Below are 540,289 nucleotides of genomic sequence, written 5' to 3'. Positions count from 1 at the left end.
AATAAATTGTTATTTTATACTCGTGGACTCTTTTTTTACCTGGTTTATAAAGCGGAATCTTCAAAATTATCGTGGTCCTAGTTGGTTGTCGTGGCATGCCGCATACGCTGGCGCCGCGCGCACTCTACTCGGCAACCTCATACCCTTCCGCGGACACACGAACACACTTTTATATAGATGATGATGATAGTGATAAGCCTTTATTAACAATCTTATTCCGTACATTTTATGTTTTCATGGTAGGTATATTTTACATTAAATAATTTTAAATATTTGTAAGTGATTTCATTTTAAACCCCAGTTTGATTGTCTCGCTTTGCAGCATAGGCCTCACCGAGCGTTTCCCGCAGAGATCTATCTCTTGATGTTCATATCCAAGTCAACTATGTAGATGCTACTGTATAATAATTTACCTTGTACGTGTGGTTTCTTTTTCGCCTGATTTATAAAGTAGAACCTTCAAAGGTTATGCCTAGGAACTCAATTTTAAATGCAGTCACTTAGCGTGTTAGTATGGCGATTTCCCGCGGCTCGTCAAGAGTTGACGCCACATGTTTCTGAATCACGCTATCGAAGTTTTCTCAACGTCTACAAATGGTCCGAATTTAAACTATCGAAGCACGGCCTCCTATTAACACCTAGCCTGGCGGGAGATCTCCCTTTTCCAAATTAAGATAAATATTACAATTGGTGTTTTTCTATACTCTATGCAAAGTTTTTATTTCTTGACCTTTAATATTCAAACACAGCATGGTCTAAAAGACAAAATTTACCGAATTTAACGATATTCAGCCTCAGTGAGAGTTACATAATTGCGATCGAAATTAATGCGTTATGCACGTATTAATTTAATAATTACTTACTTTAACAGATAAAGGAAAACATCATGAGGAAACCTGCACACTTAAGAGATTTAAAAATACTCTAGAATAAATAATATACCTCATAGGTATGCGAAGTCTACCGATACACACTTTGACAGCGCGGTGAACTATCCTTCTCATTCTGAGAGGAGACCTGTGCCCAGCAGTGGAACAGTAATGGGTTGACGACGCAACAAAAATGTAGCGGAAATATGTACAAAATGACATTTAGTTTTAGTTTTGTATCATATTTTTTATTGGCAGTTCAAACCACGCCCATTAGGGTGTCCCGTTCTTGTATGAAAAAAATTTTCGCCGCATCCTTAATACTGGCTCTGAGAAGAAACGCACCACCACCGTTCACCACAAATCACAAGTCCTTAAAAAGCTTTCTATTAATATATTGATGTGATAATACTTTCATAGCTGTATCATATGTGTAGAAACAAAATTATTTCTTTACTTATTTGTTAACCTCTACATCTGCTTTCATTAAAGAATATTCATATAAATATATGTTAAGAACTAAACCTTAAACAATAATAATCATAGTTCTTCAACGAGCCACCAGAGATGCGACATGTATAATATGTACCTACAGGCGAACTTCATCCTCAGGATCGACTTAAAATTTTGCAAACTATAACGTACCTATGCCATATCAAATGAAAGGTCTTGTTGCAACGATCTCAAGGTGCTAGGTACTTGACGTTTTTTTTCGCCGACCTTGACCACGTATTTCTTTTAGAGCCCCATCACAACAACCCTATGGGAATTACTCAGTATATGGTATATTGGTAGGTTATATAAGTAAGTTTAGTACTTGAGTGTATCTGCCTTCAGCTTCATACACGTCGCATATCTAAACGATACATGACAGCTATAAGGACGAATGACTAATTTCTATTAAACTACTTCAATTCATAAGTAAAGAGACGTAAGTGCCATATTCACTTAAAACTAACACAAACATATATCTTTTGTTGTTTGTAACGCGTAATCGTTTTCGTTTTGTGGTCTCGATTGAGTTTATTTTAGTGCTATACTAGTAATCATAGGTGATTGGTGTATGTTTTATGCAAACAATAAAATTACAATGTGTAATTTATTTATTTTTCAAGAATTCAACAAGTTGTGTTGGTCATAACGGTGTTTTTCTGTAGTTTAAGTGAAACCGGTTGGTATGAATCCCTACTTACCTATGTTATTTACAAATACATCTTTTACTATATATATCATATATATGATTGGATAATGACACCTGTAAATACGTAGTGAGTGCTTAGAAAGATGTTTACATAACTTAGATAAATTCCATAACATACCTCACTTTGTAATAGTTCTGCGTATGTTGAGACGTTTTAGATTTCGCAGTAAAATGCAGTCCAATATCACTGGATAAGAATACCTTTGAAATAAATATGAAAAGCTTTCAGGCGTGTAGATTTTCTGACGATTTCTTACTTCAGATTTACAAAATTTAAGCCAAATATGTATGACTGCCGGCTTACTTACTCGTACATATTGTTAGAAATATATTCAAATTATTTTATAATAATAATAATAATAATATTTATAATAATAAGTGCTAATTTATATAGTCTTGGCTGTGTGCGTTACACGCTTGTATGCATTAGCATAAAAAAAGAAAAAGATCGCTCTTGGCGGGAGACTTATATTTTGCGCGGGAATAATAGAAGTTGTAATTTGGTCCAAGAAATAGTTTTATGTATTAATATGAAGTTCCATGTTAGACCCGCAGGACACAACAACTTCATATAAAACCCCTGTTTAATATGAAGTGGGTTACTGATGTTCCACTTTCCATCAGGTGGACTACATGCCCGTTTGCTACTGCATATAAGTGTAGTTACTGCATCTAACTGTATAAAAATACCTATAAACATTTTTGGGTGAACGTATCATGGTGTTTTGTTCAGTTATCAGTGAGAGGTCGTAAACTTTACATCTTGAACGATAAAATTGGCGTTTATCCGTGACACTGGCGATAAGATTATACAACGAAGTTTATCTTACCGAAAACAACACATTTGTGCCTCTGTTGTAATTAAAGCAAGTTTAGATATTAAATAAGAAATAATCAGAGGTTCTAAATATAAGGTAATATAAATTTTGATTATTTAGATAAGTAGATAAATCTGTAATAAAGTAATTACACAGTAATGTATTCATGTACTTAATATCAAAAAGCTGAAATAATTGTATTGTATCGATTGGATTTGACAATTTGTTTCAAAGCGACAGGGCACTTATTGAGAAAGTTTTAGGCTACAATTTATAAAAATCTTCGTCTAAAAATCTAATAGCTCGGATTTTTTTATGTGGGTAGGTTATGAAAATAGAAGTGAGCTGACTGAGAGTAATTGTTCCATGGAGTAAAAACAGTGGCAGAGTGAGAAAAGAATTGTGGATGAGGAAATTTTATTGAAGCTAATACAAATACAGTAAGTTTATCATTTTCTATTTAATTTTCAGTAATAATAAGCCAAAATGGCGGAGCACAATACCATGACAAGAAAAGTTATTAACTCGCCGGAGTCGTGCGTGGACGACAACTTGCGCGGGCTGGTGGCGCTGTTCCCGAAGCTCCGGCTGCATCCCAAACACCGGGTGGTCACTGTCAGGACTAAGGTACATATCACCCTATTTAATTCCCATGTTTAGATTAAGAAAATTAACAATTGGACCAAGTTATTGAACGCTTTTAGAGTTTTAGAGGGTATATGTTGGTTTTATTAATATTGAATTGTTATATAAATTTCTTTCTTTTTCGTCGACCGATTCTGTAGGTATCATTGCCACACATCTATTTCTACGTAATAGTAGAAGCGTTAAGGGCCACTCTGTTATGGTTTTAAGGGTGAAGTATGGAAGAAACACTTTTACGGCACATTCGACTTAATTTTGTGAAAATTACAGATTCTTCTTCACAAATGTTTTCTTTGAGTCTATGCCTAGTATCGCCTTTCCTTGCAGGGTGACTCAGGAAGAGTTGCTGTCCTTGGCGGTGGCGGTTCTGGACATGAGCCATTTGCAGCAGGTAAATTATTTTAGTAATTTAATCATCGAGTACTAACCGTTATTTTAGAGTAAACACTCAATAAACGATGTTATGCATCGAAGAAGTGGGTCTGGGGGGTTACTACCATCTCTTAAAACAATATTATTTTAATCATACATTGAAATTTTGTACCACGACTTCGTTTAAGTAAGATTGTTTTTATAACATTACAATAAGCAGTTTTGTATTGTCGGTCGAAATTATTCATTCTTTTTTTGCAGGAAATTTAACTTTTTAAGCATAATATGACAATTTCAGTTGGTTTTATACAATGGATAAGCGAAAAATGAATTCGGGTTTACGTTTGTTCAACTGCGTATGACGGAATATTTTACTGTTCTAAAGAGTTCGTGGTATGAAACAAAATAATGTTGATGCAAAATTGAAATAAATGTTTCCTGAACTATGATGGTTTTTAAAAGATGGTGGTAGGCCCCCTGTTTCACCTTTAACTATTGGTCTGTGTATTGGACTGTGGTGCCGCAGTGCACGTTGGAGTTCTGAATATTTGGTTATAATTTCAGGGTTAACTGGGGCTGGTATGCTGGACGGTGCTGTTGCTGGTGGAATATTTGCATCACCACCAACTGGCCATGTGCTGTACGCAATAGCGCAACTGTTTAAACATCATTCAGGTATTTTATTATATAATACTACCTGAACGGGCAAACGTTGTGTTGCCATATAAACAAAAAAATGTTAAGGGTGAACAACCCTTATCACTTAGGGGTATGGAAAATAGATAGTAGCCGATTCCCAGACCTACTGAATATGCATATAAAATTTGGTTAAAATCGGTAAAGCCGAGGAGGAGTACGGTAACTAACATTGTGACACCAGAATTTTATATATAAGATGGAAGTAACAAACGAACATACAGTCCGCCTCATGGTAAGAGGCTACTGCCGTCCTTGGTCACCTACAAACAACTTTCAATAAAATTAGAGTCCTGCATGAAAAATGATTTTTTTTTATTTAAGCACTCAGCAACTAAAAAATAACAGTATGTCGGATATATGTGGACACGAAGTTGACCCTTAAATCTTGGATTCCCTTAGGATTTTGATAATTTATACACATATTTAGTCATTTTTAGGTGGTGTTCTGGTAATCATGGGAAATTACACTGGCGATAGACTAAATTTTGGAAAAGCTATTGAGAAAGCGAAGATTACTGGCATCAAGGTACTCTAGTCTTCCTACACATAAATTATTAATTGGGTGTAAAATGTCGATATTTTTATTGTTGGTGCTTTCAGGTAGAAGGAATAATTGTTGGTGAAGATGTCGCATCGAGTAAAAACAAGACTGGCGGTAGAGGCATGTGTGGAGAAGTCATCCTGTACAAAGTATGTGATTGATAAAATATCATGTTAGTGTGCATTTATTCTGGCTTGCTTATTTTACTAACTAGATGATAATTTAGTGTTATAGTGCATTATGTGTAGTGTATCCGAATAAGACTTTATTAAGAATGGTGATATTTATTTGTTTATTTAAACTTTATTGTAAACCTATTGGTTACAAAGGGCGATCTAAATGCCTAGTGGCATTCTCCACCAGTCAACCCTTGTTGATAAATGTTGTGGTGGGTGTTACGTTAAAATAAATGAGAAAACAAATGCATAAAAAATACAAATGTATATACGAAAAATATATACAAATATAAATAACTAATAATATATAAATAGCTAAATATATACATAAACAAATTCGTTACACGTTACGTCGTTACGTTACGATATACGTTATAGTAAAATGGGTGTACCTAAAAGTATTGTTTAAATCTAAAATATTGTATTTCTAGATGACTGCAGCGATGTCCCTAAGAGGTTACGATTTGTTGACGATCCGTGACATGGCAATCGACGCCAGTAAATACATGGCAACTCTTGGAGTTTGTCTGAGCGCATGTTCTTTACCAGGTACTGTAGCTATTTATTTCTTAAAGTCGTGAAAGTATCCTAATATAAATCACGTGACACTGCCCATAAACGGTAACCTATGAACGTAGTCAAATGATTTCCACGAAATATTGTGCGTGTGTGAATGAACGAGATAGGTGGTGCTGTTGTAAATATTCAACTTTTTGTAGTAGGATCACGTTCCTGCTAACTTGTACCTATGCTCATATATTACAAATATTTCAGGCCAACCGCCCCTTTTTGAAATAGCTCCAGATGAAATGGAGCTTGGCGCTGGTGTACATGGTGAAGCGGGTATTGAAAAATTAAAAATAGGAACCGCTAAGGAAACTGTTAAACTCATACTCGATAGGGTATGTATATAGAAAATAGCATGAACAAGAAATACCTGTATTTAGTAAAAGCTTATAATAATTAAAAATGTTATTATGATATTTTATATTTTAACTTGCAGATAGTAGAACATCTTAAATTGGAAGCGGGTAACAGGGTTATTGCAGCTATTAATAATTTGGGTAGCACATCCATTCTCGAAATTAATATCATAAGTGGAGAAATAAAGGAATATTTAGGTAAGTAACAGTTGCTATGAGGATGTACCTATTACCTAAGTAATAGGTATAGGTGTAATGTTATCTTAGAACATTTGTTTAGCAAGGTGTTCTGTTAAAATGATCTTTTATTTAAAATAGTTCTTAAATCTTATTCACCACTTTCTTATTTATACAGAATCCAAGGGTATCCACTTAGAAAGGATATACGCAGGCCACTTGAAAGCATCGCTTGAGATGCACGGGTTCCAGATCTGTCTATTACACTTGAACAGCCAATACGGCGACCTCTGGCTAGATTTTCTAGATGACCCTACAGACTGTCCAGGTTGGGCTGGCAGTAATTTGTCTATTCGCTCAAAAGATGATGAAAGCCATGAAGATGACGAAACTGTTCTACACACTGATGGGAGAAAGGTAAAGAATATAAATTTATAATGACGGAGAAGCGTTATAATTCAGTAGTTCGTTTAACCGAAGATACGTGCAGATACTGCAGTTGATTATTTATTTGTATTTAATATGATACTCGTAGTACCTGTTATCGGACCGGATAATAAAACTGAATAAGTCGATCGCATAGTCACCTAGTATACATTATATCTTTAGGTAACATAATTCTTTAATAATTAAGTAATTTCATAATTCCGTGATCCAATTTAATTTGTGTGGAAGATATTATTAAGAGTATAATATGGTTTTATATTTAAGGCAATATCAGGCCCAAAGTTATCTGCAAAAGAACAAGATATTTTGCGAATGAGTCTGAAGAGCGCAGCCGAGGACTTGATTAAGAACGAAGAACTGTTAAACAGGTTAGATTCAGGTTGTGGAGACGGCGATTGTGGAATTACACTTAAAAACTTTGGCCACGGTAAGCGAACATAAATCACTGCTTCTTTTAATGAAAATATTACTTTTTTATTCAATTACATACTTAAGAGTTCGCGCTAAACTTCTAGTCCGCTCTGAATAAAGAAACGAGTCGCGTCGCAACAACAAATTGCAGATATTAGCGGGACGAAGACAGCGCGGGACCCCCCGGCACCCTCCGCTGCCCGCTCTCGCTCACTGAGATATAGCTGCGTTAGTGTGACCTTACTGTTGCTATGGACTATATGCTTGTAGTTGTGTTCGATCACATTGATTCTCTGAATACACCTGCGCGCAACATCTTCAGAGCGGACTAGAAGTTCTGCGCGGAATTCATCTACACTGACTTTTGCTTAAACAAAAATTGATGTTATTTATCATTTGTTTGTAGCTATTCTATCATACATACAGACTGCGTCATTGGAGTATCCGTCAAATGTTTTATGGGAATTATCGGAAATGGCGGAAACCGACATGGGAGGGACCTCGGGTGGCATATACAGCTTAGGCTTATCAGCAGCCTCACAATCTCTTGCTGGGTAACGAATTAAAGTTATATTGTATCTTCTAATTTTAGTAGAAGAAAGATAATTAAATGGCGGAGACCAACATGACTGAAAGAATGAACAAAGATCTGAAGCGTTTACATAAGCTTTTATTGTATAGTCCATTTGTTGATTATTTAGATTATTTTAAATAAAAAATGAACTCGTTTATTGTATTAGATGATAAGCTTAAACATATTTAATAAGAAATACATATAAAAAGAGCTGTGTTCTGGTTTGAAGGGTGTCGTAAGAAAGACATATTTTTAGAGGCATTCAAGCTTAGTCATCAGGGGTAACGGCACGTCTGTGGCCGACCTCATCTACTACTCCTCTATTTGGAAAAAATAAAATGCTTAATATATGAGATATGTTGTCGGCCATCTTTGAAAGTTGACGAATAATATTTAATTACTTTTTAGTGCTTCAGTAAACAGCCGGGAGACTTGGCTGTCAGCGTGGGAGAGTGCAATGAGCGCTATCACCAAATACGGTGGCGCTGAGCCCGGAGACAGAACCATGGTAAGGATCCATTCAATCTATAGAAGTAAATAAATATACTATTACTATTAGCTAAATATATCTAATAATATTAGCTAAATTCGGCCACGAAATAAAATAAGTTTAAAACTCAAGTAAATTTTAACTAGTAGGTACTTGTTGAGTGTTACATTTATCTTGGCAAGAGACGTGTTTTACAACAATTGGCTTTATACATAGAATCACCATAAAAAGTATCCAAATATTTTAAATCCAAAGCTTAAGTTCAGCGAAATTCTGTCCTTTTTATGAATTGTATTCAATCATAGATTAGTAAAGATTACTCACTCCTAACAAGAAAATGTAACCAGTTTTGACAATTGAAATTATCACTGTCATCTATTTTCGTGTTTGAAAAATATTAAAAAAATGTAGTATTTAGAGCATTTACAAATGAAACGATATTTCTCCGCACTTTTTCTTCGATTTCGTATTTTTGCACCACTGAATTGCGCAAGTCGGCATTGTTCCGCGTAAATTACACCATGACAGCCATTAAATGGCTGACACATTTGTCAGCCGTTTAAGCCATTTAATGGCTTTTTTCAATTACAAGGCGGTGAGATATCTATCTATGATTTCTACAACAGAGTAGTGTCCTACACACTTATAATATAGAATGTAACGTTATTGAGCATAATCAATATAATATTTTTGTATAGGATATTTATTGATACAATGTAACTGTTTTATTTTAGTTAGATACACTTCATTCGGCGGCAGTGGTTTTCAAAGACAACTTGAAGAGCGATTTCAAGATTGCCTTGGAAAAAACTGCCGAGGCAGCAGAAGCTGGATGTGCAGCCACTGCTAATATGATTGCCAGGTACGCTCAACAAAAAAAATAAATATTAGAATTTTTGGAACCTATAAATAGTTTCACAATAGGTTCATAATACGTTATTTTAACATAAGGCTACTTGTAATCATGTTATATAATTTTTTTTTGTCATGTATTTATTATGCGATCTTGTATCTTTTTTGCGGATTCATTCACACGTGATATCTTACTTGCACTCCTTATTTGTAAGGGTATCATTTATGTATTATTTGAGTGCATTTTTTGTGACAACTGCCAATGAAAAGCGGCGAATGTTTTGTTAGTAATTTACGAGTATCTAAGTTTTTATCATCATCAACCTATCATTGTCCCACTGCTGAGCAGGGGTTTCCTTTCAAATGAGAAGGATCAGGCCATATTAGTATATTAATAGATATTTATGTCTATATTAGAAATTAATTATCACTTGTTTAAACGGTGCAGGAAAACATCGTGAGGAAACCTGCACACCTGCGAGATTTATAAAAAAAAATCTCAAAGGTATGTGAAGTCTACCAATAAACGCACTTGTCCAGCACGGTGGACTATGGCCTAATCCTTCTCATTATGAGAGGAGACCCGTGCCCAGCAGTGGGACAGTAACGGGTTGATGATGATGATGATGAATGTTTTCGCAGGGCGGGTCGCGCGTCGTACGTGTCGCGCGCGCACGTGCGCGGCGAGGACGCGGGCGCGCGCGCCGCCGCCGCCTGGCTGACAGCTGTACTCGCCTACGTTGCATTACACTATTAGAGACCGCGCCAAACTTCTAGTTCGCTCTAAATATAGAAATGAGTCGCGTCGCAATAGCAAATTGTAGATATCAGCGGGACGAAGACAGTGCGGCACTCTCCGCTACCCGCTCTCGCCCGCGAGTACATAGCGCAGTTAGTGTGCCCTTACTGTGACTACGAAGTATATGGTTGTTGTGTTCTACCGCATTGGCTCTCTGACTACACCTGCGCGCAACAACTTCAGAGCGGACTAGAAGTTTGGCGTTATGTAGGTGGTATGCTAAAACACTTTTCTGAGGCGTACCAGCTTAGCCCTCAGTAACGACGCACCTGTTGCCGACCACAAGTGGGAATCTAATTTAATCTGGAGTTGACTGTAGATTTTTACGGGCGGCAGAAGCCACTTACGATCGGATGGACTACATGCACGTCTCTTACTTCTATATTACAAAAAAGTCAAAGCTTGTTAACCAAAAGTAGCACTTTTCTATAAGGACTAAGCTGGAACGCTCGTTACGATCAGAACGGTAGTAATACTTCCTTATTATAAAGAAGATATTAACACAATTCAAGAACAGAATTCTGACATTTTGAAATTGTTTACCGAACTCAAAATAGATTTATAATTCTAAATCAAGTAACAGTTGCGCTGCTGCCCTTGACAACTGTCTCAAAGAGAGACGCTCAGATGATTTAAAAAGTTTACCTTTCAAATTTGGATCATTCTAGAGTTTAGTTATTTTAGTCCAACGGCTATGAATGGGAAGCACAAAAACACAACATTTAACAATATCATTTTAATTAAAAATAACAATTGTTCTAAAACTATATGCAGATGTATAAAGATCTATATAACACAATAATTTAACCTCGGGATACTATAACAGTGTTGAAGTTACATGTTAAGCTGGAAGCATTGTGATTATTAACATTATATTAACATTTATTGTACCGAGATTATCCGGGCGCCTAAAAACTTATGACATTATTAAATAAAATAAATAGAAAAAAGTTTGTATTTTTGTAAAAAAATTGTAAATCCAGTGAACTCTTCTTCAAACATTATCAGCTCATATGAGCACGTCAGACAAATAGAATAATCCTTGATGACTTTGTTGGTATTTTATAATTGTACTAATGAACTTAGTGTTGCATCCATACTCTTGGCACTTGCCGCAAAATTCAAGCCTCTACCACATACAAACCAACATGTGGACACATTGCATGTGCTTGCGGCAAATTCCTTTTGATTTTCTAAAAAGTGACATTATTAAATCTACAAGCGCTACACAAATCAAGTCAAACGATTTATCCACAGGTTTAAATTTGTAACGGTTTGTCGACACTCGGCAAGCGCATGTTTGCATACAAATTTAAATATCCTATTATTTAAAAATTACGCTTAATATTTTGTTGACATAATTATTAGTCTATAATAGTTGGCATAATTATTCGACGCTGTGATCTTTACGTCTATCTACTTTTTAACTATCATTGGTAGTTTTTCTCTATTAATATAATTTCTTACATCAATCTTAACCAATTTTTGCCTACAAATGTTCGAAATATAATCTTATTCCGTACAAATTTTAACGTTCATAGTTAAAAATGGCTAAAGTTCGATTATTAGCAAAAAAGTGTTAGTTTAATGCAATACTAAGTTGCATAATTAAGCAGATAGAAGTAGATATCACGCGATCGGATCTCGGGTTATAGTTTTAACTTAAAATTTTACTTATTTCAGTCGATGGATAATTTATACCTAAATTACAATATTTGCTATCTGAGGTTGCCTTCTGTGGATAATTGGTTGACAATTGACTCATAAGACTTATTTAACAAATTTATATTGGTTATATTATATTGTTATTACGACTGTAGTATTCTATTTGTGATAAAAAAGTAGGGAATTTATTATTTAGGGGAAAAAATATTGTCACTGGAAAGGCTAAGAAGGCTAAAGCCCCTTTGCGTGTTCGGCTTTTGGCATTTCCGAATTTACGAATTCGTAGACTTCACACACCTTTGAGAACATTTTATATATATTATATTATATTTAAAAGATCTTTCAGTCGGTAAAGTTTTGCGTGCTGCAATTACGTTTAAGCAAGTTTTAATTATTCTGAGATTCAATCATATGATACAATTGAAAGGCCGAGTTTTACAACTGGGCTATCACCACATTATTTATTGAAGAAAGTTAGAGTTTCTTTCTTCAACAATCCACAGAAGGAGCGTTGTGGTGCATTTATATCAACAGACATGTTACGTATCAGACACGGTACGTGGCAAAACCATATCATATCCTTCCGTACAATGTGTATGAACGTCTGTATATTATATAACGTCTATATATTTATAAGGACCCCAAGTGGGGGTACCACTTGTGAGATGTCGTGAGAACCTCACGTGAGAGTTTTCAACATGTGTGTTTTAAAAACAAAATAAATAACTGGGCTAATATTTATATTTATTAAAAGTTAAGCAACACATATTTTCACGAAACATGCTTTATTTCATTATGCACTATTTTTATGCAATTTTGCTTTGTTTCTTTTGAAAAATAATTACGTGATATTTACCGAATCCATAAAAGTGTCGCTAACCCTAACCCTAACGATAAAGCAGACGTGCTACCTGATGGAAAGTAGTCAACATCGCCTATGAACATTTGCAACACCAGAGGAGTCGCCAATGCATCGCCGGCTTTAAAGGGGAGCTCTTTTTGCACCTTTTTTGAAGAGCTCCATGTCATAGCGCTCCGGGAATACCTCGGGAGGATAACCTTCTCGTATTTAATGGCCGCCCCCTAACTTCTGTGCCGCAAATGCGCAGAGACGAGCCATGCCTTGCAAAATACGGTTTTATCCGAAAAATATGATTTTGTCTAACACGACACGTTCAATGTCTGAAGATATAAATGGGATCTTATTCTAAATATCCATTATCTAATATTGCATTTGTTTTGTTGTAAAAAATGTTCGTATAGGCACGTGTGAACAGTAAACAATATTATTAAAAACGCTAATAAATCAACAACTAATAGTATGAATATAACAATAAAATTGTGTGAACAATTATTTATATTTTTACTCCGAATTTTCAAACTACTAACTTAGCTTCGAAATTTAAAAAAATGTGCTAAATTATGCAATATTATTTTTAAATAATTGCGTACATCTAATTAAAATTAAAATGACGATCAAATTTTTAATAAAAATTTTTAGTGATTTTCTAGCGATTTAAGAAATCACATAAAGTTTTACCCCTTCTCTTTATTTCTGCTTTACTATAATGTTCTAAAGTTGTGTTCTGGTTTGAAGTGTGTGGTAAGGGAAATATACTTTTGTTATGCATTCCAACTTAGTCACCCATACCGGCATATCCCAGCCGCACGCTACGATTCCCAGTGTCGTGGTTGTCATAGACACACACTATTACAAGTTACAAACACCCAGACAGAACAAAAGTTTAAATTTTTCATACATATGTTTGACCGCGAATCGAACCTGGAACTCTACGCTTGTGAGATCAGTTTGTTGAGTCAAGAAAGGAAAGTAAAAACTTGTGATTAGTCCCAAATATTGTCCAATGTAAACACTAACAGTGTTGCGTCCCGAGATGTGTCTTAACACATTATTGTTCTATCTTGTGGTCGTTGCTAGAAATCCCATTCCGTCGTCTTCTCTATTTCCATTTCCGCTAACTTCTCTTGTAAAAGGAACGCCGACATGTCATCTGAAATTATGAATATAAAAAATATAAAAAAGAAATTGTAAAAAAATTGCGTGTCTCGACTCTCGACACATGTATGTATGAAGTTATGCTTCTCTTTGCTTAAGAAAATAATAATTAAAATAATGCATTTTTATCACATGCACTTTCATGTTTTATTAAAAATTGATGCTTGATCTGATGCTTCATCTGCTTTATCCTACTAATAAATAACTTTATCACCTTTGAAACTTTGTCTTTTACACTAAATAATTTGGTTGGATACTAAAAAGTTATCACGATAAGCGTGACTTGCCCGGAGATATATTAAAACACGTGAATGGCAAACATAGCAAACATGTGAACGACAGGTGCTATTAGTTGAAGGTATATAATTTCGAGTTCCAAGGGTAGGAATATCATATTTTGTTTAACCCGGGTATAACCGCAGGCACCGTTAGTAATAATAAGTATAAACAAATACTATTTTTTTGCTAAGCAAATTCTCTTACTTGGGTCAGGCTTAATGGGTTTCACACGTCCTATCAGGCTAGGCAAGAAGTCGCTCTTCCTGATCTGCTTGAAGAACGGGTGGTTCAGCAGCTGTGTGGCTGTGGGCCGCTTCTCTGGGTCCCTGAAAAGTCACCAACATCTTTAACCATAGGAGTAGATACTTTTGTTGCAGGGTCGTCCGAAAGCAGTTAAATAGACTTAGAACAGGATTTGGACTAAATAGACTAAGAACTTTGGTTTACAAAATAGGTTTTTCTGTTTGAAGATTTTTTCTTATTTTTGCTTATGCTAAGCGGGGAGTGGAGGAGTCATGCAAGACATAGGATGCATCCGCAAATGTAAGACCAGCTGTGCTGAGTAGTAGCTTTTATCTCAATCATAATGAGACCATTGCGTGCTGTTTTACCCCAATTATGCAGAGCCTTTATGAAACATATTTGCCTCATGGGGGGACCAGTACAAGAGGGATTCACCCCTATACGGGGGTATCGGGGGAGCTGTACAGGGTAGGGGCAACACCCCAGCGGGGGATTCTGGTTAAGAGAAGCACAAGTCGCCCGCGCTGTCGCCTACTCTGCTGTCCGTGTTGTGACGCCTGAGGACACGGGGACACAGGGGGGTGTTACCGCTGCAGCGCCAGCTCGCTGACGTGGTGGAAGGCGTCGGACAGGCGGCGCGCGGCGTGTTGTGACGCCTGAGGACACGGGGACACAGGGGGGTGTTACCGCTGCAGCGCCAGCTCGCTGACGTGGTGGAAGGCGTCGGACAGGCGGCGCGCGGCGTGTTGTGACGCCTGAGGACACGGGGACACAGGGGGGTGTTACCGCTGCAGCGCCAGCTCGCTGACGTGGTGGAAGGCGTCGGACAGGCGGCGCGCGGCGTGTTGTGACGCCTGAGGACACGGGGACACAGGGGGGTGTTACCGCTGCAGCGCCAGCTCGCTGACGTGGTGGAAGGCGTCGGACAGGCGGCGCGCGGCGTGTTGTGACGCCTGAGGACACGGGGACACAGGGGGGTGTTACCGCTGCAGCGCCAGCTCGCTGACGTGGTGGAAGGCGTCGGACAGGCGGCGCGCGGCGTGTTGTGACGCCTGAGGACACGGGGACACAGGGGGGTGTTACCGCTGCAGCGCCAGCTCGCTGACGTGGTGGAAGGCGTCGGACAGGCGGCGCGCGGCGTGTTGTGACGCCTGAGGACACGGGGACACAGGGGGGTGTTACCGCTGCAGCGCCAGCTCGCTGACGTGGTGGAAGGCGTCGGACAGGCGGCGCGCGGCGTGTTGTGACGCCTGAGGACACGGGGACACAGGGGGGTGTTACCGCTGCAGCGCCAGCTCGCTGACGTGGTGGAAGGCGTCGGACAGGCGGCGCGCGGCGTGTTGTGACGCCTGAGGACACGGGGACACAGGGGGGTGTTACCGCTGCAGCGCCAGCTCGCTGACGTGGTGGAAGGCGTCGGACAGGCGGCGCGCGGCGTGTTGTGACGCCTGAGGACACGGGGACACAGGGGGGTGTTACCGCTGCAGCGCCAGCTCGCTGACGTGGTGGAAGGCGTCGGACAGGCGGCGCGCGGCGTGTTGTGACGCCTGAGGACACGGGGACACAGGGGGGTGTTACCGCTGCAGCGCCAGCTCGCTGACGTGGTGGAAGGCGTCGGACAGGCGGCGCGCGGCGTAGGCGTGCCGCAGCCGGGACACCGCGTCCGCGCTGTCGCCCACGCCGCTGTCCGTGTTGTACATGCCTGGAGACAAACGGACATCAACACCCAGCTTTAGCAATAAAAATATATACAGGGTGAATTTTTCAAACGGGTCAACGGGCTTTAACGGCCCTTTAGGGACAAAACCCAAACTATAAGGATTAATTAACGAAAAGTACTGAAAGGAGTTACGAGGCCGATTTCGATAAAAACTAAAACTGCATCATTAGTTTTTTAAAATATCTTCTGCCTTCAACGAGAATCGAACGAGTTCATTTTGAAAAAAAAAAAAAACACCCTCTATATTATTCCACTACGATCCTCAGCGATAATACGTAACATATGACTTACGTATAATACTTAAGGACACTACATAAGGTATGACCATGACATACGGTTTAGTATGAGAAAGTAATCGTTTGGCAAATAAGCTCCCGCCATTTTTAGGATTTATTTTTTAATATCTGCACGCCCCAAATCCGCCCCTTAAAAAGAGTATTAGCTCTAGCACTACTCACTCTTCATCTCGGCGTCATCACTGGGCTCCGGCGGCGGGAATGACGAGCAGTCGAGCAGCTGCGGGCGAGCTCCGCGCACCTTCTCCGTGAACATGAGCGTGGAGGCGACCTCCGCGAACGGCACCGCGCCGTTGCCCAGCTCGCAACACAACACGCCCACAGAGTACATGTCTGAGTGCTCGTCGTAGCCTTTTAGGTTCTGTAACACATTATATGCACTTACATGTAGTTAAAGTTTCAAAGTGGTAGAACCTTTTGTGGTCGCCCTGGAGGTACAGCAATGCTATTTACTGTTGTGTAGTGCTTTAAAAGGTGTGGTAAGGAGATGTGGTAAAGATTCTTATCTGAGGCATTCTGACTTTGCCCTGATAGTAACACATTTGTGGCCTCCTCGAAGCATTTTATCCAGTGTTGATTACAGATCAGAATGAGCCACAGTAGCCACTGTAGATGGAGTGTCTGCTTGTTTGCTACTTCTATATAATAAAAAAAATACTTTGCAGAAATTCATGTTACAAAGTTAGGATAAAAAGTACTATGCAACATTTTCCAACTAATATAATTATCAGTACTTAACGCCTGAGACAGTCCACATCGTCATCAAGCTTCATACCCCCATCGTTACAACACTACTCACCTGCTCCAAGAGTTCAGGGCTCAGCCACATCAAGTTAGCGTTATCGTGGTCGGGTGGTGGCAAACTGTGGAGCTGCTTCTGTCTGCGGCCGCGCACCATCATGCTGGCGGCGCTGCGGAGCCCCGACAAACGAACGTTGCCTTGCGTGTCGAGAAGAACATGACTCGCGCGGATACTCCTGAAAACATACATAAATAAATAAATGCTTTCTACACTCAAAGCCCCAAGCTAGGCTTCCCGTAGCGTATTGTGGGTGCCATGAATGAACAAAGACGAATACACAAACACCCAGACCCAAAACAGATCTTCATCATTCAGATATCTATCTGGCTGTGGATCGAACCCTTAACCATTTGCGCGTCAGACCAGTATGGTTACCTCTCAACCAAACACATGATTTTTTAAACATCAACTATTTTAAATTTTGAGAAATTGATAATCCAAATGTGAACTGTAGTGATGAATAAATAAGATTAATATAAAAGATATAAAAAAAAATGTTTTCATGCAGTTGCAAAAGTTCGTTTTACATAATGTTGATTCCTTTCTATTAAATTCTGAAAGTAGATATTTTACTGTTATTTCGATTTTATTTTATTAAGACTTTTTATCAGTAACCACAAAATCTAATTTAATCCATTTAAATGCCCACTTTATTAAATTATCAATTAAATTAATAAATTTTATTTATGTAAAGAATATTCATTGTACATAAATCAACTACAATTTAAATTTAAATAGAATGATCAATGCTAATCCTGTTAGTGCATGGTTAATTTTATCTTGTGTATCTCCACAACAATGATTTCCAAGGTGACATGATCTCATAAGTGATAAATAACCACCATAGTATTATTGTCATGGTGTTCCATGAGTGTTTTGTATTATATTGTCTGTACAAAGTAAATATATTGTCTGTACAATACAGCAATATGCATTGAATACAAGTTATCGAGTTTTAAAAAAATGTGAATTGATATTAAAATCAATTGGTCTTGTCGTGACTAAAACATGAATTGTGTAAATGTGTATGAAATGAAAATCCATTTTTGGACCCACTGTTCATAATATGGGCAAAAGAATGAATCTCACTAGCAAATTACAATCACTTATGCTCACTACATCATGCTGTAAGAGTGAGCAATGCTGGTATATGAGTTCCATACACATTTTCTTCATCATCATCTCATAAATGTCCCACTGCTGGGCACAGGTCTCCTCTCAGAATGAGAAGGAATAGACATAGCCCACAGCGCTGACCAAGTGCGTATTGATACTTCAAACACCTTAATAACCTCTTTTTTTTTAAAGATTGATCCTCAGGTATGCAGGTAAACTCATGATGTTTTCCTTCACTGTTTAAGCAAGTGATTATTATTTTTTAATATACTCATAATTAAAAAAAATCAGAGGTGCATGCCCGGGATTTCCACCCTGGACCCCTCGATGATTTACTATGTTTCTTAACCACTAGGCTATCACTGCTTTTGGAGAGTTGAAATTCATTAGGTTTGCAACAAACCTGCAAAGTGTTACCTAGTCCCGAAATACATTTCCCAGCCTAACCTTTTAAACAACCTACCTGTGAATATAAAACTGTTTATGTAAATACTGCAGCCCGAGCAACACATCACGAAGGATGAGTGCACAGGCGAGCTCTGGCAGGCCTTCCTGGAAGTATCTGTCCAGGATGTCTCTGCAGGAGCCCAGGTTCATGAGGGGAGACACCACATACAACTCCGGGCCATGCACAAATGATGTTAAGTAGGACAAGATGTTTGGATGCTGCAGCTCTTTTCTTGTCAGGATGTCTTGCTGAAATAGAAATATAGGATAAAATATTCATTTATTGTTTACAAAATTTGCCCCTAGCATTATAGGATACCCTAATAAGTTAGATAGATACATTTGCTATCATTGTATCATATTGTCTCTATCTTGTATTTATATTTAATTTTATAGGTTTAAAGTTATGATAGGCTTTGGGAACTCATTTAATATGCCACTGAATAAATACATGAATTTATTGATGTCACATGATGTGTCCAAACTAAATTCTCAAGGATTATAAAATATCTGTGACTGAAACTTCAGTATCATAAAAAGCAATAACTGTTTTATTAGTTACTTACATAACTAAATAATAACAGGTTTTCATGTATTTTATAATTATATTTTGCATTTCAAATTATAAGAAAAAATACTCCAAAATGATTTAATCAGTGAGTATTAAAAAAAATGCTATTGATGAAATTGAAGGAGCAAAAAAACTATATTACCTGAATCAAGCTGGCCTTCTCTTTGCTCTTATCAACAAAATACCTTTTGATAGCCACATTCTGATTACTGGGCTTATAGAGAGCAGAGTACACGACCGCGACGCCTCCGCAGCACTCCGCTATGATCGAAGTCAATTGGTAATCGTTTATATCTGGGTTAAACATTGCGCCTTTAACTAAACAACAAACTTAATTTTTCAACTCAATTCCCTGTATTATCTAACGATCAAACGCTAATAAACATAGTTTCACTATATTAAAGCCATTTACTATTCTAAAAATAGCCACAATTAAATTGGACTAAACAAATATCAACAAAATAGATTGAATGTTTTTATTTGTACTACACTTGGTCATTTGACTCAATTGACAGACAATCGTGTTCGGATACGTTGAGCAGCAATAACTAAATGTCATTATTTCAGTGCATTATAAAAGGCTTTTGTAAAGAAAATAAAAGAAATAATATTATAACAGTACTCGTAGTAACTAACGGCCTTTGTAACTAAGTTACATCTTTTATTTCATTTATCTTAAATCTCACGCGCCCTTTTTATACTATGATAAATGACGGTAAGATCAAAGCCAATGTGTCAATTTGTTGTCTGTCAATTTTGGGCCTAGAAAAATGTCGTTAGAATTATTGAATTTGTTGTATACTGTTAAAACTGTGAAATATTGTATAGAATTTAAACTGCCGGTTTCGGAATTGACATGATGAATTCAAAATACATGGTAAGCAACGCATCCATAATATATCTTTACTATTTTATTTATGAACTGTAGGGACCACTAGGTAATTTTAAAAAAATATGATTTTAAACATTAAATTTAGAACACCGATTAGTAATTATTGATATTTTAAAAAATAACAGTAATTATGCAATAACGGCCAGCACTTGTAATGTACAAAAATATATTAAGTACTGAAACTGAAACAATTATTTGTCTTTCACTTAGCATGTAACATCTGCCAACAGATGGCACTACACTTGCATATAATTTTTTAAGCAAAGGCAGTTTATCTAGCATTCGTTCAGTAGAATGTTTTATTCATGTTTTATTCAGGATTTTCATTATCTTTTCGTTTTAATATATAATTTCCCTGTACCCTGTGCCGTGGAAGCGGCACGGGATTATGTGGGATTCTTTTCGCACTAAATCCCCTCCCGGTGGCCGTCCACGGCGCTGCGTAAAGAACTCCGGGATCTCCAGAGGAACGCAACCGGAGTCCTCTTAGCGCGTTGCCACATCGGGCTCCGCCCAGGTGAGCGTGACGCTCGCCACACCGTCTGTTGTGCACAACGATATGCGACCACACATACCGCCGTCCTTCCTGGGGTCGCTGTCCGGGCGGTTCGACCTCCCACTCTTGCCACCCGTAACCCCGGTAGCCCCTTTTAGTCGCCTTTTACGACAGGAAGGGGATACCGTAGCCCTATTCTGGTCCCGGAACTACATGGACCAGAACTGGCTACCTACACGTCTCCAAATATTTGGGAAACTTAAGGCGGGCGCCAGCTCGTCAAGGTCCAGTCAGTTGCTTTACTCAGTGGTTACTATCCCAGTTTGTCAGAGAGCTCCGGTTTCGATTCCTGTTCAGGCAGACAATACGTGTTATCGATGTATTAATTCCTCGCTCTCGGTGATAGTGTACTTCACAGTATACCTAAAAGTTAATTACACCTCAAACTTTGTTTGGCCCCTGTAATAATGACAATCGACAAGACAAAAATATCCATTCTGCTTATTTATTTTGTTTTATTCGCGGTTTTACTTAGTTTCTCTTATTAGGCACGTAAATAGGTACGTAGTATTTCGTATTCCTATTATAACTGTATGTATGTAGGAACATTACTAATTCCTCAGTCAGTGGAAAGTGTAAGTGACCGAGTGTAAGCACGACACTGATCAACGTCATCGATGACGTCTTTATCGTGACGTAAAGAGCGTCGTTCATTAATATTATTTCAACGCGAAGATAAATTAGTAAAACGATTATCTTGTCGTCAACCCATTACGGTCCCTCTGCTGGGCATGGGTCTATTCTCAGAGTGAGAGAGGTTTAGGGCATAACTCACTGGTCAAGTGCGAATTGGTAGACTTCACACATCCTTGAGATTTTTTAAATAACTTTTATACGCGTAAATATCTTATGTCTTCTTTCGCCGTTTAGCAAGTGATAATTATCTTATAATACGCAAATAACTTTGCAAAATCAGAGGTTCGTGCCTGGAATTCGAACTTCAGACCTTCCTATTGGGAGGCCTAGTTTGTAACTAATTATGTTAATACTTCTTAGGTTTTTAATTTTGTACTGTTTTCATTAAATATTATGTGACATTTTACGTCATAAAATATTTGCGTGTATGCGCCGTTCTCCATTTCAGTAGTAGGGGTTTTTACCTATGAGGCGGCTATTTTAGCACGTGTGATATAAGTCATATAAGCTAAATGTTAAACCTGTCCTATCTGCAATTAGTCGCATCGCCTATGAAGGCGTAATGACCCCTTATTATAGGTGAACTGCAAGCTCATTAAAATTTGATAATTCAATCTTCTATTTAGATCACCATACGGCTTACATTAGATACATATAATTTGACATACCTACATGCATCGTTTTTACGAGTTCTTCGGTCCGTGTTTGTTGTGATACTATCGTTAAGCGGTAGGGTTGAACTATTTCGTTTTCTTTAATCGGTGTTTATCAACAACAAATATTGTTTGACTCATATTATTACTTTGAAGGTGGTAGAAACCTTTGTGGTTTGACGACGGCGGCACCACCGCCACAGCTATTTCTGCCTCATAATAGCAGTGTTAAACGAAACGCCGCTTTGTTCTGGTTTGAAGGGTGTGGTAAGGGAGACATACTTTTCCGAGGCGTTCCAGGTTAGTCCTCAGGCGTAGCGGCGCATCTGTGGCCAACCGCAGGTAGGAATATATTTTCCTGTCTGTTTGTGCATGGGCAGCATTAGCCACTTACCATCAGGACTTCATGATGTCGTGCTACTCTTATAGTATAAAAAAATATATATGTTTGCATGGTCAGATGGTGACACACTTAGGTATAGGAGCGAAGAGTCTATGTTAGAGCCAACAACTCGTTGGCGATTCTTCTGTGTTTACTGTTTTCCACTACCTTTACTTCCTTATATTTGTGTTTTAGTTTCATATAACGGTTTACCTTTAAAATGCTCAGTTAGAATAATAACTGAACTAGACTAGGCTCTAAACATTTATGAGACTATTAACTTTAAGTCAGCCATAAGTCAAATACTTTAAGACATTTATGGAGATATCTGATGTATGTATACTAGATCTTTATTACTGGACTACCTATATAGTTCACCTATAGAGTTATCAATCTTCTTTTATTTCTAAATTAGTGTATCAAACCATTTCACATTATGGTAAATAGAATTTAAAGATTTATTTCGAAGCAAAAACAGTTTTACAAATGATATTGTCCTAAACAGCGGCAATAGTATATAGACATTTGTTAGACCTATGGGTATTACATAAAAGTAACAGGAGTATTACTGAAATCAATCATAAATGCGATGTTATTGCTGGATCGGATGGAATATCTCTATATAGTGCATGTAAGATAATAGAAAAATACCACTTATTTTCAATAAAAAAAATTTTTTATTGTTTCAGAATGTACACAACGCAGAATGGTTTATTTCGAAAATCCCCACCGACAAATCCCTACCGGTGGGGCGAAAAAGATGAAGGTAGGATATTTATATTTTTTAAACTTCCATAAACTCCAAATTGCAATTCAAATATCTTTATTACATACGCTGTCCTTTTGAAGCCCACCTGAATTAACTTATTGATAGTCAGATAAACCCCGAAGTAACTTGGCGTTTCGATAGGTAAACTTCAGTCTTTGAAACTTAGTTTTCCAACTGAAGTCGTGACGTCGGTGATTAGTCGCTTCGAGCATTCGACATTGCCAAAAAAAGGCAGCTGAGCCAAAATTTTGCCAATCTCCGCTTGGAATGCAAAAATTTCCAATCCACTCAATAAAAAGCGGTAATTCCTATATATACACGCGGCGACCGCATCTCGCATACGCTTTATACGATGTACTCACGGCTATATAAAACCGGGGAGAGAGCCAAGTTCTAAAATTAAAGGTGGCCGAAAGCAGCCGAACTCGTCCGAATCCGCCCGCCCTCCTCAGTCCATCGTCAACTGCCGTCGACATTCCCAAAACCATCGCAACCGAACGCGCGGTACCGAAACCGTTCACTTGGAAAACACGTATACGGCGTATCAAAAACACAAATCTCACACCATATTTGGAACGCGCCCGTGAAAATTCAAGTGAATCCCAAATTTTTTTTTATCGTGGCAAAGTGACAGTGAGTGGTGGATTTTCGAGTTTTCCGTGATACCGGTAAAGTATTTCGATTTTTCATTCAAAAGTTTGCCGCTTTTTTATCTGTCCCCCACTCTATGATTAGCCGCCTGACGAACCGCCGATTAAACTTCGATTTAGCACGTGCTTGCTGGAACCGCTGCGAGTGTAGAGTTTCAATATGTCTGCCTGTTCCAGAATGAATCAGACGGTTCAGTTCGTCATACCCTCATTTTGTTTTATTTATGTGGGATTATTTTCATATCATAACACGCAGCCGGCGTTTTTCTAACCTCAATCTCTAACCTATCTATTTCTGCTATTAGCGTTTGTTTCCAAGAAGTTCTGTGACTAACGATGGCTGTGTTGGTGAATGTGATATCTGTAACAGACACAAGTATGGCTTGCTTTAGTTTCTTCCGCATTGCGCCGCGACTCGGCATCTCTGGCTCGTCGCTGAGTCTAGACGCAACGGAAGCTGCTTGTATCGATTTTGAAACTTTATTTCCAACGCTTTTTGGGTAATGTTGGCGTGCGATTGTGTAACTACCCTCGCACGGACTAATAACGTCGGCTCATGCCGTGTAAACATTGCGCAAGCTCGAGTCTCAGGCTAGTTTTGAGTTGCCACTTCCTTCGCGATTGGCCTGAAATTGCTGTTTGAAAACTTCATACAACTAATATTAGGTCACTTAAACATAGGAAGACGTGGGCGCTTAGTAATTATAGACCAAACATTAGGCGTTCGTAGACATCCACATGAAACAATTTGTCAAGCTCCTAGATAGAGAATTTCGAACACAGAGTTTTATTTTTTTTACAAAACCTCTGAGTGTGGGTTTCTGAGCTTTTGTATTCAAACAACTATATTTTATTACATGCGTATGAATAGATGCAATATTGCGACAAATTATATTCTGAAGAATTTTTGACGAGTTTTCAAAGTTTAGTTTTCAAGTTATGTCATATTATTTTTTACAATTTTTTTTTTTTTTTTTTTTTTTATATTTGAACCTGACGATAAAGCAGACGTGCTACCTGATGGAAAGTAGTCAACGTCGCCTATGGACATTTGCAACACCAGAGGAGTCGCCAATGCATCGCCGGCTTTGAAGGAGAGCTCTTTTTGCACCTTTTTTGAAGAGCCCCATGTCATAGCGCTCCGGGAATACCTCAGAAGGAAGTTCATTCCACATTTTCAATAATTAATATCAAGAATTGAATATCAAGAATTGAAAAATAATTAAGTACGAAAATAATTTATCATTGGAATAAACTATCAGTACTTTATTTTTAAGGTTTTAAACACGGGAGAATAACATTAATGTACATTGTATGTATGATATTTTTGTTTTAGTTTCTACTGTAAAATCAAAATGCAACAGTGAAAACATTTTATATTTTAAAAATATTTAAAAGCAACGAAACAATGAATTATTAAAATAATTATGTCACAAAAGCAAATCAAAACCTTATCAAAATAAAAAAAAAACTAACTCTAGAAGTAAAAACGCCTATAGTATCATAAAAAGACACACTACAATTTAGTCATCCTGTTACATTTAGTTGTAGCAACAGTGTAATTTCACCAATCCCTTTAGTCGGCCGGAAACCCAGACTTATTGCAGGTTACCTCTCGCGCTTGGTAGACATTACTGACACTTAAATAAAGCTTTTAACTTTCTCTTCTACACAATACTGCTATAGACTATATATAGGACCATAATCAGAGTCAGTATTACCTGGCAGTTGTAACTTGGAACTGTTCATCAGGCATGTAGAATTGTTGACTTAGATTAGATGAAATTGCGATCATGCTGGTCGTCTTGTGGTATCATCCCATAACTGTCTCACGGCTGGACACGGTCTCAGAATATAAATTTGAAGGTGGTAGAACCCTTTTTGGTTCAACGCCGATTGATATATAGGTGTGTCGGCACCGCCACTCCTATTTCTGCGTAATAACAGTAGTGTAACGCTGCTGTGTTCTGGTTTAAAGGATGTGGTAAGGGAGACATACTTTTTCGAAGCGTTCCGGCTTATTCCTCAGATAGGAATAACTAATCCTATCTGGGGTTGATTAAAGATGTTCATGGGCAGCAGTAGCCACTTACCATCAGGCGGACTGCATGCTCGTCTGCTACTCCTATATTATAAAACTTAAACCCTTATTGGGTTTAAGTCATAGTCCACCACGAATTGGTGACCTTCACACACCTTTTTAAAAAAAATATTTCTAAAGAACTCAGGTCATTGAAAAAAAAACATTGTGAGGAAATCGTGTTTTTTTCTTCTTCACTGTTTAATCAAATGTTAAGCCAAATTTCTAGTCACTAGGCTATCATTGCTGTCTCTGTAGTTCCGGGACTAGAATAGGGCTACGGTATCCCCTACATGATAAGAGGCGACTAAAAGGGTGCTTCCGGGGTTGGGGGCGGCAGGAGTGGGAGCTCGAACCGTCCAGTAAGCTACCCCGGGAAGCGCCGAGGACGGCCACCGGGGGGTTTTAGTGCGGTTAAAAGTTTTTGTTTTAGTTAGTTTTTAGTCTTTTGAAGGTTTCCCCCTTGAAAAGAAAAGAAAGAATAAAAAGAGGCTATCACTCCTGTACACGTGAAAATCTAGATCTCTAATCTAGAAAATCTAGAAGTCTTAAAACACACATTATATAACAGATCGTGCCATAAATGTGGGCTATGGGGTATTTAAAATAATGGTAACATTGTATTGTAAGTTAATATACATGTGGATACAAATATCGTTATCTTTGACCGCATTTCCACCGTCGGTAAGGCACCCTATCATTAAGCACTATCAAGTGGGTCGGGCTTACTTGTTTCTGTCCATTGCCTTTCCTTTATATTGTTTGTACTCGTAACATTTTACTTGTTGTGGTATGTTTAAAATGGTTTGAAATTTGATAAATATTTATTCAAAAAAGTATTAGGTATACTACATTTGTTGCAGTTCGTTATTAAAAGATTTTATCTTGAATAATCGTTATGTGATTGCCTCGGGAATGTAAACGAATTTGATGTTTTTATCCTCCGAACCTGAGATGTGGTAAAAAATTTCAGACTCTAGCTCATGTAGAAGGTGTTAAATTGATTACAAAATTCCGTCAGAGCAGAAAATACGAGCATGCAGTCCACCTGATGGTAAGTGGCTGCTGCAGGCATGGACATCTGTAATCAACTCCAGATAGGATTAGATATTCCTACCTGAGGTCGGCCACAGATGTGCCCCTACCCCTGAGGACTAAGCTGGAACGCCTCGGTCTCCCTTACCACATCCTTCAAAACGGAACACAACAGCGCCTAACACTGCTGTTAATAGGTAGAAATAGGTGTGGCGGTGGTGCCGCCGGAGTCGAACTACAAAGGGTTCTACCACCTTCTAAAATTAAAGAATCTAAGATTACAGATGGCCATAGCAGTAGCTACTCACCATCTGGTGTACTGCGTATCCTTTTCCTGCTTAAATTTCATTAAGGTATGGAAAATGAGTTAGCCCATTAAAATGGAATGTTTAACACAGTTGAGGCGGTGGCCGAGGTGGGCGACGGTGCCCACTGCCCACGCTACACATTCTGGAACTGTCGCTGTTTGTCCAAGATTCGCATGTTTAACCTGTAAACTGCCAGTTGGTGTAAATGTGTCTTCGCTTGGTTTTCATTTCGACAGGCTTGTAAATTGATATTCCTAGTTTCATGGTTATCGTTATTCAGTTTACAGCATTTTAGATTATTCGAACTGTACTTTTGATTTACTTGGATTATGTAGTGCCTACTTTGGGTACTACTATTATCTATCTTGGTACTACTATTGTCTATCTTCTGCACTATCTTTATTATTATCTTTTTTCCTGACTCTTTCTATATTAATGTAAGATCTGGCTTAAGGTCTTTCTTAAATATCTTAGAAGTTCGCTAAGCTCACACGCCTATTCCTATACAACTAGCGTGGGGAAACTGTGTTCACCTAGTTCTTTATCAATACATAAAAGTTTTGTAACAAAGTTAAAAATTTAGGATGACATTTTGAAATGCAAAACTGTGGGTTGCTTGTTACAGGTGTGACAACAATGCTTGCATTTCTCGACCTCGAAAATAACCTGAACAAAAAAGTCAATAAAATTAAGTTAACGTTATTTAAATTAAATTCATGTTCATTGTTTCACTGTTGTAGATTCTGATAGTGCACGTGAGAAGGTTAAACATCCCGCTACACACCTCCAAATTTGTTTATACCTATAAATAGTATACATAGATCTTACCACAGAAGTCGAACAAAGTACACTTTACTTGCGTGGAGTACGATACAACATAAACATGACTGTTTGTCGGGTAATCGATGCAGTTACATCAAAGCAGCTATTAATGGACACAAACATACCTTGCGTTCCTTGAACAGCGGAGAAGTTCAAGAGGCGAGGTGTAACATGCTATGCATTCGGTACACTCGCTTTAAACACAGATTATACTTTGATTATAATTTGCGGCGGAAGAATCCACCGAGAAATGGGGGCATTGTTTGTATGAGCAAGGATATGAGACTGGTATATAGAGACTTTATTGGGACAAATTGCTTTCTATTGAAAGTTAATAGTTTCAAAATGCGTTTTGAAAGTAAGTGGAAGAGAGGGCCAAATAACCTAATTACTGGTCTGGAAGATAGGACCAAGATTTAACATGCATTTTGAAAGTAAATGGAAATGAGGGGCAAATAATCTAATTACTGGTCTGGAAGATAGCACCAGGCAAGCTATGATCACCTCAAGGAAAGTTAAAATCTTTATGCTATACACTAAATATACTTAATATTAAGGTGATGAAATTTTAAACACCATAAGTGTTATGGAGTGATGGGGTAACATCTATCTTGTATCTTAAACTGGTGGTGTTAATTGTAACGAACGCGATTAGCGGTGATAGATAAAATACGATACCTAAGAACGCATAGTAGTCATTATGAAGATATACGTTGGTATTGGTAGCAAGTATTTGATAGCAATGTAATATATAAAGCGGTCTAGAATAGGTGCGGACAAGCTCGTAACCTTTGTCCACTCTTTGTTAATGGTACAACGCGTCGATTGAGAGCTTCTCATCAATCATTCCGTTGTAATTACTTAAAACGAGCGTTGGATAATGAAACGGGGACAGTAGCCAAAGTCGAATGAATCTACCAACTCACTAAAAAACCGGCAACACCTAATCGAGACAAAGATGAATTGATGATGTCAACGCTCAACGAGCTTACCGAACATCACCGAATTTTCGTATATCAGACGATATCGTCGTCTGCAAGACATTACGGGGGCGCTACACATTTGTTACTTGTACATGTAGATGCGTTTGTATTATAATTTGGCGATCGGCCAGTCGGCTAACTGAAACTTGTGAACCACGGTTCCGGTTAAAAAACTGTCTAGACCTTCGACGGTCGACGTCAATAACGTATTTTTAGAGAATAATCGACTCTTGTTTGATTTACGACGGCTCCGGTGAGGGATGTTAAGACATGAACCAAAAATGTTTGATACGCTTCCGTCAAGAAAGAGATCGTGGTTATGTTTTTCACTATAATCGATAATATAATCAGATCTTATACTAAAGTTTAGATTAGTTGATGAAAGATTTGTAATGCGCACGCGCTATTTATATATATTTTTTCTGAAAACAAAATTATATTCGTTTGGATTACGATGATCAAATACAGCAACGACTTTCATTTTAAACTAAATTGTTTTAGTTGAATTGGAAATTTCAATACGTGTTGAAACAACATCACATGAAACGTTTAGACGAGTGTGTTGTGACGATGAAATATTAAACAAACCTCGTGCTCTAATTTTTTCAAAGTAAAATTGTCTAAGAATAAATATTACATTTGAACGCCCTTGGCCAAGGCGTTCGGAAGGTTGGCTCGGACCATTGACTAGCGCATGCGCCGGATTGACCACTGACATCACGCATCGCTAGTCGCCGAGCCAAGAGTTCTTTGAAAGCTTGCCCGGCATCCCCCATGTAGTCAAATGTTTACTATGTCTTCTGATTCCTCACTCCAAACCTGGTATGCAGAATTAAGGCTTCTAATTCAGGTTTAGCCAGTAAGGGGTTTTTGCTGTAAAAATTTTTTTTATTGTTTTTTAAATTTCTACGAGTACTTTCCTCTAGAACTCTAGTAACTTATGCACGCTTCCTTCCTTTCGTAGGACACTCCAAGTGATTCCCAATGTTATCAGTTATCATTGATGACCATTCCTTAAACATGTGCGAGGGTTGGCGGATGGTTTGAAAACTTCCGACACAGTTTGGCCACTAACGCCTGCATTATATTATATTCCTCAATTGTCATTTTTTTGGTTTTTTAAAGCAACACCATCTTTGTTTACAAATTAAAAACAATATTTATCTGATGATCATAAAAATCTTTCACATAATCCTGTTTTCTAGCATTATCAGTATTAAGATCCGTGTAGAAATCGAGATAAATGTTTCAAGCCTGGAGTCAATGCTCTGTTCTATTATTGGCGGCCAATGCTGCAGTATCGTTGACGTTGCAATGATACAATCGATATAATTAGCCTCAAAAATAATTCCAGATAGAATCGGAGTGCGGATGATGAATAGCTAATTCCAAATTGTTTTATTTGACACGCCATTATATTCAGCGAATTACGCGATGCGTGGGATTTCCATCGGTTAGTTGTTTATTTACCTATCAAACTAGGTCTATTGGAATTTAATTTTAAATTCGAATAGACCTAGTTATTAGATTTGATTATATTCATACGAATCTTCCAGAACGTTTAAGTCAAAATACTTTAGAGCTGAAATCTTCATGAGTTTTGAGTCTTTTGCTAAAATTTCATCGTCGGCAGCTTCGTAGATATTAAAAACTTAGAAATGTAAAACCGATCAATCATTTGTCAGTAAGTTCATAAAACCCAGTCATTAGGCAAAATACGACCTACTTTATCCAGGATCTTTAATCTCTAGCTAATTACGACTGGAGCGCGTTAAAATACAATATTTAATAAAAAATGTAATGGTTTTTCAATTACACATGTTATTTCCAATATTTATGATTACAGGAAGAGTAAACCGTTATATAATTCGGTTTTTGTTAATTGTTATGCATTGTACTGAGTGGTATTGTTATGATTGTTTATACGTAACCTCACCGGACGCCAGGGGAGCGCCCACGTAAATTTGAACGCTAACATCTGTTACGCCACACCTGTCCGTTAATATAACTGGCTGATGGTCTACCCCGTTAAAATCACTCATTCTAATCTGTCTGTCAGACATGCAAATTGTTTTGAAAGTCCTACCGAAACAGATCAATCATGAAGATATCCGCTATGTCGCAGCCTGAAGAGTTAGATTTGATGGTGTCTCTAAAACTTTTTGGTTAACGGATTATTCTGGTTCCAAGGTATTAGAAATGAATGACTACTTGCTTAAACATTGAAGGAACACATCGTGACGAAACCTGCACAGCCTTGGGAGAATTTATAAAAAAATCTCAAAGGTATTTGAAATCGCGCGGCGAACTAGGGCCTAATCCTCCCCATTATGAGAAGAGACCCGAGCCCAGCAGTGGGACAGTAATGGATTGGTAATGATACAAAAATACTTCCAGATATTAAAGTATGGAAAAAAAACAAGTTTCTCTCAAATCTTTCTCACACAGCTAACCTTTCTTTATAAATAGTAGAGATCGTTGGATTAAGCCGCTCCATTGAATTTCTAATCTCATTTTAGTTTGTTATCATTCGCGTCACCTGTCGGTTCTCCATCATATACGTACCAACTAGGGTTGTTGCGAATATCAGCATCAGCATCAGCATCAGCTGATTATCAGCTGTTGTTTTAATATCAGCATCAGCATCAGCATCCGCAACAAAAAATGCTGATTTTTAATGCTGATATTCAAGTCGTAACATGTTCGTTAAAGGCGGGGCCGAGCGTAATTCACGTGGGCTTTCAGCCAATCACAGACGGTTTACAAACACAAGTTGGCACTTGTTCCCTCATTCGATTGTTTTGTCAACATAACTTATTCAGACGTAATTGACAACCGATCGTAGTGCAAACAAAATAACATATAAGTAATTCATTCATAATGCCTCCAGCATTTAAAAATGCAATATGGCAATATTTTTCCTTAGTAACCAACGATACCGCACAATGCAATATTTGTAAAAAGAATTATTCCCGTAAGGGACGCACAAATACTTCGTTGAAAAATCATCTAAAGTGTAAGCATCCCGACGAGTATAGCTTATTTTTAAGTACTGAGATTGAAAACCAGGAAACTGCCACTAAACTCGAAGAAGGTAGGTAGAATCTTTTTTTGTTTTCATTGTTAGGTATGTATGTATGTAATGAGTGTATGTATTTACAAGGTGACCCTTACGCACAAAATGTATGTTTTTACAAGGTGACCCTTACGCACAAAAACTACTGCAATAAATTGTGACCGACACGACAACTGACAACTTCACGTTTGTTAATCGCGATAAAACGATTTGATAATTTAAAAAAAAATTGAATTGTTACATCATAAGTTAAAACTTTTCATTGAAAGTTGGGAGCAATTAAATACCTACTTTTCTTGGAATTTTGTCAGTTGTCGGTCAATAACAGAAGTCTTATGGTGCGGCTACACCTTGCTCCTGGCGCTGCTCCCCGTGGTGCCGCGATTATTTTCGTTGTTGCCCCTGACAGGGCTGACACTTATTTTGAAGAAATAGTGTTTCTTACAAAAAGAACTTTAGGAAAAAATATAGTAACCTTAATTTTACTATTAGTACATACATCTTTCTGATAACTTTTTTTATAATATACGCTAAGAATACATATTTTATAATTCTCTAATTATTTTACTATTGTATACACTATCTGAATTATTGATGTTACTGTAGTATCTTTGGTACGAAATGATTTATGGTATAATTATTTATATACATACATATAGTACAATTAACTAAAATACAACACTATATATTTTCGAACCAGTCGTAACCTTAAAAATGTAACAAAATTCGGTAAAAGACGACAGGACGAGCGACATGACGAGAGACTGGCCAAACGACGTCTTTTCACACAATTTCGAGGGAAGTATCCCTCAACACTCGACGAGGTTAAGGGCGAAAAAACAAGTTGAATATCGATCCATAAAGAATTCTTTTTTTTTAATTAATTGCCAATAATTAAGTAAAAAAAAAAATAAATCCAAGACTTTTTAGCCAACGCACTCGCGATATATTTTTAACTAGCTTTTGCCCGCGGCTTCGCCCGCGTTTCAAAGAAAATAATATAACATACTAGCATACATAAAACTGTTCAACTTTGCTAAAGATCATCGCTTGATCAAATGCATAGTTTACATAAATTCAATCCTTACTAATATCGATTAAAATAATCGATGTTTTGGGTCCAAAAGATCGATTCTCCGATTAATCGATCTTAGATCGCCATCCCTAGTTCCCGTGGGATTTCCGGGATAAAAACTATCCTATGTCCTTTCTCGGGTCTCAGACTGTCTTTGTACAAAATGTCATTGAAATCGGTTTAGTTGTTTAGACGTGAAGAAGAGACAACCAGACTGACAGACAGACAGAGTTACTTTCGGATTTATAATATTAGTAAGGATGTACGTAATTGGATTAAACATAACTATTAAACAGATGGGTGAAGGTCATTCTTAGCGTATGTCTTCTATAACAGCAAGTAGGTACATTATTTACTTTTACACAATTTTAGGTTTCGTTAAAGTATTTTATGTTTTATTTTTAGATAAAATACCAACACCTATTCAACAAGCAACAAAGCAATTATCTTTGGAACAAGCATTCCGAGCCGATAAACAATATGACAATAATAACCCTAAGAGTGTAATGATTGACAAATTAATCGGTGAGATGATTGCTGTTCAGGATTTATCATTTAATTTCGTCGAAGGTGTTGGCTTTAGAAGACTCATGTCAGCGATTATGCCAAAATATAATTTAAGGGGTCGTAGTTTTTTCACCAATTACGTATGTAATGATTTATACGAGAAAGTTGCTGATGAAGTTAAAAAAATGATAAAAGAATTTAAATACATGACTTTTACATCCGACATTTGGACAGATCCGAGCTCAAATGTGTCTTTATTAAGTTTAACGTGTCACGGGATTAATGAAAATTTTGAACGCAAATCTATAATACTGAAATGTTCAACATTCGAAGAGCGCCACACAGGAGATATTATTGCCCAAAAATATGAGTGCATGTTAGCAGAATGGGGTATAGAAAGAGATCAAGTACATTGTATTATCAGAGATGAAGGGTCAAATATGAAAAGAGCTATGGCAATATCGCAATTTCTAGATATAGATTGCACGGCACATAAACTACAATTATGTGTTAAAAATGGTTTAAAATCGCATCAAAGTATCATAGACGTGAAACAGAAAATAAAAAAAATTGCAATGCATTTTAATCACTCAACAATAGCACAGAAAGAATTGAATGCGATTCAAGAACGTCTCAATCAACCTAAATTATCTGTTTTTCAAGACTGTGTCACAAGGTGGAACAGTACTTTTTATATGATGGAGAGATTCATAAAGAATAAGGATTCATTAAGTTTATACAGTAATAGCCATGATATACCAGCCATTACACCCGAAGAGTGGAAAATAATTCAAATTTGCGTAGATGTGTTGGGGCCATTTGAGGAAAGCACCCGAGAATTAAGCAATTCCAACGCTTTGATTTCTTCAGTTATTCCACTCATTCAGGTATTGACAAGGAAACTTGACGATCTGTTAATTAAAACCGATAACTTTGAGGTGGCAACAAATCTCATTGCGGCTTTAAAAACAAATATTGTTTCTAAATTTGGTGACATAAATGACAATTTCTTATTCACTATTTCTACCTTTTTGGATCCACGTTATAAAACTAAATTTTTTAACGAATTTTTACAAGAACATGTTGAATCTGAAATACTAAAGCTTTGTTATTCATGCCAAACATTTTCACCATCCCCCAAGAGGCCAAAAACTGCAATTTCAATGGAAACAGGAGGCGAAGAACAGGCCTCAACAAGCAGTGCTTGTAGACTAACTCTGCAAAATGAACTTGCAATAATGCTAGATTCGAGCGATGACGACGAAAATCCTGGCAGCGGCGACTCTTCAGAAATGTATTCAACACTGAAAATCATACTCAAACAATATATTAAAGAAAAAAAAATTGCTGTCTCACAAAATCCACTTGACTGGTGGAGAAGTCATGGTAGAACTACCTATAAAGAATTATCTACTTTGGCTCAAAGATTTCTGGCATCTCCCCCAGCAAGTGTGTGTAGTGAACAACTATTTAGCAGTGCCGGAATTATTTATAGGCCTTCTCGAAACAGACTCCAAGCTGAAAAGGCCTCTCAGCTATTATTTTTAAAATATAATTTACCCTTGCTAAACTTCCAGTATTAATAATATGTAATATTTTTTTTTCAGCCCCCAATAAATATATTCTTTTTTATTACCGATTTCAAAAACGGAGGAGGTTTCTCAATTCGACCGTATACATGTTTTTTTTGTTTATGTTTGTTATAACTTCGTCGTTTATGAAACGAGTTTGATTTTTTTTGTTGAAAAGAAGGTATTTCGAAGCGCCGACTTCAGAAATATGTACCAAACCAACATTTATTTCAATATTTTTTTACTTTGTAGTAAAAAAATATAGAAGTCGGTTGTATTTTTTTGTTATTCTTTTAATAAATATTACGTGATTATTTTCTTTATATAAAAAACAAAACCTAAAAATTGGTAATTATTTAATATAAATAACAAACAAACACATGTGTCATATTCTATGTAAGTAATTATGCATATAGGTATTATCATAAAGGCATGTTTTTCTAACAAAAATATAACAATTATGAATATAACATGTGTTTTATTCAAAATAGTACATTTACCATATTTTGATAATAATATAATAGTAAGCTTTGCTTTAAATATGTTTAACTTTAAATATCAGCATCAGCATCAGCATCAGCTGATTTTCTTCTGAAAGAATCAGCATCAGCATCAGCATCAGCTGATATAGGAAAAACCTGCATCAGCAACATCCCTGGTACCAACGACCGTGGCAGCTTTTCAAGCTTAGAGCTTTCTGACAATTGTATTACATAACCTCCTTATTCTATCGTCGTCATCTTCGAAATTCTCGAAGCTATAGAGTTTTCTGCTATGAAGTACTGTGATGGCATTACTTAAGAGAGATGTTTAAACTAATGATCAGGAGTATTAACGTCACATACGACTTCAGATATGATAATAGAAAAATACACGTAAAAGTTTTTACATGCTTTTTCCCCACATGTGAGAACTATAATCTTTGACCGAATAATTCGCTATACTAATAATATGAAAATGTTGATAACAATTACTGTTGCATTTATAACATTATTATGAATAGTAGATGACTTAATGTCTATTTACATCTGTTAAAAAAGTTTTCCTAGTAAATTCTCCAAAACATGGTACGAAAGAAAGTTTTGGTGCGAAGCATCCTCTATTGGGACAGTTGCTATAATTTTTCTATTTTGGCACCAATCCAGGGGGATAGGTGCAAGTCCCGGTTGTAATTTTTCGGTAGACGTGTATTCGTCTGGCGGGCGGCCATTTTGTCGTGATCTAAAAGGGTCGTTGACTACATCCGTACTTGTAATTCCATTGTATGTACGTTAACTCATCCCTATTTCCCTTTGTGGTATGCGCAGCTTCTAAATATGGCAAGATATGCCACGGTACGGTTTTCTTGGAGATGAGCCTAATGGCACTGGTGGAATGTGTAGGTATAGGATTGGAATGGCCCATTAAGTAATCCTCCAAAATATAAAAACTTTATTTACGAGGCAATAAAAGAAAGTGAAAGTTGAAAAAATACCATCTACCTTATACATCATTTATTTCATAATGGAAATGCTTTATTTCGTGGAAACAATTCCAAAACAACTTCTGCCCTTCGTCTTCCAGCTTATGCTTTATGTAATTTATGAATTGCTTCTAAAAATGTAGTATGTATCTCTACTAAGATGAAGACCCGGCAAGAAATTGAGCAGGTTAATCTTTATATTAGTAAAATACTATGACTACACTTGTCGAAGGCCTCACGGATGGTCCCAATGCTGGTTGAACACTTCCCTATACTTTCTTTTATTAATTCTCATTGAAACTTCGTGGCTATAGTCCAGGACTGTCCTAGTTATAAGGGGAGATTCGTCGTCCAAAGTGCAACATTAAAAAGGACAGGAGACATTTAACACCCATTAACAAGAAAATGAGATGTTCGCTGAAGCATTTCATTCAATTGGTCGTTTATGTTTAGTGTTAATCTCGTCGTAAACGACTAACTCAATCGTTTCAACAGGCCCTAATTCGACCATAACTGTAAAAATATGTCAGATGTCAGATTTCCTTTGGCAAGTGTCCAGAATAATTTGGTTAACAGTTACGCCTTTCAAAATATCCCGCGGTGCACCCGTGCAACCGGAGCAAGGTTAGTCCTACATTATGTAGGTCTCCTGTAAATAAATACGTTAATGTTTTATTTATTCCACCCCTGCTGACTGCACCTGTTTTTTATTTTATGACTATGTATGCTTTAAAGTAGAAGAAGACTGTAGAGAAGAAAAGGTGCATGAAATTCCATACGTACTATAGGAATTATTCGTATCTCTTCATATCTGCCACACTTATAATATTTCACGATGTTGATGTTCTAATAAATAAAATGATTTTTTCAAATTTTATATTCAAATTTAATGTATATTTTACAAATAACTAATTTATAAGGTATAAGGTAGCATAGATAATTTCCAAATAGGGCGTAGTTCATTTATGTGAAGGTGGTAGAGCCCTTTGTGGTTCGACTCCGGCGGCACCACCGCCACACCTATTTCTACCTAATAACAGCAGTGTTAGGCACTGCTGTGTTCCGGTTTGAAGGGTGTAGTAAGGGAGACATACTTTTTCGATGCGTTCCAGCTTAGTCCTCAGGGTAGCGGCGCATCTGTGGCCGACCTCAGGTAGGCATATCTAATCCTATTTGTTGTTGATTACAGATGTCCATGGGCGGCAGTAGCCACTTACCATCAGGTGGACTGCATGCTCGTCTGCTACTATTATATTATAAGAAAATAAAAAAAAATGTATATTGCATGCGCAATAGATGCCATGTTTTGTTGTAACAAAAGTCCCTTGAACCCGTATCTTCTCTAATATAACCTGCTGGCTATCAATAAGCGATGCATTTAATAGACAATTTGAAGCTAATAAACATAGGGCATCTGCTTTCTGTTACTAATGGTGCTATTTCGTTTCTAAATCTGGGCCGTAACCCTTTTCGGTAGGGACTACCGAAAATAGATGGTAGCTGGCACGCGATGGGCTCACGGAATCCATGTTCTAACCGATATATGACTCTTGCTAAGGCAAATAAAAAGGCATCTTCATTTATGACAACGAAGTTGGTTTGTACATGCTGTTATCGTTCTTCGGAATCGTGAGCCCAAAGTATTTTAACTTTAAAACCGAATAAAGTATTTATTAATTACACTTTGTTTTAAGTCAAATTCAAATAGTGATATTATTTTTTTTTTGTTGCAGCGATGCAGATTAAGGCGTGACACACCGGGTTGACTCGAATCAATCCGCGAGATGTCGCAGCCGCCGCCGGGACGCGGCCGAGCGCGTCCTCCAGGTCCCCCATCCCCTCTCCATTACAGACCTCCGTCACCATGGGCTCCGAGCCCACCTCCTCTCATATCTGGGCCGAGGCACTCCACAGCCATCGTGTCTCCGCCTCCAGTCCAGCCATCACCAAAACCGTTCCGTCCATTGCATTCACCACACTTAAGGCAGCATTCGCCATCACCAAGTTCTCATTTTTCGATCTCTCCCTATCCGATGTCTCCGACCCTCGGTCAGAGTCCCGAATACTTTTATTCGAACCCATATGAAGGGGTACGCGAGTACGATTACGCTGGTGTGCCGTTGGAGCCGCCGCCTCCTCCACGACCTATGATATACGAAGAAGATGAAGAAAGAGGACCGTCTACTGCTGAAATCATCGCCAATCAGTCGCAAGAAGGCTACGTTGATGAAAAGCTTGCGGAGTATCAAGCGACGATTCAGCTTTTACAAGGTGAGTGAAACGAAAACAAATTCCCGTTGAGTAAGGTTAGATAATCAGTAATGTTTAGAATAAGCGAACAAGAATTGTTTTTACTCAAAGCATGTTTGGAACAAATATATGTTAGTTGCCAGAGACAAAAATAGCGTGTTTTAAATCACTTAACTCTCTTTTTCGCGTTAGCTCTAGCCAATTGAAAAGACAAAAGCAACGCTGTTTTATAGCATTTCAAACATGTGACACATTTCATTGTCTACTATTTGTACGATTATGAACCCACCTACGCGAGAGACAGATTTCATAGCAATATCTACCTTTACACCTATTCGCGCTTCAAATCAATGCTTGTACGAAAATTTATCGTCGGAGTGTGATAACCCATTCAAGGTGTCCTTATAAATTGCAATGTCTATAATCAGTCTCACTTAGTTGAAACTGTTAACAAATAACATAAACTTATATAGGCAGCTAACACTGAAAAAAATTGTGGATTGTGTTGAGTTCTTAAAGACAGTAACAATAACAATTATTTTGAATGTAAACATAACGTTTTCGAATTTAATTCATCTGGCTGTGCCAACGCCAGTACTTAGCCAAATCGATTCGTTTCCACGCTCTCAAGTGCTCATTACTACGTTTATTGCTTCACGGGTACCACTATTTATTTCGTTGTTACCACAGAATTGTTCAACGTGATTTATTTCCAAATGATCTTGAACTCTTACCTTAGCGAATTGTGCTTAGGGCAGAGTAGGACTCGGGCTCACAATTAGTCCAGTAAACTTTTTGATAGTATTTTCTTCAGACTTTTGGAATACTTCACTAAAAACTTTTTTTTTTCAATAAACATTGAAGAAAGGGTAAACTGCGTGTATAATATTTGAAGAAATATAAGCTGATCGATTTTAATTACTCATTAGTATTATTAAATTGTCTCACTTCAGTCCTTTTCATCCTCTCCATAATAAATTGATGGAATATTTCATTTTAACCTATCGTAACATTTCTAAGTAAATTATCTGTTGGACCGTACCCGCTGATGATCGCCATCAGTCGTCCAACATAACATTTTCGACGTGTAACATCGAAACAGTTTTAATTTCGCCGCGGTAAATATAGGCCCAAGGTTATAGTCGAATTTCGCCTTCCGCGCGCCGAAAATTAGTCCTAGATTTGTGTCTTTTGTAATAATCGCTCTGATGACCTAATTCCATGACCATTGTAGAGCTAAATTTGTTAATCTGGTCTAAATTACAAAACAGGCCTAAGAAAAATTTTATCTTTTATTTATTATTATTTTTTTAATGAGAAACGTGTAAATTTTCTAGGACAAATCTTTTATCAAAATGAATGAAATGATGAAGTTTGTAATGCATTTTTTCTGTTCAGTCAAAAAATATTTAGACGATCGGAGATCGATATCGAATAGGCGTATTTATTTGTGTGCACTTTTTATGCCACGCACAAATCAGTTTATCGGCTTGGTGCGCGGCCAAGAACGCTAATTTTGCGGGCGTCTTCTGGGGACACCGCGTCAATCAGACGGCAGATCAAACTGCGCGTCTGTGCGTCAATCATGCAGCTGTACTGCACGTTTCGGGGAAAGTGTGACAGCGTCCTAATTACACTTGTCTGTTTGCTTGGAAACAACTTTTCTGAATATTTTAGCTAAATTCCTCGTGCCTTTCTCTCTGTTACTCTTACTCTTATAAGTCTACTGTTGGAAGTAGTTATTTTCTTATTGATACCGTATGTCTGGTATATCTTTTCCTGATTATCATGTTTTGTACAACTTTTCCGACTGTACTTCATGTCACTATGAGATTAAAAAATAGGTAATATAAAACAGATCATTTAAAAATACGTAATTAAAACACATTTTTAAACAATTGTGTGATAACTCTTTTTGAGCCATAATTAGGATATCTCTTCTCTAAAATACATAATCACGATAGGTCGGCGTTTTTCTTCTTTCCACTACTAGCCATTTGTATCCTATTTTGATGTTCACTTACTAATAACGGTTAGAAATTCAAGAAAAATCTTAATGAAATCATATTAATATTAAACGTTGAACAGCGACGTATTTACAGGCCTCAATGTGTTTCTTTGTTTCCGTGCAAATGTTTCCGAACCATCCCGAAAAAGTGTTCTTGAAACATAAATTAGGACGTTCATATAGGCACTTCGAATGAGTGGCTCCAAAATAAACAACGCTTAATGTATCGGATGTTCGCGTAACATTGAGCAGCTGAGATTACGTGCCGCGTGCTTGACCGGGTTCGTCATGGGATGATGGCTTCTGGTCTATATCGATCGGAATTGAATCCATCAAATTTCGTTTTTTTTACAGTTAGGCCTAGCTATAAGGGAGAGGAGACACCTGATGGGAAGTAGTCGCTATCGCCTGCTGACGTTTGCACCATCAGGGGGCGTTAATCGTGCATCGGAGCGTACCGTAGCTTTAGAGATGCCGCAGTATACAGTTAATTCCATATCTCGTACCTGTCAATTTCTTTTATACCTACTTCTAATATTTTTCCAAGCCAAATTATCTAGTATTTTACCTCCGCTTTCATGAACTATCTTCATGATAAGCTGACCTTTGTACTTACTAGACCCTTGTCTAATAATTGTTTTAAACGTTGTGAATATCGAAAAAAAAACATTTTTTACGTGAAAATAAGTAAGTACTTTAGTAATGAGCAACATCCGTTTACTATTTTTCCATTCGCTAAAAACAAGTTGTAGAAGTGCAGAATCCGTTTCTCCTCAAAACATTCGAATGTCAAGTACTCTGAGTAATCGGTATCAAAATAAACAATGCTCTGTGCGGGATGCTAACACTGAACCGATGAGATCATCCACCTTGTGCCAGATTCAACTCGGACTTCCTGTGGCCAAATTTCGTTCCGTTGCATAATTGCAAACATTGCCAACCTCGTTACTCGGGCCTCTTAGCGTTCGAGCGCTGAGTTAAACAGAATGGCGACTCTTGTTGCTGATTATTGTTAAAATTAATTAGTAATTTCTGTACGCAATTTCTGTAAGCAGGAACTGGACAAGCGGAAAAGGAAGAGTTAGTAAACATTCTCGTATATTTTTCATGAGATATGTCTACGAGTAGGAACGTTAAATATTTTCAGGATAAAATAAATCATGTTATCACAAAATTGTCTGAAAATTCTATTAAAATTGGGTCAGATTTTCTATTGAAACATAGACAGGAAAGTTATATAAATATTTTTTGTGTAGTGATTTAAGGTAACTTAATCTAAAAATATATTGGCTTCTGGACAGAAATCGAAAAGTTTTACCTCCGACAGTTATCCATTGAAAACTAGCGGAACTTATGGAACGCATGGGGCGTTAGAAGTACATACTTAATATGAATTTTTGCTGGTCACTCTAACGTCACTCTAACTTCCGATCGCGTTTGACTAAGTTTGTAGATTATTTAAAAGCTACAAAAGTTTCGGGTCTACGCAATGGGTCGTGTGGTATATGTTATATGGTAACCCTATTCTTATGAACAGTTTTACGATTATGTGTAACATTTTGCTGATTACGGCTATAAAATGAAAATTTTAATATCCCATGTAAAGTACTGTATAAAATATTGCAATTACCGCTAACGAGCTTCTGTGCGGTGATCTGCCGGCTCTCACATCTGTTTTCTTGATTTTACTGAGGAATCTTATATATTTATTTATTGCACCACTTTGTAAAAATCAAAGATGTCACCTGGCGCGAACTGAATGCATAATAGCATTCTCAATCTGTCATTTCTGGACGGATGTTGCGGATTAGTGGTAGGTGACTAAACTTAATTTTAGCTAATAATATTTAAACTAAAAATTTTTTTCGATCGTAAAGCACTCTCTGATGCTTCGCATCATGAGTCGTGCAATTATTTACATTTTTTGTAAGGAAATGATTTTCTTTTCGCACACGAGAATTGATATTAAATTTTTAATTTTTTTAAATGCATATTGGCATACTTAATACTCGTAGCTGAACGTGTTATTTAAACATTTGTCTTTTATAAGATTTAGTTAAGGAATATGGAATATGGCTCATGGTAATAGATTACTGCTGCCCAAGGACATTGGTCACCATACTCACCATCTCCATCTAAAACGGGGGTTTTACCTGGATCCTGTCACAGATATTTTACTGACTGCTGAAGTTGCGATATGAAAGTCAGTCGTAATTATTCTTTTAACAATTTCTCCAATGAGTCTTAGTCACGGGTGTTTTAGTGTGTGTACGTGGCAAGGTGAACATTTTTGCAAAGGGATCGTCTAACGCACGGTAGGTCGCGGATGACAAACGACATCTGCACGCGGTCACGCGGCCGGCGCCGGCGTCGTCCCCACCGCCTGGCTACCGGCCAGTTGAACTTTAGCGTCGAAATATCCCAAGCCTGACAGAGTGATTTCCATTCAGATATCTTCATTACTTATTGTATGATTGGAATGTCGTATAAGGTTTTTAAATGTATGATTTGTCTATTTTATTAATAATGTATGCTTATATCTCGTTCTGAGAGATCCTTATATAGCAGTGGCGATATGAAGTTGATGGTGATGGCACTGTTTTATTTATTAACCAAGTCTTAATAAAACAGATGCGTATTTCCCATCGCTTTATATTGAGTAGGTGTCACCATCTTTTTTGCCAAACGATGGCACTACATATTTTCTGTAAAGCTTTTTAGACTAAAGAAACTTAAATATATCGAAAAATATTGTAAGCTATCGAACCCGATACTTACCCGATTTATTTATTTTTTAAGACTTCGTAAGATTTCGGCCTTTTTAAGATCATCTGAGACCCGGCTATAATAAAATATTCAGTGGATGTCGTCGTCTGTACGTGTAATTGTATTTGAGAAGACCTACTTGAATAAATTATTCTACAGACCTTCCGCAAAGGACGAGGATATTCCTTTTAAAAATTACTATGTTCCGCTTTGTTGTATGTTTATTTGTTTAATTGAGTGATTTTATATATTACTTTATTTAATCATGTGATAGATTTTGCCTATGAAGTAAGTACCTTATCAGTGGCATCATAATACAATTTTAATTAGGAACATGTCACAATGATTTAGACCATTAACGTTTTTGGCTTTAACTTCGGCCTCCAATTAGATGATTCTAGCGGCGTTCTATCTCGCCAATTCTTCTAATCCATCATCAATATTAATACTCCACCGCTCGATCTTATCCAAATATATCTGACACAGCTGATTCGGGCTCTCGCGTCACACGCCCCCATGTATTACTGACGTCATTTGCTGGTAATAAACGTCTTTAACGCCGACTGCGTGGAGAAAACTTTATCTGTATGCCTAGAATGATATTAGTAACGGCATTTGGCGCAAGAGATTATGCTAGAGAAAATTGGTTTCTTAGAAGTCAGGTTAATGGTTTAACGTTATTGGAATTTGGCAACAGGTTATTTGTCTGTTTCGTCATCAGCAAACCTATACTTGTTTCATCATCAACCCATTACTACCCCAATGCTGGGCACGGGTGCTCCTCTCAGAATGACAAGGATTATGCCATAGTCCACCGCGCTGGGCAAGTGCGAATATACTTGTTTACAAAAAGATAATTCCAATCAAATCAAATCTTTTTTATTGTAAGATTTCGTTTTGATTAAGCTCTCTAAGTTTCTCTAATGTCTACTTTGCTCATATATTATATCTTTTGTATGTAGTTGTATACCGCGGATGCTGACCCAGTTGGGACCCTTTTAAAATGTTCTTTTCATAATTTGGCAACGTATAAGAGTCTATCCTTCACATAAATAACGATATCAGTTGAGTTCACTAGTTGGGCTGACATATTTATGTGTGAGCTTAGTTGTTACCTCTTAGACTATTTGTCTATGTAAGCAGTAATATTTATTTTCAAGTCGTATAACAAATCGTATTCATTTGTGATTGTGTAACTTCATTATTTATGCTAAACGATAAATCGTATTTGAATATTGATATTCTTGTACAAAATATCAAGAGTACCATCAAAATATAATTAAACCTTGGCCGCCTTTATTGCGTTATTTTAAACTGATCACTTCGTCATGTAACATGGATTGTAATAAATCAAAGTTAATAAGTTCGTAGCTGATATAAGTTCAATTATAATTTCAAATTAATTCCAAAAAGTAAATTTGAAATTTTGCGAAAATATTTTTCTGTGTTATAAAAAGAGAACTTATCTTTGTTTTTATTTTTTTTAAGTCGTGTAGACCTTGAACCTAGGCGTTCATATTACGTGATGCCAAGACCGAGTGGAACGCCATTCTGCCTATATCCACTTGATCTTAACGCATGTAATTGAGATTACACCCCGAGGGGCTAAAGTAAAATTACCATGCGTATATTATAAACACTTCGTAGGTTTAACACGTTTTTGCTTTTTATATTAAACACATGTGAATTAAGCATGTACTCTACGTAAATGAAATGCTACGTAAAATATTTCAATAAAAAATGCTTGTGATGCAATTGTGCTTAAGATAAAGACCTTGTTATGAAAATAGGTGCTTTATAATCAGACATTGCATGCAGTAGTACTCGTAAGTTAAATAATCAATCAACAATTGACTAGTTCCTAACAGATATTCGCTTAGAAAATATATAAATAAAATCGGTTCTAACATCACCCCTTGCGGAACGTTGTACATATGTTTATAATTTACTTTGAACAGGAATACGTCTGGATACATAAAGAGTGAACGGACTACAATATATAAGAGCTTCATACGAGTGAAACCATGTTCTAGTGTCAGTTCGTCAAATTGTAAATCAAAAACTATGAGCACTTAATCCAAACGTAAATGATGGTTCGTTTTTGCGATATATCAAAATTATTATGTGGCCGTAGGCGTTTTGTTTATTGGTCCAGAGAATTATTTCTCTTGTGAGCGCCCCATAAATGTTGGGTCGTGATGATATTGTCCAGATTCCTTTGAATGTGTAATGTGATTGCAACAAAACCTGTTATTTCAGATCATTTTGTAATACTTTAAGACAAAAGATAAAGTCGCAGCTTTTCATGAACATTGTAGGATAAAAATATTACTTTATAAATATTTGAAACTTGTAAACAGTAACAATAATAGCTCTTATAAATAATGACTATAATATTAACTGTTATATTAGAATATTAGACGGTGTTTGACATGAAATTTATCAAGATTTCCTTTTTTTTTGGTTAATATATAGAAGTGAGAATAATGCTTGACAACAAAATGATATGATTTATAAAATATTCTCATAAATAGATATATGAACCATTAAAGTTACAATATCATAAGTTGAAATTAAAAACATTTCACTCCTTTTAAATGTATTTTATGGTACTTAAAGATAACATGAAATGTAATGTTTACTTCTTAAAAATATTTAATAAAATATTTTGAATCAATTCCAAGTAACATATAACATGCGCTCCAACAAATAAGGTGTTGAAAAAACATATGTAAATTAAAGGCAATGTGTGACCACAAATTTGCAATGCAGCATCACTGCGTGCGAAGATTTTTCAGTCGATTTTACGGCCAAAAACAATGTTAATAACGATATAAATTGCCATTAAGAGTGACGCTCACAATCCATGCTGCACACGGGCATATGAAAGTTTTAAATAAAGATGAGTGAATTCTAAATATAATGATGTTAATATAGAAATGTATCGGCCGTTCGGAACGCGTACGTGGGCTAGTCGACGATTATTTTTGTGTGCACTGCCATAGGACAAGTGTGGTCTGTGAATTTTGACTATGATTCCTATAAAAGACGACTCGTAGAAAACTTGGTAAAGAGTTTTATATGAGTACAAAATATTTCAATTAGGGAGCCGTTTTTCCTTAGTGCGATAAATTTGAATTTCTGAAATAGATAAACACCGTGATTTATTAGCGGTATATATTATAACCGTTCCATCAATTCGTAGAAGGCTGCTGCTGACTGCTGAAAGTAGCCCTTAGGAAATGGACCATCTTATAACAGCACATCAGCAATAAACCGGACAAAATTTATGATTTCCCTAGACTTTTTGTATAATTTAAATATGTATTTCGCCATCGTTATTTACGTTAATTGTATTAATAATTTGATAGATCAAAACAGATGTCGCTATACTCGCCAAACTAATGTTCGTCATCTTAAGATGACAATTAAATTTGAAATTATTAATACGGTGATATGCGACAGCGTTATTATTGCGATTGTCGCTCGCATATTCAATTGTGCTTCATTAGTGTTTGATACATTGTTTGATATATTATTTAACTCTACATATTTATATCTAAGTGGAGTATTGTGTGGCTTTATAAATCTATCTTCGGCTACTTTAAATGTAGATAAATAATTAACAATTCGTGCTTAAAAATGTTTTTAAAAAAGCATTTTTAAAAGCTGGTGAAACCGCTGGGCATTGTGTTTAATAATACTTGTTTATTTGACAAGTTGTCAAACACTTTCCTAATTTCACCCCATTATAGGACAAGGTATAACACGGTTTTTCTGTAAGTGTTCATAAAGGAAATGGTGTCAATATTAAATCGTGTCAAAATGTGAAATGCGGAAGATGTTATTCATCCATCATCACTTGACTGCTAAAATGCCTGTCTGGTGTCCCTGAATTCTAAGAAAATCCAACCTATTGACAGTTTACATTTCAAAAATATGTCACCATAATATTGTTTGCACTTTAAGCTTATGTTGCTTTGTTATGATTTGATATCATCACAAAATTCACATAAAATAATGAAATTGTTTATAGTCTAAAATTTACAAAGGTAAACTAATATTTAATTGGAAAATCTCTTATGCTACGTTTCCAGTTTCCTGTCATTACAAATTCTTGATTAATTTTGCTGAAGAGTTATTTCACTAGCTAGGTTACTTATTTTTACTGAATTAAAAGGTATGCTCAGGTTTATCAATTAAACTTCGATATCCAACAAATTACGTTTTATTTATCCTTTTTACACAAATCCGAACAAGAATAAATCACTACTCGTCTCATTTCAATCTACCAATCTAACTGACTTTTATAATTGTCAATACTAAGTATTGCCATATTAATATCATATTATTTGAATTTAGTTTTATAAAATTAAATGAAGTAACATTATATAAACACATAAAATTATTATATCTCAAAATAATATTGTCATGCTAAAATACATCAGATCAGTATGGTATTAAGTAATATTAAAACTATAATGTTATCGTATCCTTACAGCTCGGCCATCCTCATAAGGGTGGGCCCTCACACCTAGTTATAATTTATATTCAATTAGTTCTACTCTATTGATCTTATCATAATTTACAACGTTCAGTTTCTATTTAAATAGTCACAGATAGTTCTAATTCACAAGTCTCATACTAAATTCTAGTTCACAAGTGTCATCAAATAGCATAGTCAAACTTATCAGTTCACATAAAACACAAAGTCTGTCATGATCTGCGAACATCTGTACCATATCGTGTACTGCCCGCTCATAACCTTTGCGTTTTAAAATCACGATCATGTCCATTTAGTCAATTGTGTGATCTGCAATCATCTGCGTTTTATTCGCTGATTGCTCACAATCCTAAATAATTAAAGTTACGATCTGCAATCATCTGCGTTACAATCACTGTTTGCTCATAGCCCTAAATTATCAATATTTAAAGCTATGATCTGCAATCATTTGTATTAGAAACGCTGATTGCTCATAACAATAATTATCAAAATGTATAGTCTGTCACGATCTGTGTCATCTGTGCAATCAGCACTGACACTCGTAACCTATACACATCTTCAATTAAATTATCTAAAATCTATTATTTTCATCTATAATATATAGACCTATCTCATTTACTACACAATAATTCATGACTTACAAAATTAAACATTTATTCACATATTCTGTTTAAATCTATATAGTCACTTTTTTATCTTGTATTTAATATGTATATTTATTGATCTAAGTTCATAATTAATTATTATTCTCATCACTTGCATCATTTACATCGCTGTCGTTTTCACTATCCAATCCTTTAAAAATTAACCACGGCTGTATTTTGTCTACACTAACAATATTCTCATACCTTTTGTTTCCTTTCCTACTAATAGGAGTATCTTCCACTAAAAATCTATCGTTTGGTAATATTTTGACAATTTTGTACGGTCCATGAAATTTAGGCATAAGTTTTTTAGATTTTCCTACCCTATCCTTGTCAAACAACGTTCTTTCAATCCTTACAAGGTCGCCTTCATTATACTTTGTTGGGGATTTTCTACGCCTATCAAACCGATCTTTCGCAGAAACCTGTTCCTTCATAATTTTAGCTAATGATTCGTTTCTTAAATCTACTAATTCTTTTCCACTAACCCTATCTACTGTTTCATTGATTACATCGTTTAATATATTCGCTGATGTACTCGTAATATTATACCCAAATAAAAGTTCTGAAGGGCTTTTACCAGTAGTTTTGTTTATTGTAGTATTTATTCCTAATTGTATTTCGCCTACATAATCATCCCAAGTATTATCGTTCTTATCATGACATCTAGTACCTAAAGCATCTGATATTGTCCTATTAAATCGCTCCACTTGCCCGTTCGCTCGCGGTGTGGCTACGGCATTTAAGATATGTTTTATATTAGTATTTTTAACAAAAAATTTAAACATTGCACTTGTAAAACATGAGCCTCTATCTGTGATTAAGCGTGAAGGTGCCCCAAAAAAACTAAAATGCTCCTTAAATATACGGATAGCGGTTGAACTCTTTGTATCCTTAACAGGGGTTATATTAATAAATTTAGTAAAGGCATCTATAATGACTAATAAGTAAATATTACCTCACCGTGAACGAACGAAAGGGCCCAAATGATCGGCGTGCAACGTATGAAAAGGAATATTTGGTTTCGGTACAGGATGCATTAAACCCTCTTTAGGCCCTCCCGGCGTTTTGTGAAATGCACATTGCAGACAGGCAGAAACATACTTTTTTGTGAAACGACGCATTTTAGGAAACCAAAATGTGTCCCTCAGTCTTTTATACGTTTTCTCATAGCCGAAATGACCCACTTCATCATGGTTCATCCGTAGTAATTGCCACCTAACAGATTTGGGAACAACCCAACGCAGTCCATCATCAACTTGCCTATATACGTAATTTCCCTTTAATTGGTAATTTTTACATACATCAATTACATTTTTAGAATTTTTGTCTGATAGAATTTCTCGTATTTTCCTAACGTCATCATCGCTGTTTTGTACAGTCGCGATCCAATCTTGTATATCTATTGTTAAAATATCAATTACGTGGGTCTCATCATCGAGGGTCATCTCGGTGACAGGAGCACGGCTGAGAGCATCGACGTGAGACATTCTTGTACCTGGTCTGTACTCTATCTCACAGTCGTACTCCTGAAACTGCATCCACCATCGTCCTATCCTAGGAACTAGATCTCTTTTTATCATTGTAGTCCGCAACGCATTACAGTCTGTTATTATCTTAAATTTTATGCCTAACAAATAAACTCGAAATCTATTTAGCGATGCAACAACCGCCAAGGTTTCTAGATCAAATGAGTGAAATTTTTGTTCATCTGCTGTCGTTTTTCGACTGTAATAAGCCACGGGCTTCATAAATCCCTCTTTGTCACGTTGCATAAGTATGCCTGCAATGCCATATTTTGAGGCATCCGTATGCAACTCAGTTTCTAATTTGGAGTCATATAAGGCAAGAATAGGTCGTTCGATCAATTTAGTTTTCAAAGTTTCAAACGCCTTCGTATGTTCATCAGTCCATTTCCACGTGAAATGCTTCTTTAAAAGGTCTGTTAGTGGTCGTGTTATTAATGAAAAATCCTTTACAAATCGTCTAAAAAAGCTAGTTAATCCAATGAACCGTCTAACATCGTGAACATTTTTAGGTACAGGAAAGTCCGACACGGCTGCTACTTTTCGAGAACCAGGACGGATACCCGAACCACTGACTTCAAAGCCAAGAAAATCAATTTTCTTAAAAAAGAAAAAACATTTCTGTAATTTAAGAGTTAGCCCTGCATCTCGAAAAATGCTCAATACTTCACCTAATCTAGTTAAACCCTCACTAAATGTACGCGCAGGGATCAATATGTCATCCATAAAAACTAATGCGTAGCTAACTTTAGACAAAATATTATTCATTGTCCTTTGGAAGACTGATGGCGCATTTGCCAGACCAAAGGGCATTCTTTTAAACTGATATTGGCCATCAGGTGTAACAAATGCGGTTTTATCCTGAGACCCTTCATCCATGGGTATCTGGTAGTAACCAGAAGCTAAGTCTAGACTGATGAATAATGAATTACCAGCCAGGCGGTCTAACTGGTCATCAATTAATGGCAAGGGAAAATGCTCCTTTTTAGTTTTTCTATTAAGAGCGCGAAAGTCAATACAAAGACGTTTATCACCAGTCTTTTTTTTCACCAATAAAACCGGACTTGCATAAGCTGAACTAGACTCACAAATTATATCTGCGTCGAGCATTTCCTTTACCATTGATTTGACTTGTTCCCTTTCTGGATATGGTAACCTATAAGGTCTATAAACAACTGGGTTATTATCAGTTAGTTCAATTTTCATTTTATCGACATTTGTAAAACCTAAATCCGTCATATTATGTGAAAAACACTCGTTGTAGCGCTGTAATAAATCTTTTAATTGCCGTACTTCACTACTAGATAAGTTTTCATCATATTTTAATATTTCAACAATCTTAGAATCATTAAAATCTAATATATTAACATCAACGCTTTCATCTGTACGTAACGCACGTGTCACTAAGTACCCTTGGTCAAATTTCAACACCTCAGTAAATGATATGTTTTGCATTAATAATGCACCTATCCCGTTTTGAATACTATATTCACCCGGCATCAAGTAGTATTCTTTACCAGATGACCCTCGCAAAGAACCATTAACATACACTGTACCCGAAAAGTCCTTGACATCAGTGCAGATTTTAACTACCGACGTAATACCAGGTAAGATATTTATACTCTCGCAGAGTATAAGCTTTAATTTTAGTGGCAAAGACCGTCCAAATATTAATTCATCATCAGTTTTAGTAATAGTAATACCAGGTTTTTCCGTAAAACTATGACCAATCAAAATTGCATACTTTACTACACTATCTTCGACGATATAGGCATCGACCATTTCTGATATACCCTGTATTTCAATCTTAATAGTAACTTTTCCAATAGGCAATACAAAATTAGATCCTATGCCCCGCATTGTGGGCATATGTCCAACGGACCATCGTAATCCTAACTTTTCGGCTACACTACGACGTAACAAAGTGCATTGGCTGCCTAAATCAACGTAGCCTTGCAGAGGCTGGTCATTAAGATTCAATTTTATGAGATATTTATCATTACTGGTATCACGGCTCACGTCTAAGGCCAGAACTGCCTTATCTTTATCAGCGGGTAATTTGGACTTTTGGTCATTAGGTAATTTTGAACAATTAGTTGATATATGGCCTAGTTTATTGCATATAGTACATCTTAAAATCTTTTTAGTACATTTAAAACTGTAATGACCGGTCTCATTGCAATTGAAGCAAGTTATTGGTTTCATATTATCATTATTTGATTGTATTAATTTTGAAATATTTTGATTATTATTATAGTTAATATTTGAATTAAATCTCTTATCAGAATTAACCTTTTTATCAGAATCGCGCAGCTGTTGTTTAATGGATTGAAAATATTTTAATACTTGTTCGGGTTCTTCACATTTCGCAGCTTTGGCTCCTAATCTTAAACTACGATCCTCTATGCCATACAATAAACAATCTACTGCACGTTTACCTTGAATTTCGCATCGATTTAATAAATTAATTTTATCATAATAGTACAACTCTAATGACTCATTATATTTAACCTTTTTAGATAACATTTCCGTTAAAAGTTCTGCATAGTCATCATTCGAAGGAAAAGATTCAATTAATTTAATTTTCCATTCGGACCATGTAAACGACATCGATGGCAAAGCTTGATACCATGCACGGGCTACACCGCATAGTTTAGGAAGTGCGTAATGAATCATTTGATCATCACCCCATTTATACAGTCGACCACATTCCTCAACTTTGCTAATCCATGTGTTAATAGTCTGCCCTTTGTTCATGGGATCAAACTCTGGTATTACATTACCTAACATAGGGAACTTATTCCCTTCTGGGCGGTTATTAACAAATGTTTTTATTAATTCTGTTAATAATAATTGAGTATTGTCACTTTTAGAATTAGAACGTCTCCCGTGTCTCGCTCGACTTCTCGTTCCATGACGTCGCCTCTGGTGGGCCTCGACAACCTCTCCTGCACTCGACTCGCCTTCGCTGCTACGACTGCTAGTGCTCTTCCTTCGTCGATCTGTTCTTTTTCTTTTCCGGTTCGGTTCAGGGGTAAGTTCACGACGCGGAGTCGCTGACATTAGGGTGTCGCGCCTTCGATCACTTACATTCCGATTTTCTTCTCGCGTATCAGAGTTCTTACGATGTTCACACCTATTACGCGTTTTAGAACGCGTTTCGCGTCGATGTTGTGATTTACGCGACGACTTTTTGCGTTTACGACTAGTATGTTCCGTGTCACTGTTCATTTTGATCACTCACAAAGTTCAAACGAAATTCACTCAAAAGTCTTTGTACAGGATGCTATTTCCGCGAAAATAACATGTGGGCTTTACTAATCCCGCTTCTGAGCTAAAAGGTATGCTCAGGTTTATCAATTAAACTTCGATATCCAACAAATTACGTTTTATTTATCCTTTTTACACAAATCCGAACAAGAATAAATCACTACTCGTCTCATTTCAATCTACCAATCTAACTGACTTTTATAATTGTCAATACTAAGTATTGCCATATTAATATCATATTATTTGAATTTAGTTTTATAAAATTAAATGAAGTAACATTATATAAACACATAAAATTATTATATCTCAAAATAATATTGTCATGCTAAAATACATCAGATCAGTATGGTATTAAGTAATATTAAAACTATAATGTTATCGTATCCTTACAGAATGGACATCTTTTTTTCACACCTTTAAATATATTTAGTACCCACCTTCTTGACTCATTCCTATACAATATGTCAGAAGTTATTTTTATATAAAGCCCTTTCAAAATATTTCTTTCTTCCATTCTTACTGTCTGGGTCATTGTTCGTTGTTCATGAAGCTGTGTTAATATGGGAAGAATGCGAACTTGCGTAAATTTGACAAGTTTACCGGCCAGTTCAGCGATCGCGTCACTCATCACCTCTCTGCTTCCTCTATCCGCTCGAATTAGAACTGTCTCCAAGAATAGGGACATTGACCTCTTCTTTGACGGTATCTTTGCTGTCTCGTTCACCGTTTATTTAATTATTAGTACTATTTTTATTTTTCTTGCATCAATAATTAGCCAGTAAATTCTCAAGATTTCGAAAATATTTAAATTATAATAATCCCCACCTTCTTGTTTTGTTTAGATGCAGGGGTCCGTTATTAACCATAAATAGCATAAATATAACTATGGCTTGGGAATAAATAAATAAAATAGTAACAGAAGTCTTTTGAAGAATTCAGTCCATTTAATCTAAACACTTTTTCCTCTTGGTCGAGTAGGAAGTAATAACAAAAACTATACAATGTACGATAAGACTTACGAATAAAACAATATAATTATGAACCTACATAATTAACAAACCAACAAAAGTATGCAATCTTTCTCGTAATACTCGTACAAGTATGTTATTGGAGAATAAACTTTTTAATTTTAATTTTGTAACTTTGAATATTCTTATATACAATACTGTTTTAATATTACAAGTGTTTTGTTCGAAAATGAGTGTTGTAATTTACAATATTCCTCGCATTTTAAAAAACAATTTTCATTATTATTTACAGCATTTCCTATTGTCTGGTCTCTAGAAAATGCAATTGCAGACATCGCCGCCGTAAATATGCGAGTGACATCACGCTATTCAATATCACGGTCGACTACATCGTAAAAGGACAAACGTGCCCCAACAGCCCAGACCTTTATTTTATTATCTATGCCAGTTCACAGATAATAAATTGCTTATGTTAAAGGTTTGTGACAACCTTTGTGATCGTTTCATCGATTCAAATTCGCTTTTGAAGAAACTTACGAGTCCTTTAGCAGTTACTGTCGATATTGTTTATAAAAGATCTTTTTATTTTCAGATTAAATTTACTTAAATATTGTAATTGTATTTAAAATAATACGAAAATGATATTTGTTGGTAGTCTTATACATACATGTCCTTTGTCAAACACAGTCTTGCAACTATAAGGAAAACCAACTTACTCTTTAACAACAGTGATATTTGATAACTGTGCTTGCCTATGATTTGTTTTCTAAGAACATTAAAATTAGTTCTCTAGCATCTCAATCGGTATCGAAATAACCACGTACATCGTATCAAATATCAGTTCAGCTTAGAAACATTAGCATGTTGTTATGTTAATCACAATAATATTTCCTCTGGCAACTCGTGACGTGGGCTCGCCCCGCGAGCACGTTCCGCGAATTTATTGCACTGGGGGAACTAATGGGAAACTTTCTAGATGCTTTTAGTCAAACGGTCGTGGCAGACTATTTACATATGTAGTGCAAATAGTACATGTAGGTAGAGCATTATCATTTCAATATACTATAGTTTGACTATTGGGGCACGAGTCTCTTAGAATGAATAGAGTTTTAGCCCACCAGGGTCAAGTTTGATAGACTTCACATACCTTCAAGAACTCTCAGACGTGTCACGATGTGATGATGCCGTTAAAACATGTTATAAATATTTTTACATGCACATAACTTCGAAAAATTAAAAGTGTGTAACCTTAGTCAAGAGGCAAATTATGGCGGTAGTCCAATTACGAAATCGACGGATAATAATAGTAATAATTCTTAGTAAAATTAAATTGAAATCTAACAATGTAGTTATTTTGCACGTCTGCGCGAAGATTAATCAATAGTTATTAATAGCATATTCATTGTTCGTGACTATCAATGCATATTAATTGCATATCAATCGTTTAAATGATTGTTCTAAGTGAATATCTAAGATCTCTTGAAGTCTTTAGGAATCTTCAGTACGATAATATCTTTCACACCCTTACGAATTCAATCTCCTCTCGTTTATCGGACGCGTTTGCTGTTTTCTCAGGCTCCTTATGTACGTATTTCTCTCTGAGTATTCCCATTTGATCATCTTCTATCTTTCTTTGTTTCAACTCTCCGTCGACGATGGCAAATCTTTTGTTAAGACTCCGCACTTTTTGTTGCAATTGCTTTATTCGTGATAGTTGTTTCTTTATAATTTCGTCTCTCCCCCGCAACATGCACTTTAGTTCTTGTTCTTTCGAGTTAAATTTCGGTCTTGTTATTTCAATACCATCTGTATTGGCGTATGGATCTGTTTTAATAATAACGACATCAGCATTCCTTGATGTCGTTAGTGAGCTCTCTGTTTCCGAATCTGATGATTGCTCTTCTTTGACTTTTGGTTCATTCTGGAATTAAATAGTATTATACTTTCAATTCGAGTCAATATGAATATTCCTAGAGGTCCTGCATTCCCGCTCGCGACTCAGTATCTACATGAAATGCAAATAAATCGCTTACAGAATTTTCAATATTATTGTGTCTATTGTATTTAAAAGAAAACCCAAAAAACAAAATTAAAAGATTTGATATACGAAGGTAATTAAGAAAAAAATGTATTTACCTGAGCGTAAAATTTTACAAAATGTAGAGTAGGTACAGCACTTTCGCTGAGGTACCTGTATCCACTTTTCTTCATAATAAATAATTTAGGATCGAAATGCTTGGAGCATATCGTGCTCCGCTTCGTCGGCATCCAGTTTGTCCTGCCGGTCGCATCGATCCACTTCTCCTTTACATGAGGGTTGTGGGGAAACCTAGAAAAGAAAATTGGAATTTATCGGTTTTTGGACATTTGGTAATCACCATCACGACAGTTTTTAGAAATCGCCACACGCCTTTCGTCCAATTCGTATGAACAAAAGTTTTCGTCGGTAAGCAGCAAGAACAATTTAGTCTCTTTTAAGTCTATTACATACTTTATAGTACCATGTTCAATCGTAGTAAGGTGGTTGGTAGTATTATGCTCAATTTGTGATAGTGATGTTGATGTGTTTAGTTATTCGATACGAGATGGCGCCACATATATGCATGACGCTTCGTGTTATTCGTTTTGTAAGCATTCTTCATGCTGAAGCTCGCACTTTTATCAGAGCGTGACTCCCTACCAGGTATTGTCGCCTGATAGGAATGAGGGTAAACATTAAGTATATAGGTTTCTTGTGAAAATATTGAACGCCTTTATTTTTAATTGTATGATGTTACGTATAATCATTTTATACATTATATTTTTTAATGTTCTGTAAAAATAGGTACTTTTACCCCAAAATTACATATACATATATATGTTATTAACTGACCCGGCAAACGTTGTTTTGCCATATAAATAAAAAACATGTTAAGGGTGAACAATCCTTATCATTTAGGGGTATGAAAAATAGCTAGTAGCCGATTCTCAGACCTACTGAATATGCATATAAAATTTGGTGAAAATCGGTAAAACCGTTTCGGAGGTGTACGGTAACTAACATTGTGACACGAGAATCTTATATATGAGATATAGTTTCGTCAATATGAAAATTCTTCCTTAAAGTGTGTACGCGTAATCCGCCGCGTGCAAATCGAACCACTAGATTCAACAAATTATTATTATATATTATTTTTATTTCCCTCTATGTTGTTGTTATTGCTATTATTTTGAAAAACGTACTAGTAATAATAAGTTAATGTTATGAATAACAATGAATAAATAACAACGTATTATCATTAAAACATTTTCTGTATAACAAAAGTCAGGACAAACGTTTAGCGGCCAGTCTAGTCATCCCAGTTAGCTAACATGCACTAGATCGCCGTTGCCTAGGGCTCCGCACAAAGGCCGCTCGGGTTACACTGGCCAGTCCGACCGGTTCCGACGCCGCCCTGAGCCGGTAACGACAAACGCATTGTAAAGGTGCATTTGATGATGTGACTTTAATTTTGAGGTGATATATAATCTATGTTTTGACCACTTTGAAACTAAAAAGTCCAGAAGCTAAACTCTTGTTGTGCTGACAGTTATTTCTTCGATGTGACTCTATGTATACACATTTATATTTTTGCAACACAAGGCTATGTATCGGTAACTTTAAAGGGAGAAAAAATATCAATCATATTACGCAATAACAAATATGTATACGCTCGTATAAACGTAAACAGGTATGCGTTGTAGATACTGTGTTGTAGTTTGAAGGGTTTAGTAATTTAGTTAGACAGATGTGTTACACTTCAATAACAGCAAAATGTGACGCTCTTCAAGGAAGACGCCAATCCGTTTCGGATTTGATAACACGTAAATTAGTAATTTAGTTGTTTGTTATTTTTACCATAGTGTGGCGTCTAGGGTGAACAACCAAATTATCGCACTGTGTACAAACTCTTATACAAGACGTCCTCTGCGTAGGCGTCTTTAATGTACGAGTAGGTAGGGCCTGCAATAAATTTGCCTATAGCATCCAGCTTTTGAAGTCAAACTCTAGAATTTACGCTCTATAATTTCCTGCTGTACATACGTAAACCTTTTATTACGGGAAAGGGAAATTAATAATTCCTTACAGTCTTAGAGTGGCACTCGGAAGCATGTATTTATTTCATGTTCATGTCAATTAATACATATTAAATTTATCGCTATGATACTAAGAAATAATTGTGAATTGGGTGAATATGGTCTGAAGTTTTTGTTCAATCAATCGAATATTCTGCCATCAAGTGGCTTACAAATATTAATTATAATAATTTTATTTATTTAATATTTGGGGTAATATCAAAGCTGAAGTAAAGCCAAATTATCACAACTATAGGTATAAATCTATAATTATATAGCATCCTTTAAAAAAATCAATATCTACATTTACAAACATGGTTTATACTGTTTGCCAATTTTAGGAAATATGGCAAATTAGTCTAAAATTTCAATCGTACGGCTCACCCCATCGCAAATATTAGGCCCACCAACAAACCATATTTTATGATATACGGTAATACATGTAGAGGCATTTTCTACGGGAGTCGTTTAGGCTCAATCATATTCTTATTGCTCCCAATGTTCGTGTTTGAGGTATTTCACCCTTGCGTGTCTTCAAGTTACGCGGAAGGATGAAAAAATGTGGAGTATCGACCTCATTTAGGTTGATTTATGAGCAAATTAATGATTCGATATTTTTATAGTATCGACTGCTTATAATCTGATAGCGTTGAAAAGTTACGCAAGGCATAATAATAAATAACAAAATAACTTCTAATGACGTCTCTTATGTACTTCTAATTTAATGTAATGCCTTATTCCTGTAATAGGTATATAACATCGCAGTAGTCCGAGTTAAATCAGTTTCAGTAATTGTGAATTTAACCCATATTGCAGAAAGTAAACAGATAAGTGATTTTCGTCTTAGAAGTCTGTTTTGTTTCTTTGGTTGATAACAATGTAGGCAATCAGTAAAATATTTATATGGATGTTTTTTTATCATTTACGTTAATATTTTTCTACATAATTTTCCTCCCGACGCGTCATCTAAACGATTAAATTATAATATTTATGTTTTATGTCTGGGATTTTGCAAACTTATACATATATTTAAACAAACACAGTATGTATGTCCAATTGTTTCGAAAACCATACACAATCCTTTAACAGACAACTTTCAAAACAATCCCATGAACGTTTTCGCGTCGCTTAGAAAGTCGTAACATCCAACGCGTGCAGCGCCCCCGGCAGTTTGCGGCGGTAAAAAACATATTTGCATTATACAAAGTACGCACATTTTTACATGCAAGAGTATATGGGAGTTTGGTTTTAGCTCGTTAAATGGAGGAAAGTACTGTTATATGATGGAAGATTACTTACAATACCTACCATAATAAATCATTAATAACTATTTTATATTTAAGAGCACGACAAAGCCTTGTTTTTAATGAATTGATTGATAACGTTTATTACATAGAAGAGAAAAGCAAGTAGAAGTGGTAAGTACGAGCGAATGTATCGGAACCGTTGTCCCCAAACTCACACTTGCGTTTTTCTTGTTACATATGACACTACTAAAGTAAATATCATTTTATTGGTCGTTTATAGTTAACTCGAAACTATGTATTCTAAAATATACAGAATGAATATGTAAAAACAACTTAGGCGCAAATAATATTAAGGTTTATTTTGCTACAACATTTAAAAGCATTTAAGTCATTTAGTATTTGAAAAGTTAGTTCCGCTACTTGACCATAGATGGCAGTGATTGGGCTTAATGCAATTATAGCCCTAAGCACATTAAACTTACGGACGAAACTTGCGTAATATTTCTCCTACTGGAATAGAGCAGTGACAAAAGATCGATACTCATCAATCTAATGTGAATAATAAATCTATGGGATAGGATTAAAATTAAACAAGGTTTAATTATTAAGAACTGTAATAAAAATAACAGGTATTGTACAACAATGGTAGGTTACGTGTCAAGATCGTACGTTTCGTGAGTAGAAGTCGTAAAAATCAATACACGAAATTAAAATGTTTTCAAAAGCATATCCATTTTTAGGGATCTGTGCCCAAAGGGTAAAAACGGAACCCTATTACTAAGCCAGCTGTGTTAAACGTTACTGTGTTCTGGTTTGAAGGGTGTGGCAAGGGAGATATATATTTCCGAGGCATTTCAGCTTAGTCCTCAACTCCTCAGGGGTAGCGGCGCATCTGTGGCCGAACTCAGGTAGCTAATCCTATCTGGGATTGATTACAGATATCTACGGGCGGCAGGAACCACTTAACATCAGGTGGACTATATTATAAAAAAGCTGGTATTTAATTCGGCTTACTTTAAAATCTACCATGTAAGCACCGAAAATACTTACTTTATCTAAATACTTGTATATTTTTAATGTTGGAAATACTTTAGACTTTACGTATCGATGCCCTTTTTCCGATATTAAAAAATCATCTTCTAGAAAATGCTGTGAGCATATAACGCTCCATTTTGTTGGAAACCAACTAATTCTGCCCGTGGCGTTTATCCATTTCTCCTTACTAGTAGCATCTTAAGGAATCCTAAAATTGTTTTAATGAAGGTTACTGACCCATAAACCCAAGTAATCGAAAAAAATATATATGTGTCGATACCTCGGTACTGCGGTGATACGCAAATTACTATATTATTTTATATCTAAAAAACATTTTCTTGAAATCTTAGAACAAAGTACGTAATATAAACATAAATATATATACATATAAATTACATAAAGTTAAAAACATACATACATGTATATATGTATATTTTATAAATGATACAGACATACATATATTATATATATATATAGATAGATAAACATAATTGTTTATTTACATAACAATAATAATTTAAAACAACCATCGTGTTTGGTATCATCCTGTGTTTCATTACATTCAGGTACAAATGAGTCGACCCTCGCCCATCGAACCGGTTTTTTGCTGTTTGAGTTAAACTCGTAAACAATAATTGTGATGAGAAGCTATTGCTACTAACGTGAATATTAACTGCGGATTTATATCTGGATGTACATCCATCCATCATTTATATAATTGATTGTGATTTATAGTGGATTTACATCCATCCATCGATAATTTATTTTAGCAACAGTTCTAGGGTTACCCAGTATCCAAGACTAACCTACATAGGGTTTATATGGATATCTTTCAATTGTAAACCAATGTATATTTTTATGGTATTAAATAAATAAATAAATAAATTTAATATATAGATATATTCTGCCGATATATAGATATATGTATATCGATAAAAAATATATATTCACCTCATCACTAATTGAGTAGCGTGGAATTTTCTAGACATTTTGGTATAGTGGAATCAATTCAAAATGAACTTTATTACAAAGCTGTGAGGTAGATTTTAGCGTAACTCTGTGTGAAATTATTGATGAATTTGATATATCAAGATTTTTGAAAAAGTTAAATAAATTTGTACACACCGATGGTACGAAATACCTCCATTTTGAAGATTCTTCCGTCTGCTATCACTTTTACACTCTAAAATCGCACAATATGGCATATTTATAGAATTTGACAAGCGTGTGTCTCAGACTGATGTTGAAACACGATTATACTCGATTGAACGCAAGTGAGAGTAACACTGCCTAGTAGTGGAAACCGCGCCGCGCCTACTTTGCACTACCACTTGATTTTTCTGTACCATGGTTTATTATCATAGGATAGCTTTAAGTTTAAGGTCATAATTTGGATAGGCCTTATCCGTAAATTTATTTACTAAATCACATTGGAGTAGCTTGGTGAAGTATTCCAGCCCTTTTCCAGTTTAATAGACTTATCTACCTTAAACAATAAACTTTCAATGGAATAATGAATTAGTCTTGATACTTACAAGTGAAAATTTGTATAGGTAGTAAATTAAAATCTCGAAAAATGCTCAACTTGTAATTTTACTCCCTTTATAGGTGCATAAATGTAAAACTACACATTTATAGTGCACTTTCCTTTCGTGATTGTAATGAAATAAATAGTATTTTTTTTAGAATTTAGCATAAATTATACGACATATTAGATAAGTTATCGTATGTAATATTCTTTGTATACTTAATACTTAGTCACTAAAACGATGTATGTAGAGTACAAAATACTTTACGATATGCAGAGAGAGAACTTGGCAAAAGCTCCGGTCATTGACCTTGCGAACGTTAAGCTTGGGTGCGACTTCGCTACGACGAATTTTGTTAGGTTTTATTTGTAAGTATAGTATAGTATTTTTATTTGTAAGTAGAGAGTAACAAGATAATTTAACTTGTGATATAATAATGTTAAATAAAATAAAAAAGTGTGTGTGTGTCAGCTACGACGCACGATTGGAGTTTACTCCTTACGAATGATAATTATGATATATATCGAATAGAAAAAAGGGTAGGTAAATGAACGCATCTGCTAAAATGATAAGAGAAACAAACATATATCTGTAATTATTCGGATTATTTATATTACTTCAATAATGCGTATTACATAAAGTATGTTACAAAATAATATAAAATAGCGCCATCTAGTGGCAAGTTTTATAAATTGTAAGTTTGCAAGTTTATCAATCTATGTATTTTGGTTCCAAATATTATAATGGTAACTTAATATAATTGTTTATATTAAAGTAAATTTTAATGTAATATAATTATTTATATTTAAAACAATGTTAAACGTTTTATAACTTAAAACTTAATAATTATAATTTCTTTGCCATCTATAAAATATCCTTGTTGCAATTTACGGATGAAATTTATATGAGACTCAATAAACATGTTATTATATGTAATTTGGAGTGTTCCTGAATGTTTTATAATTCTAGAATTCATTTAAAACGTATTGCTAATTTTATATAACTTATTTTGAACATAATTCTGTAATAAATATTAAATAATACTGTTTTGATTTTTCCCGTTTATCGTTGATAGATGGTGCTGATCAATAATGCATCCATTTTTATAAGTTAAATTAATATATCAGTAACTTACAAAAGCCTCTTTATGTTAAAAACTTATTTTGCTAATATTATATCTTATTCAATTGCTTACTGATTTTATATGTTACTCTTCTTTAAAAACGTTCATAAAAGATTGTTTATCATATTATGGCGCCAATGTTCATATTTTTCACAGTGTTTATAAATTATCAAACCTATAACTTAATTTATGCAAAAATGTAAACAAATTAGTTAATGACGTTTTAATGTTTTATATATTGCTAATTATATTTATTGTTATAATTACTTTCATATGGGATTTGAACTTACTGTATTTTAAATTAATAAAAGCACTCTTGATTCATATTTTGGTTACCGTTACGCCTCAACTTTTCGTGTTACACTTGATTTTACTCCTCATAAAATTTCCGTACCGGGCCTTATAACTCAAATCGTTTCTTAAGGAGTAAACTCCAAAAATACATTTGTTATCTTATTTATAAAATTCTCGTGTCACAATGTTAGTTACCGTACTCCTCCGAAACGGCTTTACCGATTTTCACCAAATTTTATATGCATGTTCAGTATGTCTTAGAATCGGCTACTATCTATTTTTAATACCCCTAAGTGATAAGGGTAGTTCACCCTTAACATTTTTTTATTTATATGGCAACACAATATTTTCCGGGTCAGCTAGTATAAAAATTATAATCGATATTTCTGACTTTTCTTTCAAATTAAACTATTTCGATATAAAATTATTACACTTCAATACCATTTTCGTATCTTGTCAGTTTATAAAAAAAAAATAACAAAACTTTCCTCTTTGGTTTGAAAAATTTTAAACTCTAAATAATGAAAACATAAAACATGCATATTCATATATTTTCCTCACATAAATTAATGGAATGTCGACGACTATAACAAACGTAACGAAATATATTGAAACCTGCTTGTCACTACAAAACGCAAGAGAACAAAATATTAAAATACCCTTTCTACGCATTTTTCTTTAGATATGTGCAGAATTTATATTTATCACGATTCACGACAATAATAATAAAAAACACTAATGAGTCACCGCAAAATTCGACTTAAAAAGGACGTACCTAACCAACGTGACGTAATCTCAATTGCAAATAGCTTAGTTAAACGCTTGGTATTACGTTTCACATTTGCATCTATTAGTTTAGTAAATCATTGTTATGATTATATGATTGTCGTAGAAGAAAATATTTTTTGTAAGTGATCACCGCCGCCAAGAATATCTTTGAGCAACTCTTACTGAATACGGTATCTACTTGAAGTCGTTCATAGATGCGTTGCCTGTCTACGGCTAAAATGGTAGCCTCATATGAGTCGGTCGGCATTCACACAAAATTAGATATGGCAGTGGTATGTCCTTAGTCAAGTCATTGTTCTACCTCTTACGGGGACTTAAAAAAGTAATAATACTTTTTACAAAATTTTATTAATAACTTTCTTGGTGGAGCGATCGTCACGCCGGTCTACCGCGTAGGGGGTTCGATCCCTGGCCAAAGACATATCGATTCTACGAATTTAAATTTCTATTTTAGGGCTGGGTGATTCTATATTCGTTGTTGTGTGAATTTAGTAGACATTATTTAGTTATTTAATTTATTGTTATATTGTATGTCAATAGGTGTTTGTGTACATCACAGACCGGTACCCTTACCATGAGTTTGTACGTTTTGACAAATATGACCGTTTTGGTATTTGTTTACGTATTTGCCCATACAAATTCCAATCAACGCCCCTAACGGATTTTATCAGAACCATAGTGTCAGTCATGTAACATTAAATGTCTAAATTGACAAAATGGCGCTTTATGTTTTGTCTCGCTTTTTTGCGAACATGTGAGGGAGACGTCGTCACTTGAGCACTTACGTTTACTCAGTCTATTAAAGCAAACGGAACACAATAATGGATTGAGTAAATATAACGTAAATTGTGGGATGATTTGAAAACTCATGTTACGGGTATCCACTGTATTTGTTTTTTAGATACAGTACCCTTACCATAAGTTTTCAAAACATCAGACAATTTTACGTTACGTTTACTCAATCCATTATTCTGTTCCGTTTGCTTAGTAGACTGAGTAAACGTAACAATAAGTAATTGCTCAAGTATGTTAGTCTGCCTCACTTGTTCGCAAAAAAAAAGAGACAAAACATAAAATGCCATTTTGTCAATTTAGACATTTAATGTTACGTTACTGACACTATAGTTCCGATACAATCCGCTAGGTGCGCTGATTGGAAATTGTATGGGCAATACGTAAACAAATACCAAAACAGTCATGTTTGTCAAAACGTAAAAACTCATGGTAAGGGTCTGTGGTGTTCATTTGAATTCGCATTTATGGGTGTATTTGAATCGAATAAAGAACAACGTAAAAAGTGACACAAGGAAAGCAATACGAAACCGAACGCACGCGATTACGGCCGAACATTCCCGATTATTTTCGCTCTATTTATTAGCTTGGGATGTCATCTAAAACGTAACATATTTTATACAATATTGGATAAATATGATAAATACTACGTACCTATGATACGATATGCCGCACTTGGCGATAGTTTGTGTGCGGCTGTTACTTTTGCAGTTCAAAATGGCGCAGTTGGGCATCGTTGGTATTGATTTATACGTGTACGCTCCGTTGTCACTCGTCCCGTGGTCGGAACGCGACTGGCGGCGGTTGTGTCAGGTTGTGCGCGGATTAACAAGTTAGCGGCGACGCACAAGTACGTACTTATGGACTCTTGGTATTTTTTTGCTTATTTTTATGTTATACTTCTTTTGGGCGCTTGGGAATAGATATGATAGTATAAAATATAAAGTATTTTTAAAACTTAAATTGATACTATTGAAGTGCGTTTCTAAACTATGACAAGATTTGCAGATTTTTTAAGGTGTAGATATGATGCGAAACGATACGTTATGTTACGATAGGACACGATAATGCGAAAACCGTGTCGTGATGTGACGGCAACCTTTTGGTTGGTTTTGGTTTGGTTCAACTTCAAAAAAGGAGGAGGTTTCTCAATTTGACGGTATATATGTTTTTATTTGTATGAATGTCCTCAAGATATTTGATTGTGGTCGTTGCCCCATTCAGGCCACTAGCTAGTATTTATGTTTAGTAATACTTGTGTGGAGGCAGAGTGTCTTGTTAGACTTTTTAACTTTACCTCAGTGTATATAACGCACCTCTGGTAAAAGTAAAATTATGAAAATCTGTTACATGTATACTTACATATAAATGAGGCCGATGTAAGCTTATTAAAAAAGCGCCTGATTAATGCATTTAGCACGGAAACGTCGGTGTGGGTGGCTCGCTCGAGTGACTTGACTCGGGGTTGAAATGGGTCACGTTGACTACGGTGATTAGGACACTTTGAGACCCAGGGACAGTCCATTTGAGATCAACAGCATTATATGTCACACGGTGTTTGATGCATGCTGGCGCACAGTTCACACAGCATTATCTTGCACGTTTTCTAGATCAAATTTTAAGAAATAAACATTAGCACATACATTGTACATAGCAATGTTTGTACTGAAAAAACATATACGTTGATCGACCACACACATTTTTTTCAACGGGCGATCCTGTGAAAAGACGCTTTTGGTAAAGAGTTTAAATTACATATATGTAACACTACATACATACATAATTATTGCGACATACAACTTGTAACTGGGTAGTCTACTTTTTCACTACACTGTAATGCTAATTATTTCATAGATTGCCTCTTATAAGAGACGAAGGGTTTAATAAACACATTCCGACAAGAATCAACAATTTGTTTTTGGACAAGATGATGTTATTATCTCAAAACAATGGGGTTATCTGATTGCCCTTCATATGTGGCAACTCATTGGTCGCCGACCCATGTAATGTCCCCGCTCACCTTTGTGTGACTTAATAGCCACTCTCGGCACGACATATGCTAAAGGCAAATACATTTTATATTTCAAAAGTTCCTATAGGTATTTTCTTCTTAAGTTGTTTCGTTATCTATGCGTCATGTAGCTAGTGTGATGACTTCCCGCAACTTGTCAAGATGGCGCCACATGCTGGTTAATTAAGAGGTTGTAGAACCTTTTGTGTTTCGACTCCGGCGGCACCACCGCCACACCTATTTCTGCCTAATAACAGCAGCGCTGCTGTGTTCCGTTTTAAAGGGTGTGGTAAGGGAGACATACTTTTCCGAGGCAATCCAGCTTAGTCCTCAGGGGTAGCGGCGCATCTGTGGCCGACCTCAGGTAGGAATATCTAATTTTATCTGGGGTTGATTACAGATGTCCATGGGCGGCAGTAGCTACTTACCATCAGGTGGACTGCATGCTCGTCTGCTACTCCTATATTATAAAAAAAAACATGTTTCTGAATCACGCTATCGATGTTTTCTCAACGTCTTGTACATGATCATTGTAGATGCTTCGAAGTGAGACTGTGTAAGCATGTTTGCTCCGCAAGCATGATTGTCTAGTCTGGCGTAACGGCCCGTCTTTGCCAATGATTGCATGGCAATACAAATATTACTTACTTACTTTTCTGAACTTTACTTATTTTAAACAATTAATCTACTCTAACAAAATCAACCAGGTTGTGACTAAAAATATGCTTTATTTGAAGTTCGTATATAAGTAGTGGATTTTATTATAAATAGCGCACTAATGTAGTCATTACGTACATATTCTTGGTAGTATGTATTTTAAGTTATTATTGGGTCATTGCACATGAACAAAGCAGCATTATTTCACATCCCAGTCAATTATCCCAATCATATATCATACTCCATCTGTACTCCAAAAAAATATTTATACATATCGACCAATTCAAACAAAACGGTAAGGGCGCGGCCACATACAGCTGTTTAAGTAAATAAGTACCCATTAAGTATTAAATTTACACCCGAACGCTTTCGGTGTAAATTAAAATTAGATAATAATATATTTTTTGAATTTGCCTTAGCAACATAGTCGTTTTTACTTTTGCTGGGTAATCTCATTTTTATATCTAATTAAATATCACATTTGTGTGAAGAAAACTACATTGTTGATGTTTCATGTGGCACATACCTGTACAAGTGGAATACACAAGACAATTTTGTAAAAAATATTGTATTTACCACTTTTTATGCCAGTTACTCATAAATTATATTTTAATTGATATCATTTTATGGAATAGCAGCGAAATGTATTATTTCAGGTAAATGCTTTAAAATACATTTGACTCAGTTCTAATATATTTCAATAACTAGAAAATGTATTTTGCAAAATAGCAAACACGCATATATGGAATGTTATGAGGTCATTACCAAGCAACATATAGAAGCTTGTCCCATGTATCTTAAGATTTTTTAATTTCCACTCAAGCTAAAGCTCTTGAAGGAGGTAGAACCCTGTGTGGTTCGACTCCGCCGGGACCACCGCCACAGCGTTTTTTGCCTCATAACAGCAGTGTTAAGCGCTGCTGTGTCCTGGTTTAAAGGGTGTGGGAGATTAAGTGGTATGGGACAGATAGTTTTTCGAGGCGTTCCAACCTTAGTCCTCAGGGGTAGCGGCGCATCTGTGGCCGGCTCAGGTAGGAATATCTAATCCTATCTGGGATTGTGTACAAATGTCCATGGGCGGCTGTAGCCACCCCCTTACCATCAGTCCACTGCATGCTCATCTGCTACTCCTATATTATAAAAAAGGAGCTCAAACTAATGTTAGATGTGTTGCTAGCCCTGAACACTAAGCTAGAATGTCTGTAGAAAGAAGCTGAGTTTGTTATGCAGTAAATGAGATCCGCGCTCTAGACTAATAGGACATTTTTTTTCAAATATTAATAAGACAAGTGGTTTTTACTTATAATCAAAACCTGTTTTAATAACAACATTATTTATAAATTAATTCATAAAAGGAATAACTTTGTTGAGTTCGGTTCCGTATAAGCAGAAACAGTGTATAAATATTGATAGTTACGCCTTTTATGTTGATGTCATTCCTTGCGCTTATCGGCTCTCGACCGATAAGGCAATGTATGAATGTTGATCGTTCGTGTAATTGTAATATTTATAGTACCTTTGTACACTATTTATAAGAGCTAGGCGCTTGTTAAATGTTGTTTACATTTAGGTGTTTTAGTTGTTACTATTAAATTAATACATAACTTGTTGGATGTAACTGTAGGTGTATTTTTGCTTCATACACATAATTGTGGTTTATATATTAAGTTATAATTTGAAAGAGAGAGAGGAACAAAGTATGATGTGGATCAACTTAAAGGTATTGAATATTGATATCTACGGGCTACGCTGAAAGCTGCAGACTAACGCTATATACGATTGATTTTTTATCAATTAGGCAAAATTACTCTTTTGTAGCTTAGCCTTTTCATATTTGCACGATTTACTTAAAGCAGAATATTTTCTAACCACTATCAAAATAAGTTACGCAGATTTTAAGTAGATAAAAAATATATTTTTTTTTGTAGTAGTTAGTTCTGTAGTACCGAGTTACATAAAAGTGTACAAGTACTATACAAATTATTCTTTATTGAGTTGAGCATAAGGCTTTATAGAATGGGTAATACTTTTCCTTTCCGACGTTAAAAAACAGTAAGTTCCCTGTGACATACTTTTATTTATAGAACAAAGAACTCAAATAAGTATCGTACGATCTTTAACATGGGCTGTAAGAAAAGTGCTTATGCACTTTTATTAACATTAAATCATAAGCACATACTAATGATAAGATTGCCTAATGAATGATCGGTTGTATGATAAATTGCAATTGCATTCCGGTGATTACGATTTATGATACACTTGGCCACGTGCATATTTATATCGAGAGATATAGTTCTATAAATATCAGTTTTGTTTACTTTATTATACAATTGGATTTCTTTAATGGAACTATTTATTCAACGATAGCGAATTAGCGACACTAATTTCATAATTATGTTTATTTTATGCAGATTATGAATCATATTAATAGACACTACTGACAGTATATCCATCATGTGAGTAATTGGAGATATTTCTGAAGATCTGTACTGTAAAACTCCAATTTGGCCATTAGCGATAGCTATATCATGTCTATATAGTGTTGAATAAATTTAAGTATAAATAAAGCCGCCAATGGCTACTTAACATCAAATAAACTAAATGTGACTTCGGGATAAACCCTTAGAAACAAATTTAATTTAAAACAACAAAGAATACTCTTAAGTTAGTTAAAAACAAAAAAACCAAAAATTATTCTTTGTTAACGAATAACGATGGATTTGGTGACTTATAATGTTAAGATGGTAAAGCTTTTTTTTTTACTAGAAATACATGTAGGTAATTGTTAATGCGATTTAGTTTATTTTTTGTGGGTCTGGTTATATGTATTCGATTAATACTTATATAACATACCATAAAAGTATTAATGACCTTTAACATTTAAGGTAATAAATTCAATACAATTAAATCCGTAAAATGTGGCAGTGCGTCAATTCCTAAGCCATACTTCAACTTTCTAGCCGTCAGGCGTCAGGCAGGACGACTGACAGAACAATAACAAATGGTTAGTCTGACTGACTGGGTCAGATTCGGAACGTTGCGATTCCGGTACATAAATTAGACGGCGAGCTTTTAGTATGAGCTTACCGTTAGGCTTTCGTAAGATAAGCTTAATGTAGGCCGTAAAAATCAATTATTTTTACTATCGGTAGGTTTTAACTTTTAAAGCTTTCGTAGCAGTCAAATTACCCTTTTTTATAATGTAGGAGTAGCAGACGAGCATGCAGTTCACCTGATGGTAAGTGGCTACTGCCGCCCGTGGACATCTGTAATCAACCCCAAATACTACTGTTATGAGGCAGAAATAAGTGTGGCGGTGGTGCCGCCAGAGTCGAACTACAAAAGGATATATCACCTTCTGACACCTGCTACTAATAACATTAACAAAATGTATATTCATTGGTCACACACTAGTGTTATAGGGACTTTCTACTATAAATAAATAGTAGAAAGGGCATTTAAATTAGGTTACTAGGCTACACCGTTTTGTATATTACCAATGATGATTAGGATAATTATTAAATACATAACTGAACTAAGCTATTTTGAATAGTTAAATTAAATCCACGAGAGGTGCAGGTACAGATAAAAAGCAAGTTTGCTTAGTCAACGATTTGCTATGCGACGAAACAATCAATTTCATAATGACAATAATCTCAGATAATATATATGAACACTTGATTACGAAGATGTTATCGCATTTTGGTCGTAAAACTTAGTGAGGAGTGATAAAAATATGTTACAAGATATTATATAAATAAGTCACCAATTATACGTTGAGTAATATTTTGAGCTGTTATACATGGTTTTTATGTCCTTAGATTAATAATCATAATTATTATTACCTTATATAGGCATTTTAAAGGTGGTAGAACCCCTTGTGGTTCGACTCCGGCGGCACCACCGCCACACCTATTTCTGCTTAATAACATCAGTGTTAAGCGCTGCTGTGTTCCGTTTTGAAGGGTGTGGTAAGGGAGACATACTTTTCCGTGGCATTCCAGCTTAGTCCTCAGGGGTAGCAGCGCATCTGTGGCCGACCTCAGGTAGGTATGTCTAATCCTATCTGGGGTTGATTACAGATGTCCATGGGCGGCAGTAGCCACTTACCATCAGGTGGACTGCATGCTCGTCTGCTACTCCTATATTATAAAAAAAAAAAAAATCCTACTCGTATGTACCTACGGGTAGACTGCAATTACTTTACCCTAGTTTTACATAAAGTTAATAGATTGATAAGCCATTGGAATATTGGGTGTAGTCATAGGGTGCAGCAAGCGAACTTTCAAGGTTTTGGTTTCCAAAAAATAAGGTCAAAATTGTAAACCTTCCCTCGTTTACTTTAGTCATTGGATACATACCATGTTTTTACGAAAAAAGAAAACATTTTAGGTATTAGAATCCAAGGGAGGCTACATGTTTTCTTTTTTGTGTGCCACTAGTGGACACGGAGCTCTCCACACAACACAAGATCTGTATCTTCTATGCCGCAGTGAGAATTGGTTGCATTCCTTAAAGTAATATCCTAAAAACGTAGGAATAGATATTTCAAATAATTCAAACTCCAAGACTCAGCTATGCAGTTGCATTCATCCGATCTCTCCGCGAGCAGATTCTCGAGCGTCGCGAAACAGGTTGTCCGGTTGACCTGCAAAATGTAACAGGTTGCATTGTGCCCGGGCGCGCGGTGTGACCAGCTCGTACGATGGTGCGCTGCCACGCTTCAGGGGAATTCAATGCGATGTACTTGTAATGAATCTATCATTAGATATTGAATATGATGTTGGGATGGATATTATGCTGAGTTTTGTTATTGAGATTTGATATTTTGGTTGTTAAATGTTACTTTTCTGTCGGGGTTAGGTGGTGCTGAAACGGAATTGTACTGTAAAATGTTTTATTTTTAGATTTTGCGAGGTTAAAGCTAATAAAAGTTCTTTTTTAATTCTCTTTTACATTGAAAGGATGATACTTCAAATCAAGAAGGGCCGAGGAAAGTTATTCATGACCTAAAGACTTTTTGAACTTGCCGTAAGTAGATTTGTCAACGCTACGAGGTTTTAATTACCGGGATGCGCAAAAGTGCGGGCAGTGGAGTAACTTGAAAGTTTGAAACAAGTGAAAAAGCTTGGTGTGCCGTCGTCTGGGCGACGTCTAGTCGCACGTGGGGAGCGCGCATGCCCCTCGCGGACCTCGCAGCCTCGCGGAACCTCCTCGCGCAGTATCGAGCGAGCCTCCGCACGGGGAGGTCATGTCGCTATGTCGGACGGCCGCGACACACCGTCGCAGAGCGGGCTCCGCGACCGCGTCAGCTTCTTCGAGAAAGTATGGACCGGCCGCAGGAGCGCGGACCACGTCGACGCCAGCACAGACGTCGACGACATAGAGCGCCGGATCGAGCAGCGCAAGCGGCGACCGGAGTCGCCCAAGATCGAAGTTAAACTCAAACACACCAGGGACACCCAGTCCCCGACGAAAAGCTATGAAGCCACGTTCCCCAATTTGAAACTGAGGCACGTGGAACCCTCGGAGGAGACGGAGAGGATCGAGCGGCAGGTCGAAGAGGGCGATCTCGCCGCCGGCGTCCGCTTCGTCAAGTTCGAGCGGGTGACCGTGAAAAAGACAGTTTCCGAATCCCAGGAGCGGCCGGACTCGCCGCAAACGGAGTGGTATTCGGAGTACAAGCACCAGACATTGCACACTGCGCCCAGGAAGGACTACATGCGCAGCAAATCTGAATATGACTCTCACATCGCCGAAATACGAGGTAATTGGTTTATCTTACGATTTATCTATTACCTGTTTTGAATTATGTCACATGTTTCACGCAATGTTTTGAACTTTAGACAGATTGTAAACATATCGACGGCGTAGTAAACAAAATAAATACAGTGTATGTACAGGAAATTTGCATATGTTATAAACTTTATTTAAACTAGCGTTTTAGCACTTGGACTTATTTGAATTTACCGGTTTTCGGGAAAACTTTCTTGCATCGGATTGATTTTGCAATTACCTACGAGTACTGTAGGTTGCCGGCTTATGTTTTTAAAGTTCGTACATTTAGTATTTCAGTATGAGCACATTTAAGCAGCGCTCAATCTCATTCCATTCAATGTAACCGCGAAAACCTACGAAAAGCTATTTTCTACGGCTTCTCTGTTAGACGATGTTGGAAAGTATCAACCACGTATTAGTGCCTTATTACCCTCATTACACTAACTTGTTTTAGGTACATTTGTGTCGTATCATCACGAGACTTCGATGCTTAATGCAAATTATATTATTACTTAGTGCTATTAAGTTTTTTCTTTCATATAAAATAGTAAAAAATATACTTTGCGTTATCTTGTCCTCACATCACAGGAAATCTTTTCCTCGCATAATTGTTACTTATTATTATCGAAGATGGTAGAATCCTTGGTGGTTTGACTCTAGATGCAGCACCGCCACACTAATAACGTCAATTAGTTGTAAAGCACTGCTCTGTTCCGCTTTCAATTGTGTATTAAGGGAAATACATGTCCGAGGCGTTGCAACTTAGTCCTCGGGGGTAGCACATCATGACAAACCCCAGGAAGAAATGTTGTCTTATCCGTCAAATCCTTTACATGTAGATTACAGATGCCCATGGGCGGCGGTAGCCAATTACCATCAGCCGACAGTGTGCTAGTTACTTCAATATTATAAAAAAAAAACTGTTATATTAAATTGACTTATACCTACTTTTCAGATACGTTTAAATAAATATTAAATGTCTATTCATGTATTCATGTACTTTACTAGATAAAGTGACATGATTGATTTATATTGATATACATGCTAAAATATTACCAACCTTGCATATTTTATTCCAAACACCGCATTCGGTCTTAAACCACCAAAAATGCCGTCATTGGTAAAATATGTAGAGGCAGTCAACATTAGCATAAAAAATAAATATATTGACGTAATGGTCGTATTCGGTGGCCTAGTGATGGTCAATTACGTTAAAAACCCGTAACACATTAAATAGATAGACCACGAAGTTATAATTTAACGCCGTGAAATTAAAGTGCGTTTAGAAATGTAATTACAGATAGATAAACATTTCCCTTATTTGCTTAATCTTTACCTTTACATATTTTCCCTTCTTCTCTACCTTATACAATGTTTTACAGAGGATATAAGATGTGTTTACGTTTTTGATAATTATAGGATTTTTTCGTCATTATAGTCATCATCAACCATTTCCTGGTCAACGGGTGAATAAATCTTCTGATTGAATGTTAAGGTTTTTAAAGCTACCATCCTACCCAATATATTAAGGTAGGCTTTACAGTTTTTTGAGATTAAATATATGTAGAGAACTGTAGTTTCCCTCGCAATATGTACCTATTTCACCGTTAAAGCAAATGAGCATAAATTTCTATTATAACCTGAACTCAGAATTACGTGACCCATTATCCGTATACTATGGGTCGAAATTCATTCCCTAAGCAAATTTACGCTTTCAACTTTTAATTGGTCCATTGGCAATAACATCACACTTAATATAATCGTATAGTCCGCGCCAAACTGCTAGTCCGCTCTGAAGTTGTTGCGAGCAGGTGTAGTCATACAATTTGCTATGGCGATGCGATTCATTTCTATATTCAGAGCGGCCCAGCAGTTTTACGCGGACTATACCTAACTGAACATTGTGAATGATAAATGACTTCTCTTTTAATTACAGTAATTATTACCATTTATGTTAACTAGTCGTTAGTTTTAGCATAGCAATTAGTGTGCATCCTTGGCAATCAAATATAATGTGTGTAATCAATGCAATAAACTGCAGTTCAATTAGTTCTATAAAGACTGCATTAGAGCAATAATAGTGTTTTATAAGTGGCGTGCATCATTTATTTATCAACACGAATCAAGGTACTGCCTATCCGCTCGTTTCCGGATAAATATGCAGTTTAAAAATCTAAAATCAAGTTTTGATACTTGTATGTATTGTGTTTGGGCGTTTGGGAATGATGCAGTTATAACAGAATAAAAATTATCGGAAATCGAAATAGATCCGGCAGGTTTTGGTGTGACTGTTAATTTACTTGACAAGGTTTACTTATTTTCCTAAATATATTAGCTAGTGGTATGATAAATGAGTGGAGTGGACTTAATCTTTAAAGTTTCAAAGGTCCTAGAACTTTTGAATTTCATCTGCGGCGGCACGGATCGCGGTAACCTCTGCTTATACCCTACAATAAAAATGTAGAGTTGCTACTCGTATATTAGATTTAAGGCTGATTCATTGTATTTTAATTTCATAGTGTTTTTTTCCCCTTACGTATGGTGCTTGAAAGGATAAAAATAAAGAATCATTCCTGATTTTGTGTTATGGAAAGCCGTATCTGAAAAAGCGAAAGTATTTAAGATTGGGTAGCTTTGTGTCTCGTTATAAAACTATCTTATCTCTCCTTAAATACGTAAGCCACTTTGTCTATCGCATTTCGTTTGTCTTCAAAAAAACTAAGTTTGACTAATGGACCACCTCCGTTTGACTCATTATGTTTTTTGTTATGCGTTATCGTGTACTTTATAGTGCGGTGGAACCAATGTCCGTCTTTTGGTTAGTCATTGGTATGTTCTTAGGTTCGATAAGAATGGGTAAATGTCTACTGTATTTTGGTTTACGAAAAAATAATGCATGTAGGATTTCTTTAGGGCGTAATAGTGAGAGGAACATAGTTCCTCTAGTGCACATAGGTGCATGTGAATTTATATATGAGGCAAGCAATTAAGTCTTCAGGAGTAGCAACAGGTAGGACTGAAGAATCTGAGGTTGACTATATGTTGTGGTCATGTTAGCTGGTCACGGATGGATGGATGAGCGGCAGTGACGACTTACCATCAGATGAGGGGCCGTTCAAGTATTACGTAACGCAATTTTTGAAGATTTTTGACCCCCCCTCCCCCCCTTGTAACGCACCGTAACGTTTTTCTATACCCCCCCCCCCTCTCTAAACGTTACGTAACACTCAAGTGTCCATTTTTACCCTAAACTCGCTAAATAGTTATGTTATGATTTTTATCCTTGGACGTGTTCAGCCGAACTAGGTCTCCCGAGTATTCTAAGTTAGTTTAAGTATAGTTAAAGCATACATACTGCTATACTGTACTATACTTAGTCTAACTCAGAATACTCAGGACTTAGTTCGGCTGAACCCACTCATTCAAGGGATTCCCCGTAAAACTTAAATGAAAAGGGTTGCCAATTTAGGAGTTTTAATTCTCTATTTTTTTATTAAAAAATGTTACGTAACGTGTATTAAGAAAGACCCCCTCCCGCCCCTGTAACGCATCGTAACGTTTTACAAGACCCCCCCTCCCCCCCAAATTGCGTTACGTAATACTTGAACGCCCCCTGACCTGCATGTTCGTTTAAATTGCTGTTATATAAAAATGTGTTGACATATTGTAACCTTTACTATTTGAAAACAAACAAATCTTAACTGGGTTATTATGTTTTATTTACGTACCTACATGAATGTGCATAAAATGAAATTATTGTGCAATTATTTTATATATGCTTTTATACTTATAAACCTAAGTAAATATGTGATAGTATCTACCATCTTCAAGTTAGTGAATCTTGAAACAACAACGCAAGCGCATTGCTGCATTTCGGGGTCGCTATCAGCTCGAAGATAGCGCGTTATGTAAACTGGTTACGGTTCAACGTTGATAGCTAATATTTTGCAAAAATTTCGCAGAGATAAACCACGCACGGGACTGTGGGCTCACACTTCACCTCCACGTACCGACGTGAGGCTCGAAATCCCTTGAAATGTTAAGAAGGGATGTCGGAAATGTAAAAAATATCGATAATCGGTAAATTTTTCAAAATGGTAGGCGGTTTTATTATAATGATGTATTTAGTTTAACCTAACTCAATGATACGAATAGGTTTTATATACAATATATTTTTTTTTTTTACTATACATTATTTAAATTTACGAAGCATTCCTTTGAAGGTAATTACAAAAATTTCAAAATATCGTCGTACAGCTGCAGTAGGTACTGCGAGAATAAATATATCGTTTTGTATACAATTTTCGATATTGGATATTCTGTATCGATATATTGATATGTCGGATCAAAATCTATCGGCCAAAATAAATCTATACATCGAATTAAAAATATCGATATTTTTTCAACATGCCTAACGTTAAGTCAGGTCGGATTTTTATCTTATCACACGCCAGGGTTAGCGCAATTATAAATATTTGTGAATGTGATGTTATTACCTCACCGCTAATTATAAATTGACATTGTGTGACCATTTTTATGGTGATGCATAGCGAAATAGGGTGATAAAGGTAAACGGGTCCGTAGAAAGATTTTATCTGTTCTAACCTTAATTAAATAGAATGTTTGTTGGCTAGTTTTATTATAAAAAATAGTCCAATGTAAAATTGTGAATAGTTAGCTTGTTATGTAGAACGTAATAAGTATCGCTATGAAGTTATTTGAGAACTGTGAATGGAAATTATCTGATATGATATGATCTGATAGTAATTTTAAATGATAAGTATTAATGCAAAAAATTGTACAATCATTCGTTGCACTACCGTCACACATACTTCTTCCTTAGAACTTATCACTTAAGTGTTGTATGTTCCAACTTACTTCTCCGGTTAAATTCCAATATTATTTAGTACTTTATAGGATGTTAGACTAATATAATATTACCGTCGAATTGAGACATTATAAAACGCGTACTAACGATACTATTATTTACATTACACTTAAACCTTATTTAGGGTTGATTGCAAGTATCCATGACCGACGTATGATTTAGCATCAGACTGTGACAGACTAAAAAAATATATACTTTATTTAGGTATTTCTAATTTAAAGAGTAAATATAGATATTGTATTGACATTTATTAATAAAACTGGGTTGATTTATCAGCAAACAATGAAACGCTTAATCATGAATATGTAAGTACGTAATAATGTATTTTTGTAGAGTGATCTAATATTTCTCATATTCGTTTTTTATTTATGGAAATTAATCTATGCTTGTTCTTGTACCTAATTTTATTCTATTGAGGCATAATAAAGTCGTCACTCTTTGCATGGCATGGAATAATGCTTTTCATAAAAGTGTTTTCTACACTAATATTATAAAGAGGAAATCTTTGTTTGTTTGGTTGGTTGTAATGAATAGGCTCAAAAACTACTGGACCGATTTTAAAAATTCTTTCACCATTCGAAAGCTACATTATCTACTAAATATATTTGATAAATAGATTTTGAGGACGTACAAAGTTTGCGGGGTCAGCTAGTAAAATATATATTGCGTCGCTTCTTTTCCATAGTGTAACCTTCCGAGGTGCTTATAGGTGCATGACTTAAAAAATTGGCCATTTTGATTATTTTCTAACATCTATCTAACGGCACTTGGGTATTTGAGACGAATATAATGACACCTTAACTGTCGAAATTCGTCCAGCCGTTTGTTAGATCCGAGGGTATAAAGAAAGACAATCATACAAGATACGCGCGAAAAACAACCCTACCTTGACAGTCGGGTAAAAAAATACTTTAAAATAAATGGCACCTGATTTTAAATTTGGATTTTGTCAAATTCTGTTTTCACAAAATTGTAGATCGTTCGAAAAACAAAACAATAATATCGAAAAAAAAACTATACTCATTAATTTACCTATTTCCAAACGCCTACATTATCGCCTGCGTTGTAAATCTTTGTTGAAATGAAACGGTGTCGTCATTAATTAGAACATATTGTATTTTTCGATGCGTGGGTTTTAATGCATCTTTGTATGTAAGCGTTAATTTCGTATCATTAATAATGAAGCAAAAGATAGAAATATTACGCAACGATTGTCGGTATCTCAGCGTCTCCTAGTTTTTTCTAGAAACGTAATTTATATTAATTAAGATTTTTTAACTTTTCAGTTTTACACATGAACTCTACATTTTCGATCTTTTAATTTGTCAGTTATATTCAGTTTTTTTTTATCGTGGTTATAATTATAATAGAAATTGTTGAGTGAAAATCACTTAAAAAAATCCTCAGCGGCCAGATCGCATAAAAAATGTTTTAATATTTTGATATTTTTGATATATTGCTAATCAGGTATCGAGTTATGTACAAATATATATCTGTATATATAATTTATAACTATGCATATATTAATTAAGCCGCAGTAATTTAAATAACCAAATAGCTAATGAAAAAATGTTATCGATTTAGAAACATGAAAAAGTAAGACTTTTTTATTAAAGATGTCTCTGTCAGTAAGTGCTCTGTACACTATAATATGAAATCGGGCATGAATGTGACGACAGTATTAATACTATGATTTCATCGGCATGAAGTAGCCGTGTAGTTGTGCCGCGATACTACGATCATTTGAATATTAATGATCTAAAGCACTCTTCTAAATTAAAAGTTACTCTGTCGTCAATCCCTCTGTGCATTATAATATGAATACGGACATGAATGTGACGACAATACTATGATCTATGATCTACTATGATCTCATCGACATAAACCAGTGTTAGAGTTACTTATGTCGTTATACGACGTTCAATTGAATATTAATTATCTAAAACACTTTTTTAAATGAAAAATTACTCTGTTGGTAAGTGCTCTGTGCACTATTATATGGAATCGAACTCGAATGTGACGACAATATAATTACTACAATCTCATCGACATAAAGTAGTCGTAGAGTTATGTCGTTGTACTACGTTCAATTGAATATTAATTATCTAAAACACTTTTCTAAATTAAAAATTACTCTGTCGTCAATTGCTCTGTGCATTAATATACGAAATCGGACCTGAATGTGACGACAACATAATTACTATGATCTCATCGACATAAAGTAGTCGTAGAGTTATATCGTTATACTACGTTCATTTGAATATTAATTATTAATTTTATAACCCAATGTATAATAATAATACTATTAAATTTAGCACTCGAATAAGAGTAGTTATTATGTTGTTTACGATTTTAATGCATTGCTATACTTAAGGAAATTTATTCTATTATTATTTTATGTCAGAATTGAGTGTACCAATCTAAGGCAGGTGTTATACTCAAGTAACTGAAAATAATTTATGTGCATACTCACTGTCAAGGCACGGATTAGAGCTGCTCAAGGTAAAATAATATTTACTGATAGATATAGTTTATCAAAAAATAAGACGGTTACTAAGAAAAAAATACCTATATATGTATACCAAACATTAGTATGCCTAAGCCTCGTATTAACTTCACAACGAAAATATGACGCTGTGATGACATAGGTACCTATATCCAAAGTGTCCATACCAAACCGGCCTGTTATTTGCGATGCCTATAAAATCAATGTCTAAATAAACAATGATTAGTTTCTCATAAAGCGCCAGAAAAAGTACGAATTCAGTTTTTTTTTTCTTAAAGACGCTTTCTACACTCACAGTCCCACACTAGGATTCCCTGTGTCGTGGATGCTAAGGCCACACAAAGACAAATACACTAACACCCAGATCCAAAAAGAGAAACCTAAATTAATCATTTAAATATCTGTTTGGCCGGGGACCGAACCCGGGACCCCCTGCGCGTCAGACTGGTATGGTGACCGCTCTCCCACGCGAGTCGTCAAAAATATACGCGACGAATAGATAACCTCTCTTTGGGAAGTCGGTTAAAAAGAATTGCAAAAATGACCTCTGATCGTAGCTTATCTGTTAAGTTCGAGCGGGCACCCTGTGACGACGTAATGGACACAATTAGTATGATGTCATCGCGGCGGCAGATTTGTAATGTCTGTCCGTTGAAATGTTGTGGCAGTTTAGCGACATGAACGATTAACTGACCGTTGATTAATATTAATAAAGAATAAATTTTATTTCATCGCGAAGATGATGAGTAGTAGTAAATTCTTTGAACTGGAAAACCTTTTATTTAGTTTTATTTAGTAAGACCTTACATTATTTTTCGTTATCATTTCCTGTTTTGGAAATCTTGCGGGCTACGGGCATGGGCCTACGTCATTATTTTGGACCCCCGCTCCCTTGATAAAGCTCTCCATTTGCTCTAACAACTTGTTGTTAGAACAAATGGAGAAATTTTACTTTCGGAAAATTTTGAAATAGGTAAAAGTGGGCAATGTTGCTCGTAATAATTCCAACAAGGATAGGATAGGTTTTAGGTCGACTATAAAATGTATAGCTTAACTTGAGGACTAAGTTGGAACGCTTTCATTAGCTTGACCTGTATGCTTGTATGTACGGAATCATAGAACTCGATTTTTACCCACTTTGAACGGTCCGATTAATTTAAAACTTTGAAGAATTATCAAGAACCGGTGACAATATACGATTTTAATAATTTTATCCCGTCCATCAGAATCGTTAGAAGTAACGATTTTCCTTATGCAATTTAAGCGTGGGTTTTAGTTTTAAAACTACAATTATTATTATTAATTATTATTCTACAAACTATTTAATTCAATGTTTAAAAAACTACGTTGAGTAAGTACAGTTTAAACTGACTATAATATGAACTAAGCTAACTTGTAAATACTATCTCCTTCTCCCTCATTTACTTAGTAAAGTTCAGAATTGTTATATCTATCTAGGAAGGAAGTTTCTTAATAGAATATTCATTGACATTATGGTATGTAGCCGGCGATCCTTAAGCACCTTGCACACAAACCGCAAGCTCGGCCAATGCTAATGACTGGCGAACGTGGTAATGACATTGGACGTGTGTCCTCCCCGCTACCACGATTTGTTTTATATTTAGCTCTGGTATTTATTTTATTAAATTGTAATTTATAGTAGAAATAGTGAGATGCGAATAAGAATACTGATCTTATTGACATACGGTATTCTTATATAGGTAGTGCGTAGTGCCCTTTCCGGGACTCTGTTTCTTGTTAAATGTCATCATTTCGCGAATAAACATGTAAATTTTTTTTTTTTGAATAATACTTAATTAATAAAAATAATCTTAACGAATGAGAGAGATAATGAGAGAAAATGGAAATAGTCATGTTTCATTTTAAATGATTATTTTAAACGCAACCCTATTTTAAAATAAATCGTCAATTTAAAATAGGTAAGTATTTAATCATCAACCAAGTATTGTAATTAAAGCACGATATATTGTATTAAACGTAATTTTGAAAACCACAGAGATTTGTAATGGAATTTGTCATTACTGTGTTACTGGGTTACATTGTGACGATGGAACCAAAATATCCTGGTTCATAACGTATAATGATAATGCATACACAAACCGCAGGATGGTAATGACTCACGTAGTCATGTAGTATGGTAGTGTGGTAATGGCATTGGATCGTATGTCCTTTATTATTCTACAGGTTATTTATACACATTGTCATGTGTGGATTGAGTGATTGAATATGTGATATATAAAATTTGTATTATATTTTACAAGTATTACAGAATTTATAAGTGAACAACGTGAATAATTGTCAAATGTCATTCAATGGTCATCTTTAATCAACTCCGGATAGAGTAAGAATCTATCTGGGGTCGACATAGATGCGTTGCTAAACCTAATCTTTGAGGAATAGTCTCTAACGCCTCTTATAAATATCTCTTCCTTACCATACCTTTCAAACTCAATTATAGCAACCCTTAACACTCCTGTTGTACTAAGGGTTCTACCAATTTGTTTCATCTGATTCAGTTTACACAAATTACAATCAAGCATTAGTCCTCTACTTTATGACCTATCTCGTATACAGACTTGTTTATTTGCATTAGATGTGCCAACTTAGATTTCCTTTATGACTAAACAGAACTATTTTTAGTCTGGTAAAGATTATATAGGGAATTTATAATATCAAGTTAACTGCGTAGGGAGTAACTTTCTATTTCTGCTACAAAAATGAAAAAAATTCAGAGTTTACTACTTTTCCCAGTAATTTTGTTGTTCGACTCATTCACACATTGTACTCATTGTGATGACGGCATTTTGACGTCATCGTGGAAAGAGGGGTTGAACTTGTAAACGGGGTGTGATGTTCATTTTCAATATAATTCATGGGCGTCGATAATTAGCACTTATTATAACTTATGATATCTTTAACATCGAAAGGAGAAAACTTTAATCCATTCTTACATCTTACAAGCCGGAATTTAGTCTGATTAATCCCAAGTGTCGTGCATAATTTATGTAATGGACTCGTTAAGCCCAGTTAGAATGCAGTGTACTTAATCAAGTCCGTTGCCCTAAGTGGCTCTCTTAATCCTGAGGTCAGACGCTAAGGCGTCGTACTGTTAGAAGGTTGATCGTCGTGCAAATATAAGCGACGATACCACGTGAGCGATCACTACGCTAATAAGTCATAATCGCGAGAATAAGTCATGGTTGAGCGAATAAGCCATAGGCGTGAATAAGCGATAATCGCGCCTGTAAGTCAAAGTTGTGGAAATAAGCTATCGTTGCGCCCATAAGCTAAAGTCGCGAATATATGAAATCATTGGGCCGGTAAGCAAAAGTCATCATAGTACAAATAATTAAAAGCCGCTCATATAAGTGATAATTACGCCATAAGTCGAGAGTAGTGGGACTTAGCGATCACAGTGCCCATAAGCCATAGTCGCGTATATAAAGTCATTTAGCCGGTAAGCCAAAGCGATCATTATATAAAGTCAAAGACACTGATACAAACAATCATTACATCTGTAAGTTAGACAGCAAAGCTTAGTTCTACGAAGTAGCAACACATTCGTGACTGACCTCACGTAGGATTCCAATTCTATTTGGAGTTGATTACAGATGCCCATAAGCGTTAGTGACTGCTTGCCGTCAAGTGGATTGCACATTTGCTGCAAATAAAATCAACACTTTTATTACTAAGTTAGTAGTGCCCGCGGCTTCGCTCGCGTTTTAAAAAAGTAAAATGACATACTCAGACTCAAAATTCTTCGTGGGCTCATGTACAACAACTTTGCTAAAGATCATTACATTATCAAATGCATAGTTTACGATTTTTTAACGAACATACAGACAAACATTCATTTTTTATATATAGATAAATAAACATAAAATCATTTCAATGTCTAGTACTCCAGTATAGCCTGACCCAAACGACACTTGAGGCCATATGAAAACAAATTGATTCACGTCAAGACCACGCTGATATATTCATGCATCTTGACCCACTGTCTGGCTTTTTGTCGCTGTTTGTGTAACTTTTTTTAATTATAATATAAGAGTAGCAGACGAGCATGCAGTCCCCCATATGGTAAATGGCTAGTGCTGCCCATGCACATCTGTGATCTTCCCTAGATAAGATTAGATTCTTACCTGAGGTCGGCCACAGATGCGCCGCTACCCCTGAGGACTAAGTTGGAACGCCTCGAAAAAGTATGTCTCCCTTACCACACAAAGTTCTACCACCTTTAATTACTAAATAAATTTAAATGAAAACATTTCAATGTCCAGTACTCGAGTAGAGCCCGATTCAAATGGCACTTGAGGCCGTTTGAAAACAAATTGATTCACGTCAAGATCGCGTTGATATTTATTCATGCATTCTTGACCCACTGTCTGGCTTTCTGGCTTTTTGTCGCTGTGCGTGTTACTTATCGTAAACATTTAATTACAATGTGGATGTCACAAGCCGTTCCTTATTTATCATATCTGATAGATCGATTAACCTTTATCTATCTACATTAATAAAGGAATGTAATGTACGTTATTTTTTTCATATTACTCTTATTTTAAGGTCTTTATAATTATTTTGTTCATTACTGAGTATAAAAATCTTTTTTATTAAATTGTTCAATTGTTTGGGCTTCTGGGATTTTTACTTGTAGAGAAAAAGTTTAAAGAGATAATATGGATGAAATTCAAAAAATTCCCTCTTTGGTTCATCAATGTAGGTAGAGGGAAATAATTTAATTTACAGCGCACAACATCAATTAATTGGAGTGACTAACATTACTTGAGAATTGAGATGAATAGATCTTTCCTAGTTTTTTTTAAAGTAGACTCTTAACCAACGTTATAATTTTTTTATTTTAGATGTAAGTACACTGAAGTAACTGTTTTCGATCATTGGGGACTACGCTATTCTTATGAGCTCCGAAAACGAGATAAGAGTCCTTTGACCGAGTTAACTTTATAAAACCAATCAATCTAATTAAAGATTCTATTCATTTTCATTGACTATGATCAAGTAGTCGAATAATTCTACGAAGTGGCAAGGTAACGTGTGAAGATGATGTCATTCGCTCCCATTAGGTCGTGAGCAGCTGATTTGTAACCGTTTATCGCGGTGGGTCAAGAGCGAGCTGATATTCGGATGAGAATAACTGCACAAACATAGTATAATGTATATGTGGAGAATGTGTACATAAGTGAACAATAATGCTTTCTACACACAGCCTTACACTAGGAATTTTCCTGTGTCGTAGGTTTCATGGAGACGTACCGAGTCGAATAGGCGAACGCAGAACCAAACACAGAACGGAAATTAAGATTCAACTTTTGGATAACTTTCTGAATGGGAATCAAACCCCGAACGACCACTGTTTAGACCAGTATGCTGACCACTTCACCACGCGGGTCGTCAATGATTATACGTAAATCTCTCTTTGATTATGCTTTACCCTTTCTATATAAGAAACCTCTTAAGGATTTACTGTGTTATGGGTGTTACAAAGAGTACATAAATACCCAGAGCATATTAGCAGAGAAATATTCATAATTTGAAATATACCGTGTCTATACAATGCTTGCTTGGCTCCTGAAAATTCAGGCTTCTAGCTTCATATGCAACGAAGTTACAGGGGGTCAAAATGGGCCGAATTGCTTCGAGAAAAGAATGGTACGGCCGTGCCGCTTTTTTTGGCTCGACTTGGCGGAGGCACTGCCGTGCCTCTAAATATACATGATTGTCTAACTAGGGTCAAACTTGGATACCTCTGCTTGTTAAATTAATTTGGTGACTGATGTCCACGCGGGTCAGCTGACTATCTCAATTGAATGTATACTAAGGAATTATTATAACGATTGTCATCTTTAAAGTAGTAGAAGATATTGTTGTTATCAGTTCCTGATATAGTATTTACAGTAACAATGTGTTTCATTTACATAATTATTTTGTTGCCGCAACAAAGGAACAAAATACTTTCAGATTAGCACAGATGAGATTGAATTGTATGGTTCTGCATAAAAATGTAATAACTTTTCAACAAATAACCAAAGTTGTTTGAGAAAAAGAGATAAATGAAATATTTTAATTGCACCGCCTGTAACAAACTATTACACGACGTGCCTTATCTCCATTTCTCTGGAGAGCAATAAAGTTATAAAATACAGCTCAATACAAGTTACACGGGGAACGTGCTTCGAACCTCCGGCATTATATTATAACCCTCGATAAAATATACGGTCGTCTACTTACTGCCGAGGCAGTCGGCATACCGCGTACCATGAAGTCATCGAAAGAAATATTGATGAATACGTAAATTGCGTTCTGGTTGGAACTTTTCCTTCCAACAAAGTTTTCCGTATAAATGTGACTATTTTAACCGTAAAACATGTTACAATACGTGTAAATAGTTTAAAATGTAAATAGTTTAATGAATATACGTGTAAATAGTTTTCTCTCGGCTATTGTATAGAAGGTTATATCTAATATTAAGTAGAAATTATAACACCGAAATAAATCCAACTGTCTAGGAACTCTTAAAAGGAAAGTACTCGTAATGTAGTCTATGTTACTCCTAAAATTTATACGAATCTAACGACACTTCTTATGTTAAAATATGTCAAGCCGTTTGGGCTGTAAGGTGTGCCAAAGAATGAGACGTACCTATATACAAACAATCTGCCGTCCGATAAAATAAATTTATTAATAGTCACTAACGTGAAATTGATATTGATATATTATTGAATTACGCTTCCACCGATAGAGTTCTGTTGTAGATGAACAAGCAGCAAGAGACTAATTAAGTTATTGTAAATTAAAGTTCAACAGAGATTCCTAAGCAACTATCAAATAAAACAACAAAGTATGTTAAGTTTTAAGGTGTCTGTCAAGGTAGCTTAACTTTTTCGAGGCTCCTCAAGAGTAGTAACGCATCTGATAATAAAACAAATAATAATAAACGCTTTCTACACTCACAGACCCACCATGCCATGCCACCATTGCCATGGACACACATAGACAAATACACAAACACTCAGACCCAGAAACGGAAATCTAAATTCATCATTTAGATATCTGTCTGGCCGGGGATCGAATCGAAGATCGGGACCATTTGCGCGTCAGACCGGTATGGTGGCCGCTCCGCCACGCGGGTCGTCATCTATCAAATCTTTCAAGAACCCTATTCTTTACGACCGGTAAAAAAAATCCATGGGCGGCAATGACCACTTAGCACCTACTGCATGCTCGTTTGTAACTCCAAATAAAAAAAGTTTGGAAAATCCAAAAGTGCACGACTCATAATGCTCATTTAATTATGAAATATAAAAAAAAAAAAACAAAAGTCGTTCAAAATTAATTGCCGAAAAAACAGCTGTAGTAGGAAGAAGGTACTGCACAAGCGCCCCTGGTGGAATAAATGTACATAATATCTATAGATAATATCTATAGAACGAAAACTACAAGACTGTATTTGTAGTTTTCGTTTTTTATTAATTGCAATTAAACGACACTGAATTAATTAATCATTCGCATTCAGTGACCTACAATCGTCGATTAGAATTAAAAAAAAAAATAACTCAAATGATGAATTTTTTCACAAGTTACAGTGTTTTCAGGTTTCACACATGACGGACAGGAATTTTTTTTGACCTATTTTGGTGTTTTTTTCCAATTCTATTGCAGTAAATCAATTTTTAAAAAGTATGGAATTAATCTCCATTAAATTATCTCGACAATAGTATGCAAAATATCTTGATTCCGTGAACTATCAAGGCTAAAATAATAATAATAGCCGCCAAAATGAAGCGAAAAAAATTTTTCGATCGTAAAGCACTCTCTGATGCTTCGCATCATGAGTCGTGCAATAACAAATTGTTGTGGTGTTTTAAATCGCATTTGATATCGTAAATCACACGGTACCACGCTACTATCTTTCATTGACAATTTAGTGGTTTGTGGAGTGCTAAAGTTGTTTTATTTGTATGAATGCTTAGCTGTTGCCTCGTGATGTAAACTTCAATCGGTATTGTTTATTTTATGTATTGTGCCATTCATGCTTACGTATGTAATAAAGAAGACAACTTGAAAGGTCAATCATCAATGCAATATATTATTTCTCTTTTTTTATAAAATAGATTAATAATGGTGGTAATGGCTCTTTGGTGACGAGTCCGGACACAGAGTCTCTTCGCTTACCTCAGAATTTCTCTTTAGGCATCTTTAAGATTCGAGTTGCCTAAAAGAAATCGCTTCTAAGCCATAGCGACACCTATTGTTCCCATTTTCTTTGTAATTATCGCGTTCTTTATTTACTTTAGGTTTTGCAAATATTAAAGAGTCTGTTTATTTACATAAACATATTTAATGTATATGTATGTATCTTTGATTATAATCTAAAAAGTCTAAATTTGGTTATATTTTTCAACTAATTTGTACCCATTATATTCAACATTGAACTGTGTTACACGTGTAAGCAATTTGCTCTTACATGAAAAATGGACCGTTTTTGTCGGTCATTTAATGGATTGTACGCACCAGCCATCGAATGGCGTTAAATGGCTCCATGTCCTTGACCTTGACGTTTCGCATGGTCGGCATTGCGAAACGTCTGGATATATTTAGTATATATAATTATCTGGCCACACATTCATATAATAATAGGCAGTAGCGACCAAGTCAGGTCATTTTTGATTTATCTAATAGTACGATCACTTTAGTAGAAGTTTTGGTTGAGTGAGATATTAAGACCAAATAATTGGTACCATGTATCGAGAAACGCACACTTTAAGTTAAAGTTTTTGTAGTAAGTAAAGGGGGATAAAAACCTGTTATTTCCATAGAAGAGTTACTTGCATTGAACATCGGTGTCGCAGTAATATTCGATCTCGTTGTTAAAGTAAGCGTTTCTTGAACGGAAGTGAGTATTTACGAGTACTTTATGGATACATCTTTAGTGTGGTGTACAGGATTTTTTTCCAAGAACATCATTATATGTTTTTCGCCTCGAGTCAGTCTCTAGAATAACAGCATACCTTTCCTTCGCTACGTGTGTAGCTAATGGAGAACTCTACCACCTTTAATATGACAACATGAGAGTATCAGAGAATTTGTTTAATTCTCCTAAATACTCATTATATATTTTACGTCACATTTAAATTATTACTTTACTTATTCTTGTAAAAACGATCAAAACATAAGTGGCCAATTACCATATTCATAAACGATCGGACGCCGGTGTCCAGGTGACCTTGATGGTTGCATTGCATAACTTACCGGCATCACCAATTGTGGGTTTGGCAAAATAAATATGTCCTCTCTCTTTCACGCACATGGTGTTATCTCTGTTCCACTTATACTGTGTAGACTTTTCGACAATCAAGAGTTTATTTTATGGTAATGGGCTATTGTGAACTTTGTTTTCTGTTTTGAGGCGAATTGAGAATAAGATACGAGCAGGTTTCTTTTGAAAGACGTAAACAAAAAAAAACACTAAACTTTAACCCACTGTTCCAATTTAATAAAAATGTTGGATTTGTATCAACAAATCCAACATTTTTATTAAATTATTCAAGTAGGTAGAAAATAGTTCGAATACCGAAGAACTGCCGCCCCAATGACAGCACCACTTTGTATGGTTTGGTAACGCAAGTATACTATACAGGCGTTTTAACATAGTTTTCAATGGTAGCAAGGCATCTGTGGCCAATTTCAGGAAGGAAGCAAAATTTTTTGGGGTTGATTTTGGACGTCGATGGGCAGAAGCCACCATCAGGCGGGCTGCATGCGTTTACTACTATTTTAAAAAGGTGGACTGTAAGCTCGTTGGGTACTTTTATATGTTAAGGTGGTTTTTATTTCCGACACGTGCCGTCTCTGTCTAGACGAGTGACCTTGAAAAGCGCATTTAGCATGAAACCGGTTAGTTTTGGTATTCGGCAAACATTTGTAAACACTTGACATTTCGCACTACACTTGATTGCATAAAAACTTTACGATGTCCAGGGAATGTATTATTATTTTTCTGTTTGTTATTTTTTTGTCGGTTGAGTGACAACTGACAACTGTTTGTGTTTTTTTTATTTAAGCCTTACGATAAAGCAAACGTGCTACGTGATGGAAATTAGTCAACGTCGCCTATGGACATTTGCAATACCAGAAGGGTTGCCAATGCATCGCCTTTGTACTTAACATGGTTAAATAGAGTGTAACACCACCGTCATACCTATCTTTGTACTCAGGTACAAAGATAGGTATGACGGTAGATAGGTATTACCCCTACAGTCAGCTGTAGGGGTAATTTTTTCGAAGTTCTTTCTTTTATAATATAGGAATCCTATATGTATGACTGTATGTATCATTCTTTGGCATGCCTTTCAGCCCAAACGTGGGAAGCAATATTGGTATATTGCTGATTAAAAGCAGTAGAGCATTGTGGACGTATTTTGGTCCAGCTATATAAAAAGTCAGACATTAAACCAATTTTGGCCAGTAAAACTAATTTGCATGATTGAATCCAAACTGGTTTTCGAGGAAGATAGCAATGGTATCCAAAACCGGTCTGACGAAGACTCATGTTATTGTTGTCACAAAATTGCCATTGTTGCTTTTTTACAGTCTATGCTGTCACTGATATTGATATATTTTATAAGAATACGTATCAATTTTTTTCCATATTGAATTTTGTAAAAACCCGAAATATCACAATTCACAGTAAAAAATAATATTTTGCATCTAGTCATATCCAATATTTTTTTCGTCTGAATGCATATTGACAATGTTGGCAGTCCAGTGGCGCCATCTGCTTCAAGCCCATTTAAATGCTAACAACGCCATCTATTGGTACATCATAGTGTTACAAATTGTATCTCAATATAATATTCAAGCAGAAAATGTGTACGGTCTCTTAAATCTATTACATTTTTTAAGTTTGCGTCAGGCTGATAATTATTTGAGATAAATATGAACATGACAGATGCTGCGATATGACAAATTAGTCTTAATGTCAACATTGATTGTCGCCACAGATAATAAATATGGAGTATTATTAGCCAGAAAAATGTTGTTTATCAACGGTGTGCATTATTTGAGGATTTTTTTGCATAATTAAAGCTTTATATTTGCGTGCACCACTACCACACCTATTTCTGCCTAAAAATCAGTGTTAAAGCTACAGAATTGTATTTGTTTTTTGGATTGGAAGGGTGTGGTAAGATGGACATACTTTTTCATTCCATTCTCAGGGATTCAGGTAAATAGTATCTAATCCTATCTGGGGTTAATTATAGATGTTCATGGGCGGCAGTAGTCAATTGGACTGCATGATTATCTGCTATCCCTATATTATAAAAAAGTCAAGCAGGCAGAGATGTTTCGAATAAATAACAAAGGAAAAGATGCTGCATGAACCACGAGTTTCACGCAATAAAAAATAAAACTTAGCATACCACTAGGTCATAAATTGTACACACACACAAACACACACACACCGCACATGTTCTCCATATAGAGCTCGCTCGGTCACAACTTTGATTCGATTAGTGAAAGTAGATTCTAGTGTTTTGGAGTAGAGTGTACTTTGGATTGTGGATGCTGTAATCTGGTTTACAATCCAGACGAGCGGAGGAATTTAAATAAGGTACAAAAGGGCGAGCTTATGCTACAGGCATGGGTTGTTGCGAACGCGTCGGTGGTAATGACTCATGGGCGCTATGGGATTGTGTAGGTAAATGTAGATAGTTCTGTACCCTGGTTTTATATTAACAGCAGTGATATCCTAGTTGTTTAAAATTGTGCTTCTCAATCTGGTGGATCCGAGAATCGAATCCCAAGCATGCACCGAAGCACACTTCAACTTACTCGTACATGTAAACTTAATTTGCGTGGTGGAATTGATATAAGGGTGAAGAAAATAACACGAGGAAATGTAACTGCCAGTTACTTCTTTAACTGTAGAATAATTATTAAACAGAAAAGTCAGACTGCTTAATATATCGGCAATGTCATTCCCTTACTTTAGACGAGTGTATTTAGACATTTTAGACATTTCTTATGTTAAAATCCGTCTAGACGCAAACAGACCAAGGGCGTGCAAAATATTGACATATACTCGTATGTATGTGACATACGCTCGAAAACACACTTCGAAAACTTTCCACAATCGGGGTAAAACCACGTTCTTATTAGAGTGTGAATACTATCAAACTCTGAGACCAGTATCCAACAGTGGGGTATAAGTTATGTTATCTTCTAGAAATTGCAAAAATCAAACACTTTTACTCAGTACTATGCTAATACGTGTAAAGCTAATAAAAATACCACTGCATACTCGGTCGCGAAAACCGGCTTCATTAACGGATAAGATATAGGCACTTTGTTTAATGGTTTCCAACGAAGGTTTCGATGTCGATAAGTTGCAGTTTATTTGAGCTCTTGTAAAAAGGGTGTGACTTTACCGAAAACGTTTCACAAGTTGGGTTATATGTTTTTTACTGATTGTCGTACATATTTTTGCTATAAATCTGCATTGGGGAAATTTTTATTACAGTTTATTACATTTTTGTTGTAAAACTACAGAAGATTACAGCTACTCGTATTAAACTACTAAAATGTATTATTTCTACTGTATATATTAGATATACGGTCTTTATTAATAAATAATTCTCTCGAATGTTTTACCTGCCAAACTTCGAAATTGACAATCATTTTTTTTCTTTTCAATTTTTAAGGGAATTTAATCCGGAACTCCTCAGCAAAGTATTACTGAAACAAAGACTGATGACTCTACACCTACCCTTCTTACTGTGTGGTGGAGCCCTAGCTAGATATCACCACTACATCTCTGCAAAATGTCAGCGAAGTAGATAAGCCTTATTTACTCTAATCGGAGATTCTGTCTAGCTAGTCTGTCCACAAATCTCAGACTGAATTGACATTTGCTTATCTTAAACTTAGAAATACACGCTATACTAATTTCTAGTTTTCATACTGACTGGTATAAATACGATTGCATGGATTTTATGGTAAATTTCCTTACCAAAAAAAAATAAGACGAATTGATAATCCATTTCCTTTGGAAAGTCTGATAAAATAGTAAAAGGAATCATAATATTTACTTGAGTATAATTTCAACACTATGTAGATATCGACTATTATTATAATAAAAATAAAAATAAAAAAAATATATAATCGTGATTATGATTCACAATTTTTATAAATTCCCCTTGGAACTTTGCTAGAGAATCCGAGAGCTTCCTCATAATATGTTGCACATTCGTGCCCAATAGTGGGACATATAAACGGGCATATTTTGAAAATAAGGCAGACAAGTTGTTGCTATAGTAAATCGTCATAATTGTTTACTCATATTACGCGCACCACTATTAGATAGTGAAAACATTCCTCGCGCGTCGCTCACACCGCAAACATGCTTAACTCGTGTTATTTTGTCCGAATTCGGACAAACTATGCTAATTCGTTACGTAAGCACGAGCAACATGACCTCACCGTTGAGTTGTAATGGCCGAAAATAGCTGTTGTTGCCGCGTTTGATTCGTTTCGCGTTCAAATGCACTTCGCATGTTATATGTGGTACTAGACTGTGGTCGAAGTCAGAGGTTCTCAAACTTCGTCGTTTACTGTTCACTTTGAGGAATATTATCAAGTGACAAAAATTTCGAGAATTTTAGACATGCTAATCAAAAAGGTCATGATAATAATAACGACATTATAAATTGAAACATAAGTCAGCAATGGCCACTAAAATATTTTTTTTTTTTATAATATGAGAGTAGCAGACGAGCATGCAGTCCACCTGATGGTAAGTGGCTACTGCCGCCCATGGACATCTTTAATGAACCCCAGATAGGATTAGATATTCCTACCTGAGCCACAGATGCGCCGCTACCCCTGAGGACTAAGCTGGAACGCCTCGGAAAAGTCTGTCTCCCTTACCACACCCTTCAAACCGGAACACAGCAGCGCCTAACACTGTTATTAGGTAGAAATAGGTGTGTTAGGCCACTAAAATATTTAAAATTTAACCTTGTAGACCTGCAATTCCTAAAACAGCATATTTTGGAGCGAGAAATAATTTATGTATAAGTATCGTATCCTATACCTAATCTATTTTTGCCTCTTGCTCGAAAACCCTTTTCCGCCATTTCAAATTTTAGCCTATACAGATAGACATTAATTATATTTAAAAAAGTTTTTAAAATATTGTTATTTTTCTAATCAGTAATTAGTTTACTATTTATAAACGGATACGCTGTACAACAAACTAATGACATAAATCTTAAATACATACGTGTGTTACAACAATGAAAGTAAAAAAATAATAAAGGCAATCGTATACCATTGTGAATTTAAACGTGCCGGAGAAACGTGGGTGTTTATTAACTGTAAAGGCTAAAGTTTGGGCGCGGCGGGCGCATTGTATGAAATGTGTGTATGTATGTATGAGCGTGTGTGGTCGGTTTGTGCGATTGAAATTCACTGGCCCCTCTCATTATTGCGAGCAATGTAGCTTTGTCTCGCCGACATACATTTTAAGATGTGTCTTATTTGTCTTATACACACACTTTTAAAGGTAGTAGAACCCTTTATGGTTCCACTCCGGCGGCACCACCGCCACACCTATTTCTACCTCAAAACAGCAGTGTTAAGTGCTGCTGTGTTCTGGTTTGAAGGGTGTGGTAAGGGAGACATACTTATGCCAGGTGTTCCAGTTTAGTCCTAAGGGGTAGCGGCGCATCTGTGGCCGGCCTCAGGTAGGAATATCTAATCCTATCTGAGGTTGATTACAGATGTCCATGGGCGGCAGTAGCCACTTACCATCAGATGGACTGCTTGCTCGTCTGCTACTCCTATATTATAAAATAAAACACTCATGACTTGCATGGGGCGTTCTAACTTAGTCCTCAGGAGTAGCAACGAATCTCCGGCCTATCTAAGATCGGACTCCAATCCTATCAGGGGTTGGTTACAGATGTCCATGATGGCAGTGATCACTTACCATTATGTGGAATGCATGCTCTTTTTACCCGACTGCTAAGGAAGGGTTATGTTTTTCGCGCGTATCTTGTATGTTTGTCTTTCTTTATTTGATCCGATCTAACAAACGGCTGGATGAATTTCAACAGTTAAGGTGTCATTATATTTGTCTCAATGACCCGAGTGTCCTTAGATAGGTGTTAGAAAAAGAAAAACAAAATGGCGGATTTTTGGCGCGAAATAGTAACACATTTAAAAAAAAAGTTAACCGAACCTATCGAGTAGGGTATCAAATGAAAGGAAATTAAACGGAGATTATAAAAACATATTTGTATATACATAAAACAGCAAGGGGACTGACTGACTGACTAACTAAATTACTTTAAAATTTTTCAGATATCAACGTACAGCCTAAACCAAGGACCTTACAGTCCTGTAATTTTGCACACAGGTTCTCTATATAGCGTTAATAAGTACTAAGAAAGGCCTTTTGGAAATTCTACCCTTAAGAGGGTAAAATAGGGGAAAACAGTTTTTTTGAAATCCTTTAATTTTGAAGCAACTACTATAAAATTTTGTATTTAGCTTTCTGAATAGGAACAAGGACGCACTAATTTATCCTCCTCCGAAAAATCAACCCCATAGAGGGTAAAATAAGTGTTAAAAGTTCATTTGAACAATCTTAAATTTTGAAGCAAACACTATGAAATTTTGTATCAGGCTTTTTGAATAAAAATAATTAAATTCGACCTCTAACGAGGTAAAATAATAGCCGAAACTTTGATTTACTGAAGTTATATAATTTATAGACCGTAAATGGTGGATTTTTTCGCGAAATAGTAACATGTTTTAAAAAAAGTTAACCAAACCTATCGAGTAGGGTGTCAAAATAAAGGAATTTAAGAGGAGATTACACATACATTACATAATTTATCTTATATATAAAATTCTCGTGTTCGTTACCGTACTCCTCCGAAACGGCTTCACCGATTATCACCAAATTTTATATACATATTCAGTATGTTTGAGAATCGGCCACTATCTATTTTTTTTTACCCCTAAGTGATAAGAGTTGTTCACCCTTAACATTTTATTATTTATATGGCAACACAACGTTTGCCGGGTCAGCTAGTACATATACATTCGTATATACACATCGGGATGACTGTCTGACTAAATGAGTGAGTTGCTGTGCCAGAGATCAACGCAAAGGGAAACCGCTGAACTTAAGCGTGTTGGAATTTTACACATAGGTTCTTTACATAGCGTAAATGAGCACTACGAGGATAAAATAGGATAATATTGTTTGAACATTTTTTGTTTTTGAAGCAGACACCTACTTTGAAACTTTGTATTTGGTTTTCTGGATAAAAATAATGAAATGCCTATTTCACTGCTTTTGGAAATTCTATTTCAGCCTTTTTGGTGCAGTCGGGTTTTTGATTTTTTTAATTAATTACTTGTCTCATTTGTAATTTCTAAATTAGACCAAAACCAAAAACATATAGACAACAATATTCATATTTCCCAATAAAGTATTTTAAAACATTTACAAAACTAAAAGGTACTATATTGACATTAATAATAACCATATTGTCCCTGCGTCACGTCATATTGTCCTCGTTACACGCTGCAGTTTCCCACGAGATATCCAGCGAGATATGCCGAGTTATTGTAATCGCGACATCTCGTTCGCCTTACACCACATCTAGTTATATGTTTATTTAATAACGTTTAATATACATATATTTATATCAAATATAACCCAAACCCTAAAAAATATCGACACCAATATTTATATTGCCCATTAAAGTATTTTTGAAACACTTACAAAAGTAAAAGGAACTATATTGTCATTAATAATAACCATATTGTCCCTGCGTCACGTCATATTGTCCTCGTTACACGCTGCAGTTTCCCACGAGATATCCAGCGAGATATGCCGAGTTATTCTAATCGCGACATCTCGTTCGCCTTACACCATATCTATTTATAGGCTTATTTAATAACGTAATGGTGTAGGAACCAGTTGAGCGAGAACTTAATGGGGTCTTATTGACAATTAAATGTATCGCGGGGACAATTCTGAAGGTATAAATTGATATAATGTTCTTGACGTTTCTGTGCAATTTTCTGTCGTACGAAAGATATCGTTAGTCATATAGACAAGGCTCCAAACATTGAGACTAAAAATTGATTTCTAAGCTCATCATTTAGATGTATGCTTAACTTAGGATTCAACCTGGATCCCTTCGCACGTCCGTGTCCAAACGCGGCACGCAGGTCTCCGACTTAAATTTTATGTGTATGCAATTATTAAATAATGATCTGATATATACAAATTAAAAAAAACTATTTTGGTAATATTATGTATGTTAGCAAATGTATTGTTGCGATTGAGTTTATTTCTCTTGGTTAAATTATTTTTAACAGATAAATTAATGAATTAAGAACTCTACATCGTTGTTTTATTTTAAAATCCTCAATCAAATTTAATCAATATATTTTATTTAGAGTAAATTCTTTAAATTTTGAACCTAACTAACTAGTTACTCGTTTTCATGCAACCACGTCCGCTTGCATAAAACCCATATCATCTGCAATAAAAACTCCACAGTGTAGCAGTTATCGGTCAGTAGGGCAGACAGCAGACGAACTGTTAAGTGGAGATAATGAGGCGGTGTTACTCACGGGTCACGGGTTATAGAGTCAGGGTGAAAGATGTGTGTTAGGTACATTGATATTAAGAGGAAATGGCACAATTACGAAAGAAATGAGAACTAAATTTTAAGAGGATAATTTTATTTGTTATAATTATCACCGTAATTGACAATTTATATCAACTGAAAATTGTATTTCAATCAATTGTATTTTTCAACAACAATCTGATGGAAGATGATGCATACGCAGAGGGTTCCATGTTCGATTCACGGCCAAATAAACATATAAATGATTGATTAAATCGTTGTTGTGTATGTTCACTATTAAAAATAAACATCAATTGTCCCATTGCCAAAGAAAAGCATCCTTTCGTGCGGCGAGCTGTAACTACACAACAAAATTCAGGCGACATTAATTCAAATAATCACGTATAATGAATATTCATTATTAGCGTAAAATATTGGGCAATATGGGGTCTATGTAAAAGCTTAAAACTTTACTCCTGAAAACATTAATAAAAATGTAACAACTAAAAACTCTACTTTGGAAATCAATTTTTGTAACTAAGTAAAATTATTAAAAAGTAAGATTTGTAAGCTTTGCTTTAATTGCATTTAAGTTTAATTGCAAGTTATCATGAAGTAACATTTAGCTTCATATTGGAGCTATAATGTTGATATTCAATTAATATCGTTTGTTGAATCGCCTTCAACTGCAAGTGAGCACGCGATCATTACAGATTGATTTTGTTGTTTTTTGCTTCTACCGACTGCAGTGGTTATAGCTTTGTGGGTTGAATTATGAACTGTCATCAATTCCGGAAGTATGAGGTTCAAATCCCGGTTAGGCAACTCTGATTTTTCTTATTTATTTGCGTATGACAGTTCATTTTTGGTTAAGAAAAACCACTAACGTGAAATATAAATATGTCTTGTCAATTAGGTATCCATTAAATTTTCGAAGTGTGAAGTTTGTCACTTGGCACTTGACTTACGTGGTTGACTATACAATGAACACTTTTTTATCTAGATATAACCTTGGAATGCCACAATTAAAATTAGTAGAATTTTACATACGTTTATTTTCATTTACATAGGTTCAGTTGGAATTTTCTCTGTTTTTGGAAATCGTCAGAAAACACTACTTGAAACAGTAAAGTTTAAAAGGTATGCTCATGTAACTTTGTTGTACCAAGAATGCTGTTTTTCTCTGTTCTTCTAAGCTCTTCTTCGCGCCTCTTATAAAAAGCAATGAAACTAATTCTATAATAGACCACCAATTCGTCTACGTTATACATATTTATTATTACTTATTTAAACACCATCAATAGCCAATTTTTAACATTCTAAATACATAAGTAAAACCTTAGTTTCCAATTAAAGGCAAAGCCTTAGTGCAGCGCGACACGCGACAACCGCCGTGTCCGGACAGTATGTCCCGATTAGCAGATTGGACCGACTTTCTCAATTAATGTTATTGTTTATAAATAAATTGCGCTCGTGTTTATCTGTTGTGGGATTTCAATAGGTTTTAGTATTCAGACAAATAGTTCTTAATTGCACGTTTGAGTTATTGTTTGAAAATGGAAATTTTAAAATGAAAAGAGTCTTTAATTTCATTATAGTATAGGTTCATGTAGTTTTTGTGTTAAGGAAAATAGGTTGGAGTGCTTGAAAAGCATCTATCAAGTTGCCCCAATGCGGATTGGTAGAGGAGGGACGAGGTTAGTGCCCAACCGGTGTCTGAACCGTCAGCCTAAAAGGCCCAATATGGATTCCTATGTTATTAACCAAACCTATATTTACGTCTTAACAGTCTGAGAAACAGGAAAGCGTGCGTCAAATTTAGCCACTAACGGTCACCCATCCATCTGCTGACCGCGCCTGACGTTGCTTAACTTTGTAGATCGTTTAAGATTAATAATCCACACCTTAAGCGAAGTAATGATTTGTTTTTGCGCGCGCGCATGATCTAAGCCTTGGCCTTGGCACGTATCTACATATAAGTTCACCAACATTGTGCCAACAACACACACTCGGCGAAAGTGGCTGACAACATTATCTCTGTTATCTGTGTAAATAATTACTGTTATCTTGTAGTCATATCATTGGCTATATTAAAAGTAGAAATGTAACGTCTGTCTGCTTATAATTATTTGCATTATGCTTATTAGTTTCATGAGGTTAGTTTAGTCAAAAGTTTGAATTTTATATTGAAAACTGGTAGCACTTACTAAGTTACTCTAAAGTCCAAATACTTCTAGCACTAGAGAAGGCAAAAGGTTTTAGGAAGGCGGAAAGTTGGAAAAAAAATTCACACGTTCTTCACTAATTCATTAAGTTTTTGTGCAAATTGGATGAGGTATGATGATGATTGTTGATTAATATAACCTACAAGTCTCTCGCAACTGGTCGATAAGCATCAAATCTCTACGACAGAAACAAAATTTATATGTATAATTGTATATACTTAGCGGATTAAGGGGTTGGGGGGTAAAAGGGGCGGTCCGCCCCGGGCCCTCTACCTTGGGGGCCCCCAAACACATTTTTGCTAAATAATTTAAAATGTACGTGAAATGCTGTAATTTGTGTTTGTGTGATTAGTCAGCGGAAAAAAAGGTCACCGAATCACAGGCGAATAAGTCTGTGTAATTTTGTAACACATTTGTAATTTTGAAAAATTAAATGAACTTTTTACACTCGGATCCTCCATTCAACTTTCCGCTCTGGGCCTCCGACAATGTTAGTCCGCCACTGTATATATTTAGGTATGATATGCTACCCGCGGGAACCCGGGTTGAGTTGCTAGTATTTATATAAATTATAAACGCCGTGTCGTATAAGTGCCGTGAGAACATAATGACAAATATTGTAATTTTAATGAGATTCTAGTCTTAAATATGTACGATGTCCTGTTTGATTTGAAATGTAAATAATCCAAGATTTCGTGTTATAATCTGATTTTAAAGTATTTCTTTTTCTCCTATTCGAATGGATTGTATTAAGGATACAGGGCCGGATTTAGAGGTCTAGAGGCCTTGGGGCAACAAAGGAGTGGAGGCCCCCCGGCCCCAAATTATTTTCCGAATAAAATGATCAATTTTTTCAGTTGAGTTTTTCAATAAATATTTTATTGTGAAACGCAGCTAAGATTCTTCTAGTATTAATGTTTGTACAAAGTACTGTAGATAAAGGTATAGCAGCGAAAAAAATATCAAAGGAAAAGATATATGTTTTTTTACTAGTGTTTACTAGTCGAAATTTAAAAAAAAATCCGACGTCTCCATTGTGGGGGCCCCTCTTTTGTGGAGGCCCCGAGGCTGCCGCCCCTGTTGCCCTCCCTTAAATCCGGCCCTGCGTGGATAAGCTCCAAGTAATTTATGTGCGATTATATTTGACCTCCAGACTGTGAGAACTGCGCCGTAGACCACTTAACATTCAATTATGTATTAATTTAATTTAATAATAACGAAAATGTAAATATTTAGTATTAATTTTCGATTTAACTGCATATGAAAGTCTCCCATGGTCTGGTTGGTGAACATATAAGTTGGAAGGTGGTAGAACCCTCTGTGTTTCGACTCCGGCGGCACCACCGCCATATCTATTTTTGACTAACAGCAGTGTTAAGCGCCGCTGTGTTCTAATTTGAAGGTTGTGATAAGGGAGAAATACTTTTCCGAGACGTTTCAACATAGTTCTCAGTGGTAGTCAACACACCTGTGGCCAACTTTAGGTAGGAATCTAATCTTTTGAGGTTGATCATAGAAGACCATGGCGGCAGTAGCCACTTACCATTAGGTGGACTGCATGCTCGTTCCCTATTTCTATATTATAAAATAAATAAACGTTCGATTGAACTGCATGTAAGGCTTTGCGATATTGTGGTGGCTAAACACACAAGTACATTATACAACTTAGTGCGCGTTGGTGCGTGTAAATATCTATTCAATTATGCCTGTGGTCGCCTTAATCAAATGAGACGTGTAATCATGAAAATATTCCTCAAGAAATATGCTAGAGATACGCTTTAAATGACTATTAAAATAACTGAATTTAAATGACTCAAATCAAGGATTTTTTAAAGGAAAATTAGCAGCAAAGACAATTCTTCATTTTTTACAAAGTTTCGAGAGGGGAATTTAAAGGTATGTATATCTACGTTTTGAAGTGAAATAAAATCCCCACAGGGCTTTTTATTTCATGGTCACAGAATCTTCTAGGACTTGCGTCACATTAAATTAATATGCCTATGCATATGCCTAATAGGTCAAATATCAGAGGTCCCATATTAATCTTCTTCGTCACTTTGACATGTGTCCTAGCGAGAATCGAACCCAAATCAACATGACCATGATGAAGAACAATGGTCCCTATGCCGAGCGGGTCGTAAGTAGTAGTAAGTATGACATTATATGCAAATGTTTACATGTAGATTATAGGTATCGTAAAGTTTGTCTGTGTGCATTGATTTGTGCTAAATCTATCCTTGTTCGAGCATTCAAGATCTTGGTCACGGTTGTTTTCGAGTAGAATAACATAGATAACATATTATGACTGTATATACTGTATATACAAATCAGCATTCGCCACCGAAACCGCATCAGTACCCGTACAATCAGTTTTTACGTTTTGACAAATATGACTGTTTTGGTATTTGTTTACGTATTCGCCTATACAATTTCAAATCAGCGTCTCTAGCGGATTATATCAAAACATGGAAATTGTATAAGCCAGTACGTATACAAACACCAAAACAGTCATAGTTGTCAAAACGTAAAAACTCATGATAAGGGTACAGAATCCGTCTTTCTCTGGTCATAAAACTCTCCGTTGTGGGTCTCCACTCTGCAGTATCCACTTGGGTCCTACTTTAAGAAATATTGCTTCTTATATTACTTTAGACTTAGCTTATTGACTTCCTTTAATATTGTTACATCGCAGTTTATAAGTCACAATAGTGTACAGAGTTACTCGTAATTTGTATCGTAAGGTCGTGGGTTATCTTCTGTTTTCGCGGGGAATTTGCGAATTATTTTTGGTATTCGCGGAAAATTTGTACATTTTTTTTGGAAATACCAAAGACTTGTTGGAATCTTTTTTTTTATAATATAGGAGTAGCAGACGTGCATGCAGTCCACCTGATGGTAAGTGGCTACTGCCGCCCATGGACATCTGTAATCAACCCCAGATGGGATTAAATATTCCTGAGGTCGGCCACAGATGCGCTGCTACCCCTAAACACTAAGCTGGAACGCCTCCGAAAAGTCTGTCTCCCTTACCACACTCTTCAAACCGGAACACAGCAGCGCCTAACACTGCTGTTATTAGGTAGAAATAGGTGTGGCGGTGGTGCCGCCGGAGTCGAACCGCAAAGGGTTCTACCACCTTTAAAATATATTTATATATTTTATAAATATATATAGGTTATAGTGAAATGAGTTAGTTAAAGCGACGTGTTAATTTCAGAGATTTCAATGAGCGTTTCGTCGAAAGCGGGCGTTCTAACGAACTTGTTTACGACTCACGACCTTGGCATCAATTGCCTTATGTCATTCGCGGCGTCACTCCACCCGAAATTACTATGGGTGCGATGTTTTGCAAGTTAACTTCTTTCACTTTGGATATCGTAAATTATTATAACCTTTTTATTTTGGTTTTCGTGATCACAAATAAGTGTTTCCCTTTCTCAGTTGTTCTCTTAAGACAAAGATTGTTGATGTCACTTCACAAGAAATTACTATTATAGAGAATTTTTATTTTCAAGTTGAGACTTGACTTCAGTTTCAAGTCTCTTCACACCGTATTCATTTTTTTATCCGAATTGATTTTGAGCTGTGCTTGTAATTTGCTGGATTTGTTTTTTTGTTGGCACTGTAATCTTGCTTATTTTTTTATTAATGTATGTTGAAGTTATAATCCGACCTGAAATTGTATTATCAAGTTATTTAGCTAACATCGAAACGTTTCCCTGCTGTTGGAGTGTTGGTAACTCGTAAATTGCTCACTTCGAGGAAATCTTTCACTTGAAAGCGATCTATTTTAGCACCGCAACAAAAGAAACATTCTCGCCACCTGTAACCGCCATGCACCTGATTGCAACTCGTTTACTTGCTGTACTCGCCAGCGACGTCTTGTGGTATCAGCTTACCGTAACCTTGTATAAGACGACTTCGCCGACCTTAACAGAACGGATAGTGTTACAAAGACGCATTACGTTTGTCGTTTATTTCGGCTGATTGAAAGCTGTGATTTGGGTCACTCGTGAAACGAAATCGCCGGATCGATTTTCGTGTAAGACGTTTTTTTCGTGTTTCATGAGATATAATACGGGCATGTGTGATATTTTGCGCAATTTCGCAATCACTCGAAACGGACAGTTGTGGAGTTGCTAATGCAAAAATGACATGTGCTTTAGCAGTGAAAGTTACTTAATAGTTTTAATTAATTCATTTTATAATGTATTCGTTATTATGTATCACTTGTAATGTTTTTGTCAAAATGGGGCTAGTGTTGTCTACGCTTCCGGTTTTATTTGCCAACATAAACTGGCCACTTTGTATTCACTTAACTTTACATATTTGCATAAATACGATTTAATTGAACATTTCCTCTAAAGATAAAATCAAATAAAATATAATTGCAATTGATATTTTGATACCTAGTTCCTGTTTATCGTATGTATGTAGATCTATAAATGTTTCTACATATTCGCTGTATTTGCGTAGTAAAGATATGTATGCTACGCGATCATGCTCTACATAGTCGTAGCCTGTTGAATTTGTGATAGTTACACTTCATAATGTGCTTTACCGCCTGTATAGCCTCATTCAACTATCAGTAGAAGATCCCAATATAAGACGACCTTCACCGAGCTGCTTAATGTATGAAACGTTTTTTATATCAAATTAAATATGTCAAAAAGTATATTGCAAATGGGTTGACTAAAAAATTTCAGTCCGAATATGTTTTTTTTCCAGAATATGTTGTATACATCAGACCAGTAAAATGTTTAATATTTTTTTTTAGTTGTAAAAGAATCATATTCTGGACTGAATTTTTAGACAACCAAGGTCGTCTTATATCGGGATCTTAGACCATATCAAGAGTTGAGTTAACATTACCCTTGTCAAGGTGTATCGAAGGACGGTGTAACTGTTTAACAAAAGTAACACTAATTCGTCACATTAGATTAAGATTGATTACTAATGCAATAAGAAAGCAAGCCTTGAAACGCACGAGAAATTCGTTCTGATTTTAATTAATCTTCTCATTCTAAGAGTGGAACCGCATCCAGCAATGGGGTATTAATGGGTTGATGATGAAATGTAGTATCATTGCTTTTCAGTGTTTCTAAAGGATCCCTCTATCTAAAGATTCCCACAGACACTCTTTCCTATTACGGTACGGTTATTTGTAAAGATGGTAGAACCTTTTGTTGTTCGACTCTGACGGCACCACCGCCACTTTTATTTCTGCCTAATAACAACAGTGTTAAGCGCTGCTGTGTTCTGCTTTGACGGGTGTGGTACGGGAGACGTACTTTTCCGAGGTATTCCAGCTTAGACTTCGGGGGTAGGAATATCTAATCCTCTTTTGGGATGATTACAGATGTCCATGGGCGGCAGTACCGCGCCACTTACCATCAGGTAAAAATGTTTGCTCGTCTGTTACTCGTACACCTATGTTATAAAAAAAAAAACCTATAAATTGTGTGTAACATTGATGGCGCCGGTGACGGTGTTGTTGATTATTTTATGGCGATAGTAAAGTATGTACATCCTGGTGTGTTACGCTCACAATGGATCGGCATTGGCTCGACCACCTCACATTACGTCATGCTTACACTGTGAGTGATGGAAAATATTGAGATTTATCCGTAAACTGATTTAACAACTTGTTGTATAACCTTCTTGTTGTTATAAAGTTTATTAATAACAACAATCTGTCGAATGACTTGTCTACCAAAGTTTGAATTTGGCAAATTTGAGAACATTGAATTTTTGAAGGTGGTAGAACCCTTTGTGGTTCGACTCCGGCGGCACCACCGCCACACCTATTTCTACCTAATAACAGCAGTGGTAGGCGCTGCTGTGTTCCGGTTTGAAGAGTGTGGTAAGGGAGACAGACTTTTCCGAGGCGTTCTAGCTTAGTCCTCAGGGGTAGCGGCGCATCTGTGGCCGACCTCAGGTAGGAATATCTAATCCTATCTGACGTTGATTACAGATGTCCATGGGCGGCAGTAGCCACTTACAATCAGGTGGATTGCATGCTCGTCTGCTACTCTTATATTATAAAAAAAAAAAAAATTGAGAACATTGAGTAGATTGATAAATAACATGTTTTTTTTCTTCAGCATTCTTGATTTCTAGTACTTCTCTGGTGTCTTATGTCGTAATGTGACATTATACACCTAAAAAGTCTTATCAATTTGATGATATTATTTATTGATCACTGATTTCCAGTGCGATTTTTAATAGAAACTCTTCGCCACATAAATATACGTGCTTCAGTTTTGGACGACTTAGGTACGTTGTATTTATTGCATTATTAATAACTTCGTATTGTTTTCAACTATTTACTGTGTCTTGTAGTTCGTATATAAAGCTGAGGTTTATTTCCTTGGAAACGGCATTGTATTTTGGGCTAGTTTTAAATTATTTATATCCTGTAGCGTTACAACAATGTATGACATTGGCTCGGCGACGCCTGTTTACGTCATGACCACAACGTCAGGTCTTGTGTTGTGAATAAATTTAAATGGGTTATATACACATATATATGTTAGTATACTTGATTTATAAAAATGAGATATTTATAGATGTTACTTTAGACGCTTTTCGAAGATTAATTAGCGTTATTTATCCAAGCTTCAACATTAAGCGCAGATAGAAATACTTGCTATGAATCAGTCTGTAGGAAAAATATGTGTATTGGAACTGTTGGTTGTAGTAATGAGCTACCTATTTACCTGTTCCCAATTGAGGTCATGTTTCAATCCGGTAATAGGTTAAGGAAAAATTAATAATTTGTAAGCGTCGACGTAGTTTATACAAAGTCATTTATTTTCTCTATCCCTGCCAATATAGCACTCCTGAATTGATTTGTTAAGAAATGCTGTAAAGAGCTGTTAAGTTTGGACGACATCTTGGCTGTATTTGTGACTAACTTCTCATTAAGGTTGAATACTACCTCTAAACATTTGTATGAAAGTACTATGTATATTTACGTGAAGCGTTTGGACATAGTGCTTATGGGGATCAACGCATCTGTGATTTACGTCAACGGAACCCCTTTCTTCTATCATCAGTCACAATCAGATACAATATCTATAGCTGCTTTAGCTGCTGCTCCTCCCATTTCTAAAGATTGTTCAAAAACGTAATGCTTGTATTACTTTTAACCTTATGCTAGTGTTACTATTCTTAGTTTCAACGCGATCTTCGAAGTAAAATGTTGTTTACCCGTCATATCGCTGATGTTATGCAGACCGTTAATGAGCCAATTCCGACGCGGAGTGACAATTGCATTAACACGCGGTGACATAACTGCTAAATGCAAGTATTGTTTCGTGGAAAAATATATGAAATCACCGCTCGTACGGTCACGTGGGAGAGTGCACTTTTGGATGTTGTTTGATTTTTCGCTGAAATCATACGCTGGCTTTAGATTTTGGATGGCAAAACAAATGGTGTTGTTTCGTTTGTGTGTCGTAGTTGTTGTCCTCAGGAATAGATAGATAGATAGATAGATAGATAGATTATTTATTTCAAGAACTTAAGCAACAACAACAAATTATAACACACAATAAACAATGAAATCCAAAAATACACATATGGAAACACAAACTTAAATTATGAACTTATTGACTAAATTTTCTTAAGAAATAAAAATTACACAATATATAAAAAAAAAAACTGAAAATAATAAAGTAAATTAAAAAATAAAAACAAACAAAATACATAATCGAGTGTTGCAGCTAAAGTCTGTGAAAAAGGTTCCGGAGCTCAGAAAAAAACCGAGATTGGATCTCGGCAACTGATTTTCAGCCCGGACCGTATGCGAACGTTGCTCGGAAGGCTGTGCAGTATACATCGTGCCAAGTGTTGTAAACGGGAGAAAAAAAGAAAAAAATCTTCTACCCTTTTTTTTTTATTAATTTTATATTAACCTACTATAAACATTGTGATGCTCAATAAGTGCCGTTTTGTGTTACAAAAGTGAACTAATATTAAGAAAATTACGATTACGAGTAAGAACGAGTATGTTAAACGAAAAGTTAGTATATCTTTTATCTAAGTTCTATTAGAGTAAAGCAAGAGTAATAGCAGATTTGTGTCAGATATCAGATAGGAATCGAATATTATGCGAGGTTTATTACAGGTATTTGTGAGCGGTAGTTGTGATTACTCGTTACTGCTACATGTATATTATAGAAAAAATAAATAATGGGAGTAGGGTAAATTGCCTCGTCCTCCTTTCAAACTGTTATAAATTAGTCCACCGAATCGGAAGGGTCTACAACCTTTAATGATACTAAGTAGGTTGCATTTTCCTTCGTGACGTCTGTTACACAAAAATAAACACGAAAATTTAACTTTCAATAAATCTAAATTTAACTGGAGTAAATAAAGTTTACGGTAAATTAACTTGGCCCAAAATGGCGGCGGCAGTTGGACACAATGGGGTGCTTTCGCGCGCTTTTCTAACCCGATGTTTAGATAAAACAGTTTGTTTAACTGAAACTTTTAACACGCGAACTGTTTCATTATTAGACCTGTAACAGGGCTGGGCAATATTACGTTTGTATATTTAATGATTCAATTAAATTTATAGGTACTATTACTAGCTGACCCGGCAAACGTTGTGTTGCCATATAAAAAAAAAAACATTATGGGTGAACAACCCTCATCACTTAGGGGTATGAAAAAAAGATAGTAGCCGATTCTCAGACCTCCTGAATATGCCTATAAAATTTGGTGAAAATCGGTAAAGCCGTTTCGGAGAACGGTAACTAACACTGTGACACGAGAATTTTATATATAAGATAATTATATTGCTTGTCTTTGTTCGACGACCTCACAAAAACTGCGGCACTAATTTTAATTCAATTCAAGTTTTTATGTTTGAAAGCTTTTAATCAGAATAACAAACTCGTATTAGTTAGGTAGGTATATCTCGCTACAATATCTGAAGGTGAGATGCTAAGAGATAAGATGAGATGAAACTCAAGAAAGATAGAGTAAAATGACTTCCCTTTTATGTTATTTTGTGTTAGGGAGTAAGTTTTGATGGTATCTATAAAGTAAATGTTATTACTTATTCTGCTTACATTAACTAATAACTTAATTGAGTATAATTAATTTTATAATAACACACACCTAAGCAATTGAGGCCTATTTTCAAACAAGTCAATACTTTTTATACCATCTGTAACTTTCAAATTTACATTGATCATGATCGCGTAGCATTTACAGGAAAATCGTTCCTGAAACATAACAGGGTTAGTAACCCTAAGCTCCTGAAAGATCGGCCGTTGCCCGTCCCAGTCGGTACCAGCTGCGTGCCGCCGGGAGTTGCACGGGCACGCACATCGTGCCTGCGGGAACCTTAATAAGGGAGGGTGGAGTTTGCTTTCCGGGATCGTAAAAGTTGAAAGAATTTGTTTAGCGTTTCAGATTACTTTGCTGAAGATAAAAATGCTGTTTGTTTAATATGTATACGTTTCGATTGCGTGGGTCTGTATCGTAGTGTGTTATGGATATTTCTTACAGTATGTTTCAAATTGTGACAAAAAAAAAGAAAAGCCGTAGATATATTGCTATCCTTCATGACTGAATTGGAATATCTTGTGTAATTGTTAGAAGCGCTGTTGTATTATAGATTGAAGTATCATAATGTGACATGAGATCCGAGGCGTTAAACTTAGTCCTTAGTGGTAGCAAGGCATTTTCGACAAAAATCCTATTTGAGATTGACTACATATACATGCCTATAGTCAGCTGACTGCATGATGGTTATTACTTGAACTTTAAGGTGGTAGAACCCTTTGTGGTTCGACTCCGGCGGCACGACCGTCACAACTATTTCTGCATCACAACAGCAGTGTTAAGCGCTTAAAAAAAGGCGTTTAAAAAATCTGTGGCCGACCTCAGGTAGGAATATCTAATCCTATTTGGGGTTGATTACAGATGTCCGAGGGCGGCAGTGGCCACTTACCATCGGGTGGACTGCATGCTCGCCTGCTACTAAATAGAATAGATTAAAGCTTTCAGAGCTTTTAGTGGTGTTTATTTCGGATGTGAGGCAGATGTGTGCACCGTGCAGTCTCAGGACAACGCACTTGGCACGCACCTTGGTGAATCATGCGATAGAAGAGCCGATAGCTTGAATAAACCAGGCCGTGAACCACCCGTAGGTCGAGGATTGTGTTTGTGGAAAACTGTTTATTTTTATATTGAAATAACCATAATTTTGAAGGTGGTAGAACCCTTTGTGGGTCGACTCCGGCGGCACCACCGCCACACCTATTTCTACCTCATAGCAGTAGCGTTAATGTGATAGCAGCGCATCCGTGGCCGACCTTAGGTGGGAATATCTAATCGTATCTGGGGTTGATTACAGATGTCCGATGTCCATACAGATGAGCGGAAGTAGCCACTTACCATCAGGTCGACATGTTCATCTGCTACTCCTATATTATAAAAAAGCAAATTAGCATGCAGGTCATGTGTTCATGTCGTCTAAGGACATTTCATGTCGTCTATGGACATATGTAACTAATTCAAAATAGAACGCCGGTTCTAATGGAAGTCGATCACAGATGCCTTGCTACTCTAGAGGACTAAGGTTGTTAACTTTCATCATATTTCCAAGATCTCGTTAAAGTTTAGGTTCAGAATGTCTTATACTTATGGTATACGCTTATCTAATTCCACTTCGCAGAAACTTCACGAATTTTGTAGGTTCGTTCCATTCTTCACAATTGTAATTCGTAAAAGCTAACTTCTGTTACTATTTAACTCATTGTAATTGAATTTAGTGGATATTGTAGGTTTCGGCTTAAAAGACAGGATAAAAAAAAACCCTATAATAATATGCGGCGTGCACTTTGTTCTGAAATATATTATAGGTTTATGATAAATATCTTGATAACGTTCAAAATCAATTTTGGTAACGTAGATACTGTTCAATACAGTAAGTATGCTCGGAGGTTGAAAATAAATGTGTTTAGAAAAACCAAAAATACTCGTCGCTTTGAAGTCGTTTAAAAATAGCAGTAGTTAGTGGTTATTAGTGGAAACATTGCTCTTTGTGTTATGCGAACTTGGTCGAGATAACTGTTTTATGAGAATTATGGAACCACTGCATTTGACTCAAAAAAAACCAGCCAAAGTTATAATTATCAGGAGATCGATTGGACCTGAAGTTGATCATAGATATATTTATACCCACCAAGGATAATTTACCGTAATATAAACTAGAACACAACAGCACTATGCTGCTGCTATAAGGCAGAAATTTGTTGTGTGTGTTATGTAGATGTTTTTCATATGAATGTATCTTTTAAGTTATCCCTTGTGTTATATTTTAGATCTCAAAAAAGTCTTCTAACAGGTACGCGTCATCTCATGTTTATTTTTAAAGGATGCCCCACAAAATTTCGTTTTTTTTGCGGTATGCAGATTATGGATATTTTGGACAACGTTTTTATTTTTATGTTTTGACTTGAGCCTTTACACGTGACATCGCGTAAAATTATCACACATTGAGGACACAGTTGCTAACTAAAATTAAATAATTTATTATAAAATAAGAATTAATTGTATACAAACGATATCCAGGTCAATATGGTCAATTATGTGTAAATAATAAATATTAACCAATGTGTTTGTTTGTTTCAGATGAACAGGAAAGAGTACAAAAGAAAACATTCGTCAATTGGATCAATTCACACTTGTCGAAGGTAAATATTGTTGGAGATGTCAAGTATTTGCTAAAGATTATTTAAATATCTATTGGATACAATATCATCATCATCATCAAACCATTATTGTCCCACTGCTGGACACAGGTCTCCTCTCATAATGAGAATGATTAGGCCGTAGTGCCAAGTGCGTATTGGTAGACATCACATACTTTCTGAGTTTTTTTTTTATAAATCTCTCATACCTTTTGAGTTTTTTTTTATAAATCTCACAGTTATGCAGGTTTCCTCACAATATTTTCATTCGCCGTTTAAGCAAGTGATAATTAATTTGTAATACGCACATAATTTTGAAAAATCAGAGGTGCGTGCCTGAATTTGAACCTCGTACGGTCGTACCTCTCGATCAAGACGCCGAGTTTCTTAACCATTAGGCTATCACGGCTATGACTAGTATAAAAATCCATATTCTCTTATTCAGTTTATCAATTTGGCATATTCTTGTGTGCTACTTATTTATTAGGCCCACGCATGTTATATGGGAAAAAGGAAAAATCACCTACTCACTCTAACGACTCTCACCTGCCTTCCACTGCACATGTCGTAATACATTCTACAAATCTGCATTGTAATATGAAAACAAGGAAACATCAATCATCGCGATATGTCGAGGGGAACATTTTAAAAAGCGTACGACATGGTATCCTACGGTGTATATTTACATAATACTTACTTGTTGTATGTTGTAATAAAATATTTTTTTTAGTTTACAAACCTTTTTAATAATATAAATTCCCTATTTGTTTAATTATTTTTTCAGTTTTAGTTTAATATATATATATATATATAGTATAATATATAGTTTATATATATAGTATAATATTTATATATATTCAGGGCGCATTTCCTGTCGCGCGTGTGTACGCCAGCACGCGTATCCCTTCCGCACACATGAATTAACTCGCTGCAGTACCCTTAACATGAGTCTGCAAAATTATCCACAATTTTACGTTACGTTTACTCAATCCAATATTCTGTTCCGTTTCCTTCAGTAGACTGGGTAAAGTAAACAATAAGTAAGTGCTCAAGTCTTTTTGTCTGCCTCACATGTTCGCAAAAAAGAGACATATAACATAAAGCGCCATTTTGTAAATTTAGACATTTAATGTTACGTTACTGACACTATAGTTCTGATACAATCCGCTAGGGGCGCTGATTGGAAATTGTATGGGCAAATACTTAAACAAATACCAAAACAGTTTGTCAAAACGTAAAAACTCATGGTAAAGGTACAGTTTCACGATCCGTTTGCGTGCGCGTGTGCGTATGTAACGATAGTATGCAAGCTGCATGCGTGTGAGAGGGGAGGGGGTGGGGGCGCGTGCAGGCGTAAACACGCGCGATAGGAAAAGCGTCTTAAGTCTGGTACGTCGATCGAGAACGTAACTTCTATAATCTGCTTGCGATATAGGTATTGCTAAAATACACTCAATAAGTCCTAACGCGAGAAAACAAGTAAACCTTCAAAAAACCTAATTAATGACAAACTTAGGTAATACAGCAGTGGAATAGAACCCGCATTGCCCTTTCACTGCTCTTTCCACATCCTAATTTAGGCATTGCCTTATCTGAAAGCAGTGAAAGTGGAATGATCAGGTTGCTTTGCTGAACGGAGTCGTTGAACTCACAACACGTACAGGATATGTTCTAAAATTGAAAGCTAGTTAGGCTGAATTTCTTGTTACTACACGCCTAAGCTGGGAGATTACTGGTATGAATTTCGGCCTATCCCATTTTAATGCTAGAGTTCAAATCATAGAATATTCGACGTTATGTGCATATTAAAGTAATATTTTTAAAGGGTGCGTGAATGCAATTGCATTGCATGTAACACATGCAATGCAATTGCATTCACGCACATTCATAACACAGGTGCATTATATATTATGTAACACAGATAATTATCTACTGATTATGTCAAAGTACACTGTAGTAGCCAAGTACCATAGTGTAGTTTGACATCATCATTCCCAGCAGTGGGACATAGGAAGAGTTGCAGTTTTCCTGTATAGTCAAATATATATTGATAAGCAGTTCTATCTTCAGTTAGCAGTATCGAAATCGATTGAGATTAACCCGTGCCTCTAGGCAAATAGCTTCGTCCATTTTTTACTATAGATTTGAAGTTTACTAAAGTTTTGTTTGTTTCAGCGTATACCTCCCATGCGAATAGATGACCTCATCTATGACCTGCGAGATGGCACGAAATTATTGGCGCTGCTTGAAGTGCTGTCCGGCGAGAAATTGGTGAGAACCTTTCCTTATTTCGTGTTATCTACTATGCCACGCAATTTTTTAAAGTTTTTAATGAAACCTACATGGAATATTTAGTAGTACATATGATGGATAAAAATAAGCTGTCACTGCCACATCCTTGTATTTCTGCCATATAACGCTGCTGTAGATACGAGACGTTCCAGCTTGGTCTTCAAGATTGGCAACGCAACAAAATGCTTTCCTCAGCTAGGAATTTGGGGTTATCTTCTAATGTTCATGGGCAATGATAGTGACTACATACCTACACTTGTTCCCATCAGACAAAGCACTATTTTCATGTTAAGAATGAGTAGATACCTAAACACAGCAATTGTTGAAAAGTTTCAGAACAAATTAATTCCAAATATCTGTTTCCCCAGCCGATGGAGCGCGGCCGCGTGCTCCGGCGCCCGCACTTCCTCTCGAACGCGAACACGGCGCTCCGCTTCCTGGCCGGCAAGCGCATCAAGCTGGTGAACATCAACGCGGCGGACCTGGTGGACGGCCGCCCCGCCGTCGTGCTCGGCCTCATATGGACCATCATTCTCTACTTCCAGGTATTTGGCGGGCTCTTTGAATTGGGAGGTATAGTGTAGGTTTGTTGAGGTTAGATAAATATAGGCAGTGCAGGAAGTTAGTTACGTGGGTTGAATACCAATTTTGCTTAAAAACGTCGCCATGATGGCCAGGGGACAAATTTTGTTTAAAGTTGTCATTTAAAGTGGAGACGCGGGTAAAGAGGCAAAAAGGACACCCTCACCTCCCCAAAAAGCCAATCTACTGAGTACTGACTTGCTAGCAATAATAATTGTATTGATTGATGGAACGGTCATTCTGGTGATGGAGTCTCTTAAAAATTATCAAACCTACTAACGACTCTTCAGATCGAGAAAAGATTAATGTTTGTTAGACAGTACAGTGAAAGTAAAAGTTTGTAGGTTTAACTAATTATTAAAAGCCGAGATTAATTCATTAATACTAATCACGAGTTAACGCTTAATCACCGGTCGCAAAGAAAACAAATCGCTGTGTGCATCTCGCTGTATCTGATCTGAAATCTATATCTGAAGCCGCGTCATTGTGCAGTCAGCTCGCTTCCAACACAACCAATGCAACCTTTTTGAGTCATGCACTTGTACTACTCAGACAAAAAAGGTACACTACGCTGCACGAACAAAAAGTCTAAACGCTTTTTTCCGATTTACCGCACATGCGTGATTATATTATTTTGCATTTGCATATAGTATCGACATGCGTAAACAAACAAAGCAAATCATGCCGATTGCGTTCTATACTTACACAGAATTTCGCATGAGTTTTGTACGAATTGGATCGTTTAAAAATATGCGTCATTAACGACTTAACTGCACACTTAACTTCGTAATTAAAATTATACTACAATTTAATATTCGCATCTATTATCCTAATAGTTATCGCGAGATTTCCGTAAAAATTGTAAAAAAAATATTCGTATTCCATTCATAAAGTGTAGGTGCTATAGCATTCAGTCTTCAATCAGAGGATTCGCGAGGCGTCGTCTTTCGTTTTTGGTCTGAGTCGGACTATAAGTCAATGTGGACAAAGGCCCAGATTATTTCGCGTCGTGACTCTCGCTCTCCGTGCAATTACAGAATTAGAGAGCTAGGATATCGTTTACAACAGTTTAACTGCACTTTCTCCGCAACGGATTGTTACCTATCCACCCACATGCACGTAAATCGAATTTGTTCTTGAAGTTTCACTGAGGTTGTAAAAGCAGTGGTTCGGAACGATAATTGGAATATGTTTCGGAGTTTTGGAAGTCATTTTATCTTTTTTTTTGGAAATTATTTTCCGAGCACCGAGCACAGCCGCAATATTACAGCGTTTTTGGTTCAAAAATGCGCATGCTTAAAATTTGAAAATGTCAGTAAAAGAGAGTTGTTATTTGCAAAACAAAAGACGGATACTCCGCCTCCACACGCAGAGGCGCTCTTAGACCTATGAATCTTGGCAGAATAAAGGTCAGAAAATCTTAAGATTACTTGGGCCTATTGCCTGACATCGATATAATTGCTATATCCTGTGCGAAAATGCATCCAGTGATATAAGCTGTAATTCTTAGAATTTTACTACATAGTAAACTACTACTACGGAGTAAAAGAGTATAGAATAAAAAACTTACAGGAGTTTACAAAACTACAACATTTGATTTTTGTCAATTTATTGAGTTATTTTAATGTTGGTAAAGTTCCATATTTAATTATACCGTAGTATACAAATATTCGTTTTAATTATTAAGTAATTTATTTTTTGGGGAATGAATAAATATATCAATAAATTAATACAAAAGTGGTCATTTTGGCACCGTATTTTTTTTTTTGCAAAAATATAAAATTGCTATATAAAAATCTTGTGTACTTTATATAAATAAGTGACATTACTACCACTTTGAACTGTATTTGGTAATACATATTTGATAATACACGTTAATTAATTCACAGTAGACTTTCACAATACTTTAAAATTATCATCTCAATTTCACCTTTCGTTTTTTATACGATCAATTACATTGATACTAGACGCAATTTATAACTAGAGTTTAGTGAAAGTTACATCGATATGTTTACAGTATTTTTAGTTAATTAATATGATCACTTTTAGAATTATCTAATCAAATACTGAACATGTAACACATTTAAAGGAAGAATTTTGAAGGTGGTAGAAACCTTTGTGGTTCGACTCCGGCGGCACCATCGCCACGCCTATTTCTGACACATAACAGCAGTGTTAAGCGCTGCTGTGTTCAGGTTTGAAGGGCGTGGTAAGGGAGATATACTTTTCCGAGGCGTTCCGGCTCAGTCCTCAGGGGTAGCGGCGCATCTGTGGCCGACCTCAGGTAGGAGTATCTAATCCTATCTGGGATTGATTACGGATGTCCATGAGTGCCAGTAGCCACTTACCATCAGGTGGAGTGCATGCTAGTCTGCTACTCTTGTACGTATAAACAACAACGTAATTTACGTAATAAATAAATATTTCAAACATTTTAGAGATATTTTAGCGCAGACGTGGCAAAACGTTATTTACACAACAATTTCATATCTTAAAACCGGTTACACTTTCTTGTTAGGAGTGATTAATCTATTTATTTTACTCATCTGAGCCGCAGGCGTGTATGAATCCGCTGCAATGTCCTTGCGTCTCGCGTGCCTATTTCTTACATAACGGGAACAATATCTAAGAAAGACACCTTTTTTATGAGGTCGTCTTTATATTTCCTTGTTTTTTAAAAATTGTGCTTATTTCAACGGTTCACTATGTAACTGGAGAATTTTTAATAATTTTGTTTTGTTGTAATTTACTAAATATTACAAAATTTTAGTATCAATGCGTCACTTTAATTTAAAAGACAACTTAAAAGGCAACATATATTATGTAACGACGACTGCATACGATAAGAACTGGTTATAATTATACGCTTTAATACAGTGCTTTTCATGGTTTATTAACTTTGAAATTTTGAATTATTTAATTGTTATTATCGTTGACGAAAACAGCAGCAAGACATCTTTTAATTAGTGTAAGGATGGAATATTTAATTTCGTACTTTATACTCGTAATTAGCTTACAATTAATTCTATATCTTGGTATATAGGGATCTTATTGTTAGCAGTCGTTAATCCTTGTCGAAGATCTTACGTAGTTAGAATCTATCCAAAAGGAGTGGGTCGCTAACCCGTACGTGCTCGGCGTATCGAGGAGTACGCTTCAGGCTTCTATCAATTATGAAGAGACATGTCCCAACAATTAAATAGCAATAAAGTGTTGTAACTACTTGAATAATATGGCGTAGTGTGACTCAGACGCCCAAAAGTTGTGACAATATACCGGCAGTGACAAAGTTAAAGTCACATGTAGAATAAATTAATAGCTTAGATAAGAATAACATGCATTTTACCGACTTCGAAAACGAGGTGGTTCTATTCGGCTGTATGTATTTTTTGTTTATTTAAACTCTATCGTGGTTATCATTTCCTCCCTATTAACCTGCACATGTACGTAGTTTCATATTTAACCCTAATTATTTTTTATTATCAGGTAGTTTGAATGTATTTAGTTGTAATAACTCGTATTTAACACTGTAATGAATGATTGGCCATTTAAAATGAGGGAACTATATAATCTCTTGTGTCTGCTGTTTTACCTATTTATGTTACTATGATCCAGTTAACAATCTTCAAAAGAATACCTAAAATTTTGGAACGAGTTTAAACTCACAGAAAACTATTAAAAATATAAGACACGTTCGAATATGTTTTGTCGCAGCGTCTAAAGAGTTACAAAATATTATAGATAACTAGAAATGTGTGACAATTTTATGAATACTGCTTTTAAAATCTGTAATAGGTACATATTGAAAATAACATACCTGTTATGTTTCGTTCAATATAAAAAATATAATATTTTGATATTGTTTACAAAACTATGTATTTAATTTTTGGGCATAGTTTTCGGCTAAAACATTTAATATTAATATTGTTATATTATTTATTTGACTCTGCTAATCTCCTGAAGGTTATTAACTGGATTAAACACTATTCTACCCATTTATTCTTCACGAATCTGTTTTCCTTCGACTCGTATGTATGTGAATGTCACTCCCATTTGCATTCAAACCCGAGCTGTTCTCATTTTAATTGGCTTCAATATATTTTGTTTGCGCAAGCTTCGCTCAGTGTATTGGACCCACAGGACAGGCGGGCACAGGTGGGTTTACTAGTGTGCTTCTCAATACATAGCTGCTACATTATCAAAGCCTTCATAATTATGGGCCATATTATATTTTAACACCCGTTACTAATCACTATTTTTTCAATCTTAATCTTACTCTTTTTATACTTATCTTTACCAATTGGCAATTAGCAACTTTACCAATTTTTGCCTATCAAAATTTTTACAATTTGTTTGCCCAATAATTATCCAAAGGAGAATGCCCATTCTTGGTACTGATTTTTCTCATGCGTCAAAATGAAAGTAATATTCAAATTATTTTTTTATTTTTTTACATAATATGTCGATCAGAATAGTTTCTTTAAACAGGGGATTCCATTTAAGATAAAATAAGACGAAATGTTGATTGTTGTTCTTAAAAATTAAAATGGCGGAATTTTATACTCGGAATTCAATAAGATCTATGAGTGTTTTGATAAATGATTTTTCTCATGCATCAAAATGAAAGTAATATTAAAATTATTTTTTGATTTTTTTACATAGCTTGTCGATCAGAATAGTTTCTTTGAACAAGGGGGTTCCATTTAAGATAAAATAAGACGAAATGTTGATTGTTGTTCTTAAAAATTAAAATGGCGGTATTTTATACTCGGAATTCATTATTTTAGGTTTTTAGGATTATTTTAGGTTTTTTTACCTACTACCTTTAAAAGTAAATGGAATATTTTAGTCGAACTACATTATAGATACTTACTATCAGTTAAAACCGACCATCAATCTATCGTCGGATATTTTCGATTTTGAGGTTATGTAACATTTCGGTGAATAACTTCAGAACCCGGGTGCTGATCTAAAAAATAATTATTGGTGGTAGTATTTGGTTAATTGTATATCGTTTACAACAAGTTTCAATTTGATGCAACTCTGGACGGCGGTCCATACTTTCATGGGCATTGTCCTTTCTTTGGTCGGCAAAGATGGGTGAAGAATGATCATTATGATGATTATTACTTACGGACATAAAACAATAGGTATTAATAAAAACTTGTATTAACTTTCAAATGTGTTCTAAATAAATGGCATACGGCTATTATAAGTAGTCACTGCCGCCCAAAGATATCAGTAACAAATCCTAAATAGCCACAAGTATTGTATACAGTACTTATACCTCGCAATCTCTAAAATTAAAGATTTCTTAGTCTTTTAGAGAGTTTAAATCCTAAAAGTAAAAAAATACAAATGCCTAACATTATACTACATTATGTTTTGCTAGTTAATAAAATACTTAGTTCTTTGCATGAAAATTAACTTACATCCTCTTTATGTTTATTTCGCATTTACCTATTTAATATGTCTACATCTTTCCTTAAAAGGGCAATATGAAAATGTATGTCTGAACAATTAGAAGGGCCCTTATGTTTAACTGGGTGTTAATAAACTCTGCCAAAGGGTTGGGTGAACACGTACGGCAATAAAGAGGTTTTCATGTTTGGCATAATGCACTTGCCTGCCGTAGGGGTGGGGTGCGGAGTGGATTCAAGTTAGGGCTTTAAGGGTTGGTATGTTATCTGGCACATCTCTGTAGTGAGTCACTTTTGAGTGGATTTTAGAAATAAAGCCGTAGTAAGTTATGTTGAGTTATGTCGTAGATATTCGTTAAACACGTAGTGTAACTTAATCGTAATTACACGAGTACACTTTTTTTGTTGTAAATGTTTACGCTAGGAAACGTAAATAATATAAAATGTAACTAAAAATATTTTGGTGGTAAAATGGTACATATTTTGTGTCGCATAATTGTGATTTTAAATGGAGAATTACATGAACTAAATACCATTAAGAATAAATATTTACATAAGGTTGATTCACGTCGCTGGTTGTCGCTAGGCTCCTATCCTTCAATGGGCTGACAAACTTATTGCAGAGTCGAGTAGAAACGTCAATATTCTGTACAAAATATTGGGTGACTTGTAGATAAATATTTTAATTACTTTCTCCTTATAACCATTGCTCAATAACACAGCACCATTTTGTATGGCTATTGGGCTTTAATTCAAACTGTGTATGAGTAAATGTAACATGAGGAGTTCTAGGCCCTCAGAAACATCTGTGATCGACCTCAGATAGCATTTCTATTTAAGTTTATTTTTAACATAAAAATAGTAAATATTAAATGACAATAATAACAAGTAATTAAAAGTATAAAACCTAATTAATTACAATATGACATCATTACGAATAACAATAATGATGTTATGTTAGTTAACATAATTTCACAATTTTGACAATAATTGTCAATTTTGTAATTGTAATTTATGGAATAAATAGGCTTATTTGAATCTTTTATATACATCCAGCGACAATAGTCAATTCTAATAGTGACAATGTGAACATCCACGTAAAAAATATGTCAATTTGACCATTTCCCATCAGATCGAGGAGAACAGCCGAGCGCTGGAGTACCTGGGCGGGTCGCGGTGCGCGTCGGTGATGTCGCAGGAGTCCGGCACGGCCACGCCCACGCACCGCACAGAGGACAGGTGGAAGCAGGGCGCCAAGAAGACCTTGCTGCAGTGGGTCGCGAACGCGCTGCCCAAGTGAGTTTAGTATAAAACTCAGGATCAGGGTTTTGTGTGTGGTTCGATTTGGATGTGAAAGTGTGAAATTGAAACTTCCCTATTTTTAGACGGGTTTTAATGATAAATACTTGAAATTCGACAGAAATGGGAATGTTGCTGGGTTTGGGTTAAAAGACAATGATAAGAGAAAAATATAACGAGGTAAAAGGATGATAGGCAATAATTGTGAAAAAGGTGTGGAGTGCTTTTCAAAAACTGATAAATCCACCACGCTTTTTTCACATTTATTCTATTTACTGTTCCTTAATTGATTCCAAGATTGAAAATTATTTTCTACTTTTTAGTTAATTTTATCATAAAAGCGTGTTTTTTAGTTTTTTGAACTATATTTATTTTAATTTTTTGGTCACTTATTGTCAGTTTCACTGTAGTTCCGTCCGTTTACATCTTCTATTATATAAAATTATTTAATGATATTTACATAAGTGGAATAAAGTTATAAAAATAGGATTTTCAAGGAGCTAATTGAGTGTACAATGTCTCAAATGTATAAAATTACACCTATATTTTGTTAACAAATAGACTTATTAGAATTTGACAAAGAAAGAAATATGAGAAGGAGATTGTTACAATATACCCACCAAATATGTCATCGCACGTGTCACAAACAATAATCTCAGTGTAATGTACTGTCATTGTTCAATTACCACGTATTACGATTTCTTTGTAATCGATCGGACAATAGGGTTGCATTTTTGATTCTAAAAAAATAATACGTATATTAGTGCATGCAATTAGTGCATTCTTTAGTCAGGTATTTGATTTACACTTTAGTTAGAATCGATCGAGGTACGAAGAAATTTGTGTTTCATTCGAAAATTGTATTTCGCTGGAATTTTGAAGGTGGTAGAATTCTTTGTGGTTCGACTCCGGGAACACCATCACCACATCTATTTTTGCCTAATAACATCAGTATAAAGCGCTGCTCTATTCTATTTTGAAGGCTATTGTGGTAAGGTAAAAGCACTTAACCATTATCCAACAATTTGAGCATTTACCTCGATTAGGAAATCAAAAATAATTATGTACTTAACAAATTTCTTTGTTCATGATTGTATCTTTATACCAAGAAACAAGTGGATTATGTATAATTGTAAAAGCACTAATTGTACACAATAAACAGAGCATGATAAAAAACGGCGTATTGTTTTCGCCAACAGGGATTCAAACATCCAAGTGACAGACTTCGGTCCGTCCTGGCGCGACGGCATCGCGTTCCTCGCGATCATAGACGCGATCAAGGCGAACCTGATCAACCTGGCGGAGATGCGCCGCAAGACCAACCGGCAGCGGCTCGAGCACGCGTTCGACGTCGCGGAGACCGAGCTCGGCATCGCGCGCCTGCTCGACGCTGAGGATGTGGATGTTGATAAACCGGACGAGAGGTCCATCATGACGTACGTGGCGCAGTTCCTCCACAAGTATCCTGAGCCGAAGGTTAGTTGTGTGTCTGAATGTTTACTACAGTATTTCTTAAAAGATGGAGGGATAGGAATTTGATAAAGGCCTTTGTTATACCTTACTAGCTGAATAAAATTGGCGGCAGCTATAAAATATTTTGTTCTCAAAGTTGTCCATAACATTTCATCGTTGATTTTCTCCTGGTGTTTATAAATATGATTTTTGAGAACATGTGATTTGTGTAGATTTTTTAAATTTTAATTGCGTTTAAATACAAAATGATGTTTAAGTTAATTGTATTTCTTAAAAGTATTACTTAATTGTATATATTACGATTTATTTTTCTATATTTTACGTAATATTTAACGAGTTATGTATTTACAACAGACTACAGGCCCCGACGCGGTAGCGGCGGTACAAGAAGAATACGAGACGCTCCGCATGTGGCTGACGGAGCGCGTGACGGTCGTGCAGCGGCAGTACGACTCCCGCACGTTGTCGCGCAACTACGACGACTACGTGCGCGCCGAGCGGGACCGCCTCGCCAGGGAACCCATCTACCAGAAGCTGGAGAAGCTCATGTACACCCAGAGCCTCGTCGCCATCGCCCCCAAGTCCTGGCGCGAGCTCGTCGCGCTCTGGGTCGAGCTCGAGAGACTGCACAGACGATGGCTCTGGCTTCTCGACTCCGACCTCCCCGGCGACTTCCGAGACGTCGGCGAGTGGCTCGCCCGCGCCGAGTACCTCCTGTACTTTGACGAAATACCGACGACCCTCGACGAGCGAACCGCTGCGATTATCAGCGAGAAGCTAGAGGAGCACACCTCGTTCTTCGCCGACCTTCCCGACGTCGTCGACAGGTTCGAGGCGGCGCTCCGCTCCCCGGAAGCCTCCAGGATCCCGGCCGAGAGGCTCCAGGACATGAAGAAGAGGTTGCAGACGGTCAGTCGCCGAGCTCCTCAGAGGAAAGCCAGGTTAAAGTACTTGGAGCACAAGTGTTGTATAGTAGCGTTTACCGAACTGACGAAAGCGAAGCTAGCCGCCTGGACCGGCAAGTACGGCCGGGTGGACCACGTGCGTGCCTTATTAGATGATTACGATAATTTTGTTACGAAGAACAAGATTTTCCAGGAATTCGAGAGAGCGTATGTTGATATTAAGCAAGTAGCCGAAGAATATAAGCGAGTGTGTGAAGTAGATAGGACCGAAGCGAGAGATATCGATGCCTTTTTGAGAGATGTCTCGGAGACTTGGAGACGGGTGGCCTCCGACGTGAGGTGTGCTAGGAGTGTATTGGAAGAAGTTATAGCTCATTGGGAAAGGTGGACGATTTTATCCGAAGAATTCACTACATGGTTAGACAAGGCCCAGCACATGCTGAGGGTTTCTGAAGATGAAAGCTTGGAATTTTTCCAAGACTTAACAGTTTGGAAGGAGAAGCATCAACGTCTGGGTGACGCAGCTGGGTTCCTGGCAGCGACGTGCTCAGACGACATAAGCCCGGAAATTAAGAGAAAATACATTGAAATTACTGAAAGATGGGAACGAGTTTGGGAAGAAGCCGAACGGTGAGTGTATTTTATATTCATTGAAGTACTCTATCCTAATCATGCAAACTTTCATTTGTAGAATCACTTCTGTACTAGTCAATATTGTTGTTTCTCGCAGGCGCAAATGAGTTCTGCATTCTCTTTAATTTCCGTATCAATTGCAACTCGTTTTCTTCAGTTTGTATGTGGATTTGAACCTTATAAAATTCTTCATGTACCATTTTTCCAAATTCTTTTAAAGTTCTGAAACCCGCATGTAACTATAAAGCTAGTAAAAGATATATTTTAATGGGCCCCGTATTCTTTCTTTTCCATTCCAGTTACGTCCGCGGCGGCGACGCGATCCGCCACCGTCGCGAGCTGGCCAATGGCATCCAAACCCTGGACGCCTGGCTCGCTGGCGCAGAGGAGCTCCTGGCGCGGCAGCCGCGCGCCAATACCGCGGATATCCAGGCGTACATCGACCAGCTGTTGCAGCTCAACTCCGAGATCGAGCAGCACGAGGAGCTCTTCAAGTCTATTAGCAGGTTTGTTTGTTGGTGACTTTTTGTTCAATCGGGAATCAATACTGAAGAACTAATAAATAAAGACTGAAGACTTGAAAGTAAAGACCTATATGATCTTTACGTTAGTACGAATATATAAGGAACATTACGTTGATGTTTATACGAATTTTCTATAGATTGTAGGGGGTTTTTCAAGGAATTGTATTTGGACCATGTTTTCGAATAATATTTTTTTATTTTTGGTTACAGTAATTATACGAGGGTAGCTTAATTTGTATTTCTTAAAAAATATTATACGAGACGTTTGGTCGGGTTTAAAGAGTAGACTCTGATTACTCTGATCTTAAATATTTTGAACATAATTATGTTTCAAATATTTAACATCCTAAAAAACCTTGTGGTTATTAATTATGGTCATTTTCCTGTTAATAGCATATAAGTCACGCTACTGCGATGGAATATGTTGCTTCGTCACAATATTCTTAGATGCTGCTTCTTTCTTCATACTTCATACATCATATTGCTTTCCTTCCTTGAAAATGCTCTCTTTATTCATTATTTTTTTTTTTTCATTCACTCATTCATTCTTTTTCTTTCAACTATTAATTTATCGTAACGTATTCTTCACAGGACGTTCCAAACAGCAATAGCGGAGCTGCCCCGCGAGGAAGTGGAGACTCGCATGTCGCAGCTGAAGCGGCAGAAGGAGGGCTTGGTGCGCGTGCGCGCCAGTGTGCCCGCGCAGCTGCACCGCCACCGCCAGCTGCTGGTGCAGCACGAGTCGCTGGAGGCGGGGCAGCGGGAGCTGGACGCCTGGCTGCGACGCGCCGAGGAGGAGCTGGCCGCTCCGCCTGATACGAGGCGGTGAGTGCTCCTTTACGTTTGTTGGTGCAACGCGGTATGTTACGGTGGGACGCGGATTAGTAGGCACTGACTTATGGTAAGACACAAGGGAAGAGTAGTGTCTGTGGAAGCACACTTGAATGATTCGGAAGGAGGGGCGGGCTGATGCGAATAAAACACATGAAAATGCTAAATTTACTATTCTTTTCATAAATACTCACAGTCATGTTTATTATTGTCTATGTTAAAATTAAATGTGTTAAAGATAAATTGATAATGTTGAAAATAAACACCGCAACAATTAATTTAGGCTTCTGTTTAAATCTTAAATCCTTTTCGTGTAAAATTATCACTTCTCATCACTCATATTTAAAATCTTTTGTTCTCCTCAGGGAGGTGATAGAGGAGCGTTACGAGTGCCACCGCACTTTCTTTTCCCGGACTACATACTACCGCTCGATGCTGGAGAGCAAGAACAAGGTGTTCCAGAACATCGTGCGCGCGGCCGACACGGACCGCAGCGCGGACGTGTCGGAACAGGTCGCTCTCATGCGCGACCTTAACGAGAGGTGAGGCCTGTTCACACACGTCGCGTACTGCCGCTCCATGCTGGAGAGCGAGAACAAGGTGTTCTATCGCACATCGCGCTAAGTGGGCGTGGCTTTGACTTATGGATGTAGATGTAGGCGCGGCTCTGGCTTACGAACGTTGAGAAAGGAGGAGCTTTAGTTTAAGAGCTTGTGTACATTCAATAATGTGGACGTACTTAGTTATTTTTGATATTAATGAATTTAGCATTTTAATTAGATCTTATTTTTTATTTTAAAATCCTTGTTGTTATTTTTATCTTAATTTTAAGAAATCTAATTAACCTAACAGAATAATGGAATTCTTGGATTTTAATATTAAAAAATAATGCAATATTTTAGGCTTACGTTTAAAAAAATCTTATTCCATTTCAAGAATATGTGAATTTATTTTGTTTTTAAAAATATGAAATGTCGTAACTATCCAGCCAACTAGCATTTTATGACTACTTTTCATTTAACACATCCCTATAACTACTCAACCAGATTCGCCCACGTGTCGTCGGAAGCGACCCGCCGCGAAGCCGAGCTACAGCGTCTGGTCCGCGCGTGGGAGGACTTCGAGAGCAAGAGGCGCGTCGTGGAGGAGTGGGCGGCGCGCGCGGAGGCGCTGCTCGCGGACAGTCGGGTTGATACCAAGCAGGCGGTGGACTTCCACAAGCGGTTCTTCCAGGGTGCGGATGAACGCGCCGTGTCGGAGATGGTGCGCTCGGGGCGGGAGCTTGTTGAGGTAAAGTGAACAATAAGTATGTATAGGTATTTGTATGTGCAATATCCATTGTGGATATTGTCATTTTAAAGTTATAAAAATCTTCGTTATAGAAAATTGTTGTTGTGGTGGATATTGTAACAAATAATGAGACAGTGAAAATTAAGGGATGGTTTATTCATTGATTTTTGAGATTTTTACTTTAGTAAATACACATAATCCACACATAAGTTTCAAAATGTTATTATAGTATAAATTTATATTTAATATGTACTGCAAAAATTACATTCCTTTCCCCTTCTCCATAAGTTAGAATATGTGAATTAGGCTGAATCATTTAAGCTCCTCGCTTACGAAAGCTTTATAAAGTTAACAAATTGGTTTGGTTTTTAATTTTCCTTTCCTCTTCTACCTCTAAAAATGTGTAATCCAATTTTATTTTTATTAATAAATATATGATCTGTATCACATCTTTACTACTACTTCCATTTGAGTTACATCTTTATTATCCATCCCGCAGCTGGTATCCCCCGCTGAACGCCCCGAGGTGGTCCGCGCAGCAGAGGAGCTGCAGCGGCGCTGGCGAGCGCTCCTCGACCGCGCTCCCCCGCACCTCATGCGGCTGGAGTTTAGGCTGGACGAGGCCGTCTTCCACCACTGCATCAAGGATATCGAGAAGGAGATCGTGTATGAAGAGCAGGTGCGTGGGCTGGAATAAAATGTGAAGTGGAATAGAGATTTTAATTTTAGCACTGTTATATAAATTACTACTATATTTTGACCTACAATTATATATTGATTTTTACCTATAATGTTTGAAGTAGTCAGTCTAATTTCGTTTCTAAACATACTCAAACAGATGAATTCATATTCAATTTATTTAAATTCAATTTATTTAAAAAAAGTCTTTACAAGAATATAGTACATCTCACCCTGTAAAAATCGTCATAAGTAAAATTTTTCTTTTATTTTAGACATAAAATATATAATAAATGTTGTTTATATTTTCTTATCCTACAAATAAAATCATATGAGATTATAAAATAGTAATAATTTTAAAATTACGCCTTCGTAATTAAGTTTTTAACTTCAATACCCAGGCGTACAATCAGAGCGACGACGCGGACGGCATCCTGATCCGCAACGAGGAGTACTTCCGCAACCAGGGCAAGGTGATGCAGGTGGAGCAGTGCCTGCAGAACCTGAGCAAGATCGCCACCAGCTACACGCACCAGACCAGCGACACCGTCCTCGAGGAGTCGCTGCGCAAGTGCGAGCAGCAGTGGGAGGGCACCGTGAAGCGGGTGGAACACTTCAGGCAGCAACTACAGAGAATCCCCGCGAAGTGGGATGCGTATAGAGCCCGCTTTGCAGAGATGGAACGCTGGATGGATCATGTGGATAAGACCATGGATAGCATCGTGCGTGAGGTCGATTCGGCTGAAGCGTTCGAGAGAGAGAAGACGATATTCCAGGTAAGTGAGATATTACAAAATTATTATTTCCACGAAATATTTTTATACTATTTGTAAGATTTGTCTTGATTTGAAATTGGTCGTTAATGTTGTTCTATTTTAATGCTTGCCTCGGACACAGCTAAGAGAACTGATGGTAAATATTTATTCAAAGGATATTTATTTAGCAGTTGATTTTTTGGTTGAGTTATATGTTTTATGTTTTTGTTTCTAAAAATAATCGAAACAAAATTTATTACAAGGCGTATTTATAAAAAAATATTTTTTTGATATGTAATACAATCAAAATCATTATTATAATTCTAGAACATCTGTCGAGAAGCCGATAAGAAGCGCGAGGATATGAAGTGGCTCGTTCAAACTTTAGATATGCTCTCCAACCATTGCTCGGACACAGAGGCCCAGGAAGAACAAGTGAAGCTAGAAAACCTCATCGCTAGGTACAAGAACCTAATCCCCACTATCGAGATCACTATGATAAAGACAGAAACTTACACGCGGTGCTACACGTACCGACGTGAGGTTCATGAGGTTATTTGCATCTTAGAAAGCGCTAAACAACAGGCTAAGGTCGAGCCTGAACCGCAGTCCCTGCAACACGTAGAGCAGCTGGTGCTCGAGCAACAGGCGGCCGTGCAGAAACTCGACCGCCACCGACCGTCAGTCATGTCCATGCTTCAACGAGGCAAGGAACTCATACGAGATGCCAATGCTCCCGCCTTCGTCCGTGAGGACGTAAGGAACCTAGAATCCGGCTGGACTACCGCCTACGACTCCAACACTGAACGACTACACAAGCTCCGTGACACACAAAAGGTCTGGTCCAATTACGAATATCAGAAAGAAGAGTTACTCTCAAATATTGACAAGTTTGAAAGCTACGTCGCTCACCCAGGCTTGGAGCTTGGTGTCACTAACATCAGTCGTGAACTCCAAGAAACAAAGGCAATTAACGCGGAACTGGAGAAGGCTAAAGCGGAAAGATTGCCACAGTTACAACAAGCGTACGAAGAACTGCAATTACTTACAGCGAACAAGCCTAAACCAGTTATTGTGAAGGATTTGGAGACGATAGAACGCAAGCTTGGCAGAGTCCAAGATGAAGTGCAGAGTAAGGTCGAACATTTAGAGAAGTTCAACGAGGAATGGATAAAGATTGAACACAAGTTGGAACATGTTCGGGAATGGATTAAAAAAGAAAGTCCTGCTCTGATATCTCAGATTCAATCCGAGAATATTACACCAGAAGAGCGTGTTGAAAAATCACAAGTATTACAGAAAGTTATAAACGAGAAGTTAGAAATTATTCGCGGTGTAGCGGATCAAGGCAGTAAATTAGCTGTTGAGCATCGCGTGCATGATGCCAACAGACTCAAAGGAGAAGTCGCTTTGTTGGAGAAAATGATGGCAGATCTTAAACGGTCAACAGAGCACCAAACTAAAGTAGTCGAACACGATTTGGCTAGCTGGCAGAAGTACCAAAAGGGAGTTGCTGAGATAAAACCTTGGATTGAGGAAGCGGAGATTAAATTAGGCAACATGCCGAAGCCCACAACATTGCCCGAAGCGCAACAGTTACAACAACAATCTAGAGCTCTGATCGCCGACTGTGATAAGCAGCTGATGAATTTGCAAATTTTGTCTAGCGTTAGTCACCAGTTATCTGGTAAAACCAGTGCACCTGATGAGGTCGATGCCATTCATTCCAGATGGGCTATAGTCCATGACTTGGCTGATCAATGGAACAATAAATTGGACAAACTCGTTACCAATTGGGACAATTTCGAACGCGAAGCAGAGAAACTGGAATCTTGGATAGAAAACGGCGAGAAATTACTAACCAGCAGAGTCATTAATGTTGATACTCCACAAGTTGAAAAGTTAGATAGGGAACTAAATAAACTTAAATCATTCGGAAACGAAATTTCACAACAACAGGCGAAGATTATCAGCTTGTCTCAGACCTGTGACAACATCTGTCATAGCATACAGCCTGAAGGTGCTGCCTTATTGAAGAACAAAGTGTCTGATATTAAACAGAGGACTAATGCATTAGCTGAAACGGTTAGGACAAGAGTCAACGAGCTGTCTGATAAAATTATTGTTAAACAAGAGTTCCTGACAAAGTTACACAACTTTGACAACTGGATTACAGATTTTAGAAGGAAAACAGAAAGTTACGATCAAATTGCTGCTGACAAAGTAGAACCAACGCTGCAGTCTATGCATGTACTACTTCAAGAGCACGCAGAAAAAGCTCCAGAGTTCACAGAAATCTACAATGAAGTTAAGAATATGACTCTCGCTTCACACCCGGATGAGACTCGATCCCTGAGTGATACATATTCCAATATCGCTGAACATTACCAGATTATTGAATCGAATATACAACAGAACAAGAGTATACTACAAAAATGGTCTGACCTCCTTAATTGGTACGAAGACAACAAACAACAACTTGGTCATGTTCAGTATCAAATTGAGGGACCAAAATTAACTCCTGAAAGCTATGAAGTTCTAAGGCAGGAACTCGTTAACATTATTACTAAAATACCCGAGTGGAAGAGTAATGTTGTTCTCCTCGACGGTCCATCTCGAGTAAAAGTGACTGATTCGAACACTGGCAGAATGATATCACCGCTGAGCTTAGTGAAGGAAATCGAAATGAAAGCAGACACGTTATTGAATCAAGTAATTACCAAGAGAGATTTAGTACAGAAAGTTGGTGCTAGGTGGGACAAGTTCAATATCCAACACAAAGCACTGGGTGAAGTATTACATACAGTCCAGTCTGCGTTAAATGATATGTCGCAGAAACCAGTCCCATTAACTGAGGATATCATACAAGAAATGACTGAAAAGTTAGATAGTTTAGATGCAGATCTGAAGGAAAAACAGACAGTCAGAAAGGAATTGAGAGAAGAAGGTTTACATTTGATGCGAGAGGATCAGGCGAATATGGGAACGATACAGAATGCCCTTTCAGCAGCGGACAACAGCTGGGACCAAGTCGTTAATTGCGTTCGTGACACAAAGAACAAGTATATTCTGCTTTCATCTACTTTACAGGAACTAAAGAACTTCTCTGTCGCCTTTGATAGAGAAATGAACAGAGCCGAACAACTATATAATGAATGCAAGGATGCTCCCAATGATTACGTTCAAACAGCACAAGCATTGGATAAAGCCAAGAAAAGTTACGAAATTCTCAAACGATCTAAAGGATTGCTAGACCAGATGGACGTTATCAAGCAGTCTGTTTTAAAACAAGCTTCAACTCTGGGCGGTTTTGACACTACTCCCCTAGAAGAATCCTTTTTGAACTCGCAGACACACTGGGAAAGAGTTAATGATGCCATAATAAAGAGAATTCAAGACTTGGAACAACAACTCATTGTATGGCGACAGATAGATGATACCAAAAATCAAGTAATTACATGGTTGAGTGAGACAGGACAAAACTTGGCAAATGCTTGTGACAACTTGGAAATCAGGTTTGGTCAAAACCATCTTACGAAATATAAGGAGGAATTGCCCTTATACCTAGGTCTGAGAAATAGCATAAAGGCCAAGTGTGAACAAATTACAAACTTAAATAAAAACATTCCGGCGGGACAGGTCACTTCCATCATTGACTACCTGGACGGCGAGTTCCAAGCTTTAAAATCATTGGCAGATAATTTAGATAGTGCCGTATCATCTTTAGAAAGCAAAGAAAACAAACTTAAGGACAGCATTAAACGTCTTTCAGACAATGTCAGCAAGATACGAGATGACATAATAAAATGTGACGACATGTCCGGTGATAACGCTAAAATTTTAGACCGGCTCAAGAAATGTCAGTTATGTAAAACGGAATTACAGAACTTAAGTGATGAGATTGATAATCTTACTCAAAATGTATCGGAGATGAACGCAAACTATCCAGGTTTCTATGAATCGCTTGTACCAAAAGAGTTAAGTACATTACAGAAGAGGTTTGAAAGCGTGTTAATTCATGCAAACAAAACTGAGACTACACTTTTAACATTCTTACAAAAGCTGTTTACCGACAAGTTAAGTATGTTCAATAGAAATCTAAAAATGTTAGATGACAAGACGAGATGGTGCGTCCCTGATGTGACAAGTGATAAGTATAACTTGGAAGTCAAGTGTGCTGCCCTTGCAGATGTTGAAAGCGGTATTGCGGATTGTAAAAAGAAAGTTGTTGAATTAAAGGAAGCTTGTGAAATTCTCCGAGCCGTCGCTGAGCCCGCCTGTGCCCAGGAAGCAGCAGTACAAACGGAAAAAGCTCAAAAGAATTTGGAAGTACTAACAGCAAACTATGAAGAAATCAAAAATAGATTGCAAGATAACATCAAAGCTTGGCAAGATTACGAAATTTTACTCGAAAATGTTTCTGAGTGGCTAAAAGATAAAGAAAACAAAGTAAGGCAAGAAGCAGTAAGCCTTCATGACTTAAAAGAAATCGACCGCAAAATATCTGAAGTTGACAATCTAAACAAAGAGATAAAAGAGTATAATGGTGAAATCAACAAACTTACAGAAATCGGAGACAACATCTTGTCCCGTAATCCTGACTCACGTGTATTACAGTACATAAACCATTTAGTCACTAGATACCAAACTGTCGAGAAGTTTATGGATAGTCATCTTAAGAGGCTTAAAGAATTGAAGGACAATAAAGGAAAATATGAAAAAGCAATTGGAGAATTTAAAAATTGGTTACAAGATGCAAACGCTAGGATTGCTGACTTAGCGGCGATGAGCAAACATGCCAAACCTACTGCTGCTGATTTGGAACAAGTAAAACGACTAAACGAAAACAAAGAATTGGGCCAGCGACTATTAAATAATGCCGTTGAATCAGGAGAAGCCCTGTTCAGTGGTATTACTCCTGAGGGACGCGAACAAATAAGAAATGAACTACGAACCTTACGTGACTACTTCGAAAATTCAGTTGACTCTCTGAATAATGTGATTAAAGATATTGAAACAACTATTAATAAGAGATCTTCATTTGATGATACATTCAACCAGGTACAAAAATGGATCACGGATAAAGAAAAGGAACTCGGTGACTTCAAATTATGTCCCACTCTGCCAGAAAAGAAAGCTCAACTTCATGCAAACAAAATCTTACACCAGGAAGTTGAATTACATCAGTCTATGCTTTCCCAATTAACTGAAAAGATCAAATTAATGCCAGATGAAGAGGCTGAAAAGAGCCTTTCTAAAATTATTGAAAGGCATACAAACATGGCTAAAGAACTCCAGAGAAGAACTACTGCATGCGAAGCTCACGTAGCTGATCATGAAAAGTATGTGCAAATGTTTGAAGAGACTCGTGATCGTCTTAACCGCATCGTAGCCGAAAACAGCATGTTAAACTATGGAGTTGTGACACAAAAAGACGACGTTGATTCTAAGATAAGTGCGATTGAAAAAGTAATATCTAAAACAAAAGATGTAGACAAGACTCTTGGCAATTTGAAAACACAATTACATACAGTTTTGGAGACAACTAGCTCTAACGGACATCCAGTACTCATTAGTGAATTCGAACAACTAAAAGGAACTTGGGAGCAATTTGCAACACAATGTGAAGAGAATGATAAGAAATTAAAGGAAATGTTGAAGCAGTGGAATGAAAGCCAGAAAACATTAGATGAACTTGAGGAATGGTTCAAAGTAAAGGAAAATCAATTAAGAGATCAAAGTCTTAAGAATAATCTCGAAGCTAAAGTAGCTCATTTACAAAAAGTAAAAGAAATTCAAAGTGAATTGGCATCAAGGAACGCCGAGTTTACTGCTCTAGGTGACACGAAACAAAACGTTGCCAGTGAGTCTGAACTTACATCTAAAACATCCAAGTTGGCAACAAGGTACCATACATTGAATAACCTTGTTAACGAAATCATATCCAAGTATGAAGTGTTTGTTTCCGAGCATCAAGCCTTTGAAAACGAGTATAATGAGATGGAAAGTTGGCTGATGAACATGCTAGGTGAACTGCAAGATTTGAACGAAATTGTCGGTGACTACGCCGTCTTACAAGAAAAACAAAACAAGGCTAAAGAATTATACGAAATACGGAATAAGAAAACACCTGCCTTTGAAGAATTTTTGAGTTTGGGTGAAAAACTATACGCACACACTAGTCCAGATGGCAGAGAAGTTATTCGTCAGAAAATCCGTAAAATAAGAACATTATGGGATAGTTTCGGTGACAGTTTCCAGGAAACCGTCAACAAGTTAGATCAGTGCCTATTGCAATTCTCTGATTTCTCTCTAGCTCAAGAACAATTGACAAAGTGGCTTAAAGATGTTGAAAGAGCCATGCAACGTCATACGGAGCTAAAGGCCTCTTTGGAAGAGAAAAAGGCCCAGTTGCAAAATCATAAAATAATGCACCAAGAGATAATGACACATCAACAGCTAGTTGAGTCAGTTTGCGATAAAGCACAACAGTTGGTCGATCAAACTCACGACGCATCACTAAATGTATATTTGCAATCTATAAAGCAATTATTCCAGAATATAGTAACGAAATCTCAAAATCTGCAAGACAATTTGGAAGACTGTGTCAAACGACATGAGGACCTTGTTCGTCTCATCCAGCAATACAAAGAATGGCTGGGATCACAATCTGAGAAACTTTTGGATATAGAAAACGCGACTGGAGAGAAACCAGAGATCATAAGAAAATTGCAATCAGCGGTTGCAATGAAAGACATTGAAAAAGTAGGTTCGAGTAAACTGGACGAAATCCGTGCAATTTTTGCAGTCGTTAGCAAAAGCACTTCGGAAGCTGGTAACACAGCTATTAAAGCCGAAATTGACAACTTGCATGATCAGTTACGTAATTCTGTAGAGAGTATCGGAACGTCTGAGCAAAAACTCAAGCACACATTAGAAATCTGGAATAAATTTGATTCTTCCATTGAATCCATATCTGAGTGGCTAAAGGACATGGAGTCAAAATGCCGTGATCAGGCGCTATGCTCCAGTTTGCAAGAAAAAGAAGCACAATTGCAGCGATATGTCAACCTTCGCAATAGCATTCATGCAAAAGAAAAGGAAATGGACGCTTTCGTCGATGAGTCACATAATCTTATTCAACTAAGTGGCGTAGAGAGACTAAAACCTCTCGTTACTCAGGTTAGCAGTCGTTACCAACAACTACATCTGATTTCTAAAGATATCGTCAACCATTGGTCAGAGTTGGTCGCTGATCACAAAAAATACGTCCAACTTCGAAACGAGTTTGACTCGTGGTTAAAACCATTAGAAGAACAGCTATCTCAAATGATAACTAAAGAAGATAAACTCAGTATTGAGAGTAAGGGTAACAAACTTCAAGTATTTTTATTGGAAAGGGACAATGGCGAGCATAAGATTGGTATTTTAACAACAGCAGGAGACAAAGTTCTACCTGAAACATCTGCTAATGGAAGAGAAAATATCCGTGCAGAAATTAGAGCTCTTAGAGAAAGGTGGGATAAACTCAATGATAGTATCTTACAACAGCAAAAAGAATACGAATCTCAGACGCTTCAATGGTCAAGCTACCAAGATGTTCTCCAACAAACCCTGTCATGGCTTGATGAGAAAGAGAAAATTGTGGAGACGGAAGACAAAGCGACGCTCAATTCAGCTCAAGAGATAAAATCTAAACTTTTGAAGAACAAGACATTATTGCAGGAAATATGCTCACATAAAAGAGTAATTGAAACAGTCACGGAAAAAGCAAAAAGCGTGGCTGCTAGTATTCATTCCGGTAAGGGAGAGAGTGATGAAATGACATCTACCATTCAGTCAGTGTGGGACAGATATAACGCTCTCACTAATAGGTTATCGGGTATTATAGATAAACATGAAAGCACCTTCGAAATCTACCAACAGTTTGCCGACCAACAAAAATCTCTGCAGGATTACCAGAAACACTTGTGGGATCGTCTCCATCTGCTCTCGGACTTTACTGGCAATAAAGCTGCCTTACAGAGTAAACTCGTAAAGATACAGGAGCTATTGGACGCCATTCCAACTGGAAATAACAAATTAAAGATATTGTCGGATCTCATTGATAACAGTGGGTCGAAATTATCGCCTAGAGGAAAAGAGGGCATGTCGCGAGAATTGGGACTACTGAGAGCAGACTTGGAAAAATTCACTGCCACCGTACACGATGTGAAACGTGGTATTGAAGATAAAATTCAGCAATGGAACGAGTTCGACAGTGCCAGTGACCGGCTGCAACATTGGTTGACTGACACCGAAATGAGCCTGAAGACTTACACACCTAAAGCCACATTGGAAGAAAAGGTGGATCAACTCAACAAATACCAGGTACGTAGCCATTTATTTATTTTGATATACAGTTATTTATGCCGCTGGCAATTATTTAATGTTAATGCATTTTAAACAGGAGTTAACTAAAGCGATTGATAATCATGAAAACGATTTGACTGCAGTCAAAACTTTGGGCGAAGCGTTGGATCAAGTAAGATTCTAAAAGAAAAATATACTACTATCCCGGCACTGTAGGGCGTAGTCTAATTTTCAGTAGAGGATCTAATTTCACGAAATTAATTTAATTACTTATTAGGAAAATCTAACAAAAGGAACATGATGCTATTGGCATTTATGATGTTACTAGTACTGTACTATGATAATTTTATTATTTAATTTAAATATTTTACTAATTACTCAGATGCATCGGGTGCGGCATTCTATAATTCTTATTTGTATTTGTAATATTTAATAAAATAAATCGTAACTACCTATCTAAGGGACGATACTAATAGTAGTTGTCGTAGTTTAGCTTAAACTGAATAATATAGTATGATTTGTCTAGTTATCGAGTACTAATACTAACCAAATGTTAAATTTTTTGCAGGCAATCTTGGCTAATTTGAAAAAGACAGAAAATGATGTTGATAAACTGACTGATGAGTTCAGTGATCTTATCGAAAATTGCAATGATACGAGAATTACTATGAATTTGCAACAAATGACATCTCGATTCCAATCTGTACATTCGACTGCCAAAGAACTAGTAAAGAAATGTCAACAGGCTGTAAATGACCACAACGCTTATCAAGAAAAATACAATCAATGCACAGATTGGATTAAGACTGCCCAACACAAGTTTGACGAATGTCAGAAGAACTTATCAAACACTCCTGAAGGAATTAATGCTAAACGGGAAAGTCTTAACGATCTGCTCACTCAAAGACGAAACGCTACTCTGCTTGTCAACAATACCTTTGAATTGGGAGAGAAGTTATATCCATCTACGTCTCCTGAAGGAAAGGAGTTAATCGAACAACAATTACAAGACATACAGCAGGCTCTTGATAATTTATATGACAACATTACTAAAGCTGAGAGAGATTTGGATTCAGAGCTTAATAAATGGTCATCCTTTGAAGACAACTTGAAGACTGTTCAGCAATGGTTAACTTTGGCTGAGAAAAACCTTCCTAAAGAAATTCAGTTAAAAGCAACTCTTGATGAGAAACGTAATCAATTAAACGTTTATAGAAATTACCTACAGGATGCGATCGCCCATCAACAAGACATATCTGATCTAGAGGTTCGGTCACAAACCTTACCTGATGTCAATAAGGATATCGCTAAAGAAATTAGTCAGTTAAAACAAAGGCACGATACTATCCTATCACGAGCCAAATCATTTGTGGAGCAGTACGAAGCTATCGTCAATAACCATCAACAATACAGCAAAGCAGTTATGGACTTACAGGAATGGGTCGAGGCAACCCACAATACTGCCCAGCTTTGGGGTGATGTAAATCTAGAAAGGGTGGCTTTGAGTAGCAACTGTGAGAAGTTGAAATCGTTACAAGTCAATCTGCCTGAAGAAAAGAACCGCATTGACAAAATACGATCATTAGGTGAAAAAGTTCTACCCGGTACAATAAGTAGCGGACAAGCCAATATTAGGAACCAAATCGATGCCTCTCATCAAGAATGGGAAGGGTTAGTTTCGTTTATCAACAAAACGATTGAATCTTTAGAAAACAAAATTCAACAGTGGAACGAATATGAGAACATGAAAGATCAGTGTTTGGCGTGGATTAGAAATACTGATACACAGATTCACGCAGTTGATTTGAAAGCCACCCTGCCGGAAAAACAGGAACAGTTCAACAAGTTCCAAGAGTTGCAAGGTGAAGTACGTGCCAAGGAACTGGAAATTGACAATATCACAGAAAAGGCTCAGTCACTTTACACAGGTGTTCTGGGACCCCGTGGATCTCAAATATCAGATTTGACTGTAAAATATCAGGCATTATCCCAGAAGGTAAAAGACTTAACGAACAGGTGGCAGCAATATGTTAAAACTCACCAAGAATTCGCCAGCAATGTTACTGAATGTTCTCAATGGATTGAAGAATTGCGTGATAAATTGGACTTCTGTGCAGATTTGAGTTCATGCTCGCAGGACGACTTAGAGACAAAATTAGTACTGATACAGAACTTATTGCTCACTAAAGATGAAGGATTTACCAAAGTGCAATCCCTGGTAGAGTTGGCTCAGAACGTGATGGCTAACACCGCGCCCACAGGGCATGAAGCTATTAACAACTCTTTGGTAGCTTTGCAAGAACAATGGTCTGCATTGTTGTCCAGGATGATCGAAACAAAGAACATGTTAGATGACTCAGTAACTAAATGGGCAGGATTCTTAGAACAAATACAGTTAATAGAGAAGAGTAACACCTGGCTAGAAAATATGCTGGCTGAATTAACACCATATGAAACATCTATGTCTGATAAGCGCGCTCAGCTAGAAAAGCTTAAAGAGGTAGAGGAGAAAGCACGTTGTGACAGAATTGATGTCGATACTTTGAAATCTAAAGCAGCTGAAATGCTTGCAAGTGGTCAACAAAATCAAGTAGCTTCCAAAGCGCAAGAAACTCTTAACAAGTTTGATTCGCTTTACGATAAAATTAAAAAGTTGTTGGCGGATAGGGAAGAACAATACAAGGACCACAGATTATACAAAGAAGCGCACGATGAATTGATTCAATGGCTAAGCCGAGCTAGAGAAAAGGTCCCGTCACTAAAATCTAAGCCATTAAGTGATAAACTGGCAATAGAAAACTCTGTTGCACCACTTGATGCCCTCATCAATAAGCAAGCTCAAGGTGAACTGTTATTAGAACATCTTCAGCATACAGGAGAAGTCGTGCTTGCTAGCACTTCGCCCGAAGGACAAACCATAATTAAGAATGAGATGAAAGCCTTAAAAGAAAGCTTTGACGACCTCTTTAATGAGATCAAACAACAAAAGAGCCAACTGGAAGACACTGTTAATCAATGGCGTGAATATAAAGATGAATACGAAAGGTTGTCGGACTGGCTACAACAGAAAGAAATCCTTATTAAGAATCACAAGTTGGCTTTACTTGGAACCGCGAAGGAGAAGGGTGCTCAAGTAAATGAAGTGAAAGAAATTGTTGATCAATTAAAGAAGGGCAAGGCAGACTTAGATAGTTTTAATGCTTCAGCTTCAGGCCTTCTTTCTTCACACCTCGATACGTACGTCAATAATCAGTTAAGACATCTTAATTCAAGATATCAAGTTTTAGTTAACATGGCAAATGATGTTCTTAAGAAGGTTGAGACCAACTATGAACAACACCAGACCTACGATGATAATTACGTCAAAACCAAGAAATGGATTGATGATGCTTGGGAAATTACCCGAAGCGGTAGCGACACAGGTAGCAGCAAGGAAAGCAGTAAGGAAGCTTTGCAAAAACGTTTGGAACAAATAGAAGATCTGTTAAAACGACGCGAAGAAGGCCAGAATCTAGTTCACGCCACTGTTAACAGTGGAGAAAAGGTATTGAGGAACACAAGGTCGGATGGAAAGGATAAGATTAATACAGAATTGAAAGAATTGCAAAACGAGTGGGATCGTCTAGTCAAGAAGATGACTACAGCAAAGGTGCATCTTGAAACTGCACTACTCCAATGGGCAGACTACAGTTCTAGTTACTCGCAGCTACAGCAATGGATCTCTGACAGAGAAGCAAAACTACAAGAAGTGTGTGAGCAGAAGGTCGCCAAGTCTAAGAAGGGCCAGGACCGTCACGCCGGTCTCACTGGTCTGAGCCTCGGCGAACGTAAAGCCACACTCCGTCAAACAAACAATATTGTGCAAGATATCGTTTCGTTTGAACCCATGATTCAGTCTGTTACTTCTAAGGCTTCGGAACTTATGCAACAAGCTCCGGCGTCTGAAATTACAAGCAAATATGAAACGCTTTCCAAACAGGCCAAAGATTTGTATGAAAAACAGAAGGAAACAGTAGAACAACACCAGGCATTCATCGATGCTGGTTCAGATTTTGTCCAATGGATAAGAGCTGCTAAGGAAAAGTTAGGGAAGTGCTCGGATGCGACTGGAGATAAGGAGTCACTGAGCAGCAAAATATCTCAACTAAAGGTTCTAGAAAGCGAACTGCCGGAAGGTCAAAAGAAATTGCAGAAGGCTCTAGAACAGGGCGAAATCGCCTGTGGCTTAGCGGATGAAGAAGATAGAGAGGATATTGAAGAAGAAGTGGCTCTTATGCAAGAGGAATATGATACCTACGTGTAAGTATTGTTTTCTTTTTAACCACTCGTTGCATTATATTCGTAATCAATAGTTTATTTAAATGCATGTAATAAATTTACAGAGAGCAATTGAACAACACGAAAGCACTGATAGAAGGAGGTATTGTGAAATGGACAGAATATGAAGAGCAATATAAGGATGCCTTGGATTGGTTGTCGAAGACTGAGAAACTAGTTCAATCTTTCAACAAGCTGCAAAATAACTTAGAACAAAAGAAAGTTGTTCTTGAAGAGTTCCAGGTTCGTATGAATATTGTATTATTATTTTAGAACGTTTATTTTAGCCGCATGTAAAAAGCCTGAGGACGATCTTGATTCTTCTGGGTAGCAACCTATTTATGCCCGTCTTCATGTAACTTAACCTTAACCTTAATGTGACCCATTAAGGGTCACCCATTCTATTTATAATGTCAATTTAATTTCAAAATAGTGACGTTTCTAGCCCTCTCTGAACCCTAGGCGTTAGACTGTACTCAAAATTCGCACACATAACTCGGCGTGATTCTACCTTATTAAAAAATAAGTACCCGTCGAAAACTTAATACTAATTTATGATTGTCACCCACCAGGGCCACCTGCAGACGCTGTTCGACTGGCAGGCGGAGCTGGACAAGCTGAACGTGCGCGCGCAGACGCTGCTGGAGACGTGCGCCGACACGCGCGTGTCCAACGGCATCACGCAGCTCACCACCAAGTACAACGCGCTGCTCTCGCTCGCCAAGGAGGTCATGAAGCGCCTGGAGCTGCATTACCAGGTTTGTCCACTTTATTGTTGTCATTGGCATAATAAACGGCATTATTGCTATCATTGACATCATCGACGTCAACATCATCATCAACGCTTTCATCGTAATTATCGCCATCGTTATCATCGTCAATAATATAATCATAATCATCAAATTTATCGTCGTCATTATCTTCGTTATCATTATAATGATTAGTAGTAACCCTTTTTAGTTCTACTATTTGACTTGAAGTACCCTATAATTTTTAACTATTTGACTAAACTTTGTTTTAACCTGAAGGATGAGGTTATTTTAGATAGCTACATTTAACAATCTAAGTGAGAGCTCCAGTTTAATTGCAAATTATTGGCCGTCATACATATTGTTAATATTTTAGTAAGGTAATCTTTTCATATTTTAACATCCAAATTTTATATATCAGGAACACCAACAACACAATGCCCTGTACGGAGAATGCCAGGACTGGCTCGACAGGACGCGCGAGAAGTTGAACCAGTGCGCGGAAATACCGAACAACTTGCAGGAGGTGAACGCCAAACTCAACACGGTGAAACTCCTCCGCCAGTCGTTGGAACAAGGACAAAACAAGCTGAGGTATCTTCTCGAACTGAAGGAGAAGGTGATCATGAACACCGAGCAAGCCGGTGCCGCTAAGATACAAGAGGATACCGATAATCTGAAACAAGAATTCGATAAGCTAATAGCTGATCTGCAAGACGTGAGGAATAAGCTTACGAACAGAGCTGCGCAGTTTGATGATATATCAAAGGTAAGCATTTTAATAACATGTTATAAATTATAAACAAAAAGACAAGTAGTAAAATGTCATTGATTTTAAGAATGTACAGCATTACAATTTTACTGAAAAATGAATAGTAGGTTATACTTTTTTGTATTAATTGACTAATGATAATATAATTAAATTTTGCAGACTTTTGCAATATTATTAACAAAAGATTGTTGTATAATAATATGCTTAATATCATTTAAATGCGGTATAGATGAATTGTTTTGTTTAGAATTATTTGTTACGAGAGATTTGGCTTCATATAATAATATGGATAACCCATGTATAATACTATTTTATTTTGTTAAAGATTCACAAACTACTCGTGGAATGGCTAGACGATATCGACCAGAAGATCCAATCAGACGACTCACTCCTCAACGACCTGTCGGAGAAGAAGGCCAAGCTGGAGAAGTTCAAGACCTTCAACAGGGACATCGACTCCCACAAGGACCTCGTGAACAAGCTGAACGAGAAGCTGCAAGAGGACGCCTCGTTGAAGTCCAAGGAAATTGAAGATACACTGAAGCGTTACGATGACATCAGGAAGACAGTCAGCGAGATGATTACTGTGAGTGGTTTAGATACACATTAAGAAATGATTGGTGTAAGGACTTGTTGTAGACAATTACAAAATAAGAGGCGTAAAAACGAAGAAATAAAATTATGTATTTCAATTAATTTGATTTTCAGTAAATTATCTTTTATTAGTAATTTCTCTTACTGCAAAATATCTTTATAAACGTACCATTAAAGCAGTTATTATTTTCTGTGACTTGTGTATGACGAAATTGATAATAATATTATTTTCAGAAACTGGAGGACTATGTCAACTCGCACATCCAATACAAGGAATCGTACGACAGCTTCTACGATTGGATCCGAAACTGCAAGATCGAGATCCAACAGTGCTCCGATTCGCATGGCGAGAAGGAGGAAGTCCAGAAGAAACTGAAGAGCGTTAACAAGATCATCTCCTCGCTACCCAAAGGCGAAGCGCTACTCAAAAAGGCGATTAAACTTAGCGAAGCTGTGCTGCAGACAACTGGAAACGAAGGCAAAGACAGCATCAACCAAGAGATCAAACAACTGAAAATCGAGTGGGAGAACTTGCAGCAGATCTGCAAGGACACGAAGAAACTGCTCGAGAAGTGCCTTTCGGCGTGGTCCGACTTCCTGGAGACGTCGGAGAAGATGAGCAAGTGGGTAAAGGAGTTCGACGGGAAGCTGAACGCTGTACAAAAAGTCGACAAGATTACGCCAGAGTACTTGGATAAGTGTCGCGTAAGTATGATTAATAAATCGATTAAATTGTCTCCCCAAAACACCTTTTATGTAATTATTGCGATCAATGAACTTCAATGATGTAATAATTTGTATAATATTTCTGTTACAGGACCTATTAGCACAAGCGTTGGCTAACAAGCACGTTTTGGAAGAACTGAATGATAGATGCGAAAATCTTATGGAGCTCAGCGCGTGCGCGTGGGTTCGTGATAAGACTGTAAACTTGCAGACTGAATACACGTCTCTCTTGACAAAGATCCAGGGTCTGGTATCCAATGGCGAAAAGAACTTGTCAGACCACACAGAGTTCATCAAAGCCAAAGAAGAACTACAGCAATGGTTGGAAACCGCCCACGGCACCGTACAAGATTCTATCGGTGTTGGTGACATCGATACCACTAAAGACAAACTGGAAACAATTAAGCTGGTTAGCAACCGCATGACTGAAGGACATCACTTGCTGGTCGTTTTGCAGGAAGCCTTCAAAAAGGCTCTCAATAACACACCTCCTGAGGAACAAGATGGTCTGCGTAATGACGTGAAAGTATTGCAGGAGAGCTGGGATCAATTGAAGATCGATCTTAACTCCATAACTGCTCAGCTCAAGGCTGCTATTGGCAAATGGGAGGACTTTGATGACTCGAAGAACAAAATGAACCAATGGATCAAGGATACTGAACAAAATCTCGACAAAGTCCCGCCGACTGGTGGTGAATTAGGTGAAATGAAAACTCTCCTTGAAAAATACAAGCATATTGAAGACGAAATTGACAACAAACGCCCGGAATTGGACAGACTGAAGGGCGAAGCCGCCGAACTAAGCTCTTGGGCTCGTAAACCTGCTGTCAGAGACTCGGTAATAGAAATCGAGAGAAAATGCAACGCGTTGAGAGCGAAATGCGCCGCGAAGAAGGCGGAATTAGAATCCGAGATCAAAGACTACAACCAGTACCACCAATCGCTTCAGGACACCGAGAAGTGGCTGTTGCAAATATCCTTCCAACTTATGGCACACAACTCGCTGTACATAGCCAATCGCGAACAAACCGAGGAGCAACTCGCTCAGCACGCAGTTCTGTTAGACGATATCCAGAAGTATAGATCGACGCTCGACGATTTGGAAGCCAAGGGTAGAGCGCAGATTGAACGCTACGAAGCCACAACGCCATCTATCCGCGACACTGTCGGCAAGCAGCTGAAGAACGTGAACGACAGTCACAAGAGCTTGCTGGCCACCGCTCTGCAGATCGAGCGCCGCTTGCGTGAAGGGTTGGCGAAGTTCAAGGAGTACGAGGATACGCTGGAAAGCATTCTGAACAATCTGGACGAGTGCGAACCGGCTATTACAGAGCTGGATGTACCGGTGGACGGATTGTCCCATGGTCGCGACTTACTTGATAAAGCTAGGGTAAGTTATGTTATATATTTTTTATTATTTTGAACACTCTTCTCTATATATTATAAGCTGCTCTTTTTTGAACTTCGGACAGCTGTTGAGCATTTGTTTTAGTTAATTTGGTTCAATACATAATATTTTGAGGATTTTAAAACAATTTGCATATTTTATTTTATTATCTAAGATAGACTAGTATTATCTAAGATAGCCAATTAAAGCAGAAATATTTATATAAAGCATTACAATTTAGTTGTCAGGGTTAGCAATGCTTGTGACTGACCTTAGATAAAGCCGTACAGGTTAATTAAAGACGTCTATCTCTTACTAAACGCGATTTGCTAAAAAAATATTTCAAAAATAAAACAGTTATTTTATTATTGATATAATGTATATTTAGCTTATTTATGTTACGTAGTGTCGTTATTAATATTTTTAAATACATTTTATTATTGGTGTGAACAATTAAACTTGTTTATGTTACGTGGTGTCATTTTTACATTTCTATAAACTTAAGCAAGAAGCTAACTAAATGTTTCCACGCAGGCTCTGCACAACCGCCTGCAAACGGAGAAGTCCCGCCTGTCAGCAGCAGTGGCAGCGTGTTCAGCGGCCGCGGCGTCGGTGTCCCGGCCGTCGTCGCCCGCCGACAGCGCGCCGCTGCCGGTGCCGCCGCGCGAGCTGCACGTGCGCGCGAGATTAGAAGACCTCATAGATCAGGTACTGGCTGCATCCGCTAACGTGCTCGACTCGCACGCGATCGTTAGTATAGGACAGTGAGCGGGGAGGGAGGAGGACCTTCAGGGTTTTGAGAGGAACGAGGTCCTCCGATTGAGGGTCCTCCTTTCTCCTAAATCACGGGAGATAGGAGATGATAAGATAGGACTTAGATTAATGAAATACGTAAGATGGGTAATAGATAGAAATATAAATTGATGTAGGATTAAGGAAGGTAGAAGGAGGAAGAGGTCACGAAGACACTTTGAAGCAATTGGGACAGGACATTATCGAACAGTAAGGCTTTGACTGTGTTTTTGAGGTTAGAAAGAGAATAGAAGATTGATAGAGGGTAGACTTTATAGATGAAGTTAGATAAAGTTAGAAAAATAACGAAATGAATCGTGAGCAATATTGATAAACCTCAACTTGATCAAGCGAACACGATCAAAAATAAAGAATAGTAAAGAAGTAATGTAGAATTCGGCTAGATAGATTAATTAGTTTTTGTTGATTTTTTATTGTTGTTGCGTTGTAAGTTTTAATTTATCATCTGGTTGTTATTTAAAATATCTAGTTCGTTGAGGGGGTTGTGATTTTAATGTAATAATTTGTATAAATCAATGATTTCTTAACACAACGATACGAAATGTTTAAAAATTAACTTTTGGAGATGATATGTATTACACAAAGTAGGTTTTAGAAAGCTAGTTATGTTTATTGTTACATTTTAATTTTTATAGATAATAGAATAATAGTGAAAAAAAGATTAGATTATACAATAATACTATATAAATAAGATAAGTGAATCGGTGATATAATGAATTAGGGCTATTTAGGTATTTCTATATTTTAAGAAGTTAATTTTAAGATTTAGTGAATGTACTAATATTAAGTGTTGTTTTTTTTTGCATTTTAATCGAATTTTAAGTTTGCCAGGTCCGAAAAAGAACAGAACCAACGAGTCTTTGTATAATCTGTGACGGTTGTATAATCTGTAACGTATGATTTAAAATAATGTGTAGTTGACGGTGGTAGGTAGTTTAGTGTAGTTAGTTCAAATGAGTTTTGTACAGGCTTTTCGTTGGCAATGTATTTTTTGCACCTGGTATCACTGGTATAGGCGGGCATACATTTATATTGTGAGGTCATGTCGTTACAATCAATAGTTTTGGCTTTTTGGTATTCGCGAAAAAAGGCGTTATTTTTTTTTTTTAGTTTTTTCCACAGTGTGATGTGTTGCCAGCCTGTGTATTGAATTAAGACGATTGTTAAACGATTAAAAAATAAGGCAAATGACGCTTATTCAGTTACAGTTGTACAAATTTGAAAATTGATTCATCAATCTTTGGAAAAAATGACAAATCGTCTTGATTCATTGTAAATACACTGTTTAATTAAGTGATGTGTGATATTTATTTGCACTGTTTTACTGTGTATTGTGTGATTCACGTGTGTGATATGTTTGCACCGTGTATGGACGAATAAACCAAATAGACTCCGAATACATGATATATTTTTAGTATACATCATTTTTCGTATCAGTCAAATAGATCTGATGTAAAACTGCAAGATATAAGTTTTCTGGTCCAACACGACTTATATAAATCTCATGTTCAATTATCATATGTGCGAATCTTTAGAGATTTGAATTAGATTTTTTATCCGTATCATGAATTAGGAGTTGATTTGGTTAGTTCGTCCATAGTACGGCGTTTTGCCTTTCCCTACACAATGCTACACACACAAAAATAGTACACTAGTCATTATTCATCCATTCAAAACATGCATAAAGGTTTGGGTATAGGTATCCCGCGAATCTATGTGTCAGGTGATTGTGTAAATACGATGGCTGATCACCTTCACGATGTATAGTCATTGTATTTGCCGAATAACTGTCCAGTCATTATTTTTTAATTATGTATTTCGATTTTCGGATTGAATTTACAAACTTTCGAAAAATTATCGTAGAGCCCCGTTCACAATTAATAACATAGATATTTAAACCCAATTCTCTTATGTTATATGATTTTAGTAAATTTGATCACATGTAGGTTAATTAACAATTCTAGTCAATTTTAGTCTGATTAAATCCGTCCACATAAATAATTTACTTGGTATCGTATATTACTTATTCTACGTATAAATTATTATAATTATCGCGTTTGATATGACTATTTACCATATTTATTTAGTGAAACTTTCATTTATTTCGATTTTGAAATATTATTCACTAATTTCAATTTAATACTTCCTTTGAATTTTTATAAACGCAAAATTAGTATTGTATTTTATTATTAGTTGATAATTATAATTAATACGTATGTACTCAATTGGATACAGTTTAATGTCTCATTAAATATGTCGTTTGATATAAAAACAACTCTTCTCAATCCATTTCAAAAACTTTGCATTTCATTTATATGTATATAAAAAATGTTTCAAATGAGACAAAAAGTCCACATTTACCATTAAAACACGCACACGCACAACCCCCCACCCCCACTGACCCCCCGCACGCCACTAACCGCCCTGGGCGCAGCGCGCGGTGCCGGCGCTGGGCGCGGCGCCCGCCCGCCGCGTCGACGACCTCATCCGCGCGCTCGAGCGACCCGAGTTCGCGGGCAAGCTAGCCAAGCTCGAAAACAAGGTAAGGCTTCGCATGGTTTGATGTGGCTCCACACTAAAATTAGCTTATTCTGTACATATGTTAAGAAATACGAGATAGATGAAGCACTTGGCACTTATAGCGAAAGTAGCTGTTCGACATAAGTGCAGTGTAATAACAGTGAAATTCAAATAAAAGAAGCTGTAGACACTATGAGTAAAAATAATAATGCAACAAAGTTAAACACAGATGAAGCACCTTGTACTTGATTTCACGCAATAAGTAGTAGAATCTTGTTCTTAAATTAGTCATCATTGATTCATCTGTATATAAAAAATAGAGGTACAAGGAGATAAAGAGTTGCATTAGACTTTACATAATTCTAAGCCTATAATCCAAACACTTCATAGGTTCAAAGCCACCTAGAAACCCTGGGAGACGCTGTACACGGCATGGAAGAGGCTATGAAACAAGTGCTGGAGATCCAGGAATGGATAGCGGTGCATAACGCACTGGCCAAAGACTGGCTGTCCAACCCGTCCAAGTTGAGGCCTGAGGCCGCCAAGCAGGACATGGCCGCCATGAGCGATGCGCTCGTGTCGCTTAGCGAAAAGAGGAACAGGATTCTATCAGAGATTCCAACGGAAGGTATGTATAAAGTTGCGAGATATATATTTTGTTGAATTATTGCTTACACCTTAAGACAAAGAAATCATAGTGTACTTTACTACTTAATATTAAGCGTTAATTATAGAAAGTAATAAAACTGTGGGTAATAAGTAAATCTATGGATAAATATATCCTATTCTTCTACACTTTGAAAATACCTTTGTAAAATTTCACGTAAATAAGCCTACCATATAATTCGAGTGATTACGAAATTGTAATAATGCCTTTTTGTTACCTTAGGTCTTGAGGACGAAATCAATCTAGAAGAAGAGCTCGACAACCTGGAGCAAGCCATCCTCAAAGCCATGGAGAGGGAGAAAGGCAACCAGGCTATCATCGACGACTTCCGCCACAAGTGCCAAGAGATCCACGACTGGTTCGACTCCGTACTCAAGAAGATGTGCCTCGCCGATAAGGGATCCGGTCTGCCGTGCCCACAAAAACTGAACGCTCTGAAGGAACTGTCGTCAGAATTCGGTCAGGCTGGCAAGGATAAGGTGGACAGCATTAAGGCGGTCGGCACTAAAGTCATCAATATCGTCAGCAACTTGGAGTCTCAGCAAGTAGAAGAACAAGTAAGTATGAGTATATTTAAGTATTTGCGATGTAAAGTATATGCATTTTATAAAGACTTTAAATTAATTATAGTAATAACACAATTTAGTTGTATAACCTTAAATTAAAAGCGTTCAGTAAACGTAATAAGAAAGACCATGTATTTATTGTTTAAGCATATTCTGTAATACGTTTTATTATTTCAGATGAAGTCCGTAGAAAGAAGATACAACGACATCGCTAAACGCATCCAACGTAAACTACAAATGCTCGAGATTACCTACAAGGCTATTGACGGCACTAAGAGCGAGGTGGCTGCTCAAAACCAATGGCTGCAAAAGGAGATCGACAACATGATGCATCCAGAACCTCTCGGCTACGATAGCAAGTCTGTCAAAGAAAGGCAAAAGAAGGCCGCCAACTTACTGAAAGAAACAGATGGTAAGAAAACGGTCATTGACTCACTCGAGAAGAAGGTAAGCAATATCCAAGCTGAGCTTGAGCCATCTGAACAGATGCAATTAGAATCAGAGCTGTCGGAATTGTCATCCAAACAAAAACAGCTCGCTTCCCTCGTCAAGCAGGAAATCGAAAGATTAGGTGGCTGTACCGAAGTTAGGAAGAAGTTAGAGAATGATATAGAAAAAGCTAAGAACTGGCTCAAAGCTAAAGTCGCTGAGATTAAGAAACTCGGAGGTCCGGTGCCTCTTGAAGTAGCTAAGGTAGAAAAGGAAATTGCTATCCACAAGAAACATCAGACCGAGCTCTCAGACTTTAATAACGATACCCTTGCTGAGGTTATGCGCCAAGGTAATGCTGTCTCTAAAGATTGCTCAAGTGAAAACCGTGCTAAGTTACAAGCTATTTTGGACGATCTAAATAAAACTTATTCAGCTGCAAAGGTAGACATTGATGATAAACTTGCAGCTCTAAATAAACTTTTACAAGGAAGAAACGAATTTGAGGCCGATGTTGCTAAAATCCAGAGCTGGCTCAATGAGGCTGAGGTAGCGGCTACGCCTGAACTCCGTACCACAAGTCTTCAACTTCTGGAAGAACAACTAGTGAAATTCGAAAAACTTAGCAAAGAAGCTGAAGATGTCGAAAAGAATATTAATAAAATCAAAGATAAATCAAAGGACATCATGGGCTCATTGTCTGATTCCAACAAATTGCAACTCAAGGAACAAGTGAATATACTCTCTGATAGATTCGCCAGAATAAACGCTATTATTAATGATAAGAAGAATATCCTTTTGAAACACATTAAGGAATATAAGGATGCTGCAGCGAAGATCGCTGCTGCCCTTGAGTTCCTGAATGAAATCCAAAATAAACTGAAGGCCCTTAATAAACCTATTGGAAGCAAAGTTGAAGATGTCCAACCAATAATCCAAGCTTACGAATCCATTCTAGCCGATTTGAAGAAGAACAAAGCAATGCTTAATGAACTGCAAGGTGGCAACTTGCACGATTTGCAAGATATTCTTTCCAAACAAGACGACTTGATGAGTACGATAGAAGATCAAATTTCGAAACTCAAACAGCTGTTATTATTGCGTGAACAATTCTTCGCACTGGTGAAAGAAATAGAAGAATTCATCTCCAAGTACACAGATTTGACATCAGAGATTGAGAAATCCAACGACTCGCTAGAAGACAAGATCAAACGCTACGATGATATCATTGTTAAGATTCAAGGTTGCGAGGCTCTGCTTGCAACAGCTACTGACAAGGGACAACAAATTGCCGCGGAAGGCACTGTTATTGACCGCAACAACATAACCGAATTGCTTCAATCACTAAAACAACAACTATTGACATTAAGAAGAACAGTAGAGTCGAAACGTCAAGAGCATGAAAGAGCAGCCGCTGAACATAAGAAACTTGCAGCCGATCTGTCTGAAATCCTCCAATGGCTGCACGATAACGAAGCTGCCGTCCATTCGCGTCCACTCCTCAACAGAGATGTCGCTAGCGTTGATAAGAAACTTATTGAACACGCAACACTTGCAAAAAACGTTCAAACTTACTTGAACAAGTTAACTAAGATCACTGACATTATAAAGAGCGACGATGGTGTCCCGGGCACATTATTGGAAATGGTTTCCGAAGCAAATTCGCTGAAGTCGTCCCTGCCAGCAGAGCTCGCGAACAGGGAGAAACATCTGCAAGACAACAAGAAGTACCGCCAGCAATACTTGCAAATGGTCGAGAAGCTGAACATCTGGGTCAACGAGGCCGGCATCAGGCTCGGCATGGGCAAGAACGGCACAGATTTCGAGAACATTGAGGCCGATTTGGAAGAACACAAGTCATTCTTCAACACATCAGAGCCAGAAATGAAAGATTTGGTCGGTAAGAGGATGCAAGATATAGTCGACAAAATCTGGCCGTCCCTCACCGCTTCGGAACAAGAGGAACTTTCAAAGGACCACCAGAAACATAACCAACTCCTGAAGAACACTCTCAACTCGGCGAAGTCTCGTCAAGCTCAATTGGAACAAGACCTGGAGATCTGGAAGGACTTCTGCCAGCTGGTGGAAAAGATTAAGGCGATCTTGGACAAGAACGACATCCCAGATGAGCCGGTGACCTCAATCGACGCGCTGAGACTGCACCTGGAGAAACTCAACCACGCCAAGAATGATTTAGAGGTGAGTCATTTTTTTATTATAATACTTACATTTAGTTACGTTGTTTTTAATGACGCGGTAATATAAACTCGGATTCGTACGTGAAATTGGAAAAATAATGATAAATAAAATAATGAGTCAATCAATGATTTTTCTACAAATTGTTAATTTACTAAGTCCTCAGAAAACGCTTAAATACCGTTTAGTCTCTTTAGTTTAGTTTAGTTTCTCTCGTGTTGAATGTTCCAAGGAAATATTATCAGTTTAAAGCAGGTAAGCATATATTTCTATTATTGTTTTATTATAATTATGTTTTATGTCACTTTTATTCTACTTATATTTATTGAAACGTTTAACAGTTTCGCGTACACTACGACAAAATTTAGAAGAAATTGTTTCGCCTAATATACAAATAATAAACATAGATAGATAAACAGAATACTTAATTGCAAACTTCCGTACATCTTAACAATAATATACAATGACAATAACATAATATGTATCACTTAGAAGGATATCCTCAGATGAGAAATGGCACAAGAATAGATTTGAAATGGAAAAGGAAATTCATTTATGAGACGCGCGAGGGAAGTGTAATTCAATATGAAACGCATTGTGTTTGCATCCGTCGTACCATCTCGTGGCGTAGGCAGAAACTCGATTTGTCTCGTAACGCAATCTCCTCTTATTACCCTGCAGATGCTGTTATATAATCAAATACACATATTAGACGGTGATTACCTAGTTATATGTTTTAGCCGGTTAAGCTGGAGGTCGTCAGTTTGAATCACAGACGAGCGCCTCTGTTTTTTCATAGTTATGTGCGTGTAAGAAATTAATTATCATTTGCTTTAACGTTAAAGGAAAATCATCGAGCGACCACGTCCGATTTTCTTTAAAAAAATATCATTATCACCCTGTCACTTTCCCATTGCTGGGCACGGGTCTCCTCTCAGCATGAGAAGAATTAGGCCATAGTCCACCGCGCTGGCCAAGTGGGTACTGATAGACTTCACATACCTTTGAAAACTTTTTTTTAAGATTACTCAGGTATGCAGATTTCCTCACCATGTTTTCCTTCACCGTTTAAGCAAGTGATAATTAACTTTTAATAGGCAAATAACTTTAGATGTACGGGCCTGGGATATGAACCTCAAACCCCTCGATCAAGAGACCGAGTATCTTAACCACTGGGCTATAACTCCTTGAAAAAAAATATATATATAAAAAAAATATCGAAATTGATAAATCTGCACTATGCCAGCGTAACCTATACATATGAATATATATATAATTCTTGATTGATCTATCAAAAGTTGAGATCAAAGACACTTTTCAACCAAAAATCGAACTTGGTATCTATATAATTCGCTTTCAGTCCATTATGGAATGTTAGTTTGTCATTGGGTCTAGAATATTCAAGGTTGTGCTAGTTAACAGGTAATACTCATTTGGCCGTGAAATTCTAGCAGGTTAACGGCCTCACCGTTTGTTTAGATTCCACATTATTGCTTCCAAAGTACTTTTATACTACATACCTTTTCATTCAGTTATTTTACAGACGTAATTATCTTACAGTACAAATATTTTTTTCCTGTTCCGTTCTTAATACTGAATTTATCAAAATGTTGCCTACCAAGGGTGGACTGATTTCACAATTTCTAGTGTGGAAAAATTATCGAATGTCCATAATAATAGGTATATAATCATTACATAGATTGATTATAGATAGACAAAAATACAGTAGACCTGCAAAATGTTATAACCTTATGTTTTAGTCGGAACAATATCTATGTCCTGTATTTTTGTATTTGCTATTCGAAGATATTCTACAAAAATCAAATGGGTAAAAATTCAGTAATATTAATTTAACGAACTCATTGTATTTCGCTCTTTACGTCTCACGCTTACTACAAACTTATTTAATTACAGATAACGTAGTCTAAAAATATTATTACTTCTATTACGCATGTCACTTAAAAAATAATTCAATGATTATCATTTAACAAGTTATTACTAATTTATTTTATCAAAATTTGTCAATGAGTAGGCACTCATTACTCACAGTATGATTTTTTTTCTTACAATGTCATTCTTATTTGCAAATAAATGACGTTATCGCAAGCATAAACAGGAATTCAGTATTACGTCATTGTTTAAATGGAAGTGATAGGAATAATTATAGGTTCTGTATCAAGTAGATGAGAATAACTAGTATTCCACCTTTCTAGAATCTCAAATGACTATGTCTGGTTATTAAAGCTTCATTATAGGTTTCGTATTAAGAGAAATTATCGAATCATCCTTTATCATAATCATCCAAAAGCAGCATTGAAATGATACGTATATTATCATTGCATATCCATATATAAATTTCATTCGAAACAGGTTTTAAAAAGAACGATTCCAAATTTTGGAAAAATGTGGAAAAAATGTTGTAAGTAAACGTTTCTATCGAATCTTTTTTTTTTTTTTTTTTTTTTTATATATAACCTAACGATAAGGCAGACGGGCTACCTGATAGAAAGCAGTCACCGTCGCCTATGGACATTTGCAACACCAGAGGAGTCGCCAATGCATCGCCGGCTTTGAAGGAGAGCTCTTTTTACACCCCTCTTGAAGAGCCCCATGTCATAGTCCTGAGGGAATACCTCAGGAGGAAGTTCATTCCACATTTTGCACGTACGCGGCAAAAATGAACGTTCAAACCGAACCGTGGAGGACCGCCACGGGTCCAGTTGATGTGGATGGAACTTCATCCTTCGGCGAGTGGTGCGATGAAGGAAAGGCGACGTAGGCACCAGATCAAACAGTTCCTCCGAACACTCACCATTGTAAAGCCGGTAGAACGCGCAGAGGGAACCTATGTCCCTCCGCAGGCTTAAGGGTTCTAACCGATCAGAGATCGCTGGGTCATCGACGATTCGCACCGCGCGTTTCTGTACGGAGTCAAGTGGGTTAAGCTGGTATTGTGGTGCCCCTGCCCAGAGATGCGAGCAGTACTCCATGTGGGGCCTCACTTGCGCCTTATAAAGCAGAAGGAGTTGCCCCCCAGTGAAGTACTCCTTGGCTCTGTTCAGGACACCCAATTTCTTTGAAGCCAACTTGGCTTTAACTTCCAAATGACCCCGATACTGCACGTCAGACGAGATGTCAACTCCCAGGATCCCTACACTTTTATCAATGGTGAGCGAGGTATTTTGGAACTTAGGCGCTATGACGAATGGGGTTTTTTTAGCGGTAAACGCGCAGACTTGTGTCTTCGTGGGGTTGAACTCAACAAGGTTAAGACGACCCCATTCCGAGACCCGCTCCAGAGAGTTCTCGATTTCAGACACAAGTTGGATTCTGCTTTCTTCCACGAATGTCCGAGAGGCGTTCGCACGGCCTGTGTACACAGCATCTCCCGTGCTATCATCTGCATAGCAATGAATGCTACCGGTTTGTAGCAGCATATCATTGATATGCAGAATAAAGAGCGTGGGAGATAATACAGACCCTTGGGGCACGCCAGCGTTGATGAGCTTCGTGTCTGAGCAGCACCCGTCGACTACGACCTTAATATGCCGCTCAGACAGAAAACTGGCTGTCCATGTGCACAACCTCTCGGGAAGACCGTATGATGGTAACTTCGCGAGAAGGGCCCTATGCCAGACCCGGTCAAAGGCCTTAGCGATGTCTAGGCTTACAGCCAATGCCTCCCCGCTGCTTTCAATAGCTTGTGCCCATCGATGAGTAAGGTACACTAGAAGATCACCAGCTGACCGGCCCTTGCGAAAACCATATTGGCGATCGCTGATCAGCTGGTGCTCCTCCAGGTACCTAATGAGCTGCGTGTTTACGACACGCTCCATAGCTTTTGAGAGCAGGGAGGTTATCGCTATTGGCCTATAGTTGGCCGGGTCACTGCGGTCACCCTTTTTGGGAATAGGGTGTACAAGGGCAACCTTCCACGAAGACGGTACTTGTCCTGAGGTGTAGGAAAGCGAGAATAGGCGCGTTAAGACGGGAGCCAACTCGGGAGCGCACGTCCTGAGTACCACTGCGGGGATTTCGTCTGGCCCACTCGACTTCTTGATGTCGAGGGACAATAGAGCTCGCCTGACAGCCTTCTGCGTAAAGCGGATATCCGGCATAGAGCTCTCACACCGCGGGATGGTAGGCGGTGTGGCCCCTGTGTCATCAAGAGTCGAGTTTGAGGCAAAGAGGGTACCAAGAAGATCGGCTTTCCCCTTTGCCGTGTGGGCCAGAGAATCATCTGGTTTCCGCAGGGGCGGTAGTGAAGACCGACAGAAATTACCCTCGACAGCTTTGGCCAGCGACCAGAAGGCTCGACTCCCGGAGGGGTAACCAAGTAGCCGCTTGCCAATTCTGCCGATGTGCTTAGACTTCGCCTTGGCCATATGCTTCTTCGCTGAACGGGAGGCAGCATTAAACGCGGTTTACCTAAAAGCGCGGAACCTAAAAGACATTAATCCACATATTACAATGTTACTCGTACTATGTTCAGAACTTTTGTTTTACCATCAGTAAGTTAGTTGATGATTTTAAGTTTCAATTTCATTAAAACTTAGACATTAGGTACTCAGTTATTATATCAAACAATCGATTTACTAAATCAAATTCAATTGTAACAGCCAATCTGAAATGTGAATAATATAGTAGTAGTTCTTATAACCATTGTAATATCATTCTTGCTTAAAAGAGCTCTTACGGGGAATTACCCGTTATGCAATATACTCTTGATGTCTATGGTTAGGTATTCCTCTGGGGTTGAAATGCGATCTTAGTTAGGTATATTATTGAAAGTGTACTAGGTACTTAAAGTAATACTCCTATCTGATTAAGCCGTGTCTCCTGTAATGATAGATTATTTAAGTAGTATTTAGGTATATCTTTGGATTATACATACACATTCCATTAATATCAATCGTGTGTATTTTTAATGAGTACATTCATAAGTACATTCATAAGATTTTATTTAAGTATTACCTTATAAGCGTTGTAAGTAGTGTATTAATAGTAATAATACATATTATTACATGCACTATGAATTGAGCTAAAAGTACCGTTGAAAAAGAGTATTTAAGGCCGTAATTAATGAATGTATGTAGTCACACGTTTTAATATCTTGACAAAGCGATCGACACCTGACTGAGTGTTTAACATACAAAGGGGAAGGAAACGACCTAAAGGCGCCAGGCTCAGGTCACACTGACGGCATTTTATAACAATTTTACACTTTACAAATTACATAAATCATAATGATAAAATATAAACGTAATTGTTTATTGATGTTTTAATTAAAGTAAATCTACATGCGACTCCACGCACTCTGACAGTTCCTTCTTTTTGAATCCTACAAGTAAAACTTACAATATATTTTCAGAATAAAAAGTATCCTTTGTCATTTACCACAAAATCTACACAACGTTAACTCTCAGTAAATAAATTTTCCAAATTTCCAGCCTTTGTCATGATAAGTAACTTAAATCGTAGACAGATAAACTGACAAAAGTACAAATAAGCTTAACCAAGCATTCTGCTACATCCAGAATCCTATATCAGTTAACATAGGCTGTTCAAGTACAAAGTATAGTATAATCATTCGCACTTAATCGCACCGGCGCGTCGTTACAAGTTAAAAATCGCGACAGCTAAGTACCTATTGTACTACTGTAATGTATTGTAGTAGAAATAGGCACCCGTGATTCATAAAGCCATATAAATAGTACGGTGACGACAGCGTAACCCAGCTTAACTGACGGTGACGTTGCGTCATCCCACGTGGTCTCGTCTCGTGTGTAGTCGCGTGGTTTTGTTGTTTAATTTTTTTTTGGCTGGACGAAAGTGAAGAAAGATGAAAGATGAATTTGCATGAATTTAATATTTAAAGCGAATGGATGCGAAGGACCAAGAGTTGAGGGGTCAGAGATGCTCCTTGATAGATACCTTTGTTCAGCAGTGTCGGTGGTCTAATCCAGGCTGAAAAAAGATATAGAGTAAGAAGGAGACAGATACTGTTTGAAAGGAGGTAGAATTCTTCTAATTTAATTCCAGAGTCTATCCGCTCAATTCTACCATGTCTATTCCTTACTAATGACTATTGTAGTAAACGTTGAGCTTGCTTGCTTAAAGCTATGTTTTGAAGGATATGGTAACGGGAGGTACTTCACGGGGCATTCTAACTTAGATCTGAAAATTAGTCATTTCTGTAGATGACCTCATGTAATTTTCCAAACATGAGCTGTAGCAACAGTAGCCACTTACTATCAGGTGGACTACATGCTTACTACATCTATATTGTAAGAAATACAATTGGTCTCGTATATCGTATATAGATCTGATAGGAAGCATGTATGTCTGTATCCCGAACGGCTTAGTTATCTTTATATCAACCTAGCATAGCGGAATGACTAATTTGCCAACATAACGTTCCGGCAATTTAGACTTCTTGAGGCCGACCACATCATAATAGCGGTCCCAGACACGTTTAATGTGTAATGTGATATCGTGAAATATAACGCGAATAAGATGCGTGGACGACATACAAGATCACCGCAAATCCTATCGGTGAAATCTTCTTATTCGTGTAAAAAACTGACAACAGGTACATTATAGTGAGCGCCGGCACGACCGTTAAATATAATGTTTGCTTTAATTAATTATATTGGATTACACGCGTCTGGACCCGCCTTTACAATTACATTTGTATGAACATTAAACGAAGTTTGATTAAGATTGAAATCATTACTTTTGATTTTCTATTGTTATCATCCATTATTGGTATTCGATCTATCCAATGTTTTGCTGACCAAATATCGATATTTGAAAATTTACTTTCGATCTTTGGTAAAAAATTGATGGATCAATTATAAATAATGGAACATGTGTTTATTGTATGCTTAGTTCCTCTGAATTTTCCTGTTTCATGGGCTAGGTATATTTAATTTCGCATCTCAATTTCAGCAATCCTCGACATTGATGAATCAGCCAGTTAAAACATTTTGTTGTTTGTTCAGTCTACGAATCTACTTAGACCAAAGCTATTGTTGTTTTTATTCTTATGTTCTTTCGTTGTTATGTTCTTTTTCTTGTTATTTGCGCTTGAATGGTTATCTTTGTGAATGTTCAAATAATTATAATCATTTGTCTGAAACGAACACCTCTATATTATTAGTCTGAAATCTGACACTAGCCAACCACGTGTGTCATCTACTTATCTGTTGTAAGTGTCAGTTTTATTACCGTAGGCGGTGATCAATGATTGAGGCAACGAAGTGTCGCATGGTGGGTTCGATTTCTAGGTTTTTTTATGTTACAGACATAGTCTCATACTGTAGAAATTAATCCTAAATAAAATTAGTCTTTTCTTAGGATGGTGACACATTAATTGCTCTTCCGACGGACTAAGTAGGAATGCTCTGTAAAAGTGGATCTCCGTAACGACTACACCTTTATAACGTTCACAGTTTCATATCCTTCAAATCGGGACATGGCAATGCTTGATACTGTTGTTATAAGGCAGGCTTATATACGTCGATTGTGACATCACTTCATACCTTGAAGGAGTTTACCTAAATATCTTTAAACTGACCAATAATTGAGGCGATGACCAACGTCTGTCGCATCGGTCTCCTTGGCGTATTCGGTTTCTTTCATTTTATTGTGAAGCATCGAGTGCGGTTAATGCACCCATTTGTCCATTGTCGCGCGATCAGGCCAGAATCGCATTCGGACGATCTACTGAGAACCGGCTCCGGTGTCCATTTCAATTGTTAAGCCAATGTCTCCAATATGAGACAGATATGTAATGCCCGTTACATGAGTGATCACATTGTAATTATGTCCGTCAAATATTACCGTTGTAAAGTTTTGAAAATAGAGTTTAAATGGTTTTTCCATAAGTATCTATCCTGTTCCATAAATAAATTTACATATTTATAAATCCCGTCTTGAATTTTCCTGTTATAATTAACACATATTTATACGTAACCTGTAGTCAAAAGACGTTTATCATTTTTATTCTGTTTCATAATAATTGTCTGTTTCATAATAATCCGAATCATTATAAGATTCTACATTATAAGGATTAGAGTCACCTTAAAGCTCTTATTTTTACTTTAGTTATTTATTTATTATTGGTTTAGTCGAACTGCAAAAAGTATGACGCAACATTATTCAGTTTTAAACATATGACTAAATTGTTTAAACATATTTAATGGCTTGGTACATTTATTTATACACTTAGTGAATGAATAATTATTCAAAAAACATCTGTATGATCAATCGAAAGGGAAACTGTTAACCGAATGAAAAAAAAAATTGCTAAATTGACATAACAGCCAATGAATTTATATGCTCTTTGAACTTCGTTAAGGCGACGCCTGTATTTACATAAATTTGCATGAGAGCATAGGAAGTCAAATGATGTTCGTCGTTTAAATGTAATGTTGATTTGTTTTGGTGAGGTTTATTGATTTTTTGTATTCAGAAGTTTATGGGACGCAAATTATGTTTAGAAAAACGTATCCAGAGGAATGTAGAACCTTTTCGAAGTCAGTTAAAAATAAGGATTTTTAAAATAGAATTGTAATGAAACTTTACTTATATTTCTTCTCACTTGTGTAAATCATATATTTTAGTGCCATTGTTTGAAGTAGTGTCATTAAAAAAAATCTCCACTACATAATGTTGCGTTGCAAATATCAAAGGAAAGAAGCCATTTTGTTTTTTTGAAATTTTAATATTATATAGGTACACACACAATTCACGCTACGAAAATGAATATCATCTTAATAGTGATTAATTGAATATTATCTTAATATGATATGTCATATGTTAAAATCTGTTCAGCTGATAGGGATTCATCTATGTCAAAGAAATAGTTTACATACATATAGTCGGACCCTGTCGCAGTCGAGTAAAAAGTTATGTACGAGTATTATTCACTTAACTCAGTCGAGTCAGTTATTATTAACTGGCATTCCGTATTCAGATTAGTACGCCGTTAACTTAGTTTATATTTAAACCGCGGTGTTCAGTCAAACGAGAAAATAGTGCAACTGTTACGTTCAAACAACTGTATAATATAAACGATGCATTTAAGTTTCTAATGGTAACTTGATGTGGAAAGCAATATTTTATCATAATGTGGTTTCACTGCACTGGAGTTGATTGAAGGAATTTATTTGTGTACACGAGTTTTTCAAGCAAGCAAAATTTGCATATCATTTAAATGGAAAAAGAAATTGCAATTGATTTGTTTTTACTAAATAAATAGCAATTATTGTTATTTACTATGCTACTATAAGTCACCCCTTTTATAATTCCAGGTTAAGATTTAATCTTATAATGAAGTCTAAGATCTTCATTTTCTAGACTCTAAGGCTCTAAGATTCTAAAACTTTCTTTAAAATTTGTCAGAAGAATTTCAAAAATATATTTGATTTAAAGTTTTTCATACCCATCTGATACTATTTCCAATTTCTGAATTATGGTAGAAACTTAGTTTCAGAGGCACCTATAGTTACTACGGATTGCAATTCTCATCTAATTAAGAATTGCATTCAAAGATTTTCTTGAAAATACATTATCTATGCTAACGTTTAATAAATCACTCTCTGAATAATGTAAAAACATGTTAAAATAATTCGAAATCCGCAACACCGCGACAGTCATTTCCTCGTTCTGTGTCTTCACTGACCTACTTCAAACTATTAATGGACCTGGCTTCCGTGAAACACTTCTTGTTTTCATATTAATCTGGGAATTAAACTGTCTTATCTTAAGATATTGTGTCAATGTATTAATAGTAGATAAGCTGCGCTATTTGCATTCCATCTCTATTTGCGGTTCTGCCTCATTCTTATTCGTCGTAATTTTTAAATGTCGTAGTTGGAATATTAAACTACTTATTATACTTTCCTGAGGCTTATTTTGAAACGAAACCGTTGAAAACTGTTTTGTTTTTTTTTTTAATTGCATCCCTATTTTATAACAAAATACTTCTTACGTATACCGCGTCGATATCAACGTTCGAAATATTCCGTTTCAGTTGGTGCAAACCAAATTAGCACACAAAAGTTTAGTGCGCCGGCCCTCCGAACATAATAATTGCACAATTAACTTGCCGGCACATGCTCGCCTTAACGGATGATGTCATGCAACAGCGAACCAAGGCCCGCGCGAGCCGGCAGTCGGCGCTTGTACACAAAGCAATGAGAACGCTACGCACAAGGAAATATCATTATTTCACTGTGTTATTATTGTGCAAGTGCATCCACGTGCTCACTTAGAAGCTTTCGTTTTTATTAACTTTTTTTTTTTAATTTGTGTAGTTTTAAGTGTCAAACATTCCGCGTAAAAGGAAGGTGAGTGTTTGTGAAATCGGCGACTCACGGACGAGCTATGTTTTGGACGATGTTTCAGTTAAAAAGGAAATTCTAGGATTTGTTTTCTTTAGTTTTTCAATTGTTTATGAGTGATTTTTTGTAGTAGCTTCGATATATTAGGGGGCAGCACTGATTTAAAATAAACATCTTGAGTAATAACACTCAAAAACAATTTAAATCTTAACATTGATTTTATATACTGTTTGATTAAGGGTCATAACGGGGATGGTAAGTGAAAATAATATGAAAAAATAATCCACAAAATGGATAGACGGAAGGAAAAACATTTTACCCATAACCATAATATGTCATGTTAGTGATTTCCTGTGACTATGGGCAGTAAGCCAATTTACCTAATCTCTTTAACAAATTATAAAGTAAACATATCATTGCAATGCGATAACATTATTTGTTTAAGACGATTTGACGTAATAAAAGTTATTGCAGGTAATAAACGGGAATTTGTTCCATTTTAAGTGAACAATGCGCGAACTAGTTATTCGACCCCAATGAAATAAATAATACATAGCTAAGGGATAACTATGTACGCCTTTTGTAAGTTGGCCTTGATTGACCCTTATAAGCTACGACAATGATGAGACATAAATGGTTGCGACAGAAGGGCAGCTGCAATGGAATCATGGAAAGTTCTACAAACTAAATAAATAAATTAATTCAATCCATATTCGATAAATTGTGAAGAGACACCGGTGTTTGAAAGTAAATAATAGATACCGGCATGATGCCGGCTTACATACGACGTGATCATCTTAGTTTTCAGGAGTGCCAACGAATCTGTACCCTTACCATGAGTTTTCAAAACATCCCACAACTTTACGTTACGTTTACTCAATCCATTATTCTGTTCCGTTTGCTTCATTAGACTGAGTAAACGTAACAATAAGTAAGTGTTCAAGTCTTTTTGTCTGTCTCACATGTTCGCACAAAAGAAAGAAATCATAAAGCGCCAGTTTGTCAATTTAGACATTAAATGTTACGTTACTGACACTGTAGTTCTGATACAATCCGCTAGGGGCGCTAATTGGAAATTGTATGGGCGAATACGTAAACAAATACCAAAACAGTCATATTTGTCAAAACGTAAAAACTCATGGTAAGGGTACTGATCGGCTTCAAATAGAACCCGTGATCTATATGAAGTTTGTTACAGGTCTTCATGGGTGACAGTGGTCACTTACCATCAGGTGGATTGCATGTTCAATTCACTGTTACAAAAAAGTGTATGAACGTATATATAGAATGATATTTTATAACCTGTTAGTATACAATATCATTGCCTATATAAGTTGTATTCACTAATACGGGCAGCTTTGTAATTCTCTTGCATATTTCAGTTTCCCAGTAAAGGAATTTTATCATTCTCAGTCAATGACAAGCAATTTCATTTATCACTCGATTTGATCACCGCTAATGAAATGATTCACCGCCGTCGGGAATTCAATCATCCGGTTAATTTGTAGTTGTACGTATGTGCCTACGGGAGCGATATATTTGATGGAATGCAACGCTCTTTGTGTTAAAATGTTTTAAATTCTTGCGGTGGCCGCAACTCGATTGAGTGCCATTGTTAAGTTCAAGTTACATCCCACGGTCGGGGGAAACGCGCAGCATCCGTTACTGTGGTGTTATTTTACAGAATATCGGAGAAAATTTTATTATCTACCACATATTGATAATATGTCCTAAATGCATTTAGGAGCCTATAAGAGGCGTTTAACTTTGGCAGTTTTTCGGTATTTGATTTCAAGATAAAATGCGATTTAAATAACATAATAAATGTTATTTTACTAAACGATGTTTTACTAGTCATCCTAAACTTTGTTAATTGCGTAAAAACTCTTTAAAATTTCTGGAATAACTGGAGAATTGCAATAAATTATAATATATTTAAGTTAACGTGCAAAATTCAATCTCATAAAATTTAACGTGATAGAGCTATTCGCAATTGGACGCGAGGACACCATGGTCACACTATTTCTTTTATCATCAGATGTACCTGTTGCAACTTTCCTAATATAAAAAGGTGAACCACATGCTCGTTAACTGTAACATATACTAGTGTTTACAATAGTAGAGCACAAAGGAGAGTTTTAAAACAGTACCAGCTCCACATACTCAACTTTTGCTACAAACACACGTGTGTTTGAAGTGGAAACCACAACGTGCGGTCGCATGGGACCGGCCTATTGTTGTACAGTCTATTATTATAACGTATGTAAATATTTATATATATTTGTTTTATTATAGGTTTGAAGTACCGTGCGCGCGGGAGCGCTGCGTATGGGAATAGTCTGTTAACTCGCGTTAAGATTAGACGAGGAATGTCTTTCATAACGTTATGCACTTTTATTATTGTCTTATAATGTTTTGGGAAATTCTCATTTACTTTAAATAAGAGACTGGTCTCGGAATAAGAATGAATAAGTTATAAATTCTTCATATAATATGACCAATTTTATGTTAATATACATATTACATGCGTTTGATTTGAATCCATAATTAAGGGTAGGAGATACCACTTTGCTTACAATTGTTCACAAATTGAGAAATTTAAAGGGATACGATAATGTTTTTACCATCGTAGATATAAAAAGAATGTCATCTAATGATGATTTGCATAATTTATCATTTGCATAACAACGTCCAAAGTTTAAGACAGAATTTATAATTAGGTTATGTTTAAGGGATCTTATGTTACACTAATATAATATGACTATATGTGGATGTAAATCCAACAAAACGACAGCCGTTTCGAAGATCTGTTAATCTTCCATTTGTTAGTGGAAAAACATAAATTGAAAGTAAATTAAAGCGGATTTGCTAAATGACAATTATAATATATTTTCTTTATCTTATAGACGAGATAATAATAATTCCTGACCTTTCCGGTATAAATATTCGCAGCGTGTAAATACACTTTGAAAATAGCAGTAGTCTTAACAGACATATTAATTTCAATATTTATCATTATTTACATCAGTAAGCCATTGAATTTACATCCCAAAATGTATACAATCGGAGTTTGTACATTTTCCTTAGCACGAATAGCTCCATTGTAAATATCCGACTATTGTGGGAGGCAATGAAGCGTAGATCTTTTTTAAACTTCTTTTGTTTCAAATTAACTGTTATCCAATCTAGCATTCTTGGAAATGTAAAAGGTGTCAATTTAATTCATTTTTTCGGATAAAAATTCAATTTCAGGAATACTTGTCAAGTTTTTATTGAGGAAGTACCTACTTATAAGTCGAAGAAGTTTACCGATTTGTTTTATAATAGTTAATAACATAAATTAAGAGCAGGGTCCTTACAAATAAGAAAAGCTTAATATATCTATATATTTTAAATGTAAACTTAAAAAATATTTATGTCGTATGTCGGTCATAGCAAATAGCATCATTAGCATAGCTGTTCCCGTGGATTGCGCAGAGATCAGGTAAGTCAAACAAGATAGCCGTATCGAGTTTTAGAGGTCTGGACCCACCTTAAGATAGGCAAATACCCGCAGAATATTAGGACGTATTCTGGGCCGGCAATATTTTCAACTTTTTATAGATTAAGGTAACAAAAATAAACTTCAAATCTAGGCGACGCGAACGCACGTTATTACTTTAGACTCCCCTTTCACAAACCTACCCCTTTTTTAGAGGATGTCTACATAAGTCCAGCAGTGGAATTTCAAGGGCTGGAGAATCAATAAAATGTCATAAGTAAAACACGGACAGTCACGTAAATCGCCGTCACGGTGCGCTGTAAGCACGCCACCGTAATCGGGCAAGTCCAAACTAAGCCGGCTATATTTAGCGCGGCGTTGCGAAGGCTGACAAGGTCAATGTCGGCAACGTTGTATGTTTAAGTTTTCCTCCGTGAACTGGATGCATGTGTGATGTGTGGTTATTTTAGTTTGACGGCATCAACTAATATTTAAACAAAAAATGGTTTTGATATGTGAAGTCTACCAATTCGCACTTGGCCAGCGCGGTGGACTATGGCCTAATGCTTATCGTTCTGAGAGGAGACCCGTGCCCAGCAGAGGGACAGTAATGGGTTGCTGATGATGAACTAATATTTCGCTTGTTTTCTTCTAGGCGACAGTTTTCTACGTTAATCAGTGGTAGGTAGAGTTCTCACACCGTAGAGAATTTCGTATCGCACCTAAGCTACATAATTATGACATTCTGGTATGTAGCCTACGCCAGAATTCTACATATCGTGTATGCATTTGATGTTTTCTCTCACCATTACAGCAAATGGTGTACAATTTTTTATGCGAACTTCGTTTCCAAAAAAAATTACAAGCCTGAGGTTATAACTCTAGAATAACAAGAGAAAATTTATTGCTTCTTATACAACAGTACTTTATGTTGTGAAATTGGTATGGTCTAAATTCAGGAATACTTGTGTTAAGATTTATTATTATGAAGGAATTACAAATACAATTATTTTTGTTTATGTATAATCATAATATTATTATGTGTTCAGGTAACGAATATGTGTTACAGGCGCCATTAAATAATGTGCGAAACAAGAGATTAATCGAATTTCTCTAGAAGCGGCTGTTATCAGCGCGTTATCAGCGTGTTATCAGTCATCGGGCCGCTGATAACATTGTAAACACTCGAGGAATGCAACTCCGCCGGTTTTATTTTGTGGCATTAGGCAGAATTATGTGCAATCGTTTCACTTATTTGGATTCTGACTTGTTACTTAGTAACTTAGTACTTATTTAGTCATTATTAGGTAGGTAAATAGGTAACTAAGTTTCGATAGTGCAGTGTTAAGTAATTAAGTGTTTAACGAGACTTCAAGGAAGTATTGTAATTGAAGATTTCGTGAGTGTACTTTAGATATTGTTGAAACGACTTAAGCCTTTTATATTTTGTAAAGTATTTAAGAAGAAGAACTCAGTTTACACTTTACTTCTTTATATGTGTTAGGTATATAATGAACTTAATATCTAAGGATTTTTATGCCTTCATCGGACAAGGATACTGTCAAATGTTACTTTGTTTTCTTTTACTTGTTATTTGTGTTTGGTTCTATGCATATAATTTACGACTGAAATAGAAGTATTTATAAAGGTGTATATAACAATAGTGTAGGTTTATGAAGGATTATGTAAAGGCTTGTGAATCATGCTTTAAGCTCTTGTTTAAAATGGAAAGGGATCAATTAGTAATAAACTAGCGATTTTACTGCCGCCTGAGAACCGGCTGGCACGACGCCATTGCACGTACGAATCCGAGAATGTTTACATTTTTCATATTTATAAGTTTAAAATTAATTATTTATGCTAACGTACAAAAATTAATGTTAACTATTTTGGCATCTTGAATTTTATGTAAATATTTTTTTATTATATTTTGTGATTGGTAAGTGAGTTACTTATGCCGATTAAAAACTTTCCTGTATATCAAATCAAATCAGATCTCATTTATTCAAAATAGATTTATATAGAAACTACCACCGCTTCGGAAGGTGTTTCACTATAGAGAAGAAGCGGCCCAAGAAACTCCGTATACGTACAACAAGTTATCTGATACTTATACTTCAGGAGTAGCGACACATCTGTTGCCTACCATAAGAAGAACATCAATCCTACCTGCATTCTATCTCATTGAAAATATACCTGAGCAGCAGTGACTAATAACAGTTAAGTTAACTGCGAGTTCTTTTGTTACCTTTATTAAAGAATACGTTTGTATATTGAACCTCAGAACCAGCAGCCGCTCCTAGACGTGGTCCGGGAGCGGGCGCGGGAGCTGTGCTCCGGCGCGGACGCGGCCAGCGGCGAGCGCGTCGAGCACCGCACCAGGGACCTCGGGGACAGATGGAACGTGGCCTGCGAAGGTAGGATACCTGCGAAGCCTTTATCTGTAGTTTCATGAATATCCTCAAGCATTTTTGAATAGTGGAGCTATTATATTCATCTACTTTTTTAATAATATTCTCTCGTATTTGAATATCGCATTGTTTTTATAATATCCTTTTACATCCTGTATTTTTTTATAAATATCTTGGTAGATTTGCAATTGCAGAAGTTGCAATATCCCACCCTTTTCTACTGTAGGAGGGTGTAGCACTTACATTAGGTTATGACGAATACATTTTACATCTTCTCCCGATTTTGCGTCTTCTCCCTCACCCTTGTCAGATGTTACATTAACGTCTAACCACGCGTCACAAATTTTCAATTTACTTAGTTACCTTTAATAACTAACATATTAAAAAAAAACGTGTCGTTATCAATCCTGTTCCCGTTTCCATTTACATTACAATTTATCATTTTCCCGTCCATTGACATACAATGCTAGAGGCTGCAACATTACGACATATCGATACTTGTACAGCAATCTTCCAGAAGTAAACTAGCAATTGCACACCTGTCCAGGTCTAGCGAAGCGCGCGGCGACCGCGGACAGCCAGCTGCACCGCTGGGGGCAGCTGGCGGAGGCGCAGCGCGCGCTGGCCGCCGCCGTCACGGCCGCCACTGACCGCCTGCGACAGCTCGACCACGCGCCGCGCACGCGACGCCGCGCGCTGGACACACGGCATGCGCTGCAGGTGAGCTGGATGATGTAGCTGCTGAGGGTGAGCTACTTGGGAATATAAATAATAAGCTTGTCGCTGAACGCGACAAGCTTAACGTACTCAGATTTCGATCTGTCGATGTCGGGAGTAGGACAACACATAGAGAGGCAGAGAGGGAAGTAAGAGTAATGATTTTAGGGATATCATGACATTATTGTAGAGAGTCGAAAGTTATAACCAAAGACAAAGTTTTAAGAAAGGATAACCCATCTCAGCCAGGGAAGTTATCCCTCCTAATGTTCTTAATTGTTTAACAACAGGGATATGTAATGCGTGATACGCAATGTGTCAATAATAAAATGATAGAAACTTGGGAATCTAATCGTAACGCGAATTTTGGCATAAATTCATTCATTTATTGCATACGAATTTAGGATCTAGAAATGGAAGTAAAATGAGTTCAAGTAAAGGCTGACTACATTAAATTGAAGCAATATCCCAGAGAATGTTTAACAAATTTACAACGGAAACAAATAATTCTTAGAATTTATTTGCAAGTCACTCCGGAAAGGAGAATGCACTAGTATGATTGTGTGTTTAATGCAGTCTACTTACACAGCGAAACTTATTTATCAAAACATCTTATATCGTTATACAAATATTGATATTCCAAGCAGCAGACCGCGACTTCGCTTTTTGTAGAGTCTTTTGTGTTGATTTTCGAAAATTCAATGAAAAATGACTCTACACTTTTACTTCTATTGAAACTGTCTCGCTAATGATAGAGACATCAACTTGAAAATTGGTTACATGAATAGCTTCGGACTATTCATCACTTATTTTTAAATCGAAAGATTTTGAGAATGCTTTTATCAGATATAAACTTTTACTCCTTACAAAACATCCTTGTGGAATTTTGAAACACTTCCTTTAGTTTGGGTTAAGTTAGAACTTTTTATAATTTTCAATGTCCTATCATGAAGTTTATCTTTTAAGTTGTCTTTACAAACTTTCAATGACTTCATGTGGGACGACCGCTAATGTCACTAGTGTAGTATAATGTTATTCTGTGAAAATAAAACATTTGTCTTTAACTAGAATCCATTGATTAGATTATCAATATTTTAATGGAAATAATTATTCTAATGTACGATTAGTCATTATCATCTTCAATTGTATTATTCGATCGTCTTTTACTGTCTTCAAGTAATCTTGTTTCATCTTTCTCAATGTTAACTTTCTTTTTGTCTTTCTCTCTATTTCTATTTTCCTCTCTTCCTATATACATTTAATATTTGTTTATCTCCCTTAGTCTTCTAAACATTTTTCTCAATTCCATAATCTTCTCTCTCTTGCTCTAGGAGCTGCAAAGTGAAGTATCAGGCTTGGAGGAGACTCGGGACGATCTGTTGGAGCACGCCGACTTCGTGGTGAGCTTGCTGAAGCCGCACTCGAAGGACGCCGCCCAGGACACTGAAAGGAACGTGAAGGAACTCGTCGAGGCCTACGAGAAGTGAGTGTTTCGTGTGTGTGTGATATGTGTTGTGAGCTAGATACGTTATAGTTATCGGTCCATATGAAGATCTAAAATTGAAAAATAGGGAATGTAGTCCACATAAAGAACTTGTAGTAGTAGTGTCACAAATTCTCTCTCATATTGAAATGTAATGTGATTTTAGGTTTATCTTTTACGTTATTCTAGTAAATGCGGTACATACGAAGATTTATAGGTGATAAATAGGGTTGGCTAATCTATACTATGTACTATCGAGGCATCTAGGATTAGTTTGCTTTCAAGAAGAATTATGGTTACGGTGATAAATGATTACTTTTCTTTAAGGACTTGATATAAATACAAAGCTTCCTACATATTGCGAACCTTTTCTGAACTCTGTAAATAATTTACAAACAGGATAAACTTGTTAATGTCAATTTCTTGTGTCTTTAAAAGGAACAGATTGTTCAAAGCGGTATTTTCTTAATTTCATAGTAATATATGAGAAAGGTATAGGTATAATCTTATGAAGACTTAGTTGGAACGTTTAGTGGGACCGTGCATGCTGCTTATATTAGCTCTGAGTGTCGTAGTGCACGTGCTGATATAAGTAATGCCAGTTTAGTTTCAGGTTCATGGATGTCAAGGTCAGTGAAAGCTTCGCTTAGTCTCTGTTTTTAATCGAAGTTAATCGAAGACGTATGTCTTTTGTCTGTTACAGGACTTGATTATCAATTATTGTGTTAATTATGTGTAATTGTCTTTTTATATTTTTTGAAGAAGATTTTATGATCAATTTAGGTAAATTTTGGAGCTTTTGTGACTTGTTTTAATATAGGTCTGTGGGTATTTTTATTTTGTTGTATTTATTTAGGGTGAAATGTAAAGTTGTTTGGTTTTAATACGTAAATATAAATATCGGAATCGGTACGGAAGCGGCTGCCCGTAAAAAATAGATAAAGTTACAAACGATATGACTTAACATGAAAATATTTGGATGAATTTGACTTTACGTTTGAAATTAATTATTGCTGTAAAAATTCCATAACGTCTTTCAAATTTACGTACACTTTTCAGCGGAATGATATAAACTCTTCTTATTCTAAAAGTCGACCTGCACACATGAAGTTTATTTTTGACTGAACAAATTTTTAGCCACTTTTGAGCTCTATTGGGGATTTAAAAAAATCCTTATATTGTTTAGACCCGGTTTAGTTTCATATCTACAGACATTGAACATCCCAGACACATGTTTTTCTTTACAGGCACGTGCCTGCGCAGTTGTAACGGTGGATAATGACGTTATTACACATTTTATAAGGCAAAACTGTATTGTCTGATACGCTCTATGCCTGTTGATGTAGATGAACCCTTTTACTATGAGTTTTCTGTAATAAATGTATTAAGTAGATGAAATACAATAGATCGTGTTTACATAGTTTATACAACGTGCTTATACATAGTGTTACGAAGAAATTCAAAACAATTGAGAACAATAACAATTTTTACGGTTTTAGTCATAGTCTCAGTGTCTATTGGTTTTATTTTACGACAGTTTTATTGATGCTATTAATTTTTCCGCAAATAAAACTACCACTTAAGTGCACAATAAACTAAAAACTATCTTTTATAGAGGAAGTTAAGTAGGCCTACAGGCCACCCAATGGTTAGTGACCACTGCCGTCCATGAAAATCTGAAATCAGTCGCAGACAGGATTGCTGATAGGGCTACTCGTACTTAGAACGCCTCGTGCGTTTGTCATCCTTACCACATTATTCAAAGCAGCGCTTGACACTTCTGTTGGGCTCTACTTATATCTACAAACTTTGAACCTGTCGTGTCATAGCAAATCTTATTTTTCTATTAAATATTATTTCAGGCACGGTCCGTGTCTGCGGGTCATGTTACCGAAGATATATGAATACTCGTACTAATTATATAGACTGATAGTTTTGTCTGACGTGGACCGGTCAGTGTCTGTTACATTTCTTTAGATATACATTCAGCTTTATAAGTCACAAATAGTGTAGAGAGTTTGTTTTAACTTAAATATTTTTCAGTGGTTAGTAAAAATATTATATCGGTTGTCAAATAATATTAATTAAAATGTAAGTGGTGCTAATGAAAAATGAAAACTTAAAATAATTAGCATTATAATATGCTTGCATTAATGACATAAGTGGATTTAAATTAACTTGTGCTGTTGAAACAAAACACTTGTTTAAACGAACGACGATAAAGTTGTAAAATAAGTTATTTTTACTGAACACAGTTAACTAACACTGTTGTATTAATTGATAACTATACAAATGCTATGGTTATTACCAAGAAATTGATAACTAATTATTTAGACTATTGTTCTGCCGAAAGAAATTGAATATAAGCCTAACATGAACTTTACGAAGAAAGAAAATATAGTATGTTCCCGAATAAACATCTTTTAAATACGGGGTTACAATATTTGCCGTGGTCATCCTATTATTGTTCCACTGTTGGGCATGGGTCTCCAGTAAAAAAGGTTTGGGCAATGGTCCACCGCGCTGGCCAAATGCAAATTAGTAGACTTCACACACCCTTGAGAAATTTTATTTTAAGAACTAAGACGAGGTGCAAAAATAATGCGAAAAAATCAAGCAGTATGCGAAATACTAAGAGAGTAGCATATTTTTGGAACTAGAGGATTTCTTATAAAGATTGAATAATATGTAGGTCTATCATAATTTCTAACAAGAAATAGGATAATTTGTTTATTTAATGACAATAGTAAGAAGGGTACGATAAGATTTCACCATAGGTCTTAGGGTCATTGTTGATCTGCCTTGTGTTCACACGTGTTCTACGGTATTTAATGTCATGGGGATAATTTTTTCGCGATAAAATGTTAAATCCAATTTTATTGCTAAAAACGCCCGTTTGCTTCTTTGTGTCCATAAAAGTAATAGCTGACAATTTACTAAATGTTCTCTGCATTTCACATGAAACACTCACAAAGTAAATACATGAGTGAGTCGCTGCAAACTGCACGTTATTTATCGCCGGGCGGCCATTTTTGTTGGCGTCTGAGCACGCGTCTCCGGCACAACGCTACAATAACATTCGCCTGGAGGCGGCGGCCATAGAATACGGGATGTATGGAAATGGCTATTATGGATATTACTTATACTCTTACTCTTACTTATACTCTTGAAAATAGACCCCCGTTTCTGTCGTCCATTTTTTGTTAATAACGAAATTTGCTTATGCTTGGAAGATGATATACCCGTGGGTTGCAGTTTAGGCTTATATGGGTACGATCACTCAACTAATTGACGTCGTAGGTTTCGCCTGAAGCCTCATCATAGTCAGAGGAGAACCGTGCCCAAAGCTTGGATGAATACCTACTGCTACTTCCATGGTTGTTTTCCAAAAGCGGGAAAATAAAGTTTTTGCTAAAATAACAACATGATCAGTAAAATCTGTTGTCAATTACAAATCATAAACTACGTTTATTCGCAATTTCTATTCAGTTTGTGCTCTTTGGTTGTGTTGCGTTCAACTCGCCATGAACCAATATTGTCGGAGATAATAATATTTTAGTGCCGGTTGATATTAAACAAACTTTTATTTGTACATCTGTCTACATTAGCTCAGGCGCAGAATCCAAAGATAGTTTTTGCTGCGATAAGTACCTACTTAGTACTCACGATTCAAGTGCTCAAGGTCTTAAAATTCTCATAGTCTTTGTTTTCAAAACTTTGTGATGAGGTAAGTCTATGCACAAATAAATTAAACTCACTGTACTAACGTTTGTGATTTCAAATCAAGTTTTCGAAAGATGGTAGAGCCATTTAGTTTCGGCCGGGGGATAAGCAGTCACCATTTTGATGGAAAGGTTGGATACCGGCTGACTTACATATGAGGTGATCATGTTAGTTCTCAGAAGTAGTTACGCATATGTGATCGGTTTCAATAAAAAAAAATTGAGCGTCTCTTCGGTTACTTCGAGTTTGTTTCAATATAAATAGTTAGATGAAATTATGAAGTATATTCGAAAGTCTTTAAGATTCTTCATTATTTAAAATCACTGTAAATAAATGATTACTAACTATATTATTAGCATAAGGACTATGTACCCAATGATATTAATTCCCCGACGTCAGGTACCATCCTAAGGCTTCATATGAATATTGTAATGGGATTCCATATTACATATATTAGTATTATTGGAAAGTAATACGCTTATTAGTTTATTACACGGCTTATTACAACGCAAAATAATCTAATATTATCACGGACTTTTGGCGTTGTCACGTTTCGTATTACCAAAGCGGTAAAGTGTATTTTCTTTTTTAAGCTGAATGGAAATCGAATAATTAGATGGTTACAACACTTTTTAATTTTCCACTTCTGGGCACGTGTCTCTCCGCAATAGGGGGAGTTTTCAAAGAACTTTTGAAAGAACTTTCGTAAGATTTCTTTTAGGGCCTCCTTTTAATGCGTACCTTGTTGATTTATCGAGTAAGCAATTTCCATTTACCGAGTAAGAATTATAATTAAATCCATAATAATTTCGATGCGGTATCGTTCGTACCGCCTTGAAAGCATACTATTCGATCGATGTCTACCACGAGCAACATTGCTCCATTTTCCACGGGATTGTGTGCCGGAAGTGAGTTTTTGGCACATCGTCAACATCTTGACGGGCCGACGCCGCGGCCGCAACACTTCGCTCGTCACACAAACATTCATTTTGTGCACCATTAACATATTTTAATTGCGTATTGTAAAGCAGTAGAGACCACTTTTCGTTAATTTTTAATTTATTACCTGCCGAGTTTGTTTTGTCAACAAAATGGCGTCGAGCTTTCTGGCGCTTTAATTGATGTTCCCGAGGTATTTTCGTTGTTTCGCTCTGTTTTTTTTTGTATAGTTTACGGTGCTCTCTGGTTTATTTTAATTAAGTTTACAGTTGTCGTTACAGTCGAATTGATGGATTTACAGTTCGATTCATCCAAGTTTAGAGCACTTACAGGTTGTTTTAACATTCTTCAAGGTGATAGAAATCGTGTCTCGTCGTGGTTACAGGTTAATTTGTATAATTTCTTATAAGTTCCTTTAAGCAAAATGATATGAAAGATTAACCATTGCACCTTTAGTAGTCGAAGCGTGCTTAAGTGATTATTACCGCTAAGTAGATACATCATGGTAGCCCTTTATACCTTTTTAAAAACAAAGCAGTAACGAGAAACGGTTTGTGATTATAACAAAGATCCTATCATATTATATAAGTCAGTTTTTTCAGTAAACTGTACGAAAATCTTGGAAGTAGAAATTGTTTTAGTAATAAATTGACCCAATGTCGAACATATTGTATTTCAAAACAGTTTGCATGCCAAACAATTAGTAAAACGGATGTCCATTAGATTGTTCGCGGGACTCTCGCTTCCTTCCCAAACATTGCACAATACGTGCTAAAATATCCACATTCTCACCGCATTGACATCATTCACACGGTGCTATGTTGATGTGTGTTTTTACGATTTTCACGTGTGATTGATTACTTATTTTGATTATAAATATTCATGAGCGTGTTTTCTATCCCTGAGGACCAGGTTTTTAGGTAATATCTGGTTGATTAGTGGTATTGCTACGCTAAGCCTTGGTGGATAATCTGAGTAGCTGCCTCCACGCCACTGTCTTCAGCTTTTCTGAGAGCAGCTGTCACCGTGAGCCCCATAATCACTTTTATAGATCTCTTAACTTATTATGCAGAACTAACTATAGTGACTAAGTGAAAATTCAATTTACCCTAGACACTATTGTCTATTCCATCCATCATTACGACTCTTTATTGTAGTTCCAATCTTGTGAATGATGTATAAATAGTAACCTCCCGATGTCTGTCGATACCGTCTCTCCGTCTCTCTCTAAATGAAACAGCAAAAACCCGCGTACTATTTTCGCCACGATACAAAGCTGAATTCTCGCGTAATTTTAGGCCCCTCGTAAATAGGGTTGATACGTCCGAAAGATGAGTATAGAGGCTAATAGTTTTGTTATATGAATAAGAATGCTTGTCGATCTTTTCGACAGGTGCAATTAGGTATATGTATGTTTGCAAATTAAAGATTATTTAAAGGCTGTTTTATTTTGATAATCTTAGCTATTTTTGTCTGCATAATGTTGTGTGTGGCTGAGTAGTGTGGTTGAGTTGTACCTACTCTGTTCAGCCTACTTTCATTTGGTTTAACGAATAACGTATACATTATACAGTATTTTTTATCTACTACAGGATCGGAATATATGAGACCTGAATTTGCCTTTTAAAGTTGGCATGGTTCTTAAATATTCTGCCAGCGCTCCCACCGAAGCGATCCAAGGAACCCAATCGTAAGCGTCAATCGTAGCTCGATATAAAAACATGTTGGTATCGGTTACATTACAAATTCCCCTCCGATTCGCAGAGGATGTGCTGGCGAGGTCTCGGAGGGTGCATGGCACATGCGCACTCGGCATATGCGCATGTGCTATGCCTATGCATCGTGAATCATCCTCTAATGATATATTAGGGCGATGCGTGCCCCTTTATTCTGTTTGTTGGGTTTTTTTAAGTGTTCAATTTTAGTATTATAAGAGTACCTACTTAGATGCTTCACCGTGTTACTAAAAAGAATTGCGATCGATATTCATGCAAGTATTTTGGGTTATAAATTATAATAAACATCAGCTCTACATAAATCAGTTTAAATTTACAAACATCAATTTTATTATAATCGCCTTGTACCGTCCTTTTCGTTTAGGTACTTAACTTGTCAATTTTGCAACCCTTTTTATGTCCCCCAACTTGGCACGTGTTTCACCGAGGGAGACTCGTGGGCTCCCTCACGTTGCTTCGATACGGATTGCCAAACGGAGTTGTCGGAGAGTTGTCTAACCGCGTCGGATTTTTAAACTGCAAGGCTTTCCACAATGTTTTGCTTCTGTTCAATGACAACAACCGGGGTCGACGGCTCACCGTGCCCTCCAAAGCACCGGAGCGCCCATGATAGCTACAAGCGGTCATTCATTCAACTCCCAACCGTATCCAAAGTTTCTAAACTTTTGTAAATCTGTTACGCCAACTTGTAATTGGAAATTATCAACTAATAACTAGAAATGTCTGTAAATTTTATTCTTTTTCAAAGAAAATCTCAAAAGTAATGCAATAAGATTAAAAACAAACCCGGAGTACCGTTGCCCTTTTGCAAACAAGCTTAACTACCTTCCGAAAACGTAAAGAAATTGTTGTTTTGTTTAAAAATATTTTATGGCAAAAATTCGCCGGTGGTTCATTAAAATTCTGCGAGCATTGTCGTGCGCCTTGACCAAGCTCCATTCAAAACACGTTAGCATTCAATTCGCACCTTATTTTTGTTCAATAAAGATCATATTGGCTTCGTTGCTAGCTACATACATTGGCATACACACCCAGAATACGCCAAATTGGCTTCAGGAAAGCGCGTCGTGTGAATTTGAACTTTTTTACGAGTGCGTACGTCGTTTTATAGTTCGCTGTCGTGTATAAAGTTTAGTTTTGTTATGGTGATGTAGTCGGTATCCACACATATGGAACGGTCAAGGGCGGGTGGTTCTCGGCTACAGAAGCGTAATGACGTAATGAACAAAATGGGTACAACATATTCCAATAAATCATTCTAAACTACCATACGGTCGTATTGTATGACTAAAGCGTAGGTCTGTTACTCGTTTAAAGGTGTGCTGAATTAAATCCCCTGTGCAAATATTTGTATCACTTATCTCCGTTATAATCTGGTACAAAGCAGTAGACATTGGTGTAATATAGTCAATCTGATATTAGGTGTTCACAAGTTTTTCTTTAACTAAAGTATTAAATGAGTATACAGGTCATGTCTTGGTAACTAACTGGTGTGTAATGTACCACAAATAGGATTGCACATCACTCACCACACAACTGCATGTGTTGTTATGCTTGAGGTCTAAGTTGTAATAGCTCTTACAAATATTTATGCCTTATTCGACACTACATAATTATACAAGATGCAACATAGGGGAGCAAACACTTTAAACATTAGGTGAGACCGGTGGCGCTTACGCACTCAAACCATAAAGTTTCACCGTTTTACGTGTGTATGAGTGCAGTATAATATTCATAAGACGAAAGCACCGATTGCAATACAAATATTGCTCTTCGGTTAAACCCTGTGAGTTTCTACTAAACTCAGTAAACATTAATGCAAGATATCCTAAAAATGAACTATTACAGTTCATTTTAGGTTAGATTGCATTTATAATGCCTTTTGCTTTTAGCCTTTTGCTTTTCAATGGTTCGACCGGGGTAGTTGGTACCACCGTACCCATTTATAGGAAATCCAATATTGGATACCTGTTTAATTTAAAACGAGCGATAATAAAACGCTGAAAGGACGAAACAGTCAAACCGTGAGACTTAATAAAATTTAAAACAAAATTCAGTTGGTACGTAATATTTATATTCAGCGAAAATATTATTCACCCAACCGAATTCTCTGTTGGTATTTTTAATAAAATGAAAAATATCTCGTCGCCCCGACTCGTGGTGTCGAGGCATGCGGCGAGGCTCCCAGTGACATCATGGTGCCGGAATTATCTCCGCAGATGACTTAATGACTTCAATATTGTCGTAGCGCGTCACAGCTTTGCTTAAGCCACATCCGTGTGCTTGAGGAGTTGAGAGTATAAATTAGTAAATGTGTGTTAAAGTTTTAGTATTTTGAATGGTGGTAGTATGGTTCGATAGGGGAAATATTACCACACACATTAGTAACAGCAGTTCTGCCTTGCGTTGCAAGAATATGAATGCCGACTAACTTATTTGTGACGCGACATTAGTAGTCCTCAGGAATGGCACCGCACATTTTTCCGGTAATACCTGGTCTATATAGAGTTAGTCATAGATGTCCATGATCGGTAGTGAGAGTGACCATTTACCATTAGGTTGAGTGCACGGACGTTTGTCGCTCGAATTTTATAATAAAAGCTGTAGATTTATACGCGAATGGAGTGGACACGCTCGTGGATATATATAATTCATTTTACTCATGTGAGTCATTCATTGGCATACAAAGTTAATAAAATATGTTTAGGTGAAGTTTTTATAGCATTTTTCAGTATTATTGTTTAGTGTAAGGTTTTAATTTGAATAATATTTGTATAAAATATGTAGGTATTAGATACTTATGAATGTTCCAAGATAATTTTGTTTCAGTAGTTGTTCGTATTAGTAAATAGCTCGTTGTTCGTATTAGTAATAGCTAAAACTCAAAATCGCTAATTAAATAGTTACGCGAAAGATATTCATAAGAACTTAATTTAGGATACTTTAAAATCCTAGAGCGCTACGAGACCCAAATTGATAAAATCAGATTGATTCATTAAAAAATACTCAAGTGTACCTAATTACAGGGAAATGTTATATTTACATAGATAAGAACTAGGTTGTAATAACAAAGTTGTAAGTTTATAACATATTTTGCACACGAGAGAACACGAAGAGGGGTGACTAATCTTTGAAACGTTTTAGTGTTAGCACGTTGCTACTGCAAATTACAGCACGCGAGTGGACGTGCTACACAAAACATTCTATAAATGTAGGTAATTACTAACCAGCTACGTTTAACAACATTGTCAACCATAATAAAGTTAGCACCCGTAATCTTTACTTTTACACGTTTACATGTGTTCGTTATCCGAAGCGTCCGTGGCTATGACAACGAGACGTCGCCGCCCCGCGGAAAAGAGACACCGTCATGGCGGCGAACCTATCGATTGCTGCACGCGGTCGTCTGCCAAGACGCAATGTGAAAGCGATCGATGTTTATTTTTCTCTCGGGGTATCGCAAAATTCAGGATTCGGACACTGGCGCATTATACACTGGAATAGGATCAATCTCAAGGATTCGTAGGAGAACTAACGCCCTAAATCCGTTTGCTGCGTAAGTAAAATTGTATTTCACGCGTGGCACATAGGGCTCATTCTCCGATCGATCGGCGTTCCAGACGCGGGCTCGGGGGACGTCTGTATAATCGTTACGTATTCAAACTGGTAGACTACTATTTCCGAACGAACCGCGCATGCGTGGTTCGCATTTAATGGGTCAGGGCCTCTCAGTGTGAACTGGAACCCGAACGAGGGTTAAACATAGAACACGCCTTCTCAACGCGGTATAGATTTTCGAGAAAGCAAACGCACATGCAATGCATCGTATCCTACCGGGCGACTTCGCTCGCCCTGAAAACAATACTCGACTAACCGGTCGCGAAATAACCCGCATGGAAACATAGACACAGTGTATAAAGTGCGGGTGACCGAACGCGTGCAACAGTGTACATTCCTACTTCTAGAATCGAATCGAGTGATCCTAGTGGGACAGGGATTATTTTTGACGGTGAGTCATCTTCCGCCACGTTTGCGGTGTAGGGACATTTAATTTTTGCGGAATCTTATAAAAGTAAACGCCGGGCAGCCGCTCCGTGAATGTTTGTATCGCTCGATTCGCCACGCCGTCGCGCCGGCCGGCTTCGGGCCCGGGTGGCCATCTGCGCACCTCGTCCTCGTTGCGCAATACGTTTAGGCATTGACAATCGCCGACTTGTCATGTCTTAGGCAAGGTCGCGGGACACGTCACAGCGAAAACCATGTAGATATGCCGGTGCGAAACGTAAACATCGGTGCACCGAAAACTCGGGTGATGTCATTAGCGTCAGATAAAATTAGCTGCGCCGAGCAAATCTATCGGTCGGTTCATTGAGCGACTGGCGGGCGAAGCGAGCGGAGCGCCGCGGGTCGCTGCCGACGAACGACAAGGTAGGGCCGCTGCAGGCGCTGCGACCTTGCGGCGTCACGACGCGTCATGCCGCGCCGCTGAATTATTTTCGTCGCGTTTTGGCAGCTACCGCTCCGCCACGAGCCGCACTCTCCGCCCGCCGTATACGTGATCTAAACGTGTTTTTATTCTTTACAGATTGCGACAGACTCTAGCGGCGAGGCTCGCGGAGATCGACGAAATCGTTTCCGAATTTGACCGCGTGTCGGAGAAGATCGAGGAGCTCCGGCAGCAAATCGAAGTTTACATCGCCAAGGTCGGGACTTTCTACGTATTCGGGGAGGACAACGCCGACGGAGTGCGCGAATTGTCTAAACAAGTTTCGGAATTAGTCGAGCGCACCAAGAATTTCACCGAGGAGAGCAGGAGGAGGTACGGCGGGTCCGCGCCCGCGGACGTGGCGCAAGACTTGTCCGCTTTAGAATTATCGTCAGAAGCGTTAGCCGCAGCCATGGAGGAGAAGGAGAGGGAGTGGAAGCGCGCGCGCACCGCTCGCACCGAATACGCGACTGACGTGGAAAGCGTTCAAGAATGGATACGCGCCGCAGAGTTGACTGCAAGGGACCGAACCCTTCCCCCCGAACCCTACAGAGAGCGACTGGTCGCTACCAGATCCGAGGTGCCGAACGTGGCAGACCGCCTGGAGCGGCTGACGCGCAACGCTCGCGCGATCGTCGAGGGAAGCCGCGACGCCGGCGAGCGGCAACTGATCCAGTCCACCGTCACGGCGCTCTCGGAGCAGTTCGCGGCAGTTTGCAGCGAGCTTGAAGCTCGGCAAGCGGCTGTAGAAGATGCCTGCGATGCTGTGACCAGATTCTTAGCTCTATTAGAAAAAGTCCTGCTTTGGGTGGAGACACAGCGTGCATTCCTGGCCCGACCGCTACCGCTGGCCGATTTACAGGAAGCACAACAGAAACAGACTGAATACGGGGTACGTTCGAACGGTGGTTACGTACTTACATCGAAATAAATAAATCGGGTACCACAACATAGTATTAACGAATACTATATTTTTGTTTACAGAACGCACTTAAGAGTTGTAAGCAACAAGCAAAGAATTTAGCCGACATGGCGAAGGAGATAGAGGCAATAGAACGAGTCACGAGTCCAGGGGACTTACCTTCTAGATTAGAGGCGGCAGAGAATGCGACAGTTGACGTCGAGAAGAAATTAGCGAAAACCGTCTGTTATCTTCCTTTTTATTTTTGGAAATCCATTGAAAACCTGTACATATTTTAATTGTAAGTTATTTTTCAGAACGGGTTACTTCAAGAACTCGCGGAGGAATGGGAGAGATGTGAAAAGAAATTAAAGGACGTCGGACACTGGCTGGAAGCCACAGCTAGAAACTTGGAAGCGCCACAAAACGCAAAGAAACCCCTCAGGGACAGGCTAGCCCACAGGGAAAAGTTAATCAATGATATTTCAACACAGAAGACGAAGATTTCCTACGCAGTGGAGAAACTCAACGTGAGTGCGATGTTCTTCCGATCGGAAACTAGGTGGACGGTCGAGTCGCGTTAACCTCGGGGTACAATGTGGTGTGTCCGGCAGGTGCACTTCGGTCCGGACGGCGTGGCGGCGCAGTCGCGCTCGCCGGCCGGCGTGCAGCGCGCCGCGCGCGAGCTGGGCGCCGCGCTGGACGCGCTGGCGGCGCAGACGGGCGCGCAGGCGCAGCAGCTGGCCGCCGCGCTGGCGCAGCTCGACGCCTACTGCGCGGACGTGGCGCGGCTGCGGGCGCAGCTGCTGGAGGCCGAGCAGCGCCTGCGCCACGCCGCGCAGCCCAACTACAGCCCGCGCGACCCCGAGCGCGCGCAGCGCCACCAGCAGGTGAGTCCCGCCGCCCCCGGCGCCTTCACCCGCACCGACACCGACCGAGTAGGTGGCTAGCGAAATTCTAGTTTTGTTTATCTCCGAGTCGGGGGGCTCCGCTCGCCCGGTGCCCGCCCGACGGTATCGCCTGTACATTATCACTGGCTCGGCATTCATGTTTATTTTTTTTCTGTTGCCTCCTCCTCCCCCTCTACTAACTCGCGAACCGATATCCTCCGTTAGGAATGTCGCGAAAGAGTAAAGTCGCTCCAGAGCAAGATTCAGGCGCGGAACGAACGAATGAAGCTGCTCGTGCAGCGCGGCGGCCCCGACGCCGACCCCCTCCGGGACGCGTAGGCGCCGCCCCCTAGTCTTAAGTCTCCAGTCGTCGGTCGCCACCGTCATTCCCGACGATCGCTACCTTGTAACTTATAATTTTTAATCGCTAAATAGTAACGTTCTAATAAACGATCGAGATCGCAGCCACCGTCGTTTCCTTTCATGAACCTCAGCTTCCATAGCTCGCACGTCGCCCCGCGACTAGCGAACACCCTCGTAAATGATGAATGTCCGTACTTGCGTATCAGGAGGTCGTCCGGCGTATCGAAGAGCTGACGCGGGCCATCTACGCGCTCGACCCGTACTACGCGGCGCCGGCGGCCGAGGACGAGCCCACCGCCACCCTGTGCATGCTCGTGAGCCAGGCGGCGGCCGCGCGCGCGCACCGCGCCCGCTCGCCCGAGCGCCGCGCGCGCGCGCCCGCCGCCCCGCCCGCCCCCGCCGCGCCGCCCGCCCCCGCGCCCGCCGCGCCGCCCGCCCTGGCCGCGCCGCCCCGCGCCGCGCGCGCGCGCAGCCCCGCCTGGCTGCCCGGCGGCACCACCTATGCCGAGATTGTCAAGGGCTGCGGCTCCCGCTCCAGCTCGGTCGGCTCCAGGCAGCCCAGTGCCCAGCGGCTCCCCACGCACAGAATGCTATACGAGCCGCGCGATCGGGACGACTCGCCCCCCGGGCCCGTCGAGGATGTGTCCGTCGGTGACTTTATGGAAGTGCCCAGTGTTCGAATCGATGATGTGAATGAGCCTATCGATGTGCCGGTGTTCAGTGAGACCGTGTACGGTGTTAGTGATAGTGCCGCGTATCTCGGCGACGCCGACGTAATGTACGAGCCCGTTCCGCGGGCCGCACCCGAGTGTCAGACTTCGACACCTCCGGACTTTGAGAATGAGATGGACGTTGAGATTGTGCACGTAGTTTCACCTGAATTTGTACCAGTCCCAGTCGAACCCGCTTATCGAGTTCCGACTCCCGTCGATACTCTCTCTGTTCAACCAGAGAGAGAATTACAGTCCTTCGAAGGACGCGATAGGTCACCGAGCCCGACCACACGCGGTCGCTCTCAGGAAATGTCTTATGCTGAAATATTAGCACTCGGCTTACGCAAGCAAGCGAGAGCACAAAACATTACCTCGTTACCAAAACCACAGGTGGCACAGGTTGAAATGGTTAAAGAAATAGTAGTTGAAGTTGAAAAAGCTCCATCGACTCAATATGAATCCAAAATTAGATCTAGGGAGCCGTCGGTGCTTAAGCCCGAAAGGATTGATAGGCCAGAACGCCCATCGCAACGTAGCCGGTCTAGAGATATGCCAAGGCAGAGGCGGGCGCCTGAGAAGCGCCCGACCCGGGTACATGATCAAACGAAAAAAAAGAAAACACCGAAAAGGGTGATTGAAGTTCAAGATTTTGAGGATGCTGAGCCTCTTCAAGTGGATGATACTACTGCATTAACTGTGGTGACTTCTCGCGAAACTAAAAATGTTGAAATCGCCAAAAAAATTAATCACAGCGCTACAGTTATTGAGACTATAACAGAAACTACTGTTAAACAAAGTACAGTATCGGAACGTCAATCGCCAGATGTTGAACAGAAAAAAAGTAAAAAGAAACACAAATCCAAGAAAGCCAAAGTAGAAAGCGAAGATGAGATAGAAAAGGCTCTTAAAGAAATAGAGGAATCTGACAAACAAAAAAAGAAAAAATCTAAAGAAACTCGTGATCTAAGTAAAGATAATAACGCAGATATCGTTACCATTGAAACATCTAGTATTCAATCAGCAGATTTTAAACCAGTAGAAAAGGAAGTTACAACAAAGCACAAAAAGAAAAGGGGACATAAGGAACCAAAACCGGATAATATACAGAAAAAGATAATTACTACAACATTACCTGCAGAATCTTCTGTGATTGAAGATAAACATGTGGAGCAGATTGTTGACAAGTCTGTTAAACACTATAAACAGGTGCGAGAATCGTCCACGGATGACGCGAGACTAATTATAACGTTGCAATCTGCGCCTAAGTTAAGCAGTACAAACGAAGGTTTTATAGATGATTTAATGGATAAGTCTAAAAGTATTGACTTCTTACAAATAGAAAGATCTCAATTAGAACATGAGAAATCATGTAATGTTAAAAAGCAAGGTTCGGAACAACCATCGAACAATTTCGAGTTAGAGTCTTTTGTTGAAACAAAGAAAGATATTGATACAAGTGTTTCTGGCGATCTTATCGCTTCTGAAGATTTATTACAAAAGAATATTGAGGTTACTATTGAATCTAATGAACCAATTATGACGGAGACTATTTCTTGTAAAGATGATCAGATAAAGGACGTAGCTATTGAGGACGAAAGCGTACTAACAACAAAGAGTAAGAAAAAGAGGAAAAAGAAACATGAAAAAACACCAGAACTTGTTACATTAGAAACTACCGAAACGTTGCAATCTACCGAAGAAGATGTTAAACAAATTGAATTATCAACTACATCAGTTCTAACATCGCATCAGTTCAACACAGAAAGTCAAATAGTAGAAACTTCCCAGAAGAAAGGAAAGTCTAAGAAAGCAAAGCAACCTGACAGTAATAAATCTCCAACAACCGAAGAGGAAAGTAAATCTTTCACAGAATATAAAGAGGACAAAAATGAAAATGATGAACCTGAGGTCTCACATGAAAATAGAGATAGTAAGAAGAAACGTAAACAAAAGAAGGAACGTGTAGCAAACGCCCAAGAGTTGCAAGATAAAGACGTTTCTGAAATACTAGAGTCGAAATTAGAAGAGCAGGCTCCTATTATTGAAAGAGAAATAGAGACCAGTCCGTTTAAAGAAATAAAACCTAAAAAGAAATCTAAAAGTAAAAAAGCAAAGGCAGAAAGTGATGAAACGGAAATTGTTACGAAATTTGTACAATACGAAGAGACTGTTCCTAGTGATAAAGAAATAGAAAAATCAGTTGATAAAATCGAGAAAGTATCCACGTACGAAGACATTAGTTCTCAGAAGGATAGCATAATTAAAGAAGTTGAAAAGAATCTAATTACCATGGATTGGAATACCCTTATGGCAGAAGAAGAAGGGATACCTGAGTCAACTCTTGAACCTATTAATAGACCTGATTTTGAAGAGTCCTTTGTTGAACCAGAGCAAGTAGCTAGTGAGGTGACAATCCTGGATGAAATCATGAATTTAATACAAAACGAAAAGCAATTCAGCATGCAGGATAAGAAGAACGAACAACAGATCACTGAAACAGATAAGATAAATCAAGAACTATTGAAATCTGAAACTTATGTTATCAGTGAATCAGATAGGTTACTAGCTGAAACAAGCGATTCTACGAATTTATCAAGTGTTTCTACTGAACAAAATAACAATGATAAATTCTTTGCCACAGAACCTTGTAAAGAAGATAGCCTTGTGATTGACGAAGCCACCACAATTGAACCACTTAAGGAAGATGTTGAAACAAGGACTATATATTTAATCACGCATGAAGTAAAGAAATTACCTCCTATCAGAACCGTGAAAGTATTCCGAAGTAAGAGTAATTCCTTGGAAGAAACAACGTCTCCAACAGAAAATGTAATTATTGAACCTGAACCAATAGATGATGACAAAGTTGCGGATCAGAAGTCCATCGATATAGGCGAACAAATCTTAACAGAAAATAAGGAGGAGTTGTTGACAGAATGTAAATCAGTTGACGCACAAGATATCGGTTCAGATGATGCTAATGTGACTCCTATTTTAGAAACAGACATTATTGAAGACGTTAAACTTGTCAGTGAAATATTACCAGATGTAAAAGAATCTACACAAGAAGTAAGTGTTAAACAACACCTTATATGTAAAGGGTCTATACTAGAATCTTTTGAAATCATTAAGGACTTACCGACCCAAGAAAGGACTGAAGATATTATTATAGCTGATGAAACACAACAGACACTTTCGCAAATAATTGATGAAAGCAAACAATTAGAGACGGTCAAGAAGCAATCAATCGAAAACAGCGTTGAAAATGCGAAAACGCTGATAAATGAAAGCGAAATAAACCAAGAAGAATATATCGAGGACATCTTGGAACAGGCCATCTTTGGTTCAGTTCAAGAACGTAAACGACCGCCAGTACAAAAACAAGTCACAATTCCATACAAAGAACTGGAAGAGGAGGTGAAGACTTATTCAATGAACCTGGATTTACATCAATTGGATTATGACTACTATAAATTTATCGTTAACGAACGCCTTAAATCATCATCGGTAGAAAGAGCAGAGTCTATAAAAGCAGAACAAGTTGAAACACCTTCGACACAAACTGAAGATATTATACAGGAACAGGACCCTATCGTTATTGATAAAATACCGGACTCTATTAATACTGATGAAAAACTACAAAATACGGACGAAATTGACTTATGTCCTAAAAAACCGAATGAAATTGAATTGGTTCAAGAAACCATGGTAATTGGAAACCCACCCAGATTTTCTTATCATGAGTTACATGATGCTGAGAACTTGTTTGCGAAAGTTATCTCCACAACGAAAAATGTAGAAGTTGTTGCCACGGCCGAGGAGAAAGAAATCGAAACTGAAAAAAACATTCTAGATGTTTCTGAGATAAAATCTGTTTCGAATCTCGATCACGATACAGAACCATCCAGCAAACAGCCGACGTTAATGCCCATAGAACCTCAACCGACCACATACTTAGAGATAGTCATAAACACTGAACCAATAATGTCGGATATTACAACTAAATCTACTGAAGACAAATTAGTTCCGGAAACCGATCGTGAATTATTATCTCAAGAAATTCCCCCATACAACTATAATGAATTAACTGATTCAGAAAATCTTCTTGCATCTTTAAAGACTCATGTAGAGGATACTGTTATTATTTCGGAACAAAATATCGAAAAGGAGTACGTGAACGAGACGGAAAGTCAGAATCCTGACGAAATTGTTAATTTGCATGGAACAGAAATTATCGGTGAGCCAGTTGAAAATATAGAAGAAATTCATGATGTCGTGGACGTCAAATCAGCACAATTAGATTTGGAAGAGCCAAGGCAAAATTATGCAATGATCGCGGATTCTGAAGCATTATTGGCGTCACTTATAACTAAATCAAGAGAACAAAGTAAGGAGCCTTCCCCTGGCGCGGAGGTTGTACTAGAAGATAAAACGGAAGAGTCTCAACATACCAGTATTATAACAGACCAAATAGTGACTCAAAATATCATTAATGTGACTGGCCAAGTAGTTACTAATAACGTACCTGTAGAGATTGCAGAGGATGCGCAAGTAATTCGTAACGAATCTGACCAACCATTGCCAACTGAATCTCGCGAAGTAAATGCACACAGGTCATATGAAACGCCAAGGTTTAGTTACCATGAGTTGAGGGACGCTGAGTATTTATATGCTTCGTCACATTCGTCTTACGTACAACCTGATAATGTAGAGAAACAAAATTCGGTTGAGGTGACATCTGATCGTCTTGTTGCTATACAAGAACCTTGTGCTGTGCCTCATGATATTGTTATAACTGAACAAATTCACGAGAAAGCACCAGATTTACAAATTATACACCCGGTTGATACAGTTGAAACACCTATCGATTCCGTAACCGATAGAGATATAGATGCTGATGCTATACGAACTACGAAAGCTACGCCTGTATTCATACCTCTGCGTCACAGTTATCATGAAATACAAGAGGCTGAACGCACTCTAGCAGTTATGTTGACTAACAAGTCTCAGGAAAAAGAAATATGTGACGTTGAAAATCTTCCTGAAGTTCCAACAGCTGTCAGTGTTACTCCAGAAGCGTCAGTGGATGGGAACACGTCTGAAAGTGATATTAAACCTGAATGCACTTTGACTAAGGAGGCAGTAAAAGAAGTTTCAGCGTATGTTCCTAAGGAAGAACAAATTTTGACAATCTGTGAAAATCCTGAAATCCTAGAAAAAGAGGATATAATTGAAAGTTATGACGTTGTTCTTGAAGGCGACATCGTTAAGGAAGATAATTTTATTCCTCCAGAAAAGCTACAACCCGATTCTGTTTCCGCGGCACCTTATGAAGTAATTAAAGAAGATGTTGCAGAAAAGCCTCAAGGTGTATCTAGCATAGTAGTTCAAGCCGTTACATCTGAAGCAATTGAACAGGGCCCCATCTCTCAACCAAAATCAATAACTTCACCCGAATCACCTGAAATTGAAGATGAATCCGAAAATATGATGATTTCTCACGTTATCAGCAAAGATTCAAGTCTTATAAATGTTGCATCGATTGATAATAAGTCTTTAGTTGAAAAAACTATTGATTTTATACAACAAGAATCAAAGTCTCATTCCTCACAACAAATAGTCGAAACTCTTCCTGAAAGTAAACCTGAATTCGAATGTGAACCTAAGTTTGACGTTGAATCTATTACGATTGACGACGCAGATGTTTCGTTTGTGCCTGTGGTTTTCGGTAATGTGGATGATATTGAACGTTCAATAAATGTAGAACTTATAAAACAAAACATCGAGTCTGAGAAAGAAGCTCAGCAAATATCAGATGATGAAATGAAAGACTTTGTCGTTATCGACAATGTTGTTGACGATACTGAACCTTTTGAAAGCATAACAATTAATAAAAAAATGTTCCCTGAGGTCGAAAGCGATGGCACGAAGATTAGCTTAAATGAATGTAACACGTTCGAGCTAGTTGAAGATGCTATAAAATTAATAGAAGAAACAATAGAGGACGTTAAAATACCTGACGAAATAGAGTCATTTGATATCGAAAGACATGAATCTGAAAAATCTTCAGAGACACCGAAAGAAGTACAACACTCGGAGTTTCAAAGTGTCGATGACATGGTTGAAAAAGAGACATCACCGGCAGATATTACAGTAATCGAACAAGCAGGGCCAGCACCTAGTAATTTTATTACGGAATGGCCATCTTCGGATACCCATCTGGACATAGAATCACGGGCTGCCTCCGAAAAGCCGCAGGATCCTGGATATATCTCGGCATTATTAATTAAAACTGAATCAGAAACGGTTGATTCAGAAATAATCGATACGCGTGACCTTCCTAGTGACCACACAAGTACGGAACAAAGTCTTATAACTTCAGATGATTCGAATAACTTACAACATACTGCCTCAAATGAATCTAAAATCCCAGAAACTGAAACCAACCTTACACGCCCCGAAAAATCTCCTATACACAGTTTGCATGATCTCCTTCCTGAAATAGACTCCATCCCAGAATTCAAACCTTCTTTCACAAACACTGTTTTGTATTCTAATTTGTCAGCTGATGCACCTGAATTTACACCCTCTTACATGTATCAACCTGTTGAGAGCAATAAGTGTGACACCCAACGCGCAAATATAGATACTGAGCAAAATGTAGCTAAATCTGAACTTACACAAAACAAGAATACAGAAAATCTTTCACAACCATCTTGTTCATCTACAAAACATGAAAATATAGAAAAGGAACCGGCTGATGCGAGTGGACCCAGACAGGAAGAACATATTGAATCAAAATCAAAACGTAACAGGAAAAAGAAAAAGAAAGATGATAAAAAGGATTCTAACATTGCACAAGTACCCGAACCAGTTCAAGTTGTTCACGATGACGATAGTCATATAATTGTTCCTGAACCTGGTAACATTTGGGTGAAAATGGCAGATGAAGGTAAATCATATGCAGAAGTTGTGGCCGAAGGTTTGTTAGCTGAACACCCTGATGAAAGAAATTTACTCGAAATTGACGAACAAAACTATCCCGTTCAGGCACCTATAGATGAGATAATGCCAGACGTTCCAGTACCGGTCAATTATCGAAATCGAGTTCCAAATATTATATATGACGAAAGAGGATACCACTCGTGGGCAAGAATTGTAGAATTAAGTTCACGTTCGCATGATCGTTCAGGATCAAAATTAGATCAGCATGTTGAGGAGTTGTACTCTCAAAGACCGCCAGTAATTTTTGTATATGAATCTGATAGTGATGAGCATCACAGATATGAGCCACCCAGAGCTCCAGTAGATGCTGAAGGATTTATAACAGTTGAAAGAAGTAGAAGATCAAGGTCTAGGTCACGAGATAATCGGTCGGTTTCTGTACCTAAAGTGCCACAGAACAACGACGTGCGTGACAAATCTGAAAATAGATTTGATGCTCTTACAAGTACATTAAAACCCGACGATGCTGAATCAATACAAAGCAGCCATTCAGATGAAGAAACACAAACAGCACCGAAAGGAAGAAAAAGTCGTGCGACAAAATCAAAAGAAAAAGAGATAAAGCATAAGGTAACACAGGTGGCTCCGAGTACATCTGACGAAGAAAAACAACCAGTAAAGAAAGATAAGAGGAAGCGATCCTCTAAATCAAAAGAAACAAAAGATACTCCAAAGTCTAGTGAACAACGAAATTTGCCTGTAAAAGAAACCGTACAGGAAGTTGAAGAAACCGTTGAAACTGAAGTACAGCCAGAAAATGTTGAACACAAGAAGAAGGGCAAAAAAAAGAAAAAGGATAAAAAAACTGAAACTCCAATAGATGAAACAACTGATACATGTTCTCCTGTGGAGATAACTTCTTCTGAACAAGAGGCATTTGAAAAACAAACTGAATTCAGACAATCGAAACATATTGATACTCCAATATCCACGCCTGAGTCACTACAGACTCCTGTTAAAGATAGGTTTTACTCTGAAGCTCAGTATTGGAGAATTGATCCTACCGGAATGGATGATTTAAGTAATTTATCTGAAATCATCAGTGTAGAGGTAGATCAACCACCAGAGAGTGAGATACAGCCGGACGTCATTAAAGATAGCCAGGAAGATAAAGTTATTGACCTACCTCCTACCGTGTTGCATACAAGTAATACGCTTACTGATGAAAAAATAACAGTAGAAGAATTTTTGAAAGAAGAACGAATTTCTTTTGAAAAACAGCGAGATGTGCCGGATGACAAAATAACAGAAGAACAGTCGCTAGAAAGTAAAATGGCAGATTTGCAACGAGAAATTGAGGAGATGTTACTACCTGAAAATGATAATTCAGCAATGAGCGATGACATACCAATTGAATTAGTAGAGACAAACGTATCTATTGATGAACACCATGATGAAGTATTGGATAGCATTACTCCCTCGTTTGCTTCTCCTGACCCTGAAGATGTATTAACAGAAATGAAATCGGAACCAGTTAAACAACATAAAGAATGTAAAGAAGAAAATATAATGGAAGATAAACATATAAGTGAAAGTGTAATTGACTCTATTTTAAGTGAAAATAAATATGAAACGGGCGGAAGTATTTCTGAGATGGTTGATATTCCAAAAGAAAATTATGCAGTCGCACAAGAAACAAATATTTTACAATCAGAAGTGACAGGAACTGTCGTAGAAAATATCGCCACACCTGACTCTCAACAAGCTAACATTTCTTCCCCTACTAACAACATATCAAACTTAAATGCCCAAAACTTTTGGACTGATAAATTCATTACGGATGATGCGGAAAAAATATTAAATGAGCAAAAATCTAAACTTATTTCAGTAGATAAGTCTGTAAATGACGAACAAGTCGAAACACCTGTAGAAGTACCCGAATCTAACATAATCGTAGACGGTTCCATAGATAGCGACGTCGGTGTAGAGGAAAATCTTTTTAAAGACAAGTCATTTTGGCCTGAAAAGCATTTATACCATGATGCGGAATGTCAATACTTTCTTCTCTTGGCTAATAAATCTAAAACACCAAACATTACTAACACTGACATCGAAATCAAAGACGAAAATGATAAAGACAGGGATCGAAACGGTGGCTCCGGCCATTCTTCCGATACCGATGAAAACACTCCCAGAGGACCTTGCGATTCGCCTTTTGATTCTAACTATATTTCGATGGACTTACCCGGCGGAATTTGCAGCTGGAAAGATCAAAGCTCTTATCTAAGCTTAGAAACACCTACAGATTCTATGACGGGTATCCTAAGCGAGGACACGCCGCGGTTAGGTAGCGACATGCCAGAGGATATACTAACCGCCCCACCCTCTGAACCGGCCACCCTTCCCCCACCCACACAGGAGCCGCCGGAAGAGGAAGGAACCCCGACGACCGCCAAGGTGACTGTGCTACCGTCGTATCGTACAATTTTACAATTTATATTTTATGTTTGGCATGATATTTTCACAAAATTTTTAATTTCACTTATTACAAATCTCTGTATCGTAAGTTGTCGTCTGCCAAATCTGCCGATCGTCTTGTAGTCGCCACTGTTGGCATGCGCGGGCGCCTCATTAGTGTTTACGCATTTCAAATTAGTTTGTGTAGTGTTTGTATAGCGTGTGTCTACAAATCTAGTCATGTCTAGTCGTCTAAAATAAAACGGGATTAACCTTCAAATCTTAAAACAATTTTGATATAATAAAATAAATATTTGTGCAATTCTTGTTTTATTTAAGCTATATCACTGTTCGCTTTTGTTTTACCCTTATTTAAGCAGAAATGCCAAAATTTGACTGCTACAAGACGAACGACATTATTGACGCTTTAATTGGAGTTTTTTAGATGCTTTATTTGGGCTTTAAAGTAATGACGCAAAGAAGGAAACGGCTGACTTTAAATGTCTGCAACCATTGTATCACCCAGGTCAGTCATGTAATGTATAGATGAATGCTTTTGATTCCTTCTGTTCTAGATACCTTGTTTGAAGTTGAAATGTTTGAATACCCAAAATTATAACCATAAATAAATACCATCAAATAACTTGTAAATGGTATTATAAAATAACTGTTCATCTTTATTCACAGAAGTGATTATTGTACTTTACTGTGAAATAATACATTTTTTATTCTATGATAATGTAATTTGAGAATTTGTCAGTGTTCCGTATCAAATGAAAAATCATACAGCAGTGGTAAATCGTCTAATTTTAATACACGCAAGCACACGCATTCACGCGATTTACAACACCTAAATGTATTTAATAACTTAAAAGCTCTTTACTTTTTGTTTTATCAAAAAATAATAATATTAATTTCAGCAATTACAATGCATTTTATTATATCGTTTTTGTATTCAATCTAAATGAATGAGTTCAGAATGAATAATTTTGATTAATGTTTTGTTAACTTACAAAAATTAAAATTAAAAACGCTTCCTAAGCCTGCGTTCTACGATGTATGATGTTCTTTGATACGGATGTTTGCTTAGTTTAGAGCCCCGGTATTACGCCCTAATAGATGTTTAACAGAATGACAAATATTCGATCCAGTCCAGCATGTCATGCCAACATAATCTAGTGGATGTGTATGCGATTTTCGTTGTTGTTTATTGTGTTGCTAACTTACGGCCAAATATATAAATATTTTGTAATGTTGATATGTAACTTAATGTAATGTAAGTAGTGTAAGTAATTTACAAATGAATGAATATGTTAAATGTTGTTGTATAAAATATTAAGTTTTTGTCTTATATTAATATTTATATATTTGGCCACCAGTCCATGCATCTGGTATTCAAAATGGACTACCCTCGATTGACTCAAACGATGTGGAATTCTGAGATTGCGAAGTACATGATACAAAAGCTAGAGACATTAAAAATAAAACTACGTGAATTGTCGTGGAACTATTTATAGACGCTCATTTGTCAATCGCTAGAAAACGTGCGTATATTTTTTATAAAACGTATTTTGTGTAGTATGTTCATGTTCACGTATTTTCTTAGCTCGGAATGCTATGGGTTTATATTTGTTTTTTGTACATTCATACGTATATATGGAAACCTTAAAACTTTAGCAATAGACATTGTTTGATTCACGAATCAAGCTTTATTGATTCTGATCGATGATCACAAACCCGTAAATCATACATCTAAATGTAAATCCCATATGTCAATCGAATTCACACTTGAAGCTATTTTCGCATCTCGCAGTTCCACGTCGCTGTTGACTGACGTAGCGTGTGGCTAATAAAGAAATGTGTTCTCAGGATTTATCTAACGATATTGAAACACTGCTCGAGGAGATCAGGATAGTTCAAGCAAATCTCTCAGATCTGCCAAACGAGAGTCTGGACGCGATGGAGCAAGGACTGCGGGTAAGTTTCATTGTAAATAATTCATATTTGTTTTCACGTGTAAATATGACTTACAAAGTTCCTTCGTTAAACATCAAACTTTGTATGCGAGTTTTGCGTCTCGTATCAAAATAGGACAAGAATTCGCCTACAGCCGTCCCTATTCTCGGGCTCGTTATATATCCGCATGCATATGTTGCCTTCATTCTGGGATATCTGGTATATTTTGGGCCGTTTGAAGATAACATATCGCTAATGGAATGGAGAGAATTCAGGAACTGTACTCCGAATAATATATGAAGTCTACAATTACGTTAATGAATTGCATGTAACACATACCGAATTATAATCCATTTTCAATTTATCAATATGTTTTGTGCTAACTGGAAAGTTTTGGGTTTCCCCTGCAATTTAATAATTCCCAATTTCGCTGTATCCATTATCTCAATGTAAACAAAACTAGAATCCATGATTGTTCTTGCGTCAGTCCGATATAAATACGTACGTATGTAATACTTATTGGTACTGAGGACTGATGCATAGATCATCGACTGTTTTAAAATCTATGTTTCTCGTATTCGGGCTAAATGTGTTGGTGCTATCATCACATGGCATTCTGGTTTCATTTTTAGTATCTTTAATTGTGTCAGACGTCCCTCGAACCATATGTTTGAGAGCAGTACTCACTATTTTAAAGGATACGTCATTTCCTATACTAGTTTTTATATCATTGTCATGATATTTTTTTATTATATCATCCCTCGCTGTATCATTGTTGACACGATGCACACGATGCCTTCGCGCCTTGGCCGTGAGATTGTTGAATGTATGAATTTTGTTCATTAATGATGTCACCGTACCTACACTCACGAGTTACGACATTGCGCGGTAATAATACACTAGTGTTGTGTTTGGCATCGCTCAGTAGGGCACTGGTTCGCGATACTATCAACGCATAGTGCGCGGAACGAAACCAGCCGACTATTCCGAGCGAATTATTCGATTCCGATAATCGATTAGCTGACGACCGATTTATTAATATTGGAGTAAGTAATTAAAGAAAAGCAGAAGTGGTTGTGTTTTTAATCTTTCTATTTAACGTTTGATATTAAATCATTATTTTTAAATTAAAAGGTGTTGAAAAAGTTGTGTGAGTTTTACGTGACGAGCTTATGATCGAAAAGGATTTTGGGTAAATTAAATCTTTTATTATAATATTAACACCAGCACGGAGAAGTTACGAACGGGCATGCTGTATAAATTTGATTAATTACTCCATCTCTGAGATATAACTTGGAGACAGGATTTTATCCTGAAATCGGTTCCAAACGGGTCGCATATCCTTAAGAATTCAATTTTCAAAAGTATTCCTTATAGTGAGTCAGCCTTGCCACACCCGGCTACTCAGAACACAGAAGGCTTGCTTTTATGCAGAAATACATTTTAATACGGATAATATAATGTTTTAAATATAATAGGTGATAAAATAATATATAAGGAAGAGAAACTAAAGTAGGATCCTTCGCGGTTTGAGTTGGGAGGGCCCCGCTTCACTTCCTTCTTAAACCATTACAGCATTTATAAGCTATGCTGAATTGTGATGTGAAGGGAGAACAAACTATGTTTCCCTTATCACATCCTTCAAAGCGGAAGACGGCAGCGCTTAACACTATTGTTATAAGGCAAAAATAGGTGTCGCGGTGGTGCCTTCGGAGTCGAACCACAAAGTCTTCTACCTTTGTTGTCTTGTGGTTGATTAAGCTTATGGGCGACAGTACCGGTAAGTGATATCATCGTTGTCAGTAGACCACATCCTCATTGGCTTCTATTTTTCTTATAATCTTACCTAAAAATATGCGAATCTTACTAGTATAATAATTATTATTACAAAGATATACAGTAAGCGTCGCAAGGTATTTTAGAATTTTGACCTTTTCCTGTTACAAATGTCATTTTCCATGAAACTATAAACAGCATAAACAGCCCTTTGATACTTATTTATTAGGACAAATATAATGAGGAAGTCGTTTCAATTTTAGTTTAATATACCTTCGTTATGTGAACATAGCTATATTTACGGTCGGCCATAAGTAATCCATAAATTTTCGTGAAATTTATTGCATCGTTTTAGATAAGTAACACTATAAATATCTCTAATGCCTTTAAATTAGCTTCGTCTGTCACGGTATTTGCTCGGCTTTGAACTTTGAAAGCTTTAGTTGTCGACCTAATTGACTTGGAACATAATAATCTTGTTATGGTTGATGAGTTAGTTTTGCTATTACATTTATGTGGATTGCAAAACCGTCTGCTACTTAAAACATTCTCATTTGCATCAGTTACGTTAATTTTAATGCTACTACAAATATAATTAGAATACAAGATGTATAATATTATTCATCATCAACCCATTGTTGTCCCACTGCTGACCACGGGTTTCCTCTCCGGATGAGAAGGATTAAGCCATAGTCCACCGCGCTGGCCAAGTGCGTATTGGTAGACTTCAAATACCTTTGAGTGTGATAAGTAATTTCTAATACGCACATAACTTTGAAAAATCAGAAGTGCCTGGGATTTGAACCTCGGACCCCTCGATCGAGAGGCCGAGTTTCTTAACCATTAGGCTATTACTGCTTTAACTATGAAATACTGCTCAAATATGAAACATATACAAATTAAAATATCGTAAGTATTTCAAATATACTTCAATAAGTATTAAGTAATTAAGTCAAATAAAATATAACTTGAAATTATATCTTGTTAATATCAAATAAAAGGCTAAAAATACACATATATAGTATCGTATACGTGACTCGAAGTGAGATAGGTACAATGACATCATTCTCCTCTACTTGTATGAGACATGTATTTTATTATTCCAAGAATTTCAATGCATAAGGCCTTATCACAGGGTTACATATAAGAGTTAAAAATATTTGTATAAAGAATGAAACCATCGATAATTTTAGCATCTATCCACTATGCTGTAATGTCTATTTCTGTTTCTCAAACAAAATTCTTGAATTATATTTACTTAATAATGAACGTATGAATTGTGTATGATAATCTAAGTCTATCTATCTAAGTCATTTTATGTTCATTTAAGTATTTTTATTATTCTTGCACAATGGTAACATTGTTTGTTTTTGGTCACTATTTATTTTTTCGCGTCGGTTTTGATTTCAAACGTAATAAACAATTTATTTTGGAATGGAAACCATTCCTATTTAATATTGTCTAAGTGTTATTTTAGTGTGTTAAATGTTCATTGTATTCTCATATCATTTTAAACTTGATAAATAATGTTTATTGGTTCAAATTCTCTCTTAATCTTCGTGTGTACTTTAAAATAACAATTTTTATAAAGGTCTGTAAACCATACATTTAAACGTAAAATTCCAGGAGGGGATAGATGTTCTAGTCAAGTGTGAGGAGGCGGCGGATCTTCTGGAGCACAAAATCATGGAGCACCGCCAGGAGGCGGAAGTGCAGGCGCTGCTGAAGGAATTGATCGTGATGAAGGGCAGGATCTCCAGGTTGCTTGCCCAGGCCCGGCAGGGCCTTATCACCATCCAGGTAAGAAAGGTAACCATATTTTTATTGTTTTATGTATTGAACAATCATTGTACGCCAATTATTATCAATTATTAATTGCCTTTTTTATCAATGTCTGTGCATATTTCCAGGACGCCATAGAACAACAGGCGAATCAAGCTAGGGAAATTGAGGAGCAAAAAGAAAAAATTGGCAAACTCGAACTCTGGCTTGACACAATTAATGGTGATCTGAAAGAATCTACAAATCAATCGAATGTTCTCACTGTAGAGAATATTCTCAGGTACATAGAAATCTACGAGCGCTACATAAGTAAGTACGAAGAGTACGAAATGATATTAAATTCTATAACTGTGATAAATCAAGACGAATCTAGTCAATGGATATTGGACAAATTCAATGTTATTGGAAGAACTTTAAATGAAACGGGGAGACTAGTCATGGTAGAAATAGAAAGGTTGTCAAATATATTGATTCAAATGACATCTGCTGCACCCGAAGAGGTGGAAGATGATGTTTCACAAACTGATAGAACTATCGACTCTACCTCGATGCCCGAGGAAGTAGTGACGCCTAGAGATAGCGAATTTGTAAAGAGAGAAATTAAAATTGAAGAAACAGTTGTACAGAAGGTTCCCACCGAGACTGAACCTAGTGTACTTCCTGAGGTGAAAGACATTAAAGCTACAAAAGAAATTAAAGAAAAACCACCTACCAACTTTACAATTGAAACTCAAACAGGCAAAAGCTTAATGTCTGAACCGCCTTCTATGGCTGACAAATCTGTGATATGCCAACCTGATATTAAAACTACACATGATGTATCTATAACATGTGCTCCTCCTCAGGAAGTTGAAGTACAAACTAGTGAACAAGTATCACAGGAAGGAGAAGTGTTAGAAAACATTCAAGTGAGACAAACTATCTCGGATGGACATGAAACGATCGAAATTTGTAGTCGTCCAGTTATTAGAAGCCAACAAATTGACGAGCAGACATTACAGGTAGACGCAAAATACGAAGATGACAATGAACGTAAAGATACTCAGTTAAATATAACACACAGTTTACCGCAATCATTCGAAACTGTGATGGTCGAACCCGATGAAACGATTACCGAGGTAGTTGTTGACGCTAAAGGAAGAAAGAGAATTTTTGTTAAGAAAATAAGAAAAACGTTAGTAACAAGACAACAGACGGTTCACACCCAACAACAACGATCGCAAATACTTTCAGGTGATTTTCCACCTGAACAATCCTTTTCTCAAATAACATTGCAGGAGGATAAAGGCACAACGTCGACCAACATTGACGACGGTGGGGTTCAACACGTTCAGTATCAAACTTACGGAGGCCAAGTTATATCAGGTATTCCCGGAAGTGAAGTGACTATTGAAGAATTTACTTCGAAACCGGATAGGATTATAACAATAAGTGAAGATATGAAACCTGATGAAATTCTTCAGATAGCGAAAGGTGAGATAGAACCTCAAATTCAAACTTCATCTTCAAGTGTAACCGCTGTGGTTCAACAAGTGACTAAAAGAATAGTAAAGACAAGGCGGCGCATAATTAGGCGAGTGGTTATCATAGACGGAAAGGAGCATGTCACGGAAGAGGTTGTGGAGGAACCGGATAATGTCGAAGTATTTGAGGAACAAATACCACGAGTATCGATTAATATTAAGGAAGGTGGGGTTCAGTTTGAGGAGGTCGATGACTCCGATGATAAGGGTGGTAAACCAGATAAAGATCCTGGACATGAAAAAGGCCTTGAGGACTCACAAGCCGACAAACCCGATGATACTTCAAACATTTCGAAAGACGTATCAAAAGAAGAAATTGATCCAAAAGACTCATTACCAGATAAGGAACTCACAAATTTAATGAAAGAATTCATACAGAAAGAAAGTGATGGATCATATGTAGTCCTGAAAGAATCAACCCCTGAACGAACTGTCTCAATCTCAGAAACCATTAAAGAACTGCCATCAGGATCACAGGAGATTGTTTTTGAACCCGGGTATCAGGTACAAGAACCTCACGAAGGACAAATGACTTATATCACTGGAGGTGTTTCAACTATAGAATCATCGTCAAAGAAGGTTAACACTGTTATACAAAAAGTGTCAAGAAAAATCACTAGAACAAGAAAACGCGTCATCAGACATATACAAATTATCGACGGCAAGGAACATGTTACAGAAGAGGTTATTGAAGAACCAGATGATGTAGAAATCATTGAAGAAGAACCCCAGGTTTCGCAATCAATCCAACAGGGAATGAAAACAAAACGGATTAAGATCATACGTCATGTACAAATAATTGATGGACGTGAGCACGTAACAGAACAAATAGTGGAAGAACCAGATGACGAACCGAAGATTGACAACGATGATACTTTATTAGAACAACAGAAAGTAACTGATGGTACGATACATATCATCAGTAGTGATAAGGATTCCACTGTACCGCATGTCGTTGATAGTGATGTTATGAGAGTAACTGATAAGAATAGACAAGTTGAAACGAAAGTGAAGACACCTGAAGAAAGTCAAATCTCTCAGATTACAACTATTAAAATTTCAGGTGTAGAAAAGAGTGAAGGAAAGCCAATTGAAGTTGCAGAAAGTGATGATAAAAAAGATGTTATTACTTTTATCAAAAAAGTTGTAATAGGACCTTCTGATCAAGTTGATTCTGCGACAGATATTGACGTAAAACTACCTAAAAGTGAAACACCAGAAGAAAAATATATGTTTGAAGAATTAGTGACAACTGCGGATGTAAGAAAATCAGACAGTATTGTTGATATCACTAAAACTCTAATAGGAACAGAGATAAGTCATTCTACTATTCCTAGGAGTGTGCTGAAAACAGAAGAACCTATTACACAGAGCATTAGTACGAAACAAGTCGAGGAACCTGTAAAAAAGGTAGAACTAATTAAAGAGGTAAAATCACCAGACGTACCACAACAAATAACTGACGATACAGTAAAACCTCAAATACTCGATGACATCAAAAAAGATTCTGTGAAAGTAATTGCAGAAGACAAAACAGAACCACAAGCCCCAGTTGATGAAATTGACAAGGAGTCTGTCAAAATTGAGGAACCTTCTGTAACTGAAATGGAAAAACAACGAAAGGACCTCCTTGACATAACGAAGACTTTAATTGGTACAGAAATTACTCATTCTACCATTTCTAAAATTCCCGCCACTGTATCTAAAAAAGTAGAACCTACTGATGAAAGTGATACTAAGAAACCAATTGAATCTGTTGAAAAACCGCAAAAATCTGAAAGCGAGAAACCATCCAACATTCCACAAATACAATCTGTTGATACAGCAAGTTCTAAAAAAATAGATAAAATCAGAAAAGAGTCTGTAGAAGTAGTTTCTACAGAAGTATCAGAGAGGGTTACATCCGAAGATAAAATGGTTAGTAAAGAACCTGTAGAAAAATCTCTTGAAGACAGCCCTCTTAAAAAGACAGAGGTCGCCGAAAAAGAACTGAAGAGCAAAATCCCAGAAGATAAAATGGTTATTCAGGAACCGGTCAAAATTGAGGAAGCTCCCGTAACTGTGGAAGAAAAGCCTCAAAAAGACAGTGTTCTCGACATAACTAAGGCTTTACTTGGAACAGAAATAATTCATTCCACTATATCCAAAATTCCACCAAGTTTGCCTAAAAAGGAAGAAATCGTTAAAGAGAGCGAGACTAAGAAACCCGCTAAAATTCCGGAAGAAAAAATTGAATTAACCATTAAAGATAAATCTCCTGAAATTCCTCAAAAACAAGTTGTCGATATTACTAGCTCTGAGAAATACTCAGTAGATGCTACAAAGAAAGAAGTTACTGACAAACCAGCAACAATTGAAGCTAGTAAAGAAGAGTCTTCTACAATTGAAATAACCGTTACAAAATGTCTTGATAAAACAGTTGAACATGTGTCTACTGTTGAACCGGAGGCAACTGTGATTACAGAGCCAAACGTTCTTGAAGCTGATGTTACATCCCCTACAAAGGACGTATCGATGATTGACATAACCAAGAGTTTAATAGGTAGTGAAATAGATCACACTGTTATTTCTAAATTACCTATTAAAGAAGTGATTTCAACTCAAGCTACTAGTCCTTCGATAAAAGACAATGTCGTAGAACATGAAACCCTTGTTGAAACTGTAAAACTACCCTGCATTAAAGAACCAGTGGAACCGAAATTAAAAGAACTTCCAAAAGCCGTGGAAGATTATGATAGTAAAATTATGTTAGAACCTATAATTGGAATCCCTGACTTAAAACCATTGATTGCTGATGTTACTCCTGAACAGCAAATCCTTGAGGAGGTGAAATCCTATTACCCTACCGAAGAACTGGTTTCCACATCACAGGCGACAGAAATTTTACCTGTAAGTGAGACTAAAGTAAGTACAGCTATTGAAGATACAATGAACTTCCTTGCAAGTGAAAGCGTTTCTCATCAAGTGCCAGATGTAAAAAAGAAAGAAGGAACGCCCAGTACAGAAACATCGGAAGAAAAAACTATTGATAAACCTAAGAGACCGGGCTTAATTAAAGAGTTTAGTGACTTTATTAAGTCTAAAACGAAGTCAAAAGAGAAACGTGACAAAAAATCTAAAAAAGACCCTAAAGTTAAAAAAGGTGCACCTGTCGTGTCTGAAAAAGAAGAAAAACCAGTTGCAAAAGATTCGCCAGTAACACCGAAAGAAGCAATTGAAGAGACCGACAAATTCGACGAACCTATAATCGAAAGTCCCAAAGACGTAAAGCGTCCCACAGAAAATGGTAAAAGTGATACCGAAGTAATAATCACGGAAAAAGAAAGCCCAACTTCATACACATTTGGCGATAAGGAGTCTCTTACATTACTGGGAAAAACGATTGAAAGTGATATTTCTCAGCATCCCATTGAAGAGACATATGAAGTTCAAGAGCCTGAAGATAGAATAATCATTATAACTGAAGATATACCCGTAACAGACTTGTCTACAACTGTGACACATAAAGTAACAAGAACGATTACTAGAATACGACGACGAATAATTAAACATATTCAAATAATTGATGGTAAAGAGCATGTAACCGAAGAGGTGATAGAGGAACCAGAAGAAGTGGAAGTTATTGAGAACGAGCCAATGACACATGTTCTACAAGAACAAGGGATTAAAACAAAACGTATAAGAATTATTCGTCAAGTTCAGATAATTGATGGAAAGGAACACGTGACTGAGCAAATTGTGGAAGAACCAGGCGACGAATACATCCCTGACTCGACAGTTACAGCTGAGATTGATGTTAAGATTTCGAAACCAGAAATTACTCACGTTACTGAAACTCAAGTCAGTGAAAAACCCGAGAATTTGATTGATTTGACTAAGATGATGATCGAACAAGAAAAAGTTTCCTTGGAGCAAATAATTAAGAAACCCTCTATAAAAGAAACAGAAGATGCAATTGTGTTAGATGTGCCAGTAACACCAGTAAAAGAACATGACGAATCTACAAAAGTAACGGAAACAATTGAAATTAAACCAGAAATTTCACAGCCCACATCTGTTGAATTAAAAACAAAAGAACCTGATACAAAGAAAGATAGGAAAACTGGATCGCCAAAAGAGCATGACCTAAAAGCTCATATAATAGCTAAGGATATCAAGATTTCCGATGATGTTAAAGCATCCTTACAATTGGAACCTAAATACACGGACAAAGAGGAACCTAAAAATATACAGAAAGACGAATTGCCTGAATTTGAAATGGTTGACAAACCAACTTCTGCTGAAAAACCTAATTATCAAATTCCATTAGATGTGTGTGAAATTACCCAGGAGTTGATAACTCAAGAGGGTTACGTCCAAGTTGAAAAATCAGTATCTGAAACACCCACTGAACAAAGAAAATTAGAGTTTGTTGAACATTTGGAAGAAGTTGACACTAATAAGATCCCTGAAAAATTACAGCAAGAAGAAATCGAGACGTCATTACAAATACTCGAAAAAGAAACACCTACCGATCCAATACTTGCTGAAAAACCTTTAGAATTAACATTGGAAAAACCTGATGACGCACAAGTTATTGCGCAAGAGACACTAGAAACTGTCGTTGACACTGTATCAATGGATGATGTAATTAGATCTAATTTCACTGAACCCACAGTAACGCCCCAAAAGGGTATTGTGGACCTGACGAAAGAATTAATAATGCAAGAAGCTTTTACACATCAGGAACCCGTACATGTATCAAAACATACTGAAACCCGTAAAGATATTGAGCCAAAGGTGGATGATAAACAACCTGTACATAAGTTAGTATTACAGGAACCTCCGCCTCAATCGACGGTATGGGTAGAACCAGTCCAAACAGGCACAGTACTAACGGAAACATACATCACTGAAGCCCCGAAATCTCCTGAATTGTCGTATGTAGAACAATTTGAGAAAATTCCTCAAACTTCAACTGAAAGTGTTGATAAACTTGTGGAAAGTGATAAACCATTGCCCAAGACTGAACTTATGCCCTCGGAATTTGTCGAAAAGAAATCACAAGATGTTGAGAAACCTGATACTAAATATGACATTAATATGTTTATTGAGTCAGAGAGGCATGACACACATTTACGTAAAGACCAACCAAAACAACCTCCAGTTGACAAGAAAGTCGATACCTCGTTAATCAAAGAAATGTTACCTGAAAAACTACCGCAAACAACGGAAATTTCTTTGTCTCTCACTAAACATGATGAAAGTAAAAAATCTGAGCCCAAAGTTCAATTAGACATCAAGTTTGAAGAGGCCACCTCTACTAGTGAACCATCAATTCTCAAGAAAGACATTGATGTTCACCTACCAGCTGAAGTGGTGATTACAAAAGAATACCCTAAACCATCGAAGGTGGAAATCCCTAAGGAAGATGAACCAACAATTAAACCACCTAAAGAAGAACTGGTAAGTGATCAAAAACGTAGCAAAAGGAGAAAGAAGCCTAAGCGTCCATCTGAAGGTAGCGATTCTGTAGAAAGCGAATCTCATACAGAAACAGAGAGGAGTGTTTTAGATACGGGTAGTTCTTCTCTAAGTCACTATGTAGAGTTGCCTAAATCACCGCCAATGGAATCTCCTAAGCCTACATCTGACTTTCTAGAACCAGCAGTCGAAGAAAAAGAAATTGAAACAATTTCATCGATCATAGATTCGGAACAAACAGTTGAAGAACAAGGTTATGAACCCGAAGATGTTTCTTTAGGTCCAATTTCTACTCCCGACAAACAGAAAAAACAAAAGAAGCGAAAACCACCCGGCGTTAGCGAAGAAACGGAGTACCCGAAACAAACCACTACCGAAGATGATACAACTGTTACCTCCCCCGTTGAAATGATAGAACCACAAAAACAGAAAAAAAGCAAGGGTAGAAGAGGGAAAAAGAAACCATTACCTACTGACGACGCTCCCTTAACGGAACCAGAAATTAAGCCTGAAAGTCCAAAAATGGGTCACGAAATTATCGCAACGTCACCTCAAGATGAATCCTATCACACGATCAGTGAAACGTCCGATATTAGTACTGTTAAAGTTGTAGAAGAATGCATCGGAAGCAGTCCTGAAGTAATTGAAAAAGAAGTTTCTACAACGGTAACGTACCCTATTCCTGTAGTGGAAGAGATCTTAACCCAAGAATACTCGATACAAACATCGCCGGAGGTAAAGGAGTCTGAAAAACACGAAAAACCAGATTTTGTTAAGCCAGAGCTGACTGACAGCGAATTGCAAACATCCCCTACTCCCGTTAGTGAAATAATAATTCAAACTTCACCGGTAGAGGACAAGGAAGTCCACACACAGACATCGGAAGAAGTTACAGTTGTGGAAAAAGTGGAATTATCAGACTCTCAAATACAAACTAGTAGGACAGAATCGCCAGAACAAATCACACAGGCTGAAGCTACCACTCAAGTGATACCTAGAGATATTACTGTACCAGATGAGAAATTCTCACAAACGTCAACTCCCGAGGACGATTCTAAGAAGGAAGTACACGAAGTTATAACCGAGTCTCGTGAAATGCAAACTTCACCTCTGCCTCAAGTACAGAAAGATGAAAAGAGCACTGAAATTGTAATAGAGACGAGTGACACCGATATGCAAACGATAATACATGAGATTGTTGATCAAGAGACATCTACTTCACCCGTTAAGGAAAAAGAAGTAACCGAGATCAGTATACAAACTCCTGAAGTTCCTCTTGTAAGCACATCCACTCAGTCAGACCAGCCAGATTTGACGGCAGAACAAAAGCCAGACAAAATTGATATTACACAAGAATCTAAACCACCTATGGAACTAGACCTCGTTAAGAAAGAAATAGTTACGACTGATAGCTCTCAACAAACATCGCCTAGGCCATTCCCCGAAATACACCCACGGGAACCAGAAGCGGAACCTAAAAAAGAAATCGTTACTGTTGATAGAACTCAGCAAACTACTCCAAGGGAAGAGGCTCCAGCGCCTGTTCCTGCATTAGAAGCTACACAACGAGATATCTTTACTATCGATGGTTCACAACAGACTTCACCAAGAGTTTATTTAGAAGAAACAGTTATCACTCCCGAACCTAGTACTACTAAACAATTTGTGTCTACTATCGATAACACCCAACAAACATCTCCTAGGGTTTACTCGGAAGACTCAATATCAACATCTACAGACGAGCCTTATGAAGTACATTTAAGAGCTCAAATTTCCATTCCACAAGCTACTACAGATTTCATCGATATGGAACGCCAGGCGCAAGAGTCCCCTCAGTCCATATTGGGTGATAAGCACAGGCCAAAGAAAAGAAAACATAAGAAAAAGCCAGATTCGCCTTTACAATCTCTAGGAAGTCTTTCAGATCCTATCAATGCTGAGTTGTCTATTTCAGTAACGCCCACAAGTGAGGATGTATCCAGTAAGGACACATCTTCAATAGACGAAGGTATTTCTCACTTGGCAAGTCCTATCCTACCAACAAGACAAGATAAGGCGATCGCTCAACATAAACCAACATATTCCGATGTTGTTCAAAGATCTAAGTCTAAATCACCATCACCAAGCAAAACTATTGTATCTAAAACGGGGAAAGCGAAATTAATTGACACTCTTGAAAAACGGACGCAATCCATTTCAGATGCTCCCAAAATTAGACCAGATGATACCATGACTGTAGCCCTTATGGAACCTTCTGTGGAAAAATCATACGATCTTGTCGTTAACAAAGAACTGGATGAAGTCAAGAAGGCTCTAGCACATAATGATCCACAGAAAGTTGAAAAAAGTATTATAATTGTCATTGAGACAATTTCTATATGGTTGGAAGAGATTCAGTACAAAATTCAAAGAGATGTTGTTTCTGGTGGTAAGCCCATAGACGAAACAATGAAGCTGAAGGCATTGGAAAGCTACGTTCAAAATCTAAAAGAAATCATTTATGTCACTGAGGTGAACGAAGAGATTATTACTTTGATTGAGACATTAACGCGGCAGGTGACCGCAGTTAATACTTTGAGTAATCAAAGCTCAGTAAAAGTAAAGGAAGTTCAGTCGGATTGGGTGAAGTTTTTGGACGACGTGAAGATATTACACCAATCCATAGAAAAAGTGAAAAGCACATTGGATGATTTAATACTAACAGAAATGCCGGCTCATCAAAAGCTTGATACCCTTGATAAACTCGAATCCGAAAATGCTGATCATTCCGACACCGTTAAGAAATTGTTTAGAAGATATAGAATTCTTCTTGAGTCCAATCCTAAGATAGAGTGCCCCAAATACTTATTTGAGAGCGATGATGATACTAAACAAATCGAACGCTCCATCAATCTAGAAAGGGATCGCGTTATGCAACTGAGTTCATTGGCTGAAGAATACGAACAAACGCTACAGGACTTCGGACAGATTACGGAGGTGGCTGAAGCTTTATTAGATGGAAAAATCATAGTATCTAATTTGGACCACCTCCATGAAGAAATACAGAAACACAGAAAATTCTTCGTAAACTTAAGCCACTGCAGAGCAATCCTGGAATCTTTGGAAGATAATTTAGACTATGAGACAAGAGCACAATATTCTGCTCTTCATACTTCGCTTCATGACAGGGCTACAACAATTATAGACAGAGCTGCAGGTCGAGCGCAACAAATGACGCTGGCGGCATCCAGATGGGGCGTGCTAAATAATGGCATGAAGGAAGAACAACAATGGCTAAGTGTCGCCCAACAGAGGATTCCCGATCTAACTAATGTAACATCTATGGATCATGAGCAGTACATTAATTTGTATCAATCAATTAGTCTCGATGTTTCACATCACTACGCCAAAATGCTTCGCTTATTATCCATAACAGAAGGCCTTCAAAATCTTATTGTGTGTTCAGGTCTCGAAGCGGAGTGTTCTAAAGCTCTTGATACGTTACTGAAACTTCAGGACGATGTAGACTCGAGACTAACACGTCTGACGGCGTTTAGAGAAAACTGGCTAACATACGACCTTTTAATTGACAGAATCGAGGGTTGGATGAAACTAGCTAATAGGGAATTAGAACATATCACACCGGAAAACATTACAACTACAAGTAATTTAAGACGTTTCTGGGAATTAAAGGCTCAACATGAAATGCACAACAACTTAAAGAACGAGTCTGGTGTCCAATTTGAAAAAGCATTAGAAATCCTTCCTATATCGGATGAAATGGTTCAGCGACAATTTTTCTCCAAAATTGAAGACAAATGGCGTGATTTGTCCGACCGCATTGGCAACATACACTCCACGGCGATACAAAATATTTCAGACCGCGACGTGTCGTCAGGAGAAAAATTAAACATACTTGAAGAGGAATTAAGAGAACTTCGCACCGCATTAGACGGTCTGAAGGGGGTAATCAAGAATGAAGATGAGCTCAACCTTTACATTGAAAGACTACAAGTAATGACGGGACGGATCGACAGGATACAGAATGAGCTAGGTCGTCTCAGCTTGCTACCCACCGCCGAGTCCGACCGCTTGGGGGCTCTTTTGACGCAGTCGGGTATATTATACGATTTGATGGCAGAAGAACTCGAACGAAGCCTGCTGTTGAAGGAGAAGATCGTGCAAGTGCAGGCCGGCATAGTGCGCTGCCAGAAGAGTCAACGTCGCGCTCGACTAACGCTGGAGGAGTGCGAGGCGGCCGAGCGCCTCGGCAGCGACGTGGTGGAGCGCGCCGCGGAGACATGCAACAGGCTGCTGGAGGACCTGGCGTCGCAGTGGCGCGACATCCTCGCCCTGAGACAAGCGCTACACACACTACCAATCAGTCTCCGCGTCTGCGTTTCTCCTACGGGCGTGGAGAAGGATATATCTGCTTTGCAGGTAAGTTTCTTGTAAATTTTTAATGTTATACTTCCGTAAGAATTCTACTAGAATAATTTCCTTTCATTTCGATAAAAGAAATTATAAATAGAATATAAAAAAATACAAAAGACAACAATATATACAAAAATAATAATTAATTTGAATGTTTGTGTAGTTATCTCTGTGTTCGTGTCATCCACGACACAGTTAATTCTAAAGTGGAAAAATCAGTATATGATTGGGATAAACACATGACATAATAAATGAAAGGATTTATAACGTATATTTATTTGACAAAAGATATAAGCTGCTTGAGCCCATATATCTATAATCACAAATATGATTCCAGAAATCATCATCAACCCATTACCGTCCCATTGCTGGGCACGCGTCTCCTCTCATAATGAGAAGGACTAGGCCATAGTACACCGCGCTGGTCAAGGGCGTATTGGCACATAACTTGGAAAAATCAGAGGTTGGCCTGGGATTTGAACCTCGGACCCGTCGATTGAGAGGGGGAGTCTCTTAACCACTAGGCTATCACTAGATCTATCGATTCCAGCAATACAAACAAGTATTTACAATACACTGTATTCCCTAGGAGAGCCACGCGGAGCTGGAGACGGCGTGCAATGAGCTTTGTGCGCGGCTGCGCGGGCGGCTGCAGCTGTGGCGGCGCTTCGAGCGGCAGCTGGAGCTGGTGCAGGGCGCCGTGCGCGAGGTCGACTACATGGTGGAGCTGCTCACCGTCCAGGGACAGGTCGACTACGACCGCCTGCTGAAGGCCACCGAGAAACTTGAGGTCAGTTACTATTATAAGATTAAAGACAGTATAGGTGAGTGGTTACAGTCCACAGTGTACAAAACAATTCTACTACACTGGATGTTTCAAATTTGATACTTATAAAGAAAAAGAAAATATTATTTGCCTTTGTGTGTTAATTAAGTTATAGTTTCTTAGGATTGAATTGAAACATTTCATAAAATTATCTTTGACTTATTTGTGTTGCGGTGGTGTTAATCCATTCAATAATACAAAAAGGACGTTTTTTATTTTAAATTTGCAATAGTGACTTTAACGTATAATCGTCCGTTACAATATTCTGAACCAACTACGTCCTAAAGATTCTGTGCTACAGTGGCATTTATTGTTTTAGAAGTAAAGTAAGTCCTGCTAATTTCCACTGTAAGAAAACGTAGCAAGAAAACCTTTATTAACAATTTGTACAAGCTACCAGAACTCTAGCAATCCTAACGAGCACATACCCCCACAGACGCTCAGCGAGTCGCTGTCACGCCGCAACGGCGAGCTGGTCGGCGAACTCCGCGCGGCCGCGGCGCCGCTGGAGGCGAGCGTGGAGGCGGGCGTGGCGGCCGAGCTGCGCCGCGACCTCGACGCCGCCGCCGCCGCGTACGAGCACACGTGCGCCAACCTCGCGCAGCTCTGCGACAAGTTCGTTGATGATGTCTACACACACACACACACACACACACACACACACACACACACCACACACACCACACACACTCACACATAGGTATATACACGTACATAAGTAAACACACATATACATTCAAAGGCGCGTGAAAGATAGAACAGCAGTCTGTTCCGGACTGTATTTTCACAAAGTGACAGTAATAACAAATTTTCATTTCACATATTTGCTATTCAAATTTCCAACAGAAAAACTTTCTTTTCATCTATATTTGAAAACAAATAATTCTTAAATATAGTAATTTCGGTGGCACGAGAAACTATCCACTACACTATTACTAGTATATCACACATATAGGCAAGCATATGTTGCGATTTCTGACAACTCGTCAAGAGATGGCGCCACATGTTCATAAATCACGATATCACAATAACTAAACAAAACTTATTGTCTACGTTTTGCACATTTTTATACTAGCTACGAACTAAGACTGCCACTTCTCGAGCATGACTGGGAGATTACCCTTTGTAAAACAAATAAAGATAGATAGATTTTATATTACATCTCAATCGATATAGATATGGTCACCTGCCCGCCGACTCTACATAAAACACACAGCAAACATGTAATATCTAACACCTCGTGTATACCAAACAATATTTAAAAATGTAAAAAACGAAGAACCTCTATCGTCTTCCAAGTTATTGAATATTTGCTCGTGTGCAGATACAACAAGGCGGTGGAGCTGTGGAGCCGTTACCGCGACGCGGCGGCGGCGGTGCGCTCCTTCGCCGCCAACCAGGAGGCGCGGCTGCATGTGCTGCGGCCGGAGGACGCTGCGCAGACTGCTGAGGTTAGTACCTAGCTTATAAGAACTCTAAGTTGATAATGTGAAACCTTATGCTACGAAGAAACGTACATAGAAATGAATAGCTGATTTAATCGTACCTCGTTACCTGTAGAAATACTATGATATAAGTGTACCATGCACTAGAGAAAAATGCGTTTGAGTGAAGTAATTTGCTTAAAATTCCCTTTTCAATCAAAAATTGCATATAATGTGTAAATGTACTGTTCGGTGTCAATTATTATGCATTTAGTTATTAAATCTTTATTGTAAACCTTATGGTTAGAAAAGGAAAATTTAATGTCTAATAGCATTCTCCACCAGGACTTGATAATAACGAAAAGTCGCTGTGAGCATTACATTTAAATAACTTGCCAAAAAATACAAAAGGGAAATAATTTAGTGTTATTAAAATATAAAGTATATTACATAAAATACTCGTCTTAATTTTTTTAGACTTTATTCACCTAGAAAATTTTACTGTAAATACACTAGAGTCAACTTTGCATTAGGTTTTTAAGTGTTATGGTACGTAAAGCAGGTTGACGATCTTTTACACTTGCGTCATTGTAACTTTAAAAGAGCGGTGTGTGAAAAATTACTTCCTGTGAAATACGAAAAAACTTAATACAGTCTTTGTAATTGTTTAACTTATTATGCATTTAAGTAGACAAGGGATTACTCATTCTGAATTTTAGACCAATGTTACTTATAAGGATATAGGTTTTATACGGCTCTGTATATTTAATACCGATAACTGAATACACTCATAATATGTACATTATACATAGAACAAGTATACAAAGCAGCATAGCGTTCTAATCTTCAGATCATCAAAATTGTTTATAAATGTACTTATTATTCGAAAAAAAAAACACCAAATCCATTTCAATTTGCGTCTGACTTTTTCTGAATAAAGTGCAAGCTAGAAACAATTACCAGAAGTCGTCACTCTACATTACAATATTTATTGAAACTGGTCGTATACATAACGTTTATATACATAGTTACACGAAGGTGCCTTTACTGTAAGTGTAAATAAAAAACGTGAATGAGTCACATACATGTGTCAACGCGCGGCCACGCCCCGCGGTCGACGCTCCCACTTGGCGCATTTCGTGTTACAACTGCAATTAGGTATTATATATTGTCCTCGTGTCTGCTACGGTCTGTGGGAATAGTTACTATGGATAGTGGCAGTTTTCTTTTTTGGAAGTACGCCAGCCCATTTTTGACGATTTTTCAACGGTTATTGCCTCAGTCTAATCCAATATGTCTGAGAGTTATAATAATACTTCTTATGATCATGTGTTAGGCTTTACAGGGGTTAGTAAGCCGGTTATATTATTTATATTTGGACCAATGCCTAGTCCTTAGGGTCTTAGTGGCGAAAAACAATAAGACATCTTTGATTGGCTTATCTAGGAGACTTGATTTAAATATTTAATATAATAAAGAGCATAAAATAATTAAATTCTCTATTTTTAACATTTTTTTATTTTTGTACTGATTATACAAATGCATACCAATTTAGGTACAACAGTATCAAACTGTTATCAAACAGTGATAGATTGTTTTTTATAATTAGTTCATTAGGCATTAGTTCTTCATACTCCAAATGTTTCTTGTAGAAACTTTTACACAAAACATTCAACCTGAGATTCCATTCCTTTTTCAAATCATAAATAAAAAATTGCTGGGTATTCCGTTTTATAATTGTAACAGCCCTTACTTATTATTATTAGCTAAATGGGGGACCGTGCGACGCGACGGACAAAAAGACCCATTGACTCATCATCACCCAGCCTAAGTGACAACTTTATCTTTGACGTAAAAATATCTCCCTCTCAGTGTCGCGGCCTATATTTGTGTCAGCGGGGCACGTGAGTGGGCAATTACCCTTTTACACGCCCCAGATAACAATAATGCGATGTTAAAAGGAAATAAGATGACGGTTTCAAAGGATTGATGATGATGATCATGATAACACAATGCCTTTAGTTTCTCAATCAGTTGATAGATGATGATGATGATGATGATTATGATGATGACGATTATGACGGTAGCGTCCTAGTAAATAGTGAATTGGAGAAGTTTTAATAATTTTATTACCATTTTATTTTCATAGCTGTTGGTTCCGAGTTAATATATTAAATGGACCATATTTTGCCTTATTAGGGCTCATCTGTGGCTCTCATTTTTATGTTATGAACTTCGTGGTTACTGGTTATCTATTGGAAATGACCTTTCGCATGTGACACGGAAAACTGATATATAAATAAAGTGTATTTTCCCTTCTTGGTATAGTTGCTATTTACTTTTATTTAGGTTAATTTTAATTCCAATAGTAACTTCTTTATAATGTATGTATGTACTCTTATAAGGAAAACCGATATTATATAAAGCTTCTTCCACTAATTTTCTACAATCATTGTGTACTTTTCATAAGGCAATTTTAGGCCCAAAATGACTTCTCCCGTCATCATAGTGTTTTCTACCTAAAATATGACGTCATTCGCTATCGTATAAGTATCGTCTACACCACAACGCCTTCCACATTCAGCAAGGTCAGTCATTAGGCACGAGATAGATGGGTAGATGGTACAATAGGCTGTGAACTCCTCAAGGTGGCTAACCATACCGAAAAGGTGGTAGGGTTGCTAGAAATTATAATTTAGTACATTTACTCGTTTTCAGATTTTCGTTCAATTTCTAGCTTAAAATATTTAGCTTAACGTTATCAAATTTATCTTCAGTTTTCATTTTATTGTTTTAGTATGTACCAAACATATAAATTGCAAATCATGTCTATTATCCATTTATCGATCAGACCTTGGAAGTCCCCCTCTAAAACGGGGGGAGTTGCTGTAATCACCGCAGTTGGCTATGCATGGGAAAAAAATCAACATGGAAAAATTCGTAGGTCGACGGGGCTGCCTATCTCTTGGGCTTAATCCTTTTATCATACATAATTCAATTTTATTTTTTACATATAAATTATATTCCACTTGTCCCGTAAATTCTATCGCATGCCTTTTTAATGTCTAGCTAGTAACCCTAATGTGTCCTCCTCCCAAACTCGACAGTTATAGCACTCTGATGTCATGCCCCGCCGGTAAACAGCGTTATTCATCTGCGCGCTTGTATTGTATATCTATACTCTTATTGACGGTTGTATGGGTGCCAAGGGTCATATTTTTTTAATTTCCATCTAGATTTATCTCTTTTATTACAAATCAAGTTTTATACATATTTTATTTATTGATTACATCTTAATTGTTCTATAATCTCCTTTCCTAACATCATCTTTAACATCCAGTATTTTTGACTAATGCGAAACATATGCGATACGATAGCTATACGATAATGTTATAGTACAGTTTTGATGAAGTCTGAGATAACTGTAATTTGGCCGCATTGTATGTTGCATGGCTCTGGAATCATTGTTGAGCGGCACGACACCAGAAATACCATCGCCACACCTATCTGCTTAAGCAGAACCCTTAATTAAAGGGTGTGGTGTAGTGGCTGAGGGTGGGTGCGGATTCTAGGGATAGAATAATGCATTCCTCAAAATACATAAAGCTAATTAAAATTTAAAATGATTGCTTGTTGTAGTCTGTTGGGTGTTCGATATGTTTTATATATGTGTGTGTGTGTGTGTGGTTCAATTGCTGTTGAACGGAATACAGAATAGTACTGCTGGACTTATTTTTAAATGTAGCATCTTATCTGTGACTGACCTTAGACAGGGTTCTATTTGGAGTTGATTAGGTACTTAATAAGAAAATAGGAAAAGGGGAAAATTTGCCATCAGATATAGAAACTGCATGCTTCTTTCTCACTCCATTTGTGTATACATAGCCTTGTTAATTGAAAATTCATAATACATACAGAAGCTTCCATTCACAAGTAGGATGTTATAGTTTGGCAACCGGCTGGCCTGGTGGTATTTAGCAGAGCCGTTGTGTAAACTGAGACGTGTGAACTTAGAGCGTTGGTAAACATTGCACGCCGCCATCACCGATGCTTATAGAATACGCGCGTTCAAGGATCTTGCTTTGTGCGCGGAATTTATTGATTCCGAAATTCTGAATGATATCGTAAATTAAGAAAGTTCTTCAATTGTTAAGTTTTTAACAATCTTCTTCATCACTGAGTGTAACTACTAGTATAGTTTCTGCTTGCCTTGAATTCATTTTTATATTGTCTTATATTCTTCATATACAAATATGGTAATGACCTGCAGTGATGTTCGTGGTGGCGATTGCTGAAAATAACAATGAAACCAAGAGTTGTTCTTAAAAAAATCCACTGTCTTTTATAGTCTTCAACCAGTTATTTTTTTTTTCTGTTATGTCCCGTAAAGTTAGTTATAATTTACTTCTAATAAGCAAAGAACTTAAAAGTAAGTAGGTACGTGCGTGTCTGCGGGATGCGAATCACGGCCTCTTCGTTTGTGAGAGTTTCCATCACTGCTATCACTGTAATATTTAATAAAACATTAAAATTAAATTACCTACTCCCACCGCTTAATTCAGTAGCCAAATTTAAAGGTTGCAAAAAGTCAAGCACTATCAACCTAATGAAACGAAAAACACGAAATTATACTGCGAGTTAATTAAGTGATAACGCGTTGATAAGGTTCAGCCAACCGCAAGCCAGTCGCTCGCCGGACGTCCGCCACGCGGGACGTCTCACAACGAGCCCGAGCCGAAATATACCAAACACGCGAAATAAACGAACAAACTCGAACTTAACCTCGAATAGTATTGCATTTGCAACAAACGAAAAAATAACCATAGATTATAAAGAAACGAAACGTCAAATAGCGCGCCAAATATCACAAGTTTTTTTTCTATAGTGTAAAAATATACACGTGACATCACCGGCGACTCGGAATGCAACAAACTTGTACCGTATGCATAATGTATTCAGATTAATTCGGCGATGAACGCGAATTAACACTGCTTCAGCAAACTAATGCTTGCAGTCTTATCGTTAGTTCCTTTCAGTTTTCGAAAATTCGTAAAAGTTTTCATTGCGCCATGCCGCGAAACTGTTCGGAGAATAATTTCAATGGCACAATAATTATGGCTTGCGTTAATGGTGTATTTTTATTGTCACAGATTACGATAACAACTGCTATCTGACCTTGATGATTAACATTTTAAAATAAACGTTTAATAAGTGTGGTACAAAAATTTTCCTAAGGTTACAGTTATTCGTAAACAACTCACAAAGCGGTAGATTTGGATGTGATCAAAACTTAAATTTTAAAATAAGGATTAATTTACATGTAGGGTTAAATTGCCAGGGACCATTTGTTCAGTATTTCTTCTGACATTGAAAATTCGATATTCAAAATTTATATTATGACCTTGATACCCGACCGACCGATGAATGATGTACCATATTTGAAATTTTCAATTCCATATTTGCGTCGACTATGCAGTAACAATTGAATTGAAATAGCCGCGCGGCAGTTTACGATTTTGTCCTTCGCAAACAAGACGTGGGTAGAAGATGTCTATGAATAAACAATTTTGTTTTTATTTTTTAATTGACGGTAGGGTAAAGATTAGCCGGTTCGATTTTTAAATCGTTGTTCGAATTTACATATCAATTTATTTTCCCTCAGGATAATTATTTAACGAGCAATAATTAGATTTATTTACAATAAACGGGTAAACAAATTAGTAAATAGTGTTCTTAGATAGTAGACAGTCTTATTGTTAAGAATATATAGAACAGTGCAGTGTAAAATCAGTGGATAAAGCCAGTGTGAGACTAAGATATTGTTGTCAAAAATGACATATTATTATGCCGTTTTTAATAGTGATGTGATAAGAAATGTGTGTCAGCTGTCAGGATTGTGATTTATCGAGATAGGACCATGTCATTGCAAGAGGTGAGTTGGGAAATAAAATATTTGAATCTTTATTGAATTTTATAAGTAAAAATCGAATTGATTGTTATTGTGATACCTCTACCTGGAAATTCCAAAGAAGTAAAATTCTTTACTAATAAGGACTAAACATAATGTGAAAACTACTGAAATCTGAATTCACTGCTATAGTATAGTATAGTAATTTATTGAATAAAAAAAATAACTTATACCTAATAGGTAGGTACTATTTTTATGTTTTTTTATATCAAGGCTGTCAAGCATCTTAATCTGTCGTCAATGATATAATTTAGTTCAAGGCGCTCAATCGATACTGTATGGCCTATTTTTTATTCCTACCACTTTTGTTTCAATTGTAAATATTAATTATATACAATTAATTACTTCATTATAATTACGTCAATTATTGTCCGCTGCTGCGAACCAATCTCGTGTCAGAATAAGAAGAGTATAGGTCATAACCCACCGACCTGGCTAAATGTGAACTGGTAAATTTTAAAAACCGTAGATAATTTTTGAAGCTTATATTATATTGAATGAAATATGCATACATTATTACTTATATCTTACTTTTATTGCCCTCGTTTATATAAACAAACAATAATATAATAAGGACAGCTATTAGTACATAAATAACATGATTAGCATACTAATGCCCTAATAAGGATACTACAGTTACAGCATAGCCCGGCTACTTAGCTACTTAGGAGTAATTAGGCAGAATTAAGGCTATGCGCACAGCGTTTCGTGGTGTGGTTAAACTCACGGCATATACTACTGAAACCGTTTACAACTGCTACGAAAAACCACTTACAGTTGTCGTTGTTCACACTCGTTTTATTTTAAATTTAGAACTCTTGATTTTCTCTATTTAAACATTAAAAAAATCTTACATAAGCATAGCCGAATACAGAACTTCGTCCATTTTGACGTCGGTTAAAAATCTGTTTTTTTCTTGTCATATTTTGTGATTATTTTTAATAAGTTTTTGGTTTTATTTTATGGTTTATTTAACAATTATTGTTTATTTGACAATCTCTAATGATTTTTTTCTTGTGATCGTCGTTACATAGTTATTCTTTCAATAAATGTTTACAAAATTAGATTAATATGTACTTATAGAAAATTAATGTTTACGTACGCTGAATTACCACTGCATTAATTTGAAATAATGTCGTGTCATACACTTTACAAAACGTCGATACTGCGAATTTAGAATTTATAAAGATTCTGCATTAAATAGACGCAACTAAAGAGAGCGCAAGAACATCTACTCATAAGATGTATTATGCTATTTTTCCGCTCATTTTTAACCCCTTATGTGAAAACCCAACGGTTATGAAATTCCTTAACTTTGTGTGCCTGTGGAGGAAAAGTCATTTCAAATTAATATTGTTGCTAAGTGCCGCAACGTTGTTGTCGCATTTTCTATTAACTGTAGGCTTGAATATTTTCTACCATTTATTACAATGTTTCATTGGCAAATTATCAGTTAAATATTATTAGTCATTTGAACAAGTGCGCAACGTACGTTCTAAGCAATATAATTTAAATATAGTAAATGCACGTTTAATAAGTTCATTTACGTAGCAATCAGTATGTACCAACTATTAAATAAAAATAAATAAACAGAAACGGAAGATTGAACTATTTTACTTCGCTCCTACAAGACAAACATTAAATTCACAATCAGTTTCGCGGCCAAAATAATAACGGTATCAGGCGTCAGGTGATTTCGTAAAGTTTCAATACGAAACGATTAGTCGACAATTAAACAAACATAGCGCAGTACATTAGAACAAAACAACTAAACATCAACTACGTCAATTATGAGAACAGAACTTAAATTCGTATTCGTAGCCGCGATTAGTGGCCGCCGACTTTCCAAGGACATGACGCTTTCGCGCGCACCTCGCGATGTAGACTAACGTAGGGATAATGGATAGAAATGGCACAAATAATATATATTTTTATTGGAGGATTTTAATTGTATTTTTTGTATCTGTTAACAGGCTTTTTATTTATTTGTATGTACTCATTTTAGAGTAGTTTAATGAAATGCAATAATAATCTACTTAGTTACTGATCTGCTAATTTATAATAATAGTAGAAGACATAACTTTTCCAGAAAAATGGTAGACGAATTGTGGTAAACCAATCTGTGTCATAAGTAGCTTAATATATAATGAAGTGTACTACAGATAAGCATTGTGACCAGATTCTATTGTCTTCTCAAACGAGAGATCATAATGATATTAAAGAAAGTGTGTACATCACAAAATATGATTTGATTTTAAGCACAATGTGATAAACTCGGGTTGTCACACTATAGAGTGTAGTTTTTTGACACCTAGAATCTAGATATATCTAATCTGTGTTTCCTACTAGAAGATTATAATTTACATTGCTCAATCATAAATTATTGAGATAATCATCACGTAAACGTGATAGATTATCTGTAACTTTTGGTGAACAGATGTATGAAAACATAATTTTATTCCGTCCTAAAAAATGCATGAGATGAGCTATGACCTAAGTAGCTGTATTATTATAATATATATTTTTTATATAATTATGTTTATTTAATGCCAATAAGTAGGTAGGTAAGATTTTTTTGTAACAACACTCATTCCCCATATGTAAGCCTGTCTAATTCTAGCTAAAAAATAAATACACTTATTGATTATATTATGAGCGAGGAAGGTCCGTAGACAGCAACTAGTGTACTGCAAAAATGCTTGTCTAAATAACTGCGCTAATCGCTACTGACACTGCACCTGTTTCCTGTGAAAGTTTCCGGAGTTTTCTAATCACTATTCTCAGTGCAAGCCGTGAGACTAGATCTCTGTGTAGATATACATACATGCTCATAATTAAACTAAGACCTACATATATCACGTATACATTGATGTTATATGTCCGGTGAACCTATAAATACGTGCCGATAAGAATAAGTAAATATAAAATTTACTGCTTAATCTAGATATTGCGGAACTAATTTGTACTTTCATAAAATTTAATGAGGAACTAACGTTAAATTTAACGTTTGAGAATTTAAAGTAAATTGAACAAGTTTAGTAACTAATGCTAAATTCCGTCGCCCTTACGTAACATAGTTTTCTTTTTAACAATGCTTCGCTCGAATAATAACTAAAATAAAATTTAATCTGAAACGTATTTTAAGTAAATTTCTTACGTATTTGATACCAGAATAGACTCACGTGTAACAATTTTGCTTTACGGTCACACAAATGTCAGTTGAACAATTGAAATTTGTATGATTATATGCAAATTTCGAGAACGAGACGATCGGCAGCGGCGCGCTCAATTCGATAAGGTTTCAATGAACTTGTTATCTGAATTCAATAGAGGATGATTAAGTCGAAAGTCATTTATTATTACGAAGTAATAATTAAGTTATTAAGTAAATGATTCATTTTGACTCTTCTCAGAATCATGTAGTTACAGAGCTGTATTGGTATTAATAATATTATTGCTCATATCCCAAAAATCAAATCCGGGTAGTGTAAAAAAATGACCGTAAATTCTAAACCTAACGTGGTCTACAAAACAATGGTGGAATCGTCTTAATAGTGGGCAGGCGCGAACCGCCGCGCCCTTGCGTCGGCTCCTGCTAAGCGTTAGCCACAATCAATACGCGGGGTATTGCGAGGCTTGGCCGCAGGGTTGGAAAACTTCTTCCAACTTGATTTGATACCACACCTCAACTATTCTATTTATTATAGGCCATAGATATTTCACACACATACAATAGATAATCATAATGTCAAGATGTGTAAAGTTAATGTAATTTGGGATCAATATTTAAAATTAACCACCATGTACATAGTACCACACATAAGCCAATATTTTAAAGTAGGCACCTATGACGTGATAATTTTGCCTATGACTAGATTAAACGACACTCATGTCGTAAAATATGCTGTTCTCGTATTAAAACTAGGTTATTCTCTGATGTATGATGCAATATATCAATGTTCTCAGCTACGCGTGATGAATTAGTAACGTACTCGTATGTTTACAATGTACCGACTATTAATAACATTGAAGAGAAATTATAACTTCTCATTTATTACCAATATAAAGAATATGAAATAACGAAAATATATGCATAATTAAAATATGTACGGTATAATATTAATCAAATTTTGTAACTATTTTTTTACTTCCAGGTAATCGATTGAGATGAAAATAATGCTTATGAATCTTGAAATTGAACAAATAACAATGCAGTGACGAAATAATATTGAGATAATCTGAACATAGATCCAGATCTTGGCCCCGTTGGTGCTTTCAGCGCCTCTAATATTCAAATTTATGTCTAGTTTATTAGCATTTCTTTTATGAACTAAACTTTTTGATTTTTTTTATAATCTTTTTAAATCTCAAAATATTGTAGGTCGGCATGTAATAAGTTTTACGTAAAAGAAGTAGTCATTGGCAATTAACTCGGCTAACGGAGTGACCCATTTGACTTCCCACGGCCGCGCCCACCATTATAATGTTGGCTTACTTACGGGATATGGTTTTACTGAATAATAAATTACTGTTTTGTAAAATAGGCCAGTATGCAATATTATGCATGCTGAGCTGCCGCCTGTTAAGGCTTTTACGCAAAGGCTGGACGAAAAGTAAACGGAAATAGTTTTAGTTAAATGTGGGATTACTTATCTTGTGATATTTTTATTAAAAAATAGTTGTTTTAAGAATACTTCATAATAAAATATCTTTGTTGTTTTCCAACATAAAAATATATTACATTACATTTAGATATGACCCAATATAGACCCAAATCTCTTACGTAGTCTGTCTAAGAAATAGCTGATTAGATATTTATTATTAGAATATCGAATGTTGATAAATTATACTGACATCACTATTTTAAGACAATGTTCTTGAAATGTCATTACTTTTAATCTGTAACGTAAACGATTATAATCTGTGTAATCGTTTGTAATTGGTGCCTTCCGTGGTATTAGAACACATACTTTTATACAATCTGATCTGAATTGTCTAGTTGCGTCGAAGTCTATGGTACGAGTAGGATGATTTTTTTTTTTTGACAAATGTTTGCTTCGGAGCTACATGCGCGTAGTTCGTTCGTTTTGCCATAAATAAAAAAATAAAAAGATAGAACATAAATAAGTAAATAAATAATTATTTAATCATTATTTTGGCACGGATATATTTTTAGTCAACTTTAAATATTGGGGGTTAAAATATCAAAAATTCATTATCGTTATAAAATTATACAGATGATATTCAATCACGGCCAACTTCAGATTCGTTATATGCAGCAAGTAGAATATCTTCACTTGACAACAGAACTATTCATAAGTAAAACATTTCAGCGGATGAACATAGAGTTATATTCGCAATTGATTCCAAATGGTAGCAATTGATTGCCAATAACGATCTTCCGCGCCACGTGACCACCGTAATGGCGGGGCGCGGCACGCGCGGCTTATAAGGTGATGCTCTTTTATCTAATAAAACATAAATGTTTACCTACTACTTACATACAAGAGGTAATGCAGCTATATATAATCCGTAAAATATCGAGACAAATAAATGAACAATATTTTTTAAACAAACGTGAAAAATTTTATTTGGTCACCTAAAAATAAATGAAATTAAATTTCTTACTTAATTCTGAAAATATGAGATTTTAGAACTATTAATTTGCGATATACAATTTATCATAAGCAAGTGCTAGGTTAAAATATACTAACTCGAATACCTAGTCCGTGTACTCCTCGCACTCAATGTTAGAGACAATGTTAGTTAATTTTGCAGTAACTAAGCATACACCTACCAGACGTTACAATTGAACAGATCTGCACCATATTGCATTACAATTACAAGGATTAACGGCGAAGGAACTTTCCACTTTCTCGGCAGATCGCCAAAATTGAGGAGAAAGCGGTCAGTGCCAAGTGCCGGTGACGAAATACAATTATTACGTACACTGTATATGGGATTATTAATTGTTCCTCTTTTGCTTACACATACGACTTAATGAACTTACCGATTCCGCAGTGGTCTGACACTCAATGGGTTCCGGGTTCGATTCTCAACTAATCAGTTTAAATATTGAGTTTTGATATCTGTTCTATTCTGTTTGTGTAATCGTATCGATGTGTTTACGTGGTAACTTGGCAATTTGGCACAAGGACCCCAGTTTGAGGCTATGAGTGTAGAAAAGATTATTTACTATTATTTATTTATAAATGATATCTTCGTTTATATCTGTGTTACAGTTTTTCTAAGATGTTATATAACGTACGAGCGTTCCATGTTAGGTGATCTTGAGACAATTTCAATTGAAAATAAGTAGTTAATCTCACAACAACTAATGGTTGCAACCCTATTTCCCACAAGTTATAATACTAGTGGATTACAATTAGGGAGGTCTGGAGCTAACTAACATGTTGCTCCCATGCAGACTGGCGGAGGAAGAAAGTATAGAGATAGAGAAGACAAATGCTCCATAATTATAATTATAAGACGGAATTAGATAATAACTTGATGCCGTCGCAGTCCGAATTTCAAACGAAGAGTTCTAATACCTTTACATATATCAACTTTATAGTTGCATTATACTTTCTGATACACAATATGAATCATTGAGCTAGTAGCGTCCGGTATACCTTGTAAGCTAATTGGAGTTGTAAAGTTGGTATTTCCATGTTTATTCTCCTGTTCTATTTACATTTACTATTCCTAAGTGATGTCAGAATCATAAATAGTTAAAGTTACTGTTAGATATATTATGATGCAATAGCTAATTATAACTGCTTTGTACTGGATGTTATTAATTATTGTATATTAATTCAAGCGTGCTTTGCTGTGATAACTCCTAATGCAATGGAACAATCGGTTAATAGGGTTTATTTAAATTTAATTAATATACATTTGGTATCTTATATATGTTTAATTATGCATGAGTGATAGTTTTTGCTAATTCTCGTTCGTACAGTATGCTGAAATATACTCCCCATTTCTCAATTTGTGAAGTTTTTATATATTATGTGAATAGGTGATTGTAGCCTTAGCTGAAAATGCAATACCAGCCATGCTTCCTAAATTTACCACAAAAAAAGGAAATCAATTTTGATCATAATTATAAATAAATGCGAATATTTTTCTTTGTTATCACAAAGTAAACTGACTATGTGCGAACAAGTAGTTCTTTATTCTTTATATTCTTCGCATCGAAGGATTGTTTGATCAACGGATTCGGGCAATGAGTGTACCTACGGTAACTTAACGACACGTCATAAAATATGTGTGGTCTTACTGTGCGAATAAGTTCATTGGAACTTCGATTGGACGAAGCCAGATACGACATCTGGTTGACTTAAAAATGCTGTCTTCAAAATAGTCTTTAAATACAAACAAATATAATAAATAAATTACAAATCGAACAATCTATCTACGAGTATTAATCCTTAATAATATAACATTTGTCATAAAACCTGATATGTAGCTTATTTCTTTACATCGTATGTTTCTTAACATCGTAAGTGTGTAACATATTTTATTAACTATGTCATCCTAGTGTCACCGTGGACCATCAGAGGTTTGAGGACCATTGGTCATAAACACTAATCTAGTAGAATAGAGAGCATTCCCACTACCAGGTTGGTGGAAAGAAAAGCTTAGCTATAGAATAAATTTATTACGATCATAAATTTTCTTCGTACCCAAATAGCAGTGCGATATATTCGTTAAGCATCTGCAATCAATATCGATATGTGTAATGGGATCGCGCGAGAAACAAACCAGACACCAGACGAATGCTATTTCCGATGCAACACACTGCCGTTGAGATAAAAGGCCTAATGTGGGAAATTAGTGCGCGGCTTCCTTCGCCTTGATCGAAACAGGCGTGCCCCGCAGGTCGACTTGCTTAATAAATTCTGCTTAAAGTCTGTTAGAAATAAGATTGTATCAGAACTGATTGGAAATGTATGGGAAATACGTAAACGAAAACAAAAACAATCATTTTAGTCAAAACATAAAAACTAAGGTTTAAATTGTAATGCTTGTCGATTGTTTTGCCACAGCGTTTATTATAAAAATCATCTCTGTTACTTCATATAGAATTATGAAGTAACAGAGATATATAATCAAGTTATATAATACGAACAGGATACATTTAACAATAAAGGCACGGATGTGGTGGCCATAATGGAATTTCCGATAACGATATTTGCACGTGTCCCGAGAGCGTCACGCGAATGTTTTGCCCTGAAGCTCCGTGAAGCTGAAAATATTGCAATGATCTAATGAACTTGTCACGTTCCAAGAATAAGTTTGTGTTGAGATATAAAAATAAATGTTCCAGCGAAGTTTAATATCTACTTATAAAGATAACTTATTTATGCTTAAATGACATAGCAATGACGGTCTGAGATTAAAATGCTAGAAACCTCTGTTTTCCATGTTATGTACACAGAGAAATTGATATTTCGCATGTATTTTCTAGGTATGTATACCTATATAGTTGTTTAATTTAAATTTGTTTAGGTATATTTGCATGACATTATATCAAAATTGCTTATTTCCATTATTTAATAGTAGTAGTAGGGTTTTATTTAAACCAATTTACAAAATGGTGTTTGTTTTCATACGCGATAAGTTTATACGCTTAAGGGATGGGATCATTTGATTACAAAGGTACAAACTAAACTAATGGAATTTTACCTCAGTAACGCGGAAGGAAAATATTGTGGTTTACGTTAAAATAACAAGAAGCCTACAAACAGTTGCGCAACCAGCCCTTGAACTAAAATTCGTGGCAGATAAAACTCAATGACGCCTTAGCTGTTTGAATAACCTGTATCTTACGTATGGACGAGTATGATTATTATTCGGAATCTTCTTGTATGTTAGTAGGGCAGGAAATAGGAATATTTTTATACTGTATTACATATTTAGGTAGGTACTAGGATAAATTTGTAGATCAGTAACTCTGAGAGTTTTCGTACTCAGTTACGCTTGGGTACTGGAAAATATCAGATAAATGTTTAATCAGTGGTTCATGAAATAATAAATAAATAAATAAATATTTTTTGTGTAGAAACTTCTTATTTCGGTACTTAAAGCCCTATTTTTATATAGTTTTTTTAATAAGAAGAAATGTTTATTTAACATAAGATATATATAACATACTAATTACTAATTATATAGATAGTTCAGACTCTTGATATTCAGAATGTATGATTACACGAGGAACAATAAAATACGAGGAATGTAAAATATATCAAATAGTGTTATATTGAAATTTAATTACAGAGAAGTAACCGAGTTTTAGACAGAATCTTGTTATTTTGGTTTTGTCTTCGAATTTAAAAGCAAAACAAAAATTTCTAATCAAATCTTTTTGTCAACAGGCATGTCTAGAACAGGAGGTGCGCGTGGCGGAGCTGCGTTCGCTGGCGGCGCGCGTGGCGGCGGAGACGGGCTCGCGCGCGCTGCAGGCGGACGCGGACGCGCTGGCGCGGCGCTTGCAGCTCGTGGCCGGCGCGGTGCAGGCGCTCGCGGACCTGGGCGAGGCGCGCCAGCTCGCCAGGGCCAAGGCGAACCACGCCAAGGAGATGTTCTGCGATATGAGACAGGTACGATAAAATACATAACAGAGCCATCACTTTACATTTTTAAGAATATATTGTAGTCAAAATGCCAATTTAAGAGGCCTCTTTACTATATGCTAGTCAAACTATCAATTTCTAGTAATTTAAAATACTACTCAGCCTGAGTAGAAGTCCAAAAATAAAAATAGATCTGCAATACCGCAATACCTACGGGAACTAAATCCTCATTATTATATAGCCAAAAATATACAGTATATACTCACAAAATGTCATTGAAATTGGTTGAGCTGTTTGAAGAATAACATATGCTAAAAGAGTGATTAATATGTATTAACATTAATTACAAATTACCAGGAATGGACATTCTGAACGAATTATTTAATAGCATTAATCCCTTCTCTAAATCGCAAAACTGGTCGTAAAGGACGCCCATGTATTATGTATCGATCGATTCATTCCTTTTTGAATACCTTATCAGATGGTAACGGTACCAGTAACTGTTTTATTTAATACCGAGTCACGTATTTACTTCCGAAATGGTATCGTGCGTTCCATCGCCGCAGATTCCATATTTGGCACCGAATTATCTTATGTCGGGCTACAACTGTACCTGCCAATATTTTTACAGGATCTTACCCCGGTGCACGAAGATGGAGAAATAGTCGAAGACAAGCTAATAGCACTGCGAGAGAACTTGATTGCATTAGGAAAGAGTGAAGCCGACATTGCTCCCGCGAAAGCCCAGCTCCCGGATATCGATAGATACGTTTCAGATGAACATAGCATCGTAAGAATCTTAGAGCTATGGCAGGCGATGTTCAGGGACACATTCCTCCACTATCACAGATTATCCACCGCTCTAGTCAGGTCGGGAGATGCGGCGACAGCACTGAAGTTATGGCACGAGTACCTACTGGATCTTCAATCATTCCTATCGGGCTCAGTTCCCGCTGACTACGAAAACCTAACAGAACACCGTAGGCTATGTCGGGTACACAGAAATCTTTTGGCATCACAAAGGTCTGTACTCATCAACGAGAACAGAGAAATGACAAATAGAGATTTGGCTGACAAGTTTGATACGCTTACGAATCTTCACAACGAAACACTCGCCAGGATTGTGGAGAGGCATGAAGAGGTTTGCACTCGAATATCCGCATGGGATGATTATAGAGAAATATTCACTGAACTACTTAGGTGGCTCAAGGAAACGGAGAGGGAGAAAGAAAAGCTGCAACTTCGATACGTTCATATGAAGAGGATACACAAGACACTAGAACAAATACAGAATCTCTCGGATAAAATTCCGGAAGGGCGAGCACAAACTGAAAAACTACACGGTAATCTCAAAAAGGTATTGGAATTTACGGAAGACGCATACGGTGCTTCAGTGAGAATGGAGTATGCTGGCATTGTGAAGAGAGTCGATAACCTTCAGGCAAGTCTGGACACGTGGCGTGACTTCCTTACTCGAATATTTGGCCTCATAGATGAGTATGAAACCTTAACCGAAGATCTCCATACACTTTACTCTAAGACACATAACGAAATTATGCCATACACCGACGAGTCTCGCCTTTCGAGGCCACAGCTGAAGAAGGCGATCGATAAATATACAGAACTCCGAGTGAAAATTGACAAGACTGAAACTCAAATAGAGGCTCTAAGTGTCATCCAAGAGCAACTAAAGGAGTGTCTTAGTCCGCAAGATATTAGGATAGTAAGTCAAAAAGTGTGGCAATTGCGGCAACAAAGGGCTGACTTAGAACATCAACTCTCTACGATTATCCATAGGCTACAAGAGCGATTAGAGATATACACAATATTCGAATCCAGATTAACTAGGTTTACCGAATGGATAACGACTATCGAATCACGGCTTGAAGCATCCGGCTCGACAAGTGATATTGGAGCCCTGGATCCTCAAGATCTGATTCGAAGGATAAATTCGGACGTTCAGGCTGAAACTGCCATGAAAAAGCGTGAATTTGAATGGCTCTCTGAAACCGGTGCCGTTCTTATAGATCTTTCCAAGAAAGATGAGAAGTCTTACAGTAAAAATACATCAAAACATCTGAAGGACGTACAGGACAGGTGGCACAAAGTTCAAGAGACCGGCGAGAGTAGAATTGCCAAGATCAACGAGCTGCTCGAGACGATATCGCAGCTCGAGGAACGGTTAACAGAAATCAGACTGAAATTACATACCATAGAATCTAAGCTATCCGCCGCGATCGTCCTCGAACAGTTGACGACCAAGGCGGTCGACGAGAAGTTCCAGGAGCGCGACGAAATACATAAGAGCATAGAGGACGAGAGCGGCGCCGTCGGCGAAACGCTGAACCTCTGCGAGCTCGTGTTCAACGACCCGGACGTCCGCAAGGGCAACTTCGACCTGAGAAACCTGCACACCGGCGTGGACATCGTCGAGAAGAAGTGGAAGAACATCTGCGAGATGTCCGAGCAGCGGAAGGGCGCGCTCAAGGAGGTACGCAAGTCGGCCGAGCTGGCCGCTTCGCTGCTGCCCAAGGTGGAGAAGAAGCTCGACGCGATCGAGAAGCGCGTCGAGAGGATCGAGGCGCGCAAGCAGCGCGGCGAGGGCGAGGACGAGGGCGTGTCCGCTGCGGCGCTGCGGGAGCTGGACGCGCTGGAGGGCGACGTGCGGCGGCTGGAGGAGGCGTACGGGCGCGCGGCGGCGGCGCGGGGGTTGGAGCTCCGCGGGGCCGCTGCGGCTCTGAGTGCGCGGTTAAGAGCTGCCGTGTCTCGTGCCGGGCGGTTGCGAGCGCGCATCCTGGCCGCGGCGGTGGACGCGCGCGCGCAGCTGCTGGCGGCGCACGGGCGCGCGGTGGTGGCGCTGGCCGAGACCGACGTGCGGCTCACGCGCGCGCTGCACCTCGCGCCCGCGCCCATGGACAAACCGGCCACGCTCAAGGAGTTGGACGTGAGTATATGCCATACACCGACTTAATAGTTTTGCCCCCGGTTCTTCATATAAACTTTTAACACTTAAACATTGAATAAATAAAAAACTACGATTTTGGATAATTTTAAATTTATACAATTTTCTACACGACCAGACCTCAGAAAATTTATCGTACGCTTTAAAACTTGATGCATTAAAATATATTTGTTATATAAACCCTTAAAAAAATTAAAATCTTTTACTATTCCAATATTAATAACAACTCTCTATTAGTGTCATCAAATCAACATTACTATACAAATTAAAAAATCTCAATTTAATATTTAATATTTTTGTCTACGCCCAGGGTGTAGAAGACGAGCTCCACGAGTGTGAAGCGCTGGTCAAAGAAGCGGACCGTCTGGCCGCGGTGGTAGGTGACGAGGCGGGCGTGGCGGACATGGTGGCGGAGTACCGCGCGCTGTTCGCGGATGTGGCTGCACGGTTAGACATCGCTCGCGCTGACGTCATCGGTGACGTTGATAGCGCTGTGCAGGTAAGATCGAGAAAGGTGATGAAGAAGACGGGAGAAAACAAAAAATCTTTTTTTTAACGAATAGACATGCATTTAAACCTTTTTTATAAGCAAGTCATGTTAAAAGTCACTGTTTCTGTTTATAAATAAAGATGCAAAAAATAAATCTATTTTTTTCAATATTTATTGTCAATTTATACTCTACTTAATAATCTTATACAACAAAGGGAACAAATATTATTTTTAAAATTAAAAAAGACAAACCCACTGAGTTTCTTACCGGATCTTCTCAGTAGAGGTCGCGTTCCGATCCGGTAGTAGTTTAAGAAAATATTGTAACTGACAATTTGTAAGTGCCGCCGTTGGCCTATACAAAAAATAAATATATTTCATTTCATTTCATTTCATTTCACTGTCTCGCAATTTCTAGTTTTTTTCAGACTAATTTACTATAATAGCAATTATTTTTGACTGGCCTCATTTTTTCCTAAGTTTCAACACAAATATGTGTAAATGCCTTCAATCTTCTACACTTTTGCACTTTTTAGGTTGATACCCTGAAATGGGAAACTGACGCGGCGTTACAAGTGGACACACTAACTTCCAAGGAGACATACCGAGCTGAACTGGAAACAGCTGTTAAGGAAGCGTCAGACGCTTTGGAAGTCCTAAGAACGGCCTTATTGACAGAGATCAAGGAGACTTCCAGTGGAGAAGAACTCGCCACGGCTGCGAAGGAGATCGCCAAGGCTGGCGCCAAGCCTGGACAAACATTGGAGTTGGCCAAACATCTGTCTGAGCTACTCCTGACTGAATGTGACGCGACCGAAGAGGAGGCGATGATGAAGGAAGTGGAATCGCTCTCCTTGAGATACGAAGATCTCTTAACACAGGCCAAGAAACGGGAACTGCAGATTAACAACTTGAGGTAAGTTTTTTTTCTATTGCAAAAAGATTATTTTGCTATCGTGTGTATGTTGTCTAGTTTCACGACTTTCTCACGTCAGCCAATGTTATGACACTTGAAATTCCAAATGTTTTTACACTACGGGACGATGAATTTGGAGAGATTTGGCCGAATATCTCTTAACTATTTCTTTATGTAGCGGCACTAGCACTTTGCATCTGGTGATGGGGCTTTATATGAGAGTGTTACACAAACTTTGACGACCACTGTCCCAACAGCACCTTGGAACACGATTGTTACTAAATATTAACTTTTTTATTATTTCACTTTTTTTTCCACGTTGACGCTAAATGTTTTTCAGAAACACCTCTTGTGATATATTTTGTGGACTTTTATAGCGCAATATGAACATAATCACTGTTCGCTGTAGTTTTGTGGGTAGTTACAAACAGTGAGCTAGTTTAGTATTGAGATAAACTTTAGTTACCCTTCTTTAGTTATAATTTAATCGTAGAATACTTTTCCTGTGATTTTAAAAAAGTAAATGCAGTATCCTTTACATATTCATGTTAACAAAAAATCCTTATTGTAAATAAATGAGGCCAAAATTACAATTTGCCGAGTTTAAATTATTCGGCGAATATCCGGCGAAATATTTGTATAAATTCTGTCATTATAAATTGTCGATGTAGAATCAAAGACAGTACAAGAAGAGCGTAGAAGACAGTAAAGAGTGTTTAACAAGCTTAGTTAACCAGGCATGCCGTATTAAACCGATGCGTTTTCCTTCCCTAGGTTACCCCACTCGGCCTCGTACGCTCTCACGTGCGAACAGTGAGTATCGCTTTCTAATATATAATTATTATTGGTAATACAATAAAAATATTAGTTAACGCTGTAGTCGACGTTTGTCCGCAAGGTTTTGTACCATTTGTCACTTAGAACACACAAATTTATTGCTCGTGCAAACAAAAAAGCATGATGTTTGCGCGTGCAATAAACACAGTAGTTTGAGAACCGCATGTGATTTTCACCTTTTGTTTTTGCATCATTTCTTTATTGGTTTTAATTTTTTGAAATATAGGTAGTCATGTTCTGTTTAACTGCCGTCGTCAACATTATATTTATTCTGTGATTAATATTATGTGATGATAATATAATGATGGTGATAATATTGACGTTTTTAATAATATAATTTTAAATAACGTATAATCAGATAAAGCTAATTTGAATGTTATAAAAATATATTCCTCCTAATTAACCATTGCCCTTGAAGAACCACCGATATACCATGAATTTCGGTCAAAATTTACATTTCAGAAATTCAGATTCATATTTTACCGAACACAAAGACAGAAATTCCAAAAAAAATCTTAATACGACATGTCTCAACTTTCAGTAAATTCTAGTAGGGGACTCTTTAATGTAAAGAGAAACATATTAAAATATAAACTAAAAAATACATAAATTATAAAATGACAAATGGTACAAATTCCAACATGTTCTTATAATACAATGCTTGGATATTTGTAGCAGGTACCGGCATGCATGAAGTGTAGTGTAGTGGAATGTATTAAAACACTAAAATTCCTTTTTTTTTTACAATTTTTGCACCTCAATGTTATACACTATTAGTGATAGTTACCTACTATGAATATCGGCATTTATTTATTATGATTTGTAAGTATAATATTTGTGTATTTCATGGGAATGCTATTTATAAATTACTACATTACTGTATCGTATAAATACTATTTTAGTTTGTAATGTTTGGTTTAAAATGTTTCCCATCAAATACACAATAAATAAACTATTCTGGTAGTAATATTCTATATTGACCTAGATTCAAACTAAATTTCTTTAAAATAATATTACTACAATATAAAATCAGAATCTTTCTGTAGTATCTATTATTATTATTTATTTTACATAATACATAATCTTATAACTAAAAAGTATTTAATTATATAATAAAATTTTAAACCGAACTTGACTATAGACTCCTGGAAACTTTATAGAATAATTAATTAATACTCATTATAGAACACCTACCTAGTTCAATCACAGATGCATTTCAATAAAGTCCTTATAAATGTTATTAGATTAGATGAATATTGAATAATTTCCCACTTATTGGATATTAGGGAGTGAGTTAATAAAGAGAGACCTGCAATAACTATAGTAATTATTATTATACTTTAAGATGTAATTAAGTAAAAAAATGGGGGGTACAACATAAATGACTGTTAAAGAGACAGTAGTTAAAATAACTTTGAGTACCTCTGTTATTGAGCAGGTATGCTATAAGTAATTTTTCGGGGATTGCGGTACACCATAACTGATTATTAAAGAAACTGACATAATGAGTCAGAAAGCCCCTGGTTTAGAAAAACACAACGTTAGCTAACCCCGCACGATGCGCTCCCCCAGCGAGTCGGGGCGCGTGACGTGTCCGCTGTGCTCGGAGCGCAACTGGAAGCAGCTGGACAACGACCTGTGGCGGCTGGAGCAGTGGCTGCAGCTCGCCGAGGCCACGGACGAGGCGCGCACCGACCCCCCGGAGCAGTACGACGCGCTCGAAGATGCTATACAGGTAAAGTGATTTTTATTTTATATTTTTTTATTTTATATTGATATACTTTTTAGGCATTAAAAGCAAAACCCTAATGGGTTTACTGTAATGTTAAATGCAAGTTTGAACGGAATATTGTGTGTATAGGTTCAATTTTAAATAAGACGTGAATGGACAAATCAGTAGTAAAAAAAAACAAATTATGTTTTGAAAAAAGAAATGGATACCCCTGTATTAATACGATCACATTTTTTAATGTTAAATTGATAAATAATTTGAATATGTCGCTTCTATATTAGGTATGGGCTTAACAATGGAAGTTAATATAAAAAAATATGATATAAATATATTCTCCGCAGGTGGGATACAGTTGTAAAATACGAAAAAGATGCAAGTTTATTTTTAAGATTAATAACTTTTTATTTCTATACATATTTATTTTAGCTTCTAATTAATATTATATTTTTTTATATTATACATTTAAGATTAATAACTTTTTATTTCTATACATATTTATTTTAGCTTCTAATTAATATTATATTTTTTTATATTATACAATCTGACTTATTATACAAAATTTACTTTAAAGAGATCTTTGTTATAAACGTGTGGGCACGGTAATATTATAACGGCGATGGAAGCCAAAAGTTTTCTACGATTTAATTATTGCATATTTTAAATCTATATTAACCCTCAGGACCATCGCGAGTTCCTGTTGGACCTGGACTCACATAAGGCACTAGTGGTGTCGCTGAACGTGGTGGGCAGCCACGTGGCGCGGCACGCCCGCTCGGCCGCGGCGGGCGAGCGCGCGCGGGAGCGCCTCGCGGCGGCCAACCGCCGCTGGGACGCCGCGTGCGCCCGCGCCGCCGACTGGCAGGGGCGGTTGCAACGCGCGCTCGTGCACAATAGAGAGTTCCATGATATTGGTGAGTGATGTTTGGAATTGATTTTATTGATTGTGTCACTATTTAGCAAGGACGGTTGAATGAAAATTTGAAAAGTAGCGTTATAAAAAATGATTCCGGAAAAAATTTAGTAGCATATTTTTTACTTTGTGTCTGAGTTGAATTAATATTCTTATTATTTATAAGCAGTCATAGCAAATGGGTACAATTGTTTGTATCTTTTCAATATTCTTTTTAAATGAACACTGGGCTAAAACACTGAACTAATAGTTCTACTATTCATCCCCTTCGACAGTGTTGTTCCTCTTTTTTATGTTTACATTTTACTCATCGGTTTTCTTGTTGCGCAGTGATCGAGCTGGTGTCGCAGCTGGGCGCAGCGGAACGCGCAGTGCGCACACGTGAGCCATTGAGCCTGCGGCGCGCTGCAGATGAGCTGCGCCGCGACTTCCGCAAATTCTCTGAGCTACGCGACGAGCTCAGCCGCGCAGAGCCCCGTGTGTTGGCGCTGCGAGACGCCGCGCAGCTGCTGCAAGGCGCCGACTCGCAGGACGTCTGCCGAAGGTGGGTAGCGGTCACTCTAGCGAGCTTTCTGAGCTGAGCTGAGCTCTCCGAGCTAATCGAAGAGCTCAGCCGTGCCACATTTGTTAAGTACTCGTATGATCCCTCAGGTGCAGCACTCGATCCGCCAAAACTTACTTAAGAGGGCTAAGCGTAACTCTGACCGGTACTTGCATCCAGGTTACATTAGTTTTTTCATGATTTATCTACGCGGAGCCAGGACATTACGTCAGAAACGAGATGCTGGGGTTTGACCTTAAAATCCATCAGTTCAGTAAAGGTGTTTTTTATAGAAAACATTATACTATTATACGATTTTTTGTCAAACAGTTAAATGACAATAAGTACTAAAATAACAATAAGATGGTAATGCAAGTGTCGATCGCTAGTGACTAACGCGCGCTCGTGTGTTGTGCGCAGGCTGGGCGAGCTGCGGCTGCGGCTGCAGTCGCTGCGCAAGCTGGCGGGCGTGTACGCGCTGAAGCTGGGCGCCGCGCTCGCCGCGCACCCCGCCGCCGCCGGGGGCGCGCTCGCCGCCGCCGCCGCCGCCGCAGCGCCACAGGTATGCACACACACACACACACACACACACACACACACACACACACACAAGGCACATATACACACACGAACATATCGACGGCAGCAAATAACAAACGGCTATCTACAAAGTCACTACTTGTAGATAATCGTTTGTTCTTTGCTGCCGTCGATATAAACAGACGTGATAAGCTTACAGACACAAAAATAAGAGATACGACCTAATACGACTATACGAGATAAATGCATCAAATACACAATGCTATAAGATCGAACAAATTAGCACACACATATACAAATGGATATACGCATACCAATATATTAACATAGAGTAACATATTCACTAAATCAAAATAAAATATGAGCTGAATATTATATCTGCTGCACATACCCATTGGATAAAATTTATAACACCATATTTTGTGATACACAAATAACTGCAAATACATACAAAATTACAATATCACGAATAAAAAATACACAACCAAATATACCACATTCTTGTATTCTTTATTTTTTATAAAAATGATAAAACAAAATTTTCAACATTTGATTTTATTTTCTTTATTATTTAAATTTACAAATTGGTATTTAAAACAAGTTGTTAATTTCCCTAAGTTGCCCCGCTTTACACCGCTTTGAAACACTAAGCACTAAATAATAGCAGAAAATACATTGAGACGGCAAGCTTGATGCTCGATTCACATCTACAGGCAGGTAACGTGTCAGTCACGTGACGCGTCGAACATGTAATGTGTCCAAATGTCACGTATCGGGATATAATGTGTCCTGACGTGTTGGGATCGAACGTGTCCGATGAAAAACGTATCCAGCACGTAGCGTATCAGATCTCTGTCGTGACAGACACGCGTCGGCACAGACGCTACATTCTTGCCAAGAAAATTTGTCGTTTGATGTTATTACATCTATAGATAATGTATATAACAATATTTCATGTCTGTACTATTACGTATCTGACACGGTCAGTATCTGTAGATGTGAATCGAGCTCGATTTGAACCCAGTATACCAACACAACAGTATTTACAACAAATTAGATTAAGTATACATAGTGACAATCTAAGACGTAGGTTTGAAAAGTATATAGGTATATAGAGTTTTGATAGTTTGATCCCCCCTTGTGATAATTCGAACGTTATGCAAACACTATTTTTCGCTTCTGTTCGGACTGTGACTAATTTCCTTTTTTTTTATAAATTGATTTTTTGATTTTTGTTTTACATTGAATCTGAAATTGATAATACATGAAACTGATAATTCTTTGTGAACATAGTATTACTTTTAATGAATTATTTCATTTTCTTTTTTTTTAAGCAAAAAATCTTTCAATTTTTATTTCTTTTCATAAATTGATTTCCCTTTTTTAACAGATATTTTAACATTATATTGTTAATAAGAGTTTATATTCACGATGTTGGACATACAAGTCAGTTTATAAAATTAAATAAATGAATTTTGTAATATTAAAAATCATGACTATACTTCTAATAATATAAAAATATGAAAGCATATTAAAAAAATATATAAATAAAAGTCACATCATAAGATTTTTGTACAGAGATGCAATAAATATATTTCATTGCATCCAATTAAAACTTTCTTCACGATACGCCAAAAAAAGTATTGTTTGCAAAGCGTTCTGTGCCCCCCGTGAGTCCGTACATCACGTAGTGGCTTCGCACCGTACATGATTGTTGTTTGGGCAGCTGGACGAGGCCGAGCTGACGCTGGGCGCCGCGCTGCCGCCGCTGGGAACCGCCGAGTGAGTAACACCTTAGATTTCATTTTATCTTTTAAATAATATAGGAGTAGCAGCCGTGCATGCAGTCCACCTGATGGTAAGTGGCTACGGCCGCCCATGGACATCTGTCATGAACCCCAGATAGGATTAGATATTCCTACTTGAGGCCGGCCACAGACGCGCCGCTACCCGTGAGGACTAAGCTGGAACGCCTCGGAAAAATGCGTCTCCCTTACCACACCCTTCGAAACGGAACACAGCAGCGCCTAACGTTGCTGTTATGAGGCAGAAATAGCTGTGGCGGTGGCGCCGCAGGAGTCAAACCACAAAGGGTTTCACCACCTTCAAATTAATGGGATTGGGGGACGGTTCTATGTTGGGCGTTTCGCTTTATGACCGCGAAGTGTGTAGCGTGCATGTTTGTGCTTTTGTGTACTAGTGTATGGGTTGATTCTAAAATTGAGGGGTCCTAGAGCGATTTCATTCTTAGATTATTGGAGAAAGGTATGGGTTAGTGGCTAACCTTTATGGGATGTTTCCCTGTGTGAGTTCCCTGGGAGGACCCTTTGCATTTTTTTACGTACGCAATTGCACGAGCGGTCATAGAGTTTAATGCGATCTGTAAAATATGTAAATTAAAACATAAATGATATGCCTCCTATGATACTCAAAAATAACTACAGAAGTTTAACAACAACTTTAAATACATTTTAAAGGCATGTAAAATAAACTGAAATATTATGGCCAACGCTACTTAATTTTAAATTTTATATCCATTATTTACTTTTGTTGTGATTCAAAAATAAAGAGGCAAATCATTTTAGTTATTAAAAAAGAAACTTCAAATCACCTATAATGATTCCATTGATTGAAATTATCAAAACTGACTTATTATAGTTTACATTATTTATATAGATTTAATATTATTGACATTATAAGTTTCAAGGAATCATGTTAAGTGATTTAATATGTATGCAAAGCTATCCTGTATTGTTTTTTGCCAATAACTTACTGACAGTGATCCTACTAAAAAGTTCAGTAAATTCGTATACTAACACTATTAGATGTATTTCAAACTATAGTTTAGTGTAACACTTTGAAATTCACATAGTTTTCTCAATTAGAAATGTGGAATAGTATTTATTTTATTTTATTTAAATATGATATAGTTATACATTTATTTGTTTCTAAATGTTAACTTAGTTTTTTATATGCTATCGAAGGTAATAAAATTATTGAAATAAAATAAATTATAGTTTTAGAGCATGGAATTATTTGAAACATTCAAATATTTAATGTTGTCATGTTGTGGCATGATCTTTGTATGTGTATTAACAATATCTAATTGGGGTTAATTAAAAGGTTTTTATGTGATGGACGTAGCAGATGGATGTGTCGTGCATTTCACGTGTGTCTGAGATGTTCAATAAGCAATTCATTTCGATATCAATTATAATGTGATCATGAAAATTTATGTTGAGAATTTGTTTGAGAATTTATAGGTAAAAATAAGTCATTTTGTGACGTAGATTTTTCGATCACTAATAGGAACTATAAGAATAGGTTCCTATTAGTGATCGAAGCGTAGATCAGATATTCTTCCTGGAGTTTCTAAAGCAAGGCTCTATAATAAGTAAGTTAAAGATAAAAAAGTTTTTGTACATATATCACATTGTTGGTAAATAGATACCTTATTACTGAATCTAAAATTATACATTTGTATCTGGATCTACAATTATACATATACTGCATCGGTCATGCGACATGCCCGTTCGCTACGTCCATCGCACATAATCGCTCCGAGAGCGTCAATCTGACGGTGTCCCTTCGTCCCTTAGCGCGGCGGCCCGTGAGGAGGAGGAGCGCGCGCTGGGCCGCCTGCAGCGCGGCCTGCGCTTCGTGTGCCGCGTCGCGCGCGCCTCGCTGCCCTTCCAGGTAATGTACCACCCACGCACCACCGACACATACACCATTACCTCCACCACCTACCCCTTCCTGATCATCAGCCTTCTATCCCACTGCTGAACATGACACGCGCATACACACACACACACACACAATCATAAACAAACAAACGTTACCAACATAACCCACACACCGCCGACACCTTCCTCATCATCAGTCTTCTGTCCCACTGCTGGACACGGGTCTATACTTAGAATGGTAAAATCACCTGCGCGCACCACACCCCTCACACGCACACACACTCACACCAACAAGACGCCACCAATATTCCCTATCAACACCTTCCTCATCATCTGATCATCTTCGGATTGGTTGTCAGCGGTCTCCTCAAGAACGAGAAGGATTAGGCCATAATCGATTCCACTGACCACCTTCGTGCAATTCCCCATTACACCACCTTCAATACCTACCACCCAGTCACTTCATCTACCACACCACTCTCATACCATCCACAATCCACGATTAAATCATTGAATTTTTATTCAATGATGAACCATCGTCTTTGGTTCTCAATAACCATATTAGTTATCTATCCACCATCAACTTATAGCCTATCGTTATTACTATAACTTGGTTATCTCTTCATTCATCAAAATCCTTTACTCAACATTGTCATCACCATTCCCCAATACCCGACCATAAACTTAAAATAAATTTGATTTTCAGGCCCTACTACTCCTCTTGCTGGGTGCTGCGGCGCTGGGCCCACACGCCAACACGGAGTGCCGCGGCGGATCCGGGTTCGAGCCCGTGCTGCGCTACCCGCACGGCCCCCCGCCCCTCTAACTACCCCCATCCCCTGACTTAACTATACTGTCGAAAGCTCAAAAATAATGTCAACGAACATTGGTAACTTGTACTTTTTTAGTTATTTTTTTGTTGGTTGTTTAAGATGTTGTTGCAAGGCGCGGGTAGGTTGTTGATTGTCGAACTACCCGCATCTTGCAATAGACGTCTGTTTGTTGTGATATTGAAATTGATATTAAATCGGTCTTCCCTCTGGATCGGTTTAGAACGAATTTAGTCAGATTCCACTGCTGTGACACATTCAAATGTATCCTCGAAACGTGTCACAGTCATGGAATTATATGTACGAAGTTACCAGTGTCGGTATAAAAAAATGTATAAAAATCGCTTTTGACGGCAGTAGCGACTCGCCACGCCTCCCCGAGCGCTCCGATGACATTCCAATATTAATACAAGGTGCTATGCCCCCGCCGGTGCCATGTATATATGTAATACGAGGTTTTGTATATTTGTTACGATGATAATAAAGTAATGTGAGACGAGCGGCGCCGGCGGGCGACACGAGCGACGCGCCAACCGAACGACATATTTAATGAAAGTATATTTATTATTTATATTATATTATTATTATTATATAATCTGTATTTAAGATGGCGCCGCACAAACGGTAACGACGGCTTTGTATCGCATCCACGCAATGTTACTTAACTATTAGAACGTAAGGACTGTTTACAATAAAGTCAAAAATAAAGCCTTGCATTGATTATACATTCGTTTTATTTACATTTATTTTAACATTATTAATAGGATATTTACATGTACATGCCTTTACAGCTTATTTACACATCTTCAGTTATGCAGTATGCTCCATAGTTATGCAGTATCTGAAACAAGAAATGTTAGCTAAAAATAATTAAGTATACTAATAATATTAGCGGGAAAATTTATTAAGCAAGGCAAATTATTGATGATTTTATCGAATTACTTTGGTATTAAAGCTCACACTCACAGTCGCATACTAGGTCGTCGTGAGTGTCATGGACACACACAAAGACAAATACACAAACACCTAGACCCAGAACAGACATTTAAATTCATCATTCAGATATCTGTCTGGCCGGGGTTCGAACCCGGTATGATGGCCGCTCCGCCACGCGGGTCGTTGGGTCACGGGCTTCTTTTTGAATCGAATCATTGTAAAGTTTTTTTTTATAATAAAGGAGTAGCAGACGAGTATGCAGTCCACCTGATAGTATGTGGCTACTGCCGCCCATGAGCATCTGTAATAAACCCCAGATAGGAGTCGCCGCTATTCCTGAGGACTAAGCTGGAGCGCCTCGGAGAAGTATGTCTCCCTTACCAGCTTAATATTGCTGTTATGAGGCAGAAATAGGTGTGACGGTGGTGCCGGACACGAACCACAAAGGGTTCTACCACCTTCAAAATACTTCATCATCATCATCAGTAACCTATTACTGTCCCACTGCAGGGCACGGGTCTCCTCTCATAATAAGAAGGATTAGGCCATAGTCCACCGCGCTGGCCAAGTGCGTATTGGTAGACATAGCTTTCACACAGCTTTGAGATTTTTTTTTATAAATATCTCAGGTACGCAGGTTTCCTCACAATGTTTTCCTTCACCGTTTAGCAACTGATAATTAATTACTAATACGCACATAACTGAAAAAATCAGAGGTGCGTGTCTGGGATTTGAATCTCGGACCCCTCGGACGGGAGGCGGAGTTTCTTAACCACTAGGCTATCTGCGTCACTCCCTTCAATACTCACCACGAGAGATACGGGCAGCTGAGCCGCGCCCGCGCGCCGCGCCGCCGCGACACCGCGCGCGCCGTCACGCACACGCTCGACTCCGCCCGCTATTGCCGAAATATAAAATATTTTTAGATCATTACTATAAATAACTAGCCGACCCGGCAAACATTGTGTTGCCATATAAATAAAAAATGTTAAGGGTGAACAACCCTTATCACTGAGGGGTATGAAAAATAGATAGTAGCCGATTCTCAGACTACTGAATATGCATATAAAATTTGGTGAAAATCGGTAAAGCCGTTTCGGAGGAGTACGGTTACTAACATTGTGACACAAGAATTTTATATATAAGATTATAAATAGTTATTGCTTTATGATATATAAAAAAAGAAAAAATTAACACAAATCTGCAAAAAAAGTAAAGATCCGGTTGCACTATTTTGAGAGAAATCTAATTTGATTGATATGCTATTTAAGTACATAAAGTAGAGCGATTACATAATTTGAAGTGACAGTGATATGAACTAAATTCGTCAACAATTGAGGAATATAATGAGGTAGAAACACATACATAAGGTTTTCTAACTTAACCCTTAGGATAACAAAGCATTTATTATCGACCTAAGTAAGATTCCAATCCGTATTTAGGTTGATTAAAAACGTCCATGGGCGAAAAGAGACATGGTTATTCAAGAGGTACCCAAATTAGTCCTAAGATCCCACGTAGTACTCTTATATGGGGTTGATTACAGATGTCCATTGGCGGCAGTAGCTACTTACCATCAGAAGAACTGCATACTCATTCACTACCTGTATACTTTATAAAGTTGTCAGCAAGTCCGTTAGCCTTCTTTTTTTTGTTTACGAGGGGGAAACCTTCAAAAGGTACCCGGCGACGTGGGAGCGACGCCGGGTTATGTGGGATTTTTACCACACTAAAATCCCCCCAGTGGCCGTCCTCAGCTCTTGGTGGAGAACTCCGGGATTTCCGATGAAACACAACCGGAGTCCTCCGAACGCGATGCCCCAATCGGGCTCTTCCCTGGGGGAGCAGTTTACACTCCTCCCACACACCTAGTGTTTACAACGGTATGAGGCCACACAAACCGTCGTCCTTCCCGGGGTTACTTGCTGGGCGGTTCGAGCTCCCACTCTTGCCGCCCGCAACCCCAGATGCCCCCTTTTAGTCGGCTCTTACGACAGGCAGGGGATACTGTAGCCCTATTCTAGCCCCGAGACTACAGGGACGAAGTCCGTTAGCGTACCTCGTGGTCCGTGCCGTGTGGTGGCGCGGCGCGGCGCTGCCGCCAGCGCGCGCGGCCCGGGCCGGCCGCGTCGCCGCGCAGCACGGCGTCGCGCGCGCTCGACCGCAGCAGCTGCGTCAGCGCCGTGATTACCAACTGACGGGATACACATATGAAAACATCTTTTATTTTTAAAATAATACAAATCTTGATTACCTTTGCTATACTTATATTATCCTGGTACCTGAGCTTAGTACATCTAAAACCGATAAGAATTATATTTTTTTTTAGATAAAAGATGATTGTTTTTATTTCATCACGACGATTTCGGTCGTGATAAGAAAGTAATCTTTTTAAAAAAAAATATATAATTTCAAAATAACTTAAGTTTCCTATTTTCAATTATCTAATTATCTGAAAAGTTATTTATATTATTGTACTAGCTTACTTTATCATTCGTATCTATTGTTACGCCCGACGTAAATGTACTTTTGTGAGTACTTATGTGTGTTGTACACAATAACTTAATAACGTGCGTTATTATTATATATTTTTTTGTATCTTTATCAGACTTGTATGCATAATATTCTTTAAATATAACATTATTTATGGTATTTAAAGTATATCGGTTCCCGTTTCATTATCGTGGCACTCTTAGATTAGAATGAGATAGGTTCAGGTGCCCATCTCACTATCTCATTCCGAGCGAAGATCCATGACAAGCAGGAACTAGTTGATAATGATGATCATAATAACGATGAATAACAATACCAATTAAAGGTGGTAGAACCCTTTGTGGTTCGACTCCGGCGGCACCACCGCCACACCTATTTCTACCTAATAACAGCAGTGTTAAGCGCTGCTGCGTTCCGGTTTGAAGGGTGTGGTAAGGGAGACAGACTTTTCCGAGGCGTTCCAGCTTAGTCCTCAGGGGTAGCGGCGCATCTGTGGCCGACCTCAGGTAGGGATATCTAATCCTATCTGGGGTTGATTACAGATGTCCATGGGCGGCAGTGGCCACTTACCATCAGGTGGACTGCATGCTCGTCTGCTACTCTTATATTATAAAAAAAAAAAAAAAAAAAAAAAAAAAAAACCAATGTTAAATACCTGCAGCAGTAGAACAAGCGCGTTGATAATGCGCAAGGCGAGCGCGGCGCGTGTGAGCGGCGCGCGCACGGCCTCCGCGCAGCCGCGGGCTTGTAGTGACGCGCGCGCCAGCCGCCACGCCGCCAGGGAGCCCCACTGCACACGGTCGATAAGTAGCGAACGAATATTATTTTTACAATAAAAACAGCAAACGAAGCAGCGCTTCTGATTGTAAGCCATAACCGTTGTAAGATATCTATAATCAGTCCCAGATAGGATAGAATAAGACCTCAGTCCGTCGACGAATGCACATTATTTTTACTTTTTTTTAAATATAAGAATAGCAGACGAGCATGCAATGGTGGGTAAGTGGCTAGCTAATACCGCCCATGGACATCTACAATGAACCTCAAATAAGATTAAATATTCCTGAGGTCCTGAGGACCTAAGGTCGGCCACAGGTACACAGCTACCCCTGAGGATTAAGCTGGAACGCCTCGGAAAAGTGTCTGCCTTTTGTACCAGAAATTGATGTGGCGTTGGCCACAAAAGAGTTATGCCACCTATAACTAAGCCGGTACGCCTTGATGTAGTATAATTATCTCCCTTACCACATCGCTTACCATGTCGTTATAATGTCACAACGAGCAATCAAATCAATACAAACTGTATTATCAAGTTTACAAACTAAAACTCACCTGTTGAAGAGGGTCGTGGTAGCAGGCAGCCAGCACCCAGGGGGTACAGCAGGAGTACGGCGTCACCGGCGGCAGCACTTTACCATCTGCTCCCGCGAGCCTATAACGTTTTACTTATTATATCTAATAGTTAAGCAATCTTAGTTACAGAAACTTAAAACACTATCACGCCATTTAACAACACAAAAGATAAATTTATTTACGAACGCATAAGAAACACACCCATATTCATTTATACATTTAAAAGCACCTATTTTTAAGATTTATGGTAGTGGTGATAATGTTCAACTTACTGCAAAACCACGTCGGAGTCCAAATTGAGAAAGTCAACATTAAGCCAGGGGATCTCGTGCCAGTCGCTCGGCTTCTCTGCGCCGCAGCAGTTTAGTTCTATCTGAAATAAACACAATTTATGCTATTTAAATATCAGAGTTCTTTTTATAATATAGGAGGAGCAGACGAACGTGCATTCCATCTGATGGTAAGTGACTACTGCCGCCCATGGACATCTGTAATCAACCCCAGAAAGGATTAGATTCCTACCTGACGTCGACCACAAAACCGCCGCTACCCCTGAAGGCTAACCTAGGACGCGTCGGAAAAGTATGTCTTCCTTATCATACCTTTCAAACCATAACACAGCAGCGCTTAACACTGTTGTTATTAGGTAGAAATAGACATAAGTGTGGCGGTAGTGCCGCCGGAGTCGAACCATGAAGGGTTCTACCTACCACCTTTAAAATTTCGAGTATTCATTGAATATAAAAATAAATTAGGAACCCACCTGCATCGTATCCAATAGCATTTTCCAACTCGGCTCAGTGAGATACTGAGATATGCCCACGCGCAGCGATGACGATAACTCTTTTACCAAGGCCTGTGAATAATAGGTACATAAAGACTAATTACTTTGAATTATATAGTATGGAAGTAAGTAATTTACAAGGCGTGTCTTTTTCTTAAGTGTAACCAAAGCAGTGGCGTAATAGGTCGAGGGCGGCTGAAAGAAAACATTTTTTATTGCTAATTCTAAGGGAGCTTCTGACAGCGAAAAAGGGGGGTTTCAGACACCCTTAACCTCTCCCTTATATCCCCATACTTTAGTAATTCTCAATCTCAACAAACCTTCAAAGTACTCCTACAAGCCGCCTGCACCAAGAATCCGTTAGCAGCAACAAAGATACCGCTAATCATCCATAGCTTGCTGATGGGCGCCGCCCTTGGCCAGTGCGGGGCCTGGATGAGCCACGTGATGAGTCGCAAGCCGGTCGTGTAGTACAACTTCATGCAGTACGCCTGCAGCAGGATCAGCCCGTACAGGAGAAACACTGTCAACTGTTAAATTTTTTTAAATAAGTATTTAATGAGACCCGTATGTGAGAAAATCTTGATTACGGGAAAGTAAATACAAACAATAATAATTCGTTCCGTTTTTTTTCTCGAGGGGGAAACCTTCAAAAGGTACCCGACGACTTGGGAGCGACGCCGCGTTATGTGGGATTTTTACCGCACTAAAACCCCCCCGGTGGTCGTCCTCAACGCTTGTTGGAGAACTCCGGGATCTCCAACGGAATACAACCGGAGCCCTCCAAGCGCGATGCCCAAACGGGCTCTACCCTGGGGGAGCAGTTTTCGCTCCTCCCACACCATGTAGTGTTTACGACGGTATGCGACCACACATACCGCCGTCCTTCCCGGGGTCGCTTGCTGGATGGTTCGAGCTCCCACTCTTGCCGCCCGCAACCCCGGAAGCCCCCTTTTAGTCGCCTCCTACGACAAGCAGGGGATACCGTGGCCCCAGTGTAGTCCCGGAACTACAGGGACAAATAATTCGTACCTAGCTTTAAAATAAAGGGGTCCTAGCAGGATACAAATTAAACAACACATATTTTTTATGTAAATAACAACAAACAAATAAAGACATCAGTCGATTAAGTTCATACCTTATGTATATGCATAAGAAGCGTCATCACCCGAATTGAGACATTGTAGCAGAATATGACCATGACGAGGGACAGCACAAGCTCAGCGATCAGTAGCGCGCGCAGCACCCCCGCCAGCCGCTGCCGCGCCTCCTTACTGCACGGGAACACGCACCACGCCATAGGACCGCATGGCGGGACATGCTCGCTACCTCTGACAACCAATGGAGGCAATCAGAACGCAATCATTCACAAAGCGAATGGTGGCAATCACTCACATAAGCACGAGCAAAGCTGCCGACACAGCTATTTATTACTATAAGCGTAATCTGGAGATTTTATTCGTATAGAAATTTCAAATAGAATCGTAGATAAATTTATGCTGAGGTAAACATTCGCAACTTCAAAATGCTTTTCTATACTTGTGCAAACCAATCCTGATAATGATGCACTATTAATTTATTGTAAATAATAATATTAATAACAATTAAGGATATGCATCTTACCTTTATGGGCAATAATCACATTTCAATAAATTGACAGTGATTATTTATGATTGACAAGTTATTAATCACAAAATTCACAAATAGCAAAATACGTACTTATGACACACATAAATAAATTAAGACAAAATAATGACTTTTTGCTCGAATGGCGTGATTATATGTTTTTTTTCAATCGTATAAATATTATTTTATTATCACCTAACTTTTGTTAATAACAGGGGCCGCAATGTTACCTGAGATAGTTATAATTGTGGTCGCTATGGAATGTTTAATCGATTATATAACTGGCTGTCGACAAATTTAACAATCTTAAAAACATATATTGACGGTAGAATTCCAAAAACGACATTTTCTTGCTAACTAAAAGTAAAAACACGATATGACGATTTAAGTAATATATTTGTTAAATATTGTGTTTTTAAGTTAGCAGAGTAAACTGCCAGTACTGTTTCAAAATGGAGGAAGTTAAGAAGAGAGTTAAAGCAACCTGGAGCGATGACTTAAGTTACGATTCTGAGGAAGAAAGAGGTATGTAGGTATAGGTTTTATTGTTACGTATTTTCATTGCTAAGTAAGTAGTAGGTATGTTGATTTTAGTAAAACCACGAAAATTGACTAGAAATGAGACCGGCGTAGTGGCATGGTCGACACTCGCATATCTACTGGCTGTTATATACTGGGTTCATTTCTACAGGATGAAATTAGTTTATTTATCGATTGTCTTATAATATGCGCTATATGTCCACGGAATACATTTTAAGTAAAGGGAATTGTATAAAGCATGGCAATTAATACAATATACACTTAGTTAAATGCTTTATGCAATAAGTAATTATTGTGGTGTGTATAAAAATCAACAATTATTTATTAATTGTGTTTTTATCAAATTCTTACAGAGAAAGAGCGCATCGCTCAGTTAGAGCGAGAGCTTGCAGAAACTCCCATCAAGCCAGTTTACCCACCCGATGAGCTGAACAAACTGGTTTCCTACGTCATGGACATGACTACACTCTACGACCTTCGGGATGAAGACTGGAACGACGACGCCAAGAAGTGCATAGTAGAATGGATCACGGAACCCAGAGATTTAATCCTATGCGTCTATTTCAAGGGAGATAAGCTCAAAGCTGGTTCTGATATACCTCTCTCACCGGTTTATGACCTGACGTATTTTATTCGTCAACCAGATTACGTGTTCAAAGCTGATACGTTTCACGACGATGTAGTTTTCGGCACGTTCGTAGATTCCGTCGAAGCGAACATGATCCAAGTTCTAGAGCTCGTGTATGCTCCGTTCTTTTTTGGCATCACTGCGTGGCCTGATAGTAAGTACCTATTGGTCCTCATACTTTATTCCTATGCGTATTCACACAACTAAATTAGTTGAAACCTTAATTTCCATTATGAACAAACTTAAGGCTTATTCCTTAACTAAAATAAATATTGTTCCTAAACAGGTGTAAAAAGTGAGTTCTGCTCACAAATCCACACTTTTCTCGCGAAGCTAACAGACATGTACTACAAAATGTTGGGTCTCACCGTACTCTACATCCCTCGCGAGGGTCAGCAGCTCACCTTCGAGCAAGCCAGCGCCGACCGGGAACTGGTGAAGAGGCTGGAGGGAGTGGTGGTCTACTGGACCCATCAGATAAAATCATGTATTGAGGACCATGCGTCTGTCGCTTCCCAAAAGGAGCTGTTGTGCCCAAGCGATGAATATGACTTTTGGATTTACAGGCGTAAGTGTACCTATTATGTTCATATTCGGTAAAATTTGTGATCTATTTTTACAAATTTAACTTTTACTAAATTTAACTCGCTAATACATGATCCATCAATGCTTTAAAAAATCTAAAAAAAAAATAATTTTTACATTTCAACGTAATATATTATGAAGAACTTATGTAACTACGTAATTATGTAACTGAATGCACGCATTAATGTATTTTTCAGATGAAAACCTAACAGCTCTGCAGTACCAACTCAAGAATCCTGCAGTCAGACACATCAAAAAGGTTCTAGTGACCACTCACTCCACATTTATCCATCAGTTTCAAACCTTGTGCGAGGAGATCATCCAGAAAATTGACGAAGCAAAATCTAACATAGAATTTTTACAAGTGATTAAGCAACCGTGTGCGGTGCTGGAATGTGTTGTCGACCCTGATGAAATTGCTAATCATATTCCGCAAATCATCAACCTATTCAGATTCATTTGGAGGGAATCTCCATTCTATAACTCGGAGACTAGAATCACGAATTTGTTCAAAGCTTTGAGCAATCAAATCATAATCCTCTGCAGAAGTTACATCAAGTTAGAAGAATTGTTTTATGGAGAAACTAAGAAGGCGATGGGAGAGTTCAGCAAGTGCATCGACTGTTGCAAGAAGTACAGAGAGATTTACGACGTGATGGCTGAAGCTCACAGCGACGTGAAACCCGGCACCTGGGACCTGGATACCGGCTCTATTTTTAATTACATCGACTCTTTCGTCCAGAGATGCTTCGATATGCTCGATGTTTGCAATTGCATGGTTATATTCGGAAGGTTTGTTACAATTTCTCAAATTACACAATAAAACATATTCGTGATCAATTACATTTCAGTACAAGGCTACGATAAGTATCAGCCAAATTATCATCTTTTTGAAATTCAGATTCTATTATTTACTAGGTATTCCTATCGATTTTCTTTTCTTCTGCACATTTTTTGGTAGGTAGCATAGTAACAAAGACAATATAAATATGTTGACACTTGAAGCCTTCTGTATCCTTGTGCTTGAACTCAATAACTAATATTCAGATTGCTAATGCCTATATCTGTTTCCAAATCCATCTAGAAACAATAAACAAATATTCTGATTGCCGATATGTCTGTTCCTTGATCCAGGATCGACGAGCTAGAAGCGATAAACAAGCCGATGTTTGGCGGCGCCCGCGGCGACCAGTTCGAGGCGAAGTGCGACCAGATCGAGCACATGTTCCGCGACGCGCTGGACAACGTGAAGGCGGTCTCGCACACCATCCTCGATGTACAGGCGCCATCGTGGTACGACGACATCCTGCAGTTCCGGACCGTTGTTAAGGATATCGAGGTCTGTTGCGTTCGTTTTCATATATCCTAAATGTTTGGCGATAAAAGGTTTGCGAGTTATATTAAACCAATCAATAGGAATATCGATGCTATTACGAGGAAATAACAGAACTTGGGCTATCTGTTGCCTACTCAGCTAAGAATCAATCTCTGTATGTTATAATAAATTAATCTTCAATCGATCCTAAATATGTACTACAGCCAATATTTTATTTACGTGGGTAACTATGTATGTAACAAGAAGTTATCCCAATATGTTTGATTGCAGATTATCATCGAAAACTTAGTGGAGACAGTATTTGAAGGCGTGAACCATGTGGAAGAGGCGGTAGTGGCTCTTTACTCTCTACATAACTACTCCAAGAGGAAGAGTTTGAGACGAATCTTCAAAAGGAAAACTGCTGAAGTAAGTTCAAATTGTCTACCACTACTCGTATTTAATTGTATAATTTAAATTTTAATATTGTATGATCCGTCGTCATTAAAACAAATGGTACTTAAATATGAGACCAATCAAATACTTACCTGAAATAAAACGCTCCTTTCACGCGTCACAGTTAAAAACTAAACACGATTTAAAATAGGTGTGGGCGATGTTCAGTGACGAAGTGCAAGAGTCGAAGAAAGACATGGTATCGACAAGAAGTCAGCATCCCGCGGATCTGCCTTGTTTCGCCGGCAGGGCCGCTGTGCTGAGAATGAGGAAGAATAGACTAGTCTACTTGAAGAAGGTATTAGAATGAATCAATTGGTATGCGTGTTATGCAGTAAAATTAATATAGGAGACAAATAACTTCAGGTAGACAAGACGGATGCAGATAAATTACCTATTTTTATTTTAGCCACTTTGAGCAACGTCACGTACTGGTGGACCTTTAAAATCCTTTAGCACACAGAATCCCTACATTTATCGCTTCGCGTAGGTATCTAAAAGTTACTATGAGCATATTTATAAAATAGTGAAGTCATAAATGTGAGAACATCTTTTAAATATTGAAATGAAAGTAAATTTGCCATACATACCTGTCTAACCAGAAAACAATTTCGTTACGTTAGAGTCCTCATTGCTATGACCAGCATCTCATTGTTTGTGTGTTAGGTGATGACTGACGCATCAGTGTGGTTGATGCCGTGCAGCAATTCTGAAGACGTCATCATGCATGTCAACCGGCTCACGGGCGCCATTGATGTTGCTATTAGAGAACTGTTTATTTCTTGGACGGTAAGATTATGAATTACATACAGTAAATAATAATATGGTGGTAATCGGTGATATTCCCTATCACCGCGAATAGTTTAAGATATAAAATCAACCTGTTAACGAGTGGCACAATGGTCACAAAAATATCAGATAAGAAAGTATCAATTTCCATATTACCTACGTATTTTCTTTTCGCTCGCCATTTTTTTCCGAAAGCCACTTTCGGTTGAATCAAGTATTCTTAGAACGACAATCCTGAATCCGCTACTGTAGAGAATCAGTATGATATTACAAACACAAATGTTATGGAAATTGTTTACAGCGTAAACAAACATGTATTGTAATTAACACGTAAAAAGTTAAGCTTAACTATTTACAGCACAATTTAGACGAGAAATGTGGCGCTGGTCTCAATAAAACTCTGATGAGGAAGAGCGCTGAGAACCCTGGGCTCTTGGAGTGCAATATTGATGTGTAAGTCGAAAATTTATAAAACATTATTATTATAATATTTTACATGTTTCGAAAATTACTTTAAATAAATAAATAAGTGAAACAGTACAGAACGGATATATTTAAATATACAGACATAACTTTATAAGATACCTTGAAATGTACTTACGTATTTTGGTTAATACAAATGAAATTCGCACGTTTTAAGAAAAATATCTTAATTAATAGTATTTTTCTTTTATCAGAAACATATTGGAGCTCTGCAAAGAAGCCAGCCATTGGGAAAATCTTGGTCTAGACATGCCACTTCACGCCTATCAGGTTAACATATTTTTATCTCATTCTAAATAATTCACATTGTTTTACTGTATGAGTAGGTAATCAAACTTATCGCGCCATCTACCGGAAAGGGCAGAAAAACTTCTTCCCTGTTATCTTATATAAAGTATTGTGTTGCTATTATTATAACCAGGTATACATGAAAAGTAAGACTGTATTCTATGTGTACGAGAGCGTTTTGGCCGTGGTGAAGGGTTACAACAAGATCCTCGACTCGCTCTCTGAAGACGAGAGGCTGCTTTTCAAGCCGTTGACGACGGTAAGTGGTTTATATTATGATACAACTGTATTGGTCAAGGCATTTTTCAATAAAAGTCCCGTCAAAATCGGTTCATCCATTTCAGAGATTAGCCAGACCGAACAGACAAACACACAGACAAAAATTGTAAAAAATGTTATTTTGGTTTATGTACCGTATATACATTATGCTTGTAATAAAAAGCGGTTATTCCAATATTAAAAACAGACACTCCAATTTTATTTATGTATATGTATAGATTAAATTGGGCATTTATGAAAAAAAATCATTTTACTTTAATATAATTAAATTAAATAACACATACATAACAATAATTAAAACATTATCATAATACAATTATTGAACATATATAAATGTTTTTCTATAAATAACGTAAACAGAGGGAATTAAAAAAGTAAATGCAGATACTGGTATAAATAAGTAACCATTTTATACACTCAGGAATTACTTAATTTCTTACTTACGCTTAATTTCTTGATCAATGCATGGAATTTAAAATTGAAATTGTAGCTAAAGGGAGCTGCCTATGCTATATTGAACTTGAATATGCTACTATAGTTACTGTAGTCTACTGGAAAAGTATTTAAGAGTACTATCGATATGAAATTTCAAAATGGTTTGGTTAAATCTATGATAGGAACGCCATTATTTCATATTATGTATGGCAAGTAATATAGACAGTTACGTATACAATTTAAAACATTCTTATAAGCTACGTGTATGGCATATTCTTTCTGTAAACTCCAAATCTACACCTCTACACTCTTCCCAATAAACTCTTCCTATACCTTATGAATATTTGAGATCACAGCATATAATACAAAAAAATACAGCGAAACATAGAACCTCCTCCTTCTCATCAATGTTGGTTAATTAACATAAACATTTGTCCTATCGTTACATACTTTTCCTATCTTGCGTGCCACACTCACGCGGGTCGTTAAAATACAACAGCCACATTACTCACGCATGTGGGACACGCATTAAAACATTGGGCTTGAAACCGTGTGATAAAGTCATTTATGAAATATCAATAACATCGAAGAATCTCACACTTATATGTAAGCAGATATCTTGAGTTTATATGTATTATTTAGAAATTAAATTGGGTATTTACATAACAATAATTAAAACATTATCATAATACAATTATTGAACAAATTTTTTACACAAATCAAAAAACTGACGGAATTAAAAAAGTAAATGCAGATACTGGTATATATAAGTAACCATTTTATACACTCAGGAATTACTTAATTTCTTACTTACGCTTAATTTCTTGATCAATGCATGGAATTTAAAATTGAAATTGTAGCTAAAGGGAGCTGCCTATGCTATATTGAACTTGAATATGCTACTATAGTTATTGTAGTCTACTGGTGAAGTATTTAAGAGTACTATCGATAATAAATTTCAAAATGGTTTGGTTAAATCTATGATAGAGATCGCCATTATTTCATATTATGTATGGCCAGTAATATAGACAGTTATGTATACAATTTAAAACATTCTTATAAGCTACGTGTATGGCGTAATCTTTCTGTAAACTCCAAATCTACACCTCTACACTCTTCCCAATAAACCCTTCCAATACCTTATGAATACTTGAGATCACAGCAAATAATAAAAAAAAAATACAGCCGAACATAGAACCTCCTCCTTCTCAAAGTTAGTTAATTAACATAAACATTTTTCCAAATGTGTGGACATATCAATTTCCTCCACCATTTTAAGACAGGAAGGACAAGGTAGCTTCGTTCCCGTGGCATTCAGAGTCAATGTTTCATCGAATTCATCATCATCATCATCGATAACAATTGTTTCAATAGAGCTAGTTGAAGCACCTTCTTCGGGTATTGTAGTTTTGTTATCAAAGAAAGAGAGGCACTCGTCTAAATGTTCCTCAACTGTCATGTTTAGTGTATCGCCGCAACATGGGCACTCGTGTCCCAAGGTCCAATTAGGATTACTACACCCAGGTTCAACTTTTAATGGTCTGTCTGATGTAATAAGCGTATTTTCTGAGGTTTTAGGATTTGCTGTTACTGGTTTTATTGTTAATACATAGTCATCAGATTTTATCTTTGTGTCGACAGGCTTCCCCAAATTACTTTCATCAAATGATGTCCTGGATCTTTTGCGATTCACGTCATTATCATTATTTTTATTTTTTGGAAACAGTTCGATTGTTATTTCATTGTTCACTTTACTCTTATCACTTGGACTACTATCCGATTTGATTGTCGGTGTACTATCTTTGGTCAAGTCGTCTATTACACTTTTATTAAGACATTCATCTAAGTGATTGTTGATTTCATTAGAATCAATTTTCCCATTACAAACAGGGCAGTCCACTAAATGAACCTTTTTAGGTAGAGCAATAAATTTTTGGTCGTTTTTAGATTGTGTTATATTAAAATCTTGTCCATATAAGTCCTTTAGCACAGAGGTAGCGGTAGTTGTAAAATAGTCATCAATCTTCTTGATTTTTGAAGGTGGCGATGTAATAAGAGTGTCTGATTTATGTTTGCTTGCATTTATTGGTGAAGTTGCAATATTGTTATTGTTCAATTTTGGTTTATTGTTATTTGTACGTATCTGCTTATTGGCCCATGCATTAGTTACAGTTTCAAGAACACCAAAAACAGTTTTTCCATTTGGTGAAGTTGCAATATTGTTATTGTTCAATTTTGGTTTATTGTTATTTGTACATATTTGCTTATTGGCCCATGCATTAGTTACAGTTTCAACAACACCAAAAACAGTTTTTCCATTTGGTGAAGTTGCAATATTGTTATTGTTCAATTTTGGTTTATTGTTATTTGTAGGTATCTGCTTATTGGCCCATGCATTAGTTACAGTTTCAAGAACACCAAATACAGTTTTTCCATTTATTGGTGAAGTTGCAATATTGTTATTGTTCAATTTTGGTTTATTGTTATTTGTATGTATCTGCTTATTGGCCCATGCATTAGTTACAGTTTCAACAACACCAAAAACAGTTTTTCCATTTATTGGTGAAGTTGCAATATTGTTATTGTTCAATTTTGGTTTATTGTTATTTGTAGGTATCTGCTTATGGGCCCATGCATTAGTTACAGTTTCAACAACACCAAAAACAGTTTTTCCTCTGCCACTGAATACACCTGGATTTGGTTTCGGCACTTTAGGATTGAAAATAACATTTTTCTTGGTAACAACCAAAGTGCTACTACTATTACTTTTGACTCCCGTATTAGGTTTTACAAGTATGTTGCTGGAATCTTTCAAAACTGGTTTATTGGGTTTATCTTTTCGTACAATATTCTTGTTGTTGACTTCCTTATTATTATTGTTAGTGATGTACTTTGTGATGTCAGCATTTGGCTTAGCCACATTAGTTTTCTTGTTTTGCTTTTCTGGTTCTTTTATTTTGATGAAGGTGCCACCACAGGATCTTTGATGTCTGTCCCACCAGTAATCTGATGGGCCAGGAGCTCGATTCATGGCGCGTTTAACTATGCCAAAATAAGGTCTCATGGTCTGACATGGACCATTGCATCGCCACCAGTGTGTTTGATATAATTTCACCTGTAAATTAACAAGAATGTGATTTAATGGACAATTTCATTATGCAGCTAACTTTGCCTCATATTGTGTTATATTTTTGAGATCACAACAAAGAAATATATTTACCTCATCATGAAAGTCATGGTATATAGTAATATTAACACCAGCTGCTCTGTTTATTCGGTGCATATGCGCTTGGAAATTAGGACCGTGCCCGTCTCTGTCCTGATCCCGGCATGTGATGAACAGGAATGCATGGATCATCTCATGAAGTAAAGTCTCGACCAAGTCCTTACGGGGCCTCAATTTTAGTAACGGTTCACTTAAAGCGATATCACAGAGTCCTGCTCTACCCTCATATCTGAAATCGTAGAGATAGTGTGCTAACATCCTTGAATGAGTACATAAGTAACTTATTTAATTAACTATAAGTTGTGTGTCGGCAAAAGGCAGTGATAGCCTAGTGGTTAAGAAATGCGGCCTCTCGCTTGAGGGGTCTGAGGTTCAAGTCTCAGGCAACACACCTCTGATTTTTCAAAGTTATGTGTGTATTAGAAATTAATTATCACTTACTTAAACGTTGAAGGAAAACATCGTGAAGAAGCCTGCATACCTGAGAAATCTTAAAAAAAAAAAGTTTTCAAAGGCATGTGAAGTCTACCAATTCGCATTTGCGAGCGAGCGAGGTGCACTATGGCCTAATCCTTCACATTCTGAGAGGAGACCCGTGACCAAACGTGGGACAGTAATGGGTTGATGATGATGATGAAGTTGTGATTCACCATGATTGATAAGCTGGACTTAAATGAACTCTCTTTGATAGCCCTGAGTGGCCACTAGAGTGTGTTATCTATATAAATATTTTTTTTATGATAACCAATGAAGTAAAAGGAATATATTTTTCACCAACAATCATCACAAAACAGAGATTATCACCATTTTTAAGAGTAGATCAAAATCACTTACGAGCATATTCCCGCGCAAGAATACATCCTCTTGCTCCATCTGACAATGCATCTGCTCGCCAATGTCGCCCAGAAAAACGTCCTGTCGAAGTGCATGAACATAGAGTGTACGTTCGGCGTGGGATCTATCAATTCTAACTCTGGATCTGCTAGGTTCATCGTTGTAATTGTTCACGATGTTCACTTATACTAAAATATGATTGTTTTCGGAATAAATTCCGTCATTTTCAAATCTCAAATCCGCAACAAGAAAAAACAATGAGTATGACAGATGTCAGATAGTCAACTGTGTTATTTGTCAGTCAATATTGTAGAGATGTGCCGAGTCAGGTCGACTCGAGTCAGTACTCGAGTACTTACATAAACTCTCATACTCGAGTACCAATAGTGATACTCGAGTACCAGTGATACTCGAATACGGACGATACTCGTACACTACAACTACTACTCGTACAACTAAAAACTTGTTTAATTTTGTGTAGTGAGTGGCGTTTTTTTTTTTTGCTCTGCCGTGCTATTGGACTGTATGTTGCAAAGTACTCGAGTACTTTGTGAATACTGTGGACTCGAGTACTGACTCGATTCTTTTTTATATGAGTACTAAAGTACTCGAATACCAAAAATGGCCGACTCGGCACATCATTACAATATTGATAATTTATTGATTGTTGGGTAGACATTTTGTCATCATTTTTTTTAATAGTGTTTTAAGGCTTTGGCTTTTTGCGTTTCAGCCTTACTTTATTGTACTTTCATCATTATCATTTTGTTATGAACAAAAATAAAAATACTGATTTTGACAACTGATAAGAGAAACTTGACTTATCAAAATAATTCTATGGCATATATAGTATAAATAATGTTAAGGCCCAGGTTTCTTGCAATGAATGTATGTTGCCATATCATAAGGAAAACTACCAAATGGTTATTTTTCAATTTCAGGCATGTGAAAAGAAAGTTCAACCAGGTATAACAAAATTAACATGGACTTCAACTATGTCTGATGCTTACATCGCTGACTGCGTAACACAAATTGGAGAAGTTAGTTCAACGCACTGTGTTTTAACTTGTTTTCTATTAATTACGATAATCATTGAAACACCATATATAAAAACAATAGGGAATATGCACATTTTTATTTTATTATTTTAAACCACTTATTACATCGTTTTAACATAGTAAAAAATATAAACAATTTTATTAGTGATTGAAATATTTTTTTAAAAATTATTTAAAGTATCAATAAAATTTGACACATTTGAACGCCGCCATTTGACGCGCTCTTTGAATGACGTCACGTAGCGTGATTTGTATTAATATTGATGATAACTGTATGCACATAAAGGTATTATTAAATATTTTCAGGTTTCATCGCTATTTACATCATGGGAAAGGCTAAATAACCACTTTATAAATATTTCCTGGACTTATTGTGCAAAACCAGTACTATAAACTATAAATACATTATATAGTGTTTTTTCTGTTGCAAAAGATGCGAAAATACGAAAAATGTGATGCAAGATTATAGGAAACAGATATAGTATCTCCAAAATCGCATTAACATTTGTATTTACTGTAACAAACAATAATTTTATCATCATCATCTACTTCGTTAGGTACTTATCGACTTCTACAACAAATACTATCATTTGAAACACACAAAATGCATTATAATCTATTATAATATTATAAAGATAGGTGAAGATAGGTGATTGGTTGAAGGTGGTAGAACCCTTTGTGGTTCGACTCCGGAGGCACTACCGCCACACCTATTTCTACCTAATAACAGCAGTGTTAGGTGATGCTGTGTTCCGGTTTGAAGGGTGTGGTAGGAGACAGACTTTTCCGAGGCGTTCCAGCTAAGTTCTCAGGGGTAGCGGCGCATCTGTGGCCGACCTTAGGTGGGAATATCTAATCCTATCTGGGGTTGAGTACATATGTCCATGGGCGGACTGTATGCTCGTCTGCTACTCCTATATTATAAAAAAAAAGAATATTAACATAATAAGTTATGATCAGTTAAATATTTCCAAATTGACCTACGCATAAAAACCAGTTTATTCATTTTGCATATTTTAGGTAAATAGTCCGATTGTGCTTTGACAAAACTACTTTCAATCATTGTTCTTGATTATTCCTAATAATACTATGTAGAAAAATCGCACTAGGTAATAAATAACACTGTAGGAATATAGACAAAAAAAATATTTCTCTCAAACAGTTTGAATATCGACGCCGATAAACATCGTAACACGCTATGTGACGTCATTTTTCGATTCGACCAATGGGAATGCGTTTTGCAAATTTGAATTTCGCGCGCATAATTTACGATTTTTGATTAAAGTTTTAAAAAATTTAACACGAAATAAAGAAAAAATAATGGTTTAGATGTAATTTCAGGACCGAAATGTACCGAGGAAAAAAATAACAAGCAAATCTAAATCACATGCATATTCCCTATTACGGAAACTTAAAGAATTGTATTTTTTTTTTTTTTGAAACTATATTATTTTAAGTGGTCTATTTGCTAAATTTCCTATCTGCATTTTAAAATAGAGGTTGCTAAAATTTAAGTAACGTTTTTAAAAAGTTTTCATTTAGAAATTAAGGTAATGTAATCCTTTTGTGATTTATGTTTTAATCAGTGTAACGTTTCTTATATTCCACAGCTTCAAGATTTTCTAACAACTTACAAAAATTGTAACATAAATCTTGTAAAAATAATGGAAAAAATATGTGATACACCACTTGTTGAATTTGATATATATAATGTATTTGAAATAAGAACTCTTCGTGCAAATATACGAGAAATGGAGGCTGCAGCTGCGGCAAAAATACTTGAAATGTATAAGGAAATAATAACGTATCTCATTATTGTCTACGAAGGATTTGAAGCATATATTGGTCAAGTAAGACTTACTAAATTAGTGAAAACGTGTTAAATTAAAAAGAACACATTTGTGAATTTTAAATTCTCTTCATAATTTTAGATGGCAGAACATTGGGTTAAGTATGTAAGAAGATTTGACCGATTATTAGAAGACGCTTTGCGGTTAGCTATCAAGTCAACTATGCAAAATGTTTATAAGTGTGTCCATGGAGATGGTATGTACTACTGTACATGATTGTGTTTTTATTTTATTTTATGGTATGATCTAAAAAAAATGTTACGTATAAAATATATTTATTTTGGTATTTTATATTTATTTATTTATTGTTAATTAGAACGATACATTAATCACTTACACTAATTAACATGTCAAATTCAATGTCATAATACAGGAGACTTCATGGTATATTATTTTAGGAACGATGGCACCTTCACCATTAATAAAAATGAAATTGTACCTTCTTGACACGGATATAATCTACATACCTAATAATTATGAAATAAGAGATACATTTAATACAGTACTTGAAGAAATTGTTCACGTTATGAGTACTATTCCAAGACTTTTTGAGAAATTTGGCTTACCAGCCGGAGGTTTGAAGAGATTTAAAGATGTGATACAAAGTGACGCCGATTCTAATAAACTTCAGTCACTTATGGATGCCGGTGATTATGAATATATTTTTATTCAAGCTAAAACAAATATAATATAATAAATATATATAAATATAATATAATATTGTTTTAACTTATCATACGATATTTTATTTCCTTTACAGAAATCGAATATAACATATCATTGATAAACGAACATATTCGTATGTGGGATCCTTACGCTCATATATGGAAAGTAGATAAGGATGAATTTATGATCCGGTATCGTGAAGAAAAACATACAGCCGCTGACTTTGATGCTTTGATCATTAATTACAGTGATCTAGCAAATACTGTACAGATACAGGAAACTGTTAATCAGGTAAATCGTACACTGTTACTGTTTCGTACTTAATAAAGTCTTTTGACAATATTTTATTCAAGCAACGTAAACAAAAATATATATTTTTCAGATACACTTTATAACGCTTAATTCAAGTGAACTTAAAAAATCTATTATAGCGCATTGTTTGGTGTGGCAAACAAAATTAGGAGAATTACTTAGGAAAATCACGGAATCTGATATAGATGTCATATACGCGTATGTAGAGAAAAGTGGCGAAGAAGCAATGACTGTAAGTTAACTGGTATTGCGTTACAATAAGTTATCGTATAGTTCCATAATAGTCGTTATGTTTATCGTTTGTGGTTTTTATTACAGATGCCCACTGACTTAAAAGAGCTTGCCAGTTCAATAGCCACCTACGAAAGATTAGTTTCTGAAACAACTAAAGTAGAAAAAACATTTCCACCAATTACTGACCAGATGATGACCTTATGTATGTATGATTGTAAATTTACTAAATTTATTTATTTTGAATTTCGTGATTATATTTTAGTATTTACTTAATTTCACTCACAGGTAAATTTGAGGTAGAAGTAAGTTCTGATATGTCGGGTCGCCATGAAAATATTCCTGTTATATGGACTGAATATTTGGCATTACTAGAAGAAGCAAAGAAAGCTCTTGAATCAAACAAGGATAAGTTCAAAACAGAACTGTTAGAACAGGCAGAGGTAATTACTTTCTTATAAAACTACGCCTATTTAACCCGTATATCCCTACCCTTCCCTTACTCATTTTTATTTTCGTCATTAGGAATTTAAAGAAGCTGCTAAAGATTTTTGTGAAGATTTTTATAAAACCGCACCGTGTAGCTCCGATGTGACTGGCAAAGATGCCATGGCTCAGCTTAAAGCATACAGAGAACAGTTAAATGCACTTCGTGCTCAAGAGCAACAAATACGAGATGGTCTTGCAGTATTTAATTTGACGTAATATATGTTCTTATTTATAGAAGTTGATGAATCTGACTGTGTACTGAAACTTTACCTGTTCACCCTATATTTTTGTATGTCTACAAGTATTGTTATTTACTAGGACACCAGTGAACCTGGACCTACAAAAGATGGAAAAAGAACTGGAGAAATTAGAAGAAGTATGGGGCTTGGTCTTTCAGTGGGAGGAGTCATGGGAAAAGTATAAAACTCAAACATTTTGGGAAATGGAGACGGACGAAATGGAAGACAATGTTATGTTCTTATTTCGGTGAGATTACAATTTATCTAAATTCTCGTGCTATAAATCTTTGATGAATATCAATAAATATTTTTTTGTTTTCTAGAAACTTTAATCGCCTTTCCCGTCAACTAAAAGACAAAGGCTGGGATATAATTGATACAACAAGAGTTAAAGTAGATGCATTTAGAAGAACATTGCCCTTGATTGGTGATCTAAAAAATCCTTGCATGAGAGAAAGACACTGGGATAGGATAAAAGTTCTGATGGGAGTGTAAGTCTTAAATATATACTAAGCAGTAACTCACAATGTGTTCATTAAAATAAAATAAAAACATTTTATATAAATCTCATTATATTTTGTCAATTAAATGCAAGTGTTGACATATTTGAAAATAAAGTAATATGAACTCCATACTCATCATTTTAATCACTTTAACCTGAACATTATTATTTAAAAATGCAGTGAATTTGATCAAAATTCGGAAGATTTTAAACTCGATTTGATAATGCGCTTAAACTTCCAAGCGTATGCTGAAGACATCGCGGAAATATCAAATGCGGCTACAATGGAATTAAATATAGAAAATGGCCTTAAAGTTATTAGAGAGGTTTGGAAAAATACGACTTACGAAATGCAACATCACAAGGGTGATATGTACAGAATTAAAAATGTTGAAGACGTTATGCAGGTTAGCATATTTTTATGCTTTACACGTACTGAAAACTTTCAATCTATTGACTATTATAATAATTTCCTTCCTTAGTTCTTGGAGGACCATCAAGTTCAATTGTCTTCGATGAAGTCAACAAAATATGTGGAACCATTTATTAAAGAAGTAGACTATTGGGAAAAATCATTAGGATATGTAGCCGAATGTATCGAGGTATATTTATATCTTTCGTTAACTGATATTTTTAAAGTTCTTATTAAAATTACTATTGTTAGGGCTTTGTTCCTTGTTTTAGATTTCCCTTCAAGTACAACGTCGCTATCTTTATCTCGAAAGTATATTTAGTGGAGAAGATATTAGAAAGCAATTACCTAATGAAGTTAAAATATTTGATGCTCTAACTGCAGATTGGACTGAAATTACGAGCAAGTTAGTAATCATTCACACTATATAATTGATTACTAACGGTTACGACGTTAGATAATATTATCAATTATTTCTGATTTTAACAGTATGTTTGCTGGAGCAAATGCAATAGAAGCATGCCTGTATAAACCATCACCGTATCTTTTTAACAAGTTGAACAAGATGGTGGATAATTTGGATGGAATTTTAAGAGCCCTTGAAAAGTATCTTGAAACAAAAAGACAATTGTTTCCGAGATTTTATTTCATTTCCAATGATGATTTACTAGAAATACTTGGTAACTCTAAAAAACCTCAACTGATACAAGTCCATCTGAAAAAATTGTTTGATAATGTAAACAAGATAAGAATAGACAAGGTAAAATTGTTTCATTTTCTTATTTCTAACTGTATAAAATAATCGCGTAAGAATGCAACAAAATAAATACTAATTGATATAGGCACACACACACAAAAGAGAAAACTATTAACATAATTTTATTATACATTACTTTTTCTTTTTTTTTTTCAAAAAAGTACTTTAAACTATTCGATTTAACATATTTTTTTTAGGCTGGTTATAATACCGCGTTAAATATAAAATTAACATGAGCAATGAAAAATCTGGTACCGTTTTATTATTTACATAGTAGAATTTTGTTTCTATAAACGGGTAACACATTTTTGTACGTCAAGAATAAAAACTGTCAAAATCAAATCAATTGTCAATATTGTCATTGAGTTCGCGCTTCGCAGAAAATTCAAAATAAGTGCATGTTCAACAAAATTGAAAAGTATTGATTGAATACTGTTAATAAAGTTATTTTAGTTATTGAATAAAGAAGACACTATAATGCTAAGTGAAGAAGATATAGCAAAATGTCAATTCGTTCCAATGACGACTATGGTGAGTGTACAATACTGTGCCATGTGATGTTTTTGGTTACTTGCTGTATTTTATGTTGTAAATCATAGATTAGTAAAGATTACTCACTCCTAACAAGAAAATGTACCCAGTTTTGAGAATTGAAATAGTTGCGTAAAAAAGTTTTGAAACGTCTCCGTGCCTAAATGTCCCTAAAATATTTGAAATTATTATTATAAATTATTTAATTATCATGTAAATTACGCAGTATTAGTTATTTATTCGTAAATTTTCTCTAAAAATGTTTTTATTTGTCAAGAATTCAAAAAAAGAACTTACTATAATAAGCCATTTGCGGCTTCATTCAATTTCAAGGCGGCGAAGTATCTTTACTAATCTATGTTGTAAATAATGATACCACTATACTCCACGTATTCTCCACTTAGTTGTGGGAGATAGAACGTGTAACAACCAATCAATAAGTTTTAATTAAGCGTCTGGCAAATACGTCCAATTTGGCGTGAAAACCTACTTTTGATACTTTGGTTATACTTTATTTTATCGCGGTAATCTTTTTAATCTGCCACTACTGAGCATGTGTCCCTTAGCTGAGAGACGTCTGGATTACTATTTATTGTATAATCCGCGCCAAACTGCTAGTCCGCTCTGAAGTTGTTGCGAGCAGGTCTTACAATTTCCTATGGCGACGCGATTCATTTCTATATTCAGACCTGACTAGCAGTTTTGCACGGACTATACACATAATACATGTGTGGTATAATAAAATGTTTAATAAATTATTTAAGTACAACCATCTTTGAAACTACTTTCAGAAAAGGGTAATGAATTTCATAGACAACCCAGTACCAGAGCCAGATAGGAGATGTAAGCGGAACCTCCTCCACCTGCAGATGGACCGCAGCATGTCGGACTGTGACTTCAGGGAGAAGAAGTGGAGGAACCAGTACCAGATGGCTCTGAGCCGGGCCATATACTCCCATGATTGGGACAAATTGCTCTTCTTGTTGAAGAAGTCGCCCATATGGGAACATAAGACTGAAAAACTAGATGAGCTTGGTATTTATGTTAGGGTAAGATATTTTGAGTGATGGTACTAAAGCATCTCTCCCTCTTTCCATAGATGTAGTTGAAGCTATTTTAGGTATAAAACCCCTTTTTGAGGAGGAATAACTTTTATAACCATGCACTGTGACCATGGCAAATTCCTCCTTTTAAGTCTATGGACATTTAGAAGGTGATGAATGAATAATACACAAATATACTGTAATAAATTAGTCGTAATTCAAATAATTTGTTTGATCTATTTAATCTTTTCTTGACCAGAGTGTTTGTAACAACATCTACCATTAAAATTTTTTATAAGCTTATTTACTGATAAAAACAGTATATAAGCATTGATAATTTTTTTACTCCCTTGAAGTAACACTTACGCTGTTTGTCCACCGCCACCTTCACCGAGCCGATACCGATAATTAATGACGGTGCTGAAGTAGCGTACATACATTTACTATAGCAGCTTGTCCACCGCTCGTCCGTCACTCGAGCACCGTCATCCCGGCCGCCGATATTTCGAGTAGATCCGCGTGACCGCTAGATCGGCACTGAGATTTGGATGGGCCTATGTGTCTGCAATATAAAAAACATTGGAACTTGTCCATACACTGTTGTCACACGTGTGAAAGCTGGAACAAAATAAACCGCCGATATCGGTCGCGGTGGCCAAACTATCGCCGTCACGATATATTAAAATAGGCCCCAAAATAATCTCGTACTTGGAATCGGCTCGGTCACGGTGCGGTGGACAAACGACCTTAGTTTATCTGAATTTGATAGTTTTAATATCTGTGTACTTTCATACCCATGTAAGTTAGGTTGTAAGTTAAGTTTTATCTTGATTTCAGGCACTACTAATCCTCCTGATGAACCATCCAAGCTCGAAAGCTCAATCGTTGTTAGACAACTACCTCCACATGGTGCTGTCTTGTCGGACGGAGCAAGATAAGAAGGCTGTCTACAAAGTGCTACTCTCTCTGCCACGCAAACTATCTGGGAGATAGTTGTTAATTGATCTAAAGACATTACATATTAAGGATATTGAAATCATGTGATTAACATAATAGTATACATTTATAATAGTTTAGTTAATGTACTATTGATGTATGGCAGTGTGATAATAAATGATGATATTGATGATGCTGAAAATAAATGTGATATTGTGTAAAATACTGTCATAAAGTTGTCATGTTATTTTACTTTTGTATTTTAACTATGTAATACTAGATTATTACTTATTGATATAATAAATAAATTATTTTTTGTATAATTATATCTTTTCTTATAAGCCTCTAAAATGAATATGTCTGTACTATGCATATGTTGCATCACTACAAATATTTGGAAATATGGAGTCCACTATTCTGTGTTTATTATTTCAGGTTGTAGCTTGCTAATATAAGTATATTAGGTGTATATCTCAAAAAAGTAATTTAATTAGATGAATTGTTATATTATGATAGTTTGCTGTCAGTTTTTCTAATACATAATAATATTTGCAGAATGCAATAGGACTGCCGGTAGCTAAGGCAATGATGTCTGATGATGGGGAGTGTATAGAGTGGAAGTATAACCTGGTACTGGATGGGCCAGCGGAAGTGTGGCTCCTAGGTCTTGAGCATACAATGAGGGTTGTGTTGAGAGAGGTTAGTTTAAATTTTTTTACTGCAAATAAAAAATAGTCAAAAAACTGATCTTCAAAGTTACAACCCACTGGATGCGTCATACAGATTTAAAATATTCCTATATAGGACTTACCTAGTTATCGGATATTGATATAGAAGTGTAGGTAAATGTAAGAAAAGGTGTCTGTAAACACATCTCTATGAGGCTGTAGGTTTTCCTGTTGATTGTAATCCACACTAAATACCGCCAGATTATATTGCTTATGTAAGAGGGTGGTACAAAAATTTTCTCTATTTCATTTTTTTTTAATATGGGAGTAGCAGACGAGCATGCAGTCCACCTGATGGTAAGTGGCTACTGTAGCCCATGGACATCTGTGATCACCCCCAGATAGGAATCTACCTGGAGTCGGCCACAGGTGCGCCGCTACTCCTGAGGACTAAGCTGGAACGCCTCGGAAAAGTATGTCTTCCTTACCACTGTTGTTATGAGGCAGAAATAGGTTTACATTTATACATCGAGTTCACCCTTTATAAGGAAAAAGCCTTAAGAAGGAACCAAAAAAAAAATTCTTGAAAAATGTAATGTGGTATAATTTGTAGCAACTTATACTGACTCGCGCTGCGCTGAGGAAGTGTCGGTACCAAAGAGAGCAGTGGATTAACGACTGGCCTGGCCAACTAGGAATCACTTGCAGTAAGGTGCGATATTACTATAGTTCTTAGCGCGCAATACATATGCACATACCTATATACAAAAATGGAAAAATATAAAGTAGTACATAGGAGTAGTATAACATGGTGGCTTTAGCAGTGTCCTTCCCCAACTGTTCAAAATATTGTAATTTTAGCTTTTACATTTTGTTACGGTATTTGATAAGTTTATAAAAAAGATGTCAAATTGAAATGCTCTTTTGTAGCAACATAACCAATTCGAATCCTATAACTGATAACTTTTAAAACTAAGATCCAATGGACCTCCGACTGCACCCGCACGCTGTGCCGCTGCGAGATCATGAAGGAGAAGAAGCCGCTAAAGAAGCTGCGCAAGAAGCAGAACCTGATCCTCAGCACGCTGCAGATGATGTCGCGCAAGGAGATCGGCAAGATTCTGCGCTGTAAAGTCAACGCGCTTTGCGTCATTGAGATACACTCGAGGGATACTGTGGATAGGATGTATAAGATGGGTTGGTCATGTTGTAAACATTGAAATTTAATGTACAAAATTCTAATTAGTATGCTGTAGATGATGTTGCACTAGGAAATAAGTAAAGAGTCACTAGATAGGAGGATGTATAATATGGGTTAGTAATTGTATGAAGCTTAGAAGTATAATAGTTGAATAAAGACGGAAGTCGAAGAGACAATTCTAATATGAATATTATAGATGATGGAAATGCGTTAGCAGATCACAAAGTATCTGCATTTAGTAGCAGTAGAGCTTGTAGATCGTAGAACTCAGAAATAAGTAGAACTTTAAATTTCTTTTAGCATCCTGTAAGTTATTCCGGGGACATAATCGAGACCCACGTCACATTAATGGAAAAAAAATGATGTATAATGATGATGATGTATAAAATGACACAACATAACATAAAGAATCGTAACCGTGTAATGTTCTTGAATATATAAAAAAATCTACTTAATTCAAGACAAGAGCTTTGCCAAACTTTATCATCATTCAGATTTATCATCAAGATAATTTAGAATTCTAGATCAATGAAATAATTATTCTAAGTATAAGATATAGTGTTTTCAAGTCTTGAATCGTAGTTTTGAGTACGACCCCACTTCCCAGGTTGCATGAACGTGACTTCGTTCGAATGGTTCTCGCAGCTGAAGTTCTACTGGGACCGGGAGCGCGAGGACTGCTACATCCGACAAACTAACACCAACTCCATATACACTTATGAGTACATTGGGAATTCCGGACGGCTAGTCATCACTCCGCTTACTGATCGGTAAAATTGTTTATGTCTACGAATTCATCATCATCATCATCAACAACCCACCACTGTCCCACTGCTGAGCACTCAGATTGAGAAGGATTAAGTCATAGTTAACGCTGGCCAAGTGGTGCTAGCCAAAAATCAGAGATGCATACTAAAATTTAAACAAACCCTTAGAGTAGTTGATGGAAAGCTTATTAACGTTTATGACAGTATTTCTGCTATACTTACGATTGATTCATATTTCATATTGCTTCCTATGAATCATACGTATTGATTCATAGGAAACAGTATAGAAAGAAAAACGAGTGTGTTTGTGTTCTTGTTTGATGGCTGTGATAAATCTGCCTTAAATAATAATAAAGTAAATCTGCCTTATTTACTTTAAAGAGTGTATTATGTTCGTTTTTGGAAAAGGCAACGCATCTTTGATAAACTTAATTATGTTTAGTTAGTCACAGATGCCCATTGGCAGCAAGGCTCACATGTCGCCTAGTAAGGTTTCAGCTCGTAGCTCATAAGTCTCAGCTTAGCTTCTATGAGTGAAAAAACTGATTGTAATGTTACATCAACAGCTGCTATATAACCCTAACGACGGCACTGCACCTGTTCCGCGGGGGCAGCCCTCAGGGCCCGGCCGGTACCGGCAAGACTGAGACCACCAAGGACCTCGGCCGCGCGCTGGCCAGATGGGTGGTGGTCACCAACTGCTCGGACGGACTTGATTACAAGTCCATGGCTAAATGTTTCGCTGGTTCGTGATCTTCTGTTCTGTCTGGTTCTATCAGTTTACTTCCACCTAATGCTATTGATTGCCTAAATTAAATCTGTAGGTTTTGACGACCCGCGTGGCGAAGCGGTTACCATACCGGTCTGACGCGCAGAGGGTCCCGAGTTCGATCCTCGGCCAGACAGATATCTAAATGATGAATTTAGATTTCTGTTTCTGGGTCTGGGTGTTTGTGTATTTGTCTATGTATGTGTCCATGGCACCCACGACACAGGGAGTCCTAGTGTAGGGCTGTGAGTGTAGGAAGTGTGTTATTCTGCAAACAACTATTGATTGAAACGTAATTTTATGACGTAGACCTAGGCGGAAAATAGATACGCGATAAAGTTCTACGTTACATAAAGACATAGTTAAAGTACTTATGATTTTTATTTTCTTGTGTACTACTTAAGATTGCTTCATACAGCATCATCATCAGCGTAATTTCTGATGAGTCTGAAAGTTCTCAGCTTTTTCACAAAATTGAATTTCAATATAATGACATAGAGCTAGTCTTTCAGATCGGCTTGACGCCATACAAATATAGAAGTTCTCAAATCATTCTTCCTTCGTCAAGCTTGTCATTTAATACACATCCATAAATGCACCTGATTTGTGTCGAAAATTTCTTTTTTAATTATTGTATCAGTTTTCTACTATTCAGAATCTAGAAACTATTAGTTTAATCCTCAAGAGATATTTTGCGATCGCTTACCCAGGTATATCCCAAAGTGGTTGTTGGGGTTGCTTCGACGAGTTCAACCGCATCAACATCGAGGTGCTGTCGGTGGTGGCGCAGCAGATCCTGGCCGTGCTGCTGGCGCTCTCGCTGAAGCAGAAGCGGTTCATCTTCGAGGGTTGTGACATCAAGCTGGATGGCAACTGCGGTATCTTCATCACGATGAACCCTGGGTTAGTTTGGGAGAAGCTTGAGGGACAGTTCATGTAGAGTGATTCTTGCAGCCTCAGATATTTGTTAACAAAAGTAAATAGGAAAGGCCTTATATATTCCATACATAGCTGTATTGTACGCCCTTAATTAATTATGATCCTCCCAGTAAAGTTCTCTGCTTTCTCTTTAGTCTTGCAGAATCTTGTGTAAGAAAATACAAGAAAATCTTTAGGTTATTTACACGAAGTCGTAAATCATCAACCGATTAGAAGGCTTCGCGTAAATAACCTTAGTTTTAGAAAAAAAAAACACTTCAGAATTATATATTTGCATGTAACTGCTCGTACGTAACTTTTATACTTTTATTTATATTTCCCTAGTTATGCCGGCCGAACAGAGTTGCCCGACAACCTGAAATCTATGTTCCGGCCGATAGCCATGTGCGTGCCAGACTCGCTCATTATAGCTGAGAATACGCTCTTTTCTGACGGTTTTACCGCTTATAAGGTCAACGCTAAGAAGGTAATACACTAATATGTTTGGCTGCTGTGTTTCTTAATTGTGTTCTACTGCTAGGCACGGGTTTCTACTAATGGCAACTGAATTGTACTCCGTTTGACCTATAATAAAATATCTATTACTTCAACGATAAAAACATGTAAGCCTTTTATTAATAATAAATCTATCCGACTTTTACCTACTAAATATCGGATTTGACAGTGTTTAGTAGAAACACGGACATGCATCTAGGTCTGTTGTTAAATAGTTGTCGATTGTTGATCTTCGATAGGCCAATGGATAGATTGATTAATTAACGAGCATTGGGCAGTAGTAGTGGGTCAGTAATGTGTCGAAAGCGTTTCATTTGGAGAGAAAACCTTAGTGCCAATTAGGATAATATATGACATTTGAAGTAAGAAAATTTTAATATAAGAGTAGCTTCTATCATCATGTTGTTTGCAGGTGTTCACACTATACCAGCTGGCGATGCAGCAGCTGTCCAAGCAGGACCACTACGACTTCGGTCTGCGGTCGATGGTGGCGCTGTTGCGATACGCCGGCGTTAAGAGACGCGCTTATCCTAATCTACCTGAACAGGAGGTAATCAAAATTAGAAACCAAAATATTTTATTAAAAGTAAATTCGAAACGCGCCTTGTTAATAGAGGGGTCTAAGGTCCCCCACACCCCCACATTTCTTTTAAAGATTTTGAAGGTGGTAGAACCCTTTGTGGTTCGACTCCGGCGGCACCACCGCCTTACCTATTTCTGCGTAATAACAGCAGTGTTAGGCGCTGTGTTCTGTTTTGAAGGGTTTTCCATTCCAGCTTAGTCCTCAGGGGTAGCGGCGCATCTGTGGCCGATCTCAGATAGGAATATCTAATCCTATCTGGGGTTGATTACAGATGTCCATGGGCGGCAGTAGCCACTTACCATCAGGTAGACTGCATGCTCGTCTGCTTCTCCTATATTATAAAAAAACCCCGCTTCTCATACTTTGCTGATCACGTCATCCTAGATGGTGATCCTGGCGATGCGCGACATGAACGTGGCGCGGCTGACGTCGAAGGACGTGCCGCTGTTCGACGGCATCATGCAGGACATCTTCCCGGACGTGGAGGTGCCCACGCTGGACTACGAGATGCTGGAGACGGCCATCACCGCCGAGATGAGGCTCGTCGGCCTGCAGCCCGTCAAGGCTGCGTTGCTGAAGGTCATACAGACGTATGAGACTAAGGTGAGATACGTGCAGTTATTCATTTTAGATATGTGTCAAAATTTTTGAACTGAGATGAGGATCGTCGGCCTGTAAGCGGTCAGAGCTGCGTTGTTGAAGGTCATACAGAAGTATGAGACTAAGGTGAGATTTGAAGTTATTTATATTGGATACGTGTGAAATTGTTGAATTAAATGAATGAAAACTGATTGAATCAATGAGTGTCATTTTATTTTTTATTTTATTATTTTATAAAGTTAAATTTTTTGTGACTATTTGTGACGTTTATGACTGCCAACACTTAAAGTTCGTCTTTTAGGAAATTCTTGAGAGCAGCTGAATGAACTCTGATATGGCCTGTTACTTTTTATTTAAAAGTATCGTGGTTCCAAATAAAAAGGAATAAAAAAACATAGTAAAGTACTTAAAGGTGTGTCAAGTCTAAAAATCCCATTTCCGCACTTCTCAATCAATCGGTCAGCATTGCGGACTATGATAAAATCCGTTTATCTCAGAGAAGATATTCATACACAGCGGTAGGCCAAAATAAGGTCGATGGCTATTAACACCAACGCCAAGCCAACACGCCAAGTCGAAAAAAAGGTGTCATGGCCGTACCATTATTTTCTCGAAGCAATTCAGGCCAGTTTCGCCCCCCTTTAATTGATTTTAACTGATTGGATTTGACCGATTGATTTGACTATTGGTCTAATGAAGCAAGTGCTCATTTATCGATTCCAGAATTCTCGCCACTCGAGCATCCTGCTCGGCGACACGAACACCGCGAAGTCGGTATCGTGGAGGATGCTGGCGGCCACCATCAGCCGCTTGCACAACGAGAAGGTGCCCGGCTTCGAGAACGTGCAGATCCATCCCCTTAATCCCAAGGCGCTCACCCTCGGCGAGCTGTACGGGGAGTACAACCTGGCCACCGGCGAGTGGAAGGATGGCGTGCTGTCGTCCATCATGAGGACTACTTGCCAGGGTGAGGAGATTACTAAATGGGTATTATTGACTCAGTGAATGCCATGCCTTAAGCGACTTAGTGAGATTCAAGTAGCTTTAATAATAGGTTCTTAATTTACTTGGAAATACGGCAAAGATAAGTAGGTTGTAAACCTCTTTGTTCCTGTTCCTGTTTTCATTAAACTTCTGTGACCTTTCTGGTGTTTTTAAATGTGGCAACTTATCATTAAAATACCTATGTCCGTGAACGTGTACAGGAGGCTTTAGGGGAATCGAACCTCTGATTAGCCATTGTTTATCGTGTAAAATAGAAGGGCTTTTTTCGCTAACTAATTTCAGAGTCGCGACCAAATTGATAATGCTTTATTGGCCCCTCCGATTTGACAAAGCTATTTATTTCCCTTGTGTCTGTTTCAGATGAGTCTCCTGACCAGAAATGGATCGTATTCGATGGACCCGTAGACGCGATTTGGATCGAGAACTTGAATTCAGTGATGGACGACAACAAACTGTTGACATTAGTCAATAGCGAGAGGATTTCTATGCCCCCACAAGTACGTGTCCTTGCTTCTGAGGATCCTTGATTACATTTTTCTTTGGAGTTTGTGGTGTTCTACCCACAGTTAGTATAATATGATTTATTATTTCTACCCGCGGTTTGTATAATAAATGTGAAATTGCAACCCGCCGTTCGCCTCGAATCAGTCTTAATTCGGTAGTGGCGAGAGACGGACGTGTCGCAAGCTTACGAATATAAGTTATTTCGTGATGAACATCTTTTTAGATTTTGTGCATATTTCCAGGTGTCCCTGCTAATAGAAACGCTAGACTTGGCAGTGGCATCACCAGCGACGGTGTCCCGTAACGGCATGGTGTACAACGACTACAAGGACTGGGGCTGGTGGCCGTACGTCAACTCCTGGCTGGAGACCGTCGACGATGTGGAGTACAGGGAGATGGTGGGCACTATTGAACATCATTTTAATGATTAATCATCTGGTTTACTTATTTCAGAAACTGCATATGTGTTTTTTTCGTAATGCATGAATTTTTCTGCTTGGATAATCTTAGAAAAGGCGACACGATGTCACTGGAGGTTGTGGGTATGTGTGTGTGTTTGGGGGATTACTAAAACCGGTCTCTTTGGTTATGAGAATCTGGGTCGATTGCTTAAGATTTTCGATTTAAACCCAGCTACTTTTATGTTATTTATTATTCATTTTCATTCTCATTCCTTCGCTCATTCTCACTCACTCTCATTCTCCAGCTTATTTTCTCTTAATAGTGTCAGTAATGTAATAGCACTTTGTTCGGCAGCTGCGGCGTCACTTCCAGAACATCCTGACGCCGGTGCTGGAGCTGAAGCGGCTGCAGCTGACGGAGGGCCCCAGCGTGCGCGGCCAGGAGCTGACCGGCGTGCGCGCGCTGTGCCGCCTGCTGGGCGCCGCGCCGCCGCCCGCCCCGCCGCAGCCCGACCAGGAGGACAACGAGGGGCTGTCCAAGATGCGCTTCCTGTTCGCGTGAGTGACGCGCAGCTGCGGAGAGAGCAGGCCTGGTGCGGCAGCTGAAGTGGCTGCAGCTTCAACAGTCTTGCATTCGTTTTATAGCTCTTATAATTTGGACATTTATGAGTCCGCACTTGAAGCTCATAAGATGCAAAGTCGATCCTTAGTGAATGAACTTGTTTACTCCGCTATTTTTAGTACTTTTCATTTTGTGGTGTCTAGTTTTAAAATATCCGTTTTTGAACGTGCAACCGAAGACAATTACTTGGTAGATAAATAAGTACGTGGACAGTATCTAGTTTACCCGGTTAAGATGTTTTTGAGACCAAACCCTACTCCCCCTCCCCCCTTGACATAAATGTCATACTTGATTTCGTAATTTTGTGATCAGATCAGCTTACAGCCCTTCCGTCGTATGTTCCCCCAGGATGATCTGGTCGGTGTGTTCAACCCTGGAGGACGAGCCGCGGCGCAAGCTGGACAACTGGGTCCGCGAGCACGAGGGCGTGTTCCCGCTGAAGGACACCGTCTACGACTACTTCCTCGACGAGCGCCTGCGACAGTTCAAGCCCTGGGAGGACAAGCTGCCTGACAACTGGCGGTTTAACCCCAAGTGAGATATCAAATGGAGTGTTACTTAACAGAGAATTTCATATTTAACAAACTTTCAAACATTCATCTATATATTGTAACTGGCAAGTTGAGGAGCTGTATTTTTTATCTGTGAGCGGTGAGGCATAGCGGTGAGGAGAGGCGCGGTGCGCTTTTGAATTTGATGTTTGGTTGTTTTCATATATTCTCTTTCAGTGTAAAACAAAAGGAAGTAATAAAGAACTTTGTCTGGATTAATAATTGTTTTTATTATATTCAGAAGTGGTATAAAGTGCTCACAATGAAGAGAGTAAAGATATAAAAAGGATATTATGCCAGATGAGAGAAAATAAATTATTCCAACTAATGTCGGAACATTAAAGTCGTAATTTGTAAGCACTATTATCGATGATGGTGATGATGAGGATGATCGTAGATGATGATGGCGATGATGATGGCAATTTAGGAGAAGCGGCTGATGTAAAATAGAAGGCCCAGTAGGTGAAGTCCTACCTGAGTAAATGCTTCCGGCGCAATTTATAATCTGCTTGAAGTGGGACTCTGTAAGTCATTTTTCGAATAAAATGAGCAACAAGAGGAGCAGTATTCATTAACCAGATAAGTATAACGTGTGTTAACAGCTGTTAATACACTTGGGGTAAGGCTTTGATATGCTGGTGAGAAGTTTTATTTTACATTGAATAAGGGAGCTGACTGCTTGCATACGATAATTATTATTAATTAGTAGCTTACGAATTTTGAAGTAGAATGCAGCAGGCGTTACATTGGAGGTTCTTCTGAGGTTACAGATGTCCGGCCTACGGTGACTAACTTCTATAAGCTAACTTGTCAGTCTTATCTAGATTTGTTATGACAAAAATAGTTGTGTTACTACATGTGTGTACTATGTGTGTTGTGTACTGATGTATGCCTTGAATTGTTTACTTACACAAGTTTAATAGTCTTTTTTATAAGATGTTAGTTGCAGTATTTAAAATAAAACTTGTTGTTAACAATTAATGATGCTTGTTGTAATGTTATAAAGCCCAGGTCGCTCAACTAATATTATGAGGATGGGCAACTGTGAAAGTCTTTTATACTGTAGTTGTGTTTATTTCTCTACAGGAGCTTCATACACGGACGTGTGACTTGTAACAGTTATAACATATCAAGATGACCATGATGTGGAGTATAGTCAGACGCTTAAGACTTGTGTTGTACCGTTGGCAACAAAGACTGGGTTGTAGAAGAGGAAATGGAAGTAGCGATGGTGCTGTTGGTAGCACTCTTTGAGCGGTTCCTGAACAACACCACATTATGCATGTTTAACGCAAGTTAAGTTTTCTAGAATTTTGTATGGATCTGGTAAATAATCTTCTTTATGATGTATGAGCGTGGAGCAGCAGCATATTCTCTATTAATTTAGAAATTTGAGAGAGACATGATACATTACTGAGACATCTCCAACAAAATATTATAATTCAATCTGAGGTTAAAGGTTAATGAACATAGAAAGTAACTCACTGACGGTAGATGCCTACTATAAGTATGCTCACAATTAATTGTGAGAAATGAGATTATATGAGGTACGTGAATGCAGCGAGTAGTGGTACTTAAAATAATAAACTCTGTTATTTAGCTTATAGCTCTTTCGCTCTATGGTTGCTGGTTAAGTGTTAGTGGTTAAGCTAGACTGGTTAAGTATAGCGGGAGAATATTGACGAGATATAGAAATAAAGCTAGGTGCTCATTAAGTGACTAACGTTAGATAATAGTAACTAGCGATCGAGTCATAATAGCTTAACATTTTAACTTAACATTTTATTGTCTGTGTCGTTTATAAACAATATTATTGTCTTGTTAATTTTTGGGTTGAATTGAGGTAATAGATATCAGAGATGAATAACTTCAGTTATCTTTGTTGGTATTATGCAAAAACAAGAGGAACTGTCGGTCTATTGAGAAGCGCACCATTCTCGATCCTCGGTTCCGTAAATGCAGTGGTGAGATGAGCTGAGTGAGATGAGTATTGTTAGTGCGAAAATGTGATGAGACGCTGAAGTAGTGTTAGTTGTCATATAAAGAAAATATCCTTGTTGCTGCAAACCCTATGTTACTTATCAGAGTTGTAAACATAAGATGAGCCATTATAGCCGACATCGTATGAAATATTTTAATTTATTTGGGGTGTTCAATGAACCATATTTAATCTTTTAGATTTTGATGGATTCGGTTTAAGTTTTAAAAATTATTTTGTTAATTCATTGAAGAAAGCAAATTTAATTTAGTTTTCTTGTGGTGGGAATTCTAATACACATAGTCTAAAATAGCATTTTTGTAGTCAGGATACCCTTATAGTAGCCAGATAAGGAACACACTTGCTCTCTGAGATTTCTTATTACAGATATCTTTGGCAAATAAAGATTGGGGTGTCGCCTGCTAGATGAAGTGTTGCGCTGGGAGTCGAGTAGAGAATGGATGTGAACAACCTTAACTCAAGCAGGTAGCGCCCTGAGGAGAGTCCTGAGTGGTTGAAAAGTGAATTAATACGGACTAAAGAAAGATGGAGAATAAGATGCTTCACTCGAGTACGAATGAGAGGTCAGAACGCATCGGAGAAGAGGATACTGACATGCTTGAAAAGTTTTTGTGGCCAAGGACAGTGAAGCCTAGATTGAGTGGTACCTATGCACACTGGGTAGAGAAATAATTTGCGTGGTCAAAGGCTATTTGAAAATATGTAATTCATCGGAAGTAGATCTATCATATGGAAATGGATGGAACTATTACCAGAGCAAAGAGATGAGAAGTAGTAACAGAGGTGAGGTGAGGTGAGGCGTCAATTGCGGCGCAATTGTTCCAGGATGGCCGACTGTAACTGGCAAGTTGAGGAGCTGTATTTTTTATCTGTGAGCGGTGAGGCATAGCGGTGAGGAGAGGCGCGGTGCGCTTTTGAATTTGATGTTTGGTTGTTTTCATATATTCTCTTTCAGTGTAAAACAAAAGGAAGTAATAAAGAACTTTGTCTGGATTAATAATTGTTTTTATTATAATATATACTGGTGCTACATATGATAGCTTACATCTTGTTTTTTTTGGTTTGTTCTTTGCTTCCTTATTTGCTATTTCGCTTGTTTGTTCGTTCATTCATTTGTTTGTTAGCACTTTATTATATTTTGTTATATTTTTTGTAGTTTTTTGTTTACCTGCCTCGCAAACTCCACCTTTCCGCAAACAATCACTAACCTAGCACTACTCTTACAAAGTTAAGAAGCTACAATTTTAAACTACGCAGATACTAACCTCCATAATCCTCACAGCTTGGGTTTCCACACGATCCTGGTGCCGACGGTGGAGTTCATCCGGGTGCAGATCGTCGCGCTGGAGATGCTGCGGTGGGGGTACGGGGTGCTGGTCGGCGGGCCCACCGGCACCGGGAAGACTTTCCTCATCCAGGGGACGTTGGCCAGCTTGGATCCGGAGAGGTCGGTATTGTCCACACACGTCAATGCTTCCACCAAGAAATATATTTGAGTGTCGAGAGTACGTAATCGTGGGTGGATTTTAATGCTGTTTCACCAATCTGTTTCTTTAGACCAGAGGAACCCTTAGGATAAGGGTGGAATACTTCCCATAGAAGGTACCAAATGGAAAATTTTATAAATAGAAACTATTTTTATTTGATTTTAATTTTTGACAGTTTAATATTTTGTCAGATATTTGTTAGCTAATAGTGATGTTGTCAACAGATATAGTACACAAGTGATCAACATGTCTGCGCAGACGACCGCGGCCAACGTACAAGATATTATTGAAGCTCGACTTGAGAAGAGGACGAAAGGAAATTACGTGCCGGCTGGAGGTTAGTCAATGTTATCGTTTATAAAGATCCATATTGTTTCTGTAAATACCGTCCATAGGCTGTTTTTGTTCCTAATATAGAAGTAGCAGTCTACCTGATGGTATATGGCTACTGCCGCCCATGGACATCTGTCTTTAGGATTAGATATTCCTACTCGAGGTCAGCCACAGATGCGCAGCTACCCCTAAGGGCTAAGCTGGAACGCCTCGGACAAGTATGTCTCCCTTGCCGCACCGTTTAAACCAGAACGCAAAACTTGTTCTTAAGCGAACTTCCCTCCTCCTCCGACCCCAGTTTGATTCTTTAATGAGCCTTGGCGGTCAGCTTATAATTCTGATGTTCAGGTAAGAAGATGATAGCGTTCATGGACGACATCAACATGCCGGTGCGCGACGAGTACGGCTCCCAGCCGCCGCTGGAGCTGGTGCGGCTGTGGCACGACTACGGCTACTGGTTCGACAGGCAGAAGCAGTGGCGGAAGAACGTCAAGGTGGGTGGCCGGTGTCCAGGTGGGATCGTAGCGGTCATGACGACCTCAGCATGCCTTTGGGCCTTTTTTATAATATAGTAGTAGCGGACAAGCATGCAGTCCATCTGACGATGTAAGCTGCCATTGCTGCCTATGGATATCTGTAATCAATCCAAGATGAGATAGGATTCCTATTTGAGGTCGGTTACAGATGTGTCTCTACTCTTGTAGATTACGCTTCGGTAAAGTATGTCTCCCTTATCATACCCTTTAAACCGAAACACAGCAGCACTTAACACTGTTGCTGTTAGGCAGTGTGACGGTGGTGTTGCCGGAGTTAACCAACAGTGTTCTACCACCTTCAAAACTAAAAAGCTATTATACGCAGGTTACTGCTCTCCACTGTTGTACTCGACAAGTAGTTAAGGAATTCTGAATCCTCCCATTAAGGCAGGGTATGATGCTGTTCTCGACTAGAGACATAGGGTCCACCTACTAGGCCATATTCTTCCAAGGTTGTGTTAATAGCGCTTTACTAGAGTAAGGGACTCAGGATCTTGTCCTCCAGGATTCAGTGACACAAGTGTGTGTGTGTGTCCTTAGGGCATGGTGCTGTGCGGCGCGGCGGGCCCGCCGGGCGGCGCGCGCTCGGCGCTGCCGGCGCGGCTGCTGTCCTGCTTCCACCCGTTCTTCCTCACGCCGCCCACGCACCAGCAGCTCGTCAAGATCTTCGGCACCATGCTCAGCCAGCACCTGCAGGAGTTCGACGAGGAGACCAAGACTGTTGGTGAGTACTCAGTGTGATTGGACAGGGGTATAATCCGCGCCAAGCTGCTTGTCCGCTTCGAATATAGACACGAGTCACGAGTCGCGTCGCAATAGCAAATTGTAGATACCAGCGGGACAAAGACAGTGCGGAACCCTCCCGGCATCCTCCGCTGCCCGCTCTCGCCTGCGAGTACATAGCTACGTTAGTGTGCCCTTACGTTACGGGGCATATGTCAATTAAATCTGCGCGCAACAACTACAAGGCTGCACTAGCGGACTAGAAATTTTGCGCGGACTATAAAGGTAATTCACCTTGTGTAATTCATTTCATTTGTGTTGCAAATATGTGATATTTTTCTTTTATTCTTTAATTGTATTGTAACGTATAAAGACACTTTAAAACTCTTGTCTTGAGTACTAAACCACAAACCCTAGAACATTATAATAACAGATTGATACTTTGTGAAAACAATAAGTTTTGTTTAAATGCCCAATCTATATATTTGCTTACAAAGTTTCAACTTGTTAATATTAATCATAAAAAATGTTCAAGGGCCCATGGTCCATAATAAACTCTTTATGTGACAATCGATGTGAAACAATTACACTATTTACATTTTCAAATAGATTTTGTATAGCGTCTAATGACTATTATTTTAAACCAATATCATCATGATATATGTACACTTGGATATATAAAAATATTTTCCACAGTTTTTTTAATATCCGTTGATACCTTTTACAAAAAATATTATTTCTCACAGGCAAAGTCGTCCTCGTGGCTACAATAGACATGTTCAACAACATCGTTGCTAAGTTGCTACCGACGCCCAGCAAAATGCACTACCTCTTCAACTTGAGAGACATATCCAAAATATTTCAGGTATGGCATAGAAGAAAACATATTCAACATCATCATCATCAAATTCATCGTCATCATCAACATTGTTCATCGCAAAACTTAGTTATTTCGTAACATCCACAAAAGTATCTCCTAAATAAAGTATATTTCTTTATTCCTTACTTTATTTCTTTTGAAATAATAAAAAAGATTAAAAAGTATATCTCTAGAATAAAGCCGCTCAGCGAAGTGTATTCGGACAATTCTATTATAACAGCGTCCCAGAATAGATTTTCCATCCAGGATCAATTTGCTGAATTTGAGCTCTTGTCAAAACTTGTCATTAATTATCAAAAATCGTATTTAACAGTTTTTGCCTACATTATCATTAAATGCAGGGTTTGCTGAGGAGCAACAAGGATTACCAGAACACGAAAGCAAGGTTCTTGCGGCTGTGGGTCCACGAATGTTTCCGTGTGTTCAGTGACCGACTTACGGATGAGAAGTAAGTCTTTTGATTTTCCGAAATTTAAAAAATGAAGGTATGGTGCCCTTAAGACATTTATATTTAAATGTATAGTAGAATATATACTAGGATTCTATAATTAACGATAATTGGGCTATTGTAGTAAGGAGAGTTCTAAAATGAAAAAAAGAATTTGATTTTCTTCAAAGCAAAAAATCTTCCGATGCGGGGTGATATTCAACATGACGTATGAATTTAGAAAAACATGGATTTTTTTTATTCAGATTCAGTTTTTCCTTCAGATTGGTAAAGTTATCATTCGTTCTCAGGGACCGGGATTGGTTCATGAACCACATGAGCGACATGCTGGGCAAGCACTTCGAGCTGACGTTCCACGCGTTGTGCCCTACCAAGAGCCCGCCCATCTTCGGACACTTCCTCAACCCTTTCGAGGTCTACGATGACCTGAATGACCCTGCCGCGCTGAGGAAGTATGACTGATGATTATTTTTATGTTATCTATAAAATATACAGGCAGAATGTATTCAGATAAATTCATAGGTTGACTGTCCATTGGATACTATAGCTTTGCAACTGGTAGCTTGAGCGATAATGTTGTGGTTAACGCGACTGTCAAAAGTAGCTTGGTCATCATTTAGCCTAAACAAATACAGGTCTGTGTTTAGTAGCGTATGTCTCTATGTATAGGTAAGCCGAATTTATCGCACAAATTAATAAGATAATTGGATCCAAATAAATAATGTTTTGGTGCAATAATGTCATGAAATGAATAATATTTTGGTGTAAATGATCTTTATCCCATTGCCAGCCACTGTGCAAAACCTGAGGTTTAGAGTCCATCACGTGGAATTGTTTCCATCGAATTACCCTAATGCGAATTTATGGAAGAGCGTACGGGTTAGGTTAGGCGTCTCCGATGATGCGAAACAGTGGGCAAAGACCTCCCACTAGGATTAACTGATAGACTGAAGTGCCATCTGAAGTTTACCAATTTGCTCAATCCGTCCATATTCAGCACTCTACACACTATCCAAAGTTTACCCATTAGCACTCCATTCGCTCAGTCCGTCCGTATTGACGCGGTCCTTCAGGTACATCACGAACCAGATGGAGGAGTACAACAGCTGCCCGGGCGTGGTGAAGCTGGAGCTGGTGCTGTTCCGCGACGCCATCGAGCACATCTGCCGCATCGTGCGCGTGGTGTCGCAGCCGCGCGGACACGTGCTCTGCGTCGGGATTGGTACGGCTCTATCTCATTCTCTCTCTCTCTCTCTCTCGTTCTCTCTCTTTCCCTTGTTATTCCGCTCTTGCGAGAGATGGAAAACCCTCATTTCAATCTGTCTTGCCTTAAATCTATCCCGTATTAAATCTATCCTACATTTTTCTTTTTCTATATCTGTCCTGCCTTCCATTTTCCCTCCTGTGCATTTTTATCGTCCTTGGACTCTATATCTGTTTTATTTTACATCTCTGACACATTCACTTATGTCGTACATCTCCTTCCTTGCATCTTTAATAGCCTTTATTTCTCCTTACCATATAACGTTCCTGGCCTATCTCAGTTTTATTAAATCTCATCCACTTCCACCCACCATAACATATCTCATGAAATATATCATCATTTTCATATCACTATATCATATCTGGCGTGGATCGAACTCAAACCCACTGCGTATCAGACCGATCCCCCACCACAACTCAACAATATTTGATGTAAATGCCAGGTGGTTCCGGGCGGCAGAGCTTGACGCGTGTGGCGTCGTACATCTGCGAGTGTAACTCCTTCCAGGTTGTCGTCACCAAGACATACGGTGTTAAGGATTTCAGGGAAGACTTGAAGGTTAACCGTTATAAAACTAATATTATTATTTGTTTGTAAGTTGTCAGGGGTAGGGGTTAGGGGTATCATCTACATCTTATCTCAGGGCACAGATTAATAAATAGTTACTACGTAACTCAGGGTTGAAGGATTTGGAATTGGTTAATAATCAATGTGTCTGTGTTCTTTAGTTATTTATTTGTATTGCATTAAATGGAAATGCAGTCCATCCAATTGTAAGTGATAATTACATCTTGTGGTTTCTATAATTATCTTCGTAATCGTAAACATACTTTCGGAGCTTATCTCTGTTGTGTCAGTTAAACTGCGATGGAGTTCACCAATTATAAATATTTATAAATTTGTCTCACTCATATTTCCTGCCTTTTCCTACATACAGTGATACTAATTTATATTTTAATAAAAAAGTCCTTGAATATTTCCATTATTTTCTTCAGAGTTTGTACACGAGTTGCGGCGTGGACGCCAAGAAGACGACTTTCATATTCTGCGACACGCAGATCGTGGAGGAGACGTTCACGGAGATCATCAACAACCTGCTGAGCAGCGGCGAGGTCACCAACCTGTACAAGCCGGACGAGTTCGAGGACGTAAGGCATTTGGCTACCTACCCTTTACATGAACTACGCTCTCTAGCGTAACTAGCTATGCTCTCCCCATATAACTAGGAGAGGCTTGGAGCGTACTCATCTTCATCAACCCATTACTGTCTCACTGCTGGGCACGGGTCTCCTCTCATAATGAGAAGGATTAGTTCATAGTCCACCGCGCTGGCCAAGTGCGTATTGGTAGACTTCACATACCTTTGAAAACTTTTTTTTTAAGTTTTCTTAGGTATGCAGGTTTCCGCACCGTGTAAGAACCTCGGACCCCTCACTAAAGATACCTAATTTCTTAACCACTAGACTACTCAACTACTTACGGAGCGTACTCAACTACTCGCAAATTGGTAGAAGGAGGGAGGTGGGCTACTCAGTCACCTGCCGCAGAGGCAATCTAGAGTACATGGCGGTCGTGGCGATATCGGGAGTATCTCTGCACAATGCCGTGCTCTGTTCCAAAGTATGTTGACCTATCTAGATTATGGTCCCAGTGGAAATTTAGGGCCAAGGTTGGTCTCGCGCCCTTGCCATCCTGCCACAGGGCCGATTACGGAAAATTCCCCTGCTTGCATACACTCATCACAATTAAGGAGGCAATTAGGGGTCATCCCCGTCCTTAAACCTTAGATTTTTCCTGCGGCTGGTTTGTAAGTAGTCCGTTTTACGAAAAAGTTGTTCGGGTTGGATGATTTCAAATTATTCCAAAGGCGTCTGACAAAGTTAACTGCCTGCTATCTTAGGATAACAATGAGGACGCTCGTACGTTTAACTAATAACGGTCACCCATCCAATTCCCGACCAATTCAATGTGGCTTAACTTTGTAGATCAGCTAAGATCATGCGCTATGCTTCTTTTTTTCTTATTATTTAGGTAAACAGAGCTTAATTGTCAATTGCAGTAAGCATTAACATGTTTCAGATAAAGCAAGCGCTGGAGAAGCCGATGAAGGCCGCGAACGTGATGCAGACGGCGGAGGCGGTGTACCTGTTCCTGGTGGACCGCGTGCGCGCCAACATGCACATCGTGCTCTGCTTCAGCCCTATTGGGGATGAGTTTAGGTGGATATTTTATTTTAAGCTAGATTTTGTGTGCGTCTTTGTTGACATGAGCTTATTCTTTAAATAGACGAGATAACAGGTGTTTAACTCCGTTAGGAGGAATAGGGAGATATTAAAATACGTGATATTAAAATACTGTTTTATGAAACCAATGGGAATATTATTTTTAACTCTTACGTCTGCTCTGGTGCCGTTCCTTTCTATCTGAGATCGAAACCATAGTTTAAACATGGTGTTGAAGAAAATATGAAAAGTGCATGGGGATTCCATGCATTTTCATTAACCTCTCGCTTATATTACTATTCTTAGTATAGAAGGGCGAGTTAGATGTAGCTCGAGTTTTATGCAACAGATTTTACTTAACTATATTATGTCAATATTTAAGTCTGACTTTATACTATCAGAGTATAGAAATAATATTTAGATTCAAGAGGTCGTTTTCTGTGATACGTAAAAATAATACTACCGTAAAAAGTGTTTTGTTTTAAGATCCCCCTAAATAGTTATCAGTTCCATAACAATTTTAAAAGAATATCATAGATTGAACAAAGTGTTTTGCACAGGAACCGCATCCGCCAGTACCCGGCGCTGATCAACGCGACCACCACCAACTGGTTCGTGGAGTGGCCGCGGGACGCGCTGCTGGAGGTGGCCTACAAGTTCCTCGACGGCGTGGAGCTGCTGGCCTCCATCACAGGGCCCAGGGTGAGACCCATCCACTGGTTCTTAAGTCCTTTGGGTTGTATAGTCCGCGCCAAACTGTTAGTCCGCCCTGAATATAGAAACGAATCGCGTCGAATAGCAAATTGTAGATATACGTACTACGTTGCTACGGAATATATGCTTGTAGTTGTGCGTAACGACTTCAGAGCGGACTAGCAGTTTGGCGCGGGCTATACCGTCCAGTAGATTAATTAGAGGAGATTTACGTGGCAGAGTAGTCATCACACAGGATTGACTGATGCTTTTTTGTTTAGTGTTTAGGTTGTTTGTGGATTCGTCTAAACTTGTGTGTCCGAGGTACCCACGACACAGTAAAAATACGACTATGATTGTAGAAAGCATAAGTATGTAATTAATTGGTCACTAACAATAATATTTTAACCCAATTGAATAAGAATCGAACTATCAACAATTTTGTCTAAAATTAAATATTAATCGGCGAGGTAACACACTTTGCGGAGGAACAAAACAAGGTTATCGAAAAGACTTTAATTAATACAAGTTTCCAGTCAATGCTCTTCGCATATTAATAACAAAACATCAGTAAATCTTAGGGCTGCTCTTTTTTGTCCGCTGGTTTCTCTGGAGTGGGCACTTTCTCCGAGGGTTTGGGACCTTCATGGGGAGGCAGCAAGGTCGTGGCGGGGGTGTGGCCGTCCTTGGAGCAGTTCTCCTTCAGCACGCACTTGCCGGTGCTCTCGTCCCTGAGGGTTGGGGGGTCGCAGTAGCAGTCGGAGAAGTCGCAGAGCATGTAATCCTCTGCGACGGGGTTGGGTTGCTTACACGTGGCCTCCGGTGTCTTGTAGCCGCAGCCTAGCGCGTACGCGTGGGTACCCTCGGGACATTCTTCATGGCCTACAACAATTAAATTGATCTGTTACTGAATTTTGTAACTGAGATGCGTTAGTAAACTCGCGACCTGTTTCAGCTGATTGACGAAAGTTAAGAAATAAGGAAAGTCGTTGGTCAGGTTCGTTAGTGTTGGACAGCAGTCATGAAACTTTTGTCAGTGACCTTATGGAGAGTTTAAAAACCTGTAATAAGGATTTTAACCCGAACATTATTTATCGATCTGCATAGAAGTTTCATCGTAGACTCTTCTCCAGACTATCCTCAATAGTGAAAAGAGACCCGTGCCCTACCGCGTGATATAAATTTAATTACAGCCAAGTGAATTTACTGATGGGAATTTCCCCATCGTTATCCTTACTCATAGTACACTTCGTGACATTATTCCATTGAGTACAAAACCTTGTGTTGTCGGAAACGGACATTTATTTTCTTGGGTAAATAAGTGTTGTTGTGTGAACAAATTTAATAAAGCAGTGTTAATATAGTACGTTTTCCTCAATGAGTAAGTCGTACTAGTCATCTTATAGATGACGATCCAACGAAGAATAAATCAAACGAGATAAAAATACTCTTTCGGTGAATTTATACCTACAGTCAGACCCGGTTCATGGCAAAAAAACATTTCGTTTCTTGCAATGAATATGAACGTATCTATATCTTGCGTATCGCGACCGCAGAGACGCGCCTAACAAAATATTGTATCGAATAATATGACTTTATCGGACACGACACGTTAAAGACTCTTTGTACACTCTGTGTCCCACCCGTATACCCATACATGCCCTTCGTGTATTTACATGAACACGTAAACATATAAAATAAGTCTAAATTCATCATTTGATTTCTATCTGGTCGGAGATCGAACCCCTCTGCGCGGACCGGTATGGTGACCGCCATGCAGGTCATCCCTAATGTCCGTAGATATAAATATGAAGCGTACAAAAACAAACAATCAATATTGGGATGTAATGATATAATTAGAGACTTAATAATTTAAAAGTATTTAAATACAGTTTATCGTGAAGGAGCCTTCAGGTCACGGTCACTTACTCAATGTGTGGTCAACGTGCTCGCTTTTTAAATAATTATTCAACGGAATTATGAATATTCGAGTTAAATGTCATTCGAATGGTATCGATGTTTGCTAATCATGTTCAAATAAACAAACATGGTTTACAAGTTGTTGCGCATTTACATAACTAGCTTTTACCCGCGGTTCCGCTCGCCGTCAGAGGTTTTTATGTATTAAGAACAGTGTTGGGCAATATGTAATCTAACTACTGATTACTAACTACGATTACATATAGTAATCAGTAATCCTTACTTATAATATTATAAATCCGAAAGTAACTCTGTCTGTCTGTCTGTCTGGTTGTCTTTTCTTCACGCCTAAACCACTGAACCGATTTTAATGAAATTTTGTACAAAGATAGTCTAAAACCCGAGAAAGGACATAGGATAGTTTTTATCCTGGAAATCCCACGGGAACTAGGGATGGCGATCTAAGATCGATTAATCAGAGAATCGATCTTTTGGACCAAAAAGTCGTTAATTTAATCGATATTATAGACGATATTATTAGGATTGAATCGTAAACTATGCATTTGATCAAGTGACGATCTTTAGCAAAGTTGAAGGTACGAATTTTCAGTTTTATGTATGTTAGTATATTATTTTCTTTTAAACGCGGGCGAAGCCGTGGGCAAAAACTAGTTATAACTAAAGATTACAAAAAGTAATCGTAAAAAGTAGTTAAATATTTTGATCACTAACTACTAATTGTAGTTGCAATCACGATTACATGATTACTTTTCATAACTACATATTTAAAATGATGTTGTGCCTTTAAAATTGCATCGATAATATAATATCGTATCATACTTAACAATAAATCATTTAAAAGTATGTAAGTGGTAAACTTCAAATAATCATTTTTCCCAAACGCCCCTAAAAAGTATAAGTTAACTTTTTTTTTATAATATAGGAGTAGCAGACGAGCATGCAGTCCACTGGAGGTAAGTGGCTACTGCCGTCCATGGACATCTGTAATCAACTCCAGATAGGATTAGATATTCCTACCTGAGGTCGGCCACAGATGCGCCGCTACCCCTGAGGACTAAGCTGGAACGCCTCGGAAAAGTATATCTCCCTTACCACGCCCTTCAAACCGGAACAGCAGCGCTTAACACTGCTGTTATTAGGTAGAAATAGGTGTGGCGGTGGTGCCGCCGGAGTCGAACCACAAAGGATTGTACCTTCAAAATTAGTTAACTAATTATTAAAAGACATTTTAGGTACCTATTAATAAATTAAGTTTATTGCTCCGATGAAATAAAACTAACTGATTTTGATAACCCCTTTTGCGTAACGAATAATAAAAAAACCGTGAATCATAACCATTTATAAAACAAAACTAATACAAAACATCATATAGGTACATACTTATTACTCGACGCTTTAATTCTCCTTTGAGGCGAACAAAAAGCTTGTATCTTTGTTTGTTTTATTATTTTAAAAGAACATCGTTAAGTCGTGACCAGATTAAAGCGATAACGAAGTAAATATAAGCATAAGTAACTAAGTGTACTATAATAATGTGGACCGGTTTGGACATTACAAATCACAAATGCATGATTAGCATTGAATATACAGATCGATAAAGAGCATAATTAATATGCCGGGCATTTTCTCAAGGTGAAGATTATTAGTTGCATCTTATTATAGTGCAGTGATAGTATAGTGGTATATATTTTGACTTCTAAAACTAAGGGGCCAGGATTCAAATCTCACGTACGGAATGTCAGAAATTAGGTGCGTGTTTGAAATATATGGAAAGGGTTTATTTGTGAAGGAAATGTCGCGAAGAAAGCCATGTAACTTTCCTCACAAAAGTAGAGAAAATTTTGCTCAAAAATAGTTGATGCAATTACTTGAAATTTATGTAAAACGAGTTGTTAAAATTCTCGTATCACAATGTTAGTTACCGTACTCCTCTGAAACGGCTTTACCGATTTTCACCAAATTTTATATGCATATTCCATAGATCTGAGAATCGGCTACTATCTATTTTTCATATCACTAAGTGATAAGGGTTGTTCACCCTTAACATTTAAAAACGGGTCAGCTAGTTTTAATATACTTTTTACCCCCAAGCCCCAATGGCAACTCGAAACTCCGAGCATTTCTCTATATTTCAATAAAAGTAGTATCTTACAAATGACTTCATTATGTATTTCAAATTTTCCCTTCAAAGTTTCATACTCAAAATTGAATTTGTTTAATCATCCCGTATATGCATAAAACATTGTTTATAAATTGTTTTTCATTTTGTTTTGAAATTAGTGAACCTCATAGTTAATAAAACTTTTTTATGAATACTAAGTAGGTTGTTCTTAGGACCAGAAAACTTATTTCGAGGGTATACCTAGTGTATTTTTTACAGGAAAGTTTTTGAGAAATACTTACATCTTCCAAGTATATAGATGCAGCCCCTCGAATGGGGCACGGTGAGAGCGCTCGCCAGCCCAAACAACACACAGACAACGACGATCGACTTCATTTTATATTTTTATCTGATTTATTTATATGTTTACAAGTGACCGCCTAGCGTGCAACGTCCAAGTGACATACCGACCGGCTTACGGAGATTCTTTATATACGGACGGGGCTGTGTCATTAACGTCGTCGTTATAGGCAATTATGTGTATTGTGTATTTGTGTATCGCAGGGCGTTTGGGCTAGTTTTTGCCTGCGACTTTGACCAGCAATGTAGGCCGCGTAAAAAAAAAATATTTTTACTGTCTTCAAAAAATAAGTTCTGTATTTATAATAGGAATGTAAGTAGCAAGTAAGCATGCAGTTCAACTGATGGTGAGTGATTACAGATGGCCACGGCTTCTGCAGATAGACATCTGTAGTCAACCCCAGACAATATCCTACCTGAGATTGGTCACAGACGAGGTGTCACCCCTGAGGACAAATTGAGGAATGACTCTGATATGTAGCTGCCTCCTTTAATCCGGTGTATATTATACTATTATACTTTTCAAGTCAACTGCCAATTGCTTCGGTTTAGACGTTTCAGAGATTAATCCGGACAAACTAAGTGATAAAATGATGGAGTTATAGGATAAAATAAACGAACTTGCGGGATTAATCGCGATACATTACATTGAATCTGTATACTTTATAATACATACCTACGCTTGACAGGCAGATTGTATCTAAGGTGACACCTATATTTAAAATTAAATTAATTTACACTGAATTTATATGTATATGTATCTTCAACATAAAAATGTTAATTTTTTATCTAAATATAACTCAAAGGTGACTGACATAGTGATCTATCAACGCACAGCCCAAACCACTGGACGGATCGGGCTGAAATTTGGCATGCAGGTAGATGTTATGACGTAGGCATCCGCTAAGAAAAGATTTTGATCAATTCTACCCCGAAGGGGATATAATAGGGGATGAAAATATTACTTCGTAACGCGAGCGAAGCCGCCGGCAAAAGCTCGTTTTATAATATACTAGCTGACCCGGCAAACTTTGTAAAGCCTCAAAATCTGTTTATCAAATATATTTCATATAAAATATAGCCTATGTTACTCGTGTGGATAATGTAGTTTTCGAATGGTGAAAGAATTATTAAATCGGTCCAGTAGTTTTTGAGCCTATTCATTACAACCAAACAAACAAACAAAGTTTTCCTCTTTATAATATTTATAGAAGAGTGGCAGACGAGCTTGCAGTCTACCTGATGGTAAGTGGATACTGACGCTCATGGACACCTGTAATCAACCCCAGATAGGATTAGATACCTGAGGTAGATACTCACAGATGTGCCGCTTCCCCTGACGATTAAGCTGGAACGCCTCGGAAAAGTATGTCTCCCTTACCACACCCTTCAAACCAGAACACAGTAGCGTTAAACGCTGTTATTATGAGGCAGAAATAGGTGTGGCGGTGGTGTCGCCGGAGTCGAACCACAAAGTAGAACCCTTTCTGGTTCGACTCCGGCGACACCACCTTCAGAATTTTGGGATAGTAGTAAAGCTCAAATAACTGTATGAGCTTATAATGTAAGGTTTATGTCGAAATTAAAACAGACGTTTTAATCTATTTTATATGTATACGTCAAAGAGAATCAGAAATCCATACATCAAACATACATACTCATTACAAACTATCTCATTTACCTGTTATTACATTAATGCATGATAATGTATCGTTTATTTTGTATCGATTGATATCTTGTCGGTAAGACCCATGCACGATGGAGGAAGTGTTTATCCTTTGGTTATTTTCGACCTTGATTTTATTTGAGTGTCTTTATTTGTGATATAAATATGATTAACAAAAAGTACTGGAGCCCTCCGTGGTGTGAATGCGGGTAACGTCACGCCTATTTCTGTCTTAAATGCAGCGTAATGCTATACTATAGAACTGAAGCCCACTTCATATTCTCGCGAGAAAAACCTGGTTCGTATCTGCTCCACATTCTCGTTTCTCGTGGTTTTTTCGGTGGAGCAGGCTTAATATTATAAATGCTAATAGTTAGGTAGCCTAAGAGGTGATTTCGGGAGAGTCTCGAGCGCGGCAGACTACCTAGGAGATACCTTACGCCCTGTAGAGTATCCTTAACCATAAATGAGCTTTCTATCAAAGAGCACAGTCAAAAAATCGATCACTGGACACACTCGAGCGCGATCAATTTCCTTTTTAATATAAATTACCACACGTCGAAGTAGTGAAAAGTCATTAAAAAAAAAAACACCCTGTATTATTATGTTATCTGATAGTGTCATTTATTAACGCGAATCCCTGGGAAATAATGGTGTATTACAAACAAAAGAAAAGGCTATTTTTTAGGAAATTCTTCACACATTCTCATACTATTTTTTTTTCAATCGTCAGACCCCCGCTAAATCGAAAAATATCATATAACCTTTTTTTCATTCTAACGTCTAATCTACACAATTGTATAGCAATCGTATATCGAGTTTGTACACTATTAGCATCGTGGGCTCCCTTACTATAATGTTTTGCTGTGTTTTTGTTACAAGGGTGAGGTAATATGCATAAGCAGATGCTATATACTTTTATTTTTATTATATTTAAATACTTTGTTTTTTTTTTATGCCAATAAACGAAATATAATGCCTGCCTTTTAGTTTCTAAATGTATGGATTAACATTGCACTGATTTTCAAGTAATGTTGTTATTATTTTGACAACTGCTTATTATTCTTTAAAAATAATTTTCAAGGTTGTGAAGTTTACCAATCCGCACAAAGCCAGCATGAAAACTATGCTCTTAATTCACTTTTTTTTTATATTTAACTTGACGATGAGGCAGACGGGCTACCTGATGGGAAGCAGTCACCGTCGCCTATGGACATTTGCAACACCAGAGGAGTCGCCAATGCATCGCCGGCTTTGAAGGAGAATTCTTTTTACACCCCTCTTGAAGATCCCCATGTCATAGTCCCGAGGGAATACCTCAGGAGGAAGTTCATTCCACATTTTTCACGTACGCGGCAAAAATGACCGTCAAAACCGAACCGTGGAGGACCGCCACGGGTCAAGTTGACGTGTATGGAACCTCATCCTTCGGCGAGTGGTGCGATGAAGGAAGGGTGATGTAGGCACCAGATCGAACAGTTTCTCAGAACACTCACCATTGTAAAGCTGGTAGAATACGCAGAGGGAACCTATGTCCCTCCGCAGGCTTAAGGGTTCTAACCGATGAGAGATCGCTGGGTCATCGACGATTCACACCGCGCGTTTCTGTACGGAGTCAAGCGGGTTAAGCTGGTATTGCGCTCCTGCTCAGAGGTGCGAGCAGTACTCCATGTGGGGCCTCACTTATGCTTTATAAGGCAAAAGGATATGCCACTTACACTCACTGAACTACACTTACTACAGGATTCCCTGTATCGTGTGTACCATAGACACACAAAGACGAAACACAAATACCCAGACCCAGATACTTAAATTCACCATTCAGATCTGTCTGGCCGGGAATCGAACACAGAACCCTTTGCGCGTCAGACCGGTATGGTGACCGCTCCGTCACGCGGGTCGTATCATACGCGTGATTTCTATGCCCATCTTGTCAATAACGAAACACATTAGAAGAGGTGGTAGATGTAATGACATTCAAAAAAATCTCTGTAAAGAACCTATTTTGAATTAAAAAAAAATATTTGGTTTGATATTCCTTGTAACCCGCAGGTCCGCAGAAAGGAGTCCGTGGTAGAGAGTAGAGAAGACGCTCTGCGGGCGTCGGTGGCGTCTATCATGTCGCTCATCCACTCCTCGGTGGGCCGCTTCTGCGTCAAGATGTGGCAGGAGATGCGTAGAACCAACTATGTGACGCCCACCAACTATTTAGAGCTGGTGTCTGGGTATAAGGAGTAAGGAGCTTCTTAAGTTATTTCAGTTAGGACGCTGCGAAAAAAATTGAGAATTCTGTCCAGGTGTAAACAAACATCCTTTTTGTTGTGAGAGATAAGTTAAAATCAGGTTCTGTACTTATAAAAATCTTCTCATAGTCAATTTAGATATACAGGGTGAATTTTTCAAACGGGCCTTCAGGGCCAAATCCGAAACATTGAGGCTTTTCCTTTAGTTTGTCATTTATCATTACTTCCCAGAATTTGATCCTTATAAGCGACACTATCAGATAGTGGAATAATATAGAGGGTGTTTTTTTTTTTCAAAATGAACTCGTTCGATTCCCGGCTAAGGAAAAATATATTTTAAAAAACTAATGCAGTTCAAGTTTTTATCAAAATCGGCCTCGTAACTCCTTTCAGCATTTTTCGCTAATCCTTATAGTTTCGGATTTGACCCTGAAGGCCCGCTTGAAAAATTCACCCTGTATAGTTTAAAAAAGATAAAATTTTGCTCAAATTCTTAGACATGCTAAGGAAGTATTTTCGAAAATAAATCTTCTAAGAGGCTAGATAGGCGACGTAATCTTCTGAGATTTATTATTTAGTTTCCTTTCTTTCGTCTGGCGTAACAGATTTTTGCAGAATTTGAGATGTAACTTACTCATTATTTTTTCAGAATGTTGAAAGCCAAACGATTTGAGATCGCTTTACAGGCGAACAAATTGCGTAACGGCTTGGGAAAAGTGGAAGAAACTACTAAATTAGTGGGACAAATGTCTGAGGAGTTGGCTATAGCCCAGGTACTTAACATTCGGGAACTATAGTGTTTTACGAAATTTATTACAGTAAATGACTCGCGGTGCACAGTGGTATAAGTTTATAGGTACAAGGCCCGGTTACACAAACATTTAAATAGGGTTTAATCAAGACGTTTCTACCACTTGATGGACTAAAAGGTGGCAGAACCTAGAACTTAGATTATACTCGTACCTATATGTGATGCAGTTGTTGTGCTATCGCTGGGTGTAGAAGCCGGCTGACCCGCATATACGGCAACCATTATAGTCCTCAGGCAACGCATCTGTAAGTAAGTGTTAAGTAAAATCTCTGTTCTATGTAGAGTTGGTTATATATATATTTATAATATAGGAGTAGCAGACGAGCATGCAGTCCACCTGATGGTAAGTGGCTACTGCCGCCTATGGACATCTATAATCAACCCCAAATAGGATTAGATATTTCACTTGAGGTCGGCCACAGATGCGCCACTACTCCTGAGGACTAAGCTGGAACGCCTCGGACAAGTCTGTCTCCCTTACCACACCCTTCGAAACGGAATACAGCAGTCCCTAACACTGCTGTTATTAGGCAGAAATAGGTATTGCGGTATGCCGCCGGAGTCGAACAGTGTTCTGCCACCATGTCCATGGCCATATATAGCCATGGCCGCCAGTGACCAACCATCATGAACTGTATGCTTGTTTCAACTTCGTGACACATACAAAAGAGATTTCTCATTTTGTCCGATGTCATGTTCCACTTGCCAAGTGACTCAATTCACCCTTCAGGTGCAAGTGGCGGAGTACACGGAGCAGTGCATCGAGTACATGGGCGTGATCAACGTGCAGCAGCGGAACGCGGACGAGCAGCAGCGCAGCGTGGCGGCGCGCAGCAAGAAGACCATGGAGGAGGAGGTGCAGTGCAAGAAGCTGGCTGACGCCGCCATGCGGGACCTGGCCAGCGCCATGCCGGCGCTCGAGGAGGCTGTTAAGGTAGGGTGAATTGGAAGTGCCGATATTCCTTAAGAGTTGTGAAGCCTTAGAAAAAGTACGGGAAACACTAGGGTAGGGAGGGTCCTAAAGTGTGAAGTATTATTATGAATTGCAATTGATTACAAAAAGCAATGATAATGAACAATGAAGAGGGGCCAGCCATGTTTGCTCATCGTGCCTCATTCATCTTTATATGTCACATTGGTGCGTTTTTTTAATTGAACATAAGTATCATGCGGGGCCTACTCTACGATTTTTAGATTAAGCATGACGGAAAATATCGCAAAAAGGCTTTCTCTCCTGAATTTTGCAAAAACGACAAAAATGTATCAAGTATTAGTATATTTCATTACTATATTTAAAATTACATTTTATGAACTTCATCCCGTCTCCACTTCTTTAAATGTGTGTCTTGACTGGAGTTTAATATACTCGTAATCATATGAACATTTTGAAAAAATTGCATATTTTCACAGGCTCTAGATGCCTTGAATAAGAAAGACATCACTGAAGTGAAGTCGTACGCGAAGCCGCCTCAGAAGGTCGAGATGGTAATGGAGGCAGTACTAATATTATTGCAGGTAAATTATTTTTCATTTATATATAATTACATTAGTAATTAAAATGTCATTCATAAAATAGATTGAAGAAATTATGACAAATGTATCACTAATGTTTCTAAGTTCTTAGTATTGTTATCATAACATAAGTAATGGCTATTCATTTAAATCAATTATCTTGTAAATAAATTAAGTAATTAACTAGGAAGTTTTATTCATATTTACTAATACAATTATGTTCATTATTTTATGCTATCTGTGTATGCGGGAGACTTGAAGTATGCTGTAGTGTAAGTGCGAGTTAAACTCTGGTAGAGAGGGTTCTGTACAAATTTAACACTGTAAATAAAATAAAATACACTACTTACTAGGTTTCTAGCTTTTCTTGTTATATTTAAATAAAGAACAATTTCGTGTCTTTTCAACATTTTGTTTCATAATACTAGTCTCAGTATTTTCAGAGATAATTTAAAAATTGGATATGACACCCGATACAATAGACAAAATATTTATTTTCTATTTTTTAATTCACCTCCAAAAGTCACCACACAAATCAAAATTCAGTTGTTTACGTCTTACCTTTGTCTTTGGGTCACGAAAAAGCATAGGGGTATTAAATATCACATCATTTGGTCCAGTAGTTTCTGAGCAAATACGCTGTAACCTACGGATGACACACACGAGTGATTCTTTAAAGGTTCTGTCGTTTATTCAGTACCCTAAAACCACGAACAATTCCAGAAAGAGCCAACCTGGGCTGAAGCGAAGCGGCAGCTCGGCGATCAGTACTTCCTGGACCGGCTGCGCGAGTTCGACAAGGACAACATCTCGGACAAGACGCTCAAGAAGATCGGCACGTACACCGCCAAGCCGGACTTCGACCCCGAGATCGTGGGCACCGTGTCCGCGGCGGCCAAGTCGCTGTGTCTCTGGGTGCGCGCTATCGAGAAATATGGGAAAGTTTATAAGTGAGTGGGAGATGATATTATTTTTATATTTCTGGCAAAAGGAGGTTTTGTACTAAGTGAGCTGGTCGTGCCTGGAGAACGGCTGAATTCCGCTAGTCTCTTTTAAAATACTTTAATAGCAAGTTTTAGAATCATATGTTGAGTGTTTATTGTTGTTCATAAACAAGTAATTTCAGACAGAATTAAAGCCCTACTTGAGATCTTCCGAGGATGCATTGCTACTCTGAAGACTGAGCATCAGCAGTGCTACTGTGCTGTTATGTGGCAAATACAAGAGGTGGTTCCTATGTAAAGTTCTATCTTTAAAACGCTGCATGGAAATTTCTTTGTGCTTTAATTTAAAAGCTGAACCACGAACGGTTCTACGATCTTTTAGAAGCAACGTTGTATGGAAATTTCCAATATTCCGTTTTATCAACAGGATAGTAAAACCCAAGAAGGAGCGTCTGGAAGAGGCCCTGGAGTCGCTGCGCATGAAGCAGCAGATCCTGGCGGAGGCGCGCGCCAAGCTGCGCGAGCTGAGCGAGATGATCGCGCGGCTGCAGCGCGAGTACGACGAGAAGCTCGCGCAGAAGGAGGAGCTGGAGCGCAAGTCCCGCATGCTGCAGCTCAAGCTGGAGCGCGCCGAGGCGCTCATCACCGGCCTGTCGGGTGAGTTTGCTCTATTATTATATTTTGACATGGTACTAGAAATATTCTGAACCAAAAAGCACTACAAAATGGGAAAAATCTTTTACAATAATAGAAAAACGTGCTACTAAATGAAAAAAAGGTTACAAAATGGAAAAAGTGCTACAAAATGGCAAAAGTGGTACAAAATTGTAAACGTGCTACAAAATAACAAAAGTGGTTCAAAATTGGAAACGTGGTACAGAATAGCAAAAGTGCTACAAAATGGAATGATGTTCAGAGAACCACGCATGTCGTTAAAAAGAAAATAGATGTTGCCGCCAGATGTATTTATTTGTAAATTGGAATATAGATCGCTGAGGGTCAGGGGATACTAAGCCAAGGAGTTCCCATGGGAGGAGTCTCGCCTCAGGTGGTCGTGCGATGTGATCCCCCTGAGAGGATTAAAACAATGCAAATAATATCTTGTATTTGTATTGCATTTCTCAGCGTGAAAACAGTCGTTATTAAATGTGATTATATTGCAATTTATAATTGTAGTAAAATAATCAGATCAACCCGTAGAGTGACTACTTACGGAGCGACTTTGTCCTCCAAGTGACCGTGGTCCTCGGACTCGAACTAGGTATTTAGCTGTTTTATTTCAAAGTTCATGTGACCACAGTTTTGTGCGGTTACGGAAACGTCCGTAAACTTTGCGAAACATTATCGCGAATCGTACACAAAGAGATCGATATAAGCTGCCTACGATTATAGCGAAGGCCATCGTTCACATGCGCTTTCTTACGAGTTCAGCGGTTCCGCGTCCGCAGCGGAGACGGAAGAATATCTCTTCATGTGTTTTCACTGTTTATAGTGAATTGATATGTAACCAGACGTGTCTCTATTGGAGTCTTTTGGGTTCTTAAAGGCACTTACAAGGTTTAAGAATAAAAGTAATGAAATTATTTTCTTTCTTTTGTTCAAGATACTTTGGATTTAGTTAGTACGTTCAATTATTTAAGTTAGTTTATACTACAAATCGATCCAGGTGAACGCGAGCGCTGGGAGATGACAGTGGAGAGACTGGACAAGGAGTTCGAGAACCTTCCAGGGGATTGTCTCATCGCTACGGGGTTCGTGGCCTACCTGGGTCCCTTCGTCTCTGAGTACCGGGAGGATCTGATGGATGAGTGGTTCCGTGAGGTAACTCTTACCTTAGTTCCAAGTTTGGCTCCCCTTTTGGATAAGTTGATTAGAAAAGTATCGATCTCTTAACGTTCTTTTCTCGTAATGTGCCCAGAAATTGAGATTCGTTTAATCATCTTATGAATTAGTAAGGTTATGGTCAATAACCAAGTTGATGAAGTAAGGTAGACAACTTTAAACAATGTTGATAACGCCATCATAATCATCCCACTACTTTCCCAATGCACATGTTAGAGAGGGTCAATGTTATAATGTTATAATTAGAAAGATATTTTGCGCAAAATTTAGCTTACAGTTCATATTTTAGTACGATATTACCATTTTTTTAATAACTGAAATTGAAAATTGTATATTTCTGTGTCTTAAGGTTTACAACGAAGCGGTGCCAGTAACCATGGATCTTAGCATGAAATATTTCTTGCTAGACGATGCTACGCTTAGAGACTGGAACTACATGGGTTTGCCGGGTGAGATTATTTAGTATTTAAATATTTAGTAAGATGGAGCTTGAAACATAGTTAAGAATATTTTTAGGGTTCCCTACGAAAACAACGTAAAATTCAACCCTCATTGGATCACTGGTGTGTCTGCCCGTCCGTCTGTTACAGCCAATTTGCTTCGATACTATTGAAGTACTGTGCCAGATATCAGTACTTTTTCTACAGTAGATTTTATTGACTGGATGTACTCGTAAATAATCGTGGCATTAATCGCTAAAAAATATATAAACGGTCGAATTGAGAAACCTCCTCCTTTTTTGAAGTTGGTTAAAAATAGCAAATCGCCTTATTTGCCTTAAGACACAGTTGACTTCTCTGACATTCAATCCATATTGGCAATTAAAATGTTAGTTTTATTTTGCAGACGATAATTTTAGTGCCGAAAATGGTATAATAGTAGTACGTGCCACTCGGTGGCCCTTGGCGATAGACCCTCAGGGTCAAGCTCTCATCTGGATCTCCAGAATGGAGGAGAAGAATGAAATCCAGGTTAAATTAAAGTTAACTTTATTTGAGGCATTATTATTTAATATTTTCTAATGATTGAATTAATTTGTCATTATTAATCTACATTACCGCTAGTATATGGTAAATGAAAATATAATAAGTATGTAGGTTTTTATGTCATTTGCTAGTAAAGAAAACCGTTTTCCAAAAGGAATACATAATAATATAATAACAAATTTCACGTACAAAACTTTATAGCACTCTGTGACCTAAACCCGCATTTTAACCACGCATTTCTGTGTCCAAAGTAGCCGATTTTTACACCGTACGAATATTAATACACTACCCTCACAGTTGAAAAAAATAAAAATAGCTATGAACGTTTCATACTTTTAAATGCCATTTAAAAATTAAAAGTGAGTAATGAGTATTTTGTTTAAAGCTCTAATTATTTTAATATTTTATTTTGGACGTATTTATAAATGTTTTTGCCATTGTGTACATACTAAGCAATAGCATCACTATAAGACTAACTATTGGGCTTTATCGAATTTTATTGTTTGTTTTGACTGTGTTTGTTTTATTTTCGCTACACACCATAGTAGGAGATATTTAAATTAGGAATCGTTATCAAAATTAGCCATAATACTACTCCAGTAGAATCTCGACTAAGCGACCTATTTGTTGTCGTATTTGTAGCATTCGGATGATCGAAAATTTGGATAATTGAGTTTATGAAGAAAAGCTATTTAAACCGATTTAGGAAGGTGATGTTTTTCGACTATATGTTTGTTACGTATGTATTTTTCATTCTTTGGCAAACTCAAACGACTTCATTAATTTTGATACATGATGTGTCGCTGAATTCGTCTAAATTGTGGCGATAACATAGGTTATATTTTTGGCAATCGGGTTTTTGTTTTTTATAGTAACTATTTTGTTGCGATTTGGCGACTTTCCGGAATTTAAATGCACAAGTCACACAAAATGTGGCTGATCTGTAAGGGTTATTACAAAGTTACTTGTTCACGTTTCACAATCCGAACAATCGCGAATATTTATAACTAAGGTCCGGATAATCGATTTTCTACTGTATCACTAGTATTAGTTATGTATTAGTACATTATGTGATTGCTTATCATATGTTTCTTTAGTACGCCTGTATCTAGCCTAAATGGCTTGATAGATTTCGACGTATGTGTGGTGTTAGATTTGTCTTTATCACAAGTGCAGAATAATTACTAAATTTTCTAAATTTCAATGGTTTCGGTTGTGTCACATTTTTATTGCTTTTTAGTTCATAATTTTTAGTTTCAATCATTTATAAGTTTCAAAATAATTATCATATTTTTTCACAAGTATAAGCGGGTTTATGTCACACGAGCTATAAAATAGTATACGATACTTGTGACAAAAGTAGCCTATTATCTGCACGGCGTTTAGCACCCTCGCTGCGCTCGGGCGCTAACTTCACGCCGTGCAAAAATAGGCTACTTTGGCCACGCGTATCGTAATGTACTATTGTGGATCTGTGTTGTAGTCACTAGTACCTCACCCTTCCAAGAGAAATATTACTTCTTAACTCTAGCAAGAGCGAATGAATGAATGAATGAATTTATTTATTTGTAAAAGCATGCGTTTATAAAGTAGTTCATACATAGTATGTAATTGCGTTCGGCATACTCTACCGGTTGATCCCGTGTACAAATCTTTAATTTGTTTTAATGACGCGAACATGATAAATGAAGTTTTATTGAGATTTTTTTAAAGTTTTTTTTGAAGTGAAAATTTCTTCAGCAGCGTTGTGCACATTTTGTGATGAGTAAAATATGTTAAACTCGCGTCAGGACACGTGGCCTGATCGAAAATTCGTAAGACGGCAAAGCAAACTGCATAGGAAAAATATGTTAATGTGTGTCAGATTCATTATTAATTTATTGTAATTTATTGTTCAGGTTAGGTTTCGAAAGTTTTCACTTTTGCGGCTCTCCCGTAGTGCAACCCGTTGATTTTTTTTAATATAATTCTAATTCTTTGGCTGGCTCGTCATAACGTATGTCGTGTCGTAGATCGTAGACTTCGGTCAGCCGAACTACCTGAAGGTGATGGAGACTTGCCTATCGGAGGGCAAACCTGTGATCGTGCAGAACGTGGGCGAGGTGCTGGACCCCTCCATCGCGCCCATCCTCGACAAGGCCATCGTCAGGATCGGATCCGCTTTAGTCATCAAGTTCAATGAGAAGATGGTGCCGTATAACGGCGATTTTAAGATGTATCTCACTACTAAGTTGGGTTAGTTGAATTTTTTGCAGGTGATCTTTAAATTGTTGATCGGTAAACTTCCATGTTTTAAGAGCTATGTGACGACACCGATGACAGGATGTTAGTCAGATAAAAAGTTTTCTCGTATTTAATGTGTTTTCTTTTCTCGTATTTACTTTTATTTATAGAAACGAATGACAGTTACTAAAATTAAGTAGTTTCAATATACATATAATTTAAATAGATTAAAAGTGTTTTCCTACATTTTCTACACTTATCCTATTTTTTTTATCACAGTTGCCCAAGAGCGTTGATAATTTACCAATAAGTGAACAGCATGCTATTTTACGACTTTTTCTTAAAATAGGACGTAACTGAATTACTAAGAGAGATAATATAAAAATTACCCCCTCCAGGTAACCCTGTATACAGTCCAGAAACGCTGACCAAGACGACGATGGTGAACTTCGCGGTAAAGGAGCAGGGGCTGACAGCGCAACTGCTCGGCATCGTGGTGCGCCGCGAGCGGCCGCAGCTAGAGATCATGAAAGACACGCTCGTGCAGACCATCGCCAACAGCAAGAAAGTCCTGGTGAGTGGCGCTGACCCAGGGTGCTGGCGGTGGAGGATCGGGGGCTGGTTAAAGATATTAACTAGGTACTGGCAATCAAGTGAGAAGGGCTAGTCCATAGTCTACCAGGCAGGCCAAGTGCGAATCGGTAGACTTCTGTTAAGAATTCTCTGGTGTGTAAATTTCTTCTTTTTTTTTCATTATTCCAGCAAATTATATTTATTTTCTAAAACGTACATAACTTGCATTCATAAGATTCGAACCTTAGAACCCCCGAATGTGACTCCAAGTTACACTAGGTTATCCCCGCTTCTAAAAATAAACTTGTGGTTATTTACATACAGGACTCCACTCTCAAAAACATTACAATCCCCAATGTTTTCCAGGTGGATCTGGAGAACGACCTGCTGCGCATAATGTACGAGTCGCAGGTGCCGCTGCTGGAGAACGAGGAGCTGTTCGTGACGCTGCAGACCTCGCAGCGCACCTCGCTCGAGGTCAAGGAGGCGCTCATCACCTCGCAGGATACCGAGAAGGAGATTGATACCGCGAGACAGGTTCAGTAGGAGTTTCTTAGTAATATCACGGGTAGATGCGGTAAAGAACTGGAGGACGATCTGCTGCACATCATGTACAACCTTTTTTGAAGTTGACCCAGCTCTGCCATAACTCGTGTGGCGGTGCGGTCATCATGTCGGTCTGAGGCAAAGGATTCGGGGTTCAATCCCCGGCAAGACAGACATCTAAATGACGAATTTGGAGAGCTTTTCTGGGTCTGGGTGTTTGTGTATTCGTCTACGTGTGTCCATGGTACCCACGCCACTGGCGATCCTAGTGTGGTGCCGTAAGTCTTATAAGATTAGTAGAGAATCTTATTCATACATTACATTTACATGGTGCTTAAACGAAATGGGTTTTGTTTGCTCAAATTATTTTTTTTACTAAAAATTAAAAGCGTTTTCGTCTCTAAAACCTTTTCCTTCATACGTCAGGGTTATGTACCAGTGGCGGTTCGCGCCTCAGTGCTGTTCTTCGCGTTAAACGACCTGTCCCGCATCGACCCGATGTACCAGTTCTCGCTGGACGCCTACATCGACCTGTTCACGTACTCCATCGACCGCAGCCCCAAGGGCGGCGAGCTGGAGGACCGCATCAGCAACCTGAATGAGTTTCACACGTTCGCTGTTTATAAGTGAGTTTGTAGTTTATTTGTTGGCTTTGAATAGCAATTGGGACACTTTTTTTGAGGGTAGATGGATGGTGTGAAAATTTGACACCTTCAAATCTATCCATTGGATCGTGATCAAAAATTGCCGTAATGCGTAAAGCTCTTCTCGCTCGGTGCCTTAGGCGACAATTGCCTCGCAATAGAATATTTATTGGGTCCGTCTAAACAGAACTTCAAAGCAATAATCGTATTTCGAGATTTTATGCTAGTTGCTAACATGAGTGCAGTCCAAGAGGGGGTTTTAATTTTTAATTATATCTGCTCTTTTTCCATGTAATAAATTCTTGTAATTAAACGGAAAAAGAAGAAAAGTACTATAATTTCGTCGTGGAAACACACATAGGCGATTATCGCCTAGCCATATGTCATACGCGAATCGCGTATGACATAATCGTAGGCGAGATTTTAATTCTTGCCTGTGTGTAAAGATTTTGATACGATTATGTTATGGCGATTCTGGCGTGATAGTTTCTCGAACGGACACGTACGAGAAACTTTCTCCGTCTAAATGGCTCTTAATTGACCTGATGACCAGGAACACGTGCCGAGCGCTGTTCGAGCGGCACAAGCTGCTGCTGTCGTTCCACATCGTGTCGCGCATCCTGTTCCAGCTCGGCAAGATGAGCATACACGAGTACCTGTTCCTGCTGAAGGGCGGCGTGGTGCTCGACCGCTCCGAGCAACCCGATAACCCTACCAGTTGGTGTTTGGTTTCAACTTTTCTGTAATTCCTAACGAGCATGCAGTCCACCTGATGGGCACTGCCACCCATGGACATCTGTATTTCTGTAATCAATCCCAGATAGGATAAAAAAAAGCATCTAAAGTTAGACTAAGAATGCTTCGGATAAATATTTCACTTAAACCAAACCCGTTAAACCAGACTACAGTAGCGCTTTACAAGGCAATTTTTAGGCAGAAATAGATTTGAAGGATTAACCTTAAACTACACTTGGGATGGTATTTTGGACTGAAAACTTTTTCGGGCCAAATATTTTGTTCTTATTTTTTAAGTTATCACTTTTTAAGTTTGAAAGTTTTGCCTTTCAGCATATAAAATTCATACTGACCAAAGATGTTTGTATTTGTTTCTATATAAAATAATTTCGTCCCGTATTATTTCGATAATTGAATTTGAAGTTGAAGTCGACAAACTAAATTCCACATTACAAAAAAAACAAATACATAATTTGAGGAAATTGTTACCAGATTGGTTGCCTGATGAGTGCTGGGACAACATAACGGAGCTGGACAAGCTGCCGGGCTTCCACGGCATCATCGAGTCCTTCGAAACCTTCTCCAAGGAGTGGAAGGAGTGGTATCTCAACCCGGAGCCGGAGTCTCAGCCGCTGATTGGTATTAGGCTTTTGTTGAGATAATAGTTATTTTCAGGATTAGATTGTTTAATTTTTTTACAGATATTATATTTAGGTTACATGTGTTTTACGGATTTTCCGTAGTGTCACCTATTCCTGTCAACAGTGTAGATCTTCGATGATTGTAGGTATAGTTGATTTTACTGTATTAAGCAATATATGTTCTAGATTATATTTATTTTACGAAGATATCGAAGATCAAATAAATAAATAAATGTGTAAAGGAAAATAGGTGTAGAAGAGCTTTATCTCAAAGTAAGTCATAAATTATCTTACCCGATTTTCTCCTACAAAGGATCGAAATTTGTTAATTTTTTTTGGTAATTATTGTCAAATTTTGGAAAGCAATTATTGCTTGAGATTGATTATTACTACCGAGAATAAGTGATCACTCTGTCTTTTCGGTAGAGAATATAATGAAAGAACCTCGTCAAATTTTCCACATTCATTCTGTCCGTCAGTCAATCAATTCTCTCTATATTTGTCTGTAGGTGAATGGAACGACATGTGCAGCGAGTTCCAGCGCATGCTGCTGGTGCGCTCGCTGCGCGCGGACCGCGTGTCGGGGTGTGTGGCCGCCTTCGTCGTCAACGTGCTCGGCCCGCGGTACGTCGAGCCGCCCGTGCTCGACATCAAGGTATTGACCACATCCTCACACTACGCGCGGACCGCGTGTCGGGGTGTGTGGCCGCCTTCGTCGTCAACGTGCTCGGCCCGCGGTACGTCGAGCCGCCCGTGCTCGACATCAAGGTATTGACCACATCCTCACACTACGCGCGGACCGCGTGTCGGGGTGTGTGGCCGCCTTCGTCGTCAACGTGCTCGGCCCGCGGTACGTCGAGCCGCCCGTGCTCGACATCAAGGTATTGACCACATCCTCACACTACGCGCGGACCGCGTGTCGGGGTGTGTGGCCGCCTTCGTCGTCAACGTGCTCGGCCCGCGGTACGTCGAGCCGCCCGTGCTCGACATCAAGGTATTGACCACATCCTCACACTACGCGCGGACCGCGTGTCGGGGTGTGTGGCCGCCTTCGTCGTCAACGTGCTCGGCCCGCGGTACGTCGAGCCGCCCGTGCTCGACATCAAGGTATTGACCACATCCTCACACTACGCGCGGACCGCGTGTCGGGGTGTGTGGCCGCCTTCGTCGTCAACGTGCTCGGCCCGCGGTACGTCGAGCCGCCCGTGCTCGACATCAAGGTATTGACCACATCCTCACACTACGCGCGGACCGCGTGTCGGGGTGTGTGGCCGCCTTCGTCGTCAACGTGCTCGGCCCGCGGTACGTCGAGCCGCCCGTGCTCGACATCAAGGTATTGACCACATCCTCACACTACGCGCGGACCGCGTGTCGGGGTGTGTGGCCGCCTTCGTCGTCAACGTGCTCGGCCCGCGGTACGTCGAGCCGCCCGTGCTCGACATCAAGGTATTGACCACATCCTCACACTACGCGCGGACCGCGTGTCGGGGTGTGTGGCCGCCTTCGTCGTCAACGTGCTCGGCCCGCGGTACGTCGAGCCGCCCGTGCTCGACATCAAGGTATTGACCACATCCTCACACTACGCGCGGACCGCGTGTCGGGGTGTGTGGCCGCCTTCGTCGTCAACGTGCTCGGCCCGCGGTACGTCGAGCCGCCCGTGCTCGACATCAAGGTATTCATGGATCTGCAATGAACAAGTTATATACACTAAGCTTTGCTTATCTTATCTTCCTCTTTTTGCCTTTCCTTACCTACCAATGTTGGATTTTATTTAAAAACAGTGATTCAATTTTTTTAAATCAAAATCGACTTCCTATCAGAATTTTTCGCTAATCCTTTACTTGAGAAATTCATATGCAGATGAACGATAATCAAAATCGGTTTTTATCGTAATATTAAACGTATTAAAAGAACCTCTGTGGAAATAACTCTTTACTATTCATATATTGCAAATTTTACTTCTTAGTCTGTTATACTTGTTTCTTATCATATGGGGAGAATCTTCTAAAAATATCATTCTTCTTTCCATAATCATAATCTTACTACACACATCATTAATAATATTCGTTGTTTGTTGCCAGGCGGCGTGGGAGGAGTCGTCGTGGAAGACGTCGCTGCTGTTCGTGCTGTCGCCGGGCGTGGACCCCACCGCGGCGCTCATCCAGCTCGCCATCGACGTCAAGATGTTCGACAAGTTCCAGTCGCTCAGCCTCGGACAGGGGCAGGCGCCCACTGCTGCTAAGTAAGTCAATTTACATCAACATTAGAGACGAGCTTTTGCCCGCGGCTTCGCTCGCGTTACGAAGTAATATTTTCATCCCCTATTTTATCCCCTTGAGGGTAGAATTGATCAAAACCCTCTCTTAGCGGATGCGTACGTCATAACATCTACCTGCCAAATTTCAGCCCGATCCGTCCAGTGGTTTGGGCTGTGCGTTCATAAATCACTATGTCAGTCAGTCACCTTTGAGTTATATATATTTAGATGGGTGCAGGTGAATCGACAAAAGTTTTAAAAGTAGTTTTCAAACCATGTATGTATATATGTTTGTTACCTAGAAAATGTGACTACTTTGTCGTAATACGTACCTTGTCAAAATATTTTATAGATGGCCAATGTACATATGTAAGCCATAAATTATTAATATTACAGTGGTTTACATAAAGTATCAAAATAAGTCGAGGTGCTCAGTTAAAACCCTATTTTCGTTCTATGTTAATCCTTACATCATTATCTTGGATACCACCTTGAAGAATATTTTGAGTATTATTTTAAAACAACATTATGAATATCATCATGAATAATCATACATAATTCACATCAGTAAGACATTATAAAATACCTAAATAAACATTAAAATATAATCCAGTTCTATTGTATAATAAATAATGTTCAATTCGCCAGCGACGTATCCAAAACAGGACATATTGAAACATATGACAATTATCAAATTGGCAACGTTGCCATACAATCTTCTTAAACAATAAATAATTAATAAAAAATCTTATTGATTGATGTAAGGTAGCTAAGGAATGGATTCACCATGGATCATCTTGCACACATCTAGTGAAAAGCCACTTGAAACTTTTTCTCGTACAGGATGCTATCGTCAGGCATGCGCGACGGCGGCTGGGTGTTCCTGGCGAACTGCCACCTGGCCTGCGAGTGGCTCGGCTCGCTGCGGGGGCTGGACAACCCCAAGATCCACCCCCGCTTCAGGCTCTGGCTGTCGTCCATGCCGGATGATAAGTTCCCCCTCAACGTGTTGCAGCGCAGCATCAAGATGACCACTGAACCGCCTCAGGTAAGATCTGAGACAATTCTTTTTATGTAAGGCGATCTTCTGATTTTATCTCTTGAACAAAGAGATATAACTGGTAGTAACTATAAGCGTCCGTTATCAGCTGTTACTAAATTGTTTTGCTTTTATTTACCTATTTTGAAATAATTTATAATGTCCGATAAAAATGTTAACATGATGATTCTATTTCAGAATGTGGATCCTATCCCTTTTACATTTCAAAGTTCAAAAGAAGGTCTAAAACTAAAACAATCTGATTCCTCCCGAAAGTCGTTTTATAAAAGTTCTACAGTCTTAATCAAAATAAGTTGAAAACCTTTATAATACATCTCAATTTCTTATAAATGATCAGCTAGTTAAAATTAGTTATACCCTTTTCCAGGATAACTTAAATAAAACTCTTATTGACATCAAAATAGGTCTTTATGTTCAAATAATAATTGTATTTTTGTTAATACTACCTAAATAAACCTTCGTGCTGTTCCCAGGGTCTAAAGGGCAACCTGGTCCGCCTGTTCGCGAACATCAACGAGGAGAAGTTCGACGAGGCGACGCCGATGTACCGGCGGCTGCTGTTCTGCGTGTCGTTCTTCCACTGCACGCTCATCGCCAGGAAACGCTTCCGGCAGCTCGGCTACAACGCTGTGTATAGCTTCAATGATGCTGATTTTGATGTTAGCTTACTTCTAATTTGTAATAATTATTAACACGCTTTATTAGCTTGGGTTGTACGTTTGTATGTATGTACGTAACAGTAACGGAATCTTTGAGTCCGATTTTTATCCACTTTGAACGTTCAGTTTAATTCAAAATTTTAAAGAATTATCAAAAACCGATGACAATACACGATTTTAATAATTTTGTACCATTGTCCTTATCAACATCCTCAGGATTAACGATTTTCGAGGCGAGAGAAAGCGCCTTATGGAGCGTACAGGCAAAGTTACTAGATTGATTTTTAGCTATGAGAAATAATAATGTTATTTCCCTATAACTCAAATGTTACCACGACCACGATCCATGCAACTGGGTCGAAATATCGGCAATAAAAAACGCATATCGTGAGTACCCGTTACATAATAAAATGTCTCAATTCCGCGATAATTTTAGTCTAAAATCATATAACTCAAATGTATTGAAACATATCTATAATGCCATTTTTTAGAATGATTTTTAGGATTCCGTACTAAAAGGATAAAACGAAACCCTCTGCTGTCTGTTCGTGAGTCACAGGGCTTTATCTCTTAAGCCGTAATAGATAGACACTTGATTTTTTTACAGACGATGCATAATGATGGTCGCTATTCGAAATGGAGTGCTTTTCGAAAATTGATAAGTGGAGCACTACACGCTTTTTCCACAATTATTCCATTTACTGTTCCTTAATTGATTCCTAGATTGAAAATTATTTTCTACTTTTTAGTTGATTTTATCATAAAAGCGTGTTTTTTAGTTTTTTGAACTATATTTATTTTTATAATATAGGAATGGCAGGTGCATGCAGTCTACCTTATGGTAAATGACTCTCCCGTCCATAGACATCTGTAATAAATCCCAGATAGGATTAAATTTCTACCTGTGGTCAGCCATAGATGCTCCACTACTCCTGAGGACTAAGCTGAAATGCCTCTGAAAAGTGTATCTCCCTTACTACACCCTTCAAACCAGAACACAGCAGCTCTTGACACTGCTATTATTAGACAGAAATAAGTGTAAAGGCTGTGCCACCAGACTATAACAATACTATGTTAGATAGGTAGCAATGGTATTTAAGAAAACGCAAGCACACGCAAAAGTACCGCAATCCAGAATATATAATTATGCAAACTTGAATCGTTGTATTATTTATTTATTTATTTATTTACTCATAATTGACCATGTTAAGAACAATGTGATGGAAAAGGCAGACTTAATGCTAAATAGCATATTACTCGAGGGTCATTAAAAAAAGACAGCATTTTTAAAATATTTTTGGATAAGTTCAAAAATTAAGATGTAGAAATTAGATTGAATTTGTCTTGATATGTCACGACCTCAAAGAGCAAAACCTCTTAAATATTTGGAGTCATCTTTGACTGTAAATTTTGCTGCCAAAACCAAGGTATCAGACAACCTGCTGGCCAACTACCTGGAGGAGTACGAGGAGGTCCCGTGGGACGCGCTGCGCTACCTGTTCGCGATCATCAACTACGGCGGCCACATCACCGACGACTGGGACAAGCGCGTGCTCATCGCGTACATCAACCAGTTCTTCTGCGAGGAGGCGCTGGACGTGCCCTTCTATAGGTGAGATATTTTTGTTGCTATCAATAATACCTGGGTATTTAAAGGTAGAATCCTTTTGGTTCAACTCCGGCGGCACTTATTCTGTCTAATAACAGCAGTGTTAAGCGCTGCTGTGTTCCGGTTTAAAGGGTGGGGAACATACTTTTCCGAGGCGTTCCAGCTTAAGTCACAGGGATAGTGGCGCATCTGTGTCCGACCTCAGGTATATTCCTACCTGAGGTCGGACGATGACAACTAATCTTATCGGGGGTTGAATACAGATGTCCATATTTTAGAAGAGAATTCTTTGTATTGTATCAGGCAGTTTTCAGGATCTCTTTTATATAATAGAAGTAACAAAAGTAAGTTCCTGACATGAGTTAATCAAATTATTTATATCAGCGTAAACAAGAAGTAAAATGTCGCCAACGTTAAAGAATCTTTCATTTAATGTGTCCTGGGATATTTTATTTTCTATTTTCGTTTCCATTTCTATTTAGTTTTGTATTGGGAGGTCCCAATTCAGTAATGAGTTATTTAAGTTATACCTTCGTCGCGGAAAAGCAAATGGGTACTAAATTTCAACTCATTTGGTTGTATTCAGTAAACAATATATATATTTTGTAATTCTACAAGGGTTTTTTATACGCAACCCTAAAGTGTTATATAAAACCTATTGCTGCTATGTCGCAGGCTGTCCAGCATCCCGGCGTACCACATCCCGCGGGACGGCAGCCTGGAGTCGTTCCGGGACTTCCTGGACCTGCTGCCCGCCGCCGAGCGCGCCGAGTCGCTCGGCCAGCACGCCTCCGCAGACGTGGCCACGCTGGCACAGGTCAGCATATTTCATAAATCTACTCTTATAAGTATACCTATACAATGGATTATGTACAAAAGAATTAACTGAAACTGTGGAAATCGAAACAAGTTTTTCAAAAATAAACCTATTATTATAATATATACTATTATAATCGTATGTGGCAGCTTACCGCAACCTATTAAGAGATGGCGCTACAAGTATTTTGAATCGCGCTATGGTTTTCTAGCATAATTATGTATAAGTTCTAATCTGAGATTAGTGGAGTACAGACACACTTAGACAAGATCGCCTATTAGTAGTAGCGGGAGATCTCTCTTTATCAAGGATACTTAAATATATTGATAACGTTTTTATTAACGTTGTTATTCGTTATAACATTTTATTTCTAATTCTGTACTACAATTTGTAGGATGCGATGATAATGTGCTCAACGCTTTTCGCGCTTGCTTCTACTGGAGGAGGAGGCGCTGGGGGCGGTGAGGACCAGAAGGTCAGACTTTCAAATCTTCATATGCAACATAATTTGTTACTCCATATAGGTGTAGAAGAGAAGAAATTCTAAAGCATTATTTTGAAAAAAAATTTTTTAGGCCGTCCATCCTCTAAGAATATTAAGAAGATAATGAAAGTTTAAATTACTACAATACAATCATCTTTGAAAGCACAGGTTCTCGAAACTTTATTTCCGCGTTAGCATCAATCATTTTCTATCAGTGAAAAAATACGATTTATCTCAACTATTCGTATGTCTCTGCTATAATAGACCGGCGAAAAAGAAAGAAAATCTGGTTTTATTTCTGGCTTTGACGCATCCCAATTTTTGCTAGATTTCAGTCTCATAAGGTGACTTTACCGGCCACTTTTAGACACACGGGCTTAAAGTTGAAGCTGGTGAATCGTGACTTCACGGCACTGGTGGCAAATGAAAAATCAATATCTGCAATGCATTAATAGACATGGCACTTTCCACGAGGCAGGTGGACGAGCTAGCCCAGGAGATGATAGCGAAGCTGCCGGGGCGCATCGACATTGAGACGACGGAGCGGATGATGGGCCCTGAGATCGTGATGCCCATGTGCGTGTCGCTGCTGCAGGAGCTGGGCTACTACAACGTGCTCATCACTGGGATCACGTCTGGTTTGAAGGTCTGGTGGAATATCTTTAGTAGAACTTGTCTTATTGATGAAAAAAAAAATGATTGATTGTATCGAAGAAGTTAATGCTACGGCAGTCCACCAAATGGCAAATACCATGACTACTGCCGTCTATAGTTATCTGTAATTTATTCCACTTAAGATTTCATAGATCGACCATAGATGCGCCGCTACCCCTGAGGATTAAGCTGGAATGTCTCTGAAAAGTTGTCTCTCTTATCTCATTCTACAAAACGGAACAAAGCGGCATTTATTAACACTGCTGTTATAAGTGTGGCGGTGATGCCTAATGAGTCGAATACATACAGAGAGTTTTACTACCGCTGTTTAAAGAAATTAGGAAATAGTATACACTTTTACGCATTATTTGTATACTTACATATTGTTGCAGGAGTTACGGCGAGCGATTGAAGGTTTGGTAGTAATGTCGGAAATGCTTGAAATTATGTACTCTTGCATCTTCGAAGGAAGAGTACCGAAGTTTTGGCAGAAAGGTAAGTTTTTTATACTAATGAGGTTAGGTTTAGGCCAAGTTAGGTTAGACCATTCATTCGTCTATGAGTAGGCTAAGTTGAGTTACTTCAAATGCTCGTTTACAGTAAGGCAAGAATTTTAATTTAATGTCCTATTCTAACCAATATTATGTCTCTTTCTCTCCGCATGGACTAGGCTAGGATAGATTGTGCGTTTCTTACGTTTAGGTTTCTTCAGTAGTAGACCCATCTTCGTTTAAGCTTTAATTAATTGTGTGATGAGATTGAGTGTGTATGCGCGTGCGTAGCTCGTCCGTCGATGAAGCCGCTGGGGTCGTGGTGCCGCGAGCTGTGGCTGCGCGGCGCGCACCTGTCCGCCTGGGCGCACGCCCCCCGCGCCCCGCCCGCCCTCTGCTGGCTGCCCGCCCTCGTCGCGCCCACCGGCTTCCTCACCGCCGTCATGCAGGTACCCCCGCCCCGCCCCCGCGCCCCGCCCGCCCTCTGCTGGCTGCCCGCCCTCGTCGCGCCCACCGGCTTCCTCACCGCCGTCATGCAGGTACCCCCGCCCCGCCCCCGCGCCCCGCCCGCCCTCTGCTGGCTGCCCGCGCTCGTCGCGCCCACCGGCTTCCTCACCGCCGTCATGCAGGTACCCCCGCCCCGCCCCCGCGCCCCGCCCGCCCTCTGCTGGCTGCCCGCGCTCGTCGCGCCCACCGGCTTCCTCACCGCCGTCATGCAGGTACCCCCGCCCCGCCCCCGCGCCCCGCCCGCCCTCTGCTGGCTGCCCGCCCTCGTCGCGCCCACCGGCTTCCTCACCGCCGTCATGCAGGTACCCCCGCCCCGCCCCCGCGCCCCGCCCGCCCTCTGCTGGCTGCCCGCGCTCGTCGCGCCCACCGGCTTCCTCACCGCCGTCATGCAGGTACCCCCGCCCCGCCCCCGCGCCCCGCCCGCCCTCTGCTGGCTGCCCGCGCTCGTCGCGCCCACCGGCTTCCTCACCGCCGTCATGCAGGTACCCCCGCCCCGCCCCCGCGCCCCGCCCGCCCTCTGCTGGCTGCCCGCGCTCGTCGCGCCCACCGGCTTCCTCACCGCCGTCATGCAGGTACCCCCGCCCCGCCCCCGCGCCCCGCCCGCCCTCTGCTGGCTGCCCGCACTCGTCGCGCCCACCGGCTTCCTCACCGCCGTCATGCAGGTACCCCCGCCCCGCCCCCGCGCCCCGCCCGCCCTCTGCTGGCTGCCCGCACTCGTCGCGCCCACCGGCTTCCTCACCGCCGTCATGCAGGTAATAGCAAACTCCTAGAAATAGCAAATCCTTCGAGTTAAATTATTAAGATTGCTGACAGGTGATGGCTTAATTAAATTTAAAAAAAATACCCAATGTAACAAGTGTGCATTTGCTGTCATGTAGGATACATGTGAATGTTTTCAGACGACCGCCCGCGGTGAGGGCTGGCCAATAGACACGCTGTGCTGGGAGTTCACGGTGATGCCCCTGGAGGAGACTGCCTTCGTGCGGCCGCCGCGAGATGGCGGTGTTTATATACGGTAAGTTTGTATATGGAAATTATATTCTTAGTGATAAGAAATAACTTTTATATCTTGCTATTATTTAAAAGTGCATTATTTAATATTACATAATATTTCCAAGAGGTAAGGCTATTATAAATGTTTAGTAATACGTCTGTATAAAGATGTCAATTTATGTACATAGTTTCGCCATGTCTTCAAACGCCCTAATTTGATAAGGTTTGCAACATCTTTAGACAGAAAGCAAATTTGAATACATAACCACTATGTTACTCTCTGTTGAAATCTGTTTGTGAAAAAAATTGCGTGTAATTTAGTTCTTTCCATACAAAGATTAGTTCATAAATTCATTAATTAAATGTTTCTTTTTTTAATTGGTAATACTATTCACATATCATCATCAACTCATATTGCTGGGTACAGGTGTTCTCTCAGAATGAGAAGGATTAGGACATAGTCCACCTGGCGAAAGCTGTTGGTGGGCGAAGTGCGTATTTTTGGACTTGACATACCATTCAAAACCTTTTTTTTTCATTTTTTGAAAGGTTTCTCGGTTACGTATACAGGTTTCCTCACGACGTTTTCATTGGCCGTTTAAGCAAAAATCAGAGGTGCCTGGGATTTGAAACTCGGACCCGTTGATCAAGAGGCAGAGTTTCTTAACCACTAGGCTATCACCGCTTCATACTAATAACATAAATTAGTTACTATTTTTTATGCAAATAACCACGACAAACACATCTCCTTTCAAGATAAGTGGATTGTTTTAAAAAGATGATTTGCTTCTTACTCCTATATTTAAAATTATTTGCTCGTTGTTACCAAATTAAAAATAGTTTTCTTCGTTATCCCCCCAGAGGGCAGTACCTGGAGGGCGCGAGCTGGTTCAAGAAGGAGGGCTACCTGCAGGAGCCGCTGCCCATGCAGCTGGTGTTCCCCATGTCGCCCATACACTTCAAGCCCATCCGCGCCACTGGACGCCGGCTTAAGAGTGACTCATACATACATATATCATTCGTCGTGTTGCCATATAAATTTAAAAATGTTAAGGGTAAACAACCCTTATCACTTAGGGGTATGAAAAATAGATAGTAGCCGATTCTCCGACCTACTGAATATGCATATAAAATGGTGAAAATCAGTAAAGCCGTTTTGGAGGAGTACAGTAACTAACATTGTGACACGAGAATTTTATATATAAGATGTTGTTCTCGACAATTTTGTTGAGAATACTTCGATAGTGTGATTCAGAAAGCGCCATCTCTTGATGAGGTACTGAAAGTTGCCAGAGTGCTTTAGAACTGCATTCTCTTGATGAGTTTTTTTTGTTGTATTCTCTTGATGAGTTGTGGAAAGTAGTCACAGCAGTATCGAATACTCCAGACAAATTCTGTAACAGAAATTTCATTCGTCTGTTTAAATTATATTTTTGGCAGTGTAAAAATCTGACTTTGCTTAGGATGACCACGTTTTTTGATCTGTAGCTAATTATGAGATTAGGCCAGACTAGACTATATTAAAATACAGCCGCAAAATGTTTTCTTTATTTAAAAGTGTTGATATGATATATTCAATGATTCGTGATAGTACTAAACAAATGTGTACCCCATAAAAACGTGACGGACCTCCTTGATTACCCGCATTATTTGGACCACATAGCATTTTTTGGACATCCGTCTGGTCGAATATTAAACCCAAATCTCTACATGGAAAGATTCCAATATATCGTTTTATTTTGTTTACTTATTCCAGACCGGTATATATGCCCGTGCTACTACTATCCGATGCGCATGGGGGCCTTCGTGGTGGCAGTGGACCTGCCATCAGGCAAGGAGACCGCCGACTTCTGGGTGAAGCGCGGCACCGCGATGCTCTGCACGCTGGCTACGTAGCTCCATTTATCCTTAGCATGCCTAGCCGATTGACCAATTAATTGGGATATTGTTACCGGATAAACCAATTGATTGGGGTATTGTTAGCTGGATAACCATTTAATTGGGATATTGTTACGCGAATGACTAATTAGTTGGGATATTGTTACCGAATTAATTGAAATTTTCTTACACGATTAACTAGTTAATTGAAAACATATTTGAATAACCCATTAATTGGATAATTTGGTCACGATGTAACCAAGTAATTGCATATTATTATTTAAATAATATTTTAGTAGACACTTAATTTTATGGAATTTACTTCTAATTGCAAACTTAATTTTAGAATGTAGGTACAGTAGATAGCTGTACGTACTGTGATGTTCTTTTTAAGCATTTAATAAAAATATAAATAAAATTACTGTATTTATTATTTTGCTCTGATCTAATGTTTATTAGGAATCAGACAAATAGGAAATTATTTATTTACCATTTACACCATTTATTTCAGAGTAATTTACCAATGACAAAATATTAAGGTTTAAAATGAAATAAAACAGTAAATTAGACAATGATCTTTATTTACAACTTAAGATTAAACTTATATAACAAATACAATTAAACATTTTATTATTATGCACTTTATTACAATCAACAATATATTTTAATTCTTATAAACTTCAGATACCTAAAATAGTTAAATATGTTGATATTTCAGTTCTTTAGTACTTAGAATAAAATTTCTGTAACACAAGTCGAATTTATTCATATGTTTTTGGAAATCTTGACTGAAAGTACGATATTTTCAGTTGAAAATCAAAAATAATTTCATAATATAGGTGTTGTCAGAAAATAATTTTCATATTGTCATAAATATCCTACATTTTTTGTGGAATATGGTCAAATAGTTTTGTAGATAGAAATACTTTTCAGTTTTATATATTTCAATTTCAAGATTTGTTGGAAGAAATCAAAATCAAAGCACAAAAATGACGGGAACACTTAATGTGTATTAAAAGGTTTGATAGGTACGTTAAATCTACACTTTTCTAATATGGCACTATTAATAATGTATCTACAGTTACTAACATCGAACTTAAAACTCATGAACATGAACAAATTACAATACCTAGAAGTATAATACAGGCCCTATAACAATAATACCTTTTTTAGCACAAAAAATTAGGGCGCTTACAAATGAGACTTTGAGTCTGCTACCGCTCGACAGCAGGACGATTGTCTACTGTATACGGATGATTTTGTTTATGATGTAAAGTTTAGATACTCCGAGTGAACACGATAGACACGAATAGATATAAATAACCCATTTAGATGTCATTGTATAGGTACGGTACTCGTCACGATACTCGATTGTTCTCTACGGGGTGTAAGTTTTTCCGCGCATATTAAAGGGTTATGAGTCTCTGAAGTCATGGCCGGGGTTTTCTAATTGTATAGAGGATTTTAGCGAGAAGTAAGAAATACATTACCGTCCATGTGCAATATGATATCCATCCGGATGTCGTGCGGTAGCAGATTAACACGAGAAGTCAATTATAAAGCGCCTTAAGTTTGCACCATAGTACATTAATGAGGGAAATCTTAGAAGAGATTTAAAAAAACGCGACTTGTTACCTAATATATTGTTACATTCGCAATAAGTTTGTTTAAGACTGCGTACAAATTTGGCGAATGTGCTATTCGAATTTAGGCTAATCCACATACTGTTCGAGAGTCTTTCGCCAATAAACGCCTTTGTCTCATTTTTACGAACCCTAAACTTGAACATCGGTATTTGTCCTACCAAGTATGGACATCGGGTCGGGTCTAATATAAATAATAAAATTATGCAATACACTGCAAAAGTGTAATTATTGGTAAATAAAATTACTTTATAAATTGAATTTATTGATTATTGATTTCAATTATATTAATAAATGTTCTATTGTTATGAGAAATGCCAAACGAAATAACTCTTAACGTATTTATAAATGTGGGTAGTTTGTGTCGAGCGTAAGCGTCACAAGGTGAGAGCGGACTGTGAGGCAGTCTGTGCTCGACCGTCGATTCGGGCGGATGTGTGGATGCGTTCGCGACCAAAATAGTGTTGTGTTGTGTTAGTGTTTGTGACGCTACAGTTTGCTTTATATAGCGGTCTCATATTTTGACATGAATTTCTTTCGGCATAAAATTGGTATTAGACATAACATCTAATCAAGGCGCTATTAAAACAAACTCGATGTATTTTTCAAAATCTCAAAGTATGACGGTGGAACGGTCAGACGACGACAGTTTTCTCGGGATGGAAGCGCCTGGCGTACCTGCGCTTGTATCGCCTGGAGGGGCACTTGCCGGCTTTCCGGTCGTAGGCGCCGTGCTCGCACGCGGGGTGCGTGCAGCTGCCCTCGTCGATGCACACGCGGTCCCGCAGCCCGAAGTGTTCTTTCCCACGTGCGAAGGACAGGCAGTCCCGCCGCCGGTCCTCGTCCGCCCACTCGCACACGCACGAGCACACGCCGTCCGACACGCGGTTCCGGAATAACCTCGGGCACGTGCATCTGGGAGGTTTAGGTTTAGTAACTTAGTCGAAATTTATTTCGTGTAGGTTTTAAAATAGTATGATATTTTTTAAAGGGGCTCCATTTTGGTTCTTTATATAAAAGAGTCTTAAAAAGGAATTCATTACACTCCGTTTATATCAACAGTCATTGAACGTGTCAGCAATAGGTTATGGGCGTTATGGCAGACAATATATTTGGGCTCTTGTCTGCCGTGATGCCTTTGACATCTACAGTTACAAATGGTCTTTTATGTTGAGTTCCTATTATTGATCGAAGGTTGAATTAGATAAAATTCTGAGTTGTTTAACTTAAAACGTCAATACAGTTAATCAATATGACAGTTTACATTATTTTAGACTAAAACTATCGAGTAATTGAAATATCGACCATAAAGAAATTAAAAAAACCGCATATCGTAAGGACCCGTTACATAGTAAAACGTTAGTTTATGTTTTAAATCGAAAAGCAAATCATTACCTCCGCATCTGCGGCGGCGCAGTTTGCGCTTCGTCCTTCTCGAGCACCGGCTCAGCTGTAGGCGCGCGCCACGCGTCCCGCTGGTCGATCTGGTCGCGCTGGTCCCGCGAGTCCCGGGAGTCCCGCGAGTCCCGCAGATCCCGTGCCGCACCGCTCTGATCCCGCGCACGCGCCGCCGCTAGTGACTCGCGCGACACGCACGCGCACCGCGTGTGGTTGTAGAACACCATGCGCGCGACCGTCAGGTTCATGTTCACGTTGCTGAGCTGGGGTTGAAAAGTATTTTAGTAATTGATAGGATTGCGATTAATTATGATAAATGTCAAGAAAACTAGGATGAAATGGTAGAATACGAGTGATACGAACCCGCGTGGTAGGAAAAAGGCGAGATTTCTTGAATGACGAAAAAACCTTGGTCAGAATTATAATTTTCTTTGGCTCTAATACAATTGTTATTTATTTTTACCTTATACCTACTATTCGTGTTACTGAATAAATATTTTTTTTTTATCGTGATTTACGAAATAAGGTAACTTTTGCAGATGTTTGTAACTTAGAAAGCTAGTCGTCATCGAAATTCTTTGCTATGGAGTAGGCCGAGATTTTTTTAGCCTGTTGCTTTCATTCCAAAGACGCCTTAAGAAGAGGATTAATTTTTTGTTCGGTTTGAAGAAAAGTCCCTTAACAAAATAAACTGTACTAAAACTGTAAACTGTAATGAAAATGGAATAGTAAACTTACAAAGAAGGGTATAGCGACGTATCTGCCGTCGACGGGCGCGCACACGTCAGTCTCGCTGTAGCAGCAGCCGGAGTCGGGCGCGCAGCGGTGCAGTTGCACGCATGGAGGCGCGTAACTGAACACAATGTTTATTTTAACACGGATACTCTTGAATAAATACAATTTACACTTACGGACAAAATTCGACTATTAGCTTGTTATAGAGAGCAAATGACTAGTGTAACATGTATAGCTTGTTTTACCCATGTTACCGACCATGCGGTATTCATTCAGGTTTTACTTGCCGAAGAGTTTTCTAGAGGCTTATACTCTCGCTACCCTAGTTTGTAGCCGGTCTGATGGAATCTTCGAGAGACCCACGCATTCGTCTTTGAAGTCTCTCTGGCTCCAGCAAGTCTTGCTCATTAGTTCGAATTAGCAATAACAGTATATCAAGAAAACTCAAAGAAAAAACTCGAATGCATAATAATTAACACACGTTTGAAGTTATGCTTCTTTTTCGTACTTATTTAAAAGAAAAAAAAATTAAGTGCATCTATAGCTATATACATGAAGAAGTGAGCATGTGAAACTATTACATAACAAAAAGGATAACAAACTAAAAAAACACATCATTTTTCTTAGACGTCTTAAAATAACTTAATATAATATAATTGTAATAAGTAAGACTTGGAAAAGCTAATTACTTTACTATATGATTTATTGTTTTACATTCAATGAGATTATGCTAATACAATATAGATAGATATAATACACGCGTCGCGGTAGACAGTTAAATGCATGCTGTAATAAATACCTTAAATATGACGACCGCGCGCGGGACCCACAATGCTGACAAAACAATAAGTAAGTAAGTGTAAGGTATTATAGCCCGTAGAAGACTTACACAGTGCCGGCAGCGGGCGCCAGCTTGCGTACAGTCAGCCACCGCGGCTGTGGCGTGAGGCACTTGGCCGCGTGTCTCACGGTGCGCATGTTGGCCACCGCCGCGTTGCGCAGCGCCACGCGACCTTCCTTCGTTGATGGGGCTGGAATTATATATACATTTACACAATTAAATATAAGCATGCTGTAATTGTAATGAGATTATTCGGAGTTGTTTTAATGGTAGTGTTTGAGAAATTAAGAGTATTTGGGAAGTTTTAAAGACCTGCTGTGAGTCCAATTTTGTCTTGAACAGTAAAGATAATAAACTAAGATGTGGAGCTCCAAATTAAACTTCAAGTCAGTTATCATTTTATCTACTTGAGAGTTAATTTCTGATAGCATTTTTTTATGTTTGCATTTACCTATTCAGCTTTCGAATGGACATGAAGCATGTCAACATTTTACTACTCGACAATAGATGGCGTGACATGTATCCTAGACAATATGTTTTCTAAGCTCCTGCTCGTTCCTAAAGTACCCATAAGTATGTACCTAACATAATTATTATATAAACAACTACCTAAGTAGAAAGACCTCTGAAATTAAACCACCTTAAGCTACTGTTTCATCTATACTTATAATAAAATTCTAATAGCCGATGTCTGTACATGGCATGTATATTAAAAAAACTATATGGAGGGTCTTTGGGGAGCAATGGAAGCCAAAAAAATATTTTTTTAAATTTGTCTGTCCGTCTATGTGTTTAAATTTTTGTACGCGCATCACTCAAAAATGACTCCATGGAAAACTGCTAGATATTAAAAAATATATAGACTTACGATCCTCCAAAATCCTTGGCCTTTCATTAGTAGCAGCCAGCGCGTCGATGGTAGCCTGCATCGCTTCCATGATCTTAACCCTGTCGAGCTTGGTGATGGCTGATGGGGTCACCAACACCGGCTTGCTGGTGGAACTGATGTCATCATCGATGGGGTCCCACTCCTCGCCTACGTCGTTGGCGTAGTCCTCTTCAGGATCAGAATCGTCCTGGAATAGAAGAATAACTTTCTGTAGTTTCTTAAGGTTGAAGACAAGTTTTTTTATTAAATTTTGGTAACTTGTTTAACTTAATGATTTTTTTAACAGGTTTTTGGTCTATTGTGTAACGAAGCAGTGGTGACGTGCTTTAATGTGGTGACTGCTGATCGGCGTAGCTCTCAATATTCTTTGAATATTTCAAAAGAACATTTTGATTAAAAGATTTATGATTTGTTTTTCTTCCACTCACTGTTTCTTTTATTGTGATACATGTAAGAAATATTCCTTCATAATTAGTTAAAGTTATCAACGGTTATTTACATTGAACCAACTATTGTGGTATACCTTCTTGAAGTCCTTAATTCTCCAATACCTTTGATAAGTCACCGACGGTTGCAAGTCCTTATATGGCAAAGGAAAGTTGTATGGCTCTCTCCGCTTTTGTTCAAACTAAGCTTTTCAAGTTCCCTAACCCACATACAGTATGCAGCAATAGATTCAATAGCAATGATTCCTTCAAGAGACATACAATTGAATAATGGCCACTGTACAGGTGATAATTAATGTAGGCAAATATTTTTTATGAGAAATTCTGCGTAAATTTATATACCCTTAAAACAAGCAAGCAGCGATAGCCTTTTTTTTTTGTTTACGAGGGGGAAACCTTCAAAAGGTACCCGACGACGTGGGAGCGACGCCGGGTTATGTGGGACTTTTACCGCACTAAAACCCCCCCCGGTGGCCGCCCTCAGCGCTTGTTGGAGAACTCCGGGATCTCCGATGGAACACAACCGGAGTCCTCCGAGCGCGATGCCCCTATCGGGCTCTGCCCTTGGGGGAGCAGTTTACGCTCCTCCCGCACACCTGGTGTCTACGACGGTATGCGGCCACGCACACTGCCGTCCTTCGAGGGGTTGCTTGTTGGACGGTTCGAGCCCCCATCTTGCGGCCCGCAATCCCAGAAGCCCCCATTTAGTCGCCTTTTACGACAGGCAGGGGATACCGTAGCCCTATTCTAGTCCCGGGACTACAGGGACAAGCAGCGATAGCCTAGTAGTTTGAAAATCTGCCTATCGAGATGTCTGAGGTTTGAATCCCTACTTTTAATTTTGCAAAGTTTTGACCCTTTTGCGTATTAGATTTAACGGTGGAGGAAAACATAGTAAAAAACCTACACGTCTGAATTTCTCAAAGATGTATGAAGTCCCCCAATATGCATTTGGCCTGCGCGATGATTGAGGGCTAACCTTTCTAACTTTGATAAATGATACGCGCTAAGCAGAGGGACAGGAATAGCGAGCGTTGAAACCAGTACAAATTTTTCATAAATCAATAAAGCAATAAATTTCTCTTAAGATCTCCCTTTGCTAAATACACATTAGCCAATACAATACTAAGCAGTTACATCAAACCATAAGAACAACATCGTCTTTTTACATACTACAGTCCTGAAATAGCCAACGATCTAGCATTACGCATCGAAATATCTCAAGTGGCAACAAAACTTGTAAAAGCAAGAACAATCCCTTGTACGAATCATGAAACGGAATGCGCCCGAAATAGAATTAACTGCCTGCAACCTTCCAGACCGATGGTGTGGTTATAAAAGCTATAAGATCCTGATTAGGTATTCATGTGATTCATTTAGGTGATATTTTCGAAAGTTCTGTTTTAAATGTATGTTATGGAGGACATATGGAGAAGTTTTTGAATCCCTAGGGTCCTTACTGTCGTCTTGTAATTAACAACGCTTGAGGAACCATCGATGCATTGGTATTTGCTGATAGGTCTATTGATACCATTTTTGTTAAATTAAGGATTGCTTTTGGAAAATTCTTCATTTTATATTCCACGTACGCAAATCGCACAGGAGTTTGGAATTGATAAGTTCAGAGAGTTTTGTCGTGGCTCCGTATTGCCTCTTGCCAAAGAAGGTGCCTCTTGGCAATATTTTACTCTTTGTAAGACACATATTGTCGGGAAAGGATCATCTCTTATACCACTACTATCTAATTGTGCTAAGCGATCGTTTCGCGCTGGAAACGAAAGTTTTGCAAGATATTATTGACTTAAACTATCACTTGAGTTAAGCCTAACATATGGCTAGTACCTATAGTCGTCAGTGCATTACTGTTTCACTGTCGGGCACGGGTCTTCTCTCAGAATCAGAGAATCCTTCGTCCTTAAAATTAGTAACAGTTTCTAATACGATAAGAGTTTCGAAAAATCGAGCTGCACGCGGCAATCCCGATTGACGAGCTGCGGTCACTATACCGGTCTGACTTGCAAAGGGTTCAGAGTTCAATCCCCGGCCAGACAGAGATCTGAATGATGAATTTGCATATGGGTTCTGGGTCCGAGTGGATGTGTATTCCTCTTTGTGTGTGTCCATGGCACTCCCAGCGTGGTGCTGTGAGTATAGAATATAGAATAGTTTGTTTATGTTCAATCCTCGAATACCGATTGGATTCTGTACCAATAGGCTATCCCTTCTTCTTATACGTATAGTTAATGAAAAAATATTGTAGAAATATTCTGTATTGAATGACCCGTAAGTTGTTTCAACTATGTTATTATAGCTCGAACAATTTTCGCCAACATTCAATATATACTGGCCAAGGCCGAAACAATTGTTATGGCGTCTGAATTCCTAGATGACCTAGGTATAATCTACGCCGTTGGTTTTATGACTTGCATAGTTAAATATTAATACCTTTAATTACGCTTTATTACTATAATATACATAGTATTATTACTATAATATGGGTGTTATTGTAAATACAATTTAAGTGCCAGTTGGTCATTAGGAAAAATAGTTTTTCTTCGTTTGCAATACCTATTATTATACCTGTATGTTATAAGTGTCATTATAAGTAAGAAACTGTGTGCAGTTTTATTTTTGTTGGTTGTAAGTTTGGTAATTGCCAGATTGATTTTAAAAGCACTTCACTAATCCAGTGAAGTGCGTTTCATAAGTAAATACATTGAATGCCATATAGGGTTCCTGTGCGAAATTGATAATCTGTGAAGAGTTCACGCCGGACTCTTTGATGCTATATTAATTAACCGACTTCAAAAAGGAGGTGGTTATCAATTCGGCCGGTATCTTTTTTTTATGTATGTACACGAATTACTCCGCCGTTAGTGAACCGATTTTAATAAATCTTTTTTTATTGTATAGAGACGAGCTGAAAGTTGGTCCCATTTAAATATGGTTAGGATCCATCGATGGGTTCTGGAGAAAATGAGGGGAACTCCTACACCCATGTAAATATAACAGTCATAACTTCGCCGTTTATGAACCTATTTTAATGCCTTTAATTTCGTGTGTGTACAATTGCTACAAGTTCGTCCCATTTAAATATGACGAGGATCAGAGTGGGTTCTGGAGACAAAATATGTAACTCCTCAACCGATGGGTATAATTGAGTTTTGTTTGAACATATTTGGTGTAAGTTCACTTGAAATTGCAAAACCAGTTTATCATTGACTATTTAAGGGTCTGATAATGTGGCTCGGAGTCAAAATCCTCAACCGATGGGAATAATTGAGTTATGTTTGAAGATATTTGGTGTAGGTTCTAATGAAATTAAAAAGCCAGTTCATCATTGACTATTTAAGGGTCCGATAATATGGCTTGGAGACAAATTATGTAACTCCTCAACCGATAGGAATAATTGAGTTGTGTTTGAAGATATTTGGTGTAGCTTCTAATAAAATTGCAAATCCAGTTCATCATTGACTATTTAAGTGTCAGATAATGTGGCTCGGAGACAAAATATTTAACTCCTCAACCGATGGGAATAATTGAGTTGTGTTTGAAGATATTTGGTGTAGGTTCTAATGGAATTGCAAAGCCAGTTCATCATTGACTATTTTGTTAGGTTAGGTTGGAACATATAAGACAATATAAAACTAAACGAGCAGGGCGCGGTAGCGCCCTGCGAGCGGGTGGTTCCAATCAATGTAAACTCAGACCTTACCTTCATTCATGATCACGTTTATACAATTTTATATTGTATTAATATATATGTTAGTATGTCATCACCAAAAAGGGTGAAAAATTTTTTTAACAAAATTTACAACCGACTTCTATGTCACTACAAAGTAAAAAATAATTTAAATAAATGTTGGTTTAGTACATATTTCTGAAGTCGGCACTCATATTAGACACACTGTTTACATCGTTATCCAACGAAAAATACTGAGCGCCTACTTCAGAAATATGTACTAAACCAACATTTATTTAAATTATTTTTTACTTTGTAGTGACATAGAAGTCGGTTGTAATTTTTGTTAAATTTTTTTTTGATCAAATGTTTGATCATATTACGAGTAAGACTTACTTAGTATTACTTTAGGAATTCCGTCCTAATACACGAAACTATCAGTACCCTTACCATGAGTTTTCAAAACATTCCACAATTTTACGTTACATTTACTCAATCCATTATTCTGTTTCGTTTGCTTCAGTACACTGAGTAAACATAACAATAAGTAAGTGCTCAAGTCTTTTTGTCTGCCTTACATGTTCGCAAAAAAGAGAGACAAAACATAAGCGCCATTTTATCAATTTAGACATTTAATTTTACGTTACTGACACTATAGTTCTGATACAATCCGCTAGGGGCGCTGATTGGAATTTGTATGGGCAAATACGTAAACAAATACTAAAACAGTCATATTTGTCAAAACGTAAAAACTCCTGGTAAGGGCACAGATAACCATAATATATTTTTTGAAGATTTAATACTGGAACTTTTTTTTACTGCTGGAAAAAGCTATAATGGTACTGCATTCCAAATCAATAAATTAAAGAAAACGTAAAATAAATTTAAATTAAAAAATACCTATTTTCCGAGGAAAATTTATTTTTAATCTTTTGATAAGTACAAATATTCATCCGAGTTTTCAAATTAATGACCAGGAAGTATAAAATTATTGTCCTGTATAAAATTATTGTCTTTGTAGGTATTTGACGATGGCAAAGCTACTTCCACGTCAACCCAGTAAGTAAATCTCATTCTTGCGCTGTCTTATTCTGGGACCCTTTTCATTAGTTCCTTTTTCAATCACTCATGACCTTTCACAATGAGCATTGTGCAAGTAGCGATAACCTCTGACCACCGCCACCGCCACCGCTACCACGCCACTTTCCTGACCCCAAAACATTAGCGCACCGTCGCAACTCGCAACCATGTTTACTTGTGTCGCAAAGTCGTTTCAGTTATACATTATGCATGAATGCATGGTATGTTTGTTCGTGGTTTGTTATTGCCAAATCTATCTTCTGCGACATAATTATGTTTAATTAGTTGGTTCTAGAAATAACTACAGTTGTCCAATTTGGTGATTTACTTAGGTGTTGTTCTAATTTAAGGTCTACCTGAAGTCTTTTGTGGCACCTTCTTCTCACATATTTCTGTTTTATACGAGCTATGTTTTTTTTTATGAGAGCGTTGCTGTGTTCTGTTCTGATGGGTACAGTAAGGAAAAAAATTTTAACAAAATATACAACTGACTTCTATGTCACTACAAAGTAAAAAATAATTCAAATAAATGTTGGTTTAGTACATATTTCTGAAGTCGGCGCTCAATAGATTTCGTTGGATAACGATGTAAACAGCGTGTCTAATATGAGCGCCCTCTAAGCGCGATGCCCCGATCGGGCTCTACCAAATTTCCTTTCGCTCCTCCCACCCACACCATGTAGTGTTTACGACGGTATACCACACGTAACACCGTCCTTCCGGGGTCGTTTACTGGACGGTTAGAGCTCCCACTCTTGCCGCCTGCAGCCCCGAAAGCCTCCTTTTAGTCGCCTCTTACGATAGGCAGGGGATACCGTAGCCCTATTCTAGTCCCGGAACTGGAACTACAGGGACAATTCCAATTTAGTCCTATGGTAGTAACACATACGTGGACGAATTCAGGTAGTTTTCTAATTTTATCTGGAATGAATTACCATGATTGATACGATTATTAGGGTCGATATCCATAGGGTACCATTAGGTACCATGCTCTTTGGCTGCCTCTATATTCTAAAAAAAGTAAGTATGCCGGTTAAAAAAAAACAAGTCTAAACATAAAATGTCTTATATTATTATTTAGGTCCGTTTATTTGTCAGTCGGTCAGTCGGTCTGTCTGCCACCTCCCACGCTGAGAAAGCTCGTTTACAAATTAATTAATCTCTGACTGACTGCTTCCTGAATATGTTTACTGCATTATAACCAACACAAAGGGGCTCTGTATTGGAAATGTAGGTGCGAACTGACCGATTTTTCTTTTCATTTGATTTCGTAATGATTTGTAATTAATGTTGCTTGTTTGTTATAGGTCAAGCTAGTTTCACTTCCACTTTAAAAATATCATCCCGTATTATTAAGTTATTTTCTGATAAGTGTCTCTTATTAAGATCAAACTCGGCGAAGGAATTAAATTTGTCAAAATAAAGGAAAACGATATTTTTTTAAGGAAATACATTAATTTTCATACTCGTAAATTCTCACTGTCCATTTTTTTCTTTTTTTAAGTATAGTCTGGTAAGGATGTTTTAGCCGATCACCTTGCGATATTTTAAAAAAATAGGTTTTTTTTCATTAAATGGTCCTGTAAACGTCCTTAATTTGTATCTCAGACCACAGTAAAATGCCGTGTGAACGTAGCACGTAGAACGTAGTATAAAGAGTACACGACAATATATTAATTAAACATAATATGTAACATGTTCTGAATATGCACTATACGTTTCTCTAATTAATTTTCTGTTGTAATAGGTACTCCTAATGATCTCTCTAGTCATGTTTCGTAATCAAAATTACGTAGAAGCAATAAGTAATGATACGAATTGTTATCTACGTTCAGTTTTCCTTATTTTCTTCATTTACTAGGCGATATTCTAATGAGTTTTGAGAATCAAAGGAGATGTTTGTGTCATTCTAAATCTATGTATGTTGAACTCGGGGAATGGATTGACTATCATGTCAGTTTAGTATGAGTTGGTAAGCTTAATTAAGTTAAATAACATTTTAAAGAATTTTCAAACGTATTTATATCGTTGTTACTTCGTAAATGTGTTTTTGATGTGAAACATCTATAGCCGCACGTAAAACCGATTTCTGGCGTGGCGACGCATGCCGTGGCGTCGCCACGCTATACGATGGTATATAACAGTCTATATGCAGTAGTGTGTACGGCGTGGCGACGCGTCGCCATGCGCAAAAATCGTATTTTGTCATTATGACATATTTAGTTCCTATCACAATATGTTCTTTTCTGCATATTACTTTTACAAAATAATGTCGATGTTTCACATCTGCCAGGCGTCCCGTGACGGCTCACATTGTTTTTTTTTTTTATTATGAGTTGTTTGTAATGATAAAAAGACTAAAACCTAAGATTTGTAGGTGCCAGACCTCGTTGTGGTTCCTAGCATGACACCTAATTTTGGCTAATGAAAGTAGTGTTAACAGCTGCTGGTTTGAAGAAGGAGAAGGAGGGAGGGTGTAACGGAGACTTAGGTATCCGAAGCGTTCCAACTTAGTCCTCAGGGGTAACAAAACGACAACGCATCTATGGTCATATCACTTTTTAAGAGTGCTTCTCCTATATTATAAAATATTTGTTGATGAAGTCTCTACCGTAATATATTGAGTAAACTGTAAATAAATATTTAAACAGCATACAGCCACAAGTATGTCGTTTATCTAGCATTTAAAATAATAGGGCTGTTTCACATAACGACCTATAAGTGGTCGGGAGACCAATGCTACCATTATGAATTTACTTGATTCCAGTTATTTATCGTTGTGGTAAAGTTAGTATGCTTACAGACGGTCCGGTTGACGGATAGTACGCGGGAAGTGTAGAAGCAGCTTTATGGTGTTTTAATATTTTTAACGACAAATATTTTGTGCTTTAGTCTGAAGATACTTGTTAGAGATTTTGTATATAATTATATTGAGAGTAATATCTATATTTTTAGGGTTTCATGCGTGAAATGAAATAAAACGTATATTGTATGAGTTATAAAATCACTCGTGTGTCTGTATGTCTGTTCGTCTACCTTATCTACTGGACTGGACATCTCTATGTCCAGGAGGTCCAGAGGTCTCTACCTCAAGGGGTAAATTCGGTATCTATAAATAAAAATTAAACTATGCTGTTCCTATATTAAATGAAAGGTCTTTTGTGAGGTTTGTAAGTTCTTAAAGGGTTTCGAATTCACGTATGTCGTAGGTACATAAAAATGAAAAGATAAATCATTTGTAAGAGTTGATTATATTCAATTATTCTATCCTCTCTGATTGGATGCTGCAATCCGGCAGATTGCATTGAGATAATGCTAGTGGGTAAAAAAGTGAAAAGGAAATAATTTGAAGTCGTTGAACCGAAACAACGCGGTAGACCTTATGCATTTTGTTGGGACTTTACACACTTGTTCGCACATCAAGGAATATTGAATATTGATGAAGAACTATATATTTATACGCTTTATTTGTGCTCCCGAACGTTTTAATTAAACGATCTCATTATATCCATTATTTATTAAAGTTGACGAGCCCAATATAATGGGATTGAATTCCAATATAATGAGGATTTGATAAGGCGTGTTTTTTTTTAGGTTTTAGAATTATTTCCTATAATTTGTTTTTAAGTAATTTGCGCCTCTTTGGATATCATTTTTTTCCATAATGTATAGTAAATGTTGTTTTACTGTATTTATAGAAGGTAATCTCCTTGTTTGTTCTTTTTTCGAAATGTGTACCTGGTTATTGTTGGTCCTAGCGGCTTTACGGCTTTTGGTGACGTATCCAAGGCTAGATCCGGAATAAGAAGACTGGAAGGGACTAGTAGTAGTAGTAGTAGTAGTAGTAGTAGGTAGTAGTTAGTATTTTTTTCTATTACTACACTTAACCAAGTAGATACTCGTTGAAGTAAATTTTATGACTTAAAAATTAATCATGTTCACAGGACAATGTGTCGTAACTATTTTCCAAGATATGACTATTACTGAACCATGTCGGGAGCGTTCCACATTTAATATCTATAATGATCTATTCAGCGGAGCGTTCTGTTTTAATTTATAAAGCGCTATAACTCAACACGAACCAATACGAACGTATGGAAGCACTCCCCATATGAAATGATCGAAAGAACTTGTTTTGCGCAATGATAACTACTTTTTCGTTGTAAAATGCACGTGAGCTCTCGACGCCATTAATTATTTATGATTGTTTATCGGCTGATCATTTCGTATCATTCAATTCGCATACAATAAGTCATTCGGTATGTGAACTATATCTTAGTTCACGGCGAATACTTTTGAGACGTGGTCGTAATAAAATGCTCGTAAACTTGGTCGATTAAAGAGTGTTCTTGTTTCAAGTTATAGTTTTCTTTTAGGTTTTGGAATGAGTTTGTTAAAAGTATTACCTATAGCTTGGAGCTTAGAAAATGAATGATTGAAATCGTCGAAAATTAAATGAAACGAAAATAATGCCTGTTAAAGCCTCCATGCGACTCTCTTTGCCCTTTCTTATTATATAGGAGTGTGTATGTGAGCGTGTGAGTATTGAGATTTGAGAAGTTATATTGTCTTCTTATCACAATTTTGCTATGAGTAAATATGGAACTTCGTTTGGAACGGGGAATCCCCGACCTCACACGTAGGTCCCTATAACTGTATGTTGCGTGAACTCATCCACCATTACCTATGGTTCAAACTTCCAAGGGATTTCAATGCAGGTTTGTAAGTGATGGAACCTTCTGTGGTTCGACTCCGGCGGCACCACCATCACACGTATTTTTGGCTAATAACAGCAGTGTTAAGCGCTGCTGTGTTCTGGTTTGAATGGTGTGGTAAGTGAGCAATACTTTTCCGTGGCGTTCCAGCATAGTCAGGAGCAGCGTCGCGTTTGTGGCCGATCTCAGGTAGGAATATAATCTTATCTGGTGGGGATTGCAGATGTTCATGGGCGGCAGTAGCCATTAACCATCAGAGGGACTGCATACTCGTCTACTATTCCTATATTATAAAAAAAAGTTTTAAGTAGAGACCGGCACCTGACAATAGAACGTAAGCGAAACTTAAAAGAAGATAAACTCTCTATCACATTGCTATTTAGCTGTTCGTACAGTTGTCGGTAAATAAGCTATACAAGTTAGGTATAACCTAGGGATTGTAGGCACTGAATACCATTTTATAAGGCTCGCTCGTCGCAAGATTTATATCCCGCTTCGAAGAACATCTTGTGTTGCAGCCCTGTGTTTCACTGATAGCGAAGCTTTATGGAGCTTTTTCCTATTGCGCGAGTGAGTTCTTTCATAGATATTTTTAACCAAAAGATAGAGGTTATCTATTCGTCGCGTCTATTTCTTTTTCTATTAAGTAAGATATATTCACGCGCATTAATTCACGCGTGATAAGACACGTGTGGACATAAATTCGCGTGACAAGAACAACGCTCTTATGGATACGGAAGATACTTATATATTTTGTAAGTTTCTGTAAGCTTATTTTAAAAAGTTAATTTTGTTGTATTTATTTATAAAAAAATATCTATAGCCTTAAACGCTCAATAGTAGAGTTTATTTTATAAAGCGTGTAATATTTAAAGTGGCATAAATATTTCAATTAATTTTTGAACACAATAGACAAATAAGTACAATCGGTTAAATAAACAACTAAAATTCAAAATAATAATAGTTTATTCGTAGACATCGCATCTTTAGCAGTGGTATAAAATCTTAATATATGAATGTCTAGACATTTTATAGCTCTGTCGTTTAAAAATACGAGTCTGATGAGCGGGAGGAACACTTCAGCCTCCGCGGTGCATAAGATTAACTGTTTTACGGCGAATAATAAAACTATTAAAAGACGCAATAACGTAATAATAATGTAATAGACGTTGATAATTTTATGTGCAATGTGTAATTATGTGCGTTTTATAGTGTGTATTTAATTGATGTTGTAAACATGTAATGTCTACATGTAATGTTTTAATACATTTTATGCGAATGTCATAAACCACAGATTAATGGAAATTGTCTTAATATGATATCTGTAATTAAAAAAATACTTTTTAGAAGGTGTTGAAGAGATCTCGTTTAGATTTTTAAGATAAACAATAGACCTCTTTTTTTTAATTTAAGCGCTCTACTGCGTTTATTAAGCTTCATAAGCGCGTTCACTATAGCCAAGATCTAGGAGTTACCAATTATCAAAGGTCGATGTTTTGTCTTACACAGACAAAACATTGTCAGAAGAATTATAATTAACAAGCATTAGTTGAGTAACTTAAGCAACTTAACAACTTAGTAACATAGTAACTTAATAATTAAGTAACAAGAACTTAGCAAACGCTCAAGCGACAGTAGCGAATATGTGGCCAGCCTAACTTTCCTAAATTGATTTAGTGGTTCGCGGAGCTTATTCAATCTCGCCGGAATGCTACGCTGCCATTTCGTCTACGCTGTTTATAAATCCAGCAGCTATTCTCCGCCATTATGTCACAGTTCCACGAATCCGCGAGAAACGTATATAATTATAACACGAGTCATTGGGGCTCGATAAGAAATTGTTGCATTAATAACGCAACACGATGTACTAGTTTTGTCTGTGACTTCGCTCTTTATGTCTGTTCATTACTGTCTCACTGCTGGGCACGGGTATTTTAGAGTGAGAAAGGTGAAGGCCGTAGCGACGGATCAAGTGCGAAATAAAAGTAAATAAAAAGAAGTAATGAAAATGTTTTCAACGAATACGTTTTATGTTTCATGTTGTAATTTTTAACGAGGAAAATAAAGAGCATTAAGCCGAATTGTATAGCCTTATTTGGTTTATTATAAACAGTAGTTATTGACGTTATTATATACAGACACTCTTATTTCATTTGTACATGTTATATATAAGTAATAAGAATAATAAAATGTGAATAGATAGATCTGTAGGAAATTCTAAGCAATGCTCGCTTGATAACGGTTTCCTGTTACGTGTGCGGACTTTCGTAATTCACTATTTGCACTATTAAATGAAGTTAAAGTACCTATCCTTTAACTCTACAACAGTAGTTATTTTGTTTTAACACCCATTTCTCTTAATACAAGAGTAGCTACTTTGTTTTGTCATCCATTATTTTCGATGTTTGTGTCATCTGATACTACAAGATTATTAAATCAACTATAAGAAATAAAAATAAAATAATGTTAAAATAAATTCCGAAATGCTCCTACCGTAGATGCCATTTTGAATTTATTTTAAAATAGAAAAGGGATCTAGCCTATTTAATTATATATCTTTATAAAAATCTAAGTATTTTTAAGTCAAGGAAATAATAAAAATAGTAAATAGTCGGACATACATGTAAGAGTAGAAAAGGTATAGTCCGCGCCAAACTGCTAGTCTGTAGCACTACCATGAGTTTACAAAAGTATTACTCGCTAGCGACTGCGTAAAATAAATGTATGAAAAATTGTACAGCGCCTCTGGTGGTTACTCGTAGAACTAAAATCCGTAGTGGCGTAACTCGATACGTAAAAAACCTATCGAAATCAAATCGCTAGCTAATGTCATTATGATCTATTGCCATACAAATTCGGTCCCATGAGTGATTAATTTGACAGACGTTGTCAAGAAATACCGTAACGATAGTAGTTATGTTATTCGCTAGCAAAATGACAATAGTTTTCTATTTACAATTTCTATAGTGGCGTTTCTATGCCAACTCATGGTAGTGCTACTGCTCTGAAGTTGTCATACAATCTGCTATGGCGACGTGATTTATTTTTATATTCAGAGCGGACTAGCAATTTTACGCCGACTAAACCTACTGCAATATTTTTAAGTTTGGAAATACTTATTTTTACGCGAGAAATCAACTCACAGCGTAATATAAAAATATGAATTTCAAATAGCTGAAGTGAAATAACAATATGATTTTTAAATATATTACAAAATATTGCTGAATATGCAGTCATAAGAAGTTTGGTGAGTAATGCAAGCACGATGTGATAACCAAGTCGGGGGTTATCACACAAACACACCGACAGTGAAGTTCGCTTAATGATGCCGATTACGGGATTTGCTTTACATGTTTACTACGAGTTTAAATAGGAGTTTGAACTGTAGTATAGTATGGTGCTTGTTTACTGAAGACAAATTGGCGTTTAAAACCAAATCCTACTCAGCAGAGGCGGACCCCGGGAAGTAACGGCGGTATGTGTGGTCGCATACCGTCGTGTATACCAGACGGTGTGGCGAGCGTCCTTCTCACCTGGTGGAGCCCGACGGGGCAACATGCTAAAAGGACTCTGGACTTTTGTTCCTTTGGAGATCCCGGAGTCGCTTATGCAGCGTCAAGGACGGCCACGGGGGGGTTGAAGTGCGGTTAGAGTCCTACTCCCACAAAACCCTGTGTCGCTCCCACGACATCGAGCACCTTTTGAAGGTTTCTCTCTCGTGAACAACAAAAAGGGAGCTCGCGTCTGATGTTTTTAATCTCTTAAGAATTCCAAAAAGCTTAACAAACGCTATTAATGATAACACGAGCCGACGACTTTACGCACTCTTTGAAGTATGTGAAAGAGTATGAATGATGAAGCACTGGCATCCATCCAATTTCCTACTGCGACCTTTGTTGCTTAACTTTTTAAATCAGCAGCAGATCTATACCAGCCGTGGTGAACCAATTTATTAATATAGAAGAAACGTGTTTAATATCAAATACAGTGAAACCCTTTTTGACGACAAAACCATAAATCACAAATGACTCAGTTAATTGTTTATTTTGCAAATGATTGAGTTTACTTCTTTGTTGTGTATTTTATTACTTGTTACAAGGCTATTACTTAACGCTTGTTTTAACTACAATACTATTATTTATTATGTGGAGCCCCGTGGGCCGACATCGTTAAAAACATTGATGAGTAATATAAAGAACCGCTATAAATTGTAAGGTACTCAAGTAACTAGGTAAACCTTGCACTGTGTCCATCATTAATGTAGCTTAGAATCATAGATTAGTAAAGATTACTCACTCCTAAAATGTAACCAGTTTTAAGAATTGGAATAGTTGCGTAAAAAAGTTTTGCCACGTCTCCGTGCTAAAATGTTCCTAAAATATTTGAAATACTTACTAGTTATTTACTATGTAAATTAAGCAGTACTCGTTATTTATTCGTAATTTTTCTCTAAAAATGTTTATTATTTGTCAAGAAAAATAAACTGATAAATCAGTCTTTTGTGGCTTATTCAATTTTAAGGTGGCGAAGTATATTTACGAATCTATGCTTAGAATACTAAAATACAGTGATAGCCAAGTGGTTTCAAATTTGGCGACTCACGCCCCCACTCAGACCTCAAGTCTGAGAGTTCATTCTCATACACTTAAATTTTTTAGAATTAAATTTAAATTTCGTTCATTAAATTTCTTATCTGAGTTTCGGCATTGTGTGTGTTTATGGACCCATGATACCAATACTATTGTTGAAAGCGCCAAACGTCTTAGGACGTTTTCCTGTCACGAAGGTCTACGACCGCATGCGTGTCTCACCCACATGCGTAATGTAAAATGCTGCAATCTCTACGCAATGCGTGCGTGTGGCACTTGGCAGGAAAAGTATCTACGGAACGATAGGATGCATGTGGCACACATGCGGACGGGGACACAAGCACGCGTGATAAGAGAAAAGCCCTTAGTCAAAGCAAAAAGATAAACAGTTCTCAACATAATTTGTTAATCAGCAATTAAATATTTTCAAAGTTGCTTTTATTACTAAGTAGTTTTGCCTTAACCTACATAAGTTGTGTGGGTTTAAACCTTTTACGATTAACGTACATGTAGCAAGTTTTATAGTGTAATTAATTGGAAGAACCCACGGGTTCGATGCAACGCAATGGGTTACTGGTTAAGTGTGTCACTAGATAGCTTATCTTGAAGCTACCGTTTTCAAAAGATTTTAAGTTTATAGCCTTGTTTCTCACGAGATTTTGATAAATTAGGCTTGTGATGCGCTGATATCTACCTCCTACATTGGAGGTTAAAGATATAAATCAAATATATGTTTAAATGTTGCGTATTTATTGAAAAGTAAGTATTAAATAAAGTTAAAGGAAATAAACAAGTAATTATTATCTTAAGCGCTATTAAAACTAATGATAAGAGTTGCAAGAAATACTTGTTTGAGAATATTATTTTTAGTTTTCGTAAATACTTATACAGGGACTGAAACCAACTAAAACGTAATGAATCAATAATGAAGATGAAAAGGGCTGAATTTCAAAAATATATATAAAACAAGCGATAGTGCAAAAACAGTGACACTTTTATTAAGGTATTGTTTTTTCTCTGAGAGGTCAGACCCTAACCTATGTTCTCCTCAAGTTTGTCGTGGTACTTACCGGACACCCTGTATATATTTTATATTTAAAGGGTGGTAGAACCATCATAGGTCCAACGTGGATGTATTATGGCCTGTCCTATTTCGATCGTGAAGCATTTTTTTGCGTTATGATTGAAGGGTGTAGATACCGACGTATAACCATCTCAACTACCTTGCGACAATTTTAGTCCTCAGGATTTGCAACGGATTGTCGGCTTCAGATAGACTCTACCTATATAGTAGAGTTAGTTAAATATATCCATGGGCGGCAGTGACCACTTATCATCAATTGGACTACATATAAATTTCCTACTTCATGATAAACTTTGTTGTTGAAAATTAATTAGGCAGTTATTCTAAAGAGCGATTAACTAGAATTATAACCATTGCATGAATGTTAAATCTAATTTATATGCCGATAAGTTCGGTCACAGTTAGGCTAATTCCCATGAAGGCACCGTTAGCGGTCCCTTTGATGTCACCTTGCGGTGTACACATTCGACACACGTACGTAACTACAAGGCACTTGTTGTACAAGGCAACATACAAAAGAGACAGAAAAAAAGTCCAAGAAAGTTTGGATTGGAAAGTTTTTCCGCTATTTCCGCTAATGTTCATTTCTGGAAATTGGTTGTTTTGATCATGTTATTGCAATTTCTTATAAGAACCTACGTAAAATTTTAGATTACTAATTTTTATATGGTAATTTTGTATATTTATTTAAATTACTTAAACACCAAATGAAAATCTGTGTACATGATTATTCACAAAAGTAGAAATCGTTAGAAAGTCTCAGAAATTGCCATTGTAAAAGTCAATCAGACATTGTAAAAGACCGCTGTTTATTTTGGGTATTTTTCTTTGCGCTCTGTCTTTTCCCCTAAAGTCTTTCATGACGTCGTTGCAGTTTTTCCAAGTTCTAAAATTGGAAAATATTCGAATAATATCTAAAGGTATTTATTTATTTGAAATAAATCAAATTGATTTATAAATAACCTTTTACTTTTTATTACTAAATCTCCTCTTGGAAATTATTTTAGAAGAATCAACGCAAATACCTCATCTTTTCGAGCGTAAATACAGTTCATCGCTTATCGCATGCAATCAAACGTTGCTAACACATTTGTAATACCGAAGTGCAGTCAAAACTGAGCACAGCCAGTTTATTTGCCTTGTTCGTATGTTTACGGGCTATAATAATTATTTACAAGGAGGTGTCAGTAATTTCGAAGCGTGATTTCATCGGCCTATGTTAACGTGTTGAACATGTCGTGTGCATCTTGTCTGTTAAAGTTCTACGAAATTAAATTAAAATTTTGGTAATTTTTAGCCCACTCTTGAGGGTAATGTGTCTCGAGTGTATACACTTTCTCATTGTTTCGCACACCTTGCAGCCACAGGGTTAACATATGAGGTGTCGTTGAATAGAAAATTATTTCAAGAAAACCTATACCCATGAGAGCTCTTTAAAAAAAAACAATACTTCACGGTTTGTAAAGTCTACAAATCCGGTCTTGGCCAGCGAGGTGGACTATGGCTTAAAGGCCACTCCTCTGAGAGTAGACCAGTTCCCAGCAGTGGGACAATAATGTGTTGACGACGAATATTTCTACTTTCCTGGCAAGCAATAAGACGCTTATCGAGGAATCGTTAGTCGAATTCGTCGAATAGTTAAGTCCTAGGTTGCAGTAGCCAGTTATCACCTGAATGTCGTTATTTCATAAACAAAACATTACAACTCTTAGCATAAACTCTCTCTTACTCTCTTAACATAAACCAATTATAAATGTGGTAGAGTCGTATGTGGCTCAACTCCGGAGTGTTAAATGCTGCTGCGTTCTGTTTTAAAGGGTGGTGGTGTGTTTCTATATTTAAAAAATACCAAAGAATCATCTTCAGTATAGTTAGTCATATATTTTATTTCATAGGATGCTTTATTTATTAACAGCCATTGTTATGTTATTTTGGACCATTCTCTATCTATCATAGATTCGCCAATTCCTAAGCTACTTGGTTAATTAAAGCGACTTTCATATCCAAAGGCGAAATACAGTAGGTATTCGAGTTCGATTCTGTCTTGATTAGCCAACAGTTGGATACCACCGGTTTATTAACGCTACACCAGTAGCGCAGTTAAATTTAACCGAATGATCAAAAGCCATGATTTACGAGCTTAGGGACTCGTTGACTTTTTGAAAAATTGCTTTGCCAGTCAGTAACAGTTTTTATTTTTTATTTTTAGGGCTTTACGAAAGGGCTTGTTTGTTGTTGTTTGTTTGGATATTTATTTATTTATTTTAATTTTATAGACGGAGTTGAAGTTAGAAACAGCAATACGTCTAATTCTAATTAGAATTGGTTTTTGCTCTGTTTAATGTACAGAAGTTTTACCAATACAACTAATCAACTAAAATATAATATTATATAGAGAAAGAAAAATAAATATAGATAAGTATTATTTATAGTTTATCTTGTAAAATCGGAATCTAGATTTCTGCAAATTTTGAAGATGGTATGATGTAACTCTTGTTTTGAAGAAACTAAAGAAAATATTTTTTTGTTTAAGTTTTGTAATTTAAGTTCAAGAAGTTCTTAATTATTATCATTAAACGTGGATATCTTCGGCTTTTAAGTATTGTGTGGAATGTCATTAATCAAGTTAAGTAATTAAACTACTCGATAACAGTAAGGAGTTCGCACGGATACTCAATAATTAATTATTATGTAAACAAATGATTTTGAATTACAGTTTTTAATTATGCTGTTATTTTCCCTGTAAAAGAATATAATTCGAAAGAAGGGAAAAGATAACTGAGAAGAGACATAACGAAGCAAATATTAATCAATTATAATACATTCTACATTGAGTCTACAGTCATCAGACAAGCAACTTTAAAAAGAAGACATTGAAAGATCAAATAAAAATTCGAATGATGCAATAATTAATATAATGTCCTAATTACGCTTAAAAGTCACATATAATCCTAACAATAATATCTGATTGCATATGAACAAGTTTTATGTATTACTTTTCATTGAATATTAAATAATCAGTTTTGTGATCGGTCATTAAAAGGACGCTATGTTCGGTGCGTTTATGTGTGATGTAAACATTTCTCAGAGTTTCACAATGCAGATGTACGGATTTTAACCCTTCGGAATTCAATTTGTGTTTATTTTTGGTTCACTTTTAATTCAACATTTTACGAAAAGCTCACTTACCTCATCGTTCCAGTCGCCGTCCCCATACTCGACGTCGGTTAAACGTTCACTTTTCACTTCATCCTTGATACGTTGCAAGCCTAGTATGACGTTGGACATCTGTTCGTCACTGAGGTCCATCATCTGGAACGCGGAGAGGAGCTCCTCATCTTCGTCGGTCAGCCGGTCCGGGGTCAACGAATTCAGGCGTTCCAGCTTCGCGTTCAACTCGCCGAGTTTAGTTTCTTTGGGCGCGACGGTGAATCTCTCGAGTTTCTCGTACAGTCTGTCCAGCCTGTGGGCAAAGGACGCCGGGTCGGTCACGTAAGCGGTCCGGATGCGGTGCGTGAGGAAGATGAGCAGCAGCGAGAGACGCAGCATTGTGCGGCGGCGGCGGAACACCGACTGGCGGCGAGTGCGGGCCACATGGCCGCGCACGTTGCGCCGGCGCCGCCCGCGGGGTGCGATACTAATATTATAAATCTTGTGTGTATGGACGCTTGTTTATGGTGTGCTTTCTGTCTGTAAAGTGTTTTCTTAAACGGTAGGTACTTAATTAAAATAAAATGACTTAATTAAAATAAATTTCTGAATACGTTACAGTGTAAATATGCTTATTTTGAAATCGTAAAAGAAAATATGGATTAGCAAATAATATTATTTTCTGTTCTCACAATATCTGTTTATATTTGTACCAACTCGAAAGTTATTAGGAATGTTACACACAGTGAAACTTTTTTTGATATCATAGTTTATTGTGGGGAAGATTTTTTAATACTGTCTATTTTATCTGACATGAATTTTGAACATTTTTCTAGTTTTTTAATCGTTTCATGTTTTTTAGGTAAATAACAAATATTAATATCATACGCATATGTATGTTAGTTTTCAATCATGTTTCCTAAATCAATGATGATAATTACATTACAAATTATCTACAGGATTATATGTAACACAAACATAGCCGAGGACAAAAGCTAGTTGAAAATAAAATAAACAAGTAGCAACTTGTTCCAAACGAGGAATAAAAGCTGTCTTCACTGTTTTGTTACGCTTTTGACGCGCCATCGAAACTCATTGTTATTTAAATCTGATTGAATCATGATTAATTTAAGATAGCACCCGTTAAGTGAGGTCAATTTTGTAGGTATATCAACTAGAGCTTCTGTCAACAACAATAACAAAGTCGAAATATTGTGCAATTAATTCATATTTTATGTTTTGTACTTACGTACTTTTGTTTTATGGCATCTTTTTTGAGTGAAATGTTTGTGGTAATTATTTTGGGGCAATTATTTATGTATGCATGTAATATGGCTGCCTCATTCTTTGGCACAACATGTTGAATGATTTTAACTTAATTATGCCTTTGATCCGTGGCATGTGACATTACCTGCAATTTTTTCACTGAATTATTTTAAGCAGTTCAATTTCTTTTTTGTTTTCATAATTAGGACTATTAAATAGTAAAAACTAAAATTGTGACAAGGTTGATACATAGCCAAAATTACGTAAAGTAATATTAAAGTAAGTACTCTGTTATTTATGGGAAATGTTTAATTACCATAACTTTTCCTGTCTATCATCAACCCATTACTGTTCTACTGCTGGGCACGGGTCTCCTCTCGTAATGAGAAGGCCATAGTGCACCGCGCTGGCCAAGTGCAAATTGGTAAACTTCACGTACCTTTGAGATTTTTTTTATAAATCTTTCAGGTATGCAGGTTTCCTCACGATGTCTTCCTTCACCGTTTAGCAAGTGATAATTAATTTCTAATACGCACATAACTTTGAAAAATGATTTGAACCTCGGACCCCTGGATCGAGAGGCCGAGTTTCTTAACCACTAGGCTATCACTGCCACTTTTGCTATAAATATTATGAAATATCTAGCTACTTTAAGAATACACACGCCAGTGATGACTGGTGTAGATATACGAGTAGATTTTCGTTATCTATCAGTCACTAATGAGTACAAGCGTAAACTATGAAGTGCTAAAATTAATTGTCGTTACCCAACGATTGTTATTAATGAGATAAGTGTTAGAGTTGACAATTAATTATTCGTTGGTACATTAATTCAAGATGTTCTGATAAATAATATTCGAGATGTTGCCAAATGTTCTGAAATAAGAAGATAAGAGGATATTTTGTTCACTAGGTTATATATGGGCGTTCCAACTTAGGATGAGATTTAGTGTGATTTGCAACTGAGTTTAGGAGTAGTCTATAAAATTATGTGATTCAAGTGATTTCAGGCAGATTCAGGTGTTTCAAAAATATTTTTTTCTAGCGATAAAAAACCTAGAAAAATGATTTCAGAGGAAACCAGTAAAATACGGGCCACAGTGAGCAACTGTAGAGCAAATGTTGAATAAAATATGATTATCTTTAATTGGTTAAATAATAATATCATTTTGATATCAACTGTATTTAATACACCATTAAAATATGTTCAATGATATTGCGTAAGTATATATTTAATATTTTTTGCTTAGGTAAATAAAAATTTAAACTCTAACATGCAATTTCGACGTTTGGACCATTGCTTGGACTACTATATACTCAGACATCCTATATACTATATATACATTGCTATGTAGGACTCTGATATGTAGTGCTTTTAGTTAAGACGGTATTAAGCACAGACCCGAAGTCCACTAGTTAATATGTACAATAATAGATAAGTCGTTTACCTGGCGAGTCTACCCGTCGTCCTATTTGGAGTTCCGATGCGTGCTTTCGCATATATTATAAGTATGCTGATTCATGCACGCATCTTCTGCAATCATGCCGTCTTGTGAAGTCGCTAGAATATATTAGATTTTCTTCCAAACTTTATTTGATAAAATAACTAGAAGTCTAGAAGTCTAAACTAGTCCCTGGAAAGTACATAATTACCTATTATTCATCTTAAAATTTAGTTGAATCAAAGTCTTCGCTGAGGTCGGCTACAAAAGTTTTGCCTCATGAGTACGAGGACTAAATTGCAATGCCTCGTGTTTCTGGCTTGTCAAACCTTCAAACAGAACATAGCAGCGCTTAACACTGCTATTATAAAGCAGATAAGGTGTGGCGGTGGTGCCTCCTGTGGTAAAAAAGAAGGGCTCTACCATCTTAAATAGTGATTTTTTTTTTTTTTTTTTTATTTATTTATTTATTGTTAATTAGAACGATACATTAATCAATTACACTAATTAACATGTCAAATTCAATGTCATAATACAGGAGACTTCATTATTAAATAGAATAAACATTTATATAATAGCTGAAAGTAAATTAAATAAAATAGTAACATTTAAGAATTAATAAGAAAAACAATAATTAATTATTAATTAAAATTAAATAAACTATGTCAGTACGAAATTTAATATTACATTACATTTACAGAAAAGCAACTGAGAATGTAGGAGGTTAGAATTTATCCGTAAACTTAAGGCACACACTTAAAACTTCCTGCCATCCGTCAGCAAATAGATCGAAGTCAGGATATGCGTTTAGGAGACTTGTCAAACCAGCGAGGGCACGAGGTATAGGCGAATTGGCATGTGCGACTGTGTGGCTAGAAGGTACGGCAAGTAGTTTATGTTTCCGGCTTCGATAGTAATTATCCGGCGTGAAAAATTTGGCTAGCTCGTTATGCAGGTCTGGCGCATCGATTAAGCCTCGAAAAATTTTGCACGCAGTCATTAACTGTATGTTTGCTCTCCTAGTCTTAAGGGAATTAAAGTTGAGACATCCTAGAAGGTATGCTGTAGGATACATGAGCGGATAATATCCAAAGTTGCGCTTGTACAGACTTCTGAGAAACGCTTTTTGTACTTTCTCTAGTATCAATTCATAAGTAGGCTCATGAGGATTCCAAACACATGAGCTGGCCTCCAGTTTGGTTCGGACTAGTGTGTTATATAGAAGTCTCACAACACGTTCCGTCTTGAAACTGCGGGAGTTCCTGAGGACGAATCCCAACTGTCGGAAGGATTCCTTGGCTATGGCCTTAATGTGTTCATGAAAAGTGAGCTTTTGGTCGAATGTGACACCCAGATCCTTCATTATTATGGTCCTGGGCATGGTGGTATTGCCGATTTTGTAGTCAAAGATGACCGGATGCCGCGCTCGACCAAAACTCATGACATAGCATTTAGATAAATTAAACTCCATTTTGTTTATGATACTCCACTCATATACCGCACGAATATCCTCCTGGAGTTTTAGGCAGTCCGTTTCTGACTGTATCTGAGCATATAGTTTGAGGTCGTCAGCGTAGAGAAGACATTCTGCATGCCTAAGAACCGCCGGAAGGTCGTTTATCATAATAAGAAACAGTAAAGGTCCCAATACCGAGCCTTGACTTACTCCTGAACGCGTGTGGTAGGGGGAAGACTCGTAAATACCTAACCTAACATACTGCTGTCGATCACGTAAATAATCAGCTAACAGTTTCAGCAGGCCAGGAGCAATTCCTATTGCACTGAGTTTCGCTAGCAAGATATCGTTGTCAACTCTATCGAATGCCTTCCTAAAGTCGAAGTAGAGAACGTCGACCTGCCGACCCTGATCAAGCTTTGTAGAGATGTAGTTTGTCAGGGTCAGAAGATTGGTGTCAACTGAACGTTTAGCTCTAAATCCATGCTGCTCATTTGAGAGATATTTATCGACTTGTAAGTAGATGTGTTTATGCAAGACATTCTCAAATATCTTAGCCGGCGACGACAGGATGGCAATAGGACGATATTCTTCAACCATGGACTTATTAGAGGTTTTCGGTATCGGCGTAACTCTAGATGTTTTCCATTGCATAGGGTATGTGCCGGTCTTAAGGCAAACATTAAAAATGTGACAGAGCGGCTTGGAGATACTCTTTTTGACATATTTAAAAATAGCAGATGGGACACCATCAGGTCCGATAGAGCTGTTCGCTTTTAGCTTCTCAATGCCGTGGTAAATGTCCGATAGGGTGAACTCAAATATGTTAATGTAATTACTATTTTTACTAACGTCGTCAGTTCCACACGCTATAGGGTCTAAATGTGGTGCAGTCGATGAAAACACGCTAGCAAAGAATCTCGCAAAGACTTCGGCTGCCGCCACTCCTGAAAAATATTTACCCTGATAAGTAACTACTGGTTCGAAACCTCCCCTGGATCGCAAGGAAGAAATATACTGCCAAAATTCCCGGGGGTTCCTGTATATATTATTTTCAATTTTCTTCAGGTGGTCATTATAAGCTAAAGTAGCTCTGTGCTTTAAAGAAGCTCTGAGCGCCTTGAAAAGGTGGTAATTTTCAGGGGATTTATTGCGTTTCCAGGCTGCGTGTAACTTAAGTTTGCGCTTTACATCTAATATGATGTCCTGTGTAAACCAGACCGGATAGCGTTGTTCATTATTTTTCCCGCGGCGTTTCTTAGGCATACAGACATCAAACATGTGATATAAGATGTTATAGAAACTTTGAACTGCGTTATATGGATGGTCATTTTGAAGGACTTTCTCCCACGAAACACTGGAGAACAAACAATACAGTTTCTCATAATCACATTTATTAAAATTCCAGTCTTTGGCTGAATTTATATTACTAGGTGGGATAACTTCCGCATTACGAGCCACTTCGACTGTGACACTAACATCCAAGGCAGGATGATATGTATCGATAGGAACAATACCATCGATGCCAGTAACCACCACTTCTCGTATATTTGTACTGTCGCGGACTAAAACTATATCAAGCTTACCTCCATAAAGGTTAGTAACAAAATTCTTCTCAGATAAATTACAAAGAGATAATAAATAACAATAATAATTATTTATACTTAGAGATGCACTATTTAAATTAATGTCTCCTAAAATAATTACTTCACCATTCAATTTTGATTCTATATTTTCCACTGAACTAAACCACTGCATATAATCATCATCTGTCGCGCTGGGCTTGATATAGACCACGCAAACGTGATAAGCACGACCGTGTAGTGTGAAACTTGCCCATAAATCTTCACCAATCTCTGTTTCAAGGTCTCGGCGTCTGCGCATAACAATGTTCTCACGTGCTGCGAGTAGAACGCCGCCACAAGGAGTACGTCGGTCACGTCGTAGTACCGACCACTTTCCAACTGTCAATTCTGGATCACCAACTGAGTCATCTAGAAACGTTTCTGTGGCAGCAACCAAGTCATGTTCTGTTGTCGCTAGGTGATTACGCCACAACTGTAGTTTTGTTTTAAGTCCCCGAACATTTTGATAGAGTACGTTAAACCCAGAAGTATATATTCTATTGAGCCTGTGGGAGCACACGAAAGGGCTGCTTATTCTCTTGCAATGTCCGCAGATTTTCGGTCTTCTTGAATGTAACCCATGCTTTTATTCTAGCATTCACTGGCCAAACATTGACTGAAAAACAGGTCTCGTAGTGGGCTACCGGTACACCAATCTTATAAGACTTATAATTGCCCTTAGGCTTTAGTTCTTCAACAGTGCACGTTCCGCTAGGACAGAGTTGACGTAGATATGCTCTGATCTCCTCAATGTCAGACTCCATGTTCCACAAATGAAGGTGTTTGCGAAGCTCTACTGCCTTTAGGGATGTTACTGCTGGACCAGCAGTGCCGCATATAGATTTTGGCCTTCGGTTCTTTCTCTTAACTTCGGTCCATTGTACCTCCTTTTGCAATGGCGCCTCTTCCTCAGCACTGATAATGGTGTTTATTGTCACACATTCAGGTTCCGGGAGTGCTTTGGTAGAAGTTGGAGAAGGTTTGTTACGAAGGAGACTCTTAGCGGGGGCAGGTGCTTTAATTATTTTGAGCTTATCTTTTTGATTAGGTTTAGATAATTGCTGGGTAGGAGAATAAGCAATTTCTTTCGGTGGGATTTCAACTGCCGTGTCGGTATTTTCGGTCCTTTCTATTTTTCCACTAAGTGACTCCACCTTGGAAACACAGTGCTTAAGCTCAGCCGTAATTGCTGCATTAGCCTCTTCGTATTGAGAAAGTTTGTTGTGCAGCAAATCAATTTGAGCTACGTAATTATTCATTTTTACCTCATTAGACTGAATCATTTTGACTGAGTGTTCAAGCAGTTGTTTCAAAGATAGGATTTCTCGGATTAAATTTTGCATCTCGACTTGTATATCTTTCTCGTCGTAATTCTTCTGTTGCCCTCCATCGACGTGCGACGGCAGTTTTTTTCGAAATGTGACATTGGCATGGCGGGATTTCTTAGAAGAGCTCACAGGAGTTAGATCTATATCCCCTCCCTTTTTTGCCACGCGGCGGCATTCGGGGCATATCCAAGACTCACAGCAAGAATTGACTCCCCCTCCAATACAAAGTAGATGATACATTTTGTTACATCTTTTAGTGGCACACTGCAGATACTCCTCATCGTCAATATCAGTACAGCAAGCGGCACAACTCATTTTATAAAAGGATGGTCAAAATAGCTAGCTAAGCGGAAGCAAATATTCTTAGTTTAAATCATCTACAGCGGTAATGCATATAGAAGTGCAATGCAATGAATTACCTGTTGCTTCTCAATCCTTATCTACGATGCACGCAGCGACTTAGCGACAACTGTGTGTTGCGCAGGTCAGGTACACGATATTCCAACCGTTTCTCTTAAAACATTTAAAAATGTTTTTGTCGATTTCTCACGAGTCCCGTGTTCGATTTGCGTAAAACAAATTTAATAGGACGCAGTATACTTTTAGACACAGAACTATACAACTTTTACTAAGAACTTTGCACTTTTAACTATTTAAACTTTGAAATATTTGCAGAGCAAACGAACGAGGTGTTGCACAGAAACTAGCGTACGGCGTAGCGTAATGATAGATATGTTTATTACGAAGCCTAAGTTTCTATAACCTTTAAATAAATTATAAACCAACAATACCAAACAAGAACGGTATTTGTATTACATTGTTGTGATTCCAGGAAAAAGGGTTCCTCAATTTCAACAAAAATCCTGAGTGAAAGTTGACCTTGCAATAAATATGTGTCAAATATTTGATGTATGCATGGAATATGAGTCATGCATATGATCTCATGATAAACTCGATAGCATGGAAATGCATACAAGTTAATACGTTAAGTAAGCAACCGTGCCTTGATGTTACAAAGGATTTACACTGTGAGATATGTAATGTTATTTTATGAAGATTTGTGTGTGAAAACCTTTAAGAGATGGTAGAGCTTAGGTGTTTATTATATTGTAAAAATATAATACTTATTTTATTTCATGGTGATCTGAAATATAATTGAGAATTACAATGTAGTATCCTTCTTCCCACTCGTCGGCATCGCGATTGTTTAGCCTTTAAAAACAAAAAAAGTTTAAAGACCACTGACACTGCGTATGACAGTGACAGCTCCGGATTCCTCACTTCTTTTTCGCGCTTCCAAGGCATCGTGATACTATTTTTTCAAAGTTTTGTTAAACGTGTATAGTGAAGCAAAGCTAGTGAAAAAATGAAGAAAATGGAAACTAGGAATGAAGAATCACGTCCGCGTAGTTGTAGTCGCAGTAGCAGGAATTTACGAAGCAATTCTTCGGATTGGATCACCGGTTCAGAGGTTATGTACAAATTACTTACCAGGTATGTAAGAAAATAATGCATTATTCACTTTTAACAGTATGTGTGCACGACTATAAAAATGCCTAAATAACTAACATATTCTCAGAAAGAAACTATATTGTTCGAAAAACTTTCTCGTATCTACAACTTCAAAACTATTCATGCACGCCAATCTCGCTGTTGCACATTACAGACACCAAACGGTGCTCATATTCGCCATTAACCGTAAGATGCTTGCATTTTTATGCATATAATTTAGCAATTAATGGTCCAAATATAAAATGCACCCGAGCCATTGAGTACGAGATACTCGTTGCGTCGCTTTGTCGACACTAAATGTTTCCCATGTTCACCATTAAGCACGAGATGCTGGCCCTAACATTTATATGTGGCAAATGTTCAAATATTCAAAGAGTCACAACCGTCGAGTACGAGATACTCCTAGTGTTACTTTGTTGACACTAAACGGTTCACTCATTCGCCATTGAGTACGAGATACTCGCGCTAACATTTCTATGTGGCAAGTGGTCGAATATATAAAGCATCAGAACCGTCGAGTACGAGATACTCCAAGTGTTACTTTGTTGACACTAAACATATCACTCATTCGCCATTGAGTACGAGATACCTGCGCTAATACTTATATGTGGCAAATGGCTTGAATGCTTCCATCACTAGCTATTGCACTAACAATACACAGTATAAAGCATGAATGATTTATAAGCACCAAGCTAGAGCTGCTACAACACAAGGTTATGCCAACCCTGTTATACCAACTCTGACAAAATAATTTTCAGAACCAGCTATAATTTCAGGAATCATTCATGGAGTTATTGCAAATAGCAAAACATATTTGTAACTTTATGACAAAACAGTGTTCTAACAGAAATGGAAAATATTATGTCAACATACTGGGACAACGAGTGAATACAATAATATCATCAGAGTTCTCTAAAATTGGGAGGTATGTGTGAAGCAACTGGATGAATAACATATTCCAATGAGAACAGGAAATCAACCTGGTACATTTTGATGCTCTTCTCAGAATAACACTTTAACTAGTGCTACCTATAAAGGTCATAATAGGTAATTTATGCTCCACCACAATACACACGATAAAAATATGTGCAATACATGGTGGAGAACAGAAAATAGGAATCATCACATTGCTGGTGCGCTAACCCATAACAAATATAACCCCGTGCATATAAGAATCTTATCAGGATTCACCGCACAGCATGATGCTCATGAGCTCATGTAACGGAATCATACTGAAGACATTGAAACTCACTTAGCTGCATTACAAATGATAGAAGACTAACTATCTTATCAGAAAACAATGTCTAAAATAGACATTTGTGACATAAATGTTTTATGCAGCACCCCGTTGCCAATTTGAAATTGGTTGAGATTGGTCGTTCCACACAAATCAATTGTGTTATATGATATTAAAATTTAATATATGGCGTCAAGATAAAAATCTTACAACATTGATGACAAAATTATCTTTATATACTAGTTAATCCAATGCTCGATCTCAAATGGTAATAGATGTGCTCCTCACATTATCACATACACACTGGTGTATATACATGACAACTGTTTCATGTTAACCTGAAATAGAACAGAAGACATGCTCTCTCAAAAGAACCACCTCAGGAGGACAATGATTAAGCAAACAAGACTCCGGCTTATTGATACTGACACATATCTGTCCAATATATTTTTAGTCACATGAAGAAAGAATACTATAAGTATCTCATATATTGGAACCAGCGTCTGAAGTCCTAGCTTTGATAGTAGCATTCTGTGTTAATACCTCAACACAATTGAGCAGAGTTCATTGATTTGTTATTGATACTCTATAGTTCCTACTCAATCTCAGCTGTTTTATAAGCAAATAACAGGTACCTATACATGGCTCAAAGTAAACAATATTACATGGGTTATATTGTAGTACCTCTTACTCACATATATACAAATTATGTATAATAAAATTTAATCAGTTACCAGCTATATAAAGCTGTTTGATTTGATATCTTGTGGGCTAGGTATATATGAATATCCTAACATCCAGATTAGGTGTATTTCAAGATATTGCGGATTTCAGGAAATACTCGTATTATTAAGGTATAACTCTAAGGAGATTTGTATCAAGGAGTACAATCAGAACTATAATGCACCACTTAACTACTGGTACAGAGTACCTACTTAAAGTCATTGAGCTTACATAACATATATAACTCTATTATATATAGATGTAACTTGAATTGAAGTTTTTAAATTATCTATCTAATACACTGGTTTACAGTGATAATCAATGCAGAAGTCTGGAGTTGTCTTTGGACACAAATACCTTTATGATTTATTCTAAGGCCAGGTACTATAACAATACCTGCAATACTATAACAATACAAATGTGCTAAACAATAAATGTCCATACTTGTAAATAATTCAAAAACCTTGTTTAGTATTACTTATTTATATGGCATATGTGACATAAATGCAAACATGTGAATGTCAAGAGTGAACTGTATGTACAAATGTGAGAATTTATACAAAATTAACACTTTGGATTTCGTTACACTTATGTTTCAGTGACTCAATAGGAATAAATACAGTAATAATTAAAGGTTTGGAAGTTCAGTCCACAAACATATGGGTAATTATTAAATATCTGCACATATTTTTTCACTTTTACATGTACAGTAAAACTGCTTAAAATATGAGGCTGATCATCATGAAAAAATTGACTAAAGATTATTGGTGCCTATGTAATGCTCTACAACAGAAGCCTGGTACTCCCAACATTACAAAAAGCAATCAAATATTAATATACTACTTATATTGTTGCTTAAACATTTCCTTTAGCAACACCAGGTTTATATAGAAACATGCATCATACATTTATACACCAGTCATCAGGTCAAAAAATAACACAGCAGTCCATTAATCCTGGAATAAAGACAAGCATAATATGAGAATTGCTATTGCACTTAAGTCTTCATAATGTCTATGTTAGTTACACTAAAACTGAAATTGTTCTCATTTCATAATAAAGCTTAGGCTAAGGGTAAATAATGTCCACCATGGTAATATGTGACACATTAATGATATAAAAGTAATAACAATATTATTATATCATGTGAATGGCCAGCCATTAATATGATATCTTCTTTGGGTCTTTTATGCCTAGTGTGTATACCTAGATGCTCTTATAAAACATAAAACAAAGAAAGTAAGCTGCATGTCCAATCAATTTTCAAATGTAAATCTAGCATCCCTAGAATTAATAGGAATTCTTTAGGGGTATGTGTGATGAACGTTACTATATAGGACACACATGGCAGACATCTGGCCTGGAACAAAGAAAACTATATTATATATACAAATTATTATTATAATTATTATATATAGAAGATTTATCTACTTTCCTTTTCTTAAAGAATTAAGATGGAGAAAAATGTGGGTAATAACTTTATAATTTATCACTGTCAGAGTTGTAACTAGAACCAGTTGTGTTAGTAATCATTACAGGCTAAGTAAGCCAGAACCCCATGGAAATTATAAAATATTTGACCTATTAAAACTGAATTAATCCTGGGAATGCTCAGCATAAATACTTTTGAGTCAAGATAAGCTTTTCTGGTCTAGTCATGAATGGGGTTTGAAATAATCATATACATAAATACTGCTATGAAAACTGATATCAACTTTTACATACACATAACTGATAGTTACACACATTTTTAGGAAAAGATGTTAGATGGAAAGTCAGATTGGATTTCAAAAGGAAACACATCATAAGCTTTCCAACCAACCATATAAATATGTAACTTTACAGAGGGCATGCATAAGCATGGTACAGCAAAAAGTATAAGTAACTTTTGCAAATCTGATATATACCTACAAAAACAGGAAGTCATATAAAACTAAAATGTTTCATTGATCTAAGAATGATCATGTCCCTCCTGAACATGCACACTAATATAAAGAAACAAAGTAGGTATAACACCCAATATTATACCGGGTATACCTACAACATAAAATATAAATTTATCTCACATGGGGCATATATCATCCCAAGATCAAATCAAATACCCAATCATAATTTGGGTATACCTACAACATAAAATATAAATTTATCTCACATGGGGCATATATCATCCCAAGATCAAATCAAATACCCAATCATAATTTGTCAATAAATAATGGTATTAATTCCTTAATATTCAACATGGGATGGCTTCCTATTTTAATAATATTGGAATACATACAATGTACCTACTGGTACATTTAAGTATAGTATTATATAAAAGTACATAATTATATAATGCACATCACATATGAAACATATTTATACACATATTGCTATATAGCAAAGGAAATAGTATTATTTGTGTCAATAAAATTGACCAAGTAATTCATTCTACACATAATTATGACATACTATGGAGGGTAGAAAACATATTTTCGACCTTGTATGTATCTATTTTTTGCAAGGTGCAAAAGCTTGAATTGAATAATTATTAACACTGACTAAATTACAATATTACTATTATTATTATTATTATTGGCCAATTTTAGTAATAATATATTTAGAGAAAAATATTGCATTATTATTGCACTGAATATTATTTCATCTAATTCAGAGGGAATCTCACTTAGTACTATGTGTTTCAGAACATTTCATCCATATTATACAGTAAGAGTAAATATTCAGTTAGCAATCCTAATAATTATGTATATTTTATAATTATACCTAATTAAGAGAAAAAACTCTTATTAATATGATATTTTCATATTGTATTTTTATATATATAAAAATAATATAAATATTAAATATAATAAATATTTTATTATTGAGAATAAATCTCACTAAGCACTATGGATTTCACAACATCTCATCCATATGATGCAGAACAAATAAATATTCAGCAATGTAATTAAATCCATATAATAATATATATGTATGGTAATAAATCTTTAATTTAATTACATGTCCCATTGTTGCAGTTGTCTCTAAACATCTACATTGTAATTCTCAATTATATTTCAGATCACCATGAAATAAAATTGAAAATTAGACGAGCTTACCTGTAAGCGAAGTCTGATTATAATTTTATGAATGGTGATCTGAAATATAATTACCCACCCTCCCAAAATCAAAACCCATACTGCAACAATAAGAACAAGAGTCTCCTAGATATAGACAGCATGCATATTATCAAGGAGACTAAGTTGGAAATGATAGACTCTAAATTAAGTGAGGAATCCGGAGCTGTCACTGTCATACGCAGTGTCAGTGGTCTTTAAACTTTTTTTGTTTTTAAAGGCTAAACAATCGCGATGCCGACGAGTGGGAAGAAGGATACTACATTGTAATTCTCAATTATATTTCAGATCACCATTCATAAAATTATAATCAGACTTCGCTTACAGGTAAGCTCGTCTAATTTTCAATAAGTTGTTACTTAATAAAAATAGAGCATGAAAACCATGGTCCCTTTGATTTTTATCAATTGTAAACTTATCAAATAATAGGATGTGGATGCGTGGTCGCTGGTAGCTAAACTGATTGGACTGGTAGCTGATAGCGTCTTCCTTCACATCCAAATAAGTAAACCAGTAGACTCTAAGATTTCAAACAGTGTTGTTGAGTATGTTCTAGGCCTCCTTCAGTTTTGCAAAGAGGCACGTGTTCAACATGTAGTTAAATAAAAAACAAAAATAAAAAAAACAACTATGAATGTTGTTTTTTAATTACGTTTTTTTTATTAAGTTCAAGGGAATTGTATAAATAACTAGCTGACCCGGCAAATGTTGTGTTGCCATATAAATAAAAAAATGTTAAGGGTGAACAACCCTTATCAGTTAGGGGTATAAAAAAATAGATAGTAGCCGATTCTCAGACCTACTGAATATGCATATAAAATTTGGTGAAAATCGGTAAAGCCGTTTCGGAGGAGTACGGTAAATAACACTGTGACACGAGAATTTTATATTTAAGATAAGAAATACCACGTAAGTAATGTTTTGGTAAAGGGACTATCTAAGTTAGAACACCCGATCATAGTAACAAGAAACTTAGTATCTCAAAATATGTAAAAATATTTTCTTATCAATACATGGAAAATCATGATACTAATACTCGCGCGCCCGGGTCACACAATAATGATCAAAACATAACTGTATTATTTTTGTACGTCTTTTACAGTTATGTGACATTTGTACACATTGTAAATTACTTTGATGGGCACTAATTTCATCAGAAAATTTGTAACGACGTTTTAATACCGCTAAAAGTCGTCGAAAGAAAGCGTAATGGAGAGAGATCGCATTTGGAGTGCAATAATTTTTAGTGTGAATGAAGTGTGTCAAAATCATTTTATTTGATTGAATACCTAAAGGATTTCTTTAACCTACCTTAGTGTCAATGAATCATAAGGGCCGTTATCATGTCACGCGGGTTTATGTCTGCGTACGTATATACCTCTAGACTCACTGCAGTTTCTTCGTGAGTTACGTACGTGTGGCACACATTTTAGGCGATTTCCTGTCGCGCATGTTCACGCCTGCATGTACTCACACATGTTTGACTCACTGCAGTCTCTTCGCAACCTGTGTGCATGTGGATAGGATGCATGGCACGCATGCGGCTGGGACGAGCGTGCGATCGTAAAGCGTTATGCAAAAAAGTATTATAGCAAAAGTATGTATGAAACTATAGGATGCAATTTGTACACATGAACTCATGCATTATCACTGCGTATAACTATATAGGTACATGCAAATGAAATAATGAAACACTTAAAATTTTATTGTTTTTAAATAATAGTTGGTTATGTGTTTAAATAAATTACGGTTATTCATAGTATTTATACATATCATCATCATCATAAAAGTTTAACTTTTTCAATAAATAAACATGATAAGCAAAAAATATAATTCAAAGGCTTCGATTTTAAGATTGGTCTGATAAAAAAATATTTATTTAGTTGCAGGGCATAATTTTTAACTCCCACTGAGCAAGGACCTCTTTTTACAGCTAAAGTAAAAAGTAATAGTTGAATTAAAAAGCATTTTTGGATATTATTCACATTTTTATAGGCTTTTAAATCCTAACTATAACTTTATAAATGCGAATTTGAGTGTGTGTGATAGGCAGTGATAGCCTAGTGGTTAAGAAAGTCGGCCTCTCGATCGAGGTGTCCGAGGTTTGAATCCCAGGCACGCACCTCTGATTTTTTAAAGTTATGAGCGTATTAGAAATTAATTATCACTTGCTAAACGGTGAAGGAAAACATCGTGAAGACACCTGCATACCTGAGAGATTTATAAAAAAAATCTCAAAGGTATGTGAAGTCTACGAATACGCACTTGGCCAGCGCGGTGGACCTTGGCCTAATCCTTCTCATTGTGAGAGGAGATCCGTGCCCATCAGTGGGACAGTAATGGGTTGATGATGATGATGATGATGATGATGATGATGATGATGATGAGTGTATTTGTTTGTTTGCTACACTTTCACGCCTCAATTACATAGCAGATTGTCATGAAATTTGTACACACGTTGTCAGCGTATCAGAGAAGGACATGGAGCACTTTTTAGTCCGAAAAAAGTACTGTTCCCGTAAGATAGATACAAACAACTTTTAAGGTTTTCACCAATCGATGTCACCGACCAATGACCGCAAAGTCGCGGGTAAAAGCTAGTAAAATACAAATTACTCATAATTAAATCCATCAACGACGTATTGAGCGAAAGCTGAGTAACATAGCACCTCGTTAAACCGTTCAACACTTTCTTTTGTATACAAGGTATGTTTTAATGAATACACAAGAAAATAATTAATAGGCGTACCTACGTGTAATTGGCGAGTGAAACAGAATAAACAACGTGACTATCTTCTTTATAATATAGGAGTAGTAGACGAGCATGCCACTTAAAATTAGATTTCTTACCTGAATTCGGAAATAAATACGCAACTCCCTTAAGTCTTTGAGGACTAAGCAGGAATATTTCGGAAAAGTAACTTTTACTTGAAAAAGGAGTTAGGAACGAAGGAAGGAGTTAAGATTTAGGAAACGGGAGTTCCTTTACCACACCCTTCAAACCAGAACACAGCAGCGCTTAACACTGCTGTTATTAGACATACATAGATGTGGCGGCGCCGGAGGCGAATCACAGCGTTCTACCACCTTCAAAACTACTAGGAACGTTCCATAAAATTTATTATCCTACTTGTATAAATCTCGCATGGCGCGGAAATCCCAGTGACCCGGTTGCGGTCCACAGTTTATAAACAGATTAGATAAGTGTGTCTAATTATAACCACGTATCCTTAAGAGTGACGCTATCTTCATTTGTTGTGAAATAGAGTGGGTATGTATTCCATCTTACCAATACTTTATCTTGTAACATACTTGCTTGAGTCGTTTGGTTTTATACAAAAGTAATTCGAGTTTTACTAGCTAATGATCGTGTAATTTTAATAGACCTAACTGCTATCTATATATGAATTAGTTATATTTTTTATATTTATTGGTATAAGTAGATTTTTGACATTTTATTGTTATTGACATTTTATCTTATTAACGTTTTAATAATATTGGAAATTAGTATCTACAATTTAATATTTGAAGTTATAAAATGCGACTTAAAATTATATTTGTACGCCATTTATGGCAGAATAAGCTCAAATTCTTGACTATAATACACCTTATTCTACAAATAAAGCTTTTTGTATTTGTATTTGTATTTTTGTAGAATAATTTACCATATTTAAATTAAAATCACTTCTAAGGTACGTCTTCTACGTACACATTTTACTTAAGAAATAAGTAAACAATTATTTCTACTTATAAATATAGACTTGGTCACTGCTACGATTTAGAAGAATCCAACGACACCTCATGTGTTTAATGTCAAGCCGATTGAGTTGCGGGGTGTGCCAAAGAAAGAGATATAGAAACACTGGCTGACCCGGCAAACGTTGTGTTGCCATATAAATAAAAAAATGTTAAGGTTGAACAACCCTTATCACTTAGAGGTATAAAAAATAGATAGTAGCCGATGCTCAGACCTACTGAATATGCATATAAAATTTGGTGAAAATCGGTAAAGCCGTTTCGGAAGAGTACGGTAGCTAACATTGTGACACGAGAATTTTATATATACGAGTAAGATACGCTTGAAAATCTTACCCTCGGGAGTCGAATAGCTTTTGTTTACATTGTAGAAGCCTAGCCGATCTACATAATTAAATAACAAGTGCGAAAACCTGTACCTAAGTAAAGTAAAGATATTTTTTAATGTATCAAATCCCATGGGAAACCGCGGGAGCGAACTAGTTACTGCAAAAAGTTTATGCAACGCTCATGTTACGTGGATCCTATTACCAGCCGCGCTACCGAACTGAGTAATGCTAAGGACACTCTGGGGGAAGTTATTGTAACAAATGACTGTTCGTTGTGTATCAAGGGTGAAAAAGTTTAGCGTAAACAATATGGTTTAATAACGCTATTAAACATTCACCAATGTATCAAGTATCTGGAAGGTGGTAGTGGTGGTGGTGGAACCCTTAGTGGTTCGACTCCGGTGGCACCACCGCCACACCTATTTCTGCCTAATAACAGCAGTGTTACGCGCTACTGTATTCCGTTTTGAAGGGTGTGGTAAGGGAGACATACTTTTCCGAGGCGTTCCAGCTTAGTCCTCAGGGATAGCGGCGCATCTGTGGCCGACCTCAGGTAGGAATATCTAATCCTATCTGGGGTTCATTGCAGATGTCCATGGGCGCCACTTACCATCAGGTGGACTGTATGCTCGTCTATTCCTATATTATAAAAAACAATTAAAAAAAAGTAACTTTTACCTCTAATGTGAGCTTTATTTATCTAGCCATTGTAATATTATTCACGTCAGTATTTTCAAGTTTTTTATTGCAAATTCTGCTTAATATTATTTAATAGAAAAACACAAAAAACGTTAATAAGGGATGCTGTTATCGTTATTGTTAAAGTCGTATATGGTATAGTAATTGTTATAGTGTCAGATGTATTTAATCTACATATATACCTGACTCGTATTGTTTAATTCGGTTATTGATATTTTTAGTAATTTAAATAATGTGATAACTTTATATGTTTTCCCTTCATGGAGCCCCATTTGTATCTCGTGTACCCTCATCTGGTTTTGGCTTATATGAAACCTTTGCAAAGCAGAAGTAGCCCTTAGATAGTAACTTAACTCTTAATCCATATCTATTCCCAACATTCTGCGGCCAACATTTTTACAGCTTCCAACTGAACCTTAGTTATATGGCTTCGTTTGAGATGATGGTCGTAGTAAACCCTTTGTGGTTCCACGGCAGAACCACCGACACATCTTTATTTACCTAATAACGGCATACTTTTCCGAGGCGTTCCAGCTTAGCCTTCAGAGGTAGCGGCGCATTAGTGGCCTACCTTAGGTAGGAGCTTATCTGGGGTTGATTTCATATGTCCATGGGCGGCAGTACCCACCTACCTTCAGGTGGACTGCATGCTCGTCTGCTACTCCTATGTTACAAAAATAATGCATATTCTTATAGAGACCCACAGTAAGCACCCAGCTTTACGCTGTGTTTACTCAGCGGCCTACATTCGTTCGGCTTCCATCACCAATAAAACAATTTACAGTTTTCCCGCGAAATACACGTTTCAGTTAACTAATAATATTATTGTACTGCATTTATTACTTATACTGCCAATAATAGAAATGTATTAATCTATTTAATGTGTATGGTCGTATATGAAGCAGCTTAAATAAGTTATTTTTAAGATATGTGGCCCTATATATTTCTAGCGTGAAGAGATTTTGCATTTTGGTGGAAGGGTATGGATGCTGGTTGACTTACCTACATATGAAGCGACCATCTCAATCCTTAGTAGTGACAATCTTTGATTGGCGTCTGGTAGACCCTATTCTATATGAAGTTGCTTACTAATGTCAACGGGTGACAGTCATCATTTACTATCAGTTACCTGAGTTTGCTATTTAAATGTTACAAAAACTTAACCAGAATATGAAGTAAATAAGACTAAAGAAGAGTAATTGGGAGGTCAGCCTAAAGTAAAATTGTTTGTATTGTTGCAACTTCAATAAAATATTTAGAACAGTTTTTCAAACAACGTTTCCTAATTATGTGATTGTTAAATCGACAGACATGCTACATAGCAAAAGATAACATAAACTCGTTATAAATAAAGTAAATAATGAACCAAGTAGGTAAACAGTGTTGAATAAGCTAGCACATGCGCCTGTGGGAACTTGGGGGATATGTATTTTACGATCTTGTACCGGCTTCCTTTACACAGGACCCCCAGAGCATACGCCAGGGCTGCGTAAATAATAATAAATTTAATTATTATTCACTTAATTTTTAATTTTATTTCATGTGATTTTAGGGTTCTGTATTTTGGTTTCATTGAATGTATTTTATTGTTGCGTATTTTTATTTAATTTTAAACAATGAAGTAAGTTTATTTTAGGTATTTACGTAGCATACCAACCTATTCTCAAACATTTTTTAATGTCGGTACTTAAATAGGCGGTTCCTTTTATCCTCACCCAAAATAAAAGGTGCAAGATTATAATAAAGTGTGTATTTTTATGAACTCTTTCTAAATTTTTTCGGGTTTAAATAAAAGGTTACTACCTAACCTACTTAATGATGAAAATCAAATTACTCTTCCCAACATTTCGTCTGAGAACTAACTAGAATGCCTCTGTTAAGTATGTTTACCTTACCACATCCTTCAAACCAAAGCACAACAGCGCTTAAAACTGCCATTATAAGGCAGAAATAGGTTTGGTGGTGGTGCCGCCGGAATCGAACCTCAAAGGGTTTTACCATTTTCAGCCTCTTTACTTTCTAACGTTAATTAGACTGCAATCTCGTTCATTATTACCGTTAAGTACAAGAAATATAAATATACATCTTATATTAGTATCCAACCCTATTCGCACATGACCTAACTCGTGTGGCATTTAGCGTGGAATGCCTAGCGGCCTGGAGTCTACCGATACGGCCTGTGACCTCAGCTGTCTGGTAATTGTCAGTTTGAAACAATTTGCTCGTTAAAGTTGTTTGTGCACAGTGCTTTACAATATCTAGAAATGGCTGGAACACTGTTTGACGAAAGAAGAAACAAAAATAATAAAGGTCTAAGAATAAAGGCTAAACAAATCTGGAGGCACGGCAGTGCCTCCGCCAAGTCGAGCCAAAGCCAAAAAAAGCGGCACGGCCGTAGCATACTTTTCTCGAAGCAATTCGGCCCATTTTCGACCTCCTGTAACTTCGTTGCATATGAAGCTAGAAGCCTGAATTTTCAGGAGCCAAGCAAGCATTGTGTAGACACGGTATATTTCAAATTTCATTAAGTTTGAACCAGTAGTTTAAGAATTACAAGTAGTCAAAGTTCGTAATTTTGTCACTCACTCACTGACTGACCGATCATCAAAAGTTTAAAGCACTTCTAGCAGACATAGAAGGTTGAAATTGAGAATACAATTAGTGTTTAGTATATAACTCATGGAAAAACTAAAATATTTTGCAATTTCTGTCCAGTTATCTAGATACACCAACTACATTAAATAACTTTGTATCCTATATAAGTTATATAGGATGACAAAGTTACATTTGCAGTTAATGAATCTGTGTTTCTGTCCGCGAAATGTAAGAGTAGTAGGGGAGCCGATGATGTTAAATGGGTAGAAACTCGAGCGCCGATAGGTTCTATACGATTGTGTAGATTACACGTTAGAGTGAAGAAAAGGTTGTGTGATATTTTTCGATTCACCGTGGGAATAGTGTCTAGATGATTCGAAAGATGTTAAAAGCAGAGTCAGACATACTCAAGGCGCGGCAGGTTAGTGATAGAGTATATATCTCTGATGCCGGAAATATGTTTATCTGCTGGTTTGGGACAGTCATACGAGAGGTAAAAATGGAAAAAAAAGTAACCAGCGCATTAGATTTTCAAAGGGGATATGAAGCTACCTCAGATGAGTCGCCCATTCGAAAAACTGACGATTCGATTCGAAAGACTGTCAGTGACTCTTCGAAGATTATTATACAGGATAAGATTATTATACAGGAAATTCCAACTGATGTTTTACTTATCATAACCCTTCATCTGACGATTTAGTGGAGGGGTTTTTTATACTGACGATTTGAAAAAAAAATAGAATGAGAATGTATGAAGAATAATGTATTTTCCATAAAATTTGCCTTTTCCTTTAGTTTGTTATACACCATTACTTTCCAGGGATCCAAGCTAATAAATGGCGCTATCAGATAGTGCATATTTTCTAGCATTATTTCCTTTATATTAAAAAAATTACCGCACTCGAGTATGTCCAGGTATAGATTTTTTTGCAACCTTATTACTCCCTAACGCCGCCCTCAAATCATCAGATTATAAATTTATTGTTTTCAGAATGTAATTAAGCTACTATAGATAATACAATTTTTTATTAATAGTCTGATGGACTTCCCTGGTTGAACCCCCCAAATGGATAGTTTAAGATACTCTATAGGATGTAAGGTATCTCCCATATCTTAATCTGCCGCGTTCGAGTCACTCTCGAAATCCCGTCTTGGGCTCCCCTACTATTATAGGCGACGTCAATTGTTTTTATTCTCGAGACAAAAGACGTTTTCAATTCCAACTTCAATTTAAATTCAATTCAAATAATGGGTGAAGTGCGAATCGAACTCGTACACTGAGGGTTCCGTACCACAAAAACATTTGTTTATTTTATTTTTATTTTTACTAATTGATATTATAGCAGCCATATAATGCATTGTGAACATTTCAACTGTAACATCTATTACGGTTCAATAGATAAAATGAAAAACGCCAAAAAATAGCAGGTCCTTATATATTTGTCCCTGTAGTTCCTGGACTAAAAAAGGGCTTCGATATCCCGTGCCTGTCGTAAAAAGCGACTAAAAGGGGGCTTCCGGAGTTGGGAGTGGCAAGAGGGAGCTCAAACCGTCCAATAAGTGCCCGCGGGAAGGACGGCGGTATGTGTAGTCGCATACCGTCGTGAACAAAGTGTTTGAAGGTGATAGAACCCTTTGTGGTTCGACTCCGGTGGCACCAACGCCACACCTATTTCTACCTAATAACAGCAGTGTTAGGAGTTGCTGTGTTCCGGTTGAAGGGTGTGGTAAGGGAGACAGACTTTTCCGAGGCGTTTCAGCTTAGTCCTCAGGGGTAGCGGCGCATCCGTGGCCGACCTCAGGTAGGAATATTTTATCTTATCTGGGGTTGATTACAGATGTCCATGGGCGGCAGTAGCCACTTACCATCAGGTGGACTGCATGCTCGTCTGCTACTCTTACATTATAAAAAAAAAAAAAACACCGGATAGTTTAGGAGGAGCGAAAACTGTTCTCCCAACGCAGAGCTCGATCGAGGCATCGCGCTTAGAGGACTTCGGTTGCGTTCAGTCGGAGATCCCGGAGTTCTCCGACAAACGTTGAGGACGGCCACCGAAGGATTTTAGTGCGGCTAAAGTCCCACATAACCCGGCGTCACTCCCACGTCGTTGAGTACCTTTTGAAGGTTTCCTCCTCTTCATAAAGAAAAAGAAGGTCTTTGTATGGCAACTCTCCTTTATTTGAAAGTTTTTCTTTTTACTTTTATTACTTCTTGTTAAAGCGGCCACCATTATAAATATGCCGTAAAAAAATTTAAGTTTCTATCTATTAAGGATCCAGAAATAGAGCTCTATGTCAGACAGACAAACGGACAGCTTAGAAATAGGGTTCCGTTTTTACTCTTTGGGTATGGAACCCTAAAAAGTTATATAATATCAAAAACATTCCGAATTTCTGACAAATGTCATAAGAAGAAAACTAGATGTTACGGCTAATGTGCCTAAATCAGTTAAAACGCAGATTAGCTTGTCCATTACCTAAAGTACAAAACGAAGATTGTATCAATTTTTACCCCTTGACGTCGACCCATGCATGCTATGATGCGTCGTCGTGTCATGAATTTACGACAAACTCTGTATATTTTCACGAAACAATATCGCTTTGCGGCACGATGTCGCTATGTATCACACTACGTCGTCGTGTCGTAAAAAGGCATGTGTTTTAGTCCTAAGAACAAGTCTGAAAAGATGTTTCAAATTTTAACTACATAGTTAATCTGCATATTTTCTAGCTAATCTTAAAACTGCCTAGTTAATGTGTATGCTAACGTATTCTACAATCTAACGGCAACATACACAAAATACAATAACTGTCGTGAGGTAAAGCAACTGTCACCGTATTATAAAATAATAATAAGTTTGTTTCCAAGGAAACAAGTGTTTAGGCAAATTTCGGCCTTATTGCGCATAAATAAATGTCTATGAAAATAAGCTTACATATAAAAATTTACAATGTTCACAATGGAAAATCCCTAATAACTTCTAAAAGGATTACCCTAATTACACAATTCCTTTTGCCCTATCCGTTTTAGACCTAAACCTACCAAATGGCATTAAAGACAAACCAATATATGTACGAACAAAAAATCATGTTTTCAACTTACGTAATATTAGGTACCTAACATTTCAACGCAATATTACAAAAAATTAGTTATATTCATTTCAAGTGATTCGAAATAGGAAACTGTTATATAAATCGAGCTTAGATAGCCACTTTATAACATATTCTTGCCATGATCACCAAAAATATCAGCTCCTAGTGGCTTGATAATTGATAGCTATAAAAAAAACGAAAATCCACAGTTTAATGTTGAATTTAAACAACCGTCCATTGCACAATTAGGGTATTTTTTTGCTCCATTGCTTGTACAAAACAGTTACAAATGCGTGTAAAAATGAACTGACAGTCGCGCACGAGTCGAGTCGAGTCCCCCCGAGATAACTAGTCGGTAAGTGGTGTCTATGTGTGCGTTACTCCAGCCCACTTTGTATGAAGATTGATTTCTGTTAGTTTTATTTTGTGGTAATACCTACCCGGAAAAAACGTGGAAACTATTATAAGAAACCTTTTTAATATAAATTATTTGTAATCTATAATAGCTATATATAAAATTATATTGTACGGTGAGTTAAGTTTTAAATAGAAGTGAATAAAAATATAGTCTAGCTGAAAATATGTATTATTAATATACTCTGCAAATAATAATTCTAAAAATAACTACAGTTGAATGCAAAAGACAAATGCAGACTAATAATTTAAGTATGAATTTGTTAGCGGTGAGTAAACTTATTGAAAAAGGATTTACTGTTAATTTCTTGAAAAACGGTTGCACTATTAGTAACTCTATGGATAACATCATCGCAACTGGCCACAACGTACATGGTATATATAAATTTAAACAATTTGTCAAATCACCGATATGATATTTGACAATGTCAAATAAAATAATATTGGCATAGAAGACTAGCCCATATTAATCCGGAATATAAGAATATTATGACCGGGCTTGATGATGTGAACATTACGACGGATATGACGACTAGTAAGAAACCATTTCCAAACCTCTGAACGCGAACGAACGATATACTGGAGATGGTACATACAGATTTATGTGGTCCCATGGAAGCTACTTCACTCAACGGTTCAAGGTACATGTTATTATTTATCGACTATTATTCACGAATGACACATGTTTATTTTCTCAAATATAAGAGTGAGTATTTACGAAAATTCAAAAATATAAAGTGTTGAAATGGGAACTAGCAAGTCGAACAAATGTATGAGATCAGATGGATGAACGAAATTTTGTAATAGAGCTTTCAATATTTTCTTATCAACAAATGGAATTCTACATCAGAAGGCGATGCTATATACCCCTAAACAAATTGTTGTGGTTGAAACAGCTAACAGAACTATTATTGTAAATGCGAGAAGTTTAAAACGAATGTTATCATTATTAAATAAACATTTCATTTAATTTCATTTCAGAAGTCAGAAGTATATTATAAATTAAACCGAATTTGAGCAAGAGCAGTAAATACTGTGGTTTATATAAAAAACCGGAGTCCGACGAAGTCAGTGAAAGATTACCAATGATTTTTGTCGGATATTCAGAAGAAAGTAAGGGATGTCGATTATTTAATACGAAGACACGTTAAATTACAATAAATAAATAAATCACAATCAGTAGAGATGTTTTTTCCTGAGGACAATGGGAATAATTTCAGTTGTCAAAATAGTAACTTTTTTAGATTTAATTTATTGTCATGTTCGAATGAAAGTGATGATGAATGGCAAGATTATTTACATAACTACAAAGACTAACTACAAAAATTTAATTGGCTTTAAAAAATCTGTTGTTGAGATTCAACTAGTAGAAGGTACCGGAAAGGAAAAGAGTAGAAATATCTACAAAAAGGAATGAGATGCCATCAAAAACAATGCTTGTAAAAAGATCCAAGTCTCGCCATTCAGTTCTTCTACCGTAAAAAGTTTTGAGATCTATGTAAAACCAAGCCGGTAAATGTATGCAGTCCCTACTTAAGGGACCTTCTGTCTTAAGGTATTATCTCACTATCTAACCTAACAACATCTCATGGGACCATACCAATATTAAAAATCCTTTATGTTCTAAATAAATTGACGTGGCAATCGTACTAATGTTACCTGTGTGATGCGATATGATAAGATGAAAACACAATGTGACTTGCAGTACGATTGCCACGTTAATTTATTTAGAACATAAAAGATTTTTAATATTGGTATGGTCCCATGAGATGTTGTTAGGTTAGATAGTGAGATAATACCTTAAGACAGAAGGTCCCTTAAGTAGGGACTGCATACATTTACCGGCTTGGTTTTACATAGATCTCAAAACTTTTTACGGTAGAAGAACTGAATGGCGAGACTTGGATCTTTTTACAAGCATTGTTTTTGATGGCATACTATTTTTTACGACACGTTCAACTGAAGCGCTTCAATCGACACGTATTTTTACAAAACTCATCTAAATCTCCTTTATATCTATAATTCGATGAATTAGGTCGACTTTGTGGCTTGAAGAGTGTGAAATATCATTTAAAATTACGGGATCCATCATTCAAGAAAAACACCAAAACATTATATTGTGGTCACAAAAACTATCCCTGATCGGTAAATATACCTCTTGCGCAAGCAAATATTGCGGTGGGAAGCAAAAAATTCTTCCCTTATTTTTTTATTTAGCAGTTCTAGAAATACAGAAATGGGCGAAATAGTGGCGTCGTTGTAGTCGATCATCCGTTATCACTGATTAATATCTATTAAGCCATTTCTATTACATTTATGAGTGTTTTTCACAACCGGTTCAAACGCACCTAGTGTACTAAAGGTGTGAGATTCAATGCAAGATTACAAAATGAACAATTACTTACTTAGTTAATGTTTATATGCGTGTAATGGCGGATCAATTATAATAATATTGTTTATTCAAAATACTTGTAATTGTCAAAGATTAACATTTAAATAGCAAGTAGATATTTGATTGTAATTAACGTGACAGGCATATTCTTTGGTTCAAAGTTTTAAATATAATTAGGTGTAATCACTGAAACCGAGTGGCAATTGGATGGGTGACCAGTGGTGGCTAATTTTCATGCATGCTTCCATGCTTGGCAGGGAACGTTGAATCATCGTGCTCAGTCAACATTGCACAACAGTCTTTTAAACTTGTTGGAGGGTATGTGTTTGAAAACCCCCAATACGAATTGGTCACTAACTCCTTTCACCTTCACGGCCTTAGGTTTCCCGCATACAGTTAACACAACCCCACCAATTGTACCCAAAAGTAGGGTACCTATAGGTATTATATACAAAAGGGCTGCTCACATCAGTAAAAAACAACTACCAACTAACTAACCTAAGTAATAAATTCGATAGCCTTTTCCAAACTGAAAAACCTGATTGATTTTATTGCTTTTTTCAATACTCACGTAATTACATAAAATCTATAGTAACTCATTCTTACACAGTAGCTAAAAAAAACAAATAAACACAACACCGCATTGAGCAATCAGTATAACAGTTTTTGTATCCATTTGTCTGTCTGTCAATCAAAAAATAATTAGTTAACATCAGAGGTGGCCGGCACACTTGCGACATCTGGCGGGCATGAGAAAAATTACTTCGATTTTGTTGGTTACGTCATTTCTACTTCCCATGGCATGTGGTGCAATATTTTTGGTGTAAGATTATAATATTATGGTAGGATTATGGTGTTTTACGTGATTATTGAAATTAAATGTCAGTTGTTTATGTATTATTAAGTAGATTTTTTTATAATGGTAAGTGGCTAGTGCCCATAGGCACCTATAATCCACCCCAGATAATATTAGTTTCCTACCTGGCCACAGATGCGCCGCTATCCCTGAGAACTCAGCTGGAATGCCTTGGGAGAGTATAAACCCCTTCCCACAATCCTCAAACCACGTAACACCACTGTTATTATGCAGAAATATGTGTGGCGGTGGTGCGGTTGTACTAAGTTGAAATGTCTCGTTAAGATCATATAGAAGAAACCGCATGACTATAAAAAAGTTTATTAAGACCACATGTGTTGCTTGAATGCTATCTGCCCATTGATAAAACCCTTTTGACATCTCAATGAAAACGCCTCTACCCATTTATACGTAAATGAACCAACCAATAAATATTTATATATTTTTAATCCCCGAAGTTTTCAACGTCTTTGATATCACAGCTCCTTAACTGATGATTCTATTTTAATTATAGTCCGATTCATAATTAGGTGTCCAAAATGTAAACAAAGGTGTTGACCTATCAAGAAAATATGTGTCAAATGACAGTTTCTTATTTTTGACAATATTAAATTAATACATCGATAATAAAATAATAATCTAAATAAATTAAAATCAATTCACATTTTCCAATATTTATATTAACTCAATTTAATTTCATACAGTAATAATAATAAAAAACAAGATTTATGAGAGAAAATTAAATTGTGATAATGGTCACACAATCGGCATTCAACACATTTTTTGTGCCGCCATTTTTAAGTTTCGTAGTTGATATTATTTATTTTTGTGATCGTGATCGAACTCAAAATCTCAAAATCTGGTAGGCTCTTAAACTTGTTTGAAGATTATCAGGTCGTTTCAAATCAATTCAAATCTTTTTAATTCAACACAGGTTCTTTGAAGAACACTTTTTGAATGTCTACTTCATGTCACTTCATTAGGTGTTTCGTTATGGAGAAGAAGCGGTGAAAGAAACGCCATAACACACACTTTCTGAAAACAAAAAATACTTATATACATATATAAAGAGTCAGGTTCCGGATTTGATTCCGGGTCAGCCAGTGTGTTCATCTTAGTGTGTGTCCGTAGTAACCATTTCCCAGGAAATACTAGCAGAGATTCTAATATACAACGCGTTTTTAAGCGTCTCTGAAACAAAACATCCTTTCCCATACTTCCTAAGTCGTCTGTTGGTCCCGTTTTACATAAACACGGCCAAATGAGAAGACAGTTAGAGTCCCGTTAAACACACAGGCAGAGATTACAAATGCTAAACAGACATTGTTAGTTGAAAAACGTGGCAACTTCATGAATATTGTAATAGTTGGACTTCCTGCATGTAAGATATTTGCTCCGTGATCAGGCTGCCCTGAGACAAACTAACTATATTTGGAGTCTGAACTATAGATAAATATTTAGGTAATTGAATCCAAGTATTGATTCCTACAGAAAATCAGTGATAGCCTAGTGATTAAGAATCCTCTTGATCGTGGAGTCCGAGGTTATTATCCCAGGCATGCACCTCTGACTTTTCAAAGTTATGTGCACACGAGTGTTAGAAATAGAAAACCAATATCACTTGCTTAAACGGTGAAGGAAAATATAGCGGGGAACCTGCATACCTAAGAAAAAAGTTGTCAAAGGTATGTGAAGTCTACCAACATGCACTTGGCCAGCGCGGTGGACTATGGCCTAACCCTTCTCATTCTGAGAGGAGACAGCCAGTCTAGGTGAGGGCGGTAGAGACCACTGATTATCAGGTGCACTGCATGCTCATATGCTTCTTCATTGCTATTAAAAATATTTTTATTAAACATGATTCCGTGGAACTATGCTACGTGAAATCACAGTAGAGATATTAATTATATATAATTAGTAGAAATCCATATTTGTACTGTGGTGAAATCTAGCATATAATTAATAGAAATAGTGGCGGACTAGGGTGTCGGAGGCTCGGGGCGAAAATGTTAAATGAGGCCTAAGGAATTATAATTTTTTTCGCTAATTTATATATATAAATTTTTCAGATTATTTGATTCTGACGACCTTTTATTAGCAACTATGTTTGGGGGTTCCCGCCCCCTTTAGTCTACTAGAGAATAAAAGTCATAGTTGTAGAGAAATAGAATGCCTATAACTAATGAAATATAATCCGTTCATCCAATCGTGGCGTTTACCGGTATTTCGGTTTCTCGCTACCAGTAAATTATAATTAAATTGTTTTTTCTAAGAAAGCACGTTTCAAGCGATCGCAACTGTGTTGTAATGAGTGCACTACTGTAGTTTAAATTTGCACTCCTTGGAAATACAGTGGGTAATAAACTTCGATGTATAATGTAATGTTATGCTTTCATTTCTTTAGGTAAATAATGATATCAATCTTAAGTATTTATTTTGATGATTAATGAATCATATACCTAAAAGAATAATGATATCATTCTTAAGTATTTATTTTGATGATTAATGAATCATATACCTAAAAGAATAATGATATCATTCTTAAGTATTTATTTTGATGATTAATGAATCATATACCTAAAAGAATAATGATATCATTCTTAAGTATTTATTTTGATGGTTATAGAGTGATATGGAATAATATTTATAAAGTGAATTAATTTTCCTTATTTGTTATCATTATACCTAAGTAGTCTATTTTGTGCAGTAAGTATGTTATTAAGAGTATTACGACGATATTAGGACGCTTTTTACAAAAATAATTATGTTTATACTAAGATTATCTGTGTCGTGGGTGACATAAACACACACAAGCACACAGACCCAGAATAGTAATGTAACAAAGTCATCATCTACATTTTTAGATATTTGTCTGGCCAGAGAAGGAATCCGGAACCCCTATGTCATATAGGTATTGCGACTGCTCCACCTCTCTCTCTCTACTAAATATACTCTCGAATACTCTAATTTACTCACAAACAGAAGTTTTATTCGTCGAATAAGCTATTTCAAGTACCTTAAAAATCATAAAATAAAATCTTAGGAGCCCCTCATCGTTTCTGTGGTTTATTTTGCTTCCTCAAATTTAATAAAAACATCTTAGTATTGTTAATTCATGTTTTATCGTCTTTTAAAACATATTTAATCCGTAACGATGGGTTGAATGACATAATTTTGTACCTACTTAGTAGGTACTACTTTTCGCATTTCGACTACGGCAGTTCTACCATCGGAGGTGATGGTACAAATGTATTACAAATGTGTTAACTATGTTCTTATTTAAGGGATAACTTAGCTAAAAACTTGGTATAAAAGTGCGCCAAATGTGTTCAATAAAGACCGTAGCAACAGCAGTTATTTCTGTGCAATTAGCCTACAATAACGAGTCTAGCCGCGTGCAGTGCCTAGTGGATCACAGCTGAGAATCTCACGGCAGTGACAATTACTCATTCCAGCCACCACGTGGTCCCCATATGCATGAGGTCGACACACTTTCTACCACCTTTCATCTGCGACCATCCTCACACTTGTTTCCTTGTGATAATGTTGAGAATAGCATCCGTAGATATGAAACGCCGCGGTAAATAAGTTCCTGGCAGACAATGCGGCATTCTCCTCGATAGAGGAATTTTAGTTGGCTTAGTACAAGGATACTTGCGATCTAATCGTAAATAAACTAGCTTTGAGACAGGGTACGTCTGCGGTTTTGACTGCCATAGAAATAAAAAACCAAGTAACTATCCATTGGGGTCTAATCGAGAGCCCTATGATAGGCCCATAGACAGCAGAGGCTTGGTTTTGACTAATTAGGTTTTACAGTACCTATCTATTACGCAATCAGATCTACTTATTAAATCGTTTATCATCATTTAGTCATTATGTACCTATATTAGACTACGAGTAATATACACTGCTATTTAATACAGAAATAGCTGGCGGTGTAGGTAATATTAGGTATTCAATAATAAATGTATAGTGGTATTTTGTTTATTAGATAAATAAAAGTAATAAATAATGTGCTAAAATAGTATTGATGATAATTATGAAAATGTCCCCTTTGAACATACTATCCACTCAAATAAAATAAGATTATTGCTGTTTCATGAGAATTATTTTCCGTTCAGAACCTTAAGATATATTGAGGACTTTCTTTTCTCTTTTTCTATATATCAGGATAATCGTGATTCCAATAATCATTTAAATCTTTAGATAGAGAACTTTTAAATCTAAATTGATTTGAATCAGTCGTATAAGCAAAACAAAATCGTCTTCATAAACATTAAATTCCTTTATAGTTACTAAAACCTAGCAACATGGCTTCGAGCATAAAATTACCGACTTTCCAAGAATCAGTTGGACATATGCAAAACAATAAACGTACGAAACTGTGCAATTGAATTTAACTGTTCTTAATTAGTCTGGTCAATGGATGGAGTAACTAAAGGTTAGCGCTAACTGAGGATTAATCTAACTCGTTAAAATAGATGACATGACGAGTTTATTTACTGTATGTGGAACACCTGACTAAAATTGCTTGTGTTATTTGTGATGTGTTCCGCAATGTGGTTAAACATGCCTTTTATTTTATAATAAAAGAAAAAGATGTATTTTGCCTTAAGTTTCTTTTATATAATTAAAAGACATAAAAAATTGTGACTAGCCATCGACAATCATCTTTTCTGATTCTCATTTGCTCAAATTCTTAGCTGTTTAATTATGGAGATTTCGGGATCGATTTTGACGCATCCCAAAATTCTATTCGAAAAATAGGGTACCTACCATGTCCAACGTGCCGGGATACTAAAAAAACCTTTATGCAATGCAAATTCATGAAATTATATTATCAATAAGCCTCCAATATCGATAATGATATACCTGATATACCTATATACCTATAATACGGAAAATTTCTCGCGATCTAATAAATGTAATTAATTAAAAACTTGTACAAATTATTCAAGTAGGAGTTACATTTTGTTTATGTATAGTTGATGCCCTTACTAAAGCTCTTTTAATATACTTATTATAAAGGTGCATTTAAAGTATGAGGAATAAATAAAACGACAGATTCGTAATAAGCTACAATATATTAGTTCTTGGTCTTTGTGTCGGCCGGGGGCAGGTGCAACCGGGTAGCGAGCTCTGGAGGAACGTCCAGGTAGGTCCTCTCCAGCCCTACCGTGAGGATGAGGGCTCGCACACGATCCACCTCCACAGCATCACCCTCGCTTGACCACACAGTCATCGAGGAGTTGAGGGAAGAGGTCTCCCGAAGCAGGTCGAGGAGAACCGGCTGGCTATTTGAGGCTAAGCCAGCGCGTACCTGGAAATTTCAGCAGTGGTAAACAATTTTTGTACTGTGTAAAACTTTTTCTACTATCAAAACATAATGTGAGATGGCAACACTAAAAATCTACTATACACTTGTTATTTTTTTTATAATATAGGAGTAGCAGACGAGCATACAGTCCACCTGATGGTAAGTGGCTACTGCCGCCCATGGACATCTGTAATCAACCCCAGATAGGATTAGATATTCCCACCTGAGGTCGGCCACAGATGCGCCGCTACCCCTGAGGACTAAGCTGGAACGCCTCGGAAAAGTCTGTCTCCCTTACCACACCCTTCAAACCAGAACACAGCAGCGCCTAACACTGCTGTTATTAGGTAGAAATAGGTGTGGCGGTGGTGCCGCCGGAGTCGAACCACAAAGGGTTCTACCACGTTGATAAATACAGTTGTATAATCTACTATACAACACATTATATTGGAAATTGTGCTATGTTCGTTTACTTTAATTTAACTTCTTTTTTCTATTTCTTCTTGATTTAATAACATGTTAGAAATAGTCGTCATTTATTTTCTATTTTTGTTGAGCAATATTAATTTCACATGAAAAATATAACTCATTTGCGATCAGTCAATGAAAGACATACATTAATGATCTGTGAAATTATTAGCATTTTAATGGTTACATTATCCATCATTAGTATCATTAAACAAATTTACTGTTACAAAGAGATTTATGTAGGTCAGGGCCTACAATTTTGACCAAGTGTACATCCAACAGTCAAATTAAAAAAAAGTTCACTCGTTGATTAGGTATGTGTTCTCGAAAAACTTTATAAAAAGGGGACTAACCTAAAATGTCATTACTATATACAATATTTCTAATTCAGCCTTGCACGCATGGCGTTGCACTTAAGAGTTTCTTATTCTTTCAGCAGTTCTGATTTTATTGAAGCTACCATCACTTACTGGAAACGTAACCGTCTGGTTGACGTGGTTCTCATTGACGAGTCTCAGCATACTGCCGATCTGTTCTCTGCTGTACTCTCCTTCTGTAATATTTCCTCCGTAATTCGTCGTCCAGCCAATGGATAGTACTGCTCTAGGGTGGTTTGCACCCAGTTTCAAGAACTTGACTGGATCTACTGGCTTCGTTTTCGCGTCTACAGGACCAGGGAGGATGTCAGCGTTAAGCCAGAGGGGGAATGTTATCTAGACAATAAAATAAATAAAAAGTATTTAGTTATTATGATGAAACCAGTGTAAATTGCAACCTTACCTATTTCGAGTCAACAGTTAGTTCTACTAAAATAGTAAAAAATATCTTATTTTAAGTAACTTCCTTAGCTATTTCCTTTGTCATCATAGCGGGTGTTTATAATTAACACATTTAAAGCTGTGTAACTGCCCTAATAGACGTAGTATTTCCTGTATTCTGTTCTTAAATCCTTGTTTAACGACCAAAAAGATTAAGAGGAGTGCATTAAAGTCGCTGTAATCTCCATAAGACGAATGGGGTGTCTACTGCCACGGCTCATTGTTCTGACTCACTGTATAAATAAGCTTGTTAGAGCTAATTGCTTTGAACACATTTAGGCAATTAATATCATCTCGCCGTCAAATAGCGTCCCATGGGATGACATTGAGTGCGAGTCAGAGGATAAGACGCCTTACCATCTTAGTAATAAGATTTTAGCAGTTGAATCCAAGATTTACCCTTCCGTATTGACTGCTTAAGGATTAGAAGGCATGGCTCTTGAAAATAGAGTTAAGTTTTGAATAAAGATAGCGGTAACTGGTGTACAGTTTAAATAAAGACGTGATGTAGTGTGTGAATAATGAATTGATGTCCCCTCGCCTCAAGCCGGCTACTTGACAAAAAGTGTAAGTGCACCAATTCGAGCATGTGGCTGACCATCTATTAAAGCTTATTGGTTTGTGAGCATCAATGGTAAATGTGATTAATGTCTGTTAAACAACCGAATGTTATGAAGTGTTGCAATAATGTTTGTGTACTATATTACAAGGCGTATGCATAAAGTTCAGATAGCATATTATTTAATTATTTAATAGTACATTAAATAATTTAAAAAAGTTCATGGAGAGCTTATTATGCCTAGCATCGAAAAGTTTGTTGATTAGAAATAAAAAAATCTAATTACTAGAACGTGATTGCACGCAACTCGAAGAATTATTATTTAGGATACTGAATTGATCATTAAAATTAAGCCTACACTTAATTGATTCTTAAATTAATTTTTTTATCTTACCTCTGGCTTACTAAATTGCGCGATGTGGTCCTGCGACTTCTCAAACGCTTCTATGCTCTTGAAGTCCAACTTTACGCCCTTTTGCTTGGAATTCACGTTGTTATACTGCAGCACTGAGTTGAGGAAGTCGCCCAGCGTGAGGTCTGACGTCGTGGCTGGTGGGTGCGCCATGATTGGTGTGGGCGGACCTTCCTTGCCGTTGATGTGGCCTAAGACTATATCGGCTTCGAGCATTGATACCTCGCCTGCGAAGTTTAGTACAGGCATAACTATGTTACATTTAATAGATTTATAATGGATGACCCTTTTTTCCTTCAGCTTTAGTCGCTTTAGGTGAACAGGATAATTTTAAAAGTAACCTGCAGTTGGAATGTCTGATAGTTTGATTTTATTTTATTGCTTAATGATGCAACAATAAAAATATACCATCTACAGGATTTTGTATTATTACATTTTATATTTCTTTTGGCTTTTGAAAATTCACCAGGTGTATATTTAATACTAAGTAACATCAACAAAGTGTCCGTGCCCTAACTTTGATTGTCTGCCCGATTTTATGTGTGAGTGAGTGAGATTATAATTTCTACAACATAGGGTCTAGAACTATCTAAGATTAAGACTAAGTTTTATTAGTTTCCATTGACCTGTACTATTACGTAGACTCAACAAAAACACCACAAGCAAGCAACTCAAAGGAGCCGATACTATTAATAGTGGTTATATTTCACCCTCTATTTTTACTGCGAAGCACGAATCCGTCGGCGTAATTGTTATTAAGTGCGTGTTCTTAGAATAGGACCCATCTGGGTTTGGTTCTGTTTTATTGCACACTTAATTCTTTAGTGCTTTTAGGCCTGTAATGAGTTTAGTAATTATCTGTTTTACATCTCCGTTTCAGTGATATTATACTCATTTCAGTTCATCTTTCCTTAAGATTCTTTAGGAACAACTTGAGCGAACTCGGATTTTTTTCGATAACGTCCAGTAAAGATATTTTACTAATAAGTAAGTATTACATAATTTTAATAACACATTGTTAAGTTTCATCGCTTTAGTACTTTAAAAGTTTTTAACCGACTTCATATTATAACGGTTTTAAGGTTACATTCACTCATTTTTTTAATCTTGATACTATACGAGATAATGCTATTCAAAAAAGTAAATTAGTTGTTGACCATAAAATATAAGATGATCTGCATCCTTAAAAATATGTATATCCCATTTAATTGCCTCCATTACCGCACGGTACGTTCTTGGAAGAGCCATTTTGTTGCACAACAATAAGAGAAGTGATTATCCTATTGTCAACCAATGTGACCTACTAACTTTGAACTAATATTATTAACCTTGGATATAACCTTTCTTATTGTTATTTTTCTACTTTGCGTTTTCGTATTTAGTTAGTATTCGTATTTAGCTTCGAGTTATTTTTTTAAGTTCAATAACGCCAACAGCGCCATCTTTGGACAGGTGGCTTTATTGACGTTGAAACTTAGTTCAGTATTATGTTTTATATTTTCATTGTGGTTACGAATTTATAAATTTTATTATCATTGAAAGTGTCTTCAAAGAAGTAATCCAGTCTCAATTCAGTTGAGTTTATTACCTAATATGTGAGATTTTAATTTAGTAAAAAAAATAGTAAAATAACTCGTAAATAAAACGTTTCCAGAAAACTATAAATTATATTAATATAAAAGTACAGATACATTCATAGGTATGAATGTATCTGTACTTTTATGAAATAAAAATGTAATGGTACATCTTATTTTATGCTAAAAATGATCATATATAGAATTTATTACTTTTATAGACTGTAATAGTTAGTTACTTACTTGCTAACGCAGCTTCTAGGTATGTTTTATTGTTTACCGCATGTGCCCATGTTACTGTGGTTAAGTTCTTCATAATTTCTTCTTCACCGTTAGTAAATGCAGCTGAAACATAATTATTATATTACTGCATCAAAAATTACAATTTAATATTATAGTAGAAATTGAAATATTGATGTGGCAACACTAAATGTCAAACCTCACGATCAGCTGTTTTTGTCCTAATCAATTAAATAAAAATGTCTGATATTGCGATTTATTTTTTTATTGCCATTGCATTGTAACATTTGTAACATAGTAATCGATTATTATAATTGATTACTTCTTAAAGTACTGTTTAAAATTGCAATTTGTAAAGTAAAGACGATAAATACCTTTGTTTACACACTAACGCTAAACAAAAATGCTTGTCACTATATTTACACGAGATGACAGATGACAAAGAGAATTGACATGTGCTTTTTTTCAGTATAAAAGTGGAATGAATATATACAGCCAAGTAATATTATAATTAATATTTATTTCTTGAAATTATTTTTCTTATCCAGTTTAATGAAGAATTCGAATGTTAAGTAAGCATAATAAAGAACGAAAATGTTTTAGTACTTATTGTAGGTGTTACTAACTAACGACTAAATTATAATAATTATGAAGAAACATTATATAAAGGAACACTTAAAATAGTAAAAGTAATTGTCGTTGTTTTATTTCAAAATTATAAAAAAACATTGTGAATGTTTTAAAAAAAAAACTTGTAAGACCTTTCACTCGAAAGCTCATTCTGACAATATAAATTAATTTACTGGTTGAATTAATAATAAAAAAGAATTAAGCAATTAAGGCGGCATAAACTTCGATCACTAATATAAGAACTAGATACACAATCAGCGACAAAAAAATGGCGCGACGAAAAGAGCACCCAAATAGACATTTGGGTGCGCTTTTAGGTTAGTAGTGTTTGAACGTTCGGAGAATAAACATGCCTCAGTGCTCGTTCAAAACTGCAAAAATCACACGTCTAGTACGCTAACAAATGATGGAATATCGTATTTTCGGTAAGTATTATTATTATAAGTATGTAATTGCTATCACTCAATTATAAATACTGCTATTTCGTTCGTAAATAATTTATTTTTAAGTTTTAAAAATTATCAACAAAAATCAACAGAATGTATAAACCATTTAAATTGTAAAGTCTGTTACTAAACGTACAATTCTTACTATTGCAAGCCCACTTGATTTGTTCGGGTTACATGGTGACTCTGTTCTAACTTGAATGGAGACGCTATTGTTTTATATTTTTTTCTTTAATTTAATTATTTTTTTTTCTTTTTTTTTGTTATATAAAAATATTTGTTTTGTATAATAATTAAACATAGGCAATGAGTAAATAGTAAATGAGTGAAATTAAATTATTAAGTAAATTATTATTTAATATATTTTATGATGTCTTTTCATCCAACTGCCGCGACAATAGTCATAGAATTATTATAATAAAGTCTATTGTCGAAAGATACACTAAAATAAGATTGCTTAACATAGCCAAAAAAGATGCGGAAAAAAAATAAAAATCCATCGAAAAGACTGTTTTCCAATAAACTCACTTTATTCAAGGGAATAAATGGCATCCTGTTGATTCCATATTTTTATTTTTACTCGACTGCCAAGGAAGGGTTATGTTTTTTGCACGTATCTTGTATGTATCTTTATAAGCGGACTTTAGCTGCACTGCATTTTATTCCCTCGGATCTAACATACGGCTGGGTGAATTTCGACAGTTAAGGTCTCATTATATTCGTCTCAAATATCCAAATGTGAAGGAGTTATAGGATAATATAAACGAACTTGCAGGATTAATCACGATATATTACTTGGAATCTGTACACTATATTAAACATACACTTGACAGACAGACTGATCAAATCAAAGAGTGACACATAGATATATTTAAAAGTAAATTAATTTACATTGAGTTTATATATGTATCTTCAACAAAATGTCCTTAGATAGGTGTTGGAAAAAACTCTAAATTTAAGAAGAAATATACAACGGATTTCTGTCACTACAAAGTAAGCAAGTAATTTAATTAAAATAATCAAAAACCCGACTGCACTATAAAGGCTGAAGTAGAATTTTCAAAAACAGTGAAATAGACGTTTCATCATTTTTTAGCAAGAAAGCCAAAAAAAAGTTTTATAATAGGTATCTGCTTCAAAAACAAAAGATGTTCAAACAATATTATCCTATTTTATCTTCGTAGGGCTCATTTACGCTATATAAAGAACCTATGTGTAAAATTCCAGCACGCTAAAGATCCGCGGTTTCCCTTTACGTTGGTATCTGGCGCAGCAACTTACGCATTTAGTCAGACAGTCACCTTGATGTGTTATACACATGTATATATCATATAATATGTGTGTATCATATAGTATGTAATCACCTTTTAATTTCCTTTATTTTGATACCCCACTCCATAGTTTTGGTTAACTTTTTTTAAAACGTGTTACTATTTCGGAAAAACATCCACCATTTACGATTTATAGAATATATAACTTCAGTAATTCAAAGTTCTCGTAATTATTTTATATCGTTAGGGGTAGAATTTCATTATTTTTATCCAACAAGCCAGATACAAAATTTTATAGTGTTTGCGTCAAAATTGACGGTTGTTCAAATTAACTTTTAACCCTTATTTTGCCCTCTATGGGGTTGATTTTTCGGAAAGGGATAAATAGGTGTGTCTTTATTCCTATCCAGAAAGCCAAATACTAAATTTTACAGTAGTTGCTTCAAAATTAAAGGATTTGAAAAAAACTGTCATCCCCTGTTTTACCCTCTTAGGGGTAGAATTTCCAAAAGGCCTTTCTTAGTACTTATTTACGCTATATAGCAAACCCATGTGCAAAATTTCAGAACTCTAAATTAAGCGGTTTTGGCTGTACGTTGATTTCTGAAAAATGAAAAAATCATTTAGTCTGTCAATCAGTCAATCACCTTGCTATTTTACATATATACAAATTATATGTTTTTATAATCTCCGTTTAATTTCCTTTCATTTGATATCATACTCGATAGGTTCGGTTAACTTTTTTTGAAATATTACTATTTCGCGCCAAAAATCCGCCATCTTGATTTTTTTTTCTAACACCTATCTAAGGACACTCGGGTCATTGAGACGAATATAATGACACCTTAATTGTCGACATTCATCCAGCCGTTTGTTAGATCCGATCAAATAAATAAAGACAAACATACAAGATACGCGCGAAAAACATAGCCCTTCCTTGGCAGTCAGTTAAAAATAATTGAAATAAATGTTGGTTTACTACATATTTATTTAGTCGTGGGCAATATATTTCGTTGGATAACGGCGTAAACAGCTTGTTGATTTTTTAATTAAATTACTTGTATTTGGTTATATTTTAATTTTAAACTTATTATATTTTTATTATAATAAATTGTGACTGCATATTACTTACTTTCATTGATAAATTATTATTATGTTCATTAAAATTAATTACTTCGACCTAATAAAAATATTAAAAGTAATGACAGTTCGTCTCCACTAATTCCTTGTCCAAGTGACAAACCACGGTCGTCAATTTTTTTTTTCTTTGTTTTTAGCGTCAATTTGACGCCACTTTTTAAGTTCATTTTTGTATGGGATTGTGTATCTAGTTCTTATTAGTGATCGAAGGGCATAAACGAATATTGAGTCAGAAAGGTCTTTGGAAGATTGTAATTGATCAAAATATAACAATCTGGATTCTAGAGAATTCTAAAAAAAGTAAAATACTTGACTTGAAAGTCTCTTAAGAGTAGTTTCAGACTTGAAAGTCTCTTAAACAACTCTTTTATTGAAGGTGCCCCTTAAAATTAGTTTTTTAGTTAAAAATATAAAATTTATAAATACTGGTATTGCTCTAGTTTGTTTTAGACTAAATTTAAAGTTTTAATTAGCCATCTGGTCTAGGAATGATTCTTATCTAGATCAAGGTACAGTAAACTTTGTTTGATGTCTAGTTTTTGTTTATTAAGTCTAAATGCAGGTTTTCCTCGTAATTAGCCTATTTGCAATTAAAGGAATTTATTAAGGTTAGTATAAAATTTATATATAATAACGATAAATATTTATTCAATCTACATAGATAAAATAATAAACTTTCAATACATAACATTAATAACGTGGATTTTTTTTTAATTAGGTAGTCCTTATTGATTTAGATATATTTTAGGAACATTTTGTTTTTTGATTGAAAAATAAGTTAAAATAATTTTCAAATAAGTATATGAATCTTGTAAAAAGAAGAAATTTACAACTAATCGTAAACAATAAATGCGAACATAACAATTATTTTTCACATGTTATGTTTTACAATTAACGTTTCTTAAGCTCTTGTATTGTACTATCCTAAAGTTTATGTAAATTCAGCCACACCTTACTAAAATCTGGCTACAGTTTACTCATTTGAAGCTGTAAATCAGTGCTGTGAAGCAGGGTGACCTCATCCGGAAATTCTGCGAGATTTCCTGCCTTGACTCACGCTTACCAACGAGATTTGGGTTATCGCACGTTTCCCAGATTTTAGGAATTTGTAACAGATGGAAATTATTTTCCATCTTTGAAAATTCTTACAGTTTTTATTAGGTATGTGAAGTATTTTCAAGGTAGCGGGATAGTGTTGAAAAGTAATTTATATATACACCTTAGGGTCATGTCTTTTATGAGCATTGAATAAAAATATATTAAAGCGTCAATTCGGTTGGTTAGCCGAATGATAAAATATATATTTTTACATTTAAAAAACCGTATTGACTCCTGCGTGCGTTGTTTTCGTTATATCACATTTAATATCACAGAGAAAGAGATTTATCTAATTCGATCAAGATTGAAAATTATAAGGACTTTTTTCGCTGATTCACTGTAATAATTATTATTACAGATCATATTTTTACGTGGATCTCTAGCAGTAGCCCGTCAGGCCATACTCTTAGGCACAACGCTGATTAGGAATTAAAATGGAAGACTCATGGTAAGTCTGATCAAACACTTGCATAGACGTGGTACCTTTAATTTTAGCGTAAATCACGTGACCACTCGCTTAAGTGTTAATTGAAATAACCAACTCAATGTCTCTTTCCATCTTTCTCATCTTAATCTTTCACTACCAGAAATCTTATCAAAAGTCTACATAGATATTTTCTATCCTACCTAATCTGGAAGATATAGTAAAGTCTCATCACAGACATTATAATAGCCGTGGTGGCTTCCTCTTATATTATAGAAATAACAAACAAGCATGCATATGACGGTAAGTGGCAACTGCAACCCATCAATCCCAAATAGGTATGTTCGCTCATACCTGACATCGATGTTTTCCTAAAAAACTAAGTTAGAACTCCTCATATAAATGTCCTCCTACCCTTCAAATCAGCGGCTAGCAGCGCTAACGTCTTTCCATTTTCCTGATTAGCAAGCCAGTGACAATTAAAACGACTGATCATTTACTAACCTGCAGCTGCTAAAGTGAGAAGCAGTCCGATCATGGTGCCTGCGGTCCAAGCCAGCTACTGGCGACGGCCGCGGTCGGCAGGACGCTGGCTGATTGCTAAATTGCCCAATTGCACTACGTCCGTTTGAGAATAAACGCCGATTTGCGCTTCAAGGACTTCGGGGCTGTTCGCGGGGCTTACGTTTATCTCCGGTCGCTAGGCTGGACCTATGGATTTGCCTGTACATCACAATTTTTGTGTTCTCGAAGATTATGGCACAGAAGAGAAATACGAGGCGAACCAACTGATTCAAAAGTTTCTTTTAATTACGTAAGGCAATTAGGGCGGAGAGGGTTGTGGTCAAGATGAATATGCCGAAGGGCAGAGGGAGGGTCCAAATTATCCAAAATTACCCCGCGTTGTATCGTTAGTACCATAATCACACAAAGACGAGTTTACAAACCTCCCTACTAAGGGTATTAATATAAATTCACAATTCAAGTGTTTAGGAATCCAGAATCCTCTATATTGTGACTGCTCCGCCATATTTTTTTTTACATTTAACCTAACGATAAGGCAGACGGGCTACCTGATGGAAAGAAGTCACCGTCGCATATGGACATTTGCAACACCAGAGGAGTCACCAATGCATCGCCGGCTTTGAAGGAGAGTTCTTTTTACATCCCTCTTGAAGAGCCCCATGTCATAGTCCTGGGGGAATACCTCAGAAGGAAGTTCATTTCACATTTTGCACGTACGCGGTAAAAAAGACCGTGCAAACCGAACCGTGGAGGACCGCCACGGATCAAGCTGATGTGGATGGGACCTCAACCTTCGGCGACTGGTGCGATGAAGGAAGGGTGATTTGGTGAAGCGGATATGGTTGAGTATTTCGTAAGCACAAACTGGGGAGTCTTGCCTTCGCTTATTTTTGATGACACGGAAGCTACCAGATCCTAGGATTTTTGATTTGCTTTTTGTTCTAACTTTTGCCTACTGTAGCTGACAAAGTGGATAAAAAGATGACTAAAATTCTGGCTGGACGTAATACTTGAGTCATCCCCTACATATTCCAGCTTCCAATTCTGATTTTCAAAAAGACACCTTACGAACAGACAAATAAAAGACGATTTAAATATATTACGAGTATTGACGTAGGTAGGTACCTACATATATATAAAATTATTTTTGCTCCCTATGCAACGTACATACCTATCTACAGATAGTTTATCTACAGCGACCTGACTACATCTCCGTTCAGAGATAATTCGATAAATACAATGATAAATCTAGTATAGAATATAAAGTTTAGATTCTAAAGATATGTACTCGTAGTGAGATGTGAAGAGTCAACGCGTGATAACTTTTTTCTAAGTGATGAATATTCAAAAGGTGGTAGCCTTTCTGGTTGGCGTCTGAAGGACGTGGTCATCACCTATCAAGACATGTAGTCATTACCTAATTTATCCTAAAAATGTATTTAAGAAGGGTAAGTCTGTAAAGTACAGCTGCACTTAAAGCCCCATATTAGTATTGTACCTGTGTCTTGGGTACCTACCATGGACGCACAGAAAGATAAATACACGGACAAATCTAAATTGAACATTTAGATATTTGTTTGGCCGAGGATCGAACCCAAAACCCTCTGTGTCATATCGCCACGCAGGTCGGCCAAATAAAATGCTCTTCAAAAGTAGCCTCTTTTTACAATATAGGAGTAGCAGCTGGGCATGCAGTCCACCTGATGGTATGTGGCTACTGCCGTCCATGGACATCTGAATAATGACGAAAGAGAATAAAGGTATGTAAAGACCTAATCTTTTTCATTCTGAGAGGATACCCGCGTCCAGCGGGACAGTAATAGGTTGATGATAATAATGTAATACTTGTTATGTTTTCTGTACTTGCGTTTCCAGCCATATAAAAATCAAATCGATGAAATAAAATATTGTCATACTAAACTTAGTAGACATTCTTTTCCAAGCGTTCCGGCTTAGTCCTCGGGGGCAGCGGCGCAGGTCCTGATCCTCTCTACCCCAGACAGGTTTAGGACCTGAGGTCGGTGATTACATATGTCCATAGCCAGCAGTAGCCACAATCATCATCATAGTATTAGGTTGACGGCAAACTTGTCTGCTATTCCTAAATTATAAAAAACAAAAATACTTATTTTAGGCGTTCCATCTTGTTTTCGAAAGCAGGGATACAATCAAATACTCACTCACTGTATTGCAAAAATCACATTCACACACTTTGCTAAATAAAACCATCAGGCACTTTGAGATTATTATTTATTCTTTTATGTATCACAGAAGCTGAATAAATTCAAAGTATGTAACATAGGATTACTGTTTTACTTACTGAGTATACAAATAATAATACAACCTAATAACAATGATAAAACATAAATTAGGTTTATAAAAATGTAAGTGAAATATTAGAAAATAGTTTCTGTGAATTAAAAAATATCTCTTATAGTTCTTTAATCTTTTATCTGTATATATGCAAGCCTTTTATTAAACCAAGAGTAATTAATTATCCAATCTAATTCGTTACGTAAGAGTAAGGATGACTACTCGACACTAGATGGCGTTGTTACTTAATAAGTTATGTTTACAAGATACAGTAGTTTCTCTTATACATACAATGCAATAATATTGCATTGTATGTATAAGAGACACTTACTTAACTTATATTATAACGATGTAGTTTCTTACTATTTTGTAACCTAGTTGAAACTTTGGACAAAAAACATATTTTTGTATTGTGGTTATAGTAGATAATTTAGCATACTCAGCTTTTTTGGTTTTAACATGCAAATTTATAAAATGCGCAATAACACAACTCATTTGCTTGTTGTTAATTTTATTACAAGCATATATGGGTATGGTATTAAAATATTCTTTTTTTTCTAATTATATACGCGAATGGAATGTATTTGAATTTCTTTTGAGGCGTTTGGGAAAAAAGATGAGAGTGACTTTTTTTACAAAATCGACAGACTTAAAAATTTACACCATGTGTTCGTCTAGCAAATATTGTAGATTTACAGAAAATATATAATATAGGTATACGTTACGTACCGTGTCATTTCTTGTGATTTTGTACCAATGATTTTGTAATAATTTTTGTTTTATTAATTGTTTCTTCTTGAGTGTGTACCTATATTGATACGTACGCCAACAAATAAAATTCTTACGAGTATTCCTAAGTAGGTATAGTCAGTGCCAAACTGCTAGTCCTCTCTGAATATAGAAAGGAGTCGCAATAGCAAATTGTAGATATTAGCGGGACGAAGACAGTACGTCCCCCCTGGCACCCGTCCATTCCCGCTCGCGTCCCCGGGTACATAGCTGCGTTAGTACGCCCTTACGTTGCCACGTAATACATGCTTGTACTTGTGCGCAACAACTTCAGAGCGGACTAGCAGTTTGGCGCGGACTATACACACGTTTTTTTAACTAAAACTCAAAAACGTTTTATCATAGGTCATATATAAATCACAAGTACTTACATAAAACAGCCCTGTTTCCTTATAATTCCGTGATACTCAAGTATATTACAATTAACGTATACTTACCTAATAATCGCAATTTAAATTAATAATAATAATGTCATAAAATTAATAACACAAGCTTATATTAATACAATTTGTCGTAGAGGCATATATTACTATGAAGTTAAAATCATTCGTCATGTATGGAAAACATTGTTTTGTTTTTCATCATATTTATAAAAATGCAATAAAATCAATGAAGTTCTTATGTCATAAAACTTTACAATTAGAAAAGATGTCAAAAATAGAAATAAAACCTTTTGGAGTCAAAAAATGCAAAAAAATATTGCGAATCTTAATTGCACAACTTGATTAGTGTTAGTATTATTATGTATATCCTCATTCACATATTCATCTGTACGCGGACGATAATTTCACATTATTCTTCATATTATGTCTAATAATAATTCCTCTTAACATTACATGTAATACTACATTCACATTACTTAATACTTATTTTACTACATTACAAATATTTATGGCAAATTGAGTGACTGATATAAAACACCCACACTCACACATACACATACAAATAATACATGGACACAAATGCGGTGCATCTGTGGTCGACCTCAGACTGGTATTTAATTTTATCCGGGGCGGTAGCCACTTACAATAAGGTGGGTTTTCAGGTCATCCTTTTCTGAATATTTTAAACCTCTTTTCAAAGTTTAATATCGACTTTTTATTTTTCTGTCTAAAACGACATTTATACATAATATTCATCGTTTTTCGTTACATTGTATTCCGATCGCCTGATCATGTATTTTTTATTATATTTCTAATTTACTAATAATTACTAATTCCGGCAAACAACGACCCAACTATAATTATATGAGTATCTGCAATTACATAATGAATTTTTACAACAACAAAATTTCAAACATCACAATCATGACCCATTCGTAGACCGTTACCCCTATACTATCACTTCTAAACGTCAACTTGTCTTGTCACTGCTCACATAGGGTTCAACTTGACTTCTGCTTCATCTTTTGGTTTCTCTAAATTAACTTTATCAGCTTTGGCACAGTGTGGTTTGAAGTAGCAGGAGAGGATCGTGAGCCCGGCGAGCACGAGAGCAGCGAATGCGCTAACGGTCCCCCCCCAATCCAAGATGGCGCGGACCGTACGCAGCTCTTGCAGGATCTTCTCCTCGACTTTCACGCTCTGCTCCACCCATAACACGGGGAACATCATCTTTGGAATTTTCTCGAAGAGACTGGAAAGTTAAGTCACAGTTATTCATTTTTTACATGATTTTTGATTCAGTAGACTCTTTGAGAGTAATATGTAAATGGGTGAAAAATACAGTCATAAAAGCATGAACTAAGTTTAGTTACAAAATCTGAAAGTTGATTGATATTTTTATGCGGCAATTTTCTTTTGGGAGATAACAAATATAACTCTACCAAGAGCATACGTCTGGTAAAAAAAAATAAAGTTGACGTCATAAATTTATAAAATGGCGCCACAGTTAGCTAATCTATTAAATTATAAGAAAAAAATAAAAAAAAAATATGAGAATGTTACCATGTAGATAATATTTTTGACTAAATTAATATCAAAGAATCAAAGAAAAATTATGTATTGACTTATTAATACTTACGTTATGTACGGTGTCGGTTCAATATAAATATTCAGCTGGAACCTAGCCGTAACATCTAGAGGTATTCCGAGTTTCTGAAAATAGAAACAATTTGATGAGATTGTGCTTATAGCAATCATTTTTTGAGCAGTAAGTGAAATGGAATTTTACCAATTTTGGAAAATGCATTCTGGATTAGGATTCCTGATGATATTTACACGATTCGAGTTCTTTCATTTTCGATCGCTATGTAATTTGTCCATAAATCAGATCAGTGAAATGTTTAAGAAAAAAAAATGATTGTAAATAAATCATATTCTGGACTGAACTTTTTTAGTCAACCCATTTGCAATATACTTTTTGACATATTTAATTTGATATAAAAAAGGTTTCATCCATTAATCAGCTCGGTGAAGGTCGTCTTATATCGGGATCTTCTACTATTATACCAAACGTTCAAGACCTTTCAATCTGACATTAACAAAGGTAGAGTCCGCGGTAAACTTCGAGTCCACTCTGAATATAGAAACAAGTCGCGTCGCAACAGCAAATTATAGATATTAGGGGGACGAAGACAGCGCGGGAACGGCACCCTACGCTGCGCTCTCTCGCCCTCGGGTAGGTACAGCTGTTAGTGTGCCCTTACTGTTGCTACGGAATATATTCTTTTAGTAGTGTTCGACAACAACTTCAGAGCGGGCTAGAACTTTGGACTATACAAGATATAATAAACAACAAACTTCAAGATTTCAACTTACGGGTTCCACCGCGAAGTAGAACGAGTGTTTCTCGGGGTCTGGATCTAAGCCGTGCACCAGTTCCCTGAGCTGCGGGTCTCCGTACAGGAAGTGGGGTAGCGAGATGAAGGACGGTGACCCATACCGACAGGCGGAGACGTTCATCACTCCACTGAACCCACACTCGCCGTTGCAGTAGCACGTGTTACGTATGTTTGTTGTTGCTGAAATGATTGATGGTTATTACCATATGTGAAGGAAAAGGGGGAGGTATTTTTTTAAACTCGCATATAATTGTCAGGTACGTGCTAATAATCAGCCGTCTATATAATCAACAGCGCCTACGGGATATAGTTTTCGACGCCCATCGGCAACTGTCTATGGCATAGAGAGGGTAAATACCCTACCCTACATCGTTCAAATTTGATAACTTTTTCCTGCATACATTGTCAAATTAACAAACTGTGATAGGCAACAACTAGTAACGGGCGTCGTATAACTGTTTCTGCCTCTAAAACAGAACACAGCACCAGCACAATAACTTAACGCTACTGTTACTAAGCAGAAATAGGTGCGGTAAAATTGGAATCGAAAGGATTCAAAATTTTGAAAATAAATAGCACAAAGAAGCAGTAAAACCTCACAGTTGTCAAAACTGGTGTCGCTGAGCGCGTACTTATGGTACGGGAGGCCGCCGTGCTCGCCGGAGCCCACCGGCTGCAGGTACACCGTGCGGCACAGGTCCGGCATGAAGATGGCCAGCTCACTGCGCTCCGTCAGGTTGTGCGGGAAGAACTCGCCCACGCTGCCCTCTAGCTGGGGACGGGGGAAATATTAAGAACAGATACTAGTAGACTGAGGCATGTTTATTTTAATTATTGTAATAAAAATATCAATTGAATTTTAGTAGTTAAAGTTTATACTTGAAAATATTGGGTCCCTGTTTTTGACGTTTTTTTTTAGTTTTTGATTTAAATGTTAAATTATTGTTCTCATTACGAATGTTATTGGAAACAAAGTAATTAATTTGGTAAACGAGCAGTTTAAATCAGCAATAAATAAAAAAATTGTAAGATGTAATAATGCGACTTCTTCACTTGATGATCTAGATTTGTGTTAATTATTTTGTAAAATATTTTGCTTATTATGTATGTATTATATATGTTTTTATTTATTTAAATTGTAATATATTTTGTAAAATCATACCTTAGAGCATTCTCCCTCATAAAACGGGAGATGGTCCTGATAGTTCCACCGTCTGATTTGCCCTGGAAGTATCCCGCTTTCTGTCCCCGTGGACGTCTCCACGTAACCATCGGTGTCCACTGAATTGTTCCTCTGGAAAAATATTATATTAAGTCTGGCTTATAAAACTAGTTTATACTAGTTTATGTGATCTTGTTGGAACCGTTTAGCAACTTTTTTTTATTTTTACTTTTGGCAAACAGAGATCTCCTGCTGGGCTAGGTGATCCTGCCCGAGGGGCGGCCGTGCTCCCACAGTCGCAGTTCGGAGCTTGTTATGAAAACTTCGATAGCGTAATTCAGAAACGTGAAGCGCCATCTCTTGACAAGTAGTTGATAGTCGTCACATAGTGTTGCTAAAATAAAAATCGCTAATAGATGTTTGACTCTAAAAATCTTGTAGCATCAATACAAAAACTAACGCTTAAAAATTTTCAGTTACCTAAAAATAAAAAAAAACGTAAAACTTCGCGATATGCGCTTAATACGAAATAACATATCAGTTTAGTTTAATTTATCACATGCAATGAATAAATACGTCATAGCGATAAATATTCAAAATATAGTAATTTCAATATCAATATCAGATAAATATATCCATATTAACTATATCCTAAAGCAAATAAAGATACACATACAGATTGTTATCGTCTATGCCCAAACTATTCTCGCAAAGAGGAGTGGATTATCAGATTAGATTACAAAATACACCGTAATCTCATCACGCTAGTATTCTAAGACATTTTCGTATTTGACCGTTTCGTATTTGAAGGTGGTAGAACCCTTTTGTGGTTCGACTCCGGCGGCACCACCACCACACCTATTTCTGACTCATAACAGCAGTGTTAAGCGCTGCTGTGTTCTGGTTTGAAGGGGGTGGTAAGGGAGATATACTTTTCCGAGGCGTTCCAGCTTAGTTCTCAGGGGTAGCAGCACATCTGTGACCGATCTCAGGTAGATTCCTACCTGGGGTTTATGACAGATGTCCATGGGCGGCAGTAGCCACCAGTATTATAAAAAATCTATGACTTATATAAATCACAAAGGTTATATAAATAATACATAATTCAAGATAATTTGTTGAGTGTTTTTGAAATAACTCTTTTTGATAATCTACTCTTTTGGATCCTTTTGGATAAGGGCCGTGCTAAAAACTCCACACGTGTGCAATTTTAACGTTAATCAACGCTACTAAGTCAAATTCTTAATATCGTTTATCTAAACATAGGTATGTGATAGGTACAGGGACAAAACATATGTCCGATAGTTTTGTGCAATCCATCAATATAGATAACATAGATAATATAAGATAACAATACTTTCGATATTGACCATTACTACATCCTATACTTTAAAGCTATTATTATATCATATAGATTAATAATAGTTTAAAAAAACTAGAAAAATACGCTTTTATTGCTAATAGAACTAAAAACTAGAAAATATTTTTAATGACAAAGAGTTTAAGAGTAAAGAGTTTCAATTCAGAGTAAAAAGCATGGGGTGCTTGATATTTTAATGTCATTCTATTGGCAATTATCTATGAGAGGATAGTTATGAACCGCAGTAAAATGCACCCCACGCGCATTACCAATATTAGCAATAAAGGCGTGGTTTTCTAGTTTTTTAAACTATAATTAATTTTTAATTTTTTAGTCTGTGACAAACTCATAAATTGGGGAATTAATCAATATAATAAGGATAATATTAAACTGTTATTAAATTATTGCATTGTCATCGGTCCTTGATACGTGTACAAAGTTTCAAATTAATTAGAATTTTGGAAGTTGGTGAAAATTATGGTCAAAGACTATATACATACATACATACATACATACATACAAACATACATACATACATAGACACAACCCAAGCTAATAGAAGCGTGTAACTGGTTCTGCTGCTCCTGAACGTTTAAAATTCAAAGTGAGATTGAAGTTTAATCTGAGATCGGTCCATACTCCACACCTACTGGTACACGTCCGTAATGATAATCGCGTTATTATCAAATTACGATAGTTTTACACTGTTATCTTTTCAACTTCTTAAAAAAATGACAATGACTAGTAAGTGACATCATTACTTTTTGATGTTTGATAGAAGAAAAGATAGATTGATTATTAAAAACATACATATGTAGAGACCCTTAACTCTCCCTTTTAAAGGGAATAAGGCAGGGCTTAATTTTTTTGTATTTTTACTATTACTCGTATTACGCAGAAATATATAAGTGTTAAGAATCTGAAATACGAAGGATTCTACCAAATCACTTCTCTCTTCACTCGTAAGTTACTTACCCCATAAAAGAAGCCAAATTTGTCGACGGGTGGGGCTCCACCCGTGAGGCTTGCAGGAAGGAGTCTCGCCCAATCCAATAGTTCGTCGTTGTAACCATCAAACAGCAGTTCTCCTGCCAGCTTGGAGACTGAAAACCGGTGGTTATACATTGCCAGGGCCATTGCTAATGCCTTCTGCGATAAGAACCCTGCATCCCTCAAACGGTAGACTGCTGACTGAAAAGATAAGTCAGAAAATAATGGCGATTACGTGTGTTTATAAATAAAATAAAAATAGTCTGTTTCTATTGATACCATAGATTAGTAAAGATACTTCGCCGCCTTGAAATTGAATGAAGCCGCAAATGGCTTATTATAGTAAGTTCTTTTTTTGAATTATTGACAAATAAAAACATTTTTAGAGAAAATTTACGAATAAATAACTAATACTGCGTAATTTTCATGATAATTAAATAATTTATAATCATAATTTCAAATATTTTAGGGACATTTTAGCACGGAGACGTGGCAAATTTTTTTTACGCAACTGTTTCAATTCTGAAAACTGGGTACATTTTCTTGTTAGGAGTGAGTAATCTTTACTAATCTATGATTGATACATTAAGTTTATAGTGTCCATTACTTATAGGGTTACCAACCGTAGGAAGTAGGCTCTCCCCAAAATCGCTTCATCAGTAGTGTCATATTTACAAATACGAGTATGTCGACGAAGGAAAATAATTCGCCACTAAAATTATAATCCTGCCATGTCACAGAAAAACAGCCTTCCAAAAATTGTTTATCCTAATGTATTTACTATATTTTTACATAAAATACTTTTTTATCAAAAAAGTTACCAACCACTATTACATGTAAATTTATTTATTTTAGTTTGTTTCCTAGACAGACTACTTGGTATCTTAAATTCGCATCGAAACAGTTTAATAGATTACTCTCCAGAACTGTTCAAAATGTAAGAAGAACCGGTTCCCAGCAGTGGGTAATAATGTCCAACAAAAATACATGAATTTTATTTATAGAATTAAAAGTATCCACCATTAGGTATAAAAATTTCAAACTTGTAAATTTTGTTAACGTCATTTTTACTCCACAACTTTTTTGTTTGCAAAGTTCCAGCAGCCATTTTATGAACGTCATGGTTTGAGCTTTACAACTTTTAATTCCGAACTGGGATGAAAGCTGCACTTTCATTCCGTATAAAGCTCCTCCCATCGTTAATTGGGTATAACTCTAACAAGGCTTAGTCTTTAAATGACGAGACTAATAATAGTTACATGTAGGGGTGGAATAGCCATTGTAACACGTAACATGCCCTGAGTTTATGAAAATCATTACAGTTGTATTTTCGAAGGTGGTAGAACCATTTGTGGTTCGACTCCGGCGGCACCACCGCCACACCTATTTCTGCCCAATAACAGCAGCGTTAGGCGCTGCTGTGTTCCGTTTTGAAGGGTGTGGTAAAGGAGACAGACTTTTCCGAGGCGTTCCAGCTTAGTCCTCAAGGGTAGCGGCGCATCTGTGGCTGACCTCAGGTAGGAATATCTAATCCTATCTGGGGTTGATTACAGATGTCCATGGGCGGCAGTAGCCACTTACCATCAGGTGGATTGCATGCTCGTCTGTTACTCCTATATTATAAAATAAAAAAAGTTAGTTTCACCCAGCTATTCATCTTATGGTCATTGTAAACCTCCCAAGTCATTTATGCCCCACTGCTGGTCATTATTTCCTTCTTACTATCAGAATAGCTCAAATTGTTTAGAATTACTTTTTATTATTAATTTGAGTAGCAAACGAGCATGTAGTCCCTGATGATAAGTGGCTGCTGCCGTTTATGGACATCTGAAATCAACTCCAAATAAGATTAGATTCATATCTGAGGTCAGCCGCAAATGCATTCCTACTCCTGAGGACAAAACTGGAATGTCTCAGAAAAGTATGTCTCCCTGACCTCACCCATCAAGGCAAATCACAGCAGCGCTTAACAATGCTGTTATTAGCCAGAAATATGAGTGGCGGTGGTGTCACTGGTGTCGAACCACAAGGGGTTCTTCTATTTTCAGAGTATACTCTTCCTTACTGTTTTCACGATGATTAAATACAGATTTGTTGGTAAAATACTTACAGCAGCAATCACATTAATGATAGTGACGTTGTCCTGCAGTGATCCTTTGCTGGAAGGGTCGAAGTGCCAGCTGCGCTGTGTCCGGTAGCCCATGGAGGCGTTATTAGGATGCCAGGTCACGTTCACGTGGCTACGAGTCTCCCGGAAGCGGTACGGACCTGTGGGGAAGTATGACCATGATATGACTTTGTGGAAATTTGAGAAGAAATGATACGATTCTGAATCACGCTATCGAAATTTTCTAAATATGTCTATCATATGTATACAAACTTCGAACTGATTAACGGAGCCATCCGGTCTACAAGCAGTCTTGTCTGATAAAAGTTTTAATTTTTTAGACAAAAACATTTCAGTAAGTAGACCAATGTTAATAAAGAAATATAATAATATCTAAAAGAAAGATAGTAGATGTAGATGGTAGATGAAGGTGGTAGAACCCTTTGTGGTTCGACTCCGGCGGCACCAGCGCTACACCTATTTTTACCTAATAACGGCAGTGTTAGGCGCCGCTGTGTTCCGGCTTGAAGGGTGTGGTAAGGGAGACAGACTTTTCCGAGGCGTTCCAGCTTAGTGCTCAGGGGTAGCGGCGCATCTGTGGCCGACCTCAGGTGGGAATATCTAATCCTATCTGAAGTTGATTACAGATGTCCGGCAGATGGGCGGCAGTAACCCGTACCATCAGGTGGACTGTATGCTCGTCTGGTACTCCTATATTATATAAAAAAAAAAAACATAAAAAAAGAGATGGTGAAATACGGACATGTTGATGGACCGGTATAAATTAGGGTTGGCGATCTGTGACCAATTCATCGCAGAATCGATCTTTGGGGCCCAAAAATCGATTATTTTCATCGATCTTCAGTAATGGATCGATTCAGTAAATAGATCTTTTAATATAGAAAATCTAAAGTCGATCTTTTCCAATTTTGTTGAATGTGTTTTACGGATACGTTTTTCAGTGCTTGTTTGTCCTGATAACCTTTTTTTTCGCTATCTTCACCCGTCTTTTAGCTGTAAAGATCGATTTTTGGAGAATGGTTTTTTTGGGCCTAGATTTTATTGTGATTCGTTTTTTTTTTTTGAAGAATCGGTATCTCTAGTCTAAATGTTACTTTTTTGCAGTAAGCATCCTAGTACTAGGACGAATGAATTGAAGGGGATTATTTCAGATCAAATCACCTCTTTATTGTGGGGTCTAGATTTCTATAATCCGTAACATACATGCATATGCACTACAAAATTGTGTATCTCTTTAACTATTGTATAAATACTCTGTATATCGTACTACCTTGTAAATTTGCATTATGTATGTTTTTTTTATTTTGTGTACAGAAATAAACGTTATTATTATTATTATTATTATTGTGGAAAACAGGTTTAAACATAAACTTTTAGGTAGTAGCTGTAGTGATAGCCTAGTGATTAAAAACCTCGTCCTCTTGATCAAGGGGTCCGAAGTTCAAATCCCAGGCACGCACCTCTGACATTTCAAAAACTATGCGCGTATTAGAAATTAATTGTCACTTGGTTAAACGGTGATGGAAAACTTCTTGAGGAAACCTGCATACCCGAGAAATGTTAAAAAAAGTTTTCAATGGTATGTGAAGTCTACCAGAGCGCGGTGGACTATGGCCTAATCCTTTTCATTCTGAGAGGAGACCCGTGCCCAGCAGTGGGACAGTAATGGGTTGGTAATGATGATGTACTTTTGGATAATATCCACCCATAGCTAACGTACGAGATAATATATCTATGTATCCGCCATATTTCGGCCTCATGGGCATACATATTTGTTGTAATCAGCATTCAGATTAAAGCAATCACAATACTTAAATTTGATTAAAGTATAAATTATAGATTTATTTGACACCTAGAGACAAACAAAATTATCTATTCGTCAAAGTGAATAGCAATTAAATATACAGGCTGTCACTAAAGTTGAAATATTATAGTCTGATAGAAACTTAAAATTTATTTTGTTTAAAAAAAAAGGTAAAATCTTTTAGATACATAATGTTTTTTTACTTAAAAGAAACTTTACATTTATTTTATACATACTTACCTACATAACGTTTAATAAAAACAATTCATTAAAATAATAATAAATTTATCACATCATACTAGCTTATGGAGTTTAACCATTTAAAAAATGTTAAGTTATGATTTACAACTTTTGAAAACAAATTTTAAAATAACACTCAAAACAATTTTGGTACCTGGCAATCATAAATGTGAGTATACCGAAAAATCTTATTTTGACCATCAACAAATTAGTTACTTCACAAACAGTACACGCTATATACAACAAATAGTTTAATTAAGTTCATATGTCAATAGGTTTGATAACCCCTGTCTATTCATGTTGTTATGGGTCAGGTTGCAGCCTATCATGAATCGCAATGAGAACTTTGCCTTCAAGGTAGTCTGCTGATAAAATATTACATAAACTGACAGGGTGACAAATGCACTGATGGTAAATGATAGTATTAAATTCATGAAAAAATAGAGATGATAATAACATCCGCGATACTTGTTTTATTGTTAATTTCGCGCCATAATCCTAACGCACCATCCTCGCGTCTATGTAAGTTGAAACTAAAACTATTTTGTTTAATTACTATAATAAACTAATATTTTGTTAAATTAGGTACAATTTTTAACTACGTACAATTTTTACAGCAGCAACGCTTCAGTAATCGATTTTAGGAACCTATATAAGTATTCACTCCATCTGAATGTGCTCATGGCTCTAAACGAATCCATATATAACCTGAAACCGATAATTTGATGTGTTGCCACTCCTGAGGACTAAGGTGGTCGTCATAACAAGATGTTGTTACCGTACTCCTCCGAAACGGCTTTACCGATTTTCACCAAATTTTATATGCATATTCAGTAGGTCTGAGAATCGGCTACTATCTATTTTTCATACTCGTAAGTGATAGGGGTTGTTCTCCCTTAACATTTTTTTATTTATATGGCAACACAACATTTACTAATACCTATGTAATCAAGTCAGCTAATACCTATGTAATATAGACTAATATAGATATATATAATATAGATAGAATAGGTATCCATACACCTCTATCAAAATCAAGAACTGCTTCACGTTACAAAATATTTGCAGCAATATCAACTCCCCGGTTGACTCATACATTTTCTAGGTACGACTTTTCAACCATCGCCATCATAAGTAAACTTACCCAGTTGCACCAAGTTGGGTGCCTCCTCGGGGAAATTAGCGGCATTGGTCCAATTGAAGAGGTACACGTCGAAGTAGAGAGGGACGGTGGGCGCCACCCATTCGCGGTAGGAACGGGACGTCGGCGTTAAAGCTATTTGCTGCAACAAAAAGTATTTTATTTAGGCCTTTTATACATCATGCATATACACGGTGAATCTCCATAAAGTGCACATATTGAAACAGGTAAAATTAAACCGCATTTTGTCGACAAAAAAAATAAAAAAAATAATAAAAAATTTTTTTTTTGGGTTTTACGACCTTTTGAAGTTTTTTTTTAAGTAACTTGAACTAAAAGAGTTATCATGTTCAAACAAAAATTACAATGAATGCCAATTATAGACCGTACTAATCCATGAAAAAAAAACAAGAAAGTTTATCTTCCCAGAAAAAAATAGTCATATTAGTGTGAAGAAAGCAATTTTTTAGGTTAAATTTCAGTAATCGTGAATTTCCTCAAAATAATCTAGGCTTTTTATTTTATTTTTATTATTTAATGTAATTCTACGTCGTATTAGCTTTCAAACACTAAAAAAAGCATGCCTCTAACTTAAGTATAAAGTTTCCTACGAGCGCTTAAACAAAGGCAGTTTTTAAGGGTGTTGGTAATAAATAACATTTTTAATACAAACTAGTGTTTTTAATACGCTTTTATTAGCTTCAGACGTATGTATGTTGGTATGTTAGTATGTAACGGAATCTTTGAACATGATTTTAACCCCCTTCAAAACGTCGGATTAACTCGAAATTTGGCATACTTATTAAGGACCGATGACAATTCAATATTTTAAACATTCTGACCCGTTATCCTTACTAGGATAATCAGGATCAGCGATTTTTGTTTTCCTGAGACCCGGAAGGTCTGCGTTAAGACCATTAAAGGAATCTACCAGGCGCGCCGATCACCTAACCTAACCTGACCTGACCTGACCTGACCTGACCTGACCTGACCTGACCTAACCTGACCTGACCTGACCTGACCTGACCTGACCTGACCTGACCTGACCTCAACTTCGACGCGTCCGTTGTTAATAGCATCATGAAGCAGTGTCTCATCATCCTTATTCATTCAGCACTTCAACATCTGCACCTTCCTTTAACAAGATTTCCACTATTTCATTGTTCCCATTTCTTGCTGCCAAATGTAAAGGCATATATGATTTCAGCTCATCGTCATAGTCACAACTTATATTATTAACTCGAGCTGTAAAATTAATTAAACTACTAACAGTTTTAAAATCTCTGCAGGCATCAGCAACACAAAGAGAAGAAATTCTAGATTTATTTTTGATATTAACATCATCATGCTGTAATATTAAATCGATGATTGGACGACGTCCTTTTGAAATGGCTAGATGTAAAGCAGTTGACCGTTTTTCTCTTGAGTATTGCCATCAGCGCCTGTTTTTAAAAGATGCTCTATCATCCTTTTTCCGTGATTACTTTTATCCAAGATAGAGGACCTGGGATATGGTATAAATTATGAAAGAAAGCAGTTAGCATTGGCAATTCGGATGTCATTCAACAACTCCTCTGGGATTTTCACGTTAACAATAAAAATAAAGACCAATGTAAAACACCACTTCATACAGCTGTGTTAAACAATGACCCAATATTCATTTTTGCACTGCTAAACAAAGGTGCTGATGCTGATTCGAAAGATAAACTTGATAATACGCTACGTAATAATCGTTAAAATAATCGCTAAAATAATCACTAAAAAATGAAAAATAAATAATAGTTAAAAAAAACTAAAAAATACGCTTTTATAAAAAACTCGACCAAAAAATGAAAAATAAATAATAGTTTAAAAAAACTAAAACAATACACTTTTTATAGAATCTAACTAAAAAATAGAAAATATTTTTTTTTAAATTTGAATTAAGAATAGTGTAAATAAGATAAAAATATTTTTTATTGTAAAAAAAGCGTGGGGTGCTTTTTAAGATATTATCAAAATGATAATCCTTCTACTCAATATCTATCAATAAAATATTTATAACTATTGACATCATGCACCCCACGCTTTTTTTACAATAAAAAATATTTTTATCTTATTTACACTATTCTTAATTCAAATTTAAAAAAAAATATTTTCTATTTTTTAGTTAGATTCTATAAAAAGTGTATTGTTTTAGTTTTTTTAAACTATTATTTTTTTTTTAATTATTAAAAATTTATTTTATTACTGTTTTATTACTTTAATATCGTCAAAAATAAGAAACTACCATGAATTTACCATTGAAACATATTTTTGATAGTTTCCTTTGTTTATTTTTTGGACATCTAATTATGAGTCGGACTATACCAGTTTTATTAGGGCGCACGTGCGTCGCGTCATGAGTATCTTTTTTGAAACGTTCCTAGCAAACTTTATACTTGAGTTAGGGGCGTGGTTTTTTTAGTGTTTGAAAGCTAATACGACGTAGAATTGCATTAAATAATAATAAAAAAATAAAATGCCTAGATTATTTCGAGGAAATTGATGATTACTGAAAATTTTACCTAAAAAAAGTGCTTTTTTGCACTAGTCTGACATTTTTTTCCTGGGAAGATGATTTTTTTTTGTTTATTTTTTTCATGGATCAGTACGGCCTATCATTGGCAATCATTGTTATTTTGTTTGAACCTGATAACCCTCTTAGTTTAAAAGTTATAGCGATTTATTTACTTCAGGTGCACAATTCCCAAAAAAAAAATTCAAAAGGTCGTAAGACCCAAAAAAAATTTTTTTTATTTTTTTTTATATATTTTTTTGTCGACAAAATGCGGTTTAATTTTACCTGTTTCAATATGTGCACTTTATGGAGATTCACCCTGTATATACTGTAAGTCATAGGGGCGCATACGAAATATCCCTATATTTTAAGAAACGGAAAACTTAATAATTTTTCTTTAAGATAAAAACGTATTCATTGTTTGATTCATTCATTCATTGTTTCATTCAATTGGCCAAATTGGTAGACTTTAGAAACGTGAGAACATTTTTTTTTAACTCTCAGACGTTACGTTCACTCAATCCATTATTCTGTAGACTGTATTATTTCTTCAGTAGACTGAGTAAACGTAACAATAAGTAAGTCCTCAAGTCTTCTTGTCTGTCTCAAATGTTCACAAAAAAGAGAGACAAAACATTAAATGCCATTTTGTCAATTTGGACATTTAATGTTACGTTACTGACACTATAGTTCTGATACAATCCGCTAGGGGCGCTGATTGGAATTTGTATGGGCAAATAAGTAAACAAATACCAAAACAGTCATATTTGTCAAAACGTAAAAACTCATGGTAAGGGTACAGTTGACCAAATACCAATTGTTCCGCAAGTGGTAAGTAGGTTTATGGACGGGCTGTCTGTCCATCAGGTGCCTTCCTATTTGCGGAATGTCCTGAAGGCGTATCTGTCGGACAGACGCGTCAGCTTCCCAGGCCGCTATGGGAGCGTTCGCGGGAGGAGCGTCGTGCGCGGGGTACCGCAGGGTTCGGTACTGGGGCCATTGCTGTGGAATATCGCTTACGACGCGGTGCTGAGAACGGTGCTCCCGGATGGAGTGAGCATCGTCTGCTATGCCGACGACACCCTCGTCCTCACCGAAGGGGAGTGTTTCAGCAGGACGGCTCGGCTAGCAGAGCTCGGGGTGGCACGCGTCGTAGAGAACATCCACAGGTTGGGCCTCCAGATAGCGTCCCATAAAACCGAGGCGATGTGGTTCCACGGCCGCAGGCCGAGTATCGTACCAGCTGAGACCTCAGTGCGTGTCGGTGATACGGACGTCCGGATAGGCAGGTACATGAAGTACCTTGGCCTAACACTGGACGGCCGCTGGCGCTTCAACGAGCACTTTGACCGTCTCGTCCCCCGGATTCATAAGGTAGCGGGTGCTATGCACAGACTGCTGCCAAATCTCGGGGGACCAAGGGAAGAAGTCCGCCGCCTCTACGCGGGTGTGATACGCTCGATCGCCCTCTACGGGGCGCCGGTATGGTCGGACAGGTTGTCTGGCTGCCGGCGTCTTGCGCGGAAACTTAACTCCGCGCAACGTACGATCGCGATCAGAGTCGCCCGGGGATATCGTACCATATCGTACGAGGCGGCGACAGTCCTGGGGCGGTTTCCGCCCCTAGACATTCTGGCGGATATGGATGCTCGGGTCTTTAATAAGATCCGCTTCCTCCGTCAGAGGACTGAACCCTTCACGGAAGAAACGGTCGAAGTGCTTCGGAGGAGAGCCAGGTGGCGCGCTCTGAGGTGCTGGCGAGATCGGCTATTGGAACCGCGTAACATACGCCAACGGGTGGTCGATGCTATCGTACCGAACTTTCGGGCTTGGCTCATTGCCAAAGGTCGTGTCACCTTCAGGTTGACCCAGATACTCACCGGACATGGCTGTTTCGGTGAGTATCTGAACAGGATACAGAGGGAGGAGACTGCCCAGTGCCATCATTGCGGGCACCACGAGGATTCCGCACAGCACACGCTGCAGTACTGCCCAGCGTGGGAGTCTCAGCGGCGGATCCTCGTGTCAAAAGTGGGACCGGACCTGTCTCCAGCCGCCATTGTTGGAGCGATGGTTCAGCGCAGCGAAGCCTGGGAAGGCATGATCACCTTCTGCGACATAGTCATGTCCGCGAAGGAAGACGCCGAGCGAGCTAGGGAGCGCGCTGAACCCGCTCGGAGGAGGAGTCGCCGCGGGCGTAGATAACGTCCACCGGCGCGGTGTCCCTGTAGTTCCGGGACCAGAATAGGGCTACGGTATCCCCTGCCTGTCGTAAGAGGCGACTAAAAGGGGCTTCCGGGGTTGCGGGCGGCAAGAGTGGGAGCTCGAACTGCCCGGCTAGTGACCCCGGGAAGGACGGCGGTATGTGTGGCCGCATACCGTCGTGCCCACCAGACGGTGTGGCGAGCGTCAAGCTCACCTGAGCAGAGCCCGATGGGGCAACGCGCTAAGAGGACTCCGGTTGCGTTCCTTTGGAGATCCCGGAGTTCTCTACGCAGCGCCGAGGACGGCCACCGGGGGGGTTTTAGTGCGGTAAGAATCCCACATAACCCCGTGCCGCTCCCACGGCATAGGGTACCTTTTGAAGGTTTCCCCCTCGTAACCAAAAAAAAAAAAAAAAAAGTGGTAAGTAGGTACCTACTTAACTGAACTTTTATAAGAATTTAATTGACAATTACGTCAAACGGGACCGTTTGTTAATTATCGTTAATTAATGAAGAATTGACGTCAAAAATTTAATCCGCGAGAATTGAACTGCGGCATATAGGATTACACCTATAAAGAGTATTAATACCTACGTCTAATTAGAACACAAGTTATTTGTAAATACTTTACCTAATTAAAAAATGGGTATTTAGACCTTTGAGTATTTATTTTTGCTTATTTTTTATACCATTTTGTACATAATTTACTTCTTTAAGTTTTTTTCACGAATGTTTTACCAAAATAATTCCTATCGTCAATTCATTATTATCCCACTGGGGCACAGGTCTCCTCTCTGATGGATTAGGCCATAGTCCACATGCTGGTGACTTGACGAATTGACTTTTTATACCTTTACTTAAAAACTTTTATAAGAATTGACAGACATGTATGTTTCTCAGGATGTCTAATAACATACAGTAATATTAAATTCTAATTAACACATAACTTTGAAAATCAGAGAAGGCCTGGATTCGAATGAAATTCTAACATGTTATCCCCGTCTGGGTAGTCGAATTTCAAAAAAAGCCTAGAGCTATCGGTACAACATCAAAGCATGTTCAAATCAAATCATTTATCTTTTTTTAAAATAGGTTCTTTACTGAACAATTTTTAAATATCAACATGTAGTTACATCTACCGCCACTTCACAAGATGTTTCCTTATGGAGAAGGTTTTCTTATTGTTTTATCAAGGTTCCGTTTTACCCTTTGTGTACGGAACCCTACAAACTAAATGTACAGTGACTAACAGATAAACAGTTCCAACTCGGAGTCTATTCAATTACACAGTCCACGCGAATGATTGAAAATCCCGCGTATTTGACCAGCTGTTCGGTTCAATTATTGGTTATTGATGGCTTATCCCGTTTTGATTGGAACCCATTGTCAGCCAAGGTTGAATTGATGCGCGATAAATAACTAAGTCCCAAGTTCGTTTGATTGTACCAATGTGAATACTCTTCTCATTCTGAGAGGAGATCCGTGCCCAGCAGAGGGACAGTAATGGGTTGATGATGATGGATGATGATGACGTTTGGCACGTCCTTTAGTCCAAATGGCTCGACGGAGTTCAATGTATGAGGTGTCGTTGAATTCATCGAAAATGTTGGTGTTACATAAAATTCCCTGTTTTTATCCTTTTAAGCAGTCGGACTATTATTTCTATGATAATTATTTGGCCTATAAGATTGAAATAGCAATCGATGCAGTCCAGCTGGTTGTAAGTAGTCATTGTCGCCTATGTGTAAACAACTCAATGTAGGATAAGGGTTATTCATGAAGGCAGGTGTGTTGCTATTTCTGAGGACTAAGGTGCAAGGCCTCTGATAAGTATGTCTATCTTTCTACACCCTTTTAAGGGAAGAATAGGTATTGATTTGATTTGATACCTTCGGTGTTAATCTAGAATTAGTTTTTCTTAACCAGTAAACTACATATTAATATAAATTATCTTAAAATATTTATAAAACTGCACCACATACCTAAGAGTCCAACATTTTGTCATTGAATTTTTATCACTTGTGAAAATACTTGACCGTTGATCATAGTCAATGTCAATTTTGAGATCCGTATTAATGCGGCAAATGGATATCCGATATTATCTTCATCAGATATTATCTATATCTATAAGATTTGTAAAAAACACAAAAATATACTTTTAAACTTGTATACTTTTTCGACCTACAAAAGCCACCCCGGAATCGAGTGAGCGTTTCCGGATTATGTGGGATTTTTACGATTGAAAGCCTTAGTGGCCATCCTCAGCGTTACGTAGAGGACTCCAGGATCTCCACCGGAAAGCAACCTGATAACAGTAGTGTTAAGCGCTCCTGTGTGTTGAAAGGGTGTGGTAACGGAGACATACTTTTCCGAGCGTTCCAGCTTAGTCGTGGGGTTGATTACAGATGTCCATGGGCGGCAGTAGAAATGAGTACTACGATCAGGTGGACTGCATGTTCGTCCCCTACCCCTATATTATAAAAAGAAACCGGAGAGAGCTTTACGCTCATCCCCTACATTTTACGGGTGCCACACATCCCTGTTCCCCGTCCTGTCTGTCCGTCTGTGGGTTGTCCTGTTTCCCGGGGATGCTAGCTGGGCGACTCGACTTTCGAGCTTTAACTTTCGCGGCAATCCCGGGAGCCCCCTTCTTATCGCCTCTTACGATAGCCAGACTTATTTACTTTACACATCAGTGTAAGGACATTATTTCAATATTAATTTATTTTATGCATTACCAAAAAAGAAAGACTCAATGCAAATATTGAAACATGCTTAATCGTGGATAAGTTGTTACCCGTATGTTCTTGAAAAAATAAACTCCTGAAAATTTACGGTCCGATGGGGTAACTCGTATTATTCGATGTTTTCAAAAACGGGTGTGGTTTCCTATCACAAATTTTTTGACTTATTTTTTTTGTGAATTCGCTGCAACCTTATTATTTATATAATTTCGGAAACTATAAACAACTATCATAACATACAAATGACTGTTAAATTAATTATTACAAGATAACCTTTTACAATGAAATCGGTAAATAGCACCTATGCAGTGATATCTTTTGCAATAAAGATATCAGACTGCATAATATTTGATACATTTTAGTGCTTATTTATAAAAACATAATGTTAAGCTTTTAATTGAATATCTATCCTCTATGAATAAATTACATTTATAATTTATTTATTAATTAAAGCGCAAAGGTGGCAATTTTTTTTTTACATTTTGTTTTTGTGAATGCAATTAAAAATATGTTTAATGTATCTATAATATAAATTAATTACCATTTGCTTTAACGACGAAGCAAATATCGCGATGAAACCTGCGCACCTGGCAAATCGTGAAAATATCTCGTTTATCATAGCATTTAAAAAATATATATATAAAACATGAATTATGCCAACTCTATAATAATGATGTATTAATAAACAAATGGAAAACTTAGGGGCAAAATTATAGAAAACACTCGAACATATCTGAGGGCTAAGCTGGGACGCCTCGGGAGGGGTAAGCCTCGGAAAATCACTTATGTCCCCTTACCACACCCGTTATGCCTGAAGACAGCAGCGCTTAACATTATATTATGAGGTAGAAATAGGTGTGGCGGTGGCGCCGCAGGAGTCGAAACCGCAAAGGGTTCTACCACCTCCAAACACATCTAATTAGTGAGTTAAAATTAATCAATTAATGTTAATAATTTAATAATTTATGGAAACCCTGAAATAACATCATTTACGATACAAAGGTTTAACAAAATCCCGTGAAGCCGTAGACATACTAGACACTGTTTTCAATAACACATGTTGGCGTAATTAAATTTGTCGCCGCCGAAATTTATTAGTTATAATCTATCAAAATAATGAATATTACACGAGTAGGTATATGTATTAGGGAAAACGGAACGTTATCAAAATATTGTTAGCTAGTGGATAGTTATTGTTTTAATAAATTTTAAATTTTAATCTATAAAATAATTTTCATCCGTAGCAAGAATTTTTAGAAAATAATGTAAATTAAATTCAAATTCAAATTCAAATGTATTTATTTGCAAGAACATGGGTAAGACATAAAATAACAGTAAAAAGTATATAAGTTCGCCAAGTTCCACCTGTCAAGGCATGCAAATTTAGAAGTTGTAATTAGAAATAAATTCGAATATATTATTTTTATAATTATGTCACTGGCTGTATGGATTATACGATTGTAAGCATTAGCCATAGATTAGTAGATATACTTCGCCGCCTTGAAATTGAATGAAGCCACAAACGGCTTATTAGTATGTCCTTTTTTTGAATTCTTGACAAATAAAAACATTTTTAGAGAAAATTTACGAATAAATAACCAATATTGCGTAATTTTCATAATAAATAAATAATTATTTCAAATATTTTAGGGACATTTTAGCACGGAGACGTGGCAAAACTTGCTTACGCAACTATTTCAGTTTTCAAAACTGGGTACATTTTCTTGTTGAGTAATCTTTACTAATCTATGGCATTAGCATAAAAAAAAAGAAAAAGGACGCGCTTGGCGCGAGATTTGTATTTTATGCCCCGTCCATACGCTTGGTGTATGCCACAAACACAAACAAAGTTCCAAACATCGACCACAATCATCAAACACAAACAGTCATCCTCACGCTTAACAAACGTGTTAGTATTTTGTGGAACAGCAAATATGGCGGACAACGAGCTTTTGGCAGCTGTCACTTTCGGTTTGACTTTTTTTTTAAACTTAAACAAAATGAACTCAAAATAAGAAGGCGATGGTGGATGATAAAAATTCACAAAAATCGTACAAGGTTAGTAATATTTACAAGTTTATTTATATTAAAAGGTTAGTAATATTTACGTAACATACATAATCGTACAAGGTTTACCGTACTGAACGTTTAACAAACGTATGAAAACACCGCGAACAGGCTTTGATCTGTGAAGAAAAATCGACACCGACCCCGAACAGTGGTGAACACAAACAAGAACAGGCAAACACATACAAACACCCATCCACATGTACGTGTTTGCTGTTTGTTGTTAGCTGTTTACCATTGTTTGCCAAGCGTAAGGACGGGGCTTTACCATTTTACGCGGGAATAATAAAAGTTGTAAATTGGACCAATAAAATAGTTTATGTTATTAATATATATAAATGAATGTTTGTCTTTATGTCTTTTATAGGATCGTAAACTGTGCATTTGATCATGTGGTTTGACCAATTTTCGGCAAATGGCGAATTCCAATGATGGTACACATTTTCAGTTATATGTATCTATGTCATGTTATTTTTTAAACGCGGGCGAAGTCGCAGGCTCTATTAGTGATATTATAAATACTACTTTGTTCTTATAATAGAGGTGACGCTGACAGTTTTGTAAAATATATAGCTGCCTTAATAAAACTAATATTATTATAGTATTCTTCTAGCAACTAAACGAATAAATATAGTAAATAAATAAAGGTACTATTTCACAATAATATGAAATAAACCAGAAGAATTCAAATGCCGTCATCTTTGCAATATGTCATCAAATGTAATATGTTGCAACAATTCGCACGATCATGCATACAAATTATGTTTTTATCCTAATTTTAGAAAAATAGCTTATCTAATACGAAAAATTGAGCAGTGCAAGCACATATTATATATGTATGAAGGTTCTAAAGGTGGTAGAACCCTTTGTGGTTCGACTGCGGCGGCACCACCACCACACCTATTTCTACCTAATAGCAGCAGTGTTATGCGCTGCTGTGCTCTGGTTTGAAGGGTGTGGTAAGGGAGACAGACTTTTCCGAGGCGTTCTAGCTTGGTCCTTAGGGGTAGCGGCGCCCCGGCCAGCAACCCCGGGAAGGACGGCGGTATGTGTGGTCGCATACCGTCGTGTACAACAGACGGTGCGGCGAGCGGCATGCTCACCTGGACGGAGCCCGACGGGGCAACGCGCTAAGAGGACTCCGGTTGCGTTCCTCTGGAGATCCCGGAGTCCTTTACGCAGCGCCGAGGACGGCCACCGGGGGGGTTTTAGTGCGGTAAGAATCCCACATAACTCTGTGTCGCTCCCACGGCACCGGGTACCTTTCGAAGGTTTCCTCCTCGAAAACAAAAAAAAAAAAAAAAAAAAAAAAAAAGGGGTAGCGGCGCATCTGTGGCCGACCTCAGGTAGGAATATCTAATCCTATCTGGGGTTGATTACAGATGTCCATGGGCGGCAGTAGCCACTTAACATCAGGTTGACTGCATGCTCGTCGGCTACTCCTATATTATAAAAAAAATGTAAAGTGCAAGTTATTATTAGAAATACTCGTATATACATTCGTATCCACTTTCTTTAAAGCTGATTATTTTATATGAAGAATGGCGTGAAGCAAAGGTTTTGTTTTAAATAACTTACATATAACTTAGGATATCATTATTCGAGTTTTTAATCTTTACCTGCTTAACAAAATCAGTTGTAGAAAGTAGTACATTACCATATACTTATATCAAATTAGAATATGCGTTACTGGCGTCCAAAAGAAATTGCTCAAAAAATGTTTATCCTGTTAACAGCCACGTTACTGAATAAAACTCAGTGTTACCATATCTACTGTTTTAACAGTAAGTGGTTCTTTTTGTATGCTGTTTTCTATTCTTGCTCCCTTTTCTACCGTTTTACGTCTACGTTACGTTTACGTTACCGTCATTAATTATTTGTCATACAAGTAGTTGCTCGTATGAAATAACCTTTTTTTTTTGTTTACGAGGGGGAAACCTTCAAAAGGTACCCGACGACGTGGGAGCGACGCTGGGTTATGTGGGACTTTTACCGCACTAAAAACCCCCCGGTAGCCGTCCTCAGCGCTTGGTGAAGAACTCCGGGATCTCCGATGGAACACAACCGGAGTCCTCCGAGCGCGATGCCCCTATCGGGCTCTGCCCTTGGGGGTGCAATTTACGCTCCTCCCGCACACCTGGTGTTTACGACGGTATGCGGCCACACACACCGCCGTCCTTCCCGGGATTGCTTATTGGTCAGTTCGAGCTCCTACTCTTGCCGCCCGCAATCCCGGAAGCCCCCTTTTAGTCGCCTTTTACGACAGGCAGGGGATACCGTAGCCCTATTCTAGTCCCGGGACTACAGGGACAACGTATGAAATAACCTGCGGACCAGTTATATTAGTAAACGGTTTGTAAAATATTTCAACTGTGTTCCTAGTACGGTTTAACAATTAGATCAAAAATGCCGAAAAATACCGGTTTGTTGTATGGAGACCCCCATTTACTTTACTCCATTTTTATAGTATTTGTTGTTATAGCGGCCACCGTTATGCATCTTCTGTAAAAAAATCAAGGGTCTACCTATTGCGGTTTTGGAGATAAAGCTCTGTGACAGACGGACACACAGCGGAGTCCTAGTAATAGGGTTCCGTTTTTACCCTTTGGATACGGAATCATAAAAAGGCTAGACTCACCGAAGAGAGTGCGGCTTCAAAGATGGCGTTCCATGTGAAGGCGGTGACGAGCGCCTGCCGCACGGGACGGGCCGGACCTGACCACATCATTATAAGAAGGCTAGACTCACCGAAGAGAGAGCGGCTTCAAAGATGGCGTTCCATGTGAAGGCGGTGACGAGTGCCTGCCGTACGGGATCGCACCGCACCTGATCGTCATTATAAAAGAAGGCTAGACTAACCGAAGAGAGTGCGGCTTCAAAGATGGCGTTCCATGTGAAGGTGCGGATGAGCGTCCGCCGCACGGGACGCGCCGGACCTGACCACATCATTATAAAAAGGCTAGACTTACCGAAGAGAGTGCGGCTTCAAAGATGGCGTTCCATGTGAAGGTGGTAACGAGCGCCTGCCGCACGGGATGCGCCGGACCTGACCACATCATTATAAAAAGGCTAGACTTACCGAAGAGAGTGCGGCTTCAAAGATGGCGTTCCATGTGAAGGTGCGGATGAGCGTCCGCCGCACGGGACGCGCAGGACCTGACCACATCATTATAAAAAGGCTAGACTTACCGAAGAGAGTGCGGCTTCAAAGATGGCGTTCCATGTGAAGGTGGTAACGAGCGCCTGCCGCACGGGATGCGCCGGACCTGACCACATCATTATAAAAAGGCTAGACTTACCGAAGAGAGTGCGGCTTCAAAGATGGCGTTCCATGTGAAGGCGGTGACGAGTGCCTGCCGTACGGGATCGCACCGCACCTGATCGTCATTATAAAAGAAGGCTAGACTTACCGAAGAGAGTGCGGCTTCAAAGATGGCGTTCCATGTGAAGGCGGTGACGAGCGACTGCCGCACGGGATCGCGCCGCACCTGACCACATCATTATAAAAAGGCTAGACTCACCGAAGAGAGTGCGGCTTCAAAGATGGCGTTCCATGTGAAGGCGGTGACGAGCGCCTGCCGCACGGGATCGCGCCGGACCTGACCACATCATTATAAAAAACGGCTAAACTCACCGAAGAGAATGTGGCTTCAAAGATGGCGTTCCATGTGAAGGCGGTGACGAGCGTCTGCCGCACGGGATCGCGCCGCACCTGACCACATCATTATAAAAAGGCTAGACTCACCGAAGAGAGTGCGGCTTCAAAGATGGCGTTCCATGTGAAGGCGGTGACGAGCGCCTGCCGCACGGGATCGCGCCGCACCTGACCACATCATTATAAAAAGGCTAGACTCACCGAAGAGAGTGCGGCTTCAAAGATGGCGTTCCATGTGAAGGCGGTGACGAGCGACTGCCGCACGGGATCGCGCCGCACCTGACCACATCATTATAAAAAGGCTAGACTCACCGAAGAGAGTGCGGCTTCAAAGATGGCGTTCCATGTGAAGGCGGTGACGAGCGACTGCCGCACGGGATCGCGCCGCACCTGACCACATCATTATAAAAAGGCTAGACTCACCGAAGAGAGAGCGGCTTCAAAGATGGCGTTCCATGTGAAGGCGGTGACGAGCGTCTGCCGCACGGGATCGCGCCGCACCTGACCACATCATTATAAAAAGGCTAGACTCACCGAAGAGAGAGCGGCTTCAAAGATGGCGTTCCATGTGAAGGCGGTGACGAGCGCGGCGACGGTGCACAGCGCGGCCACCGCGGTCACCGCCCGCCGGCAGCGCGGCGTGCGCCCGCGCATCCCGCCGCACGGGATCGCGCCGGACCTGTCCACATCGTTATAAAAAGGCTAGACTCACCGAAGAGAGTGCGGCTTCAAAGATGGCGTTCCATGTGAAGGCGGTGACGAGCGCGGCGACGGTGAACAGCGCGGCCACCGCGGTCACCGCCCGCCGGCAGCGCGGCGTGCGCCCGCGCATCCCGCCGCACGGGATCGCGCCGGACCTGTCCACATCGTTATAAAAAGGCTAGACTCACCGAAGAGAGTGCGGCTTCAAAGATGGCGTTCCATGTGAAGGCGGTGACGAGCGCGGCGACGGTGCACAGCGCGGCCACCGCGGTCACCGCCCGCCGGCAGCGCGGCGTGCGCCCGCGCATCCCGCCGCACGGGATCGCGCTGGACCTGTCCACATCGTTATAAAAAATTAAAATGGTATAACACTGGGTTTAAATCCAGATGCATCACAGACACACCTATTTCTGCCTCATAACAACGGTGTTGCTGCTGCCTTCCGTTTCGTAGAGTGTGGTAATGCTTGGTATGGAGAGAAATACTTTTCCGAGGCGTTCTAGTTTAGTCCTTAGGGATAGCGGCGCGTCTGTGACCGACCTCAGGTAGGAATATCTAATCTTATTGGTTGATTACTGATGTCCATGGGCGGCAGTATCCACTTACCATCAGGTGGACTCATGCTCGTCTGCTAATCCCATATTATAAAAAAAAATATATATGCGAAGCGTTCAAACTCCGAACTTTTCTTTTACTCTATACTGACGGGATCATATGCAAGATCAAAAATTCGTAGACTTATCTATTCACGGTAGGTACTACACACACTAACCAACCCGATGTTAAAAAAATTAGCCTCAAGGGTTTGACTGTTATCTGTGGCTGACTTCAGATGGGACTCTTATCTTGTGTGAGGTAGATTACAGATATCCATGAGCGACAGATGCCACTTGCTCTTACTTCTATAATAAAAAAGTCCTTATTAAAACGAATAAATGTAAAATGTAATGTGCATGTGAACTCCATGGGAATGTGGCGTAAAAAATAATTTTAGTTTTATTGTTCTCTTTGCTATTTATTATTATTATTTCTTGTTTCTTTTGAATTATGATAAATTCTACTAATATAGGTTTTCAAGTGCAATGTAAATACTAACAAAATATGGACTATGTCTGAATTAAATGGAAATAAATAGAAAAAATCACAGCGAAATTCATTATATAAGTTAACCACCAAAGTAAAAATAGAAATAATTGTATTAGCTAGTTATAGACCTTAGTCGTACAACTAAATGAGGTCGTTGACAGAATTCCCCAACTCTAATTGGACAACGTCAACATACAGTAACTAATTGTAGCAAATTAAAAGGAATTCCGTTATAAGAAAAACAAAGTGTTAATCAAACTCCAAACATTCTGTAAAGGGTAAATATTGTTTAAAAAATCCGTTGTTAACATAATAATGACCCTCTGTTGGGCACGGGTCTACTCACAGGCCGTCAGGTTTAGGTTAGGTTAGGTTAGGCCATCGTCCACCGCGCTGGTCAAGTACGGGTTGATTAAACTTTACACAACATTGAGAACTCTTGGGTGTAGGTTAGGTATTTATTTCACAATGTTTTCTTTGACAGTTTAAGTAATAATTTATTTCTAAAACAGGTATAACTTTAAAATATAAGAGGCGACCCCGGGACTCGAACCTCACACCTCACTCTTATTCAAAACGTATATTTAGTAAGTAAATAACAAATACTTTGTACTTTATCGTTTTTTCTGCCCCATAACTTGTACATCGATACTCTACGATCTCCATTCAGCTATATAATACGATTTTGCCCTCGGCTAATTGAATGATCGGATTTCATCGGATATTCGATACTTTAAATCGATTTTGTATTGTGATTTATTATACAAATATTATGGCCGTCAAACCAGCAGAACCACTCATTAATATGTATATGGAGTCACCATTGGACAGGTAATAAAAGGTAAAAACAACCTATTGATAAATGCTTCGAAGGTGGTAGAAACCTTTGTGGTTCGACTCCGGCGGCACCACCGCCACACCTATTTCTGCCGAATAACAGCAGTGTTAAGCGCCGCTGTGTTATGGTTTGAAGGGTGTGGTAAAGGAGTCATTTCTTTCCGAGGCATACAAACTTAGTCTTTAGGGGTGGTGACGCACCTGTGGCCGACCCCAGGTAGGAAACTAATCTTAAAGTAATGGGCGGCAGTAACCACTTACCATCAGGTGGACTGCATGTCCGTCTGCTACACCAATATTACAAGAAAATCAGGTGAACTGCCAGCTCATTTGCTACCCCAAATTTATAAAAATGTTGGAAAGTTAGCAATAATTTTTCAATTCAATTTTTCTGCACATCCCTAAGGTTGACTGGGAGAAAATACTATTTAGCATTAAGTCCGCCTTTTGCACCACACTGTTTTTAACATGGTCAATAAAGAGTAAATAAATAAAAAAAAAATCTACAAACAGACACGCAGACAAACAACTTCAAAGTTATCAACAAACAATGCCACAACACAAAACACTGACACTTACTTCGACAGACCATAATGAGTATCGCAGCTTTTATTATTTGTCATCACAACACGTCCTGACTTCTTGGGGCCGCGTGGCCGACTAATCCCAATTTTTCCAATGAATAAAACATCTGCACTCATAAGTATGCAAAAACAAGAGATGTTAACTTATTCACAATTTACAACTGGTCCAACTATACATACATTTTCATGGCATCAGCGCTGCTCATGACTTTGAACTAATTGGTAATTATTATAAAATCAAAAACTGTTTAAAAATAATGAACTGCAGTCATTCCCACAATTGAGACGAATCCAACGACGTATGTGTCAGAATCCGTCCAGAAGTTTCGACTATAAGGCGTGCCACATAAAAAGAATCGAATGAAATTAAATGAAATATATTTATTTTGTACGAGCTTTTGCCCGCGGCTTCGCTCGCGTTACGAAGTAATATTTTCATCCCCTATTTTATTCCTTTAGGGGTAGAATTGATCAAAATCCTTTCTTAGCGAGTGCCTACGTCATAACATCTACCTGCATGTCAAATTTCAGCCCGATCCGCCCAGTGGTTTGAGCTGTGCGTTGATAGATCACTATGTCCGCCAGTCACCTTTGAGTTATATATATTTAGATAGGCCTACGGTCAGTTACAATATTTTTTCTTAAACTACTACCAGATTAGAACGCGACCTCACGGACGTAATATTAATGACAAACTGACATACAGTATACCTAAGGACATTATAGTTATTTAAAAATAGAAACTCACATTCCGTAGTCTTAGGACATGGTAATTAATTCACATAAATACTATTGCCAGGCAAACAGGTGTCGGAATGGAGCCATCGCAGTAAATTCACGAGTTTCATCATAGAACTCTAAGTAACTTTTGTTAACTTGGCTGGAATCCTTTTTAGGGTTCCATAAGGTGAAAACGGAATCCTACGACAAGGGAATCTTCAAAAAGGTGATTGCGAAAAGAGCTCTAATTCAATGCCGGCGAGGCATAGGCAAAATCTGCTTTGTTCCTAATGTCCTAATTCGAATTATTTATTGTAAACTTCAAATATATATAATACTAGCTGACCCGGCAAACTTTTTTACAGCCTCAAAATCTATTTTTCAAATATATTTCATGTAAAATATAGCCTATGTTACTCGTGGATAATGTAGCTTTCAAATGGTGAAAGAATTTTTAAAATCGGTCCAGTAATTTTTGAGCCTATTCATTACAACCAACAAACAAACAAAGTTTTCCTCTTTATAATATTAGTGTAGATAATAAATACTAAACCGCTCCTATCCGTATGTCTATCTGTTACAGGGCTCTATTACTTGAACCGTATAGTCCGATTCATAATTAGGTGTCCAAAATGTAAACAAAAGTGTTGACCTATCAAGAAAATATGTGTCAAATGGCAGTTTCTTATTTTTGACAATATTAAATTAATACATTGATATTAAAATAATAATCTAAATAAATTAAAATCAATTCACATTTTCCAATATTTATATTAACTCAATTTCATTTCATACAGTAATAATAATAAAAAACAAGATTTATTAGTGAAAATTAAATTGTGATAATGGTCACACAATCGGCATCCAAAACATTTTTTGTATCGCCATTTTTAAGTTTCGTAGTTGATATTATTCATTTTGAGTTTTTGATTTTTAGTTGAAATTTTTCGTTTCTTGTTAATTTGTTAAGGTTTGCAATACCTGTGATCGAATTATGACACTGACATTTCTTTGTTTACATTTTGGACGCCTAATTATGAATCAGACTATAGTAGGTAGACACTTGAGTATTTTACAGATAGTGTTACTATGTCGGCTTTAACAACATATAGGTTACTAACTAAAAATAAAGGAGGCTCGTCGCTCATTATACAAACCGGTATTTTATGGTGTTTTTCGATTCATCTTTTGACTCGTAAAACTTAGGTAGAATATTTTCTTCAATATTCATCCACTAGAAACTAAGATAAAAAGTTCAAAATTTATTGGTACGGATTCTCTCGTTTGCGTGTTCTACTTGCACTTGTCCGATGTTTTAAAATCACATCCTGCAGCTTAATTCCGAGATGTTTTCTTGTCTTCCTTTCTTTATTTTATGTAACCTTTAAGACCCATTAACATATACAATAAAATATTATAAACAATAAAAATATTCAGACATTTAAATTATTTTTAGGATTCCGTAACCAAATGGTAAAAACGAAACCATATTACTAAGAATTCGCTGTCTGTCCGTCTGTCCGTCTGTCACAGTATCACTCATCATCACCCCAAACTCATCTATTGTTGTATCATATAACTAATTAATGTTGAAAATAATAAAATGAATAAAAATAAGTCAAAAATAATGAACATTTGGTGGTACGGAAGCCTCCATGTGCGAGTTCGACTCGTACTTGGCCAATTATTTGATAAGTCAAGCCACAGGATTTGGTGGTTTTTTATTTCCTCGGCAAATTTTCTCCTAGTTTGTGATATATATATAGATTTTATAAATACTGTTCTGAGGCATTCTAGCTTAGACCTTAAGGGTTGACTGGCCAACCTCAGACAGGAATCTCTAATCTTATTTGGGGTTGGTTACAGATGTCCACGGGTAGCAGAAGCCACTTACCATCAGGTGGACTGCATACTTGTCCGCTACTTTTATATTTATTATATAAAAAAATATGTATGAATGGTAAATTCATTATATCCAATGAAAAAAATAAAACACATGAGCATGTTAAGAAAAAGAGTTATAGAGTTAGGTTTCTAGAATGTAGAGCCCTTTGTAGCTTCCCTTCGGAGACACCACCGTAATCCCCATTTCTACCGCATAACAGCTGTAAGCGCTGTTAAGGACTAGTTCGTAGAGTGTAAGGAAGACTTAGACGACGCGTTCCAACTTAGTCTTCAGGGTATCAATACACTTGTGGCCGAAGTCAGATAACATTTCAATCTTATCTTGGATTGATTACAGATGTCGATGGGAAGTCACTTATCATCAGGTGGACTGCATGCCAACTAGATTAATTACAGGGTAAACAATTAAATGTACAAGTAATCTTTCTTATCAAGTAACGTTGTCTTAATTTCCGAGGATATGAATTAGACATTAATACTTTTATTTTAATATATTTGTATATGACTGTTAAACTCTTTCAGGTTCCATTAGGATTCCATTAAATCTTCATTATATTTGAATTAATATTTTTAAGTACCAAATCCATTACAAAGTAATATATTAAATACGACGAGACCTCAGATGTACTAAATTTAATTATCGCTGTTGCCAGCCGGTGTTATCCAAAATATATTAATTTTTATTATCGCAAATCCAAATACACTAGCAATGAGTAATACGAATATGACGATAGGTACGTTTTATACGAAAAGGGTTCGTATGAACTATGAGTAAGTCCTATCCAAATTCCTATACCGTTATTTATTATTTCAGGCCCTTCATTACTCCGCTAACACAGAATACAAACAAGATTGAACAAAAAAAAGTTATGTTAAGTTTGTCTTAATCTATTGTCAATTATGCGCTTTTTCATTCAAATCTGGAGGCACCGCAGTGCCTCCGCAAGTCGAACAAAAAAAAATAAAAAAGCGGCACGGCCGTAGCATTGTTTTCTCGAAGCAATTCAGGCCATTTTCGACCCCCTTGCATTATTAGCTTCCTATGACTTTAACGTTAGGGTCGGGTTTAGCCTAGTGGTTAACAAAAGCAGTGATAGCCTAGTGGTTAAGAAACGCGGCCTCTCGATCGAGGGGTCCGAGGTTCAAATCCCAGGCACGCACCTCTGATTTTTCAAAGTTATGTGCGTATTAGAAATTAATTATCACTTGCTAAACGGTGAAGGAAAACATCGTGAGGAAACCTGCATACCAGAGAGATTTATAAAAAAAAAATCTCAAAGGTATGTGAAGTCTACCAATACGCACTTGGCCAGCGCGGTGGACTATGGCCTAATCCTTCTCATTATGAGAGGAGACCCGTGCCCAGCAGTGGGACAGTAATGGGTTGTTGATGATGACTTTAGGATGTGTCTTTTGACAATGCAGTAAATTACTAATTATTACAAGAAACTTTCCGTGCTATATCAAAGGTTTTCATAGATACCACAAGATAATTATGGCAAAATTTCATTATGTAAAAGATACTTATATTGAGTTTAATTCTATTAATCAAAACCTGGTTAGCAAAAAAAAAATACCCTCGGGACATTCTAATGGAATGGAGCCATGTAATATTAAGCTATGTTAAATGGCAGATCGCGTGATGTGATGGAATGAACTCAACCAGCTTATAAGGCTTGCTAAAAGATTGCTTACATTTTTTATGAAATTGAATAACAAACGGGCAATCTACTTGATGGTAAGAGGCAACTGCAATAAGACTTGTAACAAATAGGGTTTGTAATTCTACCAGAACTTGGTCACAGATGTGATGTTATCCTTGCGAACTAAGTTAGACAGAGTAGTGCCTATGGCTTTTGTATAGCAGGAGTACCTTTTTTTTACGAGGGGGATACCTGCAAAAGGTACCCAGTGTCGTGGGAGCGACACGGGGTTGTGTGGGATTCTTACCCACACCGTCTGGTGCTTACGACGGTATGCGACCACATATACCGCCGTCCTTCCCGGAGTTACTTGCTGGACGGCTAGAGCTCCCACTCTTGCCGCCCGCAACCCCGGAAGTCCCCTTTTAGTCACCTCTTACAACAGGCAGGGGATACCGTAGCCCTATTCTAGTCCCGGGACTACAGGGACATAGCAGGAGTACCTAAGCAACAGTGGTGCCATCGCCGCGAAGTCCAAAATTTGTTTTTTGAACCAGTATGGTAGAGTGCTACGATACTGGTTCCAATAATTTGGAACCAGGACCGTAGGGCACTTCTAGCGTTTCAGTGGAATGTGGGCTATGCCGGCTCATTTACAAAATGCGACCAATTTAGCCCCAGAATATCAATGCATTCATTCAATGATTTACTTCATGGTGAACCGCTGTTCTGTTTGTAGTCGGTTGCATAGATGTACATAGACAACAATGACAACTTTCCGTCATCAGGAGTCCATCAGATGGACTGTACGTTTGTTTACTACTTGAATCTCTTCAAAAATCTAGTCACTTCATATATGGTAGTGTTATCTACACGTGGTGGATGGTGAGTCAAGCAATGATGCACTTGCACACGCTCGCTTGGTCAAGGTCGCAATGAAGTAAACAGTCCGTCGGTGTGTATCATTGTTATAGTAGAACGCATGTAGAACGTAGTGAAAACAAAGCGTAAATAGCTCGTGTAGCCCCATTTGTGTATCAACGGTACCCTTAGTATCAGTTTTTACGTTTTCTCGAAAACGGTCACCTTTTACGTTTCGCTCATACAGCGCCCCCATGCACCGTATCGGAACTAAATTAAAATTTAAAGATAAATAAATGTATTTCAATTTTAAAATTAAATGGAGTAGTCGACTATTCCCGTTTTTTAATTTGAACTGCGAAATTTCGCGGTACAAGGTTGACAGGTTAGTGCATAAATGCGAGCTGATATGCTTCTGAGGATGTTAAGCCATCGGTCCCGATTGTTGCTGGTTTTCGTACGGAGAAGTATTAAGTACGTGCAGCCACTCCAAGCTGCCTCGTTACGAAGAGAGATCACGATCAGAAGAGGGGAGCCAGAAGATTTTTTTTTTTTTTTTTATAATATAAAACTACCAGACGAGAATTCAGTCCACCTGATGGTAAGTGGCTACTGCCGCCCGTGGACATCTGTATTATAAGATTAGATTCCTACTTAAGGTAGGCCACAGATGCGCCGCTACCCCTGAGGATTAACCTGGAATGTCTCGGAAAGTTAAGTCTCCCTTACCACTCCCTTCAAACCATATCACAGAAGCGCTTAACACTATTATTAGGCAGAAATAGGTGTGTCCCTGTAGTACCGGGACCAGAATAGGGCTACGGTAACTCTTGCCTGTCGTAAGAGGCGACTAAAAGGGGCTTCCGGGGTTGCGGGCGGCAAGAGTGGGAGCTCAAACCGTCCAGCAAGCGACCCCGGGAAGGACAGCGGTTTGTGTGGTCGCATATCGCTGTAATCACCTGGGGATGTGAGAGGAGCGTAAATTGCTCCCCCCAGGGCAGAGCCCGATAAAAGGGCATCGCGTTAGGAGGACTCCGGTCGTGTTCCGTTGGAGATCCCGGAGTTCTCCACCAAACGCTGAGGACGGCCACCGGGGGGGTTTTAGTGTGGTAAAAATCCCACATAACCCGGCGTCACTCCCATGGCGTCGGGTACCTTTTGAAGGTTTCCCCCTCGTCAACAAAAAAAAAAAAAAAAAAGGCAGAAATAGGTGTGAGGGTGGTGCCGCTGGAATCGAACCACCTTCAATTATTTACTTCCACCAATTCCATAATTATAATATAGGATAATATAATACTAATACTCGTATGTAATTTTAAAATTTCCTTAATTATTTCCTTGTTTACAGCCACAAAAATAAATAGGTACCTATAGGTCTGGGATAAAACCCATGGTGACTGCGTCACTCTCTGAGGATACAAATTACATAGGTAAAGTTTCTGTCCAATTTATGTAATAATTTGGTTAATCATTTTGCCTTGAATCAAAACAACTTTTAGAGCGTATTTATTGACGGATTTTTGAAATATAAATATACGATTTATCCGAAATATATTTCAGAAATTTTATAATTAAGTAATTAATTTATTGAATTTGCAGGATTTGCGGAAGTAGTCTATAATAACGCAAAGTACGACGTTAAATATTAATTTAATTAACATTCCAAATCAGATCTATGACGGTTGTTTACAACTTATATTTTTCTATTACGCAGTATGATTTTATTAACGGTGTATCTAATAATATTTGTTATTGGCAAAATGGCCAAAAGGCCAGATGTCACTGTATAAAAAAGAATAGAAATGTCATAATTTTAACAGGTGATGAGTATGATAATGATCTACTTTATTGAGAACATTTAATTTATGTATATTTTATACTTCAGCATAAGATTTTGATGCCATTTTCGTGTTCATTAGAATCACTATCAACTTGCGGAAACCAGACGTTATATGGGGCTTATCTTTCCTATTATATACATGACATTAAGACTAGTTGTAGTAATTAATTAATGTTTAAAATATGCACAGATAATGCAGTTAAAAGCAGATAAATATAGACGTCGGTAAAAATGTCTGTCGCTTAGATCAACGCATATATTATAGAATCGAATTAAATTCTGCATTTCATACAGGAGCGTCATTTTCAAATAAATAAAATCAATATTCAATCTCTAATAAAAAAACGTGGTAGATATTGTAAGGTTTGTTATTATAGGTAATTTATTGCGTAAATGTAACATTATAGAAATAAATAATCTTAAAAATACTTATTTAAAAACCTTTCGGTCGAAAAATAATCATTAACCCATTACTGTCCCACTGCTGGGCACGGGTTTCCTCTCAGAATGAGAAGGATTAGGCCATAGTCCACCGCGCTGACCAAGTGCGTATTGGTGGACTTCACATACCGTTAAGATATTTTTTTTATAAATTTCTCAGGTATGCAGGTTTCCTCACGATGTTTTCCATCACCGTTATAGCAAGTGATAATTAATTTCTAATACGCACATAATTTCGAAAAATCAAAGGGATTTGATCCTCGGACCCCTCGAGAAGCCGAGTTTCTTAACCACTGGGCTATCACTGCCGAAAAATAATGCTGCCCATTAATTAGCCGTTACGCTGTATTTGAGACTTAATAGAAAAAAGAAACAAAATTTTTATGGCGTAAATATGAGATCATAAGGCTTCAAGTCTTTCATTGGAGATACCACTTATAGTAGATACCTATATTAAAAATTGTCATCTGAATCTATCTATATGTCAGTAGTTCATCGGAAACTAATTTAAAGTTGATTACAAAATTCCACCTGAACAGACATAACTAACTAAAGCAAGTTGACTCTTAGACGTGTAGGTTACCTCGCGTTGAGATAGTTAAAGAAAGTGCTAATAAATTTTTAATACCACACATTTTAGACAAATCTTTTTCTGCCGGCTTCTGTGTTTCCCGATAAATATACCTAATCTAGGAGTCTTCAAATCAAGAGTGAATAGGCTACTTCTAGGCAAGCGTGGCACATCTTACGCCTCATCAAAGCTTACCATCAGGCGAGATCGAGGCCAAATGCGTGCCTATAAACTAATAAAAAAAATCAGAAATGCATGCCTGGGATTCCATTCTCGGAAGTCCGATAGAGGCCGAGTTTCAACCATTTGGCTCTTTGAATAGGCGCATATTCGGCCTAAATTGACCTTCAATCCACACTACCTGGTATTTCTACGCATTAGTATTATGTAGTAATCGAAGCACGTTTAACGTGAACGTTCCTTTAATTTATAGGTGCTTGTCCTCACGTGCCGCTAAATGCCGCGATGTCAACACACGGTGACGTAATGAAAAGGCGATAAACTAATGTAGTAGCAAAGCTTAATATGTTCTTTGTTTGGTACGATAATTAACAGAGCCGGACAGACGTTGCCCTGTCATAAAAAAACTATAATTTTCAGTGGGTGTGTACCTTTTTTTGTTCACGAAGGGGAAACCTTCAAAAGGTACCCGGTATAGTGGGAGCGACACAGAGTTATGTGGGATTTTTACCACACTAAAACCCCCCCGGTGGTCGTCCTCGGCGTTGGGTACAGGGCTCCGGGATCTTCAAAGGAACGCAATCCAAGTCCTCTAAGCGCGTTGCTCCGGCGGGCTCCACCCTGGTGAGCATAAAGCTCGCCTTATCATCTGGTATGTACGACGATATGCCGCTACGCATACCGCCGTCCTATTCGGGGTCGCTTTCCGGGCGGTTCGAGCTCCCACTCTTACAACGACTTCTTTGGAATTACTTAAAGTCACGGGTCAATCGCAGCTCTTAAGGACAATTCCTTAAGGAAATTCGACTGGAATGCGAAGTGTTATCGGCGGAAATCTTAAGGAAAGTCGTGGAAAATATGATAAAACGGGCACAAAAGTTTAGCAACGCTGATGGAAGACAATTGACAGATATAAAATCTTCTAATTAGAAAAAAAAAGTTACAAGTCCTGGGAAAAATTTCTCTTACAAAAAATGACTATTTTTGTTTAGTGCAAAAGTTATTTAAAAACAAAATTGGATGATTAATATTGCGCCAACTTAGGTACTTGTTAATATGGATGATTAACTTTGCGCCAACTTAGGTACTTGTTAGTATGGATGATTAATTTTACGCCAACTTAGGTACTTGTTAATATGGATGATTAACTTTGCGCCAACTTAGGTACTTGTTAATATGGATGATTAATTTTACGCCAACTTAGGTACTTGTTAATACTTGTTATTTCCTTTTTCATTAAATTGGGTTGTAGGTTTATCTTTTTCACATTAATTTTTGACATTCCTCGTAAACATTTTCGTTTTAAATTAAGTACGTTTTACTTTTAATGCTAGTGAATTATTTTAGTGAACTGTTAGTTGAACATCTTTGTGCAGCTAGTCACTTCTATAATTACTTTAGGTATTTCTAGTATATTTATCAATGGCATTACGTCCTACATAAACATAATCGGAAAGGTAACAAAAGCCGTATCAATACACACAACTCTGAGCTCTAACCTTTTAAGAATTACATCTAAAGTCGTATATATTGTTACAAAGTATGATAATCACGATACGCATTACCCACACGTGTGGGTATTTGCGTGATATTTTTTGATACTATCTTAATATGTATCTAGTATACTGTAGTTTGTAATCAGTGGCGTAATAGGGTGGAGTACTGGCAAAATGCCACGGGTTCCTGGGGGCCTACCACCATCTTTTATAAATCATCATAGTTTAGGAAAGTTTTATTTCCTCCTTAAAACAGTAAAATATTCCGTCTTAAACAGTTGAACAAATTTAAACCCTAATTAATTTTTCGCTTCTCCATTATGTAAAACCAACTGAAATTGTCATATTTTGCTTAAAAAGTTAAATTTCCTGCAAAAAAGTAAAAGTATGATTAAAATAATATTGTTTTAAGAGATGGTAGTAACCCCTCTGGCCTGATGGGGCCCCAGGCCGAGGTGCAATGAACTCAAAAGTTACCAAAATGTGTTTAAATTAGTCATCATTCTCTTGAGATATTTATAAGAATGTGCATGAAAAAAAGGTGTTTGTAAGCATTTCTTAGGGCACCATTCAATGAATTTGCCAGGGGTCTGCTATGGTATAGTTACACTACTATTGGCATATACATTACATACTTATACTTATACTTAGATATGTGTCCGGTTCTTCAGAATGATTCATTAGTGTAAGTACCTATTGTCAAAATCTAATCAGTACTTCAAACAGTTAACACGCGTAAACTCACCGAAAGATAATTATTGAAGAGGATGTTATTTATAAATTATTTTTTAAAAGTATGTCGTCTTTACCACACCCTTCAAACCAGAACACAGCAACGCTTAACACTACTGTAATTAGGCAGAAATAGGCCCTTGGAGTCGAACCACAAAGGTTGTTTGTATGCTCTGTCCCTGTAGTTTCGGGACCAGAGTAGGGCTACGGTATCCCCTGCCTGTCGTAAGAGGCGACTAAAAGGGGGCTTCCGGGGTTGCAGGTGGCAAGAGTGGGGGCTCGAACCGCCCAGCCAGCGACCCCGGGAAGGACGGCTGTATGTGTGGTCGCATACTGTCGTACGCACCAGACGTTGTGGCGAGCGCCAAGCTCACCTGGGCGGAGCCCGACGGGGCAGCGAGTTAAGAGGACTCCGGTTGCGTTCCTTTGGAGATCCCGGAGTCCTCTACGCAGCGCCGAGGACGGCCTCCGGGGGGGTTTTAGTGCGGTAAGAATCCCGCATAACCCTGCTTCGCTCCCACGGCACCGGGTACCTTTTGAAGGTTTCCCCCTCGTAAAAAAAGGGTGTTTGAATGCTCGTCTTTGTTAGCATCTACTACACAGGGAATCCTACTACAAAGAAGTATAGAACGCATTCATATAAAAATCACATCGTAATTGTACTACTTACTCGTATCACTTGTAAACGACATTGTATAAGTTTATTGTTTTATGTCCTAATTAAATATTATCTTATTCAATTAACACATTCTGATAACAAAACTTAATAACCACCTTAATTATGAATTAATCAGTGAAATTAGATCTCGTCTGTAGTTATGTTACTTATACCTGTTTTTTTATAATATAGAAATAGCAAGTGCACATGCAGTTCAGCTAATAGTAAGTGGCAACTGTCGCCCATGGTCATCTATAATCAACTTCAGATAGGATTAGAGTCCTGTCGGAAGTTAGCCACAGATACGTTACTACCCGTATGTCTCTGTTTACACACTGAAAATCAGTGGCCGTGGTTCGCCGCGGTGAGGCTGAGTGTGGACCCTTTTGTTAAATTTTACTGCAGCAATGTTCTGATTTAAGAATCATGTTGACTATTATTTATGCCATATAATGTTGTGGTATTTTTTAACAAATAAATATTTCTTTCTTTCTTTCTGTTACCACAGCCCTTCAAATTAGAACACAGCAGCGCTTACCACTGCTATAATTAAAGAAAGCGATGCTGGTCGAACTACTAACGGTTCAAAAATACATTAGAAAAGAATAGCATAGAAAATATTGTAATAGAAGAAAACAAATGAAAAACAGAGCCTAATATTAATTATCAGGTACCGAAAAAAGGAAACGAGTTTAGCGAATTTAGTTTACTAGTCAGTCTAGACAAGGAATATAATAATAAATCGGTCGTCGAAGCTATATAGTCCGTCATATATAATTTATAGGCCCACCTTAAATAAATATGTAGGAAATTGCGCAAGAATATAATTATATAGGCCAATAAAATCCCATTTAAGACTTCGCGTAACCATTACAATGTGTCCTTCGAAATAAATTATCATATTGAATACAATACGTGCTTCGGCATTTCATTAAATTGATAAAAATATGCTAAATTATTTAATATTACGACATTTGAAATGTTTAAGTACATTTACGTTAATTTCTTCAGGAGTTTTATGAGAAAAGAATGAGTTATTAAGTCGTGCAAAAACGTTTATTTCATTGATTTTGAAAACAGGTTTAGACCTCTAACTCCATCTAACCTGATTGTCATAAATTAAATAATAGATCGTCTATATTTTAGTATATAAGTGATCGTTTTGTGATTAAGGAACTCAGTCTCTTGAACGAGGGGTCCGAGGTTCAAATCCCAGGCAACTCTGATTTTCAAAGTTATGTGCGTATTAGAAATTAAGTATCACTATTTTGAAGAGTCATTTAGATGGAGAGAGTTTCACGCACGTTTCGGGTCGAGAAATCGTAAGGCACTATCACAAGCAATAATCGCCATAACATAATCGTATCAAAATGTTTACAGAACAAAAACGCGCCTACGATTATGTCATACGAAACTGGTATATGACATATCGCCAGGCGATAATTCTCTGTGTTTGTTTACACGACGACATTATAAGGTGATTCTTTCGTATGAGAATCTCGTATGACGTATTTTGAAGTTCGTACGAGTATCGTACAAATCAGTGTGAATTCAAGGTTGCCTAATCCTTCTCATTCTAAGAGGAGACCCGTGCCCAGCACACAGTGCTGATGATGGATGATGATGATAAATTTTAGGTCCTGATTAATGTAGAATTTGTTTAATGATCACAAAAAATAAACGTATAAATTGGTCTCTAAAGTCACAAAGATAAATCAATTGATTTAAAATGTTTATTACCAATTATCTAAATGTCAATCCTTAGAATTCGCATAAATTAATAAACTAACGCAATAATTTGAAGGTAATGGCAAAATACTCTCAAACAACGTCATTGTATTATGTAAATGGCCGTATACAATACATTTAAAAATGTTTATTTTCGATGCAAAAATGGCATTCTGATATACTAACATAGAGATTAAAGTAATACTTAGTAATACTAGACTGTTTTTTTGCGAAAATAACATTATTACAAAAAGTAGTAAACTGAAAACAATAATAAATAAATATTATCGATAAATTAAACGTTCTCTAAATCAGAAGGGTTTAGGCTTACGGGTGATCTTTGAATGAATGAATGAATTTATTTCTTTGTAAAAGCATGCGTTTATAAAGTAGTTCATACATAGTAAAAACTCAGAAACTCGACCTCTCGATCGAGGGGTTCGAGGTTCAAATCCCAGGCCACTGATTTTTCAAAGTTATGTGCGTATTAGAAATTAATTATCACTTGCTAAACGGTGAAGGAAAACATCGTGAGTAAACCTGCATACCTGAGAGATTTATAAAAAAAAATCTCAAAGGTATGTGAAGTCGACCAATACGCACTTGGCCATCGCGGTGGACTATGGCCTAATCCTTCTCATTCTGAGAGGAGACCCGTGCCCTGCAGTGGGACAGTAATGAGTTGATGATGATGATGATGAATTGCGTTCGGCATACTCTACCGGTTGATCCGGTGTTCAAATCTTTAGTTTGTTTTCTATTCTTATAAATAAACATTACATAGTTGTTCATTACAATTTACATAAAAAATTAAAGTGTTATAAATATTTATTACAATATATCGACAATATAATGAAATCATCATCATTGAGATATGTTTCCGACAAGTAGATGAAGATCTTGTGATGATTTCGTTCATAATTAAAGCTAGTATCTTACATCCAGGACTTGTAATTATATTTCGCACAAAATATATAATATAACGATATATAATATATATCTATCTAATGTACAAACAGACAAAATCCAATATACCGACTATACTAAGCTATAAGTAAGACTAAAAAGTCGCTTAAACTATGCTAGACCTCTAATAAGATCTTATATACATACATACCTCTAATAAGATAAGCATCCTGTTTGCATATGACAAATAACTACGTAATTACGTACTTGAATTTTAGTAGAAGTTATTATATACATTAATATTTAAAAAGATTTATAGGTATAAGTTCCACTTTAATTTTCTTAGGCGTATTTTACTCACATATCCTTTTAATCCAATTAGAGGAAGAAAGTCCGCCTACACAGTAGCGGACGCCTTCATTTCACACAACGAATGGTTCAATCGACCGTCTGTGCCAGCCTTTATTGGGAAATGACGTCAATTGAACTCTTAATCTAATCAAGGTTTCTTGACAATGGAGTTTGAGGATGTGATTGAAGTCTCACGACAGAATGTCTGGTGATTGAGCATGTTATATTATGAGCATATATGTTTAAAGGTGGTAGAACTCTTTGCTGTTCGACTCCGGCGGTACCACCGCCACACCTACTTCTATCTAGTAATAGCAGTATTAAGCACTGTTGTGTTCTGGTTTTAAGGGTGTGGTAAGGGAGACATACTTTTCCGAGGCGTTCCAGCTTGGCCCTCAGGGGTAGCGGCGCATTTGTGGCCGACCTAAGGTAGAAATCTTATTCTATCTGGGGTTGATTACAAATGTCCATGGGCGGCAGTAACCACTTACCATCAGGTTGACTGCATGCTCATTTACTTCTATATTATAAAAAGAAATAAAATAAATAATACGTGTGGCACTCGGAGACTGCCGCGGTAAAGCTATTGCATAGCATTTTTTATGCTATGAAAACGCTCAGAAGGAATTCCAGAAATACAATATATTCTTCCATAATCATCAACATTTACATTAATACATCTTTATCCACTATTTTATCATATCTCCATTATATAAGACATTGCAAATATCAGCTGACATTTCATAACTCCAAGCAAGACTGAACATTCTAAAATATAAAATAGAAAAGTATTTAATAAGTGACATAAAGTATCAACAACCAGCAATATAAATGGATCAATGCGATGTGCCTGTGACATTTGGCCGAATGTTACAGGTACATCGCATTTTTCATTAATAAATGCACTTTGTTTATTCATATTTAAAACACTTTGTACACAAATTATTTGTACCATAAATCATAATGGCGTTTTGATTTTGTGCTGTCAAGTCTGTCAGTTGTAATTGTACGTTTAAAAATAACAAACACTCTTTTACGTTATTTTATCAATCCAGAATTCAACATAGCTTATGTTGATAAAACATATTATTTGGATAATATGGTAATATAATTTTGAATTTTATAATGGGAATATAAAATATACTTCACGCAATTTGCACGGATTATAAAAAAATGTGTATTACTGCCATCTGTGTTCAAGTTGACGAATTAAGGTTATCAAATAAAATAATAAGGAATGTAAAATAATACTTTATTCAATTATATCCATATTTTTCTATTGACAGTCAACAACTCGGTTGCCTGAAGACTTGATATCCAACAGTCCTCCACCGCTATTTTCACTTACACCACCAGGGGCGCCGGCAGCATTTGGTCAAGGTGACGGCGCACCAGTATGCCATTTTCAGTTCTGAATTCATAATGGAGTCTACCTAATCTTCGGATGACGACTCCGAACTCCCATTTAACTCTTGGGTTGGTGTAACTGCGGACTTGTACCTTATCATCTTGTCCGAACTCCTGCGTTGGCGGTGCATTGTAATGTAATCTGGATAGTGGGGCGGATTTCTTAAATAAGGCATGCATATAGGTTCTTACCTCTCTGCCGAACATTAACTGATAAGGTGATAACTCTTTTGTATTAGGTGTACGTCTCAAGCGTGCCTTGACAGTTAACAGTTTATCAAATAAACTTCCGCTCTTGCTGATATAAAAGAACATTCAGGTATTAGCCGATTATTTTCTTTTTGTACATTCAAAAATTTAAATTTTAGCTTTGTATATATTTCTTCAAATTCGTACCTGTATTTTATTTCCTCTTCTAAATTTTCTTCTTCTGTAAGCCATTCAATTTTTTCTTGAATCGTGTAGAATTTGTTCAAATTTTCTTGTAAAGAATTCAGTCGTATATTTATTTCTTCAATGTCAATTTTTTCTATTCCCAAAATGTAATTTTCGGTTCGTTTCATTAACCCACGTAATGTGGCTCGTATTTCCTTATTGTTTTTAGTTCATTCGACATCTCGTCGCCAATATCAAATAAAATAATAAGGAATGTAAAATAATACTTTATTCAATTATATCCATATTTTTCTATTGACAGTCAACAACTCGGTTGCCTGGACACTTGATAGTTGGATATCAAGTCTCCAGGCAACCGAGTTGTTGAAAGGTGTTACTTATTTTCGTTACGGAATTTCTCGATTCGGTCGCCGCGCTCAAAGCCCGCGATAAAAGCTATGCAAGAGCTTAAAAAAATGTTATAGGTGACTATGATTCCGCCCGCGCGTCGCACGGCTATAATAGAATAAATATCTATCTTTTTTTGTAGTGAACTATCGGCTTTTTGAAGGTGGTAGAACGCTTTTTGGTTAGACTCCGGCGGTATCACCGCCACGCCTATTTCTGCCTAACAATTTATGCGTTGCTGTGTTTTAGTTTGAAGGGTGTGGTAAGGGCACTTTTCAGAGGCATTCAAGCTTAGTCCAAAAGGGTATCGGTGCATCTGCGGCTAAGCTCGGGTAGGAATCGAATCTTATCTAGGGTTGATTAAAGATGATCATGGGCGACAGTAACCGCAGCTGACGTGCAACTGTAAACAGGCAGGTTCTTATAATAATTCTCTAGTAGTGCATACAACTAATAAAAAAATCACAACTTTTCGAAAATCGTACGTTTGTCATACAGACATGCATTTATCATGCATATCCGTTATATAACAAGATGCACATTAAAAACTCCCCTGAACCCGACACTCTTCTCCGTGAACTCATTGAGACAATGTTGCCAATGAGATCTCGCTCCTCAATGTAATGAGCACGTCCGGATCCACTCAAAGTTGTCCCTATTGGTAAATCGTGTTTTTATAAGATTGTTTTAGAAATTGTTTTAAAGGTGGTGGAACCCTTTGTGGCTCGACCGCACCACCGCCACACCTAGTTATACATAATAACAGCAGTGTTAAGCGCTGCTGTGGTCTGGTTTGAAGGGTGTGGTAAGGGAGACATACTTTTCTGAGGCGTTCCAACATAGTCCTCAGGAGTAGTGGAGTGGCGCACCTGTGCCCGACCTCATACAGGAATCTCGTCGTATCTGGGGTTGATTACAGATGTACTTAGGCGGCAGTAAACACTTACTGCCACCCATTACATGGGCGGTATGCGTGGGTGGAGTGCATGTTCGTTTTCTACTCCTATATTAAAAAAAAAAACAACTTACACGCCATCTGATGATAAGTGGTCATACAAAATGAGAAGGAATTAGGTCATAGGCTACCACACTGGTCAAGTGCGGATACACAACAAACGTTAGAGGACTTTTTTCCGAAGTCTTCGTTCGCAATTAAGTTGAATTATAATTCGAAACATTGAGAGTTGCCTGCCTGGGGTACGACGAAAATCTATCCTATATCACTGTAAAGATTATATTTTTATAAAGACGATAATACTAGATATGTTGGAAAATAACGTAAGTAATAGATCCATAGATTTACCAACACCAAAACTTGAGACGCTTATCACAAGATATCAGTGGAGGTCATCTGTCCACAAGTAAATAATGACTGCATCCGGTCTGAATCCGATTCATCTCTGGTGTCTGCTAAGCTGAGGTGTATTTGAATTTATTTTATAAAACGATTGATATTACTAGGCTGGTATGAGAATTTGGAATTAGACCGCTAATTAAACTTTTGTTAGCAACGACGGTAGAAGAAAGAAAATTTAATTGTCAATTGAGGATATCAACTAATAATAAGCGTATATAAGGGCACTGTAGATCGCCTTCTGGGCAGTTATTTTCGGATTATTGTAAAGAACGTTACTCTGCCACTTTTGTTGTCGAGACTATAATTTGTATGCTTACTTGTTATTTTGTTTACTAGTAAAGTAAAATTGTGAAGTAAAATGTTCTCGGTTTATAAACGTGGTTTTTTTAATAATTTCCTGACTAGTTTTCCTGACACTTTGTTTATTTATTCTTCTTATACTCAGAAGTAGGTACAAATGCGGCTATGTGCATAAGTTCTAAATGATGAATTAAGATTTTTATTGTGGGCTTCCATTTTATGTGAGTGTAGAAAAAAGTGGCAAAACACAACAAACAAACAACGGAAGCTTAATAGCTTTCCATTTTTACCCTTCGTTTTTCCTCGTCCCTAAAAATTATAGAATCCGATGTTTAACGCGCATTGCAGCATCAAATCCTTCTAGAAGGGTATCTCAGAGGTTACTGAGTAGGTACCCTGAGGACTGAATCGGTAGATTTCCATTAACTTCTAAAGTATATAAATGATGTGTTGGTTGGTACCAAGAACCTTCAGCAAACTATCATTTACTAACATCATAAATTGTCGCCTAGACTTCTAAACAATTGGCTCTCAACCTATATTAACCGAAAACCTTCTGTAACTATATTTTTATATATACATTTTTATAGGAAGTAGTGTACATACGTACCTATATTATATTTATATATATTTATTTATATTTAGGTAATATTTTAAGCAATTCTCAGACCATTTTACGTCGGCAGATTTGAATGCTGAAAGTGTAGATCCAATCTACTATATTTCTGTCTCTAGCAACGATTGAGAATATTAAATTAAACTTTGGAAATAACGTCAAATGTAAAATATTACACTTTACACCGCCACACATAGTCATAGTCTTCGGCACTGCGTAGAGGGCTCCGGGAACTCCAAAGGACCGCAATCGGAATCCTCTTGCGCGTTGCCCCGTCGGCCTCCACCCAAGTGAGCTTCACGCTCGCCACACCGTGTCTGGTGCGTACGATGGTATGCGACCACACATACCGTCGGCCTTCCCGGGGCCGCTGCCCAAGCGGTTCGAGCTCCCACTCTTGCTACTCGCGATACCAGAAGTCTCCTTTTAGTCGCTTCTTACGACAGCCAGGGGATAGCGTAGCCTTATTCTGGTATTACAGGGACAACATAGATAGAAACCTAGAACAGGAGTGGCTGACTTTATTCTGGACTGGAGATCTTTTTACTAATTAGAAGAAGATCGCTAAATTTTTCTTTGCCTTGCTATACCCCTGACCAAGAAAGGGTCAAAAAAATTCTGTCTCAGATTGAGAACCTCGACATAACAGCTGTACTCGGCTCCCCGTGACAATAATGTGACAGGCAATTTACCAAACAATCCTTGGAGGTACAATTTATTCGTCCGTCTTCCCAGCGTGCAGCGGATGTGGTCATTAGCCAGTTAGACCGTCCTCAGTGCAACGAGGGCACGACTTGGGGACGTCTTACATGTGAATAAAATGGTCGAAGTGAACACATCTAGACACGGCTAAAATGCTCTTATAGTCAATTGTAAGTATACTTTTGAAGGTGGTGAAATCCTTTGTGATATGACTCCGACGGCACCACTGCCACACCTATTTCTTCCTAATAGCAACAGCGTTAAGTACTCTTTGTGTTCTGGTTTGAGGGGTGTGGTAAAGTAGACATATTTTGTGGCCGACCTCAGGTAGGGATCTAATCCTAACTTGGGTTGATGACAAATGTCCAAGAGCATCAGTGGCTACTGACCACTGATGCTCTTGGCTTGGCTTGCCATTTAATGGGCTACACGCTCGTCTACTACTCCTATATATTATATTTTTTTATTATTCCTATATCTTATATATAAAATTCTCGTGTCACAATGTTAGTTACCGTACTCCTTCGAAACGGCTTTAGCGATTTTTACCAAATTTTATATGTATATTCAGTAAGTCTGAGAATCGGCTACTATCTATTTTTCATACCCCTAAGTGATAAGGGTTGTTCACCTCTAACATTTTTTTATTTATATGGCAACACGATTGTCGGGTCAGCAAGTATTATATATATTTTTTATAACAATAGTTCGTAGACATTTCTTGCGGCGCTCCTCCTCTCTAAACCCTCTTACTGATTCTTGAAGTTCAAAAAAAAGAGTTTTAGATAAATCAATTTTGAATAAATGAGGTTTGATTTTGAATTTCTCACTAGGCCTCTCAACCGGAGGGTCCAAGGTTCGGTGGCTCGACGTGCAGCCCTTTGATTTTTCAAAGTCATGTGTCATCATCATCATCAGCAACCCATTACCGTTACCGTCCCACTGCTGGGCACAGGTCTCCTCTTATGAGAGACATTATCTCATTATGATGAGAAGGATTAGGCCATAGTCCACCGCGCTGGCCAAGTGCGTATTGGTAGACTTCACATACCATTGAGATTTTTTTTTATAAATCTCTCAGGTATGCAGGTTCCCTCACCATGTTTTCCTTCACCGTTTAGCAAGTGATAATTAATTACCAATACGCACATAACTTTGAAAAAATCAGAGGTACGTGCCTGGGATTTGAATCTCGGACCCCTCGATCGAGAGGCCGAATTTCTTTACCACTAGGCTATCACTGCCGTTATATGTATTAGATATTAATTTTGATAGCGGTAAAAGAAACATCGTGAGAAAACCTACACGCCTGAGAGTTTTTAAAAAGATCTATAAAGTGTGTGAAGTCTATCAATTTGCACTTAGCCAGTACTTATAGTGGACTATGACCTTAATCAAAGGGATTTAGAGGTGTATTTATACTCTCAGGCATGAACGATTCTTCATAATTAAACCAAATGAAAATTATTTTTTAGGACGGTCATAACTTCAAACTATCAGGCCTAGGATTCAAACCGCTTACCTAGATGGACAGATCGAATTCTATATCACTAGACTATCAGAGTTAAATAGTATTAATTCAAGTATGTTAAAGATTATAAAAATACTCAATCGCCAACCGGAACCATTAGCAACCTTGAAAGTAAACTTTAAACAACTTATTTTGGTGACAAATTTAACATGGATTTGTCAAATCTGGTTTGTTGACTTTGTCCACACTATATCCACGAGTATAATCCCACGTGAACTATCGTAGTACAAGACCATATACCGTATACTGAACCATTCTCTTATTTTTACCCGACTATGACGCAGCAAAAAGTATGTATATATATTCCGCGTAAACCTGCTAGTCCGCTCTGATTATAGAAATGAATCGCGTCGCCATAGCAAATTGTATGACTACACCTGCTCGCAACAACTTCAGAGCGAACTAGCAGTTTGGCGCGTATGTATTTTCATCTGTTTTTCATAACTTCTAAACTATTTGTTATCATTTGACAAACGAGGTATAGAAGGATTTTGATCGTCCCCTGATAGGTTGTGACGTCACAATAAATTAATCTATCCTTTGAACATAGATTAGTAAAGATTACTCACTCCTAACAAGAAAATGTACCCAGTTTTGAGAATTGAAATAGTTGCGTAAAAAAGTTTTGCCACGTCTCCGTGCTAAAATGTCCCTAAAATATTTGAAATAATTATTTATTTATTACGTAAATTACGCAGTATTGGTTATTTATTCGGAAATGTTCTCTAAAAATGTTTATATTTGTCAAGAATTCAAAAAAAGAACTTACTAAAATAAGCCGTTTGTGGCTTCATTCAATTTCAAGGCGGCAAAGTATCTTTACTAATTTATCCTTTGAATATAAATATAAGAATATTTTCATGTTTCATATATTTTAGAGCACTGTTTTATATGGACGTAGTGTTACTCCTAAACTACTTATCATAATTTGATAAATGTAGTATCCTTGAAGAGGTCTTGATCGTCTGATTATACATTATGTGTCGTCACATTAAATTAAGTTATTATTACTATAATGTTATGTTATGTTATTATTATATATTTTAACTATTTGTCTTTTCTTCATGTTGGAACAAACTAAATTTATTTGAATTGCTACCGGCTCACATTATTGAACATATTTTAACAAAACTTTGCGCAAAAAAAGTTATTATTTAAATATCAATATAATAATATTTTTTGTTTCATACATTTTAGAGCGTTAATTCTATATTCAATTTTAGTTTTCAAACTAATTTTAAACTGTATGTCACGGCCTAATACCAATAATAGTCACAAATTTTTATCAGCTATTTGACCGGTTAGACCGTACGACCGAAAAGATTCGTCACATCAGTACCCTTACCATGAGTTTTTATGTTTTGACAAATATGACTGTTTTGGTATTTGTTTATGTATTTGCCCATACAATTTCTAATCAGCGCCCCTAGTGGATTGTATCAGAACTATAGTGTCAGTAACGTAACATTAAATGTATTGACAAATGGCGCTTAATATTTAGTCTCTCTTTTTGCGAACATGTGACAAAAAGACTTGAACACTTACTTATTGTTACGTTTACTCAGTCTACTAAGCAAACGGAACAGAATAATGGATGAAAATTGTGGGATGTTTTGAAAACTCATGGTAAGGGTACTGAACCCTTAACAGTTTAAGATAAAAGTCACGACCAACAACAGTAACATTCTTTAATTTACAGACTTTATAAAAACATCATAAAACAAAGTTATTTTAAAAGCAAAACAATAACGTATAAGGTATTGAACGCCGTTGAACTTCTCAGACAAGAACATCATTTTCTTCTCAATATTTTGAGAAACATAGCCCGTGTCTGGCGCGACTGTGTTACAATGGATATAAATAAGCCATTACACATTGTATAGGAGAATATATTAGTCTGCCATGCGTCTAACTCAGTTTTTTATAATATAGGAGCAACAGACGAGCAGCCCACCTAGTAAGTGGCTACTGCCATGGACATCTTTAACAACCCCAGTTAAGATTTGTGCCTTAGGTCAGCCACAGATGCGCCTATAGCCCTGAGGACTAAGCTGGAGTGCCTCGGAACAGTATGTCTCCCTTACCACACCCTTCGAACCGTGTACCGGTTAACACTGCTTAACACTACTGTTATCAGGCAGAAATAGGTGTGGCGGTGGTGCCGCCGGAGGCGAACCACAAAGGGTTCTACCACCTTCAAAATTTTTTAAATATAATTAGACACAGCGTATCATAACATATTTTATAAGTAACAATGATTATCGTTATCCTGCTGATAATTAATTTAATAAACTAAAATCTGTCGTTGATTTCGATAACTATAAAAATATTGTTATCTACGAGGTGCTGAAATACAAAAACACATTCGATGTAGAGTTGCATAGAGTTCAATGCCTTGTGATATGAATATGTAGATCGAACAAAACATGCATTGCGATTAATAACAATTAAGTATGTATATAAGATAATTTGTTTTGAATTATAAAGAAAAACTAGCTGACCCGGCAAACGTTGTGTTGCCATATAAATAAAAAAATATTAGGGTTGAACAACCCTTATCACTTAGGGGTATGAAAAATAGATAGTAGCCGATTCTCAGACCTACTGAATATGCATATAAAATTTGATGAAAATCGGTAAAGCCGTTTCTGAGGAGTACGGTAACTAACATTGTGACACGAGATTTTTATATATATAAGATGTTATGCCGTGTGGCTCCGGCGCTAGACCACCCCATGCCTGCCCGTGGGTATCGTAGAAGGCGACTCAGGATCAAAAAAGGAGTTGAAAGGTTGTTTAAAACCCGATTTTTAAGCGAGTAAAAAAAACTAGTGTTTGGCTTTTCGAACCTGGCAGTAGGTTATACACCTGTTTCAACGGTTTTGGAAATTTAACGCTTAATAGGCTAAACTAAGGGTATTTGTAAAGGGAGGGCAGGACATGTCATTTTAAGCATTTTGTATATTTAAGATAGATAGATAAGTATAGATATCTCACCGCCTTGTAATTGAAGGAAGCCATTAAATGACTACGGCTGACAATTCTATCAGCCATTTAATGGCTGTCATGGTGTAATTTACGCGGAACAATGCCGAAATGCGCAGTTAAGTGGTGCAAAAACACGAACTCGAAGAAAAAGGGCGGAGAAATATCGTTTCATACGTAAATGATCTAAAAACTACAATTATTAAATATTTTTCAAACACGAAAAAAAATGACGGTGCCAATTGTCAAAAGGTTACATTTTCTTGTTCGCAGCGAGTAATGTTTACTAATCTATGATTTAACCTATAAACTTATGAAGATTTCCTTAAGGATAACAAAATATTTTTTGTTATCGGAATCTGTCCGTGAGCGAAGCCGCGGGTAAAACCTAGTATATGAACTATAATTATTACGTAAAGTGCGTAGTTGTAAGAGCATATAATTAAATACCTACGAATAATATTAATTATTATATATTAGTATCTAAATTATTTTCAGTGCAACATTGTGACTACAATGTTTCAGGTTTCAGGCATGCATGTATATTTTAATTTCGAAATATAATTTAAAACAATGGTAATTTACCGTAACACCACCTGTTTTGAAAATTCCTTTTCACTACATTCTTTGAAACCGGTGGTAAAGTATCATAGTAGTTTAGTTCACTTTAGATTTAATTCGACGATAGCTATTTTGAAAATTCTGTTTCTAAAATTTCTACTATTTCTAAAAATATTTTTTTAAAACACTAGGTATAGGTTGTAATTAGCTACCAAACAAAACAGAGAAAAAGTAATAAAACAGTTTTGTCTGCCTATATATAACATTAAAATTCTTGAAAAATTCTAGTAAAAAATATTACTGAATAAGTACATTACCATACAAATGGGCTCACCTTCCTAATTTTTGATAACCGACAGCACTTCCTGATAACGTTAGATACCAGTCAAAATACGACCAAATTGTTTTTATGTTGGATCACACAGCACACACAAACAAAACCACGTTTGTCAAACATTCGCCAAATGTTAATTCAAGATCGGTTTACACAGGGTTCGTTTACGAATCGCATAGGGTTATTTTCAGCCCTGTAACACGCGTAACCTCAGCCATAGATGGAACGATACTGACATACGAGCAACACGGAGTTGGTCTAAAGGTCTGTCAACTCAATGATAAGTAATCAATTGAAGCGATGCCGTGTCAACAAAAGTGTACACTTCGGCCAAATTCGATGGTTTTTTATCAAATCACTCGGTAATAGCAGGTGGTATTTGATAGCATTTCGGGAATCAATGATGATTTTTGATTTTCAAACGGTAATACGCTGTAAAATATATTTATTTTGTTAGCGTTTACGCGCCTATCAATTTTCTTATTTATTCGCTGTACGTCAGGGAAAACATTTTATATTTTATTTGTGAATATTCCAGTTATTCTAATTAATGAGAACTACAGTCTGTATGTTTTCTAAACTATGTTTTTTTAAATATACTAACTTATTTTGACTGCGGATACATATTCATTGTATCCGCCGTATTGTATTGTTGATAGGAATTGGATTTTTCCTTAAATTCGGAATTAATCATTACAATTCAATTCCATTTAATTAATAATAATACCTAATAGATCTATTATAAAGAATTCTAAATTGGCAATAATAATGTAACGTCATCAACAAAATAGGAAAAATAAAACTGGATTTCATTTTAAGCTAATTAAAAATATGACATAATGAACATTTATACAATAAATATTTTCAAATGATCGCAAAAATGTCATTGAAACCCATTTTTTTATAATATAGGAGTAGCAGACGAGCATACAGTCCACTTGATTGTATGTGGCTACTGCCGTCCATGGACATCTGTAATCAACCCCAGATAGGATTAGATATTCCTACCTGAGGTCGGTAACAAATGTGCCGCTACCCCTGAGGACTAAGCTGGAACGCCTCGGAAAACTCTGTCCCTTACCACACCCTTCAAACCGGAACACAGCAGCGCCTAACACTGCTGTTATTAGGTAGGAGTAGGTGTGGCGGTGGTACCACAAAGGGTTCTACCACCTTCAATTCATTAATTCGATAAAATTTATTTCTGTTGAATTAATTTTCATTATAAATTTACTTGGAATATTTCAGAATAATTTTGCATGTCAAGTAGTATAATATGACGACATTATTTGACGAACTGCGTGGCGTCACTATAAGTACCTATCTGCTGAATAGGAGTCCCAGGTTCGAACTCGGAGCACATGTACAACAAATGCCTTTCTGACGTTTGGGTAGTGGGTCTGTTGTTCATAGAAATATAACCAACAAACCTTTAGAAATATCTGAGGCAGAAATAAGAAATAATGAAAGTTTGATCTTTAAACTGTACCGCCTTCCCGCTACTCGTCAAGAGATGGCGCCACGAGTATTCTGAATCACGCTATCGAAGTTTTCTCAACATCTCTTATATATACAAGCTCAGAACTGAGACTGTCAGAGCACGGCCGCTCCCCGGGAATGATCACCAAGCCCTGCGGGAGATCCTCTTTGCCAAATAACAAACACTTTGGAAAAACCGTAATATGTTTAAAACGAGTTACTATCTGTACCCTTACCATGAGTTTTCCAAACATCCCACAGTTTTACGTTACGTTTACTCAATCCTAATTATTCTGTTCCGTTTGCTTCAGTAGACTGTGTGAACGTTACAATAAGCAGGTGCTCAAGTCTTTTTGTCTGTCTCACATGTTCGCAAAAAAGAGAGACAAAACATAAAGCGTCATTAATGTCTACTTAATATTACGTTACTGATAAAATCCGCTGGGGGAGCTGATTGGAATTTGTATGGAAAAATACGTAAACAAATACCAAAACAGTCATATTTGTCAAAACGTAAAATCTCATGGTATGGGTACTGATCAAATTATGTAGTCTTATGTGGCTCCAGCTCACATTCTCCATTATCTTAAGTTGACATTGTACCTTTGAGGGACTTTTATGAAAAAGTGCGTTATGGAGTTTCTATCGCCGCTCCTTCACCATAACCTAATATCTACCAACGTGGTACGTTATTAATGTTTAAGAAATCTATAAAAATGTACTTAAAATATAATAAATTGTGCTCCAAATATTATAATGAATGTTGCTAGATGTGGCTCCTATATAAATATATTAGCAATGTTGTAGCACTACTGTGTTCTGGTTTGAACTATATTAATGAATTGAAGGTGGTAGAACCCTTTGTGGTTCGATTTCGGCGGTACTACCGCCACACCTATTTCTATCTAATAACAGCAGTAGGTGTGTTCGGGTTTGAACTATGTGGTAAGGGAGACATACTTTGTCTAGGAGTTCCAGCTTAGTTCTCGGGGGTAGCGGCGAATCTGTGGTCGACCGCAGGTATATCTAATCCTATCTGGGCTTGATTAAAGATATATCCATACGCAGTATTAGCCACTTATCATCAGGTGGACTGCATGCGCGCCTGCTACTCCTATATTATAAATAAATCCAACACAAATTTTCCAAAATGTTCTATAGATCGTTATATTTTTTCAGCAATTTACCAATAGGTTAATTTAATAATAGGGTTATGTTTTTCAAGTGTATATATTCTCAGGCTTATGTTATGTTTCATTCTTTGGTATGCCCTCCACCTCCAAACGGATTAACGGATTCTAACACTTGAGTTATAGTTTGCATTCGTCTAAATTATAGGAGTAGCATAGTCTATATTTTGTAAATGGTTTCTGGTTTATAATTATTATTAATACTATATTTTCAAAAAGTTATAATTATTTGTCGTATAAATAAAAAAAACAATGTGAGCCGTCACGGGACGCCTGGCAGATGTGAAACATCGACATTATTTTTTAAAAGTAATATGCAGAAAAGAACATATTGTGATAGGAACTAAATATGTCATAATGATAAAATAAAATATTACGATTTTTGCGCATGGCGACGCGTCGCCACACCGTACACACTACTGCATATAGACTGTATATATATACCATCGTATCGCCACGGCATGCGTCGCCACGCCATAAATCGGTTTTACGTGCGGCTATAGATGTGTCACATCAAAATACATATACGCGCATGAAGTAACTAAATAAAAATGAAATATTAAAAATAGTTTCACGAATATTTTTCCCTCTCATTGCGACTAAAGGATCATCATTTCAAAAACATATTGCATTTCATAATGTGGTTGCTGCCGCCTATGGACATCTCCAATCCCAGATAAATAAGATTCCTACCTGAACTCGGTCACAGATGCGTTAGTAGCCTGGAGAACTAAGTTGGGACACTTCGGATAAAGTACGTCTTTCTTACCAAACCCTTCAAACCAGAACACAGCAGCACTTAAAACTGCTGTTTTGTGAGAAATAGGTGTAGCTGTGGTGCCTCCAGATTTGAACCAAATACCACTAAGGGTTGTACCACTTTCAAATCACCTATTCTCAATAGTGATTCGATGTCATATCTGGGTCCAACGATTATTGAATAATTATCACAACTTTATTTTACAATAACTGTACGTTATATTGTAGATTACGATTATCATAACATGATTTATATAAGTAAACAAATGTCATTGTCTGACTGTACTATGTGCGCGAAAAATTGAGACCTGATGATGACGTCACAGTAATGCGTTTGTCAAGTACAGTGGGAAAAAAATACTCGTGGGGTCTAGTGACATCATTTCGGTATCGGCTAAAAATCGACCGAAACTTTCGGCGGAACCAAAACATTTATGACCTTTCGATTTATGTTCGACAATACTTAGGCTATACTTGGTTTGATTATCTACGTAACCGTAATACATCAATGAACGTAACGTAACGTAAACACATCGATGAACCGCACCTGAAATGTCTGATTTTTATGTACCCCTATTGAATCATCGAAAAATATAAATCAATAGAATTAATTGGCCAGTTTAGCTTCTCTGAGTTTGATGAGGAATTACCTAAATTTTACTATTTTTTACTTATTTTTACTATTTTTACAAGTTTAAAAAACGATTAAGTTTCGGCCGAAATAAGGACGAAACCCGAAGATTCGTTTTCGTTTTCGACTAAAAAACCAGTCTCATTCGGCCACTACGTAATGACAGTGGAGTCGAGTGGGGAAACATGTACATTATTTTGTATTTATGACCTGAGGACAGTAACTACCTGAACCTTTATGACTATAAGTTCTCTAGATTACGTACAAATGATAAGAATTTTCGCGTGTTTTCAAGTAGTGATGTAAATGTTTTGGTACGTTTTAGAGTGTTTTGTGTTGTGTAAAATAAAATAAAAATAAGTGAAATTTGTGTAAAGGTTTATAATATTTTATATTTCTGGCTTCGAAAATTCCACTAGTACATACGTCGCCTTTTTTCGGTTCTAAAGTCATAAATCATTAATCAATAACTCATATTGGATTTTACCTATGATTAAGTCTAATGTTTTAATTGACGCGTTTTAAAATAATCTAAAAAAAATAAAATAACTAAGAATCAACGCTATATCATGTCCCAAGAATTTCTAATATTAACTCTATGTTAAATAAATTTTATAAACAAAATAGGTAAGTAGGGAACAAGATTATAACTACAAATTACTTCAAAATATTATATTCTTAACTACAACATCAGTAGTAAAGGACTATCTAATTGATAATGTGTACAATTGAATGGTCTTGTTGCTAAAGAAGCGATTTCTAAACATTATCTTATTAAATCTACTATTCGTTAATAGATTGATCGAAAAACACCAACAACAAGCACCTTAACCCTTCATTTCTAGTATTTTTATAATAATATTTGTTGTAACACATTCTGTAGTGCGATATGATAATCGTGATGACGATAGTACAATATCTATTACGGTCCAGGAGATAGAGCCCAGTATCAGACAGTGAATAAGGAAGTTGGTAGAACCCTTTGTGGTTCGGCTCCGACGGCACCACCGCCACACCTATTTCTGCGTCATAATAGCAGTGTTAAGCGCTGCTGTGTTCTGGTTTTAAAGGTGTGGTAAGGGAGACATACTTTTCCGAGGCGTGCCAGCGTAGTCCTTAGGGGTAGCGACAGATGTGTAGCCAACCTCAGGTACGATTCCGAATCCTATCTGGGGTCGATTACAAATGTCCATTAGCGGCAGGTGCCACTTACCATCAGGTGGACTGGACTCGTCTACTACTCCCATATTATATCATAAAAAAAATAAAAAAAACTTGGATAAGGAAACCTTAAATATACAATTTATTCCATGTTCATAGATGAAGTATAGACAAACTACACACATTCTCTGTTCTATTTTTTCTCATTGACACACTCACCTGTATGTACCCTAATCAAGCCATATAATTATTTTGTCTTCGATAATAATAATATGTACATATAATCTGTAAATATACCCATTTATCTTATAATAAACAATTATCTTTCGTTTAGAACTCCAACATGTCATAACAAGAAAATATTAACAGAAACTTTTAAATAAAGGCCTGTCTACTCGTAATATATAAAGTTATTAACTGACCCAGCAAACGTTGTCTTGCGATATAAAAAAAAAATTAAATTACTGAAATGTCTATAAAAAAAATGGGCATTGGTAATAAAAGGGTAAAAAATAGGATTGTATGTATTTTAATGCCCCATTACAGAAAAATAAAAACAAAATATTTTGTTCAAAAATAAAAAAAAATGTTATGGGTGAATAACCCTTATTACTTAGGGATATAAAAATAGATAGTAACCGATTCTCAGACCTACTGAATATGCATATAAAATTTGGTGAAAATCGGTAAAGCCGTTTCGGAGAAGTACAGTAACTAACATTGTGACACGAGAATTTTGTACATAAGATTGTAGAAATTAGCCGCACTGTATAGTCTTCCTATGCCTGTTAGTTTAAAAGTACCTACTTGTTGAAATGAGGTTACATCATCTCTCATTATCACCTCTTGACCCTAAAATCAGCCCTCCAGCCAACTAGTGCTAGATCTTCAATATAAGGATGGACTAAGCTTTTGTCGTAGTCCAGGTTTTTTAATTATAATGATACTACTCGTAAAATTTGATTATAGATTTTATTATGAAGAAAAAAAATTAGGTCATGGACCATCATATCGGCCAAGTACCTACTTAGCTTAGCAAATCATCGGTAAACTTCAGATAATTTAGAAAATTAACCTTTACGCAAGCTTCCTCGTATTTTTTTCAACTACGCAGTTATTTGTGATAAATAATTTTCAATACTTTAATGACTTAAATTTTTTTGGGGTGAAGTCTTGAAGTTCAATTTTGTACTTTTACGGCAAAATTTATTATTACAAATACATTGGTAATATTGTTTATATGATCTATAATATAAATAAATAAAATTTAATTGTCTATATGTAATGACAAAATAACGGTTTTTTACTTAATGTATATAACAGTCAGTATATTCGCTAGGTCTGTAATCTGTATGTTTGTTTCGGCTTATCTCAAAATTGGACCGATTTTGACGGAATTTTCACTTGGAATTTGCTAATGTTATGAGAAGAAACATCACTTCTAAATTAATTAAATTTAAAACTATAAATATAAAAAAAGTAATTTTAGAAAAAGAATAAGTGTTGCAGGACAGAAATAAAACATGAAATGGCTCTAATTTACACTTAAGCGCGTATGAAACCGCGGGCATATCTTTCTAATCCTTTAACTCGTAATTATTTAACCAACTTCAAAAAAGGAGGAGGTTTCTCAATTCGACCGTGTATATATAAGAATATTTTTTATAGATTGTAAATTTTAAACTTAAGCCCCAGTTAAGATCAAGGTGTTCAAGGCTCAATCCTCACATTTCTCAGAAAATAACGTGGTATATTACTGGAGGTTCGACCATTCTTCATACATACTATTTTCCTCAATGTGTGAAATTACTTGACATTAGTGTTAAGTGAGCTCATTTTATCGTGAACTGACTCATAAGTAAAATATTTACGACTTTCTCGCAAGTTTTAATCAACCTGGGTAAGAACCCTTTTACAGTAAAACATATTTTTGCTATTCTTATTATTTTGCTTATAAATACCGCTAGCTTAAAGGCACAGACTGACAAACTACAATTTTATCATCAATTTTATGTAGGTATCCTCCCTTCCTTCCCAAGTTGGAGTGCGCCTTGTCGTGGTGGGGGGACTCAGTAGCCCGTTGCAATCCAGCAGCGGGCGAAGCTAAAGCGCTCCAGTGGAGGTTGGGGTACACTGCGTCTGCCCCGTATCGGGCGGCAGTAATATTTCGACGATACGCTGCGTCTGTCCCGTATCGGGCGGCAGTGCTATTTCTCTAGGTAGTTGTCATTCCATAACGGAGGCATTGGCGTAGGACTCGGGGGTGTCCTACGTCAAAAACACCATTATGCCTCGGGGAGGCGCGCGCGGTGATCCTGCGTGCACGTCAAAGATGAGCGGATGGAATAGCTCCAGCTCCATCCCGAACCGAGACGGGCCCGGACGTGGGCAAACGCTGTCGGGATCGCGGACGAATGCTATTAGCGTACCCGTGGTCCCGACAAAAGGCGTCCAGAGGAACACCGTGAGGTTTTAGCCGGTAGGAGTCCGGCATATCCTGTCTGCTATCCCCGCAGCTGAGAGGAACCCATGAATGGTTTTCCCACGAAAAAAAAATAAGGTATCCTCCTTTTCCTCCGTTAGACGGGCTACTTACACACCTGTCGGAAGTACAATCTAAGAGTAAGAGTAGATGACCCTAATTGTCTCCTTGATTGTGATGTGTGTAGGCAAGCAGGGGCAATCTCCAACATCGACCCTGCGGCAGGGAGGCAGGAGCGCGAGATTTGGTCCCTAGATTGCTCCTTTCACCACCTAACCTAACCTAAGCAGCACCATGTACTCTGGAACACTGCTCGGCAGATTGCCCCAGCGGCAAGTGGGTGCGTACTCCGTCACTCGCACAATTGCTATCGTAATGACGGATAACCCTTTTTTGTTTACGAGGGGGAAACCTTCAAAAGGTACCCTATGCCGTGGGAGCAACCGGAGTCCTCTTAGGGCGTTGCCCCGTCAGGCTCCGCCCAGGTGAGCATGACGCTCGCCACTCCATCTGGCGTGCACGACGGTATGTGACCACACATACCGCCTTCCTCCCGGGGTCGCTGGCCGGACGGTTCGAGCTCCCACTCTTGCCACCCGCACCCCCGGAAGCCCCTTTTAGTCGCCTCTTACGACAGGCAGAGGATACCGTAGCCCTATTCTGGTCCCGGGACTACAGGGACAAATGACGGATAACCTACGCCATCTAGTTTAAAATTAATAAGGATACGAATATTTTTTAAAAAATATGCAAAAGCTAGTGATAGTGTAACATTATTATCGCCCGTTTTTCCATACAATTTTTGCCCACCGAGGTCGACATTTGACAATTTCTTCCTATTCGAAATTTCCAAATTACAAACATTGCCAAGCATTGGATAGGTTCATTATTAATAACGACTGTAAACATATTGTTATCGCTCTGGAAACTCACATTGCTATATTATATTACATACTGAAATTAATATTTATTTATACATTGCTATTTTTTTGTTTTTTGGTTGTTTGCTAATTAATAAGTGCAAAAAAATGTTTTATTAACTACGTCAAACCATGAATATTTAGATGCGAATGCGAAAAAGTAAACACACTTTTTATTTAATTATTTAGTTTACTGACGTCATTGTATTTTAATAAATAACAGGTTAATTATTATTAAGCTAAATTACTTAACCAATTAAAGGTTTTTAGGAAAATACGAATTATTACATACACTTTAATTTTATATAATTATATGTATCTAATCAGATTTGTTCTATTTTAGGACATCAAAACAAACGTTATGTAAGAGTCGATTAAACGAATTAACGAGCCGTATATACTGATTGTGGATTTTTTTATAATATGGGAGAAGAAGACGAGCATGCAGTCACCTGATGGTAAGTGGCTACTGCCGCCCATGGACATCTGTAATCAACCCCAGATACGGTCGGCCACAGACGCGCCGATACCGCTGACGACTAAGCTGGAACACCTCGGAAAAGTATGTCTTCTTTCAAATCAGAACATAGCAGCGCTCAACACTGTTGTTATGAGGCAGAAATAGGTGTCGCGGTGGTGCCGCCGGAGTCGAACCACTAAGGGTTCTACCACCTTCAAAAGTCACAAGTTCACGTGGATTCGAGACCTACTGCAACTGCACACAAATGATACACGTGCATAAGACACGTGAACATTGACGCATTTTGTAAATAACTTGAAATTAATAATTTCACACCTTTTATGGTTTAAGAAACGGCAATAAACCAAACCCAACTGAATATATATCCGTTCATTCGTCCCTTTGTCTATCCTTCAATATAAGTGTCTATCTGTATGTTTATCCTCCTTTCCTTGACTGTGTTAAAAATGTCTTAGCCATTTCATTCGGTTATCTGGTATTGAAACCACACACATGTATCTACATACATGTTCCTGATTGGCACATGATTTATGGTCGAATGAAGTTGTATTGTTATTTTACATAATATAATTAGTAGCCTTATTTAGAGTGCTTTACCTGTCGCGCGTGTACGCCCACACGCGCGTGCCATTCGCACACATGAGTTTGCTTCAGTACTACCATAGTAAAGAAAGAACTGTACCCTTACCATGAGTTTTCAAAACATCCCACAATTTTACGTTACGTTTACTCAATCCATTATTCTGTGCCGTTCGCTTAGTAGACTAAGTAAACGTAACAATAAGTAAGTGCTCAAGTCTGTTTGTCTACCTCAAATGTTCGCAAAAAAGAGAGACAAAACATAAAGGGCCATTTTGTCAATTTAGTCATTTAATGTTACGTTACGGACACTATAGTTCTGATACAATCCGCTAGGGGCGCTGATTGGAGTTTGTATGGGCAAATACGTCAACCAATACCGAAACAGTCATATTTGTCAAAACGTAAAAACTCATGGTAAGGGACTGATGTGTGCGAAAGGCGACAGGTAAAGCACTCTAAATATAAGGCCACTAATTATAATATTCTTTCTTTACTATGGTACTACGCAGACCGTGTGCCTGTGTGTATAAAAAGACGCATACGCATGTGCAATACGAAAAAATGGTGAGCGCCTACATTGAAGGCTGTTGCATCTTTCACGGACCTACGAATGGCATTTTAACTTTTACGTTACGGCCCTACTCATGCCTTGTTTGGTATCATTGTAAAGGGCGGCAAAGTTTATTTAGATAACATGCGTGAAACGGGTCTTCTTTGCCGCATACACGCATCTTGTGAAGTTTTAAATTACTCTCTCACTAAAGAGTACAAATAGCTATCATGAAAGTGTGCATTTTTGACTTATTAACTTATTTACGCCTAGGTTTTTATCTAAATAGCTATATCGCGCTCATATGTGCAATACGCAGTGATTCACTTTGAAATTATTGTCCGTTTCCTGCATAATATAATTCAGAATACTTACACAATTACCTTGTTATAATTATATTGTCTAGATAAAACTAGAAGTTTAAGTTAATTAACTGCAAGTTGCAGTAGGTAGATACAGTATTTATTCGTGATACGAGTGGGGGTCAAAGGAATTTACTACAATTACATATGCAATCTCGTTAGAACATCGTGATATAATCTTGATGTCATTAAATATAATTCATCTACATGTTATATAAAAAAATACAAAACATTTTAAAATATACATAGTTCAAATATACAAAGTATTTTAATGCTAGGTGAATGTTTCTGGGGGCGGCAAAATTTTACAAATTATAGCTTTTCATATTATACTAGCTGACCCGGCAAACGTTGTGTTGCCATATAAATAAAAAAATGTTAAGGGTGAACAACCTTAGGGATATGAAAAATAGGTAGTAGCCGATTCTCAGACCTACTATATATATGTGTATAAAATTTTGTGAAAATCGGTAAAGCCGTTTCGGAGGAGTACGGTAACTAACATTGTGACATGAGAAATTTATATATAAGACACACAAATCACATATAAATAAAAACATGTTAAGGGTGAACAACCCTTATCATTTAGGGGTATGAAAAATAGATAGTAGCCGATTCTCAGACCTACTGAATATTCATATAAAATTTGGAGAAAATCGGTAAAGCCGTTTCGGAGGAGTACAGTAAATAACCTTTAAATTGTACAGGTCGGCAAAAACTTCTGCCCACGCAACCTAAACATGGGGCGTATAAATAGGGCCGCATAAATTTTAGTTTTATGTATTTATTCCTAATAATTATGAAATAAAAGATACATTCAAAACAAAAAATGCTAATTCTTATCGTCTTGTAGGTATATACCTATTTTCAAGATAATTCTAGAGCTTTATTTAAGTCGTTTCGAATTTTTTAAAAAAGTATTACGAGTTGTATTTCTAAATATTTTCAGCTGAGGTCGTGTTCCATCGAAAGTCCCAAAAGTTATAGATATTAAAGGAAATAAATGTAGTTAACTGAAAAAAAATGTTAGAAGAAGAGATCAAAATTTAAAATTTAGCCGTGAAGGTCCACTTCAAAAATTTACCCTCTATATTATTATATGCCCTTATTATTGTTATATTAAGCAGCCAGGTACAAACACTACAAGCAAAAAGATTTGATTGCAATCTCTCAACCAGAAAACCGAAAAAACTAATTTATTACTGACATAAAATGTATGTTATTTTTTATGGAATATTTTGTAAAAAACATTTAAACACCTAAGTACAACCCTTCGGTTTATTAAATTTAAGATAAAACATATTTTTTACAACATTTTAATATTTATGTGTTTTCCGTAACGAATTGCATTTTTTGTCCTTTTGTTTTTTTTTTTTATCTCATATTTTGACGTGAAACAAGCGATGACAATTATAATTTTATATGTACGTTAGATGGTAACCTAAAACTAAAATATGTTACACGACAGGTTGCAACGCGCGGACACGCGTTAATATTTTTATATAAATAATAGTGTCAGCGCCGTGTTCGGCAACTATCGGCTGCGGTCGGTGTTTTCCGCGATCGCAACGATAGATGGTTTGTTTATTGTAGATACGGAAAATATTGTCTGTCTTCCTAATTTATATTTTATATGTCGTATTGCATTTGAATATATTTATTGAACAAGTACGCGGTGGTTTCTCCACACATTGGTGACCCCGAACGTTGGCGAATATAGGACATAACATGTCGAGAAACGATGGGACCGCCACGGATCCCGTTTTGTACCACGTCGGAGTAAAGATGCCACCATTTTGGCCGAACAAGGCCGCATTATGGTTCGCCCAACTAGACGGGCAATTTGCATTAGCAAACATAACTTCCGACGCAACAAAATTCTACCATGTTGTTTCGTTGCTTGATATTAAATACGCCGAAGAAGTGGAAGACATTATTACCAAGCCATCGCCTACCGATAAATACGACACCATAAAAAGGGAATTGCTCGCTCGATTGTCAGCGTCGAAAGAAAATCGAGTGCGCCAACTTCTTTCTAAAGAAGAAATGGGAGATAGAAAACCCAGTCAATTTTTAAGGTGGTTTCTCCACAAAACAATAAAAATAGCTTCTTCAATTTTTGGCTAGTTTGCAAAGTTAATACTATTGGCATTGTTGGCTGTATGACGCGGTTAAATTAAATACTTTTTACATTATTTATTTACTTTTGTAACATAATAATAAACTATAATTAACTAGAAGTAAATGAAATTACTTAAATTATAATTATAAATAATAATAAAAGTATACACATAAAATAAGGACATCATTCAAAACCTACTTGTGGCACCATTACAAGTAGTTTTAATTTGATTTTTCATTGTTATTCGTTTACAGAAGTTCTTAATAAGGTATTTTTTATATACAATATTTCCATTTTTCAAATAAGTAGGAAAAAATATGTAGCTACATAAACATAAACAAATGATTTACCCTCAAGGGCGCCAAAAGTACTAGTATAACATAACATCCAAATTTAGGATCACTCAAATACTTAGTTGACAAATACAAGTGTTTAAACAAAAAACGCAAAGATACTGACAAAATTATTCTTTCCTATTTTTTATCTTTAATAATAGCACTTTACAGTTTTTCTTCGCTAATTACTCAAAACCATATTACAATGTAATTATGCAGGTAAATGTATAATTTGTTTGTTTCGCGTTCGATCGTTACATTAGGCGAAAAGCACTTGCTGTATTATAATAATCCGTGTTAAACCGAAAACCTTCAGATACGGTAGAGGCCGCGTTGTATGAAGCAGCTTTTATCATTTTTCATGATTTAATAATTATAATTATAAATTTTAAACATATTCTAATCTAAATATTCAATATAACCGGACATGTAGTTTTATAAAACACGCGTAATAAATTCTTATTATCTTTTAATCAAGTAATAAATTTTAAATAAACTCATTTTTTATTTAAAAAAAATAATAAACAATTTCTTTAAAAAATAAGTAACATCTTATTCTAGACAAAACAATTCTATTCTTTCTTAAATTCTATTCTTCAATTATATTCTTAAATTTTTAAAATTTAAAATTATTATTTATAATTATAAAAATGACAGTGTTTAAAATTAATTGGTGTGTTACTTGGGGGGCTGTGTTCGCTGTATTTGGTGCGCTGTCGGCGGTGTTGTGGCCCTCGATTTTCCACTTACAAGTTAAGAAGGTGAGTAACATCTGATTTTAAGTAAACATCCAAATCACTTCAGCAGATCCAAATATTAAAATTATAAAGATGTGTTGTTCAGTTTCAAAGGGCTTAGTTTCAATAGGTCAAGTTATTACATGAAGCATTTTTATTTAGTCCTTGAAGGCAGTTATCATCTGTAATCGACGTCAATAAAAATTTCTGTTAGGGATTGATTAGGGCTGCCCTATCCTCCCGGAATGTCCGGGAGACTTCGGTAATAACGGTTAATCTCTCGTTTAATAATTCCTGCAATAAATTCTCATTATTCTTTTATTTTAATCTAACTTATTCACATTTTTTTCTTTTTATCACATAACCTGTTAGTTACTTGTATCAGTTAACTTGTAACAAAGGTCCTAGAACGTACTCTAGTCCGACTCCAGCGGCACGACCACCACACCTATTTATGTTTTAGTACAGCAGTATCACTGTTGAGCTCTACTGTGTTCTGATTGGGAGGTAAGACATACTTTTCCAAGGGATTCCAGCTTAGTCCTCAAGGGCAGCTGTGTACCTGTAGTCGACGAAGGAATCTAATCTTATCTGGGGTTAATAACAGATTTCCATGGGCAGTAGCCACTTACATTGTGGACTGCATGCTCGTCTGCTTCTATATTATAAAAAACCACAAAGGTAGCAGTGACCTCTTGACACCATGTTAACTCTCATGCTCGGTTGAAGCTTGTTTGAAATAAACATAACAAAGAATATTGCAGTAATTTTAAAATTATTTTATTATAGACTGTAATGTTAATTACGAATGTAAATTCTACAAAAACTGGTGGAGTACAAATAAATTTGCAAAGAAATTCAAATTTTGTTTCCTTATAATATATATTTTGTAGATTAAGCATATAGTTAAGGTTTACTCGTATATATAGTCTATTTTATTTTTCTCAGAAATATTATTCATACCAATAAACTAGTTTTCCCAAACTTCTCTTTTCTAAACGTGTCATTTTCTTTAGATATTTTTTTTTTGGAAGTTCCTATTTTTTATGAAACCATTTTCATCTACCGTTACTATTGCTACCATATCTAAGTGGTTATGCCACACATGCGATCATAGGCATAGGATTAGTACAACTTTTTTTACCAGTAGGTAAATAAGGAAAGCAACAAGTTATCAAATATGTATACTAAGTACTTATTTAAATTGGTAGGTTTAATAATAATAATAATAATAATCTTTATTTTCAAAAATAAGGTACAATTTGGTATTAAATGAGTCAAAACCTAGATTTAAAAAGTTGTACAATGAGTGTGGGCAGACTGAGGAAGTTCCACCGCCAAAAGCACGGCTGTACATTAAAATGTTACATTAGGGTTGCAATTGTGAAAGGAAGCAATTTTATTTTTTGAATGTCAATGTGGGCTAGTATAAAACTTCCTTAATTGTGGTTCTACAACAAAGTAATAGAAGAAAATTTGTAAATAATTCAATTTTCGACCTCATAAACTTGGATTTAGCTTCACACAAACTCCCCGTTGACATAAAAAATGAAGCGGTCACTTAACCCTCAGGAACGGCTACACTGTAATTAGTTTCATAGATGACCATTTGGTCAGGATAGTTTGTAACTAACTGTAGGTGGCAGTGACCACTTGGCACTTACCATCCGGTGGCCTATAAGCTCAAGCAGACGAGCCTTTGTTTTACAAAACAAAACTTTACAAAAATTTCCATCAGTCTACGAAAATTTTTAATAATTTTGTCTAAAAGAGGCCAAGTACTTAGGAAAATTTAATACGTCATTTTCCTTTATTATATTATAGTTAATGCTATAATGGCACTTTTTTATAACTTTTCTTGTACTTCGTCATAATTTTAAAAAGACATTTAATTTTAACTGGCAACTAATTTTAATGTTTACTAATTTATTGTTTCATAATTCTAAGGTTACCGCTCATAATAAATAGTATTCCATCTGATTTTAATTACTTGTGTTATAGAAAAAAATAAAGTAAGAAAATTACTATATGATCATCTGTAATTATGGTATCTTGAGTCTCTCCTCCGTGTCCCTGTAGTCCTGGGATTAGAATAGAGCTACGGTATCCCCTGCCTGTCGTAAGAGGCGACTAAAAGGGGCTTTTGGTGTAGAGGGTGGCAAGAGTGTGACCTCGAACCGCCCGGCCAGCGACCCCGGGAAGGACGGCGGTTATATGTGGTCGTAAACACCAGGTGTGCAGGAACAACGTAAATTGCTCCCCCCAGGGTAACACGCGATAGGAGCATTGCGCTCGGAGGATTCCGATTGTGTTCCATCGAAGATCCCGTAGTTCTCCACCAAGCACTGAACACGGCCACCAGGGGGGTTTTAGTCCGGTAAAAATCCCACATAACCTGGCAACGCTCCCTACGTCGTCGGGTACCTACCTTTTGAACCCTTGTGATAAAAAATGGATCTCTCCTCCAAAATGGCTTCATGAGTAGCACTTACAATCTGTAAATAGTGCTATACTTTTCTAAAAACCCAAATTTTTCAACGTTTTTGCAATACAATTTTTCGTGAAAAGAAAGGTGGCAACCCTAAATAGGTAAATGGCCAGCTAATGTTTTTGTCACTTAAACAGACCTGCAGCTTTAAGTTAACAAATTTTAAATATGTTTAGAAGATTTTTTTAAACCTATTTGACACTCAAGATAAAAAAAAGTGTTACTTACAGAGAGTTTGTAACATAAGACTTAAGTACAATTAAAAAAATAGTAGAATTTTGATAGTTAAATCTAGATTTAAACTAGGTTAATACTTGAACAATAGGTAGCAAATATCAAATTTAAAGGTAGTGAAGTTTTATAATAAGCTCAACGTTTTTTTTTATAATATAGGAGTAGCAGACGAGCACGCAGTCCACCTGATGGTAAGTGGTTACTGCCGCCCATGGACATCTGTAATCAACCCCAGATTAGATTAAAAAACCTTTTCCCACGGACTAAATTGTGAATCTAAACTATTCTCAAGTCTCCTTGAACACACACAACAAATTTCATCAAAATTAGTCCAGTCGTTTAGGAGGAGTTCAGTGACATACACACGCACATAAGAAATATATATATAAAGATATATAAAATTATCGTGTCACAATGCTTGTTACCGTACTCCTCCGAAACGGCTTTACCGATTTTCACCAAATTTTATATGCATATTCAGTAGGTCTGAGAATCGGCTATTATCTATTTTTCATACCCCTAAGCGATAAGGGTTGTTCACCCTTAACCTTTTTTATTTATATGGCAACACAAAGTTTGCCGGGTCAGCTAGTAGTTACATAATATCGTACATCATCGTATCATATTGTATCGTATATCATCTGTGTTGATGATATTGATAATAATTAAAAATTATTAACTTACGTTACGATTTAGCGTAACTGTTTGTCTTACAAAAAGGGTTTCATTAATGCTTTTCGCAGAACATAACTTTTCGCACTTCGATAACATCAAATGTAAATGTCTGTCATTTTATAAAGGTTAAAGAAAAATGTTAAATATAATTCGTCAATAACATTGACCGGATTTCACACCATTGAGATGTCTTGTACCGTTGTTCGGAGACTGTATTAAGCGCCAGAGAATTTTGCTGTAATAATTTGCAATAATAACCATGTGCACAAACGACTTTTTAATGTATTTCTTTGGAAAGGTAAAGGTTAACATCACATGTTTTAAGGTGGTAGAACCCTTTGTGGTTCGACTCCGGCGACACCACCGCTACACCTATTTCTGCCTGTGTTCCGTTTTGAAGGGTGTGGTAAGGGAGACAGACTTTTCCGAGGTGTTCCAGCTTAATCCTCACGGGTATCGGCGCATCTGTCGCCGACCTCAGGTAGGAATATGTAATTCTATCATTACAGATGTTCATGAGCGGCAGTAGCCACTTACCATCAGGTGGACTCCATGCTCGTCTGCTACTCCTATTTAAAAAAAAATTAAATTTATATATGAAACAGGAAGTTTAATTTAAACGCATTGTTTAAGTTTTAAATTATGCTTTTTAATCTGATATATCTAAGTGTAGTTATAAAAACGTTATACCTAAGAAATTAATAACGTATGCATTTAGATGGGTTATTCCTTATAACTCTGTTACAGTAACAAAAAATACATAACTTTTTGTAATATGTTATTTTTTAATTTCATATTTAATTGGTAGATAATAACAAAGGTTATAAAGGTTATAAATTAAGTTGTTCAGGTTATATAATACTTTCTTACTTATTTCATTCTTTATTTGTGCAAAATGATATCTTTTCATGTTTAAAATATTCCATGTACTCGTAATTTCCCTGTTAAGTATAGCGAAAACTGTACATTTTTCAAAAGCAATTATATTTTTTTGCCTGCCAAAAAATAATCATCAGTCAAAAATCAACCGATCACAGATGTGTTGCTCCTCCCTCTGAGGAATTATACGGTCGCCTTACGCTGTTTGTCCACCGCCACCGTCACCGAGCCGATACCGATAATTAATGACGGCGTCGAAGTAGCGCACATACATTTACTATAGTCGCTTGTCCACCGCACGTCCGTCACCCGAGCACCGTCATCCCGGCAGCCGATATTTCGAGTATATCGGCGTGACCGCTCGATCGGCATCAAGATTTTGACGGGCCGATGTGTCGGCAATATAAAACACATTGGAACTTGTCCATATACTGCCATCACACGCGTGACATCAGGAACAAAATAAACCACCGATATCGGTCGCGGTGGACAAACTTCGCCGTCACGACGTATTAAAATCGGCCCCAAAATAATCTCGTTTTTGAAATCGGCTCGGTGACGGTGCGGTGGACAAACGACCATACATGTAAGACAGCCGGCATCCACAACCTTCCACTTACACGCAGAACACACTAATTACCTAAGCTAGTAGATATTGCATCTACTCATATATTTTAAAGATAAAAATAAAATACCAATAACCTCCCTAATTAGCTCTAGTCCGATAATAAGCTTTCTGAATGTAACGGCTTCGCTGTGTATGGATAATATCTTCAGGTCATCGCTTCAGCTGTCCACCTCGACCTTAGTTAGTTACGAAAATAACTCACACTTAGCCGATTATCTACTGCTGTTCTATAATAATTGGCCAAACGCGAGTCGAACTCGCACAGGAAGGGTTCCGTAGAATCATTTTTTAGTATTTATTATCACAGCAGCGATAGAATTAAATGCATCGTAAAACTTTTAACTGTCTCCCTATTACGGTTCATAAATAAAGCGAAAAACGTCGGAAAGTAGCGGTTACTTGTATGGCGACACGCCCCCATCATCCCTTTATTTTCAAGATTTTTTATAATGAATTAAATAAATTTATTGTAAAAAAATAATCTGTCTATATATTACCGTTCAAGAGATAGATTTGTGACAGACAGACAGATAGACAGACGGATAGATGAACACGCAGCGGAGGCTTAGTAATAGAGTTCCATTTTTATTATTTGAGTACGAAACCCTAAAAAGGCGCCTAGATTGAATAACGTATTAATAATAAAGATGAATCAAACCAATTAATCTGTGAAGCCTTTGCTAATTACAAAATGTCAACATTGTGATCAAAAGGTCAAGTTCTTATGTAATAATATAATCACTGTTGAATCTCAACGGCGTGATGCAAAGTAAATTATAATATTACTAGTGTTGACCAGTGTTTTCCAAAGTATTCATCGTGAACCCCTCGGGGTCTGAAAGTAATTCTCATAAGGGAAATGCCGATCGTCGCAACTCAGTAATAATCTTTATTATAACCAAAAACAGTTACTATTTTTATAATGTTTTTATTTATGTGTATAATAGTGAAATTAATTATCACTTGCTTAAACGATGAAGGAAAACATCGTGAGGAAACCTATATACCTGAGAAATCTTAAAAAAAATGTTTTCAAAGGAATGTGAAGTCTACCAATATGCGCTTAGCCAGCCCAGTGGACTATGGCCTAATCCTTCTTTTTGATGACATTTTGATGCAGTTTATTACCCATCTTGTAAAAGTGACCAATTACAACATTCTTTGCTAACTATATTTGTAGAATTTGGAATAACGCTCACTTAAAAAAACAACTTTGGAAGAACCAAAAACAGTATAAAGAGCAATTAGGTATTTTTGTTTAGAAAATGTTAATTAAAGGACATTTGTAGGTCCTTCATTATTAATGTATCCGGTCCCTGATTTTCAAAAAAAGAGGATTTCATTTGTAGGTAGCATAATAAAACATGAAACAGTGGGGATTAAGGGTCGCGAAATACTTTCATATTGTATGGGCCCAGTATAAAATCCTTATCGTCGTATTATTCTATGGGGATCGTGTCATGTAAAAGATTGAGAAACACTGATCTAGCCTATCTATTATAATCATATCTAATCTATCATCTTTTAATTTTGTCATTTTGTAATGATAAAGTGTTCTGCTTTTTCCATTATTATTAATTAATAAATGAATAAATCTAAAATTATGACTGTCGTTTTGTAATTCCAAAATTTTTGATATTTATATTTTATGACGTAAATAAGCAAAAAGTATATAAAGTAATTAAGAAATTATTCGTCGTCCCAAGGGAGTACTATTTTTGTTTATTTTAAACATTAGTACCTAAAAGTGCTACAAAAAGTGTACTTCAGGTAGGAGTTACAAATTTTAAGGAGTAAAATAGTTAAAAAAATAATTTTATTTTTAACCAGAGAAGTAATACATTTTTAGTATTTTATTTTAGTCATTCAAGAGAATTGTGAAGTACTTTATTTTTTTTAATTACTTATTTTACTTATTTTACATATTTTAATACGTAATAAGACGCACGTGATACATGAGGCATTCCGAGGTAGGTTGTAAGATAACGTTACACCTTATAATTAATTACGTTTAAGAATGCAATGAAAAAACAATAATATCGAAACCAAAACATTGATCATGATAATATTGTCATATCGAAAAAATAGGTCCTACCTTACTAAAATAATATTTATAAAACTATTATTTATAGTAACTATTGGTCCTACCTGCATTATTTGATTATCGATATAAGTACCGATATATTCGAGTTAACTATATTAAAATCCTGTTGCAATATTTGACCATCACATAAATACGAACTAACGAGACAAATTAAGCTTAATATAATAACATATTTCGAAAATCTTGTTTTTTTTAGCTGATGATCCTCGCCAATGGCTCGATGTCCTTCGGCATCTGGCAGGAGATCCCGATACCGATGTACTTCGAGTGTTTCCTGTACAACATCACGAACGTGGACGACATACTAGCTGGGAAGAAAGTGAAGTTGCGCGTCCAGCAGATGGGGCCTTATGTGTTTAGGGAGAAACAGGAAAAGGTAAAGTTCCATTGTAATTTTAATTCTTGATAGAGTTCGAATGAACGTATTGTCATTCACTGCGGACATAGATGCTGAGGACTGAGTTGAAACCCCTCTGATAAATATGTCTCCGTTGTGTGGTCAGGAACACAGCAGCGTTTAACCTTGTAGTTATTAGGCAGAAATAGGTGTGGTTGCAGTGTCTCCTGAATCGAACCATAAGTGATTGTACCACCACCAAAAGCGGTAGCCTTCAAATCATAAGGTGATGACGCAGAAATAAGTATTAAGTTTGTCCTTATGGAACTTTTTATTTTTATAGAGGTGCAATAAATAAATAAATAATTATATCTTTTTAATAGTGCTTTAATTATTTGACAGGTGAACATAGTGTGGAACGAGAACAGCACATTGACGTACCAGACTCGACGATTCTGGTACTTCGAGCCAGAGAGGTCTAATGGCAGCCTGTCGGATATGGTCACCAACATAAACCCTGTTATACCGGTAAGATTACACTAAATAAGATCAGTGGTTCTCAAAGTGTGAGCCGCGACCCCCTGGGAGAAAACGGTCACCGCGGAAAAAGAAAAATATATATTTTATTATTAAGTTTAAAAATATAGTCTTCTAAAATAATTTTAAATGAATACATTTACATAGGATTATCGAAAATGAAGAGGTATTTTCTCATAAAGATATATCTAATTATTTAATTTTATTACATTTATATATATTTTTTTTTTTAAACAGGGACATCTAATTTTGAAACCAAAGAAAAATCAAAAATAGAAATAACTATTATTGAAATGAAAAAAAAAAAATTGTTAGAAATAGTGGTTGGTCGGTTCACGGGGGGTCGCGAAACGTTATCTCATAGTAAACAGGGCATGTAATGAAAACCTTAAAAAAACAACTTTTGAAGTTATATGAAGTGATTTTTTTTTTATAACAGAAGAAGCAGACGAGCATGCAGTCCACCTGATGGTAAGTGGCTACTGCCGCCCATGGACATCTGTAATCAACCCCAGATAGATTGGATATTCCTACCCGAGGTTGGCCACAGATGCGCCGCTACTACCCTTGACGACTAAGCTGGAAGGCCTCGGAAAAGTATGTCTCCCTTACCACACCCTTTAAACCGGAACACAGCAGCGCGTAACACTGCTGTTATTAGGTAGAAATAGGTGTGAGGTGGTGCCGCCGGAGTCGAACCACAAAGGGTTCTACCACCTTCGAAATTAGAAAACATGAAGTCATCTCATGTAACCATTACCATCTCATTTGGGCTGGGCGGCTCTTTTTTTTTTATAATTTGAGCCTAACGATACGGCTCTAGCTCGTGTAGCGCCCGTGTGAAATAAAACCCTGGCGCCCCCCAGGCCTGTCTAGTCCCCCCTCCCCCCGTGGTTATAACTATTAACTTTGCTGTCGTAACAAGAAAAAGAAGTCGCCCTATGCGTTTGCGTTTGATAACTGCCGCTACCGTGCTGGCCGGCCGCTTCTGTCATATCATTGTTGTACCATGATGGTCCAAGACGATGCTCTTAGCTGTCTCAGGGAACGCCGCGGCGCCCCCTGAGACGGCGGCGCCTGCGTTGCACACCCTGCACTATAGGTTAAGCCGCCCCTGCATATGGGTAACCACCCATGTCAGACGACTTCCTGTTTCACACTTCATGATGGTAGTAATACCAGTAATACGACAATGATGATTGTTAATCAATTGCATATTGCAATTGCAATTGTAATACATAATGAAGATTGTTAATCAATTGCATATAGTAAAAATATGTGTATAAAAAAGATACAGACATACCTACTTCCTAGGTTTCTTATTTGTGCAGACTCATCGTTATTATTACTCGTAAGACTAGCATTTAAGATGAAAAAGCACACATTTATTTAATTAGACAAATAGCTCTAGCAAAGACCGGATAACTACAGAATTAAAGACTCATATGTAGTAAAAACCAATGAATATAATACACGTAAGAATAGTATGAAAACTTTTGTGGTACTAATTATATCGTACATTAAATTAATGATATTTTTAAGAAAACCAAACAAAAACAAGAGTATAATAATTGTTTCACACAATTTATATTGCATTTGTAATTAAATAATTCCCATTTCTAATTATAATGGACTTAATCACAAGACATAAATAAAAACAATAGTGTATCATTAGCAGAATTACATTATAACAAATATTACCTATGCACCGCAATAACAAAAATTACCGAGAGTTACGTAGTAGCTGCAACTTTTTTTAGGGTTCCGTACCTAAAGCGTATAAAACGGGACCCTATTACTCGTACTAAGCCTCCACTGACTGTTAATCTGTTGGCCGTAAAGTAGGTATAACAACAAATAGTTAAAAATAAACAAAACTTGAAAATAAACGCGAATTTGCTATAGAAGTAACCGCTAATTTTCAAAGTTTTTCGCTTTATCTATTGAACCGTAATAAGTACTCATAGGTAAACAGTTCAAATTTTCACAATACATTTACTTCAGTGTATAACATCTCTTCCTTCGTCGTTAAGCCATTACTGTCCCACTGCTGGGCACGGGTCTCCTCTCATAATGAGAAGGAGATTAGTGCACCGCGGTGGCGAAATACGTATTGGTAGACTTCACACAATTTTGAGATATTTTTTATAAATCTCTCAGGTATGCCGGTATCCTCTCAATGATTTTATTCGTTGTTAAAACAAGTAATCATTAATTTCTAATACGTACATAACTGTGAAATCAGAGGAGCCTGGTATTTGAACCACGCACCTCTTGATCGAGAGGCTGAGTTTTAACCACTAGGCTATCACTACTGATCCTTACTATACCCTTGAATCCAAAATACAGCGGTGCTTTGCTATTATGAGGCAAAAGTAGATGTGTTGATGGTGCCTTCGCAGCGATATGAAAGTTTCTAAAATTACTTCCATTATTTCTCAGGCGGTAGCATACGTCCTACGAAACGAGCCAGCGATTATGAACATGCTCGCCAACATGCTGATCAACATGTACAACACCCACATGTTCCTCACCGCCAACGCCTCCGAGTGGCTCTTCGACGGGATCAACAACCCTATCCTGACCATCACAAGCAAGATACCTGGCTTCCCCTATGACATACCTTTTGACAAATTCGGCTGGTTATACACTGTAAGTTTTTCAAAATACTCGTACATTAATACTTTTAGGGAATGTTAATATAATTTACATACAGGGTGTCCTGTGAGATCCGCGACAAACTTGAGGGAAACATAGATTGGGGATAAAGAAAAACTTTTAGTAAAAGTGTCAGAGTTTGTGAGATATCTAACTTTTTTTTAAATATGAGTGAGTGGGTCAGTAAGTGAGTGAATTGAAGTGGATGAATGAGTTTTGAGGAGTGACTGAGCATGTAAGTCATGGTGTTACAAGGAGAATTTTCAAATGTGGGTAGATGGCTAAATCGGATAGTATAAAAAAAGAAAACAAGTGCTGAAAGGAGTTTGAGGTCGATTTTGAATAAAAGTAAAACTACATCATTCGATTTTGAAAACATCTATTTCTGTAGACGGAAATTGATCACGTAATTGAATTAAAATGTGTGTTTGTCGGCATATAATTCACATTTGTACTTTTTATATATATACCTTCGTTTTATATGGAAATCTACGAAATAACATATCCAAAAAGGTGCTGTCCTACTGTTTAATTTATTATTTTCAATTAATGTATATTATTTCAGTTTTTAATTATTTTCCTAGTAGGTATAATTAGTGATATAAAAAAAAATTGTTAAATAAATGAGTATAAGTTATTTGTTTTAAATAAAAGAATGAACATTTAAATAAAATATTTTTATCAAGTTTTCATTACCAGATAATTATATGTGTAAATTGGGCTTATCTTAGTAACATTTCAAATAACTATCTTTTATTTTTATAATACTTATTATACGTTGTTGACAATTTTAACTACTCATTGGTTTCGTTGACATAAGAATTTGTTTAAATGTCGACAATATCATACCACATGATACAACAGAAACACAGAATTGATAGATACAAGTAATGATTGCCGCTGTCGTAAATATTTGCTATATTTTTATTTTAACGCACTAATTGGTATGGTTATGAATAAGTAATTAATTGCAAATTATATGAGTATTACTCTACTATTTTTAACTTCGTCGATATCGTCATCAACCATCGTCGATAGTGGATTTTTATTCGTTCTCTCACCAGAAGTCTGGATTATAACGTACCTAAAAATGCATAGTACAATTAATTATAATAATCAATCGATTTAACAAAAGATTTTTCATTATGATATCGTTACAGACAGATATACCATTTAATTTGTTATATGTTTCTATGCGTTTATTTACCGTAGATACCGTTTAATACCATCTTTCTTACCTTGATAGAAAGACGCACAGAGTTGTATTTTTTATCATATTGTTCTAATAGCTTTATCCCTTATGTAAGATTTGGCAATATAGTAAAATGTATGTAAAATGAAAAACGTGCATGTTTGCTGTTACTGCAGTTTCGATCACTTTTTTGAGATGTTTATTGAGCGTCCAACGTATCTATAATTTTAATGAGTGATACATAGTAGTAGTATAATAATAATTCTAACGGAATTGCAATGGACATATGAGGCTGCTAGAACAAGAGTGGCCTAACAGCATTTTAATGATTTTTGATCTATCTTTATTTTTGTAATTTAAAAATTTTGTACATTCCACGTAAAACTGCTAGTCCGCTCTGAATATGCAAATGTATCGCGTCGCCATAGCAAATTGTATGACTACACCTACACGAAAAACTTTAGAGCGGACTTTTACTTTTCTCCATATTGTAAATCGTTTTTTGTAGTTGGGCTACTCTGGTTCTAACAGCCTCATATATCACATAACTTTTCTCTAGAGGAACGGCTCATCAGACTACGACGGTATATTCGTGGTCAACACTGGGGAAGCGGACTTCTCGCGGCTCGGCAAGATTGAGATGTGGAACCACTCGAACCGCACGGTGTACCCCGGCAGCTGCGGTGAGGTACGAGGGTCCAGTGGGGAACTATGGGCCCCCAAGAAAGGCCTGTCCGAGATATCGCTGTTTGCGCCTGATATATGCACGTAAGTTTTTTTTTATAATATAGGTGTAGCAGACGAGCATGCAGTCACCTGATGGTAAGTGGCTACTGCCGCCCATGGACATCTGTAATCAACTCCAGATCGGATTAGATATTCCTACCTGAGGTCGGCTACAGATGCGCCGCTACCTTTGAGGACTAAGGCGGAACGCCTCAGAAAAGTATGTCTCCCTTACCGCTCCCTTCAAACCAGAACACAGCAGCGCCTAACACTGCTGTTATTAGGTAGAAACAGGTGTGGCGGTGGTGCCGCCGGAGTCGAAACACAAAAGGTTCTACCACCTTCCTTACCGTCCTTACCACCAGTAAGTACTTAAAGATATTACAAACTTATATTGGCAAATTTGATATTGGCTAAGAAGGTATATTTTTAAGCACTATAGGTGGTTTGAAACCGAGCCTCTCAATCAGAAAGTACGAGATTCGAATCCCAAACATTAATTATCAAATAATTAATTTTATCAATAGACTTAAGGGTAAAGGAACATCGTGAGGAAACGTGCATCCCTGAGAGTACTAAAAAACAATTCTCTAGTGTATATATAGTCGACATGATGAGCATCGTGGACTACGGCCTGAACTCCTTGCACTCTGACAGGAGAACCGTGCCTTGCACAGTGCAATAATTCTTAATATCTCGTAGGCACAGATAAAATTAAATTATCCTCATACACATTGCTTGCCGATTGGCTACTTGTCAAAATAATAGAAATAAAGATATGAATTATGAACTTCTTTGTTCGCAGAACGTTAACATTAGGCGCGAATGGTACAGAAAATATAATGGGCATTGAAGGCGCTAAGTTCATCTCCAACGACTCCATGTTTGATAATGGACAGAAATATCCTAGTAAGGTAAGTCATTTAGATTTAACTATGTACTTAGGTTATTTATGCCTCAATTCGAAAGGTTTCAGCCAGGTATTCAGTATTTATTGGAGGTGTTTCTCTCTTAGTCGGAGTATTTCCAACTTACTCCTCAGGGTTATCGCATCTGTGACTTTATATGGAGTTAGTTACTGATGTCCAAAATCGGCAGTGATACAAACATCTTTTATGATTTTTATAAAAATACCAAAGGTATAGTCCGTGCCAAACTTCTAGTCCGCTATGAAGTCCAGTAACGCAGCTATATACCCGCGGGCGAAAGCGGGCAGCGGAGGGTACCGGGGGGTCCCGCGCTGCCTTCGTCTCGCTAATATCAACAATTTGCTATTGCGACTCGTTTCTATATTCAGAGCGGACTAGAAGTTTGGTGCGGTCTTTACTCAAGTACAACACATGCTTCTTGCAGGCATGCTACTGTAAGGGCAGCGAGGACAACTGCATGTTGTCAGGCGCGCTCAACGTCTCCGCCTGTCGGTACGGCGCGCCCGCATTCGTCACGTTACCGCATTTCAGGCACTTGCATCCATATTACGCTGATAAAGTGGATGGTCTGGAACCCACTGAGTGAGTTACATTTCAGTATGTAGTCTTTAATTGTGGTAGTTAAATCGTTTGACGACAGCTGAAAAGAAACAAAGATTTACAAAAGCTTTCGTGGTTCGCGGTTGCATGGATTGCGGAAGCTCCACCGCCATACTTATTCTGATAGGTGTACCTTATAGGTATATTAATATACCTTATAGGTAGGCACAGACAAATGGAGCGTTTAAATAACTATTTGAATATAATTTTGCATGAAAGTATCTCTAAAAATGGGGCTGCTGGGTTCAAAGGACGAAAATATTATTTACAAAATAATTTTGAATTAAGTTAAATCCTAATTTACATTATTTCTTGCAGAGACCACAACTTTCAAATGGCGATAGATATGGTGACAGGAATGCCACTGATGGTGTTAGCTCAGCTCCAAGTCAACGTTCTTGTCAGACATAGCCCAGGGATAACGTAAGTTCATAAGTGCCTTCAGAATTAGTATTTTAAGTAAGTTACTTACCTGCGCTCACTGCCGGCATGGCAAGACAAGTTAACCCATAAAAAAACTTAACAAGATCATTTGACGACAAGCTTTATGGTATTATTAAAAAGTCAAGAAAATAATGATATCTGTGAAAAAAATATACACTACTGGAAAAAATTAAGGGATCAAAAAAAAATTCCAAATTTTTCGGTAGTTTTCAACAGGCCGTAACTTTGAGAGAAATGGTCGTACAGGAAATAAAAAAAAGGAAATTGTAGCTCCAAGTGTCTAGTTTTTGGATTAGAACTTCAAAATTTTGTAGCCTCCGCGGTTTCTGAGTAATCGTAGAAAAACCAGCAACAAAAAAAATTTCAAAATTTTTTTAGTTTTTTTTTTGGTCTACGGGCATGGAAAAATTTTTTTTAGCTTAACCACCATAAGGATCGGATACTTTGTTCATTTAGCTTTAATTCCTTTTTTTAAACACCCTGATACGTCCACTCCTCGCTGAGATATCGGTCTTCAAATGGAAAAGGATCTTTTTGTCTTTGATTATCGATATCTCAGCAATTTGGAATTTTTTTTTGATCCCTTAATTTTTTCCAGTACTATATGGTGAAGCTACGTCATCAGCGGCCGCCATGACACCTCTTCAGCCTTTTGACAGCGTTTTCGCGCGTAAATTATAATAGGTAGTAAAATGGTTTTATTGGCGATAAACTTTAATTTATTGCCGTAATAACTTTTTTATAATATAGGAGTAGCAGACGAGCATGCAGTCCACCTGATGGTATGTGACTACTGCCGCCCATAGACATCTGTAATCAACCCCAGATAGGATTAGATATTCCTACCTGAGGTTGGCCACAGATGCGTCGCTACCCCAGAGGACTAAGCTGGAACGCCTCGGAAAAGTCTGTCACCCTTACCACACTCTTCAAAACGGAACACAGCAGCGCTTAACACTGTTGTTATTAGGTAGAAATAGGTGTGGCGGTGGTGCCACCGGAGTCGAACCACAAAGGGTTCTACCACCTTCAACTATAAACATTTTTTTTGTAATAGTAGACATTTACCTACATTATACTTTATAGCACCCCTGCCACGTCAAAATCTGTCACGCCCATTGGTTGTATCGTTTGGTTCCAGCTTAAACAACCAGCTGCCAGACCCTGACCTGCTGGTGCCGATGTTATGGTTCCGCGAGCAGGTGGTGGTGGACGGCAAGTACTCCAGCTTCGCGAAGCTCGCGATCAACATATATTATTGGATGTCCTTCGCGTTTTATATAATAACAGTGAGTATCCTTATTTTCAAACACAACTTTTCCATACATACAGGACATACCTACTTTTCGATTGTAGCTTAGTCTTCCAGGGCAGCGGCGCATCTGTGGTCGAACTCAGGTAGATGTCCCTGGGCGGCAGTACCCACTTGCCATCAGGTGGACTGCATACTCGGCTACTCATATATTACGTTTAAAAAATCAAATAACACTTGGAAATAATATTGCGACTGAGTTTGGCAGGTCTAAGAGGGGACTTACTTTAGGGGAAGGGAATTACTTACCTTCAATTTTATTTAATTTATTTACAGGATTGTCCATTTACTTTAATTTATTATTGATGAACACTGAGCGTACCCAAAATTACTTCGCAATTAATAGTCATTGTGGGGTAAAAAATAATTAAATATTACAATGACAGACAACAGTAACGCTGCTATGTTAAAAATAATTAAATATAATTATAGTTAATACGTAGCTATTTTTAACACCTCAATGATAATAATAGGCATATACAATAGAGAATTAAGTTTTAAAATTTTGAATTTTAAGTAAGTAAATTTTAATTTTACGACATTTTGTGCTTTTTTTCCTGTAATTTATTGATATTTTTTCATGTGTTTTGTTATTTAATGACTTATGTGCATGAATTATCATGTGTTTGTACTTATATGTCCTTCAATTTACCTAACACATTTTATAAAATTAAAAAAAATTGTGACGAAAGAAACTATCTTTATGACCCTAATAGCTTCTCGTCCTCGTCTAATTGAATGAATACGTGTGTGCTTTAGACCATACGACTGACGTTAAACTTCTTTAGGTATCCTCTATATGTATTTACTTTCTATTTTAATTTTCTAAAAACATTTAAAAATGCGAAAAGTAAATCTCGTTCTATCTTCAGTAACTTATTATCCCTCTCATATCGTTCACCCCGCCCGATCACACTTTTCGTAACGCTCTCGTCACGCATCGAACTTACTCTCCAACTCAAGCCTATGTAAAGAAATTTACTTCAAAAATATTTTTTTAATAATAATATAGGAGTAACACACGAACATTCAGTCCACCTGATGGTAAGTGGCTATTGCCGCCCATGGACAACTGTAATCAACCCCAGATAGGATTAGTCTTATCTGACACACGGCCACAGATACGCCGCTACCCCTGAAGACTAAGCTAGAACGCCTCGAATAAGTATGTATATTGTGTATATAACCTTTAACGACAGATAGAAAAAGATTGAGTATTATTTTGAGTGATTAAAGATTTTGTTCTCGTTTTCAGGCGATCGGTGTTATGTTACTCGCGAGCGGACTTGGGATTGTCAAGCGGCGAATATTAAAGAGACATTCGGTAGTTACGGAGGCACAGATATTTTTAAAAGACGAAAAATCTCACACTTTAAACTCAAAAATATCAAGAACAGTATCATATTATCAGAATTAAAAGCATCTTACGCCTTATGGTTCGCGTCACAATTCAATGGTTAAATAATGTGCAAAAGAGTATTATGTATCGTGAAGAAACAAATACCAAATGCTTTGAATATAACACATTTTGTTTATTCACACACGAGAGAACTCCTCCAGAAAACGAAAGTTTGAGAGCATGCATCTATTTTAGACAACTCTGCTCCGTCATACTGGATTTCATTGACAAAAAGACACTTTATTACCTCGAACTCCGGGAGGGACGACGGTATGTGTGATCGCATACTGTCGTGAACAGCAGATGGTGTGGGAGGAGCGATAACTGCTCCCCCAGGGCAGAGCCCGATCGGGACATCGCGCTTGGAGGCTTCCGGTTGCGTTCCATCGGAGATCCCGGAGTTCTCCAACAAGCGTCGAGGACGGCCACGGGTTTTAGTGCGGTAAACGTCCCACATAACCAGGCGTCGCTCCCATGGCCTCGGGTACCATTTGAAGGTCTCTCGTTAAGAAAAAAAGGATTCCCTGTGTCGTGGGTGCTATGGAAACACACAAAGATGAATACACAAATACCCAGGACCCAGAATCTAATTAATCATTCAGAGATCTGTCTGGCCGGGGATCGAACCCGGAACCCTTTGCGCGTCAGACTGGCATGGTGACCGTTGCGCCACGCCGATCGTCAACTAACAATGCGGGAACTATAACAGTGACAAAGAAAACAACAATGTATTCTATATCATTATCTAGTAAGGTGAATCCTATAGATTTGTTTGTCTTTTTATCACCAAGTTTCAACCACAACGGTACTAAAGAACACACATCAATACATAGGTCGGCAAGGTGAGATTCCATCAGACGAGGTGGTAAGGAACCATCGACGCGGCAGTGTACCGGTACGGAGCTTGTATCTACACAAAACATTTGGAAAATGTCTATAGCGTGATTCAGTGTCGTGTAGCGCCATCTTTTGACGAGTTTCAGGAGATCGCCACAATAGGATAATGCTAAGAACATTTTATAAATTGACAGCTATTTCATCTAAAATTATTGTATAATTTTATTTCTGCATGGAGACTCTGAGACTATTTAAGATTTATTTGATTTTTTTAATTAAAAAAAAATATGACACATTTGATGTATAGAATGTCAACAATATTTTATGATTTTCTGTTGTTGGACATTAAATTTTATTTAAATAAATTCATTGTACAAAGTATTTAGGACACAATTAACCTGAATTTAGTAATACATTTAAAATAGGTAATTTATTAAAGTGTACATATATTTAAGTTAATTTAATCATATGTACGGGGTTAATTTGTTTTATTTCTAAGTCTATAATAATATCGTCAACACATTACTGTCCCACTGTTGGGCACAGATCTAAAGATCTTAGGAGAGGGTTTTATGCTGTAGGCCGCTTTATTCCTTCACTGAGAGACACACACAGGCAAATACAAAAACACCCAGACCCCGAACAGAATTCCGAATTCATCATTTAAATATTTATCTGACCGGGGATCGATCCCGGAACTGTGCGCAGTTGACCGGTATAGCGACCACCACGAGTGTTCGTAAAAGGCAAATAAAATCCACAAAATAAATTCAACATTTTATTGCATTCATTTATAAAACTCATCAACAGTCAACACTTAACTATACGTATATTTTTAAAGTTTTCTCCTTAAAACGATATTAGTTATTATACAATTTATTTATTATTTTACAATTTCCTAACGACGGGTTTAACATATAAATTGTTAACTTTTCTTTGTCTTTATTATTTATAATCTTTGTTATGTTTTGGAGGATATGGTAAGGCAACTTCTTTTCGTGTAATTCAAGTAGAAATTGCGACAGAAGCAGTTTTGCAATCGAGCTAAATACAATTCAACTCAATTTTACCTCATAAGACTTAGGACATATAAGTGTGCTTGAAAAAAATAGCACACTTAATGTGTATATTGAAAATCAGATATTTTTTTTATTCCCAACTTATTAATAACCCCAAAATTGTAACTTTTATTAATATTAAAGTAACGCGCAGTCCACCTGATGGTAAGTGACTACTGGCGCCCATGGACATCTGTAATCAACCCTAGGAAAGGTTAGATTCCTACCTGAGGTCGCCCACAAATGCGTTCCTGAGGAAAGTTGAAACACCGCGGATATAAATATGTCTCCCTTATCACACAGGGGCGTTCCAACTAAATCCGAAACTAAGTCCTAAACGCATTTTTTGACAACGCAAGATTATGGCAAAATAATTCAATTTATCAAAAATTAACAAAAATTGCACATTGAAGCTATGTTAATAATGTTAACGTTTATGTTACTTATACATAATGTTAAGTCACATAGTATATAAAATACCATCACATTATTTAAGTAAATGATATTGGTAAAAGTAATTTAACATTACTTTACAAGTACACTAACATTTACAAAAAATATAATTTTCATTTGTAATATAACATAATATTTAATTACTTATTATTAACATATTTAATAATAAAACCTGTACACAATTAGCTTAAAACCGATATTATTTTATTAAAGTCGTCATAAGAATATTAATTAACAAATATTGAACCAATACAGTTAATATTTTTCTAAATTATCAAATAAGGTATCTGAATTAAAAGTTTAAAAAAAATGTAAAAATAAAAATATCAATTTTCGATAATATGCATAATGATTAATTATACTAATTATGCAAAACTATTATGCTTACTTGATACTACAAAATTAATAAATGACTATGTAATCGAGCCCTTATCGAAATAAAAATATGTTTCCCATTATTTTGTTTATTTTATTTGATGAGAAACCAAAACAATTAATTTCCTTAAAACAATTAATTAGATCGATTAAAATGCTTCTAAAATATGAAACTGATTCTTGATACTACGTGTTATACTTATAGAAATGCTATAAGATATTTTACAGGAAGAAATAAATTGTAACCAAAAATTGCTTGTAACATACCCTTTGGTTACATACAGTAACAGTCGGTAACAATTAGTGTTATATCGACAAAAATGCTATAAGATATTTTTCAGGAAGAAATAAGATGTAACCAAAAATTAACTGTAACATATCCTTTGGTTACATATAGTAACAGTCGATAACAATTGGTGTTATATTGATAAAAATGCTATAAGATCTTTTAGACGAAGAAACAAGTTGTAACCAAAAATTAACTGTAACATATCCTTTGATTACATACAGTAACAGTAGATAACTTTAGAAGTTATATTGGTAAAAATGCTTTTAGATATTTTACACGAAGAAACAAGTTGTAACCAAATATAAACTGTAACATATCCTTTGGTTACATACAGTAACTTCGTTAAAAATAAATAACCTTGGACCTAGAACATGCTTACATATCACAATTGACTTTTAATGTATTGCTTCTACGAACTTTGGACATCAACTTCGGTCTAGTGAAAAATATATGAAAATAAAGTTAACAAAAAACATATAAGGTTGCGTATCCACCCAGTCATTTTAGGTACTTTGTATATTTCTAATTATATTTATGTAAGTGTCATATACAATTAAATGTTTAAATTAATGAATGGCGAGAACTTAGCTGCCAATGGGACGTGAAAAGAATTATAATTTCTTACAAATTAGGTTTTGCCTTTAGTTTTCCATTTATCGTTACTTCCCAGAATTTGATCCTTATAAGCGTCAGTATCTAAGTTAGTAGAATAATATAGGGTGCGGTTTTTTTTTTCAAAATGAATTCGTTCGATTCCGGTCTTGAGAAAAAGATATTTAAAAAAAATAATGATGCAGTTTTAGTTTTTATCAAAATCGGCCTTGTAACTTCTTTCACCATTTTTCGCTAATCCTTATAGATTCGGATTTAGGCCTAAAGGCCCATTTGATAAATTCACCCTGTATATCGGTATCGATTTTATCGGTATATCGATATTACAGACTTTCTAACTTCGAATGGAAGATCAACGATTACTTATGCGATGCTGATATATTATAATTATCAGTACAAATTAATTCAGAACTTTCATATAAATTACATTTCATTATGCAACAATATCTTAATCTGCTAGATAACACTAATTAGAGCCACTTTTATCATTCATAGCTGTTTATTACGCAGTATCAAAATACTTATATATTTGGTCCAAAGCTGGCAACATTCCTTACGAATATGTGTTACATATGTGTTACCTCAGGAAGTGTCTGTCGCGTCTCTTTCTACTAAAATGGGCGTGGTCTCCGGCGACTTTAGTATTTTCCGCACGAGGATCCAAATACCTACCGCTAGTAATACAATTCCGATTGCCTGAAACAAAATTTTAATCATTTGTTATAGTTGTATAGTCCGCGCCAAACTGCCAGTCCGCTGTAGTTGCTGTGAGCAGGTCAGAGCGGCCTAGCAGTTTTACGCGGACTTTACTTGCAGCTAAACTATATATAAATGAGAACAGTTTCTTACAACTACTCGGAAAGAAGATGATGATTTTAAATACTCACAGTGAGCGCATAGAACGCGTACGGCACTTTAAATCGCAAGTTGAGCGCGAAGCGTGCCAAGCGAGCGTACTCCTCGTCGATGAGCAGCTCCTGCCGGAACCAGAACATCGGCACCAGGGTATCCGCGTCGGGCAGGTGGTTGTTCAACCTGGACACACAATGGACATGATGACAGACTTTAAAACGCCCTTTATAATGTAGGTAGAGTCCGCGCCAAACATAAAGTCCGCTCTGAAGTTACTGCGCGCAGATGTCACTCAAAGAGCCAATGTGATCGAACTCAACTACAAGAATAAACTCCGTAGCGACGTAAGGGCACACTAACGCATCTATGTACCCGCGGACGAGAGCGGGCAGCGGAGGGTGCCGGGGGGTCCCACGCTGTCTTCGTCCCGCTAATATCAACAATTTGCTATTGTGACGCGATTCGTTTCTATATTCGGAGCGGACAAGAAGTTTGGCCCGGACTATAATTACAGTTAGTTGATATGAATATTAAACAAAAATCTTCAATATTTTTACAAAGTACCTTTTAATGGGAAGTGGCTAAGCGGCCACTGCCGGCCACGGACATCTGTAATCAACTCCAAATAAGATAAGGATTCCTACCAGAGGTAGACTACAAATACGTTGCTACCGCTAAGGACTACGTTGGATCGGACAAGTATGTATCACTTACCACACGCTTCAAACCAGAACACAGCAGCGCATAACACTGCTGTTATGCGGCAGAAATAGGGAACCACAGCGGGTACCAATACCTCCATACCATAATAATTGGTAGTAATAACCAGTATAGTTAGACAGACCGGAAAGTTATGACCGTCACGCCTATTTCTGTCTAATAATAAGCGTGGCAAAGGTCCCCTCCAAATGATACTATTACGCTATCCAGCATTACAATTTTGTTCAGATAGTTTCATTTATATTTTCTCTTCAAAAAACCTCCTCTTATTCATAATAATAATTAAGTAATTATATCTACTAGTAGCAAGACTTACGTGATCCCACCAATATGCCTGACGAGCAAGTTGATCTGCAGCTGGGCGGCCACCGACAGCGGCATTCCCGTGAACATCTCCAATGCTAACCTGAAGTTATGTTCCCTGGAAATTTGAATATACTTTATTTAGTCTAATTTGAGGTGTGGATTTATAAACAGTACGTACACTACGTTCATATAAACGTAAACGGAAAATACATAAACGTTTACTTTTTGTTTAATTTCTGCACTACAAATGTAAATTCAGTAAACATATAGCAAAATAATTACATATTGTTTGGGTACCAGACGCTTGTAATATATAGGCCTAGACCCTATAGACTATAAGAGGGTTTCCAGGTTTACGGACGACTATAGTAGAAGGTCGAATTTCTCGGCAAGAGACGACGAGAAGGACGACTTTATGTGTGGTCGCACATCGTTGTACACACCAGACAGCAAAGTGGTCGTACCCACCTGAGCAGAACACGACGGGGTAAACCTCTTAGAGAATTGATTTTAGTCTAGTAAAAATCTCACGTAATCCGGTGTCGTTCCCACGGCACTGGTACCCTTTGAAAGTTCTCCCCACGTCAACAAAAAGAGGATGTAGTCCATCAGTTTTGCGGGCTACGTGGAAATTCTACACGTGAGTCCATGTGGGCAATGCAGTCCACATGCGGGCCTCATCACAGCGGGGGGCAGGGGTACTCACTGGGTGGGGCGCAGGCCGTCCACCTTGCCCGCGTAGTAGGGGTCCATGTTGAGGAAGTGCGGCAGCGTGACGAAGGCGGGCGCGCCGTAGCGACACGCGGACACGTTGAGCCCCGCCTGCATGCAGTCCACATGCGGGGGGCAGGGGTACTCACTGTGTGGGGCGCAGGCCGTCCACCTTGCCCGCGTAGTAGGGGTCCATGTTGAGGAAGTGCGGCAGCGTGACGAAGGCGGGCGCGCCGTAGCGACACGCGGACACGTTGAGCCCCGCCTGCATGCAGTCCACATGCGGGGGGCAGGGGTACTCACTGTGTGGGGCGCAGGCCGTCCACCTTGCCCGCGTAGTAGGGGTCCATGTTGAGGAAGTGCGGCAGCGTGACGAAGGCGGGCGCGCCGTAGCGACACGCGGACACGTTGAGCCCCGCCTGCATGCAGTCCACATGCGGGGGGCAGGGGTACTCACTGTGTGGGGCGCAGGCCGTCCACCTTGCCCGCGTAGTAGGGGTCCATGTTGAGGAAGTGCGGCAGCGTGACGAAGGCGGGCGCGCCGTAGCGACACGCGGACACGTTGAGCCCCGCCTGCATGCAGTCCACATGCGGGGGGCAGGGGTACTCACTGTGTGGGGCGCAGGCCGTCCACCTTGCCCGCGTAGTAGGGGTCCATGTTGAGGAAGTGCGGCAGCGTGACGAAGGCGGGCGCGCCGTAGCGACACGCGGACACGTTGAGCCCCGCCTGCATGCAGTCCACATGCGGGGGGCAGGGGTACTCACTGTGTGGGGCGCAGGCCGTCCACCTTGCCCGCGTAGTAGGGGTCCATGTTGAGGAAGTGCGGCAGCGTGACGAAGGCGGGCGCGCCGTAGCGACACGCGGACACGTTGAGCCCCGCCTGCATGCAGTCCACATGCGGGGGGCAGGGGTACTCACTGTGTGGGGCGCAGGCCGTCCACCTTGCCCGCGTAGTAGGGGTCCATGTTGAGGAAGTGCGGCAGCGTGACGAAGGCGGGCGCGCCGTAGCGACACGCGGACACGTTGAGCCCCGCCTGCATGCAGTCCACATGCGGGGGGCAGGGGTACTCACTGTGTGGGGCGCAGGCCGTCCACCTTGCCCGCGTAGTAGGGGTCCATGTTGAGGAAGTGCGGCAGCGTGACGAAGGCGGGCGCGCCGTAGCGACACGCGGACACGTTGAGCCCCGCCTGCATGCAGTCCACATGCGGGGGGCAGGGGTACTCACTGTGTGGGGCGCAGGCCGTCCACCTTGCCCGCGTAGTAGGGGTCCATGTTGAGGAAGTGCGGCAGCGTGACGAAGGCGGGCGCGCCGTAGCGACACGCGGACACGTTGAGCCCCGCCTGCATGCAGTCCACATGCGGGGGGCAGGGGTACTCACTGTGTGGGGCGCAGGCCGTCCACCTTGCCCGCGTAGTAGGGGTCCATGTTGAGGAAGTGCGGCAGCGTGACGAAGGCGGGCGCGCCGTAGCGACACGCGGACACGTTGAGCGCGCCCGCCGGCAGGCAGTCCGCGTCACGCACCTCGTCGCAGTAGCACGCCTGGGGGTGGTATTGTAATATAGGGGTATTAGCCGAGCATGCAGTCCACCTGATGGTAAGTGACTACAGGCGCGGTCCCAGGGGTGGGTTTGGGGGGACAAGGATCATGACCCCCCAAAACCGTCGACTCCTTGGACTTGGTTAAATTTTTTGTCGTAGCGAAACCCTGAATGAATTCCTTTCTGCCGCGGGGGTAGCGAAGAGGATAAGCAATAAAGGAGGACTTTACAATTAATACTAAAATATACACTTAAAACGCGTGAGAAAAATAATTTATTTTTAATCTAATTTCCCCTGTATCCCTCAACAAAATCTTATGCTGCGATCGCGCCTGATTGGCTACTGTCACCCATGGTCATATTGGTCATCTATAAACAACTCCAGATAAGATTAAATTCTTGCCTGAGTCGACCACAGATGGGTCGTTACCCCTGAGGATTAAGCTAGAGCATGTATATGTGAAGTGCTCTTAGCACTCTCTTCAAACCAGAACACAGCAGCGCTTAACACTGCAGTTATTAGTCAGAAATAGGTGTGCCGCTAGAGTCTATGAAATTGATAGAATTGCTGAAAGTAAAAAAATACGAAATTTTTAAACATGCTTACACGCGTGTTAGCGTTTGTGATAATGTTGTAACTTTGGAAAATAACTCACCATCTTAGGATATGAATAGCCATTATCAAAAACTGAGTCGTTCGCCGCGTACTGAACGCCACTGATGTCCCTCACGGTCACTGGGCCGACCTTATGTAGGGATATGTACCTGAAAACAAAACAAAATTCCAAAATGAGTTGGTGTTTATTTTTTCAGGAGAATGTTACCAACAATTAAAAAATCGGGTGCGGAAAGTACTCTCATATGCCGCCCCAAAAATGGAAATTAAAGACCCTTTTTTAATTTTTGATTTTTTTTTTATGTATTCAGTGACACTCATGCTAGCAAAACGGATCTAACAACACCTGATATATCAAAATCCGTCAAGCTGTTTGTCTGTCAGAAAACATTAATATATTTCTGGCGAAATTGAGTCAAGAGAAAAAGTTGTTAACGCTCTGACTCGCCAAAATAAACTCTATGTCATGGCATTATGTTTGGTGTATAATTTGTTTTTTATGTTATTTTAAAATCGTTTTGACTTACTGACATTTGCCTTTTTAAAAATTTTGTCATTTGTCATTTAGTATTTTTGACATTTTGCTAATTTGTTATTTTGCGACTATTTGTCTTTTTGCACTTCCTTTTTCCTTTTATGCAACTAATTTCATTCATTCGTTCATTCAATTAGTGAGGGACGTAGGGAGTAGTTCTATATTGACGAAAATACGGTTTAACAACAACAATCATCAGTTAGTACCAGATAGACTTATTGATACTTTCATTTCATTAAAAAAAAACAAACATGTACCTTTTCTTTCGTTGACGAGGAAACCTTCAAAAGGTACCCGACGCCATGGGAGTGACGCCGGGTTATGTAGGACTTTTACCGCACTAAAACCCCCCCGGGTGGCTGTCCTCGACGTTTGGTGGAGAACTCCAGGATCTCCAACGGAACACAACCGGAGTCATCCTAACGCCTGCCCTGAGGGGAGCAATTTACGCTCTTCTCACATCCCCTGGTGATTACAGCGATATGCGACCACACAAACCGCTTCCTTCCCGGGGTCGCTTGCTGGACGGTTCGAGCTCCCACTCTTGCCGCCCGCAACTCCGGAAGCCCCTTTTAGTCGCCTCTTACGACAGGCAGGGGATACCGCAGCCCTATTCTGGTCCCGGTACTACAGGGACAAAACACGCAATACCTAACAAAACAGTCATCGAAAGTTCCAAACATTCCACAGATAACGTTAATTCTGACTCAGATATAGATAATATTAAAAATAGATTAGCTAGATAACACACTTGTGACCGTGGGACCAATACTAGTGTCACAATACGATAACAACATCGTATGTTAAGATTTGCGATATCTCTTAATTATTATTCGCATATTCGCATTTGGATTGAATGCCACGAGCGTGCGTCATATGCGTTATCCAATCTTAATGCCCGAAATCTTATCCTTAAATCTCGACCGTAAATAAAACTTATTATTCAATACCTAGAAATGACTGTCCTACTGAAAGAATGAGACATACACACACACATCAAAACCTTTACCATCGTCTATTGGGTAAAATGGATAAAAAAATTATTGTTACACCGACGTTACGAAGGACTCGAGTCTAAATTTTATTGACTCGATTCAACTATGCTAACTCAGTGTCTACATTAAAGATGAGCCTAAGTCGTTTAAATCGCGACTTGAATTCCTATAGAAAACACGAGTCTTAAAAAACTCAAGTCTTAAAAAATATTCATATTTTTCTGTCACTATTCTAGTCTTGCAATTCACCATTCGAGTCCATTTAAATAGGAATCAAAAGACTCGAGTCTTTTGCAATTCTAAGTCAAAGTAAACTGACGCACATATGTCTAGCGCGAAGACTGTGAGCTCCGGCGCTCCACAACTCTCCGGTAGACCCGCGGACTACCCCACACCAGTCTGTACATGGGCCGGTTGGAGAATTACCACTTCTCCACGTCACCCAGCTATGAGAAGTGCTCCGTTGTACTCACGTGCATATGTCCGGAGCGAAGACCATGACCTCCGGCTGGCCGAGCGCTGGCGCCCACAGCTTACCAGTGGAGCCACGCACTTCCCCACACCAGTCTCTGTACATTGTTCGGTTGGAGTATCTCCACTTCTCCACGTTACCCAGCTATGAGAAGTGATCCATGGTACTCACGTGCATATGTCCGGAGCGAAGACTGTGACATCCGGTTGGTCGAGCTTTAGGCGCCCACAGCTCACCGGTCCCACGGACTTCCCGCACCAGTCTCTGTACATCGACCGGTTGGAGTACCGCTGGTTCTCCACGTTACCCAGCTGTGAGAAGTCCTCTATAGTACTCACGTGCGAAGACCCTGATCTCCGGCTGGCTGAACTCCGGTGACCACAGCTCACCAGTGGAGCCACGGACTTCCCCGCACCAGTCTCTGCACATCATCCAGTTGGAATACCACCACTTCTCCACGTTGCCCAGCTGTGAGAAGTCCTCTATAGTACTCACGTGCGAAGACCGTGACCTCGGTCTGGTCGAGCTCCGGCGTCCACAGCTCACCAGGGGCGACGCGCACCTCCCCACACCAGTCTCTCTACATCGTCCGGTTCAAGTATCTCAACTTCTCCACGCTGCCCAGCTTTGAGAAGACCTGCATTGTACTCACGTGCATATATCTGGCGCGAAGACCGTGACCTCCGGCTGGCCGAGCTCCGGCGCCCAAAGCTCTCCGGTAGACCCGCGGACTTCTCCACACCAGTCTCTGTACATCGTCCGGTTGGAATACCGCCACTTCTCTACGTTGCCTAGTTGTGAGAAGTCCGACGCGCCGGTATTCATTATGAACGAGCCGTCATATTCCAATGAGTTGTTTCTCTAAAATTAATGATAGAGCATTATAAAGTTGTTCGAAGATACATAATATCGTGTATATTTTATAGTCCGCGCCAAACTGCTAGTCCGCTCTGAAGTTGTTCCGAGCGGGTGTAATCAAACAATTTACTATGGCGACGCGATTCATTTCTATATTCAGAGGGGACTAGCAGTTTTACGCGGACTATAACTGAATGAGGGCCATGGATATTAATATAAATCCGAAAATATAAGAAATAGCGAAAAATGCTTAAAGAGGTCGCGATTGCTATAAAAACTAAAATTGTACAATTGAATGGTTTAGAAAAACGTGTATAACGAGTAGGCAATAGGCAATAAAAACTGTATTATTACATCAGATACCTACCTAAAAATCACTTACAAATACAAATTTCTGTAAAATTAGGATAAATGACAAACTAAACGAAAGTCTTGTAAAAATATATAGTTCCCTGTTGCCCTGTTGGAAAGTTCAGCCTGTATAAATGTGCTTTGTATAATTTTAACAAGGAACCACCTTGGAACTGGAAGGGCCCCTGTTATATATATAATTAGTTACAGACATCCATGGGCGGCCACATCCATCAGTGATCAATGCAGGCTCGTATCCTATTTCAATCTTACATGCTTTGCGTACTTTCAGAGATACGCGCATTAAAACAATCTTTTCAGCTTAACATTAAGTATAGATAAATCCACAGATAATTAACATTACTGTTAACACCTATGCCTATCCGAGATAACGAATGGGGAAGCAAGTGCCGATGATTACGCGTATATTACAGAACGGTGAAAGTTGCAACCGTCCGGAACATCGCAACCGTGACGCAACCGATTGCTTACGCTTTATTTGGTTGCGTTGCTTCATTATTTCATTGTTCATTCCTTGACTTATAAATAGATATTGATAAAAGGATTCAAATCGTGTTATATTATAGGAGTAGAAGACGAGGATGCAGTCCACCTGATGGTATGTGGCTACTGCCGCTATTGCTAACTGAGGACCAAGCTGGAATGCCTCGGAAAAGTATGTCTCCCTTACCACACCCGTCAAACCAGAACATAGCAGCGCTTAACGCTGCTGTTATGAAGCAGAAATAGGTGTGGCGGTGCCGCCGGATTCGAACCACAAAGGATTCTACCACCTTCAAATAGCTATCCAGCCATTAACTTCGATCCATTAGCCTAGTAATAAACAGCGGTTGCGCCTAATTAAGTCACGAAAACAAATTTACATCAAGTCACAACACGTGGTTTAAGCAACCGTCATATGATAGATAGATAGATAATATTTATTTCAAGAACATAAGCAACAACAACAAATTATAATACATAATAAAGAATGAAATCCAAAACCACACATACAAATACACAAACGAAATTTATATGACATCTTCGTTACGAAAATTATACTACAATTTTTGCCTTCCCCAATGTTACTTTTTCTTAATTTTGCCACAAAAAAAGTATTGTTGACGTTTCGCCTGTTGCTACGGTAAATTACAATAGATGCGCTATTAGACCGCTTCTCTAGCTATCTTTGTAGCACTTTTAGTGTCAACGTATTTGAGTTGAGACACGACATCGATATAAGGTACATGCACGTCACTTCAAATACAGTACTGGTATACTTTTTGCTATTAATTTTACATTTTTTTTATAGTGACAAGAAGTTTAACTTCTTACATTAATAATCCTGGCATACTTTTCGCTAATCACAGAAACTGCCACTTGATGCCACTGCATTACTATGTTGCATTTTGAGTTATCGGCCGATAACAATCGCGGGCCGCGATTATTGCAACTACACGTCATATTTGTTTTTGTTTACTATTCCTACAATAATATTATCGTGTTCTAGATTTCAATGTTTGGGTATATTTGGATGTTTATGTAGTTTTATTTATGACACATAGGAAATTCTTGATGGAGCTACGAGTCAATGTTTAAAGACCTTAGTAAAACCTAACGTTGTTTCACTACAGAATCAGCAAAGCTTCACTCATTTCTGCCTCATAACAGCACTGTTGAGTGCTGCTGTGTTTGTGTCTTGCGTTCCCTTCAAGGTATGGTAATATACAATTGAATAAGGCGGTCCAACTTAAAAGGTTTCAGCTAAGCTTCTGTAGATACCGATTTCAGGTAAGACTAGATTTCAGGTAATGCCGATTAGATATATTGATATGTCGTGCGGCAGCAGCCATTTTTTTATTACGATTGAAGTATTATGAGTAAATAAATAATTATGATGCTGATGATACAATCCTGATGATACAAGCATGATGGTAAATCATCATTACCACCCAGGGATATCTGGGACCGTATAGGAAAGGTTCTTCCTGAAGCCGATCACAGATGCGTTGGCACTGAGGGCTAGGATAGTCGTCTTATAACTAAGTGGGCACTTACTAACAAATGAATTGTACACTAATAAAAAACTCTGACAATTTCCTCAATTCATTTCGTACGTATTCTAATATATAATAGTAAAAGTAACGGTCGAACGAGTATATAAACTAGAAACAAAACAAAGAAAAAGGATTATTCATATTTATGATAAACAATCATGACCGTGCATAACTAAATATAACCAAGAGAGCTATTTTACTCATATAACGTAACACATATTTACACATATATATGTGCAAATATGTGTTACGTGTTACAGGACGAGTATGATTCATTCGAGTGGTCAAAGTTCATTATTTATAATATGATATGATACTTACTAAGTTTTAAATAACAAGAAATTATGCAGTTTATTCTGTGACTCACAAAGTTTACATATTTTTGTTAATTTCAAAATTATGTTTGTATTTTTGCGTCAGTTAGAACATTATTTATATTTTTTTTAATTTTAAATTTCTTTGAAATTCTGGTGGTGTATTTACTACAAAATAAGGTGAATTACTTTTTAAGATATAATTTTAAAGTAGTAAGTAATAAAAATATAAAATAAACAATAACTATCGAGGAATGGAGAAGAAAATATAAAACGAGAAAAATAGCTTTCATTAAGTCTATTTTAGTTATTTTATAAAAATATGATAACGAAAAAATGACATTACTTAATCTTAACCGCCTAAACTTATCAATTCGATTTATTTGGGCATTGACTCAAAATCAGTCCGTTGTACCAAGAAAACAAAGAAGATAAAAAGAGAATAAGAGTGGATAAAAGGGAGGCGATAGAAAGAGTAATTGAGAAAGGAATGAAAGAAAGAGAAAACATAATTCTGATCTCTAACTAACATATCGGGTTCCCTTCTACAGTAGAAAAGATAAAATTTAGACGGGCAGACAGGGTGGTAGATAAAGGAGGATTGAAATGGAGGATTAATATGTAAGGAGATAATAAAAGAAAAAGAGAAAGATAAAAAGTGGAGGAAGGAAATGAAAGAGAGATTTTTATAAATATAGTATTGAAGTAGCAGGCGAGTCGAATGAAGTCCACCTGATGTTAAGTAGCTTCTGCCGCCCAAAGACATCTGCGATCAACTTCTGACAACACCAGATTCCCACCTGAGGTCGGCCACAAATGCTACCTCTGAGCACTAAGCCGGAACGCCTCGGAAAAAAAAATTCTCCCTTACCACAAAGAGCTTAAGCTTTAAAACAAGCAAATCATAACACAACTCACCGTATAGAACCAGCCGAACTTATCGAAGGGTATGTTGAAGGGCAGGTCCGGGAACTTGGTCGCGATGTTCAGGATGGGGTCGTCGATGCCGTCGAAGAGCCACGAGGACACGTTGGCGGTGATGAAGAGGTTCTCGTGGAACATCCGCATGAACACGTCCACCGGGACCTTCACGATGTCGCGCTGGTGACGCATCAGGTACGCCACTGTCTGGAAAACGATGGGTGGTTAGCTGATTTTTTTGAGATATACTTCGTTTAATACGCTTGGAAAAAAATTATGAATGTGACTTTTTGCACTAACATGTAAAATCGACACCATGAAGTTAGCTACACTGCACACACGTGCCCGTGCACATACGTATGAATACCGATGGCTGTGTATGCATAAACGTGTGTATGTGTCCGTGTGTAGCACTACGCACACACGCACGTATGTGCACACGTATGAATGTACGAGCATAAGCGTGTGTATAACGCTTATGCTCGTACGTATACAGGGTGAATTAAAAAATCACCCTGTATACGTACGTTACTTCCCAGAATTTGATCCTTATAAGCGACACTAACAGATAGTGGAATAATATAGAGGTGTATTTTTTTTTCAAAATGAACTCGTTCGATTCCCGGCTAAGGAAAAAAATATTTAAAAAAACTAATGACGCAGTTTTAGTTTTTATCAAAATCGGCCTCGTAACTTCTTTTAGTATTTTTCGCTAATCCTTATAGTTTCGGATTTGGACCTGAAGGCCCGTTTTAAAAATTCACCCTGTATATAGTAGGCGCGAAACTATTAGTCCGCTCTGAACATTGAAATGAATCGAGTCGTCATAGCAAATTGTATAACTATACCTGTTCGCAACAACTTCAGAGTGGACTAGCAGTTTGGCACGGACTATACCTTCTCACGCACGCGTGTTGCCCGCGGTGTACCACAGCCATCAGTATTCACACTAACGTTCTGTATGCAATATTTATCAATTATCGCTATCGAATGGACGGAACGATGGCGCTGATTGTTTTTTAAATTTCTTTGAGATCTGACGAGTCTACGTTCAAACATTACTGTGCTTCCAAAGTTGTGCCAACCATCTCATTTACATGCTTTGACAAGGCAAAGCATGTTTTTCTGTGTCTTCTGTCCTTGTTTTTAGAAAGTGTTATGCAGTTCTCGTACACTTTGTCTCCCTTACCACTTCAAACCAGAACACAGCAGCGCTAAACACTAATGTTATTAGGTAGAAATGGTGTTGGTGCCGCTCGGGTCGAACCACAGAGGTCTACCATCCTCAACAACTACCTTCTACCTACAACACTTACGACAACAATGGGGTTGATGCTGGTGATGGGGTCGGAGAGGCTGCCGTTGGACAACTGCGGCTGGAACTGCCACGAGCGCTTGTTGTAGTACGTCACCGTGCTGTTGTTGTCGTTCCACGTTATGTTCTCCTGGTGGGCAAATGTAAAAAAAACAGTAATCAGAAAGAGTGACAAACGATCAGAGTTTGACATTCGATTATTGAACGTTCTAAAGTAAAAAGACACCATAGTAAAAGTTATATTTCACGTAAAGCATTTTTGATTTGGTTTGATCCGAGATCCCTAACAATAAGGGTCCGGAGTTCGAAACGGAGTATGTCTGGTCTGGAGTCTGGACATATCATTTCTCATAATCAATTACGTATTAAAAATCAATTATAACGCGTATTGAACAAAAGAAAAGTATCGTGAGGAAATGTACACGCCTGGGATTTGCAAAAAAGTTTTATAAAGTGCAGGAAGTCTACTAATCCCCACTTGGCTAGTCTAGTGGCTAAAAGTGGTGGGCTATGGCTTAAATTATTTTCGCTGTAAAGAAACTCGTGCCCAGCAGTAGGGCACAAAAGGATTAATTATGAACATTTAATATAAAACATATAGGTAACGTAGAATATAAACTAATAAAATTATCAATTATAAATTATCTCGCCTATATATATATATATAAATATATATATATATATATATATATGCATATACTGGAAGTCAATGATTCATTATAGTGGTCAGAGTTCATTATATATTCACTGATACGATTTCTTCTTTCATATTACGTGACAAACATAGTACATGAACGTACAGATGGTTTTAATTGACCTCCTTTATGTGTCGCGGCGCATACTGCGGGGAGGTCATGTTGTAAGTACATAATTGGTTTTGCTAAACAGATTTTGATAAAAGTAGCCAGTATTGATGGACTATGGATCTATGGATACATGGATCTTAAACTAACTAAATATAAAGCGAAGTATTTAACATTACAGCCTCATGCAAGTAAAATCAAACAATCTAAAAAAAAGTTTTGACTTTCAAATACACTTATTTACAGAAATCAATGACATCCTAACGTTTGTGTATATTTTTTAAAGATTCGAAGATAAAAGATTCGAAGATATTATTGTCTGACATAAAGTCTCTCACGAGGACCTTATTACTACTTTTTATGCACGATTTTCAAACATTTTATTCAATTTTCAAATATACTGTAGAATAAATTTTAATATTAATTTGTTTTATGCAGGAAGAGCCAATTTTACAAGCTTTTTTTAATTCAATTTAAATTTACATACATTACATCTGTACATAAATTTTATTTGCAAATATTACTCTTTAAAATATTCCTATTTGGCGTACATATCTATTTATTATTATATTAGTAACGAAATACATTTAAATTCACAACTTAGTAACATTATGACCCAATAATTGTTTTTTTTTATATTCTCAATAAAGTTATATTTTATTTAATAAAAACTTATTTCCATATTCATTTAATAAAAACTTATTTGTATGACCATATTCAAGATTTTCGTCTATGCAGAGTGTAGACTAGATCATCATGTCTCGCTAGCGGATGCCACAATTACAATGGCATCTAGTGTTTCAAACCGGAACACAGTGATACGTGCAACTGTAATGAGTGGGCGATTTCTCTGTGCACTATGCGCTGGTTACATTAGGCTCAATTAGGCTGTCAATTGTGAGAAAATCCACAGACGGCGCCGACAGTTGTTTAGGGAATTCTCGAGAATGGATTCCCCGGAAGACGCACAACCTTTTTTTTGGCACGTATTTAGTTTGTACGTTCCACAATTGACATAAAGTTCATTATGCTGTGCAGAATTTGTTTGCAAAAATTAGCTTCCATTACATTCCGCGGCAATGTAAATTGAGCCTTAAGCTCAGAATACACTAAGGGACAAACGGAGTGACATGTTGCGAAACATGTTGCTCGTAAACTACGTAAAATGTCCCGAGACAAATGTCGCGGCACATTTTGCAGGCCACACTAGTCAGTGTTTATAGAAATGTCGCCCGAGGAGGTTGTGGCTATTAGTGCTGCGTACATTATTTTATCGGGTAATAAGAAGAAACGAAAGAAACGGTGGTGGATGCGTAATTATTTACGGGAACGAGAAACAAGAATCAATATCTTAAGTGACCTTCGGTTATCCGATGGATCATTCACTAATTTTACGCGAATGTCATCAGCCGATTTTGAAATTTTATTGAAAATGATCGGTCCATCTATATACAAACGTGATACAAAACTACGGAACGCTGTTGCCCCTCATATAAGACTTGCAATCACATTGAGATATTTGTCGACTGGCGATTCATATACTTCCTTATCGTACACTTTTAGAGTGTCAAAGCAACTGATCGGTAGAATAGTACCAGAAGTTTGTAAAGAACTGATAAATCAATTGAAATGTTTCGTAAAGGTAAGTAAATACATACAGATTAATTTTTAACACCAGTTTTATTCAAATTAGAATCAACAACTTAAAAAATACAAAATATTAGGCTTAATAATACGATGCTAACATTGCGCATATTAAGTGTGTATTGTTATCATTGCTCGTTTGATGACTCCATCGTTGAAATAATTTTTGTTATAGGGTCATCATCCGGACTAAAATTATTACTACCGGAGACGGTACTATAGTTGCGCTGCCCTGCTGGCTGGCTATTCTCATCTACATAATCAGGACTGGCATAGCTGGATGTAGTACTATAGCCGTGATGCTCAGTCGGCTGGCAATTATGGCCGGAACGGTATTTCCCCAAACGTGCATCAATAAGAATATTATTTATATAATATTTTGCCATCAGTATGGAATTTGTGTCTTTCATTTCACGTAGCTCTGACGCTACGTATTGCCCATATACAGAAAATTCATCTTGAGACAACATTTTGCTTTTAGCAAGACTCATAACTTCATACGCTTCGTTCATTCTATCTTCATTTGGTAAAGTTCTTTTGCGAATTCGAGACGTAGATGGCCTAATGATTTGCGGATCTTGCGGTCCTTCCTGATTAATAACTTGCGATTCTAATTCAACTGTAGGCTGATTATTCTCTTGAAGAGCTTCTGCATTTGGAGACTCAGGAATCGTGTCTTGGCTTTGTTGTGTCTGAAAAACATTAAAAATAAAATTTATTATTCCAGGTTCCAGCTACAACAAATGAATGGAAAGAGAAAGCTCGTGCTTATGAAATTATATGGAACTTCCCTAATTGCCTTGGGGCTATAGATGGCAAACACGTTTCTATTATGGCTCCTGCTAATTCGGGTAGTGACTACTATAACTACAAAGAACAATTCAGCATTATTTTATTAGCTATTGTGGATGCAGATTATAATATTATATATGCAAATTGTGGTGCTAAAGGAAAATCTTCGGACAGTGGAGTATTTCAAGAGACTGCTTTTTATAAAGCTTTGACTGAAAATCAGCTTAACTGGCCAGATCCAGAACCCATACAAGAAGGTGGGCCTAGTATGCCCTTCGTACTCGTAGGAGACAGTGCTTTTGCACTAACAGACAACATGATGAAGCCATATCCTGGTAACCATGAAGCAGGGACAATGAAACGAGTTTTTAACTATAGACTATCAAGAGCTAGACGAATTGTTGAAAATGTGTTCGGGATTTTAAGTGTTGTGTTTCGTGTATTCCGAGGTCCTATTGCTCTGCGGCCTGATAATGTTGAACTGGTTGTAATGGCATGTGTATATCTGCATAATTTTTTAAGACGAAATTGTCAATCAAGATCACTCTATACCCCTCATGGGACCATCGATTATGAAAATTTTGATCATGTTATTGTAGAGGGATCCTGGCGCCGAGAAAGTACACCTTGTAATATGTCTAATTTAAATAATATCGGCAGGCGCAACCCACAGTCGGCTATAGAAATAAGAAACAATTTTGCTGAATATTTCGTAAGTGCACAAGGACGTGTACCTTGGCAGAATAATTTTTAGTACATATAAGAGTATTGTACCCCAGACACTACATTTATATTCTTGCATAATTAAAAATTGGATATTAACTAATTACACTTGACTTTGACTTACCGATATCTCCAATGAATCCACGCCACCAGACGTTGTAGCTCCTTTCAACAAAAACTTCATTGCGTCATACGCAAACCATGTACTGGACTTAACATGATCTCGTCCACTACCCGTAGTTTTGGACGATATTATTTTCTTTTTCTCCCGGATAAATTGGGAACGAAGTGTATGCATTTTGTTCTCTATTTCTTTTTTTGGTATGTTTAGGGCCTTTGCTATGTCCTCCCACGCGTCATTTTTCTTTAATTTATTGCGGTAATCTCGATTTGTAGTATCCCATAGCAATCCGTAACTCTGGTAGAGTTCGATCAAATGTAGCACTGTTTCGTTTCCCCACACTATTGACATGTTGAGAGACACGTTGCGCACGCGTCCACACTCAGCGACAACCTGCGCGGCACTGACGCGCAACACGTGCGCCCGCTCTCAGTACGGGAGCTGGCAACATGTCCCGCGTCACGTAAATGTTCCTCAAAATGTTGAGGGGCATGTTGCGGGACACTATGCAACGTTGCAGCGTCACGTATATTGGGTATTGCGCGTCATGTTTCGAGACAAAATGTTCCCTAGTGTATCCGTGGTCTTAGGGAACTATTCGCCGACAGTCGCCAGTAATAATGACAGTGTTTAAGGTGTTATTCATTAGTTACGTGAGAAGTTTTTAGCGATTTTTCGAAGCGCTTTAAAAGGTCAATTGTCGCGAGATTTGTCACTATTTAATAAACCCTCTTAAATGCCTCACGTAATTAATAAATGCCCCAAAGGTTATGCTACTTATATCTAGAACAAATTATTATATTCATGTTACATCAAAAACACGTTAAAATATTTTCTTATTACTTCATCTTAAGGGTGGTAACATAAATATAAACACACCAATTCAACAAATTTATAAATTCGTCTAACGCCTATATTTTATGGTCCATAGAAATCTAAGATACACGACACAAAGCCTATACATATACTAAAACCAGAACCACTACCTTCACATTCACATTCACAGCATTCCATCGCCAAAACCAGTCATTCACTCACCGCTACGTGCACTCGATCCTAGGATGACGTCATTACCCTAACCTACAGATGACAAAAAATGTTTATTTACCACGACATGATACCACGACACCATACCTACTGTACTTAAATAACACTCTTAATGATTGCTTACTCAAGTGCGAGTGAAAGGAGGATTATACTTTGTATTTTTTTAGTTTTTAGAATATAGACGTAGCATACAGTGCACCTGATGGTTACTGCCATCCATGGACACCTGTAATCAATCCCACCTAAGAGATGCTTAACAGAGGTTGGTTATAGATGTCGCTATCCTGAAAGAGTAAATTGGACAGCTTCGAATAATTATATCTCCCTTACCATACCCTTCAAACCGGAACACAACAGCGTTGTTATTGGCCAGAAAAAAATAACTGTCTCTTCCTTAACACACCTTTCAAACCCGCACACACAAACGCTTAAAATTGCTGTGTTGGGACAGTAATAGGTGTTATGGTGGCCCTTCCGATATTGAACAAGTGAACGGTTCTTCGAACCACGACAGGTTCTACCACCATTAAATATGACGATACGTAAGTAATATGTCACTGACATCACTATTATACGACTATTTATAATATTTTTATCGTAATGCAATGTGCAAACCACTACTCGTATGATTACCTATTTATGATATACTGTCATTAAATATTTATAGTGTTTGCATAAGAATCTTCATGGACAATTATATTTCCATTAAAGTGCAAATTACTTTTTTATAAAATTGCAAAGGTAAACGACCATACATTCGAAATGGTAAGAAAATGATTTAAAGGTGGTAGAACACTGTGGTTCGACTCCGGCCGCACCACCGCCACACCTATTCCTGCCTAATAACAGCAGTGTTAAGCGCTGCTGTGCTCTGCTTTGAAGGGTGTGGTAAGAGACATGCTTTTCCGAGGCATTCCAATTTAGTCCTCAAGAGCGGTGCATATGTGGCCGAGCTAAGGTAGGAATCTAATCTTATCTAGGGTAGATGTCTATGGGCGGCAGGAGCCACTTACCGTCAGGTGGACTGCATGCTCGTCTATTCCGATATGATAAAAAATCCATTCATCGTCGTCGCTGACCCATTGCTGTCCAATTACTAGGCATGACCCTTCTCTGGGTAAGAGGAGCATGAGACCTAAGTCCAATATTTTAAAACATATTTAAAGAGAGATTAATATATATTTTAAAATTCAGCTTCTGCATTGGAAAATACGCCCCGATATTGCAAACTGAATTATACCTATACGAACAAATATTTTCCTTATAACCAATACGGAGGCCATGCAGAATATTGTTATTGTGCACCAAATCTTTCTCTACCTACATGAGTCATAAAATACTCGTAGTAATGCTAAGATTACTTCCGATCTTATCGCTATGATAGCGATGTTTACCAAATAAATTCTTAACTACAATTCTGCTAAAATTTTGAAGCGAGAACTTCCTTAGCGGCATTGTGCACTTTTTGTAATGGTTAAAAATGTTAAACGACACGTCGCGTCAGGACACGTGACCTGAGCGAAAATTCGTAAGACTGTCATGTTTGTGTACGATCGCGCAATAAATGAATATTGTATTTTAACACATAAATAATACTACTTATATACTGATAATTAGGGATGCGCCGAATATTCGTTTGGTATTTGGTATTCGGTATTCGGCGTATTCGGCATCTTTTTTGCTATTCGTATTCGGCCGAATTATTCGGTTTTAGTGCCAAATACTCGAACCGAATATGTTCGAGTATTTCTATTTTCTGGTATACAAGACATGGTACAGGACTAAAACACAAAACTTCTTATATAAGATTTACGTTATATTATAAGTCAAAATCAAATCCTATGAATAATATGTTGAATAAAACTAAAAAATAAAGTAATTAAACTTCAAATCCACATTTATTTTGAAATCTCAAGTCAACACATTTTCACTTAATCTATAGTTAGTATAGTCAACATTTATTTTAAACCTAAAATCAGTAATCATTTTTAAAACTCAAATCAAGATTTTAAAGTGTGAATGAACACACATAACTGGCAAACTGACAATAAAGAATGGTAAACCGAATAATTCGGCCGAATATTCGGTTCGATAAAGGTTAAACCGAATATTATTCGGTATTCGGTTATTCGGCGAAACCACTACTCGGCGCATATCTACTGATAATCAAAGTAATTACTGCAAAAATATTCCCTAACTATACCAAAATATCAAAAAAGCACAACGTTAATATTCAAGTTTTCAATTCTGCGGCAACCCAGTGCAACCCAACGATGTTTTAAAGAAATTGCAAAAATGTCAGCGGACAGAGATAGAGACAATATCTCTTAGTTTCCGTTTCATTATCATTAACGGACACCCTTATCTATTAATAGTTCTATTATTATGGTACATTTAAATAAAACTTTATTTATAAGTAGGTATATACCTACAAATGTCTCCTTAACATGTCAGAAATGCATTACGCTAGCAATCGGTGGTAGGTTGCCGATCGAACCATACTGGTTATTTTTTATATACATAATATTGGAGTCCGCCTGATAGTAAGTGGCTACTACCGCCCGTGGTCATCTGCAATCAAACCCAGATAATATTAGTTTCCTACCTGAACTCGCCGCTAGCTATGAGGACTAAGCTGGGCTGCCTCGGAAAAGTATGTCTCCCCTACCATACCCTTCAAACCAGAACACCGCAGTGCTTCTTAACACTGCTTTTATAAGGTGCCGCGGGAGTCGAACCACAGAGGGTTCTACCGCCTTCTAAACTTCTTTCTACCATCTTTCAACTATTTTCTGTCACTTTAGTCCTGATGGTCACACTTTATAATAAAGATAAGAAAGAATAACAAAGGTAAGTCCTTATCCGAAATAAAAAGTACAACTTCTATGAAAATTGTATGTTACCAAAAGTGCATTATTAATTTAGCAAATACCTTTGTGTAATAAAGATTAAATCAATTAGCACATTACACACCGGAATATGAAACGGCAATTAAACAAAATTAATTTTCCGACAACGTTAATTTGATAATCCCAAAAATGTTTCCATTTTTTTGAAGTATATTGTAATATTTTTTTGTTTTGTAAATTAGCACTTTGTTTGCGTCTTTATTTACATTGTTATCCGACTGTGAAGGCTAATGTTTTCGAGTGCACGCAGATATGTACATCTCATTTTTTCAAAAAAATATTGAATTTTAAAAAGTCTACATTTTGACAACAGCATCAACTATCGAGACTCCAGATGATCCCAAAAGCACAAAAAATCTTTGTCAGAATCGGTTAAGCAATTCTTACGCTGTTTTTTTTTTATAACATAGGAGTAGGCTGACGAGCATGCAGTCCACCTGATGGTAAGTGGCTACTGCCGCCCATGGACATCTGTAATCAAGCCCAGATAGGATTAGATATTCCTACCTGAGGTCGGCCACAGATGCGCCGCTACCCCTGAGCACTAAACTGGAACGCCTCGGAAGAGTATGTCTCCCTTTACCACACCCTTCAAAACGGAATACAGCAGTGCCTAACACTGCTGTTATTAGGCAGAAAGAGGTGTGGCGGTGGTGCCGCCCGAGTCGAACCACAAAGGGTTCTACCACCTTCAATTCTTAGAAGACAAAAAAATACGCGACGAATAGATAACCTCTCTCTTTGGGAAGTCCGTTAAAAATACGAACAAACGGAATGACATTAGGTAAAATAATATTTTTAAACACGTCATTAGAATAATGAACGCATATTTGTCAACTCGAAGTTGAACTTTAAACTGTACTATACTAAACTGATAATATAATAATAATTACACAATTGTACGCCGGATACACTAAACTCCCGATGGTATGCGGGCGCGATCCGTTTTTAACACAAAACACACAACAAGAACACAAGTTTTCATAGACATTTCAGCATTTCTTATTACCCATTTCTACCCGACTACGAGGGGTTGAAAACAAATGTCCCATCAAGTTTAATATCACAGACCTGTATTTGTTTTGTATATTTAATGTAATATAAAAGTAATCTTTACCTTAGTGTGATACTCCCTAAACACATAGGGACCGACTTCCTCCAACCTGATTGTGACGTTCTTGCCGGCCAGTATATCATCCACGTTAACTATGTTGAACATGAAGCATTCCAAGTACATCGGGATGGGGATCTCACGCCAGATCGCGAAGGAAGTCGAGTCTTCGGACAGGACCATCATCTAAAACAATTACCTATTACTAAATGACGTCAAATCTCAAAAACATCCGAATGAAAAAAAGAGTTCAGTTGACATTTGCGCAAACAACAAATTTAACAACAATAGTTATGTTTTTTGTGATTAAATTATCTTAGGTATCCTGGTGATAATTAATGTATTTATGTTTATGGCACAAACATCACACCATTTGTCTTATACGAGCATCTCGTAGCATAGTAGTATTACACTTTGTTTTCTTGATTGAAAAATACACTACTAACCTTTGTACTTAGATTGATGAAAGATATTCTAGGTTTTCACCAGTTGTCAGGAAATACCTATGTCTAATGGTGAAACGAAAAGGATTTGCAGCCATCACGGGTTTCAACTTTCAAGCGTCTTATGAAAACTCCATCTAGCAAGGATTCAACCTTTGACTCCTTTTCAAAGTCAATAAAAAGTTTTAAAACACCAACTCACCCTTTGCAGCTGTGTGAAGAATATCGGCGGCCAGAAGACCAGCATCACCGCGCCGACGACCACTAGCACTGAGCCGAAGCCCAGCAGGCAGGCGCTCTTCCTCGTCGACGACACCATCTTCAGTTAGCCTGCTGACAACCCAACCAATTATTATTTGTGAACTAAAAGTACCCAATCCATGGACATGTCTAATTTACTTCGGATAGGATTAGGTTGAGCACAATAGCGTTGTATTACCTGAGGACTAAATTGACACTTAAAAGTCGAATCAGGATGGGTTCTGCCGATTTTATAATTGTAAAAACATAAAAAGATGTAGGTTAGGTTAGGTTATATGCGTTTTTTTCAGTTTTTTATATAACTTATGATTAAAAATAAAACTTGTTTAACTTAAATGTTTTCACCTTTTTAGCTCTACAATCACCAACAATTTTGTAAAGATATGATTAATTGAAATAATATCTCTCCACCTACCTATTTTTTTCCAATACCAAGATTGTATTAAGTAATATGTCATTGGGTTATTACACACAATCGTATTAATGAGGATGTTATCTACCTACTTTTGATATAAAAGATTTATATTCATAGATATGCAAAAGAAAAGTAATACTTACTTTTATTTTTTTAATCAAAACAAGTCGTAATAAGGTAGGTTTTTCAGTCTTTGCAAAGGTTAATTAATCAATCAAAAAGTAAATATCTAAATAATAAATATCAATAATCTAAAAAATACAATAATTTAAATTGTGATATTGTATATTTTTTCTGTATGGGTATTGTGGATTTGTCTGTGTGTTCATGTTACTCATGACAAGGAATCCTTGTGTGGATTCCTTTTTTTTTGACGAGGGGGAAACCTTCAAATGGTACCCAGTGTCGTGGAAGCGACACAGGGTTATGTGTGATGTTTACCGCACTAAAACCCCCCCGGTGGCCATCCTCACCGCTGCGAAGAGGGCTCCGGGATCTCCAACGGAACGCAACCGGAGTCCTCTGAACGTGTTGCCCCATCAGGCTCCGCCCAGGTGAGCCCAGACGCTCTCCACACCGTCTGGTGTTTACGACGGTATGCGACCCCACATACCGTCGTCCTTCCCGAGGTCGCTTGCTGGTCGGTTCGAGCTCCCAGTCTTGCCGCCCGCAACCCCGTGGATTCCTTACACGGAATCGACTCGCTACATTGATTCATCGGTTTATTATCGATGTTTTTGGTCCGACAAGTCGACTCTTCGATTAATCAATCTCGAATCACCTGCCGTAGCCTATTGAATTTCGCTCATTTTAAATGTCAGTCTAGAATTTATTTACTTTATTACTTTGACATTTCCTAGACCTTTTAGTTATTTTTATAATTTCAAACTAATTATATGCTATTGACCTAATGTTGAGGACCTTGAACTGCTAGGAAAAGGTGTACAGAATGCCATGTCCTCCGCTAAAATAGGACATTTATTTTGCCTCTTTTATTTTTATTTGTAACGTAAAGACAATTGTGAGCAGATCATATCTGTAGTAATATATTATAATGCGTTAGCACTACTTATCTATTTCCACACTGCTTTACCGCAATGATTTCGAAATCTGTGATTCGTATATCTGCATCCTCCCCCCGCAAACTTAAGCAATCGATTGTAATTGAAGCCGGCATAGCAAGGAGTTTTACTCATAATCCCAAAATATTTTATGATTTTTTTATAGATATCAAGAAATTGCATTTTTTAAGAACCACAGTTCAATATAAATAGAATCCTGGCTCTGACAAAAGACTACAGAGCAACCTCATGGTAGAGTTTACGACGTAACTGAGACAGCGGATATCGGCTAGATGCGAAGACCCGAAAAACATGACAAGGTAGATAGAATATGTATTTTACAAGAAACAATGGATGAAAAGTGACAACAAAGTGATTTTAGAAATGGAATGTAATGTTTATACAGCAAAATCACTGTGTAGATACAGGATGTTAGCAAATGAGATTATCACTACTAAGGATTCCACATATGCGTCATACAATAAAACTATCAACTAAACTAACTAAAGTCGATAAAGATATAAGCCATGGTAACAATAACAACGGTGGCGTCATTAGATTGTTAATGACCTAATAAATACCGATTTCGATAATTAAATGTTTGCTAAGTAGCGCTTAAGGAATTAACGATAATAATTTCAGATGAAAGATTGGAACAATCATTATATTTTATATGTAAAGGTTGTTTTCGAATATAATATGAAGTTGATTATTTCATTATATCTATATATCTATGACCTCAATGAATAAATGTGAGCAGAATGCGAGATACTTATACGGTGAAGGAAAACATCGTAAGGAAAAATACATACCCGAGAGTGCTTTGGTAAAAGTTCTCAAGGTTGTGTGAAGTCCACCAATCCGCACTTGATCATCGCGGTGTACTATGACCTAAGCCATTTTCACTTTGAGAGAAAATCTGTGCCCAGCAGTGAGACAATAATGGAAAGACAAATGCGAAAACGTACGGGTGATGTAAATCTTCGAAGATCGACTGCAGCGGCACAACTTTCCCAATTATTTCTGTGACATACCTGTGTTCTGATTTGAAGGGCGTGATACGGGAGAGGCACCCCACATCAACTCTCAGGATTAAAAACCTACCAGTGGTCGACCTCAGGACTAGAATATATTTTAGTTGTGATGTTCATACACACAGAGACCACTTACTATAAAGCGTACCTACTGTACGCTCGTCTGCTACTAAATTTCAATTTCAGAAACATAAAGATTTACGTCCTAAAAAAGGTTAAGTACTTTTTGTTATAAGTGCATTTAATTACATCCATAAATTACTGTTATCTGTACAAATAAATATTAAGGATGTTGTAATATGAAAATAACTGTTTTCCTATATACATCAATGTGCGCAATAGCAAAACATATTTAAATACTTCATTATTTTCTTAAATGTTTGGCTGTCCATCTGAATTTATTTGCATGAGATTCTCTCTAAGCAATAGAAAACATTACACAGAATATTCTATTATTTTATGTGTCACAAACTCATACTGTCTTTCTGATGAGCACAGGTCTTCTCAAAATGAGAGGTTTGGGTCATAGTCCAACGTGATGGCCAAGTATTGGCTTGAACCCCTAAGCATTCGGAATAAGCCTTGAAACCCCCTAACCCCTAAACATTCGGATTATTCAGTCTTGTCTCCAGCCTTTACAATGAAACTCTTATCACTGTAATTTTACCGCCATACATCAGTTAATTACATTTGCGAACACGTGACCACTTATGTAATGTGAACTATAGCACTATGTGTATTTAAACTTCAATCATGCACAAAAACTAGTTAAGTACTAAAAAGTGTTTCATTATCTCACAAACTACACACAGCTAGCAAGTTATTAGACATCGTATTAGAGATACCCGAAAATAATAATCCTGTTTTTTTGTAGTATGTATCTAGAATTCTAGAAACAAAGCGCTTCTATGATTTGTAATGACATCATTTTACTCCGCAACGAGCGATTTTGATTATCCGTTTTTGCGCGCGTTCAAATTACTTCGGTAATAAATTTGAATCCTTCTGCATTAAATGTACCTATTTCGCATTTAACATAGCCGAAATATATTTTATGTTCTTCTATTATCGAGCTAGATAGAACTTACTTTTTTTCCCTGTAATCCCTGAACTAGAATAGGGCTACGGTATCCACTGCCTGTCGTAAGAGACGACTAATTGGGGGCTTCCGGGGTTGCGGGCGGCAAGAGTGGGAGCTCGAACCGTCCAGCGAGCAACCCCGGGAAGGACGGCGGCATGTGTGGTCGCATACCGTCGTATTATTAGCATTGAAGATTTAGCTGCGTTTCGGAAGCTGCACACATGAGCGCCGGTCGCAGGCTTGGCTTGGGTAGCCTGGTACAGGAACTGAATGCGATGTAGCATTAGATTCAGACAGAACGTAAACAATTAGTCAAAATGTAAGGCAGCATCAATACAATCGTCAAAGTGCTAATTGCGGATACTCCAAGTAGGTTATCTTCTAGAGCAGTATGGGTCTCTTTTCACAATTGATAGAAGCCTCTTGCTAACTCCCCCACGCTATGGGGATGGACAGAGCGAGCTATTAGTTAACAGCCTACTCATGTAGGAAGTTTTGTCCAGCCATAAAGGTCCCGAAAAAAATTTTGTGACTGTAAATCATGATAACAATGGAGATCGTGCCGTCGAGGGATTCGTTTGCTTTTCTTAGCACGGAAGCGCCCATGAAATTATGCACAAGGGTCATCCATCCAAGTTCAAATGCTCCCGACGTTATTAATCTTGTAGATCTGTTATAAGATTAGTTTTGCATATTTCTCTTAAATTAACTAATTGTAAGCTGTAATTATGCATTTTTTAACAAACTGTTAGTATTCTTTATTTTTATTTGTTTTTTATGCAGGGTGTCCCGTAAGTACCACGACAAACTTGGGGACAAGATAGGTTAGGTTCTTTAGTTAACGAAAAAAGATGAAAAGGGCTAAATTTAAAAAAAAAATACAATCGATAGTGCAATAACGGTGACACTTTAACTAAGGTAATTTTTTTTTTTCAGAGGTCAGACCCTAACATATCTTCTCCCCAAGTTTGTTGTGGTACTTACGGGACACACTGTATAAATGTATTACAAGGATCAAAGATTCTTTTTAAAACATGTGTAAAGTCCAAACTTATTACTTTTAACGGCGAGATGAGGTAACGGTAGATAAACACTTAATGCATACATCCAATAATGCAGTAATGTATACTGTATGTAGATATATGTTAATTAAGTCATGGACGTCTATCCGAGAATAGGTCGTACACACATCTTCCTCTATATCTACAAGTAAATAAATCCTTTTTACTTGACTGCAGAGAAAAATGTTTCTCGATCATATGTATGTCTGCCTGATCTTTGGCATGCTCTACAGTTTAAATGACATTTTTTATAACATAAGGTAGATTCATCTAAATTGTGGGAGTGACACAAGATTCTTTTATAAGCAGTCAGGGGGTCTGAATATTGATTTTGAATGTTAAAGTGTTACGTTACTTTAAAAAAAAAAAAGTAATAAAAAAAACCGTAGTAGAAACAATACAAATACTTATATATTTTTGTTTCAAGCTAAAACGTAAATGTTTTCTAACTATGTTTGTTATGTAATAAAATTAACAAAAATAAATCCAGCAGTAATAATATTAGCAATGGGTATATATGTTTTATAAAAGCTCATTCTTATTTACATGCCACTTACCCATAGTGCAACTTTTAACATATCTCATAAAATGTTGTAACAAAGTACTTGTAGTAAAAAATTTATATAAATGAATAAATCCTGTGTGGCAGTTTAATGACATAAGATAAGGAATTTCAAATAGATAGGCATTAAATAGACATGGGTGGAACCAGAATATGGTGTTGTAATGAGCTATTTATAATCACCATACACTGTGTATCTACATTGTAGGAGTGTGGCACATGGCACTATATAACTAGAACTACTAAAATCTATCTATAAGGGAATCTATCCAAAATTATCACCATTATACACATTGTATTTGTATTTTGTATTTACTACTGATTTTGAATATAACTTTTTTCGTGAACTATTTAGGAAAGTTTGCATTTCACCTACGAAAAATGTGTGTACATATTTTTTAATGAATATTATCTAATAAATAAAGTATTAAATTTTGATATTACTAAATTTTAGTTCAGTAAATATTTACATTACGTCAGTTAATAATTATTTCACTATTAATTCAGCATTATATCGTGATTGTATGCTCACAAAGAAATCAAAAAACTTTATATAAACAAACTTTAAGAAATCATGTCTAGTTTTAAAAAACATATACTAATATTTATATAAAGACGGAAAAGATAAGCATGACACAGAAATATGAGAAATGATAATGTAATGCTCCCACCAAGATCAGTACAAATAAATTAAACTTACGTTCAAATATTTACGATAAAATATCCGCTAACACGAAATGTTCCCTTTATTGTTGTTCTATTTAGAACCACGATTTAAATACATTATTTTTATTTCACTGCACATCTATTTCGTTGTTTGTGAATAGCAAAAATAATTAGCACGCCGGATTATTAATTTAAATTAATGTAAACACAACAACCGTCTATACTAAACAAAGTTTTTTACATGACTCGTGATTCCGGGTGCGTGATGGATGTCATTGTCAAAATGAAACATGGTCTAGCTGTCACTGTCAAACTGAAGTTTTTTTAATAGATATAAGCCCTGGATAATAGTTTTTAGGGACCTGAATATTCCGTCTAATGGCGGCTTTCCATGCATAGACTTAAATTTCTTAAATTTCGCTATTATATCCTATATCTATGTTTTTTTTACTTACAATAGACTTACGTTTGACTGCAACCTAACCTGATGTTCAGTAAGATGCAGCCTTAGACTAAACACGCCTGCCTAGAAGTAGCCTATTCACCCTTAACTTGAACAATATCAGATCATATGTATCGGGAAACAACGAAGGTTCCATGGTTATGTTCACATGGTTCCTGATTTTACAGATTTACAATTAGACAATAATCAAATAAAATTATCGACTTGCCACATAATACGGGGAGCACCGCCAGATACTCGTCCTTCTTATCACAGATAATATTTTTGAATATCATAGATCATGAGAAGCTAGTATAAAATATAATTAAGGAGTGCTTCACCGTTGTAAGGATCGATTTCATGTATATCAAGCAGTTCAGAATATTTTTGAACGGTTGTTTCATTTATAATATAGAGTTTCATGAAAGTTTGAAGAGTTGGAAAGATTATATAGATTCTTGGTTACAATGTAAAATCTCTCTTCAATATTAGTACAATGAAAATTAAAGCTAAAGTTAACTACAAGAATGAAACCAGTCCGTATAATTATAATAATATTACTGACTACAATAAAGTACAAGAAATGAAGTGAACCGGCTCATTTTTATCATACAAAAACTCAAGACCAGCGAGAAAAATAAAACAAAAAACAATCGATGCCTACACTTTATTGAATAAATTACAAAATTGCAATCGAAGGCAGTACATTTGCATATAATTTAATTTATTCTTGAATTCCTAAATAAAACCTTATAAAACAGTGCAACACTGGGCTTTAACACTAGGCTAGCAAAACACTTTGAAAAGCCTACTTTGGAATGGATAACCAGAGCCTACTCAAAATGACAAGCGATCTATTATAATCACAGATGAAGCCACGACATCCATATATCAATGGATGAGAAATTTCCGTTGTTCCGTAGACATAAATCGGTAAATATTTTTATTATCTATCTATACTTCAAATCATTTTAATGTATCACGCCACATCCACACTGCGGTTTTGCAGAATATAGGTGTAATATGAAAATGAACACAGTATTAATTATTTTACTATTCGCGCAATCACATATAATATTTAGAAGACACAGTATATTCTGCAAAACCGCAGAGCGGAAGCTCTTATTGTTAAAAAAAATAACATTGGGATTCATTCATATTGGGATTTTTACGACATATATTGCCACGTATAATAATACTATTATTGTACATCCTGTTATAATTTGCCGCTCTTGCAAGCCTGTATTGTACATGTAGTATTGTCTTTGTTCATTTTAAAGAAACGAATGTAAATCATGTGAACGAATTCATGCCACGTCCACATAAAGCTAGCAATCTGCCCAAGACATAAGTACCTGAGATATTGTCTATATAAGGGCCTTCTTATCACGCGTGTTTGCTCCGCGTGCGGTTTTGGTGCTTTCGTTTCATATAGCACCTCCAATCTCACGCTGAGAACCTTTGAGAAGCGTGTATATGATCGTTTTCTTTCCATCGTGTTCTCGCGCTCGCCTGTCCCCATATCGGTGTCGGTATTTTTGCCGGCTTCAAAGGGTTTCTCGGGCGAGAAAAGAAAACGGCATCACATTCTTCTTTGGTCTCAGTGCGACCATGACATTATGTGTTATTGTGTAGGCAGAGCCGCTGCACTGTCGTCCTTTCTGGATAACGATCGAGATTACGAATGAGGTCGCATGAGTGTAATGTCTTCTCGGTTCTCGTGAAATTTCTCGCGTGAGTCTGCAGCAGCTAATAAAACGATTGGTTGCGAGCGGCACGCACGCGGACATATACCCGGACGACTATCAAAAGTCAGTCAGCATGATGTCATCCATCCAATTATTTAAATCGTAGATTTGCCAACTCTAAATTTCAGACAAGTAAAACATATAATTGACTGCATCAGCTGCAGACACTGATAATTATGATCTGTTAATTATAATTGCAAACATTTATCTATCTAGTCTTAGATGACCAATTATCGGCACATCAAGTAATTGTCACAGTTAATGCCTCAATAAATTCATGGTCTGTTGTGGGCCCATCAAACATATGAAATCATTGCATCCATCCGAGTGCTAGAGCAAGGTACTGTCAGTCTAGCTGGCATGTCGGCTGCACTGTTCGAATAAACGTGAGCTGTAAGCGTCCATCCCAACACGAATTTGTGAGCCTATCAGCTAAGTGGAGTGTCTAGTGTATGGCGATGAGGCCAGATTCGAGGAGCTTCTGTATCTTGGCGGCGATCGCGGGGTTTTTGAGATGGTCCTGGAGAGCCTGGGGATCCGCCTGCATTTGCTCCAGGATGCAGCGCATGGCCGGGTCGCGGAGGATCGACTGCACTTCTGGATCGGCCATCGCGCGTTTACGTACCTATAATGATATCGTTTTTAGTCCACCTACACTAATAGAATGAAAAAGCAGTGATAGCCTAAAGGGTAAAAAGTCAGTCTACTAAACAGGGAGTAGGAGACACGAATCTGAGAAGATTCCTTGAGTTTGTTGTACCTTGAGATACAATTCAATATCTTAAAAAAAAAACTTGTCTAATGTATTTTTAATACACAAATTGTTGGCACTCAAAGTCTACAATAACATATTTTAAGTTAGCTTAAGATGTTGTAATGTAATACATGACTGTCTGTGTCCAAAATACAATAAAATAAAATAAGATACTCTTGTATCTCGTTGGATTTTCTAGATTAATATACATGTTACAAAATTAATTATAATCGTTTAAATCGTGAAGGCAATATATTTTGAAGAAACCTGTACATCTAAGTTTTAACAAAAAAAGTTGCATCAAGGGTGTGTAAAGTCTACCCATTCAATCTTGGCGAGTGTGACTGGCGAACTTGGTGAGCTATAGCTGAAACTTCTCACCACGCCATCCAAATAATCCGCGTATGTACTGTATCGGTTTACATCAACTCAACGCCTTAGAAGTATAGTTCCGTTAAAGGATTACGAGTATACATACCTCCTCAGGGTTGGAATTAAGCTGTGTGGAGCACGCACGGTAGCCCTCCAATGCTTCTGCATTGCTGGGGTCCAGCTCCAACGCCTTCTGGTAGGCGCTGAGAGCCTTGGATTGTTGTTGCATGCCCTGGTGGACAAACATGAATCTATGTAGTAAAATACAACCCTTACCACACCCTTCAAACCGGAACACAGCAGCACTTAACACTACTGTTATGAGGTAGAAATAGGTGTGACGGTAGTGCCGCCGAAGATGAACCACAAAGGGTTCGACTCCGGCGGAACTCTACCACCTTCAAATAGAATAGGTAGAACCTGATACTGATCAAATCATTGTTTTCCACGCCAGAGGACTAAAATGGTTGCTCATGTGTAAGTTAGTTCGCATGCACAATCTCTCACTAAAATGCAAGAATTGCTTCGTGATAAAAATAGGTGAGGTGTTGTTACGTTTCCGATTGAATCATCATGACTACCACCTTCCAAACCTTACTTCAGAGATAGTTATAATTTAACTCACTTGAAGAATCTTGCCCTTCCGAATCCAGCCCTTGATGAACTTGGGGTCGAGCTGGCAACACTTGTCGCAGTCCTTCAACCCCAGGTCGAAAGCGGCCAGCTTGGTGTAGCACGCCGCGCGGTTCGAGTAGAGCTTCGGATCGTCGGGGTTGCGTTTGATCGCTTCGGTGTAGTGCTTCATTGCTGTGCTGTAGTCGCCTGGAAGGTAATGTTCGCTTGTAAAAAGGAATGTGATGTTAACATAAATGCCAGTTTTGATTTTAGATTCATATTTCATGATTACAGACGTTTTTATACCGCGTTACTATAGGGCTAGAATATCCAAACAAATGAGGCATGTTTTATTGTTTATAATTTGGAAATAGCAAAAAACGATGCAGTCTACCTGATGGTAAGTGGCTACTGCCGCTCACGAATTTATGTAATCAACCTCAAATTAGAAGACATTCCTACCGGAGGTTGGCCACAGATGCGTTGTTACCCCTGAGTACTAAGTTGAAACAGCTCAGACAAGTGTGTCCTTTACCACAAAAAGGATGATAAGTATGCCCTGATTTATAGGTTGTGGTTAAGTTACATTCCAACCTATTCCTCAGAGGTAACAACACATCATCCTACATTTTACGCTAGTCCCTCTAAAGTCGCATCGTAAAGGGTTCTACCACCTTCAATACAAGAATATTTTATTTAGTAGCCATAAGTACAAAAGACTAATATATTAATGTAATCTGATAAAATTTGTGATAACAAAACTTCCCTTTCATAGCTCAGCAATTTCAAGCAGCCTATTACAGTAAATGATATAGTTTAGTGAATGATTGAATATGTATAAGTTCAATGACTTTTGCGATAAGTTTACTTACCTACGGAACTTACAATAAGTCAAATACCTTTGTTACTTGGTAGGTGGCTAAATTATTTGACTAAATTGAGAAATATAATCGAATTATATATGACTGGAATGGTATTTAAATGAAATATTTTTCAAAGTTGTCATTTTTATGCTTCATTTAACATGTTTCATAATATTCATGTCTGTAAGAAATCTTCGAGCTAATTTCGGAAACTGGTGAATTGGTTTTGACTATAGTAGACATTCATCATTCAAAATCAGATGACACTTCATTTTAGAAAAATCTAAAAAAATATTGTGCTCCATCTGAAATATTCGCAGCAAACAAAAAAAACATCAACATTAAAAAAACCTTAACAACTCACCCTTCTTGAAGTAATCATTGCCCAATTCCTTCTCCATCTCTGCCTTCACGGGATCGATGTAGGCCTTCTTTTCTTCTTCGACTATTCTCTTCTCCACTTCGCTGAGCAGGGTCTTGATCTCCGGCGTGCGGTGCTCAGACATCGACTTCTCGAAGTATGTCTTCGCCAACTTCCATTGTTCCATCTTTTTGTATGCATTACCTTCACAAATAAAATTCATAATATGATGATTTGGGGAATTGGTGTTCTAAACTGACTAATTGTTAGTATTTTATGCATCATTTTGCAATCGGTCATATCATTTGCATTTAACTAATAAATATACATTATGCACTTAATAATTTTGTATAAAGAGGATTTAAAAATAAACTTTAAATTAATGTAAATGTTTGTATTGTATTCTTCTCAGAAAACGGTTCCATGGAACCCATAAAAATAATAAGCCCGCAATCTATGCCCGCCATATTTATGCGCCCACCGTATCGGACTTACAATGACGTCACTAAACTAATCAAGCATTATCATCCAAACCAAAATTGTATGAAAAATGTTATTCAGATCGCTTGGGTTAATGGCTTAAGCTGGGTTATGGCAAATACAATTTACATCTCAAATAGTAATTCAAGATGGAAAATAATGCTAAATATGGGTCAAGAGGTAATGTTTTTATATTGTCCAAAGCAGAGATTTCTCTAACATCTGCTTAGTCTTTAAATCCGCCCCGGATCATCAAAGGTAAACTCCATCTAGTATTAGTATTTCAGTATAGTTGTCACTTACCAATTCTAGTGAAGGCTTTCGCAATAAGCTTGAAGTCGGCCCTGTTTTCCCTGCCGATATCGATCGCCTTTTCGCACTCCTTAATACATTTCTCATACTCCTTCTGTTCGAAATATACAGCGGCCATATTCGTGTAGAACGTGATATCTGTGGGGTCTAGTTCGATGGCTCGCTTGTAGTGTTTGATGGCAGATTCAAATTCCTTCTTCTTATAAAAATCGTTGCCTAGATCTTTCTCCTGTAGCGCCCGTCTGCGATGCTCGGGCAAGTCGTCGTTATTGGGTTTAGGAGGCTCTTCCTTCGCCGACGAGGTGGGTTTGGGATCGGGTGCCGGCGGATCTACATCCATGGGCGCTGCGAAGTCTAAGCCGAGCATTACACTAAGTGTCGTGAGGACCCGCTTGTCCTCTATATTAGCATCTAGGCTGTACATGTCGAATTGGTTTTGAGCAAGATTCTGGAAATATTCGAAAAATTAACGTGAGCCGTTTGTGTGTAAATAAGTTTGAACTGCAATTATGTGTTCAACTCAATTCATAAATAGTTGGGATTATGACATTTTCTTTCCCGCCTGTGGAAGGTAGTGTTTTTGGCACATGTATGTGTGTTGTACATACATGCGCTCGAAATGTGTGTATGTCTGTGTACATACATACATACACACATGTGAAACATACATGTGTGTATGTCTTTTAATTGGCACACCCAACAGGCCAAACAACTTGATGGATTTTAACATATGAAGGGTGTGTGAAAAATAATTTATGGTGTAACATTTGTTACCTACATTACTTCCCTTTTCAGTTAATTATATTTATCATCATCAATATGTTTATCCTTATAAGCGAGACGATAAAATATAATACCAGAAAAATACAGTTTTATTTTTAAGTTCACCCTTTCAATTCCTAGCTAAGCAAGTAGATGTTTTAAACATCATGCAATTTTATTAAAAATCAGCACTAATTTCAGTCCACCTAATGGTACTTGATAATTGAAACTTTTGATAATTTTTTGCTACTCCTCAGTAAGATATGGGCAAGCAAGCAAACTTGAACAATTCACTCTGTAATTATTGTTTGTGGTGACAGCGGCTGATAAGGTGATAATTAATGGCTTCTTGACCATTCTACTTGTAGCAAACAAATCATGATATGAATGTACTCTTGGACAACAAGGATAAAACTATTTTACAGCTATTTTATAACTATCGGTGACTATATAGCAATTACCTATTGGTGATAAAGTATATTGTACTAATGCACAGTAAACTAATGTATACATAACATTAATATTTGTATGTTTTTATTCTTGTATTCTATTGTTTTTCGGTACAACAAAGAATATTATTATTATTATAACATAAAATAAATTTGTAATAGCAGTATTAAAGTTTATTAAAGAATTTCATAATCTTTTGTGGTCCAAAACCAAAGACACCACAACCATACCTATTTCTACCTTATCAGCAGTTGGAACATTGTGACAATGTGTCTCTGACCAACCTTAGGGTTGATTTATCAATATCCGTGGATAGCAGTGACCATTTTATATAAAAAGACATTACTATTACATTTCTAGCTAGGGAGCTATATTTGATCAAAGGGTCAATTCATGGTCCAAAAAACTACACTACAAGTGCAGAAAACCTTAAAAGGGTTGGTGACCTTAAAGAGGCTATGATTCATTAGTGCCTAAATACCTCATAATAACTATTAATCATAAAAACTACTGTTTGCGATGGTGTTGGCGTGTAAATAAATAAATACCCAACGGGAATACACTTAAAATTCATAAACTATGTTAAAACATGGCAATATGTGAGAAAATTATTCCAATTGTTTAACATTGTGTTGAAACTCAATGAATTTTGCATCAATTAACGAACATAAATTAAAGTAATTGCTCCAACATATTGAAACAATGGACATAGCATATACAATATTTATATACAGGCTGGTAGGTTATCTAATATATTTGCTACTACTATTTATCTAATACTAAGATTGTTGATTGTTATGTTATTCTTACTAATAATTAGTATGCCTTTTGTAGTAATCAATAGAATGTATTATTCTGGGCATATTGTGATAATAGCCTTGGTGTAAATTATATTGTTTTGCAATGTCTAGTTTGTCTAAAACTAAGTGAGTGGCCACTATAGGTAAATATTGCCTATGCAATTCCTTGCTTCAGGTGGAATATTAAGCCATTTGTCCCATTGTTATCTTTAGATGTTTGTTGAACCTTGACGGAGGCTTTATGAGCTTTTTGACAACATGTTACACTTGTTACCTCTTTCTTCATGGAGAGGTTGTGTAAAACCACCACACTGCATTAAATTATGGTAAGCTAATATTCTAGACCTCTCTTAATTTAAGGAAGAGTTTGTAGCCATTAGAGACATAAATTGGGTTGAGCCATTTTAAGGAAAAAAAATATATCTGATGTAATTTTGAATTACCCATTATATAGCAAAAATGTTAAAATAGTATCATTAATCAAATTGTAAAGCATGTGTAACTTACATTAACCATTTTCACATACTCCGGATCCTTCATCCATTCTCTGGTCACCGGGTTAGCTCGGAGCTTCTCAAAGAGCTGTTCTGTCCTTTGCCTAGATTCTTCAGCTTGTTTCTTGACTTCCACGAGCCCTGAAGCCAACTGCTGGTTGCCAGGCTCCAGCTCCAGGCCCTTCTCGTACGCGGCGATGGCCTCATCGTGTCTTCCTAAGTAAGCTAAGGCACTACCCTTTCTAGAATACCCTTTACTCCACGAAGGGTTGATAGCCACAGTTGTGTTGGCATCCTCGAGCGCCGCCGCGTAATTCCCCGCTTTCGCATGCGCCGCCGATCTATTACTGAATAAAACGTGGTTCTTAGGGTCCAACTTTATACCCTCCGTGTAAAATTCAATAGCTTCATCGTACTTCCCTGAAGACAACGCCGCATTACCCTTTTCTTTGAGCTGATTCACCTAAAACAAGTTTATTAGAATTTTTAAGTCCTATCCGGTACCTACTCACAAGAAGTAGTCGGAGTCGGCATAACCTCCTTACCTGTTCCATGATTTGCTTTTTAGCTTAATTTTTAAAATTCACAAACGATAATTATCACTAGGTAATCTTTGTAACGGGTGTAAAATATAATTAAATATAGTTCTCTTTGTTCGCAAGCACAGTGCTAGCAATTCCAAATATCTAGAACGAGTCTGTTTTATTCATGAATGAACGAACACTGACACTTCAAATTCGAGAATTTTCTCGCAAAACTATTGATTTTCGCGTGTGGCAATAATTATATAAAAAAAATATTTTGTAAATATTAGAGTAAAATTATTTGTAGAATACTGAAGTATTTACTATCTTTATAGAAATAAAAAAAATATTAATTACAATGCTGAAAGAATTCATAAAAAAATAAAAGAATACTGAAGCTTACGGTATCCATCTACTATGTTTTTAATAAAATTAGACTGAAGTCTAATAACACACTGTGAAAAATTACCTTTAGTTTGTACCACGGGTATTTGTATTCAAAAATACATAATAAAATGAAATAAATATAATATAGATCATTGAAATATTTTTCATCATATAAACACCATTTGTAGTAAATAACTAGAATATATATTTTTATTATTATTGGTACGTTTAAACAAAGAGTATAGTGAAAATTTAAAAAAGTATCTTTTAATTTATAACTCCTAGTTTATATTATTTAATAAAAATCATTTTTTGGACATATTTAATAAAACAATATTTCTGATATTTTTTTAATCTGTGAATAATACAACTTCTGTGGGTTTCAATAATCGTTGTCACAGATAAAAAAGTACGAAATAAACGCCTCCTTCATGTTTTTTTATCTGTAATACGCCAATGTCACGCTAATCGCTATTTTGTAGTGTCCGTGATTTCAATTGGCATAGACGTTGTGGGGAATACCAAGTGGTATAGTGGTGATCGATGGCCGATTGAGTGTTTCCGCGTTACAATTAGTGGTGGGCTTTGTGCTGCGGTTCCCGTAGCTCCCGGTGACTCATCGAAGTTTCCCATACACTCGTCACTATGGACACCGACGATGGTGAATCTTCGAGCAGCGGGCCTATGTCTAGTTTGAACAGCCTATTTTCATTTACGAGTCCTGCGGTCAAGAAATTATTGGGCTGGAAACAGGTACATACTTTGCAATAATATCGTAGAAGGCAAAAAGTTACCCTTAAGCTTTTCGATGCCTGGCCGTTTCTTAGGATGTTATTAACGACCCTTTCATTGCCTACATGATAAAAATGGTATTTAAATTATATTTACATTTAGTTCTTTTATGTAAGACTGCAAGAAAGGTAAATTTGAATATAATTGGCAACAGGATGTGGTGCAACACTTCGTATAAAGTTACGGATCTTGTGCGAACTGTCATTCGCATACATTATCTATAACAATTTCATGTTATTTTAATGACACGAGCTTGTAGCGATCCACTCAATGTTAAATTATTATTATAATCTTTGTAGACTTATACCTAGTAATAAATAAGTTAAAAAGTATATTTGATACGACATGGTGATAATATCCCGTAGTTTGGGCGCGATCACCATAATTATATAGAAAGGGTGAACCAATCGTTGAATGGACCTGTGGGCACCATTGTCACACCTACTTCTGCTTAGTGTTATCACTGCTGTGTTCCAGTTTGAAGGGTGTGATAAAGTCACAGTATGAGATGACTTGTATGAGACATTACATCTTTGTCTTCTAGAGTAGCAACTTGACTCTGACTGACCTCTGGTAGCACTTCAGTCCTAGCTGAGATATGTCCATGGACAGAGGTTACCATTTACCAACAGATGGACTACATGCTCATGTGTGACTTTAGTAATATAAACAAGAACTACTTCTGCCTTATTCTACTATTGTTACCTGCAACTTACTGGTTAAAAGGGTGTAATAACATTACACCAAATGTCCACCGACTCCTTAATCCACAAGAATAGTTATCTCATGCTCTATGTAGTGTTAATAGATGACAGTAACCACATAACATGGATGGAATACCTTTTTTATAATATAGGAGTAGCAGACGAACATGCATGCATGCATTCACTTGATGGTAAGTGGCTACTGCTGCCCATGGACATCTGAAATCAACCCCTGATAGGATTAGATATTCCTACCTGAGGTCGGCCACAGATGCACCGCTACCTCTGAGGACTAAGCTGGAACACCTCGTATAAGTATGTCTCCCTTACCACACCCTTCAAACAATAACACAGCAGCACTTAACACTGCTATTGTGAGGTAGAAGTAGGTGTGGTGGTGGTGCATCGGAATCTAACCACAAAGGGTTCTGCCACCTTCAAATATAGGTGTAATTATTTTCCTGTATTGATATAACAAATATCAAATATATGTATTTACTGCATAAACTACTCTAAAAGTACTTTATTAAAAAAGTAATTTACCAAAATATTGAATTGCAAAGATACAAATCATAACAATTTGAAATTCCACAGCATATTACAAAGAAATCTGATATCAATCAACAATCAGTATTGTAAACTTTGTACTTAATAGTTATTGCTAAATGAGGTATACTAGATAAGAATCTTCCATGAATTTTCTTATCCTATACATAGCATGCTCTGTAGAACACAATAGGGCATTATTGCAAGTAAATAAACTTCTAAGATACCCCTTCAAGTTCATTATGATTGTATTTCCTTATGCTGATTTGAGTGTATAATCTAAATATATAACTCAAAGGTGACTGACTGACATAGTGATCTATCAATGCACAGCCCAAACCACTGGACAGATCGGGCTGAAATTTGGCATGCAGGTAGATGTTATGACGTAAGTATCCGCTAAGAAAGGATTTTGATCAATTCTACCCCCAAGGGGATAAAATAGGGGATGAAAATATTACTTCGTAACGTGAGCGAAGCCACTGGCAAAAACTCGTCTTCTCATATATTTGGGAAAGTATTTTAGGTAAAAAAAAATTACATCAGTCCATGCAAACTATTCCATTTTTTCACTAAAGCAGTGTTCATTAAGCCACACTCCCATTGCAGGGCACGGGTCTCTTAGGAGGCAATATTCTGTCACAAAAAATACTTAGGGGTATGAAAAATAGATAGTAGCCTACTCAGATCTACTGAATGTGCATATAAAATTTGGTGACAATTGGTAAAGCCGTTTCAGAGGAGTACAGTTACTAACATTGTGACACGAGAATTTTATATATAAGATTATGTTATCTATTGATCTATGCCATAGGTATGTGGTATAATGCAATTCCTAGTAAAAATAAATCCCATATATAAATAGTGTCAATTGTTAATATGTACACTTAAACGACTTTCTAAGCAATATAGGTTATCTATTTTTCAATAATTTCAATGTTGCCACATGGTTATACAATAATTAATGAAATACTGTCAAAGCTTAGACAGGTAACATAATAAGAAACAAGGTTGGTATTGATTAATTTATTATTCAACCATTTGTGGTATCCAATACAACACAATTATACTTCTTCTCCATTATGAAACACCTTGTGAAGTGGTGGTAGTTGTATTGACATTCAAAAGGTACTCTGTAAAGAACCTATTTTGAATAAAAAAAATTGATTTGATTTGATATAATTGTTTTGTTGTGTTATGAATTAAAAATTGTAAACATGTTAAAGAATGAATGATGCTATAATTTCATTCACACTAAAACTAAACATTGACAGAATAAACAAGATTACACATCTGTCTAAATTTAACCACAAATGTAAAAATAGAATTTGATAAAACTTTAAACCAAGTGATAAAATTGTGTAAGTCACCTGTTTTTGAATAGAGAAATGAGTTGTTATTGATCAGTGAGTCAACTTGGTGACTCACTGGCACCTTTAGTTCCCGGAACCCTGACTCATAGGAACCTTAGCATCTGTTTTTGAATTAATAATTCTAATTGTACATTTTGTACTGAGGGGTGGTTTTTATGTATACAGTTTTGTAGGTAAAGATAGTAGACAGAATATATTATTTTTAGATTTAGTTATCTATTTATAGACTAATACAGATCCTTCTTTTGTTATTATAAATAAAGTTACATTGTACAAATTTATTTATTTTTAGACATGAAAATTACATCTGAATGAATCAAGTGTATTTCTTGTATCATAATTACAGTATAAAGCAGGGGTTCCCAATCTTTTGTAACCCGCGGCGCAGTTATAAGTTTAATATTCTTTCACGGCGCCCTGTGCCCTGTCCTAGCTAACTATTTGAAGAAGACAGTCGAAAGAAATAGGTAACTACAATAATAGTACTTACCTTAGGTTGATCGAAACGAATTTAAAACACCACAATATGAAATTGTACAATACGTTATTATAAAATAAAACGGAAAACAAGAACAAAGACTTGAGAAAAAACAAAAATTAAATACGATATGTATTCAGTCAAATCAATGTGAAGGATGAGCTAAGTGATCTCCGTGCAGTTTTTCAAAGCGGGGAATATCACTTGACACTGCTATTCTCATTTCTTGCTCCACATTGATCCTTAGCGATATTTGTTCTTTATCACAGCTACACCTGAAAACCCAGCTTCACATAGATATGATGTTGCAAACGGAATGAAATTTTTTAATGCTTTGGATGTTAAATTTGGATATTCATTTTGAATCGATAACCAAAACGCCAATATCTGTGGTGTCCAATGATTAGAGGATCGACTCACGGCGCCCCTCTTTACTTTCTACGGCGCACCAGGGCGCCGCGGCGCACACTTTGGGAACCCCTGGTATAAAGTAAAATTGGATTTCCTGAAATATTTCAATAATTATCATTGGTATTATGATATTTTTTTATGTATGACTATTCGCTTGCTATTCAATTACCTGATTGCTAATCTCCAGGGTGATGAAGAAGAGAAATGGGCGGAGAAGGCAGTGGACAGTCTGGTGAAGAAGCTAAAGAAGCGGAAAGGTGCAATAGAGGAGTTGGAGCGGGCTCTCTCCTGCCCCGGAACACCGTCGAAGTGTGTCACGATACCTCGCTCACTGGATGGCAGGTTACAGGTAACTAATGTTATTTTTTTTACCTTTTTTATAAATTGTTTAACATTAACATAACCATATTATTATGTATGGGTTATGTTTGTTATGTGTTCTGTTAAATGCCATTTGTTTTAGTACATTTTTCACGCTTTCTACACTCACAGCCCCACACTAGGATTCCCTGTATCGTGGGCGCAATGGACACACACAGAGCAGCATAACATCCAGACCCAGAAACAGAAACCTAAATTCATCATTTAGATGTCCGTCTGGCCGGGGGTCGTCAAACTTTATATAAGCTTATTTAAGCTTATATTTATGCGTACTTTATATTTATATAAGCTTATTTAAGCCTATATTTATGCTTTATAATTTAAGGAATGTGTCTATTCACAACTGTATGCTATGTGATCACATCTAATTATAATCCCCTATTGTAAATCCATTGTCGAACCTAGGGCTAGCTTAAAGAGGGAGTCTTTGATATAGTCAGTATACTTGGTTGTATTTATTGAGTACTATATATAACATTTATTTTGTGGGTATATAACATTTATTTTGCGGGAAAACTCTTACTCTCAATTTTCTTGTGGCAACCACACAGATAGATAGAGTTAGTATTGCAATTATAGAGTGACATATTAGGTATGTTGTACAATATTTATTAATCCAAAATAGGGCTAATACGCTACCTGGAATAGTCATTAGTGTAATTAATTAATAAATTACATCATTAGTCATATGACAAATATTTGTTTAACTGATATTAAGATAAAGGCTACTCAAAATAAAAGTTGCTACAAATGTGTTCCTAGTACTGATATTTGTCTTCATTAAATTAGATTCATTAGATAGATTCATTAATTAATTGATCAGTTTGCGAGTCTATGCCTCGTACATGCAAGATGTGGATTGAATTTGCTCTCAAGATATTTTAATATAATTTCGATTATGGGATTTTCACAAAAGGCACGTAATATCTCCCTGAAACTCATTGAGCTAATGCATGTATTTTTCTGCATGTATGGTTTATTTGTAGGTTTAATTAAATCTTCTAAAGTGAAAAGGAAAGTATTTTATATAATATAAAAATAAAATATATCATATATGTAACATTTAACTTATAGTATTGTTTGCGTATTATTTCCAGGTCTCTCATAGAAAAGGCCTTCCACATGTGATATATTGTCGGGTTTGGCGTTGGCCGGACCTTCAGAGCCATCACGAACTTAAACCACTCGAGATATGCCAGTACCCGTTCAGCGCAAAGCAGAAGGAGGTATGCATCAATCCTTACCACTATAAGCGCGTCGAGAGCCCCGTCCTACCCCCAGTCTTAGTCCCGAGGCATTCGGAGTTCGCGCCAGGACATTCCCTGCTGCCGTTCCAGAGGACGGCGGAACCAGCCATGCCCCACAATGTTTCCTACTCAGGCTCAGGGTTCCCGCCGTCAGCGAGCTCGGAGCTCCCCGACACGCCACCACCCGCGTATTCCCCGCCGTCTGATGATACGGAACCACCGGGGGAAGTCGCCCCTGTGTCGTACCAGGAACCGTTATACTGGGCCTCGGTTGCGTACTACGAACTCAACTGTAGAGTCGGCGAAGTTTTCCACTGTAACTCCCACTCCGTCGTCGTGGACGGCTTCACGGACCCCTCGAACAACAGCGACAGGTTCTGCCTGGGCCAGCTCAGCAACGTTAATAGGAATTCTACCATAGAGAACACGAGACGTCACATAGGCAAAGGTGTGCATCTGTACTACGTTGGTGGGGAGGTCTATGCCGAATGTCTGTCGGACGCGGCGATTTTCGTCCAGAGCCGCAACTGCAACCACCACCACGGCTTCCATCCTTCGACCGTTTGCAAGATCCCACCGGGGTGTTCGTTGAAAATCTTCAATAACAGGGAGTTTGCGCAACTGCTGTCGCAGAGCGTGAACCACGGTTTCGAAGCGGTCTACGAGTTGACGAAGATGTGTACCATTCGAATGTCGTTCGTCAAGGGCTGGGGGGCGGAGTACCACAGACAGGACGTCACGTCGACCCCCTGCTGGATCGAGATCCACCTGCACGGCCCCCTGCAGTGGCTGGACAAGGTGCTCACTCAGATGGGCTCGCCGCACAACGCAATCTCCTCCGTGTCCTAACCGTGGCCTGAAATAACGCGCCCCCACCGTATTTTGTATTTTATTTCGGTTTCTATCCGTCAATCTCACGAAATTATCTGTGCATTTGTTTCTCTGTAAGGTTATTTAGGTTTTGGTAGATCGCGACGGAATTTTAGGCAATAATCAGTTTCAAAAATACTTCGTCAATATGATAGTTACGTCTCAGTAACTGTATAATTTGTAAAAATAAATAAATAAAAAGTGTACATCCTTATACATTTACGCATTATTGCATATAGTACAGTCTGAAGTAAAAATGTATATGCAATAATAAAAGTCACATCGGCAGAATTCGTAAATCCGATCACTTTAGAAATTATGTGCGACGTTTATATCGAGAAAGTTTGTTAATTGTAAATGAATGTGATCGTTACACAGACACAGTAAGTTTTGAAATTGTATAATTAAGGAAAATTATAATTTCAATAGACGTAATTCATTAGTTATGTTGTTATTGTATGCATATACATTTTAATACTGTCTATGTTGAGAAAAAATTAAGAGTTACTAAAAATCCGTCGCAGTTTCAAGGTTTTCTTTAATCAATCTGTAATCCTAACTATAACAGGCCCTTAGAATAATCCAAGCATTTTAATTATTTACTGTAGTAACTATATTTTCATCTACGCATGCTTTTGTATACACCCGAACGTTATTCAAAATCTTAGCTCAAATGATGTGTCCAATTTTGATGAACGTAAGACGTCATAATTATGTTTAAGTGTAAATGTAATTACTATAAAGACATATTTTAAGAACTAATTATACTCGTGAATGTTTATGACAAGAAAAGATATTATCGGTGTAAATAAAGCTTAATGATGGGATGTATGAAAGCATTATGATCGCTTTTACAGTAATCGACTTTTGCAGCACAATCGTTAAAAAAGGGTATCGAACCTTGGGTCCGCCATATTGCAAAACAGTTTTGGTGGCCTGACATTTGTCAATCAAACAGATATTTATTGATGAAATGGTGAAAGTATGCTTTCTTAGATATTTATGTTCAGGAAGCATTAGAATTGATATTTTATGGAATAATGAATGTAAATTGAACGCGAAAATCACACATACGATTCATGTTCTTTTGTTTTTATTTACTTACTCTGTCGTTTGACGTTCCATCACTGGGCGCCATTCTGTTTACAAAATGGCGGATAGGTATGCCAGATCCAATACAAAAATGTTCGATACCCTTAAATTTAATTACACACAAATTAATCATCAAGGTAATAATGATATTATTGTAACGTAACAATGTGAGACCAGAATATTAATTTCGTATTGTTAAATTACACGCTTAGTTATGTAAAATTGCAATTTTTATCTTTATAATACCCTTATTCAAAGGTAACTTTTGTGGCTCCAGAAATTGTTTCTATTTTAACGAAAATTGTTAACTCGGCTTTTTGAAAAGTTGTTTTGTATTTTTGTTTTTAGGTAAAAGTTGTAAATAGGTTTGATTTATATGAAATTAATACTTTGGGGCCACAAGAATTTTCTTAAATACATGTTCGGTAAAGGATAGTTGTGTTCTATGTAATTTTACGTAGAAATTATGTTAGCATAGTTTCGGTGTGTGTGGTATTCGATGGAATGAAATAATTTTGCCGAAAAGTATATTACTTTTAATTATTAGGGCAATGTTTTTGCGTTTATGTACAAGTACAGTTGGACTCAAAATTAATGCAATTTTAAAAAATTGCGAAAGTGTATACATATTTGTATTTTTGTCCGCGACTGTACTTGAGTTGTATAATTGTGCCATCGTAAACGGGGAATGTTATGTAAAGTGTATAATTCGATTTATGAGAGTGAATACAGGAGTTTGAAGATTTTTACGTTTTAGAAGAATTATTGAATTGTAAATTTTGTTATGTTTTGATTTTATAATTCTAAACAAAAAAGCGGCAGAAGAATGAACCAATTTTATTCCTACACATATAATTTTTAGTCAGATGTAAAAAAAATCTCAAAATCAAATAAATTTTGAACTCCTAAACCAAATTGGGACACTGTACGCAGACGAAATTAAAGATATAATTGATCTCAAAATATTAAATAAGATTTCTTTAGTTCCTTCTAAAGACTCACTGTGGCGTGTCCCGTTGCCTTATGCTAGTGCACTTTCATAACGATAAACAAAGTATATTTAATTTAATATATGAAACAATTTCATATTGTAATAAATAAAGTATAAGGTGATGCGCGCACGGGCGGTTTTCAACAGGCGTGGTTTGAATAAGTCGTAATAAGCTGTTTATTAAGCGTGGTGGTCGATATATGGTAAATTAAATGCAATAGAGATGTTGAAAAAGGAATTATAAAGGACAATGCCCATGCAAGTATGGGCCGCCGTCCAGAGTTGCATCAAATTGAAACGTGTTGTGGACGATGTATAATTAACCAAATACTACCACCAATAATTATTTTTTAATTCAGCACCCGGGTTCTGAAGTTATTTCTCTGAAATGTTAATTAACCTCAAAATCGAAAATATCAAAGACAAACTATGTAAAAAAAAAACAAAAAAAATAATTTAATATTACTTTAATTTTAATGCATGAGAAAAATCATTAGTCAAAACACTAACAGATCTTATTGAATTCAGAGTATAAAATATCGCCATTTTAATTTTTAAGAACAACAATCAACATTTCGTCTTATTTTATCTTAAATGGAATCCCCTGTTCAAAGAAACTATTCTGATCGACAAATTATGTAAAAAAATCAAAAAATAATTTTAATATTACTTTCATTTTGGCGCATGAGAAAAATCAGTACCAAGAATAGGCATTCTCCTTTATCAATGTGGGAGTACCATTTCTGTGTACGAATGATATTTAAAACCTTCCGCTCTTCAGAGTTGCATTATATAAAGATATACATTTCGAAAAAGGCATATAAACTACGTTTAGACGTATCTAAACGACTTTAAATAACGCCTATTTAACCGTCCGTGTGTGCATAGCCTAAAGTGCTGATGTCGCTCGGTAGAAGCAGATTTTCTCTTGTATCTTATAGAAATAAATTAAGCATCTTAACAGTTTACATTTACGTTTTCTTTTTTTTAAGAAATTCTTTTTTTAATATATAGTGACGAGAATATTATATTGCTTAATGAAGCTTCACCATTATCTACCGCTTAAGCAAGACTATGATTATTGCAGAAATGCATTCTGATTATGTTATATATAAATATATATATATACATAGGAATTATATTATGTGGTAACGTAAAATATAAAATATTATAAATAAATAAAATGATAATACAATCTCGTCTTAAGTATATTTTACATAAATGTTGACAAATGATAAATTTTGATATTAATATGAGGTTGAAAATTGATAAATATTCATTGATTTAATACAGATGTAACTTGATTATATAGATATGTATTGTCACCGTCCAAGAAACCCTCAGTTTTTACCAATTCGAGTTCTGAACAGTTTTCATATATACAATGCTTTGTATATATTATAGTTATGTAATTATTATACATGAAGATATATACTGTTTCAATTGACATATTTATTTTAATATATTAGCATGAATTTATAACTGTTAGATGTAACAATGTGCCTATGTATTATGTATATATTTTAACAAACCTAAGTTTTTCAATTATATATTTGTAATACATTAATTATAATAGTGCCTTTAAAATAACGTACATTTGCCTTACTATATTGATTGTATACCTATACGCATGATAGATACGATTAATATTTTCATATAATTATAGTGACGGATACTTATTTTCAATTACAATTTGATAATAAACGGTGCCTAAAATTATTTGTCCATTTTTCAATAAAAAGTGTTTGTGAGCCTTAAAGCCGTACAGGGTTAAAATAACTATTGGTTCTATTTTAACCATTTACATTGAGTAAGCGGAAACAGGCGAAAGTAAATGAAAAGTTCTGAATATGTCTTATTTGTAGGTTTGTATAAATTGCCCGGCTAAAATCAAAATAAATATACAACAAAATTATTGATTAAACAAGTAGTACTGTATAAAACACCATTAAAGAGTCTTAAGTAAGAAAGTATTTTAAGTGTGTCTCTTGACGTTTTGTAATAGGCTCACGTGTTGTATATATTTTATGTATACTAAGCTGGAGCTATAGATATTATATACAGTCATGTACATTGTTAAAATATTGTATTTAAAAATACTATTCTTCAATTTAAATGGCGAGACATTTTTGGGCGCAAAATTTACTTAAATAGATGGGTTTTTATAACTAATAATGAAGAAAACTGTGCAAGACATTTTATAAAAAAATAATAGAAATAGAGGATTCTTCAATGTTTTGCAATCATTTGGTTATAGGAAAATATATTTTATCCATATTATTGCGGGTTTGAAATGAAATTTTGAGAGAGTAATAAAATTGTTATTGAAAAAGCGAATTTAAATAAATTCAGGAATAAATAATGGCAGTGAAAATATGACAAGCTATGACAACCACATGTCATGTTTTTCCGAAAACAAAAACTATTTGTATAACACAGTAGTTAAAACTATACATATAATGTATAATTCCGCGTTCATGTATAATCTCTACTCTAGGATATTTATACCTACCTTATACCTTATTCTTACCATACAATAATATAAATAATATTCACACTTAAAATAAATTTTGTTTTACTGTTTTAGAAAGTTTTAATCTAATTTAAATGTCATTTCTTATTTTTTATAGTATGGACAGGATTTGTAAAAGTATACATTACATTATTGTATTCTAGAATTCATATGATATGTTAAACTCTCTAAATAAAATTAAATTTATACATACACATTGTATGACTCCTTAACAACATTTTAAGTTATATTGTAATAAAATCATTAAAATTTGAAGAATTATAACTCCACGCAATGCACAATTAATAAATTAAAATATTTTTGACAGACATAACTCAAAAATGAAAAACATTGACTTTCATTCCTTAAAAAAATTGCGATTTTGTTAAGTGGAACATTTTTTGTAAATATGAAGGTTGACATATTTGAGTGATAAAATGTTTTGGAGTGATCGCTATTCGCGTAACGATTGTGTTAGGCTTTTGTGAGGCGTTTGGATGCCATTTTTGTGAATTTTTGCTATGTTTATTATAGATGTGTTGTGTGTGTTCATTAAAATAAACTTAAATTACACCAGACTGCCATCTACTGGTGGCCATGAAGTACCGTCTGAATAAGATATGACCACATTGCTACAGTTTGATAAGCTACAGTGACCAAATGTAATGGAAAGCTATATAGATATCTCCCTTATACGATAGAGTGAAATCGCACCTAGTCGTGGTTTACCAATGGATTATATTCATTATTAAAATTATTGATATTCAAATAATAGTAAATATGACATGTCGCCACATTTTCCATAAAAGTAGCATCCGAAAACCTCAGTTGTTGCGTTGTGATTGTATGTATCGTGTCACGTGTTTGAGCTATAAAATAGTTATAATTTTAAAGAATTATACAAGACAAATTGAAAATTCACCTCTAAAATTAATTATTACAATGTATAAATTATACATGTTTGAATGTTTGACATGTTATGGGCACTTACTATGGCATTTTTATGTTTTATACAGATTTGTACAATTTAAGCGCCTTAAACTTTTCGAGTTTACTTCGGTTTGTAGTTTTTGGAGTAGTAAGTGGCCAGTGCGTGTCGAATAGTGTGAAGTACTGTCGCAGTACAATAAGTTAGGAGTAAGAGTAATAGATGCCATTTGTTCGTGTAATTTTTATTATTATGGATATTTTTCTCCGTTTAGTACATAAATAAAGTTCTTTTATTTAGATTTTGGTGTTTTTTTCCTAAAGTAACTTTGGCTTTAATATGATTCAGTACACTAATAAATATATACACTTATAAATCAATAGTGATATAAAAATATCGTTGTAAAACTTATTTCTGGCATACGGAAAGAAAAAATAGAAATACATACATAAGGTCAATTTGTCCTCATGTTTCTCATCTGTAATTGATTTTGGCCACAAATATTAGTGTGGGTTGATAGATTTCAAACATTCTAAAAATATTAAAGAACTAGCTGGACCCGGCAAACGTTGTGTTGCCATATAAATAAATAAATTAAGGGTGAACAATCCTTATCTCTTATCACAACTTTTTTAATTAGGGATGACTGAGAGTGTTATATACGTAGGAGTAGACAAATATAATCCGAAAGCTTCGAACTGCTAAGCTATCGGGAGTTACACGTGTTATTGTGAGTCAACCATAAAAGATAGACATATGCTGTCGTGGGATATGTTTTATATAATTTTAAGGAGAACATTTCCGTCATACATCATTTCTGTGTAGCTTTAACCATTAAGGTTTCACACGCGACGAAAGCTTAAAAAATGGAGTAACTTCTCCCGTTTTCCTAACATTTCCCTTCACTTCTCTGCTCCTATGGATTGTAGCGTGATGAAAAGTATACTATAACCAGCTCAGGAGTATAAAAAATAATTGTACGAAGTTTCGTTAAAATCCGTCGGGTAGTTTTTGTTTCTATAACGGTTATACGGACAGACAGACAGACAGACAGACAGACCGACAGACAGACAGACAGACAAAAATTTTACTGATTGCATTTTTGGCATCAGTATCGATCCCTAATCACCCCCTGATAGTTATTTTGGAAATATATTTCATGTACAGAATTGACCTCTCTACAGGTTTATTATAAGTATAGATTATATTTTGTTAAACTTATTTATTACGAAGAACATCTTACTGTTTTAAGGAAATCTTGTCATAACTGTGTATAGAGCCATTGGCTATATAGAGTAAGGGGACCAACCCCTAAAAGGAATATTCTGCATCCGCCTGCATACAGAGATATGAGCTTTTGCATACAAACGATCTGGTAGATATTCACCAACAGGTTAACGACTCCGCGTGGCGGAGCGGTCATCATACCTGTCTGACGCAACAAAGGGTCCCGGGTTCGATCCCAGGCCAGACAGATATCTAAATGATGAATTTAGATTTCTGGGTCTGGGTGTTTGTGTATTTGTTTATGTCAGTGTCTATGGTACCCACGACACAGGAATCCTTGTGTAGAGCTGTGAGTGTAGAAAGCGTTTTAAAGCGGTTATGTTTATATACATCTTTTATATGAATCGATTTGAAATAAAAGTGATTTGCATGTGACTTAACCTTCGTCCTTACACCCTATTTAACAATCCTCAGGACCTCAAATGTAGGCCAACAGACAAGGAGCGTTACGTCAGCGCCGATATTGTATCATTGCATTAGGTAAGTATTCTACTTACGTTACTTACTAGGTTAAACTATGAAGACACTGCTGCGCTCCACTTGGCGCCCGGGTTCTGAAAAAATAAAAATAAAACATTAATTTATTGGTAACAAAATTTAACGCCTAAATAATTGCTACACTAATACATACGAGTAGCTCAATATTTATTTATCTGTTTGATAAAAGTTTTAGACCTTGTTTGTACTTTAAATACCTTGCTTATTTATTGGTGGTAGAAATATCAAAGATTCCTAGGCTCCTACATAACAAATAAGGCAACCGTCTCTAAGGTCGTCGGTTTTATAAACTTCCGCTTTAAATATTAACGACTCGAAATATATATGATATAATGGAGTGTAAATCAATCGTATGGTTTTATCATCATAGAGTGTTGTGACATGGAGTGTAAATCAATCGTATTGTCTTATCATCCTAGAGCTGTGTTGAGTGGATGAAAATCTTCCCGTGGATGTCACGTGTTATTTAATATTTTGGTACTATTTGCGAAATTACAAGAGCTTACAGGGACTATATCAGTAAAAGTAGAGTAACTACAGTCTCACTTTTTTGTGGAGATGTCTACGTTTTACGCTGAACGGGTCATTAATGATCAATGAATTTTCATCAATCTGCATTGATGCAGCGTCCATGGATGCCTACTGAAGAAGTTTTCTCTTTTTTGCTATTACTGAACTTATTAATGAAGATCCCTAGCAGTGCACACAAAAATTATCAGGTAGCAAAAGGAAAAGCCGAAAGCGATGTAACAGTAGCAGTGGAATAATATGCAATTTATCGCGCCTAAGTCCGGCGACTGAATACAAATGGCGTGTGTCACGGTCGGCGCACGCGCACTCGCGGTGAAAATTGGCACCATTGTCACACGAAGGTTGCATTTGGAGTAAAGGTCGGGTTTCCGTCCAATAAGGAAAATTCTAAATCTTGCGAACTTGGTCTCAAAAGTCTTTTTGTACAAATTTGGCTATCTTAGCGATCTCAAAAAATGTTATGAAAAATTTGAGGTACTATTTTTGAATGCATTTTAATTATAGAAATTATTCCACTATAATCTATAGGTAACTTTCAAGTACCCGCCTTCCTTATACTTAAGGGATGATATCATCTCATTTTTATAAATACCTCCTTAAATATATCTAGGTACCTATTTATCTTTTACAGAGTTTTATTGTTTAATTAAAATGGAAATAACTCTAAAATCCATTGACACTAAAATTCTGTAAAGCGCTGAATATTGAAATTTTATTAATAGACATATATATTTTTTGTGTGAAGAGAGTCTTAAAATAGATTAATTTTTAACTTATTATACCTATTTGTAAATAAATTGCATCTGTATAAAAAGTTATTTGAAGAAGTACCTACACCAGTCATAATAGGCATAAAAATTAGCATTATTCCGCAAAAATTAAAACATAGGCGCCACGGTAAAGCGATGCTTCACGCTTAGATAACGAGGAAAATCTTACAACAATGGATTGTGTAAGTTTTTACTGAGTTTGGGCGTAAGTTTCAGGGATGTTTGTGTTATTGTATTTAACTTTAGATGATGCAATTAGAAGTGGGCAAGTATTTTTTGTAAGGTACGTTTACTGTTTACAAGCAGTACCTAATAGTGTAGTGGTTTGAAACTTAAACGTACGCACCTAAAAGTTCTTTATTTTTTATGTGTCTACCAATCTGCATTTGGTCAGCGTGATAGATTATAGCCTAAATCCTTCCACTGAAAAAGGACGCCTGTTCCCAGCAGTAGCATGATAATTAAATTGGTCGATGACGAAAGCAGTCTTTAAATTTATGTGTTGGTTTATCCCGAGTAGGTATATAGACTAAAGAATTTAATCCAGGCTGTTTGTACGAAAATGGTCATATCTCTACTGTAACCAATCAATTCCCACGACTAAAAACAACCAAGACCTTATTACCTACTCGGATATACCCTTTATACTTCTATACATCCCGAAGTTTATTTCTAAGGGTAGATAAATAGACTCAGGGTAAGGATGACAGTGGTAAATAATAGGAACACATATTCAATTATACATACTACTTACTAAGGCATGTAGGTTTATGGACCGAGTAACAAACAAGAGCTTGATAGGTACCTATTACATAAGAAGATATGATAGACAGTCAAAGCATACCTATTATTGAAGTGTCGAAACGTTCAATCATAGGTAGTACTGGCTAAAACAGCCGTTATTATTTTAACCAAACATTATGCAATATTATTTATCATTGAATCTCGATCGCGCTGGGCCCACGTACCCAATTAACTGGTGTTTTGCAATTAATTTAACCAAAAAATATCAATTATCGAATGAATTATAAAATAAATAGTTGTAAATAGGTTTTAAGGTTTTTACGTGCATGACTGTCACAAAACTTGCAAGTTACTAGCAAAAGGCGGAGTAAATAAAACAAAAACAGATATTTTTTTTTTTTTTTTTTTTTTTTTTATAATATAGGAGTAGCAGACGAGCATGCAGTCCACCTGATGGTAAGTGGCTACTGCCGCCCATAGACATCTGTAATCAACCCCAGATAGGATTAGATATTCCTACCTGAGGTCGGCCACAGATGCGCCGCTACCCCTGAGGACTAAGCTGGTACGCCTCGGAAAAGTCTGTCTCCCTTACCACACCCTTCAAACCGGAACACAGCAGCGCCTAACACTGCTGTTATTAGGTAGAAATAGGTGTGGCGGTGGTGCCGCCGGAGTCGAACCACAAGGGGTTCTACCACCTCTCAATGATAATGAAGTTGCCCTTTTTTTGGATAATAATAGGTACATTCAGTCATTCAAGTCTCAAGCGTGAAAGATTTAGGCCACAGTCCTCCACACTACCTTCACATAGGTATGGAAGAAAATCATAGAACTTAGGCAAAATGTCCCAGAAATTAATTATTTATACAGTGAAGGAAAACGTAAGAAATCCTGCACGACTGAAAGTTCTAAAAAAGTGTGTCAAAGATGTGTGAAGCATTTCCACCATTGCCCAGCGCTGTGAACTACGGCCTTAACTCTTCTCAGTCTCGGAGGAAACCTGTGCTCAGCAGTAGAACAATAAAAGGTTGACGACGACACTTCATACTTAAAGTGGCAAAGGCATTTCTGTGGTAGACCAAATACATTAAATGTAACTAAATGTTTAATACCTATTCAGTCGATTAATAATTCGCGGTTGGGTTTTGAAATCAATACCAGTCTACGTCAAGAAGACCGCAAAGGTCAGTGTGGACACTGGAAAAGGGTTATGGGTCCAAGGCAAAGACTGACTTAGTAAAAAATTGTTGAATCTATTCTAGAAGATATTTTTGTTCGACAATTGCTTCTACACAAAAAAGGTCCTTTTACACAAAAGCGGCCTTCAACATACACACACATTAAAGATCATTCTTTTTAACGTTATTTCAGAGTAAGTCAAATTTATTGGCGAAGAAATCATGTTCAATAGAATAGTTTCATAGAAACGACCCAAAAGCAGCAGCGCCTTACTATGATAAGGCACAAATAGATATGTCTCTACATTCGAACAGAGAAGTGTTTTAATACGTTACAAACTATAGGTATGTAGTAGGATTAGACCAGACATGGGAAAGAGAGAGTCATCAATGAGCTGTTACCATCAAAGTTATGTGCGTATATTTTTATCACTTGGTATAACAGCAAATATCGCGAGAATACCTACGCAAATAAGAGATCCTAGAAAAAAATTAAACGGATAAAAGTTTTTAAGCAAATTTAAAAATTGAGGGGATATGTTTCCTCCGCGTAAAAGAAACATCTTTCAAAATTATAGCAGGCTATTGACAAGATTCAAAGAATCCTATACACAATCTATTGGATAATATATTTTAAATTTGTTCAGCTAAAATTATTATTTTATACACAACATTTAAAGTAAATATCAAAATCTATGATTCATAGGAAATCCTTCATTAAACATTATTTAAAGACGGATATCTTTAATTGCTAATATGTCTACCAAATGATGATAGCAAATTACACATAATAATATAACTGGTTCAAAAGGTTCAATTGTTTCAAGGCCGCAGTTAATATATATACTAGTTCCGCAATTGCTTAATGCTTAATAGCGATGAATTGGTAAAAATTGTGTCATATTTCATATTATTTACATGAGAAAGACATTATTTCAAGTGAATTGATTTTAACGCCTGCTACTTACCTACGTATTAATATAGAGACGAAATACTTACCCATATTATTATTGTAATGTACGATATAAAATGTCCAATTTGATGTATAACAATTTAAATGCTACTTGTTTAATTTAAACATAGTTAAGTACCAAATGGATATAAATAGTTAATTACTATCATAAATAAGTTATAGGAAATAACACATTTATAATATTATTATCATTTACTGCGAATGGAAGAAGCTATACACAATTTTATCAATTAATTAAGAACATGATTAATTCATTAATCATTATATATTATATTATTTAGATAAAGATGCTAGAAAACAAAACATAAGAGATACAAACTGTGGTAAAAGTTATAGTACCTAAGGTAGAACATAACATGAAACCCTATATAAATACTAATAATTATCAGGGCAGCAACGCTTTAACTGACTTTAGGTTTGTTATTGAACTATCTACTTAATCTTAAGTTACTTTATCCTGAAAACTATTAAATAAATTTTGGTTGATTTATACTGAAGAACTTCTTTCTTCAGTATAAGTTTACAGATTGAAATATACTCTATTCACTAAAAAATATGAGATTATTTCTTTAGGCTTTTAACGGATCTATTTGATTGAAGCAAGTATTTCATCAACGACAAATATTTGGACTAGTTGCTATCTCCTTGCACGGTGTTTATGCCCTGCAACGTGCAATATCAGCAACAATCGTTACAAAGGCTTCGCAACAAGCCTGTCTCCGCCCACCGCAATGACTAATGGAATAACTATGCAAATCATCTCACCCTGCATGCAAGAAATGATATATTAGTGCAAAAGATAAGCGATGAATAAATACGATTTACGATGTTAAGTGTGTGCTTTGTTATAAGATCGGAGTAGCAATTGATCATGGAATTCATCTGATGGTAAGTGGTCACTGCTGCCCAAGATCATCTTAAACCATCTTTATGTAGAATAGGTTCCGCTAGAAGCCGATTACAATTGTCTTGCCACTCGTCAGTTCTAAAATGCAACACCGAAATGCAAAAACTTTAAAAAATAATAATTAAGTAAACTCTTAGTTCCATAAGTCGCTTGTCCATCTGTTTTCTGGATTAAATAATGTAGTAAGAAAAATATACTTTGATTCGTTTTGAATTTTAAAATTAGCCATCTCATCTTTGCACAGGATTTGTATTTATGGGCTATATATGGGATCGGCAAAAGACAAAAGGAGTACAAGACGCCCCCCGACCAGGTGGACGGATGACCTGAAGCGGATGGCGGGTAACCGCTGGATCCAAACTGCTCAAGACCGGTCGGAGTGGCGCAGATTAGGGGAGGCCTATGGCAGTAAACTATTAAAGGCTGATGGATGGATGGATGGATATGGGATCATACACAATAAGAGTCCTATAATTATGCTAGTTCTTAATAAATACCCTAAAAATAAAACGGAAGTGACGATAAAATTAGATTAGAGGTGACTGACACGGACCAAATAGCCTGTAACATTTTCGACCGTCACTCTACAAAAAATAGCTTGAAGATAATATAGAGTAACTTGAAAAAGTTCAAATTACATTTCTACTTCCTGGAGCCGAGGAGGCAATAAGAAAAGATTATCGCTCACAAAAAGTACTGCCCACCCAAGTAAGTAATCATTCTTAAGATTAGCTCGACTAAGGCGGATAAAATAATTAAATCTAGTTTTTATGTTTTGGATCGTAGAAATGACCAAGAAAATGGCAGTCATTTAAAAATTGCAATTACTAATTTTGTTCGTCTCTATTTTTAGTTTAACTTAAGATTCATGATTTAAATGTATAATATTTTCGAAATACTAAAACGCGAATTAATGCGAACTGCGCGTTTAATATTAATAGTTTCGGAAAAGAATAAAAGTTACTTTCCTGTTGAAAATTCGGGATAAAAGTATATAAACACTTTTCAATTACCACATTTTGTAATCAAATCAATCCATTGATTATTTTTTGCGGACACAGACATACACAAAGTGATCTTTCTAGGTATTTTTACATAAAATGTAAGAATACCTAAAAAAATTAAGGCAAACATTCGAAAACCTTCATAGCTAATAAACCAAAACATATCAGCAATACACAGCAGCAATAACATTTTTTTTGTCACAGTGAATAAAAAAAGGGTTAAGTCACAATGTTAGTGAATAAAAATTAGGTAATTTACTGTGTAGTGTACTTTTGAGAAACAAAACCTACAGCCATAACATAGCTGCTTAACAGCGAGTGTAATGTCATCATCAAAACGCACTTGCTCCAATTAAATCCAGGTGACGGCCGCCGGTTTCACTTACACCTAATTCCTAGGCGAGGTGCTAATTAATGCTCGATGCATTTTATTGCTTAAAACTTTAATTACTTACTCCGGTGGCATCGCAATATCTGTTGGTTTTAATTAAGTTATACATAAGTTTAATTTAGTTTATAATTGATGCTATAATATAATTACTACCTAATGGTAATTGGTTCCTCCGCCCATGGGCATCTGTAACCAATTTACCAACAATCACATAAAACAGGACCTCTACCTGAAGTCAATGTGGTGCCAGTTGCCAGTCCTGAGCTACATCCTATTGACATTCTACTAAAACGCTCAAGGGCTTCAAGCTAGAAATGTGTGTGTCTGAATGAGTAAAACTTAAAACAATTCTAGATGATGCTATGACACTATTATTACAACTAGAATTCTAGAAAGAATTTAACAAGTGGAATGGAAAAATTATCATATGGAAGGCGGTTGCCGATTATTGTCGCTAGGGGCGCCACTATCGCTCTTGAGATTATTTCAATATGGCATTCATTGACTATTATGTCCAAGTTTGACACATAGTGTAGGTGCTAAGGCAGCTTTCCGGGACTAGAATAGGGCTACGGTATCCCCTGCCTGTCGTAAGAGACGACTAAAAGGGGGCTTCCGGGGTTGCGGGCGGCAAGAGTGGGAGCTCGAACCGTCCAGTAAGCGACCCCGGGAAGGACGGCGGTATGTGTGGTCGCATACTGTCGTGAACACAAGATGGATTGGGAGGAGCGAAAACTGCTCTCCCAGGGCAGAGCCCGATCGGGGCATCGCGCTTGGAGGACTCCGGTTGTGTTCCGTCGGAGATCCCGGAGTTCTCCAACAAGCGATGAGGACGGCCACCGGGGGGGTTTTAGTGCGGTAAAAATCCCACATAACTCGACGTCGCTCCCACGTCGTCGGGTACCTTTTGAAGGTTTCCCCCTCGATAAAAAAAAATAAAGGTGCTAAGGCACCGGAGATGAAATTCAGGTAAATATTTTAACGTAACTTTTATTATCAGAATACATACGATCAAAATAAGATTTAAGATCGCTTGTGCGGTTAGGCCGCCTTTTGGCCCATATGTTTTATTTTTTACTATATTTCTCATATGTGGTGCATAACAAAATCATTTTGATCAGATTCAAATTCACGATGAAATTTTTCGATTTTTAATATACAGTTTTTTTTCAAATACAATAATCGGGATGAATGACAGCCGGCGCCTAGGCTACGAGAAGCTGAAGACCGGTCGCTCTTGGCCTTGCTCGGCGCATCTACATTATCCGCAGCTTGCCAAGAGCTGCACTGCTCTATGTAGAGTAGCGCGTCACACATTCCGTACGAAAGTTTCGCGACTCTACATTAACATTGTCACTTAACTACAAAAACATTATAATTTTGATTGGGATATAATAAAATAAATTTCCTTTTATAATAGAAGTACATAGTAATACAGTTTCAGTTCACCTGGCTACTTAACCACAGGTCAGGATTCCTAGATAACTACAATCACTGGAGGCTATTACTATTTAACCATATTATATATAGTTACTATATCAATGATATAGCCTGTATGAATATCAATATATGCTTAGTAAGTTATTCTTTAAACTACTTTGCGCGAATTTATTTTCCATTGATGATGACACCATTGCCTCAGTATTAAGCACTGTGTCTGCGTTTATATTCTCGTTTAAAGCATGTGGTAAACATAATTACATAGGGCGTTCCATCTCAGTACTTAGACCTATCAAAACTCCATAAATCGTTCCGTAGAATAGTTCTGGTATATTACACAAAATGTCTAGTTCCGACGACATGATATAAAATGACTTGATTTGGTTTAGCTACTGCTGTACATATGAAAAATATGCATGGGTATTGGGTACGTTATTTTCAGCTCTTAAAAGTAGTCGAACCTTTAATTTTTCTGCACATCCTGAAGGTTGACTGGAAGAAAATGCTATTTAGCATTAAGTCCGCCTTTTGCACCACATTGTTTTTAATATGGTCAATAAAGAGTAAATAAATAAATAAACTGTATTTGTTTCGACTCCGATGGCAAAACCGCCGACTGAAATATATCTTGAAGGGCAAGGTATTGGTAGCCGACCTTAGTATGACTGTAATTGTGTCTGAAACTGAAAAAATAGCATACACATAGTATGATCACGTGGGTTATATGCATGTCGGTTACTCCAATTTAAAAAAAAACAACATTTTTTTGTTTTATTACTTAAAATAAATACGTTACCTTGAATGTAACTTAGTAAAAGCTCTGTATTTGCGATATTTAGTTCGGTTTGTTTTATTGTGTAGGTATTTAGGTATTAACTGTCACTTTGCAAAATCATTAATTTCAATATCAGATCTATTAATCTGAAAGGTAAGTGGAACCGAGGGTAAGTTTAGTTAAAAATAGAATTGAGGTTGAATTTTGCTTCCGTGAATTTGGCGGACCGAAATCTATATCTTTTAATATGCATACAATTATGATTGATGATTAAGTTTATTTCTTTACGATCGTAATATACGTAAGTAACAGAACTTTCATATGAGACATTCCATCAAGATTTGTATGTAAGTTTTAAGAGTTCCGTACCAAACAACAGATCCCTATTACTTACGTAGTAACTATTTATTAATCTGTGCTATTACTGAGCCTCCACTGTTTGTCCGTCTATGTTACAGGGTTCTATCTCCTGAACTGTTAAAAATTATCGCAATGCATTTAATTCTTAAAAATTACAAAATAAATGATAATTAGGTGGTATTAAAGCCTCCGTGTATGAGTTCGACTCGTATAACACTTGGCTAATTATTTATAATATCATAGTACCTAGCAAAAAAGCTTACACTCTACATGTTGCTGGCCACTGCTGTACATGGACATTTATGACGCATACTATAGTTCTACATATAGAATGCGTTGTACCTTTTTTTTAACGAGGGGGAAACCTTCAAAAGCTATCCGATGACGTGGGAGCGACGCCGGGTTATGTGGGATTTTTATCGCACTAAAACACCCCCGGTGGCCGTCCTCAGCGCTTGGTAGAGAACTCCGGGATCTCGGAACACAACCGGAGTCCTCCGAGCGCGATGCCCCAATCGGGCTCTTCCCTGGAGGAGCACGCTCCTCCCACACACCTGGTGTTTACAACGGTATGCGGCCACACACACCGTCGTCCTTCCCGGGGTTACTTGCTGGACGTTTGGAGCTCACACTCTTGCCGCCCGCAACCCCAGAAGCCCCCTTTTAGTCGCCTCTTACGACAGGCAGGATACCGTAGGCCTATTCTAGTCCCGAGAATACAGGGACAAGAACGCGTTCTATCTGAAATTCGTCTCTCATGTGTTGCCACTCCGCCTTACCACACTTTAGAGAACTATGAAAAATATAAACATTTTCCTTACGTACCACCACTTAGTTTGACTTCCATTCGTACTTAATTTTATAATATCTGTGGGATGCCATTAATTTTATCACACAGTTCTTATATAACTTTTTTACAATTTTATAGTTTCTTGCACCGTGTTAGCGCCATAGCGAAATGTTTACTGAAGCGATGGTAGACTTTGAAAATTAGTTCTATAAAAAAGTTAAGAATTTATTTTTGGGAATTGATTTTGAATAAAACATATTTAAGTTAACTGAGACTTACTTACAATTTAATTTAACAAGTATGTTCGACTACGTTTAGTTACGAAATAATCCCACATCTATATTAAACAAGAATTTTATTATATACTAAGTATATAGCAAAAAGGACATTAAGGGATCATACGATGAACTTAAGGCCAAAAAACGTTCTTATGTACAAAAACCTACTTGATGCTGACATACCTATGATTATTACATATTGTCAATCGGTAACCGATTCTATTCGTAGTTAAAGTATCGTGTTTGTAAACTGACCTTTCAATCGAGGGATCCGAGGTTCAAATCCCAGGCATCTGGCACCTCAGACTTTTCTAAGTTATGTGTTGTAAAGATTTATTATTACTTGTTTTAACGAATGACGAATGACTTGATAAATACATGACGATGGTATAGTTAAAAACCTACATAATATATGTATCTGAATGGAATTCAAAGGCATGTGAAATCTATGTATGCACATTTAGACAACGCGTCGAACTATGTTCTACAGTAATGGGTTGAAAACAACGCCTTTTACTGAGCTTTTTATTTGTAGAAATGGAAACAACATCTTTTTATTGGTGTCAAAATATCCATTTTTTACTTGAGAAAATCATTTTATGATAACTAAGCTAACAATATATTTTTCATAGTGAAATACACAAACCTCCTTACTTATTAACGATGTAGATAGTGAACGGATATAGCGT

At 37.1% G+C, this 540,289-nt stretch overlaps 15 protein-coding genes across 17 annotated transcripts; 5 read left to right on the top strand and 10 right to left on the bottom strand.

Annotated features, from left to right (window-relative positions):
* Window positions 1–1,876: 1,876 nt before the first annotated feature.
* Window positions 1,877–11,785, top strand: LOC140749425 (triokinase/FMN cyclase). Of its 2 annotated transcripts, none has more exons than XM_073082455.1 (15): window positions 1,877–2,040; window positions 3,360–3,515; window positions 3,861–3,924; window positions 4,470–4,580; window positions 5,042–5,130; window positions 5,205–5,294; window positions 5,753–5,870; window positions 6,096–6,223; window positions 6,325–6,442; window positions 6,600–6,838; window positions 7,133–7,295; window positions 7,686–7,833; window positions 8,262–8,361; window positions 9,078–9,205; window positions 9,838–11,785. In XM_073082455.1, the coding sequence occupies exons 2-15, from the start codon at window positions 3,375–3,377 to the stop codon at window positions 9,950–9,952; spliced, it is 1,752 nt and encodes a 583-aa protein (XP_072938556.1). In that variant the 5' UTR covers window positions 1,877–2,040; window positions 3,360–3,374; the 3' UTR covers window positions 9,953–11,785. The 2 variants fall into 2 exon arrangements, with proteins under 2 accessions (XP_072938556.1, XP_072938557.1); XM_073082456.1 differs by having other exon boundaries at window positions 1,877–2,044.
* A 760-nt stretch (window positions 11,786–12,545) lies between these two features.
* On the bottom strand, window positions 12,546–19,674 carry Stlk (Ste20-like kinase). Its single transcript, XM_073082457.1, has 7 exons — window positions 19,293–19,674; window positions 18,596–18,828; window positions 17,014–17,191; window positions 16,377–16,575; window positions 15,777–15,900; window positions 14,160–14,281; window positions 12,546–13,671 (listed from the first exon to the last, which is right to left on the bottom strand). Exons 1-7 carry the CDS (start codon window positions 19,455–19,457, stop codon window positions 13,595–13,597), a joined length of 1,098 nt encoding a protein of 365 aa, XP_072938558.1. The 5' UTR covers window positions 19,458–19,674; the 3' UTR covers window positions 12,546–13,594.
* A 34,825-nt stretch (window positions 19,675–54,499) lies between these two features.
* Window positions 54,500–66,256, bottom strand: LOC140749705 (uncharacterized). Its single transcript, XM_073082838.1, has 3 exons — window positions 66,102–66,256; window positions 56,680–56,872; window positions 54,500–56,464 (listed from the first exon to the last, which is right to left on the bottom strand). Exons 1-3 carry the CDS (start codon window positions 66,179–66,181, stop codon window positions 56,060–56,062), a joined length of 678 nt encoding a protein of 225 aa, XP_072938939.1. The 5' UTR covers window positions 66,182–66,256; the 3' UTR covers window positions 54,500–56,059.
* Window positions 66,257–73,359: 7,103 nt separating this feature from the next.
* On the top strand, window positions 73,360–243,449 carry Msp300 (Muscle-specific protein 300 kDa). Its single transcript, XM_073082697.1, has 53 exons — window positions 73,360–73,882; window positions 112,858–112,919; window positions 115,092–115,187; window positions 115,577–115,753; window positions 122,343–122,506; window positions 123,709–123,985; window positions 124,337–125,517; window positions 125,820–126,026; window positions 126,636–126,869; window positions 127,241–127,417; window positions 127,922–128,165; window positions 128,665–128,844; window positions 129,245–129,619; window positions 129,926–137,968; window positions 138,048–138,122; window positions 138,519–142,249; window positions 142,333–142,510; window positions 142,840–143,025; window positions 143,438–143,785; window positions 144,114–144,374; window positions 144,617–145,087; window positions 145,200–146,498; window positions 147,030–147,203; window positions 149,743–149,850; window positions 150,219–150,456; window positions 150,718–151,052; window positions 151,239–153,689; window positions 169,801–169,933; window positions 170,475–170,647; window positions 171,976–172,127; window positions 183,111–183,903; window positions 183,996–184,154; window positions 184,230–184,442; window positions 184,527–184,802; window positions 185,372–195,280; window positions 197,150–197,257; window positions 200,639–200,812; window positions 200,923–212,199; window positions 212,783–212,983; window positions 213,456–213,634; window positions 214,344–214,470; window positions 229,792–230,016; window positions 230,621–232,933; window positions 233,262–233,450; window positions 233,978–234,357; window positions 235,132–235,170; window positions 236,767–236,929; window positions 237,606–237,837; window positions 238,167–238,380; window positions 238,798–238,939; window positions 240,644–240,699; window positions 242,517–242,613; window positions 243,310–243,449. The coding sequence occupies exons 1-53, from the start codon at window positions 73,375–73,377 to the stop codon at window positions 243,427–243,429; spliced, it is 49,824 nt and encodes a 16,607-aa protein (XP_072938798.1). The 5' UTR covers window positions 73,360–73,374; the 3' UTR covers window positions 243,430–243,449.
* Window positions 243,450–245,157: 1,708 nt separating this feature from the next.
* LOC140749710 (uncharacterized) lies at window positions 245,158–250,674 on the bottom strand. Its single transcript, XM_073082846.1, has 9 exons — window positions 250,623–250,674; window positions 250,138–250,330; window positions 249,320–249,529; window positions 248,979–249,071; window positions 248,488–248,588; window positions 248,195–248,294; window positions 247,518–247,652; window positions 246,429–246,563; window positions 245,158–245,267 (listed from the first exon to the last, which is right to left on the bottom strand). The coding sequence occupies exons 2-9, from the start codon at window positions 250,297–250,299 to the stop codon at window positions 245,175–245,177; spliced, it is 1,029 nt and encodes a 342-aa protein (XP_072938947.1). The 5' UTR covers window positions 250,300–250,330; window positions 250,623–250,674; the 3' UTR covers window positions 245,158–245,174.
* LOC140749712 (dynein axonemal heavy chain 2) lies at window positions 249,633–320,628 on the top strand. The gene is made up of 82 exons (XM_073082848.1): window positions 249,633–251,150; window positions 251,519–251,947; window positions 252,080–252,361; window positions 252,576–253,170; window positions 253,513–253,717; window positions 253,985–254,122; window positions 254,301–254,447; window positions 254,816–254,938; window positions 255,297–255,391; window positions 255,616–255,691; window positions 255,843–255,968; window positions 261,425–261,523; window positions 263,152–263,391; window positions 263,473–263,587; window positions 263,790–264,038; window positions 264,152–264,348; window positions 264,440–264,601; window positions 264,688–264,805; window positions 264,889–265,043; window positions 265,126–265,301; window positions 265,408–265,575; window positions 265,652–265,819; window positions 266,012–266,237; window positions 266,313–266,432; window positions 266,515–266,648; window positions 266,732–267,002; window positions 268,322–268,579; window positions 269,411–269,482; window positions 270,065–270,208; window positions 270,791–270,889; window positions 271,155–271,374; window positions 271,986–272,148; window positions 272,712–272,890; window positions 273,625–273,817; window positions 274,178–274,319; window positions 274,761–274,898; window positions 275,316–275,534; window positions 276,255–276,498; window positions 276,897–277,033; window positions 277,283–277,438; window positions 277,797–277,999; window positions 278,412–278,597; window positions 281,896–282,060; window positions 282,325–282,437; window positions 282,782–282,927; window positions 283,510–283,693; window positions 284,439–284,557; window positions 284,914–285,020; window positions 285,311–285,472; window positions 286,094–286,242; window positions 286,727–286,842; window positions 287,280–287,432; window positions 288,364–288,503; window positions 289,067–289,208; window positions 297,320–297,501; window positions 298,160–298,283; window positions 299,052–299,255; window positions 299,732–299,836; window positions 300,557–300,783; window positions 301,205–301,434; window positions 302,444–302,598; window positions 302,969–303,068; window positions 303,466–303,590; window positions 305,618–305,840; window positions 306,227–306,402; window positions 306,768–306,938; window positions 307,374–307,573; window positions 308,145–308,308; window positions 308,819–308,965; window positions 309,477–309,622; window positions 311,049–311,209; window positions 312,068–312,272; window positions 312,758–312,943; window positions 314,371–314,555; window positions 315,228–315,369; window positions 315,764–315,844; window positions 316,332–316,499; window positions 316,900–317,002; window positions 317,290–317,447; window positions 318,405–318,520; window positions 319,360–319,493; window positions 320,255–320,628. Exons 1-82 carry the CDS (start codon window positions 251,078–251,080, stop codon window positions 320,392–320,394), a joined length of 13,794 nt encoding a protein of 4,597 aa, XP_072938949.1. The 5' UTR covers window positions 249,633–251,077; the 3' UTR covers window positions 320,395–320,628.
* mh (DNA-dependent metalloprotease SPRTN) lies at window positions 257,194–260,766 on the bottom strand. Its single transcript, XM_073082845.1, has 3 exons — window positions 260,484–260,766; window positions 259,644–259,878; window positions 257,194–259,538 (listed from the first exon to the last, which is right to left on the bottom strand). The coding sequence occupies exons 1-3, from the start codon at window positions 260,639–260,641 to the stop codon at window positions 257,646–257,648; spliced, it is 2,286 nt and encodes a 761-aa protein (XP_072938946.1). The 5' UTR covers window positions 260,642–260,766; the 3' UTR covers window positions 257,194–257,645.
* On the bottom strand, window positions 289,701–293,714 carry LOC140749711 (uncharacterized). Its single transcript, XM_073082847.1, has 2 exons — window positions 293,544–293,714; window positions 289,701–290,081 (listed from the first exon to the last, which is right to left on the bottom strand). Exons 1-2 carry the CDS (start codon window positions 293,635–293,637, stop codon window positions 289,777–289,779), a joined length of 399 nt encoding a protein of 132 aa, XP_072938948.1. The 5' UTR covers window positions 293,638–293,714; the 3' UTR covers window positions 289,701–289,776.
* Window positions 320,629–320,936: 308 nt separating the features above from the next.
* Window positions 320,937–345,064, bottom strand: LOC140749762 (uncharacterized). The gene is made up of 6 exons (XM_073082919.1): window positions 344,668–345,064; window positions 325,862–326,069; window positions 325,042–325,183; window positions 324,156–324,270; window positions 323,415–323,680; window positions 320,937–322,934 (listed from the first exon to the last, which is right to left on the bottom strand). Exons 1-6 carry the CDS (start codon window positions 345,025–345,027, stop codon window positions 322,655–322,657), a joined length of 1,371 nt encoding a protein of 456 aa, XP_072939020.1. The 5' UTR covers window positions 345,028–345,064; the 3' UTR covers window positions 320,937–322,654.
* Window positions 345,065–377,535: 32,471 nt separating this feature from the next.
* LOC140749604 (protein peste-like) lies at window positions 377,536–443,350 on the bottom strand. Its single transcript, XM_073082709.1, has 16 exons — window positions 443,128–443,350; window positions 416,023–416,167; window positions 402,105–402,243; window positions 398,899–399,056; window positions 396,774–396,989; window positions 394,439–394,570; window positions 393,877–394,048; window positions 393,254–393,456; window positions 392,517–392,590; window positions 391,872–392,129; window positions 390,435–390,513; window positions 387,372–387,426; window positions 381,862–381,963; window positions 380,027–380,271; window positions 378,726–378,968; window positions 377,536–377,790 (listed from the first exon to the last, which is right to left on the bottom strand). Exons 2-16 carry the CDS (start codon window positions 416,140–416,142, stop codon window positions 377,557–377,559), a joined length of 2,430 nt encoding a protein of 809 aa, XP_072938810.1. The 5' UTR covers window positions 416,143–416,167; window positions 443,128–443,350; the 3' UTR covers window positions 377,536–377,556.
* Window positions 443,351–464,126: 20,776 nt separating this feature from the next.
* On the top strand, window positions 464,127–474,137 carry LOC140749761 (protein croquemort-like). Of its 2 annotated transcripts, XM_073082917.1 has the most exons (9): window positions 464,127–464,302; window positions 464,666–464,791; window positions 467,243–467,452; window positions 469,210–469,418; window positions 470,182–470,290; window positions 470,730–470,887; window positions 471,224–471,328; window positions 472,491–472,638; window positions 473,917–474,137. In XM_073082917.1, exons 1-9 carry the CDS (start codon window positions 464,147–464,149, stop codon window positions 474,076–474,078), a joined length of 1,383 nt encoding a protein of 460 aa, XP_072939018.1. In that variant the 5' UTR covers window positions 464,127–464,146; the 3' UTR covers window positions 474,079–474,137. The 2 variants fall into 2 exon arrangements, with proteins under 2 accessions (XP_072939018.1, XP_072939019.1); XM_073082918.1 differs by lacking the exon at window positions 467,243–467,452.
* A 1,525-nt stretch (window positions 474,138–475,662) lies between these two features.
* Window positions 475,663–500,165, bottom strand: LOC140749764 (protein croquemort-like). Its single transcript, XM_073082922.1, has 10 exons — window positions 500,044–500,165; window positions 499,405–499,584; window positions 490,250–490,378; window positions 488,931–489,140; window positions 485,085–485,293; window positions 482,471–482,579; window positions 481,655–481,815; window positions 479,573–479,677; window positions 478,572–478,719; window positions 475,663–478,380 (listed from the first exon to the last, which is right to left on the bottom strand). Exons 1-10 carry the CDS (start codon window positions 500,158–500,160, stop codon window positions 478,267–478,269), a joined length of 1,482 nt encoding a protein of 493 aa, XP_072939023.1. The 5' UTR covers window positions 500,161–500,165; the 3' UTR covers window positions 475,663–478,266.
* On the bottom strand, window positions 492,713–494,918 carry LOC140749763 (uncharacterized). Its single transcript, XM_073082921.1, has 2 exons — window positions 494,335–494,918; window positions 492,713–493,387 (listed from the first exon to the last, which is right to left on the bottom strand). The coding sequence occupies exons 1-2, from the start codon at window positions 494,680–494,682 to the stop codon at window positions 492,824–492,826; spliced, it is 912 nt and encodes a 303-aa protein (XP_072939022.1). The 5' UTR covers window positions 494,683–494,918; the 3' UTR covers window positions 492,713–492,823.
* Window positions 500,166–507,079: 6,914 nt separating the features above from the next.
* Stip1 (Stress-induced phosphoprotein 1) lies at window positions 507,080–515,178 on the bottom strand. The gene is made up of 7 exons (XM_073083195.1): window positions 514,981–515,178; window positions 514,449–514,898; window positions 511,921–512,377; window positions 511,141–511,341; window positions 509,924–510,120; window positions 509,405–509,530; window positions 507,080–508,797 (listed from the first exon to the last, which is right to left on the bottom strand). The coding sequence occupies exons 1-7, from the start codon at window positions 514,987–514,989 to the stop codon at window positions 508,618–508,620; spliced, it is 1,620 nt and encodes a 539-aa protein (XP_072939296.1). The 5' UTR covers window positions 514,990–515,178; the 3' UTR covers window positions 507,080–508,617.
* Window positions 515,179–515,778: 600 nt separating this feature from the next.
* Window positions 515,779–526,211, top strand: Mad (mothers against decapentaplegic homolog 1). Its single transcript, XM_073082432.1, has 3 exons — window positions 515,779–516,099; window positions 519,838–519,999; window positions 521,129–526,211. The coding sequence occupies exons 1-3, from the start codon at window positions 515,992–515,994 to the stop codon at window positions 522,125–522,127; spliced, it is 1,269 nt and encodes a 422-aa protein (XP_072938533.1). The 5' UTR covers window positions 515,779–515,991; the 3' UTR covers window positions 522,128–526,211.
* The last annotated feature ends 14,078 nt before the right edge of the window (window positions 526,212–540,289 follow it).

The sequence above is a fragment of the Epargyreus clarus genome, unplaced genomic scaffold (genome assembly GCF_041222505.1).
Source record: "Epargyreus clarus isolate Ecla_fem2 unplaced genomic scaffold, WU_Ecla_fem_2.2 ptg000018l, whole genome shotgun sequence".
NCBI classification, from domain to species: domain Eukaryota; kingdom Metazoa; phylum Arthropoda; class Insecta; order Lepidoptera; family Hesperiidae; genus Epargyreus; species Epargyreus clarus.
The sequence above is the reverse complement of the archived record's forward strand: the minus strand, read 5'-3'. Positions and strand labels throughout refer to the sequence as shown.

Excerpts from the sequence above, each read along its gene's own strand:
- Stlk (XM_073082457.1), bottom strand. The coding sequence starts at position 19,457 with ATGTTTAACCCAGATATAAACGATTACCAATTGACTTCGATCATAGCG. Across the intron at positions 16,576-17,013 it reads GCCCTGAACTCTTGGAGCAG|AACCTAAAAGGCTACGACGA; the intron begins GTGAGTAGTGTT and ends AATGTGTTACAG. Across the intron at positions 14,282-15,776 it reads AGCGAGCTGGCGCTGCAGCG|GGACCCAGAGAAGCGGCCCA; the intron begins GTAACACCCCCC and ends GTGACTTTTCAG.
- LOC140749761 (XM_073082917.1), top strand. The coding sequence starts at position 464,147 with ATGTCCTTCGGCATCTGGCAGGAGATCCCGATACCGATGTACTTCGAG. Across the intron at positions 470,888-471,223 it reads GATGGTCTGGAACCCACTGA|AGACCACAACTTTCAAATGG; the intron begins GTGAGTTACATT and ends TATTTCTTGCAG. Across the intron at positions 471,329-472,490 it reads AGACATAGCCCAGGGATAAC|CTTAAACAACCAGCTGCCAG; the intron begins GTAAGTTCATAA and ends GTTTGGTTCCAG.
- LOC140749764 (XM_073082922.1), bottom strand. The coding sequence starts at position 500,160 with ATGGTGTCGTCGACGAGGAAGAGCGCCTGCCTGCTGGGCTTCGGCTCA. Across the intron at positions 489,141-490,249 it reads GCATCAACCCCATTGTTGTC|ACAGTGGCGTACCTGATGCG; the intron begins GTAAGTGTTGTA and ends ATCGTTTTCCAG. Across the intron at positions 481,816-482,470 it reads GCTATTCATATCCTAAGATG|GCGTGCTACTGCGACGAGGT; the intron begins GTGAGTTATTTT and ends TACCACCCCCAG.
- Msp300 (XM_073082697.1), top strand. The coding sequence starts at position 73,375 with ATGTCGGACGGCCGCGACACACCGTCGCAGAGCGGGCTCCGCGACCGC. Across the intron at positions 126,870-127,240 it reads GCTCCGCCTGATACGAGGCG|GGAGGTGATAGAGGAGCGTT; the intron begins GTGAGTGCTCCT and ends TGTTCTCCTCAG. Across the intron at positions 149,851-150,218 it reads TAGCCAAGCTCGAAAACAAG|GTTCAAAGCCACCTAGAAAC; the intron begins GTAAGGCTTCGC and ends AACACTTCATAG.
- LOC140749425 (XM_073082455.1), top strand. The coding sequence starts at position 3,375 with ATGGCGGAGCACAATACCATGACAAGAAAAGTTATTAACTCGCCGGAG. Across the intron at positions 4,581-5,041 it reads ACTGTTTAAACATCATTCAG|GTGGTGTTCTGGTAATCATG; the intron begins GTATTTTATTAT and ends AGTCATTTTTAG. Across the intron at positions 5,871-6,095 it reads GAGCGCATGTTCTTTACCAG|GCCAACCGCCCCTTTTTGAA; the intron begins GTACTGTAGCTA and ends CAAATATTTCAG.
- LOC140749763 (XM_073082921.1), bottom strand. The coding sequence starts at position 494,682 with ATGTCAATAGTGTGGGGAAACGAAACAGTGCTACATTTGATCGAACTC. Across the intron at positions 493,388-494,334 it reads TGGATTCATTGGAGATATCG|ACACAACAAAGCCAAGACAC; the intron begins GTAAGTCAAAGT and ends AATGTTTTTCAG.
- LOC140749712 (XM_073082848.1), top strand. The coding sequence starts at position 251,078 with ATGGAGGAAGTTAAGAAGAGAGTTAAAGCAACCTGGAGCGATGACTTA. Across the intron at positions 264,602-264,687 it reads GTGGCGAAGAAGCAATGACT|ATGCCCACTGACTTAAAAGA; the intron begins GTAAGTTAACTG and ends TTTTTATTACAG. Across the intron at positions 308,309-308,818 it reads GCAACCCGATAACCCTACCA|ATTGGTTGCCTGATGAGTGC; the intron begins GTTGGTGTTTGG and ends AATTGTTACCAG.
- LOC140749711 (XM_073082847.1), bottom strand. The coding sequence starts at position 293,637 with ATGAAGTCGATCGTCGTTGTCTGTGTGTTGTTTGGGCTGGCGAGCGCT. Across the intron at positions 290,082-293,543 it reads CATCTATATACTTGGAAGAT|GCCATGAAGAATGTCCCGAG; the intron begins GTAAGTATTTCT and ends TAATTGTTGTAG.
- LOC140749762 (XM_073082919.1), bottom strand. The coding sequence starts at position 345,027 with ATGCTGCGTCTCTCGCTGCTGCTCATCTTCCTCACGCACCGCATCCGG. Across the intron at positions 324,271-325,041 it reads GCGCCCGCTGCCGGCACTGT|TTACGCGCCTCCATGCGTGC; the intron begins GTAAGTCTTCTA and ends CATTGTGTTCAG. Across the intron at positions 322,935-323,414 it reads GCGCCGCCGCAGATGCGGAG|ATGCACGTGCCCGAGGTTAT; the intron begins GTAATGATTTGC and ends TAAACCTCCCAG.
- Stip1 (XM_073083195.1), bottom strand. Across the intron at positions 512,378-514,448 it reads AGTATGTGAAAATGGTTAAT|AATCTTGCTCAAAACCAATT; the intron begins GTAAGTTACACA and ends GAATATTTCCAG. Across the intron at positions 508,798-509,404 it reads TTAATTCCAACCCTGAGGAG|GTACGTAAACGCGCGATGGC; the intron begins GTATGTATACTC and ends ATATCATTATAG.
- LOC140749705 (XM_073082838.1), bottom strand. The coding sequence starts at position 66,181 with ATGCCCAACTGCGCCATTTTGAACTGCAAAAGTAACAGCCGCACACAA. Across the intron at positions 56,873-66,101 it reads TGCGGCATATCGTATCATAG|GTTTCCCCACAACCCTCATG; the intron begins GTACGTAGTATT and ends TTTCTTTTCTAG. Across the intron at positions 56,465-56,679 it reads TTGTAAAATTTTACGCTCAG|AATGAACCAAAAGTCAAAGA; the intron begins GTAAATACATTT and ends ATTTAATTCCAG.
- LOC140749604 (XM_073082709.1), bottom strand. The coding sequence starts at position 416,142 with ATGCGCGGGCGCACGCCGCGCTGCCGGCGGGCGGTGACCGCGGTGGCC. Across the intron at positions 392,591-393,253 it reads TCTACTTCGCGGTGGAACCC|AAACTCGGAATACCTCTAGA; the intron begins GTAAGTTGAAAT and ends TTCTATTTTCAG. Across the intron at positions 378,969-380,026 it reads CGCAATTTAGTAAGCCAGAG|ATAACATTCCCCCTCTGGCT; the intron begins GTAAGATAAAAA and ends TTTATTGTCTAG.
- mh (XM_073082845.1), bottom strand. The coding sequence starts at position 260,641 with ATGAACCTAGCAGATCCAGAGTTAGAATTGATAGATCCCACGCCGAAC. Across the intron at positions 259,879-260,483 it reads TCTTGCGCGGGAATATGCTC|ATATGAGGGTAGAGCAGGAC; the intron begins GTAAGTGATTTT and ends CTACGATTTCAG. Across the intron at positions 259,539-259,643 it reads ACCATGACTTTCATGATGAG|GTGAAATTATATCAAACACA; the intron begins GTAAATATATTT and ends GTTAATTTACAG.
- LOC140749710 (XM_073082846.1), bottom strand. The coding sequence starts at position 250,299 with ATGGCGTGGTGCGTGTTCCCGTGCAGTAAGGAGGCGCGGCAGCGGCTG. Across the intron at positions 248,295-248,487 it reads GACTCCGACGTGGTTTTGCA|GCTCGCGGGAGCAGATGGTA; the intron begins GTAAGTTGAACA and ends AAAACGTTATAG. Across the intron at positions 247,653-248,194 it reads ACCACGACCCTCTTCAACAG|TGGGGCTCCCTGGCGGCGTG; the intron begins GTGAGTTTTAGT and ends GACCGTGTGCAG.
- Mad (XM_073082432.1), top strand. The coding sequence starts at position 515,992 with ATGGACACCGACGATGGTGAATCTTCGAGCAGCGGGCCTATGTCTAGT. Across the intron at positions 516,100-519,837 it reads AATTATTGGGCTGGAAACAG|GGTGATGAAGAAGAGAAATG; the intron begins GTACATACTTTG and ends GCTAATCTCCAG. Across the intron at positions 520,000-521,128 it reads CACTGGATGGCAGGTTACAG|GTCTCTCATAGAAAAGGCCT; the intron begins GTAACTAATGTT and ends TATTATTTCCAG.